Source organism: Aedes aegypti, chromosome 2, assembly GCF_002204515.2.
Source record: "Aedes aegypti strain LVP_AGWG chromosome 2, AaegL5.0 Primary Assembly, whole genome shotgun sequence".
NCBI classification, from domain to species: Eukaryota; Metazoa; Arthropoda; class Insecta; order Diptera; family Culicidae; genus Aedes; species Aedes aegypti.
This window is the reverse complement of record NC_035108.1, coordinates 167,060,106-167,621,214: the sequence shown is the minus strand read 5'-3', so window position 1 is coordinate 167,621,214 and position 561,109 is coordinate 167,060,106. Positions and strand designations below refer to the sequence as shown.

Sequence of the window (561,109 nt, the reverse complement as noted above, 5' to 3'; positions counted from 1 at the left end):
CAGCTCAAGTAATTTGAACAGCTGAAGTATTTCTTGACCATTATTGGTCCTATCCTTTTGCACAGTACTTACGAAGTGGATACCAACCATTAATGGGTAGTATCCACTTCGTAAGTACTGTGCAAAAAGATAGGACAAGTAATGACCAAACAATTCTTCAGCAGTTCAAATTACTTGAGCTGTATCCAGTTGACAAGTAGAGCGAATATTCGTAACGTTTCATAACGCCTGCCGTGCAAATCAAATGGAGCTGTCATTTTTCCGCACGGAAGAATTTTCCGCTCAATTATTCCGCAAGGAAATAGTGACAGTTCGCTCATACTGGATCGACTGTCAAAATTACTTTGATAATTAGCAACAAATTGAACTTGACCGCTCTACTTAGGATGTGGATACCAGACTTAAGGTGAAGTAGGACGTCATTGAAATTTGTACGCGTCGTTGATGATTGTTGCTAATTCATGTCACGATTTCGAATCAAAGAAAATTAGTTGGTTTTGCGCTGACACTGTTGAAAAAGTATCAGCATACTTTATGCATGTTGGGGCGTACAGTGATACTTTTTCAAGTTTATATAAACTATCAATACTGAGTTTTATCACTTTAAAATTGCAAGCTGAAAAGTAATCATGACTGTCAAAACGAATGACAGCTTCTTAGCCTTAAGCCATAATATTAACACAATTTAATCCAGATAACTTGAAAATTCATACCCATCTTCTAAGTACACGTTTTGAAATCTATCTTCAATGATTTACGGTTAGAGTTAGAGTTACTGTGCACGTGCTGTATCCTTAGGTGCAGGAGTCTCATTGCTTGTATGCGCACGGGCGTGCTGTACATTGTGATACCTTTTTTTGGTGCGCCTTATTTTTCTTGAGATGTGTCTCACTGCGGTCACATGTGCTGTTTAAAATTCAACGCAATAATTGAAGTGATTACAAAAGTTTTCAACGAGGATCGAAATTGTAACTCTTGGATCGCGATTCTTCGACCATATAATGAAAGCCATCTAGACACCTGCATAATGGGGCGAAAATAGTTGTAGAGGCTCTTCATTACTTAGCAGTTGTTTCACAACTTGGATACTGATGGCGAGCCGTAGCGCCGAGAATTTTCGTGAGCCTCCGTCTAGCGCAGCACACTAGGATTCCGATGAGCTGAGAGACGGTTTGGTTTGAGGCTCGTCAATACATTTATGTGCTCCTGAGAAATATGTAACTCTAACTACAGTAAATCGCACTTAAATAATTTTTTTGAATATTAGGAATTTAGATTTAGCTTCAGATTGAATTTATCAGTCTAGGGTTTTGAAAACGGACAAATTTGTAAAGAAACGCAATGATAGATTAACTGGATTAAAAAATATTTTTAATTTTTTTGATAATTCAGTCTTTTTATGAAAATAACTACCCATTTACTCTCTTTTCTCTTATGATGCTTTTCTATTTCATCGAAAAAAGTTTGAGTTTGAGAAAAGTGTCATTCTTTCGCATTAAAATTAGCTGGTTTCATCAAATTGTACATTAATCTCGGGAATCCCGGGATTCCCGGTAGAGCATAATTCATATCCCAAGAAACAAGAAATCCCGAAATTTCTTAAATCCCGCGATTTTTTGTCCAGGGATGTCCCGGGATGGATATACTGCTCGGGAGTGCATATTGAACACTAAGCTGAAATGTACTCTTTGCCTTAGTGGTGTCGTGATGCCGGCAAAAAGAAAAACAAAAGAAGATTATCTGATTCAGTTCCCACCGAGCTTATCGTGAAACAAAACCACTGAAATATTAATGTTTCAATCTACCTGTAACAGTGTCCGAGATAAAAAAAAACTAGGACAAAAGAAAAGAACAAAGTCCACACAAATTCCCACCAAGTCACCGACCGGTATCGTAGCATCAATCTCAATCAAAGCTAATTGTGGCATTTTGCAGAAAATTAATTGTGACTTGTACCGAGGCAGCGGCCTCGAAGGACACCGTTAAAAACAGACGGAGCGTAAAAGTTGTTCGGGGGGGCGAAAAAATTTGCTCAACTTTGACTGGAAGTTTGTCCCCTTCAAGTCCCCTTCCAATATAGAGAAAAAAAAACACCCGGCTCAAGTAAACAGAAGTTGTATCACTTCAACACAAGAAAGACGAGGATCCTGCCTTCTCGATTCGGTTTTGCAACATCACATCGAGTATACTCAGCCGGGTGGAATAACTCACTGTCGCAGCAAATAATTCAGCTGTCCTTTCGGCTTTTGCGTGTACACTAGGATGGCCCATAAAAACCAAGTAGGAAAACATGTTTAGTTACATCCCCAATTATTTCATTATCATTTTGTCTTTTCGGCATTCCAACGTATTGGAATTCGCCGTTTTATCTTTCGACGTTTTGTTACTCAGCCATATTTCATGTATATTTGAGTTGGGTGACAAAACTTCGAATACCAAAATTTCAAAACGTCTGAACATCTAAAAGACAAAATGTCGAATGGCGAGAATTGGCAGGAAATGAAATATTTTTGGGAGAATGATTCTCTTGTTAAAGAATCAATAATTCGACATTTTGTTATTGTCGATGTTACGGGATTCTGGCTATCAACATTTTGTACCTAAACCCTGGTGTGTTATTGAATTATTGTCGGTTCTACCCCGGGGAAAACCGAATTCATGTTTCTCTAGATATACCGTTTTTGTTCTTAAATTCTTTCGGTTTCTTACAATCTCTTCAAATAAAAAATGGTCGACTTTCTCCCTACAAACTTCTAACTTATTAAGTTTCCTTAGAGTTATCTCATTCCATTCAAATTTTCATAGAAGCTGCTGGGTTTTGAAATGAAAAAATTGGAGGGCTATAACTGAAGACATTTGTAGTTTGATCATTATGGGCCATCCTAGTGTACACGAGTCAGTCAGCAGCGATGAAGATCTTGCCGCTTTCTTCGTCTTCCTAAATGGCAGAGATACTTTGGCACTTGAAGTGTGAACACAGAGAACAACTGGAATGGAGATATTGAAAAGTTTTTTGTTGGTTCTGTTTGATCCTGTTCTTGTCCGGTTTGTGGATCTTTGAAGTTTGCGGTCTACCGCGCTTTGTTGTCCGTTTTTACCCTTATTGAGGAAGTTTAGCCGTTAAAGGCAGCTCATCGGTGCGTAAAGTGCAAAGCCATTGCTATGCGTGGACTAGTTAGAGGCATGTTTGTGGTTGGAGGCACATCTGGGAATGAGAATGGTACAATTCATGGCAGAAGAACAGATCAAGTCTCCAGTTAATGCAAAGAGCAAGGCACTTTGCATTGCAGTTTATTTTATTGAGTCAAATATATAACTGAGATAGTTAGAAGCGAATGAATTTCAAAGGAATCGGCTTTATAGTTTTCCAGAAAAAAACAGGACAATTTTTTCTATGACTTCTTTTTTTTTGCTAATTTTTGCTGTTAGGCGGAAAACCAGCTAAAAATACTGTTAAAAGATATCAGTTAAAAATAACTATGCGGAATCGATGATCCTTGTATCTGTTCTATATGTAGTTTGTGTTAGGCAACACTAACATTAAAACTTGGTAGATCTAAATAAGATTATTTAGTTACATGTTACATATTATTTGCCGTAGCATATCAGAATTTTTTAGATGAATTGAATTAACCTTCTCATAGACGACACAAAACTTATTTTAAATGAACCCAACATATCCTGACCTAGATGTAAAACGCACTTATCATGGCAATTTGAAAATGTAATTATGTTTGTGTAAAATTGTTGACATTTGCTCCAATATTTCAACATGAATCGATGCACGAGTTCACTAATTTGACGTTTGAGCGGCGCCGAATTTCCATGGTGACATAAATAACACGGAACCGCTAAAACGTCAAATCGTGAACCCGTTCATAGGTCCATTGGATACAATAGTACTTTACAACCACGAAGCTTCAGAATGATTTTCAAAATTTTAATTTGAATATTCTGCAGAGCTTTCTTCCTGGTATGACAACAGGTAAACCATATTGGTACAGTATACAACATGGCCGGCCTGAAAATTGTTCGAAGATCAAAAGCTTATTCTTCGGACAATGCTTCGATTTTCTGTTAATAAGAGGATAAGGACATGCAATACATTTGTTACATATGTCTTGAATGCGCTGAATGTGATTTTTGAAAGATATTTTTTTACCTAGCAGGAGTTTGATACTCAACTTCATCTGATCAATTCATTGGAATCCCTCTCATCGTGATAACATGTCTACTTGAAGCTTTCCAACAAAGAGCTTTCGGTTCCCGTGAGAATAATATTAGCCTTATTTTAGAAACATTAAAGAAAACATTTCATTTTGCATGTATGAAGAATAAATATCCATTTTTTTTGCAATTTACTACAGATGAAATGCTGGCTTCGTCCTTAGGCGAAGACGTCTGTGTCACCCGCACACAAAGATTTGATGTAACTCAGGTAAGTCAGAGGTGAAAATATTGTGGATTATAATATTATTTCCAAAAGCAAAGCATTTCCACTCTTAAACCACAGAATTACCTCCGAGCGCATTGTTTCATTTGTCTTTACAAATTTCCTATCCAATATTTGGCATTTACTTCTGTTGCCATAGGCACTGCAACGAAAGTAGAATTTCAAATTCCAGTAACTTTGTGTGCATGTTAATATAACCTGAGCTGACACCGAATTTTACCAACCAAATATATATATACCTATAGGCTGACTGACAGACAAACAGACTAGAAAAAATGGTATTCCTACAGTGCCAGAGTACGCTTTCAATGCATACGAGACTTTGCAGACATATGCCTGCCGTTTAGCATATTTTCAGCTATTTGCCCATCGAAATGCATATGCAAATAGAGGAAACTACGAGTATCGTGCTGGTGCCAATAGGAACGCGATACACATCTATTCATAGTACAATATATTACAAAATGAGGTATTTGATGATAGAGTTGCAATTTTAAAACATGAAGATTATAGACAAATCGATAATTTGAATAAATTTTTCAAAGCATCCTCAAAGGCATTTGGTTCCTAGCGGAATTTGGGGCAAGTAAGCCTTTTTAGGCAATTTGTTCTCTAACATTGTCCAAAGCTTATCTTCTTCTTGGTATTAACTGGGACAGAGCCTGCTTCTCAGCTTAGTGTTCTTATGAGCATGACTATATGCGTCATTGTAACCAAAGTTTTTAAAGCATTGGATATTTCATGATGTTGGGAGTTAAAAACTAAGATAAACATATATATATATATATTGTATACAAGTAGACGCAAGAAAGGTCTAAGCTACAAATAACAAATAAGGAAATCAAGAGCTAATACTTAATCTAAAGCACATTCTATGTAGTTGTCAGCTGATTCGTCCAGCACAAAAAGATGAAAATCTTCGACGTAAGATATCACGAGTAAGATGAAAGTCGAAGATTGATGCGACTCGGTTGAAAAGCTTTAGTTATTCCGTAGATCCCATCATTAGAACTCTAGTTCGTTTGTCGTTCGTTTGAGAGGAAGCCTTAGAAGAAAGCTATTGCGAAGCAGTCGTGGTCGAGCATTCAAGTCCATTTTTTTCCAGGATAGACGTGCAGTCTATTCGTCCCTGAAGCGTAACGTCGATCGTCAAAACTCTGATCGTGTGTCTTCGTAAGTCGTAACTAGGTAGGCGGGACGAATTCGTCCACGGCACGGCATAAAAAATAAATGTAGTACCGTTTTGTCTCAAATTCCGAACAGACTCATATTCCGAACACTCGGTTTTTATATGGCGACTTGGTTGAAATGTTTCGCTGAAATATGTCACCAAATAACAAGGAAATGGCAGTGAATTGTAATTCAATTTTAACGTCTCAAATATAATTTATACCACGGGAGTAGTGATGATTCTCTAGTTTGAGACCATTAGATCAAGCTCAGATAAATTTATTTGCGGATTTGAATACGATTTATTCGTGCTGTTCAGAATTTGAATCAAGGTGTTTGGAATATGAGACAGTATTAACACAGTGTTCGGCATTTGAATCAAAATGTTGTTTCATATTTTTAGGTAAAAATAATACTAAAATTAATTAAATCAACATTATTATCGGTACATCCAACAGCTAACAGTTAGATTTTGCGAAGAAATTAAAATGTACACAAATAGCAGTTAATTTATGTTCATTATATACATTTGAAGTCACTGTTGGCCTTAAGTATTCGGAATATGGGTCAAAACAGTACACCGTGCGTCAACGGTAGTTTTAGAAGCGCGAAACGTAGAAAGCGGCATAGAACCGACTCGATTCGCTCGGTGCCGTTGCTGTATGCTGGACACCAGACTGCAGAACAATATTCCAGACTGGAACGAACGAAGGGGCAGTAGATGTGTAGCTTGTGGCGATCCTGGAGATAATTTCAAGGGTTTTGGTATACATGCTCCTGAAAGACAATTGTGAGTTCATGATGACGCCCAGGTCTTTCATGAGATTTACGCGTTCGATAATCGTGACATGTAGACTGTCGACCAATAGAGTAGGCTGCTTCTGATGTGATAACGTTATAAGTGAACATTTGACTGGGATTTTTTGACTCAATAGCATTTATTTTCATTTTTCTTAACAATCTCTGTTCTATTTACATTTTAATTGATTCGCAAAAGCTTACATCTTTAGTTGCCTTTATACATGTGTTTGTTTACAGATAGTTTAGGGTTTTATTTGACATTTTGAATGCTTCGTATTGCTGGTTATTTGTTTGAATCCTTAACCTAATCAAACTACTACTTAATCTACTGTGGAAACAATTCACGGATTAGCTCATGTACTGAGTTTTGAGGTTTTTATATGAATTTTTGTTTGATATTTGCCAGTTGTTATTCAATTGGTTTAATCTCGGCTATTTCGTGTATATCGTCTATTCTAGTAAACTTATTTAGGTTGTAGATTAATCTTAGAAATTTGTTCTCGGTTATTTGTAATTTACTCTTGTGCGTTTTCGCACAGTTGTCCCATATTGGAGAGCCATATAATATTAGAAGCAAGACTATTTGCTTGTATACAGCAGCTATTTTTAATCAATGACAATTTATGTTTATCAGTGGATAGAGCTTATATAAAAGTATTAAACATTTTGTTTTCGTTTTATCGATTTGTGTTCTGAAAATTATTTTTTTAATTTGTGAAATTTTAAGTAGTTTTCTGGCAGTAAAGCGAGTGTTTCTACCTTATGCCATGATTGAAGTATCATCCACGTAAAGGGACAGATAGCACCCATCAGGTGCTTGCGGGATATCTGACGTGCATATGTTATACAGTACTGGGTCTAACAAACTTCTTTGTGGAACGCCTGCTGGAACAGCGAAAGTTTGCGAACTAGCACTGTTAATAAGTACTTTAAATTTCCTATTGGTGAGATATTTCTGAACGATTTGATTAGGTATATCGGAAAATTATACCTATAGAGCTCTTCGAAGCCTACCTACACCTGTACCTTCGAAATTATAGCTATAGAGGAGACCTTCGTGCCACACATTATCGAAGGCCTTCTCTATGTCTTTTAATGTATTTACCAGGGTTGTTAACGTAAATCAACGGTTAACGTCGTTAACGTTGATTTGGTTGCAAATCAACGTCAACGCCGTTGCGTTGATTTTCATGGCTGTTAGCGTCTACGTCAACGAGTTGCGTTGAATTAACGTTAACGAACACCGTTAAGCCGATCGTTGATCACACAACCCACGTAGCCACACTGTAAACATCAAATTTGTATCACAAAACTCATAAATACGACATGAGATGGAAACAATATTTTTGGCCGCCAGTCTGTATGAAAACCGCCCATAGTGCATCGCCAACACTTCATTCAAGTACCACATCTACTACAGCGGTGGTGACAGAGCAGAACGTGGAGTTGGCTTCATAGTGATTGGGAAGCCGATGAAGCGAATTATTCGGTGGAAACCGGTATGCGACCGAATCTGTGTGTTGAGAACGAAGGGTAAGTTCTTCAACTACAGCCTGATCAGCATATATACGCCAATGAATGATAAGCCCGATGACATGAAGGATGAGTTCTATGAGAGCCTGGATAAGGCCTACGGAGAGTGTCCAAAACAAGACGTCAAGATAGTCATCGGCGACACAATTGCGCAGATCGGGAAAGAAGATTTTTTCCGACCCGTCATTGGAACGGAAAGCCTTCATTCCGTTACCAATGATAATGGCCTGCGGCTAGTAACCTTCGCTGCTGCTAGAGGGATGGCAATCAGCAGTACCTACTTCGCACGAAAGAATATCCGCAAACACACCAGGCGACACCCGAGTGGCGATGCCTGCTCCCAAATAGACCACGTGCTGGTTGATGGGCGACATTTTTCAGATGTCATGGATTTCAGGACCTTTCGAGGCCATAATATCGACTCGGATCATTATCTCGTTGTAGCTAAAATTCAATATGCAACGCATGTCGACTGATGGGGAAGCTGCGCAATACCGTCAACAACTAGACGAGCAGTTGCGAAGAATCAACGTTGCTGGAGACGTCGACAGCCTGTGGGACCCTATCCACGAAGCTGTGACAACAACGGCGCGGGAAGTGATTGGCACTGGTCAACGACGAAGACGAAATGAAGCCGTATGCTTGTGGCCGGTACCCGACAGAACAGAGAGCGGTACAGGGCAGCGAGAGCCGAAGAAAAGCGAATCCACCGTAGAAAGAAAAGGCAGCACGAAGAAAGTGTGGTAGCTGAAGCTCAAGAAAGCATAAACCGGAATGATATGCGGAGATTCTATGCAACGTTCAATGGTGCGCGGCACAATACCGTACCGGTGCCTGCCATGTGCAATGATCGAGAGGGGAATTTTCCGACCGAAAAAACGGCGGTAGCTGCCAGGTGGAAGGAGCACTTTTAGGAATAGTTGAACGGTGAAAATGGAAATGTAGCGAGGAATAGGATGAACATAGATGATGACGATCAAGCTGTGGACCCACCGACCATAGGAGAGGTTAAAAGCCTATCAGCGAGCTGTAGAACTGTGAGGCTGCTGGGAAGGACGAGATCCCGGTCGAGCTTCTTAAGCACGGAAGTGAGCAGGTTTACCAGTCGATCCAGCGAGTACTTCTGAAGGTATGGGAGGACGAAGAATTGACCACCGGCTGGTTGGATGGCCTTATCCGCCCTATCTACAAGCAAGGGTACAAACTGGAGTGTACCAATTACAGAGGAATTGCCCTGCTGAATTCGGCGTACAAAATTCTGTCGCGCATCCTGTTTAACAGACTGAGACCGTTCGAGGAGTCCTTCGTCGGCGAATACCAAGCTGGTTTTCGTGAGGGCTGTTCGACAATGGACCAGATGTTTAGCTTGCGAATGATCCTAGATAAATTCCGGGAGTATAATTTGCAGACTCACCATCTCTTCATTGATTTCAAGGCGACGTACGACTCAGTAAAAAGAAATAAGCTTTGGCAGAAAATGTCTGAACATGGTTTTCCGGTGAAACTAATTAGGCTGATACGTGCTACGCTGAATGGTTCGAAATCAAGTGTTCGGATCGCAGACGAGGTGTCAACCTCGTTCGTGACGTTAGGCGAGTTGAAGCAGGGAGACACGCTTTCGAATTTACCGTTCACCGTTGCACTCGAGGGTGCTATTAGGATATCTGGCGTACAGAGAAATGGCACTATCATCACAAGGTCGCACATGCTCCTTGGCTTTGCGGACTATATAGACCTAATTGGTATCGATCGCAGGTCAGTGGAAGAGGCCTGAGAATAGGCCTACGAAAACGGAGTACATGGTTGCAGGTAGAGATAGAGTCAGGTAAAGTGGTGTAGGCGCTGTGGTAGTGTTTGATAGGAATGTGTTTGAAGTTGTTGAAGAATTTGTTTACCTTGTAACACTTGTGACATGTGACAACGTCGTTTCCCGCGATGTGAAAAGACGTGTTGCGGCTTCGAATAGGGCCTTTTACGGACTACGTAACCAGCTTAGGTCCCGCAGCTTGCAAGCGGAAACAAAATTCGAGTCAGACCAGAAAGCTCTCGGTGTTTTCGAGCGTGAAGTGCGGCGGAAAATAACCGGTGGGAAACTCGAAAATGGTGTGTGGTGCAGACGCATGCATCACGAGTTGTATCAAGTGTACAAAGATGCGAAGTTTATCAAGCGTGTAAAATACGGCAGACTTCAGTGGGCTGGTCACTTAGTGCGAATATTGGAAGAAAGAATTGTGAAAATAATATTCAGCAGGGAACCAGGTAGAGGTCGGTGGCTTTGGGGAAGACCACGAATACGCTGGCTGTACGCAGTGGAAAAGGACCTGGCGACCCTAAACGTTCGGGGCAACTGGATAATTTTTGCCCAAGACCAACGAAGATGGAGCTCTACAATACGCACGGCAATGGCGTGACGCTACGCTGTAGCCATCAAGGTAGATAACAGGGTCAATTTGCATGGGGTTACTTACAGATCTTGTTGCAACTCGACGGACGCACTCGTAATCGGCTACGGCAATAGCTTCTTGAAGCTTCCTCAGCTTTCGATCGATGTCCTCGGCGGATGCCAAGGGAGCATTCTCGTCGATGCGATGATCGACCCTACGCTGGAACTCGATCCAGTTGACGTGATGATAGTCTCTTCGCTGCTGTACTGGACGGCTTGACGGTGTTGATCGGATTTGGAGTTCGACCGGATAGTGGTCGGAACTCAACTCACCAATCATCTCCGGAATGTTGATGTAGCGGTCGGCATTCGTTAGAAATATGTCCAGGGTTGACGAGACGCCGGCGGGTGACAGGTACGTTGGGTTCAATGGAGCGCTGATGGTATAGTACCCCAGCAGGGAGTTGTCGAACAGAAGCTCGCCGTTTTTATTCCGCCGGAAGCCAGGCAATCGGAAGTTCATGCCAGGTTTCAGGTGCGTTTCAGTGGCTACCAAAATGTCGATGTTTTGACGCATCAATAAATCTAGAAGCTCGGTGCTTTTTCGCGAGATGGCGCAGGCGTTCCACAGTAGCAGCTTGAGGTTGTTAATAGCCATATGTCAGGACCAGATTTCCTATTACCCGGAATTGCTCCAGACGGGTGGTGCACTGTTGGAGCTTGTCGCACATCTCGTTGAGGATATGCTGGAGGTCAGTTGCCGCGTACAATCGGGGGTGTACGTCAGCTGAGCGGTTCTCATGGGAGGGCATCCCACGTGATTGCGATGGATGCTGGAATCCAGGGGGGGGTTCAGGCGTGGTCGTTCTTGGCTTGTGGTTTGCAAACGGTGGGAGCCATCGATTCTACGGCGCAGCAGCTACTGGAGTGCCTTGATCCTCAGGGCAGAGGCTTGAGAAGACCTCCGGATTCAACAGGGGCTCCCGTTCACTCATTCTACCGGGTTGGTTGGTGGTGGAGGCTTGTTTTCGGATGTGCTTGTACTCGTCACGTTTGGGGCAATTGAAAATTTTACGGCAGGATTTGCAGGAAGAAATCAAGAAACGTTTTTCACAATTAAGAAACAAAAACCTTGAACATAAAATTTCTTAATTGAACCCTGGCTCTAAGCCCTTTTGGAAATTATCTAAAATTTTGAATTCCTGTAAGAGCTGGTGTTCCTCGAAGCAGCATTTTGGGACCAATATTGTACGACATTTTCACATCTGGCTAATCCGAATTACCTCAGGGATGTCAAGAATCTTTGTTTGCTGAAGACACAGGCCTCTCTGTTATAGGACGAAACCTGCGTGTCATCTGCAGTAGATTGCAAAAAAGTTTGGATATTTTTTCTTCATACTTGCAAAAATGGAAGATATAATATTCCCACATAAACCAAAAGCTCTTTATTTGAAACCTTCAAGTAGACATGTTGTTACGTTGAGAGGGTTTCCAATATATTGATCAGATGAAGTTGAGTATCTAGAACTCATGCTAGATGAAAATTTAACTTTCAAAAATCACATTGAGGGCATTCAAGCCAAATATAACAAATATATAAAATGTCTGTATCCACTTATTAAGGCTAAGTAGCCCGTCATTCGTTTTGGCAACAGTGATGACTTTTCAGATTGCATTTCAAAGTGATAAAACTCAGTCTTGATAGTTTATATTGACTTGAAAAAGTATCACTGTACACGCTTACATGCATAAAATATGCTGATACTTTTTTAGCCGTGTCAGTGCAAAACCTACTGATTTTTCTTTGATTTGAAATCGTGAGATGAATTAGCAACAATCATCAAGGTCGCGTACAAATTTCATTGACGGCCTACTTCGCCTTAATAGAAAATCGAAACTTTGTCTTAAGAACAAGCTTTTGATCTTCAAACAAATCTTCAGGCCAGTCATGTTGTATTCTTTACCAATATGAACTAGCTGTTGAAATACCAGGAAAAAAGCTCTGCAGATGATTAAAACTACAATTGTAAATGATTCCGAAGCTCCCTTCCTGAGAGGGGACAGACCTGGTGTAGTGGTTAGAACACTCGCCTCTCACGCCGAGGACCTGGGATCGAATCCCATCCCCGACATAGTCACTTATGACGTAAAAAGTTATAGTGACGACTTCCTTCGGAAGGGAAGTAAAGCCGTTGGTCCCGAGATGAACTAGCCTAGTGCTAAAAATCTCGTTAATAAAGTCAAACCAACCAACCATCCCTTCCTGATATAGTTTTAATGAGTTACATAGAATATCTAATGTTGAAAATTTGGAACAAATGACTAATAACAATGAAACTGGTGTTAGACAAAACCCGTTGCAATGTTCTACTGTTACGATCCATGTGTTATACATTTAAGTGAAGTGAAAGTGTCCTCTTATACGCAAGTGAAATGGACTCACATGTAAAAATTCTTAACCGCTACATCCAACACTTGTAGGATTATCATATCCATGTTGATGCATGTACGAATTATCAAGCCTTATTACTTTTATGAAGGAAATTTCTGAAAAAAAAATCATTTTTAAGCTAATTTTGTTTATTATTGTGACTGTGGTAAGATCCCACATGAAGGTAAATAATACCAAACAATAAATTGTTTTCGATTGTGGAATGCTTTTCCTTTATTCGTCAGACTGAATTACATTTTAGGCAACTTCCTTTATTGGATGTGAGTTTGACTTTGAAATTCTAAGTTTGAATTTATTTTACAGTTCTAACGAGTTGGGATTTTTTTTCAAAATTTTGCCATAGTAATTTCCATATATACCTACATCATCTATAGGTCCTATAGATCACCACCAAAAATGCTGTGTCACCATACCATAGGCTTATTATGACGAAAGATTGACAGCTGAAGTAAGTGCCTCAGAAATTAAAAAATAATCAGAAGTATAATACCTCGACAGAACAATTACGAGAACCAACGTAAAAAAATACCATAGCAAAAAGATTTAACAGTAAGTACTTGCAAACTATTCCTCCAACCGGTTCCTGATTATACAGAGGGGCAGCAGTCAGTACCACCAAAACCAGCCCCGATTGTAATTTGAGGGAAACGCTTTTTATCAACTTCCTCTCCGCCATTATAATCACCAGTCAGTGCAATCGTCTCAGGAGCTGAAAACTTCTCTCCAGGGACATTTGCAGCCAGCAGTGCATCATCAGTGGCAACACATTCCGCAACTGCATCAAGACAAATAAATGCGAAAAATAATCTCCAGAAATTTCATTTCGGAACAACAACTTTTCGGGGACGGTTTTATTATTTAAATGAAGCATAAATTTCCAGCTATCATATTGCGACCATGAAGACGTCTTAACTGTTAGTTCCCTCGGCGCGCTATTTGGTCGCTGCTGTTGTTGATGCTGCTAGTTTGCCCTCCCGACCAGTGGATGACAACAAAGTTCATTTGATACAATTTACAAAAAAAAAAAAAAAACTTTTACACAATTTGTTAAAATGTATCTGAGAGCAATAGCTTATATTTTAACAGGTTTATATCATGTAAAGAAAATAACAAATTGTGTTAAAATTCAGTCAGAAAAAACGACACAATGAATAATATTTTTGTTTAAATTGTGTAATATTTTGTTTAGTGTGGAGAAAATTTTGTTATAATTAAGCAGCAAATAACAAGCAAAAATTATAACATATTTTGTTATAAAGAAACATGTTACCTGAGTTACAAAATTTGTAACAATTCTGTTGCAATCCTCTGGTAGGGAACGACTCTTTGCGGCAAAACTTTATGCAAAACATTCCTGTTGAAGAACTATGATTTCAGAGCTTTGAGGTCAGATGTAGTGAAGAAAACCGGGTGTGGGAAAGGGGCTGACCGTCGTCGTTGTCGAGTGAAAAGCCATGCAACTGTTTCTGAAACCTGAAAACAGTCTGCAGTGGTGGGCTGCTAATGAAGATGAGCATATCCTCCTCGGTTTTCCACCCGGCACTTTCCTTCCTTTCATACCAATCGCTGCGCTGACATCGACTGATATGCAGTGATGAGACAGAGCAAGTGGTTTATCTTTCGTGTGGCATTGTCATGGCTATTTGAGAAATTAATTAGATTGTGTGTCAGAGACGGGCTAAATATAGAGTTGTATAATATGGTTTATGGACAAAAGGTCGAAAGACCACTTCCGAAGTAGGGTATCTTGCATGGATTCCGAGAAAAATCCAACTTCGGCGAGGAACCATTTCTAACTTTTTACCGCGCCGACAATACTTCCCTTCCGAATGGCCGAGAAAACACAAGTTGTGAAAGTGTTTACTGAGGATGGAGGAAGCGTCTTCAAATTTTTGTCACCGTTTGGCACTGAAGAGTGTGCCGTTTGTAGATGCTGTAATGCTATTGTCATTATATGCAAAGGGACTGTTCATAAATCATAAGCATTTTATCTGGAGATTGTTTTTCAAATTGTCTTTCAATTTTCAACAATTACGACACATCGTGGATATTTCAGGGATTGCAACATATTCCTGTACGAAAATACTAACAGCCTATAGAAATATCTTAAGCATTTCTTTACAATTTCGATATTCGGATATTTTCTGAGAATCCTTCTAAAAAAATGTAACAGATGTTGTTACTCAGTTGGCACGTTTATATTTTCTTGCAAAATATGCTATAATTTGGCTGGTTAGTAGTTAAAATAACAAAAAAAAAAAATAAAATAAATTTTCTTCACATCAAATGAAACTGAAACAAAATATGTTACAATTTAAACAAATTTTCAGTGCAGTCGCCTACACTGATCACCGCTTGCCGCACCGATTTTGGGATGTTGACAACAACCGCCTCAATTTTGTGGTGAGCCAATTCCAGTTTCCTGGAGCTCATCCACTCCCCCACAATTGCGATCGAGTGGGCTGCAGTCAATTCCACTTCTTCGATCGATTCACCGTAGACCTCCAGCGTAATATCGTCGGCAAAGCCAACGATGACCACACCCGCCAGGAATTTTAATCTCAACACCTCGTCATTCCATAACACCGGACCCAGGATGGAACCTTGCGGGACTCCTGAGGTTATGTGAAAGCACTTCCAACCCACCTCTGTGTCATAGACTAATACCCGATTCTGGAAGTAACTCCCGAGAATCTTGTACAGGTACTCGGGTATCCCCAGACGCAGGAGCGCATCAGCAATAGCCGCCCAACTAGCACTATTGAATGCGTTCCTTACATCCAGAGTCACTACTGCGCAGTAGCGAATCCCCCTCCTCTTACGCTGGAGTGCTATTTCAGCGGTTTTCTTAACCGTCAGAATAGCGTCTACAGTGGACCTCCCTTTCCGGAAGCCGAACTGGTTGTTTGAGAGACCATTTACACCCTCGGTGTACCTCAACAGTCTGTTGAGGATGATCTTCTCGAGCACCTTCTCCACCGTGTCGATCAAGCATATTGGTCTATACGCCGACGGGTCACCGGGTGGTTTTCCCGCCTTTGGCAATAGTACCAGGCTCTGCCTCTTCCACACATTTGGAAAAACTCCCTCGTCCAGGCATATCTGCATAGCAGATCTGAACATCCCGGAAGCCTCCAAGATTGCGACTTTGAGGGCCAGGTTTGGAACTCCGTCCGGATCTGGTGCCTTACCTATACTGAGGGATTTTGCAATTCCTACAAGTTCCTCACCGGTTACCCTCTCCTCATCGCTAGCCCCAATTCCCGGCTGTCCTACGAAAGGAGGCCAAGGGCTAGGGTTGTGGCGCGGAAAGAGCCCCTCGATGATCCCCTCCAGCATCTCTGGAGATTGCTCTGAAGGAGCCATTGCACCTCTTGTCTTTGCCATAACGATCCTGTAGGCATCGGCCCACTGATTCGCGTTGGCACTCTGACAGAGTCCCTCAAAGCAGGCCTTTTTGCTTGCCCTTATCTCGGACTTCAGCGTGATGTGCTCGCTGCATCCGCCTCCTGGTCCGTAGACAGGTACGGCGCAGGTTCGCAATCGCTTGAGTCCACCAGTACGTCGGTGGTCTCCCATTCCTAGGGTGGACATGCCTAGGCATGGTCGCATCGCATGCATGCGAGAGCACCGCTACCAGTTCGTCCCCGCTTAGGCCGAGTAGGTTACGCTCACGGCGGAGCGCCTCTCTAAGTACTTCATCATTGAAGTACGATGTCTTCCTCCTACGAGGGCTTGGCCTTGACCTAGCCACTTCCTCTACTCGATGCCTGCTGTTGTTGTAGTCGATACTGTAGCGAACCGCCAGGTGGTCGCTGTGAGTGTAGGCATTGTCTACCCTCCAGTTCGAACTACTCGTTAGGCCAGGACTACAAAAAGTAACGTCGATAATCGACTCCGCTCCGTTTCGGCCAAAGGTACTTTTGGTACCAACATTAGCCAGATCGACATCTAGCACGGCCAGTGCCTCTAGCAGGATTTGATACCGCTGGTTCGTGATACGGCTTCCCCATTCCACGGCCCAGCCAGGTATTGAAGTCACCCGCTATTACTACTGGCCTTCGCCCTGTCAGCACGGTCGTCATACAGTCCAGCATCTGCGTGAACCGCTCGGTCGACCAACTCGGAGGCGCATAGCAGCTACAGAAGAGGACCCCGTTTACCTTGGCGATCACGAAGCCCTCGTAGGTAGTAGACACCAACTCCTGGACGGGGTATTTACCCGTCGTCCATATCGCCGCCATTTTTCCGGATCCATCCACGACCCAGTTGCCGTTGCCGGCGGGTACTCGGTATGGGTCCGATATGATGGCGATGTCCGTCCCCCACTCAGCAACTGCCTGATACAGCAATTGCTGTGCTGCGTCACAGTGGTTCAGGTTCAGCTGCGTTACCTGCACTGTGACTTTTCATTTATGGCTCTTTTGAAGGTCGGGCACCTTGAGCCTCCCGTTGGATAATTGTTGTTCACGGACTTCCCGGAACAAATCAAGCACTTGGGAGGGTTCTTGCAGCCTAGTGCCTTATGACCTTCCTCACCACATCGCCTACACAACTTGGTCCTATCAGGGCCTTTACAGCCCCAGGACTTGTGTCCTAATTCCCAACACCTAAAGCAGCTCACCGGTTGCTCGTGTATGGTCAATGAGCATACTGACCAACCCACCTTGATCTTTCCTACCTTAGCGGACTTATAGGAAAACTGAGTTTAGATACGAGGTAGTGTATAAAAGCTCAACATTAATTTTAGCTCATGTTTTTCGTGAGGTATTGATAAATGTGGCCGACTATCACAGAATTGGCCAAGAAATGGGACACTAACACTTCCAATTGCGGTCCAACCATCCAACCAGTAAAATATTGCTTTTTACATTCTCAATACATCAAATTGTCAAAAAAATAAGTTCAATCGTAATAGTTAACTTACAGCAGCAACGCATTTATTGAATACAGCTAAATTATATCGTCCCAAAATGCCAATGGCAACATCTCTATTCCAGTTCACCGTTTGTATTGTCGTTTTCCAGTTTCTTTCCCTTTCTTCATCTGGAAATCGGTGGTAAATAAAGCACCACAACGGAGACAGCCCAGCAAAATAACCGTGAAAATATCCGGTTCGGGTGAGGAAGGATCCACGGGAGCAGCAGGAATACGGAGGTAAAAAAGAATGCAGGATAAAAACATTATACATTCCCATGAAAAATCGCTTCAACCTTTCGAGGGTTGGAGTGTGGGGGTAAAAGGACTGCTTTATGGGTACTCGGCATCCACTGGATCCAGCTGTGCTCCAAACATCTGCTCATGACTTTGAGTGTGTGTATGTGAAGGGCGATGAAGGTCCCAGCGGTCGGTGAGAGGCACATGATTCTGTGGGGCATTTCCTGCTCAAAACGTTAATAAAAATGGCACTTTCAGACTGACAATTTTCAATGTATTTTAATTTGTTGCATTAATAGTAGTAATCGGATATGATGTCCCATCAAATTTTTGCTAAATTTCTTAGATCACGTTTTGAAAAGGGCCTATCTTTTAAATGGATTTTTAAGATTAGAAAATTTCTAGCTCAAAATTGGTCAAAAATGTCAGCACTTTAAATGAACACGCCTCAAAATGCGACTGATTTGGAGCTGCCGAAGTGATTCGTTTGCAGCTCTTATGGGAAAGCTGCCGAACAGAATGAGGCTGCCGACAATAGTCACACTGACAAGAGATGATCGCAGCGTTGTAAAAACGTTTCCAAAAAGCTTTTAACAAGTCTGTCGTTGTGAATCGATGAAGGATCGCGCTGATCGATGTAAACAAACAAAAACGTTATTTGTCTGCTGATGTCCGAAAAAATCACAAGAGAAGCGCGGCATCGGCTAAGATGCCGAGAATACGTAAGTTCCTCTATAATGTAACATAGAAACGCTATGGTTTTATCCCACCATGTACTTTTTTTCTGATAGTCCTTGTTGTTTACTGAAACTTCTTCGAAGACACTATTTATAATCACTTAAATTATAAAATTATTTTATTTGGCAAGCTCTTTTTAGAACGTAGTCTTAGAAATTTAGGAAAATATTGATGGTAAAAGTCTCATAATTACATTAACACATGTTTAAAGTTTCTTTCAATTCGTAAACGGTATCGTCTACGCGATTCGCGTTTTGCGCTGGAAATGCCCTGTGGGTCTCTCGTCTCTATGAAAAACGGTTCGGCTGGTGCTGAAAAAAGCCGGAAGGCACGGCAAAACTACGTGAGAAAAGATAGGAAATAGCGGAGAAAAGCTTTCCGAGGAAACCTGACAACAACGGCAGCAGCGGTTCGGTGATGGTTTACCAGGATGGGAACGGAAGCAGCAGGATTCCACTCTCGCATAAGCAATAAAATAAAACTGCTCTTGAATATGAATGAATTTCGGGAACAAAGTGAAATATCGGCCAGAACAGAAACTGTTTACGCTTGTTACGGTTGGTTTCGTTTCTTACCTTTCATGACTTGGTCGAAATCGTAGTGGGACTGTGCTGAGAATGGATTGTGGAACCGATAAGTTTGGAAAGCTAATAGATCTGGACTTTGAGGAATGATTTTCTTAAGGTAATAATACTTATTGAAGGCTTGATCATTCAAACGCGAATGACCTGCTATGGTTTACGAGTCTATAATTCAAAAAAAAAAAAAAAAAAAAAAAAGAATGCCTTATAAACGTACACTCCCGTGCAAAACTTTGGGTTCATCTCCTCAAAAACAATCTCTACGGCACATTCAAAAAGCAAAGAATTATTCTTACTTCCTAGGTGTTTTTTGTGCTACATTTTTACTTAAAGTTGTGACATTTAAAAAAAACACACCGAAAAAACATCCCTTTTTCTTAGCTTTGGATAGACCAAAATTTTAAACCAATTGGTCATTAGAATCGTAATATTATATTCTTTCAAGAGCACTCTCAAAATTTTGGCGAAAAAATCTGTAAACTACTCAAAATCAATGAAACAGTCATTCAAGTCATCGTGCAAAAGTTTGGGTTCACCCCTTAGTACACACTTGAATTAGAATACCGATCTCAGCTGTGCAAATCTCGGTTAACGATCAACGCTCCGTCATCGTAATCATTGTCATCACCGAAACTTCAAAAGCAGTTTTGCTGTTCAAAACTAAGAATCAATTATCTTGATAAAGCCTCGTCCTGGAGCACCTGGTCAATCCACCTAGCTCGCTGCGCCCCATGCCTTCTTGTTCCGACCGGATTCGTACGAACACTATCTTTACAGGACTGTTGTCCGGCATTCTAGCAACATGCTCTGCCCAGCGTATCCTTCCAGCTTTAGCTACCTTCACGATACTGGGTTCGCCGTAGAGTTGAGCGAGCTCGTGGTTCATCCTTCGCCGCCACACGCCGTCGAAGATCGTCCTTAGCATTCGACTTTCGAAAACATCAAGAGCTTGCAAGTCCTCTTCGAGCATAGTCCATGTCTCATGCTCATAGAGGACTACCGGTCTTATGAGCGTTTTGAACATCGTGCATTTGGTGCGGGGGTGAATCATTCTTGACCGCAGTTTCATCTGGAGCCCATAGTAGGCACGACTTCCGCTGATGATGCGCCTTCGTTTTTCCCGACTAACATTGTTGTCAGCCGTCAGCAAGGATCCGAGGTAGACGAACTCGTCCACCACCTCGAAGATATCCCCGTCTATCGTAACACTGCTTCCTAGGCGGGCCCTGTCGCACTCAGTTCCGCCAACCAGCATGTACTTTGTTTTCGACACATTCACCATTAGCCCATCTTTTGTTGCTTCGCGTTTTAGGCGGGTGAACAAATCTGCCATCGTTTCAAATTTTCTCAAAATAATATCCATGTTGCCCGCGAAGCGAACAAATTGTCCGGATCTCGTGAGAATCGTGCCTCGACTGTTAAGTCCGGCTCTCCGCATGACACCTTCAAGCGCAATATTGAACAACAGGCACGAAAGTCCGTCGCCCGGTCGTAGTCCCCGCCGAGACTCGAACGAACTGGAGTGTTCGCCCGAGATCTTCACACAATTTTGCACAGCTTCCATCGTCGCTCTTATCAGTCTCGTGAGCTTCCCGGGAAAGCTGTTGTCGTCCATGATTTTTCATAGCTCTACGCGGTCGATTCTATCGTATGCCGCCTTGAAATCGATGAACAAAAGGTGTCTAGGGACCTGGTACTCAAGGCATTTCTGGATGATTTGCCGCACGGAACGCGTACCATGCTGCAGCATTGCAGCCCGCGCTGCATTCTTCTCCTCTAAAACCTTCTGGCACTCTTCGTCGAACCAATCGTTTCTTGAGCTCCGTTAATGGCTGCTTTGACTGTCCCCAGCAGTCCTCAAGAGGGGCCCTATCGAGCTCGCCCTCATTCGGCAACGCTGCCTCAAGATGCTGCGCGTACGCATTGGTGACTTCCGGTTGTTTCAGTCGCGCTAGATTGTACCGAGGCGGGCGTCGGTACCGTACTTCGTTGATGACGGAGAGTTTTGGGTGCAGTTTCACCATCACCAGGTAGTGGTCGGAGTCAATGTTAGCGCCACGAGAGGCTGTGCTGAAAATAGGTGCTACGAATGGCCATATTCTTGGAGGCGACAAAATCGTAGGACGTTCTCGTTCGTCAGCCGGTGGGCGCTGAACTTTCCAATCGTCGGTCTGAACTCCTCCTCCTGACCAACCTGAGCGTTCAAATCTCCTATGATGATCTTGATGTCGTGGCTTGGGCAGCGGTCGTACTCGCTTCGAGCTTTTTTTTTTATTTTTGTTTTTTTTTTTTTTTATTTGCTGCGCGTAGAATGCGTCCTTGTCATCATCAGTGCTCCCGGAGTATGGGCTATGCACGTTTATTATGCTGAAGTTAAAGAATCGGCCTTTGATTCTTAACTTGCACATTCGTTCATTGATCGGGCTCCACCCGATCACGCGCTTTTGCATATCACCCATCACTATAAAAGCTGTTCCCATAATCCCAGCTCACGTGTGTTGCCGCAGCTCTGGTAGATGGTATGATTACCTCTAAACGTTCGTACCAATGCTCCTGTCCAGCACACCTCCTGCAGCGCTACGATACCGAAAACGCGGGTCTTCAGTACATCGGAGAGTATGCGAGTACTTCCAATGAAGTTGAGAGATTTGCATTTCCACGTACCGAGTTTCCAATCGCTAGTCCATTTTCGTCGCTGTGGTCTTTGCCGATTGTTCCGGTCCGTATTCTCTCGTTGACGTTCATGTGCTGGTGTATTTTTACGGCTGGCTTGCAGGGCCTGACACCAACCCCTTAGATTTCCGGAGGGCCATTCCCCCTTAATGTTCGGAGGACCATAGTGCACAGTTTAGCTTAGAGTCGTTCTCTGGCACTCGGACGATGATCAGCCGCCCCTGTAATGGGGAACAGACGCTGTTGTGAGCCGCTCCTAACATGGAGTACGAACGCTCAAGGTTTGCAGAAGCAAAAGCAAAAGCAAACCCCCCCCCCCCCCTTCCCTGTCAGCATACGACCAAAGTTCCTACCGGGGGTTGGTTACCCGATCTTCCCCAAGGTTACTAGTACCCCGGCCAGTACCACGACCCAGACAACCAAAATGTACGTATAACGAAATCACCTGGAGGCTTTGTATGTGCAACATTTCACTTATAAGATGTCGCGAAACGGCCTTCTACGTACAAAAGTGGAGGCGATATGCGTGCATATATTATGTGATGCATAATAACATACAATGCGAGTGTATAAATATTCCACCGAACTAACCTGTGATCTTATGCGACTTAACTTATGATAACAAATGTCGATTTGACAGCTGCTACGGATTGATTCGACTTACTTTGTACGAGTGTACGGGACGAAACAAAATGTACAAATGAACTCAGAAAAGAAGTGTTTTATGCGAAGAAGCTCATCAATCTGACGAGTTTATCAACGGTGTTTTGCGAGTTTGATGTAATTAGTATGAATAAACGAGTTGTAATATGAACTTTCATGCGATTTCTGGTTGTCTGGGGAGGAGGTAGGGATAGGAGTTGCTGGACAAGAGGCTAAGGACCGCACAAAGGAGTCTATTTTATTCCTGCAGGTACGCGAGGTACCAATGGTACGCCATGCCCAGCCATTTACCGTGCCGCAAAATGTAGCTTATCTCAATCATTTTGCCTATCCTCTGTATATCCGGCACACTTTGCAATTTGGTAGATGAAATGAAGCGTATATCGGCACATTAATATGTTATTGCAAAAACGTGTCACTTTTTTTTAATAAAGTGATATTGAAAAATGATATTTTAACAAAGATTCGTTAAAATATTGAAATTTTCAAATAAAAACATCATTTTATTTTCATACAGCACATACATGTGATCGAATTTCAGTGATGTATAGTATTCAAAATGAAATATATTCGATTTTTACGTCAATAGGAAGTAAAACGTAGAACATTAGTAATTTTTACATTTTTTACCAGAACTGTGTTATTTAAAGTTCTAGAACTTCGAAAATTTGTCGTATTTTGACAACGTTTAGTGGTTCCCAAAAGAATAGTGTTGACCCACGGGAACTATTTAGTGAAAGTTATGTACAGTGAGGGTAAGGACCGCCACCATAGTGGGTAATCGGTCTGGCGTTTTGACGAAATATTAAGATTTTCGATTGGAAATAATAGAGCTTTATGTTCATATAATTGTTGAAATGGTTCTTTACCTTTTTATTTAGGAATCAAAATGACAATTCATGAAGAGTTATTACGATACCATCACTTCAGGGCTGGTAGCTGTTAAGTGTCTTGAAATATGCACAGACCACATGTCAGAAAATCTTGACCAAAATCTGACTGAACCACGTTTTAATTAAGATTCCTCAGAGAATTAAACAAAAAATCACTCAAAAATACTTTATAAATATTTATGTGGGAATTCCTCGTAGCGTAACACCAAATATAAGTATATGGATTTAATGATTATTTTTCTGAAATCATATTAGAATGTAATTTAGGTATTTTATGGAAGTTTCGTTCCTCTCGGTTCCTTTAAAAAAATCGAAAGATTTTTTTTCCAGAAGCTAGTTAGAGATATCTTTAATAATTCAGGAATCTTCCACGGATACCTTCTGAAACTAAACCAGGGATTACATCAAAGATACGTTTCAAAATTTTTCGAAGATGTGATGTTTCTCAGAACTCATCCAGCGGTTTTTCCATAGATTTCATAAAAAACTCCAGAGATTATCTCTGGGATTTTAAGAGAAGAAAAAGAATATTAATTCAAACCCTCATTCAAGCGAGCCATACGTTTATCATATATGCTTCATTAACCTTCCAGTCGTCGAGAGATTTTTTCATCAGTGTTTTACAAAATACATCTGAGGTGTTAATCAGTTTTAATAAGTCACCAGACCTCCCTGATCATAACAAATGAAGCTTTTTTAAAACTGGTGTTTATTTATCATTTATGATATAACAGTAAATATTTTACTAATAAAGGGCTTAAAGGTCCCTTTGCTAGTTGCATTTCATCAGTTTAAGATTTTTGAAAATGTCCTAATCGTTGACTAAAATAAAAACCTCCGTTTACGCGAGAGAAAAACGAATATTTGAAAACCAAGTGGTTGAGTGCTGTGGACAACTTCCCGGCAGTGCAACTGTTCGGCATTGGTTCACATGTGGTCTTCCCTATCGTTTCATTTTACACCAATTAATCAATCCTGAAAAACCGCATCCCACAATCCGTAATGTCTGTTTTGGTTTGTTAATAATCGTCAGTACCTCCACTGTGAAAAGGGTTGGACAACGAAAAAAAAAACACTGTGAAATCATCGTGGAATGAAACCATGAACATAATTGAATTAGCCAGAAAACCGCATGCACTTATCATTACCGTTGGCTACCGCCTGTTGCTGAAACTCCTGGAAGTAGGAGTTGATTTAAGTGGACACCAATGTGTATCGATGTAAAGGGAATTATTTTTACACATGGTATATGAAATCAGGACTTTCTGTATTAGTGGTGTGGTTATAGAATATAAGTATATACTATGTGAGAAATACTAACGAAAGGTATACATTTGCTAAGCTTGAACTTCATAGTACGTTGAAGTTTTTAAAAGATCTACATGAAATGATGCTAATAAAAGAATTAAAAAAGCGTTTTTTCTTCTAAAATCAACTCTGTAAAAACTCTGAACTGCCACTGCAAATGTAATATGTTGTTAACAAAATTTTAATAAAAGCCTAAGTTAGTTTTACCAAATTGGGACGATAGTGTTTTCTAACACAGAACACCTAGATGAAAGAAATTAATGAAACCTAAGGGCAAAAACTTACTTACTGCATTATATAGTTGTTGAATTTCAGTTTAACTAAGTGCTCTGATTCCAACCAACACCTCTTCTACCTCTTTATAGAACATTTCCCATCCCTCACAATATAAAATACCGGACGACCTTGCGGCTCACCTAAAAGTGGAATCGGTATTGCCCCGAATTCTGTTGTCGGTCGCTCCCTAGAAACCTTTCTCCGGAAGGGGAAGGAAATTCTGTGGCCCCAAAAGAACAACAGATTTGTTTTCCTCGTTTGGTGAAAGATAAATTGATAAGATTATGTCAGCCTTTTTGCACCGCTTATTTATATCCCCTTTTCTCGGCTGTTCCTAGTAGGGCCTAAAGACGATCTTTGCAATCGAACCATGCTTGTGGCATAAGAAAGGAATAAGGCCCATCTGAAGGCACGAGCGAGTAGGTACAATAGGGTAATCGCTTTTAACGGGACGAGGGTTTTCATCGCCACTTTCGGCTAAACAGGATTGTCTGCTTGATGGCTGCTGCAGGGGGAGCAGAAAGATTTTACACCTGATTGAGAAAGAATGGGTTTATAACACATGGGTTGGGAGTAGCACGCGACAGCAGTTTCATGCGGAACATTTTTCTGTTCAACATCTGCAGTTGACACCTTAGCAAAAAAAAAAGTGTATGGAAGGTGATCAGCACTTACGTCTTTTCATTCGAATAGTATATGAATCAGGAGCATTCATTTGTATGTAATGTTTGTTGAAAATTTATAATGACTTTTCCAAAGTGTGGAGCACCTACATAACGCTCATAAACCTGAGTAAATCGGTATTCAGCGAGTCGCGTGGATGGTTCGGATTAATTGACATGCATAAGTCACGCAACTTCGCGGTTGATCAAAACTGATTGCCTTTTGTTTATTTTCCATATACTTATAGCTACCTTACATTCTACTACTTCAATTGGACATTCGCATAAGTGCGTTACTCACGCTCTCACTCTCTTAAGCCTATACGGTCAGCTGTTAAGAGCACGCTCGCAACTCGACCATGCCTTTGTTTTATTATACTAATGACCTGGTTCTGGTGTGGCTTGAATAAGGAAGTTTGAATGTTTGCTACTCAGCGCTTTAAGGTTGCTACTGGTATGTTTGGTGTTATGCTTTACTTTCGGTTGGAATGTAGGAAATGTATAGAAATGGAAAGCTATGTAGGTCATGTAGAAAAGGTCACCACACCTCCCCCTTTTAAAAAGAAGAATATAAGTTTTTTAACGAGTTAATAATTAACAACGATTAACGATATTTTTCTTTTGCTTTATTTTACATTTTGATTAACCTATTTTTATGAACTGTAGATTGTTTTTTAGATTGAGGGTGAATTATAACACAGTTTGGATCTTCATATTTATGAACAATATACGGTCCTAGATAGAAAGGATCTAGTTTTTTTCTGTTATGGTTAGAAAGATATACACTATCTCCAGGGCAAATGTTGATTGGATTAGTCTCTTCATTATTTTTCATTTGTCTCTTTTCTTTATTTTGAATGAGATTTTTTCTTGCAATTTGGTTGGTATACTGCAATTTGAATTTAAGTTCGTTATGATATTGTTCGATATTATAAATTGGCTCAATTTTGTGTACATCATGTTGAATATTTTGTGGTAATTTAGCCTTTTGGCCAAAAACAAGCTCAAATGGGGTATAACCATGTTCAGTGTGTGGAGTCGTGTTAAAGGTAAATTCGTAATATTTAACCCAATCGTCCCAATCTGTTTGGTGAGCGTTAGTGAATGATCTCAGATATTCATTTAAACATCTGTGATTTCTCTCTAACGCTCCTATAGATTGTGGGTGATAGGCAGTTGATAATGTATGCTTGATTTCTAAATGTTTACATATTTTTTCAATTACTTCGTTATTGTATTCAGACCCTTGGTCTGTTCGAAGTTGAAGAAATGTTCCATTTAAGATGAAGTTAAGATGAAGTTATCAACAATTGCTTTAGCTAAAACGTTTGCTTCTTTTGTTGGTACAGGGATCAATATCACGTATTTCGATAAGTTACATTGCAATGTTAGTATAAATCTATTCCCGTTGTTCGTTTTTGTAAGTGGTCCCACAGTGTCTGCGGAGATAACTTCGAACGGTTTGGAAGGAGTCGTAGTAATTACTTCTGCTTCCTTTGTGTGTCTATAGACCTTATTTATTTTACATTGGACACATTTTCCGACAAAATTCATTATGTCATTTTTCATGTTTTTCCACACGAAATATTCTCTTACCTTCAGGTATAATCTATGTCTACCTACATGTCCACCGGTGGGTATTATATGAAATTGTTTGAGGATATCCTGAATTTCTTTAATATTCTTCAATATTCGTGGAGGTGTAAACAGGATAATTTTATAATTGGATATGGCAATATTTGCGATTTCCTTAAATGTTTCAATCGACATGTTCTTGAACATGTTATCCTTCTTTGAAATTGCTAGCATGTTTCTGTTATATTTACTCATGAGTGTTGATAATTGTAGGAACGCAAACTCTAAAGCTTGACTTCCATTTTTGTTTAGTATTGGAACAATAATTTGTCCTAAAATTTTTCGATAGTTATGATTGAATAGTTTTAATAAAAGTTTGCTGTGGTGCACTTCACAACTAACTTTAAGAAGTTTTCTTACTTCCGAGGGGTTGTCCGTTTCCCAAATTGCAAGGTGATCAATCTTGTTCAATGGTTTTGACACTTCCACCGGTTTATTATTAGTTCTGAACGATCGAGTCATCGATCTTGTGTTTACTCTAAGGATACTTAATGTTTTCAATTCTTCTGAATTACTTGGTATTCTTGACAGTGCGTCAGCACATACATTGTCTTTACCTGGGACAAATTCAATATCAAAACCAAACTCTTCAAGTTCGAGACGCATTTTGGTCAGCTTTGAAGTTGGATTTCGCATTCCAAATAAATAAACTAGTGGTCTATGGTCCGTACGAACTTTGAACCTTCGACCGTACAGATATGATTTGAAGTAGTTGATTGCCCAGTGTATAGCAGTCAACTCTTTCTCAATTACGGGTTTATTCTTTTCTCCTTTGGTGAATGCTCTACTGGCGAATGCAATAGGTAAATCACCATGTGTGTATTTTTGAGACAATACAGCTCCACAAGCAATGTTGGAAGCGTCTGTTGTCAAAATGAATTCTTTTGTAAAGTCTGGATAGCTAAGAATTTTTGGAGAAAGTAAACAACTTTTGAGCTTATTAAATCGGTCTTGATGAAGATAATTCCATTTGAAGCTAACTCCCTTTTTTAACAAATCGTTGAGAGGTTTAGTTATTTCTGCGAAATCAGGAATAAATTTCCTATAATAATTACAGAAAGCTACAAAACGACGCACTTCATCTGCATTTGTAGGTACAGGATATTCTCTTATAATTTTGAATTTGGAATCATCTGGTAAAATTCCACAATCTGTTATTTTATGACCTAAGTATGTTACTTCGGTCTTGAAAAATTTGCATTTCATAGGGTTGAGTTTCAGGTTATAATATCTCAGCCTTTCAAAGACTTTTGATAAATTATTCAGGTGATGGTTGACTGAACATCCAATAACTACGATGTCGTCAATGTAAACGAAAGCACATTCTGGATTCAATCCAGCCATTGCTATGTTCATCATACGTTGAAAGCTATTTGGACTGACATTAAGCCCAAATGGCAATCTTTTGAAATTAAAATGTCCGGATGGAGAGGAAAATGCTGTGTATTTTTTTGATGATTCTTCTAGCGGAATCTGATGAAACCCGGCCATCAAATCTAGAGTGCTAAAATATTTAGCTCGGCCCAGTTCATCCAAAATTACATCAATACGTGGTAACGGGAATTTATCCGCAACTACCTTTTTGTTGAGTTGACGAAAGTCAACAACTAATCTCCATTTCTTTTCATTGCTATCGGACTTTTTAGGAACTAACAGTATTGGCGAATTAAAAGGTGAAGTTGATGGTTCGATGATGTCATCTTCTAACATTTTGTTTATTTGTCTGTTAATTTCATCTTTTTGCGCATGAATAATTTTATAATTGGGAATGTAAACCGCTTTTTGGTCTGTCAGTTCAATGTTTTGAGAGTAAAAATTATTTGTTGATAATTTTTCATCTGTGAGCGAAAAAATATCTTCATATTTTTCTATCAACTTTTTAAGAGAATGTTTTATGTGAGGAGGAAATTCATCTACTTTTGTCAATTCTAAAATTTCTTGTACTCTTTTTTTATGAGGTTTAGTACAACTTGTATTCACTGCTTGTTTGTAGTTTTCTAAATTTTCAATTTTTGGGACAAAATCTGTAATAATGACTGATGAATCAGTTGTGTTAATAAATTTTACTAATGGACTTTGATGTGAGACGATGGTATTGCCGCAAAAGATACCTGGTTGAATCTCTTGAGACAATATCAAAGAATCTTTAGATAAATTCAAATTTGGTATTCTTCGCACCACTTCACAACGTGCAGGTATGCATATGTTGTTTGGGTAATTGTCCTCAATTGGTATTGCGATTTCTTCGTTGAAAATTCTAAATGTCAATAGCCAATGGTCGTAATCTAAATTGCATTTAAATTTAGATAAAAAATCACGGCCTAATATGCCATCAGTGTGGATAGGAAATTGTGAATCGACAGTTTGAAAATTATGACATATTGTTATGTCATTCTCAAAATATAAAGTTGCTAATGTTTCAGCTAAAGTTTCCTGGGTTCCATGCGTTATACCTGTAATTTGGAACCGTTTATTTTCATTGACTATATGTTGAGGTGGTAATTTATTTATTTTTATTATTGAGATATCTGCACCACTATCAACTATAAAGGAACATTCACGATTTCCTTCTAACCAAAGATTGACAAAATTAGCTGCCTTCAGATTTATTGTATAAATGGAGCTCGAGGTGTTGTATGGGGCAGCTGATCCATTTGACCTAAAAAATGTCGATTCATATGTTGACGTTGATTATTGTCGAAGGGGCGTTCTTGTATTTCCGACTCAGGATTCAAGTTCGGAACATTAGCAGCACCTGCTACATAGACATTTCTAGCATTGTTATTCCGATTATTATGGCCTCGATTACTATTAAAGTATCGCGGTTGCATGCGATTCTGAAAATTATTTCCATTTCTGGTAGAATAATTACCGTAAGAATTTCTGTTGTTAAAATGTCCACGGTTGTTGTTACGATAATCGTATCGTTTATTATTTTGATTCCGATATTGATTTTGATAATTATTAAATTTTTGTTGAAAGTTGTGATTTCCTTTCATAGTTAGTAGTTGGGCGGAATTATCGATTTCTGGTATATTTTCGTTTACTTTTTGGATCGCATCCTTGAGATCTGTAAATGTACCTGCCTTCAGTATCAGTTTCACATCTGGATTACTGACTCCATTTATCAAGGCTTCTACACCAATCTTAGTTGACATTTTAGAAGCAACGTCCGCAGGAATTTTGCTTTCAATGTAAACATTTTTCAGTCGAATAGTGAGATTTTCAACTTCTTCGCAAAATTTTTGATTTGATTGTTTAGATTTTATCGCCTTAAGTTTTGCTATGATACTCTCAGGCGTTGTTTTATCTTGACACCTGTTTTTAACATCTTGGATTATTAGAGGTATTGTTATAGCTTCATTTGGCAATCCAATACGAGCCTTTCCTGTAAGTCTAGTTCTGAGGAATTTTGCGGCTATTTCTTCCTCACCAGCTTGAATAATTTCCAATAAAAGATTGGATGCATCTATAAAAGCATCTAACCCCGCAACTGAACCATCGTATGGTTGTACCAAAGAAGTAGCCGTTTTATAATCGAACATGTTTGTTTGTATATGTTTTTTTCGAAGTTTAAAAAATGCAATTATTATATTCGCAAGTGCTTTAAATTTAATCAAATGCTTACCATAGTCTAATCTGATATCAATGAATATTTTTATTTCACTAAATAAAGAACGAGCATCTCTTAATAATGCTTTTTGATGATATTGATCATAGTCTTCTAAGATATATAGAATATTTTCGTATAATTCTTTTGCTTTCCTAAGTTTATCTAACAGGGTCGTTTTTAAATACTTCCTGTTTGGGGATTTTCTTAGGGTTTTCAGCTCTTGCTGGAGATTTGATAATAGTTCATCTACTTGTTTTTGGTTGTACATACCGATCACATATCAATTATCTTTATGGTGCGTTATGGTGCACTGTATTCCTCTGCTGCCAGGGCTCCGACGACGGCGATGAAGAGGACGAATGCGGCGATGACCTTCATTTTGACGATTTGTTGATTGGTTATTGCTGGAACCACTGTGCTGGTTCATGCTGGAACTGCGATGGATCTTCTTCGTGACACGTTGCTTTTTCAATGTTATTTTTCACTAATCATTAGTCACATCACATTGTTCTTGTTCATACATTTGTAACACGCGAACTCTTGTTACTTTTCGCTATGCGCAAATCAATTTCTCTTTTAAAACAACGCCACACGAAATATGCGCTTGTGGCTAAGATAGCCAGTACAAAACATGCTGCGATAATATCATTCGATTCTAAACTGTTTTTTGTTACAGCAGGAGCAACTTGTTGGGCTTGCTGAGCCACAATGATATTTTCTTCTTTCGACTCAGTTGCACCCATTTTTGTACTTTTAGTTCACTTTCACTTAGTTTGTAAGGGTGATGTATTTCGCTTGCTTCATAGTTTCACACCAGCTGTCAAATTCTTCTTTTAAAATTTTCACGACAATCACTGTTGTAATAATTACAATTGCTATGGAAATCGCGATTAATTTCGACATTCTTCCCAACAGTGCTTTATGGTTCGTTTCTGCACTGATCACTAATTGCACTTGTTCACTTTAAGTAACTGTCTCTTATTAATCCTCGCGGCGCTTTTTGATTAAGTGCGAATTCACAGGTTCACTTAGGACGGTCGCCATCAGCGAGTCGCGTGGATGGTTCGGATTAATTGACATGCATAAGTCACGCAACTTCGCGGTTGATCAAAACTGATTGCCTTTTGTTTATTTTTCCATATACTTATAGCTACCTTACATTCTACTACTTCAATTGGACATTCGCATAAGTGCGTTACTCACGCTCTCACTCTCTTAAGCCTATACGGTCAGCTGTTAAGAGCACGCTCGCAACTCGACCATGCCTTTGTTTTATTATACTAATGACCTGGTTCTGGTGTGGCTTGAATAAGGAAGTTTGAATGTTTGCTACTCAGCGCTTTAAGGTTGCTACTGGTATGTTTGGTGTTATGCTTTACTTTCGGTTGGAATGTAGGAAATGTATAGAAATGGAAAGCTATGTAGGTCATGTAGAAAAGGTCACCACAGTATGTGGTCATGTGTTGCGGATGATAAAATAACTTGATGATTCAGTGCGCATCGTACCTTCGTGTTGTGCCTACACGAATTCTCTCTGCTCTTGGAAGTTATCTTAAAATCTACATAAAGCAATAAAACAGTACTTTTCAGTACTAAAATTAAAAACAATACTTTTCAGTACTATTTTTCTACTATTGATCCCTTTACGATCATTGTTTGGCCCGTGCCTTCGATTTTTCGTTGAACTCGTTGGCGAAAGCTAGCGGTGGTAATCCTTCTTGGACACCGTCTTGGGAAAAAACCTCTTAGGAGGTCACGTCTTCTTTCGTTTATTAACTTAACATGGTATCAACAATAAACAAAAGGAAAGGTGAATCTCTGAATTCACAACTTCCTCCCAAAAAGTGGGATTTAAAACTTTCACTAAACGTGGCAAGAATGGAAGAAAGGACGTTTCCCCGGAATGCGAACTTTCTTCCAAGGGTGAAATGAATAATTGTATCGAAATGAGCAATCAGTTCGATGCTCTAGACAAATTTTCCGAACACCAAATCGAAGCAGCCTCAAGCCCAGGCTCTTTGATTCAAGTGAGGAAGCAAAGAGTGCCACCTGTGGTGGTCAGTTGTTCCGAATTTGGGGGATTAAGGCAGGAGATCTTGATCTCCATTAGGTGAATCAAGGTTTCCTTCCACATCGCAAAGAAAGGAAACTGTCGCGTTTTGCCGGAAACTCTTAAAGATCGCGAACTTCTTCTCAAAACTCTTGAAGAGAATAAGCACAATTTTTTGACTTATGACGACAAAACCGATCGTTTGTTCAAAGTCGTCTTGAAAGGTCTCTTAAGTGACTATAAGTCACCTGAAGAGATCAAAAATGGTATAAATGATTTACTTGGATTTTCCCCAGTCCAAGTAATCATTATGAAAAAGAGAACCCAATCTGGCATTGTTCAGAAAGGGCTCTCTCAAAAATATTATTTAGTTCACTTTAACAAAAAAGAAATAAATAATATTAAAGCGTTAGAAAAATCAAAACTTAAGGACTGTTCATTTTATAAAGTGGACACCTTGTGCATGCTGTATCTTTTTTATTCATCAATGAAATTTCAATCTGTTTTCTGCACATCGTTCGACTAGTATTGTACATTGTTGTGATGATAAAAAATCTCCAAAATAATTAAATTTCACACGAATATGGAACAACGATTAGAACGGTCGATTTTTGGAGGTTATCAAAATCAATGATTGTTAGAAATTGGCTGGAAAATTCGACAATTTATATTTTTATTTTCAAAAAAGGCTTGTTCTTCGAAAGCATCATCAATCAGAAGCCTGATGGAAAAAATCAAGTTATTTTTGTAACAAAAATTTTACAGATATAATAAAATCATTTTTCCCTATATTTTTTAGACAAAACTATTTTAAATTTGAAGGGAACTGATATGAGTAGATTTTTTTGGTTAAAAGTATGTCCTGACGGAAGTCCTAATATAGTATTATAATGAAAAATAACTTACGCCTTCATAGAGTTACTTATTAAGTCCCTAATTCACATTTAAAGCATAATAGAAACACAACTGTTTTATTCTTAGAAGACCTTTCAAAGTACATTGACAATCATCAAAATTCATACTCGATAATAATTTTCCGAGGCTTCGATTTCCGATTTTGACGAGGAGGATTAAGGATTTTCCCGGTGTGGTTGCTTGAAGAGTTGCTGTTCAAGTTATTTGAATTCAAGTTTCCACCTTTTTTCCGTCCCTGGAGTTTGGCTCACTGGAAAACCTTGACTGTTGGTGATTCCAGTCGTTGACGTGTTTCGATTGCTGTTGTTGGTGCTTCCGAAGTTAAGTATTATTTTATTTGTTTCTGTTGTTTTGTTTCTTTTTCTTTTTATACTGGTGTAATCTATTTTATATTATCCCCGTCATTTTTCCATTATGGAGACTGACGGGGAGGCAGTTTCTGTTGAAGATAGTATTTCTAAAGAAGCTTCTATTGTTAAACACATTCGTGTTAAAACTTATCCCACTACCTTTCTGGGCCCCTTCGTAGTATTTTTTCGAAAAAAAGAAAAGCCAATCAATGTCCTTTTGATTTCTTCAGAGATTTATAAATTGTATAAATCTGTTAAAGAAATCAAAAAAATTTCCCTTGATAAATTGCGGGTAGTTTTTGGATCTCGAGAAGACGCTAATGCGTTATTAGAGTCCAAATTATTTTTTAATTCATATCGAGTTTACGCTCCAAGTGACTCATGTGAAATTAATGGTATTATTTACGATGAGGCTCTAGAATGTGATGACATTGTAAATCACGGTTCTGGAGTTTTCAAAAATCAGGCAATTTTTCCAGTAAAAATTTTAGAATGTGTTCGTTTATCTAAATCAACTTTTTCAGATAAAGGATCATTTTATACACATTCTAATTGTATCAAAATAACATTTTCAGGATCTGTTCTTCCTGATTATGTTGTTATTGATAATGTAAAATTTCATGTTAGACTATTTTTTCCCAAAATTATGCATTGCGATCGTTGTCTTCTTTTTGGACACACATCGCAATTTTGTTCAAATAAACCAAAATGTTCCAAATGTGGTGGAGTTCATACTCCATCCGAATGTAAAAAAAATTCTGATGGTTGTATTTATTGTGGAAAAAAACATAATTTTTTGAAGGAGTGTTCAGTATATATTGCACATCAACAACAATTCAATTTGAAAATAAAAAAAAAAAATTATCTTATTCCGATATTATTAAAACTTCCGATGGTATTGCTTCTCATAATATTTTCGAACCTTTATCTGAAAATAATTGCAATGAGAATTCAAAAGAGGAAACAAATAATTTTGTTTATAACAAATAATTTTGTAAAAAGAAAAAGAATTAATAAATCTAACAATCACAATCACATTTTTGAACCTCAACCTTCAACATCTTATGATAAAAATTTTCCTCCCATGAATTCTTCAAATAAAAATCAGAGCATTCCTGGTTTCCACAAAAGCACTTCCATATTTTCTTCTGACAAATTTGATGATAGTAATAAAATTAAAAATAATTCTCAGAATAATAGTAATCAAAATAATGAACCTAACATTTTGAACATTTTGGAAGATATTATCGATTTTTTGGAATCGAATGATTTTTGGAAAAACCTGATTAAAAAAAATTTACCATTTTTAGCCACTTTTCTTGAAAAACTAAATTCATTTGGACCACTCATTAGTTCTTTGTTTTGTCTCTAATGGCTCAAAGAAATAACCAAAATTTGAATATTTTGCAATGGAATTGTCGAAGTATTATTCCAAAAATTGACCGACTCAAAGCTTTAATTTCAAACAGTGATATTGATATATTCTGTTTAAATGAAACGTGGTTAGTAGATACTAAATATTTTAGTATTCCTTCATTCAATATAATCCGCAAAGATCGTAATATTTCATATGGTGGGGTCATGATTGGAATTCGTGAAAATATTCAATTCAAATTTTTAGAATTTTCATTGGATTCTCAAATTGAAAATGTTTCTATTTCTGTCAAACATAATGACATTGAATTTTCGATTATTTGTTTATATATTCCTCCACAAGCAAGATTTTCTCTACAAGAACTGAAAACTATCTTAAACTCTGTTCCTTCTCCATTTTACATTCTTGGTGACTTGAATGCTCATCATTTTGCTTGGGGCAGTGATATGACCGATGGTAGAGGATCATTAATTATGGACCTAATCGACGAATTAAACTTAAATATTTTGAATGATGGATCATTTACAAGGATTGCTGTGCCTCCTGCTCATCATTCCTGTATCGATTTATCGCTTTGTTCAAATAGTTTGTACTTGAAGTCGTCTTGGAAAATAATTGATGATCCTAATGGTAGTGATCATTTACCCATTCACATTTCCATGCACAATCCTCTCCGTGGGCAATTGAGTCCAGAACCTTATGTGCATGATTTGACGAAAAATGTAAATTGGAATAAATTTTCTGACTTGGTTTCTTCTGCTTTGAATAAATTTGATTATTCGCTTTAACCTCTTCAAAATTATGATAGTTTTTCACAAATTTTAATTGAATGTTTATATAAATCACAATGTAAGCAAATAAAATTGGGACCAGCGAAAAGTAAACATATTTCGTTTTGGTGGGATAACGATTGTACGATTGCATTGAAAAATAAATCAAATGCTTTTAAACAATTTAGGCGTTCAGGATCAAGGGAGCATTATATTTTTTATTGCAAAACTGAAGCTCGGTTTACTCGAGTCACTAAATTTAAAAAACGAAATTATTGGAGAAATTTTATTGAAAATCTTGATCCTGAAGCTTCCTTATCTAAATTATGGTCTGTTGCTCGAAATTTGAGAAATTACAATATAGCTTCTACATCTGTTCTGGAATATTCAGAAGATTGGATTGATCAATTCGCTTCTAAAATTTGTCCTGATTTTGTTCCTACATCCCTCACATTTAAAAAACAACAATGTTATAATTATTTTCCTGAACTTTGTAAAGAATTTTCCATAGAGGAAATGGATTTGGCACTATCTATTACCAATAACACTGCTCCAGGTATTGATAATATTAAATTTATTGTGTTGAAAAATTTACCCGTTGATGGTAAATTACATTTACTTTCCTTGTATAATTTATTCCTCTTTCAGAATATATTTCCATTACAATGGCGTTCTATTAAAGTAGTTAGTATTCTAAAACCTGATAAAAATCCTTCTTTAGTAGATAGTAGAAGACCTATTAGCTTATTATCGTGTCTTCGTAAGCTAATGGAAAGAATGATTCTTAATCGTCTCGAATTATGGGCTGAGAAAAATAATGTACTTTCGTCCTCACAATTTGGATTTAGGAAAGGTCGTGGAACTCGTGATTGTGTTGGTCTGTTAGCTTCGTATATTGAATTATCGTTCAATAAAAAACAAGATGTAGTTACTACCTTCCTTGATGTTTCTGGTGCATATGATTCTGTTCTAATAGATTTGCTTTTTAATAAAATGATTGATTGTAAAATTCCAATAATCCTTTCTAATTTCTTATGCAATTTGTTTTCTTTCAAAATAATGCATTTTTACCATAACGGATTTTCTAGAATGATTCGTTATATTATTTTGGATTGCCACAGGGTTCTTGTTTAAGCCCATTTCTATACAATTTATTCACCAGATACATAATTTCCATTATTCCAAATGGATGCTATTTCATTCAATTTGCTGATGATAAAAACATTTCTATAACTGGCAAGAATAAAGAAGTTATTCGTCACTTTATGCAACTTGCTTTGGATAATATTGATACATGGGCACATAATAATGGTTTTACCTTTTCAGCTCAAAAAACAAAATTTATTTTATTTTCTCGGAAACATTCTCCAGTTAGTATTGAATTATTTCTCAATAATCATTGTATTGATCAAGTTTTCGATTATAAATATCTTGGTATATGGTTTGATTATAAATTGAAATGGAACAATCATATCCAATATATTCAAAAAATTTGTTCAAAGAGAATCAATTTTCTTCGTACGATTATTGGAACATGGTGGGGTGCTCATCCCTCTGATTTGATTACACTTTATAAAACAACTATTCGTTCAGTTATGGAATACGGTTGTTTTACTTTTGGAAGTGCTGTTCAGACATATTTTTCGAAGCTTGAAAAAATTCAGTTTCGTTGTTTGCGAATTTGTTTAAAATTAATGAATTCTACCCATACAAAATCTGTTGAGGTTCTTGCTGGCATTATTCCTCTAAGAAATCGCTTACACGAACTAAATTGTAAGTTTTGAATAAATTGTTTTTCAAATAATCATCCTATAATTGATCTGTTAAAATCCCTTTTCGTGTCATGCTCATTTTCGTATGGCTAAATTTTTATTTGATCGAAAATTTATTGGAGTGGAACAAAATCAAATTTTTTTTTACAGATGGATCTTTGGTGGGTAATATGGCAGGATTTGGAGTTTTCAACATCAATTTAGCTCACTTTTATAAATTGGAATCTCCGTGTTCGATTTTCACAGCTGAATTAACTGCTCTGTATTTTACTTGTAATTTAATTGAAAATTCCGCTCCTAACATATATATGGTATGTTCTGATAGCCTTAGTAGTCTTAATGCTTTAAGTTGTAGTAATTTTCATTTCAAAACACATCATACTGTTTTGCAAATTAAAAGCTTATTACATCGTTTATATTCTCGGGGATATGTTATTAAATTTTTTTGGGTACCAGCTCATTGTAATATTTATGGTAATGAACAGGCTGATTTATTGGCAAAATTGGGTGTTTTTTGTGGTATAACTTACAATCGCGATATTTATTATTTTGAATATTTTACGAAATTGAAAAAGTATTCTTTGAATAATTGGCAACTTTCATGGAACACGAGTATTTAAAGGCGTTATTGTTATTCTATTTACCCGAAGGTAAAGCTAGTTCCTTGGTTTAAAAACTTGTATGTTGGGCGTAATTTTATTTGTTCCCTCTCTAGATTGATGTCCAACCATTATTTTTGTAATAGTTATTTATACCGCATGAACATTATAGATTCAAATATTTGTGAATGCAATGAATCTTATGAAGACATTGATCATATTGTTTTTAAATGTTCTCGATTTAGAGGACCACGAGAACAATTCTTTGACAACATAATCAGATTAGGTTTTGATATTCCTGTGTCTGTTCGTGATATTTTGGGAAATAAATATCTTCCCATATTGAAAATTTTATATAAATATTTATATGAAATTTCCTATCATGTTTGATACTTGCTGTTTTGTTTTCTTTTTTCTTTTTCTTTTCAGCTATACAACTTCAGAACTTTTTCGTGTCGTTGATTAGCTCTGTGAAACATTTGGATGATCCTTAATTATTATGACCTCACCTGGAAGACATTGGCTCCGTTATGGATCTACTCCGGAAGAGCCTTTAATTATATATTTTTGTTTTTTGTAACGTACTTTTGAAAAGATGAAGAGGTTTTGTGCCTTTTTGAGAAAGATTTCAAATGGAAATCACTCAAAGGGGTTTTTCCCTCTTCCAAAATTTTTATGTTAATAAACAATAATAATAATAATAATAATCATCAAAATTGGCAACACTGCTGTAAAAAAATGGATTTAATTTTTCACATATTAGTTTCATAATATGCTATTTTGAGATTACCAATTGAAATATTCGGAGAAAACCATTTACAATTTGCTGTAGATCGATAAATATGCGTAGAAGATTTCAAAAGTATGAGACTTTTTAGTAAAACTACCATAAACAGTAATATATGTACTTAAGTCTATGGTTTAAACGCACGATTTAGCTCTCGTTTATAAAAATATAGTTTCTTTAGTAAACCAAACTAGTTTTGAACACGCTTTTTACTTTTCTCTTTTGCTGGGAGTGAAAAAATGGTGTATCAGCAAATTTGGCCATAAATGGGTAAATCACTAAAGTTACCTCATGTCAGAGAATGGTGGAATATAATGGATTTTTTCATAGCTATACCTTTAGTAGAATAGTAAAGAATACAAACATACAATTTGTTCCTAAAAATTAGAGTTTTGCGAAAAATAATGTTGAACTTCGACAAACAGCTTTTTTAGAAGTTTTTGGAAAAACTATTTAGAATTTTCTAAGATCTTATATTTTCATAGCATTGTAGGATAATAGTTGAACGATGCACATAAAACCGATTTCGATTTTATCAATAAATAAAAAAGATGTAGCATAAACAAAGTGTCCACTTTATAAAATGAACAGACCTTATGTTCGATGTCCGTGTGACGTGGGAACATTTCCATAAACCTGGAGGAAATTACCAGAACCCCACTCAGTGCCGTCGGTGCCAAAAGTGGGGTCATGGTACAAAAAACTGTCGCATGGATGCTAAATGCATGATTTGCGGAGGTTCTTCTCACGCCAAGGACGTCTGTCCAGTGAAAAAAGATATCGATAAGTTCTTATAAGCCAATTGCAAGGGCAATCATAAATCAAATTTTTGATTTTGCCCTTCGCGCAAGAAAGTCGTTTAGGCTCGTGCCAGGCAGATGAATGATAATATCCGTTACGATAATGGTCGTTTCCGGAATTTCTCAGGTAGAATATCGAACAATAATCATTTTTCAGTTTACGATCGCTTGATTAGGAATCATACCCATCAGGAAGATCATAATCATGCTCATTCACAAACTAATTTTAATCCGTCGGGTAGCCGTTCGAATTTTTAAATTTCGAATGTATCTACCCACGGTAAACCCTTTGCAGATATAGTAGGTAATTGAACTCCTTCCCTATTCGTACTATGAGTACCCATTCTATTTGTTTCAAATAAAATGGAAAAACCCTACCGCCACAGGTAACATCTACTCCGCCTCTTCGTCTACCGAAAATTCTAACGGAATATTATCAAATGTATCCACTTGAAGTGATATGTCTGCCTCTGGTTTTAATTTTCTAACTGAACAATTGCATCTAATGATTGATGCAATGTTCAAAGCTACCACTGTGACAGAAGCAGTCCAAGTTGGTGTAAAATTTACAAATCAAATTGTTATTGGATTACGTTTTTCTAATGGATCCAAATAATAATTTAAATATTTTAAATTGTAATGCTCGTTCTCTGAATGGTAAAAAGGGCAAGCTGTTTAATTTTCTTACAGTCAATAACGTGCATAGGTTAAGTGTACCAGTTATGGACATAATGGTTTCCTATTTCGCCATACGTGATTACTTGAATATCTTAAAATTTTGAAATGTTTTGTTTGTAGTAGTAGTAAAACTTAAGACATATCTTGATGTTTAAACATTCAAAAAGATTAAAAATGTGCAAGTTATCGAAATTTCACTTATGGCCAAATAGGGAATCACTCATCTAAACTCAAAAGAGATGCTAACTTTTTTGTTTATAGCAATGATCGACTTGATGGGGCATGTGGGGGAGTTGCAATCATCATTCATAGGCGTATAAAACATCAACTGATTTCATCATTTGAAACTAAAGTTTTTGAAACTTTAGGTGTTTTAGTTGAAACACAGCTTGGCAATGATACTTTCATAGTTGCCTATTTGCCTTTTCAATGCTCTGGACAGCAAGTTAATTTGCTCCAAACTGACTTGCAAAAATTGACTCGCAATAAGTTAAAATTTTTGTCATTGGTGACTTTAATGCCAAACATCGGTCATGGAATAATTCACATAGCAATTCCAACGGCAGAATTTTATTTGACGAGTGCTCTTCAGAATATTTCGCAATTCAATACCCTGATAGCCCTACATGTTTTCCTCTTCTAGAAATCCATCTACGATTGATTTGGTCTTAACCGACTCTAGTCATCTTTGTAGCCAACTGATTTTGATTCTGATCATGTCCCTGTTACGTTTCAAATATCCCATGAAGCGATTCTCAATCCTATCAGCTCCACTTTTAATTATTTTTGAGTCAACTGGAATATATATGAAACGTATATGGACTCTAATCTTGATGTTAAAATTTCTTTACAAACAAAACTTGATATTGACAATGCTCTTGGGCCCAGATAGCCGTAGCGGTAAACGCGCAGCTATTCAGCATGGCCAAGCTGAGGGTCGTGGTTCAAGGACATCCACTTATAATATGTTACAATTTTGCTAAAGACACCTTTATTCTAAAACATAATCTTCGTAGTCGTTTTTTCCTAATTTTACGATCTAGTACAATATACAACGACCACTTGTGTTTTCTGAAAAAAAACGATCTAAAACGTTACACTACAATCAAAATTTAGCACTTCACATCACTGAAAGTATTACTTTCACTTTGATCCAACATTATACAGAGATTTGTTACACAATCTGTTTGAAATGCTACCATCTACAGTGCATTAATAGTGAATGAGATTCCATGAGAATTCATACCTTCCGTTATCCAACGTTCACTCGGAAACAACATCCAGCGCACATTCACCTGAATTGACAGCACATCTGACTTCAATCGTTCATGCAGGGGTGATCTTAGGAAGATAAAATCGATCGAATAAACATATCCCCGCAACTCTAGCTTATCGCCAAAGTTTCCCCCTATTGCATGGCATCGCCACACAGAGAACACACGGGACCGACACCAATTGAAGCAAAACTCCGAGGAGCCATGAATATTCGATGATACGGAACCGAACGTCACTGAATGGGAACCCGTTCGAGTTCACCACTGAATCTTGCATGAGAGCGCACAGAAGCTGCTGCAAAACTTACTGGATGCAGCCATCATGCATTGCTATCCCAACATTGTTTTCGAGAAACACAAAGTAATTCCACCTTTCTCCCAAGTCGGGCATTGCATTTAGATTAATGCCAAAATGGAGTGCTTCTGTACGTGTAAGCCTTTCCGGGTATCAGACTAAGACCGATTTTGCAAGGCAACCAGAAAATGCCGATAATTGAAGCCATTACAGTAAGAAGCCCAACAATTCCTTAATACTTGACGAGAGCTTTGCTACGTCAACTTTGCGCCAAAGTTTAATTCCTCTGTCACACCGGAAGTGCTCGCCGAGTGGCAGCATTGTTGGGGCTGCATAAATAAAAGTTTGTTTGTTTCTTTTTTCTCCATTTTTTACGCGAACAAGTAAAGCACAAGAATGCTGCGAGCCATCACGTGGAAAAAGTGGTATAAACTGCAACAGCTACCAACCACCGTAAATGGGGGCCCTCGCTAACTCGGTTGTCAGCGCATAGCTTCTCTTTCCTTGACTTCTTGTAGCAGACGAATCATGCCGGCACAAGTGAGAACAGAATCAAGCAAGAATATGAATGCATAAACATAAATAAAATGCAATTGTACATTTCCATAAACTTTTTAACTAGTTTTGAAGCCGCTTTCTAGATATCCACAGTCATCGCCAAAATAAAGTGCCAACTTGCAAATAAAACTTGCTTTTTATATATAGGTTAGACCTTCCAAACCTTCATTTATTTAAAAAGCAACAATGAATATACATATTTTAGTATGAATCAGTTTAAGATAACCAAGGTAGATAGACATTTTAAATTTTCATGGACGTCTATGTTAAATTCTAATTAAAACGTACCTCTAGAGTGGGAATTTTTGATCGGCATTTTTTGACACATTTGGTGAGTCCCTCAATGTGGTTTCATGCGCTCATGCTTTCAACGAGAATCGAATTTGAAACACTGGAATCGCGATTCTTCGATCGTATCATGTAGACCTTCTAGACACCTGTGTAATGAGGCACCTTCGTTACTAAGCGGTTGTTTCCGAATTTTCGTGAGCCTCCTCCTAGCACAGCACACTGAGATTCGCATGAGCCGAGAGATTCATTTTTGTACTCCTGAAAAATTAACTCTATTAAACACATTTATTATGTATTTATAATGTTTTCATAAAAAATTAAATGACAACAAAAATGATTTATATTATATTTAAGGGGGCAAGATCCGTCATTGATTTTGGAATTTTCAAAAGCAGTTTTTTTCGTTAAAAATCAAGAAAATTTTCAGGAAAATGTGTTCACTGTATTCAATGATCCAATTGAAACACAGTGAGCACATTTTCATCGAATAATTTCCAGTTTTGAACAAAAAAACTGCTTTTGAAGTTTCGATGATGACGATGATTATGATGACGGGACGTTGAGCGTTAATAGTTAAAACACTTAAACGAAAGATTTTTTCTTTCTATGACTGTACAAGGTAAATCAATTTTATCGCGTTTTTCTGTGTTTCTCGTACACGAAGGTGTATCGAATGCCTACATGTGCATTCCAATACGAAGCTTTCTCCATAATTTTTTTTTTCATAATTCGCATTCTCATACCGTGGGGCAAAAACGATTATAGATTATGCTCGTATAAGGTAACATGATATCAGAATGAGCAGATAATAGATCGGATCGGAAATCGAACCCAGATTTCTTCAGTGTTGCTTTGCTGAGTAGCCGCGAAGGTTCCTTTTTTTATTAGTATCATTCCAAACATTCATTTCATATATCTAGGTGTTCTATGTATAAGACAACACTATCATCCTAATTTGGGAAAACAAATTTGAGATTTTATTAACCCTCTAATACCCAAATTTTTATTTTCGATTTAAGTATTATTTTTCGTTATCTAAAATCGTTCTAAACACGTTTTGGGCATTTATTTATTTTTATTCACAAATTTTTGAATTTTTGTTTTTGATTTTTATAATTTTTATTTTTGAACATCCCTAGCTTTTTTCATTTTTTCTTGAAGCCTTTTCTAGTTGTTGATTTTTGGCAATAATAAAAATTTAAATTGTTATGGTATTTTTAAAAATATTAATTTTTTATGTTTTTTTCTAAGCGTATTTTATTTTCCGTGCAACTAATGGAAAAACAGGTTTGAAATGATTTTAATACCACTAGGCTCTTCGTTTGTGATAGGTTAATCGTAGGAAAATATAAAAGGTACGATTTTTTATATTACACGTTAAATTAAGCCCAGGCATTTGTAGGTTATATAAGAATGCAATTTTTCAAACAATTTCTAAAAATACAAAAAAGTTTCAAAAGTCATAAAAAACTTGTCTTATATGCGTGTTATGAGTCAAGGTATAAGCCAAAAATAAAATCATTTTGATTTCCGAGCTACGAAAAAATACACAAAATTCCAAAGTGTACCCCGTCTAAAGGCGGGGTTGGGTATTAGAGGGTTAACATTTCGTTAACAACATATTACATTTCATTTGCCGTAGCAATTCAGATTTTTTTACAGTTGAGTTACAGGTTACTGCTTATAAGAGAAAGAAAAACACGTTTTCAATTTACCTTACCTAACCTAACCTAAATATATAACGCATTAATCGTGGTAATAGAAGATTTTTACGATTTTTGCCTGAAATAATTAATTATTTTATTTGACATTTGTTCCAATGTTTCAATATTGGATATTCTATATAACTCATTAGTACTATACCAGGGAGGAAGCTTCAGAATCATTTTCAAAATTTTATTTTGGTTTTTCTGCAGAGCTTCCTTCCTAGTATTACAACAGCTAGTCCATATTGGTACAGCATACAACATGGATGGCCTGAAAATTTGTTTGAATATCAAAAGCTTATTCTTAAGACAAAGTTTTGATTTTCTATTAATAAGGGGATAGAGACATTTTACATATTTTTTTACATTTGGCTCAAATGCCCTCAATGTGATTTTTGAAAGTTAAATTTTTATCTAGAATGAGCCCTAGATACTTAACTTCATCTGAACAATTTATTGAAACCTTTCTCATCGTGACAACATGTATACTTAAAGGTTTTAAATAAAGTGCTTATGGTTTATGTGGGAATATAATCAGGTGAGTTTTGGAAGCATTAGGGGAAATCTTCCATTTTTGCAAGTGTGAAGAAAAAATATCCAAACTTTTTTGCAATCGCCAGAATCGCCGCAATTTGCCAGAAGCCGATCGAACCATATTTGGAGAGTGTAACAGTTCGCGAACCATAATAGTTCGTGGCCCATCGCAATCGGAGAGCCCTGTGAATGTAAATATTCACTCTCTCGTTCGGTACGTGACACGAGAGCGTTAAAGAGCAGCAACTCACACAGACTGCAACAGTATCGAGCCATTCGGGTGATTTCTGTTTTGCATACAATTGGTAAAAACTTTCATATTTTCTGGTAATGCTTAATTATAATCTATTAGATCATTTAACATCTTTTTGGTTGCAAACATAGTAAAGAAAATGGAAAATATTCGCCTCTGTTTCTTGATCAGAATGAGAGTGGGTCAGCGAATGCCACAAGTGACACGCAGTGATCGGCGCCATACAGTGGGTGGTGTGTGTCTGTCTTGTTTTCGTGCATGGCTCGTTATCTTCCACGAATGATAAATGTCATGCGTGTTATATAAATGCAGGCGGTTAAATGGGATAAAATTATGGCTCTTGTGTCAATGATCGTGAAATTTTCCAAAGCCTGACTACAGATGACACGCAGATTTCGTCCTTTGATGGAGAGGCCTGTGTCATCCGCAAACAAAGATTTTTGACATCCCTTATGTAACTCAGGTAAGTCAGATGTGAAAATATTGTATAATATTGGTCCCAAAATGCTGCCTTGGGGAACACCAGCTCTTACAGGAAGTATTTCAGACCTGGAGTTCTGATAATTAACCTGAAGTGTACGATTTGACAGTTAACTTTGGATTATTCGAACAATGTATGTTGGAAAACTAAACGTTGTTAATTTTCCAATCATTTTCCTTCATGTCGAATAATTTCGAATGTTTATTCTAAATCTAAAAAAGCAAGACCAGTAGAATAGCCTTCAGATTTGTAGGAACAAACCAATTTAACTAAGTGAATCCATGGCGTGTTTTCGTCTTTCTTGCTCATGTTTTCTGCAGTGCAGAATAACATGCCGCACATCAAGTGACGTAGCACGGTAAATGGCTTAGCATGGCGAACCATTGGAACCTGTGTACCTGCAGGAATAAAATTGACCGCTTTGTGCGGTTCTTAGCCTCTTGCCCAGCAACTCCTATCCCTACCTCCTCGTGGTACTAGCCGGGAACGAGTAACCTTAGAGAAGATCGGGTAATCAACCCCGGTGGGAACTTTGGTCGTATGCTGGCAGGGAAGGGCAGGGGGGGGGGGGGGGGGATTTGCTTTTGCTTCTGCAAACCTGGGGCGATTGTACTCCATGTCAGGGGCGGCTGATCATCGTCCGATTACCAGAGAAGTACTTTAAGCTAAACATTTAGGGGGAATGGTCCACCGGAAATCTAGGGAGTTCGTGTCAGGCGCTGTAAGCCAACCGTAAAAACACATCAGCACAGGAACGTCAACGAGAGAATACGGACCGGAATAATCGGCAAAGACCACAGCAACGGAAATGGACTAGCGACTGGAAACTCGGTACGTGGACCTGCAAATCTCTCAACTTCATCGGAAGCACAAGCATACTCTCCGATGTACTGAAGATCCGCGGTTTCGGCATCGTAGTGCTGCAGGAGGTATGATGGACAGGTCCGATGGTGCGAGCGTTTAGAGGTAATCATACCATCTACCAAAGCTGCGGCAACACACGAGCTGGAAACAACTTTTATAATGATGGGTGATATGCAAAGGCGCGTGATCGGGTGGTGGCCGATCAATGAACGAATGTGCAGGTTAAGAATCAAAGACTGATTCTTTAACTTCAGCATAATCAACGTGCATAGCCCACACTCCGGAAGCACTGATGATGACAAGGACGCATTCTACGCGCAGCTCGAACGCGAGTACGACCGCTGCCCAAGCCACGACGTCAAGATCATCATAGGTGATTTGAACGCTCAGATTGGCCAGGGGGAGGAGTTTAGAACGAAGATTGGAATGTTCAGAGCCCGCCGGATGACGAACGAAAACGGCTTACGACCTTCAAAAATATGGCACCTTTTTCCAGCATAGCCTCCCGTATCGGTACACCTGGAAATCACCTTTGCAGACAGAATTGCAAATCGATCACGTTTCGATCGATGTACGGCACTTTTCCGATACAACTGACTATTCTGACTATCGTGGCGCTAACATTGACTCCGTACACTACCTGGAGATGGTGAACCTGCGCCCAAGACTATCCGTCATCAACGATGTACGGTACCGACGCCCGCCTCGGTACAATCTCGAGCGGCTGAAACAACCGGATTTCACCGATGCGTACGCGCAGCATCTTGAGGCAGCGTTGCCGGATAAGCGCGAGCTCAATAGGGACCCTCTTGAGGACTGCTGGAGGACAGTCAAAGCAGCTATTAACGACGCTGCCGAGAGCATTTTCGGATATGTGGAACGGAGATCAAGAAACGATTGGTTTGACGAGAAGTGCCAGGAGGTTTTGGAGGAGAAGAATACAGTGCGGGCTGCAATGCTGCATCACGGTACGCGACAAAATGTGGAGCGATACAGACTGAGGCGGAAACTGCAAACCCGCCTATTCCGGGACAAAAAACGCCGCCTGGAAGACGTGGAATGCCAAGAGATGGAGTTGTTGTACCTTTCTCAAGAAACGCGAAAGCTCTATCAGAAGCTCAACACACCCCACAAAGGCTTCGTGCCGCGAGCTGAAATGTGCGGGGATAAGGAGCATCTTGACGGATGGACGCGAGGTGATTGAAAGGTGGAGGTAGCACTATGATGAACACCTGAATGGAGCAGAAAACACAGGCACATAAGGTCAGGACAGCGAAGGCACAGTGAACAGTGGAAACCAATCAGCTCAAACGATAGGGGAAGTTAAAGATGCCATTCAATAGCTCAAAAACAACAAGGCCGCTGGTAATGATGGTATCGGAGCCGAACTTATCAAGATGGGCCCGGACAAGTTGATCGCGTGTCTGCATCGGCTGATAGTCAGAATATGGGAAACGGAAGGAGTGGAAGCAAGACGTTATATGGCCTATCTACAAGAAGGGTGACAAACTGGAGTGTGAAAATTATCGTGCAATCACTATTCTAAACGCCGCCTACAAAGTGCTATCCCAGATTCTCTTTCGCCGTCTATCACCTATAGCAAACAACTTCGTGGGAAGTTATCAAACAGGTTTCATCGATGGTCGCTCGACAACGGACCAGATCTTCTCCGTGCGACAAATCCTCCAGAAATGCCGTGAGTACCAGGTCCCTACGCACCATTTCTTGCATAACTTCTGATCTCGCCCTAAAAGCCATTGGTAACTATGTGTGTAGCTCATTGTTTCTGAGCATTTGAATGGATTTTCATGTTATTTCACAACGCTATGGGGAAGAAAGGATCATTATCTACCTGCCCGTTATGTTGGTTTGGATGCTTATTCTTTCATTTGCTCAGAAACAACGAGCTTCACACGTGGCTACCAATGGCTTTTAGGGCGTTATCTCAGAGTATGCGAGATTTGTTCATCGATTTCAAGGCGGCATACCGTAAGGACGCCATTTAACAGCATTTCAACATGTTAAATTCTATCAAAAATCAATCGTTTGATATTTTTCATAACTTTTTGTGCTAGACGCAAGATAAAGCATTTGTTTTTGTTGGAAAAAAGTTGAAATGTGAAAAATGTTCAATGGTACCGAATGACATGTGTGCCAATGATTCAGGTTTAGGGCGCCATTCACCGCTAAACCTGAGTATGAGGCCTTATACACAGCACTAGTTGGAATCAATTTACTTTCATTAGCTGATTGTTACAACATATTTAAAATTAGCAGCAAAGAAGCATTTTTTGATCTGCCGTAGTAAAATCATTGTTGAACTCATATTTATTGCCTTAAACAGCCTAAAATTATTTTTTAGAAAAGATGTATAAGATAAAATCATATAAATTTCATTCGGATACAACCCTTTTTGGTATACCAATACATGCTTTTAACTTTTATAGCGAAAATTTGTTCAGATTTTTCAAAATAACTCAATGAGCGGTGAATGGCGTCCTCACGGTACGATAGTATCGACCGCGTAGAGCTATGGAATATCATGGACGAGAACAGCTTTCCCGGGAAGCTCACAAGATTTATTAGAGCTACGATTGGTGTGCAAAACTGCGTGCAGATCATGGGCGCACTCCAGTTCGTTCGAGTCTCGGCGGGGACTACGATAAGGTGGTGTGCATTCGTGCCTGTTGTTCAATATTGCGCTTGAAGGTGTCATGCGGAGAGCCGGACTCAACAGTCGAGGCACGATTTTCACGAGATCCGGACAATTTGTTTGCTTCGCGGACGACATGGTATTATTGGGAGAAAATTTGAAACGGTGACAGATTTGTTCACCCGCTTTAAACGCGAAGCAACAAGAGTCGGGCTTATGGTGAATGTGTCGAAAACAAAGTACATGCTGGCAGTGCCGTAGCGTGCGGTTGGCCAGGTTGGCATCCGCCAAGGGCGCAAGCAATCAGGGGGGCGCCAAAATGCGTGGTGCTTTGGTCAATGTTTTGGAAATACACATAAAATAAGGGCATCTTTAAATTCAATGTTTGAAAACATAAACATTATAAGTTCTGAAAGAAATTTCAAATTATAACAATCGATTATAACAAAATATATTGTAAGCATCCTACAAGTTGTTGAAGGATGCTTTAATTTAAAAGAATTTTCAGATAAATCATTTCAAATTTGTTAAAGATTTTTGTGCGCTTCGTGGCCTTGCGGTTAGCGGCGTCAGTCGTCTAGGCGTATTGTGCCACGGGGTGTGGGTTCGATTCCCGCTCCAGTTGGAGAAAAATTTTCGTCAAACGAAAAATTGATCGCTGGGCTACTGGGTGTTTCGTGTTGTCCGTTGCCTAATGTTAGTGATCGTTCAGTCTGTGCAGCCTATGTGCTGAAGACGTTGTAAATTGTCTTTTTTTTAAATAGTTCTTCATGACAATTATTTGTAAATCAGTTTACGCATTGTGCCTGTGTCAAAAAATAGTGTGTAGAAAACGGGCAAATCGAAGCTAATACAGCGGGCGTCACAGAAATCTTGCCTTGAATTTCACACAATCCTCAAGACGCAATTCACATTGAAAGTCATGTCAAATAATCCATAACCCTGATAAAAAATAATAAATTTAAACAGGATGCTGTAGTATTGCTGGACGGTGTTCTCATGCAACTTGTACAAAATTCTCATAGAGTCTTATTCAAAATTTAGATGAAATACTGAGCACAATTATAAAAGAATCGTAAATAAAAGTCGCAGAGAATTGTTTACCATTGAAAGAACATAAAGTTGGTTATTATTCGTTACAATAATCATTTCTCCAAACAAATGCTTTAATAAGAATTTTCTACAAATCAGAGCAAAATTCTCTAATATTTTAAAAAGGTTTAACTGACTAGCTTCAAAACTTCAATTTTGTGAAATTTCCTTATAGTAGAATCTCCCTATTCGCTTTGAGTATTTCATAAAATATAAAACTTCATCTATTTTTTACACAAATTCTTTGAACAACTTTCATAAAATTCAAAATCTTGGAATTTGCTTAGAATCAATTTATTTATTGTTCATTCTTCAAAAAGTTGAAATTCATTGGTTGTTTTTTTTTTCATGTTAACAAAATGTCGATAATAAACTACATTAAGAGATTTATTGAACATTTAAATTGGAATATTGACCATATGTATTATACTTTTGCAAAATAAATGGTTTGGCAATGTCTACAATAATTTATTTAAGAAAAAGAGTTTTACCAAAATTTTAACGATGATAAAAATACAATAGTTGTTACGAATTCACTTCTGACCATATAAACGGTAATTTTATTAGCTATTTATTAAAGGTTAAGATTAATTAGCTCATAACGCGTGGTAAAGATGGACAAATTATGGGTGAAATTATGAAAAAAATCCACGTGCTCGGCTGGGATTTGAACCCAGGACTCTTGTATGCTAGACGAGCGCTTTACCAACTAAGCTATCGAGCCACTTGGTGACCCAATAACTGAGTTGGTTACAAGTTTAGAATTCAAAGTCCTTGGTTCAAATCCCAGCCGAGCACGTGGATTTTTTTCATAATTTCACCCATAATTTGTCCATCTTTACCACGCGTAATGAGTTAATTAATATGATAACCATGCGGATTGGATTACCGAACAGCTCAATATAAGTATCAATTTATAAAGGTTAAGATGTTTTAAAGCTATACTCCAAAACTTTAGCGTTTCGAAACTTGATCGATTGGCTTAAACGGTTGTCTGGTTCTCTAGATTATCTAATTCTTAGTTAATTGGGTTTATTCTACGACTGGCGTGAGGTGACTATTGTCGGTGTCGTATAGCGAGGTGACAATTCTCGACTCGAGTGAAGTGACTCGCCGTGTAAATCAAATGGAGAGTCACTTCACTCGAGTCGAGAATTGTCACCTCGCTATACGAGACCGAGTCGTGGAATAAACCCGAATGCTTAGGCTTTATCATTAAGCCTCCATAGACATTCATTTTTTTTTGTTTTTCTGAAATTTTTAACACTAACTTGTACAATGTTTTGCTGAGATGAACATGCCTTCGACAGAGAATCCGTTTAAAAAGAGATAAAGGAAAACATTGTAAACTTGGCTTTGAATCAGGGGCGCTCAAATGGTTGTTCGCCAAGGGCGCCATGAGACCACGCTACGGCTCTGCATGCTGGTAGGTGGAACAGAGCGCGACAGGGCCCGCCTAGGAAGCAGGATAGACGGGGAAACCTTCGAGGTAGTGGACGAGTTTGTCTACCTCGGATCCTTGCTGACGGCTGATAACAATGTTAGTCGGGAAATACGATGCGTCAGTGCAGTTGAAGTCGTGCCTACTATCCTGAGCAGAAGAAAATAACTACTGAATACCAAACTGAGGTATTCCATAGCAAATAATTTCCAATACTTACAACCTGAATGAGGTATGAATGAGTCCTGCATAAGAGGTAAATTACCTCAAATAATACCTTCTGCATATTCTAAAAATACCAAGATGATAACTAGAGCAGGTATTGTAATACCTAAATAATAATAGTAGTTCAATACCTCCAGCAGTCCTCAATGCTAATGAATACCAAAATGAGGTATTTGTAATTGTTTTAAACATTTTTTAAAACACCATTATAATACCAAAATGAGGTATTGATAACTGAGCAATACCTAATTGGGGTATGATACCAATATATGGTATGCATAAGTTATTGCGAGTTATTCTTTCCTCCTCGGGATGAGCTTCAGAAAAAACTGTGGTCAAGAAAGATTCACCCCCGCACCAAATGCACGATGTACAAAACGCTCATAAGACCGGTAGTCCTCTACGGGCATGAGACGTGGACGATGCTCGAGGAGGACTTACAAGCTCTTGGGGTTTTCGAACGCCGAGTTCTAAGAATGATCTTCGGCGGCGTGCAGGAGAACGGCCTATGGCGGCGAAGAATGAACCACGAACTCGCCCAACTCTACGGTGAACCCAGTATCCTGAAGGTGGCTAAAGCTGGAAGGATACGCTGGGCAGGGCATGTTGCAAGAATGCTGGACAACAACAGTTCGCCATGAATCCAGTCGGAACAAGAAGTCGTGGAGCGCAGCGAGCTAGGTGGATTGACCAGGTGCACCAGGACCTGGAGAGCGTGGGACGAACTCGAGGATGGAGAGAAGCGGCCATGAATCGAGTGAATTGGCCAAATATTGTTGCCGAGGTTTTAGTAATTGATGTAATAAGTAATTAATAAGTAAATATAAAAAAAATAATGGTACACTTGCCCTGCGTCAATTATTTCAGGATGGTTGGTTAGATCTCACCGGTCGAGAACATTTTGCTTACAGCCAATAAACAAACAGATTAATAAACGGTTGGCGAAAAAAAACTCTCCGTAAATAAATAAGTGTCCATAAAAACTATAAACTGAGAAGCTGGCTTTGTTCCTATAATGGTGTAATTCCACACAGAAGAAGAAAGAAGTTAATGTATTCTAACCATGAAAAGAAACAGTTATACGTTAAGATCGATATACTTCCACTGTTCGAACAAGTGTCCTATGGCTCATTAAATCCACAAGATCATATAGGACAGATTTGTCTATTACAACATGCAACATTTTATATCATTTTCTATCAACTTTTGTTTGAAATTGAAGTTCTCATCGAACTAGAGAGAAAAACTCTGCCTTTTACAATAATTACAGTTCAAACTGATGCACTTTAAGGGAAAAAAATTAAAATAGAAGAAAGGACGAGAACACACGGTGCAGTTTTTTTTGGAGAACACGTCAAATGAAAGCTAAAAACCTATACTTTCGAATGATGAAAGATTTCACGTTGCCTTTTTTTGTGATATTATTACTCTACCAGATACACCGTGATAAGTATCTTTACAGCTAATTTGTAGAACCGGCTGCTCTGACACTCGATGACAGTTGGTTAGAAGATTCGTCCATCAGGCAGTATAGTAATAGTATCAGGCAGTATGTAATATAAGAGGCATGACAATATTATAGTAAAATAAAGGATCAAAATCATAAATTCAAACAAACTCCTTAACTACTTTATTCTAAAATGCCGTGACAAAGCCAACCTCAAATTTCAATAATTCCAAAACGAATCCAATCGAAACATTTTGCCACTCCACTCACAAATAGTAATTCAGCCCTTTTCCACAGAGCTCATCCCCGGATGCTGCCGACAGACGATTTAGATAAGAAATATGAACGAAAAATATGCAAAATAATGTCAGCAGCAGATGTGTTTTATGAAATCGAATGCTTACGCAAATCCTTTCGGTTCCGTGTCTGGTGCTGGACCCAGTCCGGTTTCGTCTAGAAAGTTGAAACGAAGGACTCGGGAAGACCGGACAGGAAGGGCTCGGTTCGAATCGAGAAGACCCGACCAGGTGTAAAAATACAATAGTCAGCAAAATATTCGCACATTTCAGTGGGATGGAGTTTAACTTGTGTTTTTTTTCGAAATTTAACTGGCTGAAGACGAGAAAAGTGACCAGGTAATAAAAATGGTTAGACTCTAAATGGTGGAATATTATGAACCGTCGAAAATTAAGATGTTGAACCCGTTTAGGGTAACTCGGTGTAATACGCCCCTCTTCATTTTCACGGTATTGAGGCTTCTTTTGCAAGTAAATATGATGACATATCCTAAATATTCGCGAAAAAATGATGTTGCGCATATATGTTCTTTGAGAAGTATAAACAATCAATGGAAATTCTAAAAATATCGAAAATCAGATTTTTGGTTTAAGATTTTGTTTCTGATAAGGGGAATGGAACCCACTCTTTACTATTGCACTTATTACAAAAACTTTTACCGGAAGCTGAATGCTAACGGACTCTTTTAAGCCTAGCAGGTGGTGGAATTCTCCTTGGAAACATTTCTACAACGCTGTGGACCTTTTTTTCTATGAGAGGGGCATACTGCCCGGGTTGTTTTGAAACGTAAACATTGGGACTGTTTACAGAAAAACATCTTAAGGGGAGCGTATTACACCTTTTTACCTTAATCCTTATTTGATCAAGCAAATATTCCTCACACTGCACACAACGATTAACGTGAACATCTCGAGTAAAGCTGTTGAGATCTAAAGACTATAGCAAGAGATCATAATGATTCCGTCAATCGCTTCCGGGACTTATGACAAGGTCCAAAGGGAATGATGATTATCGACTTAATGACCATTATCTGAAGGACCAGGCACTTCAACTTCGCCACCGCCATCGTCGTCGTCGTCATTGTAATCAAACGAGCAAATTAATTGAATTTCCATCCATAATGGAGTGACACAAGTGTACTTCTTGGTGCACCGGGTATAGACAGAGAAACGACTAATTCTATTTATTACGTTTCCTATTGATACAGCCCACTTGTCTCGTAATGACCCACTGTGGGCGACTTTCTGGTGTGGATAGGATAAGGTGGCAGTGCCGAACGGAACAAGGTATGGACGGCATACAAATTTACACTGTCACTTAAAGCACATGCGAGATTCGATGTCCGAGCATAGGCGAATAACGGGATAGTATCAAGTACAGTGCGCAATATTTTCTCTACTCTGGAAAGTTTATAAAAATACCTAAAGCAATCCCGCATAGAAAAAACACAGTTTCTAATACATTCCACACAGTATTTCTCTTATAACTGTTAAGGTTAATGTTACATAAACAGTAACATTAATGTTGAACAATAATAATTCTAATGATGTAGATTATAAAAAACAGTTTGAGTAATCCATATCAAACAGTGACACTATTTCGTAATGTGCGCACATGGTTGAATTATATGGGGTTAAAACTCGTGAGAAATATTTGAAAAATAAGGCTACCTTTTGCCGAATGGTCTCCGCTTCTATTCGCGCATACCACGTACACATATGTATTTCACCATATTTTACCAATTATCTACAATACGGCAAACAGTTGAACGCTTATATTATACACTCTTACAAAAAACCAATCAGTCGTTTAAGATTCGCTAAGTTATAATTTTATTTTCCAGTCAGCTTGACCAAACACGTGTACTTTTAATGTAACAAAAACGCAATACTAATTGTGTTGGATACTTTTGATCGAAATGCGTGAAGGAAAAAACTTTTTTTTTATTTTACTTATGTGAAAAGGTGAACGAGTTTTGTTCACTGCGTGTAACGTATGCATCTGACGTGGTATTTTTTTAGCGTGTTTGATTTCGATTTGCCGTCAAAATTGAAAAAATAAAATAAAAATAAACCGCCGGGAGTTGTGAGAAGAAAATTTGGATCCTTTGTGTAAACGTAGGAAAGAATCGTTTGTGTGGAGATGTCCGCCCTGATCCAGCACCAGATTGCAAAACTATTGGTGAGTAATATCTATTTGAAGTTTGATTGCAATCTGATTAATTTATTCCTTTAATCAGACAGAAAAAAACCTTGATGCACTCTCCATCAATGTGGGGGAGTGCGCCTGCTGCAAGGAACTCGTTTTCAAGTTAGCGAAGGAAGGTATCCGGAAGCAGAAACATAAGCTGGGAGTGCTAGCTGAATCGCGACACCCCCTCCAAGCAAACATATCGGTAAGCTAGTTTCGTGATCGGGACTCGGTGCACAAAATCTTCGTGTTTCCGTTACTTTTTGTGCTGAAATTGCAGCTGCAGTAACACCAGCGAGAAGCCGGATGTATGACAGATCGGCGAATTGGGAGCTATCAGCAATGTTTCGCCGCCCCGCGTTCATCAAATCAGTGTATAGTAAAACATGAAAATTTATGTGAAAATAGTAAAACGAATGTTACCAATAATAAAACAAATTCAATCATAAGATCGTATTGTTACTTTATTTCAGAACAAGAAACAATAAAACAAGTAGTGTGTTTTTTTTTTTTTCTTATTTTACTTCAAATGGAGACAGTTACATTTTATTTACAACATGGTTTTAGTTTACAAAGCTTTAATATTTCAGTTGAAGTAAAACAAGAACAAACCCATTACTTGTTTTATTTCTTCTTATTGATGAACTCGTGATTTCTACACTTATGGTATAACTACAAAAGACCCTTACGGCATAGGGTGAAAATACCATGCAGCACCGTAAACCAATAATTTAACATACATTATTCGTAATATTGAAATTTTATTGTTGAACTGATTCCAAACTGTTTGCCTTACAGGAAATTGGACAAAAAATGTACAATATATCGACTATTTGGCAAACTGTAAACGAAAAATTTTGTTCTGGAAAATCGAAGATTTCGAATGGTTACATAACTTAACCGCCTATTCCCCACATTGTTAATTTCCGAATAACAATTTCCGAAATAATTAAAACCGTTCACCGTAGGGTTGGTTTATTGTTACTTAGAATGTTAAGTGAAACGATTCAGGAACTGTCGCGAATGGTTGTAGACAGTACGGGAAACAGTAATTGTATTGTTCATAGTTATGCGGGATAAAACAGCACTTCTCAGTTATTCATAAACAGTATTGAGGGAATTCAAGCCAGATGTAACAAATATATCAAAAGTCTATATCCACTTATTAAGAGCGTAAATTTTGGCCTTGCTTCTTATTTCTGTAAAGTTTCCGTGATATAACTATAAATGGCCACTGAACATAATATTTAAAATTAAACTCTGTAGTACATATTGAGTCATAAACTTGAACAGAAATTAGTATTAATATTTGACGAAAAAATTTGTGTTCTGATATCTGTTATGTTGGCTGTTAGTTCAGCCAATACATTTATTAAATTATGAGATTTCTTTCCATTTTGTTATCAATTTCAGCTGGGGGTGGATACCACAAAAAGGGTAAGGCGGGACCATAGGTAGGGTGGAAGGCATTGCCTACCTTGAAGCAAATTTCGCATGCAGTCCCGGTTGTCGTTTGTGTTACATTGCGGCTGTATGACGATGATGATGATGACGAAAACAGCGGAGGCTGACAGTAATAATCGTCGTCGGAAATGCTCAATCGAATTGCGTTTGTGGGCAATGAGGCACGATGATGACGAGAGAATACACACAGAGCGGGTTCGTTATCGGTTTGGTGTTGGTTAGGTTTACGATACATATTTATTCACAATGTGATGTGGTGGCAGTGATATGGATTGGTTCGTTTTGGGTTTTAAACACTCCTTGGAAAGCGGTAAATACACTTTAAAAACGATAACACCACAAAGGGAACAATTACATTTTACAACAACAATTCAAGTTGAAATGTGCGCTGAATGTGAAAGCATAGATGTTGCTTCATCTGAGAGACAAAAACCACATTTTGATTATCGGCAACCAAATTTCAAACGCCAAATACACAGTATTTTTCTAACAAAACACATCAATGAAAACATTCAGATGATTCTTTGTTATGCCCGCTTCCCGATGACGAGACTTCCGAGACTGAACAAACAATATCGCCAATATCAACAATTCAATTGAACACGCCTCAAAATGCGACTGATTAGGAGCTGCCGAAGAGATTCACTAGCAGTTCTTATGGAAAAATTGCTGAAGAGAATGAGGCTGCCGACAATAGTCACACTGACAAGGGATGTTCGCAACGTTGTAAAAACGTTTCCACAAGCATTTTGACAAGTCTGTCGGTGTGAATCGGTAAAGGATTGAGCAACGCATAAATGTAAACAGACAAACACGGAATTTGTCTGATGATGTCCGAGAAAATTACAAAAGAAACGCGGCATCGGATTAGACTGCCGAGAATACGTAAGTTCCCCTACCTAAAGTATATTTTCAGTGTAGGGAATTTGGAAATTCGCTCCGCATCTAATCGAACCGGCAGCGATAAAGGATGATGGAATATGATAACAGCTATCAGCGGATGATGAACGTGATATTTTGAAAACCACAACTTGTTTTTGAAGCTTACCACGCAGGCTGAATGTTTTGATAGCGACTTTTGTTGTGCAGAGCATTAAAACAGACAATAATCTCACTCGTTCAATTGTCAAGTATTGGGGCCAACTAGTATTGCAGTATTGTTGAAAATCACCGTCAAGCATGCAAACATTTTCAGATACCCTAGAAATAGAGTGTTGTTTTCTGTTCGGAACATAAACCACTGCGACCAATATTTGAGTCAGAAAGTCAAGAAATGACACCGATATTGTCCATGCATCAGAATCCTAGTCCTCACTTCTTCAAACTTGAGAACTAAATAAATAAAATATTAGAAAGTAAATTGTTGAATTCGACTCCACTTTTCCTTTTCTCAAGATTATTCGTGGTCAACTGGGAAAACCGAGACTTGCCACTTTAACAAGGTTTAAAATGTAACAAAGACTAATAACTGTTCCTTTGATTAGGGGAACTGGGGGTAATATGCCCATAGGGGGCAAGGCAAAACGCACCACCATCGATTTGGACGAACGATGTGTTTTAGAATGCTTTTTTCCACCCTACACACTCAATCTGTTCGGTAAAAATAACTGGGTTTTGGAACTACCGAAAAAGTCAGTAAACTAAAACAAAATGTCAGAAATCGAAAAACAGATATTTTTCACAGAAATTTTGCAGAGAGCTTTCTTTTTATATCATATATCGATAGAAAATAAAACATGGTGGAATTTGCTTTTCAATTACGCGTGGCGACAGTTTTCGTTTTACTGACTTTTTCGGTAGTTCCAAAACCCAGTTTTACCGACCCCAGTAATTTAATCTAAGAGTGTAGATCATAGAAAATGGATAAAAATGCTTCTCCTAATATATGTTTATGTTTTTTCTAAAGAAAATCGTTTAAAACGTTTTTCGCTGTTTTCGTTGCAATTTTGTGCGATTTTCAATGTCATTTTTTAGGTCGATAAATAACCAAATTTCTGAAACTATTGCCGAGAGCCAACTTGTGCACTGTCATAGTTTGTATTACATGCAAACATACATTAAATTTGTCCTTAAAAAGCTAACATACTCAATCACGATTTGCTTGTTCGGTAATTTTTTATACTTGGTAGGAATTGTAAATTATAAAAAATACCGATTTTTCAGCTTTCTGACTAAAAACTTCTGAGGTTCAGTAATAATTTTTACTTTTTACTGAACTACGGTAGCTGTCAGACCCAATTTTGCAACATAACCGAACAGGCCGAAAAGTCAGTAAAAACAATTACCGACTATTCAGTAGTTGATGTTTTTTTACTGACTTGTCGTCAAAATCAAATCAAAACAAACTGATGCGCATGCGGGAAAGTGTCAAATGAGAATCTCCTGCTATAGAATCGACCGGCGCCGGAAGACACGGTTATTGCAACCAAACTTTTCCTGCACCTATTTTGCGCTTTCTTGTGGTAAGTAGTCGAAATTTAGTGACAAAATCAACCATTTTAAGCAGCCAAAATGGCTCAGCACGATTTTAACTGCTTACGTTGGAAAATTCGGTTGGTTTCCATACAGGAAGTAAATTCATCTGCATCATTGAGTTTGCCTCTTGTATGCAAACCAACCAATAATGATTTTGTCACACATTTTTCGATGACTTCCACTGAGATATAAGCATACCGTAGATGTTTATTCGTACGAAAAATGCATGTCGATGTTCATGTTCATGTCGATTGGGTTTTAATTTGTATTGATTTCTGAAAAAAAAAAGGATCCGGAGAAGCAAAGCATGAAGCATGGGAAACTGGAAAGCTAGTAAAAACGCTCAACAATTTTACTGACTAAGTCAGTTATTTCCATCAATCAAAACATATTTTGGTTTACTGGGATTTTTCGGTAATCGTAAAAAATACCGAAAAAACCGTAGTTCCAAAATCCAGTAAAATTTTACTGGGGTAAGTATTGAAGGACCTAAACTTTAATCAACTCATGGGGCAAAACGCCCACCCTTATTTCATAATACCAAAACAGCCGTTTGAATCCAAATTCCACCAAACGCAATACCACGTTGAAGTTACGCAAAAATTGGAACCTCAAATGTACATTTTTCGCATCAGCATGTATACAGTGGGATTTCGTATTTGGCAACACATTTGAAATTTTCAGTAACCAAAAACTGAAACGGGGCAAACTCGGAACACTTTTTTTATATTTCAAGAATATCATTTGATCGTTGTAACATCATCATTATGGAACCAAAAGATGGTCAAACTTCCAGAAGGTTCACTTTGAAGCAGATTTCCGTAGGATAGGGCTATGCTGCGTTCCACACACTTTTCGTTGTTGAAGTATCTTCATTAAGTTTTATAAGCTTTGTTTATTTTTTATATTAAATACATAGGCTATGTTAAAACAAAAATCGTATAAGTAACCTTTATTCAAGAACTGGTCAATTCCTAAAACTAGTGTAAGATGTTACAAAACTGAATGATTTTTCTAATTTATTGAACATGGTCAAAATTCGGTAATTTGAATATAGCTCTTGTATAGTAAGGCATCTATTATGGAATGATTGACAACTTCAGTCAAAGCTGTACATCTTCTTCTTCTTTCTGGCATTACGTCCCCACTGGGACAGAGCCTGCTTCTCAGCTTAGTGTTCTAATGAGCTCTTCCACAGTTATTAACTGAGAGCTTACTGTGCCAATGGCCATTTTTGCATGCGTATATCGTGTTGCAGGTACGATGATACTTTATGCCCTGGGAAGTCGAGAATATTTCCAACCCGGAAAGATTCTCGACCGGTGGGATTCGAACCCACGACCCTCAGCTTGGTCTTGCTGAATAGCTGCGTGTTTACCGCTACGGCTATCTGGGCTGCAGTGTTGACCAGACTCATTTCCCCGAAATTCGAATTGTGAAGCCATGAACTGTTATAACTGTGCGTTGTATTCCTGAGATGGAGGGGGAGGTGGTTGGGCTTGAGTGTTGCACATGGGATCCGACAGTTTCGATCTCGATGGGCCGCAATTCAAGTTTCGGTGAAATGATTCGCACTCACTCACTCACTCATTTCATTTCACCGAAACTTTAATCGTGGCTCTCTGGGATCAAAATTGATCGATTTTGTGTGCAGTACTCAAGCTTACCCAGACAACCAGAAGTCGCATAGCAGCATACGACGAAAGTCATTTATTTGTACAAACTGCATCACTCCCGCACTAAATGGTGGGTGAAATTGTTTGATCGATGAGGTTCCTCGCATAAAACGCTATTTTATGAGTTCATATGTGCATTTCGTTTCGTTCCGCATAGTTTTACAAAGTAAGTCGGATCAATCCGTAGCAGCTGTCAAATAAACTTTGTTATCATAAATAAAGTCGCATAAGAGTATAGACCAATTCGCAAGAAAATCTACACACTCGCATTGCATGTTATGTTTCATCATATTAAATATGTACGTAAATCGCCTCCACTTTTGTACGCATAAGGCCTTTTCGCGACATCTTATGCGTGAAACTTTGCACATATAAGCATCGCATAAAGCAAAAGGTGATTCGGTTATACGTACATTTTGGTTGTCTGGGTAACCATCTGCTTTTCTATCTTAGTAGGATAGAGCATGATTGTAGTAGTTCGTGGCTTCGTAGTTCGGAAAATGTTATTTTCGGGTAAAATGAGTCTGAGCAACACTTCTGGGCTGTACATGTAAAATATAATATTGTTCGGAATAGAATATTGAGAAAGCCTTCAATAAAATTTTCCATTTCCCACGATTGTGTACACAAATAAGCTTCTTATCACTGAGTTTTAGCTGTGGTTGAGAAGTTGAGTTTGTTGATTCAGCTGCGTTGATAAGTGGGATCTTGCAGGATTCATCACTGATCACCGGGGTAACATTGATCGGAATGTCTCATCTCGTAATAAGTTGGTATCATCATTTATTAATAAAACATTTCCAAAGCATGAATGTTGCTTCTGCCGCTTAGATTTATGAGGTAATAAAATTTAAGATTTTTGCAAAAATTGCGTTAACTTTATGCGTAAATTTGTCAAGTTTGTGAAACACTGATTTCAATGGTTAAGGATGACACTACCGAAAATTCATGTCTCACATAAGCTCTGCAACGATATGAGCAAGGAAAATGCGATTCTCACTATAAATGACATCGCCAAAAACGATTCCGCTGTCAAAACTTTTATAAGTATGTTCAATTAAGCAACATTAACGAATTACTGTTAATAATGTAGAATTCCCTGAAGAAATTGCCTACCTTTAGGCGTATTCTGCTGTTAGAGGTGTTTTTTATATTAAAATAACTCAAAAAGTGAAGGAGATGGAAGCGTTTGGACATCATATTCGGCTTCAGGGGCCACGATTTATGTAAGTAACGACATTTTCAATATTACGTTGTTTACATGGATGATCAATGTTACCCCAAATCAGCCAAATGAAAAAATCACATAAAACATTTATGGAAACATGCTTATATCTTTCAAAAAACAAAATACAGTATATAGTCACGAGCTATGGGTGGCAGTACTTGTTTTTAAAATATAAAACTAACAACATTTACATTTTTGGATGAAATATTTAAGAAATATCCTAAAAACTGATCAATGTTACCCCGGATTACGGTATACGATAAACAGTCTCTCATAATGTGCAGCATGTTATAATAGTTACAGAGAGCGATACGTGAGAAATTCTCTCAATTTTTGCAGGATTCAACCCCTGATCTTTGCTCCATAACACACCACGTTGGTGATTTACCCGCGTTATGGATCAAAATGAGGTGTTAAAAACATGTAGAGTGTTTGACACATTGAAGCCAAACCTCAAATTTTCAAGAGCACAAATCTAAAGAACTAAACCGTTCAAGCTGAAAATTTGATCGATTGGTCACAACCAGCGTGTGACCAATCAATTAACTGGTTCCCTAGATTCGATACTTTGAGGTTTTGCTTCGATGCAATTAAGGTATTAAACTTCTCTGTCAAGTTTGACAAGTTACAAAAACTTAAGTAGTAGTATACCATGACGCAATACCCGGACACTTAAGCAGTCATAAATGTTCAAGCCGCATTTTATTTTATGAAATAGTTTTATGTAACCAACAGTTTAACCCGTATCTAACCGGGTTAAGAAAAATTATTCAAAACATTCTCGTGAAGCTATTTTCAATCCGATTTGCAAACTTCTTTCACTATATGAAACCCAAACTCTTCTTTTTTCCTATGCTGGAGAAAGTGGTCCAAAATTTTGCCTGTGGCCGGAGTTATTCCGGTGTCCTCCTGCGTCAAGTCGGGTAAAAAATTGATCAACTTCCTTTCCCGAACAGTTTTAAAATACTAAACTGTCATTTAACAACTCAAGTTTTGTAGGAACAGTCAATCGTACAACATGAAAGATATTCGAGTGATTTAAGGAGTCTCTTTCATGGAAGTTTCCTCCAAAAACTGAAATGTGCCTTCCGGAAGATCCGGAACATCCGTAAAAATGGTCAAATCGTTTAAAATGACTTGGAAAGCCACGTTTCTTTTCAATCTCACTAGTTTTCAACATACATGGACATAACCAATGCTTTGAGTGTATAACATCATATATGGCCAATGGGGGGCTCACTGGAAGATCCGGAACATCATTGTTTTCACGTGCCATGAACAGTATCAGTATTTAGGCCACCATGTGACTCTAGTTGGCTACTGAGTGGTACATCGAACGATCCGGAACGTCGGTAAAACTGGCCTTGTCATGAAAGATGACTTGAAAATTCTCGTTGTTTTATTTTTTCACTAGTTTTCTACATTCAAGGACGAAACTAATATTTCAAACGCTTTATGATCAGCTATGGTCACTTGGGGGTTTACCGGATGATCCGGAACATCCGGAAAAGTAGCGAATTAGCGTAACTCATTTTAAAAACTTGCAATTCATCTAAAACTTGTTAATTTTGCGCACTATAAACAGCATCAGTATCGAGTCTACCATGTCGTCTTAGTTTGTTACTTAGCGGTCTCCCGGACGATCCGGAACATCCGTAAAACTGGGGTAAACATAATAGACGTCCTGTAAAGTCACGTTTCTTCAAATTATGTTTGTTTTTTATATCCCAGGATGTAATCAATATTGCCAACATTGTATGACCAGCTATGGGTACTTGTCTGGCCTTCAAGAATGTGGCCATTTGTAGCACCTATTTCCAACATAGCCTCCCGTACAGATACACCTGGAGATTACTACAGCAAGCAGAATCACAAATCGACCACGTTTTGATTGATGGACGGCACTTCTCCGACATTCTCGACGTCAGGACTTATCGTGGCGCAAACATCGACTTTGAACACTACCAGGTAATGGTAAAGCTGCGCCCGAACTCTCCGTCGTTAACAACCTCCAGTACCATACGCCCGCCTCGGTACCTTGAGTGACTGAAGCAGTAGGATATCGCTACAGCATACGCCCAGCATCTCAAACAAACGTTGCACGCTTAGCCTGCTCAACGTAGCGCATGTGTAAAAACTACACAGAATGAGGCAACCAATGCAGGACTCTCTGGCTGAGTGAAAATTCTGTGTAAGTCGCACTCATGCTGTGTGTAGCCGATGTGTTGGCCTTCGGCTGTGCGGGGATCGAAGGAAATGGAACTGTCAATCTCTCCCGCGCGGCAGCAAACAGTTGGCCGTTGGTAAGATGGGGAGTTTTCTGTGATTTTTTCAGGCGAAAAGTCGGAAGATGGTCGCAAATGTGGAAGTTTTTTCCCCATTTGCTTCCGCTTCGGCTACTCGAATGAAAAAATCTCTGAAAACTTGAAAATTTGAATGTTTTTTTTAATGTTTTCAGAAGCAAAACAAAAATGGAAGCGAATTCCGCATTCCAAGCGTTCCTCCTCTGTGCGCATTTCACTCATTCGGTTTGTTTACCACCGTTTGCTCAAAACTGTGTACAGCCCCCTTTGCACAGAATCTGTGCTGCATGAAGAGAGGCTGATTTTGTGTACTCGGCACTCATTTCTGAGCGTAAGAAGTTTAGCGTGTGCCGAAATAGGATTAGCTCGCCGAAACCCCTCTTGAGGACTGCTGGAGAGCAATAAAAGCAGCCGTCGCAGGCGAAAATATTGTTGGGTACGTTGAACGGAGTCGACGGAACGATTGGTTCGACGAGGAGTGTAGAATGATTCTGAAGAACGCAGCGAGGGCAGTAATGCTGCAGCAAAGTACTCGACAAAACGTGGAACATTGTAGATAGAAGCAGAAGCATCAGACCCGTCTGCTCCAGGAGAAAAAGCGCCGCCTGAAGGAGACGGAATGCAAAGAAATGGAGCTGTTGTACCGCATCCAAGAAACGCGAATGTTCTATCAAAAACTCAAAGCAACACGCAAAGGCTTCGTGTCGTGAACCTAAATGTGCAGGGATAAAGATGGGAGCATTTTGTCAGATGGACTCGACGTGATCGAAAGGTGGAAGCAGCAACGATGGACGGTGTGCAAAACTGCGTGAAGATCTCGGGTGAATACTCCAGTTCGTTCGAGTCTCGGCGGGGACTACGATGGGGCAACGGACTCTCGTGCCTGTTGCTCGATATTATGCTTGAAGGTGTCATGCTGATAGCGTGGGCGTGGGGCACAGCGAGCTAGGTGGATTGACCAGGTGCACCAGAACCTGGTGAGCGTGGGTCGCAGTCGAGGATGGATAGAAGCGATAACGAATCGAGTGAATTGGCGAAATATTGTTGGAGAGGTTTTATCAAGCTAATTGATGTTAAACCAAATAAATAAAATCATTGCCGAAGACGCGAAAGCTCTAGGACGCAAAACAAAAAAGTTTGCATCGCAGCGCCACCTATGCGGCGAACTTTCCAACTAACTTTTATCATCAAATTGAAGAACAAACAAATTCAAGATAAGTCTCCTTTGACACCAACCCGAAAAAATGCACTCCTAAAATTTAATTTTAAAAACTCTTGACTCTAATGAACATGCTATTGTTTATACTGTTGGAAAGATTTTAGTTTAATTTACCATACACCTGGTCAATACGAGGCCTAAATGTGTTAAAATCTTTAAAACCGTTTTTTTCGATTGCATATTTTGGGACATGGGACAATTATGCGTATAACGGCAGTAAAGCGCTAGAAGTTTTGTTCGGCTAAATTCTGCTCCTGGCCCAGTGTGCATCGGAGGCAGTCTGTGCAGGATTGATCTAAGCCTTCAACTCGAAGAGACAGCGAGTGCTACAAAGACCGAGGCAGGCGAGGAATCCGGAAAAGAGCCAGATATGAAACCATGAGGAAATGGCAACAGTAGTGGGTGGGATAGCGCTGAGAACGGTAGATGGACCCACCGACTAATTCCGTACCTGTCGATGCGGGTAAACAGAAAACACGGGGGAGTGAATTTTCACTTGACGCAGTTTTTATCTGGTCATGGCTGCTTCAAGAAATACCTGAATAGGTTTGGACACGCAAGATCGCCGTTATGCACCGGGTGCGGTGATGTTTACGAAACCCCTGAGCACGTGGTCTTTGAATGTCCGTGCTTCGAGCATGAGCGAGCCGAGATGACATCCGTCGTTGGCAATGACGTTAATGTGCACAATATCGTCCAACGAATGTGTGCTGACGCAGAGGAATGCGACACGGTAAACAGGACAATCGTCCAGCTGATGTATTTTTTACAACTAAGATGGCGAGAGGAGCAGTGGCACTCAACACAGCAGACAGCACATGGCTCTGAATCGTTGGGGCAGCCGGAATCGACTTCGGCACTTGACAAGTCAGCCTGTTGAAGCGAGTATATAAAATAGATCAACGTGCGCGACCGGAGTAGGCTAGATCTTTTGCCGGGGACTAGTTCGAGTAGAGCGGGTGTAGCGTAGTATCGGTAATAAGTCGTCGAAACGCCTGCAAACCGGTAGTCATCCTACAACCGGAATTGCTGGACCGACCTCGGCACTTACCGACCAACATCGCGTTGGAGTAGGCTATGTCCTTCCACCTGGGATTAGCCGAGTAGATCGCGAAACAGCACCAGCAAATGGTCGTCAGGGCGCCTGTGAACCGGAAGTTTCCCTCCACCGGAATTGCACGACCAACCTCGGCATCAGCCCGGAAAGCATCGATTCGGGAGATCTTCCGCCGTCGGAGTAGGATAGATTCACCGTCGGAAACTATTCTGTGTAGTCCGTAGCAAGTCACCAGCTTAAGTCATCGGGGCACCAGTGAACCGGAAGCCATCCTCCAACCGGAATCGCTGGATCGACCTTGGCACTTCACCGGTCAGCAGTAGTGAAATTGGAACAAACGCGTAACGTTAACGGTTTCGGGAGATATTTCTACGTCGGGAACTCTCCGCTGGAGTAGGCTAGCCGAGTAACGATCGTGACAAAACCACCAGTCGTCGGGGCGCCAGTGAACCGGAAGCTACCCTCGAACCGGAATCGCTGAACCGACCTCGGCATCCAGCTGGTTCAACCTGGAGAGCTCGAGAAACAGCGGATTAGCAGCAGGCGCAAAAGTTGCGCAGGGCTCTGGCGAGATGCCAGCCCCAAACACGTCGCAGCAGAGCAACGAGGCGTAGCAATCACAGGGAAGTACAGGAGCGTAAGATGCACGTGAGTCACACGCAGAAAGCGAAGCAAGGAGCAGTGCAGCGGTTAGAACAGTAGCCTCCCCCATGAAGTAATGCCAAGAGGCAGTTCCGGGGGGAATGGATCGTGGCGAAGGTGGATTTAGTCAGTATGGATTCGAGTCCGACACTCTGGTGCAGTCAGTAGGAAACTGACAGAACGAAGAATCATCTGAATGTTTTCATTGGTTTGTTTTGATACAAAAATACTGTGTATTTGGCGTTTGAAATTTGGTTGCCGAGAATAGTCGAATGGTACCGAAGCCGTAAATCACCCTACTACTTTCATTTCTGTTCTGTGCATTACACATTACATAATTCTCTCATGTGTGTTTGTATTGAGGTTTGAATGAGAATCAAAAAGATTACAATTCTAAAAGGGGGAAGTTATCATCAAATTAGGGTGTTTCAAAAACTACAAAACAAAATGATTATCTCTTCTGCTCAGTTAACATATGGTACGGTGCAGAACTATTTGGGCACTTCTATGATTCACTTTGGCATGGCGGGTTTTTCTTGACCGAATTGTCTGAAGCCTTGAAATATGAAGCAGTTCAGTACGACGCATATTGCGGCCAAATATGAGCTCTGTAGCCTTGTGATTGTAAGAGCCCTCGGATCATTTTAAGTTTCTAACAGGAAGTCGTAAAAATCTCACAACGCATGAGATTAGGCTGACAAACCTCCGACATTCGAACATTTTCCCTACGATGGAGTTAAAATTCTCGCCAGGATGGTATGCAATCTTGTTGACGGCCATTCTGGCATTGTTAATAACGCATGTTGAAAAAAAAAGAAGAACAAAGAAATCGTGTTCGCAACACCCTTATCAGTTTATGTCTCGCTGGGTGAAAATGACATAGAATATGTGAAAGGAGTATGACAGTAACGAGAGATGCAATTAAAAACGGGAAAAAAAGAAGTTTAAGATAGACAGATAAATAAGTGAAGAAGGGTGTCACCCAGACTAAGTTTTAAAAAAAGAACTTATTCGATCTACTGCCTAAAACGAACTGAACTTTTATTCAATTATTGATTACGATCAAACCTCACTACCTACTGCAATGCTTATGCTGTTGCTGTGGAAGAACTGCTGATGCCGCGGGTCCAAAGGGCTGTGGCTTCGTTTAGTGGTCTCGTTCGGTGGTTGTCCACGTAAATGCTACCTATGTTGTCAGGTGATGAAATGCTGATGCTAGACTACTGTTTCCGTTCTACTAGCTGGGCTATCGTCGTCGGTGTGGTGGACGTCGTCGTTGTTGTTGTTGTTGCCGGGAATGATGAAAATGATGATACACCAATAAAGCGATTGGTGTATGGATGATTGTTGAGGATCGGTAAGGGTTCGATCTTAACTACTCCCCCTTTTGGAGACGATTCGTCCCGAATTGTACTGGTCTCAGGTTTAATTTCTGGTTTGCTTTTAGACTCCATGGATGCTCCAATATGAAGAGATATCTGTCTGCGTTTTCTCGAAATCCATGAAAGACCTGCAACGATACTTAGGAGAAAACATACGGTCGACATACTTAGAGATGTGTGTCTGAATTTTGTGTTCCTTAGTTAATGCTTCAATCCGATGTCTATTATGGATGTTAATTTCTTCTATATTATTCTGGATTTCCAGGGTCTGTTCATTGATATGTAAACCATCTAATGGCATAACAAATGTCGGTTCTGATTTGTTTGCTTCGACATTTGAGAACTTGGTGCCATTTATTATGACAGAGCAATTGTGGAACTCTATCAAATACGTTCCAGATAAGTTTCGTTTTGAAAGACCACAATTCGATTCGATTTCTGTGTTATTGATGTTTTTAGCGACAAGGTAATTGTCCATGATCGCTTTGATCTCCGTTGATTGATAGCATTTTACGAAAGTACAGTTTCCTGATAGTCCTCTTAGTAGGTTTGAGTAGCATAGGTCGCCGGTTATGTCCTCTAGGCTGCTTAGATTGCACAGCCTTGTCCTTTCGATTCGCAGGCAATCCTTCTTGATGAAATATGTTCTGTTGTCGCTTTGCAAAGCAGCATTAGCAGGAAGTTTTAAAATTTTATCTACTACTGGAAGAGGTTCTAGGAAAAAATGTGTGTACATAGCTTTTTCTATTTTTGGAATTGACACAACAAATATTAGTTTTGAATGGTTATAAAATGCTGACAATTCTAAATATTCATAAATTTGATCTAAACTGTTCGTCCTAATGTTTTGTTCTTCTAATATATCTGAAACAAATCCTAACTCTTCAATTGAAAGTATTTGTTTGGGAATAATGTTAGTTCTTGCTAACTGAATTGATTCAAAAATGTCTTCTAAATGTGATTTAAGGTTGTCTAAGTTGTAATTGATTTTCAAAATTTCTCTAAATAATTTAAAGTTTTTGTTGGTTTCGTTTTCAAATCTAGCTGATATAATGTTTTTAGTTATTTCACTCTGTTGTTGATTTAAACGGTTGATAATGGAATTGATTCTATTTTGGAGTTGTAGATTAATTTTAAGCTGTTCGTTGTTTTCGTTAATAAGTCTTTTGTTCTTGATCTGCAGTTCAAAAATATTTTTCGAAATTTGTTCATAGTCGTTATGGTCCATATTTCCTGTAATTCTTTTTATTCCAGTTCCGAGAAAATTAAATAATCCTCTTTTATTTCTTTGCTTTGGCCGAAGATTATTGAATAAACTGTGAACGGTTCCATATTTCGATTCTAAGATTTCAAACATATCAGTAAAATTTGAGAATGTCCGTATTCCTTGGATATTAGCAAGCAATTTTCTAAAAATAGGTTCGTAATTATCCAGTTCTAGGATATGAAACAATCTGTGATTGCCTATTTTTATAAAACTGTTGCCAGTTTCTATGGTTAAAAGACCGGGGTTTTGTTTGAGATTAATGACGTGGATGGATTGTGGTTGGGATAGCTGAGTAAGGAATGTGGTTGTTATCAGGATATTCCAAATAAACGTCATCTAAAAAGAGAAAACAAATGAAAAAACACATTAGAGATTCTGTGGTGTTACTTTCGGATTCGTCGCAGTTTTTCTTTATGCAATTTTCGACTTAGGATATCTTTGTACGTGTGTTTCCGGTTAGATCGTACTCGCACTTGTTGGTAGCGGTCCTTAATTTTCGACTTCACTCCTTGGATGCGGTTATATGCCAATTCGTTTTGTTTTAGTTTTGGCGGATCCTCTCGCTTCCTGTTGTGGTACAGATTCTGTGAGTTTTGTGTCTTGGTTAGTTGTACTTGAACTTCGTCGTACAACTTGTCACGAAGTTCAACAAGGCGTTCCATTTCTATCGGTCTCTCCTGTCCATTTTTGGCTGCATATAAAATTTCACGTGGTTTCATGTTGGTAGCTGTATGGATGCTGTTATTGTATAAAGAACATGCGATTAAAAATTTTTCTTTGTTTGACACTTCACCGTATTTGTGTTTATTAGCGTTAAAAATTTCGGTTATTGTCGAATGAAATCTTTCGACTATTCCATTTGTTTGACTGTGATTCGAAGGAGTAAAATATTGTTGTATATTGAGATCTGAGAGTAGTCCTCGAATTTCGATGGACTTAATTGCTGGTTCGTTATCCGAGACAATCAAGCTTGGAGTGCCGAACAGTGTTATGTATTTTATTATCGCCTTTCGTATATCCGCAATTGATCTTGATTTTATTGGGATTAATGTTCCATACCTTGTGAACTTGTCTACTACAGATAAAAACAAATTTGGTTGAGCGATGTAGATATCTATGTGAATAATTTCAATGGGTTGTTTCGGTATAGGGGTTTCACCAAGTTTAATTTTGTAAGGTTTTCTCTCGTATTTTGCTTTATTACAAGTATCACATAGGATGATGTACTTCCTAACTTTCCTTTTCATATTAGGAAAAAAGAATCTCCTTTTTATCTCCTCCAGATTTTCACGAATACCTCTGTGAGCTGTTTCGTGGGTATCCTCGATAATTGAGTTTTGATCTTCTAAGTTTGGTAGATCAATGAGAATTTTTTGTGATATGCAGAGTTTGAAAGTTTTGCATCTACTAAAATAGTTTTTGTATACAATTTGTAAGGATTGTATCACGTTTTCAGGACACATAATGCAGTTTGATCGTCTGGGATCCATGTATTCTTTCAAAATTCGAATTAAAAGTGGTACACCAAATGTTATTTTCGTAATAGTTCTTCGGTACACACGAGGGAAAATTTCTTCGTATGTCTCAGATTCGTTAGGGTCAATTTTTAAAATAATTTGGTTGTGAAAAAAAATTATTGGTTTTTCTGTATATTTGATGAATTCAGAGTCATCTGTATCAGCAGAATGCACTGAACAGTCGTCTGAGTCGGAATCATCTTCGTTCACGTTGATATCATGTGTTATCCTCGATAGAGCATCAGCGACAACGTTTTGCTTACCGGGTCGGTGTTTTATTTCAAAATCATATTCTAATAACTGTAGACGCCATTTAACTAGTTTTGTATTGGGTGTTTTGAGGTTTAGTGCGTATGTTAAAGGTTGGTGATCCGTGTATAATGTAAATTTTCTACCAAAAAGGTAGGGTCTAAAATATTGAGTTGCCCATACGATCGCTAATAATTCTTTTTCTATTGCTGAATATCTTTCTTCGGTTTTCGTCAATGTTCTAGACGCATATGCTACGGGTCTGTCTTGTCCAATAGCACCTTGGGATAGAACGGCACCTAGAGCAAAATTACTAGCATCTGTTGTTAACACGAATGGTTTTTCGAAATCTGGATATTGAAGGATATCGCTTTGAGTTAAAAGTTTTTTGCATGCAACGAATGTTTTTAAAAAAATATCTGTGTGCTCTACGTGTTCGCCTTTCCTCAGTTGAGCAGTGAGAGGTTTTGTTATTCTGGCGAAATCGCGAACGAATCTACGATAATATCCTAAAATTCCTAGAAAGCCTCTTAGTTCTTTCTGGTTTTTGGGGATAGGCCAATTTTGAATTGCTTCGATTTTGCTTGGATTTGGTTTAACGCCATTATCTGTCACAATATGGCCTAGAAATGCCACTTCTTTCTTAAGGAATTCACTTTTATCTAGCTGTATTTTGAGGTTTACTTTTTCCAATGCCATAAATATTTTTGTCAAATTTTCAATATGTTCTTGAAGAGAAACAGAAAAAATAATAATGTCATCCATATAAACAAGACAACATTTTCCAATTAGGTCACGGAGTACGTGATCCATGACACGCTGAAAAGTTGCTGGAGCATTTTTCAGTCCAAATGGCATTCTTAAGTATTCGTATAATCCATGTTCTACGGAAAAGGCTGTTTTCTGGATATCATCTGGGTGAACTTCGATCTGGTGAAAGCCAGATGCTAGGTCCAATGTTGTGAAATATTGGCATTTTCCTAGTTTGTCTAATATTTCGGTTATGTTGGGTAGTGGGTATTTGTCATCTATAGTCTTTTCATTAAGTTTTCTATAGTCGACTACTAATCTCCACTTCTGTTGTCCAGATGCATCTAATTTCTTTGGTACGATCCAAATTGGAGAGCACCAAGGAGACGTGCTGGGACGTATGATGCCTTGAGACAGCATCTTAGAAACTTGTTTTTGTACCTCCTCTTTATGACAATAGGGGTACCTGTAGCTTTTTGCATGAACGGGTAGATCGTCTTTGGTTTCTATTCTATGTTTAATGACGTTCGTAAAGCTTAGATTGTCACCTTCCAAATAGAAAACACTTGGAAATTTCGAAATCAAATTGATCAATTTTCGCTTCTCTTCTATGTTTAAATGGTCGATTCGAAGCTGATTTTTCAATCTAGGATCTATTGATGTGTTATCAAATACGTATCCAGGTTCATAATTTTCAACTTTTTGCACTACTTCAAAATTATTCAATTCGGAGAAAATGAGTCGATTAGGGCTGATTTTCACTGGAACTTCACAGCAATTTTTCAAAAGAACTGTAGCTTTGTTGTCTTTTGCTGGGTAGAGTCCTGGTAGAATCATTACTTCGTCTGTTAGAGGGAGTGGATGTTCGACGAAAAAGTCGCCATTCGGTACATTCGTTTTTAGAGGTAATGGAATTTCTTCATATGCATTTAGATTGCGACTAAATGAATCGGGGTATTTTCGAAGCATGTTAACTGATGTAGTAGGAAGTTTGAGAGTATTAGATGAGGTTAAAATTTCTGCTTTTAGATTTCTGAGTGATTCGTATCCAATCAGTCCGTCGAAGTATGGATGGAATTTCAAAGCGTAAAAGGTTAGTGGTTGGTTAAACATTTCGATTTCAACACATTTGTTAATGCTGTGTTTCCCATTGATATTTTTGACTCCTGTAGGTGTACAGTTTTTCAGAAAACATGTGCTAATTTTGTCAGGATCCACGTAGTTCTTGTTGGCACCGGTGTCAACTAAAAACTTTAGTTCGCCAAATTTAGTTTTCATTTTTATATAGGGTAGAAAATTATTACTGATCATGTTTCTGGTGTTTCGGGCAATTCCATCTGAAAATTTAAGGTATCACCCTCTGGTTCAGTAACGGGTTGTTCTTCGGAACTATTATTGATATTAACTTGCTCATAATTAGTTGCATCATATTGGTAACAGTTAGATGGCTCACTATATTGACCGTAGTAATCGATTGGTTCTGTCCAATTTACTTCATGAAAATTTGGTCTATTCATATAATTTACTTTTAAACTTCTCAATGACTGGTCGATTTCCATTGGAGTGGGTTTTGGAGGACGATAGGTTCCGGAAGGAGGTTTACTAAATTGGTTAGGATTTCGGTTGAATGGATTGGATGGGCCAGGTTGTTGTGGTCTTTGAGAATGATTTGGTTGACTGGGAGAAAATGTACGTTGAAATGGTACTTGAGGTTGGAATGGAGAGAACTGTTGAGGGGTGTGCTGTAGTTGTTGTGGACGTTGGATTGATGCAACGCGTTGGAATGGATTAGTTTGGATTGGGTAACTTGGAAACGAATTTTGTGTTACCGGAGTTTGCTGAAATCTTGAAAATGGGTTTGAAAATTTGTTTTGAAATTTGTTCTTAGTAGGGACAGGTGGGGTATAAGATTTTTGTTTGTGATAATAAAAGTTTCTTTCTTCAATACATCGTCTTAAAGCGTCTTTCAACGATGTGGGACATTGAGCACGGATGACAGTGCCTACCGGTTCATTGAGCCCTGCAAGAAACACTTTCAGGCCTATTTCCTGGTAAAATAGATTTTTCGCGGCTCTTACGTCACTGTTGTGTTCGTTTAAATTTAATTGATTTACCATAAGGGACAACATAAAAGTTATTTCCTTATAGAAATCTTCAATCTCCTTATCCGCTTGTGTAATTTTAAACAGGTCCTTTGTGAGAGATACTTCATCTCTTTTGTCGCTGTAGTGTGTAATCAGACTGTTTTTAATTTCGTCCCAGTCTGTGCTAGTGCCATAAAATTCTAGAACATTGTCAGCGTCTCCTATAATTTTGGATCTGATGGCAAGAAGCCATACAGTGTAAGCTGGAGTGTTCTTGACCTTTGAAATTTCAGGCATAAGATCATCAATAGATCTTATGAATGAGTGTAACTTAATGGGGTTACCATCAAATGGTGGCAACATCCTGATAATTTGGGGGGTCTGAAGGGCTCGCAAGGCGCCTTCTACTGAATTTTGTTGCTGAACAACAGCGGCTTCTTTTGCAATTGATTGTTGGTGCGTAGCGAACGCTTCCAACTCTGCTATTCTAGAGTCGCGTTGTTGCATTATGCCTATTAATTCTCTGATCTGGGTTTCTAACTCCTCGACTTGGATAGTGATCAAGTCGCGGTTCTCGTCAAACTTTGCCATTTTTCACACTTGAAGTTAAAATTGATTAAAAAAAATCCTTTCAAAAAATGGTAAAAAAGAAAAAATACAGGTGAAGAAAATTTATGTTTTCTAGGATTTCAAAAAAAAATCCTTTCAAAAAATGGTAAAAAAAAATACAGGTGAAGAGAATTTATGTTTTCTAAGATTTTTGTTTTAAATAAAAAAAGCTAAATTAATTATTTTTCTATCACTGTAATAGATATTTTTTTCTTATATTTTGTTATTTTGATCATTCACTTAAATCACTCTGATAATCACTTATATAAAAAAGCTTAATTCTACTTACGGTTTTATCCGATGTTCCCTCGGATGGTTAAATTGTCCGATATTCCCTCGGATGGTTCGATTGTCCGATATTCCCTCGGATGGTTCGATGTCTTCTAGCAGGTGTGAAGCTTCGTTAAAGATGATTTTGGTGTCTCGGTGAACCGCCGGTGCACTAGAATCTGTAGTTTAGGTGTTTCCTCCTTTGCTCTTCGGTAAGCCGCCGATGATTTCGGATAAGAACACTTTTCACTACACTTTAACTACTCCACGCTAGAACTGCCGACTGCGCCAGTGAAGAAGGGTGTCACCCAGACTAAGTTTTAAAAAAAGAACTTATTCGATCTACTGCCTAAAACGAACTGAACTTTTATTCAATTATTGATTACGATCAAACCTCACTACCTACTGCAATGCTTATGCTGTTGCTGTGGAAGAACTGCTGATGCCGCGGGTCCAAAGGGCTGTGGCTTCGTTTAGTGGTCTCGTTCGGTGGTTGTCCACGTAAATGCTACCTATGTTGTCAGGTGATGAAATGCTGATGCTAGACTACTGTTTCCGTTCTACTAGCTGGGCTATCGTCGTCGGTGTGGTGGACGTCGTCGTTGTTGTTGTTGTTGCCGGGAATGATGAAAATGATGATACACCAATAAAGCGATTGGTGTATGGATGATTGTTGAGGATCGGTAAGGGTTCGATCTTAACTAATATACGAAGAAATAAGCATAATTTAATGTAATGAGAAGAATCTAAAACAGATAATGAACAAATGTGAAACGAAAGCATTAGAAACAGTGCTACCATAATTAACGAGTGGAAGAAATCAGATTTGTGGAAACAACCATATATAAGTTAAACATTTAAGGTATTTGGTATGTTTGTATTGAATCGAATGCCGCCTCAGGTGGTAAAGATAAAAGACAACAACGATTGTTTAAACTACTGCCAACAATAGAAACCCAAACGAAATCGGAAACAAGAGCCGGCGACCCTCTGCCACTATTGCAGACAAGTGCTTGCAGCCCTGACCTCAATAGCTTCGTACCTTTAGTCTTCCTTCATCTATTTTGTTTTGTTAGAAACCGCCGGGTAACTCATTCCTCCCCTGACTTTCATTCATTCAGTTCGGCTTCTTTCCCACATTCCGCGCAGGCGTCATGGATGCTGTGAGTTCAACAGCAGTTGTTCGTGTCGGAGTTGAATTCGTCGTTCCAACAACCGATGAGAGAAACCGTCAACAGCAGCCTGATGATTGCATTTGACTTCACGGTCGCATGGTGCAAGTGAAAAGCGAGAACCCGACGAAAGCCTCCAAATGCCGATACGTCGGGATGTTTGTGTCCTGCCTTGCTGCCACTGGCTGTTGTAGATTCCTTCCAAACCGACGATTAGTCAGTCTCTCGTGGCTTGCCGTCGGGATCGGGTATGTTTTTGGGAAAGTCCTAGCGAATCGAATCTTCGTAAAGCAGTTGTCGGTTCCGTGATAAAGTGCATTCCTCAGCAATTTGTTGTGGGTACAAACGTGACTTCCCCCTGTTGACGGTGGTGATTGACGTGTGGGCTGGACGTCGTGGGCGTTGAGAAGCTGTTGCCTGTTGGTGCCAAATTCCGTCTCGGATGCAATTGTGTCATTGATAGTTAGTTGGCCAGTGTTTTTCGGTGGGACGAACGGGATTTGAAACTGTGCGCTCAGTGCAGCAGAGCAGCACCTTGTATCGGAAAGGATTGCCAAACCAGTGTCGAGAAAGTTTTACCATTTTGTTTTTGTTTTAAGCGGTTAGACTGATGACGATGATGATCGTTGTGCACAAGGGAAAATTTGGCTTTGGTAGATTGGAGTTTTGAACGCAGTGACGAGCACCGGAAGACGAAAGCATGCTGGAGAAGTATTGAGGAAATGATGATGATGATGATAACGATGATGATGGGTTTTTCGGAAAAATAACGGAGATGATTATGATGCTGTTGTTCAAGTGAGGAAACTAAAAGCCTGGGCACTACTCAACGAAGCTCAGTACCCGGAAGAGAAAGAGGTGTTTTATGAGTGTTTACGTGTAGTTTGGGCAACACAGGAAGAGTGCATTCAGCTGATGTATGGTTCATTGTTTTTGTGAGACACACATTCGGTGCAGATTGGAAGGATAGTGTGGATGCCTGCAATCAATTAATTGCAGGAGTGCTGGTGGAAGTTTTTTTTTCAATATATTGGAGAACTTCAGAAGGTGAGACAAACAGGACCATACACCACTTTATTTATATTGATTAATTGTCTGAGTTAGTACAGTGATTTGTATTTATATATTTGATCTTAAAAGCTTCTATTAACAATTATTAGAAAATTACGTTCATCAATATGAACATTGAATCTTCTGGAGAATTCTCAACTGGAATATTTGATTTTGCCGTTATTCTTATCTCAACTGAATTGTTATGTTATTAACGTTAATCAATCAAAACAAATAACGGTCGTAGTAACATTCGCATTGTACTATACTGAATGTACAGTTTCGAACAGACTAATATTCCGAACGCTCAAATTTTGTGTGGAGACTTTATTGCAATGTCAATACCCGACCAGGCGAAAAAAAGCTAGGTAATGACAAATTTTGATATGGACATCTAAAAGTGATATTAACTTGATAGATATAAGAGATAAACGATCTGAAAATGATATCTAAAATTTACTTCTGGAATACCATTAGCATATCATATTTAACTTTTGTAAGATCTAACCAATATAAGCGAGCTATTCATTAGATCTGCAAACATCAAATTGGGCTATGGCTTCCGAGAATGAAATTTAGATACTATCTTCAGATCCTTTATCCCTTATGTCAATCAAATTATTATCTCGATTTGATGCTCAGAACTTCTCTTCTGCTCGGGTATACTTCCTGGAATGGTTGATCGGAGACAAACCTGGTGTAGTGGTTAGAAAACACGCCTCTTACGCCGAGGACCTGGGATCGAATCTCATCCCCGATATAGTCACTAAAACATTCAGTGTCGACTTCCTTCGGAAGGGAAGTAAAACCGTTGGTCCCTTGATTTACCAGGCCTGGGATAAAAATCTCGTTAAACAAGATAGAAACAAAATTGGATGATCATTTGCACCGCAGTTAAATGCCCTGAACGGTAAATTGAACTTAAGGAGTTGTAACAATTTTGTTGTTCAAAGTCGTAACGACTAGTTCAGATGAATTTACACCCGATTCTGTTTTTGCACGGGGGATGCGTACCGTGCAAAAAAAGTTTTCAGTTCAAAATTTCAAAAACCGTGCAGAAAAAGTAACACCATTTTTCGACGTTTCATGCAAAAATAAGGTTTAGGCGAAAAAAAATGTATGGAAACTTTTTTTTGCACGGCCGTGTAAAAAAAATCCGTGCAAAAACAGAATCGGGTGTATTTGTAATATTACTATTTAAAATGTTAATTGTACATGTTATTCGGAATAAGATAGAAAATGAGCTTATCTTCTAGCATTTGAAGCATAATGTTGCTTCATACTTTTTAGTAATGTTAAAATGAAAACAAGATTAATTATTATATCAGTACATTAAATAGTTTACAGTTTGATTTCACACAGACATATAAAACAGAACAAATTTCGGCTTCTCACACCAATTATATGCATTTCGAGTCACTACAAGCCTTAAGTGTTCGATTATTTTGTTTTATAAAACCATAACGGTTATTATTTTCTATAACCTTAGATTTCGACAAACTTCAATAATTCCTAAAGTGTTTTTATTGAATTCTTCTGACATTTATCTTTCTTCACGGACATCAGGGCTGTTACAGCTAGTGTGGGTTTTACGTTTGATGAGTTTTAACAGTGAGCTGTTGCGGATTGCGGTTTTACTCTATTTAGAATTACTAACAAAATCTCGATCGAAGCGTGCCGTGCTCCAAATCGTACGCGAAGATGTTTTTGTTGCCGTCAAAATAAAAAAAAAAACTTCCCGGTTCTAATATCTAGTAATATTACAATATAATTGTTATGTTCACAAAAGTGATAATGAAAAAGTGAAAAATGGAATAGTGATTTTGTTGACTTGTATTTTTGGTTCTGTGAACCAGCTATTATTTGGCTACCTAAAGCTTTGCAATGAATTATCAGGAGGAACAAGTGAGTTTGTTCTAGTTTAATATTTCTTCTTTTGCAAGCCTTTCGGCCATATTTTTTGGCGTTGCGGAACTTCTGGTCGTTTCTTAAACGGAAAATGTTTTTTTTCGGATTTTGATATTTTTCTTCGGTTTGCGCGTTCTGTCCAGGCGGATGTTACGCAATTTACAATGGGATGGTTTTTAAATCATTCGTTGACCCTGGAGAGATCGATTCTGCTTTCTATACAAAACAAGCAGAAAAGCAGACTGTGTTGTCTTCGGTTTTTAGTTCAAAAGCGCTTTTTTTCTTTTTTCGACTATCCTAGAATATAGTACCATTATTTTTCGTACTGGCATGAATTATTACCGCACAATCGACAAGCATTACGCGAAATACTAATCATACAATACATAAATTGTTGTTTTCTCTTTTGATTACCGTTATTCAAAAAATAAAAGGTGAATCCTAACCTTATACCTCCTCCAACCTCCAACTCCGTAGCACGTTGCTGAGTCGGTGGCCTCTCATTAAGGCGAAGTAGGCCGTCATTGACATTTGTACGCGTCGTTGATGATTGTTGCTAATTCATCTCACGATTTCGAATCAAAGAAAATCAGTTGGTTTTGCACTGAAACAGCTGAAAAAGTATCAGCATACTTCATGCATGTTAGCGCGAACAGTGATACTTTTTCAAGTCAATATAAACTATCAAGACTGAGTTTTATCACTTCGAAATGCAAGCTGAAAAATCATCATTGTTGCCAAAACAAATGACGGGCTACTTAGCCTTACTAGGGCTGAAAATCTCCTTAATAAAGCTATTATAATAATAATAATACTTAGCCTTAAGTAAGCGCTTTATCAACATATCCTTCCCCTATCCCAAGTTACGGTAAAGATGGGCTCGTCCGGGAATAGCGATATGATGCTTTTAGTATACTTGTTTTTGATACGAACTAGGTATACTCCTCTGCATTGTTCCTGAAAGCAGTCAGTATTAGATTTTTGAAAAAGAACAGGAATATTGCTAGTATCCAATCTACGAAGTATACTCTAACTACGCTAATTGGTAACAGCATCAGTTTTTCATGTATTCAGTTATTGAAGTCGTGTCTTATTGAAAATTTTCGGTGGATCTTTCAACTCTCCACGATAATGATCAAACTCCAATTTTTTTCGGTAGTTTTTACTGTAATCTAATCTCTATTGTTAAACATGTAGAAAATTAACGATCTTTTCAAGAGATTTGGTCATTTTCTATGCCGTGGCGAACAACAAATTTTTCTTTATTTTTAGAACAGTTTTATTGTACCATCAAAGAACATGCATACCAAATTTGAAGTTTATTGAAAGAGAGAAACAGATAGAAAATATTCAAAATTGAGTAATTCTATGAAATATAATTCGACATGTACCGATTGAGATTAGAAGTAAAAGCGATAATTATTTAGCCCCCTTATCTTCAAAAAGTGCCATTTCCTTTAGAAACAATGAAATCTTACATTGTTGTTGTCTACACAATATTGACAGATGGAGATGTTTATAATTATTTCCTAAATTTACATATTTTCGCTATACAATGCCCGTTCGATTTTGGCACGGTTAGATTTTGGCAACATTAAGTTTTGGATGTGTTTCCAAAATCTAACGGACACCGTATAACTTCTTATCTTTGGAAATTAATGTTTAGACCACACAAAGTTGAAATAAAAATGTTAATTTAAAATTTTTGTATGAGCCGTAACATTCGAGCCTACTCCCCCTGCCCCTAGACAGGCCCGGTTTTGGGTGGGAGGGGGGTTGCCAAGGGGGCAAATGCCCCGGGCTCCCCGATCAAGCCACGCCCCCCCACAGAGAAGAAAGAAAAATATAAAACTCAATTTAATAAATTATTTTTACAACTATAATTTAAATTTTCAATACACATCCGATACAATTCCTAACAGAGATACCGTAATCCGGGGTATCATTGATCAGCGGGGTAACATTGATCGGAATGACTCACCTCGTAAAAAGTTCGTCTCATCATTTATTGATGAAACATTTCCAAATTACGAATGGTGCATCTCTTTCTTATATTCATAAGCTAATGTAAGTGAGGATTTTTGCGGAAATTGCGTTTACATTATGCGTAAATTTGTCAACTTTTCGAAACAATGATTTCAATGGGTAAGGATGATACTACCGAAGATTCATGTCTCACATAAGTTTTGCAAACGATATTAGCAAGGAAAATGCGGTTCTTAATAAAAATGGCATCGCCGGAAAAGATTCCGTTGTCAAAACTTTCATAAGTATGCTCAATTAGGCAACATTAACGAAATACTGTAAAGAATATAGGATTCTCTTAGGAAATTGCCTACCTTTAGGCGTATTCCGTGGTTCGAAGTGTTTTTAATTTTAAAATAACTCAAAAAGTAAATGACTTGTAAGCGTTTGGCCTTCATATTCGGCTTCGGAGGCCGTGATTTAAGTAAGTAACGATGTTTTCAAAATTACCGAACGTTGTTTACATAGGTGATCAATGTTACCCCATATCATCTAAATCAAAAAATCACTTAAAACAATTTTTTAAACATGCTTGAATCTTTCAAAAAACAAAATGCAGTATATAGTCACGAGCTATGGGTGGCAGTACTTGTTTTAAATATATAAAATTTGCAAAATTTGCATTTTCCAACGAAATATTTAAGAAATATTCAAAAAAATGATCAATGTACCCCGGATTACGGTACGTTAGATAGTTAATTCCACACGATTTAATCTGATTTTTTTTAGTTTCAATGAAAGTGATTCTGTTCGCTGATGAAAACCATAAAGGTTATATCAAAAACTTTAACACTCTTCTAGGGTTGATAAACAGCAAACTGTCACAGTTTTCTGGAGACATACTGTCAAAATTACAGAGCTCTATGTCCTGGAATAATCCCGAAATGAAATACTTGGTAATTCATATATTCTCTCGATTTTACTATCATGGCACTGAAACTATTATTCTATCAAACCCATCTGGAATTCCACCGGAAATTATTTTCATTTTCTACTGTTCAATTTTCCATTGTGTCAGATTTTTATAAATTTGTTATATATTTTCATGTTTATGTTTAAATATTACAATTTTTACGACTCAACCATAACTATGACCCAAATATACAGAATTTATATTCAATTTTATTTCCCTAGATCCCTAAAGTACTAGCCCAAGTGAATAGATTATCAAGCCAATTTTACTATGATCTTTGCAAGATTTCCGTTCAACTGCTATTAAGAGAGACTATCGGGTCATCTGCAAGTTTTCGAAGCGTGAATAGTTATTTCAAACTGCTCCTTGTGCGCAAAGACTAGATAATCGTTTGTTTCTTTACAGTTACGAAAACCAATTTGAGTATTTAAAAGTATATCGTTCAGCTCAAAAGCGATCGCTTATTCCCATCGCCAGAACCACCTCGCTTGAGCTGTGTATGAAAAGCAATCATTTTTCAAGGTGCGTGTACACGCATGCAACCTGTCTTGGGTTAATCCCGTCGCGATGGGATCATTTTTACTAACAAGAAAGGTAGAAATTCAGAAAATTTCTACGCATTGGTTTCATATTACTTAAATAACGACTATTGTTATTGCAGCAAAATTAAAAAGAAAAAATCTTTGCAATCGTTATCCAAGTCTCCATGAAGAAGTATATGTGATGGTTTTAACAGGAATAATGTGAAAATAGTTTCAGTGTATTGTACGTCTCTTAAAATAAATTATATTGGACATCCCTAAGCGAACTAGTATGTAAACGAGACAAACGAGCGAAAACTTAACGAAGGTTGATGTCGACAAGAAGTGAACACGATGGAAAACGAGTCGAAGCCGATGCGTGACGGAATCGCGCGGGAATTCATAGTTCGTAGAACGAATGATGTTTCAAGGTGGTGGTGCTATGTCAGGAGAATGATGCTCTGATGAGATGGTGAGTGTGTGAGATAACGCAAAGAGGATTGCGGACGAAAACTGAAGCTAATCTGCTCATTCTGGTTACTATTGTAGAAGCGATGAGGTGTGATTTTAAAATATCATCGGTCGATCACTACAGTATATAGTCTTGATTTTAACTGGAACATTTTAAATTTTATACTTGATTGTGAGATTTATGTGGGTATAGTAATTAATTCAAGTAATACTACAGTTTTTAGGAGTTCTCCGTATATTTTTTTTTATAAAACCAAACTTTCCCATTATTCGCGTATTTCGCTCATTTTGTACCAAGGGGCGCTGTCAAAAGATCTGGCCCAGCCCCCCGAAGCCTAAATCCGGCACTGCCCCTAGAGCGTTACGTAATTGGTGGATGCCGCCTTATGTGAAAATTGTTAGATGCTTCCCAGCAAAATATGTCTTGTATATGGTCGGCGTTAAGTCAGAGGGTACCAAGTACAAAATTTGGGAAAATTGGATTATTCTCTCATTAGATGTGAAATTTCCTTACCTTCGTTTCACTTTCATCAGATTTGATGAATGCTGTGAACTGTGAGAGATATGTAACAAATTTACTTTGGATCATCAATAAAAATTGATAAAAGTGTGCAGTCAGAGTGGACCAAGTGCTTAAAACCATATCATCATATTGAAAATGATCAGCGCGCTGAGGAATGCGAGGAAAAGGAAAACATTTCAAGAGATTTGTCAGATTTTTCGGCATCGAATGATTCTTCTACTTATCCATCAATAGAAATTTATAAATATTACTTAATTCGATGCATTGTATTTAGATTTTGACCATTTACCATATTTTGATGGATGGTCAGAAATTGCAACAATTTCTGTGCAGACAGAGTGTTGAAAAACAGTAAACTGATTGATTGTTGCATTTTTTGAGTCAATTTCAGAATCCAAAAGAAGTTTATGGTAGTTGTATGGTGTATGTATAGAATGTGCTAGAACCCACTTATTGGACCAGTATATTTTGGTTGGTACTCAAGATTTTCACTTGGTCCACTCTGACTGAACACATATTTGAATATTTCTGGCCTTCAATACCCTGACTTTGCAAAACCTTAAATTTCAAGCTATCGTAATACCACTGATTTCAGTATTGACGATATGAATTATTGTAGAATAAACGATACTGGTGTCGAAGGGTCTTGATAATTTGAATTTGGTTATCTTAGAGATATGCACCCAGTTTGACCATGTAAGCATTGAATGATTGTCATTTTTCTAGAAACTGTTCAGTCAGAGTGAACCAACACACTGAACGGTAGTCTTTAGTTCAGTCAGAGTGTACCAAGTACACATAGTCCATCCGAAATTGGTTCTACCAGAGGTTTGGATTATGATTTTTTATGATTATCATTTCACATTATACTGTTTGAAAGTAACAAAAAGATGCGTAGAAATATTGAACCTAAATTTAAACGAGTTCAAAAATTACAGAGCGTTAGACTTTAAAGCCATTTTTCTCAAAATATGAAAAATGTAACTTGGTCCATTCTGACTTAACGCCGACCATGTGTATTGTAGAGGACTAGCTGAATACGAGGTTCTCTCAAGTACTATAGTACACTTATTAAATAATAGCTGGAGCTGAAGAATCGCATGAAAATTATCTTGGTGATTTTTAAATGGAATCGCAGGAGGATCCTTTAACGAGTTCTTCGAGGAGTTACTGGATAGTTTTATTTTGATATAATTAATGAATCCGCTGATAATATCATTGACAATAACCATTTAGGTTTCTAGTACCACGTTGGCCAAACAAAGATCTTCAAAACTTCAAAAAACATCATATCATAATTTATAGATATCTCCAAGAATTGTTAACCGATTTGTATATTTTTTTCAGAGTAGATCCTTATTATCTGGCATTGTACAGTCCACATTTTTTTTTTTTTGAAAATTTGACCGAAAACAAAATGGCCGCAAAAGATATTTAATATGAAGAATGTCGGTCCTCAAAGGAACATCGGAATAACTTCAAAAGCAGATCACTAATGATTGACATCGACACGGATTCTTAAACTTGAAGAGTTATTTGAGAACTTGTGGAAAAATGGTGCAAAAATATCGATAAACTAAAAAGTTATCGCAAATTTTGACGGTAAAAATGATGCTGCAGGTAGAGGAGATAATATTGTTGACAGTAATTTTTCTGAGTCGCAAAACAGAATTTTTGGCGGATCTCTCACAAAATTAATTGCTCTGAGATCTTTAACAGTAACTTGTATGTTTGATGGAGGGGGACTGATCAATGGTTTGCCGCCAACGCCCGTGGTAATACACAACGAAAAGGAAATCAACATGCGATGTCAAAGCTTCATAGAAACTTTTCAAGGCTTATAAGAAACATTTTACGAATGCCGGTGAATTTCTTAACAGTTAAACAGTTTGTTAATCTAAATCCACTAAATGCAATGAACTAAATTCACCAAAATCTGTGAAGTTTGACAGATTTAGGGTAATCTAGATTACCAATTTATTCAACTGAGGAGGCACTTGTGTGAATTCGTAAAATGAGTCCATTTCCTTATTTTCGCCCCTGGTAGAATATCAGCTTATTTCTAATTGTAATAAAATAAAAGTATTTACTTTGTTAACAAATACAAATATAAATATTTAATCAATACATACTTAGTACCCAAAAGTAACCAATTAAAGCAATCTTTTTCTTCTTCTTCTTTCTGGCGTTACGTCCCTACTGGGACAGAGCCTGCTTCTCTAGTGTTCTTATGAGCACTTCCACAGTTATTAACTGAGAGCTTACTATGCCAATGACCATTTTTGCATGTGTATATCGTGTGGCAGGTACGAAGATACTCTATGCACTGGGAAGTCGAGAAAATTTACAACCCGAAAAGATCCTCGACCAGTGGGATTCGAACCCACGACCCTCAGCTTGGTCTTCTAAACCGCCAAATAAGCGAATATAAAATGGTAGTTGAAATGATACGTGATTTTTTTTTTTTCGTTCAATGAAAAAAACCCAATTAAAAAATGGAACGAAAACATATAAAGCAGGCCTGCCCACTCTTTTTGAACTGCGGGCCACATTTGAGTAATAATATAACGCGGCGGGCCAAAACATTTCCAATTTTCATTAATCAAAATTCTTTTGTATAAAAATACGAAATAATTGGTTTTGAGCATCATACTATGGATTTAGTAAGAATTTCACTTAGTATTCTAAAATGGTCTTTCAAAGTAGTTGTGTTCAAAATTATGTCAGTATTTAGTTAAAAAATCGCTGATAACCCTGATCACAAATAAAATTAAGTTTAGAATGAATTATTAATCAATTAAGTTATGTTTAAGATGTTTTAAGATTTCTACTCAGAATCTATTCTAGCTCCCATCATTTAAAATCATGCCTAGGGCTGTGGAAAAATACAGCTTGACATTTGAAAAAGGTCCAAAACAAAGGTTATAGCCTCAAAATCTCCATTCTAAAATCCTGTAATCTCCATTCTAAATTCCTGTAATGTAATCGAGATATTTGTCCAGGATTGTACATGAATCCTGTTCAGAGTTAGATCAAAAATCCACACAGGGTTATGCGGAAGCACTGCCTAGCATTCAGTAAAAAATTGATTCAGAAGATTCTGAACAAAATCTACTATTGTTTTGGTGAGAATTTCGTGAGTTTTCTGTAATTTATTGTACAGTATTTTGCAAGAATCAAGCCTAAGCGGTAATATTTTGCTTGGTTGAAGTTCAGTCTCTCGTATCAAATATTGAAGCAAGTCATGGCATGGTGTTGTTGAAATTGTAATTAAAAATCTTGTAGTTATTAGAAAGTATGATTTCTCATTATGAATTTAAAATCGATTCTGACAAGGAAGATTTATGCGGAAAATAATTTGAACGCTTTTCAACTTCAAAGAAGAGTGCTGCCAAATTTTCAAGTATTGGCAATGATTAATTAATCACGAGTTGAAAAAAGTTGCAACAATGTTGCCCCTTGTGCATGTCACGACAATATTTTCGGCAAAAGTTGGAACAAACGATTATGAGAGCGCTAGGTTTATTGATTGTTTCGATTACTGATTATTAGCAAAACATGACATTGCATCATTTGAATTATGAATGATATCAAGTAAATTTTAATCTCCTAAAAAACTTAATTAAATAGAAAAAAATGAATAATAATTTTAGCAACTTTCAATAATGATCCTTGTTATTATCTAACTTCAAATAAGTAGTCTGCGTGCCAAATATGAGAAAAGTCTTCAAACTCTTCGCGGGCCACACAAAATGACTTCGCGGGCCGGATGCGGCCCGCGGGCCGTACGTTGGACAGCCCTGATATAAAGTAAATTATTCCATCCCAACATATTTAAAAGTTATAGTGAGACATAATCAGAAAGAGACACAAATAAATTTTTCCAACTATTCCAGCAATATTAAGCGGTTTCAACTACATTTTTGGGAGACGAAAACTCAACCACGTACTTCACCCTTGACGAAACTTTGTAAAACGTTCTTTCAGTAGCGGATGCGTGCATTAATTTTCACCTCCTCCTCGAAATTATCAAAAGCAAAACAAACTCATTCATTTTAAACCTGTCCACAGGAGGTTACATGATGGAGGTTTTTCTGAGTGCGCCACAAATACCAAAACAAATAGCTTCTTCTTCTTCGTCTTGGAATAAGTTGCCATTTCCGATTTCTCATATCATGTGTCAGGCACAGTAATAAGGACTTTATGCTCAAATAAATCAAGATTATTTTGATTACGAGAAGATCCTGGACCCTTCAACATGGCTTTGCTTGGTAGACGCGGACATTACCACTAGGCTAAGGAAGGCCCTACGAACAGCTAAGTGGGAATATACATCGAAGCGATACCATGTTCTGACTTCGGATGAATTTATCGAAGAGTTGAAAAAAGATGAGAACATACATTTGTGTTGAGAAACAATTAATCATAGTATGCATAGCCCTAGCCTTGATAAATGAATGTAACCCTGACAATGTAATAAAACTTTCACTTAGTTATCAACCACCAACCACTGTGCATGTCTTATTGCTAGCTCTGCTAATAGGTTATGGGCCCAGAGTAATTGAAGTTCTTTGTTCGTTACGCAAGCAGTCCGAAATATCGCTGAAATGGGTGATGACGAGAAGTTCCTGCGAATCAAGCCTTTCGATGGTACGAATTTCAATAACTGGCGATTCAGGCTTTTGGCGTTTCTGGAGCAGTTAGAAGATGTACATTGTATCGAGAAGGAAGCTATCGAGGGAGACTTCTGGGAAGTTCAGGAGGTAGATTCGGCTGCTGTGAAGTTAGAAAAGGAGCAGAAAATTGCAAAGCGAAGGAAGGAAGATAACAAATGTCGATCAGTGCTGATTGGAGCAGTTGCAGACAGTCACCTCGAGTATATAAAGGATAAGAGGACCCCGAAACAAATTTGGGACGGGCTGCATGAAGTGTTCCAGAGAAAAAGTATTACAAATCGATTCATACTCAAGAAGAAGCTGCTAGAGATGAAGCACGATGACCGGTCAAGTCTTGAAGCTCATTTCTTGCGGTTTGATCAACTGGTTCGCGAATTGAAGTCTGCCGGAGCAAAAATGGATGAAGAAGATGTAGTCTGTCATCTGATGCTGACGATGCCGGTATCCTATGATTCTGTGAACAAGCAGTATCTGAGAAGCTTACCTTGGAGTTCCTCAAGAGCAAGTATCTAGATATTGAATCGAAGCGTAGAGGGCGGAAAGTTTCACCGAGCCGGGAGCTGGATGAAGTTGCGTTCGCTGGAAAAACAGGAAAATCCAAGCTAAAATGTTTCGGCTGCGGCAAGATTGGCCATAAACGTGTGGATTGTCGGGAAACTGGAGCTCGCCAAGATTTTGAAAGATTCAAAGATATAAAACAATCAAGAACGGGAGCTGTTGCGAAGACGGTTTCGTTCGTTGCTGGTTCTGGAGAAAGAAAGAAATGTTGGTATCTTGATAGTGGCGCCTCTGACCATATGTGACCAGATGTATTGTTCGTTCCGGATCTGGCGCTGAATTTAATGTCTCTTCGAAGGTTGGAAAACTCCGGTAAGAAAGTCGTGTTTCAAAATGGAAAGGTAGCGGTTGAAGATCAAGATAAGGACGTAGTGGCTACTGGCAAGCAGTCTGGCGTGCTGTATGTAATGGATTTTGAATTGCCATCAAGTTCAACGGCAGGTAATGCTATGGTTACGGGCAAAATAAGCAAACAACTGGAAATTTGGCATCAACGTTTCGGTCATCTTGGACACGATAATCTGTGGAAGCTGGTCCGAAATCAAATGGTAGATGGAATGGAGCTGATTGATGCTGATGGAAGTGATAGCGAAATTATCTGTGAACCTTGTCTGGCCGCCAAGCAAACACGGGAGCCTTTTGAAAATCGGGATGGAAAACGTACGATGCGTCCATTGGAGTTGGTGCATAGTGATCTCTGTGGCCCGATTTCGCCTGTATCGGTGGATGGAATGGAGTACTTCATCACTTTCATAGATGACTATACGCATATGACCGTGGTGTACCTACTGAAATCAAAAGATGAAGCGATTGACTATCTGATGGCGTATGAAGCGATGGCGAGTGCCCATTTTGGAGTGAAGATATCTCGTTTAAGATGCGACAATGGAGGTGAATTCGGAAGTAAGAAATTGAAGGCATTCTGCAGACAGAAGGGTATCCAGCTTGAAATTACCGTTCCTTATACGCCGGAACAAAACGGTGTCAGCGAGAGAATGAACAGGACTATCATTGAGAAGGCAACAGCAATGCTTTCAGGAAGTGGAGTAACGAAGCGATTGTGGGGTGAGGCAGTATATACCGCCACATATCTAACGAACCGGAGTCCAACAGCTGCAATTGAAGGAAGCAAAACTCCGTTCGAGCTGTGGAATCAGAAAAAGCCAAACGTAAGTAAGTTGAGAATATTTGGAAGCGAATGTTTTGTCCATGTACCGAAACAGAAGCGTAGGAAGCTGGACGATAAAATGGAGAAGGCTGTTTTTGTCGGATACGCGCCAAACGCATATCGAGTATGGAATGGAAGAAAAGTATTCGTCGCACGTGATGTTGTCTTCAACGAGAAGCAATCTGAAATAAAGCAAGTCAGTGATGAACCGAGATCGGCAAGGCATCAAGACAATAGCAAGCTAATAGTAGTATGTGACCATGTTCAACAACCCGAAACAAGTAACAGAGACCCGTCGGTTTTGCAAGAACCTGAACAACCAAATATCGATGAGGAATTGGATGAAACATTGATCGGTGAAGCGGCCGGAGGAGATGAATTTGGAATTGATGAAGCTGGTGAAGTTAACCGTGGCAATGAGTTACGCCGGAGCGACCGAAACCGGTGTCCGCCAGAGTGGTACGACGAGTACAAAATTTCTGCATTTGCATTGAGTGCTGAAGAATTTGTAGATAATATTCCGAGCGACATAGCAGTGCTTCAGAAGCGAGATGATTGGCTGTTATGGGAAGAGGCGATCAATGAAGAGTTAGCGTCTTTGAATAAAAACCAAACTTGGATTCTAACGAATTTACCAGCTGGACGAAAAGTTGTCAGTAACAAGTGGGTATTTACAATCAAGCGAGATGGAAATGGAGATGTGCAACGCTACAAGGCTCGACTAGTCGCCAGGGGATTTACACAAGAGAAAGGATATGACTACTCGGAAACCTACTCACCTGTGGCCAAGATGACAACTTTAAGAATTCTGCTGGCTATTTGTAATGAACGAGATTTACATATCCATCAAATGGATGTAAAATGCGCTTTTCTAAACGGACACTTGACGGAGGAAGTTTATATGCAACAACCTGCTGGCTTCAAGAAAGGAGATCAAGTATGCAGACTGAATAAAGCAATCTATGGTTTGAAGCAAGCGTCGAGGAGCTGGAACATGCGGTTCCACTCGTTTATTACCAAGTAAGGATTCAGAAGAAGTGAGCAAGATCGATGTTTGTATTACTGGACGGATCAAGCAATCACAGTATATCTAGTGATATATGTGTACGATATTTTGATAGCAAATTGTCCATGGAGTTTGAAATGAAGGATCTTAAGGAGGTGAAAACCTTTCTTGGTCTCAACATACAACGGGACCGGAAGAATGGTATAATGAAGATAGATCAGAAGCAGTACGTCAAGAAAATTCTCGAGCGTTTTGGAATGAAGGACTGTCGACCTGCGTCTGTTCCAATAGATCCACATCTGAAGCTGCTGAAATGTGAAGATGAAAAACAATTCACGACGAAACCATATAAGGAGCTCATAGGATGCCTAATGTATTTAATGATTACGTCAAGACCGGACATTTGTGCAGCGGTGAGTTATTTTGCTGGTTTTCAATGCTGTGCTACAGATGAACATTGGACATACTTGAAGCGTATCCTGATTGCGGGGCACAGAAGATTACAAATTGGAATTTCGTCGGTCTACTACTCCAGAAACATTTTGTACTTTTGCTGATGCGGATTGGGGAAATGATCCAAATGATCGTCGATCTGTATCCGGATATGTCCTGAAGCTGTATGGAGCAACAATTTCGTGGGCAACAAGGAAGCAAGCATTCATAGCTTTGTCTGCAACAGAAGCTGAGTTGATGGCCCTATGTCAAGCAAGTTGTGAAGCATTATGGGTCGTTAATTTGCTGAAAGTCTTGGATGTAGAAGTGAAGTTTCCCGTTACCGTCTATGAAGATAATCAATCCTGCATTGCCATCTGCGTAGAACCACGGAAACACAGGAGAATCAAGCATATTGACATCCAGTACTTTTTCGTAAGAGAATTGATCCAGAAAAATCAAATACAACTGCAGTACAAACCATCTGAGGAGCAGATTGCCGATGCGATGACAAAAGGCCTTCCTGCCCCTAGATTCCGAAAGTTGCGTGAGTTATTAGGATTAATTAATTGAGGCGGGATGTTGAGAAACAATTAATCATAGTATGCATAGTCCTAGCCTTGATAAATGAATGTAACCCTGACAATGTAATAAAACTTTCACTTAGTTATCAACCACCAACCACTGTGCATGTCTTATTGCTAGCTCTGCTAATAATTTGGAGGCTGAGAAACTAAAATAAAAGGTTGTTAGAGATGAACGTATAGTAGCTATTGAGGAACCAATAAAGGCAGAATTGAAACTATTAAGGATATGCGATATGGATTTCATTGATGTCGATACGAAACAAAACGATACGCGGAATTCCTTTCACTAATAATGGCAAAAAGAAACGAAATTTTAAAATATTTCGTGAAACTCGATACGAAATCAAATGCAACACGGATTTTTTTTTTCTGTACAAAATGAAGTTGTGAATTTTGTTCCGAGGCACATACTTTTATTTTTTTATTATCGTAATTTCCAGCTTTTGGCAAAAGACACAACAAACATAATGATAATACCTTCACCAAATGGCTTGTAATGTAAAACAAAACATTTCTCTCGGTATGGAAACATAAGCTGAATCGGAAATCATCTTTAACATAAATTTGTCTTAACCCTTAAAAAGCGTGTACAACTTTTTTGCATGCTTTTGCTCATACGCTCATATTTCAACAGTTTTGTTGCACCTCCAAATGCATCCACAAAGATTCGGATACCGGTGGCCTATCCGGGTACATGACCGGAAATGGTACACTATTTCTATTTCACCAGTGTATTTATGTGCATGTTTATGAATATAGTATGTATCAAGTCTTGCGAACTTATGTGAAACATTTTTAAACATCTACAATCACTTGCCCATTTGACATGTAAAGATACAGGAGGCCAGAAGTCTTAGTATGCGATCCCGGAGAACCAACCCAAATCAAATGTTGATATCCATACTGTGCCATATAAACTGATATTTTTTTGACAAAAGATAACCATCGGAAGCCCGAGTCCGATTTTTATCATTAGAAAACAGCCATTATGCGAACCATCTAATAACATTGTTTCAGCAAATAATAACTAGTAACTTGTAACTTTGAGTGTTGTTCAGTAGCTCCGACGTTCGGTTCCAAAATACAAACTGATATTTTTAGAAAAGAATTACCTTGTGGCACAAAAATGTAAATTTTGAAGGATATTCTAATCACGAGAAATCTATATAAATAAAAATGGAATGTATGTCACGAAATGACTTGAGAACGGATCAACGGATTGATGTAATTCTTCAACAGTTTCACTCAATAAGGGATGCGACGTGATCGTGCAAGGAAGATGTTTAGGAAAGACTGCAGAATAATCGGAAAATCGGGAGACGACTAATGCGCCCTTCTGTATGGGGGATTACATGACGTTATTGACAGCCTGCTTGATGGCAAGACGAAGTTTGCCGGGAGCACTTGTATAAAATACAAGTGTTATTTACCGTAAGCTTAAGAAGAGTATGTAGGACACGGTCGAACTAAGATTTAGTGACAAAGTTTGTGATTTCGGAAGATCAATGCTTCATTGTTGAAAGGATAATATCATTAATCGATATCAATAATAATCTTGAGCACCCTCAAGGAAGTAGATGATAATCCTGAATGAATTCTGATAAAAATCCTAGAAGGCTTCTAATGAAATCCTTATAAAGTTTCTGACATGTTCCCTGTAAGTCAGGTAAGGTTTCTTATGAAATCCCCTGAATGTTTCGGATAAAAATCCGGGAAGGTTTCTGATGAAAAATAACTTGTGGTATTTGTGGTGGCAATCCTGGAAAGTTCTTGATGAAAATCCTGGTAGGATTCTGATGAGAATCCTGAAAATATTTAAATGAGAATTCTGGAAGAATCTCTTAGATGATCCTGGAAGGAATGTGATGAAAATCCTGATTCCCGATGAGATCTTTGCAATGTTTCTGATAAGAATCCTCAAAAGTCTGAATAAGAATCGTGAATGAAATTATGTGAATCTTGGAAGGATTATGACGAACATCTTGGAAGTATTCTATTGAAAATCCAGAAATAATTCTGATCAAAATCCAAGAAGAGTTCTTATGATTATCCAGCAAGCATTTCGGTAAGAGTCCTGAAAGGTTTTCTATAACAATCCTGGAAGGATTTCTGTTAGAGTCTTCAAAGGATTTTGATGCGAATCCTGGACGGTTTTGGATAAAAATCCTGGAAAGCTTATGTTGCGAACATTCAAAGGATTCCGATGATAATCCTGAATGAAGTTTGATAAGTATTTTGGAAGTTTTCTGTTGAGATTTCTGAATAGACCCTGTTGAGTATCCTGAAAGGGCTCTGAAGAAAATCTTAAAAGAAGTGTAATTAGAAGAAGAATTCTGAAGATTAATTTGAAATCGAAATCGGAAATCGAACCCAGACACCTTCAGCATGGCTTTGCTTTGCAGTAGTGGACTCTAACCACTAGGCTAAGGAAGACCCATCCCGTTACTACATTCCCAATCAATGGTAAAGACGTCCTCTATTATCAGTTTTTACTGATTTAAAAACATTTGAGTTTCCCTTGAATTGGTTGCAATCAATTTTTTTTTTCGACTTGAATATCTTCTCTTCTGTTTTGAAAATTCTCTTAGTAGACACACTTCCCAACTTGAAATAATTACTAATTCATTGCAGCCCCCACTACCCCACTCAAAATCGATTTCAACCACACCCAAAAGATTTCATTCCGACAAACTTGTGGCCTCCAGCGCACAGTTATAACCCTTTATCTTTCGTTTCCATGCTGAAAAAAAAAGAACTAAAACTTCAGACACATCCACACTACTTATTCACGACCTCGCCGCTTAATCAGTCTCCACCCTACCATCCAGGAGAGGATGCAAACCATATAGCTACAACGCCAGCAGCATCACGTCGCAGGTCGAGGGTCGTCCGTTCGAGTACGAGTACGAGTGTAACCATTTTCGGTGCCAGCCTGAATGAAGCAGCCCTGGTGCAAAGTTGAAAAGCGGAAGTTTGAAACAGTGCCCGAATAGGAATAACCATCGCCGAGTGGTGTCTCCCATTTGAAAATAATCCAAGCTTCATCGTTGTTGGAGTCGCGCTCTAGTCGGCACATTGGGGCGGAATCGTAAAAACGGGGAAAAATTTTTAGCTTGCTTAAATGATGAGATAGATGACTGGTGTCTTCAATTGACTCACAATAAGTCAAGTCAATTCGCAAATTAATTCCAACGGCAAAATTTAATTTGATGAGATATTTCTCAATTCAATACCCTGATAACCCTGCATGTTTTTCCTCTTCTAGAAACCCTTCTCTGATTGATTTGGTCTTAACGGACTCTAGTCATCCAAATGATTTTTTTTTTTTTTTTTCTAGTTCATTTATTTGAGGCTCAATCGCGTTTAACGCTTTACGGAGCCGAAATTCATTTTTTGTATTGTTTACAAATCATTCACTTTTTTGTACTAAGATTAGTATGGGAAGGAGCCAGGGTACTCGTGGCAACTCGAGGTTAATGGTCACATTTTTTGGAAGGAAGGACATGGTGAGGATTGGGTTTAGGGTTTTCTGCAGCACATCCGGGAGGTATATCGTGGTATCGCGATTAACGTGTAGTGGCGTTGGTACCAATTTCTTGCCGGTATTCGTCTGCCGGATGGCCAGGATCCTCAATCCAACATACAAGGGACAAAACACAGAAAAAAAAACTGGAGAAGAGAACACAGAAGAATTAAACTTTTATACTGGACAAGCGAAGAAAATCGTAAATTGCGACCATATAAATAAGATCGCGGGTGCCCAACACATCTCTAACTGGAACATAGGGTTGTCTACCTCGGGCCGCAAGGGTATCCAAAAGTTGCGCTCTGGAGGCGTCCATATCCGGGCATTTCCAAACTACATGATCGATGTCATCATAACCTGAACCACACCTATTACAAATATTGCTCAGCGCGAGGTTAATTCTGTGCAAATGTGTACCTAGCGAGTAATGGTTGGACATAAGTCTTGACATCACGCGAATGAAATCTCGACTTACATCCAAACCTTTCCACCACGCTCGCAAGGAAACTTTAGGAATTATGGAGTGTAACCACCGTCCCAGTTGGCCATTTAGCCAATCGCTTTGCCAACCGTGAAGAGAACTTTGACGTACTAAATGAAAAAATTCATCGTGTGAAATTCTTCTATCATAAATCTCACCTTCCTCAGCGCCCACCTTTGCGAGAGAGTCCGCCTTCTCATTGCCATAAATTAAGCAATGTGAGGGGACCCATACAAAGGTAATCTTATATGATCTTTCGACCAGTGCACACATCTGCTCTCTTATTTTTGTAAGAAAGTAAGATGCATGCTTTACAGGTTTCATCGATCGAAGTGCCTCAATAGAACTGAGGCTATCCGAAAAGATGAAGAAGTGGTCTGCGGGCATGTTAGAGATCATCCCCAAAGCGAAGTTGATTGCTGCCAGCTCAGCAACATAAACCGTGCAAGGTTCCTGAAGTTTTCGGAAGGCGGAAGAGTTTTCATTGAAGACACCGAAGCCAGTGGATCCATTGATGCGGGACCCGTCAGTGAAATATCTCCTGTAGGAATCGACATTCTGATACTTTGCGTTAAAAATACGTGGAATCGTTATACATCGAAGTTGATCTGGGATTCCATGAATAGCTTGTTTCATGGACAGATCGTATTCAACAGAGGAACTGTCATTGGTGAAGTGTACACGTGGAGCGTTATAACATGGAAGACTTATGTCAGATGACATGTAGTAGAGATAAACTCTCATGAATTTTGACCGAGTATTCAGTTTGAGCATTTCTTCGAAGTTTTCGATAACGAGTGTGTTGCTCACCCCACACTTAATAAGTATTCTTAGCGAGAGCTCCCAGAATCGGTTCTGTAGTGGTAAAACCCCTGCCAGCACCTCCAGGCTCGCATTGTGAGTCGAATGCATACAACCTAAGGCGATACGCAAACAACGATATTGAATTCGTTCCAATTTAATAAGGTGGCTGTTTGCTGCTGAGAGAAAACAGAAAGAGCCATACTCTAGAACAGAGAGAATTGTTGTTTTATAGAGTTTTATGAGGTCTTCCGGGTGAGCACCCCACCATGTTCCGGTAATTGTTCGTAGAAAATTGATCCTTTGTTGGCATTTTTCCGTTAAATACCTAGTATGGGTTCGCCAAGTGCCTTTTGAATCAAACCAGACCCCAAGGTATTTTGAAGTCAAAGACTGGTCGATGTCTGTTCCCAATAGCTTAAGCTTTAGTTGGGCTGGATTCCGCTTCCTAGAAAATACAACCAGTTGAGTTTTTTGCGGCGCAAACTCGATCCCTAAATTTCTAGCCCAAGTGGATAGATTATCAAGGGAATTTTGCAATGGTCTTTGCAAGATTTCCGCTCGTGGGCCCTTCATAGAGACCACAGCATCATCTGCAAGTTGTCTAAGCGTGCATGGTTCTTCCAAACAGTTGTCAATATCTTTAACATAAAAATTATAAAGCAAGGGACTTAGACATGAGCCTTGGGGAAGACCCATATAGCTAATTCTGGAAGTTGTCAGTTGACCGAGAGTGAAGCACATGTGTTTTTCTGACAACAAATTGTACAAGAAATTATTTAACATTCCAGGTAGTCCACTATTGTGCAGGCTTTCTGACAATATTTCTATGGAAACTGAATCAAAAGCGCCCTTAATGTCCAAGAAAACCGAAGCCAATTGCTCCTTGTCTGCAAAGGCTAGTTGAATATCTGATGAAAGCAACGCTAAACAATCGTTTGTTCCTTTGCCCTTGCGAAAGCCAAATTGTGTACTGGAAAGCATGTTGTTTGATTCGACCCAGTGATCGAGTCGGGATAGGATCATTTTTTCTAACAATTTCCTTAAACATGATAACATAGCGATCGGGCGGTACGAATTATGATCAGACGCTGGTTTCCCAGGCTTTTGAATAGCTATTACTTTGACCTGTCTCCATTCAGGTGGAACAATGTTGTGTTTCATGAATGAGTTGAACAGGTCAAGCAACCGTCTTTTAGCGATATCAGGGAGATTTTTAAGAAGATTGAACTTAATCATATCGCGTCCCGGAGAGGAGTTGTTTGATGAAAGAAGAGCCATAGAAAATTCCAGCATAGTGAATGGTCTGTCCAACGCATCGTCTCTCTGGGTTTCCCAAAAAGGCGGATGAGCTGGAACTGAGTCTGGACAGACCTTTTTTGCGAAGTTGAATATCCAACGATTGGAGTATTCGTCACTCTCATTTGAGGATGAGCGGTTTCGCATGTTGCGAGCCACTCTCCAAAGCGTCGTCATTGAAGTTTCTCGTGAGAGGCCATCGATGAAACGTCGCCAATAGCTACGCTTCTTCGCTTTAATAAGATTCTTCAGTCTTTTTTCGAGCTTCGAGTACTCTAAATAAAGTTCTGAGGTACCATATCTACGAAAAGCTTTAAAGGCATTAGATTTTTCTCGATACAACTGAGTGCATTCATCATCCCAACCAGGTGTGGCTGGTCGTCTTTTGAAGGATGCACTTGGAACTCGTTGCTTTTGGGATTCTAATGCACTTTTATAAATCAATTCTGTTAGGAATCGATACTCATCCAACGGTGGGAGAGTGTTGAATGATTCGATACCGAAAGTTACCGCTGATGCAAATTTTTGCCAATCTATATTCCTAGTGAGGTCAAAAGGAACCTGAATTGACTGTTCTGACCTTTCACAATTATTTTTGATAGAGGTTATTATGGGCAAGTGATCACTACCATGGGGATCATCGATAACCTTCCACATGCAATCGAATGATAGTGAACTTGAACCCAGAGACAGGTCAAGGCGGCTTTCTTTGCCGTCGGATGAAATACGTGTCACTTCACCTGTGTTCAAAATGTTCAAGTTGAAATCGTCGCATAAGTCATAGAAAATAGCCGCTCTATAATCGTCATAAGATTCGCCCCATCCAGTACCATGTGAGTTCATATCACCCAGTATTAAAACTGGAGATGACAGCATGGAGACTGCATTCCAAAGATGACGGCGGTTTATTGAAACTCTTGGAGGAATATAAACAGAAGCTACGCAAAGATCTTTACCCTTTACGTTTATTTGGCAAGCAACGATTTCTATGCCTGGATGAGTCGGAATGGGGATTCTGTAGAATGAATGGCACTTTTTGATCCCTAAAAGCACACCCCCGTAATTATCATCTCGATCCTGGCGTATAATGTTAAAATCGTAGAAGTTAAGATCATCTTCAGAAGAAAGCCATGTTTCACAAAGTGCAAATATATCACAATCTGAATTGTGAAGCAAAAACTTAAATGTGTCTAATTTAGGTTTTAGACTATGACAGTTCCACTGTAACACAGTGATCATATCTTGTACCTCACTCGATGAATTATCCATCGAAAGATATGATCGAAGCAAGGAGGGGCCACGAGATAGTCAATTCCCTGAGATATCCTTCTATTGCGGGGAGAAAAAGATCGAGTATGCCTCTGAATGAGTCTGAAACTCCGAGAGCATTACATATGCGATCCACAAGGGCCGTAAAAGTTATCAGTCCTCGCTTAGCCCGGGGAGTTTTCGAGGAAGAGCGAGGGACTTCAGTAGCATTTCTTTTGCTTTCTTGTCTAGAGCTTCTTTTCGAAGTGTATTTTATCTGTGGAGGCGGGGGCGGCAGATCTTTGCTGCAACACGGAACGGAAGCATCAAAGACCTGTTTCTTCGGGTTTTTCAAATTTGCCCCACCTCCTTTGGAATTAGGCAAACTTCTGAGGGAAGATTTCAATACCTTACGGCGCAGTCCCGGAGAAGATGGAGACTTTCTTTTACCGGGTGCGTGTACCTCCGAAGAATCTCCCCCATCGGTTTCGTCGTCGTTCGCTTCATCGGAAGACAACTCTTGAAAAGAGTTACCAACTGGGATGGCTGATGAAGACTCTTTTGCAGGCGGATTCAAAGCTTTCACCATTTCCGCATACGTCTTCTTGGAGCGCTTCACAATTGAGCGACTCTCATTTCGAATGCGCTTTTTGTATGCCGGGCATTTCTGCAAGTCATGCAGATCCTTGCTACAGTAGCTGCATTTTTCAGCTTCCTGTGTGCAAGCATCTTCTGAATGAGCTTGGTTGCATTTGCCACAACGGGGCTTGTTGTCGCAAAAGCTAGCACTGTGGCCAAGCTGCTTGCAGTTGGTACAATTGAATACCTTCGGCACGTAAAGACGCACTGGGTAAAAAACACTATCAATGCAAACAAATTTCGGGAGGACGGAACCAGGAAAAGTCACTCGAAACGAGGCTGACGGCGAAAAAACTTTCTTATTTCCTTCCATGGAAACTGATTGCAATTGTTTGCAATCCAGTATAGCCACATCAGGAATTGACCGGTTATCAAAAACACCTTTGCCAGTCTTAATGTCTTCACATGTCAGACTCGCGTCGATGATTTTCCCTTCCACCTCGACTTCTCGTGCCGGAATATAGGTAAAGTATTCCACAGCAAAAGCCTCATGCTGAGCAATCTCGTTCGCTGCTTTGTAACTAGGTGCAGTTACACGCAGCTTGGATTGCTTCACTTGGTGAATAACGGTCCCTGGATATTTACGCGTCAGCTCTCGAGAGATCGAGAGCACATTCAAAATCTTATTTTTGCGCCGGAAATAGACAACCCAAGGCCCAGCCGAAGACGGTTGGTAAAACCGCGTTCGAGCAACGAGATCTTTTGGAGGCGTATTGCCTCCATCCGAATCGTCCATGCGGGATAAAAATCAACCGCAACCAAATAAAAAAAAAAATAATAAAAATAATAATAAAAAAAAAAAAAACAAAAAAAAATATGCAGAAAAAAAATTAACCTATCAGTGGACTATTTTGTACACACCTCCCCTAAATGAGCAAAGCAAAATTACAAAGAAAAAAAAAGAAAAAGAAAAAAAAAAAAAAAAAAAACTTAACCAATCAGTGGGCTATTTTGTACCCAACTCCCCAATTCGGTCGAAAGAATCGCACCGGGAGAGAGACAGAGGAGAAGCGAAAACAACCTTGAACTCAGCACTGTTTGTTCGGAGAAGTAAAAGCAATTCAATAGATATCCAAATTGATACTTATCCGTATACAGCAGCTCGTCCACGCACCGTAGGTAGCAGAACGACCGATTTGCCTTCTGCCTTGTTGATGCTCTTGGTGCGGGGAGAAAAAAATCAATCACCGTTGATGCAGTTGGTGATGACTTTCCTTATGGTGGAACGATGCTAGTTTCACTAGCTCGCTTCCTTCGCGAAGCGCGATCGCCTAAGCACACAATTGCACTAATTTAATATTGATTGTGAGCACAAATTGAACCAAAAACCCACGCGGGCGGTGGGAGAAAAAGGCCTAAAATACTTTGCAAGAGTGCCGTGCGATGAGACCGGGAATCAGTCAACCGACTCGTACAAGCGCTAAGCAAGGAATGATCCAAATGATTACTCATGCTGATTTTGATTCTGATCATGTTACATTTCAAATATCTCATGAAGCGATTCTTAATCCTATCAGCTCCACTTTCAATTATTTTCGAGCCGACTAGAATATTTATGAAACGCATATTGACTCTAATCTTGATGTTAACATTTCATTACAAACTAAACTTGATATTGGAATGCTCTTGAAACTTTAACAAATTCCATTGTTGAAGCCAGGAGCATTGCAATTCCAAAATGTGAAGTAAAATTTGAATCCGTGATTATAGACGATGATCTTAAACTCTTGATCCGTCTTAAAAACGAGAGAAGAAGGCAATTTCAACGCACTCGCAATCCTGCTATGAAAGTTATATGGAAGCATCTGCAAAAAAAAAATAAGAAAATGATTTTCTCAATTAATAAACAAACATTTTTTTAAATTTCAATTTTAAAATTCATTTTTTTCCAATGATCAGTTCGGATTCCGCCATGGAAATTCGACCACTCATCAGCTTCTACATGTAACAAATTTGATTCGTGCCAACAAATCTGTAGGATTTTCTACTGGTATTGCTGTTCTAGACAAAGAAAAATCATTCGACAGTGTTTGGCATGAAGGTTTAAACAATTGATTGTAAAATTGAAAAACTTTAATTATCCAATTGCTAGAATAATCCAAAGTTATCGTTCAAATCGTACACTTCAGGTTAATTATCAGATTTTCAGGTCTGAAAGACTTCCTGTTAGAGCTGGTGTTCTTCAAGGCAGCATTTTGGAACCAATATTCTACAAAATTTCACCATCTGACCTATCTGAGTTACCTCAGTGATGTCAAAAATCATTGTTTGCGGATAACACAGGCCTCTCGGCCAAAGAACGAAGTCTGCGTGTCATCTATAGTCGATTGTAAAAAAATTTTGGATATTTTTTCTTCATACTTTCAAAAATAGAAGATTTCCTCCAATGCTTGAAAATCTCAACTAATAATATTCCCACATAAACCAAAAGCTCTTTATTTGAAACCTTCAAGTAGACATGTTGTTACGATGACGAACGGGGTTCCAATAAAATGGTGAAGTTAAGTATCTAGGGTTCATGCTAGATAAAAAATTAACTTACACAAATCACATTGAGGGCATTCAAACCAAATGTAACAATAAATAAAATGTCTGTATCCACATATTAACAGAAAATCGAAACTTTGTCATAAGAACAAGCTTTTGATCTTCAAACAATTTTTCAGGCCAGCCATGTTATATGCTGCACCAATATGGATACTAGAGTAGCGAGCTGGATTTGGTGCACGGGAGCCTCTATTCATAATACCTTAAGGGTCGTTGGGCGACCACTTAGCATCTACGTACGGACTTCAAATTTTTACCTGATTTTTTTCTTACCGAAACGAGCACTTTTCAACGACGAACTTATAACAATTCGCATTTTCATAAAATAAAGGACGGCCTACTGCACGCCCTTTTTTAACCACGGGTCACATTTCAGCAATAATATTGCGCGATGGTCCATAACATTTCCAATTCTCTTTTTAACCAAGATTCTTTTGTAAAAAAATAAGAGATAACTAATTGTTTTCGAGCATCATATTAAGGATTCAGTAAGAATTCCACTCAGTATTCTATAATGATCTTGCGAAAGAATTGTGTTAAAGATTATGTCAGTATTTAGTTCAGAAATAGCTGGTTATGCGGTAATGGTTTGCAGTGATATTATGTTCGGCTTATTTAGCCTTAACCCATCATACTTAATTTAATCTTGATTAATGTTTAGTCTTTCCTTTCAAATATTGAAGAAATTCCAGGGATAGTCTTCCTAAAATTTTAATTAAATTGTTGTAATTATCAAAGGTATGATTTCTCAGTATGAATTCTCGTTATTTATTCTCGCAAGCTGGATTTATGCGAAGAATAGTTTATATTGGGGCCCAGATAGGCGTAGCGGTAAACGCGCAGCTATTCAGCATGGCCATGCTGTGAGTCGTGGGTTCGAATCCCGCTGTTCGAGGATCTTTTCGTAATGGAAATTTTCTCGATTCCCAGGGCATAGAGTATCTTCGTACCTGCCACACGATATACACATGCAAAAATGGTCAATCGGCAAAGAAAGCTCTCAGTTAATAACTGTGGAAGTGCTCATAAGAATACTAATCTGAGAACCAGGCTTTGTCTCACTTGGGACGTAACACCAGAAAGAAGAAGAAGAAGAAGTTGATATTAAACGCTTATTAACTTTAAAGAAGAGTTGTACCAGTTTTTCTAGTATAAAGAACAACTAATTAATCACGAGTTGTAAAAGTAGCAACAATGTTGCCCCTTGTGTTTGTCATGACAATTTCTCTTGAGATTGTATCCTAATCCGCAACAGTTGAGACAAACGAGTGTGAGCACGATAGGTTTATTGCTTGTTTTGCGTTTGTTTCATCAATGATATCAAGTAAATTTATAAGATTTGAAAACTTATTGAATCATAATATTAGCGTGAAATGCAATCAAAACTCTCAATAGTGATCCTTGGTTTGTTCTATCTTCAAATAAGTACCCCAAATTTCTTCATATTCGGCGTGAGTGTGATCTGCTGAAAAGAAATTGCAAATACAGTGATACCTCCATGAGTCGATGTTCCATAACTCGATATCGACTCATGGAACCATACTAAAACCAAAATTTCATGGTTACTACGATGGTCCCCTCAACCAGCTTTCCAAAGCATTTGTTTCCATGACTCGATATTTCCATGAGTCGATGGTCCCTTCAGATATCGACTCATGGAGGTTTGACTGTAAATAATTTTCCACAAGTTACAATCTTAACCATTTTGATAAGAGTTTAATTATTCAAACAATCAGTATTGCCATAAGGGATCACTCACTTATTACGTAATGATTCAAGTGGTAGTGTAAGATAGGCATTTCTTCATGCATATAAAATATTTCGATGTTTTTGAAATGCAAATTCTGATCTTATCAAGATATGTAGTTGAAACTTCGGCAATTTTAAAGAATCAATACTTTGCCTGTTCAATCAAACTTTGCTTTCTGTTTTTTTTTTCCATTTTAAGTAGCCTCTTAAAGTAATTCCACTCAATGAGCGGTTTCATACTCAACTTCAAAGTTTTGTCGTGTTATTTCTGATAAGAAACAAATAGAAGACAAATATTGACCATCTTAAACTCTTTTTAATGCTTTTCAGATGATATCAATGGTTCAATCGCCGCGACTTGATGTGTCAGTGAATCATCGATTTGCTTTTGGCGTTTTATTTTTTTTTACATGAAAAATATAGTTTTTTCGGAAATTTTTATATATTTTCATGTAAAAACAATTTTTTTCAAAGTTCTATATATTCTTGGAAAAGTTGAAATCCTCAGCTTTCATTCCATAAAAAAGATTAGAAATCGGTTGAGCTGTTCAAAAGTTATATATAAAGCTGTTCAATGATTTTTTTATATAAAAAATCTAATGCGCTGAGACCTACAATGAGTGCCAATAAAAAATGACTGATTTTTTAGTTGCGAAGAAATATATCTCAAAAAATAAAACCGTCGCTGAAAGTTTGACAATAAATGTAAAATTGTTTGAACTTTCAAGAAAAAATGGAAACATCAATAGCCCCTTTTGTCCCAAGGCCTTGAAAACACGAAACAATTGAAATTTTAGATCTTTTTTTCATGTAAAAAAACAATTTCTGTGAAATTTTATATTTTTATTGAAAAGACAAAATCTTTAACCTTCATTTCGTCCGAGAAAATTGAAAATCGGTTATGCGGTCCAAAAGTTATAATTTACAAAATAAATAAAAATTTGGCAGTATCGCGATTTTTTTGGTCTATTTCGGAAATGGTCACCCTAATAAAAAAAAAAAATCGAAAAACACGTGTATCCTTATTTCGCATAAGGAACAAAATAGCAAATTTTCATGGAATTCGTTGACCTACTAGATCGGTTTTTCATGGAATGGCTGTGCCGAAGACCGTTTTCAAATCGGACGTCTCAGTCACAAATTCTTCAACAGTGCTCATTTCACTTCTGAACAGGCAACATTGCTGCATCTGGCGCGAAAGATAGCACGCACAAATCATGGCTACTATGTTTTACTGCATATTTCCAGTGATGCCTGCAGAATTGCCCAATTATTATAGCCAAAGTTTTACAACTCATACAAAAATCAATAACTAATTACTGGGGCGTCCGATTTAAAAATGGTCTTCGGCAAAGTTGTAGCTGATGAATGTATCTTACAGTATCAACGTAGCACTAATCCTCAAGAGCACATGGGCAAACACTATGACCGATTGAATGAATTGCTTGCTTTTCCCATAGTAATTCCCATATAAACTTTGAAGGGCTTGTGCAGTCTCAGTTTTCATCCGAATGAGCTCAAATTTTGGGAGGACACTCAGAATTTGATCTAGAATCGAATGAGCGGTGTGGAGCAAAAACGATTTTTTAAACCACTCTACTGTATATACATGTATATTAAATGACAAATCTCAAAAAAAAAAACAATCGTAATGTAATTGCCAATGTAAACATCTGCCCCAACTTTCCAATAAGAATGGTCTTTATGCAATTTACATATTTTTGACGCCTTTTTAAAACATAAAGGAAATTTTGTTTTCATCATTACATTTGTATCAGGTCGGCTATGCGCCAATATGCCATGTCCCGAACAATTAATAGCTTCCAATTTTGAAAAAAAACAAGCAAGCTTGAAGATCAACAATTTACAAACCATTTGTAAAACTTGAATGAACTACAAAAATGTAGGCTTGAGATATCACCTTTGCCGAAAGAATTAAAGACATAAATTTCCATTTGACCGAAAATGGCATTCAGGCCATGCATGTGAATTGTAGCATAGACTGATTGCACATGTCAATGGTTGCTACTCCGTGAATAATCGGAACTCATGCAAATTGCACGTTGATCCAAATTAAGTAAGCATAGGACTTTCCACTTATATTCAACACGTTATAACAGTTCTTAAATTCTCGAATAATTGTGCCTGCAAAGTCCTTACATGCAGTTAGGATAGGGAGGGAATATATGTAATAATTGTTGCTACAAGAAACCGAGAATACCTCTGCATTTCCACAATCACCACAGGAAGCGTTTTAACGGGAAGAAATAGATCTGGGAGTTACCTTTGGTAGGTGTTGTGATCCATGGATCCATCCATGGAAGTATAACGCATTAAAACAATATAAATCATCAACATGAAACGAGCTCACCTGTTGGTAATCCATCCTTAAAGTGTTTGCTCGGCAATTGTGTCATTCATGTTGTGTCATTCATGACAACATTATTTCAAACTTTCGGCCTTATTCGCTTTGGACACCAGATTTCTATTTTGTCACTCTAGCATGCTCAGGTATTACAGAATGCGTTTTGCCCATGTTTGCATGGTCGACGTACCACCTGCACTATCTTTGTTGGGAAAATGTATTTTAAAGATTGAAATTCAAAGCCAAGAGCAGACTTTTTGATCATTTTCTTACTTTTGTCATTTGCAAACGCTTACGTCGTTTAATCCGTACAATCAGTGCGTTTGATGAACAATTATATGGATGAATTGACGTAAACGCCAGATCACCGTCATAGCAACCTGGTTTATACACTAAACTATCTGAATAAACACTTTGCAAACCGAGTATTTCTTCGGATAAATTTCTGTGTTTCTCCACATCTCGATGTTCTACATCTCGATATCTATCCTTATGTCGATGATTTTTCAGGTCCCTTCATTCTGCATACAATTTCTCTCCTCACATATCGATATCCTCCTCATCTCGAAATCTCCATATCTCGATGTGTTCCTGTTGATCGTTCCCAATTTTCTCTCTGTATGTCAATATGATCAATATCGAAGGTTACTAGATGGATTTTTCGGGGTTCGAAGTAAATAAGGAACGTGCAATGACGTCTGATTGTTTATTATTTTCTTGGTAACGGAGTGTTTTTCAATCTACTATTCAATAAAAATTTGTTCTTTGTCTCGATCTCTCCCTATCTCGATGGTCCCTTTGATATTGAGATGTGGAGAGGCGACTATAGAACAAATAAGCGCTGTTCCCATGTCCATCGCGTGTATTATTAGGTAAAGAATGCATACCAATGAAAAAAATGCATTTCGGGCATATTGGCGCTTACGTCGACTATGCGAATATGGGCAGCGTTCTCATTTGATTTTGAAGCACGATCAAAGCAAGCGAAGAAGAACATTCCATCTAAAGTCGCCTCTTTACATCTCGATATCGAAGGGACCATCGAGATAGGGAGGGATCGAGATAAAGAACATTGATTTAATGAACACTAGATTGAACATCACTCCGTTATTAGGAAAATAATTAACAAACAAACTTCATTTCGAGTTTCCAAATTGTTCTGAATCGCTTAAATCTGGTCTAGTATATCGACATATAGAGAAAAAAAATTAGAAAAAAAAATCAACAGGAACACATAAAGATGTCGAGATAAGGAGGATATCGATGTATGGAGAAAGAAATCGTATGCAGAATGAAAAGAATGAAGCAATCATCGACATAGGGAGAGATATATACACGTAGAGTGTCGACTGTACACGGTGTGCTGGAACACATATATTATCGAACTTGCATGAATTTCCGTCATGTTTTCACTAAAAGTTCGGCTTGGTAGACAAGAAAAGTATGCGGCATAATAAAAAATCTTTCATCGGCAAAAATTTAAAAAAAGCCTATTTTTGTGTTTTTGGCTTCTCCCCATATATGGGGTTCATAGAACAATAATAGAATTACATTAATTTTGATGAATTTTAACGCTTTAAGACCATTTTGACACATCATAAAGCCAAATAATTTATAAGAGCTTCCAAATTTAGCATAATGGGTACATACACTCACACAATATGACCAGCCTATGGCAGTATGCCGCAATTTATGTAATCATGACGTTCGGAAATGGTGCAAAGGTTTGAAATAAGGTAATACATTTGCACATAAGTTCAATATTTTTTTGTAGTAGCAGCAATTTGAATCTTTTGAATGCATACAAATAATCTTTAGAACTTAACTTTATTTGGAGGTGAAGATGCAACGAGGCCACACCTCAAGTTTTCAAGATCACAAATCTAGAGATTCAGAAAGCCGTTCCATATGAAAATTTGATCAATTGCTCACCACCAGCGAGTGATCAATCAAGTTTTCAATTCATACCCTTGACTCGTTCTCTACATTTTTTTGCGTTCTTGAAAATTTGAGCTAAATGCAGACGTCGAATGATCTTTTTACGATGTAGAACATTGCTAAAGACGCGAATTGAATATTACTGATGCGAAAACGGATAGCGATATTACGACTAGCAACACTTTTTCAGTGTCGGATGTAGCACGCTGTTCTCGTATATTGTGTAAAAGCGTTCTACTTCCGACAAAGAAAATACAAAATAACGCATAATAACTAACATAAAAATCTTAATTTTTGTTTTTAGTTTGAAGTTTAGATGAATTTAATTAAGAACCGTTTATAAATTATTTGGCTTCATGATGTGTCAAATTGGTTCATCGAAATTAGTGTACCGTCGCACAGTGGGACGAAATCAAAAAAAGTGGGACATGTGTGTTTGTGCTGAAACTATTGGATTTAGCGTTTCGATATGTTCTACAAAGTTTCATCATTTGTTGAGTACTTAATTTAGACACTGAAAAAAATTTCACTTAAGTGATATACACTGAGAAAAAAATAACTTTTTTATTTATTGTCAAAATTGAAAACTGTCTAAGGAAGTATTGTAGGCGACATCATTATCATTTCATGAAAGTTTGTCGAAGACGGAAAAGCTCTATCTCCTACACTGACGAAGTTAGGGGGTAAAAATGATGGGTACCCCCATAAAATTCATATTTCCTCCATAACTTCTAAATTTGAAATTCTACAGTTTTACAATGTTCTAGAATGTTTAAGGTACTGTAAAAATACACACTTTTGCCAAAGACACTGAAGCGCTAGCTCTTCGTTTTGAAGATTTACGAACGATTTTCTGATTTTTTCACATCGAATTTAAGTGTGCATATCTTGTAAAGTTGCAAGTAGTAGCAGCTAATTTTAGCATCATGCTGTTCCTCAACCTATAACCTTTTAATATGTACGAATAATTGCGGGGTCAAGCGGGGCTCATCGCAGTTTGTTTAATTGAAAATTGTATTTCCTATTATTAAATATGTATTTTTTGTAGTTTTTATGTATGTGGTATAGTTTTTATGTTTTGTTTTCCTTTTGGTATGGAATTTTTATTGTTTGCCCATTTTAAACGATGATAAAATGTTGTGTTTTACAGTTTTTGTCAAAATTTGAACAGTTATATTTTCAAAAGTTATATTTATTTTTCCGTGTATCTGACAACATTTTTATAAGTGTATCAAAGTGCTTAATACCGCTATAAGATTATAATCAACTGTTCAACTGTACAATTTGGTTGTACAGTCAAACCTCCATGAGTCGATATTGAAGGGACCATCGATTCATGGAAATATCGAGTCATGGAACAGATCTTCTATGAAAAGCTGTTTTAGAGGACCATCACAGTAACCATGATTTTTTGAATTTATTATGGTTCCATGAGTCGATACATCGACTCATGGAGGGTTCACTGTATATACTACAATCTTAGTTATCAACAATAATTGAATTGCACTTCTGAGAACATTAAAAACATAGAAAGATACAAAGATATCTATTATAGCGCTGATTATCTGTACATGTATTGATTTCCTAGCTTTGAAAAATTACAAAAAGTGACAGACGGTATCTAGTATAGGGACAAAATTGAGTATTTAAGGATTAATAATACTGTGTTTAACTATTAATAAGCCTGATAGCATTCGATACACTTGAAAAAAAAAATCCAGTAATTTTCACGGAAACAAAAACTTCTCCTCTAAGGCCACGTCAAATTGAAACTTGCACAGTAAACATTATTAATTTGCCGTTCGTAAAATGGGCCAAGAGTTAAATATAATATCAAAACATAAAAAAAAAATTAACAGATAGAAAAAAAAAACAATAATTAAAATTTAGAAAACATACATTTATTTTTAGGAAATACAATTTTCAATTAAACAAACTGCGATGAGCTCCGCTTGATCCCGCAATTATTCGTACATATATTAAAAGGGTATAGGTTGAGGAACAGCATGATGCTAAAATTAGCTGCTACTACTTGCAACTTTACAAGATATGTACACTTCAATTTGATGTGAAAAAATCAGGAAATCATTCGTAAATCTTCAAAATGAAGAGCTAGCGCTTCAGTTTCTTCGGCAAAAATGTGTATTTTTACAGCACCTTAAACATTGTAGAACATTGTAAAAATGTAGAAATTCAAATTTAGAAGTTATGGAGAAAATATGAGCTTTAAGGGGGTACCCATCATTTTTATCCCCTAACTTCGTCAGTGTAGGAGATAGAGCTTTTCCGTCTTCGACAAACTTTCATGAAATGATGTCGCCTACAATACTTCCTTAGACAGTTTTCAATTTTGATAAAAAATAAAAAATAAAATTTTTTTCTCAGTGTATATCACTCAAGTGTAATTTTTTCAGTGTCTAAATAAAGTACTCAACAAATGATGAAACTTTGTAGAACATGTTGAAACGCTAAAACCAATAGTTTCAGCACAAACACACATGTCCCACTTTTTTTTTGATTTCGTCCCACTGTGCGTCGTTGGGGGTGAGAATGGTAGAATTTATTTATTGAATAACTATCGCAATTTAACTCCAATAAACTTCAAATTTGGTGTGTATGTACTTTGATGGTACATATTTTTGGTTTTGACTCAATCTCACCCCGTAGACCCATTGTCACCCCAATCGACGATAACTCTATTATTGTTCTATGAACCCCATATATGGGGAGAAACACAAAAATCGCATGCTTTTCTTTCTTTGATAAAATAGAGAAGCATCATGAAAAGAGAATGAACGAGTAATTATTTTCAGGAAAAGATCAATTTACCAGGAAAGAAACACATACATTTTATTTTTCCAGTTGCAATGTTTTAATGCTTTACTTTTAAACATTAGCCATTTTTAAAAGCCTATGCTGATATTGTAAATTTGAAAGGACACCTGAACTTCAGTCAATAATTTTCAGTAATTGTCTTTTTGCACGATCTACAAAACCTTCAATGATTTAACAGTTTCTTTCGCTCTAAAGTTTTAATGACTTTTTAAATGTCTGTAACAAATTGCTTCGAAATTATAACTTAAGTTTTACCATACATCCATTCATAAGTGTTATAGCAAATTTGAAAAAATCCGTAGCGAAATTGTTAAATATTTGCTTGGAGAGTTAAATTATCTGTTTATTTTATTGAATAAAAAAAACATGATATTATTAAATTTGTACTTCCATTTCAACCAAAATGCTAGTTTCTGCACTAGCTTAGATTTTCGTCCCGTATCCCGGGACGATCAAAATGGTCGGGAATTGGACACTCTAGTTTTATCATGTACTGTTATCTCTCCGATCAAATCAGAGCTATAGCATAATATGATAGGCAAACTCTCATGATGCGTTGTGGATCATGATTGTTACAGAGAGTGATAAGTTAGAGATATTTTCCATTTTCTTAAAGCCTGAGCTAGCTAATAATTTTCCGCGCTTTTTTTCGATTTTGCCCTAGTGTGCGTTGTCAGTGCCGGTGCCGGATGGCGCTGACGGTGGAAATTAATTCCGCAGAAAGTCAGTACCATTAATATTAAATTTCCTGGATGGACATGACCGAACATTCGGAACCGGTGGCCCTGTGGAAGGATCACAAGAACGACGACAGTGCGATCGTGTGTCTCTGTCTGACCCCGTTACCGACCTACCTGGCGACTTTTGCGTAATTAGTCCGACATGTGCCCGGAAGTGTAGCAATGCAATGCAATGTTGTGCATTTAAAGGGGTTTGGAAAGTGCTGCAGGGCGTAGCTCGAAATGAAATGTGGCAAACGGAGGAATGTAATTAAAGCTGCTTCCAGGAGAAATGAGATGCGTTTGTAGATTCGTCCGGGAAGAGAATGCGTTTGAAGTATTTGCCTTCATTCTATATGCTGCTTGTTGTTCATTGCGCAGTTTTGAACACGCCGTTTGTAATTTTGAAAAACGATATCTGCAGCTGGGAGCGTTACATTGCTCATATAGTGGATGCCTGGTTACTTCATGCAAAACCGAGGGTATTATTTTGCGAATAAAAGGGAATGCTCATTCAACTAAGGTCGAACTATTGCCATACTTTACTCTGCAGTTCGTTTTCAGATCTTGAGATACCGTTTTGTCTTAAATTCCGAACAGACTCATATTCCGAACACTTGGTTTTTGTATGGCGATCTGGCTGAAATGTTTCGCTGAAATATGTCACCAAATAACAAGGAAATGACAGTAAATTGCGATTAAATTTTAACGTCTCAAAAACAATTTATACCGCGGGAGTAGTGATGATTCTCTAGTTTGAGACCAGTAGAACAAGCTCAGATAAATTTATTTGCAAAATTATTCATTTGAATACGATTTATGCCTGCTGTTCGGAATTTGAATCAAGGTGTTCGGAATATGAGACAGAATGAACACAGTGTTCGGCATTTGAATCAAAATGTTGTTCCATACTTTTACGTAAAAACAATACTGAAACAAAATATATCAACATTTTTATTGGTACACCCAACAGTTAACAGTTAGAATTCGCGAAGAAATTGAAAATTACACAAATATCATCCAATTTATGCCAATCAGATGCATTTGAAGTCACTGTTGGCCTTAAGTGTTCGGAATATGAGTCAAAACGGTACAATGATTTTCATGGACCGGAAGTCACACTCTTGTTTACTTGCTGGGCCACCATCTTGGATTCTTAAATTATCAATTGAAAGCAATCTTCAACCTGGACAAACTTGTCCAAGAAATCATCCTTCTAAATGATCAGGATCTTGAGATACAAACTTACATCTGTAGAGATTGTGCATAGTTTGTATGCTCATTAGCGCCGCCCAGCTGATGAATTCCTAGAAAATAGGCTCACAACGGGGTAATCCTTGAACTAGGTAACAACTTTGCAGAAGACACCGTTCATCTATCTAGTGAAAATTCTTGAATTATTTAACATTGAAGTGAAACTAATATCAAGAACTACTTGGCACCTCCATCCAGCGGCCATGGTACGACCAATTGAGCAGAAAATTTCAGGGAGTACCTCTCCCTTTAACCTTAAGGAATAATCCTGGAGGGTGCTCCGTGAAACTGTGGAATTTGGTTTTTCTCGCATATTGGCCAGTCTAATGGAGACGTTTGGTACTTTATTTCCTGACGTAGCATGAATGTGTAATGTGTAGTGATCAGGGATTGAATCCTGAGAAAATTGAGAGAATCTCTCACGTATCTCTCTCTGTAAATATCATAACATGATGCACATTATGAGAGACTGTTTATCGTACACTGCTACAACTTTGATCAGATTGGGGGATAGTAGTGCATGATAAAACCCCTCTAAACATGCTCCAAACCTGGCGGAAGTTCGTGGATTGTTTATCGTTCCAGTAAATAAAAACACCTATACCCAACGATAAACAAGCGAGAAAAATGGGTTTCATCATCGCTCTTGCTTTGGGGCTCTCGTTCGCTGCTTCCATTTATCAGACTTGTTACAACTTGCGATACATTGACGATTGTGAACCGCAACAGATGGGATGTTTTTCTTTACTTGCTTTGATCGTGCTTCACACTCAAATGAGAGCGACTTCTGCAATACCTGGTAGTGATGTTAACTTTGCGCGCTCCATTGAAGACTGATTTCAAAGTATTCAAGATCGATTCTTTAGTTTGGAATACTTTAATATGTCCGATAAAACTAAAATAATTAAAGATACAATGATGACATACAAATGTGGTGAAAACATGTCATAAAAAACAGAACTACTGATATTGGGACCTAGCTATTGGATTAGCTACAGTCCACAACAAAATACGATCAAATCATTCAAATTATAACCGGGTCTCTGTTCAATGTCCTCTTGCAGCTTCATCCCACTTCTTCGAACAAGCACCCTTGTGTCGCTTTTCTTCGCCTCAATAATTTTACAAGAGTGACAACATCGTCACCACTTCAGTCCGGCCACCGCAAACTAAAAGCGGACCGTAGCGGAAAAACAAAGTGTTGCCCGAAGGGTGAATTTGTTCCAGTATTTAAGTGGCTGCCTTTTCTGCAGCCGAACGCAGCAAGTAGCTTACACTTCTTGAGGCTCAAGAACAAACTTTGTCCTTTGCTTGTTGTTGGGAAACCGAACCCGGTGAAGCAAATCGAAAAGGAGGACAACCGTGAAGCAGCAAGTGGCTTTCGGTTTACAACCCGCTTGTGCCCTTCGGTCACCCTGATCCGAAGAGGTTGATTGTTTATTTTGGTCGGTTTGTTTTCGGGAGAGGTAAATTTGGGAACAACTTTTCGGCAAGGTGCTATGATTTGCTCAATCAAAGTTACAATTAATTTTGAATGAAGCCATGCAATGTAATTAAGAGGCCCTGGTAGCCGCATCGGTAAACACGCAGCTTTTCAGCAAGACCAAGCTGATAGTCGTGGGTTCGAGTCCCGCCGTTTCTCGATATCTCAGAGCATAGAGTATCTTCGTGGTGGCCACACGATATGGGAATACAAAAATGTTTTTTTTTCGCAAAAAAAAGCTCCCTGTTAATAACTGTGGAAATGCTCTTAAGAACACTAATCTGTGAAACAGGCTCTGTCCTAGTTGTAAAGTAACGCCAGAAAGAAAAATATGAAATGTTATTTGGTGTGATTAAGATTGATGAGAACTGTTTTCTCTTCTTGTGTATGGAGGGGCTGTTGATAATTCGTTTAATCGCGATATGAGTACATGTTGACTGGGGAAAAGGGTAATCCGAAAAAATATATTTGAAAAGTCATAGTGCTCAACCTTGGAATGAAAGATATGCTGTATCCGGCAACACTATTTAAAACGAACATTTCCAACGACCAAATTTTATTTTGTTGTACAGTCGAAAAAATATCATTAAATAGATAATAAAAGTGCGGCTCAGTTGCTTAGTTGGTTAAGCGCTCGTCTAGCAGACAAGAGTCCTGGGTCCAAATCCCAGCCGTGCACGTGGATGAGTTAATTAATTCAAATAATAACCTTGAGAAAGTTTTTGCCAGATTCCCTGCAAAATTTTTGATGGAAATCTAACAAGTTTTTGGCGACTTATATGTCACCTCAGTGTCTTTGGAAAAATAATTGTCTAAGCAAAAGGCTACCTAAATATTTTTAAGAATTTTTATTAATTGTAATTAGCAGTTTCTCGTGATCTTACATTACAAGTCCTCAACTTCAAAAATGAAAAAAAAAATCGTCGAACATTCCGTTCGAAATGGGAGTAACATTTAGAATTTTAGCTAAAATAGAACATGCACAGGTCTGTTGTTAAAATTGCAGAATGTCCTGATTTTGAATCTTTAGAAGATGGACACCCTACTATCGAACATACTACAAACAACGCGTTGGTATGAATAAAAGTAGACTTTACTACAAAGCTACTGGTAGTTAGCTCCAGAGGTTGTTACTCATGCTTTGAGATTGTTGAATAGAATGGAATAATTAAAATGTGAGTAAAAATCATGGAAGAAAATGTCAGCTTTGATATTTCAAAATATATTTCCGTAAAAAATCTGAGATTTCAAAAGGAGTCTTGAGATCCCGGTAAGATTATCGTAGGAATTTTGAATTTTTGTGTGAATTTTGGCAATTCAGGAATTTATAAAGTAATACTGAGCTTTACGTGAGAATTGTGACATCCAAGATACTCGAATTTCCTTAAAATTACAGGTTTTTTAGAAAATTTTGGGATTCCGATAGACATTATAGATTTGTTATAATAAGTCTGGGATTATTTAAGTCTTTTTGAGATTTTTGTGGCAACATAAAAAAAATCAGCATTTGATTCGTTGATTGATCTTTTGAAATTATTTTGGTACCTCAGAGAAGGTATTTCTGAGATTTTCGGGTTTACATCAGAATCTCAGTACTGGAATTCAAAAGAAGTCTAGTAATTTTATCTGTCATGTTGCTGTAATCTCAAGATCTCTTCTAACGATACAGATTTTTAGCTAACATTAGAAAATTCTCAGAGAAATCTTTGTTGTTTAATCATCAGAAAATTCACATGCACATAAAGGGAATGCCAGGTTTATCGCAAAATAATACTTCATATCGTGTAAAATTACATAACTTACATGAATTTGTGTCCATGCTCGATTACGCGATGTATAGTGGGAATGTAGTAATATTCATATTTCCACATGATTTATCTTGTAAATAAGCAACAAATCTGGCTTCCCCTTCATATGCATGATTTTATTGATATTAAGCGTCACTCTGAATGGATTTTTCTTAACGTTCAGCGTCACTCCGCACTCTGAATGTTTTTTTCTTAATGTGCAGCATCAGTCACTGATCATGTTCGAAAGGTTTTTTTTATGCATACCCAAAGTGTAGTAAACTTTGCGGATTTTGTTTTTGAGAAAATGCTACATGTCGTTAAGTTCAACGCTTTTTATTCATTCCACCCAACTTTTCTTTATATTATGCACATAAGTTCAGAACAATATGTTGCTTTTGTCGATGTACACAATCTCTTAAATACGACAAAGAGGTGTTCTGAGCCATCTTACAGCTTCCTGGAATAAAGGTCTTTTGATTGCTTCGGAAAAAACTGATTGTAGACAATTTGAGTCATCCAATGTGGAATGAATAAAAAGCGTTGAACTTCACTACATGTAGCATTTAGGGTCGGTGTTCCCTTAGGTGGACAGTCCCCTATAATCGCACTAGTGGCTTTTTACGGCCGTTTTGCTATAAATCTTTTCAAAACATTTTTTGACATGAAAGTCAAGAGCTTTTTATCTAAGTATCATTGATTCACAGATTTATTTTGTTCAAAAAATGATCGAAATAATAAGTTTTGCTTAAAATTTGAGCTCCCTTGCGGCTATAGTAAACCTATTGTTCCTATAGTAGCACTACTGAGAGAAACTGTTTTTCATTATGCGAAATAATTGAGAACTTTTTTACATCAAACGAAAGCTTTTGATCCACACATTTTAGGAAAAATATAAAAGTTTTGAAGAAGGACGGTTGTGATAAGTATTTTGAAAACGCCGTAATGCTAATACTCCTATAGAAACAGTAATTAGAAATAGTGCTACTATAGGCACATGTATTTTTTTAGTGGCACACGCGATAATAAATACAAACATTTGAGTTTTTGTAGTTTTCATATTTTTTCCACATTACGAAGATAAAAAGCTTTTAGATGATGTAAAAATAATGACGCTAGTGTTATTTTTCGATTTTATACAAATTTTTGTTCTTAGCTATGCGGCTATTGGTACATCGACCCTACTCAAAAACAAAATCCACAAAGTTTACTATGCTTTTCGTATGAAAAAAGACCTTTTTTTTAGTATTTTTAGTGTAGTCCACACAATTAACCCAAGCTTTTCAACAAATTCTCATTTTGTTCAATTTCCCAACGTAGATTTTTGATTGAGGTTTCGAACAGTGTAAATTCATCTGTATAAAACATTACGATAATGCAATATATTTCATTTAGGGTATACCTTGTGTTTGCATTGAATCCGTTATGCTTCTGAAAGCACTAAACCTTTGACACAATGATCAAAACAACTACAAAAATCTTGCTCTTGTATTCTAAGAATATTCTAAGGCTTATTAAAATATCATATAATTCTATATATGTAATGCACAACCCATTCAATTTTGAGCTTCATCGATTTACCAAAACTCGAGATTCGCTTCCAAAGTTTGATAAAGTTTCGCAAAGTTTTGATAAAAAATGTTACAGTGAGACAAAACATAGGGAAATAACACGGTCTCCCGTGTTACCTTAAAATAAATGTTTAATGGACGGAAAACAACATATCGAAACTATTTGAATCAGAAAATTGTTCACATATTCTACATTTTTGTATTGATGGATGAAAATGAGGATTTACTGCCAACTCAATTGGATTAATTATTTGATAGAATAAAGAATTCCTTGGATACTTTAATAATTCACCTTGGCATGTAGGGTTTCCCTCGGCAATGTCTGAAACTTTGCAATGAGCACTCGATAGCTTTAAAACACCCTATCGATATAAATCAAAAGTGCCAGGAATAGGATATTTTTTTCTTGTTGGAAACTCTTCGAGTATTATTTTGGATATCTTTGAATCATAGAGATATTGGAGAATAGTTATTTAGTAAATTCCTCCAGTTATTTAGTAAATTCCTCGATAATTTTTGGTTCAATGACGTATACTTATGGTCAATCAAATATTTTTTTTAATACGCGGGAAATTCGTTGAATATTTTACGACTTATTGATTATTATTGGAAATTGATATTGAAGAGTATTACAACCAACTAAAATATATGATCTTGAGTAGTTTTTTGGTTTTCAATGAAAACTTAACACATCCTAATAGCTGGCTCACATTCAAAAAAATTTCGGTTTTCAACACGAACCAATAGAATTCAAATACATAAAACTGTTCCTTATTAAAAAAGTAATGAAGAGTTTTTATAATCGATTATAACGGTCCTCAAAATTTCTGCTTCTTTCTTTTAAACTCATCTTACTCTTCTCGCAACTTATAATTATTTTTTAAGTTTCGACGACGTAGGCGAAAAATATAAAATCAATTTTTTTTCGCGCCTCCCCCCCCAACATTGGCTCATTAACCCCTCTAGCTTCATTTTTTACCACCAGAAAATATTCAAATCGCGATAACTTTTTTGTTTCTCTATATTTTTGCGCCATTTTTTCAGTTCAGTTCTCAAGAAACTCTTCTAGTTTAAGAATTCGTACCGATATTGATCATTGGTGATCTGGTTTTGAAGATATTCCGATGCTCCTTGGGGAACTGACATTCTCCATATAAAATGTCTTTGGTGGCCATTTTGTTTTACGTCAATTAATCAAAAAATAAAAAATAAATATGGGCTTTATAACACCAGTTAATAAGGAGCTAGTCTGAAGAAATCATTCAAATCGGTTAAGTATTATATTACGATACGATGTTTTTGTAGTTTTCAAGATCTTTATTTGGCCAGCTTATTTCCAGACACATTAATGGTCATTTCTCAAAAACGGCTGCACCGAACTGTTAATTTTTTCACAACATACTCTCATTAATTTACTGTTTCGAAGAGTGAATATCCGAATACGATAAAATTTCTGTAGCCTGAGATATCCACGTGGGTTATGGCTACGCGTCGGTCCCCAAGGAATTTCGGAATATCTCTGGATCCAGGTGATCAATTATCAATATCAACACAGATTCTAAAACTAGAAGAGTTTTTTGAGAACTTGTGAAAAAGTGGTGCAACAATATCGAGAAACAAAAAAGTTATCGTGATTTGAATATTTTTTTGACGGTAAAAAATGAAGCTGCCGGTATGGGGGTTAAGTTATCAAAACGAGGATCCCGACGAAACAAATGTTTTTTTTTTTCAAAATATAGTAATCAAATTACTATTGGAAAAACGAGATGCTTTTATGCTTAGAAATAATCAATAATGAATTGATATTTATGTACGCATAATGAATGTTTATGGTGTATTAATTGTATCGTGTAATCTCCTTAACCAAAACAATGTCACCAGCTGTCACTTGTTATTTCAAAATGGCGGAATGAAGAATCTGACAGAATGGATTGCCTCCCTTCTAGATACCTTGGTCCAAGTAAAAATACCATCATGTCAAAATTTTGCTCGCACCGCAAGAGAATCCGACGTTCTCGCACGAAACTTATTCGAAGGCGGATTTCAAGCAGCTTCCGGATCAGATGTTTTATACCGCATCAGGAAAAGGGAAGGTGGCCAAAATTTTCAAAATCATTTAACTATCAAAATTACTGAAACAATACCTTGTCCGGCATGTCATATGCACGTGTGATCAAAAAAGAGACATTTTCATCACTACGGGAACCACAAATCAAGTGATCTATGTTTTGGAGTGTCTCGAAAAGCGGCTTCTGAAGCAACATAATAGACTTGTGCTGCTCTGGCCATAATTGCGAGCCTGCCACTATGGGAAAAAGGCAATCGAGTGGTACGATGCGAACAACGAGGTTTTGGTACTCAAAAGCCAAGGGACAAAATTTTATGGAAGGGGTTAACTTGAAAGCACGGCAGTTTGGATTTGGCAAACCGAAATGAAAAACGAATATTTTATTCTTTAGATATATAAATTCAGCTACCAAAAGAAAAAAAAGAAGGTTTTTGTATCATGAAGTTTGACTGGAAGATACAATACACAGCGTAGCAAAAATGACATGTTCGCTTGTCTCAAGGATTGAAAATCCTTAAAAATTATTCTGTCCTGATAATCCTGAAATTATCTGTCTTTAGTAGATTGGGGGTAGCTGAGTCTGATGCCGTTCTCACAAATGTCCCTGCACGTCACAATTTTTAGCTACAGGTCTTCAAAATTGTATAAAACACTGGATTGATGTTTATACAAAATTTTAAAGTATGATTTATCAAACTTTTTTGTGATTTAATCAAGCAAGCATGGGTAAGCAAAATAGGACTTAAAATTTCATTTGAGATATAATTTGGTAGAAATTTCACGATAAAATTGAGATTTATTCTATTTTTTCAAAATGCTTGCAGTCTTCATACAAATCTTTTCGTTTCTCTTATATGGCAGTATACAATACATTTTTAAATCCTCAAAAAATAATTTTTAGCATCAAAAGTATCATGAACTTTGCTGATAAGTATTCTTTTACACATGAAGTTTGAATTCTGACATAAATTAAGCGACTGAATTGCCATATAAGCTGGCGAACTTGCATTCAAGTTGGCTGATATACAGGGCCAAAAAAATGCGAAAATCGTCATATCATGTTCTTTGGTAGTTTTTATAAGGAAATTGTGAACGAAACAAAAATGTTACTCATTATTTGTATTGTTTAGTCTGTTTAGACTCAGTTTTTTTGCTTTGGACATGATTTTTATCTATTACTTTCTCCGTACTTGAGAGAAATTGGAATTGTACCTTCAAATTTTATCATGCGGTCATCGAGCCCAATATCTTTGTGATGAAAGCTTCTAAAACATCAACCATAGGGTGGTATTCTTCACAGGCCTTGTCTCTAGCATTCGCTCATATAAAATGATAGAATTGATTCATACCTAAACCATTGAAGACTTATACATATTTTCAAAAAAAAAATAATGCTTGTTTTGGAGAGCCGTGGTTGTACCTTCATATAACTGTGATAAGCGTCTCTGTTTTGCTTAAAACCTATGAGAAAGTATTGCTTTAAGTTGTAACTAACCGACGGGAAAAAACTTTTCCTCAAAAAACTGTTATAGACTTCCGTTTTTGTTTATTGAACTTATACAAAAAATAAAGGCATTTCAAACTCATAAGACGCAAATGCCCTCAAAACTATGACCCTGGTAAAATATTTTTTTTTGTGATCATGAAAAACACGTTCTCTAAAAACTCCTCCATTCTCTGATACCAAACAAACTAATATTTGAAACAATCAAGTGTGATTTTCGAAGATGGAAAGTTTATCACCAGAGTGTACGACAATAAGACGTTGTTGCTAACTTTGAGTAGACAAAACCGTTAAACTTTTTAGCATTATTACATTATTTAGAACAGTAAGAAAAATATGACAAAAATTGTCCTACATAGCGAAGTTATGTCAGAATATACTACAGTAATTACATTCACTCACAAAAACAATGAAAAAACGCTTGTGGATGCTGAATTCACGTGTTTGCATTTTTTAATGGGCCATATTGTAGTCAAATTTTGCATTTTCAATAGCCAATATCTCAAAAACTAAAAGTGGTATAATAATTTTGAAAACGGCAATAGATTGAGCAACCCTTGATTGAGTAAATGACGGTATTTTGATGCTTGAGACAAAAACTTGTTCCGCAGTGATATCTTTGTCGACTAATTTTTGGGCATTTCAGTCTTCATTCGATATGTTTTGATAAAATGTTAATCGTTTTGATATCAATGTTCTTAATTATCGACTACTATGGTATAGGAAAGTTGTGTATTGCTATCAAGTAGGCTGTAAAAAACGCCATGACACTTGCATCCACTTAGTGCTATGCAAACTTTCCCGTTCAATATCCTTGGTTATTTTTTTTTTTGATATGGCTATCCATGGTTAGCCCTTTCTCAACCCATTTCTTAACATACAAACACCGTTGCATTTTTGATTGTATAGATAGAAGATATGACGATTTACACTAGGAAACATGGTATTTCAAATCTGATATTAATAATGTACTTGTGACTAGGAGTCCAAAAAGATAAATTGTAGAAAATTGGATAATTTGCTATTCACTCAAACGATCATATCTCAGCTAGCTCCCTGACAATATTTTTTCGACATTATGTCATGCAAATGTTCGTTAAAAGTAGGATAGAAACCATAGCGCCAATTGTAGCCTGGGTGAATATTGCAAAGCTTAGTTATGGAAATATAAATTATTGATTTCGTGTTTAAAAAATCACAATCGCATTGTAGTGCTACATTAGTTTGATAACTTTTTGAAGGTTTTAAAAAGTTCTGTAGACAAAAAAAAAATGAGAATTTCGAAAAACCCAATAATACAAATAGAATAAAAATATTAGAAACATAGTACACATTGCAAACTTTCACACAAAACGTCAAAATATGACAGTTTTCATCAAAGTTGATTTATTCTATAGCAGTTCTATACAGTTCAGTACAACAGTTTGAGGTAACCCTCTGTTCGGACAAACCGCTGGCGCTGCCGGACGCATAGCCGGTGCAGAGTTTTTCCATCGCTATGTTCACATGAGCATACACTGCTCAGTGCGCATCGTACCTTCGTGCTGTGCGTACACGAATTCTCTCTGCTCTTGGAAGTTTTCTTAAAAACTACCTAAAGCAATAAAACAGTACTTTTCAGTGCTACAAAAACAGTACTTTTCAGTGCTAAAATTAAAAACGGTACTTTTCAGTGCTACTAAAACAGTACTTTTCAGTACTATTTTTCTACTATTGATCCCTTTACGATCCTTGTTTGGACCCGTGCCTTCGATTTTTCGTTGGACCCGTTGGCGAAAGCTAGCGGTGGTAATCCTTCTTGGACACCGTCTAGGGAAAAAACCTCTCGAAGGTCACGTCTTTCTCGTTTATTAACTAAACATGGTATCAACAACTAACAAAAGGAAGGGTGAATCTCTGAATTCACTACTTCCTTCCAAAAAAGTGGGTTTTAAAACTGTCACTACACGTGGCAAGAATGGAAGAGAGGACGCTTCCCCGGAATGCGAACTTTCTTCCAAGGGTGAAATGAATAATTGTATCGAAATGAGCAATCAGTTCGATGCTCTAGACAAATTTTCCGAACACCAAATCGAAGCAGCCTCTAGCCCAGGCTCTTTGATTCAAGTGAGGAAGCAAAGAGTGCCGCCTATCGTGGTCAGTTGTTCCGAATTTGCGGGATTTAGGCAGGAGATCTTGAACTCCATTAGGGGAATCAAGGTTTCCTTCCAAATCGCAAAGAAAGGAGACTGTCGCGTTTTGCCGGAAACTCTTAAAGATCGTGAGCTTCTTCTCAAACATCTTGAAGAGAAGAAGCACAAATTTTTTACTTATGACGACAAAACTGAACGTTTGTTCAAAGTTGTCTTGAAAGGTCTCTCAAGTGACTATAAATCACCTGAAGAGATCAAAAATGGAATAAATGATTTACTTGGATTTTCCCCAGTCCAAGTAATCATTATGAAAAAGAGAACCCAATCTGGCATTGTTCGGAAAGGGCTTTCTCAAGAATATTATTTAGTTCACTTTAACAAAAAAGAACTAAATAATATTAAAGCTTTAGAAAAAGCAAAACTTTTGTTTGATGTCCGTGTGACATGGGAACATTTCCAGAAACCTGGAGGAAATTACCAGAACCCCACTCAGTGCCGTCGGTGCCAAAAGTGGGGTCATGGTACAAAAAATTGTCGCATGGATGCTAAATGCATGATTTGCGGAGGTTCTTCTCACGCCAAAGACGTCTGTCCAGTGAAGGAAGATACCACCAAGTTCATATGCTGTAATTGCGGGGCTAACCATAAGTCCAATTTTTGGAATTGTCCTTCGCGCAAAAGCGTCATTGAGGCTCGTGCCAGGCAGATGAAAGATAATATCCGTTACGATAACGGTCGTTTCCGGAATTTGCCTGGTAGAATATCGAACAATGCTCATTTTTCAGTTAACGATCGCTTGATCATGAATCATACCCATCAGGAAGATCATAATCATGCTCATTCACAAACAAATTTTAATCCGTCGGGTAGCCGTTCGAATCTTTCAATTTCGAATGTATCTACCCACGGTAAATCCTTTGCCGATATCGTAGCAGGAAATTTGAACTCTTCCCCTATTCGTTCCATGAGTACCCATTCTACTTGTTTCAAATCAAATGGAAAAAACCCTACCGCCACAGGTAACTCCTACCCCGCTTCTTCGTCTACCGAAAATTCCAATAGGAAATCATCAGATGATATGTCTGCCTCAGATTTTAATTTTCTAACTGAACAATTGAATCTAATGATTGATGCAATGTTCAAAGCCACCACTATGACTGAAGCAGTCCAAGTAGGTGTAAAATTTACAAATCAAATTGTTATTGGATTACGTTTTTCTAATGGATCCAAATAATAATTTAAATATTTTAAATTGGAATGCTCGTTCTCTGAATGGTAAAGAGGATGAGCTGTTTAATTTTCTTACGGTTAATAACGTGCATATAGCAGTTATTACCGAAACGTATTTAAAACCTGGATCTAAACTCAAAAGAGATCCTAATTTTTTTGTTTATCGTAATGATCGACTTGATGGGGCATGTGGGGGTGTTGCAATCATCATTTATAGGCGTATAAAACATCAACTGTTTTCATCATTTGAAACAAGAGTTTTTGAAACTTTAGGTGTTTCTGTTGAAACACAGTTTGGTAAATATACTTTCATAGCTGCCTATTTGCCTTTTCAATGTTCTGGGCAGCAAGTTAATTTGCTCCAAACTGACTTGCGTAAATTGACTCGCAATAAGTCAAAAATTTTTGTCATTGGTGACTTTAATGCCAAACATCGGTCATGGAATAATTCTCAAAGTAATTCCAACGGCAGAATTTTATTTGATGAGTGCTCTTCAGGATATTTCTCAATTCAATACTCTGATAGCCCCACATGTTTTTCCTCTTCTAGAAATCCATCTACGATTGATTTGGTCTTAACCGACTCTAGTCATCTTTGTAGCCAACTGATTACTCATGCTGATTTTGATTCTGATCATGTCCCTGTTACATTTCAAATATCCCAAGAAGCGATTCTCAATCCTATCAGCTCCACTTTCAATTATTTACGAGCTGACTGGAATATATATACAACGTATGTTGACTCTAATCTTGATGTTAACATTTCTTTAGAAACTAAACTTGATATTGACAATGCTCTTGAAACTTTAACAAATTCCATTGTTGAAGCCCGGAGCATTGCGATTCCAAAATGTGAAGTAAAATTTGAATCCGTGATTATAGACGATGATCTTAAACTTTTGATCCGTCTTAAAAACGTGAGGAGAAGGCAATTTCAACGCACTCGCGATCCTGCTATGAAAATTATATGGCAGGATTTGCAGAAAGAAATCAAGAAACGTTTTGCTCAATTAAGAAACAAAAATTTTGAAAATAAAATTTCTCAATTGGACCCTGGCTCTAAGCCCTTTTGGAAATTATCTAAAATCTTGAAAAAACCTCAGAAGCCAATACCGGCATTGAAAGAGGAAAACAAATTATTACTAACTAATTGCGAAAAAGCTCAAAAACTTGCTATGCAGTTTGAAAGTGCGCACAATTTTAATTTAGGACTTACTAGTCCAATTGAAAATGAAGTTACTCAGGAGTTCGAAAATATTCTCAATCAAGAGAACGTTTTCGAAAATGCCTGGGAGACTGATTTGGAAGAAGTGAGAACTATTATTAAAAAATTCAAAAACATGAAAGCTCCTGGCGATGATGGAATTTTCTACATCCTCATCAAGAAACTTTCAGAAAGTAGCTTATCATTTTTAGTTGATATATTTAACAAATGTTTTCAATTAGCATATTTTCCTGACAAATGGAAAAATGCTAAGGTTGTTCCAATTTTAAAACCAGACGAAAATCCTGCAGAAGCTTCTAGCTATCGTCCAATCAGTTTGCTTTCCTCCATCAGTAAACTTTTTGAAAAGGTTATTTTAAACAGAATGATGGCCCACATTAACGAAAATTCGATTTTTGCCAATGAACAATTTGGATTCCGCCATGGACATTCGACCACTCATCAACTTTTACGTGTAACAAATTTGATCCGTTCTAACAAATCTGAAGGCTACTCTACTGGTCTTGCTCTTCTAGACATAGAAAAAGCATTCGACAGTGTTTGGCATGAAGGTTTGATTGTAAAATTAAAAAACTTTAATTTTCCAACATACATTGTTAGAATAATTCAAAGTTATCTGTCAAATCGTACACTTCAGGTTAATTATCAGAACTCCAGATCTGAAAGACTTCCTGTAAGAGCTGGTGTTCCTCAAGGCAGCATTTTGGGACCAATATTATACAATATTTTCACATCTGACTTACCTGAGCTACCTCAGGGATGTCAAAAATCTTTGTTTGCGGATGACACAGGCCTCTCCGCCAAAGGTCGAAGCCTGCGTGTCATCTGTAGTCGATTGCAAAAAAGTTTGGATATTTTTTCTTCATACTTGCAAAAATGGAAGATTTCTCCTAATTCTTCCAAAACTCAACTAATAATATTCCCACATAAACCAAAAGCTCTATATTTGAAACCTTCAAGTAGACATGTTGTCACGATGAGAGGGGTTCCAATAAATTGGTCAGATGAAGTTAAGTATCTAGGGCTCATGCTAGATAAGAATTTAACTTTCAAAAATCACATTGAGTGCATTCAAGCCAAATGTAATAAATATGTAAAATGTCTCTATCCCCTTATTAATAGAAAATCAAAACTTTGTCTTAAGAACAAGCTTTTGATATTCAAACAAATTTTCAGGCCAGCCATGTTGTATGCTGTACCAATATGGATTAGCTGTTGTAATACCAGGAAGAAAGCTCTGCAGAGAATTCAAAATAAAATTTTGAAAATGATTCTGAGGCTTCCTTCCTGGTATAGTACCAATGAGTTACATAGAATATCCAATGTTGAAACATTGGAACAAATGTCAAATACAATCATTAATAATTTCAGGCAAAAATCGTTACAATCTTCTATTGCCACGATTAATGCGTTACATGTTTAGGTTAAGTTAGGTTAAGTATATTAAAAACGTTTTTTTTCTCTTATAAGCAGGTGAAATCAACTCACCTGTAAAAAAACTGAACTGCTACGGCAAATGAAATGTAATATGTTGTTAACAAAATGTTAATTAAATCTTAAATTTGTTTTACCAAATTAGGATGATAGTGTTGTCTAATAACACAGAACACCTAGATATAAGAAATGAATGTAATGTTTGGAATGATACTAATAAAGATATTAAAAAAAAAAAAAAAAAGCGTACACTGCAAATCACTGTGACACATTTAGTCTTTAACACAACGTAGGTTACTGCAGATGTATATTGTGTGTAAAAAGTTTAGGACAATAAATAGATATGTAAATCTATGAAACAAGCTTGGTTTCGCGGAAAATCGAGGCGAAACATTAACATTTGCACGATCATCCCCTAAAAATATACAAAAGAATTATGTCCATAGCTCTATTTTTACTAGCGATGGACGTTTTTGAATCGATGGTCTGGAAATCGATTCTTTTGTTCCGATTAATTGTTTTTTTTTGGATTCGATGTAAATCGATTTTCTTCATTAGATTTTTTGTTTCGATTTAAAAGTATGAAATTAATTAGTACATTTTAATGAGTTGGTGAACCATAAATGTAGTTAGAAATTAGCAATAAAGTGTTCAATATCTTATTTTTGCAGAAGTTTTCCATTCTTCTTCTTTCTGGCGTTACGTCCCAACTGGGACAAAGCCTGCTTCTCAGATAAGTGTTTCAATGAGCACTTCCACAGTTATTAACTGAGAGCTTTCTTTGACCATTTTTGCATGTGTATATCGTGTGGCAGGTACGAAGATACTTTATGCCCTGGGAATCGAGAAAATTTCCTTTTACGAAAAGATCCTCGACCAGCGGGATTCGAACCCCCGACCCTCAGCATGGTCATGCTGAATAGCTGCGCGTTTACCGCTACGGCTATCTGGGCCCACATTATTTCCCACATTGTTTTCCATTTTACATAGAGCTAAATTATAGCAAACAAATTCTTCGTGAACATCTCTTCTTCCAGTACTAATATTAGTATTCTTAGTACTAATTTGTTCGGAACATATGGACTTATCCACCGGTGTACTAAATTCCCTCGGTTCAAGAAATTTGACACTAGAGCGGGTCCAGATCACGTGGTAATCATACCGGAGCGTGCCCCGCTCAAGTGTCACAATTCTCAGACGGAGTTAATTTAGTACATCGGTGGATTAGACCATATCAAAATTAAACCACTTTCGACAAAACTGAAAATTTCACAGGACACTATTTTTATCATAAGAATGGTAAAGAAGATATTGGGATTTTCAAACATTTTTGATTTTTGAATCACCCTCAGTAACACCCTCTGAACAAAAATGTTTACCTTTCCCATTTGCCTGGCTGTAAATGTCAGCTTCTCTTGACGATTTCCAAATCAAATTGTCATCATTTTCCCTTTGATTTGTATTGAAACCAAACAAACCAATAAATGTCAGCTCTCGGGTTTTCCACATTTATTGTTTTATCACTTTATTTACTCATCTCTTTCCAGTTAGGATTTAGCTCAGCGCCGAGCAGCCCTCCTCCTCCGTTATGTTTGTGTGTGATTCAATAGTCTCTACTTAAGTACTCCCCCAGTGCCTCCGAACAGAGTTTTGTTTATTCGGTTTGTTTGCTCATCACCGGCACCGCACTTTCATACGCCCTTTCCACTTGTCGCCCACTTGTCGTTATCATTCCCATGCCACTAGCGAAGTTTACTCGCAAATGATGAATCCTCTGTCTATCGCGTGTGTTCACTTGCCTCGGGCTTCTTCTGGTGGGCCATGCAAACGTTAGAATAGGCGCTCCCCAGAGGAGGAAAATTCAGGGAGAAATTCACTTTTTTTCCACTCAGTCCAATGCGGCCCAATTAGAAAACACCAGCGAACTGTGGAGGGAAGGTGTGTGGTACCTACTCTGCCGGAAACCTTTTATTTCATCAACAGTTAGATTACCTTTTTTTTTGTTCTAGCAGACTTCCTAATTGTTCGAATCTACGGAGGAGATGGTGTGAAATGTTTACACTTCGTTACCACCGGGAAACGAGCATAGTTGTGTTATTATTTGTCCAGTTATTAGGGGCGAATGAACATGCACAGTTTTGTCCGTAATAGTGTGCGTGTTAAGATTCAAATGGAGAATTGGGAAAACATCCAATTCCTCGATAATTGATCCAGCCGGGTAACATGTATAAAGAGGAAATTGGAAAATTACATTCCACGTTTCGTGCTTCCATCCACTTTTTAGCTGCGTTCTGTTGATTGCTTCGCGATAAAATTGATTGGAATTTATTCAAAAAATGCCATGCATTTTTTTATTTCTTCGTTTGTTTGTTCCAAACAATACATTCGTTTCTACCATCTAGGTGTTTTTGTGTTACCACTTTTATCCTTATTTTGAAATCAATATAAAGCTGTTATTAATTCAATTCTTTGTTAACATGTTACATTAGCAGTTTGTTTTTTTTTCTGTTAATTCCATTTTTTTTGTTTATAAGATAAAAAAAAAACACGTTTATAAATTAAGTTTTATCTTAACCTAAATATATAAACTTCTTATCGTGACTAAGACTTTTGCCTGAAATTATTGATTGCTGTAGTCGAGGTTTGCTCATTAGCTTCAGAACCATCCTTAAAATTTCGTTTTGAATCCTATGTGGACTTTTTCCTGGTATTTAAAGCGCTAGTTCGTATTGCTACACTTGGTACAGATGCCGTTTTCTAGTTACCCGCCGAGTATTGTTGGCAGTACTCCACGTTCAAACACCCCGAAAGCTCTCCGGTCGACTTCCTTCAAGGTCCATGATTCATGGCCATATGGAACAATCGCAAAGATCAGTGTCTTGTATAACACGAGCTTTGTTTTCGTTTACAGGTTACGGGACTTCAGCTGGTTATGGAGCCCGTAGAAAGCCCGACTCGCAGCTGCAATATGTCTTTTCACCTCGCGGGTAACATCATTATCGCATGTCACTAGTGTTCCAAGATACACAAATTCTTCCACCACTTCAAACTTTGCACCACCTAGCACCATTTCGCTACCACTAACACGTCCGGACCCACATTGACCACTAGCTACTTCGTTTTTGTGGTGTACTTCGTTTTTGTGGTGTTGATCGTGAGCCCGATCCTCGCTGTCTCCTTCTTGAAAGGCACGAACGCCTTTTCCCCTGCCCGACGGCCAATTCCGGTGGTGTCGATATCGTCCGCAAAGCCAAGGAGCATATGAGAACGTGTGATTATGGTACCGCTTCTCTGCACACCGGCTCACCTGAAAGCACCTTCAAGGGCTATGCCAAACAGTAAGTTAGAAAGAACGTCACCCTGTTTCAATCCATCTAAGGTTACGAACGATGAGGAAATCTCGTCCACTAGATTTCGATCCATCAAGCGTTGCATGAATCAGTCTAATCAGCTTCGCCGGAAAGCCATGTTCGGACATAATTTGCCACAACTCGTTTCTCTTCACTGAGTCTTCTTTGAAATCTACAAACAGATGATGAGTCTGCAAGTTGTACACCCGGAATTTATCTAGGATTTGACGCAGGGTAAACATTTGATCCGTCATTGATCGGCTTTCTCGAAAACCAGCTTGGTATTCGCCGACAAAAAACTCCTCATACGGTCTCAATCTGTTGAACAGAATTCCAGACATTTTTTTTTGTACGCCGAATGTTATTCGTCGGTAATTGGCGCACTCCAGTCGATGCCCTTTCTTGTACAAAGGGCAAATGAGACCTTCCAACCAACTAAGAGGCATTTGTTCTTCCTCCCATATCCTCGAAATGAATCGATAAAAGAGTTCGTGCAGCTGCTCACTGCCGTGTTTGAGAATTTCGGCCGGGAGCTCGTCCTTCCCAGCAGCCTTGTTGTTCTTCAGTCCATTGATAGTTTTCTTTACCTCATCTAGCGTTGGAGGTTCCACAGCCTGTCCATCGTCATCGATTTGGATTCTGCTACCAGATCCACTTCCGTAATCTCCGTATTACAATGACTCGAAGTATTCTTTCCACCTGGCGGCCACCATTGTTTTATTCGTCAGCAAGTTTCCTTCGCGGTCGTTGCACATGGCGGGAGACGGCGCTGATTTTCTCCACACACCATTGACGGATTGGTAGAACCATTGCATGTCGTTCTGTTCCATAGCTTCTTGCGCCTGAGTAATTACTGCCTCTTCATGCTCCTTTTCCTTTCTGCGATGGATCCGTTTTTCGGCTGCCCTTGCTTCCTTGTACCATTCTCTGCTCTGACGGGTACCAGACACCAGCATCCGGCTTCTAGCCAAGTTCTTCTCGTTCGTCAGTCTCTGAAACTCCTCGTCGAACCAACCGTTCCTTGGTCTTCGTTCTACCACTTCTCGCGCTACTGTGCTCACCGCTCCGTGGACTGACTCCCACAGATCGCTAAGGTTGACGCTTTCGTTGATTTCGCTAATCCGCCCGTCGAGCTTTTTATTTATTTATTTATTTACATACACCGTCTTCGTTTACAACGAACAGACTGAAAATTATATACTAACATTAATCTAAAGTTCTCTTAATCTATTACTAAAAACAGTTTTAGACAAATCAAATAACTCTGCAACATCATTGAACGAACGAAGACACACATAAAATGGATTGTTACTACCGTGGTTGGTTCTGTTGTACGGAATGACCAAAAACGGTGAGTAACGAAATCGCCGAGGAGGAACGTTTATGGGAATCTGTTCCAGTAGCTCGGGACAGTCGATATTTCCGGTCAGCAGGTCAAAAATCAGCATCCTTTGTTGATGCGTGCGCCTTGTGGATAGCGCTTCCAGCTTGATTAGTTGGCACCGGTCTGAATAGTGAGATAGATTTACTGGATCCCTCCAAGGAAGATCCCGCAGTGCAAAACGCAAGAACTTTTTCTGTACTCGCTCGATCGTAAGTATGTGCGTAACATATTGTGGACACCAGACTGGAGCAGCGTATTCGAGAATGCTTCGCACCTTGAGCAAAACAGGGTTTTCTAAGCATAAATGTCGGTAAAGCTGTAGGCATGGCGCCGAATGAACCCGAGTGTTGAGAAGGCTTTTGCCGTTATAATGCCTATATGCTCAGTGAAACGTAGCTTGGAATCTATTGTCACGCCCAAATCGCATATTGAATGCACTCGATCTACAGCTGTTGCACCCATAGTGTAGTTATGCTGAAATAAATTCTCGCGTCTACAGAATGAAATGATTTTGCATTTCTTACTGTTCACGTTCATGCCGTTGTTATCGCACCATATTAGCACTTGTTGATGTCCTCCTGTAAGGCTTCGCAGTCGGCTTCGGAGAGAATGACACGAAATAATTTAAGATCATCCGCAAAAGAGAGTTTGGATGACGAAATCAAGTTGCCCAAGTCGTTCACGAAGATGTTGAATAGTAGTGGTCCTAACACACTGCCTTGAGGAACACCAGATGTTATAGCGAAGGTCCGCGAGCGTACGTTGTTGACAACCACAAAAGCTTCACGATCCGTGAGATAGGAAAAAATCCATTGTGCAATCCAGGCTGGAAATCCGATGATTTCATTTTTTTGACTATTAGAACGTGCCGAACGGTGTCGAAAGCCTTAGCAAAATCGATATAGATGGAGTCTACCTGCCGTCTTGCTGCCAGTTCCGTAGACAATCTGGTAGTGTAGCACATCAGATTCGAGGTTGTAGACCGGTGCTTCATGAAACCGTGCTGAGTGTCAGTTATGAAAGGTCGTGCGACATTGTACTAAACGTTATGCATCATTTTTTCTAAAACTTCTAAAAGTATGGAAATGCCTCTGTAGTTGCTTACATTGCTACATGTTCCTGATTTGAAAATCGGAACGATGCGAGCCGTTTTCCACACAGACGGAAAGGCGCTCTCATGAATGGTACAGTTGAAGATTTTAGTATTGCTGTTTGCGTTTGACGTGCAAATGGTGCTCGAATGCGTTCCAAATGCGGTAACACAAACTAATCAAAGGATACTTAGCAACCATGATTCATATCACGGCCAACCTAGCAAAGAAAAACGATCTTTGACTTCGCCTTCCTTGTTGAAAATCTTACTGCATTTGGTATTCCCGCATTTGATATTTGCATTTCAAACGCACACAGCAATAATCGGTTTGGCTAGAGATGCAGCGCAGTTCTTCAGAAGAAGAGGCGGAATGCCATCCCTGCCCGCACTCTTGTCGGGGTCAAGCTCACCTAGTGCCTCGCGTGTTTCATCAGGTACGAATTCGGTAGCTGTTAAGGTGATGTCGCAAACGTCAACGTGTGCGAAGGAGTTGTGACGTTGTACTGGTGTTAACTTATTGTATACGCTTTCAAAAAATGTAGCAAAGAGATTAGCTGCTTCTAAGTTGGAATGAGCAAAAACACCGTTGTAGTTGACGGTTGACGGAATTCCATTACAAGTTTTTTGGTGGTTGACGAAATTCCAAAACGTCTAGGATCTTCCTTAACGTTTGCCTGAATCCTCGAAATATAATTGCAGTATGTAGATGAAATGAGAACTTTGTACGATGTTTCCATTTCACGAAGCGTGCTTCTGTCGTTCTCGGATCTTGTACCGAAAAAATGCTTCCTTGATTTTCTAAGGCTGTTGCGAAGGTTACGGAGTGCGAGAGTCCACCACGGTTTGTTAAAAGACGAGCTTGACCTTCTTAAACGTTTTGGTACATGATCGTTGATAACGGCGTTGAGTCGGTCGTAAAATAACGGTAAAATTTCCTCCAATGGTCTGTTGTCGAATTCGGAGTCCCAGTCGATGTCTGCTAGAACGTTGTTTAATTGCCGATGAAAATCGAATGCCCAATCTTTTTGAGCGGGCATGGCTGGATTAGCCTCCAACTCTTCAAGGAGTAAGATGTATGGAACATGGTGATTGTCCAACCGCAAAAGGGCAGAAGGAGGAAGAATCATATCTACATGCTCTGGAAGATTTACAAAGACGAGATCGAGAAGTTTTCGATTCGTGTTTGTGAATCTGTTGACTTGACGCAATCCCATGGCGAACAACGATTCAACCAAATTTCGCTCATGTTCAGTAGACATATTCGAGGGAATGTAACCGTTCGTATCGCTATCAAGTTGCCAATGCAAATTGGGAAGATTGAAGTCCCCAATCGACATAACAACATCGAACACTGAAGCAAGATCTGTAACAAACTGCACTGGAGTTTGGCGGAATATAGATTGCTGTTACGGCGATTTGCTCAAGGTTCTCACAATTTGGTATATGAATGGTGTCACAGGGCAGATTATTTTTGACTGCGATGAGCACACCACCACCGCGTGAATGGCGACTATTTAATTCGTTGCGGTCGCATCGGAAAATCGTGTACTCAGACGTAATCTCGCGATTTTCAATACCAGCACACAACCAAGTTTCGGTGAAGACTATGACATCGTAGTCACAGCTCGGTTAGCTCGTTGAAGGTGGGATGTGATGCAAAGGAGCTGGAAGCGATTGAAATTACTGGCAGCATGCTGTTCTGATCGTTCGTGTACTTGCCTGCAATTGGAGTTTGGAAGACCCCTTCTCCGCGCTCATACATAGGACCGGGATGACTGCTGGTCGCTGGAAGGATGGGCTCGACTGTGACGAGTGGATAAGGGGCTTCAGAGAGGCTAGCAGGCGTGCATCCCGGTATTGGAAATCCAGTTGAATGGTGCGGGTCGTCAACACTACGAACGAAAACATTTTCAGAGCAGATTGTATTCCTCAACTGTAGGTACTTGCCTGATAGCACAGGCTGGAAGACCCCTTCACCCGTTCCAAACACAGGACCGGGACGTCTGATGATCGCTGGCTGCGTGGTCACGACTGTGATGGGGGGCTCCGGGGCTTCCAATGTGCTGTATATTGTGCGTCCCAGGATGTTGGCTGATACGTCGAATGTAGAAACGAAGATTTCTGATGGGCTATTGTGAAAAAGTTTTTCAGAGCGGATATTTTCTTCGAGACGAGAGTACTTGCCGGATAGCACAGGCTGGAAGACCCTTTCGCCCGTCCCAAACACAGGACCGGGACGTCTGATGATCGCTGGCTGGATGGTCAGGACTGTGATGGGGGGCTCCAGGGCTTCCAAAGTGCTTGATTATGTGCGTCCCGGTGATGGAGAAGATTGACATTCATCGGCTGTGGCGATTTCGGAAGAAATTTGACGTTGTTCTATTGCATAGATTTCGGAAGCCGTGCAGGAATTTCGTTTTTTGAGTTTGGTTCAAAGGGCCGTATGGTAATTCCTTCTGGACAGTACCAGCTGTCACTGACAACACCTGAGTAAGATCTGCAAACCGATATTTTGAAGGATACAAACGAAAGTTTTTTCCCACGAGGAACCAGCTTTGTTACTTTGACAACTGAGGGATCCGCATTAGTGATGTCACACACGTGCAGCTTGATGTCGTCTTCCGTTTCATCTGGAGTGACATAATAATATTCGTCGTCAATTGGGTCCTAAAATGTTTAATGAATTCTTGTTTATATTTATTAATACGAAAGAGCATGTTATTGCAACTACTTCAGCAAGTTTTCCAGCTCAAATAACGGCTATAACATTTTTAAACTTCCATTTTAAAAATGGTTCCAAATATGAACCTTGACAGTTGTGGGCATATAGTTTTAACACTGGGGTTGCTCCTATTTGACATTTCGGAAGGGACACGGAAAACAAAATATACCCAACATTTGAGTTTAAACCAAAAGGTGTGACAAAATCTCAAAAATCATAAAAAAATGTTTTTTGTACCTGAACCAATGAAAATCATTTAAAAATTGAGTAAACATGTGTTTCTGCCCTAAACTTAAGCGTTTGGTACTAAAATTGAGACAGGGCTTTAGGACCCTATTGCTTGGAATGCGCCATTTGCAACTTTGAGAAAAGAGTTGTTAGGTTTGAGGGTTCTTTCGCTGGGCGATCTAGTGTTATTTCCGATAGAGTGGATGTTAGGACTGCTTCGACTAGGCTGGGCACATATTGTATCCGGCGGCAAGCACTTCGATACATGTGGCAAAGCTGTGGGAGTAGATGCGTTCATACGAGACGTGCTTTCCACGATTTGCACGCGTTTATTTCCTCCGACGACAAACCTATCAGGAGCCATAGCTATTGAGCTGTTCACCTCATCCAGCACTTCAAAGAAAGACGTTTCGTCACATGACCTGGACCGGATGATTGGATCATCTACGACATCGTCGAGAGTCATTTCATCAATACTCTGAAGCAATGTTGTTTGAAGATTCGAGCAGTTTGATGATTTGGATTGGTTGCCACCATGGAGAATTTTGGTGAATTTCCTGAGATTTTCTCCGCAATTTCCGAGCCGTGTATCCATAGCGTCTGAGGGTAGTCCGCTGCTACAACATCTGCTGACAGGCATTGGACATTGAAACGCAACTATTGTTGATTCCTAGAACTCAAAACGGTTGGTAATCGTGCTCGAATTTTGCTCACAACGAGATAGTGGTCTGAGTCGATATTAGGACCCCTGAAAGTTCTAACATCGATGACATCGGGAAAATGTCGGCCGTCTACCAGAACATGGTCGATTTGGTTGCAAAGTTCGCCATTTGGGTGTTGCTAGGTGTGCTTGCGTGCAAAGTAGGTGCTACTGATGGCCATCTGCTGGTGGCAGCAAAGTTCACCAAGCGCAGGCCGTTATCGTGAAGGATTTCTTTACCAATGATAGGGCGGAATAAGTCCTCTTTTCCGACCTGCTCATTAGCGTCGCCGATTACAATTTTCACGTCGTGTTTTGAGCATTCTCCATAGGTCTTGTCGAGACAAACGTTAAACGCGTCCTTCACGTCATCGGGTTTGTCGTTAGTCGGTGCCAAAAGGCTCACTTGACCAGGTTCATTTAAGGTCCTGAAGTTCCAGGTACGGAGTTTACAATCATAGTCCTTTTTTCGTTGCCAGGTCAGTTGCCGAAAATAGCGTTCGTTTCTTCTTCTTTCTCCATTTTTCGTGCTGGATAATGAATTCGCTATGCTACCTTACCGGGGTCGCGCTACCTACATCACGTTGATGGGGCTGCCATCATAGGTGTAGCTGACGTGATACAGCATTTCATACTGAGCCGCTGGATGCCAGAAAGGACGCTGTTTGAGCCGCACCTCCTGTTGTATAGACGCTCAGAACGTACCTCCTCACTCTAGCTGATGTCAGAAGGACAACAGTGCCCAGGCTGCACTACCAGCTAAGTACGCAATCCTTAGCTGGCGGTCTTTGTCATCATTTAACCCGTGGAAGCGCGAGTTAGGAACTTGTGAGGACCAGAGCTGTTTTGGTCGCTTCTTCCTGATTGTCGACTCACCATTTTGCAGCCCTAGCATACAAAATGGTTGGCTTAAAAAGCTTATTCTTAAGGTCAAGTGGGATGTCATTGTAATCAATAATCTTTAAATTGAGCCAGTTTTAAATGGGGGAAATAGCACTTCATCATCAGCTTGTCGAATTTCACGTAGTGGGATTTAATCGATTCCGTGATGTACTTTTCTCTGGCCCATCTTAATCTTATGACTAACGGGTGTCAGCTTTTCTTTTAGACACTTCTTCAGCAATGACACGTAAACAAAAAAGTTTGGATCACTTCTGAGTTTGGAACCTCTGTAAATCATGCATTTAGCATCCATGTTGTAATTAATATTTTGTTTTCCACTCTCAACACTGGAATCTGCTTTCAAACTTTAAGATACCTCACAGAAAAAATATTTAAATTTCAATAAAGTGCAAAATGTTAAAATAAATCAATTCCATATTATTTTCACTATAATGTTAATTGACATAGATATGCAAGCAAATTTCAATAAAAAAAATTTGAATTTTACACGATTGCGTGAACTTGAAGCAAATGTGATTGAAAAATATAGATGGATGAAGTTTGCGTTTTCACACTTTCGACACTCCAAATAGATGCATGGAAAAACATAAATTTACATAACTCAGCCACTGGAAATCCTTTGAGAACACAACGCAGTTTTTTTATGACTCAGGCACTAAAGTATCTCTGTTTGCCTAATATAGGCTTGCAGAATCCATTGCAGTTTCCAAGAATATCTTAGCACGTCAGGTTTTTGGGTGATTCTCAAATGTTGCCTGCTGTTGTCTTCAGCAAACTGCGAAAATGTCGATGTATATCATTCAAAACTGCAATTTCAACATGGTATGTACAAAATCGTTTTTAAAATCTACATTTACACGCTTCCATTCCAAGCATCCCAACGACACGACCTAAAGAGATTGAGCAAATCCCTTCAACGAACAAAAGATTACATTCCAAGCCGCAATAATGGTCCGTGTACTCCAGATTGGGACAATTTCATCGACCTGCATCGGTCTTCTTTCTTCACACTTGCTCCATAATCGTTGCCAAATTCAGGTCACGTATCACTGTTATGGGAAGCTTGTTTTTTTGCCTCCTCTGGATGCGTAACTACTTATGCGTGCATTTTAGATATATTTACACGCACGATCTGTGCCGAAAGCCATGTCTCCCCACGTGTAACCCTCTTTAAAGGTCGGAACAAGGGACACATTCACACAAGTAGTGCCACAACGAGTGGGCTGGAACTCACAGCGAGACGAAAGTAAAAATAAGCTTAACTAGGATTTTTGTCCAAACATGCTTCAAGACATTTTTAAAGAAGTATCCAGATCAGAAATAAAAAATAACTTTCAAGTTAGATTTTTTCATCATTTGAAAAAAGTAGAGGGGTTATTTTCAATTAATTATGACCTTCAATTTTTAGACTCGTCCCACTGTGAACTGTGCGCGTGGGGTATAAGCGAAAATGATGACAGGATAGCGCCATATGTTGAAGTTGATACCTTTCTGCTGCTTGGAAGCCTGGTTCTTCGATTGTACACTTGGCTCTTTCTTATGGAAACAGAGCAGCGAGACATGTTGCCGCAGAGTGGGTATTTTGATTGATGACCCAACTGGTATGCTGAGGAGTGAAAAAAATTGAATGCTCACACACGCACATGCTTCTCAAACCGCTGTCACGGTGTCTCTAGAACCGTTATTAACGAAAAACACCATCAATTCAGTACAACCCATCACTCAAGAGATACTGCATCCTAGGATTCTCTTCTTCAATTTAAAAATATTTCAAAGAGGAAAAATGAAGTTATGGCAATTTTAAGGTGAAGATCTATCGAAGCCAAACCTCGAATTTTCAAGAGCACAAATCCAGAGAGCTTCACATCAGATCGAGCTGAAAATTTAATCGATTGATCACAACCAGCAAGTGACCAGTGAGTAAGCTTTCCAACACAAATAGTCGTCTGGTTTTCTAGATTTGTGCTCTTGAAAATTCGGGGTTTGGCTTCGATTAATCTTCACTTTAAGATTGAGGGTTATTTTAACTCAAGAGTCGCGCATTCAGCCATCGCCAGCACCACCTTGCTCGAGCTGTATACGTGAAGCGTGCTTTTTCCAAGGAGCGTGTGCTCAGGATCTTGCGTCAAGGAAAGATGAGTCCCGGTAACCGGTCGTTTGAGAACGTCGCGATAGATTGGAAGCCCGCACTATATAAATATCAGCCAGCACGTCGTCGTCGCTTTTGGGCTAGACATTGAATATAAGGTACCGTGGGGCAAGTGGGTAATGGAATTCGCATAGTTAAGATTCTTCAAATTATAGAGACTTTAAATTGAAACAAATGAGGTCGTGTATATTTTTTAGCTTGACTCCCACCAAATATAAGCAGCATGCTGAAATTGATTTTTATGAAAAATTGAAGAAAAAAATACAGAAAATGTTTTTGAAAAATGTCTCTTTACTTTTCATTTGCCCCAAAAGTGGGGCAAGTGAAAAGTTTACCGCACTGAACAATAAATTCAAAAACAAACAGTTATATTCACGATTTCTATTAGCTTTAACATTTGTTAAGACTTCCCAATGAACAATAACATAAGTAACATGTAAACAAAGAAAATGTTATTCTTTTCACTTTAATTTTTTTCTCTTCAGTCATGTTAGTTGAAATGATTCGACAACATTATAACTGCAATATTTCCAATGTTATTTCTTACATTATAGGACAGCAATTGCAGTTCTGCTCTGTAGAATTTCCACCGCTCGTTATTTGTTTTTGAGAAAGTCGGATATAGTAACATCGGATAACTCTTCGGGAGAAATCAAACGGAATCCTTCAATAACGTATTTAGAATCTTTTTTATGTGGATAGACCTATACCCCATTTTTATGTTTTGAACTAGCTTTACTTAGACATTCACGAGACTTACGTGTGTTCTCTAATATTGCAACATTTCAGTCAACGTCTTCCTTTCAATTGGCTGCCCGAAGTAGACATATTAATATTGTAATGTTTGGCAACATCTTTTAGAGAAGTTCCATGATTTCTAATAGCTTTTAACGCTTGAGTATAGTGTTTCTTGAATTATCAGCACGTTATGTTTTTCTATGATAATTGCGAACCATGTTTACTTATGGCTACTTAAAGAGAAAACACAAATTCAATCTCTAATGATAAACTTTTCACTTGCCCCACCTGATAAGAAAATTGACGGTGTTTAAATTTAGTTATTTTTAGGTCTACGTCAAATTAATTTTAAAACTTTTTTTATTGCAGTTTGAAACTGTCACAGAGGGTAACAAAGAAGTGGTACAGGAAATTATTTTCCGCAACTTTTTTCCACTGAAAATATTAAAATAAGATTGTACGCCGCCAACTTGTTACGGAGTAACAGTTGACAGGTTAACAATTTTTCGCTCTATTATGCAATAATGGCTGAAAAATCTCAGAAATCTCTTACCTATCGTAATGTTCTCAATGGCCTGAAAGGTTTACGCTTGAGTTTAAAACGTTAATTCACATATTCAGTAAAATATATCAATTGTTTTCACTTACCCCATTTACCCACTTGCCCCGCGGTACCTTAAATAGAAAACGTTGTGTTGGATGGGCATCTAATTCTTCCGAAGGAGATGCACTTCGCGAAAGAGGACCACGTGATTATTGAGCTGAAATCGAACTCAGGTTAACTTCTGCGTCTATGAGTCTTCTCGTGGCGAAGGGGTAACGCGCTCTACTAGTGAACAGTGAGTCATGAGTTCGATTCTGGTTTGTCTTTGTTCCTTCGCTTTCGCTTTCGTTGGAGGATCCAACGGTGGCCCATGGTTGTTTGCTGCCACTGGCAGTGACCTGAAATGTAGTTGTACTTTCTGGTTTTCTCCTGATTGCGTTGCTGTGCTGCCAAAACCATCAATAATTGAAGCGTGTGCTAGAATAAGGGCGTAAGTCGCATGATCGATTTCTCTTCATGAGAAATTACTTCTGCGAATAAAGGTGAAAAGAAGCAAGTTTGTCAGCATTTTTCCAGCTCAGAACGCAAGATTGCATCGTTGCCAATCGTCTGAAGTGAAAAAATGCTAACAAATCCGCATCTTGTCACTTTTATTTGCAGAAGAAAGGATCGATGAAGAGAAATTGATCATGCGACTTACGCCCTTATTTCAGCACTCGCTTGAATTATGCTCTCGCTTCCTCATCCATGTTCCTCTAGCAGTGAGTGCGACTCTGTAGGCCCTGTTCACCGTTTTCCGTTGTGGGCATTCGGATTTCATGTGATCAGTACTGCCACACCGATAACATTTATTGATCAATCCGTCATAAAAAATCCGGGCACGCAAATTCTTTACCAGTACTTTACCATCCGAATTACTTATCCATATTTAACCATGACCTTATGAATCGCCAAGTCTTCCACCTCCGGCGGGAGATTCAACAGCCGAATGTATCGTACAATGGCGTTGGCCAACGACAGCTTCACCTTAGCGTTTCTTGTAGTGAAATTCCATGACACTGGGTAACCGCCGTATCAGCGCCCGCTGTGCGTCTTCTTCCCTCTTGAACTTAATGATCACCGACATCTCATTTTTCTCCTTGTGCATCGACAGTAGACTATCACACTTCAATGCCATTTTTTTCCTTAATAGAGGTTTCGGGTCTCCTCGTTCAAAACGCAGCCTCAAAGAATTTGTTCTCTGTTCCATATCTGACATTTTCCTATTCGTAACCTCTTACACTTCACTTCGACAGCGATGAGCTAAACAAACACCTTCAGATCCACACTTATGCGTGATCACTCCATACACGTCTGATCACAAGGAAGTTTGAACAAGAACTGAATAATAAACTCATATAGTTTATATTAGGGCACATCACTTGTTAAATCCATAAACATTATCAACAAAAACACAAATAACTAATTTCTTGGCATTCAGGATGCACACGTTTTAATATTATGTCATCTTTTTCTGAAAGCTTGGCAATATTTTATTGAAGGAAATCGAGATTTGAAGTTTTGGACCAACCTTTATAAATATTTTACTCAAGATTCGAAAGCAGTACAAAGAGTGACAAAACAGAGTGTGAGAAAGACGTGAATAAGTATAATGAGTTGAACTGTTGGATAAAACTGCTCAATAAAAAAAAACTCTAGATAATAATAATAAATTAGCTTCGAAAGGACTGCACACTTTCCACTAATATTAAGGTATTACATTTTAAATTATTTATAACGATGATAACGGTTCCAGACACACCGTGGCAGTCGCTTCTGCGAGTGTCGGACGTGCGTTCCTCGGGAAGATCGACGTGAGCCTAGCTGGAAGGACGATAAAGCGTATTAGACACTAAATTTTATGGGTACATTTTTTTCGTTGGGTCTTGCTGTCGTGTTAAAGTTAGGCAGGGAATTGTTAGTGGTCACTTTTACAGATGAAAAAAGATGCATTCCATTGGATAGAAATGTACTTATTTGCCAAACATTTTGTAATGTAAATATGTTTGAAGGAAACAGCTTACAGTCAGTGTCATTGTTTGATATGTGTTAGCAAACAAGGAATATGAAATCATGTAGCATTGTCTCTATTTATTATGTTCCGTGTATTGTGCAGCGGCTATCTTTAAGTTTTTGTCTTTGACATACTCTTTAAAATTCTATCAGGGTATTGTAATTCTTGAGTTTTAAAACCATTTCTCAATTGTTTCTCGATCAGGCTGCTTCTAAACAATTGATGACAGATATGCTTAAAACAAAACTGTATTTGTTAGAACTAATGTGCGATAACAACGAAAACTATCACTTATACGTGGATTAGTATGGTTTGGCCCTACCACATACCTGTATTTCTATCAAACGACCTTATGGTTCCTTTCCAGCAGAAACATCTAGCATCGTTTGGTTTTGTTGTGAGCGTAACATATCCAGAATTGTCTTATTCGATTCGATTGCCATCGCAGATAAAACTTTATAGGTCATTATTGCTCCATTGTGATTTTCTGCTTGACACCGATTCGTGTTTTGTGTGATTGAGAAGAATATTTTGTGTGACTGAAATTTTTACTTCTGTATCACCATTAAACGTTATCATTTCGTTGAGAACCGACAAGGCGACTCTCTGCCCATGGTTGTATGGCCGACGTAACCAGTACTATCATTGGTTGGAAAAGACGTTTTTGTGTTCCCAGCTGCATCCTTGCCTCAGTTAAAAATTTCATTTAACATTTGCTAAAGTTCGAAATTCAAGAGCTGACTAGGGGAGACTGTTTGTTTTGTTTCTTACTCTTATAATCTGGAGTTTGATACGCTTATGAATCATGATTGCAATTCCACCACATGCTCCATACAGTCGATCACTACGATAAACAAAAATGTTTGAATCTCTTGTGAGTTTGGATCGTGGTTTCAAATAAGCAGTTACTTCTAAAACTTATTTGAAATCTGATTCCAAACTTTTCTATTTATCGTATGGTTCGACCGAATGGGGCATGTAGTGAAGTTGCTATCATCATTCATAGGTGTATAAAACATCAACTTATTTCGTCGTTTGAGACTAAATTTTTTTGAAACTTTGGGTGTCTTTCTTGAAACACAGCTTGGTAAATATACTTTCATAGCTGTCTATTTGCTTTTTCAATGCTTTGGGCAGCAATTTATTTTTTTCCCAACTGACTTGCGAAAATTGACTCGCGATAAGTCAAAGTTTTTTGTCATTGATGACTTTAAAGCCAAACATCGCTCATGGAATAATTCACAAAGTAATTTCAACGGCATAATTTTATTTGATGAGTGCTCTTCAGGGTATTTCTCAATTCAATACTCTGAGAGCCCTACATATGTTTCCTCTTCTAGACTCTAGTCAGCTTTGCAGCCAACTGGTCACTCATGCTGATTTTGATTCGGATCATGTCCCGATTACATTTCAAATATTCCATGAAGCAATTCTCAATCCTATCAGCTCTACTTTCAATTATGTACGAGCCGACTGAAATAAATATGAAACTGTTTCATTGAAACATACATCGATAATGAACTTGATGTTATAATTTCCTTGCAAACAAAACTTGATACTGACAATGCTCTCGGAACCTTAACAAACTCCATCGTTGAAGCAAGGGACATAACAAAATGTGGAGTAAAATTCGAATTCATGATTAAAGACGATGATAAGAAAATTTCAACGTACTCACGATCCTACTATGAAAATTATTTCTCTATTCAAGTGCTCAAAAGAACACTAAGCTGAGAAGCAGGCTCTGTCACAGTTGGGACGTCACACAAAGCAAAGCCATGCAGAAGGTGTCTAGGTTCGATTCCCGGTCGGTCCAGGATCTTTTCGTAATGGAAATTTCCTTGAATTTCCTGGGCATAGAATATCATCGTACCTGCCACACGATATTCGAATGCAAAAATGGCAACTTAGGCAAAGAAAGCTCTCTATTCTATTCTATTCTAATTTTTTTCTAAGTGCTTGCACAGCCAATATTGAAAAGTATCCTGGAAATACCAAAGTTTCTTCCGGTATTCTCTTGTCAGCATTAATATTTGCAGCATATCAATGATATGATACAAATATTAAAACGGCCAGGCCCACTGTGCAGACTTGGGGTTTGAAGGTAAATCAAAAATAAACGGCGATCGGATTATTCACGAATGAATAACATGATAGACGGATAATTTTGAAATATTTTAAAGGAAGAAACGGGGACAACCGTACCGACCGTTCCATTTAGGGAGATAGGCAAAACCGGTGGGAGTGGCGTTGCTAGAAAAGTTAATGCGCACTCCATTGTTGTTTGTAACCCTTTCCTGGGATGGGACACAGGCATTTCTCCCGTATGTCCTGGCTCTAGAGCCTAGGCTTAAGCGCCCTTGCTCGCTCTCTGAAACGATAAGAAAACTAATTCTGACCTCCCTCATGTTTTAAAGTTATCTATGACATGATGTAATAATAATAATAATACAATGGAAACATAAAATGACACGGAACAATCTCACCAATTTCAGTCAGCTTTAGTGTCAAATGATCTCTTTACTCAAAAGACTACTCGTTTCCGTAATTATCCATAACTCGCTCCTGTGTTACGTCCCGCATAGAAAAATACAGTTCACATTATATTCCAAACAGAAAGTTTCCTGTATCTGTTAATGTTAATGTTCCACAAACAATCTCTTTGATGTCGAACAGAATGAAATCGACAGCTTCGGATAATAAAAAATGTTACGAGTACTACATTCCAAGTAGTGATAATTTATGAAAGGATTCAAAAAAAGTTGAACAATTTGGAGCGAAAACTCGCTAGAAATAGTAACAATATAAAGCCACCATCTGGCAAATGATTTTCGTTTCTATTTATGCAACACACCTCCACAAGAGCATTTTACAATATATAACATTTATTTCACAGTTTGGCGAATTGTACGAGCAATAATTCAATTTATTGCACGCTAAACATACACTTTGATGATAATAGCTTCATACATTTCATATAGCGATGAATATATTTTGGTCTTTTCCACACAAGTATATAAAAAACATAACAATGCTTGGATGATCTCCTTTTTTAAATTGAATGTGCAAAAAGACCAAAAAACATTTAATCGGTTTGAAACTTTCACTTTCACTGTGCAGAGTATTTTTAGCGTGTTTGTCACCACGCATCTTGAAAAGAAAAAAAAAAAACAAAAAAATTGAGTTTGCACTTTTCTGCTGCTTTTTGTTGTTGCGTTGAAAAAAATAAATATCTGATCTGGAACCGGAAACAAAATCACTGGTAAGTAATATTTTCCTCAGTTTGTCCCGTTCATAGGTAAATATGTATTATGCTACTAATTTCCTTTTTTTTTAGAAGAATTTGGATGCAGTCAAACGAGCAAGAGGATTTCTGCGAGATTAGCCAAAAAATGCTGTCGTCACTTCCACGGGCAAGATAAGCAACGAAAACGTTTAACACACCGGACACAACCTGAACTCAATGAGAAGGCAAGCGAAATCCGTCCTCATTGCTTTGGTGACTGCTGCCTGATAATTACAAGAATCAGGTAAGCCGTGAATTCGTTTGATGACCTGCAGAAAATGTCCGGAACTCGTCCCATTCGGCTATCACCTACATGACGGACGCCTGTATCACTACGAAGATGTTGCGAAGCTGCCGGATTGGAATAATGGGCTCATTTTGCGGAAAATTTGGAAATAATTGGGTTTATTCTACGAATGGCGTGAGGTGACAATTGTCGGTGTCGTATAGCGAGGTGACAATTCTCGACTCGAGTGAAGTGACTCGCCGTGCAAATCAAATGGAGAGTCACTTCACTCGAGTCGACAATTGTCACCTCGCTATACGACACCGACAATTGTCACCTCACGCCAGTCGTAGAATAAACCCAAATATGATGAATACGGCTGAAGTGAATGTATGTAAAGTGTAAGAGAGTAAAATGCTCAATAATAACATTTAAAATTAAAGTGTACTTGTTCATTTATTTTATTTATATTACAAGTAATGAAACAAGCTGCACGTGTGATCGAAAATCGCTTTCAAAAAATAGGCATCAATCGACATATCTGTATATTTTGATTGATATAATTTTGTTTCACACGATATGCTTGTTTTATTGCTTATGGATAATGGTATAATTCCATTGTAGTTAACTTATTGTATAAACATAACGAAACAGTTCAGCATAGGGTTAAAACACAATAAAGCACCATAAGCTTATAATTACACATATAATCTTTTTCATCGATATATATATGATTTAACAGTTTGCAAACTATTTGTCTTACAGCGATTTCGCCAGGAAATGGATGGTATAACCACCCTTTGGGAAACTATCCATTGCAAATTTTGTTCGAGAAAATCGACGTTTTTATATGGTTACATAACTTAACCGCCTATTCCCCACACTGTTATTTTCCCATTTACAATTAACCAAACTGTCAAAACCGTTCGCGGTAGTGTTGGTTTATTGTTATTTTGGATGGTATAGGAAACTGGTTAGATATTGTCGCAAATGGCTGTGGATAACTGTTGGAAAACTGTGTCAATATGGTTCCAGTTTATGCGGGGTGTCCAATTTTATTTTGGTTGAATATTACACACATTTAGCAGCATTTTACTTTTATCCATGCGTCATGGTTGTTTGGAATGCGTTTAACACACATTTTCAATCGTAGTAGGCCTTTGATTTTTGAAAACGAAGCAACGTTTTCCTTTTACTTGTGGAATGTCACTTTTGTTAACACTAAACGCTGATATTCATTTTTTTTCGAATTTCGAGATTAAACTCATAACAAATTGGAGAAGATTTTTCAAATTCCTCGTTCCACACATGTTACTAAAAACTTCCTTCAAACTGCACAGAACGATTTACGGTCTCTTCAATTAACTCTGCGATTAACAAATGCAATGCACACCACGGTTGTCTCAACATTTAGGATCCGTTTTGCTCTATCCATTCAAATTTGTGTCGATCACTACTTAATCATTTATTAAAATTCTGGACTGGAAAGTTTAGGAACCATCAGCTGATTTTTACCAAGCCGCAGAAAAGCAAAACGTGACAAAAAAACACGGATCAAAAATTTTCACGGCCTTTTTCGGAGCAGCACCACCAGCCTTTTCGTTTTTTCTTTTCTTCTTTTTTTTCTTTTTTTTTCTTTTCTATGCTCAAATATTTCAGAAAAAGACACTTTTTTTTCGAAAACTGCACCAGCCGAATCTAATTATTTGCGGAGATGATAAAAACGTGACAGATCAATTTTAAACACACCAGTTTACGCGCGCAGCTTGCTGCGATCTCCCAACTTAGGCAAAGAAAGCTCTCAGACAATAACTGTAGAAGTGCTCTTAGAACACTACGCTGAGTATCCGGCTCTGTACCAGTGGGGACCAGATACAATTCATTTTATTATTTCCTGTTTTGCTAATAACCAATAAACTGGTTGAAGAGTAAATAGTTTTATAGACTTTTCTCTAGCTTTTTCAATAAATGCCATATTTTCATTAACCCATTCTATAACGTCTTCAATCTTGACGAACAGACGTCACACGTTGACCTTTAAAGCACTCAACAGTTCGAGTAAATAAAGGCGTGCATCGAAGAGAAAATCAATATACCGATAGAACTCCCAAATGCTCAAACCACTTAGGGCACAATATTCATTTGCCTCTCATTTTGATCATAAATTGTGGGGAAATCCGTAAAGTCGTTTGCATAATTTCACCTTTGGCTTGGTTTACTATGATATTCATGGAAACGCCACCACTCGTTCGTTCGTTCGTTATACATAGAACTGACTCCAGCATTCTGGGAATCTCTCCGCTCGCCTATCACCTCTCATATCGTGATGCAAATCGTGGCACGAGGTGCCAAAGCCGGATCCAATCGATTCGAGAATTTTGCCCCACCACCTCACTTCTGGTTCCTCACATTGCATCGTTTCGAAATGAATTGTTTAGTAGAAATGGAATCAAATTTCCCTCAAAAAATTCCTATCGTAACAACAGATGATTTTGTTCGCGTTTTCCCGTTAGAGAAAAATGGGGCAAATGTTCATTTTTTAGGTTTTATCGCTCAATTGTAATATTAATAATGGCTTGGTAGTTCAAATAATATTCAAATAACAGAATTTCACTCCAAGTAATATAAAATATAAGCTGCCACTGCATGAAAATAAACAAAATCTTGTGTGGTTTTTATATACACAGTTCGAACGAAACGTGTAAATTTCATGTAATTCAGCAGGATCCTGAGTGATTACATGACATATAACACATTTTTACATGATTTCAAACTTAAATTTACATTACGTCATGATAACATTTCACAAATTAAGTTTACATGACGCGTAATCATCATTATTTTTAACAGTGTAAGGACATAATTAGGTTTATTGTAAGGATACTTCTAGGAGCATTGGTTTTTGCATGAATGTTTGGAAACATTTGTGGTCGACAGTTGAGCAAAAGTTCGTATCAGTGGGGCAAAAGTAAGAACCATAGGTCTCGCGGAAAACCTGTTTAGTTGGGGGAAATATTTGTTGCTCAATTAAAAAAAAATATGATGTCATGATGGTTCGAATGACATTCTAGTAAGACATTTGCACCCCAAAAAATATAGATTGGGATGAGATTTGGTAAAACTATGACTATTGTTTTTTTTTTCTGACGTAAAATTATAATCTTCAGTCGTAAGGTTTTGATGGTACATTAACAACTGTCCAAAAAGTTAAAGAAAGAAAAAATATATAAAATATACCCCATAGATGGGGTGACAGTGGGTCACTGTAATTGAAATAACTTGTTTTTGAAAATTGTTTATGAAAACCCCACCTGAAAGTACGATTATACCACAGATAAACAGACGTAACAGCTAGAACAATTATCAATTTAAAACATAGTCACGTGAACATTTAAGCCCAATGCTAAAAATACTTCATTAGGCCAACCGCGAATTAGGTGGCGTTAGTTAACAAACGTCAATCTCGAACAAAAGTGATGCGAGCGCCACGAGTGGCTCGTCGGCCAACTTCCAAATATTAGAGTGTCACGTCTGTTTGTCTGTGATTACAAAAAAAAAAATGAACAGCTATGTGCAGAGAGTATGTAAACCAGCATTTATATAACTATATATAATATTTATATGACAGTGTTGGTAGTCAAATGACTATCGCTTCTGCTTCATAAGCAGACGCTCATGGGTTCGATCCCAGGTCTGTCCCTTTCCTCGTATTTTGTGGTTGTATTATTTCACTTGCTTCTGTCTTCCACTCTTAATATATCACAGATGATCTATCATAGTTCATAGCATTTGCAATAACCCGAGACGGACAAAAAACGTTTTCCTACGCTTCCATTCTTCCATCATTATAGAAAATAATTGTGTATTTTTATGCAAATCCCACTTTATGATAAATAAAATGTATTCCTATTACACAACTATCGATATTTTATGTTTCACTTGGCGAGCTTTTGCCCCACATTAGCTTCGAATTCTTGCCCCGTTTGAGGCAAGCAATTTTAATCCGTATAGGCCTGAGTGAAAGAAAACATAACTAAAAGTCTCACCACTCAGCAAATACCTTACGGGTTTCAATATTTTATCCCGGAGTTATGACCATTTTCGGGTCTCCGGGGCGCCTAAAATTTACTATAAAGTGGTCAATTGTATCGGAACATCTGCGATAAGCTTATGAAAACACATTTTCGTGAACTATTATGTCACTGACTTAGTGAACCACCGGAATAACTCAGGTCACAGGAATATTTCCGAGTTTCTCTGGCTACTTTTAGAAACTAGATATATGCACGAGTATTCTGACAAAAAAAAAACATATTTGAATTCGTTAAATATACGCTGAGCGAGAGAGTCTAAATATTTTTGCTTTCACCCAGGTCTATTCGGGTTAAAGTTGTTCTGTTTCATCAAAATCGTTGCCAATGTGTTAAAGGTTCACTATGGGGTATTTGCTTTCTTCTCAACGGTTATAGTTTTTTTTCTTGAGAAACATTGATTACTCCATTTAGGTCAAACTTTTACCCTACCTAACTCTAATGTACATCATATCTTAAAATTTAACTAAATCTGACGCATCGCGCGTAAATAAGTGACCAAAATTTCACGTTTTACCTTAGTTTTACTGAAAATCGCTATTTTTGATGTATTACAATTGACCCTGTTTTGACCAAATTTATGAACAAAATTCGGTGTGAGCTTGAGCTTGATAAGCCGCCCGTGGTTGCTACTCCAGTATCGCCAGATCAGCTGCACTTACACAAGGAACCAACCAAATGACTGCTTGGGATTAACAGACACCCTCAGTGTATAAGTGCTGGTGATCTTCTATTTTTAGGCAACAATGGTGCCTGCCACGTCAGAATGCTGACCAATGAGGGGAAGGGGAGGAATTAATTATGCATTACACTGGCTCCCACGGTAGATCGGATATACCACTGCGTCTACGCCAGTTCATGCGGGAAGGATGAAGGGGCGGGGTGATTTTTATGGCAGAGAGACTTGCTGGTTTGGTTGTGTTCCTTTCCTATTTCGAACGTTTATAGTATATCGCATCCAACCTTAAAATTTCATGGACGCGCCTCGAGGCGATTTGGCAGTCCAATTCAAGTACACGACCTTTGGTCGGCAAAAAAATCCTCCGTGGCGCCCTCACCGGACGCCGCCCTTCACAATGATAAAAGCAACGGACTCACTGTTTGCTGTTGGTGATTCTGCGCTCTTGGTCCCCCGAAGACACCTACCCGATTTGATGAAATTGCGCACTTTTATTAGCGTTTCCGCACTAGTAAAAACTTCTGCGATATTCCACTGGTGAAAAAAATGCGCAATGTAATTTTGTAGGAAAAAATGTTAAAACAGGGCATACGGGCAAAATCGGGATTTCCAGAAGTATTTCAGATTTTTAGATAAAAAGCGGAAAATTGTAGCCAATATGTTAATCGTCCACTCTGTGGTATTTGTGTCTTTTCAACTGTTCAACTGGAAACAATAGAAGGTACCCCGGAACAAGTGGGAATCCGCGGTAAGCGAGACCTTACAATTGTAGAAATGTCATTAGTACAAAAAGTATTTTGTTTTACCATGTGCTCCATGTAACAGTTGTCAATTCAGTGCCATTTTCAACCCGCATGATAAATTGTGACACGTTATACGTCTTACGTTAGCTCGAAATTGTGCACTCTTAGTACAAGCTGCTTACGATAAACCGGTATTTTGTTTTCATTTCATACGAAAATGTTTATGATCTAACTCACCCCAAAATATCTTTATACCCGGGGTAAGTGGGACCTAGCAAAACAAGCATCAGAATCAAACCTTTCCAACAGTTTCAAAGTTCAAGTTTCAAGTTTCAAACATTTTCCTAGTGAGTAGCACTAAAACATTCAAACAAGCGCTTTACACCAACAAAGATCAATTTCATATTACGTTAATTCTTGAAAGGGGAGAGAAAATTTTTAATTTTTCTGTAAAGTGGGGCAAAAGTTCGAGTGGGTCAGGAGTTTGTTTTCAAGATTTCTATCTGAAGTCAAAACAAAACTTATTAATGTCATGATGGTTTGAATGCTATTCAAGTAAGAGTCTTTCACTCCAAATATCATAACAATCGATTGAGATTTGGAAAAGTTATGGCTATTTGTTGTTTTGGACGCGAATATTGTAATTTTTGGTCAAACTTTCGTTGCATGGAATTAAATAAAGATAAAATCTTTTTCAATATTTTATGTAAGGGCGTTTCTAGGCCTTAAATGAGGATGCTTTGAGGTGTATTAGTTTTTGCATAAATGCTTGGAAAAATAAACTCACGGACAAATTTTCAATCAACATATTATCTTCAAATTAAGTGAAATTTGCCTGATCAAGCAAAAAATTTTACCAAAATTTTACAATTCCACTTAGTTTAGCGAAAAAAATCTATTTTAGGGTTTACTACAATTAATCCTGTTTTGGGCAATTTTTTGATGGATTTAGTGTGTATTTTTGTCAAATATGAGTTTACAGCTACTATAAGACATGCCTGTCATAAAAATATCAATATTTTGTGTTTTAGCCAGCGAACTTTTGCCCCACACTAGATTCGAACTCTTGCTCGAACAGTGGGGCAAAAGTTCGTTTAAGACAATCAATTTTGAAACTGTTATAATTAAAAATGGGTAAATATTTTGATACAAGTTTGTTCAGCAAAATTATAGCCAATATGTTGAAGGTGCACTGTATGGTATTTATTTTGATTCTACTGCTATTGTTTTTTCTGAAAACTTTGATTATACCACTAAGGTCGAACTTTTGCCCTACCTTACTCTATATATATATTTTTTTATTTTTGAAATATGCATTAAAAATTGAACAAAGACACTAGAAATTTAAATGCATCTTATGATCGATTACTTTTCAATTTTGATTGCACTTTAATGGTTTTCTCCATCAAATTCAGTAGTTGTGGAAGACAAGTCCATTCCATTGAGTGGTTTTCTGCCATGCTTAAAAATAATATCAGAACATATTAGCAATTTCGTCAATTAGAGTAAAGTTGGGCAAATGTTCGAGTGGGGCAAGAGTTTCTTTTTAAGATTTCTAGCTCAATTCAAAACAAAACTCAGAAATGCCATGGTGGTTCGAATGCTATTCAAGTAAGAGACTTTCACTCCAAATATCATAAAAATCGATTGAGATTTGGAAAAGTTATGGCTATTTGTTGTTTTTCGATGTGAGTATTGTAATATTTGGTCAAATTTTCGATGCATGGAACCAAATGAAGCTAAAATACTTTTCAATATTTTAGGTAAGGGCGTTTCTAGGCCTATCATAAGGATGCTGTGACGTGTATTAGTTTTTGCATAAATGCTCGGAAACAGTTTTTGGCCCATAGCGGGGCAAAAGTTCGAATCTGCGGGGCAAAAGTTCGACCCATGTATAAACTCATTAAAAAATTTACAAATTGCCTGCAATCCATATATTATACTCATACTTAGCGAAATTTGCCTGATCGTGCCAAAAATTTTACAAAAATTTTACATTTCCGCTTAGTTTTGCGAAAAACTGCTATTTTTGGGTGTTTTACAATTAACTCTGTTTTGGGCATTTTTTCGATGAAAATTTAGTATGTATTTTTGGGCAAACATAAGTTTACGGCGTGTACAAAGTATGCCTGTCATTGAAGTATTGATATTTTGTGTTTTAGCCAACGAACTTTTGTCCCACACTAGATTCAAACTTTTGCCCCACCGGTGGGGCAAAAGTTCGTTTAAGACAATCCATTTTGAAACTGTTATAAATAAAAATATAAAAATGGGTAAATATTTTTACACAAGTTTGTTCAGCAAAATTATAACCAATATGTTGAAGGTTCGCTGTGTTTTGTTTCATCTGCTATTGTTTTCCTGGAAATTTTGATTATAGCACTAAGGTCGAACTTTTGCCCCTCCTTACTCTATTGGAAGTTTACGTGCTACATATTGAATAATAATTTATAAATGATATATTTTTAACACGTTTTAGCTCTTTTTACGTTTTAGTGAGGAATTCTCAGTCAATATTAAGTGCGATGTGACATACCAATAAATACAGGTTTTGAGCATGAGCATGAGCATGAGCATGAGCATGAGCATTGATGACCGTACAATTCGTAGTTGCTACTCCGTGATTGACAAGAACCATCGAAATTGTACAGGGAATCAACAGATGTAGCTTGGGAGTAGCATACCATCTTCAATGTACATTTTCGAGGACTCTGAAATTAGTAATTTCAATAACGGTGCTGGCCTTACGGCCAGCGGGGAAGGGAAGGAATGTTAGTGTGACATCCATTGTTACTAAAGACCGAGTATACCTTTTTGCATCTTCATGGTTGCCACAGGAAGGAGTTTTATTAGTGGGAGGGCTTCAAAGCTACATGATCAGGATTCACCTTAGTAAGTGATGCGATTCATGTAACTGTAGGGATTATGAGAGGTTAGAAGCAGAGTATAGTTAAAACAAAATATGTTCGTGAACCAACGAACTGTTTAACTAGTACTGAAAATGAAATCAATGCAGATCATAGTAGGCATAGGTTTACGAAAGAAAAAGAGGAATCAGTTTGTTGATGTGTTTTGGGAAGAATAAACGTGCTTTTATAATGATGAAGAAAGTGTTAATTATTTAGTCTAACTCAATTGAAATTCTAAGGGAAGTGTGATCGGGAAAGTATCTGAATTCGGCTACTTAAAAAGGTCTAGTCACTACATGGCGCATCTGCTCCCAGAGGTGAAAGAAATGACGTGTGCCAATCTGATTACCTGTTAGGAAATGTCCGTTTTTGAATTTTTTTTTGTTAATAAGTGGGGATTTGAAAATGAAATGGATCCTGAAAGTATCCGTTACAATGAACAGATTTCAGTGTTATGTGCCACAGGTGATCGCGTGGGAAATGGATATACCCAATGAAGAAACTAACGCGAACTTTGAAAAGATTGACTCCAAGGATTTTTTTTCTAGCAAAGACAAAGATCTTTGTCAATTTTGTGTGTAGTAATATAGTACTATTCTATGCAGATTTATTTGAAATCGTCAATCAACTCTAGGACATTTGCATTTAAGAAGGCCGCGACGTTTTCTTGTTTCAGCTCTCTGGTGAACACCATTCGAAAAAATAATAAAAAAAAAAACAATTCTTAAAGTATCTTGGCATGGCCTACTGCTTGACTTTTAAACCATAGACAAATACCGTTTTCCGGGACAACTAGTCTGCCCATAACTGCATATTTGTAACATTCGACAAAAGTAGGCATTGAGTAAATGGGATACAAAGTTTGCATTTTACTGCAGTATGGAAGGAAACTAAAATTTCAAAAAATCATTAGGAATTCAAAAGAGCTCATTTGAGGCTGAAATTTTGTACAACTCAAATCGCATATTGGGTGAATAGTCAGAAAATAATTCTGGTAGAAATTTCGTTGCTACTACATATGAGGCTCATTTATAATCTCAGTGTGACTGTTATGCGGTTACAATTGCCAATGTGACAAAACAAGCAGAGAATAGTTAAAACAAAATATGTTCGTGAACCAACGAACTGTTTAACTATACTCTGCTTCTAACCTCTCATAATCCCTACAGTAACCTCTGTTTGAAAAGTTATCTTTCAATGCGTCGACATCTTAAACATCGAACTATTCAAAGGTTTGAATCTCGAAATTTTATAAAACATGAATAAGCGCTTATGTCAACACTTGAAGTGACGAACTATTCATAGTTTGTTTTACAAATTCATAAAAAAATACATGTTATGATACAAATGTGTTATAACAACTATGAAACGAGCTCACCAATCGGTAATCCATTCTCGACTGAACAGTACAATCGCAGCGTCAACACATATAAGCAGAAATATAAAATAATTCCGATGGCGTGCGAATGAAGTGCTAACTAAAAAAAACACTACGAGCGCGCGAAAAATGAATCGGACAGCTTGGGCTTCGCAAAGCACTGGGCAAACGAACGAAGCCAGCGTAAAACACTCCGAGCGCGCGAAAACGAATCGGACTGCTTGCGTCTTCGTAAAGCACTCTGTGATGTGACATACCAATAAATGTAGGTTTTCTTCCTAAAGTGCAACGTATTTTACATAAGGGATCATGTACATCAAATATATGCTCAAAGTAAAAAATGTGTGATTTATTATTCCTATTATTGCATTGGTTGACTTACTGCTGTGGATTGACGCATGAAACTGAGTGGGTCCCACTTGCCCCGTTTAGCGAGGTAACAGAAATTTCGAAATTATTTGATCAAATTAGGGAGCCGGAACCTATTCTTGGCACTTTTGATCCACTTCGGAAGTGGGGTCAAAGCTTCTGTGCTCATATTTGGCCAGAATATACGTCGTATTGAAGTGCTCGTTATTTTTAAAAGACACTACTCGTTAATGCTTCCAGTGGGTTATTTGCCATTTGAAGAAAGCACCACACAAGACAGCGGACTAGCATGCAACGCCCAGTGGCACAGTCGGAAAACATTCCTCTCGAAAAGTTTTCGGCCTGAGGCGGGAATCGAACCCACACTCCTTAGCACGATGTGGCTAAATGCCTCGGTGACACTAACCGCACGGCTACGAAGCCCACAGATGATTGGGCCAAGAAAAACCCCCCATGCCAAAGTGAATCATGGAAGTGCCCAAGTAGTTCTGCATCCTAATGTAAAAATCAGCAAATATACTGCCGAAATGAGACCGTGTTGTTGTATTTGCAAAATATTGACATTTGAAAACTTTATAGAATATTTTGATTCAACTATCGTTTTTCAAGGTTCCACTTGCCCCGGGGTACCTTATAATCTAATCTAATCTAAGCGCTTGCACAGCCAATATATTGTAAAGCATTCTGGAAATACCTAGATTTGTTAAGGTATTTTCTTGTCAGCATTAATATTTGCAGAATATCAGTGATATTACACAAATAGTAAAATGGCCAGGCCCGTTGTGCAGACTTTGGGATTGATTCACGAATAAATAATATGATATGCGAAAAATTTAGAGAAAGACGAAACGGTACGAAACGAAACGAAACGTTGGTAGTGGCGTTGCTAAGAAAGTTAATGCGCACTCCATTGTTGTAATTTCTCCTGGGATGGGACACAGGTATTTCCTCCTCATGTTTTGGCTCTAGAGCCTTGGCTAAGCGCCTTTACTCACTCTCTGAAACGAGATGAAAACTTATTTCGCCCCTTTCCCGCTATACAAAAACTAAGACAGTTTGCTGTTAAATTGATAATAAATTTTCGAAACATAAAACATGATTTGGAACATCATGGAATCAGGGTAGTAAATAAAAGACGAAGAATGTGAATACGAATTCATGGTTTAGCTCACCAAATATGAGACCATATGTGTAATGTTATCAAAAAATATAATATAGATTATTTGAAACGATCTCACCAAGTTCCAGTTGTGTACCAACGACTCTTGTGTTTGCTCTCCTTCAACTGATCTTGGCAACAGCAGCAACATTGTGTTTGAAATAATAGCCCATTTATAGTGATCCAGTACTTCTCCAAGGTTGTGTTAACCGAAGGTCGTTCTTTTCACAACAGCGAACGGTAAAAGCATTTGCATCTCTTTCGTTCAACATCATCAAACTAGTTCACATTTCAATCACTACTCGCACTACAGTTTGGTGCATATACTTAAATGTTCAATTTTAAAGTATAATAAATGCAGAAAACTATCAAACAACTGAATATTAGAAAACCTAAATTTCTTGAGTTTGACGGATGAAAATTATTCACGTCCTCTGTTGAACACAGCACACTTCGATCTCCCACTTGCCCCGGGGTACCTTATATTCCACACAGGGCGAAGATTTGCCCCACCATTCTCTATCAGTTTAAATTTGTTGCAGAAACGCTCTCCCCTCGAAGCAACAGATTGTTTTTTTTCTCTGTGTGTAGCATCCTGAATGAACTCTGGTTACAACCTATGGTAAGCTACTGGCTGCGACTATCTTCGGGCAAATTTGAGATTTTCAATGGAGGGTGTTTGTCTACCACCACCTGTATATGTATTCGCTATATATGGGTTAACGTTTGTAGTCCCCAAAAGCATATATTTGAGCTCACTAAGTTCATGAATATTTCATAAATTTACGCTGCGATATCCCTTGCAGTGTGTCAGACTTCCATATCGGGTTGCTGCCACTGGGCTGTGTGTAGAACGAATCGTACAACTTTACAGCATACTTGATTTGGTTGGTGGAGAGTGGGGAAGGATAAAACCAGGACTCGCTTGTAAAAACAGAAGAAAGCTCTTTTCTTATGGAAGTTGTCGATCGATGCTACCTTAAGTTTGTTTAAAACTGGGAGGCATACTGCTTTAAATTGCTTTGAAGTCTAGATTCAATGCTTAAAAAATGTTGATCTTGATGATTGAATTTGCAAGCTGCCGTCAATATTAGTTCATAAATCGTGACATGTAAAGGATTGAATTTTGATTGAATTTTGAAGTTATTTTTTACCGATTTTCTTCTTTATATAAGGCAAAACCACAGCCAATCAATCATGGAAGGAGTGTTTGTAGATCCAAAATTATTTTTTATTATCGGAAGTACTATCATTCCAATACATAATTTCCCATATAATCGTCTCAACTCAATTTACGAGCTTCTCAAAAAAAAGTACTTCTTCTTCTTCGTCATCTTGGCATTACGTATTCACTTGGACAGATCCAACTTCTCAGCTAAGTGCTCTTATGAGCACTTCCACAGTTATTAACTGAGAGCTTTCTTTGCCAAAGTGTTCATTTTCGCATTCGTACATCGTGTGGCAGGTACGATGATACTCTATGCCCAGGAAAATCAAGGAAATTTTTAACCCGAAAAGATCCTGGACCGATCTGGAATCGAACCCAAACACCTTCAGCATGGCTTTGCTTTGTAGCCGTGGACACTATGCTAAGGAAGGCCCCAAAAAAATACGTATGGATATTGAATTGACGTAGAAAAAGACTTCGTGATTTGAGGTTTTGCACTATGAAATGTGATGAAAAGAAAGCGAACTTTGCATCACTTATTGTTACGCCTTTCAATGTTGGCGTGAACATAAACATACGGAGCAAAAAGAAATATACATACAAATTGTTGCTGCTAATGGTTAGAAATAAAATTCCCAACATCGAACCGAGTGAAAAATGCTTCCAATCCGGGAATTGAGTCGTCGTCGTCATTCTCGTTCTCGTAGTAATGTAATGGAATGGAACCTGAGTGTACGGAAAAATCTCACCGGAGTTGGCGTACGAATTTGCATGTTTCCCAACAACCATTTACTCGATAGCGTTAGCTCCTTCTGCGGTTCCGGAGAGTCGGTCGGTATGGTTGTTTTGTGAGAATGTCAGCAACAGTGTATACGTAAAGCAATTTGCTACTTGGCCAAGGGGAGCCATATACTCAAAGTGGGCCTTTTTTTTTGCTACGGCACTACTGAACTCGGAAACGTTACGCTGTAACTCTTCTGTGGAGCATCGTGCCGAAGGACGCTGCCAGAATCCATGTCCATAGATGGCGAATGCACTATGGGACAGAAATTGATATATCGCGACTAGAAGCGTTCAAGCCGAGTGAAATGCGCATAAAACATATATTAATAATAATCTGGATGTTACCTTTTCTCTGCAAGCAAAACTTGGAACTGACAATGCTCTCAAAACTTTAACAAATGGTTGAAGCAAGAAGCATTGCAATACCAAAATGTGAAGTAAAATTCTAATCCATGATTATATACGATGATCTTAATTCTTGATCAGTATGGAAAATGTAAGGAGAAGGAAATTTCAACGCACTCACGATCCTGCTATGGCAGGATCTACAAACAGATATAAAAAAACGTTTTACTCATTTAAGAAACACCTTTTTAAAAACTACAATTTTCAATTGGAAAATTTGTAGGAAATTATTTTGAATTAAACCTCAAAAGTCAATAGGGTCCTAAAGCCCTTTCTCAATTTTAGTACCAAACGCTTAAGTTTATGGCAGAAACACATGTTTACTCAATTTTTAAATGATTTTCATTGGTTTAAGTACAAAAAACTTTTTTTTCTGATTTTTGAGATTTTGTCACACCTTTTGGTTTAAACTCAAATGTTGGGTATATTTTGTTTTCCGTGTCCCTTTCAAAATGTCAGATAGGAACAACCCCAGTGTTAAAACTATATGCCCTGTGGCATTTTTGTCGAAAAAGTGAATGTCAAACAAGATCACAAGTGTCAAGGATCATTTATGGAACCATTTTAAAATTGAAGTTTAAAAATGTTATAGCCGTTATACATTTTAGGACCCAATTTCGGCTTCGAAAAATGAAATCAAATTATTTTTATCTAATTACGAAAAAGCTCCAAAACTTGTACTACAGTTTGGAAGCGCACACAATTTTAATTTAGGACTCGCTAGTCCAAATGAAAATCAAGTTCCTCAGGACTTCAAAGAGTAGGTTTTGATTTGTTTATTAAGAAAGTGTCTGGAATTTTGTCGCGTAATTTCGATTTCTGGCCCATAGTGCAACGATAAGCTGTAGTGTGCGGCGGAGGGATTCGCCAGAGGGTTCTCCCTCAACCGATGTAAATTTGTTTCCCGGAAATCCATTTGCCCATTTTTTCCGCGATTGGATGTTTGTTATTGTCGAAGTAGTATATACAGTGAGTGCTGCCGGACAGAATGTGTGCATCACTTTCGAGAGGCGTGAAGCGTGGTGCTGACTGTTTTTTTTTATGGATTCGAAGTTGGCTCTCGTGAGGCCGACAGTTGCAAGCTTGCGATGTGTAACTGAAACGCGAAATTTTTGGCGTACAGGGAAATCAGTCAAGTGGTTTCCAAATTTCAATTCCAGTGATTGGTTTTATGTGGGGAAATAAACAAAAATATTTCGCATTTAGACGTATTTGCAGTTATCATTTTCGGTTTGATTTTTTACGCGGAATACGGTTGAAAACTGTAATTATGGCTAGTTTGGTTTAATTCCTTGAATCCGACATGCATTTGCATAGGTTGTTTAGCCGTTTTCTTGCAAACCACCACATACTCCTTTGAAACCTGCTTGAAACATCCGAGAACCCCTTGGATACACTTGGTAAACACCTAATATTTGTTTTTGGAATATCATAAAATCCACTCTTATATTCTTGTAACCCCCGCGAACTCTTTTGCAACTACAGAGAACAAATGCGGGCACTATGAGAACTGTCTCTACGGATCAAGATAAAAGATAATAGGGCGAAAGCCTCAGTTTCAGTTGGCCTATGAGAAAATATACGACAAAACATATTGAAATGTTGTTGTTGTTGTTTGAGAGGGACTTTAACCCGAAGGTCATTCGTCCCTAACATATTGAAATTCTTAACAGTTCTGACAACACGCCAAATGGATGATTTTAATCAAAACCCAAAACATTGTTATTTCACAAAAAATCTCAATCAACGCAATTTTGACCACTATAAGACTATAAGGTTAAGAACTACTTGGACTCTATACATGATTCACTTGGAAATGATGATTTTCTAGGATGAATTTTCTAATATTTTTCAATAAATATACACTATACACATACACTATTCCACCGTGACACGCGAGCGGCGCGCAACACGATTGATCCTGCTCTCATCACCTGCCCCCGCAGAAGCAAGCGTCATGGTCGAAGGATCAAACACAACTCAGTAGAATCTCGACTCACTATCGATGAATAAATTATGGATGAAATTATGAAGAAAAATCCACGTGCTCGGCTGGGATTTGAACCCAGGGCTCTTGTATGCTAGACGACCGCTATATCAACCAAGCTACCGAGCCACATGGTGACCAAAAAATTCAGTTGGTTACAAGTTTCGTTTTCAAATGCCTCTCTGTAGTAATCATGTCGTCACTTGAATGCGAACGACACGTTGATGGCCTTCCTCCATCTATACACTTCCTCAATACAGTTGTTGTAGAAGCGATATGATAGGCAAACAGTTTCAACACAAAATCAATCGCACTCGCTCTGCGCGCGTGTGTAGTATACATGAGATGGATGGATGTGGGTTATGAAAAAGGTCCGCGTGGTCTGTGGGGATTTGAAATCGAAACTTGTTATCAACTGAGTCTATTTCACGGTGTTTTTTTTTTACCAAATTTCGATTGTTCTCGCCTTCTTCTTCTTCTTTCTTCTTTGTGGGGACAGAGCCTGCTTCTCAGCTTAGTGTTCTTATGAGCACTTCCACAGTTATTAACTGAGAGCTTACTATGCCAATGACCATTTTTGCATGCGTATATCGTGTGGCAGATACGAAGATACTCTATGCCCTGGGAAGTCGAGAAAATTTCCAACCCCAAAAGATCCTCGACCGGTGGGATTCGAACCCACGACCCTCAGCTTGGTCTTGCTGAATAGCTGCACGTTTATCGCTACGGCTATCTGGGCCCCAGATAATGTTTTCGCCTAGAATCCATAATTAAGATGTCTCTTACATACTCTATGCATAAAAGTTGTCGATAAAATAACTTTTAGACGATTTAAGGCTGATGTCCGGGATTCGACGCATCTAGACACTTCAAATAAACACGGTATGAGGGTTTAGGAGTGGAAAAATGCAAGAATATCACTGATATATGAATTGTGGATTCTGAGCAGCGTTTAACGACCAGGGCACAGATTCACATAATTTTTGTACAGACACAGCTTGAATATTCACCATGCTCAAGCACGTCCGGTATTTTAAGCATCATGATTTTGTGCTTCGAATTCCGGAAACGAAGATTTTTTGTTCAGTAAAACAATTTTGTTATTTTTTGTTCAAAGTTTACTATATTCCAACGTGAATAAAGGCTGAATCCTGCCTTTGGTTCATAAAAAAAATCACTCAAATTTGCTCCAGGAAATTGTTAACTGCCTGTTCATTAAAATTCAAAGCGATGATATATAGCTTTTTCTCCATGAAATTGATTATAGAAGTTAAATTAACAGATTTGATAAGATATGTGTGTATATTTTTGAAAACATTCAAAAATTGTATTATTTAAACCTAAACCTACAAATCAGTCTTTTTTAACTTGTTTGTTTGTTGTTCAAAATTCAAAGCAATGGCATGTAGTTGTAAAAGTTTAGTAAAGATGTTTGAATAAGAATATGAATTTCTGATTACACTCAAAATTTATTTTACCTAAGCAACTGCTAAAGTAGGGCTGTATGTCGGTTTCCTGTGAATAAAAATCCGAAGCAATGACAAGCACTTTTTTTCGGCATGAATTTGCGTATAGGAAATAAATGAACATATTTGAGATGAAACAGAACTTTTCTGATGACACTTTGAATTTAACCTAAAAAACTAAAAAAAATCCTAATTCATGAGCTCGTTTGCCTATAAATCTGAATTCAAAGCGATAACACGCATCCTTTTAGGTACAATTTTACTTATAGGAAATGAGCTTACATGTTTGAGAAGAAATATAAATTTTTGATTACACTCAAAATTTGTTTTAACCAAGAAATTAAGTTAACTCTGTTTCATGAACATATGTGCTTGAAATTAAAAATTCAAAGCTACATTATGTTGTTGTTATTTTTTCAACATAAAAATAATTTCAAAAGGCAGGTGAACATGTTAGAAAGTAATACAAATGTTTGATTACACTAAAAATTCCATGTTCAATAAACATATATGCTTGTAAAGAAATATCTGAAGTAATGGTATGTTGTTTTTCAATTTAAAATTGATTGTAGAATTAAATTTAATTAAGAGTGTACCCTATTAGACATAAAGACGTTAGGCATATAGACATTAGGCATAACGAACGTTAGTCATAAAATACGTTACGCATAATGAACGTTAGGCATTATATGTCTTGTGTATGCCATTTAACAAGTTTTTGATCGAAAATTATTTTATAATTCCGCCCTAAATGTACAAAAAAAAAAAGGTACAAAAGGTACAAGGCACTCCGATCTACTTTTAAGTTTCTCTATTGAGATTTTGCTTTGAGGATTCGAATACATCATAAACAATAATTTTATGATTCACGAATGGCACAGATGGAAACTGCAATAGAAGTAAATCCGGCAAACAAATGCTTTAAAATATATTTGTTGACAATTCCGAAAATCCTGCCGTTTTCTCAACACCATTATCAATGTGTTCTCTACTTTCAGACTGTAATTCATCGAACGGAACCAGGCGTGAAAAATACATACATCAATTACCGCTAGTTATCGTCAGCCGCTGACCGGATTTGTGGGATCAGTAAGAACGAACCGACACCATCGTCGGTAATAATTACAGAAACAGTCAAACCATTACCAAGCCGGAGAAATTCCTAGCATCGTTTGGGCAAATAATATCGTGCTATTGGTGATTGTTTCCCGAAATAATTAATTTTCCTCTCGCCGCTTCGACTTACATACATACACCCCCTCACCCACAAGTGCAGCATGTATTTTCCCGTCATGGAAAACTCTCCAACATGACCACCAACAACAACGGCAAGCCGAGAAGAAGCAAAGTGTTGGCGTGCGCGTTTATTACGCCTTCGATCCGCAGCCAACCGTCGAATCCCGGAGTGTAGGCACTTTACCGAGACCAAACACTTCCGTGCGGAAGTTTAGGGTCACCATCTAAAAACATACCAAAGTGTTCTGTCCATATTTTTGTGATTACATGTTCAATTAAAATTTAATACTTACCTCGTAGTCATTTTTATAAAATTGTTTTTGGAATTGGAAGCTGAAAGTTGTGATTTTCTATAAAATCACACTGACAAAAACATGTTTCATTTTCTCAGCATTATTAGGCCAAATTTTTCAACCAGTGAGGCAATAGAACCGTAATCTCATAATCTTTGATGAGCACTTGCATACATTTGGTCGAAAAATCTATTCAGAAAACTATTCAAAAGCAATAAAACAATTATTCGTCATTGTACAAAATATTGAGGTCAGTCCTCAGTATGACGTATCGGGTTTGGGGTCACTATATCTTACTTTTAACATGAATTTGCTGTGAAAACTTAGCCAATTAGGCACGCTTGAGTATTTGCATTTAAATAAGCCATAGACTATTGAAATTGGCTGAAAATGGTGGAAATTTTGTCAAAAATAATGTGCATACATCTCAGGTGACCCCAAACTTTGACCTCATTGTGATGCTTCCGTAGTGCCTGCTCCATAATAACCCAGCATTCATCGATGGTTCTTATTTCCGTCAACATTTTGGTCGAAATTCCTAATTCCTATTGCCTTTAGAATGCGCTATAGATAGTTTATAATCTCTTAGATCTCGCATAACTTGTGATCTCGCCCTAAAAACCATTGGTAACCTAGTGTGTAGCTCCTTGTTTCTAAACAAATGTTGAATAACGTGTGAATCCATTCGTTTGCTCTGTCACAACAAGCTACACACTTGGTTACCAATGACTTTTAGGGCGAGATCACAAGTTATGCGAGATATGGAGACAAAACACTTTTATATGTTTTCAAAAGAGTGACCCAAATCTTTCGCACGGGAGTGTAACTGAGAGGGCTACCACTTTGGTCCCACGCCCTTTACCCGCAAACCAACTGCCAGTGCCAATCGAAGTTGAAATTCAATAATATTAAATCATTATTTAATGACGGTGCACCACCTTCCGCTAGTTGAATGCTGCAGTGGAGTGCTGCGTGATTGGTGTTCAACAGCTCGGAAATTGGCGCATAGTTAGCGCGCAATAATTATAACAATAACGTGAACCAAAAAGTACCGGGCCCGCTGCTGCTGAGAGGGGATTACGTCCCGGCGTGGACAGAAATTCTCAATTCAACCACGGACCACTGGAAGCTGCTAGTGAAACCTTACAATTATGCTGATAATACACACAATCAAATTGATTTTGATAACTTTGAACATTCTGCCGTATCGGATCACCCATCGGAATGTGCTGTTCTTGATCTACCTGGGGACACTCGTCACACATGGTAAGTTTGAACAATTTATTTGCATTTGGTCACCCCACACAGTTGAATCATACATCATTTGTAAATCAGATGATTTTAAGAGTTAACATTACGATTGAATTTAAGATGATATATCGTATCGTAATACCTTGATGGCTACAGTGTAGTATCACGCTTTAGCCGGACTCTCGTCGGTCTTGGACGATACTTTTCCAGTTGACCCAAACCTTTAGGGTCACCAGTTCCTTCACTGCGTACAGCCAGCGTATTCGTGGTCATCCACGAAGTTGGTGCCCTGCTGAATATTATTTTCACAATTCTTCCTTCCGACATTCGCACAAAGTGACCCGCCCACTGAAGTCTGCCGTATTTTACATCTTTGTAGACTTGATGCAACACATAATTCATGCGTCTGCGCCACTCTTTATTTTCAGTTTTCCACCGAGTATTGTCCGCAGCATTTTATGCTCAAAACACTAAAGGCTGTCAGGTCTGCCTCTTCCAACATCCACGCTTCGTGCCCGTAGAGAGCCACCGGAAGAATCAATGTTTAATACATGACGAATTTTGTTTCCGTCTGCAAGTTACGGGATCTGAGCTTGTTACGCAATCCTTAAAAGACCTTATTTACAGCCGCAATTCGTCTTTTCGCTTCACGGAAAACTTCATTGTCACATGTTACAAGGGTTGCCAATACTAACAAACTCTTCAACAATTTCTTACATATATCTATCAAACACTATCTCGGCACCTACACCACTGGCCTAGTCAGACCTATAAGCTCTATATTAGACCTGATCATTTTTTGATAAAAGTTCTCCGATTCTCCGTGTCACATCAAATTCGGAACTTATTTTTCAAAACAAGTTATCTGTCAAAAATGAGCCAGTTTGGTAAAGGAAAGGTGTATCAAATCGATTTATTTGTTGTTTGAGCCGTTCTACCGCAATGCCTTCATGAAACCCTAGAATATCATTGAAAATACCACTAGCCTTTTGCTAACATAAAAGTCTATCACTTTGCCGAAGACACTAGAAAGTTTTGACCGTTTCTTCATTATGCTTATAACGTAATTAGTCAAAAATATCGAAAAAAGCAATATGTTTTTCTAGTTTTCCATATAAATTCTGATAAAAATCTAATTATATCTTGGCTCCAATTCAACTATCTATTTCAGCTGAGTGTTGCGAATATATCATTCATACATCTTTTTCATGTGGGAATTAATTTTCACTGCGAAATATGTGAAATTGTATCACTCCATACCCTAAAATCTCATAGGGTTGGGTTACTGATATGCTGTCGTTGATCAGCTAGAATCATGTGTTCACCCAAATTCCCTACTTCAATCCAAATTGAATCAAGGTTTTGAGATCATCACTAGAGTGTCCATTTCATGACCATTTTGCTTGTCCCGGGATTCGGGAAAAAAATTGCTGCTTATCCCGGGAAATCCCGGGATCCCGGGATTTTTAACACTTTCATTCAAATTGTATTTTCGTTGAAATGGCAGTAATTACAATGATTTACATTTGAATTTATAAAGAAAGATTTTTCCTCAAGATAATATATTGTTCAAGTTCAAGTTGAAATAGAAATGAATTACAACACATTTATTCTAAAAAATCTAAATAATCTAAATAGCCACGGTGGCTTTTTATGGGTATATTGGGGAAGTTAACAAATTTGTTATTACTTTGATCTGCTCTGATTCCTAATGTTGCCTATTTATTTTTCATTTTTCTAAATGATTGTGACGAATTTTATCATATGAAGTGGTAGTTAGAAAACCATGACAAATGTAAACTAAATTTACACACACATATAATTCAAAATAATTTTATAATGCAATCGCATGATGTCACGCACGGTCACAGTTGCTTATGAGTTTCTTATTTACAATCATAATTGCAAAATGGCTGAGTAAACTCTGGGCGAAGATTGATACAAAAGTTTTTATTATGATGAACTTCGTTAGTTTTATTCATGACATTTCAAAATATCATCCGTTATTTGGGATCAGATGCACGGTATTGAAAGTAAATGAAAGTATGATACACATTTAAGTCAAAATATTGAAACAATTCGCTTCAGAAAATTTGGAGTTTACAACATTGAAAGTACTATAGCGGACCATACATTAAGTTAATAATTGTAATTAAGGGACTAAGGTTTACTTTCAAATTGACTCACAGTTATGGTAACTACTAATGCTGTAAATAAAATAAAAGTCTTTTGCAACTAATAACCATTAATTGTCTCATTTGGTTATTTGCCTTCTTATAAAAATAAACCTATTTATTATCTTTCCGTTATTGCGCTTTTCTGTTTCATCGAAAAAAGTTATAGTCTGATAATAAAGTCATTGTTTTGTATTAAAATATACTGGTTTTCATCAAATTTTACATTCATCTAGGAAAATCCCGGGATGGCGTCATTTATATCCCGGGAAACGGAACATCCCGTAATTTCTTAAATTCCGAGATTTTTTGTCCTGGGATGTCTCGGGATGGACACTCTTCTTCTTCTTTCTGGCGTTACGTCCCAACTGGGACAAAGCCTGCTTCTCAGCTTAGTGTTCTTATGAGCACTTCCACAGTTATTAACTGAGAGCTTTCTACGCCAATTGACCATTTTTGCATGTGTATATCGTGTGGCAGGTACGAAGATACTCTATGCCCTGGGAAGTCGAGAAAATTTCCAACCCGAAAAGATCCTCGACCGGTGGGATTCGAACCCACGACACCCTCAGCTTGGTCTTGCTGAATAGCTGCGCGTTTACCGCTACGGCTATCTGGACACTCTAATCATCACAGAATTGTACTCGAACCGTGGATTTTCTGATCGTCAGCCCAAACCTTATCATCTACTCTACTTTGAGCCGATGATGATGGACTGTATGGTTCAAAAATATGACGTCTAAATAATGGGTAACTGTGGTTTTCATAGAGTGCATTCGTGTTGGGAACCCTATGAGATTTTAAGGTATAGAGTGATACACTTTCATTTATTTCGCAGTGAAAATTCATTCAAATATGAAAATGTTTGTAGCACTCAGATGAAATAGGTAGTTAAATTGGAAACAAAATATAATAAAATTTTATTGGAGATTTCTAGATTTTTTAATTAATTACATTACAAGCATAATGAAGAAGCAGTCAAACCCCCCTTCTGTCTTTGAAAAAGTGATAGATTTAGTATCTTGGCAAAAGGCTAGTTTCAGATACGCATGTCGATGGAAAGTCCCAAAAAACTAAGAAAAAATCTACTCTGTATCTACCTGCAACCATGTACTTAATGTTGGTAGAATTAATGATCAGGCCTATCCTCGCTGCCTCCCTCTTCAGAGACACGAAGGTTTCCTCCACTGACCTGTGATCGATTCCCATAAGGTCGGTATCGTTCGAACAGCCAAGGAGCATATGCGACCGGGTTGCTGATAGTGCCGTGTCTCTACACACCAGATCTCCTAATACTACCTCCGACTGCAATGTTGAACAGCAAATTCGAAAGTCCGTCTCCTTGCTTCAATCTGTCTAACGTCACAAACGAGGTTGACACTTCATATGCAATCCGAACACTTGATTTAGAACCATCCAGCGTTATCCATATTAGCCTTATTGGTCACACCAGAAAACCATGTTCAGCCATTTTCTGCCATAGTTCATTTCTTTTCACTGAAACGTTCGCTGTCTAGAAATCAATGAATAGATGGTAGGTCTGCAAGTTATATTAGATGGATCGACTGGTAAAGCGGCTCACTTCAGTGCTTGAGAAGCTCAACCGAGATTTCATTCTTCCCAGTAGCATAGAGTTCTTTAGGTCACAGATTTTTTAACCTCTACCATGCTCGGTGGGTTGTCAGCTAGACCTCATTCATCAATATTTACCCTGTTACATACGCTACATCCAGCAACTGCTGGAAGTTCTTCTTTCACCTGGTTGCCACCATTGGTTTACCGATCAGCAAATTTCCCTCTCGGTCATTGCAGATTGCGGGCACTGCATAAAATCTCCACACATCATTCCAATTCATGATATCATTAACATCAGCTACCATTTATTCTTTGTGTTGTCTGTTGATTGCCATCCCTCAAGCTGCAGCGAAGTTACTAGCCGCAATCCACTATCATTTGTAACGAAAGAGAGGCTTTCCGTTCCAATGAGGAGTCGGAAGAAATCATTTTGTTTTGGGCACTCTTCGTAGGCCTTATCTAAGTTTTCATAGAACTCATCCTTCATGTCATCGGGTTTATCGTTATTTGACACATATATACTGATTAGACTGTTGTTGAAGAACTAGCCCATCATTCTTAACACACAGATTTAGTCGCTTACCGGTTTCCATCGAATAACTTGCTTTATTTGCTTCCCAATTACTATGAAGCCAACTAGACATTTTGCTCTGCCGCTGTAGTAGATGTGGTATTTAAATGAAGAGTGGGATCCACCGCTCGTAACTCAGGTTTTACGGTCCGTTTGATTGGGCAGAACATTCGAAGTTGCACAGAGACTTAATGAACGGAGCTTAGGATTAACTAACCATCCTCAATGTGCACAAATCGAGAGTTCAAAGTTTAAAAGTCAATAACGGCGCTGGCCACGCCCATTGCGGTCATCGGGGAAGGGAAGGAATGTTAGTTAGGCAATCATTGTTACTAGAGACCGAATATACCGCTGCATTTACACAGTTGTCATAGAAAGGATATTGGGTTAGTGAGATAAGCTAAAAATCTGGGAGTCACCTTTTGTTGGTGATGCGATCCATGATATATTCACGCCTCACCAAATTCGCGATTCTATTGAATAAACGCATTATACGCCGAATAAGTACTCATGGCTCGACTTCGCAAGAGCGAGCGATACGATCAAAAGATCAAACACTACTAAAGGCCCAAACGCAATGGTGAACCGGAACAATGGTTCCGCTTTCCTTTGCCGTTCCGCTATCATTGCGTTTGGGCCTTAAGGCGATCTGCGACATTGTTCCATCGCGCTACGCGAGCGACGCGCAACACGATTGATCCTGCTCACATTACCCGCTCCCGCAGGAGCAAGTGACATTACTAAAGGATCAAACACTACTAACCTCCTTCATACGTTACCGGGTCTATTGTCGTAAAATCATACGTCAAGTCGAGTTTAGTACACGACACTGAAGACGGCCGTATGTGTCAAAGGATACAAACTCTAGTGGAATTAAATGGTATAGTACCAAATTCGGTTTTTCATCTACTTATAGGTATTCCACTAAACAGCTCAAAGATTTTTTACAAGTAAAATCAACCTCTACTTTTGCCTTTCTTTATACGCGAGGAGTCTTCGATAAGCTACCTTACCAGGATTGCGCTACCTATATCGTGCTAGAGGGGCTTCCTCTTTGGTGCTGACATGATACAGCTTTGTCCGCTTGTTCTTTATATGATGACCACAGTCATATTGATTACAACCTTCCACCTTTATCGAAGCTTTGGATCTGTAGCTTTGGTTCTCAATAGTTTCAAGTTCTTTCGGGCATACTACTATGATTAACCATCATTCGTCATGTTTTTAAACTGTGCATTTTATCTTATGTTACCTATTTGAATTTGCTCGGCGAATCTTGTAGAATGTATATTTATGTAGTCAATTGTTTCATGTGCGTTGTCGGGGCCGTACTAGGGTCCGGGAAACGCATGATTGGACTTCCATGCTCTCTTGCAACGTGACGAAACATGTTGTGACACGTCAGGAAAGGAGAGCGTGTCGATCAAGCCGGGAAAGGGCGAATGTTCTTCTCAGGAACTTGTGAGGGAGGGAATAGATAACTCCTCTTGTCCTAAAAAGAGCGGTTTGGTTTCCACAAATCTGTCGAAGCCAACAACTCTTTCGCCAGTGGACTGTAAACACCACAGGAAAACTCTTCCCGTCGGGTGGTCTGCTCCTCAAGGAAGACGCCGAAAAAAAACTAGCCAGTTCACTGCACGAAACTGTACATTTTATTTCTCTTCGAAGTTAACATTTTGAAATTTGATAAAAGCCTGATACACGCAACTTGACTTTAAATTATGTTTGTTTCAAAATTTTGTGAGTTACTTATATGTTAGAATTGTAAGTGATACAGGAAAAATATCCTTTTTATCTTTAGTGTAAGTTCTTTGATAATATTGTACATCGTTTTAGACAAATAGCCTTATACATGTTCACCACATTTGTGGGTTTGATGGAATTGCAAAGGAACTACTTTATACTAAGATATACAACTTAAACCTAACCTAATCTACTAAAAATTTCTCTGACTTTTGGACAGTTTGCCTCCTCATACAAGTCTGTGATCCTTGTGCCATAAGGGCTATCAAGGATCATTCTAAGTTTACGATTCCGTGCAACCTGTAGTTTGTTTTTGTGGGTTTGTGCACAAGCTTGCCACACCGGAACTGCGTAAAACATTGCTGGAAATATAATTTGTTTGAAGAGTGTCAGTTTATTAACCCTCGAGAAGCGAGATCTACGGCAAATGAGCGGATATAGGCTTCTGGTTAGGGCGGAACATTTAACCAAAGTTTTGTCGACATGCATAAAGACGTTAGGCATAAGGTCGTTAGGTATAAGTATGTTAGGTATAATTGACGTTAGGCATAATGACATTAAGCATAATGGATGTTAGGCATAAAATACGTTAGGCATAATGGACGTTTGGCATAAAATAACTTGCGTGTGTGTCATTCAAAACTTTTCTCATATCGAAAATTGTTCGGATCTATTTACAAATTCCATTTCGTTGACGGAGGTAGATAGGTGTCCTTAACATGTAACAGCTCATAAAAAAAGAGAAAAATTCATACAAGAAGTGTTACGAGAAGTGTTAACTGGTTGATTATAAATTACTATTTAATTGCGGGTGTTATGAAATTTGACGACTTATTACGTAATCCATTATTACGAGATATAAAAGAAGATTTCTATCATGGTCATTGTTATCATTCTTAAGTCCAGCTCAATCCATTATTGTAAATATTCATTTATATTTGCGATGCGCAAGTATTTCTAGAGATGTTTAGTTTGGTGAGTATATGACATTTTTTGTTATATATCTGTTACCTACATAATTACGTTAATTCTAAAAAAGGAAAGTCTTCCATGTAATAATCAATACTTATAATGCAAATGATTAACTTAAAGGAAAGCAATCTAGAGTCAAGTCAAAAATTCATGTTATGATAGGTGACATTATCTTCAACAATAATATTCTGGTAGTGTGTCGCCAGGATACGCGTTACATTCCCACTCCGAGTCTGCTCATCAATTAAATTTAGTGAAAACAGTTTCTTTGCCTCTTCTGCCATCAATTTTCAATAATTTCCAAACAATTTTGATCAGCCACATATGTAAGCATTGAAAATTTAAATTTGATTTTAAAATCAATTTAACAGTCAAGCTCAAATTTAACATATTATAGTATTCAGCATTTAGCATGGTGTGCATTTTTTGTGGAAATATTTACATCTTCAATTCCAATAACTATTAGAACAGCAAAAATCCGCAAAACAGCATATTATCGGAAGAATGTCCGTTCCTTCCAGTCATTAAATTGACTGTATTAATATAAAGAGGCTTATGGGCAGAAGGTCGAAAGACAAAAGGTCGAAAGGACAAAAAGTCGAAAGACAAAAAGTCGAATGGACAAAAGGTCGAAAATGATTTGCATGGAGGGACATTTTTCCTTCTTTGAAAAAAATATTTTCGACCTTTTGTCCCTTCTTTTTGTTCTTCGACCTTTTATCCTTTCGACCTTTTGTCTTTCGACCTTTTGTTTTTTCGACCTTTTGTCTTTCAACCTTTTGTCATAGATTCAAGCATGTCACGAAAGAATAGTTTAATCATAGTAGAAGAAAAATCTGCTGATTAAAACATTAGCAGCACCAACTCCAATAATTTTGTTGTCAGTATAATTATAAAGAACAGCCTTCAATTTAAAGAAGGGATAATCTCTGATAAAAATTTTGCCAATAATATGTGTACAATCAGGGGAGCCTTCCTTAGCCGAGTGGTTAGAGTCCGTGGGGCAGACAATTAATCGTTCCATAAAAAAATTAAAAATTTCCATAAAAAATGCAAAATTTGCCAGTAAAGAAACAAGGGTAAAATCAACAGAAAAGTTAAAAATTTCCATAAAAAAATAAAGAAGTGCATAGAAAAAACAAAATTTTCCATAAATAAAAAAAAATTTGAGCAATAAATAGATTCAAAAGTGCAGTAGAATCGACAATAATCTAATAATTTAAAAAACCTCAAAATGCCCATATTTTCTTCACAAAAGCAAGAAATAATTATAAATTTTCCACAAAAAAGCCAAAATATGCAATAAATAAATAATAATTCGCCCACAATAAATCAAAAATTTCCATTCAAAAAATCAAAAAGAGCAACAGCAGTAAATGCAAAGTTGCAATAAACAAACCCAACTGAGCAATTCAAAATGACAATCAATACATGAAAATGTTGTAGAAAATTCCAATATTTAAGTAAAGCTTTCCATAAAAATAACGTAATTTTCCAATAATGAGTAATAATGTGTGTAATGGAAAATTCATAAATTTTCAGTCAAACTGAAGCATTGTTTTCACAATTGGAGCTAATTAGTCGTCGTATGCAGATGTAGTAATTGCATTCGATAATTAATTAAGTAAGAATTTAGGGGAGGAGAGAGCGGGGAAATTGGCCGGGTTTGAAAAAATATTTCTTGCCGTATAGAAAAAAAATAATGTTTCATACAAAATATCATACATGGAAGGGAGGCGAGGTTTCGAAAAATCACAAAAAAATGTTTTTTAATACATCCCATCGTTAGGCGCTACAATTTTAATTATTTCGGCAAAGTTAAAATGAAAAAAAAAAAACACGGACACCGTCTTCAGCCATTTATCTGCACAGACTGTAACTTAACACTAGACTGTAGTATATCTAGATGAGTTATGGCAAATAGTGTTGCCTTAAGGTGAAACATCTCGGAATCCAAAGATGGCCGTCACAATGGCCGACTTGTGCCCCTACTCACGTTTTCAAAGGCACTAAACTGGAGAAATAGTTGGCAAACGTTTATGATCTTCTTATTTTAAGCTTTCTGCTAGTGCACAAAGCCAAAATAAAAAGTTCACTGTAGTTGGATGTGTTCTTTGCGAGATTTGTGCCTTTGAAGTTGCAGTGCAATCTTAGAAGATGATTCCAAACTGTTTCACCTTAAACAATTGTACTGTAAGTTGCTATAGAATTAATTATAGCAGTTAGGTTGCTCAGCACATGCTGACTTCCGTTCGGTCTCTTTCCTGACCGACCGTCGACCAGTGCAGACGCACAAGAAGAAACTATTAGAGTAATAAATTAATCAATTAGTAGTAACCGAATTATAGTCTCGCGTGTGTTTTCATTACTTCCTCCCAACATTTCAAGTTGGCGACGAGGATAAAAAGTGATTAGTTGCGCGTTGTGTGTAGGTAGTGAAAAAAAAATCGAAGTGAAGAACTGGTCAGTAACACGTGTTCGTGAACGTAACCTCACTTTCGATTAGTCGTCATGGCGAATGAGGCAGGTGAATCAAGTGGTGCAGTGAAATTCGAAGCTGGCGGCGTAGTTCCTGTCGTTCGTGCTGGCATGTTTGGCCAAATCGAGCAATATGTCGTGGGTGAAAATTTCGAGGAGTACATCAACCGGCTGGAGATGTTCTTCTTGGTGAACGACACGCAGGACAATCGAAAAGTCCCCGTGTTAGTCACAATCGCTGGTCCCAGTCTGTACACGATCGCAACCCGATTGTGTGCTCCGGAAGATCCTCGTACAAAGTCGTACGCCGATCTAGTCAAGCTCCTAAAGGAACACCTTGGCCCCACCACTAACGTCGTCGCAGAGCGGTACAAGTTTAGGAAGTGTGAGCAGCTTTCGTCCCAAAGCATCACCGATTTCATCATAAGCTTGAAAGCGACCGCGCAAACATGTGAGTTTGCTGCATTCCTGTCGGATGCACTGCGAGACCAGTTTGTCACTGGTATTCGTGACCAGAGTCTCCGGAAAAAGTTACTTACTGAACCGGGCCTAACCTTCGACAAAGCATGTTCGCTAGCTCGAAGTTGGGAAGCGGCTCTGAGTCAAAACAAGGAGATGTCAACCCAATCGCCGCAGAAAATTGGAACGTTTCGGAAAGAAGTCCACCAGAAGCTAAAAGTCAAGCGAAGCAACCCAGGAAAGGAGGAGAGCAAAACAAGTCGTCCGTGTCAGCAACCATCGAAACCATGCTTTCGGTGCAATCGTCTCCATGATCCAAACACGTGCCCAGCGCGGAGCTGGACGTGCTATTCGTGTGGAAAGGAAGGTCACGTGTCAACATGCTGTCGGTCGAAGAATAAGCAAACCAAGAAGCCCGGAGGAAGTAATCGAGTCGCTGAGATGTCCGAGGCCGTCGAGGTTCTACGCCTGAACATGCTCGGTGGTCCAGTGGAAGCAGCAGCGTCCACGTTGTCGTCGTCGTTCGAAGCCAAATCAGCAGAGGAAAAAAGTCAGTCTAACGTCAGTCTGGCAATCCTGGAGCAGGCAAGCAGTGGTCCCACTCCCGGATCGCTAAACAAGTTGGATTCACCGGAATTCGTGTCGCTGGAATGCGATGGTCGTCGAATTGAATTCGAAGCGGACTGTGGCGCATGCCGCAGCGTAATTTCCGCAGATACGTATCGCAAATTCTTCCCAAACCGTAAGATTAAAGGTACCTCATTGGAATTTGTATCCGTTTCAGGTCAGCGAATCAAACCACAAGGTACGCTAGAGGTCAGCGTTACCGCTCCGTCTGGAATCCATGGTCGTCTGGAGCTGGTAGTAATCCGGACCGACAGAGAAGTCAACCCGTTGCTTGGTCGTGACGGTCTCGATCTGGTATTCCCGGACTGGAGAAGAATATTTTCTGGCAAGTCTGTGGGTAAGTTCGAACATTCCTTTGAATCAGAACTCAAAACGCGTTTTCCAAGAATAGTTAGCGAGTCCGCGAATAACGTAATTACCGGATTCACCGCGGAGATAGTTTTGAAGCCAGATACTAGTCCCGTTTTCCATAAAGCGTATTCAGTTCCATTCCTACTTCGTGAAAAAGTTGAGCAGGGTTTAGACAAGTTAGTCGAAGATGGTATTTTAGTCCCCGTCCGATCGTCGTTGTGGGCGAATCCGATCGTAGTAGTTCCCAAGAAAGATGGTTCTGTTAGGATTTGTCTCGATGGAAAGGCCGCGTTGAATCGTTACACTACCGTTGAACACTATCCTTTGCCACGTGTCGACGATATTTTAGCAAAACTTGCCAATTGGAAGCTATTTTGCAAAAATTGACTTGTCGGGAGCATATCTCCAAGGGCAATTGTCTGAATCGTCTCAAGTGTTATGTACGATTTCAGTTAGCGCTCAACTTCCGAGCCGATCAGTCGATCTATCGAGGAGCGAATTTCGGAAGTCGTTCACAGACTATCTCATACGTTGTTTGTCGATTGCTATTACCGCCACAAATATCTACTGTGCTGTGACGAGTATCGTGTTCCGCGATGCCGCGCCGCGAAAATACATTTCGCGTCGATTATTCGCAGTTTCCGAAACAGCTTTCCCATGATGAAATACACAAATTCATCGGGAAAGAACTCGGTCTCACGCGAGAAAACGTTCTTCTCCTCCAGCCAAGCCGGCGGCTGGGATGTACCTTCGTGGAGGTCAACAAACTCGAGCTCGCTGAAACGATCGTCCAGCAGCACGATAACAAGCACGAGTTCGTGTTTGATGGTAAGATCTACAAGCTGCGCATCATGATGGAGGACGGAGCTGTGGAAGTACGCTTGTTTGATCTATCCAATGATATTTCAAACGAACAGATCGCCGAATTCCTTTCCGAGTATGGTGACGTTCTTAACGTTCGTGATTTGCTGTGGGACGAATGATCCGCCTTTGCAGGCGTCAAAACTGGCGTACGCATCGCTCGGATGGTAGTAAAGAAAAACATTCCTTCACTTGTTACGATTCGAGGTGAGGACTCGGCGGTGGGCTACAAGGGGCAGCGGCAGACTTGTTTGCACTGCCAGGAGTTTGTGCATGTTGGTATACCATGTGTGCAAAAAAACTGCTGGTGCAGAAGCTCTCGGCAGACCTCTCGTATGCAAATGTAGCGAAACAGTCAGCGTTACCGAAATCGGCAAAGCCGAACAATCCACCAGCGCGAGCACCGGAGTCGCGAGTACAACAAAACCCACCACGTCCTACGACAATCAAACCGAGCGAATCCCGATCGGTGACCCAGCCGACGACAGTGCAAACGATCAACGCAATGCCTCCTCCTGCCGTAAAAGCGACCGGAGCACCGGCTACTATTCAATTCACACCGTTCCTGAATCCGAGCGGCAACATCAATCCTCTACGAAAATCTGATGGCAACGAAACCGATAGCTCTCAAGCATCACTCGGCTCCAATAGCAGCCGACGATTACGCAGCAAACGATCGCCACCGGGGAAGAAGATGCGACACAGCGACTCTAACGAGCACATTCGAGGTTCCGGAGATGATATGCACCAGTAATGGAGCACACCAGCGTAAATATAGGCACTATCAATATCAACACGATAACCAACACAACGAAAATCAATGCCCTCCGTACATTCATCCAAACAACCGATTTGGACATCGTTTTCCTGCAGGAGGTGGAGAACGAACAGCTTGCCTTGCCCGGTTTCAACATCGTTTGCAACGTCGATCATGCGCGGAGAGGGACCGCAATCGCTCTCAAACAGCATATAAAATTCTCGCACGTCGAAAAAAGCCTGGATGGAAGATTGATCGCTTTGCGTGTGCACAATACCACTCTGTGCAATGTGTATGCCCCATCGGGTTCAGCTCAGCGTGCGGAGCGAGAACGCTTTTTCAACAACACTGTAGCATACTACCTACGATATCGCACCGATCACATCGTACTCGGGGGCGACTTCAATTCCGTAATTCGTCAGCGTGACGCGACGGGATCCAACGCAAGCCCCTCTCTTCAGTCCACCGTACAGCAGCTTCGTTTGCTCGATGTGTGGCAACAGCTTCGACAACACGAATCGGGATACACATTTATCACGCACAATTCTTCGTCCAGGCTCGATCGGCTTTACGTCAGCTCCGGATTACGAGAACATCTGAGAGCAACAGCTGTTCATGTCGTTTGCTTCTCGGATCACAAAGCCGTTACTACGAGACTATGTCTTCCTCTCCCCGATAGAGCACCCGGCAGGGGTTTCTGGTCCCTCCGTCCCCATCTTCTGTCAGACGAAAATATTGAAGAACTGCAAACAAGTTGGCAATATTGGACCCGCCAACGCCGATACTACACGTCATGGATGCAATGGTGGTTATCATGCGCAAAACCGAAAATTAAATCATTCTTCCGATGGAAATCAAAAATCGTTTATGATGCGTTCTATCGCGAGCAACAGCGCCTCTACGAGGTATTGCGGCATGCGTATGACAATTACCACGATGATCGTTCCATGTTGATCAGAATCAATCGTGCGAAAGCAGAAATGCTCTCCCATCAACGTAATTTCACCGAAATGTTTGTGCGTGTCAACGAAACGTACGTGGCGGGAGAACCAATATCTACCTACCAACTTGGAGAAAGAACACGACGAAGAACGACCATCGAGCAGCTACGAAACGAGAGGGACGAAATTATCGACGATTGCGATGCGATACGTGATCATATGACTGAGTATTTTACCAACTTGTACGCACGGGGCCGTGTAGACGAAATAGATGGAACGGGCTTCGAATCTGGAAGAGTCATCCCCGAAAATGACCCGGTCAATGAAGCGTGCATGAGCGACATCACGACTGTTGAAATACTCTCTGCAATCCGAACAAGTGCATCGAAAAAATCCCCAGGTCCCGACGGGCTTCCTAAGGAATTTTACTTGCGTGCGTTCGATGTAATTCACCGTGAATTGAATTTAGTATTGAATGAAGCGATCAATTCAAACTTCCCGACACAATTTGTTGATGGAGTAATAGTGTTGGTGAAGAAGCGCGATGCTGGGGACTCCGCTCGATCATACAGACCAATCAGTTTGGTCAACTATGATTATAAAATTCTAGCTCGAATACTGAAAGCAAGGCTTGAAAATGTGATGCGCACCCACAACGTCCTAACCGAATCACAAAAATGCTCCAACGGTAAGAGAAATATATTTCAAGCCACTCTTGCAATAAAAGACAAAATCGCACAGTTGAAAGCATGTCGACAGACGGCCAAATTAATTGGCTTCGATCTCGACCACGCATTTGACCGTGTTGATCAAAGCTTTTTGTTCAACACCATGCGTGGAATGGGATTCAACACATCATTGGTGGATCTTTTATCCAATATATCTGCAGCTTCTTCGTCTCGTTTGCTAATTAATGGCCATCTCTCAGCAAGCTTCCCGATCCAACGGTCGGTCCGCCAAGGGGATCCCCTATCAATGCACTTGTTCGTGATCTACCTACATCCCCTCCTACGGCGGCTGGAACACGTTTGTGGTGGTGATTTGATCGTTGCTTACGCAGACGATATCAGTGCGATTGTTAGCAGTGTGGAGAAGTTAAATGCGATGCGTGATCTGTTTCGTTGCTTCGGACGTGTAGCCGGTGCCGTTTTGAATGAAAACAAAACGACTGCAATCGATGTCGGCCTGATTGACTACCCTATCACTGTGCCGTGGTTACGCACTGAAAATACAATCAAAATTCTTGGTGTGTACTTTTGCAACTCGGTACGGGGAATGGTCACGTTAAATTGGGACAAAATCGTTACCAACTTCTCAAGGCAGGTTTGGCTCCATTCGATGCGCTGTTTGACCATGCACCAAAAAGTGACCCTGTTAAATACGTTTATATCAGCGAGGATGTGGTACATGGCTGCCCACTTGACTCCAACAGCTGCGCATATTGCAAAACTGACTGCTACGATGCGAAGATACATTTTTCGAGGTGTGCCTGCGACCGTACCGATGCAGCAACTGGCGCGCAGCAAAGTGGCCGGTGGAGTGAAACTGCATCTCCCAACGTTTAAATGCAAGTCTTTGCTGATTAACAGGCATCTAAACGAGATTGAGTCCCTTCCTTTCTACAATTCCTACATCAACCCAACAAATCCCCCCCAACCCTTTTCCATCTCAGATCTTCCCTGCCTCAAATTAATCCTCGACAATCTAGCAAATTTTCCCTTCCAAATCCGCCAACACCCCTCCGCCGATCTCATCCATCGCTTCTATGTGGAACAAACGGAAAGGCCCAAAGTGGAAACTGAATACCCAAACGCTAACTGGTGTCGTGTATGGGCAAACATCTGGATGCGTGGACTCTCATCATCGCAGAAGTCTGCTCTATATATGTGGACAAACCAGAAAATACCACACCGACGGCTACTGTTCAAAATGCGACGGACAGACGGGGAGCAATGCTTGTACTGTGCTGAGCGAAGTGAATTCCTGCAGCACAAATTTTTCTCTTGTCCTAGAGTTAATGATGCGTGGAGAGTACTGCAGAGAAGGCTGTTGGCGATAACCGGTCGACGCTCTTTTGTTTGTGACGAATTGCTGCGACCATCACTCGAATGGACATCGGAGACCACGAGACGAACTGTATTGAAAACTTTAGTGAATTACATTTCCTTCATTGAAAATTCCAATTTAAGGATAGATGTAGATGCGTTAAGATTTGCATTAGAAGTCGAAGTTTAATCAATTATGTGAATAATTTTTACTAAGCATATCGACCAATAAACAACTTTTTATAACAAAAAAAAAAAAAAAAAAAAAATTAACACCCACCGTGGTCTTTTTCGTTACACGCGTATGCCGTTTGGTATTACATCTGCCCCCGCGATTTTTCAATCCATTATGGATCAAGTCCTGGACGGTTCCCCTGGAATTGCGTACCTGGATGACATCATTGTTGGTGGCGCAACAATTGATGAGTGTCGTCAAAACTTGTTTATGGTGCTTCAAAAGTTGAACGACCATAATGTGCGAATCAATGTTCTCAAATCGAGTTTTTTCAAAAGTGAGATTGATTACGTTGGATATGCTATCACGTCTGATGGTATTCGTCCTAGTGAGGCGAAGGTAAAAGCTATTTTGGACGCTCCTCCCCCACAAAATGTGAATCAGCTCCAAGCATACCTTGGACTGCTGAACTATTATCACCGTTTTCTTCCAAATCTTTCGATTCATCTTCGTCCGTTGTACGATTTGCTACAGAAAAATCGAAAATTTCTGTGGTCATCCGAATGCCAAGTTGCATTCGAGAAAACGAGACGGTCGCTGGTAGAAAATGATCTACTTGAACCCTACGATCCCCTAAAACCGATAACGTTAGCAGTCGATGCTAGCCCATATGGCGTGGGTGCAGTTTTGTCCCACGTTGTCGGCAATGTCGAAAAACCCATTTCGTTCGCTTCATCTACACTGACCCCTGCACAGACCAACTATGCTCAAGTGCACAAAGAAGCACTCGCTGTGATCTTTGGAGTCACCAAATTTCATAAATACATTTATGGTGCCAAATTCAAATTGGTAACTGATAACACCGGCATAAAAGAGATTTTTAACCCGTCAAAAGGCATATCTGCCATTGCCGCTGCTAGATTGCAACGGTGGGCTCTAATTCTCGCCAGTTACAGTTACACAATTGAACATCGTCCTGGAAAATTTATGCACCATGCAGATGCACTGTCGCGTCTACCATTACCGAGTCTAGCAGAAGTAGAGCATACAGATCTAGGGCTTAATAGTGTGTCTTCGAGTGGTCAAGAAGTAGTTAATATTGACGTCGTCCGTACTCATCAGAAATCTGATCCAATTTTGACCAAAATATTCGCATTCGTGTCACATGGTTGGCCTAGCAATGTCGATCCTTCGTACAAACCGTATTTTCTAATAAGAAATCACCTAGGCATCGATAGGGAAGTGTTATACTTCGATGATAGGGTTGTTGTCCCGGATAGTCTGAAGCTGGCTGTAGTAGAACGGTTACATTCTAATCACGACGGAGTTGTGAGAATGAAAATGTTAGGTCGAATGTATGTCTGGTGGAAAAACTTCGATAAGGACATTAATGATTATGTTCAGAAGTGTCTCGTGTGTCAAAAACGACAACCTGTCCCTAAAGAAGTCGTTGAGTCTAAATGGCCAAAATGTGAACGCCCATTCCAAAGGCTTCACATGGATCTATTTTACTTTGAGGGTCACACGCTAGTGATAATAGTCGATAGCTACTCAAAGTACATAGATGTGCGTCTACTAAAGGGTTCAAATAGTCTGCAGTTGATAGAACAGGTTGAATCGTTCTTTGCTAGTTTCGGCATAGCCGAGGAAATTGTCACCGATAATAGCCCCCCTTTAACTCCGAACTGTTCGTAAGATTCTTGGAAGTGAATAGTGTCACAGTCTCCAAATCTCCACCTTACCACCCCCAATCCAACGGGTTGGCCGAGAGAGGTGTAAGGACAGTCAAAGATGTGCTTAAGAAGTACTTACTTGACGATAAGCAACAGTCACTTTCGATTGGTAGGAAGATTAATCGTTTCCTAATCAACTACCGTAACACCCCTTCTACGGTTACAAATCGTACGCCGTCGTCCATGGTGTTTGCGTATACGCCGCGTACGCTGACGAACATGATTAACCCTCGTAAAGTCGAGTTAGAGTCCGTGCCATCAAAACCTGTAGTACGAAATAATAATGATCGAATCATTCAATCCCCACCAGAAATTAGAAACACTTACCGTGCTGGTGATAAGGTATTGTACCGTAATCACTTCAAAGATTTAGTCCGATGGATACCCGCGATAGTTTTGAAAAAACTTAGTCCACTCACGTATTTAATTAGCTTGGAAGGAAACGTTCGCATGGTACACGCAAATCAAATCCGTGTATCAGACTTGTCAGATGTATTCCATCCTACCGTGCCGATCGCTCAGCCAGTGCAACAACGAATCGTGGAAAACGAGCAAAGCAACAAACAAGTCAGTGCGCCATCTGTGGGTTCGCGCGAGAACCTAACTCAACCGGCAAGCACAAGCTCATCGCAGTCGACGAAGCAAGCAGGCAAGAAGAAAGAGCACAACAAACGTCGACGAAGCGAGTCAAAATCTCCCAAGGTGCGGCGCTCAGATCGGTTGAAAGGACAACCAAGGTTGAAGTATCCGAAATGAGAAGATAAAGTAGAGTAAGCTTTCAATATGTGATATGGTTGATCGAGTGATCAATTCACCTAGAAGTTTATGTAGCTTTTCTTAAGTGATAAGTATTATAACGTTTTGAAAAAAAAAAAAAAATGTAAACGTAATTTAAAGCCCGGAGAACTGTAGTATATCTAGATGAGTTATGGCAAATAGTGTTGCCTTAAACAATAGTTAATTGTACTGTGAGTTGCTATAGAATTAATTATAGCAGTTAGGTTGCTCAGCACATGCTGACTTCCGTTCGGTCTCTTTTCTGACCGACCGTCGACCAGTGCAGACAGAAGAAACTATTAGAGTAATAAATTAATCAATTAGTAGTAACCGAATTATAGTCTCGCGTGTGTTTTCATTACTTCCTCCCAACATTTCATAGACAACGGACAAGCATGCTCCAGTGGCACAGCAGAGAAACATTCCTGACGAAAAGATTCAATGGCTGCAGCGGGAATCGAACCCACACCCCATGACACGATGCGCTTAAATGCCTGGTGACACTAATCACACGGCCACGAGGCCCACATGGAAACATGGAACATGGGATATCTAATCTTCCAATATTAGGAACACTTATGTCACTGCTTGGGTTATGTCCAACTACATTGATGGTAGAAGCTTATGCTCTCATGCCAGCCAGGGAACTGGTGTTTACAAACTAAGCATCATTTGTGGCAACACTTTATGCGGCATGATGGAACTTTGCCGAGCGCGCTAAGTGTTGTTAGACCCCTGACGTAGTTGCATGAAGTGGGTGATGAGGTACAAAAGTAGCGTTACAGCATGCTTAACCATATTTGTAGTACTGAGACAACCCATTAGATTTAAAAATGAACCTATTAGAAGATACTTTAAAAAGCGTTATGTTCGTATGCAAATAAAAAAAAAATTAGGGAAAAACTCATCAATCGAAGTACCGTTTTGATTCATATTGCGGACACTTATGGCCTCAGTGAAGTATAACCCAGTAGAGAGTATACAAAATAAATCATTCTGTATGATTCTTTAGCGTTATCAAGCGTTGGAAGCCCTTAACTTTCGAATGGTGGGTAAAGAATTCGCTTCCGCAACTTGAATAATTTTTAATAAATCAAAATGTGTGGCCTTTTCATGTTTCTTATTCCGGACGCTTCCTCACTTTTACCTCATATTCCGGACACTTTGATTCGAATTCCGGACAGCTCATGATAATCATTAATGGAACAGTCAAATCATTAATTGAAATCTTCAAACCACTAAAGAGACATCTAAGGTAGTTGAGTATTATAAATTTTCAAAGATATTTATGGAAAATGCTTACTAAAAAGAGCCTTGAAATCGAGAACTTTTAAACGGCAAAAATTGAAACATTTCGTGTGAAATGTTTCCCATACAAAGTAGAGTGTCCGGAATTTGAAGCTGTCCGTAATATGAATCAAAACGGTATACACATTTCTGCAACTGCTGTGGGCAGTTACACCAAAGATGAAAGTGAATTTCCGTATAATGAGTCCGTATTATGTTTAAAATCACTCGCCACTAGCTCAGTAGAGAAACCTATCGAAGAACAGAGACTTCCCAAGTAACCACGAAGCTATATATGAATACTTTATGTTTGCTCTATAGTATGCTATCAGATTTTGTTTTAAAGTGACATAACCTTTAAGAGCTTTATAAAGCATAATTAAAGTGGGAAAGGGTCCCACAACAACCAAATTAATGCAATACTTGATAAAGCAGTTTTAATGCACAAGCCCTACTAAAGCATTTATGTTTGTATATTTAGGGTTCATAATGTTTATTTGCTTAAAATAATGTATGTTTAGGGCTTGCGTTAAAAATAAACAAAACAATGAATCCATTGACTACCTTTCAATGGTTTTCTTTACCAGCTTAATGATTTTTTTTGTTGGAATCAGGATTCGAACCCACAACTAGGATGATGGTGTGCTGGATGCCTGGCGCGTTGGTGTCCTGTGCTAAAGCTGCTGATGTAATAAGGTAGGATAAACGTTCCTTAAAAACGAAGCCACTGTGAGTGTTAACATTTCTATTCTATTACGAATAGAAAGAATTGTCTTCGGCGATTGATTCCCTTTCCTCACCAAATGAAACATCCATAGAAATAATTTGATCACCATTCTTTCTCGTAGAGGAAATAACAGAACTTAACCCACAAAACAAAGCCTTGGCGCATTAAACAGATTTCGGGGGAGAGAAATTGATCGACATTTCCTCTCGCTCCTTATGAATAGAAGAGTCGCATAGATAAAAAACAACAATTTTGAATGAACACATACATCCTTAGATCATGAAATGGGGGTTCCAGATGAAAGAAAGTCATTACATTATTCTTCCATATCCCAAAAAACGTAATGAGCGAATGCGAACGTGCTCGATCGTCTTACTTATTTATTACAGATTCGAGTGCGTTTAATAAGGTTATGTTATCTTGTATAACAGCATAACTGTATATTCACTCTAAACGCTTAGCATAATGCTATATTGAAATAATGCTACAAAGCATTTACAATGTTAATCAAATGCATCATTGCTTGACAGTTATTGAATAAATGCATGATAACATTATTAATGCAAAAAATGTTGACTTTCGACCAAATTAATGCAATGGTATAATGCTTGTGGTTACTTGGGTTACCTTGTTGTGCTAAACTCGTCTAACATACCTTCGCCAACTCTGGTTCCTGAATCGGGAATCGTTAATCAACGCATCTTCCAGCGTGTCGCACATCTCTTCGAGACCCTCGTATATCTTCTGCATCAGCATTATCATCAGGAGAAGTCAAATCATCTCCTCGTCTACATCTACATACGACGACTAATTAGCTCCAATTGTGAAAACAATGCTTCAGTTTGACTGAAAATTTATGAAATCCATTACACACATTATTACTCATTATTGGAAAATTACGTTATTTTTATGGAAAGCTTTACTTAAATATTGGAATTTTCTACAACATTTTCATGTATTGATTGTCATTTTGAATTGCTTAGTTGGGTTTGTTTATTGCAACTTTGCATTTACTGCTATTGCTCTTTTTGATTTTTTGAATGGAAATTTTTGATTTATTGTGGACGAATTATTATTTATTTATTGCAAATTTTGGCTTTTTTTGTGGAAAATTTATAATTATTTCTTGCTTTTTGTGAAGAAAATATGGACATTTTGAGGTTTTTGAATGTAAAATTCGATATTTTTTAGTGAGATTATTGTCGATTCTACTGCACTTTTGAATCTATTTATTGCTCAAATTTTTTTTATTTATGGAAAATTTTGTTTTTTTCTATGCACTTCTTTATTTTTTTATGGAAATTTTTAACTTTTCTGTTGATTTTACCCTTGTTTCTTTACTGGCAAATTTTGCATTTTTTATGGAATTTTTTTATTATTTCATGGGACGTTAATATATTAGCCGAGTCCGTGGCTACAAAGCAAAGCCATGCTGAAGGTGTCTGGGTTTAACTTGCGGTCGGTCCAGGATCTTTTCGTATTGGAAATTTCCTTGACTTCCCTGGGCATACAGTATCATCGTACCTGCCCTGCCACACGAATGCGAAAATGGCAACTTTGGCAAAGTAAGCTCTCAGTTAATAACTGTGGAAGTGCTCATAAGAACACTACGCTGAGAAGCAAGCACTGTCCCAGTGAGGACGTAATGCTAACAAAAAGATGTGTGCAACCAAACTCAAAAGGTGAGTAGCAGTTACAACGTCGTTCTTTTTCTTGGAATTACGCCCCAACCCAAGTGCTTAGCTTCGTGTTCTAGGAGTACTTTCACAGTTATTAAAAAAAAGTTTGCTTTGCCAAAGTGGCCATTTTGCATTTTTATTTGTGCACGATACATGAGCAAAATTATGTTTCATGTCCAAGGATTTTGGACCGACTTGGAACCGAACCAAAATACCTTTAGCATGGCTATACTCTAGGGTCACAGAAGTTGCCTCAAAGCTAATAATTAATAAATTTACAGCATTTTCATGCTAATCGTTCATTAAAGTTTTGTCCTAGAAATTGGCCTCAAAGGATTCACAACTATGGGACGACTGCAAGGCAATCGCATTTCAAAGGACACACTTTTGATTTTTGATGCTCTCCTCAATTACCATAACAGTCACTCACTTTTCACAAATTTTTTTTCAATTTCCATGTTGGAAATTATGCCTACCGTCCATTATGCCTAATGTCCATTATTCCAAACATCCATTATGCCAAACGTCCATTATGCCTTTCGTATTTATGACTATCGTACTTATGCCTATCGTCCTTATGCCTAACGTATTAGACTGGCCCAGCTCAGTATGGGAGAAAACTAAAGTTGTATTATTCCATATGGCACCCCTCAGGATTATTCCTTTGGATTAGAGGAAGATTTCCTGAAAATTTCAGCACCTTTGGTCGTTCCATGAGCTGGCGCATTTGAATTGAAGTAAATATGGGATTTTAAGCTCAAACATATGGGAAACAGCACATCATCGCCTGTCTGTGTTAGGAAAATTGTTGAGAGCGTTCAATTGAACTCCGAATGTCAAAAAACACTACTTGATACTATAGCGAACAATATTGTAGAAGGTTGTATCATGATTAAAATTGAAAAAGGTGGTGTTTCATCTATCTGAAGTAGATTTGCAATACTGCTTAGTATTTCTTCAACATAACTGGGTGGTTGCCACTAAGCGCATCATAGCCACCTATGACGCTGGGCGAGCTGCGGCACAAGGTGCATGCGTATGTGTGATTGTAGGGGAGTGCCGATCTAAGCCTAACTTTCAACAACCGAAAAGCTAATGAAAATGAGCCTCAATCCAGATACAACCTTCTGCAACTATGTTCATTGGGGTATCAACTAGTGTATTTGTCATTCTGGGCTCAATTGAACGCGATTAACTAGTATACCGAACGAAACAGTGGCATAGGGTAAATTTTCTATATATATGAAACGAATATTCCATACAAACTTTGAGAGAGCTTTTTTCTTACCCTAAGGCACTTATCTAGAGGGTGCCCCGTTGAGTTTTACAACATTTTTGTTTTAGGGCCAGTCTACTAACGTATTTATGCCTAACGTCGTGCACCCCACTGGCGAGGACAGTACACCACCGTGGACCGGATGCTCCCCGTTGAAGTTTCCATCTTCACGCTTAGCGCCTCCAGGACAGAAACATGAATGTGGGGTAAAATGGAGAACTTGATGCCGATGATCGCAACGCCACCCTTGGAGCTGGTGAAACTGTCGCCGGATTTGATGTGGGTTTCGGTGATGAGCCCCACATCGAGGATGTGCTTGCCGACGAAATCAGCAAGCTCGATGGTTTTTGCTCTTACAGAGCAGGCGTTCCATTCCATGTACCGATGGCCAGCGGCTTAGTCCCCATATTTGCCAATGATGGAGAGTACAGCACGCAGCTGCTCTGACCGGGTAATGCAGGATCGCTTAATGATGAGCACCTCGGAGACCAGCATGACCAGCTCCTCATCGGACAACAGGGATCCATCCGTGGCCTCACCGGACGGTTGATTCGTAGCGACAGAGGGGGGATTCCGACACGGCCAGGTGGGAGGCACTTGCGGGAAACAACGTCCACCTGAAAGCGGCGGGAAATCTTCAGGCCTGAACGCCATCTTGATACCGCCTTTCGGAGTTGCTTGCGGATACTGCAGCTTGGTTGGAGGTTACAGTTTCTGGTGCCGCGTCCAAAACTGAGGCACCGCTGGCACTGGGTAACATTGCGGCGGCCTTCACGATATGGTTCGCAGCTGACAATGACGCATCCGATTGTTCGGACCGACTGGAGAGCGTTCAGCGTAACCGAGCCTTTGCAAAAATGCACCAGATAGAGGCAATCCGATTCTGAAGCTCCGTCTGAATCTTCTTCGGGTCAGCGTTGGTCATGTCCCTGACCTTCGACTCCTTCAGGATGGAACACACCCTGTCGTATTCCGGCATCGTGGACACCATCACCTTGATGCCGATCTTGGTAAGCTTATACTCCGCGGAGATACGCAGAGCGAAAATCTTTCTGGTTAGCTGGTTCAGTGTCAGGTTTTTCACTACCAGCGGTGGAAGCTTAACCTTTACGGTGTCGCCGACTGCTTGATTTTGGGTGGATGGGCAGGGCTCGACTCCTAACGCTGAGTTTGGGGGAAAGAAAGAAAAGAAGAAAGTAACGCTGAGTTTCTACTCCGGGCACTTCGCCGAAGTCTCCCAAGTCGCTATCGTTGATAGCAGTGGCACTTGTGCTGTATCGATTGGTAAAGATGAGCGATTCCACTGTGGACCTATGCATGGGTTCACTATTTGACGTTTTAGCGGTGCCGTGTTATTTATGGGACCATGGCAACCAGTGAATTCGGCACCGCTCAAACGTCAAATTAGTGAACTCGTGCATTGGTCCATGGAAGCTTCATCGTCCTTCCTCTTCTTCTTCGCCAGCTCTGGAGTGCTGACTTTGGTGTTCGCCTACTAATTCACGTCGGCCTTCTTACGACGACGGCCCATGCTGTCGACGGTTCGCTTCAACTTACTACTTTACTTTCCCTAGCTATTAACTGATTGCGTTCGTCACGCTCGAGAGATAGAAAGTAACAGATGTTCTGATACACGCAACGCTACATGCGCTCTGCCGGCCGTTGTTCCTTCCTCTTCTTCTTCCGTCCGGTTGTCGTCGCGTTGCGTCACGTCGTTGTATGGGTGCTGCCATAGTAAACGCGTTTTACGATGCGTGCGCGTGTGCGAGCCCGCAAAGCAGAATATCAACAACAGGAATTCCTTTGATCGCATCGCGTTCGCAGACGCGGACGCGTTACTATGGCCGCACCGTATGACAGATGGGTGGAGCTAACGCCGAATGACTACGCAACATGGTTTTCGCTCTCGCTGAGCTGACTGGCGACTGTCAGTCGTCGTTCACATTTGAGCGTGAACATGCGTATGGCATCATATAATGGAGGAGTTAGCAATGGACCAGTGCACGAGTTCACTATTTGACGTTTGAGCGGTGCCGTGTTATTTACGTGACCATGGCAACGAGTGAAATCGGCACCGCTCAAACGTCAAATTAATGAACTCGTGCATCGGTCCATAGTCACATGATGTTTTCAAACCCTAATTAGCTCCCTTCAAAGCTTTTCTCGGTCAAGATACACGGGAAGTCAAACGGGAAGTAACAAAACTTTCTTGCTTATGAGCCACACCTATTTGCAGACAATCGTTTCGTCAGGTTGAGATTGAGATAGCAGTAAGGAATTGCATAATTGCTTTTTTACATGTCAAATAGGGCATTCAAGTAAATATTCACTTGCCAAGTTGAGACATCTAAACAATTTTGTTGAACAAAAGTGATACAAGTCCTTAAACTTCGAAAATTATTGCCTATTTTAAATTAAGTTTTGCCGTCGGATGTGTGTTTTTATTATTTAAAAAAACGATTCCTTTGTTTTTCACGCATTTTCCTGTCAATTTCCAAGTCTTTTGATCGAATTCTGAGAAATTGGGTTTTTAAGTTAAGAAGTCCAAATTTTCCATATACAATTGTAAGCAATATTGAATATTGACGATAAATTTTTGGCTCAGTACCGAATTAAGGAGTTATGGGCTTGTCAAATTTACAATCACGGGAGGGTGGTCTTCTTCTTTTCTGGCGTTACGTCCCCACTGGAACAGAGCTTGCTTCTCAGCTTAGTGTTCTTATGACCACTTCCACTGTTATTAACTGAGAGCTTACTATGCCAATGACCATTTTTGCATGCGTATATCGTGTGACAGGTACGAAGATGCTCTATGCCCTGGGAAGTCGAGAAAATGTCCAACCCGAAAAGATCCTCGACCGGTGTCGAACCCACGACCCTCAGCTTGGTCAAGGTGAGGGAGGGTGATCTGACAGGCATCAAAATTGGGCTTTTTGCATGTTTCAAATTAATGGACATTTGACCAGAATTTGGTCCAAATCAATGATGTTCGATTACACGACTACATTTTTTTGTACACTTTGTATAGAATGACCTATATAAAGCACCCAACTTTACCATTTGGTGTTGAATGCATTGCGATTTTCTTCATCTTTATGGCGTCACGTCCCTATTGGGACAAAGCCTGCTTCTCAGTTTAGTGTTCTTATTAGCACATCGATAACAATTAACTGACAGCTTTCTTTGCCTATTGAAAAATTTTGCAGTTGTTTATCGTGTGACAGGTACGAAGATACTCTATGCCCTGGAAAATCAAGAAAATTTCCATTACGAAAAGATCCTCAACCGACGGGATACAAACCAACGGTACTCACCTTGACCTTGCTGAATAGCTGCGCGATTAACGCTACGGTTATCTGAATCTGCTGTCAATAATTTATCAAAGTTGCACAAAGCCTTGAATGGTTCTCATTTGTGGGTGCAGTGTAGGTTTGAATAGAACACACTACAATGCATTAAATCACCAAAACACAAATGTTTGGTTACCATCCATTACACGTATCGCCTGCTCGATTTTGGTCGATTGCCAACAAACCGCCGCAAGGTTGTGGAAAACTTCCTGTCATGATTCTCAACCACCAGCCTTACTAAATTTCAGCTATAGATGCAACAAAGTGCAAAGTACAGACATTTTGTCATTACTTTATGAACCTTGCTTGCCATTTCGGACGGTCGGTTTACTCTATAACTCTATTGCCAAGATGGTAGTGGAAGTTGCAATCTTGGCCAACGTAAATGACTGCAAAAAGATTGCGAATAATGTGGCATCTGGGACCAAACCTAGTATACTAGATTCTAGCAGCTCATGTGCTTGCTTCTCGATCACGAAACCATCTCAGTTTCTTAGCTTTGTGGTGGAAGTTTTGAAGGTACTACCAACTGTCACAGTAATTCCTGCAATGAAACATCAGTTCAGTATCGGAATATGTTGAGAGTTAAAGATTAAAATCGTTTTAAATGGGGTTTAAGGTATCAAATAAAAATCTTTTCATTTATTTATGTGGGAATATTATAAATTAAGTTCTGGAAGCATTAGGAGGAATCTTTCATTTCTGCAAGTATGAAGTAAAAATATCCAAATATTTATGCAATTTACTACAGATTACACGTAGGCACGTCTTTTGGCGGAAAGATACGTGTCATCTGCAAACAAAGATTTTTGACATCACTGAAGTAGCTCGGGTAAGTAAGATGTGAAAATATTGTAAACAATAAAAAAAAATATTGGTCACAAAATGCTTCCTTGAGGAACAACAGCTACTACAGGAAGTCATTCAGAATTGGATTTCTGATAATTAATCTGAAGTGAACAACTACCGTAAAACTAAACATTATATATACTACGCAATTGTCAATGCGCTATACAATTAGCAAAACATTGCCAATTATGAACCAATAAAGTTGGGATGCTATTCTTCTCTTACTTTGATCGTGCTTCAATATCAAATGTGAACGAATTCTGCAATACCTGGCAGCAGGGTTGAAAGAAATCTTGAAATTCACTCTAGCAGCCTCCATTTATAACGTAACAATAAAATTGGAAATTTTCGACCTCCCCCCCCCCTCAGAAACGATTTTTGTAGGAAAAAAAAATTTTTTTTTGTATGAGCCGTAACGCCCGCGATGGGCCTACAGCAGCGATTGCTGTAGGCAAAAAGCCTTGAAAATAGCAAAACACCCGTTGCAAACGGCGACCCAAAAATGTTCTATTTCCCGCATTTAGAGCCTTCAGTGACACTAATTCATTCACCGAACATAGGCTACTTCACGTTTTTTAACCTAGGACAGGACGTGACAGCTAAACTAAGACTGCCCCGTTGTTTCTCAGTCGATAACCTTGACGATGCAAAAGCCAGTGCTACCAGTACCCTTTTTAAGCAAATCTTCTGAACAAATTTAAATATCAAGGCTAATAATTTGTTAGTTTTTTTCACGCTTCATTCATTCAATACAATAGAGGATGCTAGCTTTGAGAAAAATCAGGTTTATTATTGAAACCGGCGATATTTTTAGAGGTAATTGGAACAAATTCCATTATGTTGCTTTCAATTATTATTTTTTATTTATTTTAGCATTGTAGGAGCACTTGCGATAAACTGGACATCGATTTTTTAAAGATTTGAAACAAAAAGATCTAATGCAAAATGTTCAAACTTTTGATAGAAACCCTAACTTTTGAACTAGCAACACGGCCTTGCTAACAACAAAGTGCCCTGTTGCAATTCAACTCAACGATGTGAAAGTAGGCCTTTGCCAAAACGACCAATGAGGAGTGGTCTTTTTTGACAGGCAATTGGTTTCATTTTTGCACTTTTACTTGACACGTCTTGTCTTAGTTTTTAACTACTGTACTGGGAAGAGCAACGTGATTTTCGCGAACTTCAAGCCTACTACTATTATACCATTCCCAACACTGACTGCCTGGCAGTGTCTGATATTGAAAACAAATTTCGAAACAGTGCTATCACCACACAATTCCGCGGAAAACTGTAGTCATATTATTTTCCACTGCTGGTGAGTTCTATCTTGTCATGACACCATGGAAGTAGCGTTTCTGTCAGTGAGCTGTTGCCGAGAGATCAGGGTGCGAAAAGTTTGTCAAGTGTCATGTATTTTGTACAATTTACTGCCAGAGTGCTGGCGCAAACTATTGCACACGACTAGATGAAGTCACTGTTGGTAAACCCAGAAGCCAAACTGCAACATTCATTTTCGGCAAAAGTTTCCCCGTTGAATATTAAATTGCAATGGAGATGCGAAAAACGGTTCATTGTATAAGTAGTAATGAAACTCGCTTCGGTCCAGAATGGTGCGCTTGCTTGGGCGATGAATATCTCACTTTAAAACATTTATAATGCATCGGAATCTATGTCCCAACGGTTCCTGGCAGCACCAGCGGGATGCCATTTTGTGTGACTATTTATGCTAATGCACACGTCAATTTCAACCTCATTATCGCATTAATCAATACAATAATTATCCTATTTGCTTTCCAAAACGGCACATTTTGGCGCCGGCACCGCTAATAATGATAATCATTGAGGTCATCCCTTGAAACCATTTGCGTTGCTATCGGGTGAGCAGCATGATATCACATGTTATGAGTGATATTGCTCAGATATTAAGCCACTGGTTTTTTGATTTACTAATAACTCAATTATGTTTAGTATGCTATCGGGATGAAATCATCAAATATCTTTAAGAGGTAACATGAAAAATATCGTATTTGAATCCATGGACGTAGTTTAAGAGGAGGGCTGTAGAAGAGGGCTTTATCCTTCTTAACCCGTATAGGCCTGAGTGAAAGGAAAATTACTAAAAATCTCACCACTCAGCGAATACTTAACGGATTTCGATTATTTTTTGTCAGTATACTCGTACACATATCTAGTTTCTAAAAGTGGTCAAAGAATCTCGGGAATGTTCATGCGGCCGGAGTTATTGCGGTGGATCACTGGGTCAGGTCGGGTGACAAGGGTTTCGTGCTTCTGTGCCCCTGGAGCTAGACAAATTTCAAGTCACAGATAATTTCCAGAATCGGCCATAATGTAGCCACTATATCAAGGAGTTTTAAGAAAAACGCATCTGCGTAAACCTTCTGAAAATCGATTAAATTGAATAATTATGTCAACTAAATTTGATTGATCCTACAAATGACAATTTTCGGGGCCCCTGGATGCCTCAAATTTATGATAAAGTGCACAATTTGTATCTTAACATCTGTGTCAAGCTTATGGGAGCGCATTTTAGTGAACTATTATGTTCGATCTACACTTTCAGAGTTTTGAAACGGTTAAATACCTAACAATTATAGAGCCGGTTCTTCAGGACAATAAGCCCGATTGGCCGCATATGGTACACCCTAAACTATGCAAAACTATTCGTTTATAATATTTAGTATAAGATCTTAATGATTTATGCAAAATAAAATAAATGCCATTGGAAATAATTAAAGATAACTTGGCATGTCCCAAAAAAATCGCATTTTTCTACCCGACTTGACCCAGTGACCCACCACAATAACTCCGGCTACAGGAGTATTCCCGAGTTCCTTTGGTCATTTCTTGAAACTAGATATGTGGGCCAGTATACTGACAAAAAATTATTTGAATCCGTTTAGTATTCGCTGAATTGTAAATGTTTTAGTATTTTTGCTTTCACTCAGGCCTATACGGGTTAACATATGACCACGTGTATTTTTCAGAAAAATTATTGAAAATTCTATTTTGATTTATTTCTATAAGACCTACAAAGCTGATTCAAATTTTTTGGCGTTGATTGGGACTTCCGGGAAGAATATTATGAAATTCTGTGATTCTTTTTGAACCATTGGTGACTTCTAGCAGAATATTAAGGCAACTTAGCCTTAGCCTTATAGTATTTCTGAATTATTGGTTAAAACTTATGATTTAAAAAAGATATTAAATCGAAATGGCTCTGTAATTGAAAATATTCAACAGTGTCATAGAAAAATATGCTCGCCAATATAGAAATAGAATCAATAGGGATATAAAGGAATTATTGCGACACCGAAAATGTCATGCCAATTTTCTTACCATGTTTAGAAACAAACCAAAATTTTAAGGTAGGTATACATATATTTATTTCAAAAATAAAAAAAAATAATCGATGGAGCCTTGAGTGTGTGAGTGTTGGGACCCAGATAGCCGTAGCGGTAAACGCGCAGCTATTCAGCATGACCAAGCTGAGGGTCGTGGGTTCGAATCCCACCGGTCGAGGATCTTTTCGGGTTGGAAATTTTCTCGACTTCCCAGGGCATAGAGTATCTTCGTACCTGCCACACGAATGCGTATATCGTGTCATTGGTCATTGGCATAGTAAGCTCTCAGTTAATAACTGTTGAAGTGCTCATAAGAACAATAAGCTGAGAAGCAGGCTCTGTCCCAGTGGGGACGTAACGCCAGAAAGAAGAAGAAGCCTTGAGTGTAAAATTGAAGGTATTTTCGCTTGATGCCCTCCATTAAAATCTTTACAGTGTCATCCGGTACCAGTTTCTCAGTTTTTTTTTCATTTTCTTAACATGTCCTTCTCGTCTTTGACTGTCTTCTTGCTCTTCCGAAGTTCCCGCTTCATTATTGCCCAGTACTGCTCCACCGGGCGTAGCTACGGACAGTTTGGCGGATTCATGTCCTTTGGAACAAAATGGACAGAATTGGCCTCATACTACTCCAGGACACTTTTGGAATAGTGGCATGATGCCAAATCTGGCCAAAATAGCGGAGCTTCATCGTGCTACTGCAAGAACGGCAAAAGGCGTTTCTCGAGGCGCTCAGATTTCTAGTTCTTGCCATTTACGGTGCCCTTTGTCACGAAAGGCTCACTCCTCAGTCCGCAAGAGCAGATGGCCTGCCAAACGAGAAATTTGGATGCGTTCTTCGACATTTTCTTCTTCTTGAATTTGTCGTCCACATCGAACTTGCTCTTGCCGGTGAAAATCTCCAACCCCGGAATTTGCTTAAAATCGGCTTTTATATACGTTTTGTCGTCCATCACACAGCAGCCATATTTTTTCAGCATCTTCTCGTAGAGCTTCCGTGCCCGAGTTTTAGCCGTCGATTGTTGCCGCTCATCGCGGTTTGGGAAGTTCTGTACCTTGTGTGTATGTAGTCCAGCTCTCTTCCTTGCATTCTGGGCGTAGCTCTGCGACATGCCGATCTTTTTGGCCAAATCACGGCTTGAGACGTTTGGATTTGCTTTAATCATCCGCTTCACCTTTCCCTCCGATTTTTTAATCTCCGGTCCCGGTTTTCTTCCAGCTCCTTTGTCGTGGTCCAACGTCAACCGCTCCTGGAACGCATCAACACTCTGGAGACGGTTGAATGGAGAATGTTCAACATTTTTCCCAACTGCCGGTGGGCCAGGTCAGGAAATTCCAGGTGTTTGGAAATAATTTGTTCTCTCGACTCGCGTTGGTTCACTTCCATTTTCATTGAATCGAATAACACGACTTCGAGTTTGACAGCATGTAAACAATACACATCAATGAGAAAGTGTGCAGAATTTGATTGATTTTTACCCAATGGTAGAAAAGTTATGCTCTGTTGAATGTGTCGCAATAATTTCGTGTTCGCTCTTTATGGGGCCTTCCTCAGCCTAGTCCACGGCTACAAATCAAGGCCATACTGAAGGTGTCTTGGTACGATTCCCGGTCGGTCCAGGATCTTTTAGTAATGGAAATTTCCTTGACTTCCTGGGCATAAAGCATCATCGTGCTGCCACACGATATGCGAATGCGAAAATTATCACTTTGGTGAAGAAAGCTTTCAGTTCTTCTTCTATTTATTCTTCTTCTTCTTCTTGACATTACGTCTTCATTGTTTCCTCCAGGAACGCTTCCAAAGTTCATCCAGGAATGGCTCTAGAGTTCCCCCAGGAATTGTTTTGGAGTTTCTCTACGATTTTATCCAGAGTTTCTCCTGGAATTCTACCGTAAATTCCTTCAGAGTTCCTCCAGGAACTCCTTCGGAGCTTCATCGTTAATCCTAGTGTTCTTTCAGCAAATCTTCTGGATTTTATTTAGCATATCCTCTGCTAATCCTTCGAAGCTTCAACGGGAATTTCTTTGGATTTCTTACATAGTTCCTTTTGGAATTTTTCTAGAAACTTCTCCAGCGTTCCTCCGGTTTTTTTTTCCGGATTTCTCTCATAAATTCTTTCGCAGCTCCTCCAGCAATTCTACCTGACTATTTTCTGCAATTTCTACAGGGCTCTTTCGGGAATTCATTAGGATTTTCACCTGGAATTCTTTCAGAGTTGCTCCGAGCATTTCTCCGAGAATTTTTCAAAGTTCCTCCAGTAAAGCCGTCCAAGAAACCCTTCAGAGCTCCATCGGGAATTCTTTTAGAGTTCTTGCGGGAATTCCTTCAGAGTGATTCCAAGAATTTCTGCAAAAAATCTTCAGAGTTCCATCAGGAATTCTATATGAGTTTCTCCAGGAATTTTTTCGGAGTTTCTACAGGACTTCTTTAGAAAATCCTTTTGAATTTATTTTAGGAATTCTTTCAAAATTTTTGCCGGAGATTCCTTTGGAGCTCCATGGATCGTCCAGGAAATCTTTCGGAGTTCCTCCGAAAATTTCTAAATGTTCCTATTTAAATTATTTTGGAGGTCATCCAAAAATTTCTCCATAGTTCGTTTACGAATTTCTAACTACATAGACCTTAGATAATATTCCGCAGCTCTTCCAGCAAATCCTTCGGAGTTCCTATAGGAAATTCTTTAAAGGTCCTACAAGTTTTTTAGAGTTCTTCATGGAATTTGCATGGAGTTCCTACGGGAATTGGAATTCCACCGGGAATCCCTTCAGATATCCGCCATAACTCCTCCAGGAATTTTAGTTTATCTAGAATTTCTTCAGCATAATCAACGTGCACAGCCCTCACCTAGCAAGTGACGATGACGATAAGGACACTTTTTACGCGCAGCTGGAACGTGAATACGACGGCTGCCCAAACCATGATGTCAAAATCGTTATCGGAGATCTCAATGCTCAGGTTGACCGGAGGAGGAATTCAGACCGATTATAGGGAAGTTCAGCGCTCACCAGCTTACGAACGAAAACGGCCTTAGACTGATTGATTTCGCCGCCTCCAAAAACATGGCCATACGTAGTACCTACTTCCAGCACAGCCTCCCATATCGGTACACCTGGAGATCATCCCAACAGACTGAATCGCAAATCGACCACGTTTTGATTGATGGAGATACTTCTCGGACATTATCGACGTCAGAACTTATCGCGGCGCAAACATCGATTTTTTTTTATTGAAAATTAAATAAAGGATACATTGTTCGTTCTTCTTTAATAACTATTTGAACAACAACCAAATTTCTTTAAATCAGTGTCCTACTCTATCGTTTATGGTCAACAAATATTTAAACAATTACCGAATTCTTTTTCATACAAACGACGGTTGTTCCATCTCAGATCCTGTATTCCCTTCTTAAAAACGAATAGAGACTGTCCTTGACCTACCACATTGAATGAAATTGCTCGAATAGTCAACCATAATGCCGCTTTATGTTCTTTCTTTGCATTTTGAACTTTAAATTGCAGAATATCCTCTAAATCATTTACATTTAACTTTAATCTGTTATGGATAACATTGCTACACCAGTCCCATACTTGTTTGGCTTCTTTGCATGATTTTATGCGATGTAAATTAGAATCTATTTCTCCACATTTAACACAATCCGATGTTGCGAGGTTCCCTATATTGTACGCTTTCAGTTTTTCTCAGTTGCTAATGATATCGTTCAAGAACAAATACACATTGGATCTATCTGCAAATGGTAGGAAGTTTTTACTAAGATTTTCCCAAATAATGCTCCATTCGGCAACAAAATCAACTTCTACTTTAGGAACCTGATAGAGCTCGTCTATGAAATAATCATACAGTAGTTTAGTTGTAAACAGATTGAAATTATCCTTGAGATATTTGCTAATTTCGATCCATTCTCTGGCATTCCGTGACAACTTCTGGCTTTGATTCAATGATAATAAATAACTCTCTTCCGTCATGTTTCCATCAGCATCAACATTGTACAAAATGTTTCTAATGAACAATGATTTGCATTTTGCCTCTGGATCGACTAACCTGAGACCTCCTTTCAAATAATCCAAGTATAATTGATTCCTGTTGATTTTGAAGACTTGCCCAGACCAAATAAATTTTCCGCATGCTACTCTAATTTGAGCAATATAAGCATTGGAAGGTGGAAATATTTGTGCTACATACCATAGCTTAGAAAGAATAAAAATATTTAATACCTGACATCTCTCAATTATATTCAGCTTTCTTACATAGTGTAACTGCAAGGATGCTTTGACATTAGCAATAAGCCTTTTGTAATTGGAATCAACAGAGCTGCTCCAACTTTTCTTGAATTCCATTCCCAAGACTCTGAAGGAATCAGTTTCTTTAATCATTTGAGGTCCCACGCGAGCTTGATTTAATCATAGGAAAAACGATTTATCGTAATTAATTTTGATTTTTGCAAAATAGAAAAATTTTCAAAAATACTAAATAACAAATTAAATTCCATATCATTCCTGACCAACAAAATAATGTCATCTGCAAAAGCTAAAATACTAACAAACTTGTCATAAACAAGTATGCCAGGAATGCTATTTGCAATGTTTCTAAGCAAAGGTTCAATGTAAAGCACGAAAAGAATCATGCTCAAAGGACACCCTTGTCGGACCGAACTGTTAATGTTGATTTCTGATGTGAGAAAGCCATTAACCATGACCCTCGAAGTAGCGTTCCGATACAATATCTTGATACAATCAATTAATCCGGACGGGAAACCGAACTTTTCAAGAATCTTCCAAAGATATTCGTGGTTTACGCGATCGAAAGCTTTATTCAAATCCATACTTACTAGGCACGCTTTAAATTTCTTAGATTCACATGATTTTGCTAACACTCTTCGAACATCTTTCAGGTTATCAACACAAGACAGATTCGGCAGACAAGCTTTTTGACCTGCTCCAATCAACTTGTTCAACTTAGGCTTGATTCTTTCAGCAATAACTTTCGTGAACAGCTTGTAGTCGCAATTTAATAGACTAATAGGGCGATAGTCGTTTAGAGACAGACTATTTCCTCCTTTTTTTGGTACAAGAGTGATAATGCCTTCGCTAAAACTCTTAGGAGGACTGAAGGTGCCCCCAAGATATCCGTTAAATAGATCTACTAAGTCGTTTTTCAAAGTTTCAAAGTTTAAAATGTAAAACTCATACGGCAGCCCATCTGGCCCCGGAGATTTCTTCCGTGAACAGCTTTCAAGAATATGTTTCAACTCGTTTTCTGTAATCGGTTCCATCAAACTAACCCTATCTTCCTCAGAAAGCGCCTTGGAAATATGCCGAATGGGATAATCTCTAGCCTCGATATTTTCATTACGAGAGTTATCAGTTGAGAACAGTTCTACATAATAATCGTGCACGAGATTCTTCAACGTTTGGTTGTCCGTTTCGATACAGTTATTATTTCTCAATTTAAAATTACTACTATTCGTTAGACGTTTAATTTGTGCAGAAACCTGGTAAATATTTATCATTTCGCCTTGCAATAAGTTTTGTTCATTCCTTGTAGAACCGAAGTGCTTAAGACGGTTCGATTCAATTTCAATTAGTCTTGATTTGATCATTGCTATATCCAAATATGTTTCTAATCCTGCTGATATTTTACTGTACCATTCCTGCATCTTCCCGTTAAAATAGTTCTTCTCATTATAAATCTGACAGTTAAGGTTCCAACCCAAGCAGCACAGTTTGTTGCAACTCAAGAATAAAATTCTCTCTCGAAACTAATCAAAGTTGTCATTTGGTGAAAATATGACTTACAATTGCACTGAATAGCAACGCAAAAAGCGCAAGAGGCGGAGTCTGTTTGCAACATATATAAGTGTTATCGAAATTGCTTATTTGTTGCAAAATACTTAAAAGAAAAAAAAATGAAAACAAAAACATGAACGAGAATCGAACTTCCGACCTCAAGATCACCAATCTTCACCTCTACTCACTACTCCACCAGCTCTTCGAACAATTGCTTCGCCAATGCACTATAAAAGCGACCACATGGCCCATTGATCAAAGCTTGTTGCTTATAACTTGACTGCACCCTTCGGAATACAAGTTCATTACTGGCGAAATTAGGCCACACCTGAAATAATCTAAACTTTTCGCAAAAACTTCCGCGCAACACTTGAGAAACACCTTTTAAACAAACAAACTGTTGCTAGACCATGTTTCCTTTGTTAGATGATACGTAAGGTGCAACTCAACCATATTGCAACTGGATTGAAACAAACAAACGTCTAGCTGTCATACACGAAGTTTAGTGCAATTTTCTCGCAACATAGATAAATCTTCTATGGGAACGAAAATTGAATGCAAGTTGCGGATGCTTTGAATGAATGTAATGTGAAACATAACATTAAAATCGGCATTTTGGGAGAAGTTTCAAGAGTTTGTTTGAAATGTTGCTGAAAACATCTTGATAAATTTGACTTTATTGCTATTTGCAAGGGACATTTGCAGCAAATCTTGTCATTTCAAATATGTTGAACGTCAAACATGGAGTGAAATGCATGTTCATTGGAACGGCAATGAAACTTTATGGGCCTTGATATTGATATGGAACCGAACTAGAACCAGATAAGTTACAGATGCTTTTATTGATACGCGATTGAAACCATTTTTGAAAAGCATTTCTTTGGAAGATGTTTCGCGTGCTACTTGGGAACTCTCCGACTTGAAGAACTGTTTAATCTTCGTTTTGCAAACATCATTCCACCACTGGCTGTTGTTAGTAGCATACAATTGACGAATCTTCCAAGAACTATATCCGCAGCTAAACTTTTCTATTGTTTCCTCATCTCTCATTACGCTATTATTCACTTTCCAATAGCCTCGCCCACGACAAATAATCTCATTTTTGTTCATGGTTACTTTCATTATTAAGCCGCAATGATCCGAAAATGGCACAGCAATAGTTTCGAAGCTTTTCACTTTTGTAACAAAATCTGGGGGACCATAGAATCTGTCAATTCTCGATTTGCTTTCATTTCGAATGAAAGTGAAAACGTTCTTTTTAAGTTCAAGAGCTATATCTTTCCAACCAAATAACTGTACAAGTTTACTAAGGCCTGTCGAGAAATTCTTATTAGAACCTGCAGCATCAAACCCTTGCAAAATGCAGTTGAAATCTCCCCCCACCACACTACAAAGAGCACCCGACTTATTGAGATGTATAGCGATGTCATCCATGAACAAACAATCACGTTCTTTTTTCTTATTGCTACCAGACTGTGCATAAACATTTACGTAATTTACGTTGTTAACTATAATAGAAGATATTCTGCCATTTGAATCAAGAAGCGGCTGGCTATATTCAAAGGTCCTTCGTATCAAGATGGCAGTTCCAGAACTACCTCCAGCAACATTTACAATCGCACTGTGAGACGGAATAAACGCAAAATTTTCAAAACAGAGCTCTTGTATAAAGAGAATATCAATTTCATGATTGGTTACGAAATCTCTCAAGAGATATTTCTTGACCGTAGCATTAGAACTGTTAAAATTTATGGAACCTATCTTAAAAACATAATCCATCATCTAATTATAACAAATTCAAAAAAAAAAAACATCAAACCACGTAATTTATTTGTTCTCATTTTTCTGGCTTAGCTTTGGTTGTTTCGATCGACTTCTTGTTTTTGCTAATTGCTGTTCCGATATTGAATTCGTGATTGAAATTCCCTTGTTACCCTCACCCTGGTCATTAGATTCTTCTGATGTATTTGAACTCGATTGTTCCCCACGCTTTCCCTTCGATATCTTTCTTCCCCTTTTCATACCTTTCGCTCCATCTTCTGCATTGTTCCTGCTTGTGTTCGTCAGATCGGTGCACCTGACAAAGTCGGTATTCTCTCTACCATCGGCCACCGACGGTACTACTCCCACGGCGCTACAGCTGGGCTCCCGAGATTCACATTCTTCTGATGTAGATACCGACTCTTGTCCATCTTCGACGGTAGATTGGTCCTCTACTACATTGTCTTCCGGCGGTTGATTAGCATTACTTGTAACTTTCACAATACCTTCTGTTTCCATCGACGATTCTATCACCGATGTCCCCTCCTCGCCTAGCTCATCTTCCGCAGCTTCTCCATCATTCGTAGTGATTGATCCACGTGTCGTTTTGTTGACGAATAGCTTGTTTATATTCACCATTGTTCCCTGTTCCGAGCTATCTCCAGTCGGTTTCGACCTTGACCAATTGCCCGTAAGCGCTCCGCTGTAAGAGGGAGCATGGCTGCGTACATCAACCTGGTCTCTTTTCAGCCGCTCGTTCACTGATGCCCGGTTGGGGCATTCCGCTTTCAAGTGGCTTGCGCTCCCGCACTGGAAGCATTTATTCACAAGGCCTTCGTAGTATACTCGGGCGCGAAGATTGCGTACGAGTACTGTCGCGGGTATTTCACATCCTTCCTTGAGCTCGATAAAAACTCCTCGTACAGAATTCCAAATTGGAAAACCTGTACTTTCCGCATACTTCTCTCGAATCATCCTTTGGACTTTCCCGTATTTCGAAAATGCCGTCCAAATTTCACGGTCATCCACCTCCGGCGGGAGGTTGAAGATGCGCACATAACGCACCACGGCATTTGCTGCTGATACCTGAACAGTTGTGCTTTGGTATTTGTTGTAAGCAAATTCCATTGTTCCAGGTAGACGCGAAAGCGCCTCTTTGAAGCCATCTTCAGTTTGAAACTTAATGATCACCGACTGCTCCGGTTTATCTTTGTACATTGAAAGCAGATTATCACTCTTTAACCCCATTTTCCCTTTCATGAAAGCGAATATTTCCGTATCAGTTGGCTCAGGTTTGCCACGCTCGAAACGCAGTCGTAGCGAGTTAGCTCGGAGAACTGCTTCCGCCATTGTTCCGTTTTGCTTACACTATTGTTTCAAAAGAATAATAGATGCCCGGAGGCAGTTCACTATAATGATCACTATCAGCGCTGTATCGAGTGGAAACACGTCTGCTTCTCTTGAACTCCGAGAACGAACTGATTCGGACCACTACCTAGTGACGGTTAAAGTGCGCCAACGACTCTCCGACTACCGACGCCCGCCACGGTACAATCTGGAACGACTCAAGCTACCCGAAGTCGCAACTGATTACGCGCGAAGCCTTGAAGCAGCGTTGCCGGAAGAGTTAGGGCCCATCGAAGCCCCTCTTGAGGACTGCTGGAGTAGTCTCAAAGCAGCCATAAACAACGCAGCGGAGGGTGCCATTGGGTTCGTGGAAGCAAATCGACGGAACGGTTGGTTCGACGAGGAGTGTCAGACGGTTTTGGACGAGAACAATGCAGCGCGGGCGATGATGCTGCAGCAAGGCACCCGTCAAAACCTGGAACGATACAAACAGAAGCGAAGACAGCAAACTCATCTATTCCGGGATAAAAAGCGCCGCCTGGAAGAGTTGGAGTGCGAAGAGATGGAGCAGCTGTATCGTTCTCAAGAAACACGTAAGTTCTACAAGTAACTCAATGCATCCCGCAAAGGCTTTGTGCCGCGAGCCGAAATTTGCCAGGATAAGGATGGAGGAATCTTGACGGACGAACGTGAGGTGATTGAAAAGTGGAAGCAGCACTACGATGAACACCTAAACGGCGCAGAGGAGGAAGATCAAGACAGCAGGAGGAATATCTTCATCAGTACGGCGGATGAGGGAGACGTGCCAACTCCCACAATAGGTGAAGTTAAGGATGCTATCAAACAGCTCAAGAACAACAAAGCAGCTGCAAAGGATGGTATTGGAGTGGAACTTATTAAAGTGGGCCCGGACAGGTTGGCCACTTGTCTGCACCGATTGATAGCCAGGATCTGGGATACAGAACAGCTACCGGAGGAGTGGAAGGAGGGAATAATAAACCCAACATACAAAAAGAGTGACAAGTTAGAATGTGAGAACTATCGAGCGATCACCATTCTTAATGCAGCCTATAAAGTGCTTTCCCAGATCATCTTCCGCCGTCTATCGCCACTGGCAAGCAGATTTGTGGGAAGTTATCAAGCCGGTTTTGTGGACGGGCGATCGACGGCAGATCAAATCTCCAAAAGTGTCGCGAATATCAAGTCCCCACGCACCACCTATTCATCGATTTCAAAACGGCCTATGATACCATCGACCGCGAAGAGCTATGGAAGATTATGGACGAGAATGGTTTTCCCGGGAAACTGACTAGACTGATCAAAGCAACGATTGATAGTGTACAGTCCTGTGTGAAGATATCGGGTGTATTATCGGACCCGTTTGAAACACGCAAAGAACTTCGACAAGGCGATGGTCTTTCCTGGCTCCTGTTCAATATTGCGCTAGAAGGTGTTATGAAACGGGCGGGTTTCAACATGCGGGTCACGATCTTCAATAAATCCAGCCAGTTCATTTATTTCGCTGACGATGTGGACATTGTCGGAAGAACGTTCCAGGTGGTTGCCCAACAAACAATTTTGCTGAATAAGAGTTGAACATGACTTTTAAGCGTATTTCAGCTGAATAAACTATTATTCAGCTACTTATGTTTCTTGGGTGCTGAACAGTATACCAAGCTGAAACGTGAAGCAGATCGGGTTGAATTGAAGGTAAATACGTCGAAGACGAAATATCTGCTGGCTGGAGGAACCGAGCGCGATAGAGCTCGCATAGGCAGACGCGTGACGATCGACGGGGATGAGTTCGAGGTGGTGGACGAATTTGTCTACCTCGGATCATTGATAACGTCGGATAACAACTGCAGCAGAGAAATTCGAAGACGTATCATTGCCGGAAGTCGTGCTTACTATGGACTCCACAAGACCTTGCGGTCTGGTAAACTTCACTTCCGTACTAAGTGTACCATGTACCAGACGCTAATAAGACCGGTAGTCCTCTACGGGCATGAGACGTGGACAATGCTCGAAGAGGACCTGCAAGCGCTAGGAGTTTTTGAACGTCATGTGCTTAGGACGATCTTCGGCGGAGTATGTGAGAACGGCGTATGGAGGAGAAGAATGAATCATGAGCTTGCGCAACTCTACGGTGAACCCAGTATCACGAAAGTCGCCAAAGCTGGAAGGGTACGATGGGCGGGACATGTTGTGAGAATGCCGGACAACAAACCCGCAAAAATGGTGTTCAATTCAAATCCGGCCGGTACAAGACGAAGGGGATCGCAACGAGCTAGGTGGTTTGACCAAGTGGAGCAGGATCTTGGAAGTGTGGGGCGATCGAGGAATTGGAGGATAGCAGCCATGGGCCGAGTTAGTTGGCGTAACATTGTGGCGCAGGTCATGTCTTGAAAGACGTAGAGCCAGCAAAAGAAGAAGAAAGAAGAAGAAATTCTTCAGAGTTCCTCCAGTCATTTCTTAGAAATCCTTCGGAGTTCTTCTCTGAATTCTTCTGGAGTTACTCCAAGAATTCCCCTAGACTTCCTCCGAAAAAACTTCCTAGAGTTCGTTTGGGAAATTCTCTAGAATTTCTCCTGGAATTCCTCCAAATCACATTTGAGAGCCTCCTGGCATTCCTCCATAGTTCCTCCAGGAATTCTTTTCTTCCAGAAATTCTTCCGAAGTTTCTCCAACAATTCCTCTGGATTTCATTATGCAATTCCTGGGAAGTTCCTCCAGAGTTCCACCGGGAGTTGCTCCGAAATTTTTACAAAAATTCTCCCAGAGTTTCTCCAGCAATTCCTCGGTAGTTCCTTTGCAGCTTCACTGGGATGTCCTTTCCTCCATAGTTTCTCAATGAATTTCTCCGGAGTTGCTTAAGAAATTACCTTGGACTTCGTACAGGAACGCCTCCGGAGTTCTTCGAAGAATCATTCCGGAGTTCTTCATGGATTTTTCTCAGATATCCTCCAGTAATTCTTTCATAGTTCCTCCGGAAATTCCTTCGAAGCTCCATCGGTAGTTCCTCCAGATTTTTTTCCTAGGACCTCCAATAATTACTCAGGAGTTCCTCCAGGAATCTGCTTCGCAGTCCCTCAGGAATTCTTCCGGGGCTCTTCCAGGAGTTTCATAATTCCTTCAGACTTGCTCCGGAAAATATTCCAGGGTTCCTCCAAGAAATCCTCCATAGTTGATTTGGGAATTCCTCCGCAATTTCTCAGAGTATTCTGTCATAATTCCCCTATGCATTCCTTCGGAGCTCCTGGAGTATTAATGGAAAATAAATCTGTAGGTATTTCCGTTGGAATTTTTGTATGAATATCTTCGATTGATTGGAGGTAATCACCTGGAGGAATCCTGAGTGGACAGTGGTGGTGGGGATTTCCCACAGGTTTATTCTGGAAGATACTGGAGAAAATAACTATAAAAATTACAGTTAAAATATCTGAATGAAATTCTACCAGAAATCCGGGAGGAATTCCTAGAGCAAATTCATGAAGAATTTCTCAAAGAATCAAAGGACTCAAAGATTGCACCAATTCTTAAAGAAGTTTCAAGTTTAATCTCTTCAAGTATTTATGAAGGAATTTCTGACTGAAGCTCTGGAGTAATTCTTGCAGGCTTTCTAAAGAAATCATGAGAATAAAAACCTGGAACAATCTCTTCTGAGGCATTTCTTAAGTAATACTTGAAGGCATTCATAAAGAAGTGTAAGGAAAACACTTTGGAAGTATTGCTGGAAACATTTCTGGATGAACCCTGGAATGATGCCTGGATGAATGTTTTGAAGAAATTTTATAGTTATTCACGGAGGAATTTCTGATGTAAATTCTGGAGAATCCTAGGAATAATGAATGGAAATGTTCCTTTATAATACACGTTTGCTTACCAGTTCGAATTGTTCATCCTTAAACAGCCACCGTCTCTGGATCCTACTCATTTAAGGCAAATGAAAACAGGAACAATCTTCCATCGCTGCTGGTTTTTTAACAACATTTATTCCTATGGAAAGCTTGCTAGTCCTCCACTTTTTAAGTGAAGGTGCTAAAATTAAGAGTGATTGAAGAAGGAAGGCGATTATCAGGTTAATTCTTCGGAGAATCCTTCAGCAACTTATGTAGGATTTCACCATAAATTTCTACGGGAATACATCTGAAGATTCGAAGTCCTCCTATATAAATCTCCAAAAGCTCTTCCAAGTTTTCTACCGAAGTTTCTCCGATATATATTACATGATTTTCCTCTTGGAATTCTTCCAAGGGTTTCTGTCAGGAATTCTTACGGGGGTTTCATTCAGGAATTCTAGCGGGGATTTCTTCCAGAAAACCCTATGGATATTTACATCAGAAATTTCTACGTGGATTACGTTAAAAATTTCCTCTGGGGATATCTTCCAATTCTTTTAGGATTTCCACCAGAAAGTGTTCCGTGGATTTCCGTCAGGAATTCTTCCGAGGATTTCCTGCAGAAATTCCTCCGGGATTTTACTGTAGGATCTCTCCGGCGATTTGCTCCAAAACTTCTTCCAGAGATTTCCTCCAGGGATTATTTTGGGGTTTTCCTCCAGGAGTTCTTCTAGATATCCAGGAATTTCTCTACAGATTTCCAGGTATTCCTTCGGGGAATTCCTCTAGCAAACCGAAGATTCGCCTCAAAAATGCTTTCAGAGGTTTCCTAGAGATTTTCTCTAGTTAAAAATTCGAATTTTGCAAAAGTTTAGTAGTAACGAGTTAACCACGCACAAATTTGCGAAGGGTGTCAAAAAGTTTTATTTTTTGTAAAACTGGCGAATAACGCCTTTGAGGTCATCTGTCCTCGCCCGATGGAAATCCTGGCTACGTCCATGTTTGAATCTTTGCCACTCCACACAATAGTTGCATCAATTCCGAAAAAGCCTCTAGAACTGCATTAAACTTTTCCATTTTCATCCACAAATCATGTTCAAGGATCACTTTAATGTGGTCAAAGTACAAACTTTCGAGTATTCTCCAATGGAAAGGATGCACACATTCGAAAAGCAGCACGAATCTACTACGATCGAAGCTCTACGTCTTGCGGGGCTTACCGAATCGGTGAAGAGGATTCGCCAGCGGCAATTTTACATAATTTATTATACACCATTTGTGAAATATGTGAGGACGGAATGCCGTATTCTTTCGTTTCCCACAGGGGAATTTATGCCAATGACAAGGATTGTGCACAGCCAACAGATTTTCTGCCTGCCGACCATGCATACCATCGTGGTGTACCTATTGCAATGCGTGGGAAGCAAAAACCTACGACGGGCACATTCTGCAAACACGTATCCATCATACATCATATGGAACCTTTCTCTCCCCCGGTCTGGTGGGCTGCCTCAGTCCCATCGCATCTCATCACGCTAAGCCTGCTCAACGCAGCGCATGTGTAAAAACTACACAGAATGAGGCAACCAATGCAGAACTCTCTGGCTGAGTGAAAATTCTGTGTAAGTCGCACTCATGCTGTGTGTAGCCGATGTGTTGGCCTTCGGCTGTGCGGGGATCGATGGAAATAGAACTGTCAATCTCTCCCGCGCGGCAGTAAACAGTTGGCCGTTGGTAAGATGGGGAGTTTTCTTTTTTCAGGCGAAAAGCCGGAAGATGGTCGCAAATGTGGAAGTTTTTTCCCCATTTGCTTCCACTTCGGCTATTCGAACGAAAAGATCTCTGAAAACTTGAAAATTTGAATGTTTTTTTATGCTTTCAGAAGCAAAACAAAAATGGAAGCGAATTCCGCATTCCAAGCGTTCCTCCTCTGTGCGCATTTCACTCATTCGGTTTGTTTACCACCGTTTGCACAAAACTGTGTACAGACCCCTTTGCACAGAATCTGTGCTGCATGAAGAGAGGCTGATTTTGTGTACTCGGCACTCATTTCTGAGCGTGACAAGTTTACCGTGATCGTTTGCTACACTTCAGGAGGAAAGGATGATGATAGTACAATACGTGTAACGAAATCAAAAACATTAAAATCCTCTTCATGCAGGCCAACATCCGGTTCCTTGCTAGCAGGATACATAACTGTCGGTCGTTAAGGCATGGAGTGTGGCACCACTTTTGATATCATTGGGAATATGATGCTTCATTTTGGCTATCTTATTTTACTATGGAATTGTACTGCAGGTCAGTGTTACTTTAACACTCTTTCAGCATATGAGTTTGTAGAAGCTTAGAGGCCTTCCTTAGCCGAATGGTTAGAGTCCGCCGCTACAAAACAAAGCCATGCTGAAGATGTTTGGATTCGATTATCGGTCGATCCAGAATCCTTTCGTAATGAAAATTTTCTTGACTTCCCTGGGCATCATTCTTGTCACACGATATACAAATGCGAAGATGGCATGCTTTTGCAAAGAAAGCTCTCAGTTGAGAACTGTGGAAGTGCTCATTGAACACTAAGCTGCGAAGCAGTCTCGGTTCCAGTGGTGATGTAATGCGAAAAAGAAAAATAAAGAAATATCTTCTTGGCCTTTGGTAAACACATTTAATGTTTCTATTCTTGTCAGTATAACTGCATTGACAGGTCGATATATGCTGAACATGGCGTACATTCGTACTCGCGTACCGGAAGGTTTAAAAAATACCTCTTTTTGGAATCCTTAGCCTCTTGCCCAGCAACTCCTATCCCTACCTCCATGTGGTACTAGCCGGGGTACAAATAACCCGGTGTGAACTTTGGTCGTATGCTGACAGAAAAGGGGGTTTGCCATATTAGGAGTGGCTCACAACAGCATCTGTTCCCCATGACAGGGACGGCTGATCATCGTCCGATTGCCAGAGAAGGACTCTAAACTAAACTGTGCACTATGGCCCTCCGAATATTTAGGGAGAACGGTCCTCCGGAAATCTAGGAGGTAGATGTCAGGTCCTGCAAGCCAGCCGAAAAAAATCGAGCAACGAATAATCCACGAGAGAATATAAACCGAGACAATCGGCGAAGACCACAGCGACGTAAAGGGACTAGCGGTTGGAAACTCGGACGTAGAACTGTAAATCTCTCAACTTCATCGGGAGTACACGTATATTCGCCGACGTGCTGAAGGATAGTGGAATCGCAGCGTTGCAGGAAGTATGTTGAAAGGGATCAAAGTTGCGAACGCTGGGAACAGCTTTTAGAGTGATGGGTGATTTGCAGACGCGCGTGATCGGATGGTGACCGATCAATGAGAGAATGTGCAAGTTGAGGCTCAAAGGCCGGTCAACTTCAGCATAACAAATGTGCACATCCCTCACTCCGGAAGCACTGATGATGACAAAGACGCTTTTTACGCGCAACTCGAATGTGAGTACGACAGCAGTCTGCTTTGTGCTTTGATCGTTAGCGGTGGCATTATGGAGAACATTGAAAACAACCATCAACAATGCAGCTGAGAGCAACGTCGGGTACGTGGGACGGAGTCGACGGAACGATTTGTTCGACGAGGAATGTAGGCAGATTCTGGAGGAGAGGAATTCAGAGCGGGCGGTCATGCTCCAGCAAGGGATCCGGCAGAACGTGGAACGTTATAGACGGAAACGGCAACAGCAGACCCGACGAACACCTGAATGGCGCTGAGAGCACAGACAATGAAGGACGGAATAACAGAGGAATGACTTGAATTGGTTTCGATTTGTTTTCTTTGAATTTTATGATTTGTTGGCGGTCAGTTAACAACGATTCAAGCCATTTCAGCAGTCCTGGCTCCATTCCATTTTTTTGTAGTTTGAAAAGTAGCATTGGTATGTCGATCATATGCATTGCTATAGTCCAAATAAAGTGCTTCTACGTGGTTTCCGTTGTCCATCGCATTCAATGAATAATCAACAAATTGAATTAAATTTGATCGACCTTTAAATTTAATTAATTAATCGTGTTGTGTATCAGTTATTCTATTTTTGATTTGAAGAAAGAGCTTTTTGTTGTCAGTTGACTCGAAATGTTTTGGAATACAAGAGAAAATGGCAATACCACGATTATTACGTACGTCAGATTTTCGGCCAGATTTAAAGATAGGCACTGAAAAAGAGCTTTTCCATATTTTTGGAAAGATTCCTGATTCAAAGGATTTATTACAATGCCAAAACAATGGCGCTGTTAGTTCTTATGCTAAATGTTCAATAAATATTTGTGGAATCCTGTCCAGGCCCGGATCTTTTGAAGCGTCCAAATTCATTAGAGCGTCTGAAATTTTCAGCACATGGATTTGATTTACACCAATATCTCTGGAAAAATCCGGATAAAACGCAAAATAATTGCGATCGCGGTCTTCTTCCGAAAATGTAGTATAGATTTCTTGAAAAAAATTGGCATATAGATAGCATTTTTTTCTGAGTTGTCACCCACATTTTCATCAACGTGCATAACGGATGGACAATTGTCAAATTTTAGTTTTTTTTTTACGTAATTGAAGAAGTTCTTTGGACAGGATTTTATTTTGAGCTCAGTTTTTGAATTGTATTCTTCAAAAGCATTACTGAAGCGAGACCAAATATTTTACTAAGTTTTACTTTTTCTGGTGTTTCTTATAAATTTCGTGTGCCTTTTGCTTCCAATTTTTCAGATTTTTTTATGGTTGCTATACCATATTGGATGTTTTGTACTGAGGTTTCGCCGTATTTTCTTGAAAGGAATTTTCTTGTTTTATGATTTCTAGTACAATTTCATTGAATATGTTTGCAGCAGTTTCGATATTTCCTTCATTTCTGATTATTTCTTGCCAATTAACACTATTTAATCTACATTTAATTTTTTCATAGTCTGCTGATTTGTACGCAAAGGCTTCCTCGTAGTTTTTCGTCACCGTCTCGAATTGTTACATTCCACAGACTGTTTCTTAAGTATTCATAGGCGTTATTTTTATGGAAGAATAAAGAATATTCGATTGCTATGTGTAATGCTTCACGGCCACGAACTAAACAATTGTTGATTCAGTGTTATCTGTTTAGATGTTAAGGTGAAGATTAATCGAAGCCAAAACTCGAATTTCCAAGAGCATAAATCTAGAGAACCTGACAATTATTTGTGTTGAAAACCTTACTCACTGGTCACTTGCTGGTGGTAATCAATCGATTAAATTTTCAGCTCGATCGGGTGTGAGGTTCTCCAGATTTGTGCTCTTGAAAATTCGAAGTTTGGCTTCGATGCATCTTCATCTTAACGGTACAAATGATAAGAATAAGTACAAACTACCAATTTGTTCAATTCATCTTAATTCGAAGTATGTATTAGTTTGGATCAATTTCACTCATACTGGCCCACTTTCACCCATTGATCGTTGAACAAACGTCTGTTTAGAGCGTCAGCATTGGCCCACCGGCAGTGGGAACATCATCCTCCCACAATTGAGCACGAATGCCAAAGTTTCGTTCCATCGAAGAAGAGGATGCAATGATGGATTACGCCACCGTTTGCCAAAGGCAAACACAATCCATCTACTTACAGTGTTGGACAAGTCATTAGCAACTTTTTCAATTTTTCATATAAAACTATCAATTTTGGAGAGTTATTTTCGAAAAAGCTACACTAGTCTTCTCAGAAAGAATCGAATTTCAAGTTTCCAATCTCACAGTCTTTTCCGAAAATTTCACTTCAATTTCTACATTTAATCCAATTACAAAGTATATGTAATATCTAGATTTATGGAAGTTGTTAATACATGTAGTCAGCTGGACTGTTGCACATACGATAACTAATTGAAAAACATTGACATTCCTAAAAAACATATTGTACCTTCAGCAATTTTGTAGATTTAGACAAGATAAAAAAGGGCGCTAAACACAGTTTTTGTTAGGTTTTTCATATTTTGTGGACAGTTAAGCGCATTTTGTCAGGGAATGTGGGTTTGTTTCACGCTGCAGTCATTGTAACTTTTCGTCAGGAATGTTTCACGGCTGCACCGCACCATTGGAGCATGCTTGTCCGTTGTCTGGTGTTAAGTTACAGTCTATGCAGCTAAATGGCTGAAGACGGAGTCCGTGTCGTTTACGAATCGTTAAAAGTTTTCTTCATTTATTTTCTTTAGTCAAACCTTTAACACATTTGAGCTCGCAAATTAAAAAATGTATGTTAAAATAAAGTTTTTCTGACGAATTTTACAAATTTCAATCGTATCTGTCCACACATATCTGAGTACTAGCCTGCCATAAATTACCATTTTGTATGAAAAATCGAAAAAGTTGCAAATGTTTTGTACAATACTGTAGGTCTAGGCGAGAAGACTGCGAATATCTAGCAGTAGCACCGCCAGCTTTCTGGTAGCTTGAAATGATGTCGGCAAGCAAGTGTCAAGTTACGGCAGAGCGTTATCCTTTGTGAGTCGCGAGACACTGACGATGGTGTCTAGTACCTTCGCACTAACTTCAAACTCTATGCAAGACAACGTTCTGATGAATTTATTTGCAGCTGTTGCTGCCAATTTTTCACATTCCTACGAGCATGTAACGGAGGCCTTTTGATCGATGTATCTTCAATCGATATGCTGCTATGAAATGGAGTGTTTTACGTTGCCAGCTTTGGTTAAATCTTTATTGAGTAATTTTGAAAATAACGTTCAGAAAGCTTATTTTTATTCCATGCATAAGCTACATCGTTCCGCCAATTCAAAAACTTCTTCTCAGGTAGTTGCCTTGTCTAGTCCACCCAGATCTATTCTCGGAACGGTCAGTGGTACGAAAGAAACAACTTTTGAATATATATACATGTATATACTTTAGTAGCAGCACCCAAGTGGAGCTTGTACGCTGTAGAGTTTTGGGAGCAGCCGGAAGAGAGAGAGAGATAAATTAATAAGATTAGCAATTGAAATACACTGCGAAGATGGAACGAAGCCCAAATAACTAAGATATCAACTGTGGTGCATTGCCATTAAATTTTAATTGGGGGCATTTCTTTATTTATAGAATGAATTTTTGTTTCCCGAAAGACTAAAGACCGTGGTAGATGGAAATTTTGATAGTTCCCGTACAGTACAAAATGAGAAAGAGGTAAGAGGTTGTTTCCGAGATACGACCGCTAAGTTGACGTTGGATAACGTTAGCCTCTTATATTTCCTGGCTTGATGTGTTGTCGTTTTGTCAATTATTCATAACTAATCAGATATTGTCAGCCATTCCATGAAAAACCGATCTAGTGGGTCTCCGAATTCCGTGAACATTTGCTGTTTTGTTCCTTATCCGAAATAAGGACACACATATTTTTGGATTTTTTGATTAGGGTGACCATTTCCGAAATAGGGTGACCAGAAAAATCGCGATTTTGCAAAATTTTTATTTTTAAAATATAGAACTTTTGAACCGTTTGACCGATTTTCAATCTTTTTGGACGAAATGAAGGCTAAAGATTTTGACTTTTCAGGAAAAATATAAAATTCCACAAAAATTGTGTTTTTTAACATGAAAAAACTCAATAGTTTCCGATTTTTCGTGTTTTGAAGGCCTCGGGACCAAAGGGGCTATCGCTGTTCTCATTTTTTCTTGAAAGTTCAGAAAATTTTACGTATACTGTCAAATTTTCAGCGATGTATGTTTTTAGTTCTTGAGATATATTTTTTTGAAAATAAAAAATCAGTCATTTTTTATCGGCACACACTGTAGGTCTCAGCGCATTAGATTTGTAATGTTTAAAAAAAATTATAACTTTTGAACAGCTTAACCGATTTCCACTCTTTTTGTATGGAATGAAAGCTTAAAATCTCAACTATTCAGACAAAATTGAAAAATCTGATAAAAATATGTTTAAACGTGAAAAAATATAAAAATTTCTAGTTTTTTTTTAGAAATTTGCATATATTTTAAGGTCAAAATTTTTTTTTTCAAAGTTTTCTATTTTTTTTTCTATTTTTCTGAAAAGTTGAGACCTTAAGCTTTCATTCCATAAAAAAAAAGATTGGAAATCGGTTGAGCTGTTCAAAAGTAATGATTTTTTTTTAAACATTACAAATCTAATGCACTGAGATCTACAGTGTGTGCCGATGAAAAATGACTGATTTTTTATTTTCAAAAAAATATACCTCAAAAACTAAAAAACATACACCGCTGAAAATTTGACAGTTTACGTAAAATTTTCTGAACTTTTAAGAAAAAATGAGATCAGCAATAGCCCATTTGGTCCCGAGGCCTTCAAAACACGAAAAAACGGAAACTATTGAGTTTTTTCATGTAAAAAACACAATTTTTGTGAAATTTTATATTTTTCCCGAAAAGTCTAAATCTTTAGCCTTCATTTCGTACAAAAAGATTGAAAATCGGTCAAACGGCTCAAAAGTTATAATTTTTTAAAAAACAAAATTTTGCAAAATCGTGATTTTTCTGGTCACCCTATTTCGAAAATGGTCACCCTAATCAAAAAATCCAAAAATACGTGTATCCATATTTCGGATAAGGAACAAAATAGCAAATTTGCACGGAATTCGGAGACCCACTAGATCGGTTTTTCATGGAATGGCTGTTGTATGATGCTACGAAATGAATTATAGCAAGAATGTGGTAAACAAATTAGCAAATACTACACAAATAACTCTTTAGTACACATTTGTTGGCCCTGAAAAGGGCCGATTGAACTGTGAGAATCGAGTAACACGGACACATTATGCCAGCGAACAGGTTGAAATCCTCCTCGCCCGATAAAGTTTACGATGGCGAAGACAATGTGCGCTTGAACAAGCGGCTTGGGCTGAAACTGGATTTGCAGCAGCTTAATGGTTGTAAATTTTGGTTGAATTTTATTGATTTTGGAGAAATGCTTACCGCAAATCATTAAAAATTTCAACAAAGCTATTATTTAATTCACCGACTGTTCTGTTGCTGTGAGTATTGCCAGTAATGCTGCGCTTCACGGTAAAAATATTTTCAAAACTTTTTCAAAATTTAATTGTAGTCCTGAAAAGGACGGTTGGGTGAGGATATAGTCGATCGCCATTCCATGCTCAGGTTTAGTGGATTCAGTGGTAGTTTTGAATTCTGGTGTCGGTGATGGGGGTGAAGCGGTCCTGCCACTTCAGAGCGTAGCCGACAGAATTCCGGTTGACTTCAGCACACCGCGGGTTTTCTCGTAGATGAGACCGAAGGTATGCTTGACGTCACCACGGCGAGCCAGACGGTGGATGGCGGTCTTGGTGATGATGCAAAGGATGTTATCACGCAAAACCTTGCGATGACGCTTGCCGCTTCCTTTTCCGAGTCCTTTGCCTCCCTTGTCTGGCCGTGTAAACTACGGTCTATCTTCGGCAAGGATTGAAACAAAACTAATGCTCGGCTGCTTTATGCAGTACGCGATGGATGAATTCTTCTTGCTCGCTCGCTGTTCACTGTTCGTCTCGTTCACTCGCAAGAGAAGGTCATAAAAAGGACCGGCAGCCGCGCAAATTCAATCATTCGTTTGTTTCAATCCGTCCAGAGAACGACGATGGCTCTTACCAAGCAGACTGCTAGTCCACTGGTGGAAAGCGGCCCCTCGAAAGTCGCTCGCAAAAGCGCCCTAGCTACCGGAGGAGTCAAGAAGCCGTATCGCTATCGGCCAGGAACGGTCGCTCTGCGTGAGATCCGTCGCTACCAGAATTCGACGGAGCTGCTGATCCACAAATTGTTTTTCCAGCACATGGTCCGTGAAATCGCTCAGGATTTCAAAACCGATCTGCGATTACAGAACATGGCCGTCATGGCCCTGCAGGAAGCGAGTAAATAAAATTGTCGTCCTGAAAAAGACGGTTGGTGGTAGTCACAATCGATCGAACTGGGTTTTCATTCCATTCTTAGACAGAAACACACCAAAAGATTACCGAAGACGATTGAATTAAAATGCGGTCGTGCGCGTGCGCGTGAAGTAGAATTTGATTGGCTTCGACTGAAGACGAGATAATAAAGAGAAGTAAGAAGAAGACAGAAAGGGGTTTTTCCCTTTGAATGATGAAAGTGGCTAAGATATCGCGCAACGATGTCTGTGTCAGGAATACACAAGAAAAATGTGCTCTTCTATGAAGAATAAGACATACCTCGATATATCCCAATTTTTCAATAGTTTAGTCATGAAAATCAATAGTTTTTATTGTTGGAGTAGATTCGTAGAAAGATTTCTAATCGATTGGTGCAGGAATCTTGAAAATCTATCCGGGCGTTAGTAAGTTATTAACAGTCAAAATCTAACCACTTTTCGTGACGCGAGCGATTTTTCGTTTTTCGAAATTGTACCCCAGTTTGTTGCCGTAAGACGTTATCCAACGTCAAAAATCACATTCGTTGATTGAGGTAAAGTCTGATACTCAACAAGGTGTAATTATAAGTCCGCTGAGATACACAAAGCGGCGCAAAAAGTGGGTAAGACCGGCAAAATATGTCCTACGCACAAATATACAGAAATGTAAATTCTTGTTTTCAGCTGTGCAGCTTATTTAAGAAGGCGTTTATTTGATTTATCTATAATTGATAGCTATTTTTAACAGCATTTCAGTCCAACAGCTTAACATATTATACTGACTCACATGGGCTGCAAAATGGTGAGTCGACGACAGTGAATGCGGATCCGGATCCGGACAACAACAACTGCGGTGCTTCTTCCAGGTTGCATTGAGACAACAGTGTGCCCATCACGTCGTCTTCTGTTGTGATCTCGCGTTGCAATTCATGGTTCATCCGAAATCTACGTTCAGTCTTCCATCTGCACTCCGTCGTAGATGGTACGCAATACCTACCATTCAAAAACACCAAGGGCGCGTTGATGCTCTGCACGTTTTATTACGTTTCGTATATGGTTAACTTCTAGTGATGGCGAACTTTGCTCGATCGAAGAGTTCTGCGGAGTCCTAAGTAGGCACGATTTCCAGCAACGATGCGTTTAGCTTCTCGTAGAACTTCCGTGTGTCTTTAGCGCGGTACAGCTTTCCCTCATTCTTCTTGCTGGCACTTCTTTCTCCGGAAAATCGAGTTTTGTCTGTTCCGTGCCTGTTTATACCGTATCTCGTTCGCTCTCGCGAGGTGTAGCATTCCCGCCCATGCTACATTTTTCTCATCCTTCAACTGCTCGTTCGATACGGTGTACAGGCTGTCCCGCTCGATCACCGGTCTGTACCAATGAGAATATATACCGAGGTGAGGAAGAAGACATTTAGTGTGCGTGACATCCGTGTACGGTGCAAAATTTTTCACAACTGCAAACAAGCAAGCTCCCATAAGAAGCCGTGGAAATTAGTGACGTAGTTATTTTTGTTTACGTTTTTTCTCTTTACTAATACATAGCCATTATTTCTTCTTCCACACCTTAGTATATATTCTCATTGGGTCTGTACATCTCCTCTCGTCCTAACTGTGCGTTCGTGTCCCCAACAACGATTCACGTCACGCGGCGAGTTTCCGTCGATATCTGTTACAGCCGCGTGTAAAACGTCTCCTTCTTTACGTCGGGTCTCCATTCGTGTGGGCAGTGTACGTTGATAATGCGGTAGGTCAAGAAGCGGACTTTTATCCTCATCCTGCACATTCTGCGTTGATCGGCTGTCACCCGATAATGCGTTGCCACATCTGGTCTTCTTTTCCACACCCTCTGTCCAGCCAAACAAAGTTCCTGCAGCGCTATGATAAAGAAGTTATGGGGTTGTAGTTCGTCATAGATTAACTTGTCGCAACCTACGAAACCAAATGACTTACAGATTTGACCACCACCACCTTAGTCTTGTTACGGGTCAGCTCTAGTGTCCTATACTTCATCCATTCCTCAACTATGGAGATAGAGTGCGCTGCTGTTAACTCTACTTTCTCCATCGATTCGCCAAAGACCATATCGTCGACAACGCCAACAATTTTAACACCCGTTGGAAGGGGCAGTCTCAGTACGTCATCGTACATCGCATTCCATAATATCAGGCCTAGGATTGAACCTTGACGTACTTCCGTGGTAATTCGAACGCTTTTATGCCCTTCCTCTGTGTCATAAAGTAGATTCCTACCATCAAAACAGCTTTCTAGAAGCAAACACAACTGCACCGGTACCTTGAGGCGATGAAGTGTGTCGGCTGTTGCTCCCCAACTTGCGTTGCTGAACGCGTTATTCACATCCAGAGTGACAACCGCGCAGTAACGGATGCCGCTCCTTTTATGCTTGATCGTCGTCTCAGCTGTTTGAACGACCGACTGGATAGCGTCCAGAGTAGATTTACCTTTCCTGAATCCAAACTGGTTGTTGGACAGGACACTCCCCGTCTTTGGTAGTAGCACTAATTTATATAGCTTCCATACATCCGGGAAGATTCCTTTATCTATGCAGCGTTGCATCGTGATTCTGAACATGTCCGGATCCGATTACCAGTCACAACAGCCAAAAAACTCGTCGAGGCCGATAAGGTCAAGGTGGAATGGTCAGAGAGATGCTTCAGATGCATGGATTCCGGCCACCGGGAAATAAACTTCAAAGACTTGGACAGGTCCGAACACTGTACGATTTGTGGTGAGAAAGGTCACGTTGGCAGGGACTGTCTGAAGACATCCGGAGGATGGTAACGCCCATACGACGGGTGGCTTCAAATGCCCCAAATATCAGATGGCGACGGCAGGGCAATAATGATGATGAAGATAACGCCGGGGAACCTCAATATTGCGACGCCGCACAACAACTGTTATGGCAGTCGACGACGGAAACAAAGAGCGACGTTGCGATAATTGCAGAACTGTATCGAGTTCTTCCAGATAAAGGCAGACAGAGCAGAGACGACGGCAATCAAAGTAATGGGCCGATTCCGCATCCAAGGAGAAGTCGAACGCTCATACGAGGGTTTCGTGATCGTCAAAATTAACGGAATCTTCGTGTGTAGCTGTTATGCTCCCTCAAGTTGGCCATTGGAGCAGCACACCCAGATGTTGGATGTGCTAACCAACAAGCTGATCTGTCGAACGCTTGTAATCACCGGAGGAGACTTCAATGCCAGGGCCGAAGAGTGGGGTAGCAGACTGATCAACTCACGAGGATACAGTTTGCTGGAAGCATTAGCGAAGCTCGACTTAAAGCCGTGCAACGACGGTCTTGCTAGCACATTTCGCAAAGAAGGTAGGGAATCCATCATCGACGTGACCTTTTGCAGCCCGTCGCTGATCACTAATATGAACTGGAGAGTTAGCGAAAAATACACCCATAGTGACCATCAAGCGATCCACCACTGCGTCGGCCAGAGAAGTTGTGCAGTACGGCATGCCGTGGCAGTAGAGGAATTCAGAACGAAAGTGGAAAACGAAGCATTTTAACAAGGATCTTTTCGTCGAAGCACTCTGAGCAGTAAGCGACGCTTCAAACATGGTTGCAGGAGAGCTGATATAAGCGTTGGTGAGAGCTTATAATCCAATTATGCCAAGGAAATTGAAGCCAAGGAATCACCGGCGTCCTGCATATTGGTGGAATAACAGACTCGGCACCTTCCGTGCAGCCTGTTTAAGAGCCAGAAGACTCGTGCAGAGAGCTACATAGGAAGCCAGCATTGAAGACCGTAAGGTGACCTACCGGTTGGCCAGAGCCGCGTTCAAACGGGATATAGCGATGAGTAAAACGAAATGCTACAAGGAGTTGTGGTGAGGCAATGCCAATCGAGTAGTAATGCCGAAAATTAAGCCCTGCTACACCAGCTGAAATGTGCCCCTATAAACTGAATTTGATAGTGAACGGTCTCTTTCCTACGCATGCTCCCACAGCGTGATCGCCCACACCGTATGCTGACGTAGATGAAGAAAAAGCCTGTATCGAAGTTTCTGATAACGGTTGGATTGAAGCTAAACAAAGCTTCCGGTCCCCGAAGCGCTGAGGGCAGCAATTTTGGCGTTTCCAGATATATTTAGGACCTGCTGAAGTGTCTAGCGGACGGCTGCTTCCCAGGCAGATGCAGAAGCTGGAGTTGCTGCCAAAACCGGGAAAATGGCCAGGAGATCCTGCTTCATATAGAACAACTTGCATGCTGGATACTCTTGGCAACTTCTGGAAAAGGTCATCCTCGGCAGGCGCATGATCTACACGGAAGGCGAGAACGGATTGTCGAAAAGGGAGTTCGGATTCCATCAAAGACTTCGACGATGGATGCTATTCGGACAGTCATCGCGTGTGTAGAGAAAGTATCCAAGCAAAAAAGGAGAGGCAATCGATACTGGGTAGTGGTAACGATAGAACGATAGATGTTAAGAAGGCGTTCCACAGTGGCAGTTGGGAGGCTATCGCTACAGCCCTATATAGAATGCCATTCCCCGAAGATCTGTGTAAAGTTCTGCAAAGAACTTTCAGAACCGGGTACTGGTTTACAACACAAACCAGGGACGAATATCAACCGCAGTAACGGCGGGAGTTCCACAGAGATCCATACTTGGTCTAACACTGTGGAATATGATGTACAATGGAGTGCTAACCTTAACACTGCCGAATGGAGTCGAGATCGTCTGGTTTGCAGATGACGTCGTTCTTGCGATAACTGGCGAGAATGCAGAGAAAATGGAAATGCTGCCGGTCGCTAGACATCATTGAATCGTGGATGACTGGAGTCAAGCTGCAGTTGGCCCATCACAAAACGGAGGTGGTGCTGGCCAGCAACTGCAAGGTGGTTCAGCAATTCGAGATCAACGTCGGAGGACTCGCAGTCTCATCGAAGCGCTCTCTAAAGCACCTTGGAGTAATGGTCGATGACAGACTTCAACAGCCACGTAGACTATGCTTGCGAAAAGACAGCGAAAGCAGCTAACACTGTACCTAGGATCATGACAAACATTGGAGGACTAAGAAGCAGTACGAGGCGTCAGCGTTGAAAACCAAACACAATCGATAGAAGCTGGCACGTACGTTCCGGCTCATAGTGAATCTGCTCAAACATGAGTTGTTTTATCTTAAAACTGTAGTTGATTCCAATGACCCAAAATTGACAATTTTTTGAAAATTGTCATTTTGTAGTTTAAAATTTTTAAAAGTTACAAAATTTGTTGTGGATTCTACACACAATTGACTTCTTTCAACTTCAGAAACATGCATTCAATCAAATTTAGCTTATTGGGCCAAACTATCCCCATTGGGCTATTTCAGACAACATTCGTTTGGATGAGAGAGCCTATCATAAGTTTTTTGATGGAATTAAAAATATATTCTCTGCCAATCTGCGCATATTTGTCCCGCGTTCTACAAGATTTACAAAGAACATGGGACAAGTAGGCGTAAAAGTACAGTTTACCTAATTGCGGGTATATTATACTCAAAAATTAGGCAAAGTTTTCTTCTCCGTGCAGGAATATATTGAAAAGTTTAGCAAACAAAAACAGACACAGTAGAAATAAAGTTGACACCAACATATCCAAAATACATGAAGTACGAAGTGATCTAAACAAATGAGCATAATTCAAAGACGACTGTACAATAACAACAAACTAGTGACAATCTTGTACCAAAGCTAAGAATTGTTAAGTCGTACAGATGAGAGTACTTAATTATTTGACTGTAAGTTCATATACTGACACAAGCCTCACAGTAGTGTAATTAAAGGACAGCAATTTACAAAAGATTATGCAATACAACAACTGCCCAGGCAAAATGTACAGTCGCAAAAAAATCTTTTTTTTTTTTACATTGTATAAGCTAATTCAAATTATGCGAATATTTGATGTCTTGCATTTCGTACAAATGAAAAAAATGCCTGAAAGGAAAACATATCTGAAAAAATTTGAATTGTTTTTTGGACTGTAAGCTACAGTCTTTTCCCAATTTGCTAATTTTTATTTTTTGTGGCTCAATCGCGTGTAACGCATCACGGAGACGAAATTCATTTTCTTCACTGCTCTAGCTTTAGATTTTATTTTCTGTTCTCTAAATTCTTAAGTAGCAAATTTAGTACGGGTTGGATTCAAGGTACTCGTAGAAACTCCAGGGTGTTAGCTAATTTATTTGTTTATGTCATCAATATTCCCAACCCTTCTGTAACTCATTACCAAAGCCAGCCTCTTTAGCTGGATAAGTGTCACTTCAGAGCGTAGAACTTCATTTTCCACCTCATTGGTCATCGTCACGAAGCACAACCCAGCATAATCCGGGCTCTGAGGGTTGTCCAGTGCGCTGCTGCCTGTCAGTATCCCCAATCAATATCAATTATGTCAGTGAGAAGGATTCGAAAAGTGAATATAATAAACGGACCCCTTTTCATTTTGTTTTGAGCAGACCAGATCTTGTTGGCTGTCGGTCGGTCGGTTGGTTGGTCCGGTCAGCCGTGTGACAATTATTCCAAATAAAATGTAATTAATTGAGGCCGACCCTTTCCTCAGAGGGTGACACCCAAGCAACAACGAACGAACAGGACAGCGAAAGTAATCCTTGCTGTCATTAGCAGCCGATCGAGACAAGCTTAACACTTGCCGCACTGGGGATAGGGTTACCATCCGTCCTTTTATAGGAGCGCATGTCCTGATTTTGAATATGATTCGAAGCGTCCTCTTTGTATTCGTGTTGTCCTGATTTTTTTTCTATCTTTATTAAGGGGCGATCCATTAATTACGTAAGGGTTTATGGGGGGAGAGGGGGTTTGAGATTTCTTACGCGCCATACAATTTATTTTTAGTTTTCATACAAAAAATCTTACCATGGGTTGAAAAATCCCGAAAATTGTCTTACGTGCCCGAGGAGGAACAAATAACTCCCCAATAACTTATGCATACCATTTTTTGGTATCATACCAAAATTAGGTATTGTTCAGTTGTCAATACCTCAATTTGGTATTATAATGGTATTGAAAAAATCTTTAAAACAATTAAAAATACTTCATTGAGGTATTATACAGCTATTGAGGTCTGCTGGAGGTATTGAACTACAATTGAAAAATTTCATTTTTATCTGAAAATCCATCAAGTATTATTGGGGTATTACAATACCTGATCTAATTATCAGTTTGGTGTTTGTTGAATATGCTTGAGATATTATTTGAGGTATTTTACCTCTTATGCAGGGCTAATTCATACCTTATTCAGGTATGTAGTATTGGAAATTATCTTGTATGGAATACCTCAATTTGGTATTCAGTAGTTATTTTCTTCTGCTCGGGTGATTAATGGACCGCCCCTAACGAGATTTTTTGCCTTGGGCTAGTCCTCATTTTCCAATGATATATACTGCTTATCGTACATAGAATTAAAGTGGATATGTCTCTTTACTATTTGGTATTCGTTGAAAAATCCTTTTTTTGGTGAAATATCCTACTTTTTGGTAGTGTATGATAACTTTCAGATTATAATAAATGTTAAAAAACATGCAAATATACAAATGTTTGCCAAATGATTTTTTAAGAAATTTGAAAAAAAGTTCACAAATAATATTTTTTAGGTGATCTCAAAAACCAAATTTTTGATCGATCAGCCTGATTTTTACCATATTTCAAGCTAGGTAAAGATTTTTTTTGGCAAACTAACGGAGCAAAAAGGTAGAAAGGTCACCCTAACTGGAAGCCGTTCCCGGCTGATTATTGGTGGAGGGAGAAAAGGCGCTTACGAAACCGCAATATTCCAACGGTGCAAGTGAGGAAAGAAACTGGGGAGTCCAGAATAATGTTTGTTTGAGCTGAGAAATTATTTTCCCCCATCTTCCTTTGATGCAGACCGGATGTTTTAGCTGAAGAGCTGGTCGTTTAAGTGAAAGCATGATTGATTGACAGGAACATTAAAGTAGGATCTGTTTTTGAACTGTCTTCTACTTGAGGTGCTCGTCGGTTGGATGAGTTTGATGAACTAGTGCCGAAGCGCCATTTGTTGTGAACTGATTAGCTGATAGTTCTTGAAATGGGTTATTCATGTATATACAGCTAGTGGCTCAAAAAATTCTATTTAATTATTACTAGCATATTCTCAATATTTTCGATGTTAAACGTTGATGTTGAGCTAAAAGTAAGTTCTACAAACTAAACCCACTCAGAAATATATTTCTGAAATTTGCTGGGTTGAAGTGCTCAGCATTTCAAATTGCTAAAGATCAGCCAAAAAAATAATGAAATGCAAATTTCAAATCATAAAAATCTTTTTGTTTTATTTTGTTTTTAATGTCCTTTTCAAAATGAAGTCTGTGACATTTAAAAATCTGTTGATGTCAAATCTGATAGCTATCAAAACATGCACAATGTTTTAAATGCCATTATTATAAAAGGTTTACGAAAAGTCGTTGAATCTAAGCATTGTAACTCTTTAACAAGTAAACGAAAACTTTGTTCATCCGAGAGTGATTCACATCTGAAATTATTTCACATGTCAGTTGGTACCACTTACCTATACATTTTTTCTACTTCATTCGACACTCCGGGTGCCACACAGATCGACATGTGAAATTCGCAGGATTCAGCAAAAAGCTCTCGATGGTTGTACGACCAAGACTAACTTTTATATCGCCTCATAAAATTGTTATTATATATCACAGTGGGATAATTGAGTTTCAGACTTAATTTCATCAAACGCTGAGCTATAACCGAAAAGTCTTCACCAGCTACCAGTGGGATGATGTCCAATGCTTTCGAAGTGGAACAAGTTCTCCACACTGCACACACACGACTAATGCATGTAACTTTAACGAGCGATAATTTACCCAATTTGTGACGTCGGTGAGTTGAAGCGCAGCTGGCGGATGACATCTCAACTAGATTCGAGGATTAACGCTCAGGCTCAATTAGTTTCCATGTGGGGCAATTCGTTTCGCAAATGAGATCATGAACTTCCAACTTGGAGGAGACGATTATTTTGGCACTCATTTCACTTTGCTGAGGTATTCCGTAGATTGGTAATTAGTTAGTGGTATCAATAAATGAAATATCAGAAATTAATAGTTGAAACTTGAAGCCCTGTTAAATTACTTTCGTATTTTTTATATGGTTAGCTTAGCTTAGCTTAGCTTAGACTGACTACACATATCAATGGTTGCTATTCCGTGATTGACCGAAGTCAGTGAAAATGCACAAAGAATCAACTAGAAGATCGGCTGGGATTGCCCATAATCTTCTTCAGTGTGCATAATTCAGTGCTTCTATTTATACATGGTCAATAACGGCGCCGGCCACGTCCTTGCAGTCAGATGGGATTGGGGGAAGGAATGTTAGTGTGCAACCTTTGCTATTTGAAGACCGTGTTTGCCTCTGCATCTCCACAAAGGTTACTGGGAGGGATGTTTGTTAATGGGGAGGATCGTTGGGTCACAGGATTCGCTTTGATAAGCGATTAGACCATGATAAATATATATTGGTGAGATATAAACATTCTTATATGTAAATATAATATTTTCATTTGATATGAACAATACCTATGTAGAGAAAAATTATGCCGACACTTGACGTGACGAACCTTTCAAAGTTTGTTGAATAAAGTGAACCTTTCGCAAGTCTGCACTCGTAGTGTTGAACCATTCAAAGTTTTTTTAATTACAAAAATAAAGATTAAGAGAATAAGGTGTTTTGAAAAAAAAAATTAGGCATACATAATTTATGAATCAGAGTTTATGTCGACACTCACAGTGACGAACCTTTCAAAGTTTTTTTGAAAAATCATATTTACGTCTCACCGTTGTAACGATTAAAGTGCAGTCATACATGTTTTATAGATTAGAAATAGTAGCATGAAACGAGCTCACCAATTGAACCATTATCCTTGAGCAGCAACAATTCACTTTCTGCTTCACTCGTTTGCTCGGCTATATAAAACCACTCAGAGAAAATAGGCGCGTCACCCGAGAGGGAAAACAACTGATGACTGTTCAGGCTTTCTTGACGCACTGTCCAGGAGCAAGCGTCAACGTCGAAAGATCAAAAAAGAACTAATCGAACGCGGCACTTTTTCACTTTACTCGACCGATGCGCGACATGTTTGATCCTGCCCTCATCGCCGGCCCCCGCAGGAGCAAGCGTCAAGGTCGAAGGATCAAACACAACTAAATGATCACGCCACTTTTTCACTTTCACTCGACCAACGCGCGACATGTTTGATCCTGCCTTCATCGCCGGCCCCGCAGGAGCAAGCGTCAAGGTCGAAGGATCAAACACAACTAAATGATCACGCCACTTTTTCACTTTCACTCGACCGACGCGCGACATGTTTGATCCTGCCCTCATCGCCGGCTCCCGCAGGAGCAAGCGTCAAGGTCGAAGGATCAAACACAACTTAAATTACTTTCGTATTTTTTATATGGTTAATTATCAAAAGTCAAGAAGGATGCCTTTTGAATAGATTTAATTTCCCTCTAAAAAATGTAAGTCTGATCATTAGAATACGTCTACGTCAAGTAAAAAATGTATTTGATGGCAAAAATAGAAAACAATGCCTTTCAAACCATTATTTATTTTAAGAGGCATCCGTTTTGAAAACATTAATCTTTGAAAAAAATTGTAGTCGAAAAGCATTTTTGATCATCAAAATAACGCCTTTTGCAGCCAAAGGCTGCACAGGCTGAACTTTCACTAACATGAAGCAGCGGAAAATACAGCCTTTGTATCTTTTTTCCATGATCTTTCAATTGAGTTGCGTTAAAATTGTCTTGTTTCATCTTTTAGGCTGAACAAGGAGTCTATTCAATTGCTCAGATAAAATTTAAATTGGAAAAAAGTCTGAAGATCTAATTAGTGACGGTGTCATTCGCCGACGATTCTCAAATTGGTCATTAGAGACCCGTGATTACCATGAGTTTCTCATTTTACACAATTGTTTTATAACAAAAGGATATTGTAATACTCAAAAAAAAATTTCTTTGATAAACTTCATCAGCGTTTCTCTCAAGCTAAATTAAATGTTTGAAGACCACACAATGACATTTTTTTTAAATTACTCCCGGCTAGTTTTCAAGTTTGATTTCAGTACGACGTGCTACATTCATCGATGGTGATAAAAATCATATCATTTGCCAGAAAAGTGACATAGAAAATTAGGTCTAAAACAAGGCTAGTAAAAAGGTATCGAGGCAAAATGAACACTTGCATGAAATTTAATGATTCCAAAATATTTATTGTCTGTCAGTCGTTGTGATGTGTAAAATGGCTCTCCTTCTATCATAAGTGCTGAAAAGAACCTTTCTGTGTTCGTTATTTTGCTCAAAACTAGATTCTCCCACCGTCTAGCTTATATGCCAATTTGAAGCAGAGAAAAATTTAATGTCAAATTTCAAAGGACAATTGAAGCCAAACATAAACTTTTTTACCGTCAAACATTTCAAATGTAATACATATTTCATGCAGTGTATGAACTTTTGATGAATAATGCATATTTTCAGAGATTGATGGGGTGTCCATTTCGGCCCGGATGTTCATTATGTCCCTAATCCCCCTACGAGCCTCTTTGACTCATGTGCCAACACTTTCTAACAAATGTGTTTTGACGTTGGATAACTTCCTTCGGTAACATATTGAGCATGTAACGAAAAATGGTCAGGTTTTAACTAAGCTAGTAACTCAGCCATTTATCAAAAGATTTTCAATATTTATCCATCAAACGATCGAAAATTTATCTACGCGTTGATTAAAAAGGAGAACACTATTGATTATTAGCAACAAATTATTGGAAAATCGTAAAATGTTGACCCCTTTATTACCTAACCAATCACGTTCAAGCACATTTTTGGTTTCCGCTTCCCACTACACGGAGCCAAAAATTACGTACGAATTTCATAAAAGAACGCTTGTAAATTGAATAATATTATCGATAGAGATTCATAAGTGTGCGTATGACAATGATTAGTAACACTTGTAAAAAAGAGTCAACTTCCTATCAAAAAACACAACAATTTCATAAGAATTTCTAATGGAATAAACACATAAGAAGCAGCTAATGAGACTCATAAGAAAAACTTGTGAACTTCCATCGATGCATTCATAATACAAATGAGTATGATATCATAAGATACTCTTATGAAGGATCATAGATTTCAATTATAGAATTCTTTAGGATCATAATGTTTTTAGAGAATCGCTTTTTGAGTTTAAGAAAAGAGAGATATTCATAAGATCTCTAATGACAACGACAATAATTACTTGTGATTCTGAAAAAGGGAAACCCAGTTAAGAAAGCAATTCACAAGCGTTCTCTTATGAAATTCGTACGTAATTTTTGGCTCCGTGTAGTGGGAAGCGGAAACCAAAAATGTGCGTGGATCTTACCGCTCATGCTTCTTCTTCCATCGACCGGTTCTATTGTTGAAGTGCTAACCGAACCAAACAAATAATAACACAAAATGTCCATAATAGGTCAGAATTTACATGCAACAAATAGTGTGAAAATTGATTTGATTTTTAGCAGTAGAAATCTTTCATAGGTTTGTGATGGTCTCAAGCCAGGAAATAGAAGAAATTAACGTCATCCAACGCGAATTTGGGGGTCGTTTCTCGGAAACAACATCCTACTCTTTTTTTTTTTTTCAAAAATCAATTATTTTTTTTCTTCTTCTTGGCATTAACGTCCTCACTGAGACAGAGCCTGCTTCTCAGCTTAGTGTTATTATAAGCATTTTCACAGTTATTAACTGAGAGCTTTCTTTGCCAAAGTTGCCATTTTCGCATACGTATATCGTGTGCCCAGGAAAGTCAAGGAAATTTCAATTACGAAAATAACCCAGACACCTTCAGCAGGACTTTTGACACAGATCCAGAAAGAATCCATAAATATTTGGTTTTGAAAGTATAGGAGATATTTCTACGGAAATTCCTTGAATTAATTGAAAGAATAATCCTAGTAGGAATATTTGTAAAAACATGCCGGACTTATCGATGAGGACACGTAAAAATCTGAGGTATTCTGCATCAGTTTTTTGGAAAACTATTTGAGGATTATTGAAGAACTTCTGAATTATTTTTTGTGGTGTCCAAACAGGAATACTTGGAAAAATCTTTAAAAAATATTTTGGGAAATTCCTACCTCACGCAATGTTTGAAACCGTTCATAGTGATATTCCTGATCGAAGATTTGAAACAACTCCTGAAATGATTCCCGTACGACCTGTCGGATTCTTTCGAGAATCGTGTTTATTGCTAGTGTCTCAGCAAGCTTGTGTTAATTAGAGCTCAGCAAACAAATTATGGATATATAAGTAAGGATCTCCTAAATAATTCTTGGTAGACGGTGTTGTCAAACAAATTTGTCTATAAATTCCCAGTTTGAACAAGTAGTTTGGATTCTGAAGAAAATTCCACCAGAATTCAATAGATAAGCTTTGGAGAAAGCACTTGTGTTGAATATCATGTCCTCTTATCTGTGGTTTGTCACACATCTATCACCAACGTAGTCACTCGACGATCAACCATCGATTGGTCAGTACACATAGTCCAGGCGACCCTACATGTGTGAGACGAAGTTCTCTGTTGTTCATCATCCACATCTACTCAATAAATGACCGGCATTGACGAGATAGGGATTACACACTACACTCTTGGCTCTGATCAAATACCCCAACCGAACCAGATCGATCCTCCGTTGTCGTAGGGCGTGTGCCCACAGTTATCGTGTCGATTCTACGTTTTCGTTAGTTTGTTGTTATAAATGTCAGAATTCTCGTCGTTATGTTGCTAGCTTAAGTTGAAACCAATAAATTAAGTAAGAAACTTTTGATCTTAAAAATAAATGCGCGAATTGCTAGTTAATAAGAATAAAACTTTTGGTTAAATTCTGTGTTGAAAGTGTGAATCCATAGAAAAAGACCATCAAAAGAAAGTGAAGGCAGAGTCCGCTAGTTCCCTGAAAATTAAACAACTTGAAAGAATTTCAGAAAAAAAAAATCGTGAAGCAATTCATGCATTAATTTCTGGAAAAATTGTTTGAGGAAGTATTTGAATAAATCCACAGTTATGAGGCACTGCACACACATCTTCTCCCCTCATTTACTATTCCTTGAATGATTTAAAATTTTGTTTAAAAATATCCAATAATTTCTAAAAAATCTCCTTAGCATTCTTTTGAATTCGTCCTAGAGAAGTCTTGTAACAATTCTTAGACAACTTCTTAGGAAAATTTTCTGAGGGTATCATTGGAAAACATTTCTAAGAGTTCTGGTTGAATTCTTCAAGGTACCTCGAATGGGCTCATCGACGTTAGGCATAACTATGTTGGGCGTAAGAACGTTATGCATAAGTACGATAGGCATGATGGGCGTTTGGCATAATTGACATTAGGCATAATGTACGATAGACATAATTTCCAAAATGAAGAATGAAATTGTTTGTGTGAAAAGTAAGCTGACTTTTTTAAATAATTTTGGAGAGCTTCAAAGATGAAAGGTGTGCCATTTGAAAAGCGATTGCCTTCCAGTCGTCCCATAGTAGTGAATCCTTTGAGGTTAATCGTGCTCATGTATCGTGCACAAATAAGAATGCAAAATGGAAACATTGGCAAAGCAAATTTTTGGTTAATAACTGACGAAGTGCTGCTAGAACACTAAGCTAAGATCTTGGGTTGGGGCGTAATACTAAGAATAAGAACGACACTGTAACTGCTACTCATCTTTTAAGTTTGATTGTAAAAACAAATATTTGCAAATTTTTCATCAGAAATTATCTCAACTATAAATTGAAGGCTGTTCCTTATAGTTATACTGACGACAAAATTATTGGAGTTTGTGCTGTCAATATTTTAATCAGTATTTTTTTTTTCTTTAATTTTATTTATTTTTTAATTAAACTGTGCTTTTGAGACATACTTATTCAGTAATCAATGTCTATATTTCTCTTAATACTTCCATCATAATACTTTCCCTTCTTTGAATCATAGGCTACTCTTTATACTAATACGGTCAATTTGATGACTGGAAGAAAGGGAAAGAATCCATAAAACAATATATGATAATATGTTGTTTTATGGATTCTTGCTGTTTTAATAGTTGTAGGAATTGAAGATGTAAATATGTTTATCAAAAAATGCTAAATGCTATATACTATGCTATGTTAAATTTGAGCATGACTGTTAATTCGACTTTTAAATCAAACTCCACTTTTCAAACTCGACGAATTTCAAATATTTTGGAGGTGCTTTCGGCAATGTTACATATGTGGCTGATTGAAATTGTTTGAAAATCATCGAAAATTGTTGGCAGAAGAGGCCATCGGTAACGTATGAATTTTCACTATTTTTTTTTTTGAGCTGTTACATGTTAAGGACACCCATCCACTCCTATCAACGTTATGGAATTTGTAAATGGTCCCGAACAATTTTTGATATGAGAAGAATTTTGAATGACACACACACAAGTTATTGTATGACAAACGTCCATTATGCCTAACATATTTTATGCCTAACATCCATTATAGCCAATGTCTTTATGCCTAACGTCCATTATTTTTCACATACTTTTGACTAACGTCTTTATGCTTTATAGGGTATACTTCCTCGAATGAAAATTCTGGAGGAATTACTTAAGAAGCACTCTCCAAGAAATTTTCAAGTTAATGGCTAAAGGGAGCCTTAAGTTACATTCTGATGAAATTTCAGATGAAAATTATTTTCATTTTATTTCATTGGTTCATTTATCACTGCAGAAGTTAATAAAGTATGTGCGCAGATACCTCAAAGTGTACTTCATTTAGTTTATGTGTGTGTTCAGTGTGTGTATTAAACAACTAACTTTATACTCAATATTTATTTACTATGTCTGAATGATAGTGAACCTGTCTTGATGAAGCGTAACAAAAATGATGGTCATTTACGCAACTGTATTTTTTGTGCACTGGGGACTTCCCAAACCCTAAGTACGAGCCCATACAAGTAGGTTTATGATCCTGGGGACGGATCCCGCGCCTACAGTCGCGTTTTTTTTTTTTTTATTATCGTAGGGAGCCAGCATTGTGAGCTTAAGAGTTGTTTCGTCGAAAAACAATAATCGAAATAACATCGAATCTCACGGAATATTTTTAAAAAGACGCTTTGAGAGCTGTCTGGTTGGATTCCGAAGGAACAGCTCTCAAACCGGATAAGAGGGTTTGTTTTGGGTCAGTTCGTTTAAGCTGCTTATGGAGAATGATATTTACTTTCAAGTAAGAGAAAAGCTCAATTCAAACTTGTACTGAACATTCTAGTTGTTGATTAGTTTATGAGTTACTCTTACGAGAATCAAGTTCTGTTAATATCCATAGCGTTCTCCAAACCAGCGAAAAAGTTTTCCTGAAACTAGATTTATGCCAAAAGTGAACTTTGGAGTTTATTGTTTAAGTAAAATCCAAACTATTGATTGCTTGGGTTACTAGAAGAATACTTATTGAAACGAAGATCCTATTCAGTCCCTTTATGGTCTTTTTTAAGGCATATGGTCTCGTAAGTTCCTTTTTTAAGACACTAGCCGCAATCAGTCCTGAATTAGTAGTATCTGTATATTACACGCTCGTTCGAATCTACTCAAAAGAGAGTAACTTTGACTCACTTTTAAACTTTCATGCCAGCTGTCAAAAGTGAATAACTTTATTTTATGAAAGTGAGTAACTTTTTACTCAGTCATGAAAGAAAACAACTTTACTCACTTTAGAGTAAACACAAACATATTTGACTCACTTTATGAAAATTTCTCTTTTCTTTGTTTAGGAGCAAATACCATTGAAACAAGACTAGTAATCAAACAAGTGCTTAAAAGGTATTTATAGAACCTAAAACATATCGTAGTGGTATGGTTATGGATAGTTAATCGTTACTGATCAATATTCGTAGAATAAGGCAAAACGAGCAGCGGGGTTTTGGAAATAATCAAATTTCGGTTTGAATCAAACAATCAATGGACGAAATATTACATACAGTAAGTTTTATTGCAGTGCGTTCATCTACTGAACTAACCTTCAATTCTTTCCAGTTACATGTTTACAAATTACATCCTCTAAGACATTTCCAAATCCTTCACAGATTTAGAACTTCCGGACATCCATTTATGATCAGAGAAAGCTTCACAATATCTTTAATCTCAGTTTCATATTTATTTATTTATATATTTATATTTTAACAAATAAAATAAATGTTATGGTCTTCATAGTTCTTCTTATCTTTCAAAATAAATTGTAAAAAATAACAGTCAACTCTCCTTCACTCGATATTAAAGGGACTATCCAGTTAGGGATGTATCGAGTTACAGAACACGTATTTATCAAATTTTTAACTTTTCATTATTTTGACAAAATACATTTCATAATAGTAATTTCATCGTTAAAAATAATACAATTTCATCATATTAACTTTTGTGACTGATTTCTACTCACTTTCCAAAAATTCATATTTAACGAAGTGAGTAAGTGTTACTCTATTTTTGACATTTGACATTGTTACTCTAAAGTGAGTAACAATGCTGTTACTTTTAAAGATGTTAAAGCGATGTTCCGCAAATTGATGCTTCCATTCCGATTAATCGATTTTTTGAATCGATGTTTAGGGCATCTGAAATCGGGTAAATCGATTTCCTCCATTCGATTTTTTTTTATTCCATTCATTTTGTTGAACTTGACGAATATCTCTCAATGAGCTGATCAATCTTCTTCTTTTTCTTGGCATTACGTCCTCACTGGAACAGAGTCTGCTTCTCTGCTTAGTGTTCTTATGAGAACTTCCACAGTTGCGAAAATGGCAACTTTGGCAAAGAAAGCTCTCAGTTAATAACTTTGGAAGTGCTCATTGAACAGTAAGCTGAGAAGCAGGCTCTGTCCCGGTGAGGACGTAATGCCAAGAAGAAAAAGAAGATACAACCTTTATAAATGGTTGGAAAAAGAGTCTATCTTGTATCGCTTGTTAGTTACATTAAACTTAATGGGATTCCTTTTCAGTGGTAATTTCCCACTTCAAAGATGCTTTCTTCCATAGCAACAGTTGCAAAGTCACGCAAGCTGGTGGTAATCGTGACCATCCAATCCTGCCAGCAAGTCAAAAACCCCTCACATAAGAGAGGGATAAATTTTCTAATCCGGCTGTTAACCTCAACCGACGCAAAAAAAAAAACGAACATTTCAGTGGATTCACCTTTCCAGCCAAGTTGCCTCTTTGTGCCAAAAACAATGATGTATATTTAAATTACCTTCCCAAGTTGGCATAAATCTTGGCACTTGCTGTGAGGAGCCGGGGTGAACAGCAGACGTGTTCCAGTCGAGTCAGTCGGTGGAATGTAAAATTTAGCTAGCTTATCCTGAGACATGGACGGGTTATCGCAGCAAGTGAGGTTGATGAAACTTTTATCGTGACGTGAAGCGTAGCATTTTTTACAAACACCCTCCTCCAACGACGACGACGACCCAAGACAAAATCGGCTGCCAAATGGTTTTCTCTGTTTGTACCGGCACCAGGATAAAGTCGTAGAGAAGTTTTCCTTTTGTGGAGGAATTTCCGTTGGAAAAGTTTGCGCACCAAAGTAAACATATCTATCCGACGGTGTGGTATTATCCCTGCTTGAGCGAGAGAGCTTTTGCGATGTGATTTTCGCAGTTTTTAATGCATTTATTAAACTTGCTGCGTACGGGTGGATGAAGTTACATGTGACACTTTCCATACTTACTTCTTCTTCTTCCTGGAGTTACGTCTCAGCTGGAACAGAGCCCACAACTCAGCTTAATCTTCTTCCACAGTTATCGACAGTTGATAACTGTGGAAGAAGATTAAACTGAAAAGCAGGTTCAGTTACTGAGAGCTTCCTAGCGCATGATGACACACCTGTAACGGTTCTTAGAACCCCCTCAGCAGGTTATCGAGGTTTTGTCGCGGTTAGTGTAGTTTTCGTTTCATTTGAATGATTATAATTCAGGAAAGTGTTTGTGTTGTGTGTTTCCCTCTTGTTTGGTCACCCGATAACCACGCAGCCAGTCGAATATCTACCATCATTGACGACCAGATGGCGTGTGTGGCATACAATATTGGTAGCATAAATTGGTAGCAAATGGAGGCCATGGATTATGAGTGGATCCTCAACAGTCCAAAGACTAAAATCGGCCATTTGCCCAAGTGATCCCACCAAAGAAAGGTGGACGAGTTAGTGTGGTGTGTTAAGGACACAGGTAACAGTTGGAGCCTTAAGGTCCAAACCGGAAATAACACCTGTTCACCCCCCCCTCCTACAGAACCCCGTGGTTGTACCACAAACCGTGGTTACCCCCAAAATTGGGCAAAGGATCCGGCCAAACGTTACACCAGGCCGAGGACCAGGAGTGAAGCTGGTGGTCATCTCAGTCGCTCATCACGTGGTCCAGCAATGGCGGCAAAGGTCGCAGGAATGACACGGATCGAGCAGGAGCAACGAGGCCATCGGCAGAGGGGCCCCAAGGGCCGAAAGAAGTGAGCAAGAAAAGGACAGAGTAGTCCTTAAGAAAGTGGGTGAAGTAGAGTGAAGGTAGCTAGCAAGGTTAGACAGAGAGAGAGAGGGAAGAAGAGGAAGAAGAAGAATAAATAGGAGTATGAAAAGCCAACCCTAGTGTTTTCCTGAATCCGCGAAACAGCAAAGGATAAGCGTGCCGACCCTAGAGATGAGGGATTATACAGAGTCTCATCACGGTCGATACCTTTGTATGTAAAATAACAAACGGCTAAAAAGATAAAAACGCAGTTCATAAATAATGATCATGTGTGTGGCTTATCGGGGAGAAATACACATGATATGGACAAACCATCCATGATTGTGTAATGATTCCCCAATAATATAAGCCATCGATCGATAGAACCTGCTTGATCGCCAAACAGTATTAGGGCGCTTGAGACCTCCTTACTTTTGGCTGTCTTGGTAGTGTCATTCTCAAAACACACCCAAGCCGTTCCCATAGGGGACGTTAGCCACAAGGAAGTGACGTTTCAAGTAATACTGTTTCATATGGTATGCCCTCTTCAACATCTAATCCAATTTCTCTCGCCGTTCCCTTACGGTACCTATCCATCTAGTATTCATTGCTTTCTTCTCCATGCTCCCTCTCACTTCGAGCAAAATAGACCGATATGCCGATAAACAATTTCAAAAATAAAATCATCACGGTCGATACCTTTGTATGTGTGATAATAAAGGTTGCATTATGATAAGTTCAAATAGTTTCGATACAGCGCTCAGAGATGAAATGCTCATCCATGTTCCGTTTACTACCTTTCTTATGCACCGGAAACATATGAAGTGTTTTCCAACAAGAGGGAAAGATTCCACTAGATACAGAGCTCTGGAATCGATCGATGGAGTTCAGTGTGGAGTGTGGAATTTCAGTGTGCATCTTGGGATCCCGTATGTATTCTGGGATTCTAGTGTGGATCTTGGGATTACAGAGTGAATCCTCAGATTCCAGCCTTATTTCTGGCATTCCAGTTAGGATCCTTTGATTAGTGTAAATCTTAGGATTACAAAATGGATCTTGGGATTTCAGTGTGGTTTATAAATGTTGGATCTTTATGTAGAATTCAGAGTTTGTAGCGTGGGGCGTAGAATTTCGAAGTGAATCCTGGGATTGTAATGTGAATTGCTAGAGTTCAATGGATTTCGGCAGAGATCCTAGGTTTCTAGTGAGGATCCAAAGATTTCCTGCGGATCCTGGTATTCCAGTGTAGATTCTTGGATTCCAGTGTAAATAATGATATTCAAAAGGTTGGGACCACCAGAATCCGGATGAATGGAATTACGGAATTACAGTTCCAGTGTAGATCCGAGTGTTACAGTATGGACCCTGGTATTCCAGTATGCATCCTAAAATTGTAGCATTGATCGTGGAATTCCAGTGTGGATCAAGATATTTTGAAGGGAGGTATAACAATCTAAGCAGTCAGTGGATGCGGGGCGTGGAGGGTGAAAATTGACAGCTGGCGAGTCGGCTAGCTAGCTAGCGAATTTGTTGATGTGATTTTCCACTCTAGTGGTTGCTATCGTTTCCATAGGGTTGTTTGTTATTGGTCGTAGTCGTTTGATAACGAGAAGAAATTTTCAAGGCGTTTGCAAGTAAGTTCTTTCGTAGTATTTCCCATCAAAAATAATTCTAATTTTGCTAGAATAATATAAATTCAATCAAATTTAAAGGAAAATCAAACACCCAGTTTAGACTGGCGTTCTCTCCATGGGACCGGCTAGGAGAACCACGTAAGCGTTGAATGGAGAAAGTTACCAGTAGGCAGGCTTGATAGAAACTCCTCTGCGAGGCAAAGAGGAGGCGATTTTGCCGTTTTTCTGAAGAAAAAAAATTGAACTAAAAATTTTCAACACAGATCCCCAAGCGATTCGAGTGAGAGTGCAAGAAAACGCGAGGATTTTTCAGGAACTCTCTCTCTCTTGTTGCGACGCTCACCTTAACTCACACTTCAAAAGAACTCTTGAGTCTGCCGCCCGAACAAACAGTCCTCGGGGAGTTGGGAGAGCACCCTTTTTTATGGAATTTCACTCTGTTGTGTTTTGTGCTTCATCTTCCTCGCTCATTTTTCGTTGCCTCTCTGCTTAGCATTTTTTCGCTCCCTCGCAAAGAGGCAAAGGCAGCACGCTGCTCTAGAGTATGTCCCCGAACTCTGATGATGTTGAGGAGGATTATCAAGCCTGCCAGTAGGTAATCGTAGACGGTACGCGATGGAAACAGGAAGTTTCCCGAAATTTCACAGTATTGCGTACCATCGACTAACCAACTGGATCCGAAGGATGGGAGACTTATGAAATTATTGACTTTGTCATATACCTACTAACGATTGTACTTACTTGTAGCAAAGAAAGCTGATCAGGCCAGGCGAAGACAGAGCGCAATGTGTTTTACGCTAGTTTTCTCTATAAACGTAAGGCTTCGGGAGAAAAAAAACGGGCAATCACAGAGATCGCCGTTCTACGCATCGACTCTGATGATGAAGAGAAGGAAGCATCTCTATTACCATCAACTAGCAGTTTGATGGTTGGTTGAGGTTCTACTAGTGGCCGCAGTTATCCTAAGCCACTGTTCGGTCGATTTCGCGTAATTCGCAATATTTTCCCGTATCACATATATTGATCAATAAATTAATTGCATTACGGTTGCCCTAAATCAGTTATTAATTAATTATCTCTTTAACCCCTCTACCGGCAGCTTCATTTTTTACCGCAAAACTTAAATTCAAATCGTTAAAACTTTTTTGTTTTTCAATATTTTTTCACCATTTTTTCACAAGCTCTCAAAAAACTCTTCTAGTTTAAGGATCTGTGTCGATGTTGATCATTGGTCATCTGGTTTTGAAGATATTCCAAAATTCCTTGGGGGACCGACCCGTAACTAGAACCTCCCGTTAATTTCTCAGGCTACAGAATTTTAATCGTATTCGGATATTCACTCTTCGGAACAATACATAAATTAGAGTATGTTGTGAAAAAATGAAGCAATTTGATGCAGCCGTCTTTATGTAATGACCATTTAGGTTTCTGGAACCACGCTGGTCAAATAAAGATCTTGAAAACTTCAAAAAACATCATATCGTAATTTTCAGATATCTCCAAGAATACTGAACCGATTTGTATGCTTTTTTCCGAAAAGCTCCTTATTACCTGGCATTGTATAGCCCACATTTTATCTTTTTGATAAATTGATCAAAAACAAAATGGCCGCCAAAGGCATTTTATATGGAAAATGTCGGTCCCCCAAGGAATATCGGAATATCTTTAAAACCAGATCACCAATAATAAATATCGACATAGATCCTTAAACTAGAAGAGTTGTTTGAGAACTTGTGAAAAAATGGTGCAAAAATATTAAAAAACAAAAAAGTTATAGCGATTTGAATATTTATTTTGCGGTAAAAAATAAAGCTGCCGGTAGAGGAGTTAATTGATCAAAACTCGCTTTTCCTATACACTACTTGGCGGTTCTTACGGGGGAAAACCGCACAACTGAAAATCCATTTTAAATAGCCGTTTTTTAAAAATCTGTGAATGGAACCATGATGCTGAGTGTGTACAGTAATGTCGAAACGTTGCACAAGATTGAAAACAACTGCATACAGGAATGACGTATCCGAAAACAAAATGAATTGAGGGGAAAACTTGTTTATTAATTCATGGCTTGCTGACCTGGCTGAGCATAACAAACCTGCCAGCTGTCATCTATTTCCCAATATGGCGGAATGCTCTTATTGACACATCGAAATACCTCCTTTATAAATACCTTGGTGTGGATCCTCGAATTACTTTCTTTGGCCGAGTGGTTAGAGTCCGTGGCTACAAAGCAAAGCGATGCTGAAGGTATCTGGGTTCGATTACCGGTCGGTCTAGGATCTTTTCGTAATGGAAATTTCCTTGACTTCCCTGGGCATAGAGTATAATCTTACCTGCCACACGACGAATGCGAAAATGGCAAGTTTGGCAAAGAAAGCTCTCAGTTAATAACTGAGGAAGTGCTCATAAGAACACTAAGCTGAGAAGCACGTTCTGTCCAGTCTGCTCAGTTGGGACGTCAATGCCAAGAATAAGACGAAGAAGAAGAATCCTCGAATTGCAGCTTGGTTCCTGGGATTTTAGAATGGATTCTGGTATTCCAGTGTGGGTTCTGGGATTCCAATGTAAATCTTCATGGTCCAGTGTAAATCCTGGAATAGTGCGAATATCAGTATGGATTTGAGTGTAGTATAGATTTCAGGGTTTCAGTGTGAATCCAGATGGCTCTACTCCATTTGGAATAATAGCCATTTGGCATAACGATCATTTGGAATTATTTAAAATAAATATTATTTTCTTCTTACATTTCAAAATGTTCATTTTCGTGTTTGAAATATTTGTCTTAGACACTTAATGTTTACTGGAAGAAGGGGAAAATATTACCAATGATTTTTACTCCAAAGAAGTTAATGTGCAGTACAAGAAAACATTAAGGAACACGCGTTGTCAACGTAAAGTCACATCTGAGGTTGAGCATATCGCTAAAGATTTATTGCGTATATGGAGATCCAACCATATAGGATGATTGATTTCATACAGTATAATTAAAAATATTTTAGTGCACCGAACCGGATCGTTAAGTACAATTTAATCAATATATGGGTTTGATTTCCTTAAGCTATAAATTTCCATGTGCGCCTGTGTACTTAATTGAAATCTTTGGAATTTAACGTTTACGTTATATATCTTAGGAGAAGCTTAAGTGACAGAAGTAAGTCGCTTCAACCTACAAAATTGTGTTACGTGTTGATACACAGTAATCAATTTAAATTAGTATATCTCACCTTCTTTCAAACACGAGCTGTTCTCTAAAAGTCGTCCATAGACTACTTTGATGATTTTTGTGTAGATCGGAGGATATCAAAGTAGATCCTGGTACTGTGATGTGGATCGTATGGTGACAGTTTGAATCTTGGTATTCTGGTGTGGGTCATTGGATTCCACGGTAGTTATTTTGATTTCAGTGTGGATTATGGTGTTGCAGTGTGAATCTTGGGATCCCCGTATATATCCTGGAATTCTACTGTGGATCTTTGGATTACGGAGTTGATCCTAAGATCCCAGCCTTGATTCTGGCAGGAACATGAAGTGAATCAATCCTAAATCACTTGAATATGAAACGAATCAGTCCTGATGCATTTGAATATGACGTGAATCAGACCCGAACGACTTGAACATAAAATGAATCAAACTTGAAACACATGAATATTAAGTGAATTAGATATGAATCACTTGGGTATGAAGTGAATCAAACATGAATCACTTCAAGGAGAATTAAAAGAAATTTCTTCAATTTTGTTCGAGGAATTTGGACAAATTTACAGATAAATATATTATCTTTTCAGCAAGCTTTCCCACAGAGAACTTTATCCAAATTGCTCGTAAAATAACATCATTCAGCATCAATATTTTAAAAACTTTTTAAAAAGTTATATTGAAATTCATAAAGTACCGTAAAATGGGGTGTGACGTGACTTTTGAAAATGTCATCTATATGTCGACTTTTGATATTTTTTATGAAAAAGTCTCTTTTTTAAAATAAGAGGGATATTAGGGATTATCTTTTCTACTTTTTCCAAATTACTAAACTCGATTTATGCCGTTATATGTTCCAACATACTTTTGGCGTGTTCCGTGAAGTACAACTGCATTGTAAAAGTTGAGGGGTCTATTTTGTTAGTCACTGTATATCACAAAAAATGTCTAATCTCTAAAATTGGTAAAACTGATATAAAAAAGTTGATAGCAACGTATTTAAGCAAACATGGGATTTATCTTGATACTGTTTTAATACTCGTTCGATCACACTGATAAAATGTTTGGAAAAAGGAATGATCCTTTTTTTTACGAAATGGTTTTGAAGCCATCGATCCTTTAAATGGTAATCCTATGAAGTGGTATACAATAATAATATTTTGTCATTTTTTAGCTCTTTTCGAGAAACTGTGCGGATTCGTCGGGCACTAAACCCATTGTTCTATAGTGTGCGTTGAATTCCCGCTTTATACTAGAATACTGGGTGTTGCATGGAAATATGTTGTTTAGTGTAGTGTTTTATTTACAGGGCAAATTGGCCATTTCCCTTATTGAATCAAAAGCTTGTTAAAATTATCTTTATATGATAGGCTTTTCACGAAGTTGCAAGGCACAGCTACTAAGATTTGTAAACTGCAAGTATACACGGAAAAAAATCCGTTGCCGGATTCATGAACAAAAAATCATGAATTCATGAAACTTTATGTTTCATGATATCATGATTAAAAGTAATAAAACATGACTATTATGCGAGAATTCGTATGCTCAGTGCGTAACACAAATGAGCAATTCTCGCTGAAACCAGGCCGCCATCGGCACCCATCGTTAGAATTCCACTTTTATGTCATTGATCGCTAGTTTTCGTTAAACTTAAGGGTGGTCCTTTCTGTTTTCTCAAATTGGTGGACCCCTCGTACGCCAGCTAGCTGAACAGTTTGCGAAAAAGCCCATTTTTTGATAAATCTTGGGTATTTCTTCACGGAATATGTATCCTATTTCGCTTGGAACATATAGCTAACTTAGTGGCATCGGTTAGAGAAAACTTAAACTTGAAAAAAATTTAGCGGCCATTTTGAATTTGGCCGCCATCTTGAATTTTGTTAGAAAAATCGATTTTTCACTATTAGCGCACCGCTAGTTTTGAATTCTGAGATCACCATCAGAAATCTGAGGAAAAATTGCGTAAGATAGGCTACAGAAACTAGGTGAGCAATGGTATTTACGCTATCAAATGAACGATTTTCTAAATCATGTTATACGATTTTGACGTATATGGCGAGTGCAATCAATACAAACATCATTTTTTGTACAACAAAGAAACAAGTTTTCAACCTTTGGTGTTTTATTCGAGTCGAGTAAAGAATAAGAATATTATTTTTAGTGAAAAAATCTGGCGGCCATCTTAGATTTTGACGCCATCTTGATTTTAGGTAGTGGAATTAATTTTTCACCTTGATAGCACTCAGCATGTCGAATTTAGAGACTACCAATAAAAAAAGTTACGTATACTCTTCTTCTTGTTATTCTTCATTTTACTGACGTTACGTCCCTACTGGAACCGAGCCTGATACTCAGCTTAATTAGTTATAAATCCAGTTTATTAAATAGGAATTTTCTTTTTTAATGCGATTCCTGACAACAGAATAATGCTTCGACATATCTTTGAATTCAGTAATAAAGAATAAATAAATTCAATAAATGAAAACCGTCAAAAAACATTGATTGTATTAAACAAACATTTTTTTTGCCCTATGCATTGTTATTCATTGTATGAAGTTTATAGATTGCGTGTCGGGACATTAGTAAGCCTTGTGGTAATATCTGTAGTTCTAACATAAAACATAAAGTGCATTAACTTATAATGAAAGTCTTAAATTTTGGAGCTAAAAACTTCCTTGATTTCCTAAGTAATAAAGTATCGTTTTTAGTACCACCCAACATGCATGTGAAAAATAGCGAAATTGAATGATGAGAAGCTGGTTTTGTTCTAATGTGGACGTAATGCCGAAAGACAGGTGTATAATTTTGAGGTTAGAAAAACTGGCGGCCATCTTGGCTTTCGACGCCACCTTGGTTTTTAGCAGTTGCATGATTTTTTACCATCTCAGTGCTCATCATGTTAAATTATAAGGCCTCCGTTAAAAAAAAACAATCAGATTCTATCTCTCTTATCTTATCTCAGCTGTTCATCTGATTGTTCATTTGTATCAATGGTTTTAGACCAAATAAATGAAAGAAATAATGCTATTTTACAACTCGAAGATTTGCAGAAGAATCATTCAGGTAGCAAATAAGCGTTAAAAAAAAATCTATTTGATAATTTGTTTTTAAAATTAGTTAAGCTGAAGGGCTGGCTCTGTTCCAGTAGGGACGTAACGTGAGGAAAAAAAGAACAAGAAGAAGAATAAGTGTAACGGTAGCATTGAAATTCAACATGTTGAGTGCTATCAAGGTGAAAACTCATTCTACTACTTAAAACCAAGATGGCGTCAAAATCCAAGATGGCCGCCAGATTTTTTCACTCAAATTAATACTCCTATTCTTCATCTGTCTCAAATAATACACCAACGATTGAAAACTTGTTTCTTTGATGTACAAAAAATTATGTTTGCATTGATTGCACTCGCCATATACGTCAAAATAGTAAAACATGATTTAGAAAATCGTTCATTTGATAGGGTAAATACCATTGCTCACCTAGTTTCTGTAGCCTATCTTACGCAATTTTTCCTCAGCTTTCTAATGGTGATCTCAGAATTCAAAACTAGCGGTGCGGTAATGGTGAAAAATCGATTTTTCTAACAAAATTCAAGATGGCGACCAAATTCAAAATGGCCGCCAAAATTTTTTCAAGTTTAAATGAAAGCTATATCCTTTCTCTATACGATGCCACTAAGTTTGCTATGTGTTCCAAGCGAAATATGAGACATATCCCGTGAAGAAATACCAAAGATTTATCAAAAAATGGGCTTTTTCACAAACTGTTCAGCTAGGTGGCGTACGAGGGGTCCACTAATTTGAGAAAACAGAAAGGACCACCCTTAAGTTTTATCGAAAACTAGCGATCAGTGACATAAAATTGGAATTCTAACGATGGGTGCCGATGGCGGCCTGGTTTCAGCGAGAATTTCTCAATCCAACTGTCACTTCCTTCACCTTAGTCAACGTGTCTCATGGCAATCGGTGATGTTTTCTAGTAAAATTATAAAAAAGTTTAGTTTTCAAAAAAGTTTAAATTCTTCGGAACTTTGTCATCATATCAATGACATTCTTGGCGAAATTCCCGTGAGTTCCTACATTGTTTCACGACACAATTAATCTGCCAGAGTTGTTGGTTGTTCCATGATGTACTTACTTCATCCTGACTATGCAGAACCAGGCAATGTATGGATTCGAGCGAAGATTTTGCTTGATAAGCTCGTCGGTGATTATAACTGTTCGGATGTGATGCATTCACCACGTCTTATAACAGAGCAGCTCTCAAAAGGCCTTCGGCAGCCGGATGTTCCAGTTCCACGTTCCGCATCCGCAGAGTCGTTAAGGAGTGGTCCATCACTCATGCAATCCACCAACCCAGGGACCATTTTCCAATTCAATTGATGCTCGAAAAAACATTTTGCGTACAAACCTAACCGCCGATTGTTTGCGTTCCTGCTAAGGATGTGACACTTAAGGTGGAGCTTATTTCTCAAAATCTTTCATAGTCAAGATTTGCATAGTGAACAATGACCATTGGTTTAAAAATAAGATCCTGTGAAAAAAGGAGAATTTTTGGTGAAGGTTTAGAGGCTGCGCAAAAGGGCTTCAGTGCGATTTTCTCAATTTTAGTGACTCAGGAAAATTTTAGTATGGTTTACAGCAAAATTAAATTCCCTAAGATGCACATACAAAAGTGAACCAAATGACGCCTTTTTACGTCCGTTTTTAAATTACATGAAACGGAAAAACAAAAAAAAAAAAAGATTCACATCATTACATAATCCTCAACACCCCATTTTACGTTAATTGATTCTTTTTTTTTCTACAAAATGACGACATTTTTAAAATGATCTTAATTTCAAGGTTGACGGCCCACACCGAACCCCGAAAACTCTAGCTACGCCACTGTTGAAGAGTACGAATATGATGCAATTCAGGCCCGAATCACTCGCCTATGAAGTAAATCACTAGAATATGAATCAGATCTGAAACAAATTGGAATACGTTTTAGGATTCAAAACTTTATTTTAACCAAAGTCACAATTTTTTCATTGTTTTAAAGCAAAATTATAACAAAAATGCTTTTTTCATACATATTTGGCTATCGACTTTTTCAAAAAACTATCATTTAGGCAACCTTAGGCAAGAAAAATCATCTTCAGTCGATTCTTTAGTGCCACCCAACGGTTCGTTTTTGACATTAGTCTTTGACTTTTTGAACATCTTTGCCCAAGGCTTGAACTTTCTATCTCATGTGAATCACAAGATAGAACTTGCTTAAGGTGAAGACAAATCAAAGCCAAGCCTCAAACTTTCAAGAGCACAAATCTGATGAACCAGACAACTGATCGCGTTGAAAATTTTATCTATTGGTCATCACCAGCGTGTGACCAATTGAATAAGTTTTCAGCTAAAACAGATATCTGGCTCTCCGGATTTGTGCTCTTGAAAATTTAAGGTGAAGCTTCGATCATCATCACCTAGTGGCGAAATTGCGAATCAAACTACTTGCTTTCTGAATGTCCTTGGTCTGCTGAACAACTTTGCAGAAATCCGCACCATTATAGATCATCAGCATCTCGAGATATAGCATCATGAATGTTTCTGTTTTGAAGTTACGCTAAAGTTTTCAAGGTGATTAAATATTTAGCTGAGTGTTGCTCAAGCGAGTCCGTATTTATGACGGGTAGTGTAGGAATATCGTGTGGCAGGTATGAAAATATGTTCCACGCGCATAGTTGTAATAATTCGTGGTGATGGGTCTTGAGGGTAATGAGCCGTTTGGGTTATTCGTGGATATGTCAAAGATTCGTTAAAGGTGTTAAATATCTTAAATTGTTTCTATCATTAAATTAGTTCACTCTCAGATAAAATAATACAAGCTCAATCAGATTATATATCTGGATAAACTAGAATTAGAGATTGTGCAATAATCCATTATAGATATAAAAGACGTTATGGTGGGCAGAATGAGTCATTGTTTTGTTTGTTCAGTTTCCGAAACCATGTAGATGAGAAAATCCCTAAAATATTAAAACCTCACCCATTCAACGACTGAGGATTACTCCTTTTGAGAGGGGCGAATGAGTGACATTGGTTGCAAATATTATCCTACGATATTACATTCTCCCGCTCGCTCACGCCGTTTTGTCCCTCCATTGTTCGATTGTTCAATTTCAATGGAATGGATGTAATGGCCAGCAAACTGAAACCACAACAGCTGAGACTTTATCCTTTGAAATTGAACTGCTCGTCATTCCAGCAAACGGCAAAATGGACTGACTGGGATGGAGAACTGAATTTACAGTGATGGAAGTTCAATTTTTTATAGCTCCTGAGTTACCTCAGGGATGTCAAAAATCCTTGCTTGCGAATGACACAGGCTTCTCCGCCAATAGACGAAGCCTGCATGTCATCTGTAGTAGATTGCAAAAAAGTTTGAATATTTTTTCTTCAAACTAGCAGAAATGGAAGATTTCTCCTAATTTGGAACTTACTCAACTTACAATATTCCAACATAAACCAAAATCTTTTGATTTGATACCTTCAAGTAAACATGTTGTCACCATGATAGGTGTTCCAATAAATTAATCAGATAAAGTTAAGTATCTAGGGTTCATGCTAGATAAAAAAATAATTTTTATTAACCACTTTCATATCAAATGTAACAAATATATAAAATGTATTTTTATTAACAGAAAATCGGTCTTAAGAATATGTTTTTGATATTCAAACACATTTTCAGGCCGGCTATGTTGTATGCTATGGACTAGCTTTTGTAATACCAGGAAGCAAGCTCTGCAGAAGATTAAAAAACAATTAGACAAAACTCTTTGCAAACTTCTATTGCCACGTTAAATAATATATATACTAAGATTAGGTTAGGTTTAATTTATTGATAAGCAAAAATAAAACAGATTTGAACTGCTACGGCAAATGAAACGCTGGCACCACTGGATACCCAATCATATCCCGTTGACGAAACTTGCATAACTTTTCCTCGACAAACATCCTCCCCCGGAGTGATATCCATTGTCATAAGCGCATCCATTTTCTAACTGGCAAGCTGCCTTTGTTCGGTCATCTGCAGCAACTCAACTCAGCTCGATGCTAAAATGTCCCATCTTTGTGTTACGAATCACCCACTCTTTTGTCGTTTGTGTTGTCTTGAGATGCAAAAAAAACCTCTTCATAACCCGAAGAATAGATGCTTTAGCTGGATGCAACGCAAAGTCTTCGGTCATTTCTTTCGCCACAAATTCCCGCGCCCAAATCTCGCACCCACCATCACCCACCCATTCGACCAAGCAGAAACTCAGCTCAGAAGCTTATGACTGACTAGTGGTGGAGTTTTCTTGGCAGCCACAGCCCATTCAGCATTTTCATTCATCTGCCTGACTGCATTGGACCATGGAGGGCGAAGTGGTTCAAAATGCATTCATAGCGTAAAAGGGGCCTGTTTACATTTACAAGCCTTGTACATTATCAAGTACCATGGAACGGTTCAAATGTTCTCTTCATACACCATCAAGTTCTAGTAAATGAAAATTTACCGTGCTAAAAAAAACTTCAATACTTTGTATCTCCAATCTTGATGAGCTAGGATGTCGGTATCTTGGGAAAAGTTGTTCAGCAGATCAGATTTAAGAGTTACAATTCTGATTGAGAATTTATTTGTAATGATGCGCCAGTAAGCTTCATTTATTTAGTAAACATCTGAATCAACAGATTCCTGCCACAATACTAGATTCGTGGCCGCATCTCTCCATCCTCGGTTCTGCCCCACGCTCACCAAATCGATGCGCACTTGATCCGCCCATCTAGTTCGCTGCGCTCCACGCCTTCTTGTACCAACCGGATCCGAAGCGAACACCATCTTTGCAGGGTTGCTGTCCGGCATTCTTGCAACATGTCCTGCCCATCGTATCCTTCCAGCTTTGAACACCTTCTGGATACTGGGTTCGCCGTAGAGTTGGGCGAGCTCGTGGTTCATCCTTCGCCGCCACACACCGTTTTCTGCACACCGCCAAAGATCGTCCTAAGCACCCGACGTTCGAAGACTCAAAGTGCTTGCTAGTCCTCCACGAGCATCATCCACGTTTCATGCCCGTAGAGGACTACCGGCCTTATGAGCGTACATTTGGTGTGGGCGTAAAACTTTTTTGACCACAGTTTCTTGTGGAGGCCATAGTAGGTCCGACTCAAGGTAGGCGAACTCTTCGACCACCACAAAATATCCCTGTCTATCGTAACACTGCTCCTTAGACGAGCCCAGTCACGCTCGACTTCACCTACTAGCATGTATTTTGTCTTGGACTCATTCACCATCAGTTCAGGTCTGCCACCTTTTCAAATATTCGGCCTACAATGTCTATATCATTAGCATGAGCATGATTGACCGACGGCAGATGCTATTCCGTTACTGCAAGAACAGCTGTACTTACACAGGGATCCAACAGACACTACTCGGGATCAGTGCATCCTCAATGTGTGAGTACTGGTGCTCTCATTATTATAACAAATAATAACGGCACCAGCTGCGTCCGAATGCAGGTTAATTTGGGATGGGAGTGAAATGTTGAGCATGAGCATGAGCATATATGACCGTACAATTCGTAGTTGCTACTCCGTGATTGACTAGAGCAATCGAAGTTGCACAGGGAATCAATGAATGGGGCTTGGGATTAGCTAACCATTCTTCAATGTGCACAAATCGAGAGTTCAAAATTTAAAAGTCAATAACGGCGCCGGCCACGTCCTTACGGTCATCGGGGAAGGGAAGGAATGTTAGCTAGACAATCGTTGTTACTAGAGACCGAAGAATCTTCTGCATCTCCACAGTTGTCATGGAAAGGATATTGGGTTAGTGGGATAAGGTAAAGATCTGGGAGTCACCAGCGATTGGTGATGCGATCCATGATACATTCATGCCTAACCCGTTTAACGCCACTATTTATTCGTGCCGACGCGCAACACGATTGGTCCTGCTCACATCACCCGCCCCCGCAGGAGCAAGCAACGCGAGCAAAGGATCAAAAACTACAGACCCTATCCGCGAATCACGCCACTATTTATTCGTGCCGCGCGAGCGTTTAGAGGTAATCATACCATCTACCAGAGCTGCGGCAACACACGCGAGCTGGGAACAGCTTTCATAGTGATGGGTGATATGCAAAGGCGCGTGATCGGGTGGTGGCCGATCAATAAAGGAATGTGCAAGTTAAGAATCAAAGGCCGATTTTTTAACTTCAGCATAATCAACGTGCATAGCCCACACTCCGGAAGCACTGATGATGACAAGGACGCATTTTACGCGCAGCTCGAACGCGAGTACGACCGCTGCCCAAGCCACGACGTCAAGATCATCATAGGAGATTTGAACGCTCAGGTTGGCCAGGAGGAGGAGTTCAGACCGACGATTGGAAAGTTCAGCGCCCACCGGCTGACGAACGAGAACGGCCTACGACTGATAGATTTTGCCGCCTCCAAGAACATGGCCATTCGTAGCACCTATTTCCAGCACAGCCTCCCGTATCGGTACACCTGGAGATCACCTCAGCAGACAGAATCGCAAATCGACCACGTTTTGATCGATGGACGGCACTTCTCCGACATAACCGACGTCAGAACCTATCGTGGCGCCAACATTGACTCCGACCACTACCTGGTGATGGTGAAACTGCGCCCAAAACTATCCGTCATCAACAATGTACGGTACCGACGCCCGCCCCGGTACAATCTCGAGCGGCTGAAACAACCGGATGTCGCCAATGCGTACGCGCAGCATCTTGAGGCAGCGTTGCCGGATGAGGGCGAGCTCGATAGGGCCCCTCTTGAGGACTGCTGGAGGACAGTCAAAGCAGCCATTAACGACGCTGCCGAAAGCGTTGTCGGATATGTGGAACGGAGCTCAAGAAACGATTGGTTCGACGAGGAGTGCCAGGAGGTTTTAGAGGAGAAGAATGCAGCGCGGGCTGCAATGCTGCAGCATGGTACGCGGCAAAACGTGGAACGATACAGACTTGGAGTTGCTGTACCGTTCTCAAGAAACGCGGAAGTTCTATCAGAAGCTCAACACATCCCGCAAAGGCTTCGTGCCGCGAGCTGAGATGTGCCGGGATAAGGATGGGAGCATCTTGACGGACGGACGCGAGGTGATCGAAAGGTGGAAGCAGCACTACGATGAACACCTGAATGGCGCAGAGAACACAGGCACAGAAGGTCAGGACAGCGAAGGCGATGGCTACGTCAGCACAGCGGACAGCGGAAACCAACCAGCTCCCACGATGGGGGAAGTTAAGGATGCCATTCAACAGCTCAAGAACAACAAGGCCGCTGGCAAGGATGGTATCGGAGCCGAACTCATCAAGATGGGCCCGGACAGGTTGGCCGCTTGTCTGCATCGGCTGATAGTCAGAATCTGGGAAACGGAACAGCTACCGGAGGAGTGGAAGCAAGGCGTTATATGCCCTATCTACAAAAAGGGCGACAAACTGGAGTGTGAAAATTATCGTGCAATCACCATCCTAAACGCCGCCTATTAAGTGCTATCCCAGATTCTCTTCCGTCGTCTATCACCTATAGCAAACGAGTTCGTGGGAAGTTATCAAGCAGGTTTCATCGACGGCCGCTCGACAACGGACCAGATCTTGCGGCAAATCCTCCAGAAATGCCGTGAGTATCAGGTCCCTACGCACCATTTGTTCATCGATTTCAAGGCGGCATACGATAGTATTGACCGCATAGAGCTATGGAAAATCATGGACGAGAACAGCTTTCCCGGGAAGCTCACAAGATTGATCAGAGCAACGATGGACGGTGTGCAAAACTGCGTGAAGATCTCGGGCGAACACTCCAGTTCGTTCGAGTCTCGGCGGGGACTACGACAGGGCGACGGACTTTCGTGCCTGTTGTTCAATATTGCGCTTGAAGGTGTCATGCGGAGAGCCGGACTTAACAGTCGAGGCACGATTTTTACGAGATCCGGACAATTTGTTTGCTTCGCGGACGACATGGATATTATTGGGAGAAAATTTGAAACGGTGGCAGATTTGTTCACCCGCCTGAAACGCGAAGCAACAAGAGTCGGGCTAATGGTGAATGCGTCGAAAACAAAGTACATGCTGGTTGGCGGAACTGAGCGCGACAGGGCCCGCCTAGGAAGCAGTGTTACGATAGACGGGGATACCTTCGAGGTGGTGGACGAGTTCGTCTACCTTGGATCCTTGCTGACGGCTGACAACAATGTTAGTCGGGAAATACGAAGGCGCATCATCAGCGGAAGTCGTGCCTACTATGGGCTCCAGAAGAAACTGCGGTCAAGAAAGATTCACCCCCGCACCAAATGCACGATGTACAAAACGCTCATAAGACCGGTAGTCCTCTATGGGCATGAGGCGTGGACTATGCTCGAGGAGGACTTGCAAGCTCTTGGGGTTTTCGAACGCCGAGTGCTAAGGACGATCTTCGGCGGCGTGCAGGAGAACGGCGTGTGGCGGCGAAGGATGAACCACGAGCTCGCTCAACTCTACGGCGAACCCAGTATCGTGAAGGTAGCTAAAGCTGGAAGGATACGCTGGGCAGGGCATGTTGCAAGAATGCCGGACAACAACCCTGTAAAGATGGTGTTCGCCACGAATCCGGTCGGAACAAGAAGGCGTGGGGCGCAGCGAGCTAGGTGGATAGACCAGGTACACCAGGACCTGGAGAGCGTGGGTCACAGTCGAGGATGGAGAGAAGCGGCCATGAACCGAGGGAATTGGCGAAATATTGTTGGCGAGGCTTTATCAAGATAATTGATGTAAAGCCAAATAAAGAAAAAGAAAGAAGCTGTTCTGTTTCCCAGATTGTGCCGATCAGCCGATGCAGACAAATGGCCGGCCTCTCCGGGCCCATCTTTATTAGTTCAGCTCTGATACTCTCCTTACCAGCAGCTTTATTGTTCTTGAGCTAGTGAATGGCATCCTTAACCTCCCTCAAAGTAAGGGCTGGTTGGTTTCCATCGCCCGCTGTTCTGATGAAGGCATTTTCTCCGTTGTCCCGTCCTTCATTGCCTGTGCTCTCAGCGCCATTCAGGTGTTTGTCGAAGTGCTGCTTGCACCTTTCGATCCCCTCACTCTCGTTCGTTAAAATGCTCCCATCATTATCCCTGTACATCTCGGCTTGCAACACGAAGCCGTTGCGGGATGCGTTGAGTTTCTGATTGAACTTACTAGTTTCTTGAGACCGACACAGCTGTTCAATCTCCTTGCACAACATGCTGCAGCATGACCACCCACTGTGCATTCTGCTCCCCCAGAATTCCTCGTCGAACCAATCGTTCCTTCAACTCCGCCCCACGTACCCGACGTTGCTCTCAGCTGCATTGTTGATGGCTGCTTTCACTGTTCTCCAGCAGTCCTCAAGAAGGGCTTCATCCAGCTCACCCTCTTCCGGTAATGCAGAATCGAGGTGCAGTGCGTAAGCAGCTGCGACATCCGGTTACTTGAGCTGTTCTAGATTATACCGGGGTGGCGACGGAGAGTTGTGGGCGCAGTTTAACCATCACCAGATTATGGTTGGAGTCGTTGTTAGCGCAAGGATAGGTCCTGACCTCCATAATGTCGGAGAAGTGCCGTCCATCAATCAGGACGTGGTCGATTTGTGATTCTATCTGCTGTGATGATCGCCAGGTGTATCGGTATAGAAGACTGTGCTGGAAGTAGCTGGCCATAGTCCTGGAGGCGGCAAAACCAATTAGTCGAAAGCCGTTTTCGTTCGTCAGCCGACTTGCTTGTAGGGCCTGACACCAACCCCCTAGATTTCCGGAGGGGAAGGTCATAGTGCACAGTTTAGCTTAGAGTCCTCCTCTGGCATTCGGACGGTGATCAGCCTCGCCTGGCATGAGAAACAGACGCTGTTGTAAGCCGCTCCTAACATGGAGTATGGACGCTCCAGTTTTGCGGAAGCAAATCCTCTCATCCCTGTCAGCATATGACCGAAGTTCCCACAGGGGTTGGTTACCCGATCTACCCTAAGGTTGTTCGTACCCCAGCCAGTACCGCGAGGAGGTAGGGATAGGAGTTGCTGGGCAGGAGGCTTAGAACCGCACAGAGGGGTCTATTTTATTCCTACAGGTACAGGTACGCGAGGTGCCAATGGTACGCCATGCCCAGCCATTTACCAATCAGTGATATTTTCATTGACAGAGCCCTATAATTTTCAAGGAAGTCTTGGTTGATTTTTCATTCTGGATGAATTTCTAAGATATATATGAGAAAATTATCATTCGAATCTCTGGGTTAGTCTTTTGAACTTCTCTGAAAGAATTGAAAATCAAACATCAAACATGACAAATGAAATTAGGAAGAGTCCAAATTTGCTTCAGAAATGTTTGAAATAACTGTAAGAGTAGTCCGTGGACGAAGTGTTGAAGAAATTCTTTGCATAAATCAGTAGAAACTTTATTATTTTACCATGAAAAACAATTAATATTCAAACCGCGATATTTTTTTTGTTTCTCAATATTTTTGCACCATTTTTTCACAATCTGAATATTAAAATATGATGTTTTTTGAAGTTTTCAAGATCTTACTACGGCCGGAGATCCAACTACGGACAAAAATGCTCATTTTTCATAAAATATTTGCGCTAAATCGCTTCATTTTTTCACAACAAACTCACTTTGAAGTATTGTTTCGAAAAGCAAATAACCGAACACGAGAAAAAATCTGTAGCTTAAGATATTAAGGTAAGTTATGGCTACGCGTCAGTCCTTCAAAGAAAATTTGGAATACCTCCGGATACAGATGACTTATGATTAAAATCGACACAGATTCAAACAGCAGAAGAATTATTTGCAAACTTTTGAAAAAAACGGTGCAAAAATATTGAAAAATAAAAAAGTTATCATGATGAGAAAATGTTTTGTTGTATCAAAATTATGCTGCTAGTAGAGAGGTTAAAAGATTTCATGGAATAAACCCTGCAAGAATTGTGGAGCAATTCTTGCGACAAATAGTTGATGAATTCATAATAAAATGACTGACAGAAGATCTATAAAAATCTGCATAGGAACTCATTTTGGAATTCTTGTTGGATTTCCTGAAAAAAATCCTCAACGAATTTCTTCAAAGATTATGGAATGAACCATTGGAAATTGTTTGTAGGGTTTGTAGACATCTTTGGAAGAATTGGTGGAGAAATCTCTGAAGGGAATTCTAAAATAATAACTGGAATAAAAAATCAGAGTGATTCTTATTGAAATTTCTGGAAATAGTTGTGTTGGATTTCCTGGAGCAAATTCTGGACAAATTCTTTTTATTACCCTATATACAGTCTCTGAAGAAATGTCTGAAATAATTCGTAGAAGAGTTTGTGGGAAATTTCTTGAGGAATTTCAAAACAAATTTCTAAAGGAGCTCCAAAAAAATATTTAAATATAAATCTCTTAAGAAGTCACAAGTAGAATTCTCGCGTAACTTTTCAAAAGAACCTGTGTAGCAATGGGAGATTCTCTCCTCTCTTGCTCTTTTCCTATATCAGTGCAATTATAAAGCTTCTAGGAAGTTTTTCATAATAGATCAAAAGACAACGTCCTTGGCTAGCATTTCATAGAAAAAAGCGACAAAGTAAGTCATTGTGGCTCTGTTATTTATTTAAGAGAAAGTAAACAAAGAGAGCCTCTCAATTTTAAATAGGTCCTATTGATAATCTACACGAGAATTCCAGAAGCTTTTCTTCGAGGAATCTAAGAAAACATTTCTGGAGACTAATCGTATAAAATTCTTTGAAAGTTTCTTTGGAGCTGTTGACATTATGCATCAGGATTCACTGGAAAGAGAAAAAGCAAAATAGTGATTTTATGTAAACTATTTTTTCGGGAAGTATTAAGAGGCTCGGCAGTAGCTAATGTTGTATATAACTGTGATATGTTACATGTTTTATTAAACTTTGTTAGTTTTCTGTGAAATGCGATTGAAGTTGGTATTTTGAGCCACCTATCCCTAAGAATGTCCCTCGGCAGCCATTCATGACAAGCGTTATTCTTATAATGTCCGAATGATGTCCGGAGTGTGCCGTTGCAGTTATTTTCTAATTGTTCTCTCCCCTTTGTATACCCCAAACAAGAGGACACGCTGTTCGCCCACAGAAAGGACATTCATTTTCATTGCGCGGGCTTATTAATATCATCTTTCTCTGTCTCTCTAGTCCCAGTCGGCTCCCATAAGGAGGTTGTCTTTTTCTTGTCTTTGAGTGCAGTTTCGCATTGTGTGAGTTGATGATGGCTTTTCAGAACAAAACACAAATAACTCTGGGACTGAGTAGTTTCTTCTTTCATGGCGGGCCATTTGTTGGTTGGCCGGGCGGGAAGGATGCTTGCTGCCTTTTACGCTTTCTGTTCTCGTCGGCTGTTCTGTTGCGTGAACCGCATTGTTAGGTGTCTTGTTTTTTGCCGGCACTGCTGCGACTTGAACAAGTGTACTTTCGAGCCAGATGATGGTGGTTATTGTTCCTTTGTTTGTTTGTTCCGGCTCACAATGATCATCTTTTGGAGAAGGACACACCATTGGGGGAAGAGAGTTGTTGTATCATTTAGAAAAATTATATTGAAGCACTTATTTAATGAAACACCGCATGATATTTGAATACGTACGTTGAATTACTTAGAATAATGTACCTTACATTCATAACAGAAAGATTTGCTATTTTGAGCTAAGTAACCAAAGAATTAGCTTAATTTAGAAGTGACAGTAATGTTTTGCAACGTCTTTCTTTGTCATTCGTTAAGGTGAAGCATCGTGTAACTCAAAGAATCATTAGAATTAGTGATCCTTTATAATAAATATAGTTTATAATAATCCTTTATATAAAGGATCGCTAGTTAGAATCATCATTGATGTAATAGTAGTAGTGTCGCCTTTCCATGTACATTTTCAAAACAAACAAACAAAAAACATAACATTTGTGTTTAGCACATGGGAAATTTAGTAATTTGACGAGTATTGGAAATCAAAATCTACTTTTCAATCGTACATTCAGAAGAAAACATTATTATTTAATGAAGGGCAATGGAATTTCTCTGTTTTATGTTGGATTTATCGTATGTTTTTGTTATGCACTTGCAATTATACTTGCAATAGATGACGGTGTTGCCAGGTGATAGGTCACAGATTTTTTAACCAATTGTTATATGTTTGTTTTCGGAACATTAGCTGCATACTATAAAAACTTATCATTTTGTATAAAGTTTTTTATCACAAGATCACTGATTTAATAACATTTTTATAATATTTGTGAAAATGCTATGATTTTATGAACAGCAACTCTGACATCGCTGCGTTCAACGACCGCGACGATTGTGCACACACGGTAGACGCGTCCCGACGCATCGCGCTGTGGAGCTTGTCATTATTTTGGGTGGTCCTAATTGCTAAACTCCTGGTGTGATTTTATGCTTCGTAGAGATGGTTGCTGTAATTTGAGAAAATCGCATGCAAATGACATATGAGTTTCAAGTTTCCATGCTTTGCCCAACCTCTCTGAGCTGAAAATAACTCCAGCAGAAAAAATGTTAGAAATATTAGACTATAAACACAGGCATGTTTCAGTGTGGGGCTGCATGGTCGATTCGCACCAAGCGAAAATCAGAATATAAATCTCATGTAAATTGTCGCCAAATTGATAATTCTGTATTTGAAAGTGTTGATTGAATATTGAAATTTCACCTGTAGCATTTTTCTTCATGTAAATAATCCATAAAATAAGGTGATGAGAATATAAATTTCATCGAAGTTACAAATACCAATACTATCATAACAATACTTTACTTTTGCTGGCTCTACGACCTTCAAGACATGACCTGCGCCACAATGTTACGCCAACTAACTCGGTCCATGGCTGCTAACCTCCAATTCCTCGATCCTTGGCGACTTTCGTGATACTGGGTTCACCGTAGAGTTGCGCAAGCTCGTGGTTCATTCTTCTCCACCATACGCCGTTCTCACATACTCCGCCGAAGATCGTCCTAAGTACACGTCGTTCAAAAACTCCTAGCGCTTGCAGGTCCTCTTCGAGCATTGTCCACGTCTCATGCCCGTAGAGGACTACCGGTCTTATTAGCGTCTTGTACATGGAACACTTAGTACGGAAGTGAAGTTTACCAGACCGCAAGGTCTTGTGGAGACTTCCGGCAATGATGCGTCTTCGAACTTCTCTGCTGCAGTTGTTATCCGATGTTATCAATGATCCGAGGTAGACAAATTCGTCCACCACCTCGAACTCATCCCCGTCGATCGTCACGCGTCTGCCAATGCGAGCTCTATCGCGCTCGGTTCCTCCAGCCAGCAGATATTTCGTCTTCGACGTATTTACCTTCAATCCAACCCGATCTGCTTCACGATTCAGCTTGGTATACTGTTCAGCAACCACCTGGAACGTTCTTCGGACAATGTCCACGTCATCAGCGAAACAAATGAACTGGCTGGATTTATTGAAGTCGTGCCCCGCATGTTGAAGCTCGCCCGTTTCATAACACCTTTTAGCGCAATATTGAACAGGAGGCAGGAAAGACCATCGCCTTGTCGAAGTCCTTTGCGTGTTTCAAACGGGTCCGATAATGCACCCGATATCTTCACACAGCACTGTACACTATCCATCGTTGCTTTGATCAGTCTAGTCAGTTTCCCGGGAAAACCATTCTCGTCCATAATCTTCCATAGCTCTTCGCGGTCGATGGTATCATAGGTCGCTTTGAAATCGATGAATAGGTGGTGCGTAGGGACTTGATATTCGCGACACTTTTGGAGAATCTGCCGCAACAACAAAATCGGCTTGATAACTTCCCACAAATCTGCTTGCCAGTGGCGATAGACAGCGGAAGATGATCTGGGAAAGCACTTTATATGCTGCATAAAGAATGGTGATCGCTCGATAGTTCTCACATTATAACTTGTCACCCTTTTTGTATATTGGGTATATTATTCCCTCCTTCCGTTCCTCCGGTAGCTGTTCTGCTGGGATACATCCTAGCTATCAATCAGTGCAGACAAGTGGCCAACCTGTCCGGGCCCATTTTAATAAGTTCCGCTCCAATACCATCCTTTCCAGCTGCTTTGTTGTTCTTGAGCTGTTTGATAGCATCCTTAACTTCACCTATTGTGGGAGTTGGCACGTCTCCCTCATCCGCCGTACTGATGAAGCCATTCCCCCTGCTGTCTTGATCTTCCTCCTCTGCGCCGTTTAGGTGTTCATCGCAGTACTGCTTCCACCTTTCAATCACCTCACGTTCGTCCGTCAATATACCTCCATCCTTATCCCGGCATATTTCGGCTCGCGGCACATAGCCTTTGCGGGATGCATTTAGTTTCTTGTAGAACTTTCGTGTTTCTTGAGAACGATACAGCTGCTCTATCTCTTCGCACTCCAACTCTTCCAGGCGGCGCTTTTTATCCCGGAATAGATGGGTTTGCTGTCTTCGCTTCTGTTTGTATCGTTCCACGTTTTGACGGGTGCCTTGCTGCAGCATCATCGCCCGCGCTGCATTCTTCTCGTCCAAAACCGTCTGACACTCCTCGTCGAACCAACCGTTCCGTCGATTTGCTTCCACGAACCCAATGGCACCTTCCGCTGCATTGTTTGTGGCTGCTTTGAGACTACTCCAGCAGTCCTCAAGAGGGGCTTCGGTGAGCTCTTCCTCTTACGGCAACGCTGCTTCAAGGCTTTGCGCGTAATCAGTTGCGACTTCGGGTAGCTTAAGTCGTTCCAGATTGTACCGTGGCGGGCGTCGGTACCGAATGTTGTTCACAACGGAGAGTCGTTGGCGCACTTTAATCGTCACTAGGTGAGGGATTCCACGGAGGCATGCAAGTCGATTCTGATCGACCATTTCAAAAATATCTGAAACTTTGCACAGTTTTTCAGTTCCATCTAAATCGTCATTTTCCGATATTAAATCTTCAAGTTGAGTCACGACTAACTTTTCAAAAGAGTATATGTGAAAATGGTTCAAAAATATTCAAAAAGCTGCACAGCAAAAACGGTTCGTTCGATTGTTAGACAACTAAAGAAACAAAGTTAGACAACTAAATAAAGATTCCAAAAAAAATACATACAGTAAAATTTTTTTTTTTGCATTAAAAAACATCATTTTTGTCACAAAAACTCAAATATCTCAAAACCCTATCGGAAAACCAACGAAATTTTTTGAGGGAAAACGGTCCATTATATTAGCTATCTACCATAAAAATTTGGTGATGGTAAGCCAATAAACAAAAAAGTTATGACATTTCAAATATTTCACAAATTTGACACTTAGTGAAAAAAAAAATTATTTTTTTCATTGTTAATTTTTTTTAGGACCGCAATTTGTTGCTGAATTTTTTGTTAAGGGTACCACATGAGGTTAACAAGTTGTTTTCATGATATTTTATTTAATTATTCATAACTATTATAGCATCTATTAGAAAGTTAGACGCGATCCAGTGTTGTGATCTAAAGTCTTGATAGTGTCATATTTTTTTATTGTACGTAACTGAAGAAAAATTCTCTCAATAGTGTTGAAACCTTTTGATAAAAGAAACCTATAAGAAATCTAATATTGAAGACAAAAGCTACAAAAAAAGTTTTCTATACTGGTATACGACTAGTTTACCTGCAAAAAGTTTACCTCGTAGAGAACAAGGCGGGTCTATACCCAGGTGATCTAGTATACGTAAAGCAGGTCGGTTTTCTCGGCGCTGGTTTTCTCCACAAAGTTAAAATCTGATTACACCTGGGTATAGACCCGCCTTGGTAGAGAATAGACTTTGTTAATCATATTTGGGAGAAAGCGAGTAACTTCAACAACATCAAAAACATGATAGGTACATACCATGAACATACTCACGAAAAAGCTAAAAATATACTACCACTATGGTTATAAAAGATTTAATTGTAAAATTTTTCTTCAGTCAAGCAAACGACACCAAACTAGTCAGTAAAAACTTAAAAGTGATTTTGTTTATTAAAATCTAACGAGCAACATGAGTAGTCGCTTTCTCAACTGTTGCAGGCCGTTTGCAGAAAGTGTTCGAAAGAGCTACGAAATCTCACCGAAAGCACCATAGATAAACTGAAAGCGGCTGGTTATGCTCCAATGTCTACATTGAATACAAATTTACGCATTTGTACGTCCTGCCGTTTAAACGTTGACAAACGGGCAATCTGTACATCATCGGTGGATCAGGTTGCAGGAAGTTCGAAAACAACAACAACTGAGGAATTACTAGATGCACCGACAACAACTGAGGAGTTACCAGAAGTACCAAGTGCAGATAGTCTTGCCACGGTACCATCAGCGACATTTGTTTCAACAAATCAATCAGAAGATGAGTGCATCCAGAAGGTCATATAAAAGTGACTCCGATTAAATGGACGAAGATGGGTTACGTCAATTATCCCGAGAAAAAATACCGTGAAATCAACGAAGCTGTACGAAGAAACCTCTTCAAATTAGGACCTGAGGATGTGGAAAATACAGACTACGATGAGGTAATTATGAATATGAAGGAAAGGTTCTCGAATCTAGCCACGACAAGGAAAGAAAAATTATTGATTTTGTCGATGCTGCCAAGCTCGTGGTCTATTCAAGACGCCATTGATGAGTTCAAAACCAATAGAAATACAGCAAAAGAGGCAAAACAATTCAAAAATAACTGTCTTGCAACCAAAAATGCTAGGTCGAGTACTTCATTAACAGATGAGACAAAAGAAAAAATAATTCAATATTTTGAAGACGATGAAGTAAGTAGAGCTATGCCTGGCCAAAAAGATTATGTATCTGTAAAAAAGATGGAAAGCGTCAAGCAATCCAAAAACGATTAATGATGACTACTTTGAAAGAAGCGTAAACACGCTTCAAGGAAATTAACGAAAATATTAAGGTAGGTTTTTCCTCATTTGCAAGCCTTCGTCCAAGGCAATGCAAGCTTCTATCCAATTCAGGAACACATAATGTTTGTGTGTGCACAACACACGAAAATATTTACCTAATCTTACATAGTTTGAAAAGAATCAATTTATCAAAGGATATTAAAATGTTAACTGGTAGTCTTTTGTGTGAAAATACAACATCAAATTGCTATCTACGATCTTGTTCGGATTGTCCAGATTCTTCATCATTGGAAAATACTTTATTCGCTGAGTTTGAAGAAATTTATATTGATCAGTTATCATTTGAGCAATGGGTGACCACGGATAGGTGTGCCCTAGAAACTATTGTAAAACCTGTAGATGAGTTTGTGTCATTTTTTTGCTTGAAATTAGAAAGTTTAATTCCTCACGACTTTATTAAAACAGAGCAATCCCGCTTTTTAAAACATACGAAAAATACATTACAAGATGGTGTATTTTTAGTCATTTGTGATTTTTCTGAAAACTATAGCTTTGTATTGCAAGATGAAGTGCAGTCCCATCACTGGAACGTACAACAAGCTACAATTCATCCATTCGTTATTTATTTCAATGGAAGTTGCGTACTGTGAACATTTTAGTTTTATTGTAATTTCCGAAGATTTAAGACACGACTCAGTATCTGTAAATTTGTTCATTGCCAAAATGATTAACTTTTTACGCGTTGATAAGGATAAAGCATCGCAGTACAAAAACCGTAAGAATTTTTCGAGCCTATGTCAATTTAAATCAAAGTACGGAATTGATGCAGAATGGCATTTCTTTGGTACGTCACATGGCAAAGGTCCTTGTGATGCTATTGGAGGAACCATAAAGCGCATGGCCACAAGAGCAAGTTTAGCCAAAGAGCGTGAGCATCAAATTAAAACTGCAAAAGAACTATTTGATTGGGCGAATCGCAGAAAAGAAGAAGATTTAACAAAATTATCATTTTGTTTTACTACTACTGAAGAGTACGAATTAACGGCATCAGAGCTCAGCGAGCAATATAATAACGCGAAAACGATCCAAGGAACCCAAAAATTTCACTGTTTCATTTCATTGTCAGAAAATAAAATTAAAGCAAAACTATACTCGAACTGTACTGATAATGATGCAAAAGTGTTCGATATTGTAAAAAAATTGAAAAACAATAAATAAATAAATAAGTATTAATAAAATGTTTTCATGATCTCATAACGCATACCCAAATCCAAAACTTTTAAAGTTTATATATAACATTTAGAAACTCATCGATCATACTCTAAAAAAAATATCCCGGTAAAAAAAATTTTTTTTTTCGTGTAATCTGTTAATTCATTTCAATTTATACATATATACATATACATATAATATTTATACATATACATAATATTTATACATATAATATACATAATACTAATGAATACATGAAAACGACTTGTTTAATTCACGCAAGGCCCTTAACAATAAAATCAGCAACAAACTGCGGTTCCCGTGATAATTTACACCGAAAAAATTTTTTTTTTTTTCTACTAAATGTGAAAATTGTGACATGTTTGAAATGTCATAACTTTTTTGTTTATTGGTTTACCATCACCTAATTTTTATGGTAGATAGCTAATATAATGATCCGTTTTCCCTCAAAAAATTACGTTGGTATTCCGATAGGGTTTTGAGATATTTGAGTTTTTGTGTCAAAAATTATGTTTTTTAATGCAAAAAAAATTTTTTTTTTTCTGTGTGTATTTTTTTGGAATCTTTATTTAGTTGTCTAACTTTGTTTCTTTAGTTGTCTAACAATCGAACAAACCGTTTTTGCTGTGCAGCTTTTTGAATATTTTTGAACCATTTTCACATACACCCTTTTGAAAAGTTAGTCGTGACTCAACTTGAAGATTTGATATCGGAAAATGACGATTTAGATGGAACTGGAAAACTGTGCAAAGTTTCAGCTCAATAGAAAAAAATGAATTAAAAATTTACCAAATTTTGGTGCTGTTGCTTGGAATCACTCAGGTAGTGGTCCGAATCGATGTTTGCGCCGCGATAGGTTCTGACGTCGATACTGTCCGAAAAGTGTCTTCCAACAATCAAAACGTGGTCGATTTGCGATTCAGTTTGTTGGGGTGATCTCCAGGTGCACCGATACGGGAGGCTGTGCTGGAAGTTACTACAAGGTCCCACCAGGGTTGGTTACCCGATCTTCCCTACGGTTACTCGTACCCCAGGCGGCACCACGGGGAGGTAGGGATAGGAGTTACTGGACAAGAGGCTAAGGACCACAAATTGGGTCTATTTTATAACTACAGGTACGTGAAGTACCAATGGTACGCATTGTCCAGTCATTTAGCACCCAATCACGGAGTCTATGCTATGCTATTATAGTGAGCTGAAATTGATCAATTTATGCTACTCTCATTTGAGATTTAAACATGCTCGAGCAGGTATGCTTAGTAATAATAAATTTCAATCCCATTAAGTGATATCAATTTGTAGACATAAGAAATAAAAGATCTGAAAATATTACAGAAAATTACCACCACGAATGTCATTGGCATATCATATATAGCTTAGATTTTGCTTAAAGCAGCAAGCTATTCATTAGACCTACAAATATGCTACTGGTTGTTTGCTCTGAGAAGTTCCAGGAATATATATATTTTAATTTGGTCAATCAAATCAATATTTGGTTTTATGGTCAGAACTTTACTTTTACGCGGGTTGTGTGTTATCCGTACTGCAAGCATTCAACAGCTGGTAGCAGATACTTTTTATTCAAGCAACAAATATTACTGTTCTTAACCACCAAGTATATCATCGCATTTTTACATTTTCTTTCATTTCAGGTAAGTGATTCAATAGAATGGCAAGGTCGACATTAGATGGTCCAAATCACACCATCTCACCAAAAACCAGACTAAAATTTTTGCAGAGCGCTTATATTCCAATCAGCAGTTATTTGCTTGTTCTGAACACAAAAATCCCCTTTAACCAACAAGCTTCTATGCAATGTCAGAATTAAATCACAGAGACAACGATCTGGACCTCCATGGCAGGAAAGTATGAGCAAATTTATTTTAATAAAAGAACAAACAAATGATAAGCTCTTATTCAAAGAACAGCAACAGCACTGCCAAGGGAACAAGACTCCGCTTCGGTTTTTACAAGATGGGGTTAACTCACTATGGTGTATAGGGAACAATGAAACCGGGAGAAACATTATGCTCATGTTTCTGAAAGTGATTCTCCTATTATAATGGGGGATGTTCTTTTCCTGGAAATTAAAACATTTTTCTTTGGATTCCCCTCTGCGTCATGTCTTTCTTCTAGTGGTGGAGAATGCAAGGGTTGAATTGCGAGTACACTGTAGCGCCAGTTCTAAATTAGATCATCAGTTGAACATTAATGAGAACTGTGCCACATGGAGGTTGAAGCACATTCAATGAGTATTCTGCGGAACACTCCGTCACAGCTTTGGCAGAAAAACTCTCAGAGCTCACGCAACAGATTAAACCCTTTCGTTGGTGCCTTCGCCATTCCTACGCGTTCAATTTCTGCCTGTCACACACAAGTAAGCGTCTAATTATTTTCCTCTGATTATATCTTGGCTTAAAACAAAATGTCATCTGGCAGCAAAAAGGATAACGATAATGAAAAAGTTTCGTCGAATGCTAAAGGAAAAAAGGAAACGGCAGCACTTGGTTTTTGCTACGGTTGTGTTATTGTGAGATTTCTTGGAAGATTATCCTTTTCATGGGATTGCTAGAAAATTCCGATTCCCAGGAGCTTGGTGTTTGGGTGCAATGCAGGCATTTGTTAATCAAATTTTGGTTGAAGTATTTGGAATGTAACCGAAACACCTGGGGCTCTTGTTCGAGAAACGGAAAGTGGCACCTTTAAGTGTGGGTACGATTCTCGGCACGGTTAAGGATTTTTTTTCTAGAAATATGCATTTCTTATCCTGGCTTTATACACAATTTCTCAGCTGGCCTAAGTAACATTCGTAACTGAATAACAGTTTATTCCTGTGAAATATGCGTGAAAATAAGTGGTTCAAAATATATTCAAATAAAAAGTTGTTGGCGAAAAATTCGTTGAAAAGTTCTTACAGGATTTCTTGTTGACTTCAGTGCATGGTCTCAAGGGAAAATAAAAAGTTTCTTCTTCTTCCTTTTCTTCTTGGCATTACGTCCTCACTGAGACAGAGCCTGCTTCTTAACAAGTGTTCTTATGAGCACTTCCACAGTTATTAACTGTGCTTTTTTTTGCCAAAGTTGCCATTTTCGCATTCGTATATCGTGTGGCAAGTACGATGATACTCTATGCCCAGGGAAGTCAAGAAAATTCCATTACGAAAAGATCCTTTACCGACCGGGAATCGAACCCAGGCACATTCAGCATGGCTGCGCTCTAAGGAAGGCCCTATTTCCGTACTATATCGTTGTTCGATCGGCTGTTCTCCTACATCCAACAAAACTGAATGTAGCATTAAGGATGGCCAAATACAATCATTTGAGATCACGGCTATTTGAACTTGATATTTACGGTTGCCGGCTTAGAATCAAGACATCGTTTAATTCAACCTGGTCTCAATTCAAAACCGTTTGTCTCGGAATTTCCACTTCAAATGTGGTATTGAATATTTGCACATCTCATTCACACTGCTGCTCCCTGGTGAACAGACCAAGAATGTATGAAGGTTTGTTGTAGACATAGAATACACACAATATCTCACGTCCGAACCAAAACCAGAGAATCCATGTGGTAGATTATTCCTTTCCTACGTTGCTGCCTATTTCAATCGTGAAGCACTATCAACGGACGCCTGGTACACTCTACAAGCAAGGTCCGGAAGCACGTAAGACAACAAGTGTCCTATGGCAAGATTCTTCTTTGCCTCCCGGATTCACATTCTTCCATATTTCATGGCAAAGCTTTGGTTCAGGGCCGAATGAAGGAATTTTTTTTTTTTCGAATAAATTATTGAAGTTTAAAATCAGATCGATATGATTTTTATTGTGATAATCTTCTTTTTTTTTAAATCAATTGAATATTTATTGATAAATTTATAAATTTCTTCACTTTACTAATACATGCCAACTCTGTTGCTTGGCCTCAGAAAATTCAACGGAAATAAATTATGGCTCACCAGGTGGGAAGAGTTGGCGGGGTTTAGGACAAACCATTCGCCATTCGTATGCATACCAAGAAACATTTATATTTCTCACTATCTCCATTTTCGAATCGCACTTAAACTCTTTGCCAATGTAGTTTGGACGGTGCTTCTTGCCGAAGTACACATGTGAAGTGATTAGAATGGAGTGAAGGGGTTTTGTAGACCAACCGTAAGTCAGGTTTTACAGATGGGTTAGATAAGTTGCAGGCAAATGTTTCCAGTCACATATGTCGACCATCCGGTTCGCAAACCGACGACGGTGGGAGTTGAATAAATAACCAAAAACGTTTTGCAACGTTCGTTCGAACAATTTCTTACGATAACAGGGTCTGGTCGATTTGTTCGGCAGCACTAGAAATTGGACAGGGGCTTTCCTGTTATCCAGTATCACAGTCATTTGTATGCTTGTCTGCTCGCACAAGCCGTTATCCAATTTCTTGCGACCCGTGACAAAGAGGTAATTCAAAAAGGAAACACATGGAACATGTGCGCAAATTAGTGACATATAAAGCTCCGAGTCATAGTTTTTAGATGAATTTAAAGGAATTCGAATTGAACGGAAAATGGAAAACACATTAAAAATCATTTCTGGACGCCTTCTTTTTCTGTCAAACGTTACATCCAACTGGGACAGAGCCTGCTTCTCGGCTTATTATTCTTGTGAGCACTTCCACAGGTAATAACTGAGAGCTTTTTTGCCGATTGACAACTACTGCACACCTCATAAAGGTGATTTTTTTACTTCTGGCCCGTAATAGTCGAATTGACCAGCATTTTTTATGCGAAAAAAATTATATTGCAATCACGATCCCTTTTTTCAACTGTTTTAACACCATTTAATGTCAATTTCTGAAAAAAAATCTAGTTTTTAACCACTCAGAGCCACGAGTTTTGCCAAAGCATTTTTAATTGTTGTTTACTAAACGATTACTTTGTTTTTCTCTAAAATTATTATATTTATTTTGTTTACCTGCATATCGGTCTGTTTTGCGCAAAGTATTAGGGAGCAAGGAGAAGAAAGTAATGAAATCTAGATGGATAGGTACCGTAAGAGAGCGGTGAGTGAAATTGGATTAGATGTTGCAGAGGACAACATGACTTTTGGTTTATGTGGGAATATTATAAGTTGAGTGTTAGTAGCATTAAGAGCCTTCCTTAGTCGAGTGGTTGAAGTCCGCGGTTACAAAGCAAAGCCACGCTGAAGGTATCTGGGTTCGATTCCCGGTCGGTCCAGGATCTTTTCGTAATGGAAATTTCCTTAACTTCCCTGGGCATAAAGTATCATCGTAACGATATACGAATGAGAAAATGGCAACATTGGCAAAGAAAGCTCTCAGTTAATAACTGTGGAAGTGGTCATAAGAACACTAAGCTGAGAAGCAGGCTCTGTCCCAGTGAGGACGTTTATACCAAGAAGAAGAAGAAGGAGAAACCTTTCATTTTTGCAAGTAATAAGAAAAAAAATTGTTTGAGCTTTTACGCTATTTTTTTTATATATAAAAAGTTCGTTTGTTTGGTCGATTTGCTTAGAAATAATTATTTACATAATTGTTTAAACTTCGACGTCTAAAAAGAAACTTAATGCATCTACATCTATCCTGCCATTCGAATCATCAATGAAGGTAATGTAATTGACTAAATTTTTCATGATCATTGTTTTATCTGTCGTCGACATCCATTCAAGGGCAGGGCGCAAAAGTTCACTGCACACAAAAGAGCGCCGGCGACCAGTATAACTCATTAATCGTGGCAATAGAAGATTGTAGCCGGCGACCAGTTATTGCCACCAGCCTTCGTTGTAGCACACGCTAAGCCTGCTCAACGCAGCGCATGTGTAAAAACTACACAGAATGAGGCAACCAATGCAGAACTCTCTGGCTGAGTGAAAATTCTGTGTAAGTCGCACTCATGCTGTGTGTAGCCGATGTGTTGGCCTTCGGCTGTGCGGGGATCGATGGAAATAGAACTGTCAATCTCTCCCGCGCGGCAGCAAACAGTTGGCCGTTGGTAAGATGGGGAGTTTTCTGTGATTTTTTCAGGCGAAAAGCCGGAAGATGGTCGCAAATGTGGAAGTTTTTTCCCCATTTGCTTCCACTTTGGCTATTCGAACGAAAAGATCTCTGAAAACTTGAAAATTTGAATGTTTTTTTATGCTTTCAGAAGCAAAACAAAAATGGAAGCGAATTCCGCATTCCAAGCGTTCCTCCTCTGTGCGCATTTCACTCATTCGGTTTGTTTACCACCGTTTGCACAAAACTGTGTACAGACCCCTTTGCACAGAATCTGCACGCTAACCCTGCTCAACGCAGCGCATGTGTAAAAACTACACAGAATGAGGCAACCAATGCAGGACTCTCTGGCTGAGTGAAAATTCTGTGTAAGTCACACTCATGCTGTGTGTAGCCGATGTGTTGGCCTACGGCTGTGCGGGGATCGATGGAAATGGAACTGTCAATCTCTCCCGCGCGACAGCAAACAGTTGGCCGTTGGTGGGGATTTTTTTTTATTACCGTACGGGTTTGGGCCGAAGGGTCTCAGATTTTCATGAAACTTTTTCCACAGGCAGGGCTCATGGATATATGAATAAAAAAAATTGAGAAAAATTCAGGGTCGCCTATTTTTCCGGAAAACTCAGGTGGAAATTTTTTGTTTTCCCTTGACACTACTTACTTTAAAAAATCATAACTCAAGAACGAATCATTGTAGAAACAAAGTTTTTATATGAAAATTTAAGCAAATTTTCTCAAAAATCCAAAAAAAATATGAACTGGAAAAAGTTTTCCACAAAATTTTCCACCGTTGGGAAAATTCGTAAAGAAAAGCCGGAAAAACTATGCCCGAACTCGTGGAAAATTTTCAAAAAAATATTTTCGAGAAGGTAATTTTATAAGCTTTAATCACTGAAATTTTTGGAATGCACTTTTTTTTTCGTTTTTGAGTTATGGCCAATTTTGTGAAAAATGTCCAGATGTGCCATATAAGACTTTTCTTTGAAAAATCATAACTCAAGAACGAAACATTGTAGAGAGAAAGTTTTTATATGAAAATTTAAGCAAATTTTCTCAGAAATCCAAAAAAATATGAACTGGATAAAGTTTTCCACAAAATTTTCCACCGTTGGGGAAATTCATAAAGAAAAGCTGGAAAATCTATGCCCGAGCTCGTAGAAATTTTTTAATAAAATATTTTTAAGAAAGAAACTTTATAACCTTCAATTCTGGTAACTTTTAGGATGTACTTTCTGTTTGTTCCTGAATTATGGTCAATTTTGTGAAAAATGACCATATTAGCCTTTTCTTTGAAAACCCATATTTCAATCGAAGCATCAGAAAAACAAGGTTTTTTTATCAAAGCAATTGCAAATTTTTTAAAAGATCTTAGAGAAACGATATGGGATTGGTTTTAATGAAGTATAAGTCGGATTGGATTATATTTTTCATGAAACATTACACCGTTAAGCAAAGCTGAAAAAACTGTTTCTTTTCCATTCCAAGTATTGAAAAATATTGTAGGATTTGATCTTATTGATCGCTCTTTTCAAATATACTTTGTTTGAAAGCTGGAATAGCTAATCGGGTTTTCATTTTTTTTTTCTTAAACAGTGAAAAATGTCCTGGGAAACTGATTCCATTCTCGAAAATATTTTTTTGAAAATTTTCCACGAGTTCGGGCATAGTTTTTCCGGCTTTTCTTTACGAATTTTCCCAACGGTGGAAAATTTTGTGGAAAACTTTTTCCAGTTCATATTTTTTTTGGATTTTTGAGAAAATTTGCTTAAATTTTCATATAAAAACTTTGTTTCTACGATGCTTCGTTCATGAGTTATGATTTTCCAAAGTAAGTAGTGTCAAGGGAAAACAAAAAATTTCCACCTGAGTTTTCCGGAAAAATAGGCGACCCTGAATTTTTCTCAATTTTTTTTATTCATATATCCATGAGCCCTGCCTGTGGAAAAAGTTTCATGAAAATCTGAGACCCTTCGGCCCAATTTGTACGATAATAAAAAAAATCCCCATTAGAGAAATGTAATCCGATAACAATTTGCTTCAGCCATTGTGGTGGTTTGAACATTGCATCAATCGTTTGATTCAATTGTTCAGTTAAAAATTCTAAATTCAGATTTCACTAGAAGTAGGTGCATTTTCTGGTGATTTTTTGATGGGATTATCAGTTAATGAAGACGGAATAGAAGTTTCCTGCAGCGCCAGATTTTTTTTTTCGTTTGTTTGGAAACTCTAGATAACCATTTCAATTATCTAGAGGAAGGCAATTTGAAAGGAAAGAGTTGAAACTGCCTGCTAAAATATAGACATATGATTTTCGTTGGGTAAATCTATTCGAAATTAAAAGATTCAAACCGCTAACCGGCGGAAAAAAAAAATTAGCTTGTGCATGAGCATGATTATAATTCATTTGATGGGTATGATTCTCAAGCAAGCGATCGTTTATTGAAAGATGAGTATTGTTGGAGATTCTGCCAGGGGAATTTCGGAATCAATCGTTACCGTTAATCTACCTGGTACGAGCCTCGACGATTCGTCTACGCGAAGAGCAATCCCAAAAGTTAGACCTATGGTTGCCGCCGCAATTTGCTCATACAAACTTTTTGGTATTTTCCTTCCTTCCTGTGCATTTAGCATCCATGCGGCAATGTTTTGTTCCATGACCACACTTTTGGCACCGACGGCACTGAGTTTCTCTCTCTCTCGGCACTCCAGGTTTCTGGAAACATTCCCATGTCACATGGACATCGAACATAAACTCTGCTGTATCTAAAGCTTCAAGATTGTTCGATCACTTTAGTTGAAGTGAACTCAGTAATAAACTAGAGACAGTCCTTTCCGAAAAAAATGCCAGATTGGGTTCTCTTTTTCATAATGATTACTTGGACTAGGGAATATCAAAGTAAATCATTTATTCCATTTTGATTTCTTCAGGTGACTTATAGTCACTGGAGAGACTTTTCAAGACTACTTTGAACAAACGTTCAATTTCGACGTCATAAGCATACATTTGTGCTTCTCATCTTCAAAATGTTTGAGAAGAAGTTCACGATCTTTATGAGTTTCCGACAAAACGCGACAGTCTCCTTTCTTTGCAATTTGGAAGGAGACCTTGATTCCCCTAATGGAGTTCAAGATCTCCTGCCTAAATCCCTCAATTTCAGGACAACTGACTACGATGGGCGGCACTCTTTGCTTCCTCAATCAAATCCTTGAATCAAAGAGCCTGAGCGAGAGACTGCTTAGATCGTATGTTTGGAAAATTTGTCTAGAGCATCGAACTGATTGCTCATTTCGATGCAATTTTAAGCTTTAACCATTTTATTCTAGGAAGAAAGCGCGCATACCGGAGAAATGAGCTTTCTTCCATTTTTGTCACGTTCAGTGACAGTTTGAAATCCCTTTTTTTTTTGTAAATTCTATTTGTTTGTAAATGCAACCATTTCTAGTGAATGAACGAAAGAAGATGTGACCTTCTAAAACGTTTTTTTTTCTCAAAGATCTAAAGGCGTTTTTTTCCTAACAGGGATCGTAAAGGGTTCTGAAAAGTACTGTTTTTGTACTACTGAAAAGTACCTTTCTTTATTGTTTTATTTTTTTACAAATTTTTTTAAGGCACTCTGTGCTCGTGGCCACTACTATGCCGGAATCAGTTGATCTGTAGCTTCTTTACCGATACAGATCTATTTTTAACTCTTTTTTTTAACTTATCTATATTTACATCTACTTTCACTCTCTCCTACTCTTTTACTCTCACATCGAGCAGGTAGGAGAGAGCTCTGCTGTTAGTGAGGCAGCTGCCTGCGAAGAGGGTCAGTTTGTTTGTCTCAGTCACCATCTGATACTGACGGAGGATGGATGTGCTTCACAAGCACGGTCCTCCGAGAGGCATCTTCTGGTGGCTGGACGGTTTTTTTTTGTGGAGGGGATGGGAATCGAACCCATGACCTTCCGCTTATGAAGCGAAAGCGTAACCTCAAGACTACAGACCCCCCTATTTAACAAGTTTTTGAAACTTCCAAAAGTAGAGATAATTTGTTTATACGTGTATAGCACGAAGGTTACGTATTACACCGTGTCAATTGAGACCATTCGAGATTTTTTTTAAACTATATTACATTCGGGGGAAAATGACATCCGTCGAAACGTTATTGAGGATATACATATAATCACTATCGCTGTCAACTTGAATATTCTGCTTATCAATTATTAAATTAACTTGAATGGTTCCGTTAGATAAGCTCTGGCAGCCTTCAGCTCTTTCAAATGCTTGCAATCAGAGAAACTTACAACCCGAAATATTGTTTGCCTCGGTGAGGTTACTCTGCTGACCTCAAATGATAAAGAGAAAATTTCGTATGTAAATGCACTTAGTGCACTACAGTTTGTTCGTTGATTGCCAGCCAAGTTGGTTGGGGGAAAGACCGCCCTGCTGCCACTTACACGACACACTACAAACTACCTACATAACCTACAAACAAGTTCACTCGAACGGCTTCCAACACACAGTGGTTCCTGCTGCATGGAAAAGCGATCATAAATTAAATTACAGAAGCGTAGTTTACCTTTTTCCTTCATCCCTACACAGATTTTTTTTTAATTCTTTATCAGTATCATTCGAAACATTACATACATTTCTTATACCGATTGGTTCTATCCAGCTTTTTACGCTAGCTATAAAACTGCAGGGGGTGATTCGAATTTGACAATTATTGTCTACAGATTTTAAAGTTTGGTCTTAGTAGGCAATAATATCGAATTGTTTATTGAACTGTCAAATATTTTCACTGCATCCATTTTTGGCTACCATTTCTTTTGTATAGATTATCAATAATTTAATTATTATTTCATTATTTTAGGCACCGCAGGACCACAAATTAATAAATGGCAACAGCTGCTAAACCAAACCAATGGAAATTTCAACAGTTTTTCAAGGAATATGATCGATAATGACATTTTATCGTACATCAGATTTGTGGCTCGGTCGTTTTGTTTAAAAAAAATGCAGGATCAGAAAAAGAGACCGCCCAAAGTTTATCATCTTTACAAATTGTCTATAAGAAGGGGGTATTTTAAAAGGACTACGCTGTAAATGACCAGCGCCAGCATCATACATTATGCATTATGCTGCCGTATTGGGTTAACCATTCCCATCTTCGGCTTGCTTGCGCATGGGCTTGTTCTAACATACATCCAACATGTGTGGGATGACAATACATGTATTGGGGTAGATTGTAGAGTTTAGTACGTTATGTTTTTACGACTCAGTAAACGCACCAACATAACGAAAGCAATGATTAGAAAAACTAACACGGTCTAGAACCACCACGTTCTATCTTTAAAGGTCCTCTTAATTTCCAATTTTTTGATTCACTTAGTTCTTCCAGTAGAAATTATAAAATGGCATACACATGATCTTTGAAGAAATCATTTCTACTTGTATTTATTAACCATAAAAATTATAGTGTTGGCAAGGAATGTCAGAATGGGGTGAATCAAAATTTATAGCAACCCAGCGTTAAAAGCTGGATGTTAGAAAACACTATCATTTATTAACATTTTGTTAACAACATTTTACATATTTCTACCCAGATTCTATAACCCTGCCTCCTCTGTGGTTTGAAAAAAAAAATACTTACATGTAATATTAGAGGGTACTGCCGAGAGCGGTGTATAACAAGATGTCGTGGACCAAACATTATGACGCTGTTGAAGACAAATGTTTAGGTTTATAACCTACGGCGGAACCACTGTGCCCCACCAAAACGACAATATTCTGGCAGAGAAATGCACGCTACAAGCAATAAGAGCCCAACCACAAGGCAGACTGCAGTCAGTTTAGTTGGCACTTGCACTTTGGTGTGAGAGTCTACGGCCACGTTGTCGTCGTTTTCCTGCCAACCCAACCACGAAACCACTCTCACGTCGGCATATCTACTCACCCTCAATCGCCAACCCAAGGCAGCGTGCGGTTAGCTGGTGGAGAAGAAGAATCCAAAACAGTTTTACCACAGACTGTACGAATTGCGAAGTGCAAGCTTTTGGGATGGATATCGGGGTCAAGATCACGATTAGGACTATTTTTGAATGGAAAATGTCTATTTCATGCAGAAATTATTCCACAAAGGTCAAGGCATTTGACAGAAGTTTTTTATGCAGGGCTTTTAGAATTATTATGAAGATTTCTCTTGAAATATTTGTAGAATCATTTCGGGAGATGTCCCTGAAGAAATTCATGGAAGAATCCTTGGAAACTTGCTAAAGGCCGTCAGAAAAAAAGCCTTGTATTGATTTCAGACAAGGTGGTGCCAGAATGTGCATAGGAATTCTTGCAGTGATTTTGATATAACTCTTAGAATAATCAAAAATGAAATATAAGTCCCTAGAAGAGCAGAATTTTTGAAGGAGCTTGTGAAATTTCTGTGAAAATTGCTTAAAAATTGAAAAGCAATTTATAAAAATATTTCTGGTATTCAGAGAGAAACTGCTGGTTGAATACTTATAAGTGGCAAACATCTTGAGGACATCTTATGGCATTTTTTGTAAGCAGTTCTAGATGAATCCAGAGCATGGTTTTCAGCTTAGTGTTCTATGAGCACTTTCACAGCAATTGACTGAGAGCTTGCCAAAGATTCCATTTCTGCTTTTGTTAATCGTGTGACAGGCACGATGATACTCTATGCCCAGGGAATTGAAGGGATTTTTTTATTGCGAAAAGATTCTGTACTGAAGCATGACTTTGCGCTGTAGTTGTGGACGTTACCACACGGAGCCACAAATCAACCCAACTTTGACTTCTTTTGACGCAATTTGGCTCTTACATATACCTATCGTTAGGTTGTTTTCATTTGACAACGACAAAACAAACAACCCAGTGAAAAAAATAATCTACCTAGCGTTAGCTTTCGAAGTCTCCGTGATGGGTAGAAACAACTCAACGTTGGGTAAACTCGAAAGAACCCAAATTTGGCTTATTCCTACTTCGGCGATGGGTCGGTGCATCTCTCTCTGTTTTTGACAACACTGCTGTTGCGAGAGAGGCAAAACAACCCAACCGTGGGTAAAAACTAAATGCAGTTTACCCAAATTTGAGTAAAAAGAACTTATTTTTTGGGTAGTTTGATTTCTCCGTGCACAAGGCTGCAAGAGGTTCATAGGGTAGAGCGAAGTGGGGCAAAAGTTTCTCTCAAAGGTTTCTTGCTGGATTCAAAACATATGTTCAAAATGTTGTGGTGTTTCGAATGCTTTTCAAGTGAGAGATATCAGGTATCAGAAAGCCGGCTTAAGAGGCACGTTCAACGCCAATTGGGAGATTTGTGTCATCGCCATATAATAGCCTATTTCATTATCTACCCAATGGGAGAGGAAAGGGAAGGGGAAGTGGGAGGAAATAGGGACAGGGTCCCTTGATAGGGAAAATTGCTTATGCAAAATGCGAGCATTTAGTTCCATACCCGTAGACCCTAATAAGGGTACTGCAAAAATAGAGCCTTGTAAATAGATCCACATTACCACAGCGGGTTAAGAATAACAGAATATCCTGAAGATCCAGGTTTCTGAAACCAGTTTCACTTTTGTTTACCAAGTAATTGAAATCGCAATTGCGCGAAAACTGGACAGTTATATTTGCCATAGTTGAAGTTGATAGTTGAATCGCCAGGGGCCACATTATTCCAATATTGCTTGCGCTGAGTTGCCGTACTAGAATTTCTGAGGCTTCACACAGCACTTCGAAATTTGATTCAACTAAGGCTTTTGCCAGAGATTCCTCCAGGATCCTTTGTTCGCCATGAGACATTTTAGAGCGGTTCTTATAGGGAGTTCCTTCAGGGATTCGAAAAGGGATTCCTCCAAAGATTCCAGCAAGAATATATCTACTGGTATTCCTTTTGAGAATTCGCCAGGAGTTCCTGCAGGTATGGCTCCAGTTAAATCTTTATTGGGATTCTACTCGGAATTTCTACAAGGATTTCTCTAGGATATGTTTCAGGAATTCTCATTGGAATACTCTGGAATTTCTCAGGAGACTTCTTCAGAGATTTTTAAGTGAATTCTTCTGGTAGGTATTCCTTTAGAAAATCTTACAGAGACTTCTCCAAGGATTTTTCCAGGGATATCTCTACAAGGATTAATCCTGACACTCTTCCGGGATTCCTCAATGGATCGCTCAAAGTATTCCATTAGGAATTCCTCCTGGTGTTCTACAATTCACGAATTCCTCAAGAGATTCCTCGTTAATTTGCTACCTATTTTTTTTTTATTTTCCAAGGGTTATCACCAGGAAAATCGCTACGTGACTTACACGGGTTTTCCAGATAATTCTCTTGTGATTCGCCAAGAATTTCTCCAAAGTTTCGTTCTGGGCAGGAAAATCCTCTGTTTTTTTTTCGAAAGTTCGTGTTGGAATTCCTTCAGATAGGGTGATGAGATAGTATCCATCTTATTAAGCATTGATCAGTGAAAACTGTTATTTTCCTAGAATTACAGTGAATGATGCTAAACAATTCTTTCTCAAAACGGCTTTAGCATTGTACAATAACATTTTGATAAATCTTGACCTCTTTTTGTCAATAATGCAAAGAAAATGCATCTTGCCGTATTCTCAATCCGTCGTATCGTTTTTATTTCTGTCGCAATTAGTTCTCAGATTCGTCTCACAACTTACGGCTCACTGTGATATATTGAGTGGTCAAAACACAACATATCAACGCTTTAATAAAATGTTTTACTAGAATATATTGATCTACGGGCATCTCCCTCCATTCCGTTAGCATGATGGAATATACTTATTTCCTTAAAAATTCATTGTTCGTCATCAAAATTCATCCCAAACATATGAACACAATTCCTTTTGACCGTACAATCATGGCATTTGCTAACAGTGCAGCGAGAACAAAACAATCAAAGGAAGCGTATTTTTATGTCGAGCATCGCGCACACATTGATGCGCACAAGTACGACGGTTTGAAATATGTTTACATTCTCAATTTTACACGACATGTGTGGAAATTTCATAAAATTTCATGAATTATAGAAGTTTTAAGGCATGTTATTGGAATGAAATCCGTCAGTGAAGATACACGAAGATTTTCCATAGCAAAAATAAGTGCCCGGCAATGTAAGTCACATGGGGGGTGGGAAGAAACTTGTATCATAGAGTGGTGTGACTGGTGTCGATCGTTAAGCATTTCTCTCAGATCGTGTTCGTCCATGCGATCTCGGTGAAAGTGCAAAGTGGATAATTGAACTTAAGTTATTTATCGAAATACAGTAGTTTTATTGCATTTTTGGTGTACAAGTGTACAAACCATGACAGCTTTAACGAAAATACACTTGGAAAATAAATCTATGTTGCAGGTAAGTTGGAATATCAGCAGAACATTTTAAGTTTGATACGACGAATAATAGCGCTTACGACGAAGTAAAGTCATGCTAGAATTTCATCAGAAATTATCCTAAGAATGTCTTCAGGGATTACATTTGGAAAATCTTTACAAATATTCCTCGATTAAAATCTCTACATAAATTATTTTTGTAAAATCTCTTCATGGATTTTTCCAGTGATTTCTTCTGTGGTTTCTCCGGAAATGTCTCCATGGGTTCCTCCAAGCATTATCCCAGGCGATTCTCCAGAAAAATCTTTACAGGGTTTTTTTTTTCAGGGATGACTGTAGGAATTCCACCGAAAAAATCTCTAATGTGATTCTTTCTGCGATACCTTCAAGCATTCTCCAGGGATTCCTCCAGAATTGCACTCTTAAAAATAATGAAAATAAGTGCGGATGTAATTCACATTATGACTGAATGACACATGATGTAAGTGATAAAATGACGTAAAAATGTGTTCTGAAAGATGTATTGAACAAAAAATGTAATTTTACATGACCACTGGCTGAAAGTCTCCTTGATAAAGAAAAATGAATAAAAATAAATAATTTTACATGATGAAGTACATGAAAACGATGCCACTATGATTGACATTTTCCGAATCAGACGTCATCGTATTTCAAATGTCACACAAATTAACGTCATTTGGCTCGCTTCTTTTATGTGCATCCAAAAGACGTAAAATCACATGTTTTTTCGGAGTGTGTGCCTCCAGGATTTTCTCAGTTATTGACTTAGATAACCCTTCAAAGATTCCTACAGGAGTTTCTTCAGAGACTCATCCAGGGCTTTCTCTAAACAAACTCTACAGGAATTCCTATAGAGATTTCCCCAGCTTTTTTTGGGAATTTCTCTAAGGATTGCTTAAAAAAAATCTCTACATGGTTTTCTTTGGAAATTGTTCGTTCCAGCGATAAACTGGTAGCGAATTGACTGTATATTTTAATAAAATACGCTTTTCATCTATGGGGCCGTCCATTAATTACGTAAGGGTTTATGGGGGGAGGGGGGGTTTGAGATTTCTTACGCGCCATACAATTTATTACTTATTTTCATACTAAAAGTCTTACCATTGGGGGAGGGGGGGTTGAAAAATCCCAAAAATTGTCTTACGTAATAAATGGACCGCCCCTATGCAGTCTCTATTATAGAAAAAGTCTTTGAAAAAATAAAGACTTTGTAGCCGAAAACCTTATTTGATGTTCCAGTTTTCTTCGTGATTACCTCCATAGTAGAGTGTCCATTTCCCGGCCATTTTGCTCATCCCGGGATTCGGAACAAAAATTGATGCTTATCACGGGACCCCAGGATCCCGGGATTTGTAAGATTTTCAATAAAACGTGTATTTTTGTTGAAATGGAAGTAGAATTTTAACTTTACAATATTTTTACAATTTAGAGGGTTAGAAGCAGGGGGGTAAAAGTGACAAAAATCTGCTCTTTAGAAAAACGAGTATGACATTTTTTAGGCAATTTCTCTATCCGTTTATTAAATGTATAGGAAACGATAATGTAAGCTAATCTTCGACGAATTATTTTTTTGTGCTGTTGGATGAACAGAAAAATACCTAAAAATACCACTGGAAAGCTTGGAAACAGTAAATTTGAAAAACTTAATTGAAAACCGACAAAAATATTACTTACACCCCTTTACGTTTGGACCCATCAATTGAATAAAAAAAATAAAGATGAAAAATAACAATTACAGCAAATTTATACTAATTAGTTTATTAAATAAAAATCAAAGCTAATCTTCGCTAATTATAGGTATGCTGGAAAAGTATAGTAAACATTTAAGACATAATTTTAACTCAACTAGGGTTGTCATGTCTATTACGGCTTAACCAGCCGACGGTGTTTTGAAAATACCTGAAGGTCGTAGACACAAAAGTCAATTTGGACAAATTGAGTTGTAAGATTGTGAAAAATAATAGAATCGTTCTGGTGGGCTTCGATCCCACGACTCCCAATACGCTAGACTGGGCGCGTTAACCAACTACGCCACAGAACGGGTAACAATTCTGCAGCGCAATCGGCCAACCTGAAACCAAAGTCCGTCACGATCCCATTTTCTCCTTCACAACCCTACACCTCCTTCGGCTCTCTGAGATGCCCAATTCGACTCTCCTAAGCGTGCCTACGAACAACAGTGAGAGATTTTATTTTTAGCGTCGCACTGTTGCCTTGTTTGTGCCACACTACTCATAAGCCAACGTTGGCTCAATGAGATGGTTAGTATGGGTCCAAGGCAAGTCCAACAAGGCAACAGTGCGACGCTAAAAATAAAATCTCTCACTGTTGTTCGTAGGCACGCTTAGGAGAGTCGAATTGGGCATCTCAGAGAGCCGAAGGAGGTGTAGGGTTGTGAAGGAGAAAATGGGGTCGTGACGGACTTTGGTTTCAGGTTGGCCGATTGCGCTGCAGAATTGTTACCCGTTCTGTGGCGTAGTTGGTTAACGCGCCCAGTCTAGTGTATTGGGAGTCGTGGGATCGAAGCCCACCAGAACGATTCTATTATTTTTCACAATCTTACAACTCAATTTGTCCAAATTGACTTTTGTGTCTACGACCTTCAGGTATTTTCAAAACACCGTCGGCTGGTTAAGCCGTAATAGACATGACAACCCTAGTTGAGTGAATTTGAGCGGCGATCACTCTATCGCAAATGGGGTCGATATGACGAGATACGACCACGTCGAAAGCCGGACCCATACTAACCATCTCATTGAGCCAACGTTGGCTTATGAGTAGTGTGGCACAAACAAGGCAACAGTGCGACGCTAAAAATAAAATCTCTCACTGTTGTTCGTAGGCACGCTTAGGAGAGTCGAATTGGGCATCTCAGAGAGCCGAAGGAGGTGTAGGGTTGTGAAGGAGAAAATGGGGTCGTGACGGACTTTGGTTTCAGGTTGGCCGATTGCGCTGCAGAATTGTTACCCGTTCTGTGGCGTAGTTGGTTAACGCGCCCAGTCTAGCGTATTGGGAGTCGTGGGATCGAAGCCCACCAGAACGATTCTATTATTTTTCACAATCTTACAACTCAATTTGTCCAAATTGACTTTTGTGTCTACGACCTTCAGGTATTTTCATAATTTTAAGACAATTTGGTATTGTAGTGGATCATACTAAAAGTTACTTCAGATTATCATTTTCAGTCCAAAATTATAAAAACATGTGATACTGTAAAAAACGTAATAAAAGACCTTTGCAACTAGTTTAATAAGCATATTTTGTACTCATTTTAAAAGGCTTAGTTGCGCGATTTCATGAAAATAATAACCCATTTTTTCTTTTTCCTCTATAATGCTTTTTTATTTTAACGAATGAGCTTGATTTTGAGAAAAATGTCATTGTTTTGCATGAAATTTTGGTGGTTTTCATCAAGTTTTGTAGTTACTCCTGGCACGGCATATACAGTAAACTTTCCCTTACTCGATATTGAAGGGACCATCGAGTTAGGGAGGTATCGAGTTACAGAACAGAAAATAAGTGCAAATGCTATCCAAGGGACCATCGAGTTAGCCATGAATACCAACTTTTACTATGGTTCTCTAACTCGCTATCGAGATACCGAATATCGAGTAAGCGAGAGTTAACTGTATTATATCCTGGGAAAGGGGAAATCTCAAAATTTCTCAAATGCCGGGATTTTTCGTCCCTGGATGTCCCGGGATGGACACTCTACTCCATAGGCTTTTGCAGGAATTTATCCAGGGATTCTTCAGAAATTATACCGAGGATTACTTTAGCTTTTTTTAGAGGTTCCTCCAGAGATTGCTCCATCAGGAAACCATCTCGGAACTTAAAAAATGTCTTGAAAATCTACTTCAGGAAAGGAACTCCTGACAGAATTCCTAAAAAAAAAATGCGGTGAAAACCCAGGAGGAATATTTATTCATTTTCATGAAGGAGGTTTTGGAGGCCCAGAACGAATCTCTAGAAAAATCCCAAGCATAATCCATGTAGCGATTTATCTAGAGGTATCTCTGGGAGAATGCCTGAATGAAACTCTTAAGAAATCCCACTATGAATCCATGAAGTTATTTCTTGTAGAAACCCTACATGAATTCCTGGTAGAATCTCCGATAAAACTCTTGATAGCATTCTAGGGGCGATCTCTGGAGGAAACTTCAGGAATTATTCCTAGAGGAATCTTGAAAGAACTATCTGAGGAATTTCTGGAGAAAGCTTTTACACATCTCTGCAAAAATCCCTGTAGAGATTTTCCTCAAGGAATCCTTTGGAAGTATATCAGGCGAAATTGCTTGATGAAGCTTTGGACTAATCTCTGGTGGAGTCCCTGAAGTAATCAGGGGACGGACCTGGTATAGGGATTAGAACACAAGCCTCTCACGCCAAGGACCTGGGATCGAATCCCATCCCCGAGATAAGTCACTTATGACAAATGGTTATAGTGAAATATGAGAATGGGAAGTAAAGCTGTTGGTCCCGAGATGAACAAGCTCAGGGCTAAAAATCTTGTTAATAAAGATTAAAAAAAAATTTGAAGTGATCTCTGCAATAATCACTGGTAATGTTCCTTGGAGAAATCTATGGAGGAATCACTGAAAGCATTTTGGTAGAATTTCCTTCGGAAACTCCTGGCAAATTCGCTAGAGGAAGCTATGTGGAAATATCCCTGCAAAAATTTCTGAAATAATCCTTGGAGGAATCTCTGAAGGAATTCCTCGCAAAATTCTCGAACGAATTGTTGAAGGCATTGCTTGAGCCTTTTTGGAGCCTGTCTTTATAATCTGGCAGCGAACAAAAGTTCTTCTGGAGTAATCCCACTACTCTACAACACTACTTGTACAATCCCTGGATAAATCGCTGCTGGGATTACGGTAGAGATTATCTTGGAATTTCTGATAAAAACGTTGGATCTTTCGAGTTGTCGCATGATGGAACTATATGCTGGTCTAAAAATGTCCACATCATACCCTACCGGAACCGGTTGCGGAATGCGCCGACCAAATCCCGTTAAACTTAATTATTGCTCCTTTTGATACTCATATAAATCGGAATAAAAACCATGAAATTTTAACCGTCGTACCATATATACGTATGACCTTCTGAATACGATATGTGACAATTCCTTCTGAAACAGGTTCCAGTCGTCCTTGTGCTATTGTACCAAGAATGGTCATACTCACGAAAAATGTCCAAAGTTCCATTTCAGAAATCGATGTCTTTCATATAATGCTAAAAGAATGGAAATCGGTTTAAAAATTCAGCTGTTAGGAAAAGCCAGAAAATTTCAGATTGTCATCTCTTTTCTCTACACAGTTATAACTCCTTTACCGTGCCGATTTGCCAAAAATGACCCCTTGCACAAGGAAGGTTCGCTCCATATTCATTGGGTCATTGTTAAATTCTTCTTTTCGGGGAGTTTACTGTTCAAACAATCACCCCATCTGTCATAGCGGGAGGAATGGCTTGTGATCTTTATCGTACACGCGGCACATGGAATGTGAGACACTTCTCGAAATCGTTTGTACTTTTGGAGCCCCACGTGTACAAGCCTTGTGGTTTGGAAGACCCGAAATGGCGACCTCGCTCCAGAGTGCGACCGTTGCAGCACTACTAAAGCATACGTACACGTTCGCTTTATGCTGCAGAGTTCAGTACACAGTGCACTGTACGTTTTCTTCTACAAATGTTAAACCACCCCCGAACGAGCAAATGCCTCCCACTGCACAACGATGATTGTGTATGAATGGAGGTATTTCGGGCCTTGGCACTCAAGGGAAAGTAAAACGGGTTGGCGAGTATGGCATGGTGTTCTTAAACAGAAAAGAGCTTGAGCTCATTAACAATGCATTAAATTTTATCAAAACATTATGATTGTAGGACGAGGACCGTGATGTCAGAATGATTTATGCTTTTTTGACAACAACTCGACAGACGCTGGGGTCCTTGAACCTTTGTTAGCTGAATCAAAGCAACAAATCAAAAGCTGAGAACATGCTTTATGCCTTCTGGATGCGTTGTGCAACCCAGGGTTCGTTGTTCATTTATCAACTGTATTGTCAATAAATCATTTCTCCATTTTTTTAAATCTATTTACTTTAGACTGAGGAATCACTGATGTAGCTTAGATATTATTGACGGTTATCGGAGTTTTCTTATCCTTGTTGTAAAGTTCGTTGCTCTAACGTAGAGCTTCATTAAAGCTGTTTGGGCTTGATTCCCTGTCAAGAATCTTTCTGAATTGAAAATTCCATCCGCTCTTGACGGCGTAAAGTATCACATCTTTAGCAAGGCGAAGTAAAAGTTTATAGTAGGTTCCGCAACAAAGTAGTTTCATTACTAAGAAAGCTTATGTTCACACTCCACCTTTCAGAATATGAACCCTATCTTCAAAATAGATGTGGGAAATTAGTACCAAGATTGGAAAGTAATGGAAGTAATGTGATAGCCGAAAACATGTCAAAATCAGTTGAAGCGTCTACATAACCTGGTGCGTTCAACTTCCTCAGTAGCAAGTGCTCCTTTGCAACATCCTTTATGTCCCTGTAGTTTATCACGAACGGGTTTATGTACCGCCTGTACTGCTTGCAGGGCTGTTAAATGTAATGAATATCACGTGACTTTGACAATTGAATATGGCTTAAATCATCCTTTACATATTCTGCAAATCTTTATTTGTTTTGGTAGTTTTTGTTTTTCAAATTAAAATTAATCAGTTTAATCAACATACCACAGCATTTTATGAACAAATCAATGGAAATAATAAAAAAAATCAATTTCTAAATGCTGATTCAAGATAATCCTCATTTTTTTTCGCTTTTTATGGCAACCAAGAAGCACTCAACAAAGTTTAACAGTTTGGGCGTTCTGTTATGAAAGATATACGCATAAACAATTAAAAAGGGATTCTAGTTTCGCATTTTTCCATTAGGAATGAGTGTTTTTGATTTACAAAGCAATGTTTATAATATACGTTCTTGTGATGCGTAATAATTTCGCTATGCTAATAGTGTTATCGAATCATAAGAGACCAAATACTGATTTGAGAAGTATATATAAGGTAAGTTTTCTGAAGCCAAGTGGAAGTCAATTAGTTGAACTGGAGCTTTTATTACAACAAGATTATATCAATCTTTTATCATAGCTGTAGCAAATAAGTAGCATTCAGCCACTACAAGCAATTTTAATCAGGTATCTCTAAAAACTTTGAAAACAGTTAAGAGCCGAATTGCAAAATATCAGCTTTTAGCAACGTTAAATGTCGGTTCTTACTATCATAACATTCCCATAACTGTCAAAAAACATTAACTCCACACGAAATCCTAATTGCTGTTGAATTGTTACTTGGGTGTACAATATTTGTCAAGCAACTAGACCGACCAATACTTGGCGAATTATTTAAGATTTTTCTCAAGTTAAATAGATCCAATATAACAATTGATTGCCATCAGGTCATTCACAAAGTACGCTACTGTCGTCGTTGAGGGAGATGAGCGTGGTGAGGCCCCTTTACCAGAAAGGGGGGGGGGGGTTGAAACTGACAAAATTCAGCGTGACATAATTTGTGAACCATTGCCTCCAAATCGCTTAATCGCCTCTGGATAATTAAAATAAAATGAACCAAAACTGATTGTTGATGCATAATGGAAGCTACGCCTGAAGCATCGAATTAATTTCCATAACCACTTGAAGAGCAATCCTCAGAGACGTTCTCCGATGAGGAGAAAAAATTCAATATCTAAGTCATTCATAACAACGAAAATAATAAAGCAACCCAAGAATCACTTCTGCCAAGCACTTCATCGTTTGCTTTTTGACTGCGCTGTCAACCTCACTCCAGCATCCATTCAATTTCGTTCTGTCGGTCGGACGGAAGCTCCTTCGCCTTGGTCGGAAGATCCTCCTGCGGCTCCAGTCAAAGACTTGCGTTCACCTTATCTCTTCATTATTAGGGCCTCGGTAACGCAGCTGAGCTGGGACCGGTAATATCTTCGTTTTCTCTTCCTTAACATCCTTTATGAAAGTGAATGAGCTTTTTATCTTCATAAACATATTCATCATACGATATTGTTCCGTCAGTCAGGCAGGCGGGCGACCCACCTGCACGAAGGCAGGCCAAGAGTCGTTTAAGTTGAGGTAGATGGGCGGGCGCCTACATACTTGCCGTTACCCCGTAGTGGATGGTTTTGCTCCAACCACATCCACCGCATCGTCTTCCATTTATCGTTGACTCTTCGCAGCAGAGTAACTGAGAAGAATCGAAAGCTCCCCGCTAGGGTGACCAGGTTGTTTGTTGAGTTGTTGGTAGATTGGTAGGTTTGGCGAACAAAAATCGATGTTTTTTGACAGACTTCATAAGCTGAATATATTAGGGAGAGGAATTCAGATATTCCCTCGATTTTGTTTCTTATAAGCAGGTGAATTCAATTCACTTGTGAACATTCTGAACAGCTACGGCAAATAAAATGTAATACCTTCAAACTGTGTGGCAAATACATTGAGAAAAAAAATATCCTTGATAGCAAAATTTGTTTTTCAAGACAAAAAAGAAGCTTCTTCAAACACTTTAGAAAATCAATACAGTTTGAAAATTTATTTTTTTTGTCATAAATTTCTAACAAATTTTTTAGATTATCTTTCATTGTGATTTTTTTACCGTTATTTTTTCACTCACTAACATAACAATAATTGTACAGCTCGAAAAAAATATACATGGATTAGAGTAGGGCGAAAGTTCAACCTTAGCGGAATAATCAATATTCAAAAAACTAATGTTGTTGAAAAGAAATAAATACCACACAATGCATCTTCAACATATAACCTACAATCTTGCTAACTAACTTGAGTCAAAATATCAACCCAGTATTAGTAACAATAGTTTTAAAATTGATTGTCTTCAGCGAACTTTTACCCCACCGGTAGGACAAGAGTTCGAATCTGTGGGGTAAAAAATTGCTGGCTGAAACACAAAATATCGTTACTTTTATCACATGCATACCGTTTTAATTCATATTTCAAACACTTAAGGCCAACATTGACTTTAAAAGCATCTGATAGGATTAAATTAGCTGATATTTGTGAAAATCTGAACTTTTTCGCAAAGCCTAATTGTTAGCTGTTGGGTGTGCCGATAAAAATGTTAATCTAGCCATGTTCAGTATTGTTTTTTTCGTAAAAGTATGGAACAACATTTTGATTCGAACACTGTGTGCATTCTGTCAACACCACCTCAAATTCAAAACAGCCCGAAAAAATCGTATTTGAATTAAAAATTTTTCCAATAAATTTATTCGAGCTAGTTTTACTGATCTTTAACTAGAGAATCATCACTATTCCTGAGGTATAAAATAGATTTGAAGACGCTTAAGCTGAATTGCAACTGACTGCCACTTCCTGGTAATTTGATGACATATTTCAGCGAAATATTTAAACCAAATCGCCATACAAAAACAGAGTGTTCGGAATATGAGTATTTTTAGAATTTGAGACAAAATGGTCCTTTATACCAGCCGTAGAGTTATGTTTAAAAAAAAATATACATTAATTTTCCTCAAAAAATTGCCAAATTTCAATATTCCCATAAATAGCAGTTTTTCGCTAAACTAAGTTAAACGTTATATTTTAGTGGTTTTTATCACGATCAGACATATTTCGTTAAACTTAAAAATAATATGTAGATTTTATGCCATTTTCAATTATTTCCGCGAGATAATATGTGGCTCGAACATGTTTTTCCAAACATTTATGCAATAGCCTCACATAAAAAAAAAAATCAATTCAGGTTTTATTTATATTTTTGTTAAACCTAAAATTACAGAGTAGTTTTTGACCTGTTGAATCTGTTGCATGCTCCTTTGAAGGCGAGCGACGGAATCCGGATCAATTGTGTCCGGATGTCGGTTCGCATAGTAATCGCACTATCGGTATCGATCATCCGTGTATATGTTTACGTATTCATTTAAAATTATATCAGTATTGTTTACCAAAACGAATCCTTTCCCATATCCAAACTCCCAGTGTTTTCTTGTGCAAGTTCAGAGGACTCCTCGGCTTCCATAAAGCAAGTAACACGTCAACATTTCCCTCCCAAATATCTACGCTTTTCATGTTTTTCAGTGACCAACACACAGTTTCAATCCATCTGCAGGACTGTTTAGAATACTGTATTGATAAATTATCATTTTATTTGCTTAATTTAAGGCTAAACTTAACCCATCAGTGATATCCATAGTCTATCACCATCAATGCATTGGTGATGGAGTAGACAGCATGATGTTGATGTGATATGGAATGATCCGAATTGTATTGCAGTCGGCCTGTACAAATCAACAAATTTCGAGCGTTGATAGTGACAGCGAGCAACTCTGGTCAGTAGTCATTTAATTTCTCTACATTCATCCCCTATCGATATCTCTCAAACATAGAATAGGCGGTAAAATGAACATCAAGAAACACAAAAAACTGTCAATTGAATGTCGGCTGACATGATGACATTTGCATAAATCATATTTTTTGCATACCATTCGAACACATCGGATCATAAACAACATGAATAGTTTGATCTTGCTTCTTATGTCGAATGTGACACACATACAGTGAAAGCAGTGCCTGTTACGAAAAATGACAGCCAAAAACAAAACCGTAATGTTTCGTAGCAAAGTTATCGTGATAAGAGGCATTCAATTGACATTTTTCTTTCTGACATTCGTTTGATCGCTCGTGTTGTAAATGTTTAAAAGAAGCGCTGTGAAAACGTGTCGACTACCGTAATTGCCTACAACACTGCCCCCTACACAGCAATATATCAATTACGGTCGGAGCTTGCTATAACGTCAATGCAAAGGACCGTCTTTATATGGAGATGTCACTATAAGTGAACATGAATGTCGTTATGTAGAGTGGAGTCATAATTCTTTGTTCAATTTCTTAATATATGATTTTAATTTCAAAATCGCAAAAAAAATCATTTAATTTCCCAAGTCGTATTTCGCCGTTTTCTTTAATCGTCTTATTATTTTCATATCTTTCATTCGTCTCACCACTAACGGCTTACTGAGATATAGTGAGTAGTCAAAATACAACACATCAACGCTATTATAAAATATTCAACTAGAATATACAGATCTACGCACATCTCCCTCCATCGCCGCACGCAGCATGATGAAATATAGAAATTTCCTTCAAAATTAATTGTTCGCCATCGAAATATAGCCCAAACATATAAGCACAATTCATTTTGACCGAACAATCATGACAGCTGCTCACAGTGCAACGAAAACAACACACGCCGTACATCACGCACGTATTGATGCACCCAAGCTTTTTTTTTTTTTTTCTCAGTACGACGGATTGAACTTTGTTTACATGCTCAATGGACCTATGCACGCGTTCACTAGTTGACGTTTTACCGGTGCCGTGTTATTTACGTGACCATGGCAACGAGTGAATTCGGCACCGCTCAAACGTCAAATTAGTGAACTCGTGCATTGATCCATAGGCTAGGGGAAGTGGTTCACCTAGCATGAATGATCGCTGAGAAAAAGTAGATTTGGTATGAAATTTGACAAGTAATTGAATGACAGATTCATCCTTGTTCATCCACTTCTCCTAGCCTATTATACGTGGTCGCAGTGATGCTACATACACAGATTTATCTGTAACTTTTAAAAGCAATTATGCATCTTTAAATTACTACACTCAGGCAAATGGGCTATCGAAATGCATAGGAACCACTTATGAAAATTCGCCACAATAAATCGGGTTGAAGTTCATAGCTTTGCCTTATGAAACTAAACTTTGAAAACAATAAAATGTTCTCGCGGCAACCTGAAATCGAACCAAGGACCTTGCGATCGTTAGGCCCGTGCATAAACCACGCGTCTAACGACGTCTTGATGTGAGTTGATGCTAAAATGAAACATAAAGCGTTCGTATTGCAATATTCGTTCCACCTTGCATAAGGCAAAATGTATGCATTTCGATAGTCTAGTTCATAGCGTGTAATAATACGTTTGCAAAAGGTTCTTCTCGATCTAAAAAAAATAATTTTGGATTTTTGCACGACACAGATTTTTACCAAGATTTTTGGAGGTTGACCTAAGATAAAAAAGATTTTTTCGGCCGAAATCACGGAGAAAATGTGGCAATGCGGTGGTCGTTGAGTGATTGGAATGAAACCCTTCAGTGAAGCAGTACGAAGGTTTTTCATAGTGAACATAAGTGCCCAGTGAAGTAAGTCACACGGGGGGATGCTGTAAGAAACTTGTATCGTAAAGTGGTGTGGCTCAGTCGATCGCTTAGCATTTCGCTTGGGTTGTGTTTGTCCATGCGATTTTCATGAAAAAGTGCAAAGTGGATAATTGAACTGATGTTATTTATCGAAATACAGTAGTATTATTGCATGTATGGTGTACAAGTGTACGAACCATAACAGCTTTCACATAATTACATTTGGAAAATGAATCTATGTTGCAGGTAAGATTGAATATCAGCCGTATCCACTACGATTTTAAGTTTGATACGACGAAGTACATAGAACGAAAACTTGTGTCACGAAGTGGCATCCGACGGGTCAACGGACTTTTATAATTCTTTTTTATTTAAGTTTGTTTATCGTAGTATGTTTGTTTGTTTGAGCGAAAATGAAGCTGTCATTTTGTACGGGAGTCTTCATTGCATAAATCATCGGCCTACTGGGCTTCAATACATCGTTTGTCGGGTCAACTAGTGTTTTATACAAGTGAATCCTATTGTTGAATTATAAGCATTATATACAAAATAAAATCGTCATGCCAAAGTGAATCATAAAAGAGCCTGAGAGTTTCTTTGTCCTACTCAAGGATTGCTTACTTAAAAGATGTTGATTTTACATTTATTAAATTAATTTTTATTTCAGATGGAAACTGTAGAGTAGCATCAAAACACAAGAGTCGAACCAAACAGGTGGTGATGGAAAATATGAGGAAATAAAAAAATATAAGAGTCGAGGTCAGTCCTTACTTGAGCAGCTAAATGACTAATCGCTTGGGCAAAAAGTTTTCATAGCTATTCAAAAGTCAACAAAAACAAAAGTTTATTTCAAGTCAAGTAGAATCCCTTATTGAAGTAGTCGCCCTATATAATCCGGCTATTTGATTTTGCCGTAAATGGCCAAAATATATACGCGTAATGGACTGTTAGAAATACTTTAATGCCCTAGTCCTAAAACTGTACTCCTGCATCGTAATCAAATACCCATATCACGACAAATGCCCAAATATGACCAACATTTTGGAATGTCCTTTCTTGCCTCCTCGATATCACAACCATCACGACCCGTGCACAACCGTTGACGATCCGTATCGCAGTCCCCGTATTGTCTTTGGAACTCGCGTGGGCCATTTCATAAGCCTTGCCATTGAAGCATTATATACATGACTTGGCTTTCCCGTAAATTCTCCGTAATAATGTAAAAAGCATACCGAAATAAGTAATGACAAATTTAGAGTATCTTAAATTTGTTGAACGAGAGGAAAACAAGAAAAACAAATTACACGTGTCAATGCTTGCTGAGATCGTTTTTACGCAATTTCAGTTCATTGATTTTTTATGGCATGTAGTATTATAGCACGTTTGGCGCGCTTGGCACACCTTGGCGCTTTGAAGGCACAGCTGTGCCGAATGAAGTGTGGTGAATGACCTTCCACATGGTCCTACTGGAAAATGCTTCACTTATTCATCGATGTTTAAATATAGAACTAAGAGAATTTAACAGTAACAGTATGTTTTTGCCTTCAAACAGGAATAAATAACGCCAAAGGCTTGCACAAATTTTCATTATTTAACAAGATTGATTTCCCACATCGCACTTAATGCTTACTTACTTACTTACTTACTTATTTGGCTTTACATCAATTATCTTGATAAAGCCTCGCCAACAATATTTCGCCAATTCCCTCGGTTTGCTGTTTCCGCTTCAGTCTGTATCGTTCCACGTTTTGCCGCGTACCATGCTGCAGCATTGCAGCCCGCGCTGCATTCTTCTCCTCTAAAACCTCCTGGCACTCCTCGTCGAACCAATCGTTTCTTGAGCTCCGTTCCACATATCCGACAACGCTTTCGGCAGCGTCGTTAATGGCTGCTTTGACTGTCCTCCAGCAGTCCTCAAGAGGGGCCCTATCGAGCTCGCCCTCATCCGGCAACGCTGCCTCAAGATGCTGCGCGTACGCATTGGCGACATCCGGTTGTTTCAGCCGCTCGAGATTGTACCGGGGCGGGCGTCGGTACCGTACATTGTTGATGACGGATAGTTTTGGGCGCAGTTTCACCATCACCAGGTAGTGGTCGGAGTCAATGTTGGCGCCACGATAGGTTCTGACGTCGGTTATGTCGGAGAAGTGCCGTCCATCGATCAAAACGTGGTCGATTTGCGATTCTGTCTACTGAGGTGATCTCCAGGTGTACCGATACGGGAGGCTGTGCTGGAAATAGGTGCTACGAATGGCCATGTTCTTGGAGGCGGCAAAATCTATCAGTCGTAGGCCGTTCTCGTTCGTCAGCCGGTGGGCGCTGAACTTTCCAATCGTCGGTCTGAACTCCTCCTCCTGGCCAACCTGAGCGTTCAAATCTCCTATGATGATCTTGACGTCGTGGCTTGGGCAGCGGTCGTACTCACGTTCGAGCTGCGCGTAAAATGCGTCCTTGTCATCATCAGTGCTTCCGGAGTGTGGGCTATGCACGTTGATTATGCTGAAGTTAAAAAATCGGCCTTTGATTCTTAACTTGCACATTCCTTTATTGATCGGCCACCACCCGATCACGCGCCTTTGCATATCACCCATCACTATGAAAGCTGTTCCCAGCTCGCGTGTGTTGCCGCAGCTCTGGTAGATGGTATGATTACCTCTAAACCTTCGCACCAATGCTCCTGTCCAGCACACCTCCTGCAGCGCTACGATGTCGAAACCGCGGGTCTTCAGTACATCGGAGAGTATGCGAGTACTTCCAATGAAGTTGAGAGATTTGCAGTTCCACGTACCGAGTTTCCAATCGCTAGTCCATTTTCGTCGCTGTGGTCTTTGCCGATTGTTCCGGTCCGTATTCTCTCGTTGACGTTCCTGTGCTGATGTTTTTTTACGGTTGGCTTGCAGGGCCTGACACCAACCCCCTAGATTTCCGGAGGACCATTCCCCCTAAATGTTCGGAGGGCCATAGTGCGCAGTTTAGCTTAGAATCCTTCTCTGGCACTCGGACGATGATCAGCCGCCCCTGATATGGGGAACAGACGCTGTTGTGAGCCGCTCCTAACGTGGAGTACAGACGCTCCAGGTTTGCAAAAGCAAACCCCCCCTTCCCTGTCAGCATACGACCAAAGTTCCCACCGGGGGTTGGTTACCCGATCTTCCCCAAGGTTACTCGTACCCCGGCCAGTACCACGAGGAGGTAGGGATAGGAGTTGCTGGGCAAGAGGCTAAGGACCGCACAAAGGGGTCTATTTTATTCCTGCAGGTACGCGAGGTACCAATGGTACGCCATGCCCAGCCATTTACCGCACTTAATGCTAATGATGCTATATTCATAGTATCGTTATGGATTCAAAATAAACTGATCCAAATAAGCCGATCGATAAAATTATAACTCATTTGTCAATAATCGTTAAATTTTCCAAAGCCTGAGTTCTATTAAAAAAAAGTGTCTATCCAGCTTTTTACGCTAGCTATAAAACAACGAGGGGTGAATGAGTTTTGACATTTGTTTCCTACAGTTTTTTTGGTTTGATCTTAGTAGGCGTTTGTTGATTCATTTGTCAAAAAATTTCACGTCATTTGTTATGAATTTCTTGGTATTCAAATTTTCTTAGATGTGTAATGTTTATCCTAATAATTGCATTTAATTTTATTATTTCAGATATCCTATTGAAAAAATCATCGTTATTTTGAACTAAAGTCAATCGATTTATGAGAAATATTTGAAAATTACTGCGCTGCTCCGGGGTTTCGCTAGCATTCCCTGACGAAGACTTAATTGGTTCGCACGGCCTCTTGATCAACTCTGGCATGCTGTAGTATCCATTGATGTTTTCGTACTCTTGAATCTTCTTGCAGATCAAAAACATGACACCGATTCGGGTCAGAACATGCTGTCGGCTTAAACCTTCCCGGGGTACTCCATCGGCAAAGGTTTACGCATTGTCTGCTCCCGGTTCGCAGAGATGCTGCATGAACAGTGATACGTATGCTTTGAAGTTACGTTCTAATTTGCCACGCAAATCACGGACCAACCACTGAGAATTGAAGGCATCCTGAGGAGGAATTCCGTAACGCATGATCGCATTCAAGAAAATCTCTCTCTAACGATCATTGAAGCCAAGAACTTCAATATTACCACCAACTCAAGCCAACAGCGGCGGAAGCGGACGGTCATCTTGCTCGGATTGATTTCTCTCAATTCTCCTCTTGCTGCGCCGCGACGGTTCAGAATCTCCATCTTCGTCATCCTCATCGCCCTGATCATCTGAATTGCCAGAGTAATCCGAATTGTAGTCGGAGACGTTTTCTTGCCAATTGGAGTCTTCCTTGACCGGATCGGCTTGGACCACTCCACCATCCGTGTAGTTGACCTGCTTGCGAACACGGTTTCCCTTGCCAAGGGTTCGCGATAGATCTTCTTAATGCTGTTCGTAATGGTGTCGCAGCAGTTTAACCCGATTAGGGTTCATTAACAAATTTTATAACGCTAAAAATGGCAATTTTTGACACCAGCCCACCCCCTCGTAACGCTTTTTGTATGAATATTCTACAAATTTGTATCAACCCTAACATCATGAAGACACCTATCCACCCCTTCAGTGTTTTGAAATTTGTGAAGCAGAATCCGAATTTCCCGCATCTTGCTTCATGATTTCGGTGTCGACAGTGCAGTGAAAATCAAACATTTCAATACTTCCGACATAGCGACGATCATAAAGATACGGTAACTCAGTGTAATCAATATCTCATGCCTCTTTTATACAGTGAAGAAAAACTTACAGAAAATGAAGATTTTGTTTTATTTTACACATTTTTTAATTAACAATGCATTCTACGTGGCACATACTATATTTCTCTCTGCCTCTGGTAATTCTGGTTGAACGCCAGTTTAGCTTGTAATAAAATCAAATTGAAATTGTCTAGGACAACAACAGTATCAAATCAGATTTTTTTACATTAGTTAGCTCTGCGGAAGTAAAAAAAAAAGATTTTCCACCGATTCTCTAACCTAAATGCTTTTTAAATCTTTACACTTAACTGTTTGATGGGGTTGTGAGGATGCGAAAAGGGCCGACTCGACACTACACATTTTGAGGATTAGAGAGTCTTCTTAGATTGGTAAATGGTTCTCGATGGTCTCAATCCCTTTAGCATCTTCAAGAGGCAATCGAAATTATTCTACCATAAGCCACTTCAGATCGTAGCCACTATTGCCATTAGCTCCATTGCACCTCATTCAGCTAAAAAAGATTAGTAAATTCTTATTAGTAAATGACAAACCTGTTTTATATTTCGAGATCCTGGAAACAATTAGACATTACATCATCAACAATGATTTTTCTTACTTCCACGAAGCTTGCTTCGATCGAACTATAAACATTTATAGTGTAGGCAAGACATTTCAGAAAGAGGTGATTCAAAATTTATAGCATGCTAGCGTAAAAAGCTGGATAGGTTATAGCTAATTATAATAGAAGTCGTTATAACGAGGGATAACCATATGTTGCCCAGTTGTCGTAATATAGATCGGTTGAAACAGGGAAAAGTCGCTTTTAAAGGTAGATTTAATATGCGAATTTTAAGGAACCGTTGTAAATGTCATTATAGAGAGGTTTTTCGCAATTAAAGGTATCACTACATCGAGCTTCGACTGTATAATGTAAAATTAACCCGTATAGGCCTGAGTGAAAGCTAAAATACTAAAACCCTTGCCACTCAGCGAATACTTAACGGATTAAAATATATTTTGCCAGTATACTGGCCCACATGGTGGTGGGTCACTGGGTCAAGTCATGTTGAAAAAGGCGATTTTTGGGACATGCCGAGTTAACTTTATTTATTTTCAATGGCAAACATTTTTATTTGCATAAACCATTAAGATCTGATATTCAACATCATAAATAAATAGTTTTGCGCCATTTATAGTGCACCAGATGCGGCCACTAGGACTTGAAGCCCTGAAAAACCGGCTCTAGATTTGTTAAGTACTAAACCGTTTCAAATCTCTAAAAGTATAGATCGAACATAATAGTTCACTAAAATGCGTTTCTATAAGCTTGACACAGATGTTAGGATACAAATTATGCATGTTATCATAAATTTGAGGCATCCCGGGGACCCGGAAATGGTAATTTGTAGGATCAATCAAATGCAGTTGACATAATTATTCAATTTAATTGATTAACAGAAGGTTTACGTTGGTGCGTTTTTTCTCAAAACACCTGTATATAGTGGCTACATTATAGCCGATTCTGGAAATTATCTGTGACCTGAAATTTGCCAACCCCCAGGAGCACAGAAGCACAGAACCCTTGACACCTGACCTGACCCAGTGATCGACCGCAATAACTCCGGCCACATGAACATTCCAGAGATCCTTTGACCACTTTTAGAAACTAGATATGTGTACGAGTATACTGACAAAACATAATTGAAATCTGTTAAGTATTCGCAGAACGGTGAGAGTTTTCGTAATTTTTCTTTCACTCAGGCCTATACGGGTTAATGTTTCTTATATAAGGAAATAGAACCAAATATTGAAACTAGAGATTATTTAGAAACAAAAATATTTTTGGGTTATGATTTAATAAAAAAAAATCATAGATAATACCGTTTTGATTCATATTACGGACATTTAAGGCCTCAGTGAAGTATAACGCATTTGATATAAATATATACAATACATAAAATAAATCATTCTGTACGATTCCTCCGCGTTATCGAGCCTTCAAAACAATTAACTTTCGAATAGTAATGTGTGGACTTTCCGTGATTCTTATTCCCGACGTTCCCATACTTGTGCCTCATATTCCGGACACTTTGTTTCGAATTCCGTACAGCTTATGAAAATCATAAATAGGAAAGTCAAATCATTAATAGAAATTGGCAAACCACTGATGAAGCGCATAAGACAGTTGAGCATTATAAATTTTCATGGATATCTACGGGTAATGTTAACTAAAACGTGCCTCGAAAGTGAGAACTTTGGAACGGCAAAAATTGAAACATTTCGTGTGAAATGCATACAAAGTTTAGTGTCCGGAATTTAAAGCTATCCGTAATATGAATCAAAACAGTATCCATTTTAGAAGGAAATTTAAATTATCGGAAGTTTTCTGACTCAGGTCTATGAAATCGGCAGACCTGGCCACCCTGTTCCCCACCAGCAGCAGATTGCGTCTAGTCTCGAGAGCCGCATGTGGGGAGGAGCATAAAACCGCTTGGGGCCACAGCAATTTTTCCTTCCTGCTTGTGCTCGCCTTGCCACTGCACTCAGGGTGAGCGCCGTTATGAAGTTAAAGATAGATGGAATGGGCTGGGAAGGATTTGTCTGTCGCATTGTAGCAAAGAATATCTAAGTAGCAAAGCAAGACACGGGGGCATTGGGCAGGCGAAGAGGCAAGGATGCGCAACTGGAGTGTGATGAATGTTATGTTTGCGAACATATGGAACAAGACTCGCTTCGTTTTACCGCCCTCCCAACCATCATCTTTCCGCAGGCATTTCACATTCACATTCTTGGGGCAACCAACAACCGGCGGCTGAGGCTGAGCAATTCTCGCTGGGTGTGAAGTATTCATCAGGATTTCACTTTCTTTCGCAAGGATGAATCAACTGGCGAAGGAAGTCTTGTCGGGTTGCTTTTATAAGACGGAAGAAAGGCTTGTCACATTATCATCGTTATGGCTTCCTCTGAGTGCACAGAGCAGAATGCGATTACTTTTGTGATTACGAACATTGCGGTGTTTTTGTCCTTGATTATGAATAACAATGGGGAAAAGGTTAGAAGCTATCCTTAAGATGAAGATGAATTGAAGCCAAACCTCAAATTTTCAAGACCACGAATCTGGAGAACCTAACATCCGTTCAGGCTAAAAACATAATCGATTGATCACTAGCTGGTGGTGATCACTCATTTGTTCGGTTCTCCAGATCCGTACTCTTGAAAATTTGAAGTTTGACTTCGATTCATCTTCGCCTTAAGACAGTGTTTATTTTGACTTTAACCTATGATATGGTGATAAACTGAGAATTAACCAATAGGTACTGCAATTTCGAGAAAAATTTATCAGTTTTCACAGCTTTTTATGCCGGTTTACAATATATTAATTTCAATACACTATGTGCAAAACATTAAGTAAAATGGTGATCCTAATAGGCTCACTTTCTAAAAGTGATTGAGTATAAAAACGGGATATTTTTTGATAATGCGGGACCCACCACATTTTAAACGAAACAAGATAATATCTGGTCATCAGTTAAACAAACCGAATGCAAAAGTAAAGAATATTAGTATGACACTTTATGTCAGAGCTATTTTCAATCAAATCGAAAATATTTGAGACTTTATATATGAATATTGAAAATTGATGCAACTTAACCAAATTCGAAACGCTTACGAACAATCTGTTTTATAATCTCTATTTGATGTAGTTTTGTAGCTGTATTGCTGCTGTCCCGTCGTGCTGAACGCATCCAAAATCCAGCACACCCATGAAGGTATCTGGAATCATATTGCGGACGATCTGTTTAGATAAATTGTTCTATGTCAACCTAATGGCTACGAAATGTGATTCAAAGGAATACCTTGGCAGTGCCTGAACAAAACCTTCTGGGTGAAAGCCGAACTATCTTTGAGACCTGTTCGGGTTGAAAACATTTTTGGCTTTCCAGGGTATCTTATCTTTGTACTCCCATGTCGATTGTAAAATAGCTTTCAGTATATAACTTTGGGAGGGCTCATAAAACACAAAGCTGAGAAGAAGACTGTTTCTTAGTTGGGAAGTAACGCCAGAGAGAAGAGAAATATTGACTATTATCAGCGCTTGAACCGGCTCTGAAAGTATTTCGTCGTTGCAGATGTTATCAGATATAACCAACAGCTCACGAGCAACTTATTGGTAAGCGCGTGCAGTTCTTCTAAATAAATTTAAAGCTTTAATTCATTGTAGGTACATTAGATAAAGTTTCAAGGCGGTTTAACTGACCGCTGGCAGAAAATATTGAAGTATAATAACTTCAAGTTTTAATCACCTCTATAATTGTAAAACATATAAAGTACAGATGTTCGATCATTGTTAAATAAAGAGTTCTTACGAAAAGACTATAAATTAAGTTTGATATGTCAGCTAAAATCCATAAGCCTTCTATTCCCACTGTTTCCCCGAGATTTTAAAATTTAAATTACAATCAAGTCAAATCCAATAGCAAGTTTTCTATTTCGTGGTTTGTCATCTCCATTCAAATTGCTATTCTCGTTTGACACAATCTGCAGCAAAAGAAAAATCATATGTAGGATAACCCAGTAGCAGAAACGCTATGAACACTGAGCACACACTGCAACTCATTTCTGAAATAATATTGTCTTCAGCAGACGAAGCAAACTAAATTATTCCCAAAGTTTGCCCTGCTTGTTCGCGACCTGACTGATACGACGGACACACATGCACACGAAAAGTGACGTCGGCGATGACGAGGCAGACGTGTGGAAAATTGTTTGCATTTTCTTGTATCATTTTTCCATTGTTGTGTGCTTGAGTTTTCACTGCTGCTGCATAAACTAGGTAGGATTGTCTGGCAAGTAGGGGATAGTGTTTCAAACAGTTCCCTGGCTTGCTTTTTGTTCTTGATTATGATTTTGTACGTTCAATATATTTGATTTTAGACAAGAATAATATTTATTCTATAGTTTTAGAAAACGATCGCTTGTTACATAAACTTTAATGTTGGTAAGGGATTCGTCCATAAACCACGTGGTCATTATGAACAAATAACTAGTTCTTTTCTTTCTGCCGTTACGTCCAGGAAGGACAGGGCCTGCTTTTTAGCTGTTCTGACCATTTTTGAATCTGTATATCGTAAAAAATCGGTGTACCAACAATTACCTAGCTTACCACAAATATTAGTATAATATCGAATAATGAATCCAGTGCCATCATTTTCACGTCTTCTTCTTTTTTTTTGGCATTACATCCTCTCTTGGACAGAGTCTGCTTCTCGGTTTAGTGTTTAACGAGCACTTCCACAGTTGTTAACTTAGAGCTTTCTTTGCCAAAATTGCCATTTTCGCATTCGTATATCGTGTGGCAGGTACGATGATACTCTATGCCCAGGGAAGTCAATGTAATTTTCTTAACGAAAATATCATGGACCGACAGGGAATTGAACCCAGACATCTTCAGCATGGTTTGTCTTGGTACTCTCTGAGAGCTTTTAATCTTGGTGTTGTCAAAAAATATGAAAACCAAGAAAAGTCAAAGTGTATCAATAATGATTGTGCCACTATAGGTGCCAATAGTAGCATTACTTCTTATTTATGTTCCTATAGTAGCACTAGCTTCACTGCGTTCACGGGTAAAAATGCGATACTCTAAAACAGGAGAAAGAGTCATGATTTCGGGAGGAAGATGTGTTTTCATGTTATGAAAATACACCATGACCAAAAGTCATGAAATCATGAAGCATTTTACCGTAACGCCAGCTGTACGTTACGTTTTCAATTTTTAGCGAAGAAAAATGTCAATTGAAATCCTCAAATCATGAAGCATGTACGCTGAAACCATGAATAAAATTCATTGAAACATAAGCACTACACGCTATGTCTAAACCAGCAGATTATAAAGATCGAATGTACCTCGTTTTTTTTTTCACGCTACTTATCAGTATTTGGTCTATGATTTCATAATCGGAAGGTTTCAAATTATTCTATCGGTGAATTTAAATTTCCCATACATTTTGCATGGGATGAAATGTGTAGGAAAACGTTATTTTCATTGATTTTCTTAGGCTGTATATGAAAAAATAGCTAAAAAGTGTAAAAAATCAAAATTTCACCGATGGAATATTTCAAAACCTTCCGATTATGAAACTATAGACCAAATACTGATCCGAGGTACATTCGTCTTCCATAATCTGCTGGTTTAGACATAGTTTGCACTATTCATGGATTTAGTCAACTGTCATGTATGATTCCTTTTTTTGATACGAAAAGTGGCAATTCCGGTCATGAAATCATGAAACAGGATCTGATATCATGAACACAGGTCATGAAAACATAAGCACTTTTCATGTATTCAGATGCCTGTCATTCATGATTCCAATTTTGGTGTTGAAAAGTGGCAAGTTGAGTCATGAAATCATGAAGTAGGATCCCTGAATAATGAACTCATTTCATGAAAACGAAACATTATACGTCAATTATGATCCCAGTTTATGTTTGCCATTGGTGGACAAATAATATTAAGATTAAAATTGTTACTGCTTTTGTGCAGGTAATTTTGTAAAAACCCGTGAAAACATTGCACAAATGTCAACCTAACGAGTGTGTGGTAACTGGAACCAGCCGAACTCAATTTTGCATAAATTGCAAAATTAAATTAAAGATGATCGTTCACCCCAAAAGCAAGTTGAGTTGAGTTTGTCAACGGCTTTTGGGGTGAACGATCATCTTTAATTTAATTTTGCAATTTATGCAAAATTGAGTTCGGCTGGTTCCAGTTACCACAGAGTGTAACATCTTTAGCAGGAACGCAAACATTCGGTGGTTAGGTTTGTACGCAAAATGTTGTTTCGAGCATCAATTGAGTTGACAAATCGTCCTTGGACTGATGGATTGCATGAGTGATGGAACACTCCTTAACGACTAAGCGGATGTGGAACTGGAACTATTTTTATAGTTTTACTAGAAAACATTACCGATCACCATGAGACACGTTGACAAAGATGAACTAAAGATGTAACGCCCTGAGCATACGAATTGTTGCATAATAGTCATTTCATGACTATTAGTCATGATATCATAAAAAAAAATCATTACTTTTTGTTCATGAATCTAGCAACGTATTTCTTTCCGTGTAGGCAAAACATAAATCAATATCGCATTTTTTACTATTTGTTAAATTTTTAAATTGAAGAAGCCTTTGATTGATGTAAAAGAGTTCTTAATTCGTCCTTTATTTTATTGAACAAAAATAGTTTTTTTAGTTGTGCCACTATAGGTTCAACATGTCTACCATAGATGCAAGGGATTTTAAATTATAACTTTTTATTTCGATCATTGTTTGAACAACATCGAGCTGTGGATCAATGGTACTTGGATAACTAGCCTTTAACCTTCATGTCAAAAATACTTTTTCACAAGTTATAGCAAAATGTGGACTGTCTCCATGGGGCCTTCCTTAGCCGAGTGGTTAAAGTCCGCGACAAACAAAGTCATGCTGAAGTTGTCTGGGTTCGATTCCCGGTCGGTCAAGGATCTTTTCGTAATGGAAATTTCCTTGACTTCCCTGGGCATTAAGTATCATCGTACCTGCCACACGATATACGATTGCGAAAATGGTAACTTAGCAAAGAAAGCTCTCAGTTTATAACTGTGGAAGTGATCATAAGAACACTGAGCTGAGAAGCAGGCTCTGTCCCAGTGTGGACGTCATGCCAAGAAGAAGAATAAGGACTCTCTACTAAGGGCATACCAACCCTAGCAAGTACAAAGATAGTTTATGTCCTAGGAAGTCGACGAATTATCTACCCAAAAAGACCCTCAACTGGTGGGATTTGAAACCATGACCCTCAGCTTGGTGTTACTAAATAACTGTGTGTTCACCACCACGCGCCCGTAAATATAACTGCATGAGCCTTTTAGATTACTTCCCCCTTTCCAACTGCAGAATAATGGCGTATGTGTTCCATGGAGCACGCGATATAGCAGTCTGCATATGAGCTCCCCATAGTTTTCTCTCGTTATTCCAGCTGACTGGGATATTATGGAACAACTTGAGATGGAACGTAGCGGGAAGAAAATTTGATATCATTTTTGCATGACATCCAAAAGGTTGCCCATTTGCTAGACAACTGGATGGGATATGGTACAAAGTATGCAGTAGAAATGTAAGTTGATATGCATATGTAGAAAAATATTCAAGATGGTGACGTTTCTGATCGTTCACGATTTATTTTCTTCGATTTTTAGCATCTCATATTTACATTTCGGCAATTAATATGATGGAAGAAATTTGAAGTGAAACATTAGTAAATATACAGGTAATCTATGAGTCTTCAATAGACTGACTGTACACTAAAGATGGTATATATAAACACTTTTGTTTTAAAACACAATTTATGATCCATTTTGAAGCATCTCATTTCATATTTTTTTTGAAAACAGGAAGATTTTGAATGATAACTACTAAAACTTTTTTTTGAAATAGTTGCCAGTTTTTATAACAAATCCATAATATGCTCAATCTTCCTGGTTGCCTTAGAATGTTACCAATCTGGTTCACTTTGGCAACCAAAATACCCACGAATGATTAACTGAAAAACCCGTATGGTAAAACACTTCATGCTGGTACCAAAACTAGGCATTTGACGGTTCAAATTTCCTGGGTTGCGTTGTAAAGCATGTGACTCATCTTACAAAATAATAAATAGAATATCAATCAGGTGCTTTTTAACTACTAAAATAACCTAGGATGGACCACCGGTGAAACCCGCATTATGGGAAAATTAACTTTTTGATCCAAAACTATGCATTGGACGACTCAATCTTCCTTGTTTCTTGAGCATGTGACTCATCTCACACATTGATAAATGAATGGTCTATTTTGGCCTCCGAAATACCTTCAAATGACCACCGGAGATTCCCGTATTGTAGTGTCGTAATTTGGGGTGTTGTTGGTCTGTGGAAAGAAGTTGATCATTCCCGTACCCTCCCGTACTGCCATGAGAGCTCAATTTCAAATGTTAAAATTTCTGAAATGTAACTAGGTATTGCATATAGAATAGAAAGCGTTGTGTTTATGCGCTTTACAAAAGAGGACCACGCGATTATTGAGCTGAAAACGAATTAAGGTTAACTTCTGCGTGGTGTAGGGGTAACGCACCCTATCTAATGAACAGGGCGTCGTGAGTTCGATTCTCACCGAAAAGACGTGAACCTTTTTCGCAAATTACATATCAATTTGTCCATTTAATCCAACTGCAAAGCACAGTATTGGACAAATCATTTGCAACTTTTTCGATTTTCCATACAAAATGGTCAACTTTGGTAGGCTGGATCTCAGTTGTTTATAGACCGATTTGAATGAAACTTTCACAGCACGTCAGACATAACTTTATGTTTTCGAGCGATTTTTCTAATCACGAGTTCATAAGCAATAACGGTTTAACCCACGTGAATTTTTTGACGAAAAATTATAAACAATTTATCTGAAAATAGGAAATTCCCACACAAAAACTATCTACGGCAAACTTGTTCATATTATCTAAATAAACAACTTTGCTGGAGATACCTTAAAGCTATTACTTCAACTTTTTAAGTTACGGAAATTATTAAAATTTGTCAAAAAAATCTATTGGTTACTCTACTCAGTTTTTATTTATAAAAACACAGTAATGAAAACATTCATATATTTTTTTTGTTCTATCAGCTTCCTACCTACGAGGTTTCCGAGACTGAACAATCAATTTCGCCAGAGATGTCATCAATTCAGATGAATGTTGGGATCCCGGTATTACTTCCCCAATTGTTCATAATAAGTTCGGATTATGACACATGATTACGCAACATGTTCTATTTCTACACCACTTTTATTCTAGCGATCAGATCGCAACGATCGATCTGTAGCTTGCTTCGTATTTAACTACTCTCTAGTTCAATACAATCGAGGAACTACAATTCAAATCGAAATCCAATAGAGTCGTCTACAAACAATTAAACCCAATTTTATTGATACAACATGAATACATCTCAAAATGCGGCTGATTTGGAGCTGCCGAAGAGATTTGCTTGCAGTTCTTATGGGAAGCTGCCGAAGAGAATTAAGCTGCCGACAATAGTCATTCTGCCAAAAGATGTTCGAAGCATTGTAAAAACGTTGCCAGAAAGCTTTTAACAAGTCTGTCGGTGTGAATCGATAGAGGATTGAGCAGCGCATAAATGTAAACAGACAAACACGTAATTTGTTTGCTTATGTCCGAGAAAATTATAAAGGAAGTGTGGCATCGTCTTAGACTGCCGATAATATGTAAATTCCCTACTATAAAACAGAATTGCTCAAAAGTGATATAATTTGTTCGTTTATCTGTTTAATTCTATTTTGTCTGCTCAATCATCGCCTTTACACCTTCAGCCATTACAGCCATACAGACTTAACACTAGACAACGGACAAGCATTCTTCAAAGGTACAGCCGAGGAACATTCCTGACAAAAAGTTACAAAGGCTGAAGCGGAAATTGAACCACACTCCATGACACGATGCGCCTAAATGCCTGACGACACTATCCACACGGCTTTGAGGCCCACAAAATATATGGAAGTACATTGTGTCATTAAAAAAATTTGAACATGCTTTACAGTATTAGGATAAAAAAATGAAAAACCTATTTTGTATGATACCATTTAATTCCACTAGAGTATTAGGATGCCTAATTGATCTATTTAAAATTCAATGATTTCAATGGTTACAATCCAAAAAGGGCTTAACTCAAAGTTTCGGCGATCATCTCATTCAAAACTCGGTCCAGAGATTACAAAGAACTTAAATAACAACTTTGAGATAAATTTGTATGACATATTTCGTCTGATAATCACAGCAAATAAAAACTCATTTAAATATCTGATATTTCCTTTGAACTGCTGGACTAATACAATCAAAAGGGCATAATTCCAAAACGGGCCCTACGATTTTTTTTTTCAAATTTTGCCCAAACATGCAGCATAGCTCTAGAAAACGACTGATGAGCACAGATTTGATGAAGATTTTTTTTTCCGATAATAACGGTCAGAGGAGCACCGTGGGTGTGAAATATAATGGGGAAGGGAGGATGTTGAAAATTGTTCTAATGAATGAATTAATTTCCAAGAATTTTCTATAATTTATTTTAAAATATCCATTGATTAAATCTTCAATCAACGCAGGCTTTGAATTGTGTCTAGAAGTAATTTCTCCTAGAATTTCAACATCAAGTTCATCAGCTCCTTCTGAGATCTAACATTTCTTACCATGTACCTACTTAAGATTCTTTGGAATCCACAAAAAAAATTAAAATTATTGACCTTTTTCGACAATTTCTTTAATATTTCTTATATTGTAATTTATTCTAAAATTCTGACAAAATTGGGGTGTAAATAAATTTATTTTTACTTGTCTCAGGAAACCCATCTAAGGGGTCGCCCATGAACCATCTGGTCATATATGGGGGTGAGAAGGTTTTGGCCAAAGGCTACGGCCCATGCAAAATTCAAAACGTTTGTATGAACACCTCTGGTTTTTTTATATTTTACGTCAGTTTGTATTAATTTTGAGAAGCCATTTCGAAAATAACACATATTTTTTATAAATTGTTTCCATGGCGAACATTTTACAAAATAAATTTGAGGATTTGAAAAAATATAGATTTAAACATTAGGATTAATGTTTTTGAATAGTCTTATTACATGAAACAAATCAAAAAGGAATTTGTTTCATAGAAAAAAAATCAAGTAAACACTAAAATCACATGTTGCCATTAGAAAAACTAGGTTTTCAAAAAGTTTTGAAAATATGTTTCCTTGTACACAAACATGATGTCTACTGTTAGAAATGAGCTACATTCATCTTGTTCTTCAAACCAAATTCAATCAACTTTTTTTTTTTTTTTTTACATAAAATTTGTTTATTGATCAAAGAGTAAAAAGTAATTACAAAATAATTTCTTATACTGCATTATCGATTTCAAATTCTAATGAACCTACATCTATTACATTATTATTGTCCATAATAAAGACGACGTAACTTGCAAACATTTTAAGTATTTTAGTTTTCTTCCATCTTGCTACATTTCTTAGGGAAGGTTTCAACAAATCCTCTATAGAAAGTCTACGCCATCCATTGAGCAAAGTAGATATCTTCCGCTGTAGTAGTCTCCAAGCTGCCTCTACCCGAATGCACGTACCCAATTTATGCTCTAATGTTTCGCACGGCTCGGTACAGTGTAAGCAGTTTTCACCGTCGGCTCTGTTGGTTCGATGCATAAGTTTTCGATGATTAAGCTTCCCGTTTACGAGAAGGAACAGCAAACTTCGATTCCCCGAGGACAACTGTTTGGATGCAATATTTCGCCAGATTTGCGGCCAGCTGGCTGCAGGATAGTCACGTGAAATTTTCGGTTCATCGGTTTGGCTGATATAGAAGTTGTGGATGGCGCCGACTGAAACGTTTTGCTGAATTTGAGGAGGAAGTAAAGGAAAATTGGATAGGATTTGCTTTAGACAAGGACAATCTGCGGGAGGGTTGGGAATTGCATGGGAAATAAAGGAACTATAAAAAGGAGTAGAGTCGATTTCACGGATATGTCGGTTGATCAGCAAAGCCTTGCATTTTAGAGTTGGGAGTTGCAATTTCAATCCACCTCCTTCTACATTGCGGGACAATTGCAGCATTGGTACCCTGGCTGGAATACCACGCCACAGAAAAGACCCCATCGCAGCAGTCAGTTTTGCTGTGTGCACAGCAGCCGGCGTGAGCAACGATGCGAGGTACCATATTTTCGATGTGATAAACACATTTAGTAGAGTCACTTTCTGTTGTAGCGTGAGCGCCCGTTGTGAGTGCAGATATAGTTGACGAGCAAAATTGCCAACGAGCGCATCCCAATTCAACTTGTTCATAAGCCGAATGGAGTTGGCAAAGGTAACTCCTAGAATTCGAACGGTGTTCTCACAACGCATCCAAGGCACTTTGAGTGGCGCATCGTCAGAGTAACCCACTGATACAGACGTTGACTTTGCTAGACTTAGCCTAGCACCCGACACTCGTCCAAAACGATGAAATAGCTCTCGAATTCGCTCCAATCTGGCCACGCATGTAACTATCACCGACACATCGTCAGCGTATGCCACCACCAAGTCGGGCCCGCAGGCAGGGTTGCCACATTAAAATCTGTATGTTTTCCTTGAAATATCTGTATTTCTGTAACCTGGAGAAAAATATCTGTATTTTAAATCTGTATACCTAAAACTGGACATAATCATGAGATTTAACAAGAAATTGAAGAAAATACTAATCATTTGTAACTTAAATGAATAATATTGACAACAGGTCACAACTCAGCTTTAATTTTAATGTTTTCAAAAATATTTTTTTCACATTTGCTAAAAAATCTGTATAATTTTGACAAAATTCTGTATACAGACTCTGTATATCTGTATTTTTGCAAAATATCTGTAATCTGTATAAACAGATTCTTGGTCATAAAATATTCGTGAAAATCTGTAAAATACAGATAAATCTGTATATGTGGCAACCCTGCCCGCAGGTTTCCTCAAGCCTCTTGATGAGTGGTTCCAGGTAGAGCACGAACAAGTGCATCGAGAGCGGATCTCCCTGACGCACTGATCTCTCGATGGGAAATGCTCCCGATAGACGTCCATTTAAGAGCAAGCGAGAAGATGATAGCTCTCCGATTTTGCTGAGAAGACGAACAAAGTTCGGGTTGAAGCCGAGTGCGCACATGTTGCGAAAGAGGAAAGAGCGATCAACAAGATCGAACGCATGTCGCAGATCAAACGATGCTAGTAGACCCCGTTGTTTACGTTTGATAAGCTGTGCCATGCGGTCTTTCAAAGCCAGCGTGGCCTGGAAGATGTTTCGTCCGAAGCTGGAGCACTTTTGGCCTGCGCTGAGCACACGATGGTTTCTCATTACTATTTCCAGGCGCTGTTTGAGTATGCGAGACAGTATCTTATAGTCGCAGTTGAGTAAGGATATCGGTCTGTACGAGTGGGCCGTTTCATCGTTCCCTTTTTTCTTCACCAGTACTACGATTCCATCGACGAATTCAGCTGGAAAATTTCCAGCAAGAGCTTCATTCATGACCAACGTTAACTCTCTCCAGATGACGTTGAATGTTTTAAGGTAGAACTCACGTGGGAGCGAATCACCTCCGGGGGATTTGTTCGGGCTGCTGGATTTGATGGCCATGATGATATCGGCTGGTGTTATTTCTCCCATGCAGGCCACGTTTGCCGGATCGTTATCTGGGACAACTCTCTCGCATACAAATAGTTCGTCTGCAACCACGTCAGTTTGTTCAGCAGCATAGAGCGTACGGTAGAAATCGAACATGTGTTGCTCGATCGCATGCGCGTCATCAATGGGCTGATTTTGTTCATCTCGCAAGTGGGTGATGGTTGTTTTCCTCCTTCTTCGTTCGCCGATCTGGAACATTGAAATCGGTTCACCAGAAATATATCGCTCGCTAATTCGCATGAAATCTTGGGAGAAATTTCGTTGCAAGGTTAACATTTGCGCTTTGACTCGATTTATCGTTGATAACATCGCTGGATTCAGATAGTAGCCATCGTATGCTGATCGAAGTTCCACGTACAGTCGTTGGTATTCGCGATGGAAATCATCGAAGGCGGCCTTAGATTTCCAACGAAAGAAGGATTTTATCTTGGGCTTAGCGAATGATAACCACCACTGCATCCAAGAAGGAAAATTACGCCGTTGGCGCGTCCAAAGTTGCCAGCGGTATTGGAATTCTTCAATATTCTCCGGTGTGAGGAGATGCGGTCGGAGGGACCAAAACCCACGACCAGGCTCATGACCAAGATTGGGTAGGCATATACGCACAGTTAATGCCTTGTGGTCGGAAAAAGAGCAGACATGAGTGACCGCTGTTCGCAGATGACTACCTAAGCTCTGGCTAACATACATGCGGTCTAGCCGAGAAGACGAATTGTGAGTGATGTATGTGTGTCCAGGTGTGTTTGGGCAAATTTTTTGCCACACGTCAATCAACTGTAACTGCTGTACAGCTGTTAGAAGAGCGGGGCTGGGATTGTGTCCCGTCGCATCACACTGCCGCAGAACACAGTTAAAGTCACCCGCAATCAACGTATGTTCTGTGTGGTGGCGGAGATAGTAAGCTAGAGTGTTTGTGAAGAACCGCTCCCGCTCAGCCCGTAGAGCAGTTCCAGACGGAGCGTATACATTACAAAATGTTGTGTTTTGCACCCGAAGGGCAATCAAACGTCCATCTAAGCTCTTTTCGACGTGGGTGAAACGAATGTGCTCTTTGAGCGCTATTGCCGTTCCTCTTCTGGCATGATCCACATTACATACAACGCTATAGCCAGGCAAGTGTAGCTGATCATTTTCAACTTCTTGGAGAAAGGCAATATCGATGTCCATTGTTCGGAGAAAGGTTCGGAGTGCGTTTAATTTGGTCGTATTTGTGATTGTGGTGATGTTGATTGATGCTAAATTGTAACTCATGAACGCCATTAGATCAAATTATCGCTCTCCTCATTCGTATCGTCATCGTGTCGCAGCTTCTTGCCCGGTGGTCGCCCATGCCGGCGTTTGCTGTTCGTCGAAGCTGTTGAAATATCAGTTTCGTTACCATCGCTGGCGGCCTGACGTGTTACCATACGAGTTGTCGTTAGAAGGTTCTGTGAGAGAACCGGAGGAGTTACGAGAGTTGTGGTCTGGTCGAGCGGGTTCGATTTGGACGCATGGGCAGTAGCCAGTGGTTTGTCGGGGTTCGCCTTAGAAGAAAGCGGAGCAGCAAACACGGTTTCGGATGCTCCCGCTTTTTTGGTCGATGGTTCAGCAAGGTTCGGCTTGGTTGGCTTCGGCACAGCGAAAGCATTCTCCGACGTACCAGCCCTTTTCGTCTTTTGAGATACCTTTTGTTGGGCAGCCTCTCCAGGCTTCGGCCGAAGAGCTTCGCAAATGTAGGTTTCGGTTTTGAGACGCTAAATCTTGGTGCGGTGTTTTTTTCCGCAGGTTCTTTCGCTACATTGGCGTAGGTTTTTTGAACCAGTAACTTCTTGTTTTGCACACAAGAAATACCGTTGTGCACGAATTCGGAGCAGTACTTACAGGTCTGTAACTGTCCGAAATAAGTCACGTTCGTAGTTTGACCATCGATTGTGACGTAACTTTTAATGTTCCGTTTCACCATCATTCTTGCTATCCGAGCGCCGGTTGGTAGACCAGCGAAGCGATACTTGCTGTCCCATACTTGATTGGTAATGGTGAGAACTTCGCCGTAGGCACTGAGGAACTCAGCCACCTGCTCGTTCGTGATGTCCTCGGACAGATCGGTCAGCTTTACTTCCACCGCACCATCCTCGAGCGTAATACGAAGCTTGTAGATTTTGCCATCTACCTCCGTCTCATGTTTGTTGTCGTGCTCTGCTACGATTCTCCGCGCTAGCTCCAGGTCGACGACCTTCACGAAGGCACACCCGAGTGCTCTGCTAGGCTGGAGCTGAACAACTTGTTCGTATTGGAGTCCCAATGTGGTGGCTACAAAATCATGTAGCTCTTCGAATGACGGCTTCCTTGGCACGTTCGCATAATCGATGCGAAACGTGTTTTCGCGTCGAACACTCATCGCGGCGATATCCGCGACACTACACTCGCAAACGCGAAACTGCACGTGTACTATAACACCTCAAAGAAAGAAAAAAAATCGACCTAAGTCGCAATAGCTTGCGTGTGGCTTCCAGCGAGAAACACAACTGTTCTGCTTGGAAGTTGAGCGCTAACTATCAACTCATACATATAATTCACACGTTCATTCATTAAAAACAAAGTCGTTAAAATCTCGCACCAGCTGGCCGGCGAAGAAAAGATTTATCTGCTTGAATGAAACCTAAAACAATTGGGAGTTGCTTGTTCCCGGAACCACCCGTTAACAATGGGGCCAGAATTCAGATGAATTCGTGTGTTCTTTGTATGTATCTGATAAGAGTGACAGCTCATAAATTTCCTGCCTTGTTTTTCCCTTGATGGTCTAAACACATGAATCGCCCGTTTCGATACGATTCATTCGAGAAAAGGATTCTGGTGAGGCTATCTTTTCATCCTCTCTCATCGTCAACCAAGGATGCCAGTGCTGGTGCTGGTCGGGAAAATTGGATTTCTCTGACCGGCTGACATGGGGTCCCATCTGTTCCGCAAGAAGGTGCTGCAGTATAAATCATTCAGGGATGAAATTATCTCAGAACAAGAACCCAAGAAGCGGAGCGATTGTTTTATGACATCAAATCGCAAAAGAAATTTCGTGAAACCCTCGTCATCTTGGGATGACGGTTGTTCTATAGTACAAATGTGATTTCAATAATCTTTAGGAAGTTTTGAAAGACTGCAGCAGAGGTAAACCAAAGTTTCTACACTCTGAAACTATAGCATATTTCACATGGGAGTAGCCAAAATTGGGCAGGGATTCCCCCTCACCCCATGGCCGACCGAAAAATTAAATTGAAATCAAACTGGTTTACTACGATTACTACATTCATATAAGAAAATGTGTTATGATAGATTTCGAAATTCGCCACAGGTTTGCGATAGTAGAAGCATTAACTTAAGAATGCTAATGTCGCTACTGTTAGTGTTACCAACATCTAGTTTGCCACGCGCTGACAGCGTGAGTACCGGGCCTCAAAGTGTCAAATCAATTTTTAAAAACATAACAAATCATCCTCTACAACCTGACATTGAACAAACAACGAAAAACTAAATGTTAAGGTAATTATAAATTAATTCAGTTTTGTGACAACAGCGCCACTAGCGTTCTACTACTAATATTTCTATTTTTGCGATGGATGTCGCAAGGAATCCAAAAAATCTGTTATGAATCTTAACAATCCTGGTATAAAAAGATCCCCTAAAATAAATTGAGTCAGGAATTATTCAAAAAATTCGTCGAAGGATAGGGATAGAGATAGCTCACATGTTCCTCAGAAATACCTCCTGGGATTCCCGGGAAAATTCTAGTTTTTACGGGAATTTTTAATATTTTAAGGTAATTTTTTTCAGAGTTTAATTTTTTTTTCTGAAATCTTAAGCTTTTATTCTATAAAAAAAGATTGAAAATCGGTTGAGCTGCTCAAAAGTTATGATTTATTTTTAATAAAAAATCTAAAGACCTACAGTGTGTGCCGATAAAAAATAAATGATTTTTTTTTTATTTTCAAAAAAATATTTCTCGAAAACTAAAAAACTACATTGCTGAAAATTTGACAGTAAACGTAAAATTTTCTGAACTTTCAAGAAAAAATAAGAACAGCAATAGCTTCTTTTTTCACGAGGCCTTCAAAACACTAAAAAGCTTTTTCATGTAAAAAAAAATGTTCTTGTGAAATTTTATATTTTTCTTGAAAGGTAATAATTTTAAGCTTTAATTTCGTCTAAGAAACTTGAAAATCGGTCAACCGGTTCAAAAGTTATAATTTTAAAACAAGTAAAAATTTTGCAAAATCGCGATTTTTCTGGTCATTCTATTTCGGAAATGGTCACCCTAATCAAATATCCAAAAACACATGTATCCTTATTTCGGGTACGGAATAAAATAGCAAATTTTCACGGAATTCGGTGATATTTCGTGGATTGGCTGTATGACAAGTCATGACAAGGCTGCTCAGCGCTGTTCTACACAGTTAAGAATAATGGTGATTACACGTCATGTAAACTTCATTTATGCAATGTTAACATGACGTCATGTAAATTTAAGTCTGAAATCATGAAAAAATGTGTTATATGTCATGTAACCTCTCATAATCCTTCTGCATTACATGACATATAATCGAAGTTTACATGACATATCATGTAAATATCCATGATATTCCACGCTCCAAATATGTGCATTTTGTGTCTCAGAAATTTACACGTTTCGTTCGAACTGTGTAGAATTCAAAAACTGCATATAAGTATAAACATATTTTCAAGACAATTGTGTGATGCACTGAAAGCTTGCTTGAAAATAGAATCAATATGTATGAGAGATTTAGCAGTTACAATGAAACGGTAAACATTTTCGGGAGTACTAATTTTAATTATATTGAAGCAATCTCAGCTTTATTTTGAACAAGACCTTTAGAATTGAAGGGACACATCAACGATATTGACCTAAATAAAATATTTTTTGCTTTATAGTTTTATTTACAAAGCTCAAATCCCTTAGCACCCCATTTTGCATTTCCGTTAAAAATCACATATTTTCTTGATTATCTCAGAAATCTGCCATAGGATCGTCTTTATTATATTTGGCTTTTGATATACACGCCGGGAGAATGGCGTAAACATGTTTGAACAGAAATATTAATTATGGAATGCACTCAAAATTTCTTCTATTTTAAGCAAGTATATCTAAGTTTTCATCCTGTTTGCCAGTAAAACATGTAATTGTTATGGTTAAATAAATTTTGTAGAAATCTAATGAAATGTTTGGGCAGAAATAGTAATTTTTAAATACACTCAAAATTTCTTTAACTAAAAAACTACGGAAATATTTATCTTAATTTAACTATTTTCCTCCAAGTCGAGTTTTAAGACGATGACATGTAGTTTCTCTACATAAATTAGATTGTGCAGAAACAGTGCGTATATTTGAGTACAACGATTAAAGTTGGTTTACTCTCAAAACTATTTTTACCAAAAAAAAAAACACACACACACACGCTCACACAAAAATAGGTTTTGAACTTAATTGCCAATAAACAATAATCAAAAGCAACTACATATACGCAACTTAGTAGATAAAGTTTGATTTTATTGAATTTTTTATTACACTCAAAATTTCTTTTACAGAAAATACTACACAAGCCCCAAATTCCGACAACAATTTGCTGTAAATCCAAATTTTAAGAGTTGGCATGTAATTTTTTTACATAGTCTTTCTGTTCGAGCAGAAATAGTGATTATTCAAAATGCTCAAAAGTTATTTAACTGGAAAACTGTGTTTTAACCTGTTTGCCCTTAGATCAAAATTCATTGTTATGGCATGTAATTTTTTCAACGAAGTTAATATGCTAATGCAGGAAAACATTTTTTAGTACACTTTAAGTTTAATTTTACTTCATTAAATTACAATAAATCCCAGGTTTTGAACCGATTATTTGAAAACCAACATTCAAATGGTATTGCATTGTTTAGGTTGTGCCAAAAAGCATACCAGATAAAACTAAGAAGTGCCTTCAACCCAAGATCGGTCGCATGCGTGTACTGAGTACACGCACCTTGAAAAAAGTTCGCTTTTCATACTCAGCACGAGCGACGTGGTGTCGGCAATGGTTGAATGCGCGACCGCTCTTGAGTTAACTCAATAACTTAAGGTAGGCTGCCTATTCCGAGAACTCTTAAGTGTGCGTTCATTTCGAATAATGTTTGTAGAAGAAGAAGAAGAAGAAGAAGAAGAAGAAGAAGAAGAAGAAGAAGAAGAAGAAGAAGAATAAGAAGAAGAAGAAGAAGAAGAAGGTTTGAATACTAGAAGTTCTGGTGATTTGAAAAATTTGAAAAAAAAATTGTGTCTAAAAACTATATGTCGTTGCCTTCATACTTGTTTGAAAGGCACACAATTAAAACAAATAAGCTTTTTCGTAATTTTTATTAACACTCATGGTTTCGCGTAGGTTTTTAAATTAAATAAATTTTGAGTTTAATCCAAAATTTATATTTCTGTTCACCAGATAGTGGTCAGAGTCGATGTTAGCGCCACGATAGGTCCTGACGTCGATAATGTCGGAGAAGTACCGACCATCAATCATAACGTGGTCGATTTGCGATTCTGTCTGCTGTGGTGATCTCCAGGTGTATCAGTATGGAAGGCTGTGCTGGAAGTAGGTGCTACGAATGGCCATATTCTTGGAGGCGGCGAAATCAATTAGTCGTAGGCCGTTTTCATTCGTCAGCCGGTGGGCGCTGAGCTTTCCAATAGTCGGTCTGAATTCCTCCTCCTGGCCAACCTGACGTCCCGCATCATCTCAAAAATTCACAAATTAATAAGCTGATCACTTATGAATACTACACATCAGCGTTGAGGCAATTTGTTTTTTTTTGTCCATGATTTGGCCAAACAAACCGTTCGTCCAAATGGCATTCGCCCAAATGGCCGGACATTACCATCATAGAGGTTTTCCAAAAAAAATCATTTTAGAATTCTAACAGAATTTTAAAATACTGAATTTCTTTCAAACCAAGCTAAGGTGATTTTTAATCACAGAGATTTGGACAAAACAATGAATATATGTCCTATATATATTATGTAGTCTTTATATACTTTTTGAACTCTAGACTGTATAAGATTTTCTTAGAATAATTAAATGCAAAATAAGCCTGATTACACCGATTCATAATATCAAGTTATCCATTCAAGACATAGCTGAGTGTAAAATCTGTCACATTCCGCTGAGAAGCAAAAACAACTTTTTTAAACAATCTGTCACTCAGGGCAGGAAGAAGCTGCCTTTACTGTCACGGAAATTTTTTTTTTCATCCTCGTCGACATCCGCCACTCGAGTGGATAATCATACGGGATAAATCCCAAAGACGGTATCCCGGGAGATTACCTCTACGTCACAGACAGTTATTACTGCTCCAAACATTTTGCGCTGATGACATTTTTTGCTCCGCTGCTCGGCAATCATCTCCCTTGCCACTTCCAATCATGGGTCCCACCTTTGACTGCACCGACGGAGACGGAGCCACGGCAGAGAAATGAAGAAATTTTTGGTTATATCTAGCAATTTTACGGCATCCGGAGAAGTGTTGAGCTTTGAGTTTTTGGCAAACATTTGCACCGATCGCTCGGTCGTTGTGATGGAGCAGAGCTTGGCAGAGATGTCTAGTTTCTCAAAAAGTTGGCAAGAATAGAATTTTCAAACAAAGTTTGAGATAAAGTTAAAGTTATTGAAGTTTTTCTAATAACAATAGTTTGTTTTTCAAGGCATTTCATTAAAGCTTCAGAAATATCACATCTTTTAATATGGTATGTTAACAAATTTTGCCTTTTGAACGCCGTCAAATATATTTTGTATGTTTACTCCAATCAGAAATATTCACAATCGAATAACGGTGGTTGTTCAAGAAAAACAACAATAACTTCCAAACGGAAAAAGATAGCGAACTCTTTTACTTACCAAATTACATTTTTGTCAAAGCTCTCAAAGTGGTTCATAGACCTTGAAGAGATATTGAGAGCCGGAAAACCAGTTTTCTTTAGACCAATATATGTCACCATTATAAAAAAAACTCTAAACGTGTACATTTTAAAGCTACATAAAACTTTTTATGGCAAAGTTGCTTGAAAGTAAATGGTCAACAACTTTGCTTTAGCTGGTATATTATATTTTTACAAATAAGAAAGTTAACAATACTATGTCTAAAAAAATGTGGACTACTCTAATTTTGAAAAACCCTTAACAAAGGGTAATTAAGCCCTATACAAACAATTTTGTAGAAGACAGTTTTCGTGTTCAGTTTTAAAGCACTAAATGTACCATTCCACCTCCGCTTTCTGGACCATACTGCATTGTTCTACGAGAACAAAAATATATGGATTTGTCCTAAGTAGTGTCATCATCCCTATGTTACAAAACACGTTTCATTGCTAGATTAAGTAAAATAGTAAAAATGCAGATTTTTCATGATTTTTCGAATCTAGACCACTGTGCGCGGTAGAGCTAACCACTTCTGCTCGTCTCGTAATACCGAACCAACAGTGAGTGCAATATTTCCAGTTGTGGTAGGCATGTAACCTACCGAAATGAAAGCTATCATTGCCAGGCAACATTCGGAGGTCGTCGCGTCGTCACAGAGATAGATCGTAATGAAGTGATAAAGCGATTTGTCATTGTCACGGCAGATAAGCTTTCCGCAGCGAGTTTCCCACGGGAAATTCGCACTGATGATGCCTTGCACCACCGTTGACAGAGGTTCATCCCAGAGCACGCGGGTCGGAAAGCTTTGCTGGCGCAAATTGACTCCAAGAGCATTTTGCGGTGATACATTTGTGTTTTCGGTGTCGTTGGCTAAGTGTAATCTCGCTTAATCCATCTTAGTGCGGGTGTATACCAGATAATTTCCGGTTAGGATGATGAACCTTGCTGGAATGTTCATCAACTTAACTGATGCTGCAGTGTTATTTACTATGCTACATAAACATCTCTCCACTTCAGATGCTACTTAAGCTCTATTAAAGGTATATGCGAAGTAAAGATAGGTGAAGAGGGGGATAATGGACAATGCCTTCCAATCTTTTCAAAGCTACGACCTTCTTAAAAATTTAACAAATATTTATAAGAAGCTTGAAAACAGATGTTTTTCAAATCATGGTTTATAAAAAACTTAGCTGCCCATAAAAGCATAGCAGTCCCATATGGAATTAGTAGGCATTGAGAAAATAACGCTCAAAGTTTGAAACTTGTCTTCTCACACAAATTTTCCTAGTTTTCTAGTACCTTAATGTCATATTCATTTGGCATCACCGCAAAGATAACTCATTTTGCATCTATTGATCAGTGAAAAATATAAAATTGAACATATTTCACATTGTTCACTTGATATTTGGATTGGAAGTTCACATAGAGACTGTTATGCCTTTATTTTTCAATATGGGATTGCACCAACTTCACATTTTTCCACAACATTTTCAAACAAAGTGTGTAAATTTGTATATGCGCTGTAAAGTATATGTTGAAACATGAATGTTGCGATGAAAAAAGGTGTTGGTTCGAAAATCCATATGAGACAGTTATGCTTTTATGGGCAGTTTGGTTAGTCCAAGTGTCTAGATAGCCAGATCCATAAACGTGCAAGCTGAGGTTGTGGATTCAAATCCCGCCGGTCGAGAATCTTTTAGAATTGTAAAATGTTCTCGACTTCCCAGGAAAAAGAACATTTCGTGGTTGTCACACGATATACACATGTGAAAATTGCCGATTGGCAATTAAAGCTCTTAAATGATGGATGTGTGAAGACTCATAAAAACACTAAGCTGCGAAGTAGGCCTTATCGCAGAAGGGACGTAACGCCAGGAAGGAGAAAAACAAGTTTTTTCCCGTGTTACAAGCATTAAATAAACAAAACTCAAAAGAACCGAAAATAAGAATCAAGCTGGAATGACTTAAATGCAGGCATTGCATTTCATCTTATCTTTCGATCATTCGAACAAGATATAGATCGATTACAAAGATATCATCTAGAGCATAGTTTCTCAAACTGTGGGTCGCGACCCCCTGGGGGGTCGTGAGCCCTTTTCTGGTGAGTCGTGGAAAAAAAATCCAAAGTTTTCATTACGTTTTTAGTGTTTCTTCAAAGTGATTTAAATAAGCTCATTATACAGTAGGGATTCGCTCGTTGGAGCTTCGCTACATGGAATGACTCGATGGTTGGATGTTTGCTGGTTGGAAAATATTCCAACTAAAAAGCACTCGAATGTCAAGAGTAGATGTCAAACTGACTTTGAAGTCTGAGCACCGTCGCATTGAACTCTCCATATATAGAACAAATGCGCATGTATACGTGCGAATCGTGACGGTTTGCTCTCCAGCTGCGTGAGTCTGGAGCATTTTCACAAGCTGTCAGTCGTTCCCCAGACAACCAGAAATCGCATGAAAGTTCACGTTATAACTCGTTTATTCATACTAATTACATCAAACCCGCAAAACACCGTAGATAAACTCGTCAGATTGATGAGTTTCCTCGCATAAAACACTTTTTTTTCTGAGTTCATTTGTACATTTTGCTTCGTCCCGTACACTCGTACAAAGTAAGTCGAATCAATCCGTAGCAGCTGTCAAATCAACATTTGTTATGATAAGTTAAGTCGCATAAGATCATAGGTTAGTTCGGTAAAGTATTTATACACTCGCAATGTATGATATTATTCATCACATAATTTATGCGCGCATATCGCCTCCACTTTTGTATGTAGAAGGCCATTTTGCGACATCTTATGAAATTTTGCACATACAAAGCCTCCAGATCATTTAGTTGTACGTACATTTTGGTTGTCTGGGTCCATCTAATGGGTCGGATTCGCTAGATGGAAGGCAGTTGTGTTCCAACCAGCGAATCCCCGCTGTATTTTCATTTATACAATTCAACAAATTTTCAAGCGAGTTAGCAAGTTGAAATCAACAGTCTAGATTTTTTCAATTTTGAAGTTAAACAACTGAATGACAAGTTTACTAAAAATGGATAACAATAGATTAAAGCCAACCAAAATTCAGAAAGCTTTGCGAAAAAATAATCGCATATAACAAATGTCGAGTCGCCCACGTAATTGTTCATGACAAACTTCAGAAGAACTTCGTTAATTCAATTAATTTCATCACAAAAGCCTGAAGTTCAGTTAATTTAATTAATTATCAACATTTCTTTGGCTTAAGGTGAAGATGGATCGAAGCCAAACCTCAAATTTTCAAGAGCACAAATCTGGAGAACCAAACATCCGTTCAAGCTGAAAACCTAATCGATTGGTCACCTCCAGCTAGTGACCAATCGATTATGTTTTCAGCTTAAACGGACATTTGGTTTTTCAGATTTATGCTCTTGAAATTTTGAGGATTGGTTTCGATTCATCTTCACCTTAAACGAATACACACGATTCTTTTCTTAGCGGAAATTTTTACACGACCGTGCAAAAAAGTTTCGTCACATTTTTTTCTGCCAAAATATTATTTTTGCCTGATTCGACGAGAGATGGTGATTTTGTTTTTAATTTGAGAACTTTTTCGCATGGCACGCATCCCCCATGCAAAACTAATATTGGGAGTATTGCTGACTATTTAAAAAATCTCAATATTTTTACAAAAGCCATGAAGCTATTTTAACTTATTTGTGTTATATTTCCCATGGTTTGAATCGTGATAATTTCAAATTTAAAACGAAAATAACTATGAAACATTGTATTTTTAACGGACATTTTCATATGATTCATATGATTGTCTATCGCGCCTTGTGATCAAATTGTGTTCTTTAAAAAGTAAAGAATGTCCTCAAATGTTTTAGTACAACACACGTATCTTTATAAGTTTTCGCTAGTGGGTCGCGAGAAATACACCTGTTGGATAGGTGGGTCGTGCATCCAAAATGTTTGGGAACCTATGATCTAGAGTTCTTTGTTCGTCTTTTTATGAAAATCTGTAACTCTTTTGATGCTCGATAAAATCTGTTTTGTCTCAGCAATCTGCGTGGTTTATACAGTGACCGCATTTCAAAGAACTACAAAACGAATGCAGGGGAAGATTTGTACACTTATTTATCGAAAGTAAGTGAGCAACGTATTTTAAAGATTACGAATTTTCATGGTAATTACTCTTTATGTTTTTCCGCACATCCCTGATATACACTGAGAAACTTCCTTTGATATAGACTACAAAAATCTTCCAGTAAAACGTACAAGCCACTTGTTATACAGCCATTCCATTAAAAACCGATCTAGTGGGTCACCGAATTCCGTGAAAATTTGCTATTTTGTTCCTTATCCGAAATAAGGATACACGTATTTTTGGATTTTTTTGATTAGGGTGACCATTTCCGAAATAGGGTGACCAGAAAAATCGCGATTTTGCAAAATTTTTATTTTTAAAAAAATTATAACTTTTGAACCGTTTGACCGATTTTCAATCTTTTTGGACGAAATGAAGGCTAAAGATCTTGACTTTTCAGGAAAAATATAAAATTTCACAAAAATTGTGTTTTTACATGAAAAAACTCAATAGATTCCGTTTTTTCGTGTTTTGAAGTCCTCGGGACCAAAGGGGCTATCGCTGTTCTTATTTTTTCTTGAAAGTTTACGTATACTGTCAAATTTTCAGCGATGTATGTTTTTTTAGTTTTTGAGATATATTTTTTTGAAAATAAAAAATCAGTCATTTTTTATCGGCACACACTGTAGGTCTCAGCGCATTTGATTTGTAATGTTTAAAAAAAATTATAACTTTTGAACAGCTTAACCGATTTCCAATCTTTTTGTATGGAATGAAAGCTTAAAATTTCAACTTTTCAGACAAAATTGAAAAATCTGATAAATATATGTTTAAACGTGAAAAAATATAAAAATTTCTAGTTTTTTTTAGAAATTTCCATGTATTTGAATGTGAATTTTTTTTTCAAAGTTTTCCATTTTTTTCTATTTTTTCTGAAAAGTTGAGACCTTAAGCTTTCATTCCATAAAAAAAGATTGGAAATCGGTTGAGCTGTTCAAAAGTTATAATTTTTTTCAAACATTACAAATCAAATGCGCTGAGATCTACAGTGTGTGCCGATGAAAAATGACTGATTTTTTATTTTCAAAAAAGTATATCTCAAAAACAAAAAAACATACATCGCTGAAAATTTGACAGTTTAAGTAAAATTTTCTGAACTTTTAAGAAAAAATGAGAGCAGCAATAGCCCCGTTGGTCCCGAGGCCTTCAAGACACGAAAAAACGGAAACTATTGAGTTTTTTCATGTAAAAAACACAATTTTTGTGAAATTTTATATTTTTCCTGAAAAGTCAAAACCTTTAGCCTTCATTTCGTCCAAAAAGATTGAAAATCGGTCAAACGGTTCAAAAGTTATAATTTATTTTAAAAATAAAAATTTTGCAAAATCGCGATTTTTCTGGTCACCCTATTTCGGAAATGGTCACCCTAATCAAATAATCCAAAAATACGTGTATCCTTATTTCGGATAAGGAACAAAAAAGCAAATTTTCACGGAATTCGGAGACCCACTAGATCGGTTTTTCATGGAATGGCTGTATACATGTTCATACTGGGAGCTCTAAACAAAACATTTCTACTCAAATAAGCGCCTAGAAGACACTTGAAAAACCTGTGCAATAATAGCAATTATTTTTTTGTTTTAGGTCACCGGAACTATATAATTTCAGAGTTTAATTATAAATTTACATTAACTGAAAACCACTTTTATTCAGTCAATCGAATTAGTTATACATAAGGTTACGTGGATAACTTCCGATTCTGAATATTGTAGAGAAAAAAATAAATAAATAAAGATTACTTTTAAACTTGAGAAAGTAAACGCTTCCAAAACGCTTTCAGTAATCGCACCTTGTTAATTTCTCTGAATTATATAAGTTTTGAGTTAAAAATACTAAACAGATGGATGAAACGTTGCAAATGGTTGATTCCCTGAAAATTTGATACATTTTGAAAAACTTAACAGGGACATTGAATACGATAACCGCGATTCTGATGTAACGTTCCCGATCCTTTTAACTTGTTGTTTTAAAAGTGGTATATGCACCCCTGTCGTCCTGCTTAGTCGCGCTAAGTCGACGACTAAGAAGCTTTTCTCAGATTTTTCTTAACGCCCTGTAGGACTTTAATTGAAAATTCAAGCTGTATTTTCGACCTGAAGTAATTTGACTTTGTTTCATGTAGATCAGGTGCAGCCAAACGCCCTGTATGACATTAATTGAAACTTTCGACCTGTATCGATGCCCAGACAACTTATATCAGCTGTATCTAAACGCCCTGTTGGGCATCTTTTATTAATTCCAAGCTGCATAAATGCCCTGTAGAACAGGCGCATCTTAACGCTCTTTCTTCTTTCTGGCTTTACGTCCCCACTGGGGCAGAGCCTGCTTCTCTCCTAGCTTTATCAACGCCCTGGATTATTTTGATTCTACGTAGATCAGAAGAATCTTAACGCCCTGTATGATATCGATCGATCAAGCTATATCAACGCCCTGGAGAAATTTGGGTTTATTCCACATGGATCTTTGTGAGACCTGGAGCATCTTTACGCCCTGATATTTCTGAGCTACATCAACGCCTAGTGCCTTGTAGTATTTTGATTTTATTTAACGTGGATCAGAAGCATCTTAACGCCCTATATGACATCAATCGATTAAGCTGTATCAACGCCCTGGAGTAATTTGAATTTATCCCAGATCTGGTGAGCCTTTACGCCCTGTAGAAAATCTATCGAATTTTTCGAGCTGTATCGACGCCTTGTAGTGGTTTTACTTTACCGTAAGTAGATCAGGTACATCTTTACACCCTGAACGACATAAGTTGAAAATACTAAACGCGTTGGAGAATTGTGACATTATTCCATGTAGATCAGATGCGGTGACATCAATTGATCCAGCTGTATCAACGCCTAGCAGTAATTTGACCGTAGATCTTTGCGTTCTAAATCATCTCCAAAATCTATAATCGCCCTGAAGTAATTTGACAAGGAGTGTGGGTTCGATTCCAGCTTCAGTCTGATAAACTTTCCGTGAGGATGTTTTCCGACTGGGCGTTGCATTCTGGTCCGTGTGGAGCTTTTTTCAAAAGGTTAAATGCACACTGGAAGTATTAGAACGTGTAGTGGCTTTTTAAAGCTGTATCAACGGAGTAATTTGACCTTGCCTCACGTAGAAGTGCATCCCACCACAATGTAGGATATCAGTTGAAAATTCCGAGCTGTACCAACGGTTTGGAATAATTTGACTTTATTTCACATAGATCATTGCGAGATATAATTGTGTGTAATTTGACTTTAACCTATGTAGCATCTTAACGCCCTGTATGATATCAATCGAAATTGCCGAGCTGAATTCACTTCTTGGAGTAATTTGATCTTGTTTCATGTATTCTTGATGTTAATGCCTTATAGAGCATTGATTGAAAGCTGTGTGAACGCCCTTGACCTTAGTTCTCATGTAATGTGAGTGTATAGATTTTATTGAGAAATAATCTGTAATCTTATGCAACTTAATTTACGATAACACAGTTAATTTGACAGCTGCTACGGATTGATGAAACAAACGCATGGATGAACTCAGATATGAGTGTTTTGTGCGAGGAATCTCGTCAATAAAACGATTACATTCATTGTGTTGTGCATGTTTGAAGTAACACGTACAGGTAAACAATTTTTTACATAAATTGTTTTGCGACTTTTGGTTGTCTGGGTAAATCACATTTTCTATGTGAAAAGCAAAATTATGTTGAAATTGTTACGGTACGTTAACCTTGCATGAGTGAAACAATATCAATCGAATTATCTCAAGCGAATTTCGAAGTTAGATCAGATATATGAGAATTTGAATCTCGAAAAACCTTCAAAATATAAAATACATAGTAAACATACAAAATACATAGTAAGTGAAGTGTTAAAGTTCAATTTGTAGTTTTAAGATTTGTAGTGTTGTTTTTTCGATTAGTCTGGTAATCTCTTAATGTGCATTTTTTTGATGGTGGTACATCAAAGAATTTTCTGGGTGGTTTTCGGTCTTATCCAACGCCTGTGTTTGAAGATTTTTTTTTAATTTTAGCTAAAAATCTTGAGATTACAGCTATCAAACTAGGAACCACACATTTCCTAGCACCAGTACTAAGATTGTGGTGGAATTGCGGTAGAATTTTAAGGCTCCCCGTGTGTTTTCTTTAGGGCATTTTAAATTCAGGAAGTTCTAAGTGTTTCTGTGATATTCTCGTTATTTTGGTTAGGTTTCTGATGGTATTCTTGGAATTTCCAGAATGTAGAATGTAGAGATTTTTATGGGAATTGTAGTGACTCGATGGTAGTCGTTAGAATTCAATGAGGATCTGTCCTAAATCACTAGGGTTCCCTTTCAAATTATTAAAATTCTTATCTATTTCACGAAAACTCTCATTGGAATCTAAAAAATATTCACCGATATTATAAATTTTTGAAATTCCAATTGAACTGGATATTAACGGAATCTTAAAAGTTTTTACAATAATTCCAAAGATTGATTTTCAGAATTCCATATATTCACACAATAATTCGCAGGAATCCCACCGAAATCTCATAGATTCTTACAAAAAAAAACCGTCTCAATGATACCCACAGAATTACAAGAGATTAACCCTCTAATACCCAAATTTTTATTTTCGATTTAAATATTATTTTTCGTTATCTAAAATCGTTCTAAACACGTTTTGGGCAATTATTTATTTTTATTCGAAAATTTTTAAATTTTGGTTTTTGATTTTTATAATTTTTATTTTCGAACATCCCTAGCTTTTTTCATTTTTTCTTGAAGCCTTTTCTAGTTGTTGATTTTTGACAATAATAAAAATTTAAATTTTTACAGCAATTTTAAAAACATTAAATTTTTTATTTTTTTTTTCGAGCGTATTTTATTTTCCGTGTAACTAACGGAAAAACAGGTTTGAAACTATATTAATAACACCAGGCTCTTCTTTTGTGATAGGTTGATCGTAGAAAAATATAAAAGGTACGATTTTTTATATTACACGTTAAATGAACCCCAGGCATTAGTAGGTTATATAAGAATGCAATTTTTCAAACAATTTCTAAAAATACAAAAAAGTTTCAAAAGCCATAAAAAACTTTTCTAATATGCCTGTTATGAGTCAAAGTATAAGCCAAAAATAAAAACATTTTGATTTCCGAGCTACGAAAAAATATACAAAATTCCAAAATGTACCCCGTCTAAAGGCGGGGTTGGGTATTAGAGGGTTAATAACCGGAATCCCATTCTCACCCGAATTCCAGAGTTTTTACCAGATTTCTAATATTTCCGCAATATTTCTAGAGTGGCTTTAAAAAATCCAGAATTATCCACTCCACATGTTGACTTGAAATAGAAATTGAATTGAAGCAATAAGGGTGCGATTTCATATACAAAATAGTAGTTTTTGCATTTTCTCATCGTAATAGGCTGTTTTTCATCACGCCAATTTGTAATAAAACGGCCTACTTTCCTGCACTGAAGTATGCAGTGCGAAAATATTCATTACGCAACTGACACCAGTGCTGCAATGATTCATTACGCAACGCTTTCTCATTACGCAATTGTTTTGAGTTACGTAATGGCTCATAACACAACAATTTTTCAGTAATTGTATAATAATGGTAAATGTACTCTGATATAATTTCTGATACCCTTAAGTGGTCTTCTACGAAATGGCAAAAAATATTGTACGCAACTCGTTGCAGAACTCGATGTTCACAGCACTCGTCGTAATTATTCTACTCGGCTAGCCTCGTAGGATAAATTTACGACTCGTGATGTAAAAATCATTATTTTGCAACTTGTTCCGTAAACTACTACAGTGGATCCACAATTAAGAATCATCCACAATTTATGAATCAGCTGACTTTAAATGACAAAATAACAACAAAAATCAACACAAAACATCACGTAAACAATTTTACTCAAAATAAATTGTAAGCGAAAATGTTTCCGTGATGTTTTGTGCTATTTTTTACTGTTATTTTGTCCTTTAAAGGCAGCTGATTCATAAATTGTGGGTGATTCTTAATTGTGGATTCACTGTATTACGCAACTAGTTTCAGAATGATGATTTTTACAGCACGAGTCGTACATTTATCAAACGAGTTGGTTAATTACTACGAGTGCTGCAATAAAGAGTTATTTAACGAGTTGCGTACAACATTTTTTGCAATTTTGTATAAAACCACTTGAGGATATCAGAAATCATATTGGGACGCATTTACCGTTATTTTGCAATGTTAGAGAATTATCTTCCGAACTTCCGAGGCGGTACTTGTCCTGCTATTAGTTCAATACCCCAGGTCCCCTTGCACGATGATGTACATTAGACAGTTTCACAAAAATCAAAATTTCTGGGATTCAACCAGTCACCCCCAAGTCCTAGTTGCAATACTAAAACAAACTACCAGACAAATTTTCATCCAATTTGGAGAAGATTAGGAGGTGCCTCAAGTCAAAATTGTGTTTTTGGCTATTTTTTACATTCAAAAAATTCTACCGAAAATTTGGAAAAATGAAAATCAAAATAAATACCACTGGTTGAACGTATTATTATTATTGTTAAATGTACATCTCATACATCCGAAGGATGTTTAGACTGCGTTATTACGATACCATGTGCTTTGGGATAATTGAGTTCAGTTCGCTTCCGAACGACGTGGTCTCTCAAGGGGCTCCGCAGCTTGAAGGTTGAAGCGCTCATCTAGCGAATCGTGGGTTCGATCCCCACCGGAGCAGGTGGTTTCTTTTCGCAGTTTCAATTTTAGTTTGTATATTTGACCCGTGCTTGTCGTGTATGTCAACTTGAACACTTCAAACCTTTAATATCAAAATTCCTTAGGCTGGAATAGCCTAGAACTTGTCTTTCAAAAGTGTGGAACAACTTTTATGTATTTTAATACAAGTATTAAGCTCATATATTAATTATGACATTAAATATCTCAAGGCTATGAAGATTTGGAAGAATGATAGCTTCGGCAAAGTTGCTTTGTGAATTAATCCCTCTACCGTCAATTTATTTTTTTACCACAACAAAAATTCAAACTGCGATAACTTTTTCGTTTTTCGATGTGTTTTTCACAATTGAGGGCTCTCCTGTTTCAAGAATCTGTGTCGATATTGATTATTAGTCATCTAGATCCGAAGATGTTCCAAAATGTCTAAGGGTACCGACGTTTTTCTGTAATCTCCGTAAATATCTCAGGACTTATTGTTCGAAACAATACTTCAATGAGTGTCTGTTGTGAAAAAAATGAAGCAAATTGGTGAACTGTTTAGGAATAATGAACATTTTTGTGTACTAATTTGGTCATATAAAGATCTTAAAAGCATAGCATAGCAGTAATGACTGCACAAATCGTGAGTGGCTGTACAATGCTCAGCTTATTGGTTTTGAGAAATCTATATGTAGTGTCGCAAAAAAAACGTTTGGGATAAACGTCTATCTCTACATAATAGATAAAAAACAAGCATCACATTGTACACCTGGCCACGTCCTCATAATTGCTAGGGGAAGGGAAGGAATGTTAGTTCAACGTCTACTTAAGAAGATACAGGGAACCCAAACTATCTTCATAGACATCACGGGATAGGGAGATTGTATTAGTAGGGTATGGTGTATAGGAGGATGGGCTCAATTCAATGATTTATAGCAATATATATAACATACTGTAATAAGTACATAAATATAAATTTTGAATATACCTAATATATGCCATCCTATACTGAAAGAAATATTTTAATTATTTAGATATAAACGAACATATAATTTCACTGCACTATGCGAACGATACACTATCACTATTCCACAGCACTACACGAACGACGCAACTGACACGTTTGATCCAGACCGCTTCACCCACCACCGCAAGACCAAGCGTCGCGGCCAAAGCATCACACACTACTCTCATAAAAATAGCTTAAAACCCTAAAAAAAAACATAATTTTGTAATTTTCTGATTTCTTGAAGACAACTCAAATGATTTGTATGATTTTTTTTTTCAGAGTAGCCCCTTATAACCTGACATTGTTTAGCCCACATTTTATTTTATTTTTTTTTTATAAATTGACTTAAAACAAAATGGCGGCCAAATATGTTTTACATGGGGAATGTCGGTCTCGCAAGCAACATTGAATAACTTCAATACAGATTCTGAAAGTAGAAGAGTTTTTGAGACCAAAATTGGTGCAAAAATATGTGCAAAGTTAAAGCGATATGAATATATTTTATTGTGGTTTTAAGTGCTCAACGCAGTTACATATTACTCAGGAGTACATAAATGTGCTAACGAGTCTTCAACCAACCCGTCCCTCAATTCATTGGAATCCAAGTGTGCTGCGCTAGTCGGAGTTTCACGTAGAGTTACTGTACAAGTGCCGTAGCCTTATGTGTAGGAGCCTCATCGCATGCAAGCGCACAGGAGTACTGGACATAGTGAGACCTTTTTTTATGTATCATGTAGGCCATCTAGACACCTGCATAATGGGGCTAAAATAGTTGTAGAGGCTCTTCGTTACTAAGCAGTTGTTTCACAACTTGGAGCTGTACGGCGAGCCGTAGCGCCGAGCAGCGTATGAGACGAGTTTCTCCGGGTGCCTTGCGCTCGCTTTCAGAATATTCGTGAGAACTCTCTAACAGTCATGGCAGGATGTCAATCCAAAAGCTTTACTATTTTACTGTGAAATCACAACGTAGGAGTTGATCTCCACCAAACATATTATTATACAGAATTCGACAGTTTTTAATAAATCATTCGGAATAATTAATCAAGAATTTACCTACAAGTATCGCATCGATTTATTTAGAAATAAATCCTGTGATTTCTTTAAGAAAAAGTCCAATTATTCCTCTCAGGATTCCTTAAAATATTTAGAAAGGATTTTTTTTTTCAAAGCAACCAATGCAACTTTGGAGATTTTTTTAAATTTTCTGCTAATGCTTACTTCAGGTTTTACTATCAGTTATCTATGAATACATCCAAAAACACTATCGTTTCTCTTGCTGTTAATGAAAAAATATGTGGTTTTCTTTCATAGTTCAACGCCTTATGCAAAAAGAATGCAGATGTTGTTTATATAGATCGTTTTGCATGAAATCAGTAAATACAATTTGAGGTCGATTTTTCATGTTTTTTTTTCACATCAAACTCTTTTTCAGAATTGTAAACGAAGTCTTTAGAGGTAAAAGTAACAATCTCTTAATATTGTGTCCCATTTTGTACGCCGTTAGCTACCCAATCGATCGATCATCGTGTCTGGCGAGAACGGTATCAATCAACAACATTAAACACAATTATCCATTTCCAACAGGTCGGCAAATACACCCGCGCTAAGGATGTGTTAATTGGTCGTTCCTTGGGCCACAAGTTGCGTGCTTGGAGGTCATCTGGATGGAAAATTAACGCTACTTACGGTGACGGGAACATCGGTGTAGTGCTAACCTCGGGGCAAAACGACGAAAAACTTTGCCACTTGGCGTGAAGAGACGGCTTTGTGACTGGCTGGGTCGCCATGAAGCGTTCCATATCCAATCCTCACTGGCAAACAAAAGTGTGAAAATACGATAAATGCCGCCAAAAGGAGCTGACGCTGGAAGAGCACGAAAGGAAAAAAAAAACAGGAAGCCAGTATCATTGGGGCGAAATTGTCGACACCCCATAAAGCAGTTGCCCTCCCCCGGTTCAGTTGCCGGGTTTCCGTGCCGACAATTTTCCTCCATCATGCAATCGGTTTTCGTTAACGAGAATAAGAGGATGGATGGATGGGAAAGGGAAGCAGAACAGAATTCGTCGCCTTGTGATAACGTTGGCGATGACCACAATACCATTCGTGGAGGGGTTTTAAGACCATTATCCGCGAAACAATTTTTGAGCTTGCTTCACTTGTCACACATATATTTATTTGTAGGAAATCGACATTTTCAATTAAACAACCTGCTATGGATTTTGCTAGACCCCGCAATGATTTGTGCATACATTCAAAGCGTATATGTTGAGGAACAGCATGATGCTTAAAATAGCTGCTACTAATTGCAACTTTACAGGATATGCACACTTCAATTTGATGTGAAAAAATGAGAAAATCGTTCGTAAATCTTCCAAATGAAGAGCTAGCGCTTCAGGGTCTTCGGCAAAAATGTGTATTTTTACAGCACCTCAAACATTGAGGAGCATTGTAAAAATGTAGAAATTCAAATTTAGAAGTCATGGAGAAAATATGAGTTTTAAGGGGGTACCCATCAGTTTTACCCCCTTACTTCGTCTAGAGATTTTCCGTCTTCGAAAAACTTTCATGAAATGATGACGCCTACTAAGCTTCCTTAGACAGTTTTCAATTTTGACAATAAATAAACTTGAACGCGAATACGACAGTTGCCCAAGCTTAAGCAACCGCGCAGTACCTCGAGGCTGCATTATCGAAAGAGGGTGAGCTGGATGAAGCTCCTTTTGAGGACTGCTGGAGAACAGTAAAAGCAGCCATCAACAATGCAGCTGAGAGCTACGTCGGGTACGTGGGACGGAGTCGACGAAGAATGTAGGCAGATTTTGGAGGAGAAGAATGCAGCGCGGGCGGTCATGCTACAGCAAAGGACCCGACAGAACGTGGAACGCTATAGACAGTAACGGCAACAGCAGACCCGCCTCTTTAGGGAGAAAAAAACGTCGCCTGGAGGAGACGGAGTGTGAGGAGATGGAACAGCTGTGTCGGTCTCAAGAAACACGTAACTTCTATCAGAAGCTCAACGCATCCCGCAACGGCTTCGTGCCGCGAGCCGAGATTCGCAGGGATAAGGATGGGAGCATCTTGACGGTCGAGCGTGAGGTGATCAAAAGGTGGAAGCAGCATTTCGACGAACACCTGAATCGCGCACAGGTAATGAAGATCGGGACAACGGAGGAAATACCTTCGTCAGTACTGCGGGCAATGCAAACCAACCAGCCCCCACTTTGAGGGAAGTGAAGGCTGCCATTCACAAGCTCAAGAATAATAAAGCAGCTGATAAGGATGGTATCGGAGCTGAGCTCATAAAGATGGGACCGAAGAGGCTGGCCATTTGTCTGCACCAGCTAATAGGCACAATCCGGGAAACAGAACATCTACCGGAGGAGTAGATGGAAAGGGTAATATTCCCCATCTACAAGAAAGATCGTGTTAGATCGTGAGAACTTTCGAGCGATCACCATTCTAAATGCGGCCTACAAAGTATTATCTCAGATCATCTTTTGTCGTCTGTCATCTGTAGTAAACGAGTTCATGGGAAGTTATCTAGCCGGCTTCGTTGACAGTCAGTCGACAACAGACCAGATCTTTACTGTACGGCAAATCCTCCAAAATCATGAACGCTGGATCCTTGCTGACGGCTGACAATAACGTTAGTCGTGAAATACGGAGGTGCATCATCAGTGGAAGTCGGGCCTACTATGGCCTCCAGAAGAAGCTGCGGTCAAAAAAGATTCACGCCCGCACCAAATGTACCATGTACAAAACGCTCATAAGGCCGGTAGTCCTCTACGGGCATGAAAAGTGGACGATGCTCGAAGAGGACCTGCGAGCACTTGGAGTCTTCGAACGTCGGGTGCTTAGGACGATCTTCGGCGGTGTGCAGGAGAATGGTGTGTGGCGGCGAAGGATGAACCACGAGCTCGCCCAACTCTACGGCGAACCCAGTATCCAGAAGGTGGCCAAAGCTGGAAGGATACGATGGGCAGGGCCTGGGATGGGCAAGAATGTCGGACAGCAACCCTGCAAAGATGGCGTGGAGCACAGTGAGCTAGAAGGGCGGATCAAGTACGTATCGATTTGGCGAGCATGGGGCAGAACCGCATCTCTCCGGGCACGAACCGAGTATTGTGGCGTGAAATTGTTGATTCAGTGTAATCTGTTTAAAGTTAATCTGTTATCACAGGAGAAATTGCTGTTAGAAATGCCTTGAGAAATTTATGGGGAAAATTTCCTGAGGAGTTCTTGGGGGATATTCCTGGGTTAATTCTTGGAAAAAATCTGCGGAGGAAAATTCCGAAGTAGTTCCTGCAAAAGATCTCCGAATAATTTCTCTGAATAAATCTTAGGAGGAATTCGTGAAGGAAATCCCGGAAAAAAAAATCCAAAAGAAATCCTGTTAGACGCATCGGAGGAACTTCGGTACAATTCATGGAAAATCTCCTGAAGATTTATGTAGGAGAACTTCGTTGAGAAATCTTCTGATGTATTCCCGTAGAAATTCGTAGCGGAATCCATGGAAGAATTCCTGCATAAAATTCTAAAGGCTTACCCGAAGAAATTATCTGATGACCTGGAGGTGTCTCTGTATGAATTCGTGGAGGATTCCCCGAATGACTTGCCAAATTAATTGCCGAAGAAATTGCTGGATATAGAATAAATAATGTTTAAAAAAGTGCAGCTATGGAATATTGTCACTGTTTTTTACCTGCCAAAAATGAATAGCAACTTGGGACGGTGGCGATTTCAGCGAGAAAATTCCGATCTGGTGAACAAACATGTGTCAAACCAATTTTGGAATACCTATACCAGGCATGCCCAACGTACGGCCCGCGGGCCGCATCCGGCCCGCCACTCCATTTTGTGCGGCCCGCCAAGAGCTTGAAGATTCTTCTTATATGGAGCCAGTCATTGCTCTAGAAACTCTAAAGCTAGATATTTGCACATTTCAAGGAATATTTGAATAGGCTGATTGTATTGAATATTTTATTTTGTAGGTTCTCTACATTTTTTTATCTATACAAATTTGCTTGATTTCTTAAATGTTGAAAAATGTTCCATTTAAAAAAAAATACTAAATTTCATTAGCATTAAATATGTACGAGGAATTTCGCAAATAACATTCTTCACTATTGTATGGACAAAACTGAATGTAAGAACATAAGAAGTCGGCGAAAATATTAAAGCCAAAAGGATTTCACAGAATGATAGCAATGACCATCACCGAATACTGGATATAAGTATGCAAAATTGGCTTGAACTATCCTTAGTGAATTTCTTACAGAGTTCTGAGTAGGACAGAATTCTCCAGATTATAGGTCAGGATTTTATAGTAATTTGAGAGTGGGGTTCTGCGGAATATTAAGGACAATTTTCGCAGAAACCTACGCTGAAGTATCGTTAAATCCATAGTTTCAATCTTATATAAATCTAGTCATGATTTTTCAAACATCACCAGATGAGATTCTGGCAAAATCTGACGAAAGTTTCTGATAGAATTCTGATGATGATTTTTATAAAATGCTGAGCAACATTTCTAATTTCTAAAAGAATCCTGGGCTGTATTCAGGCGTAATCATAAATACAATTCTCACAGAATTATCTAGATTACTATAGAAGCAAATACTATATGTCTCCAAAAGATTTTTTTTTTTGGAAATTGTTGCATTTAAAAAAAAACTTCGGCCCACCACACAATATTGTTTCTGAAATTTGGCCCGCGGTTCGAAAAGGTTGGGCAGGCCTGACCTTTACTATAGATGGAATAATTGATAATGGACCCGATAAGTTTGTTGCTTTACGGAGTAAAATCGGTTAGAAAATTTAGAGAGAAATTGCGCGTTTATTAGAGAATAAAAGATAGTAAGTTTGGTAGGGAAGGCCGATTGGCAACCGTAAATGCGGAAAAGAGGTACGGGAATTCCCGTTTTGAGAGAGGTTATAAATCGAGATTACCAAATGGGTTCAATGATATATCGAAACTGGAACTGTGGAAAAAGGGTCACGATGCAAGAGATTGTCCAGAACGATCTGAAGTCGATTTTGCTGGCGTTGTCACTGATAGATCGAAAGGATCTTATTTTACTATTTTGGCAAATTCAATGGCTGTAGAAACACTGTTTGACTCAGGTTCCGATTTATCTTTACTGCGAGATGATTGGGTAAAGAAATTAGGTCTTAACATAGATGATAGAAATAAGAAAAATCTCTGTACGCTCAATGGCTTTTTACAACTATGGAATCGGTTGTGATAAATTTTCAAATTGACGGTCTTCCTAAACAGATGTTGTTCGATGTACTCGCAAGACAAGATATGAAACAGAACGTTATACTGGGAAGGAATTTACTTATGCACGGTGAGGTCAGTGTTTCAGTAAATGGAGCAAAATTGTTGGCAAAAGATCAATACGTTTCTATGAGTATTATGTCGGAGGTTGATGATGATAATAGTGATTTACAAGAAGTTCATGATGTACTAATACCGTCATTGAGTGAGATAATTCTAAGGAATTCTTATAAGTGGGATACGAAAGTAAGTGACTTAAAAATATTTCTGAGAAATTTGACTCTACAAGCCAATTTATTTAATGGATTAAGGACCCAGAATCTAAATAAGACAAAGATAGTAGAGGTTGTTGAATCCAAATGGAGTGCCGTTATTGGCAATGCAATGCAGAAAGTGAAATAACTAATAAGAGAAGACTATAGAAAATAGCAAATCTTTATAAAACTGGAAAGGTTGCATTGATACATCAGATCTGGCACAAAATTCATGCAATTTCAAAAGAAGAGTATTAACGGAACAGCAAAAAAAGAGGAACACTCAATATTTTCAGAAGAACATAATGAAAAATGTGATTGGAAAAGACGTTAAAAATTCAGTTCTCGCAGATACAAATCATTTGTTTTACAATTCTAGTTTCACAAATTCCAAAAAAAAATTAAAACCATATTATGTCATGAAACAGAAGAATAATTGCTACCAAATGGATGTGCGTATAACTAAGAGTTAATTTTACAAATGAAAATTTTGAATCTGTTAATCAAAAAATGCCTTTGGGAATAATGTTAATATAAAAAAAACCGTAGAAACGTCATTCGCATCGAATGACGGTCAAGATAGCCGATTGTTGGAATTATAAAGTATATAAGCAGCTATTTTGTGAACTATTCGCATTCAAGCCTATTTGCCTTTTCTAGCTTAAAAAGAACAGGCTTTAAAAAGATGCATAAAGAATGAGAGCGGAGAGTTGATTATCGGAAAAGGCAAAGGAACGATCCTATTGCAAGTGGACAAGAATATCGGTAGAGTTAGAAGTAGTGAATAAACGGTCAAAAGTATTATGCAAAGTTTATATGTGCGATCCGAAGGACTTCCCAAACTAAGTTGGAAAGGAGTTCCAACATGTATAGAAAAGTCAAATCATCACATGAAACCTGCAAACTGCCTAAGATACATCCAATGCAAATAAACATTATGAATTATCAAAGATATATATGAAAAAAAAAACTTATTAAAACTTGCCTTAAAAGTGACAGCTTTTGAACTGCAAAAATTGAAACATTTCGTTTGATATGCTTCCCATACAAAATGAAGTGTCCGGAATTTAAAGCAGTACGTAATAAGAATTAAAACGGTATTTTTTAGATGAAAGATGTTATATTTTTGCTTTCATTTTCGCAACAGTCAATTCTTCATAACTCGATATTGAAGAGAGCATCGAGTTAAGGATTGCATCAAGTTAGAAAATTCAAAACGAGGGCAAATGCGGTCAAGGAATCATGAGGTAGTTATGAAATACAACTTTTGATATGGCTCTCTAGCTCGATATCGAGATACGGCATATCGAGTAAGGGAGAGTTGATTTACAATTGAAATCTAAAAATTTCCGTCGAAATATCAATACTTCAGCAATCGAGAGAATTTTTCCAAATCCCATAATTCCTTCCAAAATTACAAGATTTATTTTGAAACCGCAAGATACTCTCCGGAATCACAAGATTCTCTCCAATGTTCCAGAATGATCTTCGGAACTCCAGAATTCCCGCACAAAACATTTGAATTCTTATCGTAGTCTAAGAATTCTCCAAAACTCCAGCAATCTTCCCTAAAGCTTAGAATACTCCCCATAAAACCAGAACTCGCAATTTCTAGTAAAATCCCAGAACTCCCACCAAAATCTCAATTTTTTATAAAAATCCAAGGATTCCAACTCCAGAAATCGCGCCGGAATTTCTAATCACCCATGAAATCCAGCATTCGCACCAAAAATTTCTAACATCCTCCATAAACCCTGCACGCTTTTTGTAGTTTCCAATAAATATCGATTTTTTCATTAGAAATACAGAACTTTCATCGAAAACTTCGAATTCATATCGGAATCCTGAGAGATGCTACATGCAAAATCTTAAAAATCCCACCCATAGTAATCTCAGAATTGCTTGCTGGATCTATGAATTACAAAATTCTAATTGGAGTCCCAAGGAAACTGTCAATGAAATCATGGATTTCAACCGGAACTCAACAATGCTTCCATAATTTCTTCCGGAATCGCAGATTGTCTTCAACATATTTTAGGGTTCATTAGAATTACTGAGTTCCTATAGGTATTTCAGAATTTCTACTGGAGTCCAAGGCAACTCTATAAATCTTAGGCATCCAAGCCTAAATCTTAGAATACCAACAATAAAACCAGAAGTACCACCGACATTTCAACTAAAATCTCAAAACTCAGAAGTTATCAAAACTTAGAACTCGCATTGCAATCTCAGTTTATACGAGAGCTAAACCAGGATTTCTAATCATCAATTGGGATCCAACACTCCAAATAATAGAACATGCACTATAAACCACTAGAATCCCTAACCCCCACTAACACTAATTCCCATCTAAAGATCAAAATTCCTTTAGATTCCAATATTCCTTATCAGAATCTAAAAATACCCTGGAATATCTACATGCATCCAAGAAGTATTCCTACTGAAATCCCAGGATTTTGGACTCCAAGAATTTCGACTGATATGTAGAAATTCATATAGATACCTTAAAAGCTTTCACCAGATTCTTGGTAGTCTCTTCGTAATCTCAGGATCCCCACTCATTTGAAATCAAAAATTCCTCAACGGATGCGCTCTACCAAAAGCAGACTTACTTCACTTCTTGGATAAATAAACTCAGATGACTTATAACTAATATAAAACCCCTTCTGAAAAATTCGTATTCACTGCTACCCAGATCAGTTCCAGAAGGGCCAGACAGGGTAAGTCAGGAAGGAATTCTTTCATCATTGTGTTATATGTGGAAGATATAAACTGCTTTGAAAACACCCTCTTCGCGGTGTGAGCGAAATTTCTATAGTTTTGCATTAAATTCATAAAAAAATCAAATTAAACAACAAGGGGATGCGTCAACTTCCAGCATCACCGAACACATAAGCCTCAGGGTTTGCTGCCGAATTCAGGCCACAAAATTCGATTTGATTCCTATATGACTGAGATACAGCCATTTTCATATGCATATTCATATATAAATCCAGATTCACCGGTGTCCTCTTCCGAGATGAATATGATGGTCTAAAATGCCTACGTTGGACTAAGTTCATCATTTTGATCAGAACGTAAATCTGCATGGCATTTTTGTTTTCATGTTGCTCGGTAAAATTGTTATAGGAAAACACTAAAAAGCCAAGGTTTTTCGAGTCAAACAAAAGCGGAGAGGCGTATGGAGGAGTGGGTTATCCCACAAAATGGAGGTACACTAACCCTCTTTCCAAAACTTTCTAAAGAATTGGATTCGGATGACTATTGACAGTTTTTACCTGAGAAATTTCTTTGCCAAAGTTGCCATTTTCGCATTCGTTTAATATACTATCGTATAATATATTAATATTAAAATATAATAATATATTATCGTGTAGCAGATACGATGATACTCTATGCCCTGGGCATTGCCCAGGGATGTCAACCTGGACCGACCGAGATCGTACTCAGACACCTACAGCATGGCTTTGCTTTGTAGATGCGGACTCCAACCACTCGGCTAAAGAAGGTATTTTAATGCTAAGGATAACAAATTTTTGCGCAATGTAATCTTTCGAAAAAAAATCTTACAAAACTGCTCCATCGCAAAGAACGCTTGAGAGTCCTCATCCTGGAGAATTGTGACCTTTCCCACAATGAGTGGCTCCCGTTGGAGCATTTGCCCCCACTCAACGCTCGGCTAGGCCCGGGCGGCCGTGTGAACGATAGTATAATAAAATAACACAAAAATCATTATGTTTCAGATCTACTTGTTGATTAGGCATTAAATTAACTTTATTTCCTGCTTTTGGCTGTCAGCCAAACGACGCTGGTTTTTCTGTCGTTCGCCCAGCCGCTTCTCGGAGAATGGAACGAAGCAGAAGCAAAATGGGTCCTTTTCGCATGCTTTTTGGTATATTTTTTTGGCTGCCGATGAAGCTTTCTCCAGCGAGCAAAGTTGAAACGTCGAATCGCCAAGAATTTTATTTGGGACAAGCTGCTACATAGCAGCTATCTAATTGAATCATCCAAATTGTTGAAATAATTGTGTGAAAAATGTTGAACGGCTGAGATTTTTATCGAAGGGTCGTGAGAGTGGAGGAATGCGATTAGATTAGGATCACAAATTTGTTACGAAGCCAAGAGCAAATTGATTTATTAGACGAGTAATCCTTGTAATTTAGCTTTACCTTTTGCCAAACACTTGATTTTTTTCAGCTTTTGAGCATGGCACAGCGAAGTATCACGTCATTGCCAGGCGTATTTAATGCTCCATTATCGTCGGTATTGGGCGATTTCGAAACGTTTAGGATGAAGACATGACATGACTTCGCCGACAACTATCAGATTTTCTCTTGTACAATATTTTCGTAATTTTTTCTTCCGACATTTGTACTAGATAACCAGCCCACTGTATATTGCTGTATTTCGATTTGATTTCAGTTCCACCGAGTATTGTCCGCATCAATATTTGATGAAAAATGCAAAGGCTTTCCGTCAGATATTTTCCTATAGATCAATTTGCAGGACTTTTCTACATTTTACATCTCTCAATATTAGATAGATTAGTTTAGAATGACACTTCAAATTCTAGGTCCTTCAAACACATTGCTTGTTCAAGTTTAAAATACAGAACAACGAAATCTGTAACATGTCTGATCCCCTGTCAAACCGCCCAGATTGCACAAAGTAAATCTACTGACAATGATATCGTACGTACACATCATTTCTATCTTATCATACAATATACCGGTAACTCGTTCAACTTGCGTCTATTCGCTTCCAATGAAACCGAGCACATCCCGTGTATCTCATCTTGGTAAACTATCATCCTGGTCCTCTCGGTTAACTTCTCTCCTACCATTTTGTAACCCATCGACTTTGTTGCACTTGCGATTCCATGCACATAAAAAGAGCACAACAGCAGTATTTATGCAATCTTTCGTAGCAATCTACATTTAATATATTTATCGCAACAGCATTTTCTGCTGCATGCTGCAACATCGCTCTAGTAGGGCAGACCAAACGCCCGGTGTCGGGGTCGCCGAGAGCTGCAAAACAGACATTTTCCAAAAGTGTGATACCCTTCCCATCCATATCGACAGCCATATCTTTTACAACATCCTACCATGTACACAGGAACCCTTTTTCTACCCGTGTTACTCGTTATAGACAGGAAGATTTTCAAATAAACTAAACTAAAGGATAAATCAAACAGGATATAGACATTTTGCAGATTGCTTTAAGTTTGCCATGTTGCCATCGGAAAGTTGTGAGAAGCAACACGAACCCCGTTCGCAATATAGGTGTAGTGCTGGGCGGCAACATCTTGCGAAGGGATCATGTTCCCGGAGATGTGCTATCCAATTCTGAAGAATGGATTCAAGAAGGTGTAATGTATTATCTCGGGCTGCATAAATTTTGCTTTTCTGGCACCATCTACGAGCTGTGCTCCCGCAATCGATGCGCAAAAAAGTGTTAATTTTATGCGAGTTTATCGTACCAAAATATCATGAATCATAAACTCGTCGAGATAAATTATCGTTTAATTGTATTGCATTAACAGAAAAACTTCATTATTGATTTTTTTAACAAAACTAATATACATATTTTTTATCTCTTTATTTCAGGTACGTAATGAATGCCACTACCAAGGAAACGTAATTACTAATCAACATATATTGATATTATTTAACTTCTAAATAACAGTGTAGCCAATGAAATAAAACCTTCAAACAGATGTAAATGTTCAGAAAACTTGAAGATGCAGGAACAAACAGGCTCTTTCTAATAACTCATGGTACATGCTGAGTGTACTGAAACTCTTTTTGCTGACGGAAGCTTTGAGACTACCTGCAGCAATAAAGCGCTACTTATCAGAGCTACAATAACAGCAACTTACAATGCTTCTATTAATAAACATTTATCTTATCAGCTGCCATTTCGTCAATTTCCATTCGATTTTTTTGAAACCACCGTCAGTTTACTTTAAAAAGGTTTCAGTTGTTTGTCATAAATGGACAATTCTGTATACGGAACCATGCCGAAGATATTCCGGGTTGTTCTGGGGTCACGAGGGTGCCAAATTTGGGAAATGTGATAATTTTTTTATTTGTTTCAGCTACAACACTAAAGTTTTTATGTAAAACGTGAGATAATGGTCGATTGTCATCATTTCAACATGATTTGAATAAATGGATCGTTCCGGAACATCGTAGCCGGTTCCGCCAGGGCCAGTTTGGGGACATTTCCGTTTCATGTCCAAAACATACCGTGCGACATCTGAATCTTCATGAATTCGGGAGAACATGCCAATATAGGAAGAATTAACTAAATTTCAATAGATTTGGCCACTCCAGAGCCCCTGACACAGTTTCCGCCAGGGCCTCTTTGGTGACATTTCCGTTTATTGTCGGAAACAATCAATTTTCGTGAATGCGAGAGAACTTGTCAATAAAAGAAGAAAAAGCTCGATACGAACAGATGTGGCCACTCCAGATCTCCAGGCACAGGTTCCACGTGGGCTTCTTGGGGAACATTTCCATTTTATGTCCAAAAACATACCGTGCGACATCTCAATCTTAATGAAATTAAAATAACTTGTCCATTAATGAAAAATAACACGGTAATAAAAGATTTGGCCAATCCAGATCTTTTGGCACAGGTTCCATAAGGGCTTCTTTGGGGATATTTCTGCTTTTGTCTCAATATTTGTGAATTGTAAAAGAAAACATGTTAATGAAAGAAGAATCAACTTATTAAGCACATCACGTACAGGTTCCAGAAAGGCCTATTTTATGACATAACCGTTATTTGAAGGAAAAAATATGTCAATAAATGAATAATGACCTCGCTACCAACACATCTGGCTATTCCAGAGCACAAGGAATAGGTTTCGCCGAAAACCTTTTTTGGACATTTTCCGTTATTTGAACAAAACATGATGTGCCACGGGCAGTGAATCAATTGTCACCCAACACGCAACAACAAGGACATTGTCATCTCCTATTCTGGTTGCAACAATTTTATTCCGCAACATCAGTTTATCATCACTTGAACAGAATATGACAATGATCGATCATAACGTGCGCAGCGATTTTCTGGGCTTCACATTGGAATTTTCGAGAACTTTCTCCTCGTTGGTAAACATTGACACATTATCGAACAGCATCAATAAAACAAATTTGGTTTTGTGTTTAAAATTACTAGTTAATCGCGACTTGAAAAGTCTTTTGATTGTATCCGTATCCGCAAGAGTTGGGACAAACGGTTGTGAGCAAGCTTGCTTTATTGTTTGTTTTTCGTCTGTTTTGATGACAATTTGATTCACTGGCCACGGGTAAAGCATAATGAAAATTCTGAAAAGTATTCAAATAAATCTAGGATAAAATACATACAAACTGATGTGGCTTCTCTTCACCGATGCTGTCTTAGGCAGGATCTTTCTGATGTTTTCCACGATTTTTGGAAAATCTGTTATGCAGATCTTCATGAATACGCCATGAGTACACTGTGCAACTAGTCAAAACTCAGCAGAAAGCTGAAAAGAAAACTAACAAGAAATCCACCAGAACTTTATTTCGAACATCATCAGAAATCCAACAATAATCCTAAAAAGGTTTTGACTAGAATGTTACCAAGAATCTATTGTAAACTTCGAAGAAAATTTTCTATTAATTACTCAGGGTTCTCAATAAATTTGTTGATAAAACTTAAAAGGAATTCGCTTTTGAACTCCTCATGAATAAGGACTGTTCATTTTATAAAGTGGACACCTTGTGCATGCTGTATCTTTCTTATTAATCAATAAAATTTCAATCGGTTTTTTGCACATCGTTCGACTAGTATTGTACAATGTTGTGATAATAAAAATTCTCCAAAATAATTAAATTTCACACGAATATGGAACAACGATTAGATCGGCCGATTTTTTGAGGTTATCAAAATCAATAATTGTAAGAAATTGGCTGGAAAATTCGATAATTTATATTTTCTATTTTCAAAAAAGGCTTGTTCTTCGAAAGCATCATCAATCAGAAGCCTGATGGAAAAAATCAAGCTATTTTTGGAACAACAATTTTACAGATACAATAAAATCAATTTTCCCGTATATTTTCAAAGAACTTTTTTTTTAATTTGATGGGAATTGATATGAGTAGAATTTTTTGTGTAAAAGTACGTCCTGACGGAAGTCCTAATATAGTATTAATATGAAAAATAACTTACGCCTTCATAGAGTTACTTAGTAAGTCCCCACGTCACATTCAAAGCACAACAGAAACACAATTGTTTTATTCTTAGAAGACCTATCAAAGTACATTGACAATCATCAAAATTGGCAACACTGCTGTAATAAAATCGATTTTATTTTCCACATATTATTTTCATAATATGTTATTCTGAGATTACCAATTGAAAAATTCGGAGAAAACTGTTTACAATTTGCTGTAGATCGATAAATATGCGTACATAATTTTAAAAGTATGAGACTTTTTAGTAAAACTACCATAAACAGTAAAATTTATACTTAATGACGGGGTTGATGGTCTGATGGCTACCGCTTCTGCTTCATATGCAGAAGGTCATGGGTTCAATCCCAGGCCCGTCCCTTTCCTCGTACTTTGTAGTTGTATATCTCTCACTTGCTTCTATCTTCCATTCTAAATATACCACACTCAAACTATTCGTTCATAGCAAACGCTAGAACCAGAGACGGACAAGAAACCGTTTCCCTAACGCTTCCTACTTCCACGCGCACGCCTTTCTTACGCCTGATACATAGGCAGTCTGCTAACCACAAAAGCAAACCTCTCTGCCATGCCTTTTCCCCCAATCCATACACTCCCGCATGAACTGACGTGGATGCAGTGGAATATACGGTCTACGTGGGAGTCAGTTTAATGCATCATCAATTCCTCCCCCTTCCCCTCATTGGTCTGCATTCTGACGTGGCAGGTGCCATTGTTGCCTAAAAATAGAAGATCACCAGCACTTATACACTGAGGATGCCTGTTAGTCCCAAGCAGTCATTCGGTTGGTTCCTTGTGTAAGTGCAGCTGATCTGGCGATACTGGAGTGCATCCACGGGCGGCCAATCAAGCTCAAGCTCAAGCTCAAGCTCAAACAGCAATTTATACTTAAGACTGTGGTTTAATCTCACGATTTAGCTTTCGTTTATACTAATATAGTTTCTTTAGTAATCCAAACTAGTTTTGAACACGCTTTTTACTGTTCCCTTTTGCTGGGAGTGAAAGGATGGTGTATCAGCAAATTTGGCTATAAATGGGTAAATCACTAAGGTTACCTAATGTCATAGAATGGTGGAATATAATTGATATTTTTAAAGCTTTACCTTTAGTAGAGTAGTAAAGGATACAAACATACAATTTGTTCATAAAAATAAGGATTTTTGTTTTGCGAAAAAATAATGTTAAACTTTGACGGACAGCTTTTTTTTAAGAGTTTTTGGAAAAACTATTTAGCTCTTCAACCAAAAGCATTTTCAAAGATTTTATATTTTTATAGCATTTTAGAATAATAGGTCAACGATACACAGAAAACCGATTACGATTTTATCAATAAATAAAAAAGATATAGCATAAACAAAGTGTCCACTTTATAAAATGAACAGTCCTTACACCATAAAAACAGTCTTATGATTTATGAAATCCCTTTGGCTTACTGACCCTTGGCATATTTACTGCCAATAATTGTTTTAACAGTATAAAAAAGAACAACTTATAGCCTGTTTAAAAAAGAGTAAATTCGACCAAACGTCAGTTCCGTCAATCGTATCGCTTATTCATGAATGGAGGAATTCTACGTGCAACAGAATAAAAATTTTGCTTAGAATATGTTGAGGATTTTATCAGAAATTAACACAATAATCTAGCCAGCAATTATCTAATTTGGAACCCATTCGAGATTTCATCTATTACCCGCAAAGGGTTTTCCTACAGATTAGTGTTCGGTCCATCGATTGTGTCACTTGCCCCTACGGGGTAGAGCGATGCAAAAGAAATCACACGTGTCCGGTTCGCGCAGTGCGAAGAAAAAGTGGTGTAATCCAGTCATAAATGTTTGGTCCATCGATCATATTGCTTGCTCCAGCTGGAGCGAACGATGGGACCGGAAACACCCACTAACCCAATGTACTTTCCAAGACTATTGTGGAGATGCAGAGGTACATTCAGTCTTTGAACTCTCGATTCGTGATCTTTGAGAATGGTTCACTAATCCCAAGCCCCATTAATTAAATCTCTGTGCATCTTCAAATGCTTCGGTCAATCACGGAGTGCAACTACGAAGCGGTCATCTATGCTTGAGCTCATGCTCATTATCCACAAAGGTTTTACTTACAAATTCTTCATGCATTTTTTCTTTTTTTATTTTTGAAGCATGAAACTTAATAATCCAGTTCATTCTTCATTCTTAATACTTGATGGGCTACAATCCGCTACGTTGAATCTACGCCGCATGGATAATTCTTCTCCACTGGGCTTGGTCCTGAGCCAATCACTTCCAGTCGCCCTGAACGTTAAGTGCCCTTAAGTCCTCTTCAACTGCAAAAAGCCAACGTGTGCGCGGCCTACCGCGAAGCCGACGGCCTCGTCCGGGGTCTCTACTGAATATTATTTTTGCTTGTCGTTATTCCGGCATTCGTACCACGTGACCAGCCCAACGCAGCCTGCCGTGTTTTATAAGCTTGATAATATCCACTTCTTTATATACTTGGTACAACTCATGGTTCATGCGACGCCACCAGATGCCATTTTCTTGTTTACCGCCGAGTATTGTTCGCAGCACTTTACGCTTAAAAACTCCAAACGCTTTCCGGTCGACCTCTTTTAACGTCCAGGATTCATGGCCGTATAGAGCAACCGGAAGAATAAGTGTCTTATGTAGCGCGAATTTTGTTTATTCACCACCCAGCACCACTTCACTACCAACGTCACGATTGGAATAACGCTGTCTACCAGCGATCATGTACTTAGTTTTGCTGGTGTTGACGGTAAGTCCAATCCTCGCTGTCTCCCTTTGAAAAGGCACGAATGCCTCTTCTACGGCTCGACGATCAATTCCGATTATATCGATATCGTCCGCAAAACCCAGGAGCATATGCCACGGGTGACGATGGTACCGCTTCTTTGCACGCCCGCTCTCCTTATAGCTCCTTCGAGAGCCATGTTGAACAAAAGGTTCGAAAGCGCATCTCCTTGCTTCAATCCATCTAACAAGGTAAGGTTACTAAGGAGGTTGAAGACTCATCTGCAACCCGCACACTTGATTTCGATCCATTCAACGTTGCACGAATCACTCTAATCAGTTTCGCAGGAAAACCATGTTCTACCATTATCTGCCATAAATTATTTCTCTTTACTGAATCGTACGCCGCACAGTGCGTTGCTCCATAGACAAAAAACAAATTTCAAGTTATTTTATTCGGCGATAATAAGTATCCACAAGTGTTTATAGATAACATCGGCTATTGAAATGTGTATTTATAAGATTTATAAAGCACTAAAACGACTACATCAAGCGTTGGAAATTGCAGTTGTTGCAGTAGCAGAAAAACTTAATTTTGTCGCATGTAATCAACATTACTTTCAACTAGTACGGAGGTTGTTGAAACCAATCCATTCAATCTAAATTTGAAAGAGAATAGGTTTGAAAGTTGGTGAAGTATATTTGATGAGATAATCACACCAATTTTAACTTTGAATATGAGAAATCAGCACGATGAGTTGGCTATGGAATCAAACTTATGAAATACTAACATGTAACTTTGGTTATCGATTCAAAAAAAGTTCCACCGAGTTCCACCCTAAGTCACCCACAGACATGTTTCTCAGAGTGTCCTCTAAGAGATCTGAAAGATGCAGCTGGAACTTCCTGCAACTCTTTGAGTTTTTCAATTATTTTTCGACATACTCCTAACCAGCACAAGTATGAAAATGAGTTGTTTGTGATAAAAAATCCGAAAATCTAGCAACGCTGGTCAAAGCTGAACCAGAGATTAAACCAGAGCAAGTTTAGGTTTAAAATAATATATTTCAAATGAAGTTTCAAAGATTCTATTCGAATTTTATGTTAAAAACTGGAAAATTTTAAAAATATCCTCATTTTTTTGCATAAAGGCGTAAAAGTTACTTTTGCAGCTACGAGTGTGAAGAGACATATTTGCAAATAGCTTCTTATATCATTATTGACAAAAATAGTACAAATTAAAAGGTTTTTCTTGGAAAATAATGGCATTGGCGCTTAGGACAGTTTTGCGATTATGCTTATACTATAAGGCATTTATGCAAATTGTAGCTCTTTTCACCAGAAAAAAAACTTTTCGTTTCATACCAAGGTGCTTAAATGGCTTGATCTTCCAGTTTCGATTTTTGTCCCACATCTCCATATATTATACGAACTGTGCGCCGCCTTCAAATCAATGAACAGATGGTGAGTCTGCAAGTGGTATTCCCGGAACTTATCAAGCATTTGTCGCAAGGTAGCGTTTGATCCGTCGTTGATCGGCCCTCACGAAAACCAGCTTGGTATTCGCCGACGAAGGACTCCTCCAGCGGTCTCAATCTGTTGAACAGAACACGCGACATTATTTTGTACGCCGAATTGAGGAGCGTTATTCCTCGATAATTGGTGCACTCCAATATGTGGCCCTTCTTATACAGAGGGCAGATGAGGCCCTCCAGCCAGCTAGCAGGCAATTCTTTTTCCTCCCATATCCTTAACAGGATACGGTGCAGTATTTCGTACACCTGCGCACGTGCTTGAAAAGTTCGGCCGGGAGCTATTCTTTTCCAGCAGCCTTACAGTTCTTCAACTCCTTGATCGCTCTTCTAACCTCATCTAGCGTCGGGGGCTCCACAGCTTGTCCATCGTTGCTGATAATTAATCTGTTCTCAGACGCGCTCGTGTTCTCTCCATTCAACAATTGCTCGAAGTGTTCTTTCCACCTGGCAGCCACCAAGATTTTGTCAGTCAGCAATTTACCATCGCAGTCATTGCACGCCATTGACTCTTTCGTAAAATCTCCGCATATCGTTTTGTTCGATGCTGTTTTGCGCCTCAGTAAAGATGTCTTCTCCATACTGCCTTTTCTTTCTGCGGTGAATTTGTTTCTCGGCTGCTCTAGCTTCCTTGTACCGCTCTCTATTCTGCCGGGTACCAGACACTGACACCCGGCTTCTGGCAACATTCTTCTCATCAAACCAACCGTTTCTGGGTCGTCTCTGAGCAGTACCTATCACCTCTCGCGCTGCTGTGCTCATCGCACCGTGGATAGACTCCCACAGATTGTTGAGGTTGTCGCCTACGTCGCTCATCAAGCTTCCGGCGGTACTCGACACAACGGTCGCTGTGTTCTTGTGTTCGCCACGGTAGACAACCGTGCACGAATTTTACTAACAACGAGATAGTGATCAGAGTCGATGTTAGGGCCTCTAAAGGTCCTCACATCGATGACATCCGAGAAATGCCGACCGTCCACCAAAACGTGGTCTATTTGGTTGCAGAGCTTGCCTTTTTGGTGCATCTAGGTGTGCTTTCGGATGTCTTTGCGTGCAAAGTAAGTGCTGCTGATGGCCATCCCTCTAGCTGCAGCAAAATTTATTAGCCTTAGGCCGTTGTCATTGGTGGCGGAGTGAAGGCTCTCCGTACCAATTATTGGGCGGAAAAAGTCCTCTCTTCCGACCTGAGCATTGGCATCCCCGATAACAACTTTTACGTCATGTTTTGGGCACTCTCCGTAGGTTTTGTCATGACAGTCATAAAACGCATCCTTCGTGTCGTCGGGTTCATCGTTTGTCGGCGCATAGATGTTGATCAGACTGTAGTTGAAGAATTTGCCCCGTATCCTCAATACGCAGATTCGTTCATTAATTGGTTTCCATCTCATAACACGCTTCATCTGCTTCCCGATCACTATGAATCCGACACGTTGCTCTGCCTTATTGCTGCCACTATGGTAGATGTTGTATTTGAAAGCTGTGTTGGCGACGGGATCCACCGCCCTAAATTCACGTCCTCCAGTTCTAGGCCATCCTAATTCCTGAATAGCAGCCACGCTCACTCCAACCTTCTGCAATTCATGAGCTAAAAGGCTTACTCGTCCGGGTTCATTTAACGTCCTGACATTCCAGGTACCGAGTTTCCAATCATAGTCCTTATTTCGTTGCCAGGTCGGTTGCCGAAAATATCGTTCGTTATTTCTCCTTTCTCCATTTTTCGTGGTATGTAAGAAATTCGATATGCTACCTTACCAGGGTCGCGATACCTACATCACGATGATGGGGCTGCCACCTTAGGTGTAGCTGACGTGATACAGCATTTCATACTCAGCCGCTGGATGCCAGAACAGACGCTGGTTGAGCCGCACCTCCTAGGTGGACAGACGCTCGAGACGCAACTCCTCACACCAGCTGATGTCAGAAGGACAACAGTGCCCAGGCTGCACTACCAGCTAAGTACGCAACCCTTAGCTGGCGGTCATTGTCATCATTTGACCCGTGAAAGCGTAAGGTAGGGGCTTGTGAGGACGAGAGCTATGTTGGACGCTCCTTCCTAGTTGTCGGCTCACCATTTCACAGCCCAGCCAGTTCATTCACCCCAATCTAAATTGTATTGCTCTGGAGTGGCCAAATCTTCGTTTATTGACAAGTTCCCTCGAATTCATGAAGATTGAGACGTCACACGGTATGTTTTCGACAATAAACGGATATGTCCTCACAGAGGCCGTGGCAGAACCTGTGTCAAGTGCTCTGCCCAGACAACCAGAAATCGCATGAAAGTTCACGTTATAACTCGTTTATTCATACTGATTACATCAAACCCGCAAAAAACCGTGGATAAACTCGACTAATTGATGAGTTTCCTCGCATAAAACACTTGTTTTCTGAGTTCATTTGTACATTTTGTTTCGTCCCGTACACTCGTACAAAGTAAGTCGAATCAATCCGTAGCAGCTGTCAAATCAACATTTGTTGTCATAAGTGAAGTCGCATAAGATAACAAGTTAGTTCGGTAGAATATTTATACACTAGCATTGTGTGTTATTAATCATCACATAATATATGCACGCATATCGCCTCCACTTTTGTACGTAGAAGGCCTTTTCGCGGCATCTTATAAGTGAAATTTTGCACATACAAAGCCTGCAGGTGATTTCGTTATGCGTACATTTTGGTTGTCTGGGTGGAGTGGCCACATCTATGGATATTTAGTTTATTTTTCCTATATTGACATGTTCACCCGAATTGAAGAAGATTGAGACGTCGCACGGTATGTTTTGGACATGAAACGGAAATGTCCCCAAACTGGCCCTGGTGGAACCGGCTACCATGTTCCGGAACGGTTCACTTATTCGAATTATGTTGAAATGATGACAATAGACCATTATTTTATATTTTACATAAAAACTTCAATGTTGTAACTGCAATAAACAAAAAAATAATCACATTTCCCAAATTTGGCACCCTCGTGACCCCAGTACAATCCGGAATATCTCCGTCATGGTTCCATTCACCATTCTCCATTTATGACAAATAACTCAAACCTTACTCAAAGTTTACTTTAAAAATAAACTGAAGGTGGTTTCAAAAATATCGAATGGGAATTGACGAAATGGCAAGTGTTTGAAAATGCTTTGTCGGAGGCCGGTAACGTAAAGGTTAAACCGGTTTAAATGATGCTAGCAACTCAACTTCATGGTCCATCCAGTTGATCATTACGATTAACAAAAAGTTTGGATCCAGGTTTCAAATAAGTTTCAGTAATATTTTTGCTATATTAATGTCGGACTGCTCGTTCGTTCAAGATACAAGCATTCCAACTCAAAATGTTAAAAAAAATATTTGGATCCATTGGAGAAACGTAATCCACTAACAATTTGATTTTTAAATTTTACACCAACTTGGTCTGTTTCCGGTATTGTAGTAGTTCTGAACATTGTATCAAGCATTTGATTCAATTGCTCAGTTAGAAAACAAAATCAGAGGGAGAAGTGCATTTGCCGATGATTTTTTTTTGTAGTTTCCGCTGATGAAGAGGCGGAACAAATGTTACCTGTGGCGGCAAGAATATTTCTAATTGATTTGAAACAACTAGGGGAACTTACGTATTCTCGCCGATGCCGTACTTCTTTTTTCTCGGACATCAGCAGAGAAATTCCGTGTTTGTCTATTTACATTTAAGCGTTGCTCAATCCTCTATCGATTCACACCGACAGACTTGTCAAAATGCTTTTGGAAACGTTTTTACAACGCTGCGAACATCCCTTGTCAGTGTGACTATTGTCGGCAGCCTCAATCTCTTCGGCAACTTTCCCATAACAACTGCTGGTGAATCTCTTCGGCAGCTCCAAATCAGTCGCATTTTGATGCGTGCTCATTTGAATTGATGAGATCTCCGGCGATATCGTTTGTTTAGTCTCGAAAATCTCGCCAACGGAAAGCGGGCAGAACAAAGAATCATCTGTATGTTTCCACTGATGTGTTTTGATAGAAAAATTCTGTATATTTGGCGTTTTAAATTTGGTTGCCGATAATAGTCGAATGGTGCCGAAGCCGTAAGTCTCCCTATGAAGGTTTTCCGTAAGAATACAATTCTTAGGGGAGAAACTGAAATTACCTGCGACAATATTGGCATAGCAATTTCCTTGGGTAAATCCATTCAAAATCAAAAGCTTCGAACGTTAACCCGACGTAAGAAAATTAGCTTGTGAAGCTCCTTCTTTAATCCTCCAAATTCGGAACAACTGACCACAATTAGCGGCACCCTCTGTTTCCTCACTTCAATCAAAGAGCCTGAGCTAGATGCTGCTTCGATTTTATGCTGGTAAAATTTGCCTAGATCAACCATTGAACCTTTGGAAGAAAGCGCGCATTCCGGAGAAACGTTCTTTCTTCCATTATTGCCACGTTTAGTGAAAGTTTTGAAACCCACTATTTTGGAAGGAACCTGTAAATTCAGAGATTTACTCTTCCATTTGTTCATGGTCGCAATCATGTTCAGTGAATAAACGAAAGAAGTTACCTCTTATTTTTTCCCAAGATTGTGTCCAAAAAGGATTATTACCACTAGCTTTCGCTAACGAGTCCAACGAAAAATCGATGGCCCGGGCCCAAACAAGAATCAATAGTAGAAAAATAGTTCTGAAAAGTACTGTTTTTGTGTCACTGAGAAGTTCTGTGTTACTGCTATAGGTAGTTCTAAAAACTTCCGAGAGCAGAAAGAATTTGTGTACGAGGATACGATGTGAACTTTACATATAGTTAACTATAGATGCAAGTTCCAAAAAATAATCTAATCAGGAAATCGCTGTAAACTCACCTGCATAGCCACCCCATACTTCTCATGTTTCCACCGCCACATATCGCTGCCCAAAGCGCAATGCCACAGGAATCTCACACCGTGAGCAGCAATTTATTGACTTATTTATGGGCTTCACAAAAGATTTACAAAGTCATCAAATGTTTACATACCGTACTTGACTGAGAATGACACCATCAAAAAGTTGGTTTGATAATATCCACCCGCGCCGCGGTAGGTCGCCTTCTGTTTGAGGAACCCCACGTACCTAAGTCAAGTGTTCTCCAAGGCGATCCTCCCGGCGGCGGCAGCAAAATGCTTCCTATCGTGATTTTGGGTTTTGTTAGCTGCTAAACCAGAGGCTGACGGGGAGAAGACAGGTTGGTTGTCTCGCACTCAAAGCAAAATCGTCACTCCGATTTTATGGAGATCAACTCAAGGAATTTATTCAACAGCGAATCTTTCGACCTGACTTTAACGGAGGAACGGCATTCCGTCTCTAAGCCCCAGTCCACATTTTCCACTCAATTGTTTCCATCCCTTCAGCCACCCCAGCGATAACAGATTGCGTGAAGAAGCATAAGGCAAACGCAAACCTTCATTCTAAAACGCTCTTTCAAGCTGAAGCGGCAACCCCAGCTGGTGTCGACCTGAGCGATAAAAGAAGAAGACGACGGCGGCGACGGCGACCACAACGGAGTCGGTGGAGAGAAATAAACAAACATAAAATTTTATGAAGATATTTTGGGGGTTTATTTATGTGGCTCCGCCGGCATAAGTTACCGCAATTGAATAAAACTCAGTCCATTTGCAAAGGTTGAAAGGGTCTCTTTCCCCTTCCCGGAGAGAGGTTAGGATCGCGCGAATCAAATCAACGTTTCCAGCCGAATGCATTGATGTAACGAGTAACGATTTATGGGTTTCAAAGAATCTGTTTCAAATTTTGATGTCATCTTGGATTGATTTCATGAATTAATCTTCCCCTACTTTTATCAGCAACTAATTAAGCCTGCGTATACCATTCCAAATCCTCTGAAATTCATGGCAGCTAAAATAATAAGCTTTTAAAAAAGGCAAGCACTTCATATTTATTGAAAAGTAGCAAATGAAATAATTAGAAGTAAGCAATAGTTGATATCGGAGTCGATACATGGAGGTTTCACTGAATTTCTTTCGTTTCAACTGTTTTACTCTCTCTGTGAAAATATATTCCTGTTGCTTTTACTGTATGAAAGTATATTATTTACCAACGGTTTCTTCCAACTAATTTTGCTTTACATTCGAACATGAATCCAAAATATTTCCCAGGCTTTCAGGATTCTTTCTAAGATTTTTTTCTTCAAAGACCCTTCCAAAAATCCGTTCAATAATGTTCAGGATTGTCTTCAGGAATGACACAATGACAATGGCGAGGTTATAATTTGGGAATTTCGAACAAAACTCAAGAACATAATGATTTATTTTTTTTTTCGAATTATCGTTCAATAAATGTTGCAGCGAATCCTCCCAAAACCCATCTTCAGATTTTATGCTAAATTTCTCCAGCGTTTCCTCCTAGTTTGCTTTTAACAAGTTTTGCTGGTTTTTAGATATTTTTATATGAATCTACCCAACAAGTCCTTCAGCAATTTCCCCTTGTTATCTTCAAGACATAGTGCAAACAAATTTTAAGAGGTTTCTATATTCTATGGCAGTTACTTCTAGAAGTTACCTCATGGATTCATCCTGATAGTTTCACGACAATCGTTTAGAAAGCTATGAAGGTTTTTTTTTTCAAGAAATTTATACGGAAATACTTCTGCAAATTTTCCAAAAGATTTGGTATAAATCGCATTCCTCTAAAATTATTTCTTGTTACATACTTTAACGTGAAAACAATAGTGAACAAGTTTAAATAAATATTTTTTTCGGTACACGCAACAGCTAAGGGTTAGACTTTGTGAAGAAATTTAAATTTTCACAAATATCAACTAATTGATGCCTATCAGATGCATTTGAAGTCAGTGCTGACCTTAAGTGTTCGGAATATGAGTCAAAACGGTACAAAGTCCATAAAGATGCCTCAAGGTAGTTTGTTACGAATTCTTAAAAGTATTTCTTCTGATTCTAAAAAAATACTTCAGGAATTTCTCAATAAATATTTTTACGGATAAATCTACGACTGAGAGACTAAGAAACAAAAGGGTGTAAGTGAAAAAAAATCTGCTCTTAACGAAAAGCTTGAAGTTCTTTCAGATTTTTTTTATTTCACACAAATAGACTTTTTTTCCTTCCAGAATTTCTTCTGTTGAACGAAAAAAAATCTAAGCTGGCAAGCTTAGAAATAGTAGAATTTCAAAATATCACTAACAGCCTTTTACGCTTGGACCCACAAATTGTTTTCTGGAAGCCGAATTCTTCATTTTATAAACAGTTCCAGCAATACCGTAACCAATTGTTTATATGTTCCTTAAAGATTTTTTTAATAGTTCTCGAGATTCCCCAATATTTTTGCACGTATAAGATGGATTTTTCCAGAGATTCCGTAAAAAATTTCTCCATGTATTATTCTAATTTATAATCCCAGCAATTGCCTTCAGTGAATTTTTAATTGATTGCCCTGGGACAGTTTTTACAGGATTTCTTCAACAATTTCAACATTTTAACTGAATTCATTCTAGGATAATGTTTGCTGATATATTTCGAATATAGGCTAAAAGGTGGGATCTGTTCCAGCTGAACGTCATAATTTATTAAATTTCTTGAACAATTTCCAAACAATTCTAGGGATTCTTCCAGCGAAATCTCTTCTTTCACGCCTTTAACCAAGGATTACTCTAAGGATTACTTCAAGAATTTCTCCAGGAATCCTCGAGAGATGTATCCAAGGATTCTTTCAATAATTTACCCAAGTAATCTTTCAGAGATTCCTACAATTTTTTTCCCTGACCTAGAGATTCCTCTTGGAAAATCTATACAAATATCCCTCAAGAAATTTCTCCAGGTGTTTATATTTTTAAGAATTCCTCCAGAAATCTTTCTTCATGGGTTTGCCTGAAAATTGTTTTAGGTATATTTTCAGAAATTCCTTCTAGAGATTTCAAAAACTCTCGCATGAATTTCTGCAGTTATTCGTGCAGAGATTTGACCAGGGATTCTTTGAATGATTTTCCCAGAGGTTCCTTTTCATATGATTTTTCTAGGGATTCCTCGATGAAATCCTACAGGGATGCATCCATATTTTTTAGAGGTTCCTTTTAAGATTGCTCCAAGAATCTGTCCAGGTATTTCTCAAGAAATTTATCCAGGGATCCCTCTTAAGGTGAAGATAAATCGAAGCCAAATCGGTTCTCCAGATCTGTGATCAAATATTCAAGTTTTGGCTTCGATTTATATTCGCATTGAAAAAAATCAGGAAAAGAGTTTTTGGAGCAAAACAAAGTTTAGGAATCCCTGGGAGAATTCTTGAGATTATTTCCAATAAAATTACAAAATTAATTCATGGGAAAATCTGGAGCAATTCTGGGAGGAATCCCTGAATGAACTTTTTGATATTCAGAACATTTATTAAAAGAGAGATATTTATGGACAAATCCCAGGAGGATAACCTGAAAAATCCTTGGAGTTCTCTGGGAGTATTCCTGGAGGGAACTCTTGAAGAAATCGCTAAGTAATTACTTGTACAATCTCTGGAGGAATTCCTGGAAGAATCGCTGCATGGATTCACAATAGGAATCCTGAAACGATCCCTGCAGAAATCCCTGAAGAAATCTCCGGAATAATTCTTGGAGGAATTTTGAGAAATACTTCGTGACAACTTTGCAAGAATCTCTGTAGAGATTTTTTCTGGAGGAATCTTTGAGGAGTTTATGAAAGATTTTTTCTGGAAAAATCTCTAAAATTTCTGGAAAAATCAGTAGAAATTTTTTGAAAATCTACTGGAAGAATTCCTGTACCAGTTGCTGGCGGATTTCTAGAATAAAATTTTGGATGATCCTCATTAAAAATATTTTCGGAGGAACCGCTGGAGGCATTCCCGCTGGGGAAAAAAATCTTAAGGAATCTCTGTTCATATTGTCCTGGAGTAATCACTGGTGTAATTCTTGGAAAAATCCCTGGAGTCACTCCTGGTAGAAAACCTCGTCTGATTGCTAAAAATACACCTTTGAAAAAATATCGCGATCAAATTTTGTTCCTGGAAAAATCTCTGGCAAAATCCTTAGTAGAATCCTTGCAAAAATTACAGTACGGATCATTGTACAGATTAAAAATATTTTCGGAGGAACCGCTGGAGGCATTCTCGCTGAAAAAAATCTTAAGGAATCACTGTTCATATAGTCCTGGAGTAATCACTGGTGTAATTCTTGGAAAAATCCCTGGAGTCACTCCTGGTAGAAAACCTAGTCTGATTGCTAAAGTGAAGTTAGGTTCAAGCTCTCGCTGCGACCAGACGTCTGAAAAACAAGCTCCGTTTCGATTGTTTTCCTTTTCTTTTCGCGCACGCACTTCGGTGTGTGAAAGAGTATTTGCGTCAGTTTTTTTTGCTGGCGACCGATATCGTTTTTTGCTACGTTATGCAAACAAAATCTACCATGGCCTCTGTGCGACCGCGTGAAAACACGTTCAAAGTCGATCTAACGAACTTTCCAAAACGACCAACGTTCGAAGACATTCACAAGTTCGTTTACGAAACACTTGGTCTGACTGTGGATCATGTTGTGCGTCTACAAATGAACCACGCACAAAACTGTGTGCATATCAAGTGTCGTGATTTGCAAACTGCTCAGGATGTAGTTCAGATGCATAACGAAAAGCATGAGATCGAAGTGAACAAGACTAAGGTGAAGGTACGTCTCGTCATGGATGACGGCGGCGTCGAAGTGAAAATTCATGATCTGTCCGAAAATATTCGGAATGAAGAAATAGTGGCGTTCCTGAAGCAGTACGGTGATGTAATCACGATTAAAGACCAGATCTGGAGTGAAAACTATCCCCTGAAAGGGATACCGACAGGTGTGCGCGTAGTGAAAATGATGTTACGGCGGCACATAAAATCTTTTGTGACCATTCAAGGGGAACAGACCCTGGTTACTTTGCACACGTGTAAACATTGTACTAACCCATCCCACCCGGGTTCTACGTGTGTGGAAAACAAGAAACTGTTGGGTCAAAAAGCAGATCTTAACGATCGCCTCAAGCTCGCGGCGCAATCGAACAACAATCCTTCAACCAGCTTTGCAAGTGTGGCGAACAAAAGTACACGAACCCTAATGCCACATTTCGTTTCACTGAACGAATTGGCATCTTCAGCTCTAGCCAGCGTAGCAACGAACAACACAGTCAGCACATGTAGCCTTCCCTCTGTGTCTGACCAAGCCGAGATCCCCGCCGCCACCACTGATGAGAACGACATGCAGATGAAAACAACTGTAATGGAAGAACAATGGATCGACAGCGCACAGCAGAATATCGGAGAAGCATCTGGTGGTATTATGGCAGGAGAATCTGCAAAACAACCATCAGCAGGAGATCAATCCACACACCAGGCTGCAACCGCAGTCCATGATAAAGCCACAACGAGTTCGGTGAGCGTTTTCAAAATTCCCTCCAATCCCTCCAACACTCCCAATCTTACTATGGAGATTTCCGACAGTGACAGTTACGAATCGTCACAAGACAACGGGTCGTTTCAAAAAGTCAAACGCAGGGGACGCCCCAAAAAACCAAAAATCGATCCTTTGTTTCGATCCTAAGCCCATTAAAATTCAACATGATCCTATTACTAACATGTTAACCCCGAGTAGGCCGCGGTGTATGTCGGCTCCCCAAAGCTAACTTTATATACCGTAAAACGGGGTAACTTTGATAGTTTTTTTCGAAGAAAACTTGAATATTTATGCATGCTGTTTCAAATAATTTCAATCCATATTTTTAAAACAAGTACTGGTATCCTAACTATCGATTCCAGTTGATAGATTTCCAATAGATTTATTCTTAATGGATATATAATTTTTCATATAATCGAAAGTCGGTTTTCTGTTTTGGGGTAACTTTGATAATGGAGCATCACTCGAACAAAATTGAATGAATTACAGAACATTTGTAGGGCGTTGCATATCTGTAGGCGTTTAACGCTATATGGAAATTTCTGACTTAGATTACAAAAATGGTCCCAGTTTGTAAAAATAGTATTCGCTAAGAGTTTTGAGACCGAATTCGAGTTCTACTATAACTAGGCTATCAAGTATAAGTGACGAATTCATTATGACCATCAAATAGTGATCGTAGAACAGATTGTTTGAGAGCATTTCAAAATTGCTAAAATCTTATAAATTTTCCATATTTGCATATAAATCCTCAAATCTGCTTGATTCCAACGGAAATAGCTTTAACATGAAGTGTCATACTAATACTCTTTACTTTTGCATTCGTTTTGCTTAACAGATTAACAGGAACTTTGTTATTTCGTTTAGTATGTTGAGAGTCTCGCATTATCAAAGTTACCCGCATTATCAAAGTTACCCCGTTTTACGGTACCTGAAATGGATCCAAGATGAATAATCCATCTATCAGTTATAATATAGGAAGTGTGAACATTTGTGCCATGTCCAGTGTAACCAAAATTCAGTCTATGTGCTCGTTTTTTCGTTTAATGGATTTTGATATTGTTCTGCTACAAGAAGTCGAAAATTCACGCCTATCTATACCAGGATATACCGTTATTACAAACGTTGACGAAAGAAAAAGAGGAACTGCCATTGCCTTAAAAGCCCATATTCCATTTTGCAATGTCCAGAGAAGCCTAGATGGGCGTATTATATGTGTAAATGTTGGAAATTGTGTAACTGTTTGTAATGTGTACCCCCCATCGGACACTCAGAATACGTTGTCTAGGGAACATTTTTTCAGACAATCTCTGCCGTTTTACCTACAACAATCTACACCAAATCTTATACTTGGCGGTGATTTCAAATGCGTTGTGTCCGCCAAAGATGCAACTGGATCTAGCAATCACAGTCAGTCTCTGAAACAACTACTTGATTCTCTGAAGCTATGTGATACATGGGATTATGTTCATAAAAATCAAATCGCATATAGTTTCGTCCGCCCAAATTGTGCTTCTCGCATTGATAGAATATATGTTTCGTCGTCTCTTGTCTCGTCCCTGCGTACGTCCGAATATTTCGTTACACCTTTTTCTGATCATAAGGCGTACAAAATGAGATGTTGCCTCCCAAATCTGGGCAAACCACAAGGCCGAGGGTTCTGGTCGATGCGAACCCATGTGTTAACTCCTGAAAACCTCGAAGAATTTGAGATAAAGTGGAACCGGTGGTTGAGAGAGAGGCGAAATTTCGACAGTTGGATGTCGTGGTGGCTGAATTTCGTCAAACCTAAAATCATCAGCTTCTTCAAGTGGAAGACAAATTTAGCGTTTCGAGAATTTCATGTAAGAAATGAATATTTGTATCGTCGGCTACGTGAAGCGTATGACAATTTGTATGCTAATCCACAAGGTCTTACAGAGGTTAATAGCATCAAAGGCAAAATGCTTAACCTACAAAGTAAATTTTCAAAATCGTTCGAAAGGATAAATGAAACAATCATCGCCGGAGAAAAAATTTCTGCATTTCAGTTGGGAGAACGCATTCAAAAGAAAAACAAAAGCACTATTAGATCAATGACGCATGCAAACATCCGCTTAGAAAACCCCACTGAAATTGAGAGACATGTCTGTCAGTACTTTGAAGCACTCTACACTGATTAAAATCTATCTGTAAATACGGAATTTCCGTGCAATAGATTTATCTCTCCTAACTGTGAATTCAATATTGGAGCCATGAATGAAATAACGACTCAGGAAATCTTCTTTGCTATCAAATCAAGTGCTTCCCTTAAATCTCCAGGATGTGACGGACTTCCTAAAGAATTCTTCTTGAAGACCTTTGACATTATACACCGTCAACTCAATCTTGTTATAAATGAGCCTCTTCGTGGAAATATTCAGCAAAAATTCGTTGATGGAATAATTGTACTCAGCAAGAAAAAAGGTGGTGATGATTCAATCAAAGGGTATAGGCCCATTTCTCTGTTAAACTTTGATTATAAGTTACTATCACGCAGCCTAAAGCAGAGGATGGATAAGATCATGACAGATAACAATCTCCTAAACTCCAATCAAAAGTGTTCGAACTCTAAACGAAATATATTTGAGGCCGTTTGCGCCATCAAGGATCGAATCGTAGAAATCAATTGCAAAAGAAGATCGGGAAGGCTAATTTCGTTTGATCTTGATCATGCCTTTGATCGTGTGAATGTAAATTTCTTGTTGAATGTCATGCGTAGTATGCGTTTCCACACGGATTTTGTGTCTCTTGTTGGAAAAATAATGTCCATGTCCCATTCGAGAATACTTGTCAATGGAAATCTCAGTCCCGAAATCCCAATCCTGCGATCAGTTCGCCAAGGTGATCCCATCAGCATGCACCTCTTCGTCCTATACCTCCACCCTCTCCTTGAAAAACTCACAACCATCTGCAATCATCCTTTAGAACTAGTTGTGGCATATGCTGACGACATATCCATAATTGTTGTGCAAGAGTTGAAATTGGACCTGATTAAAAAAGCGTTCATGGACTTCGGTATGTGCTCGGGAGCAAAGCTAAATCTCACTAAAACGACGTCGATTCACATAGGAGCACAACAGCCTACGAATCGGATGGTCAGTTGGCTCAAAAGTGAAGAGGCCATCAAAATTCTTGGAGTTGTCTACTTCAACTCACTCAAGCGCACCCTTGATTTCAACTGGGCAGAGGTCATAAAGAAAACATCTCGTCTAATGTGGCTCTTCAAGCAAAGAGTATTGAGTATGCATCAGAAAGTTGCAATGATAAATACGTTCATCACCTCGAGACTCTGGTTCATGGCGTCAGTGCTTAGCATTCCCAACTCTGCAGTAGCAAAAATCACATCTCGCATCGGAGGTTTCATCTGGTCACGTTATCCTTGCCGAATTTCAATGGAACAGCTTTCTCTTCCAGTAGAGAGAGGGGGATTAAACCTGCATCTCCCGATGCACAAATGCAAGGCTCTGTTATTGAACCGGTTTCTTCAGTGCGGAGAACACACTCCTTTTGCAGCATCGTTCTTGGAACAAATGGCCAACCCTCCGAATGTGTCTGGGATTCCAGCTTTATATCCTTGTCTGAAGCAGATATCTAAAGAGTTACCATATCTCCCTGAGAGCACGATTAGGAATCCATCTGCACCAGCAATTCATTCCATCCTCAGAAACATGATTAGATTACCAAAAATAGTAGAAGAAAATCCAAATATTCACTGGGCAAGAGTTTGGAAAAACATTCGCAGAAAATCTTTTACTTCGGAGGAAAAGTCCACCTACTATTTGGTCATCAACGAGAAAATACCACACGCTGCTCTGTTCTTCAGACAAAATAGGATTGACAGTCCAATGTGCAACCGGTGTCCAAATGCAATTGAAGATCTGGAGTACAAACTCTCAACATGTGTTCGCGTACAACATCTGTGGAATCATCTTCGTTTAAAATTAGAAACAATTTTAAATAGAAGAGTAACCTACAAAATATTATCTTTACCAGAACTGAATAACACTGAAGTGAATTCCAAAAACAAGGCTCTAAAAATGTTTATTGTGTATGTAAACTTTGTTTTAGATGTCAACAGTTGTTTTACAATAGAAGCACTTGACTTTGTTTTATGTTGTAATTGTCTTTAAATGTAATATGAACTAAATAAATGTGTTTACAAAAAAAAAAAAATATCGCGATCAAATTTTGTTCCTGGAAAAATCTCTGGCAAAATCCTTAGTAGAATCCTTGCAAAAATTGCAGTACGGATCATTGTACGGATTATCTTGAAGGAATTCCTTGCACAACCATTTGAAAAAAAATCCTGGAGAAATTTTTGGAAGAGTCTTTGGAAAAAAAAATTCTTGAGATAACAAAGTTTTTATTTACTAATCTGACCAAGGTGAATTGAAATTGGTTTACTTTCATACTACACAACTTTTTATGGATGCTATGCAACGCAAGCTCGATGAACCAATATGTTTGAATGCACGAATATGATTTTACAGAAAAGTTTTCAGTTACGGTATATTTTAATTTTGTGTTCCCAATGTGACGGTATCCGTCGTTTTCTTATGGGATCTTCCATTGAAAGAACATTTTACAGCAACTTTTGGTACAAGTGAAAAAGTAAATGCAGTTTTGGTGGTATTTTAAGAACACCCACAACTAATCACTTATCCTATTCAAGTTAAAAATACAAAAAAAGCGCAGATTTTTTATTTTTTATTGCATCATTTTCGGAAAAAAATATATGTATATTCTCAAATACTATGTTAAATTATTTTATTGGCTGCTTTGATTATACCACTGATAGTTATCTCTTTCGTAGAGCATGACCACATTTTTCCTAAGGTTCATTTGATGCCACCAAGTATCGCCAATATAATTTCTTTACATCGTTCAGCTGTCGGCAAGAATTGCCTACGCTTTTTACGGCTCATCCGTACCCTTGACCCGGTGTCGGATAAATTAAGATTTTTTCCTTTACTTCTTGGGAGCGGATGACCGTATCGACTGAAGTAATCGACACCCTAATCCGCTGCGAATGGAGATCGATATCGGGCGGGATTACAGGTGGATTTGTTTCACCTCCCATGGTCGTCAATAAATTCATATTACGTAGTGCAAACACCCACATTGCAAAAACGGGAAAATTGAATTGAAAATGAACGATTGCTCTTATTCATTCGCCGTGGTTAGGATTTTTCTCATTTTATAGATACTGCATCTGATGAATAGTAGTATTACGTCTTAAAAAATGTCTGTTATTTTGGCATAAAACATGGAGAAATAGATATGTTAAAGATACGCTGTAAAATTTTATGATGATGATGCGAAAAGAAATGACATGGAAAAGCAATAACGACTATCGATCTAACTGGTAGCAGTCCCAGTCACATCTTCAGCGGGTTCGGATTAGAAACTAATGATCTGAACGATTTGCTGGGTTGGCATTATGGAGCATGGCAATAAAATTGGCACATAGATTATAGAACAAATTCTTGAGTCCTGTATCATTAAAATGATAAAACGAAATATCAATTCAAGAAGTCAAATTGAAATTTACGCAACAAAATCTTCCTCAAATTATTGAGATTATTTCTAAGTGATTGCTAAATATTCACCACAATTTTTACAATCACTTCCCTAGACTCACCAATACATTTTGGTGATACTAAGATCGAAGTCGTACAAAAGTTTAAAGAGTTAAAGCACGACGCACATAGCCACTTTTCCACTAACCAGATGAACTGTTTCACCGAAATTTCGTTTGAAATTATCACGATCGGAAGGTACCACATGTGTGGCGAATTCGTTACCGAAAAACATAAAACCAATATGTGGTTCTTCCGAAACTGCTCGTCGATGCTGTTCTGGGCTCAGACCGTCCAGCTTCAGTCATACTATCGATACCGAGAGCATAGACCATAAATTACCATTATATGTGAGTTTAAACAATTAAGAAGGTTTTCTTCTAACAGCTTTACTCCAGTGTACGATATGGGATGCAGTTTCTTACTAGAACACTCTCTTGAAACACTCTATTGAGGAACGCTTCTGCTGCTCGGATCCCAGAATTTCAGTACGTGGCCGCTATCGGATGTACGTGCGGTGTAATTTTCTTCCGAAGAGTTAACCACTGCTTAAGTGTAGATAAGCACATATATTGCACTCGTTCGGGCAGCTTGTAGTGTTTCAGATATAAATGATATGGCATATGGAGGTTTAAATATACTACTATTCTGGTTGGTGCGGCTCGGAGATTTGGTCACATGTGAGCCAGAAAACACGTTGGTTGGTCAAACTTGAAGGTGGCATTTTACAAACTGCTATCAGCACTTTCCGATCCCTGGAAAATGACACACTCTTAGACTTCTCTCTATTTCGGCACGTATATGTGGACCAACAGTAGAATGAGTTAGGTGAAGAGAAGTGAGTACGACGTGCTATGTCTTTTTTTATTTCCTACATCTGAAACTTAGCTGGTCGTATATGTGATAATAGTACTGAAAAAGCTTCACTTAATGAGACAAACATTTATTTCAACACAACTACTTCCAAACTGTATTTTTCTAAGTCTAATTGTTGTGACGGATCAGCAAAAGTTTTAGTAAAACTGGCGACACCGTCATCCAATAGTGTAAAGTAGTTTAAGAAGATATTGAGAGATTAATAGTTTGTATGTAGTGTATGTAATAGATTCGGTTGGAGACTTTGTGTTTCTAGTTATATAAATTTGGAAACTATCGTGTATGGCATTTGAAACGGTATTAGAATGGATATAAATAAATTAAAATGTATTATTACAGCAATGAAGCTGACGTACCGCATATGCTCCTTTCAATATGTGTTTCATCGAACTAGAGACGAATATCCCCTTCACTTTAGGAAGGTTTTTATGCTATACAGGTGTAAGCTGCCCCTCTACACCTATTTGTTCCATGTTCTATGTGAACCTTATGGACCGCGGTACAATTATGCGTAGAACGGTAAAGAGATATCTATGAAAAAGGGTATTTAAATTCAGAGCAGAAACCATGCAAGCCCAAACTGGAATTAGGTATGACTTCACCTGGAAAAAATCATCAAAAAGCCCTGAAAACTCAATTATGTCCCCCTAAAACCTTAATGGATGCTTTTACAAACCTATTGGTCCTCATGAACAGTTCTAAGAGAGGTTCATATTATATTTATAAGGAACATAAGGATACATTAGTTAGAATTAGCAAGAATCTAGTATGCAAAAAAACCAACATGGTGAGTGTTTATGTGCTCATTCAATTGCTTAGAATTGAGAAGGCGTCAAAATGCTGTCAGATTTTTTCATTCAAAATGATATTCTTATTCTTTACTCGACTCGAAGAAAGAACTAATGATTGAAAAATTGTTACTTTGTTGTACAAGGATGATATTTGCATTAAAGGCTCACTGACTTAATTATTACTGCTTATTGTCTGATAATGGATGCTTATCCGCTCTACTGTAATGAGAAATGTACCTAGATGTATTCATTTAGCTCCAATAAAATTTTCTCTAGAGGATTTCTGAAGCATTGAATGTCTAAAGTGCAGGAGAATGGTTTTTAATCTCTTTAATATTAACTCCGCACCACCGGTACCACACTCACCCTTTACACAAAGCGTTTTCCTGCCGGAGGTCTATTCGTATCATCACTGAATATTTCATGAAAACTGATGACAACATTACACAGTGTGGTCTTTACTCTTTGCCATAGAATAACACTCTCCGGCCTTATATTGCGGTTTCGTTCTCTGGAGTGACATGAATTTCACCACAAGTCACTGTCAGAAATTGCATTTCCCCACATCCGGCGTCATGCAAAAATAATCTTGCCACTTCTTGCGACAGTACTTCCGCCTCTTTCTGCCATCCCCTGTCTAACAATATCATCACACCAGAGCAGACAAGGCTGAATAAATCAAACTCTGCTCAAGCTCTGTCTCTCTCTCTATCTCGCTGTTGAATTAGATCTGTGCGCCGACGATTCATTTTGCGTCAAAGATTCTTGCAAAAACTCGTCAAGATTTATGAATACTTCTACAGATTCATTGGAGAGCTTTTCCAAAGAGGCTTTCGACAATATTCCCTAGGATTTCTCTACGGATTTTTTTCAACAATTTCATGAAGGATTTCTCCATGAACTTCTACAAAATTTCCAACCACGATTTTTTGGACCCTTGATCCTTCAGGAAGTCTTCCATGAGTTGCTCCAATAATTCTTCTAAAAAATATCTGAACATTCCACCAGGAATCCAGATATTACACAACAGAATCGTCCACACATTTCTATAGGGATTCATTCTGTTATTCGTCCATTAATAACAAATATTCAGAAATATTTTCATTGCTTTCACCAGATTTTTTTATTTTAAAAGAATACTATTATTTTTTTTAGAGAGAATTGCTTCAGAAAATCTTCTTATTTTTAACATTGATTCGTTTAGTATTTTTCCGTGGATTACTCAAAAGATTGATCGAGAAACATAATTAGAAATATCTACTAAACTAAACTTCACGGGATCCTCTAAAAAAATACCTAAGTGATTTTGTGTCCAGTACTTTCTTCAGGAGATCTACTAGAGATCTTAACATCCCTGGGAAATTTTTCAAGAAATAACTCCGATTTGTGTAATGGAGATTCTCCCAGTGATCATTTTCATTGTCCTATATGTATTTCTACAAAATCATCTGGGATTCTACAGGAATACATTCAGAGGGAAAAAAATCAATATGAACCTGTCGAGAAACCTGTCCTAGGACTATCAGCCGGTGCAGACTTTCTCTCCGGACCCATCTTTATGAGTTCAGCTCTGATACCATCCTTACCAGCAGCTTTATTGTTCTTGAGCTGGTGAATGGCATTCTTAACCTCCCTCAAAGTGGGGGCTGGTTGGTTTCCATCCTCCGCAGTAGGCATTTCCTCCGTTGTCCCGTCCTTTATTGCTTGTGCTCTCAGCGCCATGCAGGTGCTCGTCGAAGTGCTGCTTCCACCTTTCGATAACCTCACGCTCGTCCGTCAAAATGCTCCCATCCTTATCCCTGCACATCTCGGCTCGCGGCACGAAGCCGTTACGGAATGCGTTGAGCTTTTGATAGAACTTAGGCGTTTCTTGAGACCGGCACAGCTGTTCCATCTCCTCGCACTCCGTCTCCTCCAGGCGGCGTTTTTTCTCCCAAAAGAGGCGGGTCTGCTGTTGCCGTTTCCGTCTATAACGTTCCACGTTCTGTTGTGTCCCTTGCTGCAGCATGACCGCCCGCGCTGCATTCTTGTCCTCCAAAACCTCCTATCACTCCTCGTCGACTCCGTCCCACGTACCCAACAATGCTCTCAGCTGCATCGTTGATGGCTGCTTCTACTGTTCTCCAGCAGTCATCAAGAGGGGCTTCATCCAGCTCACCCTCTTCCGGTAATGCAGCCTTGAGGTGCTGCGCGTATGCAGCTGCGACATTCGGTTGCTTAAGCCGTTTTAGGTTGCTTAAGCCGGGGCGGTCGTCGGTACCATACGTTGTTAACGACGGAGAGTTTTGGGCACAGTTTGACCATCACCAGATAGGGGTCAGAGTCGACGTTAGCGCCACGATAGATCCTGACGTCGATAATGTCGGAGAAGTGCCGTCCATCAATCAGAACGTGGTCGATTTGCAATTTTGTCTGTTGTGGTGATCTCCAGGTGTATCGGTATGAAAGGCTGTGCTGGAAGTAGGTGCTACGAATGGCCATATTCTTGGAGGCGGCAAAATCAATTATTCGTAGGCCGTTTTCGTTCGTCAGCCGGTGGGCGCTAAACTTTACAATAGTCGGTTTGAATTCCTCCTCCTGGCCAACCTGAGCGTTTAGATCTCCTATGATGATTTTGACGTCGTGGCTTGGGCAGCTGTGGTACTCGCGTTCGAGCTGCGCGTAAAAAGCGTCTTTATCATCATCAGTGCTTCCGGAGTGAGGGCTGTGCACGTTTATTATGCTGAAGTTGAAAACCGGCCTTTAAGCCTCAACTTGCACATTCCCTCATTGATAGGTCACCAATCATCCACCAAGATTGATTGGTACTGTGGTCGAGTACGTGGCTCTCAATCTGAAGGTTCTTGGTCCGAATCTTGCTCTATAAAATTTTGTTTTTTTTTTTTCATTTTATTGGTTTGACTTGCAGAATTATAAATAGATCCGATACGGATGCGCGAATCATGATTTTTGAGCATACGATGCATGATTCTGAACCAGTGCTGGGAATGGTAATAGTAGTAGGCTTGAATTTTCGCGAAAATCACGTGGCTTTCCCAGTACAGTAGTTCAAAAACGTGAATCTCATCAAGTAGCCTATGTTGGGTGCACGAATTTTCTAAATCATGAGTGTTATTGAAGGCCCTAAATGCGGGAAATACAGCGGGAAATAGAACATTTTCCTACTGTAGTTTTGGGTTGCCCTTAGCAATGGTTGTTTTGCTATTTTCAAGGCATTTTGCCTACAGCAGCGATGGGCATGAGTTTCACTAGTTTCGCTGACTGTGATTGGCTTTGCTTGGCTACTGTAGAGTGAATTTCAGATTTTTCCCCAACCCTGTTCTGAACACACAGCTGCAACTTGTGTCGCGTTACGACAATCTGACTCTTGATAACGTGAGTCCAAATCATGGTGTATTTTCATAAGATGAAAACACACTGGAATCATGATATCCGGGTGCATAATCATGATTTTGGATTCTGATTTCTACCCGTGCGTGTGCTCCCGATGAAGTCGAGAGATTTACAGTTCCACGTATCGAACTTCCAATCGCTAGTCCCTTCATGTCGCTGTGGTCTTTGCCGATTTTTCCGGTCCGTATTGTCTTGTTGATTATTCGTTGCTTGATTTTTTTACGGCTGGCTTGCAGAGCCTGACACCAACCCCCTAGATTCCCGGAGGCAGTAGCGTAGCTAGGGGGGTGCGGTGGGTGCGGTCCGCACCGGGCCCCGAGTTTCTAGGGGCCCCAAAATCGCAGTACGGATATCTCATAGCATTAAAAGTTCGACATAGCTTGTGAGAAACTGACAATTTGTAAGATCCCAAAAAGAAAATGAGCATGACAAGCATAAGTTTCGAAGAAGACTTGGATCTGCGATGTTCAGGGGCCCCTTGATTATCCCTTATTTTTAATATTTTAGAGATAGATTTAGAGTGGGCTGAGGGCCCCGGGAGGACCCTAAAATGTGGGGCCCACAGGCACGGTCCTCCCGGGGTCCTCAGCCCACTCTAAATCCATCCCACATTTTAGGGGCTTCTGCAAAATTGTGTGAAGGTTTGAGGCGAACATTCCAGTTCGTTTGGGTCCCGCCGGGGACTACGACAAGGTGATGGACTTTCGTGCCTGTTTTTTAATATTGCGCTAGAAGGTGTAATGCGGAGAGCCGGGTTCAACAGCCGGGGTACGATTTTTACGAAATCCGGACAATTTGTATGCTTCGCGGATAATATGGACATTGTCGGCCGAACATTTGAAAAGGTGGCAGACCTGTACACCCGCCTGAAACGCGAGCCAGCAAAAGTTGGACTGGTGGTGAATGCGTCCAAGACAAAGTACATGCTAGCTGGTGGTGCCAAGCGCGACAGGGCTCGCCTAGGTAACAGTGTTACGATAGACGGGGATACGTTCGAGGTGGTCGACGAGTTCGTCTACCTTGGATTCTTGCTGACGGCTGACAATAACGTTAGCCGTGAAACACGGAGGCGCATCATCAGTGGAAGTCGGGCCTACTATGGCCTCCACAAGAAGCTGAGGTCAAAAAAGATTCACACCCGCACCAAATGTACCATGTACAAAACGCTCATAAGGCCGGTAGTTCCCTACGGGCATGAAACGTGGACGATGCTCGAGGAGGACTTACAAGCACTTGGAGTCTTCGAACGTCGGGTGCTTATGACGATCTTTGGCGGTGTGCAGGAAATCGGTGTGTGGCGGCGAAGGATGAACCACGAGCTCGCCCAACTCTACGGCGAACCCAGTATCCAGAAGGTGGCCAAAGCTGGAAGGATACGATGGGCAGGGCATGTTGCAAGAATGCCGGACAGCTACCCTACGAAGATGGTGTTCGCTTCGAATCTGGTTGGTACAAGAAGGCGTGGAGCACAGCGAGCTAGGTGGGCGGATCAAGTGCAGATCGATTTGGCGAGCGTGGGGCAGAACCGAGGATGGAGAGATTCGGTCACGAACCGAGTGGCGTGAAATTGTTGATTCAGCGTTATCTGTTTAGGTGTTAACTAAATAAATTAAATGAATTTTAGGGGCCTCCACGAATATTTGTATTGTAAGTTATTTCCCTTGTTGTTGTTCAATGGGTAGCACCCATGAGAAATCCGAGTCTTCTAATAGCTAAACGGGACCTTTATGTACAGTTGTGTTCAGAATAATAGTAACGAAAGCCGATATATATTTTATATCACACTACCGGCTAAAAAGTTAAGCACCAGGTGAATTCGCTCAAAATATAGCCGTTAGTGTGAAAATATTTTTTTTTTTTTCAATAATGAAATTGACCATATTTGTAGTTCTTTGCCAAAAAGTCATGCCGATTGCTCATATAGTAACAAAGTTACAGTATGCCAAAGCTGAGCATTTTGTATGAAAATCGGCCTTCACTACTATTATTCTATACACAACTGTAGATACTTAAGTAGGCTCAAATACTAATGTTGAAGATGTTGAGTCTAATTCGGCTTTGGATTCATAATTATTTATATTTATATAATACTTTATGAATTCTGATTTTCAATCAAATCTACCCAAGTTTGTAGGCCTCCAGAAATCTGGAGCATTAGTTAAATTTTAACCTGTATATATTTTCTTACGATTGTAACCATTCTCATTGTCACTCATATTAGAAATTTGACAGATACCTTCTCAATGGTATATAAATGAGTTAAATACTAAAGGTGTACATTTTGTTCAAATTTCAAAATTTGAGATATTCTCAAAAGCATGAATTTCGTAGAATGAGTAAGCCAACGTCTTTAAGTCGAATGTTTAGGCAGATACATATATTAATTTTCTTTTACGTCTGAGACCACTAAGGAGAGGCGCGAAAAAAATATTAAGGGCACAAACTTGAGTACCGTAAATTAGGGTGAAATTGATCAGTGGGGTGAAATTGATCACCGTGTCACAAGATTTTATTTCTTCCTAATGGAGCACAAATATCAATGTAACCTGCAATGAATGAACGTTGTTTGTCGTAACTATTGTCGAATTGTGTGTTGTGAAGTTTTTTTTGTGTTGAATGAAGTATATTTCTATGAAAATAATGTAAAATGTCAAAACCATGTGCGGTGCAGTATCGACAAACATTCATAAACTTCTTGTTCTAAACAAGGATTTGATTATGATATTAATCTGAAAGTTTGTAAGCATACTTTAAATATATCCCCAAACCTGATTCCATCATCAAAACTCGTAACAATTTGCTCATCCGGTTGAAATAATTAAATTTCAGTTTGATATCAAGAACTTCCTTAGGAAATTGCCTACATTTAGGCGTTTCCGCGTTATTCATTCATTATTTCTATTCATTCATTATTTCTATGAATATTGTATTGTTATGAATTTGGCAAACATATTCGGATTCAGGGAACTCAAATTCAGTATGTAGAGATGTTTTAAGAACTAACAATAATCGCATTGACAAGTGATCAATTTCACCCCGAAATGGAATCCCCCGATTTTTTATTTTGTAGATGATTTTTAACACTGAAATCACATTTGTTAGAAAATTTCGGTACATGAGCCTATGCGGCTCACCGTCGTACTTGTTTCCCTGCACTTAGCTGTTTGGCATTGTCAACATTATAGAAAACAGACAAGGAAAACCGTGAAAAATGATCAATTTCTCCCGAAATTACGGTACAAACAGAAAAAATAAAAAAAGTCAATTTTACAAATTTTAATTTAATTTTTTGTTTTAAACATTGACTGTAAATAGAATTTTTTTCAGATTTCATTTTTTAAATCGTCCGATAATACCTACCAAAAATCATCCAAATCTAATCTCGAGTGGCCTTGAATAATTCATCAGGACATTTCTTTAAAAAAATATATGAAATTATGACATGGATTTATTTTTATTTTTTACTAGTGGGCCCGGCAAACTTCGTCTTGCCATCAATTAGGCTGTTGAAAAACGCCATGGATCGTCCCATACAAAATGACAGTTCCGTTCACGCTCGTTTCTTCCGACTTTCCCGGTGAATATCCTGGGATTTTTATACTCACAAACACGTCGGAACACTTGACAAACAAAACAGAAAAGTAATCATTCAAATCGGTTGACCCGTTAGGAAGCCATTTCGTGACATACAAACATAACTCCATTTATATTTATATAGATTAAACGTATCCAAAGATTCCCTTAAAATTACGTTGAAAAAACGAGAGAATATTTCCAATTATTCATTTTGGAATTCTTGCAGGAATTTTTGCAGAAACTGTTTATTTTTTGGAATAAACATAAGCAACATATCCAGGGAACTTTTTCTAGTGCTTTCATGTAGAAACTGTAGAGAATATTCTAAGCAATGTCAGTAGGATTTTTTAAATAATTTTTGAAATAAATACACTATAATATTGCTAGTAATAATCTATCTGGCGTTCCTATATGGTTGTAAATTCGTTAAGGGATGTTCAACGAAATTGCCAGAGAAAATCCGAAAATGTATACCCGGATTTTCTCAAGGATCGTTCAAGAACTCCTACAGAAATCATTCTAGGAATTTATCAAGGTTTTAACCACAAATTTCACTGAGGAGGCCTCATTCTATTTCATCAGCTATTTTCCTATGAATGGAAATATTTTTCCACGAGCCTTCAAAGCGTTCGTCTAGGTATAACCGTAAGCATCATAACATCATACAGAAAGTTATCCAAGAATTTCTTCAAAGATCCTTCAAAACAGAAATTTGTAGGAACTTCTGCAGCAATTGCTTCATAGATACTTTTTGATTCTACAAGACATAACATCAAAAACTACTTCCTGACGGAAATCCTGGCTAAGTCCTCGAATGGGTTAATTTTTACTAGCAGAATACGTCTTCTTCTTTCTGGCGTTACGTCCCCATTGGGGCAGAGCCTGTTTCTCAGCTTAGTGATCTTATGAGCACTTCCACAGTTATTAACTGAGAGCTTACTATGCCAATAACCATTTTTGCATGTGTATATCGTGTGTCAGGTACGATGATATTTTATGCCCTGGAAATTCGAGAAAATTTCCAACCCGAAAAGATCCTCGACCGGTGAGATTCGAACCCACGACCCTCAGCTTGGTCTTGCTGAATAGCTGCGCGTTTACCGCTACGGCTATCTAGGCCCCTAGCAGAATACATGTTGACCTTTAAATCACTTTTTTAATATTAAAGTATCATTAATATTTGGTCAAAAAAATGTAGGTATGTGTAAGCTAATAAGACATATTTTACAAACCTTAATTTGAGGGGCCCCCAAATCTACCTCCGCACCGGGCCCCCAAAACCCTAGCTACGCCACTGCCCGGAGGATCATTCCCCCTATGTGTATGGAGGACCATAGTGCACAGTTTAGCTTAGAGTCCTTCACTGGCACTCGGATGACGATCAGCCGCCCTTGACATGGGGAACTGACGCTGTTGTGAGCAGCTCCTAACATGGAGTACAAACGCTCAAGGTTTGCGGATGCAAAAGCATTTTGGCTAGTTATAAACTTCTTAAAACTAGATTCCAAAATTAAATAGCAAATGTTCAATGTTAAGTATTTCACCTAAACATCTGATCATTGATAATTTAGAACCTTTACTTTGAATCAATTCCATTAGTAAAATATTGAATTCTCTTTTTATTGCTCCATTATAATTATAACGCAAGTTACTTCCATTTGTTGTCAAAATCATAAAATATATACTCATACTTTTCGAACGCTCATTATGTTTTCTTTATTTGAAGAACAGAACCAAATTACATAACTCAAACAGAAAAATTGACTGCTTAACATTTTGTATGAAGCTTGATTAGACCATATGTTCCGAACAGATTAAAAATATGCTCTGATAATTAAGGATGCCTTGGTGCTTTGAATTACATTTATTTGAACTTCGAAACTCATTTAATGCTTTTGGAATCTAAAAATGTTTTATATGAATTACTCTCATGAATTTTGAAATAAATCGGTGTAGATCCCAGCACATTATAATTCTTAGGGAAATAAAAACAAACAAAAATGTTATACAATTGGGTTGATTTCAAAGGTGGAAATTGTATCACCAGAGTAGGTATACGACGACCAAACTCTTGTTTTGGCTTTTAAAAAACAAAACCCTTTTTTGTACGAACTTAATCTCATTTAAGAATTAAATTAACGTTCAAACAATTTTCGCGTTGTTTTATGGGCCATACTGTATTAGCGTAGCGGTTTTTGAGAAATATATATGTGTAGTGTCGCCAAAAAGTGCATTACAGAAATAAACAAAAAGAAGCATCACATTTTTCACCTGGCCACGTCTTTTTTTTTGTCTCTAAAAAAATATAAGAGGACACTAAGGGGGTGCCCCTTTCGAGCCCAACCAAGGGGTCTCGTCAAACATAGTGTAAAGCTATATTAGCTTGTGAGCCAGGGACGTCGTTTCTATACATGTGACATCAGCGAAAAGTATTATTTTGAAATATCCTAATTGAAAATTCGCTCCGCATAATGCGACCCCTCCCGAGGAGGAAAGAATAACTCGCCAATAACTTATGCATACCATATTTTGGTATCATACCAGAATTAGCTATTGTTCAGTTATCAGTACCTCATTTTGGTATTATAATGGTATTTGAAAAAAATGTTTAAAACAATTAAAAATACTTCATTTTGGTATTCGACAGCTATTGAGGACTGCTGGAGGTATTGAACTAGTATTGAAAAATTTCACTTTTATATGAAAATCCATCAAGTATTATTTAGGTATTACAATACCTGATCTAAGTATCAACTTGGTATTTGTAGAATATGCAGAAGGTATTAGTTGAGGTATTTTACCTCTTATGCAGGGCTCATTCATACCTCATTCAGGTTGTAAGTATTGGAAATTATCTGGTATGGAATACCTCAATTTGGTATTCAGTAGTTATTTTCTTCTGCTTTGGCTTCCTTTTTGAGAAAATTTGATATCCCGTCGTTGGGGGTGACAATGGGTCAAAAAGGGATATGTGCGATTTATTTTTTGAATAACTATCGCAATTTAACTCCAATAAACTTCAAATTTGGTGTGTATGTACTTTGATGGTACAGTAACAACTGTTCAAAAAATTAAAGACAAATATTTATTCACAGCGGCACCACAAGTGAATGAAAAATGACCCAATCTCACCCCATAGAGGGGGTGACATTGGGTCGCTGTAATTGAAATAACTTGTTTTTGAGAATATGATTTCAAAACCATTCACAACTGAAAAATATTGATAAAAAACGATGCAAACAAGACAAAAAGATATCTAAGATGTTTCACAAGTATGATTACACTGAAAATTGAAGAGCTATGAGAAAAAATATGTAAACCCAATATTTATCGTCAAGTTTACATAAATTTTCTTGGTGTTTCCCTCAAATTGTCTTCAAAGTCTCATCCCCATTGCTATAAAGCCCATTCAGTTTCCCCAAAGGTGTACTGAAACAGTGATTATTTTAAACCTTCGCAAATAGTTAAATTTCGGTGCGACATTCCACGATCAATACATTTTAGGCAGAAGTTGACGTCATAATCCCAGTATTTCAGCGATCCAACTCATTTGTACTTCCGTGAGATGTTTCTATAATATGAAAACACTGATAAATAATCAAATTTAGAAAAAACACCCTTTTGATAAAAATTTACGATGTTGCTGCGCACGAAACACAGTTGCTGGTTTGAGAAGTTGTCAAAATGCGTTGTATTGTTATTCAATGCACGGAATACTCAAGTAGACTTGTTTGATGTTTCAGAGATGCTGTATTTAGAAAGAATAAACACATCTTGATGAAAAAAGATAACACCCGGCACCGTAAAATGTCAAAAGAGTGGACTTGGAGTTTCATTTACTATCGTTCTTGCTTGACCCAATCTCACCCCCATTTTCAATGTTTTAGACATCGTACCGAAAAAAATGATTTTTTTGTGGGAAAATCAAACAGATTCCGGAAAATACCTGTGATGTGTAATGAAAAGACTTTCAACATTCTACTAATACAACGATAGAGGCTAGAGTACATGCGTGATACTTTGTACAGGAGAAATTTAATGTTGTAAATTTTATCTAGTTTCAACATGCAAGTTTATTGATGTAGTAAACAAAAACTACTATTTCTAAAAATGCATATTGTTATGAATTATGTGTAATAATATGTTCCCTAACATATGAATTATTAATTTTAGTAATATCAGCGTTATTAGCTGAAATATTTCACAAAACATATTTTTCCGTTTTGACCCAATCTCACCCCCTAGACCCATTGTCACCCCCATCGACGGTCCTAATGAAGTGTAGCCGCCGAGATTGGCGGTGGACATCTGCTTAGTGATATTCACATTCGGAAGCTCAATAGAGCTGCAAAAGCAAGATAAAGTTGCCCTTGGCTATTGGTTTGGAGTGTCCGTACAGGTTGATAGCTTTTAAAAATCCTATTAAAGTTGACACAGTGGTCGCATCGTTTCCAAGGGCGCTGCGGATACTTCCCGAAATTCCGAAGGATCTCCGGGCAGATTCATATTGCAGACATGCACATAAAAAGTGTTCGACAGAGTTCTGAACGTCACAAATAGAGCACATCCGTCTGAAAGGGCCACGTTCGTCCATGTTATGTAAAACCCGCGTATGCCCGATTCTCAAACGGGAGATGACTCGTTGATCGTGGAGAAGAGGGCAATCGGCCCATTTTACGGTTGAAACCTTGATTTTCCGTAGATGCGGTGAGTAAGACTGAACCCATTCAGTACCCCATACGTTCTTTGAGGTTTTCGAGATCCATATTTTGACGTCGTCGGAAGGAACCGTTTCTTCGAAACGAGGAGAAGAATGTCCAGAACTGGCAAGGTTATCGGCAGCTACATTTCCGGGTATCTCACAATGTCCAGGAATCCATGCGTAGGTTGTGTTCGCTTTGTTGCACTTTGTTTCCAGTGTCCCTTAAATCCATGGATGCGTAGGCTTTTCAGATTGCAAGCAGAAACAACTCTTGCTGAATCTGTGAGGATTAAAGGCTCCCCCAAATCGAAGCGATTTTTAAGGTGACAGCGACAAACAATCGCCACGATTTCGCCAATGTTTCGCTGCAAGCACAGTTCGATGAGCATGTCTAAGCCACAGCGACGCGATTTCGCTGCGATTTTCGTCGCGTCAGTCTGGTTGATTCCATATAAAAGTGCTTGCAGCGACAAAACAACGAAATCGTGGCGATTTTTTGTCGCTGTCGCTGCAAAAAATCGCATTAATTTGGGAGAGGCCTCATACTGGCCGGTCGGATGGTATGATGGCTGCTGTGAAAATAACAGCGGCTTCCGCAGAGAAAACGGAGCATATAGGAGGTAAACTGAGGCTTAGTGCAATGTCGGGGGCCGAAACTCCCGGACCGACACCAAGATTGGAGAATGACCCATCGGTGTAGCGTTTTTCGAATTGTAGCCTGCGCGAAACTGATTTACAATCGCGTTGTCTATGTTTGGTTTCGATGAGTGCCAACAAATGTTTCCGTACCAATGAACCTTGGCTACTGGGGGAGATCGACGTTGGCGTTTCGATGGGTAGATGAACACACGTGACATCTAACGCTTTTTGGTGCGGATAACTCGAAGCCGACTGCAGATGCCCACTTGTATACCGCGTTGACAGCTGCTTGGGCTTTTATTCTGACACGAACTGGTATTTTCCCGCAAACGACAAGAAGGATATCGTCTGCGTATACACGTCCTTACAATCGCTGAACGAGGGAAAGAATGTTAGTTCTACGTCTACTTAGGCAGATACAGGGAACTAAAACTATTTTTTTTAAGACGTCAAAGGATAGGGAGATTGTGTTAGTAGGATAGGTTGAAAAAGAAGAGCTCGATTCGACAACTCATAGCCTTATTGCTAACGAATGATTATAAGTACATGTATATAAGTTGTTTTTATTTTTCAATTTACCTGATATATACGAAGCAATACTGAAAGAAAGGTTTTAATCAGTAAAATATAAAAGAACACATGTTTCCACTGCACAATCATTACTCACATCAGATATAACTTGAATTTCAACATGTATTTTCGAGTGATATTTCCAATCATGAGTTCAAGAGCAACAATGGTTTTATTAAATTATTCATTTTTTACAAATTTTTATAATTTACATAACTAAAACAATAGAAGGAAAAGCTCTATGGTGTCTTCAGCAAAATTATAGGTTTTAACAAGATGAACAAGTTTGCTGAAGAAAATTTTTGTATTTGGCTCTTATGTTTTCAGATAAAGTATATACACTTTGTCGTCATTTTAGTCAAACCGTTACTACTTTGAAACTAGTGGAAAAATCGCTCAAAAATATAAATCTAAATTCAAGTTATGTGCTGTGAAAATTCCATTCATATCGGTTTATAAATATCTGAGATCAAGCTTGCCAAATCATTTTGTATACAAAATCGAAAAAGTTGCAAATATGTTGTTAAATACTGTAAATAAATAATAACCCGACCAGTGGATTACAACAAAATTCTAGCACACTTATGTCAAGATTTGTTACAAATACCTAACAAATTTAGTTTCATTTTTGTTAGAAGCACTTTGAGTTGATTGAGGAAATTTGAATATAATTTAAAGAAAATTAGTTATAATAACGAACGTTGTTTCAAATTTGTTTCAATTTAAATTTCTTTTTTGATTAAAAAAAATGTGAGCAACTGCTTATAATTAATTTTGTTATAATTCTGTTATGGAAAATAATAAAATGAGTTATATTTTTGTTTGATTTGAAACATAACAAGTTACATTTTTGTTTAGATTGTAATATATTATGTTACAATTTTGTTTAGTGTAGAGGAAATTGTGTTATGTTTTTGTTATTTCAACTACTAACCAGCCAAAATTATAACATATTTTGTTAGAAAAATGGCCTAACTGAGTAACAAAATCTGTTAGAACTCTGTTGTAATCCACTGGTCGGGAAGCCACCGATAGCAACAAATTTTAACACGCTACTCTTAGAAGTTCGCGATTTTAGGCATTCGTCCCACTGTTAGACGTAGACGCCTATTGATATTATCCCGGCGCACAGGTCTAATGCTGGTTGACTCAGTTTCTGTCCTGACTCTGTCTAGTTCCAGCTCCAGAAGATGTTACATGATGAGAAAACCCCATACCTGCCATCCGGGTGGTACAACATAACCAAGCACAAAGCAGCCCAAACGATGGCCCAGGGGAACATAGAACAATGTCTAATACTGTCACTCACATGTGCACACACACCCACATACATCTAAGATGCATGATCCACCCGGGCAAGTTCTTCCATTCTCTTTGCAGAGTAATCTGATTGCTTTGGTGCACTTTGATCAACGATATGCATGAAGGATCAAGGGAATAGAAAAACCGATGATGTGTAGCAATGGATCTGTTCTGATGCTGTTCTGCAGCTGGGTGGCAAGAATTTTTCCTTCGACAACCTTCCCCCTAGTAAGGATGGATGCTTTTTATGGTACCTAATGGGAACGAGACAGAAGAAAAATAGACGTCAAAGTACTTTGGCTTTCTCTCTGTGATCCCGCAGTGAGGACGTTTTCCAATCCCAAGGTGGTCGTTTGTTGTGTGTATGGTAGTGGAAATTCATGGCTCTCTTAGGGATTCATTTTGGCGACGTTTATTTAGCTTCGAAATTTGTTGAGTTAGCTACTGTTTCAAAGCTTTTGTTTTCGGAGGATATGAAAGGGTTGATTTTTATCGTTGCTCATATTTAGTTACAGGGTGAATACTATTTCATGTTAGTAAAAAAAAAAACGTCATAGAAAACAGTTGTTCGTATGGATTTAATTTTATGTTAATGTTTAGTTTTGTATATCTATAACATTTGTCTTGATAAAGTTTAAATTAAATCCTCCATTGTTTTTCTTGATTTACATGCCTTTGTAGCCACTCGGCTAAGGAAGGCCAGCAACAATCTTTTAGACTAACTTTAAAATTGGAAGAGGCTTCTTCCAACATTCTTCTTGGAAAATTTTATTGAAAAAATGCAACGTTTGGTTTGCTTCTAGATGACGTGAGGGCCAACTGTAATTGAAACGATGTTATTTATACATAGCACTGCGGAACACGGTTTTGTCTCAAGCACCAAAATACCGTTATCATCTTAATTAAGGGTTTTTGAATCCATAGCCATTTTTAGAAATATCATATCACGTCTAGTTTTTGAGACATGGTTAAAAATGTTAAATTTGACTATTTCAGCCAACTTGCATGCAAGTTTACCAGCTCATATGGCAATTTATTTGCTCAATTTGCCTCAGAACCTAAGCTTCATGTGAATAACAATACTTATCAACAAAGTTTATAATACTTAAGCATCGGCTAAAGTCAATTTTTGATGGTTAAGAAAAGTATTGTATTTTGTTATATAAAAGAAACGAAGAATTTTGTATGGAGAAAGCAAGCATATTGAAAAAATCGATTAAGTCTAAATTTAATCGTCCAATTTTAACCAAATTATTTCTTAAAATAAAGTTAACGTCCTATTTTGCATGATTGGTGGATTAAATAAAAAATATTAATTCAATCTGTAAATTTAATGTGAACATCAAATAAAACCAGTGTTTCATGCAACTTTGACGACATTTAGCTAAAAATTGTGACGTTCTGGAACATTTTTGAGAACAGCATCAGATTCAGCAACCCCAAATCTACTAGAGACACATAATTTGGTCCTTGTCAAAACAAATGTTATAGATGTACAATAATGGATGGAAAGTTTAACATACTCAGAGTATATCTTAAAAATGGAATCTGAATAAATTCATTGTTTTTATTGCAGATAAAGATTTTCTTCAGAAACACTAAAATTTGTATGATTTGTATAGTTATATTTTGAAACTGAAGAAAAATAATGTAGGAGTGTATTTCTATTTTCGATAGGGAGTAATATCACAGATAAACAGACGTGTTTGCTAATACACGTTTCTTCAATTGTAGTGACAAGAAGTTCCCTTTTCAATTATTAGCGATGATTTAAATAGCTTCCTTTATTTGTATATGTGTGCAGTGAAGCGTTCCCGGTAATATCCTTTAATTTATCTTTTGTTCCAAAAAGTAGCTGTGTTGTGATAAGTGGTGAGGTTTTCACATGACTTATGGAGCATTCCAAGTGTAGGTAGGTTTTTATCATCATTTGTCTAACATTTTTTATTATTTGAAGCAATTACTCGTAGTCCTTGTTACTTGCAATAGTTTCTAAAATTGAATAATTTTACCTAGCAGATGGTTAACCCCTTTACCGGCAGCTTCATTTTTTACCACAAGAATAATAATCGAATTTCGATAACTTTTTTGTTTCTCGGTAGTTTTGCACCATTTTTCCACAGGTTCTCAAAAATGTCTTCAAGTTTTAGAATATGTGTCAACAATAATTATTGGTCATCTGGATCCAGATATATTCCGAAATTCCTTGGGGGACCGATGCATAAACATAGCCCACGTATATATCTCAGACTACGGAATTTTTCTCGTATTCGGATATACATTAATGAGAGTATATTGTGAAAAAATTAAGCATTTAACTGGCCCTTAAACAAAAAGGTTGTAAAACTCAACGGGGCACCCCTAGATATGTATGTGCCTTAGGGTAAGAAAAAAGCTCTCTCGAATATTCAACTCAATAGGTTGCTCCTCCAGCTGGCGCATTCAATTCGAAGTTTGTATGGAATATTAGTTTCAAATATATTGAAAACTGACCTTATGTCTTCCATTTACTAGTTAATCGCGTTCGATTGAGCTCAGCTTAGCTTAGCTTAGCTTAGACCAGGCCTGCCCAACCTTTTTGGCTCTTTTTCGACATAAATGGTTACTGCGTTCGCAAGAATAGACCAATATGAACAAAATTAGTCTCAAATGAAAGCTTTGTAGTATATCTGTCTAATCCATGCTGAAAATTTAAAATTTGTATCAAACTCTTCGCTAGCGATGCAAGCAAAGGTAAAAATCAGTCATATTTTGGACTTAATTGCATCGGTAGCAAAGACGTTGATATAAATTTAAAATTTTCAGCATGGATTACAAAACATTCATTTGAGCCTAATTTTGTTCATAGCGGTATATTCTTGCAAACGCAGCAACCATTTATGTCAAAAAAGAGCCAAAAAGGTTGGGCAGGCCTGGCTTAGACTGGCTACACATATCAATGGATGCTATTCCGTGATTGACCGAAGTCAGTGAAAATGCACAAAGAATCAACTAGAAGTTCGGCTGGGATAGGCCAAAATCTTCTTCAGTGTGCATAATTCAGTGCCTCTATTTCTACATGGCCAATAACGGCGCCGGCCACGTCCGTGCAGTCAGGTGGGATTGGGGAAGGAATGTTAGTGTGTAACCTTTGCTAGTTGGAGACCGTGTGTGCTTCTGCATCTCCACAAAGGTTACTTGGAGGGATGTTTGTTGATGGAGAGAATCGTTGGGTCACAGGATTCACTTTGATAAGCGATTAGACCATGGTAAATAATTATTTGTGAGATATAAACATGCTAATATGTAAATATAAGTGGGTTTCATAGCCGTGTGGTTAGTGTCGCCGAGGCATTTAGCCACATCGTGCTAAGGAGTGTGGGTTCGATTCCCGCCTCAGGCCGAAAAACATTTCGTGAGGAATGTTTTCCGACTGTACCACTGGGCGTTGCATGCTAGTCCGTTGTCTAGTGTGGTGCTTCCTTCAAAGGGCAAATAGCCCACTGGAAGCATTAACGTGTGTAGTGTCTTTTAAATATTTTCATTTGATATGAACTATATCTATGTAGAGAAAGTTTGTTGAATAAAGTGAACCTTTCGCAAGTCTACGCTTGTAGTGTCGAACCATTCAAAGTTGTTTTTTTTAATTACAAAAACAAAAGTAAAAAAAGGTGTTTTGAAAAAAAATTTAGACATAAATAATTTATGAATCAGAGTTTATGTCGACACTCACAGTGACAAACCATTCATAGTTTGTTGAAAAATCATATTTACGTCTCACCGTTGTAACGATTAAAGGTGCAGTCATACATATTTTAAAGATTAGATAAAGTTGCATGAAACGAGCTCACCAATTGATCCGTCATCCTTGAGCAGCAACAATCCACTTTCAGCTTCACTAGTTTGCTCGGCTATATAAAAACACTCAGAGAAAATAGGTGCGTGACCCGAGAGGGAAAACAATTGACGACTGCTCGGGCTTTCTTGACACACTGCCCAGGAGCTAGCGTCAACGTCGAAAGATCAAAAAAGACTAATCGAACGCGGCACTTCTTCACTTTACTCGACCGACGCGCGACATGTTTGATCCTGCCTCCATCGCCGGCCCCTGCAGGAGCAAGCGTCAAGGTCGAAGGATCGAACACAACTCTAATCGCGTTCGATTAAGCTCAGTATGACAAACTCACAAGTAGGTACCCTATATTCAAGTTGCAGAAGATTGTATCTGGATTTAAGCTAATTTTCATTAACTTTACAGTTGTTGTTACAGTTGTAATGCATGTACCTTGTACCTCAGCCAAGCATCATAGGTGGCTATGATGCGCTTAGTGGCTATCACCCAGCTAAGTTGAAGAAATCAGTGTTGGGAAAAAATCTGAAATTCACTCTACAGTAGCGAAGCAAAGCCAATCACAGTCAGCGAAGCCAGTGAAACTCACGCCCATCGCTGCTGTAGGCAAAATGCCTTGAAAATAGCAAAACACCCGTTGCTAAGGGCAACCCAAAACTACTGTAGAAAAATGTCCTATTTCCCGCATTTAGAGCCTTCGTGCACCCAACATAGGCTACTTGATGAGATTCACGTTTTTGAACTACAGTACTGGGAGAGCCACGTGATTTTCGCGAAAATTCAAGCCACTACTATTACCATTCCCAGCACTGGAAGAAATACTAAGCAATATTGAAAATCTACTTCAGATGGTTAAAACAGCAACTTTCTCCATTTTAATCATCATACAACCTTCTACAATATTGTTCGCTATAGTATCAAGTAGTGTTTTTGACAATCTGGGTTCAATTGAACGGGATCAAAAATTTCCCTGGCCCAAACAGGAGAAGATGTGCTGTTCCCCATATGTTTGAGCTGGAAATCCCATATTAACTCCAATTCAATTGCGCCAGCTCATGGAACGACCTAAAAAGCTGAAATTTTCAGGAAGTCTTCCTCTAACCCTAAAGAATAATCCTGGGGGGTGCCTCGTGGAATTATACAACTTTTTTTCTCCCATACTTAGCTGGGCCAGTCTACTTGATGTTATCACGCTGGCCAAATAAAGATCTCAAAACTTCAAAAAATAAAATATCGTAATTTTCAAATATCTTTAAAAATACTTGACCAATTTGTATGGTTTTTTCAGAGTAGCTCTTTATGAGATGGCATTTCATAGACCACGTTTTATTTTTTCGATAAATTGACGTAAAACAAAATGGCCACCTGAGAAATTTTATATGGAAAATGTCGGTCCCCAAGAAACATTGATATACCATCCAAATCACCAATCATCAATATCGAAACGGATTCTTAAACTAGAAGAGATTTTTGAGAACTTGTAAAAAAATGGTGAAAAAATACCGAGAAACGAAAAAGTTATCGCGATTTGATTTTTTTTCTTGTGGTAAAAAAAGAAGCTGCCAGTAGAAGGGTTAAAAACTCGGTGTTCATCATGTAGTCCCGAGACTACACCTGAAGCCAGGATAACAATCATGAGTATAAACTCAACATTGACTTATGTTGATAATTCAAGGACTCACGTGAATGCTGATTACTAAACATTTTTTTTAGCTTGATACGGTTTTGCTGCTAGCACAAAAAGGGCTTTTTCTAGAATTTTCCTGGGACTAAACTAAAAGCGAAACAAGGATGGGACTAGAGTTCCATTTCATGGTCAAATATCAGTAGTACCGATTTGATTCCTCAGAAATTAAATCGATTATGTTTGCCAAGGGGCGTGCCTTCGCTGAGATGTAAGTCTCTATGAAGGGTGTAAATAGCGGGACCTTTTCATCACAATCGATTTTTATCAGTCTCTGAGGAATTAAAGGAAGAACTGTACAGAAATCGATGCTTTATTACCTATCAATGGAAATGGAGTAATGCGACATGCACTTTACACTAAGGATACGGGTACGGGCTTTGAAAATTCTTAAGGAATTCCTTCTTGAAATACTCCTTTAATTTATTGAGAAACTAATCCAAGGGTATCTTCAATGTAAGAAAGAATATGTTAAAAAGTTTCGTTTGAATTATTCAGATAATTTTTCGGTGTTTCTAGAGGTATTCATAGATAAATGATAGAAAAACCTGAAGTAAGCATAAGAAGAAATACTGAAAAATCTTTGAAATTATTTCTCATGCATTTTTGGAAGGATTCGTGTTTGAATATTCAGAGGAACTTGGGGTTGTATTGATGAATTATTATTCCGAAGGTATAAATGAAAGCTCTCTATATGAAATTTTCTTCGAAATATGTATTTTCAGCATAACCTCAGTGAGAATTCACACATAAAATTCTCAAAAAATCTGTAATAAAACCCCCAAGAGAAGCTTGGATTTTTTTTTCAATTTAATTCTTTATTATTAGTATCATTCATAGTATAATTAGTATCATATCTAGGTGTTCTGTGATAGACAACATTATCATCCTAATTTGGTATAACAAAATAAAGCTTTTATTAACATTTTGTTAACAACATATTACATTTCATTTGCCGTAGCACTTACGAATTTTTACAGGTGAGTTGATTTCACCTGCTTATAGAAAAAAAAAACGCTTTCAATTTACTTAACCGAAATATATAACGCATTAATTGTGGCAATAGAAGATTGCAACGATTTTTGTCTAAAATTATTAATAATTTCATTTGACATTTGTTCCAATGTTTCGACATTGGAAATTCTTTGTAACTCATTGGTACTATACCAGGGAGGAAGCTTCATAATCATTTTCAAAATTTTATTTTAAATCCTCTGTAGAGCTTTCTTCCTGGTATTACAACAGCTAGTCCATATCGGTACAACATACTACATGGCTGGCCTGAAAATTTGTTTGAATATCAAAAGCTTGTTCTTAAGAGAAAGTTTCAGTTTTCATTTAATATTTTTGTTACATTTGGCGCCCTCATTGTGATTTTTGAAAGTAATATTTCAATCTAGCATGAGCCCTAGATACTTTTTTTATCTATCCAATTCATTGGAACCCCTCTCAACGTGACAACATATCTACTTGAAAGTTTCAAGTAAAGAGATTTTGGTTTATGTGGGAATATTATTAGTTGAGTTTTGGAAGCATTAGAAGAAATCTTCCATTTTTGCAAGTATGAAAGAGAAATATCCAAACCATTTTGCAATCTACTACAGATGACACGCAAGCTTAGTCCTTTGGCGGAGAGGCCTGTGTCATCAGCAAATAAGGATTTTTGACATTGGTCCCAAAATGCTGCCTTGAAGAACACCAGCTCTTACATGATGTTTTCTGACCTAGAGTTTTAATAATTTACCTGAGGTGTACGATTTGACAGATAACTTTGAATTATTCTAACAATGTATGGTGGAAAATTAAAGTTTTTTAATTTTACAATCGAGTTTTCATGCCAAAAACTGTCGAATGTTTTTTCTGTGTCAAGAAGAGCAAGACCAGTATAATAGCCTTCAGATTTGTCGGAACAAATCAAATTTGTTACACGTAAAATTTGATAAGTGGTCGAATGTCCATGGCGGAATCCGAACTGTTCATTTGCAAAAACTAAATTTTCATTGATGTGGATTATCATTCTGTTCAAAATGACCGAGGAAAGCAAACTGATTGGACGATAGCTAGAAGCTTCTTCAGGATTTTTGTCTGGTTTTAAAATTGAAACAACCTTAGCCTTTTTCCATTTGTCAGGAAAATATGCAAATTGAAAACATATGTTAAATATATCAACTAAGAAAGATAAACAACTTTCAGGAAGTTCCTTGATGAGGATGTAGAAAATTCCATCATCGCCAGGAGCCGTCTTCAGTGTCGTGTACTAGACTAGAAACTCTAGTGGAATTAAGTGGTATAGTACTTAATTTAGTTTTGCCAAATCAGGATGATAGTTTTCTCTTACACAGAACACCTATAAATAAGAATTGAATGTATTATTTGGAATGATTCTATTGTCAAAAAGCAATTCATTAAAGTTATTCTATGATGACATTAAACTTGAATTGTAATCTGATAGTTTGCCATTTTTGTGTACATATAAAAAATCATAGTTCTTCCCCTTAAATATTAATTTACATTCATAGGTATTCGTGGCATCTGGTCTATAAAAATTGCACTCGCAGCAAATTTTATGCGGTACCAAGTTGAGTGCATAGCCGGAAGTACCATCTGTACCTACTTCCGAGTACGTAGTTGCCATCACTTCACCTACTATTGGGCGGAGGGATGGCGCTTTTCGATAGGTTAATACTGATCGAACCAAGATGGTTCCGCATTTATTCGCTCGATCTCACCCTCTATTTCACGCCAGCAATAAAATAAAACTCCTTCTGAATATAAATTTTGCAAAAAACGGGCTAGCAGAAAGCGAAGCAGGAAAAAATTGAAATATCGCTTAAACCAGAGAAGCTGCTCAAGCATTCCGATCCCGATGGTTGTGTGGTTCAAATTCGTACACTTTTTTGCCCGGTCCTGCCCCTTCCTCGCACGGGTGGTTGCTTTCTCTGCTTACAATCGAAGATTTTCCGGATCTTGGCTTGCAATCCCTCTTGGATTCGCGCCTTCCAGAGTATCGTACCGCAAAAAATCCTTTGGTTTTACTTCCTGTGAACCTTGACGAGGACTTTGGGAGGGTGAGGTTTAGTGGTGGAACATTATTTCTTTTTATACTGTCGGGTTCTCATAAAAAATGCAGTGGTAACAGCAGGGACGAAGTGTATAAAGATAGAGGAAGTATCGATGCTGTGGTATAAATATAGTATGGGCAGCATCTGCTGGCAATGCTGGGATGCAAAATAAAGTCTTCCTCGGGCGCAGAACAAGAGTGTTGGTGTGGATGAGAGCAAACGAACTGCTGAATTCCAAGGTTGTTCTGGGTGCAGTAGATTAATGGAGCTATATTACGGCTTGAAACGGGTAAAACATTTTCACCAGACGGCTCACAACGAATAGAAAAAGTTATTGAAAGAAGTGCTTCCTTACTATTGGCTCTTTAGTTGAGAAAAAAAATTGAGTGCTTTCGCAGAGGCTTCTTATCGTGATTTTCAGACGAATTGTGATTTTTCCACCCACAGATTGCAAGATGTGATAACATCTAATCTTTTTTAGCTTATCATACATTACCATGCTCTAGAGACGAACCAGCCACGATCTGAGCTGAAAGTCTCTTTAATAAAGATAATAATAATAACATTACCATGTTATCACCATCAACCATTACAAAAAAAAACTGATTTGCTATTTGAATGGTGGACAAAATGATTCAAAGACATAAATATTGTTCGAGCTTATCCCATTTTAATGCATTATTTTTTTAATTTATACTTATTGGTTCTCCTTTTTTCTCTGGAGCCGTTTCCTTACTTGGGCAGAACCTGATGTTCCTCAGCTTAGTGTTCTTATGACCACTTCCACAGCTATTTACTTAGAGCTTTCATTGTCATTCATTGTTGTTTGCATTTGTATATCGTGTAGCAGGTACAAAGTTACTCTATGCCCTTGGAAACTGAGAAAATTTACAACCGAAGAGATACTCGACCGACAGGATTCCAATCCACGATTCTCAGCTTGCTGAATAGCTGCACGTTAACCGCTACGGCTTTCTGGGCCCTTCTTAATTGAAGTCTTCCGAATTTGTCAAGAGTTAAATCTATCTTTCTCAAGCCTTCATGAAAAACTTATCCGTAGTAAAACAAAGCAAAATGCAACGAACTGGACAATCATTCTCGTTCAGGTTTGGCAAGCTCATTTCAAACAAATGCATTTTTATAAAATAATTTTTATTGAAAAACTTTGGAAAAGCTGACTATTAGCCGAAGAGAGGATTTATCTATGCAACGACCTTGGACAAATTCTAAGTTCTATATCAGAAATAAGTTGGAAATATTGAAGGCATTTAATCTCCAAGATGAATAAGTCTTTTTGTTTCGATTTTATTCAAAATCTTCACAATTGTGTAAGTTTCAGATAATAATTTTTTGAATACTATAAGTAATTACATATTTTATAGTGCGCGTAATTGTCTGTATAAAAATTATTAGAAATTATGTTTAATTTATAAACTTTATAACAAATATTTTGGAATTCTTATTGGTCGGTGTTCAGACAGACTGAACCAAGTGTTTTTTTTTTCCAATGATTTCAAATAAACATATCCCAATAGTCGGAACAACAATATTTTTGCATTATTTGTTGTTATATTGGAACTTACTTATTTGGTGAAACACCTGTATCAAAATATCATCGTAAAAATCAGAATTCATGAAGTCCTAGACTTTTCATTACCAATACAAAACATCATCTAGTCCGTTCTGTCTGAACACCGACCAATTGGACCTTTAAAAACTTTGTTATTTGATAAATGTGCTAGTCAATGTGATTCCATGTCAAATATGAGATGGTACACAAATTATGTCACGCTAAATTTCAACTTTTTCGAACACCATACCCTGTCACGTTTTTTTTTTATGAGTCCTCCAAATTTTTTCTAAAGCTTGTCACGCTTGGCTTGACCCTCTCACATCATGGTGCGTTACATAACTTGTGTATAACCCCTTTATGAAAAGCAAAATTGGTGTTTTTTTTTTCTAAAAACTATTTTTCGAGACAAACTTTTTAAAAGGGCATGAAGTTTAATAATGTTTTTACTGAAGATGCATACATGCCACTTTTGGCGATTAACAGTGCGAAAATGAATTATAAATATTAGAACTTACATAGTTATGACGCTGTGAATGATGATATTGCGTTATTCAACTATTCTCTGAAATAATCTTTAGCTGTTATTGAAGGAAAGTTGTTAAAAATACTGAAAATGGTCAGCGTGATTGCTATTCCAATATTGCCAGATCTACTGCACTTATACAAGGAACCAATCAGATGACTACTTGGGACTAATAGATACCTTCAATGTATAAGTGCTGGTGATCTTCTATTTTTAGGCAACAATGGCGCCTGCCACGTTAGATTACATGGGAAGAGGGAGGAATTGATGATGCTTTTAAAACTGGTCCACAGTAAATATCCGGTTTTGCGTCTACGCCAGTTCATGCGGGAAGGTGAGGGGTGGTAATTTTATGGCAGAAAGGCTTGCTGGTTGGTCAACTGCCTATTAGACACAATTGTATGAAAAATATAAATTCTCGATCTAGTCCACTTCTTGAATTGAATTAAGGTCCCATAACAACTGTGCAAACTTTCAGTTCGATCGGTGAAACTATATTTTAGCCCAGTTGTTAAAATTTGTATGGGATTTACTATGGGAAAACTACATTTGCGAAGAAAAATATAGTTTCATCGATTGAGCTGAAATTTTGCACAGTTGTTATGTAGCGGGCTGTAGCGAGAATCTAAATTTTGTCCCACACTGCAGCCTATGTAACCAGCTTAAGGAAAGGCGTGTTATAACGATAGAAGAATGAGAGCGTAGGGAAACAGTTTTTTTGTCCGTCTGTGGTTCTAGCTAATGCTATGAACGAATAGATCAACTGTGACAAATTAGGAGTGGAAGATAGAAGCAAGTGAAAGATTCAACTACATAGTATGAGGAAAGGACGGTCCTTGGATTGAACCCATGACTCTCTGCTAATGAAGCAGAAGTGGTAGCCATTTGACTCCAAAGACATTTTCCAAACGTCAAAAAGTATTAGATGAAAAAAGTGCAAATATGAGCAGCTAAATTGTTTACTAACCTTTGGTTTACATCTTATAATACCCTTGGAAATAAATTTTAGCTTGGGACAACTTGGGACATAAAAGTATGGGATGTAATAAATTTCGTAAAAAATCGAATAAACTTTTTTTGAACTATAGTCTTCACATTTCCTCGAAATGAAGTAGAAATTTTAATTTCATTCTATTTTTCTAGGATAGCTTTTTAAGTAAGCGCTCGAACTTTGTATCAGTATAAAGTATTACGATCACATTGAGTTTTTCTTAAGAAAATAACTCAAACTTTGACAACTATATCAATGAAACTGAAAAAGATCATGCTCTTATATTCCAGGAATACCGTTATAGAAGTACTTACTTTATAATGATGAACAAGAAAAAAAACTATCAGAAACAATCGGTTTTTCGATTAGTGACCATCTGATCGCCATAGTGCTTTGGTTTGATGGAGGTGCTATGATGAGACTTACCTAAAGATTCCACTTTTTTCAACTTTTGTTGTTGTAATAAAACGCAAATTATTTTTTGATAAAACCAACACCCCCATAAGAAGAGAAACATGTATATGAATATTTGAACATAGTTTGCTGTAAATTTTTCAATCATTACTACACAATTTTTGTCATTTTTCAAGTTGTGTCCAAATGGTATAAAACATATGGTAATTGCTTTGAAAAGTTTTTAAATACATTTTGCTATTTAAGGAATAGAAGCACTACTATATTATTCGTTAAGGATATTCTCTGCACTAGGTATCATCATTAGATTGACCCTTTTTTGTCTATCAAATATGTTTCGAACTAATTTCCGGGATAGTCCTTAGGAGGGTTTCCAAAAGCTCTGGTGTATTCCTTACAGGAGCGTTCCTGAAGAAATTCGTTTCTGGTTCCTGAGGAAACAAACAAACAAATATTATTGAATATCGATAAAGAAAATTTCAAACAAAAGAAAGAATTAGAAAGTTTAAGAAATTTACAGACAGAATTGAATTTGACTGCAGCATTTTTCGAAATTTCAAATATAAACGAATTAATCGAAGAATGTTTAAGTACAGTTTGATTAAAAATGACAAGCAATGCACTTACAATTTTGTTCAGCTTTTGAAGTTTCGATGATGACGATGACGGATCGTTGAACGTTAAGCAGATCAACTGTCGAAGATTTGTATATTTGTATATCGAGGTACAAATGAACCGGCGTTCGATCCGGTGTTCAAACCGATGTTCACTTTACACGTGCTTGGGTTTAGGTTCAGGTTCGAGTGTTTCGGTTTGAACCCCAGAACATGGTACAAGAAGAGTACGAAACCGCCTGAACCAACGTGTATGATGTTCGTTTGGGAAGACTCCATGTTTATTGTTCACTAATTGATAATAATAAAAACTTTCGAAACTAGTATGAAAAAGATAAAGCAATGCTTTATGAATTTTTGTACCAACACCAACTTTTGCTGTGAATCAGATGTACAAAAAAAATGATGTCAGGGCGCTACCTATATAAAGTCTAAATAGTATAATCTTTTATCTCTATCCAGCTCATCTACGAATTCAAATAAAAAAAAATATTTTCACGTCCTTGCGGCACGTAATGCACGGGTCTTAAAAATCATTAAAAGTAAAAACAATGATTTATCTGCCAACAATGTTTTCCATCTCATGGGAAAAACAAGGCACAAAAATCCCACACATGCAGCCGAACAGGGCACGCGGATCCCGACCAGATTAGTTGATGCCATCCATGGGAAACGGTATCATAAAATAACGAACGAGACAGATAAAATCCTCATAATCTTTTTCCACCTCACATACATTGTCACCTGAACGCAGGTGCCTAGAACGGCGCACGATACAAAAACTCCGGATAGCATCCGGCAAATCCTAAAACCGACCCCCCCAACCCCTTTCCACTTTGATGTGAACGGAAAGGGATATGGGCCAACATCCTCCGGTGAAGCGTCATCTTGAAAATCCTAATCAAGCCAAAGTGAAAAGATAGCATTTCCCATAAAGCACAACCATAAGACAATATCAGGACGACATATAATGCTCGTAAATATCCCACCACACGTGAGTTTCGTGGTGCCCTCCGGTGACATCGCACAGTGGTACCCATCATAGGCCAAAATAGGAACATAAATAGTCTTGATATGCATTCTCCTACCTTTCCATGGATCAATTATGGTATCAAGAATGAAGAAACATAAATTTTACAGATATCCTGTCTTCTCCACTTCCAATCATATAAGAGTTGGCTGGAATACAAATAAAACGTAGTTAGGTTAAGAAGTTAAGTATCTAGGGCTCATGCTAGATACAAATTTAACTTTTGTAAAACATATCGAGGGCATTCAAACCCAATGTAACAAATATATAAAATGTATTTATTCACTTATTAGTAGAAAATCAAAACATTGTCTTAAGAACACGCTTTTGGCCTTCAAACATTTTTCTAGGCCAGCCATGATGTATGCTGAACCAATATGGACTAGCTCTTGTAATGCCAGGGAAAAAGCTTTTCAGAGGATTCAAATACAATTTTGAATATGATTCTGAAGCTTCCTTCCTGGTATAGTGCTTATGTGGAAACATTGGAAACAACGTCAAATAAAATTATTGATAATTTTAGACAAAAATTGTTGCAATCTTCTGTTGCCACGATTAATGCATTATATATTTGGGCAAAACTTGGTTTATTTAATTTAAAGCGTTTTTTTCTCTTCTAAGCATCCACGGCAAGTGAAATGTAATATGTTGTTAAAACATGTAAATGAAAGTTTAATTTAGTTTCACGAAATTATTATTATAGTGCTGTCTAACACGGAATATCTAGATATAGGAAATGAATATAAAGTTTGAAATAATACTAATAAAGAAACTAAAAATAAATGCTATTGATAATCAACACACAAACAACTTTGCTATTTCTGATTATATTTTTCATCAGGTATTGTATAAAACAATTAATTACTGCTTCGTAGAACAACTGGAACCACTGTGCATCGGCGCGCTCACTCAAGCGAAAAGCAATAGCAGCACACACAAGGACATGACCTCCGCCAGCATCACAGGCGATTGACTGACGAAGAAGCTGGCTGCTCTGATACTGATGCTGATGCTGCGACTACTTCTGCCACTCCGATGTCACATTGTGTATGTGATAAACATAATGATTATGATTATGATGTTACTGTCATCGAAACCATATATCACTTTATGGCTTATGCTTTGGCAACCTCTTCATACATATTTACGCGCTGTAACTGGATTACGAATATCGTTTTCCCGGAGCCACTACTGCCTATCTTCATTTGATGATGGATTCGGTGGAAACGCTTGCAGCAAGACCGCAATCTGTTTTACCGTTCTGTGAATGAATAAAGTCAATGGAAATTTGATTGGTTATGTCGCCAGGAGTGAAGAAATAACCTGACATGAGCACCGGTGTTGGAGCAAAATGGATCAGTGTCGAAAAAATAAAAGAAACTCGACAAATAGTTAGATTGACTAACGGCATCAACTTTGAACAATTCGAGTGATATGTGATCGTCATCGGTAACTGTATTCTTGTTCATACTTCAGATCGCATTGATGGGAATAAGGTGATACCTCGAGCCATTATCGGGTCATGCCAGGAAGTAATCGGCATGGTCGATACTTCTGCCACCCCTCAAAATAATAGAACCACTACATCTAATATTGCACAACATTGTTCCGCTGTTTTTTCTTCCGGCATTCGTACTAAGTGACTAGCCCACTGAAGTCTGGCGCAATTAACACGCTCAACATTATTATAACCATCGTATAGGTTAGAGCGCCTGTACACTTTTTCCAGAAGCCTCAAAGTGCTGCAATACACAGTATGAACATAATATCAAATCATACATATGATTCCACAAAAAAACTAAAATCTACTCCTCCAAAGTTGACCGTTTTGTATAAAATATAAAATAAATAAAAAAGCTGCGAATGTATTTCTCATAGAAAATAGAAGATATTTGAAGACTGGGTTGGTGGTCTAATGGCTATCACTTTTGCTCATAAGCAGAAGGTCTTGGGTTCCATCCCAGGCCCGTCTCTTTCCTCATACTTTGTAGTTGCATCTTTCACTTGCTTCTATCTTCCACTCTTAATCGATCACAGTTGATCTATCACTGTTCATAGCAAAGAGACGAACAAAACAATCGTTTCCCTTCTTCTTCTTCTTGGCATTAACGTCCCCACTGGGACAGAGCCGGCTTCTCAGCTTAGTGTTCTTATGAGCACTTCCACAGTTATTAACTGAGAGCTTTCTTTGCCAAAATTTCCATTTTCGCATTCGTATATCGTGTGGCAGGTACGATTATACTCTATGCCCAGGGAAGTCAAGGAAATTTCCATTACGAAAAGATCCTGGACCGACCGAGATTCGAACCCAGACAGCTTCTGCATGGCTTTGCTTTGTAGCCGCGGACTATAACCACTCGGCTAAGGAAGGCCCCTATATAGGCGTATATTCTTCCATTCTTCCATCATTATAGTACGCCTTTTCTTACACCTGATACACAGGCAGTCAAACAGCAAGCCTCTCTGTCATAAAATTATACCAGCTTTCCGCATGGACTGGCGTAGATGCAGGGGTATAAACTTATACACTGAGGGTGTCTGTTAGTCCCAAGCAGTCATCTGGTTGGTTCCTTGTGTAAGTACAGCTCATCTGGCGATACTGGAATAGCAATAACGGGCGGCCAATCAAGCTCAAACTCAAGCATTTTTTCTTACTAAATATTTGATTCATAAAGTCTTTAACGCAAAGGGTTCGGGTTCAACCCATCATTCCTTGCTTCACATGAGGAAAGTTCATAAACCATCATAATGTCGCTTTGAGTTCACACCCCACATCTACATGTAAAGTTCAAAGCGTCTACCTAAACAAAGCCCCACAAAAGCTATCCAACCCTGATGAGGCAAATTAAAGTGCTGACGGCAGAATTAACGCCACCCATCACCCACCATTCAACGTCCCATTACAGTCGACATCAGACCCATCATTCGATGGGTCTTTGTTTGTACTATAATTAATGTCATACACATCGAAGCCGATTTGGTTAGATTTATTTGACAGGCTGGTAAACAGTGGCGGACAAAAGCTGAGAACTGAGTTAAATCAGTTACACAGCGTAACAAAAATTACATGTTTGCGTGTCTCAAGGATCAAATTATGTGTCTCTAGCAGATTTGGGGTTGCTGAATCTGATGCCATGCTCAGAAATGTTACAGAACGTCACAATTTTTAGCTGTAGGTCGCCAAAGTTGCATAAGACACGGGTGTTATTAAAGTTTACATAAAATGTAAGGTATAATTTATCATACTTTTGTGTGATCCAATCCACCAAGCATGCATAATAGAACTCAAACTTTTATTTTAGATGTAATTCGGCTCAAATCGCCCGATTAAATTCAAATTAAACCGATTTTTTCAAATGGATTTCAATGGATTCAGCAACCCTTAATTGAGTGCGTAGCGGTATTTTGATGCTTGAGACAAAAACATGTTCCGCAGTGTTATTAATTGTTTCGAATAGCTATTGGGTCCTTCAAGACAAATTAAAATTGCAAAATTACTTCGAATCAGCAACAAACCATTCACGTGCAGATCACGGATGAGCATTTAGAAAACCAGTCTGTATTTTTGTCCGATACTGTATGCATTGACGAAAAAGTGTGCATCTACGTCTAAATGGAATTCTGTGATTCACTACTCCCTCTGTCACAACCAATATAATAGGATTGAACGCATATTTACTAGGAACTACCGGGAGGTTAACTATGTTGGTTTGCGTTAGATTTATGGGTGCTTACAAAACGCACAGCTTGCATGTGATTCATGCTGACATGGTATAGATAAAAGTTGAATAATAACACTGTTTAATGTTTTATGTGGCTCAAATAGCGATAGCGTTAAACGTTTAGCTATCCAGCAAGACCATGTTAACCCTTCAATACCCAAATTTTTATTTTCGATCTAAATATCATTTTTCGTTATCTAAAATCGTTCTAAACACGTTTTGAGCAATGATTAATTTTTATTCGCAAATCTATGAATTTTGGTTTTTGATTTTTATAATTTTTATTTTTGAACATCCCTATTCTTTTTTATTTTTTCTTGAAGCCTCTCTTGAGTACTGATTTTTGACAATTAAAAAAAACACATTTTTACGGTACTTTTAAAAATATTAATTTTTGAATTTTTTTCTGAAACATATTTTTTTTTCCGTGTAACTAACGGAAAAACAGATTTGAAATTATTTCAATACCATTCGAGCTACAAAAAAATACACAAATTTGCAAAGTGTACCCCGTTTAAAGGCGGGGTTGGGTATTAGAGGGTTAATGGACATGGGTTCGAGTTCCACAGATCAAGGATTTTTTTCGGAAGGGAAAATCCAGAATTTCTTTTCTTCTTCTTTTTCTTCTTGGCATTTACGTCCTCACTGGGACAGAGACTGCTTCTCAGCGTAGTGTTCTTATGAGCACTTTCACTGTTATTTACTGAGAGTTTTCTTTGCCAAAGTTGCCGTTTTCGCATTCGTACATCGTGTAGCAGCTACGATGATACTCTATGCCCAGGGAAGTCAAGGAAATTTCCTTTACGAAAAGATCCTGTACCGACCGGGATTCAAAACCAGACACCTTCAGCATGGCTTTGCTTTGTAGCCGCGGACGCTAACCACTCGGCTAAGGAAGGCCCTTTTTCTTATCTTTCTCTATCCTCAGTCGAACTTTTATTCTCAAGTCACTATTGGCTTAATTAAAATTCGATAGATTTACTTTTTATTCTTTATACTTTTTCTTGTATTTTACTACACAATTTCTCTCCTTATTATTCTCGGCTCATCTTTTATTTTCTTCAACTAACTCTCGTTTTTCTTAAGTAACTCTGTTCTCAGTCTTGCCTTCATTCTCAAGTCACTATTGGCTAAAATTCGATAGAAATTTTGCTCTTGATCCAAACTGATATTCAACACATTTTCATCGTGAGTTATTTTTTAATTTCAATTGATTGATCTTGACTATCTGTTAACATTCATCTTAGTATCTTTTTATTTGCAACTCAACTCTGGTTGCATTAAGGCGATAGTCTACTTCTGAACGATTTTCAAACCTCTCTACTTTTTCAACAAGGCATGCATAATTCAACGATGTATTGTTCTACCCAAACATTACTCTCCATGATAGCTTTCTTTCTAATACACCATCTTGATTGAACCGTGATTTCTCAATTTTCGACTTTGCCCGGTAATGGATGCCTTCTGGTACTTGGGAACCTCCCCCTCATTTCAATAATTGATGAAATTGTAAATATGTTCTGGGATGTATTTTCCACATCTATTGAATTTGGTAGAAATAACAAAAAAAGTTAAGTGAAAATAGAAACATAATCGTTCTTATGATGCATTTTAAATTTCATCTCTGTATTTGTTCAATTTTGAATTCGTATTTCAAAGATAAAAAATAACAAAACATGTAGGAAAATGAGACATTTACTTTCCCTTTTAAACAATTACATAATTTGAGCTTGATCTTTCTTGATAAAAATCATTCGTTTGAATAAATTCGTTCTTGATAAAAATCATTCGTTTCGTGCTACTCTCTAGGAAAATGTTTGAAACGTAAGGAAAGGCGTGAGCAATTTATTACTGAGACCGGCCCACTATTTTCACTTAGGGCCGATTTCTTCACCTCCGCTTAAGCCATAATTCACGTTCACCCATATGATTAAACTAGGTTTGAGCGGTGGTGAAGAAATCGGCCAGTAGTCTTTCAAAATGTAACTAAAGGAACTGCATTCGGTTGGTCGGTTGTATGACATTTGCCAGAAAGACCATTACCCATAAAATCATATAACTTCATTACTAAGCTTCACATAGCAATACTAAGGCGTGTAAAATCCATGGAATTATTATGATTTCCAGCATACTATGTTTGATTAAACAAAAAACAATTGTTTTGTAAGATTTTCACCTATTTGTATGATAAAATGTTTTAACAAACTATGGTTTCATAGGCTTTTGAGCTTTTCATAGTTTCCGAAATAATACTATGATGATCATCTTTCAGACTATTCTGTAACACCCATTAGAGACAATTCTATTTTCAACATTCTATTGAAGATTTTCCCTTCTTTGAGTATTAAGCTGTTCTTCAGAACTAATTTATGCAAGGACTCATATGCTTCATATGAGATTCACCCTTCTTTATATCATTGGCTGTTCTTCTTAATTATACTGAAAAGTTTTTGAAAGTTATATCAACAATATTCTGTTATCCCAGTTTTCAATGAATACAACGAAAATATTTAATGAAAGACAGGTGGAAATTAAAATTCTGCAATGTGGATTGAAGTGAAATAATAATTTGCACGATTGTAAAATTAATACACAATGCCTGTTTCCAAATTGACCGAATATAAGAAAAAACAAATGCGGCAAGAGGTTTCTACCGTGGATCATGCTCAATCAGGGCAAATACTGAAAATTGAAAAAAATTTCGGCAGCCTGTCGCAAATGATGTAAATATATCTTAAAACAAAAACATAGTAGTTTAAATTATATTCAAGATTGCAGAAGTTCAACGTTATCATTTGAGATGTACTGATAGAATAATTATTGGCGCTAAACTGATGATGTTTCCAATACAATTTTCCCTTATTTCAATGAAAGGCTGTTCTTTTTAATTATTTCGCGATATTGCACAAAAGTTCACTCTTCAGTCAAATATCCATTCAACTAAAAGTGGTTTTGCCTAACATGTTAGCTCTTTTTTCACAGGTGAGCGGTTCCATTTGAATTCGAATGTCGGTTTACTTTTGTATTTTTTGATTTGGATGAAATTTTGCACATGCTTTCTTTATGCCCAAAAATGCCTTTTTGCATCATCGGCTCGCCATTTTGACTCTAGCCTTACTTTTGAGAAGGACCTAAGAAAAAAATCCTTAATAATTTTCAAAAAAATATAACATAGAAACGGTTTGTCCGATCAGTTTGGTGCCTTCCGCAAAGTTTTAGGTTATTGTTGGGACTATCTGGAAAAAAAATATACAATGTAAAAAAAAATGTTGTAATTTTTTATATATCGAAAATAAAGCTTAAAAATCAATTTTCTCAAAATTCGTATTTTTGATTTTTTTTTATTTTTTTATATGTTGAAGTAGACAAAAAATGAAGTCTTTTGCACAGTGGGTCAAGATGGAGAAATCATGGACAAAAAAGTTATGATTTTTTAAAAAAAGGTTGATTTTTCAATATGGTCTAAATAAACTTTTTGAATGCCTTTCGACCCGATTTTATGAAAGTACGCAAAATTTTCAACAAAAAAGGTATATGAGAAAATTTTGCTAATTGCTACCTTTTCAGGCCAGCCATGTTGTATGCTGTACCAATATGGACTAGCTGTTGTAATACCAGGTAGAAAGCTCTGCAGAGAATTCAAAATAAAATTTTGAAAATGATTTTGAGGCTTCCTCCCTGGTATAGTACCAATGAGTTACATAGAATATCCAATTTTGAAACATTGGAACAAATGTCAAATAAAATAATCAATAATTTCAGGCAAAAATCGTTACAATCTTCTATTGCCACGGTTATTGCGTTATATGTTTAGGTTAAGTTAGGTTAAGTATATTTAAAACGTTTTTTTTTTTTCTCTTATAAGCAGGTGAAATCAACTCACCTGTAAAAAATCTGAACTGCTACGGCAAATGAAATGTAATATGTTGTTAACAAAATGTTAATAAAATCTTAGATTTGTTTTACCAAATGAGGATGATAGTGTTGTCCAATAACGCAGAACACCTAGATATAAGAAATAATGAATGTAATGTTTGGAATGATACTAATAAAAAAAAGAAAAAAAAGAAAATTAGCTTCTTCTAGAAGCATTGTTCCAGAACTTATTTTGGATGTTATGTCAGAGAACTATCAACGAATCACATGACAATTGATTCCAAATGAGCGCAAAAAATGCATCCTGAAATATTGTTATCCTGAAATTTGGTAATTAACAAATAATTATGCTTTTTTATTTTGCAAGACATATTGGCAAGAATTTCTCCAAATTCCTTCAACTGTTATGTTATTAATCCTTTCAGAAATTTCGTTCAAATCTACGATTATTTCAGAAGGAATTCATCATATTTCTGATTCCAATATTTGTTGATGATGCTCTAGGATTTTTTCTAAGATTATCTAAGTATTTCCCAGAAATAGCTTTGCACAATAAAATCTTCCAGAATTTCTGAAAAAAATCTCTATAAATTCCGTTTAAATCTTTCAAATTCAAACTACCAAATATTTTCAAAACATTCCAAATTATTTTATAATAAAAAAAATACATTGTCGTTTATCTGTCTTGTGTTCTTAAGGATTCTCAAAAAATTCTTGACAGCTCTCTTCTTCTTCTTTCTGGAGTTATTTTTAAACTGGGTCAGACCCTGCATCTCAGCTTAGTGTTCTTATGCGCATTCCTTAAGTTATTTACTGAAAGCTTCCTTTGCCGATTGACCAGTTTTGCATGTGTATATCGTGTGACAGGTTATCTTCGTACCTCTATGCCCTGGGAAATCGTTAGAATTTTTGTTGTGCGTTTACCGCTACGGCTTTTTAAGCCCGGGCATTCTTGTAGGCAAATTCCTAAACAATGTAATTAAAAATCATGGAGAAAGCTTTGAAAAGATCACGTAGCATTAATGCAATTTTAATTTATGAGAATCCCATGAGATTGTATAAACAATATTCAAAAGAAATATATGATGTAATATCTAGGTTATTCATTGAAAAACCTGAATCAAATTAAAAGTTCTTATAGAAATTACAAGAATTTCTGTAAAAATCCATTATGGGAATGATTGGGGAATCAAGGAAGGATGCATGAGAGACATTCTTGATTAAAATCTGGAGAAATCTTAGCAAGCATTACATCGAAACCTTAGAAGCTAAAACTTATCTTAATTGTTGGAAACTGGAAGAGAGCAAGAGTGAATAGTTTATTTTTCAAATTTTCTGAACGATTGGTAAAGCTTTGAAGTTTCTTGAGGAATGTACAAAATACTTTTCCGAAAAAATGGATATTATCTTGAGAGAATCATTGATAAAACTTTTTTATTAATTTCTGTACCGTGTGAAAAAAATTGTAATTAATGCGACGGATAACATATCTCTCAGCCCAATATATTGTAGACCTCTTCTAGAGGAAAATCCTAGCTAAACCAATGATCCTTACTAACATTATAAAAAGATACTAAAAGTTCTCTATACCAGTAACTCGTAGAAGAATACCAATATACTTTGAAATGCAAAAATCGGTTCAATTTCAAAATGTTTTTTGATGTTAGCCACGGTGTACAATATTAAGAGGGTGATATATTCCGAAAACTGACAGCTATTTGATGACATCATTCTTATCCACCTTGAACAAATTTTCGAATTTCCGGATGGTATATGATACGATATGAGTGACGTCACATGTTTACAATCAAATTTGATGTTTACACCAGTAAAGAGCCAGCCTTGTAAATTTTTATGCCGTGGATGTTAGCTATCAATTTCCCTGGTAATCAACCACACACCTTAACAATTGGAAATCGCGCAAACTGTGTCATTAGTCAACCTGGTAAAAATAAATCTCGTATTCAAAGCACACATTGCGATTCAAATGTGGTCATTATTTGTAGCACTATTCGTTACATGCAGGCTCTGATAATCGTTTTTGGTGCGTGATACACTCGTTTGCACATAGATTATAGGACGTGATGGTTGGTAATTTATCGGACTAGACGTCATAATAAACTAATTTATACAACTCCAAATCTGCACAATCAGCTTGTTGTGATTCCTGTTGAAATGTAAATAGTTTGAATCAATAAAGCGAAGTGTTTTTTTTTTTTAATTTATATTCATAAATTCTTTCAAAAAATAACATTCAGCAGCGTTTCATCCTTCAAGAATATTCTCCACTAAAACGGAGTGTGAAAAACATTCCTTCAAGATGCGCACTTTTTTGAAAGTTCATTGTAAGTACCTAGCACTAAAGCCACACCGGCACTGAATATTCGTCTGCGCCATCGCGTTCTTCGGTAGGTATAGTATAGGGAAGTAATCTACAACGTAGCCATGATTTTACTTCCTGAGTTGAAGCATTGCCAGCATCCCGGAGTGCATTAAATTATTCATAGCACTTCACCGTGGTAACGAATGGGAGACTCGGGGTGTGTGCTCGCAAATTGGCTGGCTGAGCAACGGCTTTCCGTTAGGGTTGATCATGTTTATTGGTAGATGTAAGGACATAATTTGCTTCTGAATACTAATTCCACTGCGATATCTTTAAACCTGTTATTATTAATTTGTTATTGCATGAAACACCTGATGGTAGGCATACTATTCTTTGGAAACCGAGAAATATTCGAAAGCCATCTTCAAATCTCACCAATTTTTTAATTACAGCCTGATCAGCATATATACGCAGGTATACGCCAACGAACGATAAACACGATGACATGAAAAACGAGTTCAATATTAGCTAGATAAAGCGTTGGCCAGAGAAGGCGATAGAAGCCAAAACAAAATATCAGGATAGTAATCGGCTAACTTCTCCAGCACGGAAGTGAGCAGCTTTGTCAATCGATCTATGGAGTACTTCTGAAGGAGGATGAAGATATGCCTATTGCTTGGTTTGATGGTCTCATACCCCCATTTACAAGAAGAGGGTACAGTTACACATCCTCTAGAACAGACTGAAAGCGCTCGCGGATTCCTTCGTCGGCAAATACCAGGCTGATTTTGGTGATGGCTGTTCGACAGCGGACTAGATGTTAACCTTGCAAATATTCTTCGATAAATTGCGGGAATATCACTTGGAGACTTCTCTGTTTATTGATTTAAAGACATCGTACGATACAATGGAAAGAAATTAGCTGTGGCAGTTAATGACTGAACATGGTATTCTGACGAAACTTATTAGGCTGATATGTACAACTCTGGATAATTTGAAATCAAGTACCGTAAATTCGGGTGAAATTGATCAGTAGGGTGAAATTGATCACCGTGTCACTCGATTTTATTTCTTCCTAATGGAACACATATATCAATGTAACATGCAGTGAATGGACGTTGTTTGCCGTAAGTATTGTCAAACTGTGTGTTGTGAAGTTTATTTACATTAAATAATGTGTATTTCAACAATGTAAAATTTCAAAATCATGTTCGGTGCAGTATTGACAAACATTAATAAACTTCTAGTTCTAGACAAGGATTTAAACATGGTATAATCCTGAAAGTTAGTGAGGATACTTAAGATATATCCCCAAACAAGATTTCATTACCAAAACTCGTACCAATTCGCTCATTAGCTTGAAATAATTGAATTTCTGTTAGATATCAGGAAATTCCTAAGGAAATTGCATACATTTAGACGTTTTCTGCGTTATTCTTGAAATTTCACTATGCATTATTTTTATAATATTGTATTGTTAAGAATTTTGCAAGCGTATTCGGATTCTGGGAGCTCAAATTTATTATGAAGAGATGTTTTGAAAACTAAAAATAATCGCATTGATAAGTGATCAATTTCACCCTTAAATGAAAACACCCGATTTTTAATTTTAGAGATATTTTTTAGCACTAAAATTACTTTCGTTACAAAATTTTGATACTTGAGCCAATGAGGCTTACCCTCGTACTTGTTTTTCTGCATTCAGTTGTTTGGCATTGCCAACATTATAGAAATCAGACAAGAAAAACCGTGAAAAGTGATCAATTTCACCCGAAATTACGGTATACGAATTGTGGATGGAATGTCAACCACAATGTGGATTGAAGCAAGGATATGCTCTTTCGAACTTACTTCATCTGGCTCTGGCTGAAAACCACAGTATATTCACGTCTGGCATCCCTACATATGTGCCTATGAGATGCACTCTAATATATATTCAACCTAAAGAGAAATAAAACGATTTAACAGAATACGTTCGGGGCCCACATCGCCGTAGCGGTAAACGCGCAGCTATTCAGCTAGAGCAAGCTGAGAGTCGTGGGTTCAAATCTCACCGGCCCAGGATTTTTTCTGTTTGGAAATTTTCTCGACTTCCCAGGACATAGAGCATAATCGAACTTGCTTGCCTTATGATATACTAATGAAAAATTGGTCAATTGGCACAAAAAGCTCCCAGTTAATAACTTTGGAAGTGCTCGTAAGAACAGCTCAGCTAAGAAACAGGCTCTGTCCCAATTGGGACGTGACGCGAGAATGAAGAAGACCAGAAAACGTTCATTTCCCCAACAGTGAAAGAGCACTGGCAGCTGGTATCATCCAGCTAAACCCAATAAGAACGGGTAAAAAGTGCATTGCTAACGACAAGTAAACAGATTAAATATAAAATTCTATCCACTTTTCGCCGGAACAATGAATATTTTAAACGCACGGCACGATCCATTCGGTGCCCAACGCAATGCCGGCAGCACTTATCGTTTGCTGTGGATCTAGTGTCTTCCAGGGTTGGCTTGGTTTTGTTACCTTCTGGGCATGGTTTATGGTTCTTATGTCCGAATAAAACAAAAAAAAAGGAACGCTCCAGAAATGAAATATAACCTGGAAAACAAATAAATAAGCTTTTTTCGGTCTTTGCAATAATAGAGCATTGGAGAGGGGCTTATTTTTCGGAACATGATGGTGAAACCGTCAATATTAACTTCAGTTTTTAAAATACCTCAAATTTTATTTCTGTATAGAAAAATGATCAAAATTGTTTCGGATTCAGTTTTTTTAACTTCTAACATCTCTAACGATCTTTTCATAATGGAAATTATCTTGTCTTTTCTTTGCATAGCATATCATTATACTTGCCATGGACATCCATGGTATCAATCAATCCTATTGCAGCGATTTCTTTCGATATTACTTACGATTGTATTCAAAACACACCATTCAACCGATATTGCTCAATGTAGTCATATACAACAAGCTCTTGCAAAGAAAAAAAAAAACGGAATCAAACCAGGGTCAGATGATCGTTTTCAGCGCCCTTGCTGTACCACTTCATCTAGTTGAAATGAGTCTGATTGAATTGAAACAGTAGAAGAGAAAGAAGACAAGTCGGAAGAGTCGTAGTCAATGTTGACAAACTCAAACTTAAAACTCGGTCAATGAGCTCTCCCGCGAATGAAATTACTTCAAGCATATGAGCATTTCATGCAAAATCACTCAATCATTCCCAACCCGTCGAAAATGATTCAGTTGTAAAGCCCATCAAAAACTCGTGGAAACCGAATGCTGCAGTTTACGTTAGAGAGGATAACTATAATTCTACCAGACTAACAAGAAATCATTGCTCTGTGAGAAATGGAACTGGAGAAATACAAGACTATAAGTCAAACAGATGAGCCAACCCCTCCATGGTTTTTTGACGGCTTAGTTGCATAATTGACAATACACGCATGAAAAATTTCAATCGTGAATTATGAGACTTTGAATTTCTCACAACGCTGCTCGTTGATAGCAATTTAGGCTTGCAAATGGACTCTTATGCTTCCAAATCTTTTATACAATATTATATTTATACAATATTACCAAAACATTCTTTGAAACCATTAAGATGTAGTTCAATCAAAAGGGCGTAAGTATGGGGTTCTTAATACGATTCTGAAAATATGATTTATTTTAACACGTTACTATATTTAAGGGACCCCAGCGCAAAAGAGCGTTATTGACACTTTGGTCGGTTTTGAGTTGAGTACATTAAAAAATCTACCGTTTTCAAATTTTATAACGATAGTTGTAGGTGATTTTACGCTCAACAAAAGAATTCTTAAAAGACTGGCTTGTTTTTTGACTTCCATGCAACTTGTATAGAATAAGCTAATAAAACTTCAAAGTACAATTTCTCAAAACTATATTTTGGTCACTACTTCTAATTTCCTAATTTTCTTGCCAGTCGTTACCACAATAGCTTAGCTTAGCTTAGCTTAGACTGACTACCCATATCAATGTTTGCTATTCCGTGATTGACCGAAGTCAGTGAAAATGCACAAAGAATCAACTAGAAGTTCGGCTGGGATTGGCCATAATCTTCTTCAGTGTGCATAATTTAGTGCCTCTATTTATACAGGGTCAATAACGGCGCCGGCCACGTCCTTGTAGTCAGGTGGGATTGCGGGAAGGAATGTAAGTGTGTTTACCTCTGCATCTCCACAAAGGTTACTGAGAGGGATGTTTGTTAATGGGGAGGGTCGTTGGGTTACCATTCAAAGTTCTTTTTAATTACAAAAATAAAGGAAAAAAGAGAGAAGTGTTTTGAAAGAAAAAAATGTCAAAAATAAATAAATCATGAATCAGAGTTTAAGTCGACACTCACAGTTACGAACCATTCATAGTTTGTTGAAGAATCATATTTACGTCCAACCGTTGTAACGATTAAATGTGCAGTCATACATATTTTATAGATTAGAAATAGTAGCATGATTCGAGCTCACCAATTGATCCTTCATCCTTGACTAAGCAGCAACAATCCACTTTCAGCTTCATTCGTTCGCTCGGCTATATAAAACCACTTAGAGAAAATAGGCGCGCGACCCGAGAGGGAAAACAACTGACGACTGCTCGGGCTTTCTTGACGCACTGCCAAGGAGCTAGCGTCAAGGTCGAAGGATCGAAAAGAACTAATCGATCGCGGCACTTTTTCACTTTACTCGTCCGACGCGCGACATGTTCGATCCTGCCCTCATCGCCCGCCCCCGCGGGAGCAACCGTCAAGGTCGAAAGATCAAAAACTACTCTTTCTTGGCAGTCGTTACCACAATAGCAAGAAAACTCTCCGTCTATATGAGTATACATTATATCAAATTTTGTAATCATTCATGCTAAAAAAAATAATATTCTCTATAATACATCGGTTTGAGGCTGATGCAAATTTTAATTTATCTTTTTGTCTCTCGGGAGAGCTGCTCATAATTTTCAGGTGATTTTGATAATGTTTCATGTTTTTATTACCCCTGGACCGCGTCTGAAAGTCGGTGATACAAAACGTCAAAAATTTTTTGTATCGGCCTCATTAAATGAATTTGACGTAATAGACCAAACTACTAGCGTTTACAAACAATGAGGTGTTCTAATTACCTCATCTATTCCAGGATCACAAATAAATAAACAGCAACAATTATGTGGATTTGTGTTTTTATTTTTGCAATATAGCAAAAGTTTTCAGGAGAAACTGAAGATTCTTGAAAAATTGTTCATTGCTAAAAGACTTCTTCCAATGTTTTGCTAGAATTACTTAAACAATTCTTCAAAAACAAAACAAAAATCAGAAAATCTCCATAATCGGCTATAAATATTTTTATGAGCGATATGAGCGGGAATTGTATCAAATCATTTTTTGAGAATTAACTATGAACTACCGTCAATTATTCCATCCATTACTTCTTCCAACTTCTCGAAAATTACGAATCTAGGAATGCTCACTTCAATTTGTCCCAGAACATACAGGGTTGGATTACTCCATTAATTTTTTTTTTTACTGTTATAGAAGTTTCTAGTAACATTCCATAAAGTTAGTTTCCCAGTTTCGCTATAGATTTTCTCAAACGTTCTCCAAACGAGCCAGAACTTTTAGGGGTTGTGCACAAACCATGTCATACTTCACTAGGCGAGAGAAAACCACGAAAACCTTTATTATGCCTTCCATGCTTGAGCATGAGCATAAGGACGATTCAGCATTTAAAAATGTTTGAATATCCAATCTCCCATATCTTCCTTACCATCAGGCATGGGATACACTCACTCGATTGTTGCGTTCCCCTCGCTCACTTCCACACGCAATCAAGAGCGAGGTTGCCGTTTCTTCTACCAAGCTGAGTGTTTCAATTTCCAATGCGCTTTCTACTTCTTCGCCAAGCAACAAGTTAGACAAAAACGGCAACAGAATGATTCAGTACCGACTCCGTGTGCCGATGGCAATCGATTGCAGTAACGAATGATTATTTACATTCCGATTCCGCTGAAATGACTTTCGTATTTGAGTGCTAATGAGCGCTCTCAGACTGGAAATACACCCGGCGGAATGATTCAGTGAACGCGAAATCCGTACATTCAGTTGAGTGAATTCAGTGATTGAATGGTAAGCGCGTTCTTACGTGTCTCCCAGTTAAGAGCGAATTAGTTCTCTCTCTTCGCTTCGTGAATCTTTTGATTTACTGGTTATCTCAATCGTTTGCGATTCGTCGGGATTGCCCTCACCGTAGTAGCGTTCGGCTGTCACTGAACTTTCGATGGCAGCAGATTACTGTGCTATTTTTTTTTTCGGTAGCGTTCGCGTGATAGAGTGAATTTTTCTACACTAGGGTGGTTCAAAATTCAAAAAAAGTTTGAAAAACCAATCTCCGATATCTTGACTACGGAGAAATTTTGAAAAATGTTCCAAACGCGTTAGTACTGCTAATCATTCCATAGTGAAAGTTAATTACTTACTTGATACTTGATGGGCTACAATCCGCTACGTTGAATCTACGCCGAATGGATAATTCTTCTCCACTGGGCTCGGTCCTGAGCCAATCGCTTCCAGTCGCCCTGAACGTTAAGTGCCCTTAAGTTCTCTTCAACTGCAAAAAGCCAACGTGTGCGTGGCCTACCACGAAGCCGACGGCCTCGTCCGGGTTCTCTACTGAATATTATTTTTGCTTGTCGTTCTTCCGGCATTCGTACCACGTAACCAGCCCAACGCAGCCTGCTGTGTTTTATGAGCTTGATAATATCCACTTCTTTATATACTTGGTACAACTCATGATTCATGCGACGCCGTCAGATGCCATTTTCTTGTTTACCGCCGAGTATTGTTCGCAGCACTTTACGCTCAAAAACTCCAAACGCTTTCCGGTCGACCTCTTTTAACGTCCAGGATTCATGGCCGTATAGAGCAACCGGAAGGATAAGAGTCTTATATAGCGCGAATTTTGTTTTCGTTCTGCAGGCTACGGGACTTAAGAGAAAGTTAATTATTTTAACCATAATGAAGGATGTTGCAGTACTAAGCCATACCAGCGCACTTGGCCTTCTAAAGAAAAGCACTTGGTTCAGTCTGTCTGAACACCGACCAAATATGCTAATCATTTGACATAACCTGATAGTTTGGGGCAGTTTGAAAGAAATAGCCGCTGAAATAAATCGATTTTCCGGAACATTTAGCAGAACTGATAAAAAATAACATATTTATTCAATGAAAACGTACCCAGATCAAGATTTATTAAAATTTAATTATCCAGCCATTCCATGAAAAACCGATCTAGTGGGTCACCAAATTCAGTGAAAATTTGCTATTTTGTTCCTTATACAAAATAAGGACACACGTCTTTTTGGATTCTTTGATTAGGGTGACCATTTCCAAAATAAGATGACCTGAAAAACCGCGACTTTGCAAAACTTTTATTTTAAAAATATCCTAACTTTCGAACCGCTTGACCAATTTTCAATTTTCTTGTACTAAATGAAAGCTAAAGATTTCTCAAGAAAAACATAAAATTTCACAATATATGTTTTTTCACATTAAAAATATAAAAAATTTCCGTTTTTCGTGTTTTGAACGCCTCAGGACCAAAGGGGCCATTTCTGTTCTCATTTTTTTCTCGAAAGCCCAGAAAATTTCACGTTTACTGTCAAAATTTCAGCGATGTATGTTTTTGTAGTTATTGAGATATATTTTTTTGAAAATAAAAAAATCAGTCATTTTTTACCGGCACACACTGTAGGACTCAGCGCATTAGATTTTTAATTTTTTTAAATCCATAACTTTTGAACAGCACAACCGATTTCCAATCTTTTTTTATGGAATGAAAGCTTTCAACTATTCAGAAAAAAATATAAAACCCCGAAAAAAATTTTTTTTTTTGCATGAACAAATTTTTTTTTTTTTAGTTTTTATGCTTTTTTTGAGGTTTTTGGGTTTTTTTTTTGGTTCAGGAGCCAAAGAGGGTATTTCTGTTCTTATTTTTTCTAGAAACTTCAGAAAATTTTTCATCTACCCTAAAATATTCAGCGATGTACGTGCTTTAGCTTATGAGATATATATTGAAATTTAAAAATCAGGTATCTCGTAATCTGACACCCAACATTAAGGGGTATTTCAGCAGTAGTCATTGGCGTAGGAACAGGTCCCCCTGGCCCCCTCCAGAACCATCCAGCCCCCCCCCCCCTCCAAAATTTTGATTTGAGACCCCCCCCCCCCCCCCCCCCCCCCCTAAAATGATAATAAAGTTAAAAAATTAAAAAACAAACAAAGAATTTAACTTGCAGCAAAATCTTCTGAATCAATCTAGGTACATGACTCTTGTTATTGACAAAAATTTCTTCAGTAGTTACGTTATTTTATGTTGTAGAACACTATAGCGAGAAAACCTCGCTTGTCTTATACAGCATCAGCGTGATAGTTCTGACTTTGGTGAATCACGCGACAACCGAAAGCTTATCCGTCCGGCTGTCGATCGATTGGTTACTGTTATAACTAGCTTCATGTTGTATGCGGTAGGCTCAATTTTTCTGACATATCCATTACTGACATTTTGTGGTGATAATGATTACCCTTATGAGAATCCACTAAAGTAATCCATTTAACTTCAACTCGTATGATGTCCGAAAAAAAAAATGAAAAAATAGACAAAGTTACTATGGGATGGTACACAAATTATGTCACGCTAAATTTCAACTTTTTCGACCCCCCCCCCCCCCCCTTTGTCACGTTTTTTGTATGAGTCCTCTGAAAATTTTGTAAGGCTTGTCACGCTTGGCTTGACCCCCTCCCCCCTTGGAGCGTGACGTAATTTGTGCATGACCCCTATAGGAATTTCTCAGACAACACATAGCGGGAATTCTTGTCGAAAAATAAGAATTTTTCAAGGAATTTCGGCATGGCCAAGTTTTCTTCAAATGAAATGGTAGAAACATGGCGTGAAAAAAAATATAACAAAATCGACCATAGTGACCTCAGCTCTCTTTGATTTTGATTCAATTTTTTAAGTAGTATTGCATGAATAAATTTATTGCTTGAACAATATTTTTTCAAGAAAGATTATTAATTCCAAAATTATTTGATTAATATTCAACAAATTTGTAGCACAATTTTTCAAAAAGCTTTTCGATATGCATTATAAAATTTTAGTTTAATCAAATACCTCAAGGAATATTTAAGGGGGCATCAGAACTTTTGCAAATCTTTTCGAAATAAGTCAAACAATATTTTTGGACTTGTTCATACTTTCAAAGCGAATTCATCCTGGTGGACATCCACTCCTATGTCAACTTTTTATTATCAAATTGGTTTCGGAAAAGGTTCCCAGATTTACCACAAAAATGTTACTTTATCTTTCAAAAAGTTTTCGCTCGCAATTCCTCCAAAAAAACATTAATTCTGTTAAATCTAATTCAGAGGTATTTCGCTGAAAGTTCTATTAGAAATTCTTCTTGGAATTGCTTTAAATAGTTTTCCCAAAAATGTTATTATAAATTCTTCCGCAAATTTCATTAAAAGTCGTTAAGAAATATTTTTAAAATATTTCACAAATTGCGTCAAAAAGTTTTCTATGTTTTCATTTTCAGAAATTTTGGTTCAAATCCCCGGATCATTCAAACATTGTAAAAAAAAAATGTTTTCAAAATGTCTCTTACCCTCGAATCTTTAGAGGAAATTTGTTGAAAACCCCCAGGAAAATTTTGCTTTCGAAATAAGCATAGCGGTAGAAGAGTCTGTATCAAAATAACTGGGAAGGAGAAAATTTATTAAGATGTTCATAAAGAAATTTTTATTGATTTTCCTTAAAACACTTTGTTAGAAATTGGTTCTTGGTTTGAATTTTTGTGCGATACGAAAGCGTAATTTCTAGAGGCTTTCTGGCAGAATTCTGGAAAACCAGAAATCAAGGAAGGATAGCTTTTAAGGATAAAAAAGATTCTGATGGACCTTGAGAAATAAGAGAATATTTTACTATCCTGTAATTTACCTGTAGAAAAGATATTATAAATTATCTTTCATTGTACCATTGCCCACCTATTGTACGACCTGCTTCAACATTTTAATGTTTCTTCTTTCTTCGCAAAGCGCTTTGAGGAACCTCGTACAAATCTTTACATACTCCAAAAAGCATCGTTTTAAAGAGTCTAAATCTAATTATACAAATTGTGAAAAATTATAGAATTCTTATGCGTATGATTTCTAATTCCTGAAAATTCATCAGGAATTCCTCAACAAAATTTCAAAGTAATGCAGAAGTTTTCACTAAGATTTAACCCTCTCTTTCCCATGGTAGCACAGGTGCCACCAATTTTCAACGAACGGTAGCTAAACCGAATTGGTACGAGTAGCTCAATAATGATTGGAATAAATTTATTCGCTCATTTGTCTTATCAAACATCGAAATAAGTGACCTTAGAGTCAAACTATTGGAAAACAATCAACTAACTATTGAAAAACAATAAAAAAATATTGTGATTTTGAATAATACAGCTTTTTTTTTACTTATTCCTTTATTTTAATAATACAGCTTATTTGTAAAAACTTTTTGTTTTTTGAAACGCCATTTTGATAGTTAAATTGTCAAACAAAGCTGTGGGAAAGAAAGGGTTAAATTAGAATCTTACATTTTCACGTTAAACTTCTACAGTACTACAAAATAGTCGATAATAAAACCTTCAAAAAAGTTTGTTTGGAATTTCTAGAGGTAGGAAAAAATGGGTTCTACATCAATATGTTCACCATAGTATCATGAATCTTCAGAGTTCATACTAAATATTATATAAGACTCTAGTTACAAATACTTTCAGTAAAAGTTCATACGTTTTAACATGGATCATTTTCTATTATAAAAGACGTCGAAAAAGAATACGATTTTATGTAGTAAATCCTACAAGAACCACTTAAGCTTTTCTGTGAGGTACATTGTTAACATGTTTCACAAATTCTTAAATTTTACGACAGGAATTCAGTGATATTTTTCGAAGTATGTTTAAGCTGCAATTATTCAATAACTTATCAACAAGGTTATTTCAAACCTTTCGTTACTTTAGAAATCTGATATGGAGAGATTCATATAGGAATTTATAAAGCAATCCCTAAAAAATATCAAGTTTTTCCAGGAGTAGTTTTAGACCCAAAAAATGGAGAGTGTTTAAATTTTTATATGTCTTTTTTTATGGAAGATTCCTGAGATTTATATTCGCAAAAAAATAAGTTATTTCTAGAACCTGAAAGAATACTTGATGGAACTCCTGGAGATTTTTTTTTAAGATTAAGAATGAATTGCAAGTGTTTAGTGAATCTGGTGAAAAAAATGTTCAATTAAAATCCCAAAAGAATCGTTAGTGCGATTTTATGAAAAAAGCTCTGGAAAATGCTGAATCTTTGGTAATTTTTCAGAAGAATCTACAAGAAACAATAATATAATTCTCTAATAAATCTCTGTACAAATCACTCGGGAATCTTTGATTATTTTCACGGAAGAGATGTTGCACCTTGATTTTAGATAAATCAAGAAAATAATTATCTGTGAAAAAATACAGATTTCTTGCGGAGAGTTTCTCTGAGCAATCATGAATAAAATTTCCCAATTGAATTCTTTTAAATTGCTCAGGACATTTTTGTGGAATATTGCTAGGAATCCTTAAAGTAACACCTGGAAGAGCCAATTAATATTTTTGCAGGATGTCTGGATAATTTTGCTACGATTTCTTAGAGAAACCTTAGAAAGAAATTCAAAAGCAAAGTTGGAAAAACTGTTGGTGAACTCTCTGAAGAATTCGTGGAATGAATCATTGCTTGTTGATTGTGAAGTCATTTTTGGTGAGAATCTTATATATTTTTGTTCTATACTTCGGAGAAATCCTTAGAAATCCTAAACAAATTATTTATGAACACAGGGGGATACTTTAAACTAACAATTGGAGACCTTCGAGGAGAAAGTATTAAAATAATTTGTAATGCGGAATTCTTCAAACGATTTTTTAAGCAGTTCAATAGAGATTCTTCGAGAAATTTTCTGATGAGATCAAAAAGTCTGAGAATGATTCTCTTTGGGAATCCCAGGACGAACTCAATGAAAACTAGTAAAAGTGTTCTTGAAAAAAGCACTGAAAAGTGCGAACATAATTCATGAATAAATTCCCGTAGGGATTCTCAGAGGAAACTCTTCAAAGCACATGATTTAATTCCTGAAATAATCAAAGGAGAAACACAAAAGACAATCCTTGTGAGCTTTTTGATGATTGAAATTTACAAATATCACTGATATGCCACGAAATGAGACACAATTATAAATGAATGAAATCGATACAAATCTGTAAAAACTACCAAATTTGTGAAAACCGTGATTATTGCGACCGACATTACTTCTGTAAAACAAGTATTTGCTAGGCCCCCTCCAGAAAAAAAATCCTAGCTACGCCAATGGCAGTAGTTCTTCTACCACTAATCGATTTGGTTTGCACTAGCACAAATGTTTTTCGTTCACTACGTTATATAAATGTACAACATGGCCAATACTTTTCTTCTTCGTCCACCTTCTTTTTCCCAAAAAGTTCGAACAAATCTGGTCGCCAATGCAATAATGTGAGATTACAAGCTGTTATGATTAGTACTGTAAAATTAATGACATTTTTTGTACATTAACTTTCTCAGCCTACTGTGACATTATTGCTCATCTCAGCCTACTACAAAAACGTATTCTTAATGACTAGTATAATGATCTAATGGTCTGATTCGCAGTGTGATCTAAAAATGAACTTTATAATCTTGCCGCAAAAAAGCGCAAACTAAACAATAGTACATCGATTACTATAGAACATTTACCGCACAAGACGAAATCTTTGATGACGAATCATTCATAATTTTGCGTGATGCGAATCATGCAACACCAATCCAAAAAGTAATCTATCAGTATCCTCAGGAAAATTCGATACATATAGTATCGAACTATTCAAGGATATTGTTTTATTATGGAAAACTAAACAAAATAAAAAGCTTGTTACATTTTAATGATTTGCAAAACATGAAACAAGGTTTATTTCGCCTATAATGTCTAATAACTGTTAATTTAACAAATTCATAAACGTATCACCTTCGCTGTCACGATGAAATGTGGACCATCATATTTAGTCCATTTCGTATAGAAGCATAAAACGATCTCACCCAGATCGAAAAACCGGGAAGGCAGGTCCAAAACTTCAAAGTACCCTAGTTTTGTTGTTTTTCGATGAAGTATTCTCGAATTAACTGCAAAGATGTTTGAATACTATATCTTTTGAATGCCGAGTGTCAATCATATGCACATTTTTATTTGTAAATAATGTACATTAATATAACAAAGGCGTATAAAAGGGTTCTAATTTAACCTTAATTAAAACCACTGTACATCTGGTTTTCTCGACGAAATGATATTTTATTTACAGGAAAGACGCTTGAGTATCACGTGTTTTGAATGTCTAATGTTAAGCTGATGCACCGTTGGGGAATATTTTGAAGCTTGTTCATATCCCTTGCGAAATATCTCAAAGTCGTCAAATCACTATAACTTTCGATTATCTCATTAGAATATTTTCAAATTTGCAGGGGAAACGTTTGAATACTCTATCTTTCAAATGGTAGGTGTACAATTCTTGGAATTTTTTTCGTTATTAATGGTTTCAGGCACACTGTGTCATTGTCTTTGACAGTTTCTATACATATCAAAACAGGATTCCTATGAACTTTATCTAGATCTGTATCTGATTTTGATTGTACATTGATATACGATGTCTCGTTTTCTGGGTCAGCTGAGAAGCAGGCCCTGTCCTAGTGGAAATATAATGCCAAGAAGAAGTCCTTGAGATCAATAGTAAATCATGAGACAATTATAGTCTTGTTGCTTGTAACAAGATATATAAGCAATCTCATGTAATATGTCGCGTTTTGTCAGGGCCTTACATAAAACATTAACGTTGGGTACTTAGTATATCTTAGATATTGATTGTTCAGTTTGTAAAAGATGTAAACCATTCCAATTCACCGACATTTATATCCCAAATGTGCAGTTTAATCAAAAGTTTATGTATTTTTTCTTTTTCCTTTCAGTATTCATGGATGAGCCGCGGTTCGCACAGCCAATACCGAATGTGACAGTGGCAGTTGGAAGAGACGCAAATCTGCCTTGCGTGGTGGAGCATTTAGGAACATATAAGGTAAATGCAGCCTAATTGAGCATTAATTCTCCGCTGTCACATACAATCCATGCATAAATCATTACGTTCCAATTGACACAATGGGATTTGAATAATGGATTACACACATATAACTTCAATTAGCTCCCATTTATCCTAGTTTATTTTCAATTTGATAACAACCATGAAACCGCAATCAAATTACATCTCATCAACGCCTCTCACTCAAAGCACCACTTTGTTTAAGTATTTCCAACCCATGAGCATACTTTTCCAACCCATCCCGATGAGCAATTATGGTGAAGTGTAATCCTTTACGCTTATCCAACCCCCTTCCCACTGACCGCACAACAAGATAAAACTTTACCGCTACAAGATAATCTTCTGGACCTTGTATGTCGGTCGTTACCAAGCGCCAACTAGAACTGACACTGCCGTCGATGGAAGCTCAAGTTTATGATTCATTTGCAGGTCGCATGGATCCATATAGACCGCCAGATGATACTGACGATACATCGGCACGTAATCTCCCGTATCCCGCGGTACAGTGTCACTTACGACAACTCCAACACATGGCTTCTGCACGTCAGTCAAGCCCAGCAGGACGACCGGGGCTACTATATGTGTCAAGTCAACACGAACCCCATGATTAGCCAGGTTGGCTATCTGCAAGTAGTTGGTACGTATCCAGTTAATCGAAGGCGACTCTTGCATGTTAATTATCTTCTACACTGCTCGTTATTGCATGCCAACCATGTTGAAAGAGTCTTTCTCTACCTCTGTATGTGTCGTCATTGATGTTGTGTGTCGTATTTATATAAGTTGAACAATTCAAGTCTCAAAATCGAAATGGATAATCCTTTCTTTGTATTGGGATCTCACAGTTACTGCAAACAAATTTATGGACATCTTACATATTTTTACTTATTTTTTCTCCCGTCCATCAGATTAAATTGCTCTCTTAAGCAACTTGATTTGAAGAATGAGTTTTCACAACAGATTAGAAGTAATTGGTAGCCTTTCATCTAATCAATAAAATAGAAAAAATAGAGAGAATAGAATTTTTATTGCAAGGATTGGAGTCTGGAACATTCCATATTGTAATTTGAATCGCCCTTATCCTCATACACGGGACCAAATATGTAGTCTATTATTTAAATCGCGATTCTGCAGTTGTTCAAAAAACCAAACACCAACAAGTCAATCAAAGTACTTGAATTAAAAATAAGTGAATAGTGATATTTCATATAGAACTTCCATTTAAGCAACATAGATTTCCAAACAGCTTCGAACACATTTGAAAATTTAATCACCCTCGTTACATGGAGATGTCCCAAACACTCTCTGCACTCTCAACACATTTTCGCATGATTAGAACTCCTAGATACCGTAAACCAGGAGTATTCTGCTTCCGTTCCTATTATTAGATTAAAAGATTGTTATATTTCCACACAACACTCAGCTCCCGGGAGTGGAAGCCCATGGAAACGAGAAGTTACGACACTCTGGAAAGCTCTCCGCTCCACATGTCCGACCATCATTTATCCCCCCGCCCATGTGTCCCCCCAACGGAAAGAGGAAAGTTTTCCTCTCACATTATGGCTCTTATATTCTCGACGAAGTCTATCCAATTAGAAGTTGTATCGTTTATGCTGCAATCTGCTGTTAGCAAGTATTGTCGGAGAGGCGGAGTAGTGTCTCCACTTCGGTGAGAACCTGCACGTGGCAATTGCAGCAGCTATCGGATTTTATTCAAACTTACCCACAAACCGACCTGGCTGGTATGAAGGAAACTAAAGAGTTCATCTTGAAACGAGGCAAAGTTGATATGACTGCAAACTGTCTTCAAATGTTCCTTATATTGGAGCGTAAAATGATATTATCAGTGGAGACTGGAGAACTGTCCTATACTCTTCTTATTATTATTCTCCACTCTTTTATTCTTCCTTTTTTTCTTTTTTTACGCTTTACGGCTCCACTGAGATATACCCTGCAACTCAGCTTAGTGTTTCATGAACTCTTTTGATGTTATTGACTAAAATCATACTTTGCAAATATTGCCAAGACCATGCGAAGCCTCTCTTTTGTGTCAGCACAAAAAATCACTTTTCGAAAATTTCAGCAATGTATGCTTCGATGGCGGACAAGTTTAAAAATTGATTTGCAAAATATTATACGTGTGGATCTTAATATATTTGGTAAAGTCAGAAACATAAGGTAGTGACGAATTATATTCATCGTGTTCAAGAGTTTTGACAGTCGCATATTAGTGAAATGAATACAAGTGGAATTTTTGATACGAGTCAGCATTGCCAGGGTGCAGTGCAGAAAAAATAATCGTGTCTCCTTCGAATTTAAGTTGCTGTCTCGCGACAGCGCGTGTAACACCGAAAGAGATTTGAGTCGTATCCCATCCCTGAGGATGAGTGTCAAATTGTTATGGGACAAAAGTTCGCTGAATGAAATACAATATATCGATACCTTTATCGATACCAGCCGTTACACGATGTTTGTATAAAAATAAACACTTCACTTTGAAAATTCTCCGAAATTGAATTAATTGTGATAAATGTACCCGAAAATAGTAGTTATTTTTTTTAACAAAGATAAAACCTAAAACTTTGAAATCTCTGTTCGTCCAATAAGTCATATTTCAATAAATTCAAAGATAATATGAAGATTTTGGGCAGTTTTATAGCTCACACTTGTGTCCAGCTAATTGGAAATTTTGCCACATTTTGGGCCATATGTGGTTTCAAAACATTTTTGCAAAAATCCTTACGATGAGCCTAGTTACGCCCCACATAAAATTGAAATAAAATTTAATTTCCATTTTTATTTTTTTCATACAAAGGAGGTTCGACGAGAAATTTCAATTTTCACGTCAAAAACAACAAAATATTTAAACATTTCCAATTTTTCATCGATTTCTATAATATAAGCAGTGAGAGTTTCTTAATTAAATAGCAATCAAACGTCTTGGATTCAAACCACCATGACATTTATAACACATGTTTTGAGTTGAGCTAGAAGTCTTTAAGAAACCCCCCCTTAACTCTATGGCAGACACACTGACGAGGGAAGGTCACGATGGTGTTACACGGGGTTTTCAACCGGACTATTTTTGTTAGATTCCACATGTCGGAATATGAAAAACCCCAAAGCCTTTCGGGTGATGTCCCAGTGGTGTAGCCAGGAGGGGCTCTGAAAGGGTCGATATTGTACGAATATAATATTATTGAGTCAATTGAAAATTTGTCAAAAAGATTTTTTCAGTATTTACTACGATAGTAATGAACAGAATTGACATTAATATATGTTTATAATGTATTTTAATGCCATTGGCGCAACTCACATGGAATAAAGCCACCAAAACAAATTTGGTTTTACTAGAATAGCATACCAACAAAAACCCATCCCGATTGCGCCTATGGCATGGAACAAATACATTGTACATATACATTATTGTCCATTCTGTTCTCTACCATCACAATAAATACTAAAAAAATATTTTTGTCTAAATTCAAATAAGCTTAATAATATAATACACGGCGAAAAAATAATTGTCCAGTCAATCATATTTGCTGGTAGATCAATCATATTTGACATTGAATTTCAGTCAACCATACATTAAAATTGATTCAACAATGTCTATGGTTGGTTTAACTATTTGGTATGATTGGTTTAACTACACAAAATAACACTGTTCGACAAAAAAAGTTGATCTGAATGCACAGAGACCGGACACCCCGGGCTTGAAAGTATAAAAATAAACAAAAATAATGGCGTTTTCAGAATGTTCGTGTCTGCCCCAGGTCATTTTTAAAATATACTTGAACTTTTTGCATTTTTTATTTAAAAATCTAATCTAATCAATAAGTGTTTTATATTCAGGACAGCGGAATTCATGTGCCATATCATGTTTTCAACTTTAAATACAATATGAAGAGTTGTTATAAGATTTGCAGGGAGCCCTCCCACCATTTTTTGTACCCTCCCCATTTTTAAAGTATCGCAAATAATGGAATATTTGATATACAGGGGGTTGTCAAAATAAATGGAACAGGCAAAAATTGGGCCAACTTTGGAATGCTGTAACTTTGACAAAAAATGACCGATTTCAATTCTTTAAGAAGTAATGGACGGGTCAACTAATCTAGTTTTGAGGTGCATCCACGGAGATGAACTATGACCACCGGATACCGGTGATAATCCGGATTTCCGGAAGCATGTCTTATGCAGTACAATTATGACGTGATTTTAGCAAAGGTCTCGGCTTAAACATCAAAATTTTACTACACATGAAGATAGAAGATCAAATTCTGAAGCGATTGGTGCGCCAAGTATTAAGATCGGTCCAGAAACAACCAAGATATGGCCATTTCCCTGGAATCGGTGCCGGTAGTGGATCCGAATTGGGATCAAACAATTTATTCACTCAAAAAATATCGCGCAATATTGTTTTCTCCCTAGCTCATCATAAAATATCCTACTTTAAATTGAAATTGAGTCTTGTACAGATTTGGCCACTCATGGCGCCGCCAAGTGCCCCGGGGGAACCTTGCATAGGGGACATTTCGATTTTGACACCAAAGCAGATCATGCGACGGCTAATTCTTCATGTCTTGTCGTAAATAGAGCAACTGTAGACTCAAAATGGATATTTGACTACAGTGACTACTTTTGGGACCACCGGATGTCCCTGAGGGAGGCTGTGATGTCCCCAATGACAGATTCCTCCGGGAAATTCCGGTGGTCTTAAAAGTGATAGGTGAATTGAATCAACAATAGATATGATTGACTCAATATTAATATAAAATCATGACAATGGTATTATTGTTGATGTTGTGTTGTCAAAACCGGCACGAATCTTCTTTATCGACATTGCAAAAATGCGATAAAATGTAAATACATATGGGAGCAGGAATACAAACCACTATCTTGAGAGTGAGAGCGCATTAACATACATCTACTTCAACATCGCTTGTTGGTAATCAGCGTTTTTGTGCGGTACAGCTAATAACGTTCCAAGGTAATAATGTGCGGAAAGCTGATTCAACAATAATATAATTGAAATATGGGCCTTCCTTAGCCGAATGGTTAGAGTCCGCGGCTACAAAGCAAAGCCATGCTGAAGGTGTCTGGGTTCGATTCCCGGTCGGTCCAGGATCTTTTCGTAATGGAAATTTCCTAGACTTCCCTGGGCATAGAGTATCATCGTACATGCCACACGATATACGAATGCGAAAATGGCAACTTTGGCAAAGAAAGCTCTCAGTTAATAACTGTGGAAGTGCTCTTAGAACACTACGCTGAGTAGCCGGCTCTGTCCCAGTGGGGACGTTAATGCCAAGAAGATAATTGAAATATTCATGTGATGGAAGACAGAAACAAAAGCAAACACGATTGGGCAAACCATACAGTCAGTTTAGAAGCACCAATAATATGCTTGTAACAATTGTATCCATACATGTTAAAGCAACTATCGGAAAAGTTATGTCAATCGTGCAAGAATTTTCTGCGTGTGTACGCACAAAATTTCCCCTTTTAGAGCTCCTCCTGGCTACACCACTGGTCCATCACCCGAAAGGCTTTGGGGTATTCCATATTTCGACATGTGGAATCTAACAAAAATAGTTCGGTTGAAAACCCCGTGTAACACCATCGTGACCTTCCCTTGTGAGAATCGAACCTCGATACCTTCCAGAAGGGTTTTCCTTATTGCCGTGGACATTGCCGCGAGCACGAATCTCTTTTTTTTTTTAATTCTTTATTAGTATCATTCCAAATATTACATTTATTTATTATATCTAAGTGTTCTGTGTTAGACAACACTATCATCCTAATTTGGTACAAAAATATTATTACATTTCATTTGCCGTAGCAGTTCAGATTTTTTACAGGTGAGTTGATTTAACCTGCTTATAAGAAACAAATATAACGCATTAATCGCGGCAATTAAAGATTGCAACGATTTTGCCTAAAATAATTAATTATTTTATTCGACATTTGTTCCAATGTTTCAACATTTTATGTTCTATGTAACTCACTGGTACTATACCAAGTAGGAAGCTTCAGAATCATTTTCAAAATGTTATTTTAAATCCTCTGCAGAGCTTTCTTCCTGGTACTACAACAGCTAGTCCATATTGGTACAGCATACAAATTTTGATTTTCTATTAATAAGGAGATAGAGACATTTTACATATTTTTTACATTTGGCTTGAATGCCCTCAATGTGATTTTTGAAAGTTAAATTCTTATCTAGCATGAGCCCTAGATACTTATCTTCATCTGACCAATTTATTGGAACCCCTTTCAACGTGACAACTTGTTTTCAAACTTTTCAAAGTTTTCAAATTGAGAGCTTTTGGTTTATGTTCTTTTTCTTTCTGGCGTTACGTCCCCACTGGGACAGAGCATGCTTCTCAGCTTAGTGTTCTTATGAGCACTTCCACAGTTGGTTTGGTTTATGTGGGAATATTATAAGTTGAGTTTTGGAAGCATTAGGAGAACATAAAAGTAATCCTAATAAGCGCATCATAAAGTAGCCAACTATTCAAAACTAAACCAAATAGTGATCGTAGAACAGTTTGTTTGTAAGCGTTTCGAAAATGCTAAAATTTTCTCAAGATTTAATATTCGTATAAAAAGCCTCAAATGTCCATGATTCAAATGAAAACCGCTCTTACATTAAGTGTCATACTAATATTTTTTAGTTTTGCATTCATTTTGCTTAACTGATTAACAGAAATTATGATATTTCGTTTAGTATGTGGTGAGTTACGCACTATCAAAGTTACCCGCATTATCAAAGATACCCCGTTTTACGCTATCTGCATCTCGTGTCTCACATAATCTGTGAGCTGCGATATGGGATATCGCATGGCACACTAGCTCATTAAGGTATATATGAGAAATATGACACTCTGGTTTTTAGAATAACTCACATGTGTTATTTTACTTGGTAATCGGCCCCGTAAAGGTTTTAGAAACCGTATGAGCCTTATAAATAAATGATTGGTAAACAAAAAAAATACTCAACTTTATAGTTTTCGTTTCATGATTTTGATCTTAATAATTATAAGTAAATGGTCAATATTGAGTCAGACCGAAGCAAGTAATATCTGGCTTTGTAATGATAAGCAAAAAAATGCGTCTGTTTCAATATTTCCGACACTTAGTTTTTAAAGAGTGGTTGAAATAGATAAAATCCATTATTTAATAAGAAATAAGAAATATAAAACTCAAGTAAAAATCTATTCTCGATCTCGGCTGGTGAACTATTTCTTATTTCTATCAACAAGCTTTTAACCATGTGTTAGTTCATCTTGGAAGCATCGCTTTCCTTCCAAATCTATAAGTGACGCTCCGGGGATGGGATTCGATCCCAGATACTAGGCGTGTGTACAGGCTTTGCCCCCTTAATATGTTCATGAAAATGACACCTCTGGATACACATATTTTACTTGCTGAAAACTTTGACAAAATACAATACAGGAGCAAAACGACGGGGCAGGAAAGGCTGGTGTAAGCCATTCACGTACACCCAGTTTTGTCGAGTTGCATTGACAAACAACTCACAGAACCACAAATGTAAAATGTACCCAAACTATTTACTTAATTTATTCCAGTGCGTCCTATAGTGTTTCGACCCATATGGGAATTCGATGACGGTCATACTGTAGAATAATATTAAACAAAATAGAGTAAGGTACACATCCTTTTTTCCCGATTTTGTCAGCCTTAAATTTATAAGTAGATGAAAAAACCGAATTTAGTACTATACCATTTAATTCCACTAGAGTGTATATCCTTTGACAGTTACGCATATTTCGACCTCATCTGTAAGGCCGTCTTCAGTGTCGTGTACTAGACTCGACTTTAACTTAAATTTATATTGTTTTTAATCAGAGTAACATTTTTCTAGAGTGCATGGTTGAATTCAACGAGAAAAAATACCCGCAGCGATGGGGGTGCGTTGAACTGGCTTCGGTCTAAAATATCCAAATTCGGAAGCCCATCGGATGCCGGCGTAGGAGCGGCAAGGGCAAAATGCGAAGGAGTTTATTATGAAAACAGACTCAAAGGGACATCAGTTACGGACACCCACGGGAAACACGTTCAACAGAATTAGGTTTATCCGTAATGGATGAAAATTTAATTAATTAAACCATTCCGACTGACGACGGACGCAGTCTGCGTGAAAATTGCCATAAAGCGCCAAAGCATTCCAGATCGGCGGGAGCTGAATGGTCGATTGACCTAATTAAATGGGCAATTTTGTTATTATTGAGTAATATTAACTGACCGTGCTCATGTGGTGGATTTGTAAACTGAACAGCAATATTTGAAGCCAGCGTTAGAACCAACTGGAAATTGTTAGAATTCGGGGAACTCTGCATCTAAAATAAATGGCTTTGTTTCCTAGCTGCAAAAATTAGGTACTACTAAGCCAAGGACGGCACAAAAAAACATCCGATGTTATTTGAATTAACATTTGCCCAAAATTTCAAAGGGGACGTAAATATGACATGCTGTTTGATTTGTTAACAATCAAATAGTGATAACCCTTGAACTACTGGTGACAAAATCTCGGATTTCATGGCTCATACAATGATAGCCACAAAGCCAAGGAAGCAAATCTATTCATTTTTATGCAATAATTTTCGTCAGAAAAATCGCATCATTTAAGGGTATTTAAGTTTGTTGAGGATTCAAACTCTAGTGGGATTAAATGGTATAGTACTAAATCCGGTAATTCATTTATTTATTGCATGTTAGTTCGTTGTCTATTGTTGTGCTTCCTTGAATTGTTAACAGGAATTTGTCTCCAAATTGAAATAGTTTTCAATCGCAGAAATCTGTCTAATTTCATTACAGTGCCTCCAAATATCTTGGACATCGAAAGCACACCGTCTTCTGTGGCGGTACGGGAAAACCAGAACATCAACATGACGTGTCGAGCTGATGGATTTCCCACTCCAAAAATCATCTGGCGAAGGGAGGACGGCCAGAGCATCACCGTCGAGCGAAAAAAGAAAGGTAAGAGCGATATCCCTTAACCATCAAATATTTGCTTTGAGGCTTTACGAAGCCGACATTCATTTGTTTTTAAGTCTCTAATTTCTGACATGAACGAAGGAAAAACAAATTTTAACATATCGCAGAATGAACGCAGAATTTAAGTGCCTGTAGATAGTGATAAAAGAAACTTTGGTTGTGCACACTGAACTCCCTACAGATGATAAGTATCGACTTCGAATCACCAACAAAAAAAAACTAAATGACACCTAAACGTTGCAAAACAACGTTCATAGTCCAAAATGCTATTTGACGGAACATGTGACCTCCGACATCATCATCATCAGCGTAGTCGTCGTCGTCCTATTTCTGGCCCTATTTCCAGTTATCATAGCCCAATCGAGAGCATTGTCCTCATCAAAGACGTCGCAGCATGCACAAAAACGAAGATAAATCGATTTTTGATTGTTTTAGCGTCGTCTTCGTTGTCTACGTGTGGTGCCTAACTTGGCCTCTCATAAATGTGTGATTCTGGGGATGGACGCGAGAGTGGAGAAAGTTCGAAAAGCGTTGCACTTTGCCACTACAGGACAGTGGAGGGGGAGAAGATTGATGTCGACCTACGATGTTTCGAGGACGAAACATAACATGATAGAAAGTTCATCAAGTTGTATGTTCTGCTGTTCTCGTGCAAGTTGTCTTGGGGTGTATTAGGTTTTGACGTTTTGGTAGGCAGGGAGCTACAAACTGTTTTGAAGTATGATGATTACTTCGAGCCGTACATGAGGGTGGATCATAATGACCAAACTACAAAAATCTCAAATAAGTTTCAAATCTACAAAAAACTTAGCTTGTATGGAGAAAATCAAGCAAATATTTGGAAACAACCCATTCAACCTATATTTTTTACAAATAGTGTGCGCTGAAGTCAATAAAATTCTTTGTTGATTTGCAGATTCTCTTCCCCGAGGGAAAACCGAATTTCAGTATCCCTAGGTATTGATATGTGCGTTTGAAATGCAAATATTAACGGGAACACCAAACGCGGTAAGATTTTTCACAAGAAACGCGGTGTCATATACAATCGTTGCTAGGTGTCCTTTGATTATTTTGTATTACCGCATTTGGAGAACGTTTGGTTATGATTTGCATCTCAAATGCAAACAGCAATATAACTTTTATGTTTCTTGACGTAGAGACTTTTGCTTTGTTGTAGTATCTTCTGTGTTAATAAGAGAAGCTTTAAGTCACCAACGAAAGAATTTCATCGATTATAATGCCCCCTATGGTCATAGTTAGAACAATTTTCCCATATATCTGGTCGAATTTCTCCTTTGCTTTTGCTCAAAATGCTTGATGGTGTTTTTTTTTTTCATTTATTTAGCTCGTGTGCTATAGACGTGTTGATGAAGAGATTTGAAATTGCTATCCTGTCGACTATGAACTATCATATGGTGAGCTCGTTTCATGCTTCTATTTCAAATTATTAATATATGTCTATTCACGCCTTTTGCTTTATTTATTCATAGCATGGTGCAAAAACGCTTCAAAAGCCTGGCCTGTTAATTGTTGGCACAGTGCGGAACTCACGTTAGGTGTGCTCAACTACTAAAAAACTTTCCCTACTACTCATATGCCTCGATCTCCCCAGAACTACATCACGCAACTTCATCGCGGGAGGGCTGTGCTCATGCATTTCGTCAGTTTTAGCTGGTCTCACATCAGAACCCTGTTGAACTTCTACTGGACGCTCATGTGCATTTCCTTGCTCTTCAACTACTCGTTCTCCGCTGCTGCTTTTAGAGTTCCCCTGGTTGACCAGCTGAATTCTTAGGTCGGACCAGTTATTCCGGTTGGAGCATGACTTCCGGTTCACTGGTGCCCCGACGATCCAAAACTGGTTTGTGACTATCGATGCTAGACGATCGGCCTAGTCGAAGACGGAAGATCTAGCATACTCCGGCTACGCGATTATTCATGCCTCGATACTGGCCGGTAGACTGTCAGAGTCAGTCCAGCGATTGCGATTGGAGGATAGCTTCCAGTTCACTGACGCTCTGACGGCTCAAGCCGGTGATACGTTCCGTACTACTCAGAGTAGTCCCGGGCGGTGAATCTACCCTTCTTCTTCTTCATCTTCTTCTTCTTCTTCTTCTTCTTGGCATTAACGTCCTCACTGGGACAAAGTCTGCTTCTCAGCTTAGTGTTGTTATGAGCACTTCCACAGTTATTAACTGAGAGCTTTCTTTGCCAAAGTTGCCATTTTTACATTCGTACATCGTGTGGCAGGTACGATGGTACTCTATGCCCAGGGAAGTCAAGGAATTTTCCATTACGAAAAGATCCTGGACCGACCGGGAATCGAACCCAGACACCTTCAGCATGGCTTTGCTTTGTAGCCGCGGACTCTAACCACTCGGCTAAGGAAGGCCCTACTCCGACGAAGAATTCCCCGGCCACGGAAGATCTCCCGAACCGATGTTTTCCGGGCAGATCGGTCTTGCGATTCTGGTGGTGTGAAGTTTCCGGTTCATAGGCGCCCCGACGATCATTTGCTGATGCAACAACGTTGGTTGGTCAAGTACCTAGGTCGGTTCTGCAATTCCGGTTGGAGGATGACTTCCGGTTTGCAGGCGGACGACATATTACCGATACTACGCTACGACCGCGCTACTAGATCTAGTCTCCGACGGAGGATTTAGCCTACTCCGATCGCGACTCGGAGCTTTCTGGTACTCACGCCATCTCCTTTGCAGCGTTATCCCTCTGTTCACCGCATACCAAGTGCTTTCATGGTAGCACATGTTGGGCACGATGTTGTTCGGATTTAAAACACTTGTGGTTTCTTATATCATCTCGCTTAACACTTCAGTCGTCGCGCTGTTGTATTTTGTACAAAACTGTTGAAAAAACCTCGCTACAGCAGCGTGGTGGTTCTGACGGTAGCAAACCCCGCGAAGACTGGAAGTTTAATATTCCCTGAATCGAGGGCAGTCGAATATAACATGCTCCGGTGGCACCTTGATATTTAGATAGATCGGACAATGTGGAGACTCTGCATGTCCGAATCTACGCAGATATTTCCGGAAGCATCCATGGTTGGCAAAAACTGGGTCAGGAAAAAAATTAGCTTGTCCATGTTTTCTGGTCGTCCATACCGACACGATAGGAATAAGCCGGTGGGTCCACCTTCCTTTCTCCAAGTCATTCCATTCCTGCTGCCACTTGGCCTTTGCATTCAATCAGATGGTATGCCTCGCATTCCTTTTGTCCTTTTGCTTGTGGCATGCTGTGTTCTCGGCCAGAGTGATGCAGATGGGAATCATTACGGCGATAACGCACACTGCCTCCGACGATATAGTGCGGTAAGCACTCGCCACCCGTATAGCCATTTTCCGGAACGTGCGTGCCAGCTTCTCTTGATTGCGTTTGATTGTCAATGTTGCAGTCCAAGCCGAGACTCCGTATCTCAATATGGACGATGATGCTGTCTTCAGAAGACGCCTCGTACTGCTTCTTGGTCCTCCAAAGTTGGGCATGATCCTAGCTACAGTGTTAGCTGCTTTCACTGCCGTTTCGCAGGCATAATCTACGTGGCTGTTGAAGTTTAGCCTGTCGTCAACCGTTACAGATGCTTTAGAGAGCGCTTCAATGAGATTGCGTACCCTAAAACGTTGATCTCGAACTGTTAAACCACATCGCAGTTGCTGACCAGCACTACCTCCGTTTTGTGATGAGCCAACTGCAGCTTATCTCCAGTCATCCACGTTTCAATGATGTCTAGCGATTGCACCGTCAGCATCTTCACCTTCACGAACTACGTCATCTGCGAACCCGACAATCTAGACTCCATTCGGCAGTGTCAAGGTTAGCACACCATCGTACATCATATTCCACAGTATTGGACCAATTATGGATCCTTGTGGAACTCCCGCCGTTTCTTCAATTGACTTCCATCTTTGGTTTGTGTCGTAAACCAGTACCCGGTTCTGAAAGTAGCTTTGTAGAGCTATACACAGATATTCGGGAAACCGCATTCTATGTAGGGCTGCGGCGATAGCTTCCCAACTGGCACGGTTCAACATGTTCTTAACGTCTATCGTTACCGTTACGATTGCCTCTCCTCTTCTTCTTGGACGCTTTCCCGCGCACGCGATGACTGCCCGAGTAGCATCGACCGTCGAAGTCTTTTTACGGAATCCAAACTACCTTTTCGACAATCCGTTCCCGCCTTCCGTGTGGATTGTCAGCCTGCCGAGGATGACCTTCTCCACAAGATAACCAAGAGTTTCCATCAAGCATATTGGTTAAACAGGATCTCCAGGCGGTTTCCCAGTTTTGGCAGCAACACTAGCTTCTGCACCTTCCATCTGTCTGAGAAGCAGCCTTCCGCTAAACACTTTTGCAACGCTGTCCTAAATATATCTGGGAACTCCAAGATTGCTGCCCTTAGCGTTACGTTGGGGATGCCATCTGGATCGGGAACTTTGTTCAGCTTCAATCCTTTCGCAACCGTTATCAGCACGGCGTGAGAAACATGGATACCGGCATTTTCTTCATCTACGTCAGTGGACGGATTCACGCGGTGGGAGCATGCGTAGGAAAGAGACCGTCCACTATCAATTGTAGTTTATCGGGGCACATTTCAGCTGGTGTTACTGGGCCCTTAATCTTCGCCATCACTACTCGATAGGCGGTGCCCCAGGGATTCGCGTCAGCTTCCCGGCACAAATCCTTGTAGCAGTTCGTTTTACTCGTCGCCATCTCCCATTTGAATGCGGCTCTGGCCAGCCGGTAGGTCACCTTACGTTTTTCCATGCTGGCTTCCAATCTAGCTCTGTGCACGCGTCTTCTGGCTCTTAAACAGGCTGCTTGGAGAGTGCTGAGTCTGTCGCTCCATCAGTATACAGGACGCCGCTGATTCCTTGGCTCCAAGTTTTTCGGCATATTTACGTCACACGCTCTCGCCAACGCTTCTGTCAGCTCTCCTGCGTCCATATTTAGAGCGCCACTTACTGCTCGGAGTGCTTCGACGAAATGATCCTTGTCGAAATGCTTCGTTTTCCACCTACGTTCTCCATTCCACCTCTGCTATACTGTACAACTTCTCTGGCCAACGCAGTAGTGGATCGCTTTATGGTCACTGTGGGTGTATAATTTGCTAACTCTCCAGTTCATATTGATGATCAGCGACATGCTGCAAAAGGTCACGTTGTTGTTGGATTCCCTACCGTCTTTGCGAAATGTGCTAGCGAAACCGTCGTTGCACAACCTTACGTCGAGCTTCGCTAAAGTTTTCAGCAAACTGTATCTTCTCGCGTTGGTCAGCCTGCTACCCTACTCGATGGCCCAGGCATTGAAGTCTCCTCCGATGATTACCGGCGTTCGACCGATCTGCTTGTCGGTTAGCACATCCAACTTCTGGGTGTACTGCTCCAGCGGCCACACGAAGATTCCGTTAATTTTTACGACCACGAAACCCTCGTATGAGCGTTCGACTACTTCTTGGATAGGGAAACGGCCCATTATTTGGATTGCCGTCATCTCTGCTCTGTCTGCTAACTAATTGCCGTTGACGACTTCCGTTGACGACTTCCAAAACAGTTGTTGTGCGGCGTCGCAATGATTGAGGTTCACCTGCGTTATCTTCATCATCATCACTGCCCTGCCTTCGCCTTCTGATATTTGGAGCATTTGAAGCCACCCGTCGTATGGGCGTTACCATCCTCCGCTATGCACAGCATGCACCAAGGTGTCTTCAGGCACTCCCTGCCAACGTGACCTTTTCCACCACATTTTCTACACAGTGTTCGGACATTTCCAGGGCTTAGCAATTGATTGCCCGGTAGACGAAATCCATGCATCTGGAGCAACTCTCCACCGAATTAGTCTGGCGAAGGGATCAGTTTCAGCGGGCAGAACGACCATCCCACCTTGACCTTACCAGTCTCGACAAGGCTGCTGTGACTGATAATTGGAACGTCGCGATTTGCATACCCCGTAAGCTTTCCTCAGCCGGATGGACTGCTGTGCTTCTTTCAGGTTGCATTGAGACAACAGTGCACCTTTCACGCCTTCTTCTGTTGTTCTCTACATTCGATCACTGCACCACACTTACCATGTTGTCCAGCGTCTTAGCGACGAGCTTCCGGCAGGCCAAACTCTTGATCGAAGGGTCTTTTTTGAGCTGAAAGAGCATATCTCCTTTCTGGGTGCGCCTTCTTCTTAGCATTAACGTCCCCACTGCACAGTGGTCCAGGAATCAGTTTTACGCGGAAATATGCATTTTGAGCTTTAGAATGAAACATTAGACAAAAACGGTCTTCTACAAAGTTGTTTGTATTAGTTAAGACCTTTGTTTGGTGTTATTGAAAATTAGGGTGGACCACATTTTCATAGAAATTGTGTAATTAACTTTCTTTTTTGTAGAAATTATATTATACATGGCTTAGCAAAGTTGTAGACCATTCAATTTCATGCAACTTTGCCAAATAAAGTTTTTTGTATCTCTTAAATTGACCGATTTTGAGCTTTTTTCCTGCAGTGACATACCCAAGTAACCATAAGCACTAATAATAAGCCCTTAATCAGCATCATAGATGCGTACATGCATTATAATAGCACCACAAATGCTTACACACCTTATAACAGCACTTCCGCTGCATAGAAACCTTATTACAGCATCATTAATGCTTCTAAGCCTGATGCATACAGGCATTAAATAAGCACTATATTGGCTTTATATTCGAATACAGGGCATGTTTAAATGCCATCCAGTGTTTTTGACAGATATACCACGTGCTTTGTGTTTGCATATAGTGGTAAGAGGGAGTCAAACATAAATCTTCTCACTACTACAATTGCAGATTTTATGACGGGGAAAAGTGATGGTTTAAATTGGTCACTTTTCTTTCCAATACTATTCATCTTATGTGGCTGTAGGAGCAAAGGAGCAGGACAACAACTCAACAATACGGGTGTCGCAGGTTCGAGACGCAAAATGAGAAATTTCATCATCATAAAACGAGGAACAAAATGTGGCAATTGAAAGTCCTTAAAATGATGAAAACTACCAAAACGAATATGTCTGATACGGAGAAGTACTATCTGTATCATTTTATTACATTTTTTGCATACTATTAGAGGTTTCCGTTTTCATTCATTCATTTATTTACCTCGTGTACCAGTTGCTTGGCCGCATACGCAAAAGCTCTCTGGCTGCATACGCGAAAACACAAAATATTCGCGCTAAAAACCTGGCGAAAACAACTGACGCTTCTCACGTGGTCTTATATCAGCATTAGTGGTGCAGAGAAGCACGGTTATATCTTGGCACTATAATGGCACGCTATTTCGCCTTTTCTGGCATTATAATAGCATTATATGCGTATATAAAACTGACATGCATCAAATGATTACCCTATATACGCATATAATGCTGTTACCGTGCCGCATCATCGTGCTTACTGGTTACTTGGGTAGGGTGGTCCAAACAAAACTGGTTTTCTGGCTCTAGAGTTTTCAATTCAAATTTTTATCAAAGTAGTCTATGAAACACTTTTAGAGCTTTAAAAAATGCGTAATTTGGTGAGAAAAGAAACTCGCTATCTCCTTCCGTTAAGGAGTTATTGTTGTTTTTCTCTCAAAAACATGCCTACTTTGATTGTGTATATCTCTGATTGGGGCAAACATAAAAAATATCTTTTGACGGCGTTCAAAAGACAAAATTAAATTGTATATTATATCAAAAAATTACAGATGTGTTATTTTTGTAACTCTAATAAAATGCCTTGAAAAACAAAGGATTATAAGCAGAAAAACTTTAAAAACTTTTGAACTAAAAGAGATATCATCAATATTTTTACATGAAAATTTTCGTTTTGTTAAGTTCTTAAAGTCGCTCATAGACCGCTTTGACGAGAAATCTGAAAAGAGAAAGATAGGGCTCTAAAACTATTTTGAAGATTTCCATAGAATGTATTTTTTAATTATTTTGCATTTTGAGCATGAAAATGAAACTTAAGACAAAAAATGATCTTCTACAAAATTGTCTCTAAAAATGTAAGCTTTCATACTGTGTCATTTGAAATTAGGGTGGTCCACAATATCACACATATCATATAATCAACTCTTTTATTTGCAAAAATACTGGTATATGCTCTTAGGAAAAGCGGTAAAACTTGAAATTTTGATCAACTTTGCTAAAAAAAAGTTTTTTTGTAGCTCCAAATTTGACCAATCTAGTGCATTTTTTCCTTATCATCGCAGGGTGGTCCAACAAAAATAAGTTTTTCAACTCTAGTTTTTTTAATATTATTTTCTCGTCAATGTCGTCTATGAACGACTTTTAGAACTTAACAAAACGCAAATTTTCATGCAAAAAGATTGTTGATATCTATTTTAGTTCAAAAGTTATTAATGTTTTTGTGATAAAAAATATTTGACTTTCAAGACATTTTTTTAGAGTTACAAAAATAACACATCTGTAAATTTTTGATATAATAAACAAAAATATATTTTTTATGTTTGCCCCAATCAGAGATATTCACAATCAAAGTAGGCATGTTTTTGAGAGAAAAACAACAATAACTCCTTATGGAAGGAGATAGCGAGTTTCTTCACTCACCAAATTACGCATATTTTAAAGTTCTAAAAGTGTTTAATAGACTACTTTGATGAGAAATTTGAATTGAAAACTCTAAAGCCAGAAAACCAGTTTTATTCGGACCACCCTATGTCACTGTAGGAAAAAAGCTCAAAATCGGTCAATTTAAGAGATACAAAAAAACTTTTTCTAGCAAAGTTGCTTGAAATTGAATGGTCTACAACTTTGCTGAAGCATGTATAATAGAATTTCTAGAAATAAGAAAGTTAATTACACAATTTCTATGACAATGCGGTCCACTCTTATTTTCAATAAAACCAAATAAAGGGCTCAACTAATACAAACAACTTTGTAGAAGACCGTTTTTGTCTAATGTTTCATTCTAAAGCTCAAAATGCATCTTTCCGCGTAAAACTGATTCCTGGACCATAGTGCACTATGGGACAGAGCCGGCTACTCAGTGTAGTGTTCTAAGAGCACTTCCACAGTTATTAACTGAGAACTTTCTTTGCCTAAATTGCCATTTTCACATTCGTATATCGTGTGGCAGGTACGACGATACTCTATGCCCAGGGAAGTCAAGGAAATTTCCATTACTAAAAGATCCTGGACCGACCGGGAATCGAAACCAGACACCTTCAACATGGCTTTGCTTTGTAGCCGTGGACTCTAACCACTCGGCTAAGAAAGGCCCCCACGTTTTCACCCAGCTCCTTCAGCTCTCGATCCTCCCTCACTCTCCTGAAAGTCTCCGCGTAGGTCTTGTCACTTGCCTCAATGACAACAGCATCGCCCTTGAACCGCTCACGAGGTGATCGTCGTTCTTATTTCTTCTTCGATTCTTTTCTTTTCCTATTCCTCTCCTTACGGGCTACATTCTTCTCCTTTCGGCCTTTCACGGTGTGCCATCCACTGCCATTATTCTGCTCGCTGATGCACTCTTTGTCGCTTCTCTGCTTTTTAGGATCTTCCTCTTCTCCTGATGTATTCCTGATCCTTCCTTTTCTGCAAGCGGGTGGTTGGATTGCTCCTAGGCGTCTCCTGTGATCCGGCTGTTGCATTCACCGAGATCAATGCCTTTACGGCTTTTTCCGCTCTAATCTGTAATTCCTTCTGTTCGTGTTCTGCCGCTATAACGGAGGATTTGATACTCGTGACCAGCTGCTTGATCCTGACGGGGACATTGTTTCTGGTCTTAACGAATTTATACAGTTCGTTGACCTTCCTCTTTACTTCCGACAACTCCGACTTCTCATGTTGCTGGTCGTCTTGAGCGATGCTATTTCCCGACTTTGGTGTGAACACTTGACTCAGGATACCTGCATCCCGCTGGTTTCCCGTTGGCTCACTCGGTGTGCTGCATCTGCTAGCGCTGGCTCTGAATCTTTCCGCTCCATGCGAATACTGTCGCGTTCCCTCCATTAGATTCTCTATCCAAATCGATTATTTGCTCCATTCGTTTGGGTTTACTCTTCGGGGAGCTATCCCCGCTCGTTGTATATAGTCGCCTCTCGTGATCCGATGGTTGTCTATTCCAGTAGGAAGGCTAAGCCATAGGGTTGACGCAATCTTTCTTGGGGGTTGTGTTCAGAGCCGGATCGGCGTAAGTCAGGAATGTTACATCTGAGCCTACTACTAACCGAGGTTGATGACAAGTTTCGTACATACACGAAGGCCTGCCAAGGTTTTATCAAGACGAGGGAGTCTCCTCATAGTCCTATTCGTCGTAGAGATACTGCCAGCCCACGACTGTTAGTCGACGTAACTAATCCGTAATCCGTGTCCTGTCCATAGTTCTGCGCTGTGACCAGTATACCATAATCAGAATTTACTGGCATCCATTTTGATTGTCATGGTTATATTTGTGGAAGCGTGAGATAGGGGCTTGTGAGGACTAGAGCTATGTTGGACGCTCCTTCCTGGTTGTCGACTCACCATTTTGCAACCCCGTCTAGTCACGTCTTTTTTTTTTATATTATAGTGGGGTATCAAAAAAGTTTCAAAAACCTGGCCTGTTAATTATTGGCACTGTGTGGGATTCCTAGTCCTCACTTTCGGCGGTAGCCTGGATCCCCCCGGATTCCACTAGATGCGACTTCTTCGGGGGGGGGGCTGTGCATCAGCACTTCTCTTACGTTCTTGACGTTTTCCCGCTCTGTGCTCTTGCACTCTGCGCAGTCTGCCAGTGGTTTGCTCTTGCATGTTGAGCAGACTGCCGTTCCATCTTCTTCCGCTTTTCTGCCTCCTCTCATCGTTCATCTCTTCTCGCTTCCTTCTCCTTCTGACTTCCCCCGGCGTCGGAGGTTGTCACCAGTACCGGTTGGGGAGACGTCCGCACTGATGGTGCCCCGACTACCGGCGGCTATCGCAGGGGAGTCTTCTTTCTTCGTCAGGCTGACTCGAGTGCCGAGGTCGGTCAAACGATTCCGGTTGGGGGTTGACTTCCGGTTCATTAGCGCCCCGACGACCCGATGCCAGGCACTGCTCTCTGCCTCTCGCTTCGCTGTTCTTCCCGCCAGTTTCTCTGCAAGATAGATGTTATCTCCTCCACCATTTTTTCCACCAGATTCCAAAGATTAGCATCGCCTATCATTTTGCTTACAATTCTGTCTGCATTGAAGTCCTGTCCAAAAGCAGCCACCGCCGCGCTTCGTTAAGTCACGTCTGTACCGAGACAACAGGATGAATGTTAAATTCATGAATTTATTTCTAACAATAATTGGTTTGTCGCTTTAAGTGTCGGCATTAGTATTTCAAAAGATACCTACTCATAATTCAATTGTAACTTCACCTAACATTCTATCAAAATCTTATCTAGGTTTATCATGTAAAATTTTGTGAGAACTGTGACCGTAAAAGTCGTGTCCACAATTCTTTAAGAGTTCTGTTCAAGTTTTTGTGATAAGTAGCCTATTTTAATAAACCTGCCAAAAAGACTGCATAAATCCTTTCCAGAAGTTGGTGAGCTTAATTATTAGAAATTTGTGGGAATATTAGCATGAGATTTATGTAAGTAAATTTAGCCTTTTGGAAACTACTTTTGTTCAGGCTTCATTTATCGAATATAGAAAGAAGTCATTCAAGCCCGTTTATCCGCCGTTTTGTACTTCTCAGCTCAATAAAAGCCCTACATTAGCACGCAAAGCGAAAAAAGTGATAGTCGGTTACTTGAGCAAGGTAAAAAATGTTGTTATTACAATCAGTCACAAAAACTTGTTTTCCCATAGGAAACCACTAGTGTCTATCTTATCAAATTAGATTTTCGTGTAGAACAGCTTTACTCGTTACTAAAACTTGAAACGATCTAGATTTTTTAAATTTAATTTTAGGAATTTGAACAATTTATAACTTTAGTGATAATAAATCTTCGACGGATAAGTCGAGTCTAGTACATGACACTGAAAACGGCCTTACAGTTGAGGTCGAAATACGCGTATCTGTCAAAAGATACAAACTATAGAGGAATTAATCGGTATAGTACTAAATTAGGGTTTTCCTCTACTTATAACTTTAATGTTTAAGAAGATTAAAAAAATAAATTAAACAATTTTCGAGCTAAAGTAAAATAAATAGTCCCATAGTAAATTCCATACAAACTTTGAGCGCCTGGCGCTAAATTATATTTTCACCGATCACGCTTTAATTTTGCACAGTTGTTATGGGACCCAAATGCAATCCAAAATCGATACAATCATTTTCTCTTTAACTTTTAACTGGGTTTGGGAACTTGCCACACAGTTCTTGGTAGTGATTTCGCATATGGCTTATAGAGTGAATAATAATAATAATAATAATAATGCCCAGTTTGTACCAAAAACTTAAGGGTTTACACTTTGCCGAACCGTTTTTTTTCTTGCTGCCAACGAATCAGTTGCAACCTGTGCTTCGTCATTTTTATCTGGACTCGCCAGCTCAGAATAAAAGGTTTCGCAACCGTGTCGTCCATCCCAGTGGTCCATCCCAACATTAATCTCTCAACTGACAAACTTACGCCCGCTCAACTTTTCTCATTAAATATTTTATGACTGGCCGCCCCTTTTACCGTACGTACCGGAAGAGAGCAATTTTTCAAAAATTAATTGAAAACAATTCAGCTTTCCAGCAATTGGAAAGTAATTAAAACTGAACGGGCCAAATCCCGACAGCGAGCGGCATCAGCCGTTTTGTAGTTGGGACAGAAGAGAAAAATTCTACCCAAAGATGCCAACATTATTTTTTTCGTTGCTTCTGCTGCGCGTTGCCGTGTGTGGTGGAAAATCCACCTCTACTTAGCCCACATCCCACATTGCTTCTGACCAAAGGATGCACTTTCTGCAGCAATATGGGCATTTCCACAGCAGAAAGTTTTGTATCACAAAATGTTTCCACATTCTTGTGCTGGTACCATATGAGCCGAAATTGTGGCATTGAGTCTGCGACCAGCGGCCATCAGTAGCTGCATGGAAACAACATAAAGCCAGGAAGGAAAACTTTTGCCTTTTCATCCTTCGTAGAAAATTATTGTGTCCAAAAACGGAACGATAAAATATAAGCCCAACCGGGAATGGTCAAATTGTTGTGTTTACGACTTATGCCTTCGGAGTGCCGTAAATTCTAATAACGATGCGAAACGCGTAACTATGCCGAACCAGCGAATGCAAAGGTAGAAATGTTACAGTGCAGCAACTAAACATGAAAAAATATCATTTCTCTATTGTAGCAATTCAAATATTAATTTACATATTACTAGGGATAAACGACAAAATTGAAGCTGGTATGTATACTAAAATATCCGTTGAAAGTACCTACTACTGTAACGCTAAGAGCAAGATCCATTAGCTTTCAGATTTATTTGGAACCAATCAAATTCGTTACGTAAAAGCAGAGATGGAAGGTGGCGAACATCAGAGTGCTGATTTACTCACACCTGTCAGACTCGCGAGTAAACGAAGCCAAAGTGATTCGTGAACGTGTTCGGAGCTGTTCAGAGTCAATTGCTCTTTTGTGAAAAAAAAACTGTTATGGTTTTTATGTTGTGATTTTGGTTCTTTCGTGATAGTTTTATGTCTGCGAACATTTTACTATTCCTTTCGGTATATTTTCCCAAGCAGACAGGAGTGATATTTTTTACACCAAGCCTGTTCGCGAGTCTGTCATGCTTTTTTGTGTTGGCTAACATTCGTGAGGTGCTTCGTGATGCGAACATTTCCACCACTGAGTAAAAATTTAGGAGTTATAAAATGCTTATTTTGAAATTTGAATGGTTCATTGATACAAATTTATTTTCGATTCTCTAAACCATCATTAAGTTCAAAATTACTAAGAAAGCAAGCTGATTGGATGAGGATATTTTTCGTTTTGTTGTGACGTCGTGTCCGGTTCGTGTTGTGCGAGTGCAAAAAGATAGCACCTAAAACCGCTTTATACTTATTTGAATACCGCTAAATCTTTTGCCGTTTTCAAAGATATCACAGCATATCTGGTTTTGAGATATTAACTGTTGAAAACTTAAGTTTAATTCAAAATTTACTTTTTCCACTTCACTTTACTCTAGATAATGGATAGTTGCAAATCTTCGCATTGCAATATATGACAATGTTTAGGTTTTGGCCACTGAAATACGATATCAATTTGAACACTGTGCAAAAGTCCTCTATAATAGGACGGATACCCTATATATCATTTTCAGGTAAGAGGGCAGAATCCGTCATTTATTTCGGAACTTTCAAACCAGTTTTTTCGTACAAAATCAAAAATATATACAGGAAAATTGTAATTTTATGGCTTTCTCAGTCTTATAAATTAAAACAGCTTGTTTGGAGTTCTGTCTGATCTTTCGTCCTTGACGCTTGCTCCTACGAGGGCCAGCGACGAGGGCAGGATCAAACATGTCGCGCGTCGGTCTAGTAAGTGAAAAAGTGGCATGATCGGTTAGTTCTTTTTGATCCTTTGACCTTGACGCTTGCTGCTAGGCAGTGCGTCAAGAAAGCCAAGTTTTTTTTTCCTTTTCGGGTCGCGCGCCTATTTTTTTCTGAGTGCTTTTATATAGCCGAGCAAACGAGTGAGGCTGAGAGTGGATTGTGGCTGCATAGTGAAGGATAAAGGATCAATTGGTGAGCTCGTTTCATGCTACTATTTCTAATCTATAAAATATGTATGACTGCACATTTAATCGTTACAATTGTGGGACGTAAATATGAATTTTCAACAAACTATGAATTGTTCGTCACTGTGAGTGTCGACACAAACTCTGATTCATGAATTATTCATGTTTCACATTTTTTTTTTATTATCAGAACACCCCTTTTTACCTTTATTTTTGTAATTAAAAAAACTTTGAATGGTTCGACACTACAAGTGTAGACTTGCGAAAAGTTCTCTTTATTCAACAAACTTTGGATGGTTCGCCACCGTAAGTGTCGGCATAAGAATAAGAGTGTTCTATGATGTTCCAACCAATCAAGTTTTTTGTTTCTTTTCAAATAAGTAAAATATAATAACACATGCTTTCGTCCTGACAGCTGTAGGAATGTTACATTTAGGTATTTGTTCAACAATCTTTGAATGGTTCGTCACCTCAAGTGTCGGCATAATTTTCCTCTACATAGAAATAGTTCATATCAAATGAAAATATTATATTTACAAATAAGCATGTATATATCTCACAAATCATTATTTATCATGGTCTAACCGCTTATCAAAGTGAATCCTGTGACCCAACGATCCTTCCCATTAATAAACATCCCTCCCAGTAACCTTTGTGGAGATGCAGAGGCAAACACGGTCTCCAAATAGCAAAGGTTACACACTAACATTCCTTCCCCCAATCCCACCTGACTGCAAGGACGTGGCCGGCGCCGTTATTGACCCTGTATAAATAGAGGCACTGAATTATGCACATTGAAGAAGATTATGGCCAATCCCAGCCAAACTTCTAGTTGATTCTTTGTGCATTTTCACTGACTTCGGTCAATCACGGAATAGCAACCATTGATATGTGTAGTCAGTCTAAGCTAAGCTAGCTAAGCTTATAAATTAAAACAGCTTGTTTGGCTAAGCATAAGCGACCGAAACGTCGGGCTTAGTCTAACAAGCCATTTTAATTTTTAAGAACGAGAAAGCCATAAAATTACAATAATCCTACCAGTCGCAACACCATCACTAATACTGGAAAATGTGTTCACTGTATTCTATTCTCCAACCGAAACACAGTGAACACATTTTTATCGAATAATTTTAGATTTGAACAGAAAACTGCTTTTGAAGTTTCAATGATGACGATGATTACAATGACAGAGCGTTGAACTAACGTTACTTACATGCAGTGTCGTAAAAATTCAGCCGAATGATTCCCGATCAGTGCGAAAACGAACAAAAACAAACTCCGCTAGCACGAAGCCAATCTGACTATGAGAATGATTGCAACGAGAAAGAGAGTGGGTGCAACACACGCACACAATCAGTTCCATCCACTTTTGGTATCATTTCAATATTCAATTTCACTTAGAGGCACTGAAACTGAGAATTTTATATTACTGGTGTAAGAAAACGGAAATGTGATGTGTGGGATATTCTGATGGAATGATTTTTTTCATAAACGAAATTGAATTTGCTGCCACCGAATGTCAGTAAGTGATTGAGAATCAGTGAATAAAAAGTAATTGAAAAACTGAATGCACGTTCTACCAAATTCGTGCAAAATATGCACACAAAGAAGAAATCAACAATGATGGATTCTACTGAGGGTCGGCGTTGTTGACTATATTTTGAAATATGCAGACACTGCTTACATGCAAGTTTGCCAGCTTGATTGCTTTTAACCTGTGTAACCAGCAGCTTCAGTTTTTACCCCACAAAAATAGTCAAATAGTAATAGCTTTTTTTACCATTTTTGCAACATTTTTTCACAAATTCTCAAAAAAAAAACTCTTACAGTTTAAGAATTTCTGTTGATATATCGTTGGTGATCTAGTTATGGAGATATTCCGATGTTCCTTGGAGGATCGACATTCCCCATATAAAATGCCTTTATCGGCCATTTTGTTTTAATCAGTTTATCAACAAAATAAAATGTGCACTATACTATACAATAAGTTTCTACTCTGAAAAAATATCATACCAATCAGTTCAGTATTCTTGGAGATATCTGCAGATTACGATATGATGTTCACCGATATTTTCAAGATCTTTATTTGGCCAACGTGGTATTAGAAACCAAAATCCTTATTACTCAAAGACGGATGCACCAAATTGCTTCATTTTTTCACAACAGACTCCCATTAATGAATTGTTTCTAAGAGCAAATAGCCAAATACGACAACAAATCTGTAGCCTGAGAAATTTACGTGGACTATGGCTACGCGTTGGTCCCCCAAGGAACTTTGGAATACCTCCGGATTCAGTTGAATAAATGATAAATATCGAGCTTAAACTTGAAGAGTTTTTTTGAGAACTTGTGAAAAAATGGTGCAACAATATCGGGAAATAAAAAAGTTGTCACAATTTGAAATTTTATTGTTTGCTTATTTATTGCTGAAAAGCTGCGTGTTTACCGCTACTGCTACAACTACCGAAAAGCTAAACATTACATATACTTTGCAATTGAATTAAATGGACATATTGATGTGAAGTTTTGCGAAAAAGTTACACGTCTTCTCGGTAAGAATCGAACGCAGCCCAGTGAACCACGTATCGTATAAGAATGTGCATCCAAAATCACATATTCATGCGTCCAAAATCAGAATCGCGCAAGATGCTAAATAAGGCGTCATCAATGTTAATACAAGTTGTATATAAATCCCCAATACGGTTCATAAACGACAATCTGTGTTGACAACAAAACATGTCGTAAATCGTACAACATGGAATCGTGTTACGTTATATAAACTGACAGATCATATATCAATCCAGAAAGCATCGTATGAAATCGCAATAACTTAGCAAAAATTGCCACCCAAACTTTGTATCTGCTGACGATGGGCCTCAAAGAACAACAAAGTACCGTAATTTCGGGTGAAATTGATCATTTTTCACGTTTTTTCTAGTTTGTTTTCTATAATGTTAACAAAGCCAAACAACTAAATGCAGGAAAACAAGTACGAAGGTGAGCCTCATAGACTCATGTACCTACCGAAATTTTCTAACAAATGTAATTTAGGGTTAACAAATATCTCGAAAATAAAAAATCAGGGGATCTCATTTCGGGGTGAAATTGATCACTTATCAATGCCATTATTGTTAGTTTTCAAAACAACTATACATAACAAATTTGAGCTCCCTGAATCCGAAAATGCTTGTCAAATTCTGAACAATGCAATATTCATATAAATAACGAATAGTTAAATTTCAAGAATTACGCGGAAAACGCCTAAATGTATGCAATTTCCTTAGGAATTCAATGATATCTAACAGAAATTCAATTATTTCAACCATATGAGCTAATTGGTACGAGTTTTGGTGACGAAATCTGGTTTGGGGATATATCTCAAGCATCCTCACAAACTTTCAGGTTTGTACCATGTTCAAATCCTTGCTTAGAAATAGAAGTTCATAGGTGTTTATCAATGCTGCACCGCGCATGATTTTGAAATTTTACATTATTTTCATAGTAATAAACATTTTTAAACGCAAAAAACTTCACAACATACAATTTGACAATAGTTACGACAAACAACGTTCATTTACTGCAGCTTACATTGATATTTGTGCTCCATTACGAATAAATAAAATCGTGTGATACGATGATCAATTTCACCCTTCTGATCAATTACACCCGATTTTACGGTATATGCCGCTGTACATGAAACATGTATTAATATTGGCCCACCCGTCTGATGTGTAACCCTTAATGGGACAGAGTTAAGGTGTACAATTCCTGATCCAGAGGTCCCGCGTTTGAGACTCGCTGGAAACTTTTTTTTATTTTCATCCAATTTTTGTGGCATCGTATATCTGATCGCAGAGAGTGTGAAAAAGTCGTGCCAAGTACGCATATAGCCTTCACTTTGGTAGGTATATAGCCTTCTCGTGCCTTCTATACGATTGAATTGGTTCATATAGAATGATGTATAACAAAAATTATACCAACCAAAATGTTGACTGGGAGGACTCCCTGATCTCAAGTTAGGGCGCGTTACCCCTACGCCACGAGTGGACTCATGGACGCAGAAGTTAACCTAAATTCAATTTTCAGCCCAATAATCATGTAGTCCTTTTTCGCAGAGTGCACCTCTTTCGGAAGAATTTGATGCCCATCCAAACACAACGCTTTCTATTTATAGCCAATGCCTAGCCCGAGAGCGCATTATTTTTTAGGTAGTGAAAGTACCACACATCACTCGCCACCGAATTCAGGTTAACTTCTGCGTCCTAACTAAAGATCAGGGAGTCGTGAGTTCAATTCTCACCGAGAAGACGTGTAACTTTTTCGCAAAACTTCACATCAATTTGTCAATTTAATTCAATTGCAAAGTATATGTATTGTTTAGCTTTTCGGTATTTGTTAAACTTCCACTCGTCTGGTTAGCCGTAAACCACGATTCATAATTAATTAAAAAACAAGTATGCTACTGCTATCTTGGTCTCACAAACATAACATTATTTTATCCGAATACCCATACCCATGACGAATAAGAAATTTTAACCGCAAACACAGTTTTCGGACTAGTTCAAACATGGCTCCAGGAAATCCCCAGAATTTCTTTCAGGAAAATCTCCAATGATAATTTCAAGTATTCCTCCCGATATATCTTCTTCAGTTACTCTTGGTGAGATTTCTCCAGGAATTACTTTAAAAGTTTCTCAAGAGATTTTACAAGAAATTCCTCCGAGATAATCTACAGTAATCTCTACAGTAATTTCTCCGGGAATGCCACTAGATGTGTCCAGGAAGAACTTTTGATCACTACTATTTTTGAGATCAACTCCAATAGGGCTCCAGGAATACCTTCAGCAATTCTTCCAGGAGTTTCTGCAAGGATTCCAGCAGAAAAATCTCTACAAAGATTTTTATTCAAATTTTGCAAAGAGTTTCCGCTGGAATGCCCCAGGGGATCATTCATAGAATCCTCATTTAAAATTTGCACTGAGATTTCTCCAGGAGTTTCTCCTAGGATTCTTCCAGAAATTCCTCCGGGAATTCTTCAAATGATTTATCCTGATATTCTTTCAGATATTCCTACAGAGACTCCTTCAAGAATTCATCCAGGAACAACTCTATAAGGATCCTTGCAGAGATATCTCCAAGTTTTTCTACAGGGGTTATTTAAAAACCAAAGATAGCTCCATACATTTCTTTAGAAATTCTTTTATGGATTCCTCCTAGGACACATGCAGAGATTTCTCCAGGTAGTCCTCTTGAGGGCTCTATGGATTCTGCCAGGGATTTTTCCACGTGATCCCTCCAGGATTTTTATCAGGAAATTCTCCAGTGATTTCATTACATTTTTCCAGAGATTCTTCACTTCACGAATTTTTTGAGGGGTTACTCATGGAATACTTAAGGAATACCTCTTGGAAAATCGCTACGTGAATTACTCGAAGGAATTTTTCAGGTAATCTTCTATGAGTACCTTAAAAATTACTTCAGAGATTCGTTTTTACCTTCTAAAAATTGTTCCGGGAATTGCCTCAAGAATTCCTCCAGAAATTTATCCGCAGGTTAATCATGGATTCATCCTCCAGAAATTTTATCAGATAATCCTCTTAAAAATTTCTCCAGGGATTACATTAGAATAATCTATACCTAGATTCCTCTAGAAAAATCGCTACATGGAATCTTCCACATATTTCTCCAGAATAAACATATCCAGAAATCCACGGATATGCATGGATTCCTCGAAGGATAATCCACGGATTTCTCTAGGGATCCTCCAACGATTATTCCAGAAATTTCCTCAGGAATTCCTTCTCAGATGCTTCCAGGGATTCTTTCAGCTATTTGCCAAGATAATCCTTCAAAGCTCCTTTCATCAATTAATCCAGGTAATCCTTCAGAGACTCCCTTAGGAATTTCTCCAAAGACTCCTCCAGGCATTCCTTCAGAGATTAAGCCAGCAATTTCTTCAGGAATTTCTCCAAGAATTACTCCAGAAAAATCTCTACATGAGTTCCTCTAGAAATTGTTCCAGAGATTTCTTCATGTAAAACTTTGGAGATTTTTCCATACTTTTTTCTAGAAGGGATCATCCAGGGATTTCTAGGGATTGCTATAAGGATTTCTTCATGAAATTTTCCTAGACGTTGCTCAAGGAATGGTTCAAAGAATTTCTCCAGCGATTCCTCCAGGAATTTATTCAGGGTCTTTTCAAAAACTTATTCAGAAAAGTTCCTTGAACAATTCTTGGAAAAATTCCGATCATCTGAAAATCCTATTAAATCGTTGGAGAAATTCACGAGGGAACCTCTCGAGGAATTTGTACAATAATTTTCGAAGGCCAACAGCGAAGCTCTGGGTAAAAAAAATTCTCGGGGAATTCCTGGAGGATTACTAGGAAAAATTTGTTTAGTGATTCATGTAGCGATTTTCTTGGAGATATTCCTAGGAGAATTCTTCAAGGGAGAACCACTGAAGAAATTCCTGGTGAAATCCCTGTAGGAAACCTTGAAGAAATCTCCGGAATAATTTCAGGTGGAATCTCGTAAGGGCAACTTGGGAGAATTTCTGCAAGTATGCTCGAAGGACATTCTGCAGGAATAACTGGGGAAATAACATGAGTAATTCTATAAGATCTCTGGAGGAATTCCTGCATAAAGACAAGAATTTTTGAAGAGATTTTTTATGGAATCCTTAGAAAACTCTGAAGCAATCCCTGGAATAATTTGTTGAAAAGTTCCCGGATAAATTCCTGGAGTTTTCTCAGTAAAGATTTATTGGAGTATTTACTGGAATCACTGGAGAAACTCCTCGCAAAATCTCTAGAAGAATACTTGTAGACATTTTCCTGAAGAAATCCGTGTAATAATATTTGGAGGAATTCCTGAAGGAACACCTGACAAAATGCCTGAAGGAATTGCTGAAGCTACCGGACTAAAACAATCTAGTAACGGAACCGGTCTTAAAATAAGTAACGATCAAAAGCTGTCCTTAGAGAAACTCGTAGACGAATTCTTTGAAGAATCGAAAATCGGTTAAAAAATTTATTTTTGATAGCGTTTCAAAGTCATGGATCATCGATGACTCTCAATGCATAATGTCACTTTTATGTAGCATCCTTCCTAGACGTCGCTGAAAGCTTCTTTCAGAACGAAAATGTTTGTTTTCAGACGTTAGGAAAAGTCAGAAAATTTCAGTTTCTATCTCTTTCCCCTGCAAAGTTACAGCTCTTTTAGAGTGCCAATTGGTCAAAAATGACCCCAATGCACAAGGAAGGTTAAATAATTTAAAAATACAACTGAAAAGGTTGAGATTCGTGGAAAATTTGAATAGTAATAGGCAGATGACCAGAATCGAAGGCAGCGTGAGTATTAAAACATTTAATTCTGTATTCTTAGCTCGGCTAACAGAGTGTCTGGTTGCTTATAAATAAAGCTCGTTTTAATGATACTCGTCCTCTTTTTCCTGAGGTCTCAGCAAATTTTGTTCCCAATTTTCCAACTGTTTCAATTTGGTTAAAAATAACTATTCAGCTCTGTACTAGAGACAATTAAGACCAAGTAACCCGTAAAAGTGTTCATAGTTGATGAAATAAGAGTAAAGGCCCTAACGCAATGATAGCGGAGCAGCAACGGAAAAATGAACCGGTTAGCTAGCATGAACTATAACATTCTTATCGACTTGGCATTGATTCACTTTAATTCGTTGACAACTCAGTAGAGATGGTGTGATCCATTCTGGTTCGTTTCCCTGAAGGGCAATCACTAAAATTGGACTTGTATACCCCCAAAATTTATGCATACAAACTTTTTGGTATTTTCCTTCACAGAACAGACGTTCTTAGCGTGAGAAGACTGTTCATAAATAATACATTTAGACTACAAATGGATAAATAGATTCGGAGCCGTTCAAAAGTTCCGAATCATTCGAAATAACGAGTGATCCGTGGCTCTTTTTTGGCCAGAGTCGGTTCATTTGGATCAGACAAAAAGTGACCAGGGAAAATAACAAACGATTATTTTTCCCTTTTCTTCTATGTTAGTTTCTCGGCTTTATTATAACGCTTGACACGTGCCTTGCTTTGTGCGCCACGGCAAACATGCAAATACAGTTTGCAACAGCTCCGCACTCTCAGCATATATAGCCAAATTTGCACCGCCCACTTGTATACAGACAGAAGAAAGATAGAGAGAAAAAGCGCCCACTTGAACGGCAAAGCACAATCTGCCGAGTATGTCGTGAGTTTCAGGGGAAGAATGTACGACAAATGAGAGAGCAAAAGATACGAAAGATACGACGTATGTCACGCAGAAGAGAGAACTTATTTCCGTTCCTCGGTTCAGTTCACTCTTCCTTTGCGAGCCGCTGGGCCACTGAACCGTCCAAAAGATCCGGTTCACTAAAACCGGTGATTCGGATCGGATCCGTTCACTTTAATGAGCCGTTTTGCCCATCTCTAATTTAAAGAGTGTGAAATTTGGAAAAAAAAAATCCTCCAGGATTTAGGAAATGTTTCCATGTCACACGGAAAGATAGCATAAGTTTCGATTTTCTAAACCTTTACTTTATTAAAGTAGAAGTGTAAGTGTAATATTCTTGAAAATTGTACGAATTCAATATAGAGCTCTAATTTTTATAATGATTCATGTAAACAACGCATTTATGAGGTTTCGGATTCTGAGAGGAATCTCAATAGAAATAATTACAAATTTGGATTTGAGTATTGAACTTTCTAATTCCGCCCTAATTTATTATATTTTGAAATGTACGCTGCTCTCTAAGTAGACATACCTTTAACTTTTGAACTTTTTGAAGTGTGAAAATGCTACTCTTCTCTTCAAAATCACTAACTACATTTGTGAGGGCTCCCGGCAAAACGAAACAGTTTTTTTTATGATTTGGAAGTAAATCCATAGTCAGTTGATCCGGATTTGGCGGATTTAGGCAGGAGATCTCGAACTCCATTATCTCCTGCCTAAATCCGCCAAATCCGGATCAACTGACTATGGTTGGAGGCACACTTTAAACGATGAGCCTTCATTTTTCTGCTTGGAAAATGTGTATTGAATGTCTTGAGCGTCGAACTGATTTCTCGTTTCGATGCAATTTTCAACATTATCCATTTCACCCTTGAAAAAAGTGCATATTCCAGAGAAACTTTTTTCTTGTTTCGCCCCGTTAAGCGAAAGTTATATAGTTTGGAAGGAAATTCAGAGTAAATTCAAAGATTCGCGCTTCCTTTAGTTTGTAGTACAAACCTATTCAGAGAGTATACGGAAGTGACCTTATAAAAGGTTTGTTTTTCAAGACTCCTACCACCACTATTGAAATGTTATTTCCATCAACGAATCAACCTAAAAATCAAAAGTACGGATTCAAACAAGGGTCGATATGGAAAGTAGCACTGAAAAGAGCTGTTTTTGTAGAACAGGGAACACTGTTTGATTGCGAGGATCGGAGTAGGCTTTGCTCGCGAGTGGACGTGTTTCCGTATTGTGACAGAACATTTTTTCCGGAAGATTTTGTTTTGTGATTTACGAACTATTTGTTTGATCGGAACATCTTTTTAGTGCGATTCCGGTAGATTGACTTTTGGTGTCAAAAAGCACTGTGCATTAATTAGATTGAAGAAAAAGTGCGAAGTGATGATTGTCGGAGAAGTATGTGTTGATGGCTCTAGAACGGCGTACTACTTTATAAATTAGCTTCCCGTGGTGATACGTACAGCCCAATTAGTTCCACACGGCGTTATCTTCCAGGAGCATTTGGTGAGTTTGTTCCTTTATGAACGGGATTACATACGTGGTTAAGAACGGAATGTTTCCGGATTCGGATTCCGGTATTATTTATCGGTTTTATAGGATTTCGTGTATGCTTTAATAACTGTCGGTAGTTACGTAGTTACGAAGCTGGTTTTGCGTTGCAATTAGATTTTTTTTTATTCGAAGTACAGTATATTGTTGAATTAACGCGTTTGGGCCTGCCGCATGGCGTAAAATTTGTCAGGGTTTTTTTTGGGTCGTTTGCGGATTGATGAAAATGACTTGCATTCAACACCGGCATTTTTTTTCGTCCCAATACGATGACCCTGGAGGGATCGATTCTGCTTTTTACTATTTTCTGAGCAGAAAACCACTACCGGAACGGAAATCAACTAAACTGTAATTTATAAAATTCGTTTCCCTCTTTGAATGCCGGCATTCAAAAGACTAAATAATTACCACTTAACCACAAATGCTCTGGGTCCATCGCCAGCTTTTCAGGCGAATCCTGACGTGACCTAATACCCCTCCCAACCCCTACCTCCGTAGCACTTATGAGGGCGTCGCTGAGTCGGTGGCCTCTCATTAAGTAAGTGCTGCATCAACATTTCCTTCCCCTATCCCAAGTTACGGTAAAGATGGGCGTGGCCAGGAATATCAGTACTCATGCTTTTAGTAATATTGTTCAAGATTGGGCCAAGGTTAACTCCCCAGCCTTGTTCCTGAAAGCAGTCTGGATGAGATTATTAAATGACACATGAATATTGTTAGTATCCAATCTACGAAGTATACCGTAACTACGCTAACGCTAACGCTAACGCTAACAGGGAACACTGTTTGATTGCTTAAGGTAGAATAAAAAATTCCGTCATCAGAAAGAATGTGTGTAGTACACACTGTGTACGCACAGCAAGATGCACTGAACCAAGTACTGGTCCGAGCTGGAGCTTGGTCTTCGTTAGATTAGTCTTACCGCATTATAAATTAAGCTTAGGAAGGCCAAAATACATTTCAGCTTATACAGAAGCACATGTCACTAATGCACAAGTTCCATCATACAACCATTTCCAGGCCTCTTAATTAGATCAATCTTCTTCAACGCAAAGAAGAATTGCGAAACCTTATCCGTTCCTCGATGCTACTTTTTCATTTTAAGAAAGAAAAAATACCACCATACAAACAGTGCATTAACTTTTCCACTTGATTCAAATCTTCCGCTTTCCACTACTTGCTGCAATGCTAACACTTACCTTCTTTTTCGTTTGGTTTTCTTTTCCAGTGATGGTTTACGACGGCGAAGTGCTACATCTGACAAAAGTGAGCCGAAACGAGATGGGTGCTTATCTCTGCATCGCCACTAATGGTGTGCCACCATCAGTGTCTAAGCGGATTATTCTCGACGTTGAGTGTAAGTGTACTTTTGAAATTCTTACGTTTTTTTTGCACTGAGCTGAAAGTTGCTTTCTGTACTTGCTGTTGCTTCACTTAACTTGCTCTCACCAGTTGCTTGCTAAGTGTATTATCTCATTAAATTGTTTCTTACGGTTTATTTACGTAATGTGAGGAGAAAAGCGAAACTCAAAAGTTTTTACACAGAAGTATGAAGTAAAATTTTATCATACCTGACGTTGAGTAGATCCGCTCAAGTCATATGTGCATAAATTAGGCCAGCAAAAAAATCTTGTTTAGTAGAGAAAGATATGAATAATCTCAGTACAATATGTACACATTAATTTAGCAAAATAGTGTGTACGTTAATAAAGAATCCACAAGCGTTATTTGGATTACTAGAGCATTCTGGAATATTTTTTTGCATAGGAATCATATTTAATATATATTTATCATATTTGTTTTACTTACATAAAAAAGTGGTAAAAAAATTAAGCTTGAAGGTTTTGTTCACCTAAAATTAAAAAAAAAGTTGGATCGTTTCATCATCTCATGATAAAATTTCGATCTTCATAAATCACACTTTTTAATTGATTTTTTTTTTTGGTATCAGACGATGGAGAAGGTATAAGAAAACTTATTTTTCATGGTCACATTAAAATATTACATCAAGATTATGGTTTTGATATCATTTGCGTCATATGAGTTTGACAGGCCTTTGTATTTTGTATAAGTCCAATGAAAATATAAAAACTATTAGTTTTTTTGGGGAGAATAATAGCTTATAGGAGCCACTAAGTGGCTCAGTAGCTTAGTTGGTAAAGCGCTCTTCTAGCATACAAGAGTCCTGGGTTCGAATCCTAGCCGTGCACGTGGATTGTTTTCATAATTTCGCCCATAATTTATCTATCTTTACCACGCGTAATGAGTAAATTAATTTAATACGATTATTATCTATTTGCTTCATTACAAGCAAGTAGGCACATTATTTTAGCGACGACTGTAATATTTCCAGTAGAACTAGGATCTGATACTTTTAGAAAAAAAAGGAACTAGGCTAAACGAATGTAATATAACTGAAATATTGTTTTTATATCCACAGTTTCTCCAATGATTTGGGTCCCAAATCAGCTCGTGGGTGCTCCTCCGTCGACTGACGTAACGATAGACTGCCATACAGAAGCTCATCCAAGGTACGTTCTTAAATATTGCCCCAAATTACAGCTTAAAAGCAACTCATCGTCCCTTTATCAGCCGTGAATCAATAAAATCACTTTCCCGGTCATTAGTTCTACCCAGCTACCATAAATTGTAAACAAGCTCATCTGCGCTTCCCACCGTAAAACCAATATATAAGATGGACGATGAAAACAAAAGCCAACTATCAAAATCCAATATCAGTGCAAGTGCCAATAAATTGATTCCAAGCCTCGATCGTATCAGTAAACACAATAAAAGTTCCTACTCATTGTCAAAACAACTTTTCCGCAACCTTCCCAACCCTCCCCTGAACTGTCAATAGTTTAACCGTCTATTGAAAGTTCCAGTTTTTATTTATCTTCAACACAGTAGGGAAAAGACTTAAAGAGCGAGAAAATCGCTCTCGTCAAGCCAAACAAAGGGGAAAACTTCGAGCCCTTCCAGTAGACCGCCTTTCCCACAACCATTCCCGTTTCGCCCAGACTGTAAAACACTGTTTTCCACTTTTATTGAACTTTTCTCACTTGCTTCTTACTCCAGCATTGTGATATTCTTTTTTCTTCTTTTCCACCTTTTTCTCGGATGTTTACTCTTGCTTCGACAACGGATACCACCTACTACTATTGCTGCTTCTACTGCTGCTGATGATGGCGCCGACAACTGTTGCAGAGCGATCATCTACTGGGTGTACAATTCCGTGATGGTGTTACCGAGCAAAAAGTATATAATCGATTACAACGAAAACTCTTATCGGTAAGTTATTTCGCGCTGTAATTGAGATTTATTTTTGCTGATCCACGACCGTCACTTGCTATTGGTTGAAGGTACACTCACTACTTCTGCTGAAAGCACCAACTCTTTACCGATTCCGAAAGGTTTCCTTGGATAATCGTGCTCTGGCTACTGTGGTGTCGATTTCGGTTGGACGAGGGAAATTTCACAGAAAAGAAAACTGAACATTTAAAAGGCACCCACGGATGAGATTATTGATCGTTTTCATTATCATAATTAAACAATTTCAGTTCTTCGAAAAGTTTTTGAATGATTATGAAACAAATAATCATGGACCTTTTTGATTATTTCATTTGAAATTGAATACTAGTTCGGTTCGGGGGTGAAAATGAATTAAAAATACATATTTTCAAATTGATTGTTGGACAACTCTAGCAATTTGAATAAATTCGTTTATTTTTCACTGATGTATGAGTTTCTGAAGATTAACCCTTTCTCATCCAATCGAGCAGTAATTTGACCACATTTGAAACAAAGCAGAAAATCGTTCTCTGTTCAAGTTTGAAACTACTAACTAATAACATGTTTTTTACTTATTTTGTTTATTTTTTTGTTCGGGTTCAGAAACGGTAACCGGAAAAGGCACAGTAACAATATAAGGGATAATAATGAGGATCTTTTGAAATGAAAGATAAGAATATCAAAAATCTTAAATTTCGAAATAAATATAAATTATTACCCCACATCGCAAAAAAAAAATCGCATTAATATCAGAAATAAAAAATGGGTACCTACCGTAATCCTGGCGCAAATTGATCACTATTTCACAGCATTTTGTTGTGCTAACCTTCGGAATTCAAATATTGTCCAATAAATTTCGAAAAAATCAGTACTCTATCGATCTTCTTCAGTTTATGTAATCGACTTTTCATGAAATAATATTTAACATATCATAGAAATAGTTTTAATATAAGAAAAATGTAAATGACACACTGGGGCGAAATTGACCTTATATAAACCAGGTTTAGGAAAAATTCCCTTATCTACTAAATTTGGGTCTCCTTAACCTTAAAGTGATGTCAAATTTCTTATAACTCGAGTATTTGATCATTATATTGCAAAATTAAACTTTGAAAATCTGCATAATACGCCTTAATGTAGACATTTTCTTTTGAAATAAGCACATTATTTGATATTCCCTCCCCTTGGTTATGCGACCTTGCCGCGATGGGAGGGCATAATCCATTAGCCCATATGATGGAAACCAAAGGCGTAACCTGTAGTGATGGTATCACATTTTGGCATTTTTTGCTTAAAGCCGCGTCATAATTCATATGGCATAGACGCAATAATATCTCGGATGTGATCCAACGGACATTCTGCGTCATTGATAGAATTGATGCCCATTTCAAATAATTAATCTATTCGAAGTGGACATTAATACTATTGGTGACGTTCAGTTTGCCTTTTGCTAACCAGAATGATCCGTAGCCACTCTTACTATTAGCTAGCTAGATACATCGTTATCATATATGACGTAGGGAATACTTAGGAACTCTTAGGAAAATGACTAGTAGATTCACTGAGTAGAAATAAGTGGCGACAATCTTATACAAACCTCTTTTGTAACAGCGGTATAAATAATCTAATTCCAGCTTCATTTTCGCAAAATTTACAAGTAGAAAGTAGGCGTTGTGAAGCATTGCATTTGCCACCGAAAAGTGAATCTTGTAGGAGACTGTAATAGAAGCCTAAGGTAACTTTACTCTTCAATATTCACTATAAAAATGACTATGGAAAGTAAGACGCTATCGTCGATCGATCATTAGGGTACACTTGCTAGTTTCGAAAAATTGTTGAACAGACAAGGAAAGCGACTTTTTTCTTTAAGGATATATGAACGTAATGACCAATAAATACTTTTAACAACAAAAAATGAAATTAACTAGAACTACTACTAAACAGCCTAATTTTGTTAAGACTTGACGACACTTGACATTTAAGACTCTAATCTTACGTAAAAGACAATAGTAATCAGAATAGCACTTGTATGACAAATTATTCAAAACCATTTCGACTAGACAGTATTAGTAATGCACTACTATTTCAAACAAATTCTAATGGAGCTGCTGATTTTCATAATGCTTCCTTTTCTCAGAAGCAAGGGAATATGGGTACTTTTCAAAAACTACCACGTCACAATACTAATAAAAAACAGTGTTCATGTGGGCGCCATTGCCTAGTCCGTCTGAGTATTGGTCCTGGTAGAGGGGAAACTTGGCAAAAGCCAGACCGAGGGTTCAGCCTTGACAAGTTAAGCTGTCAGGCAGCTCCAACTGAATACCATACAAAAAAAAAAAGAAATAAGCACATTATTCGATGTTGTTGTTGTTTGAGAGGGACTTTAACCCGAAGGTCATTCGTCCCTAATACACATTATTTGAGAATAAACGGTTTTATGAGCAAAAAACTATGCTGTATGACATAAGAAATGTTTCATACTCAAGCTTACGCAACATTTTAAACACTCAAAGTTGACATGTAGGCATAGCACCAGTGGATTGTTTGGCTCCAACATTCAAACTGTATTGCTTACACCTTCAGAAAATGTGAATATTTCTAGGCAAAACTTACTCTAATAAAAAATGAAATGGTTCAAAACTATCATTAGGCATCAATAAACTAGAAAACATGAAATGTCTGTGGCGCCACCGAAACCTTCAGTATCCTTGGGAGGAAATGTTTTTTGGTACCGACTTGATCAAATTCGCCCCAATGATCAATTTGACCCCGAATTACGGTATTTGAGAGTTAGAATGTTAGATTGAAGGGTTTAAATGTCAAAATTAAAGGGACAAATAGTTCGTTTAACATCAAATATAAAACAGTTTCTGTAATCAGTAAAAGATAACAATTAGAGATAAGCAAAATGGTCAAAGTATAAGAGCGAATCGTAGGTGACTTACTCACAAAAGTGAGACGACTTAGTGACTCATTTCATAAAATCAAAAATGAATCATGTATTTCGCATAAGATACAAACAATAATGATTGTTCCCCGTTTTGGCATAAGGTTAGTTGGCATAAAGTCGTTGGACATAATGGTCGTTAGGCATATAGGCCGTTTGCCATAATGAGTGATTTTAAATGAGCAGATTCATACACATTCTGCGCCATTGAAAATTGACCCACTAGCATTTTTCCTTGAATATCGGAATTTTTCGAAGCTTTCTACCGAGATTGGGACTATCGAACACAAAGCAAAAATGTATGACTAGTGCTCAGCAGACTATATCACAAGACAGTGTTAAATGCAACAAGCGCAATGTATGTTGTGTATACATCGTAATGTTTTATGGTGAAGATGCATCAAGGCCAAACCTCGATTAGTAAAAAGCACAAATATAGAAAACCAGACTACCGTTTGGGCTGAACATTTGATCGTTTGGTCACTATTATTGCAGCATTATTCTAAAATAGCCTTCATATGAAAGCACATGCATTTGTTTAAAATGATTAAGGATTTAACCCCTCTACCGGCAGCTTCACTTTTTACCGCAAGAAAAAAAAATCAAATCGCGATAACTTTTTTGTTGCTCGGTATTTTTGCACCATTTTTTCACAAATTCTCAAAAAACTCTTCTAGTTTCAGAATGCGTGTCGATATTGATGATTGGTGATCTGGTTTTAAAGATATTCCAATATTTCTTGGGAGACCGACATTTTCCATATAAAATATGCAATTTCTGAAAAATTAATGTGTTATGATTCATTACGCAACTCAAAACAGTTGCATAATGATAAAGCATTGCGTAATGAATCATTACAGCACTGGTTTCAATTGCATAGTGACTATTCTCGCACTGCCTACTGCAGTGCAAGAAAGTAGGCCGTTTTATGACAGATTGGCGTAATGAAAATCAGCCTATTACGATGAGAAATTGCAAAAAATTATTTCATTGCTAAAACCATCTTTGGAATGAAAAAATTATCGGTGGATCCCACTTTGGGCTGAAATTGATAATGTGTCGTCTGGATTCGTTTGCTTCAAAAATCAACTCGATTCGCTAAATTTGATATTGAATGTGTGTGCTAAATTCTTAAGAATTCAGCATATATAGAAATAATGACTAATTGATTGCCAGAAAAACCATGTTGAATGCAATAATAATAAAAATGTTAGCATCCCATCTGCTAAAACTCATGTAGCAAAATAAGAGCAAACAAATTGATGAATATCTCTTCCACTTTTTATCGAAATGATTTTCTCAGCTGTGCATAATTTGTAGAATGGGTTTACACTTTGAAAGGGTAAAAATTTACTTACATTAGAGTAAGGTGGGGCAAAAGTTCGACCTTAGTGGTATAATCAAAGTTTCCAGGAAAACAATAGCAGTTTCAACAAAACAAATACCGTACAGTGAACCTTCAACATATTGGCTATAATTTTGCTGAACAAACTTGCTTCCAAATTTTTACCCATTTTAAGTAATAACAGTTTCAAAATTGATTGTTTTAAACGAAATTTTGCCCCACCGATGGGTCAAGAGTTCGAATCAAGTGTGGGGCAAAAGTTCGCTGGCAAAAAAAAAATATCGATACTTTTATGATAGGCATACTTTATACCAGCGGTAAACTTATGTTTGCCGAAAAATACACACTAAATTTTTATCAAAAAATTGCCCAAAACAGGGTTAATTAGGGGCCCAGATAGCCGTAGCGGTAAACGAGCAGCTATTCAGCAAGACCAAGCTGAGGGTCGTGGGTTCGAATCCCACCGGTCGAGGATCTTTTTGGGTTGGAAATTTTCTCGACTCCCAGGGCATAGAATATCTTCGTACCTGCCACACGATATACAAATGCAAAAATGGTCAATTGGCAAGAAAGCTCTCAGTTAATAATTGTGGAAGTGCTCATGAGAACACTAAGCTGAGAAAGCAGGCTTTGTCCCAGTTGGGACGTAACGCCAGAAAAAAGAAGAAGAAGATTTGTCTAGCAACATAAATGCTCATTGCTCAAAGACGGCTGCACCAAATTGCTTCATTTTTTCACAACATACTCTAATTAATGTATTGTGCCGAAGAGTGAATATCCGAAAACTATAAAAATTCTGTAGCCAGAGGTATATACGTGGGTTGTGGTTAGGCGTCGGTCCCTCAAGGAATTTGGGAATATCTCTGGATTCAGATGACCAACGATCAACGTTTATACAGATCCCTCAACTAGAAGAATTTTTTGAGAACTTGTGAAAAAATGGTGCAAAAATACCGAAAAAAAAAGTTATAACGATTTGAATTTTTTTTTGTGGTAAAAAATGAAGCTGACGGTAGAGGGGTTAATGCCAAAAAATATTCACACAGCGTAATTTGAACGTACAACACATTTTCAAAGTAAGTATTTCTGGTAAAATTGCCAAACGATCCAATAAAAGTGTCACTTTTGGAACGTTAATCAGAAGAACCACTTAAAGGGTGCCCCAGAAAGGATTATGGACAAAAGGTCGAAAGACAAAAGGTCGAAAGTACAAAAGTTTGAAAGACGAAAGGTCGAAAAGGGCAGTAGGTCGAAAATTATTTGCTTGGTGGGAAATTTTTCCATCTTTAAAAATAGAGGTTCGACCTTTTGTCCTTTGTCATTTGACCTTCTGTCCTATCGACCTTTTGTCTTTCGACCTTCATAGATTCTCCCAGAAAGTATGGGCTAGACTTTGAATCACTATATTTTTTCAAACAAATAAACATTTTTATATCCTCATATTTTTTCGTGGAACATTTTGAATGCTGCCTGTAAAAAGTTCGTTTGATAAAATCACCTCTTACATTAAAATTTTTGATTTAAGAAAATCAATTCTTATCTGGCCAGCACAGATCCTGTTTTTGCGATTTGTTGGAACTTAACTTGCAATGAATTTTTTATCTAAATCCTTCGATGTGGTTGTATCTAAGATGTTCCAGACGACTTTTTGTTTAAAGTTTTATTTGACTTTACTAGGAAGCATTTGGAAATATTGTAAAATTCAGAAAAATCGCTAATTTTTCTCTCCACATAAAATGATTTCACGAAATCAAGGTATTTTCAATATGCGATAGTACACAAATTATGGCATGCTAAATTTTAACTTTTTGGACCGGGGGGGGGGGGGGTCCATTTGTCACGTTTTTTGTATGAGTCCTCCGAATTTTTTGCAAGGTTTGTCACGCTTGGCTGTACCCCCTCCCCCCCTAGGAGCGTGACGTAATTTGTGCATGACCCCTATAAATAAAAACTATATATTTCAAGTTTCCTTATGTCAAACATCGATACTTTGGGATAGGTAAGAACAATTTTAGATTTTCACATGTTTTAACGGATATACAAGGACTTGGTATTGACTTTTTTTAAAATCGACCACAGCTGAAATCGGAATTTTGGTTTCTATTAAAAATTTATATACTCAAGTTTATAAATTCCAATGAAGTAAGTGATAGTCTGATCAATTATCGTATCGGGAATGATAAATATCTGAGAGAGACTCGCGAAGAGAAAAAATATCGATGTCATATGCAGCCCAGATTCCGCTGTCACAAAACGTCAAATGCAGCCCATCGTTTTTATGGCTGAAAAAGTAAAAAGTATTGTATTCGAAATAAACTACTATTTAAAACCTCAGTCAACGGAGCAGATTTTCCATAGATGCTGATGAATCTAGACACAAGACTAGTTATTTTCAATATCTGCTACGTTTGCTGGCATGAAATTTCACTCAAAATGCCGTTTATGCTTCGGTGTGATGCAAACGTAATAAATTTTTGCTGAGATGGTTATGTGAAAGTTTGAACACCTTGCGCAAGATTGATATAAACACTGAGTGGAATAAGGAAAAACTCAGCAATCGCATAAAAAGAAGACCGTCTCCGCGAGTCTCGTCTCAGATAAATATATATTTTTTTCAGATTTTTATTGTACGTACTTCATGGTTTAGCACAAATTTCGTACAATAAAGTCGCACAGATATAACTACTTGTTTGCATTCAAAAACAGGTAATTTGTGAGAAACACATTATGGAATGCTTTCAGTTAAGAAACCACCGCTGTACAATAAGGTTAGTAACTTCATAAATAATCATTTTTTTTGTGATCGCTCTCTAAAACACTGTGAGAAACGTTGGAAGAGGGAGTGGAAAGTGAAGGGGGAAGTAAGGTGCCATATTAGAGGCCATTTTGGTACCCAAGGAGATATGTCCTTAACATTGAGCTTTACATATTTCTACTTATAACAGTATAAATATAAAGAACAGCCTATTTTTAAAAGAAGGCAAAATTTATTATTAAAACAATAGAAGATTGGACGCCAAAAATTATTGCGGCATACCAAAACGAAAAGACTACAATAATTGCGTGCAGAATCATTGAAGTAACTACAGTAATTGATTTCTCTTTTCGCTGATAACTTGGGCAGATTGATGTTATCGACTGCAGCCCTCATGGACACAAAAAATATCTAAAAAAAATAGGTTCAAAGAACAGCCTATGTATAAAAGTAGGTGAAATTTATTTAAATTTCAAATCTACAGTTTTCATACCTATTATTGTGGTCACATCATATTTCGAAATTCCATTTATTCCAAAAGCAAAACTCAAAAGAAGAATTCATATTTGAAAGGAGAGTTATTTCTAGATAAATAATAAAATAATATTGACAATAACGTTCCTAATATGCTTTAGTTTATTCAAGAGCATTTGGTCGGTGTTCAGACAGACCGGACTAGATGATATTTTGACGGTCTAAACTGCCGTGAATCGCAAGTCAGTCCCATCTGCATTTTCGGCAAAATCGAGTTGAGTTCAGATTTCAACATATCTTCCAATGCTCTTTCAGCTGCACTCATGAAATAATAAGATTTGTTCGGAAAAAATAGGGAAAAACACCAAGCCAAATTGTCCCATATTGAAAAGTAACCGCATACCAGTCCCACTACAAATTTCCGTACCGTGTAACACGAAAAGGAACCGTGTTTTGGTCATCTTTATATTTTTCTCGGAAAGATATCGTAGGGAAAAGAAAATTGTGAAAGTTTCATTAAGATTTGAACATGTTTAGATCGTCTGGATTTTTTTAAAAATTCGTATGGAAAACGAGTTCGGAAACTTCACAGTCCATTTTCTCAATGCCTACTTTGTACAGATGGGACTAACTTGCGATTCACGGCAGTAAAGATACGTTAAGAATTCCATCAATTCTGAATTTTCCTATGCTTTTTTCATACAGATGTACCATCAATTAGATAAGTACCATTTTTACAGCAAACAATGCAAATATTTTGATATTTCAAATGCCTGGGGTACGTTTTGCTGAAACCATCAAAAAGCAGTCTGTCTGAACACCAACCATATGATTGTTGGATAAAATGTCATTTTGAGACCATATTCAAGTTCAGTGTCAAATATAAGTGACGAAGTATTCAAAACTATATGAAATAGTGATTGTAGAATAGGTTGTTCGTAAACGTTTTGAAATTGCTAAAGATGCATCAATTTTTAATATTCGTATATAAAATCTCAAATGTTCTCGATTCAATTGCAAATAGCTCTGACATGAAGTGTCATACTAAAATTCTTTGCGTAATGACTATTCTCGCACTGCCTACTGCAGTGCAAGAAAGTAGGCCGTTTTATGACAGATTGGCGTAATGAAAATCAGCCTATTACGATGAGAAATTGCAAAAAAGTCATTGCTAAAACCATCTTTGGAATGAAAAAAAAAATCGGCGGATCCCATTTCGGGCTGAAATTGATAATGCGTCGATATCTGGATTCGTTTGCTTCAAAAATCAACTTAATTCGGTAAATTTGATATTGAATGTGTGTGCTATTTTTTTTGGAATTCAGCATATATGCAAAAAAATGACTAAATAATTGTCAGAAAAACCATGTTGAGCGCAATAATAATAAAAAATTTAGCATCCCATCTGCTAAAACTCATGTAGCAAAATAAGAGCAACGAATTGATGAATGTCTCTTCCACTTTTTATCGAAATGATTTTCTCAGCTGTGCATGATTTGTAGAATTGGTTTACACTTTGAAAGAGTAAAAATTTACTTACATTAGAGTAAGGTGGGGCAAAAGTTCGACCTTAGTGGTATAATCAAAGTTTCCAGGAAAACAATAGCAGTTCCAACAAAACAAATACCGTACAGTGAACCTTCAACATATTGGCTATGATTTTGCTGAATAAACTTGCTTCCAAATTTTTACCCATTTTAAGTTATAACAGTTTCAAAATTGATTGTCTTCAACGAAATTTTGCCCCACCGGTGAGCAAGAGTTCGAATCTAGTGTGGGGCAAAAGTTCGCTGGCTAAAACACAAAATATCGATACTTTTAAGATAGGCATACTTTATACCAGCGGTAAACTTATGTTTGCCGAAAAATACACACTAAATTTTCATCAAAAAAATTGCCCAAAACAGGGTTAATTGTAGTATACCCAAAAATACCAGTTTTTCGCAAAACTAAGTGGAAATGAAAAATTTTGGTGACATTTTTCGCACGATCAGGCAAATTTTACTAAGCTTTAAAATAATATGTGAATTAAGGGCGATTTGTAAATATTTCCGTGAGTTTATACATAGGTCGAACTATGGGCCAAAAATTGTTTCCAAGCATTTATGCAAAAACAAATGCACCTCAAAGCATCCTTATGATAGGCCTAGAAACGCTCTTACGTAAAATATTGAAAAAGATTTTATCTCTATTTGGTTCCATGCAACGAAAGTTTGACCAAAAATTACAATGTTTACGTCGGAAAACAACAAATAGCCATAACCAGTGCTGGGAATGGTAATAGTAGTAGGCTTGAATTTCGCGAAAATCACGGGGGGTACAGTAGTTCAAAAACGTACAGTAGTTCAAAAACGTGAATCTCTTCAAGTAGCCTATGTTGGGTGCATGAATTTTCCAAAACGTTAATGTCATTGAAGGCTTTAAATGCGGGAAATAGAACATTTTTCTACAGTTATTTTGGGTTGCTCTTAGCAACGGGTGTTTTTCAATTTCAAGGCTTTTTGCCTACAGCAGCGATGGGCGTGAATTTCACTGGCTTCGTTGACTGTGATTGGCTTTGCTTGGCTACTGTAGAGTGAATTTCAGTTTTTTTTTCCAACCCTGGCTGTTGCGGAATACGAGTGATAGGCCCTTTAGATCTGCTCCACACTAAGGCGCCGCAGCGTAATACTGTCAAGCTGTTGAATGTCAAACTTGACTTGTCGGTGACAGACCTATAGCAATGACATCAGCAAAATACGCACTGAAGCAAGCTATTGTAAAGTTAACAGTTAATGAAAAACACAGTTCTAGTTGCATTTCTTATTAACTATTCGATTTATAAACTGAATTCAATAGTCTAAATCTTCTAGTTGAGGTTTGTACTTTTCTTAGTTATTTATTTCAACGAATCGTGCATTTGATAACTATTTCTGAACATGCAATGTAAACATGTGCTCTCATGAATTATTCCTTAAATTACAGTGAGTGCAATACATATTATCTAGCCTAAAACGATCTTACATCCTAAATTATAAGCTAAATAGTACGGATATGTAAGTAAAGATTGTTAATCGATAAGGATTCCAACAATAATTGCAATTTTATGTGAGCAGATAACTTAACCTAAACAGCTCAAACTGGAGAATAATTGGATTGTTCGGACAGTTAGGAAACTAATTTGTAAGTGAATTATGAATTTATTGCATTAATAAGACACCTAATAAAACTATTATTTCCAGTCGAGTTAGCGGAAAAACCGAACTGCGAAACCGTTTTTTAACATCCTCGAAAATTATTGCATCCAATACGATTCCAGTCGGACATGAGCAGTTTAGAAATGCCGACTCACAACCACTGCAAGGCATGCAATCGGCCGGACCATGCCGAAGACATGGTTGCATGCGATACTTGTGGAGCTTGGTTCCACTACACCTGTGCGGGAGTGCAAGCCTCTATTTGCAATAGGCCATGGCAATGCGGCTACTGTTCTAGCCGAGGCGATGGTACCAGCAGCTCAGCAATATCGGTCAGTTCAGGAAGCTCCAGCGCCCGTTTGCGGTTGAGACAATTAGAGGAATCGAAAGCGCTTGATGATCGTCTTCTACTACAGCAAGCTGAACGGGAACGAGCCTTTCTCGCCGAGAAGCACCAGTTGGAAGCTGAAATCCAAGCTGAAAAGCATCTCAGAGGCAGTACGTCGAGCTTCAGAAGCCGGAACAGTGGCAAAAGCCGGGTCAGCTACAGAAGTGAAGTACGAACCTGGATCAATCAGTCGACAGATACTCCAGCGAAAGTGGTAGATCAGCAATTAGGCGCGTCGACATCGACTCCCATTGCCTCAAGCGAGAACGTAGTTCTGGCGGTACCAGACAAGCGAAAGGTCTTACCAACACCGTCTTACGATCAGGAAGTCGTCATTCAATCGCCTCTCATGCACCACACCGTCGTTCAAACCACCTCTATGCTGCCACCAAAAAGTAATTTGCAATCATTAGTTGCGCCCATCGTGTCAGTAGCCACCAGCGGTCCACCGATGCCGGTAACAATTGCTACTACAAGCCATCCATCTGCGCAATCTTCCTCGATGCAGCTTCGTAACGTTCCTCATCAAGAACAGCAGAAACAACATCCATCGTGTCACAATAAACGTCAACTTCCACCGACAATACAGTCAGGTCCAAAGGAGTACACGTTGCCAGGTGCGAATCCATTGGAAAGTCACGTTTCTGCCCATGTTCATAGTGGAACTCATATCCAAGCGGAGGAGATAGATGCACAGCAACCTAGGATGGAGCAGCAAAACTATCAACATTTCCAGCCGTGTGGCCAACAAACTGGCTACTATTTAACATCAACGATGAAACAAAACCCTTCGGCAGATCCAGTTCCTACGTGCCACGCACAGTGGTCGCGAAACGCAAACGTGACCTTCGTGGACAGTCAGCAGCAATTTCCTACTACTAATCGCATTCCCGTCACGCAACCGATCAGGACTTCTCAGCCGATGCGTTTTTATCAACCGTCGTACTATGATCAATGGTCGACAGGTCACGTGCCGCAAGCTACACCATTCCAGCAGTCGAGCTCCGGTGCACCTAGAAACAGCACATCGCATATTCAACCTGATCCTGGGTATTCCACGGGTCAAGCTTCGAGCTTCTACCGTGCAGGTGAAGGAATATTGAGTGCACAGCAATTGGCAGCACGGCAAGTGGTATCACGGGAGCTGCCTAAATTCTCAGGTGATCCCCTAGAGTGGCCAATGTTTATTAACGCATTTGAGTCCACTACTACTATGTGTGGAATTCAGCCAGACGAGAATCTCTCTAGGCTGCAAAAGAGTTTGATAGGTGCTGCCAGGGAGAAAGTTCAAAGTATATTGACTTTGCCGGCGGCGATCCCAGAGATAATTGAAACACTTCGCGACGAATGTGGTCGACCGGATCAGTTAGTTCATTGCCTGCTGGTGAAAATTCGACACGCGCCTCCTCCCAACGTCAACAAGCTCGACACGCTGATAAATTTTGGCAGAGAAGTCAGAAACCTGGTGACATTCATCGAAGCTGCTAATCTGCAAGACCACCTGTCGAATCCAATGTTGTTAACAGAGCTGGTAGGGAAATTACCCCAAGTCTTCGGTTGGATTGGGGTCTTCATATGCAAAGAATTCCCCTGGTTACGCTCAAGGCATTTAGTGATTACGTCACCTCTATTAAAGCTGCCGCTTGTAAAGTCTCGTTGCCCACTGATTACAATCACGATGAAAGTCGACGAAGCAAGAAAGAGAAGGGTGGCTTCATCAATGCACATAACGTCGAGGAGAAGAAAAGCGTCCAGACATCGAGTCCAAAAAAGGAGTATCAAGCTAAATCCGAACCGTACGTCGCCAAGCCGTGCCCAGCGTGCAATAGAAGCGACCACAAGCTACGTAGCTGCGATAAATTTGCTGGTTTCAGTATGGACCAAAAAAAGCGTCTCGTGGATCAAATGAAACTATGTCAACGTTGCCTGGGAAGCCACGGAAAGTGGCCTTGCAGATCGAAACAGTCCTGCGGTTTCGACGGTTGTAAGGAACCCCATCATAGACTGCTTCATACATCGGTCAAGCCCATAAGCACTGTTCAAGCAGGTCCATCGGGAATTATATCAGCTCATTGTTCTCGCCAATCCGGCGTTCTATTCAAGGTAGTCCCCGTGATTCTTTCCAGCAATGGCAAATCTGTTTCTACCTTTGCATTCTTGGACGACGGATCGAATGTCACATTGATGGAAGAGGAAGTCGCTGAGGAATTAGGTTTGAGCGGAAATATCAGTTCGCTGTGTATTCAGTGGACTGGCAGTGTTACCAGGAGGGAACCAACGTCGAGGCAAGTGGAGTTACGAATTTCCGACGTCCACGGTGGCCCAGATTATGCCCTCTCCGAAGTGCAAACAGTACCTCGCCTTGATTTACCGCAACAAAGTCTGGATTACGAACAACTCTCCAAGCAGTTTCCGCACTTAAAAGGGCTTCCTGTTCAAAGCTTCTCGAATGCAGTTCCTCGAATCCTTATAGGACTAGATAATGCCACACTCAAGTTGACGCTAGACAAACGCGAGCGGCGCAACAAAGAACCCATAGCCGCCAAAACGCGACTTGGGTGGACAATTTTTGGAGGTGGACGTAGAGAACCACAAGGTAATGATCACGTGATGTTCCACATGTGTAATTGTACAGCAGACGAGACACTTCACCAGCTGGTCAACAATTACTTCGCTGTAGAAACGATTGGGGTGAATCCGTATCTACCTTTAGAGTCAGCCGAAGATCAACGAGCTAGGCGGATTATGGAGCAGACTACCAAGCGAACTGATTCCGGAAGGTTCGAATGCGGACTTTTATGGAAAAGTGACAACTTTGAGTTTCCTTGTAGCTACAAAATGGCTGAACGTCGTTTGGTCTGCTTGGAAAAGAAGTTTGCTAAGGATCCAGCATTAAAAATGAAGGTTGTAGACCAGATAAAAGAGTACCTAGAGCGAGGCTATGCACATATTGCAACTGGAGACGAGCTACAACATTCTGATCAACGTCGTGTGTGGTACCTTCCTTTGGGAATCGTCCAGAACCCTCGCAAACCTGGGAAAGTTCGCATCGTGTGGGAGATACGTTGGAGACGTATCGCTCAACTCGATGTTGCTAGTCGGGCCAGATCTCTTGACTTCGTTGTTGAAGGTCATTTGCGGATTCCGACAACGGCAGTTTGTTGCAGTAGGCGATGTTCGGCAAATGTTTCATCAGTTGCTGGTCAAGCAAACTGATCGACAGGCTCAAAGATTCCTTTTTCGACACGATCCCGAGGAACAGCCCACAGTGTACATCATGGACGTTGTTATCTTTGGAGCGTCATGTTCCCCGTGTTTAGCGCAACACGTTAAAAATACCAATGCTAAGGAGTATGCGGAGGCCTTTCCAGAAGCAGCGTCGGCGATCATCAACTGCACCTACGTAGATGATTTTCTGGATAGCCGAGATACCGTAGATGAAACTGTGCGCATAGTGGAAGAAGTACGCTGGATCTTCGATAAGGCCGGCTTCGAGATTAGGAACTGGCAGTCCAACTCCGAGGAAGTTCTTCGACGGGTCGGGGTTGACGTCGATGATACTGCAAAGTGCTTTTCTGTGGAAAAATCCACAATTACCGAGCGTGTCTTGGGGATAACATGGGATCCCAAGAGCGATATGTTTGTGTTTGAGACCCAATTCCGAGAAGATCTTTACCCGTTGCTATCTGGCTGTATCGTTCCGACTAAAAGACAAGTTCTCCGGGTAGTTATGAGTCATTTTGACCCGCTCGGACTCGTAGCTACTTATACAGTACACGGAAAAATTCTGATTCAGGACGTGTGGAGGTCTGGCGTTAAATGGGATGAACCTATAACAACGGAGGATTTTGAGAAGTGGCAGCGATGGGTGAGATTAATTCCGAACCTGCGACAGGTTCAAATTCCGAGATGTTATTTCCCGAATTACAGTCTAGGCAGTTACGACACTCTTGAGCTCCATGTCTTCGTTGATGCCAGCTTAATGGCATACTGCGCTACAGCGTACTTCAGGATCATGGACAATGGATCACCGCGCTGTGCCTTGGTAGCAGCAAAGACTAAAGTTACACCTCTAAAACCTCAGTCGATTCCACGCAGCGAATTGTGTGCCGGAGTAATCGGAGTGAGACTTCTTAGGAACATTCAGGAGAACCACTCAATACCAGTTCAAAAACGCTACTTGTGGACTGACTCAACAACCGTGCTTGCATGGTTGAGAGCAGATCCTCGAAAGTTTCGGCAGTTTGTAGCTTTTCGAATTGCGGAAATTCAATCGGAAACTAGCGTTGATGAATGGCACTACGTCCCAACAAATCTGAACGTTGCTGATAAGGGCACCAAATGGGGAAATGGCCCATGTTTCGACCCAGAAAGCCCATGGTTTTCAGGACCAGAATTTCTACACCAATTGGAAAGCGATTGGCCGCGTCAGTCGACCAAGTTTTCGGAGCCTCAAGAAGAAATCAAGGCTGTCCAACATCACACGATAGTTCGCGATCCGACCATCGACTTTGCGAAGTTCTCTAGCTGGGAAGATTTAGTGAAGAACCTTAGCTACATTCACCACTTTGTTCATCGTTGCCGAACTTCAAACCGAAAAGCGACTGGAACCAGGATCGCAGTATTGGAACAGAAGGATTACGTAGCAGCAGAGGCAAGTGTTTGGCGAGTGGTACAAAAGGCGGAATATTCCGACGAAATCTCAATTCTTTGTAAGAACACTGAGCTTACTGGTGATGAACGCAAGTCCCTTAAAAAGAGCAGTTCCATCGGAAAGTTGTCACCATTTCTAGATGAAAAAGGTGTACTGCGAATGCGTAGTCGGATTAACGAAGATTCGGTGTACTACTCGAGCGAATTCCAAAATCCGGTGATAGTTCCCAGAGGAAACCACGTCACCAATCTGTTGATCCACAAATACCATCAACGATATGCGCACGCTAATGTCGATACCGTCGTCAACGAGTTACGCCAGCGGTATTACATACCCAAGATTCGTTTTGAGGTAAAGAAGGTTGTGAAACAATGTATGTGGTGCAAAGTTTATCGGGCGAAACCAGTTGCGCCAAAGATGGGTATTCTACCGCATCCAAGGGTGACACCTTACGTTCGCCCATTTACATTCACGGGCCTAGATTACTTCGGACCATTGATCGTGAAGCGACGTCGCAGCAACGAAAAACGATGGGTGGCGCTATTTACATGTTTGACCGTACGAGCTGTACATGTTGAAGTTGTGCACACGTTGTCTGCCGAATCTTGTAAAATGGCAATACGGCGTTTCATATCCCGTAGAGGTGCACCACAACAAATATTCAGCGACAACGGTACCAATTTCCGGGGAGCAGCTCGCGAGATTGCCGAAGAGATGAAAGCTATCAATCGGGAGTTAGCCAGGATGTTCGCCAATACAGAAATTGAATGGGTATTCAATCCCCCCTCCGCTCCCCACATGGGTGGCGTGTGGGAGCGCAAGGTGCGATCCATAAAAGAAGCGTTCAAGGCATTGCACCACAAACAGAACTTGAACGATGAAGAACTGCTGACATTTTTAGCGGAAGCTGAAATAATCGTCAACTCGCATCCTCTGACATTTGTACCGTTGGAGGATTCAGCAGACGAAGCTATTACTCCTTATAACTTTCTGTTGATGAGTTCAAGTGGTGCCAATACTTCATCGAGAATACCCGTAAATGAGGAAGTTTCCCTAAGAATAAATTGGAAACTAATGCAACAACTTTTGAACCAGTTTTGGAAGCGGTGGATTCAAGGCTACCTCCCAACTATAGCACGCCGGACCAAGTGGTTCAACGATGTCCGTCCGCTGCAAGTTGACGATCCGGTAATCATCGTAGATGAGTCGGTTCGTAATGGTTGGTTACGAGGTCGTATTGTGAAGGTCTATACGGCGAGTGATGGTCAGGTAAGAAAGGTTGACGTCCAAACCATATCAGGCGTGTTCCAGAGACCAGCGATCAAAGTAGCCCTACTGGACATCCAGAAGAGTAGTAAGGCCGCTTTAGGGTAAGGCATTACGGGTCGGGGTGTTGCGGAATACGAGTGATAGGCCCTTTAGATCTGCTCCACACTAAGGCGCCGCAGCGTAATACTGTCAAGCTGTTGAATGTCAAACTTGACTTGTCGGTGACAGACCTATAGCAATGACATCAGCAAAATACGCACTGAAGCAAGCTATTGTAAAGTTAACAGTTAATGAAAAACACAGTTCTAGTTGCATTTCTTATTAACTATTCGATTTATAAACTGAATTCAATAGTCTAAATCTTCTAGTTGAGGTTTGTACTTTTCTTAGTTATTTATTTCAACGAATCGTGCATTTGACAACTATTTCTGAACATGCAATGTAAACATGTGCTCTCATGAATTATTCCTTAAATTACAGTGAGTGCAATACATATTATCTAGCCTAAAACGATCTTACATCCTAAATTATAAGCTAAATAGTACGGATATGTAAGTAAAGATTGTTAATCGATAAGGATTCCAACAATAATTGCAATTTTATGTGAGCAGATAACTTAACCTAAACAGCTCAAACTGGAGAATAATTGGATTGCTCGGACAGTTAGGAAACTAATTTGTAAGTGAATTATGAATTTATTGCATTAATAAGACACCTAATAAAACTATTATTTCCAGTCGAGTTAGCGGAAAAACCGAACTGCGAAACCGTTTTTTAACACTGGCCATAACTTTTCCAAAACTCAATCGATTACTTCTAAAGCATCCGAACCACTATGAAATTTATTAGTTTTTTTTTAATTGAGCTAGAAATCTTAAGAAGAAACTCTTGCCCCACTCGAACTTTTGCCCCACTTTACTCTACAGTACTAACCTACTTTGTCTTTGGACTACTTTAAATAACAACCGAAAATACTGTAAATTTTACTTAACACTTTTTTCATCATAAGGATGGTAAGGAAGACATGCACGAAAAAAATCCGTTATCACATCCGTGAACAGCTGTCATGAACAAGTCAACAAAAAAATGAACTAGATCATGTTTAGATGAATGTGTTGCTTGATTCCGAGAACGTTCATGATAACGCGACGGTAGTTCACGGTATGGACCAATGCACTAATTTGACGTTAGAGCGGTGCCGAATTTACTCGTTGCCATGGTCGTAAATAACACGGCACCGCTCATACGTCAAATAGTGAACTCGTGCATCGATCCATATTTTTCACAGTTCACGTTTTCCCTTATTTTTTTTTTATTTTTGAGCGTGTGGTAGATGAGATTTCAAATTTATTTTGAACCTCCCTAGCACACATGTTCACAATTTCCAAAGCATTTTCGATTAATTGAACAAAACAAGCTAATAAGAATGAATGTCGATGATTAATTGCAATTCGGTGACATATATAAATTTCTTACTCTACTTTTTCATGCGATAAAATGATTATTGTGTTTGTTATCAATAAAGGTAGAATCGATATTATATGTTAAGAAGTAAATCGCATAAAGTATAACAACTATAAGTATAGAGTTCTACAGCATTTGAATAAATTATCTCCGGAATAAACCGATTATCACCCAAACAGTAACACAGCAGCCGTATTATCCAGGTCCACAGAGCAGCACCTCTGTTCCCCTATGGGGATACATTGCACTAATTAAGCTAATGTTTTAATCCACTTTACATTGACCTTTCCCATGGCCGAAAGAACTCTGTACTTACCGGCTTTTTTACTTATTTCAGAGCCCATATGAAGCTGACCATTAAGAATTTATCGACCGGTGACTTTGGGAATTATCGATGCATTTCTAAAAACTCTTTGGGGGAAACAGAAGGATCGATACGAGTGTATGGTAAGTTTCGATGAAAGCAGGATATGGTCAATCGACCGAAGGATTGGCTTTGCTATTAAGTTACTACGGGGGAAGTCAAACTGGATGGGGTAAAGAGTAATTAAAATAGCTCCTGCGACGTGACTAACTTGAAGTTTGGAAAATGTTTCACTTTGTCTTAAAACGTTGTATTGACTCACAATATTATTCTCGTCCTGAATTGACTTATTTTTGACTTAATACGACTGTTTTTTTTTTGTACAAATTAAAAAAGTATGTTGGGAAAAATGTATGGCAAAATTTCAGATAATAAATCAATTTATTTTCATAATTCAGTCTCTTTCACTATCTTTAGATTCCATCTTCAAAGTTTCACTCCTTTTTTTATAAGTTAAAATTTTACTATCTTGTCATCCAATACGACCCATAAATAACAATTAAAAAACGATAATATGATGTTTTATGCTGTTGTTGTTGTTGTTGTAAGTTGTTGAAATTTCCACTCGATTGGTTAGCCGCAATCGATAAATCATAATTTGAAAAATAATATTTAATCATTTGAAAGTCTTGTATTCTTGCGATGTAACAACTGATAATCAAAATTATTAATGTTCATCCAACACCTCTCTTCTCAAAACTAATAAAAAAAAACTCGAAACTCAAGAAAACATTAAGCTTAAAAATTTCCTTCATTTGTCTAACTGCAATTTGACATTTTTCTTCCACAATAATTGCTATCACTCCTCGTGGCTTGGGTCAATTCCAGAAATTCCATTACCATCCACACCGTCGAAACAAATAACGCACGTTGTGGAACCGAAAGAAGGTAAGTGGATTATTTAAACAGCACCGTTGTCACTTTTACCTTATGCTCCTTTGTTCACTCCGATAAAAAACCTTATCAAGTCCATCTTTTTTCCTCCATTTTACTTCTTTGTGTCTCAATTTCTCTTAATTAATATTAATTCCGACGATTACGTTTCTCCTCTTTTTTCTTCTCTTTAATCAAACCTCATCGCGTCGCATTTTTCGTCTCAATCCATTTCGGACGACATTTGACGTCAACCCCCGGACGAACGCAACCGACTGGCATGGATCCGCTGGCCACAATCAAACTCCACAGCAGCGCCACCACGAAACGAATCCATTAAGGTCGTCCAACCCGAGGTGCTCTTTCCAATTAAGAACGACGAAAGCTACGCGCAACGTTCGCCTAATGGCATCCCATTTGAGCGCAAGGGCTTAGCAATTGGGCAGAGCTACTACACCGACATGCCACCGAAGGATTTCGGCTTCCCGAACGGTAAGTGCAACAAATAACGCCAACCATCACAATCGCACAAATGTGTCTGCCTGCCACTGGCTTTTTTTACAAATGGTAGAGAAATTTGGGGCAAAAGTGCATCTTAAACCTATCAGAATTATTTTTTTCTGCACACATTTAGCGTATGGGCAGAGACGAATAGAGACATAGTGGTCGGGTTCAGTTTGGATACCACTTCTTGTACTGCATTTGGTCGCTTATTACTGCAGAAGTTTTATAGATCGCAGTACATTTTTCACGGCATTCTAGATGTTTCTCTATAAGCTCCTGTACTAAAATGTTGGGCAACTTCAAGGAATGTGGAGGTCTTTATTTCTTCTTTGGTATGGATTTGAGTTTTTTATTCAGTTTTTAAAATAACAAAGTATGTTGCAACAATTTTTTCCGGATATTCTACCACTACCGAAATGTTCTGGGATATCGCTGTCAGGATATGTATAAATATAAAATGATTAAATAACTTTCATCTCCCAAAGTATGTCCAATCAGCCCCACTGAATCACAAGAATTTATTTACATTTCAAAAGCTTAGCTTAGCTTAGACTGACTGCACATATCAATGGTTGCTATTCCGTGATTGAACGAAGTCAGTGAAAATGCACAAAGAATCAACTAGAAGTTCGGCTGGGATTGGCCATAATCTTCTTCAGTGTGCATAATTCAGTGCCTTTATTTATACATGGTCAATAACGGCGCCGGCCACGTCCTTACAGTCAGGTGGGATTGGGGGAAGGACTGTTAGTGTGTAATCTTTGCTATTTGAAGACCGTGTTTGCCTCTGCATCTCCACAAAGGTTACTAGGAGGGATGTTTGTTAATGGGAAGGATCGTTGGGTCACAGGATTCACTTTGATAAGCGATTAGATCATGATAAATAATTATTTGTGAGATATAAACATGTTTATATGTAAATATAATATTTTCATTTGATATGAACAATATCTATGTAGAGAAAAAATATGCCGACACTTGAGGTGACGAACCTTTCAAAGTTTGTTGAATAAAGTGAACCTTTTGGAAGTCTACACTTGAAGTGTCGAACCATTCAAAGTTTTTTTTAATTACAAAAAAGGTAAAAAGAAGAAGGTGTTTTTAATAAAAAAAAACAAATAGGCAGAAATAATTTGTGAATCAGAGTTTATGTCGACACTCACAGTGACGATCCATTCATATTTTTTTGAAAAATCATATTTACGTCTCACCGTTTTAACGATTAAAGGTGCAGTCATACATATTTTATAGATTAGAAACAACAGCATGAAACGGGCTCACCAATTGATCCGTCATCCGTGAGCAGCAACAATCCTCTTTCAGCTTCACTCGTTTGCTCAGTTATATAAAAGCACTCAGAGAAAATAGGCGCGCAACCCGTGAGGGAAAACAACTGACGACTGCTGGGGCTTTCTTGACGCACTCCCCAGGAGCAAGCGTCAACGTCGGAAGATCAAAAATAACTAATCGAAAGCGGCACTTTTTTACTTTACTCGATCGACGCGGCACTGTTTCACTTTACTCGATCGACGCGCGACATGTTTGATCCTGTCCTCATCGCCGGCCCGCGCAGGAGCAAGCGTCAAGGTCGGAAGATCAAACACAACTAACGGATCACGCAACTTTTTCACTCTCACTCCACCGACGCGCGACATGATTGATCCTGCCCTCATCGCCGGCCCTCGCAGGAGCAAGCGTCAAGGTCGGAAGATCAAACACAACTCTCACAAGAATTTATTTACATTTCAAAATCAAATAAAGTTTTCCACATATTGTTGGTTCTCTAAACAATAAAAGATCAATAATTTCAATCCAATAAAGCAACCAAAACTTGAAAGGATTTCATTTTGTTACATAATTGTGTCATAAGAAGACCAATGACACCATATGGATGTGAATCCATGATAAAAGATCTAAAGAAAATAGGTCGCAAGGACAAAAGGTCAAAGAACAAAAACAAAGGAACAAAAAGTTGATATATTTTAGCCAAAGAAACATATCCCCCAAGCAAATCATTGTAGGCCATGTGTCATTTCGATCATTTGTCTTTCAACCTTTTGTTTTTTGACCTTTCGTCCTTTCAACGTTTCGTCTTTTGAGACTTTGAAGATATTCCATATAATCAAAACATGTTCAATTAGACCCATTAAATCTGAATGGTAATTTTCCAGCGTGTATAAGCATAGCACGGTAAATTGCTGGACATGGCTTACCATTGGTATCTCGCGAATAACTTCTTTGTGTGGTCCATAGCCTCCTGCCCGGCAATTCCTATCCCTACCTCCTCGTGGTACTGACCGGGGTACGAGCAGCCTTAGGGAAGATCGGGTAACTTTGGTCGTATACTGACAGGGAAGGGGGGGGGGCGTCTGTTCCCCAAGTCAGGAGCGGCTGATCATGGTTCGAGTGCCAGAGTAGGGCTCAAAGCCAAACTGTACACTATGGCACTATGGCACTGCAAATATTTCAACTTCACCGGAAGGACTCGCATACTCTCCGATGTACTGAAGACCCGCGGTTTCTGGACAGGAGCAATGATGCGAACGTTTAGAGGTGACCAAACCCAGACAACCAAAATACGTATAACGAAATCACCTGGAGGCTTTGTATGTGCAAAATTTACTTATTAGATGACACGAAAAAAAACCTTGTACGTACAAAAGTGGAGGCGATAGACGTGCATATATTATGTGATGAATAAAAGCATACAAGTGCATAAATTTTCTAATGAACTAACCTGTGATCTTATGCGACTTAACTTATGATAACAAATGTTGATTTGACATCTGCTGTGGATTTTATCGACTTACTTTGTACGAGTGTACGGGACGAAACAAAATGTACAAATGAACTCAGAAAAAAAGCATTTTATGCGCGGACATTCATCAATCTGACGATTTTATACACCGTGTTTTGCGGGTTTGATGTAATTTGTATGAATAAACGAAATATTATGTGAACTTTTATGCGATTTCTCGTTGTCTGGGTACCATCTATTTACCAGTGCTGCGCAACACACGTGAGCTGTGAACAGCTTTTATAGTATTGGGTGATATGCAAAGACACGTGATCGGGTGGTGACCGATCAATGAACGAATGTGCAAGTTAAAAATCAAATGCCGAATCTTTAGCTTCTGCATAATCGACGTTCATAGTCCATACTCCGGAAGCACTGATGATGACAAGGACGCATTTTACGCGCAGCTCGAATGCGAGTACGACCGCTGCCCAAGCCCCGACGTCAAGATAATCATGGGTGATTTGAATGCTCACGTTGGCCAGGAGGAGTAGTTCAGACCGACGATTGGAAAGTTCAGCGCCCACCGGCTGACGAACGAGAACGGCTTACGACTTATTGATTTTGCCATCTCCAAGAATATGGCCATTCTTAGCACCTATTTCCAGCACAGCCTCCCGTATCGGTACACCTGGAGATCACCAAAGCAGACAGAATCGCAAATTGACCACGTTTTGATCGATGGACCGACCGGACATAACCGACATCAGAATCTATCGTGGCGCTAACATTGACTCCGACCACTACCTAGTGATGGTAAAACTGCGCCCAAAACTATCCGTTATCAACGATGTACGGTACCGACGCCCGCCTCGGTACAATCTATTGCGACTGAAACAAACGGATGTCACGAATGCGTACGCACAGCATCTTGAGGCAGCGTTGCCGGATGAGGGCGAGCTCGATAGGGCCCCTCTTGAGGACTGCTGAAGGACAGTCAAAGCAGTCATTAACGACGCTGCTGAAAGCATTGTCAGGTATGTGGAGCGGAGCTCAAGAAACGATTGGTTCGACGAAGAGTGCCAGGAGGTTTTAGAGGAGAAGAATGCAGCGCGGGCTGCAATGCTGCAGCATGATACGCGTCAAAACGTGGAACGATACAGACTGAAGCGGAAACAGCAAACTCGCCTATTCCGGGACAAAAATCGCCGCCTGGAAGAGATGCAATGCCAAGAGATGGAGTTGCTGTACCGTTCTCAAGAAACGCGGAAGTTCTATCTGAAGCTCAACGCATGCCGCAAAGGCTTCGTGCCGCGAGCTAAAATGTGCCGGAATAAGGATGGGAGCATCTTGACGGACGGACGCGAGGTGATTGAAAGGTGGAAGCAGAATTACGATGAACACCTGAATGGCACAAATAACACAGGCACAGAAGGTCAGGACAGCGAAAGCGATGGCTACGTCAGCACAGCGGACAGTGGAAACCAATCAGCTCCCACGATGGGGGAAGTTAAGGATGCCATTCAACAGCTCAAGAACAACTAGGCCGCTGGCAAGGATGGTATCATGAGCATGAGCATGATACTCCGTTATTGCAGTTGCTACTCCATTATTGCAAGAACAGCTGTACTTACACAGGGAACCAACAGACACTACCCGGGATCAGTAGCATCCTCAATGTGTAAGTACTGGTGCTCTCATTATTATAATATACAATACCGGCTCCGGCTGCGTCCGAATAAAGGTCAATTTGGGAATGGGAGGGAAATGTTGACGTGTTACTTGCTTTACAGAAGCCGAGGAGCCCTCTGTACTTCCATAAGAAAACACTGGGAGTTTGGACATGGGAAAGGATTCGTTTTGGTAAACGATAAAGACATAATTTTAAATGAATACGTGAACATATACACGGATGATCGATTCCGATAGTGCGGTTACTATGCGAACCGGACACGATCCGAATTCCGTCACTCGCCCTTAAAGGATCATGCAACAGATTCAACGGATCAAAAACAACTGACGCGTCGATCCTTTTTTTACCGACGCATTTTGTTTTTTCTTCCGCGAAACGTGAACCGGACACAATTGATCCGGATTCCGTCACTCGCCCACAAAGGAGCATGCAACAGATTCAACAAATCAAGCACTACTGACACGTTTTGTTTGTTTTTTTCTCACCGGCACACTTCGTTTTTTCTTCCGCGAAACGTGAACCGGACACAATTGATCCGGATTCCGTCACTCGCCCACAAAGGAGCATGCAACAGATTCAACAAATCAAGCACTACTGACACGTTTTGTTTGTTTTTTTCTCACCGGCACACTTGGTTTTTTCTTCCGCGAAACGCGAACCGGACACAATTGATCCGGATTCCGTAGCTCGCCCACAAAGGAATGTGAAAATTATCGTGCAAACACTATCCTAAACGACGTCTACAAAGTGCTATCCCAGATTCTCTTCCATCATCTATCACCTATAGCAAACGAGTTTTTGGGAAGTTATCAAGCAGGTTTCATCGACGGCCGCTCGACAACGGACCAGATCTTTTCCGTGCGGCAATTCCTCCAGAAATGCCGTGAATACCAGGTCCCTACGCACCATTTGTTCATCGATTTCAAGGCGGCATACGACAGTATTGACCGTGTAGAGCTATGGAAGATCATGGACGAGAACAGCTTTTCCGGGAAGCTCACAAGATTGATAAGAGCAACGTTGGACGGTGTGCAAAACTGCATGAATATCTTGGGCGAACACTCCAGTTCGTTCGAGTCTCGGCGAGGACTACGACAGGGCGATGGACTTTCGTGCCTATTGTTCAATATTGAATTGCAGGTGTCATGCGGAGAGCTGGATTTAACAGCATTATTTTCACGGATCTGGACAATTTGTTTGCTTCGCGGACGACATGAATATTATTGGGAGAAAATTTGAAACGGTAGCAGATTTGTTCACCCGCCTGAAACGCGAAGCAACAAGAGTCAGGCTAATTGTGAATGCGTCGGAAACAAAGTACATGCTGGTTGGCGGAACTGAGCACGACAGGGTCCGCCTTGGAAGCAGTGTTACAATAGACGGGGATAGCTTCGAGGTGGTGGACGAGTTCGTCTACCTCGGATCCTTGTTGACGGCTGACAATAACTTTAGTCGGGAAATATGAAGGCGCATCATCAGCGGAAGTCGTGCCTACTATGGGCTCCAAAAGAAACTGCGATCAAGAAAAATTCACCCCCGCAACAAATGCACGATGTACAAAACGCTCATAAGACCGGTAGTTCTCTATGAGCATGAGACGTGGACTATTCTCGAGGAGAACTTGCAAGCTCTTGGGGTTTTCGAACGCCGAGTGCTAAGGACGATCTTCGGCGGCGTGCAGGAGAACGGCGTTTGGCGGCAAACGATGAACCACGAGCTCGCTCAAATCTACGGCAAACCCAGTATCGTGAAGGTAGCTAAAGCTGGAAGGATACGCTGGCCAGGGCATGATGCAAGAATACCGGACAACAACCCTGTAAAGATGGTGTTCGCTACGAATCCGGTCGGAACAAGAAGACGTGGGGCGCAACGAACTAGGTGGATTGACCAGGTGCACCTGGAGAGCCTGGGTCGCAGTCGAGGATGGAGAGAAGCGGCCATGAACCGAGTAAATTGGTGAAATATTGTTGGCGTGGTTTTATCATGATAATTGATGTAAAGCCAAATAAATAAATAATAAAACTGTTGCCGAAGCCAGGAAAATCGCCCGGAAATCCAGGACCATATAGGCCTATATCTTTACTATTTATTTGTTTACTTAATACACTCGGTAAACTTTTGAAACGGGTTTTTCTAAGCAGGGTGATAAAATGAGCGAGAATTGGCTTTCAGAAAAGCAGTTTGGATTCCGGAAAGGAAGGTGGACGATGGACGCAATTCACACAGCGCTGGAGAGGGCTGAGAAAGTATTGAAACAAAAACGTTAAGGCGATCGTTACTCTGGCGTGGTCACGATAGATGTAAAGAACGCGTTCAACAGCGCCAGCTAGGAAGCCATTGCTACAGCACTGCACAGAATGCGGGTTCCCGACTTCTTGTGCCATGTTTTGAAGAGCTACTTTTAAAACCTTGTCCTGAAGTATGCGACGCCGGCCCGAAGGAGTTAAGAGTAACGGCTGGAGTCCCACAAGGTTCCATATTGGGACCAACGCTGTGGAATGCGATGTACGACGGGGTCCTATCGCTGGAGCTATCCAAGGGGGTCGAGATCGTCGGCTTAGCCGATGACGTCGTCCTAACGGTAATAGATGAGACGCAGGAGGAAGTAAAAATGCTGGCAACGGAGGCAATTGGAATGGTCGAAGATTGGATGGAGGAAGTCAAGCTGAAGATAGCCAATCTACTAGTTAGCAACTGCAAAGCAGTCATGCACGGTGAGATTACTGTCGGGGAGCATGCCATAGCATCACAGCGAAAGCTGAAACACCTGGGCATAATGCTAGACGATCGGCTGAACTTCAACAGTTACGTCGATTATGCATGCGAGAGGGTGGCGAGGGCGAGCAATGGGCTCAGAAGACTTATGCCCAACATAGGTGGTCCTAAAAGCAGTAAGAGGCATCTTTTGGCTGTCGTATCAACATCGCTACTAAGATACGGTGCGCCAGCCTGGGGCGCGGCGGTACAGATCAAACGGAATCGGGATAAGTTATACAACACGTTCCGACTCATCACCATGCGAGTATGAGCGTGGACTAGACCGTCGAAGGCGGCATGCGTAATCGCTGGGATGATTTTGATCTCCATCATCCTGTCCGAAGACATCGACTGCTATCAGCAAAACCAGGCAGACGAGGCAGTTGGCAAAAATTCGTTCGCTGGCTAAGTGGCAACAAGAACGGGATGCTTCCGAGAAAGAAAGGTGGACCCACAGGCTCATCTCGAATCAATCGACCTGGGTGAACAGGGAGCACGGAGAAGTGAACTTCCTTCCTGCTTTAAGCACTATTTGCATCGATTTGGCCATGCGTTATGGAGATTGTAGAAACGCCAGAACATGTTGTCTTCGACTGCCTGAGGTTCAACATAGGTAACGGCTGCTTTTGGTGACACTTCAGCGTAGAAGGTGTGGTACACGGAATGAAACGATCCCGATCTTTTGAATAGGATGACCAACATGGTGGTATAATGTCTGGCTTATAGCGCAACTGGCGAGCAGAGCAGAGCAACGAAACGAGACGCAGAGAGTAGCGCTTGCCGACGGGTCGTCGGGGCGCTGATGAACCGGAAGCCAACCTCCCACAGGAATTGTCGAACCGACCTCGGCATTCGACAAGTCAGTCTGTTGATGAGAGGAGACCATCGGGCGCGATCGGAGTAGGCTAGATCCTCCGTCGGGGACTGGACCAAGTAGAACGAGCGTAACGTAGTATCGATAATAAGTCGTCAAGGCGCCTGTGTACCGGAAGTCACCCTCCAACCGAAATTACAGAACCGATACTGACACTTGGCCGACCGCCATCGAGTCGGAGTAGGCTAGATCTTCCGTCGGGGACTAGCTGAGTAGATCGCGAATCAGCACCGGCAAATGGTCATCGAGAGAAGCCTGTGAACCGGAAGTTTCTATCCATCGGAAACGCAGGCCCGAGGTACTCTCCATCGGAGTAGGTGAAGCTAGCGTCAAGAACTACGTCGAGTAGTATCGATAACGACGAACCGCCAGCTTTGGAACGTCAGGGCGCTTGCGAACCGGAATCGCAAGACCTACCTCGGCATACAACCGGTCAGCCCGTAGAGTATGACGAGCCGAGTAATTGAGTCACGCGCATCAACAAACGCAGTAGAATCTTTCGAAATGTGAGTGACGTTGAAGAGACAAATTGTAGTCAGATCGAATTGAGCAAGAGGTGAAGAAAATACGTAGAGGAATCAACAAGCCCTCCGCTCCCTGAAGTAATACCAAAAAGTAGTTTCAAGGGGACATCGGACTTGTAGCCCAATCCAAAGAAAGGTAACGTGGTACATAGTTGCATACCCCTGTTTTCCTCTATTACCGCAATCGAGACGTGCATCCGCAGTAGACCGCAATAAACCGTTACAGGAGAACCACAGAGCCTAAGCCCAATGTGCTCCCCAGATAGCCGTATAAAAGCACTATTAGTCCAAAAAGGTGAATTAGCGGGCTAGTGGGTTATTTTGGGACAGATTTAAATTTCTTTTATTAACTATTTAGGTGGTTTTGTTTAGGATTGATTTTCATTCTGTGGCAATTCTGATTTAGTATTCTGTAGCAATTTTCTCCAGCTCGGGTAGTGGTCCTTTCAAACTGCTAAAAGTTTCATGCACATTTGAAACAAAAAAAAATCATGGACAAAATTACAATGAAAAACACAAAACATTTCAAAGAAGAACTTCTGAGCAGTCACATTTTTTTCCTGTTGAGAAACCCTTCTTGCTTTGCTTTGCGTTAAATCCCGTCATTTCTCTGCTCTGCTGGAGGTAAAATCGCATTCAAAATGTGGAAATTTAAATTAACTGGATTTGAATATTAACGCTGATGAAAATGGCAATGGTGGCAGCTTCAAAAGAAAGGATAGTGGAGCTAAGCCGAGCAGTGTACGTCTGTTCTACCGCTTTTCTGCTCACTTTTGCTATCTTGGCGAGTCGGAAATAAACGAAAGGGATCCTGTCACCGAAAGCTGTGCAGGAGCTAAAATTAATTCACTGATTTTTTGCAACTGCTGACCGTACTGGACGGTCCTCGATGGGTAAAAACATTAAGAAGCTCACATTTTGGCTGACGATTGCAGTTTGCAGATGATGTCACACAAAGGTAGGAGAACATTGGAACTGGTTGGCCGTTTATGGTGGCACAACTCCGGTAGGAAAATTTATGATCGGATAGTGACGCTCATAATTTACGATTTATGATTTTTGAAGAATATTTAGAAGGGCATTGGTTTGAGAGGGTTTACTACCTATGGTTTGCATATTGTAATATTATATTTTGAGCAAATTTTATCAAATGTTCATATGTACTCAAATGTGATAATCATTTTAATTAGTGTATATTATTATTCATTAGTTTCTTCCATTGTCTTGCACTCACACTTAATTTAACTTAGATATTTTCTTCAATCTCGTTTCAGCTGCTGCCTCATTGCGATGGAATAGTAAAGTGTACTACACCGTTTTGAAAATACTGAGCATATCATCTTCACTCACTTATTCGTACTGCATCGCAAATCATTTGGTTCTGTAAAATCGAGAAAGTTTTCCGCTGCGTTCCTAATGGAGACTGTACATTATCATGCAATACTTTTATTGTTACATATGTTAAGGGTACATGATTATATACTTTACTGGATAATCCCTTATCTCAATAGTTGTATTATTTCCCAACAATCCAAATTAATTTCAACATATCATAAGTTTGTACATTGTAGCAAAGAAATGCGAACGAGGCTAAGTAAGTGATATCATAGTCAAAATGCATTAACTTAAAGACAGACAAACAAAACTGAATTGCCAACTAAGACCCATATCACTCCCAGAAATCCGAAGGACCCCTTTCCCAATACGACTTCTGAAATACATACATCTTTTCACTAGTGAAGCTGCGAGGCTTAGACTAACAATGAACTACACGTTGCAGCTGATCGAATACTTTAGTGCAACTCAACTAAAGCAAATAAATAGAGAAAGATGCGCTTTTTTGTTGTAGAAATCATTAATTAGTAAGAAACTATGCATATATTTATATAATGGCAAATATCTAGGCTGACATATCGAAGTGTAAGATAAAAACTGAAAATATGAACAAAATCGAATCAAACCACTTGTTGAATAAATGTAGCAAATGTGCAGATGATACTAAGAAACAGTTTGGATTTCACATGCGTTTGGCTGTAACTCACATACTACACTACCCCAAAATCAAATGTTAGATTACGTCAACCAGTGTACATATCCCACATCCAAATACGATACAAGTGATGGCGCTAATTTGTAAAATAAAAAGAGAAACACGAACGCAGGTAAACTAGCCAAATTATGGGCATCCCCCGTATAGAGACCACTACAAAAATCCGCAGAAAATATTTTAGGGCGTAATCTTAAACACAATGTTTAGTTCTGGTAAAGAAATTCAGGAATTGTGAGAGCTATAGACAAATGTTGTAACGAATGAGATAGGTGCCGAAATTGGTCTAATGTAAGAGTATGCGCTAATGGATGCAGCAACTTTTTCGTATATAAGATGAAAGAATGTGTTAAATGATGCACAACAAAACATAGGATGTAAAATTGAAGTATGAACTTATTTCACATATCTTTATTCTTCTTCTTTCTAGTGTTACAAACCTACTGGGACAGGGCCTGTTTCTCTATTTAGTGATATAAGTATGAACGTTACGGCGATTTTTGACCTTCAGTGATACTCTAAACGTAAGGATGGGTTTCATTTGAACCAACTTGGCCAGCTTCGGAGATGCTTGCTAGAGCTCTGCTACTGGAATTTGAAATTTGAAATTTTTGCTCACCTATGCATAAACGATTTTTATTATGGTAAACAACATCCTTCCAAAGTATGAAATGATTCGGAATAAATTTGACTGGGCACACGACATTTGAAGTTTATAAGGAGATTACTATGGAAAACGCAAACTTTTTGTGTTTAGTCCTCTAACTGCTTGTCATAATAATCTATGAAAAAGTGAATAAACTCTGAAATCTTCCCAGCTACAACTTTGCCGAACACCATATTTTGATTGGACGTCAGGATAAATTGTTATTCATCATCATACAGTGGGTTTGCATGTACATGCATGTACATGCATGCATCCCCAACTGTTCGGCTGGTAACAGAGGAGCTTCTGGCGGGAAAAAATGATCAAAGTAATCCAGGCTACTATGTTCTACTGCAAAAGAGCAGTTTTGCTCTGAATGTAGTTGAATGATCATGTTAGCATGATTTAGACTTTGTTATCAATAGTAGCAAATTATCCTGACGTCGACGGGACGGGGTTGGTGGTCTGATGGCTACCGCTTCTGCTTCATATGCAGAAGGTCATGGGTTCAATCCCAGGCCCGTCCCTTTCCTCGTACTTTGTAGCTGTATATCTCTCACTTGCTTCTATCTTCCATTCTAAATATATCACACTCAAACTATTCGTTCATAGCAAACGCTAGAACCAGAGACGGACAAGAAACCGTTTCCCTAACGCTTCCTACTTCCACGCGCACGCATTTCTTACGCCTGATACATAGGCAGTCTGCTAACCACAAAAGCAAACCTCTCTGCCATGTCTTTCCCCCAATCCATACACTCCCGCATGAACTGACGTGGATGCAGTGGAATATACGGTCTACGTGGGAGTCAGTTCAATGCATCATCAATTCCTCCCCCTTCCCCTCATTGGTCTGCATTCTGACGTGGCAGGTGCCATTGTTGCCTAAAGGTCACCAGCACTTATACACTGAGGATGCCTGTTAGTCCCAAGCAGTCATTCGGTTGGTTCCTTGTGTAAGTGCAGCTGATCTGGCGATACTGGAGTGCATCCACGGGCGGCCATTCAAGCTCAAGCTCAATAGTAGCAAATTATCCTGACGTCGACCTCGGTTCCGCTTTTTCGGATAGTGAAAAATAGATTCGGCTGATGGTGCTATGCCACCTGATTTTCTTTTCGTGCTCTCGTTGTTCGCATTTCCGCCGATATTAGCAGGTGCAATGTTATCCGGATTGTAGAGGTTTGTGCAACGCTGCAATGGAACTGGCTGATTGTGCTGTAATCAAAGCGTATTACTTAGTGAAGATTTGACATGATCCCGTTGGTGCTACGCCACCCGGATAGTTTTTGTTTCGTTTGAGATAAGTGTGATTCTGACAAATTAAGAAGAAAAATCATACGGTTGTGAGATTTGCATCATTTTTAATGCTTTTTTTAATGTAATGCTTTTAAATTTTGAATATATATTGAAAAACCTGTGTTAAGTGTGAAATCCGCATTCGATGATGATTATTGTGCTACGCAGAATTATTTGAAACCAAGTTTTACCCATTTATTGTGTGATTTTGACAAGGACGAAAGATTATGGGTACCGTAAAATGGGGTGAAGTTGATCACTTTTGAGCGATACTGTTCTATAATTCCTTGTAGGATGCATGTATTCTCATCCAAATATTTTTAAAATCTGTACTGGTTGGATGTATATCGAATTATAGAAACGATTTTTTTACGAATTGTTATCATAATAACAAAAACAATTTTTAGAAATCAAAAAGTGGAATTTTCGATTCCGGGGTGAAGTTGATCAATTACTGTGACATGTTTCCTAAAATAAAGAGACATGCTAATTACTAAATTTGGGATCACTGATCCCGAATCAAGTCTCAAAAATCTTACAACTTGTTGATAAATCGGTCAATTTTAGAATTGAATGTTGTGAAATCCAGAATACACCAAATAAAACGCCTAAAGGTATGCAATTTTCTTTGAAATCGGCAACTCGCTCACAAAATGAACGTTTTTGTCTCTGAAAATGATTTTTTATACTCAATGCAATTATAAAACTGGGTTCACCGAACATATATGGAATGTACAAAACAGTTTATTTAAATGTTGTCTTTGTATGGCCTTGGCAATAGACTTATGTTTAGGGTAGAACCCTTTAACAGTTCATCGAACATTTCCTTAAAAATCTGTTTTTTCCATGGTATAACTATCTTGAACGACGAACCGAATTTAGAAACATCAAGAGCAGCTATCAGGTAATACGATATGACATAACTTGTGATAATTGAAAACGGTTAATAGCTCTCTTGGCAGTTCATACATGTGGGTACGGGAATGATCAACTTCTCCCCACTGATCAACTACACCCCGAATTACGGTACATAGCCATGCCGTTAAGTTCTATTCATATACGAAACCATTCAAATTTCCAATAGAATCATTTAAGTTTTTGAGGAAACGGTTTTCAACTCGGCGTTTAGACATATGAACGTATTTGGTGAGTTTGTTCCGATTAGACCACATATATTAATGCAATCTGGTCTCTTTCTGTATCATAAGGACGGGCCAATTTATTTTCTCGTTTCAGAGAGCGAGTATTGGCGCTCAAACCAAAGCCTTTCAGCTAGGGCACTAGGTGGAAGTACCTGTGTCCCATCCCTGGAAGACGAACGCGCTTGGAGTAACATTAACTTTCTTAGCTGCGTCACTCCCAACGATGATGAAACCATTACATTCACACTTACACCCAATTACAAAAAGTATACCGTAAAATCGGGTGTAATTGATCAGAAGGGTGAAATTGATCATCGTATCACACGATTTTATTTATTCGTAATGGAGCACAAATATCAATGTAAGCTGCAGTAAATGAACGTTGCTTGTCGTAACTATTGTCGAATTGTGTGTTGTGAATTTTTTTTCGTTAAAGAATGTTTATTAGTATGAAAATAACGTAAAATTTCGAAATCATGCACGGTACAGTATTGACAAACACCTATGAACTTCTATTTATAAGCAAGGATTTGAACATGGTATAAACCTGAAAGTTTGTGAGAATGCTTGAGATATATCCCCAAACCAGATTTCATCACCAAAACTTGTACCAATTAGCTCATATGGTTGAAATGATTGAATTTCTGTAAGATATCATTGAATTCCTTAGGAAATTGCATACATTTAGGCGTTTTCCGCGTAATTCTTAAAATTTAACAATTCGTTATTTATATAAATATTGCATTGTTAAGAATTTGACAAGCATATTCGGATACAGGGAGCTCCAATTTATCATATAGAGTTGTTTTGGAAACTAACAATAATGGCATTGACCAGTTATCAATTTCACCCCGAAATGAGATCCTCTGATTTTTAATTTTAGAGGTATTTGTAAACACTAAAACGTGAAACTGCGCATTTGCCAGCAGACTGCTGCAATTTATGTTGCCGGTGATAACGTCGAAGACAAATAATCTCTGCAGCAGAGTTCGACGGTTAGCCAAAGACTGCACACCTATCAGCGCGCAGCGATGCTCATATGGAGGCAGGTGAGCAGGATCATTCCTCGAAGAGTGTACCTTATGAAACGCCTTTGGACTCTTTCGATACTTTCGACATGGACAGCATGATACAGAGTCCAAATCTGCACTCCGCATTCAAGCACAATAAAGTTACTTGTGCATAAGCATCGTCGAAAAGTTGTGTATTGCGGCGAAGAAAACCGAGCATTGCATTGGCTTTGGCTGACATCGTGGCGATATGTTCATGGAATCGGAGTTTGGAATCCAGGATCACTCCAAGATCCTTGATGGGCGATACTCTCTCCAGCGATGAGCTATTCAAACAATAGTCAAATACTGTGGTGGACTGACGACGGCTGAACGATATGACTTTGCATTTGTTAGCATTCATCTGCATACCGTTAAGATCACACCAATTGGTAACTCTATCGACATCGCCTTGTAGCGCGCAACAGTCCAGCAATATTTTGATCGTACGAAATAGCTTCAAATCATCTGCATACAGTAATTTGCCACAGTCCAGCTGATAAATAAGTGGACCTAGGTGACATTCTTGTGGAACTCCGAAGGATATACCAAATATATCAGAATTCGCGCCTTGTACTTTCACAAAAGCTTTACGGGAGGATAAATAAGATTTCAGCCACGGGATGGTCCAACAAGGCAGTCCAAGGAGGTTCAGTTTTGCGATGGCTAAATTGTAAGGTACCTTTTCGAAAGCTTTTGAGAAATCCACATATATGGCATCAACTTGGCTACGTTTCTCGAGTTTGTCGAACACAGCATGAGTAAACGTCATCAAATTCGACGTCGTTGATCGTTTTTTGACGAATCCGTGCTGAAACTCAGATATATCGGGCTGCACAACTGGATACAAAGCATCGTGTAGCAAGGTTTCGAAGACCTTCGCCAAGCAGCAGAGAATAGATATTGATCGGTGGTTTTCCACGTACACTCCTCGATTTATGTATAGGAATGATAGTGGCGAGCTTCCACGCTTCGGGGAAGACTCCTTCGATCAACGAACGGTTGAAAATCGATGCAATCGGCGTCGCAAGCGATTGAGCGTTTGATGAAGCTTGGCGGAATAAGGTCGGGTCCGGGACCTTTTGAAGCATCTACTTTGCTGAGTGCTGCACGAATACTATCGCCGTCAAATGTGACTCGATGGAGCTGCATGTTGTACGATGGAAGGCTGTTTATGTAGTCCTGAGATATAGGAGGTGGATTTTCAACATATACTGAACGAAAGAATTCTGCAAAAAGATTTGCGTTTTCTTCGGGTGAGTCGGCACTATGCGTGCAATAAGAAACGTCAGCACTCCAACTCTTCCGGCGGCGGTTTTTATCCCGGAATAGATGGGTTTGCTGCCATCGCTTCTTTTTGTATCGTTCCACATTTTGACGGCTACTCTTGCATCAACATCATCCCCAGCGCTGCATTCTTTTCGTTCAAAACCGTCTGACACTCCTCATCGAACCAACTGTTCCGTCGATTTCCTTTTACGAACCGAATGGTACCTTTTGCTGCATTATTAATGACACCTTTGACACTACTCTAGCAGTCCTCAAGAGGGGCTTCAGAGAGCTTATCCTCATCCGTCAGATTGCACCGTGGCGGGCGTCGGTACCCAATGCTGTTGTTGTTCGTAAAGTCTTTGGCGCAGTTTGGTCATCACAAAGCAGAGTGGTCCGATTCGAAATTTGCGGAGCGATAAATTCTCGCGTTGATAATATACAAGAAGGGCCTTCCATAAATCAAAACATGATCGATATGTGGTCCAGTCTGTTCGGCTGATCTTCGGATGTACCGATATGACTGTGCTGGGAGTAGGTACATACTAGGAGGTGGCGAAATCAATGGATCCAAAGCCGTTTTCGTTCGTAAGCTGTTGAGCGTTGAACTTCCCTGTAGTCAGTCTAAATTCCTCCTGGTCAACTTGAGCGTTGAGATCTTGGGCAGCTGTGGTATTTATGTTCCAGCTGCGTGTAGAAAGCGTCCTTATCATCATCGTATTGCAAATAAGGTTTTTAATCCTCAACTTGCACATTCGGTTGTGGATTGGCCATCACCCATCTAAACGCCTCTCCCATCAAGATAAAAGTTGAATTCAGCGACCTCGCAGCGATGTCGAACCTGCCGACCCTCAATATGTCGGAAAGAATGCGGGTGCTTCCCAAGAAACTGAGATACTTAGGCCCCAAGCACAATGTGAGCGGCAGCGCGGTACAACGGCATAACGACAAGCCCATCTTGATCTACACTTTACTTATCAATCCCATGTTTACTAAATTTTTTTCAACATTGACTTGACAAGTAGAGTGTAGCTCAAGATGGGCTTGCCGTTATGCCGTTGTACCGCGCTGCCGCTCACATTGTGCGTGGGGCTTTACAGTTCCATGATCTGAGTTTCCAATCGTTAGACCGTTTTCGATGTCTGGGTCTATGCAATAGAAATATTAGTAGTAGAACGCTAGTAGCGCTATTGTCATAAAACTGATTTTAATTATTATTACCTTTAATTATGGTTTTTCATTGTGTGTTCAATGCCTTGTCGTTGTTTATGTTTTTATAATTAATTTGACACTTTGATGCCCGGTACTCAGGCTGTCAGTTCGTGGCAAACTAGATGTTGGTAACACGAACAGCAGCGACATTAGCATTCTTAGGTTAATGTTTCTACTGTCTATGCTGATTGGAATTTACATAGCATGCTTCGTCTAGTGATATATTTTTACGGCTGGCATGTAAGGCAAATAATGGGTCCTATAACACTTCCCCGAATACCATTACCCCGAAAACCATCTCCCCGAAAACCAGTACCCCGAAAACCATTACCCCGAATGTAACGTTACCCCGAACGACACATTACCCCGAAAACCATTACCCCGATACATTACCCCGAAAACCAGTTCCCCTAATACGACACTTCCCCGAAAATCAGTGATGCACTTCAAGAAATTCTTCAAGGAAGCTCGCGAATTTGAGCCTGAAAGTTTTCGGCTTAGTAACTACTACTATTCCTATTAGTGATTTTTTATTCTTTCAATCATCGGCTGTTCTTTCGAGGTTGTATAATGGCAGTGTAAAAAATTTTAATCAATGATTTTCTCTTCATTGAGTTATAGGCTGTTCTTTCGAGTTGTACCGTTTGAGTTGAAGTTTGAGCGATAGCGGTAAAAAAAATCGACTGACAAAATTGTCTTGAGCGAAATTCAAAGTTGACAGTGACTTCAAAAAATAAATGAAAATAAGCTCCTGCATTACTTGTCGGTATTACATCTTGTCAGTATTACAATTTCCAACAAGAGATTTGTCCTTCTTTTAGTTATCGGCTATTCTTTCGGAAGTTGCACTAGCAAAGTGATTGTTGGCATCATAATTATTGACGCTTTCAACAGTGATTTTTTCTTCTTTTATCATAGGCTGTTCTTTAGCGATGTACTTTTGAAATAGTGGTCAGTTTAATATCAGAAAACATTTTCATCTGACATTTTTCAAACCATAGTCTAATGACATTTTAGAATATGTTGAACTCGCATTACCTCCAGCAATATAAAAATATAATTATGCATTACCAAATAATATAACGCTTTTGAAAGAGAGCGGGAAAGGTCTCTAATATTAACATGTCAGCATTATCATCAGTTCGAAAAATGATTTATTGCTGTGAACACAATCATTCTCACAAAATCAAGTACACGCCTGTGAGTAAAATTTGGGTTCTCACTTGGCTCATGAAGAATAGCTGTTGATTAAAAGAATAATAAATCTTTGATAATATGAAGAACATGAATTCAAATGAAAATCAAAATTCTATGAAATAGGTATATGGGATTCATTTATCGGATCTTCAATTTTTCTTGCCAAGAAAATTCGGGGTTATGGTCCATTCGGGGAAATGGTATTCTGGGTAACGGACTATTCGGGGTAATGGTTTTCGGGGTATAAGGTAATGACTGTTTATTTTGTTCTTAAACGCTAACAGTTGGCGCCAGCAGCAAAAATTACAGACAACAACCTTTCGAACATTCAGTTTCTCTTACCGGCCGCCGAGCGACGACACTGTTGTTTGTATGTCACCCACTGATCGCGCTACGCTGGATTCTCAAATTTCTCAAACTTCCAACACAAGCGCATGGAAGAATGGTAGTCGGAGAACTGTCAAAACGTATGAAAAATAATGAAAATCGTAAATTACTTGCAATTAGGAAACTGGATCAAAAAAATAGTGATTAGAAATCAAGTGTAAAGTGAATACATAACTTTTTGTGTTTAGTTCATCTTCCGTGGTGCTTTCTTTGCTTCAGGATTTCGTTTTTACTACCATTGAAAAAGAGCCATCTATTGCCTTTTAAGTTTTGAATATCGCCCTATTGGTTTTCGGGGTACTTGACCATTCGGGGTATTGACTTTCGGGGTGATGGTTTTCGGGGTAATGGTATTCGGGGAAATGTTATAGGATCAAATAATGAACTCTTGCATCGGTCCATCCTCTCAAAATGGACATTTGCACGAGCTCACTAATTCGACGTTTGAGCGGTGCCGAATTCACTAGTTGCCATGGCCATATAAATAACACGGCACCGCTTAAACGTCAAACTCGTGCATTGGTCCATAGCAATGTCAACAATAACACCTTCCGCATCCTTTTGGCATAGGTATTAGCTTTTTTCCTAAAACATAGGGTCTATTTTATAAGTCGAGTCGATCAAAATGACTCAACTGGGATCACTGTCGACCAAAAAATTCGCTCGACTCAGCTCTGTCACTTGAGTTTTTCGACAGTTGTCACTTTACGTGACTGGATTACTATGGGAATCGACGGGTGACATCTGAAATATGCATGCTTACTTCGATCGAGAGTGACTTTAGATGAGTCATATGAATCCGCTCGATTTAATTAAAAATAAAAAGTTTTTAATTAACAGGCTTACGTTGAATAAATGAATAAAATTACAAATTACAAATTTACAAAATAGAACCCATCTCGGTGTACTACATTGAGAATGCGATTTATTCCGAAAGCTGACAGTACTTATCGACGTCATGCCTATCCAGCTCGAACAAATTAAAAAAAAATGATCTAGTGGTCCGGATGGTATATGGTACGATATGGTTACAACCAAATTCGATGTTTACATCAGTAAAGTGCCTGCCTAGTTAATTTTTATGCCGTGAGAACCCATAATACTATAAGAAAGTACAAACGTGTAAATTTCTGAGACATATACCCGATCAACCAGTGTAACAATTTCTTTATAGATCTTTGTCCAGCGATAGCGATCGCCAACGATTCAAAACGAATCGATATCGATCGCTATCGACAAACACTGACTGGTTGATCGGGTAATGCACATAATTGGAGCGTGGAATATCATGGATATTTACATGATATGTCATGTAAACTTCAATTATATGTCATGTAATCCAGCAGGATTCTGTGTGGTTACATGACATATAACACATTTTTAAATGATTTCAGACTTAAATTTACATGACGTCATGTTTACATCGCATAAATGAAGTTTACATGACGTGTAATCTTCATTATTTTTAACAGTGTAAACCATTCTATTTCGATTACAGAGAGCAAAGTCGAGTTTATAATCCGGCCCAATTCAAATTTCGACCAAGTCGATCAAAAATGACAAAAAAAATGCTCGGCTTGGCTTTGTCACTTGAGTTTCCCGACAATTGTCAGTCTATGTGACAGGATTACTATGAGTGTCGACATGTAACTTCTGAAATATGTCCGCTTACTTTGATCGACAGTAACTACAAACGAGTTACAAGACTCTGCTCGATTTGAAAAATAGGACCATGGAACAAATTCATAGGGGTCTAGTTTGTAAATCGAGGGGATTCGTGTGACTCGTCTGTAGTCATTGTCGATCAAAGTAAGCATGCATATTTCAGATGTCACCCGTCGACTCAAAGAATTCTGGAAAACATGAACTGCGAAAAATACACCGTGAACTACCGTCGCTTTATTATGGATTCATATGAACGTTCTCGGAACCAGGCAACACATTCATCTAGACATGATCTAATTTTCGGAGTACTTTTCCTTGTTCACGTATTCATGACAGCTGTTCACGGATGCGAGAACGAATTTTTTTTCCGTATACTGTTTCCGAGTTATTGACAAAACAAGACCAAATTAGTGAAAAAACGGTATTTTCGCATAGCATAGCATAGCATAGCATAGACTGACTGTACATGTCAATGGTTGCTACTCCGTGATTGATCGGAACTGGTAAGAATTGCACTACGATCCAAATGAATAAGGGATGGGAGTTTCCGCTTACTCTCGAAGTGCAATTTTAGCAGATCTAATATTATTGATCAATAACGGCGCCGGCCAAGTCCTTACAGTCAGTTGTGATGGGGAAGGAATGTTAGGGTGTAATGATTGTTGCTTCTAGAGACCGAGAATACCTCTGCATCTCCACAATCACCACGGGAAGGGTGTTTATTAGTGAGGGAGGAAAAGATCTAGGAGTCACCTCTGGTCGGTGATGCGATCCATGGACAAGGGGGAAATATACGACTTGTATTTAAAGCTAGTTTTGTATTTTTGTCTCGAGAAGTTTTTGGAAAAAAATACGTCAACATCTATAATGTCGAACAATTCAAAAGACGTTTTTATTAATAACGAAAACTGAAAATTACATGTATATATTTTAACTTATATGAAACAGGAATAATGCCGACACTTGTAGTGACGAACCATACAAAGTCTGTTTTAATATTACATAAAAGTTACGCTTTCAAGAAAATATGTGTTATCATAAGCATGAAACGAACTCACCAGTTGGTAATCCATTCTCGACTCTAGTGAAAAAACGGTATTTTCGGACGATTTACAAACTATCCGTTTATGTCAGTAGATGGTCCTTTTTGTTACAAAAAACTTTGCCGAAGACACCAAATGCCGGAAAATCTCCGCTATTAATTTTGTCCCGCCAGAAGATTAAAAATGTATCCCGATGGCTTGTAGAAGGTATCGTTCAAATAAGTGGGGGCGCACGGTACTTCAAGAATATCTTCAAGAATTTTTCAAACATTGCACGAAGTATTCGTCTATTCATTCTACTGATGACTTCTTCAAGAATTTATCGACCGACACTTGAAGGTTCTTTTTCTTCTTCTTGGCATTACCGTCCCACTGGACAGAGCCGGCTACTCAACGTAGTGTTCTAAGAGCCCTTCCACAGTTATGACCTGAGAGCTTTCTTTGCCCAAATTGCCATTTTCGCATTTGTGTGGCTGGTACGATGATACTATATGCCCAGGGAAGTCAAGGAAATTACCATTACGAAAAGATACTGGATCGACCGGGAATTGAACCCAGACACCATAAGCATGGCTTTGCTTTGTAGCCACGGACGCTAACCACTCGGCTAAGGAAGGCCCCTGACACTTAAAGGTGTTTCTTCTTGAATTCTATTATTTAGCAATCACACCAGGTTTCCTTTTGGGATTATGATCTTAACTCTGTTTTTTTTTTTCTGGGATCGATTTAATAGTTTTTTTTTTAATATCATCCAAAACTTATCCATACACTTGTCTGACAAAACTGTCGGAATATTTTAGTCACCATCAGAAGTGAGATCTTCTGAAATTCTGTAATGGATCACGTCATAAATTCTATCATGCATTCCCGGATCCCATTCTTGAGGATTTTTTGCGGGGGCTTCAAGGAGTTGTCCGAATGTTATTTGAGGTATCTCAAGTATTTATTTCAACTATTCCAGTAAGCTGTATACCTTAAATTCGGAAACAAATGATAGCCATGTTACACGATTATATTTCTTACTAATAGAGCATCAGGATCAATTCAACCCGAAGTTAATGACTTTTTGTTTGACTTAATTATTGTCTAATTGTGTGCTGAGAAGTTCTTTGTATTAAAGAATATTTATTTCTATGAAAATTACGTAAAATTCCAGAATCATGTTCATTGTAGTGTTGACAGACATCATTAAACTTCTAGTTCTAATTTCAAAGCACATTTTGGACACGGTTTTAGTCTGAAAGTTTGTGAGGCTGCCTAAATATATCCCCAAAGCATATTCTATTATCAAAATTCGTATAAATTTGGTTTAAATAATTTAATTTATGTTCGATGTTAGTAAATTACTTTGGAAATTGTCTACATTTAGACGTTTTCCGCGGTATTCATGAAATTTAAAGCTCTAATATTTCTATAAATATTGTACGGTTAAGAATCTAGCAAGCATATTCCGATTCAGGGAGCTCAAATCGAGTATGTAAAGCTGTTTTCAAGATTCTACCCCATTACCCCGAATGCCATTTCCCCGAATCCCATCACCCCGAATTCCATTACCCCGAATGCACCATTACCCCGAATTCCATCACCCCGAATGCTATTTCCCCGAATTCACAATTATCTTCACATGATGATATTGATGACATTTCCCAATGATTTTGAAATTCGGGGTAATGTTATTCGGGGTGATGGGTCGTTCGGGGTTTTGGAATTCGGGGTAATGGCGTTCGGGTTAATGGCATTCGGGATAATGGGATTCGGGGTAATGGGGTAGAATCGTTTTCAAAACTAACAATTATCGCATTGACAAGTGATCAATTTCATCGCGGGATTTCATCCCCCGATTTTTTTTATTATAGACATGATTTTTAACATTAAAAACACATTTGTTAGAAAATATCTGTTTATGAGTCAAATAGGTTCAACGTCGTACTTGTTCTACTGCATTCAGATATTTGAAATTATTCACATAATAGAATAAAAACCGTGAAAAATCATCAATTTCATCTGAAATTACAGTACATCTTCAAAATTACCAAATTTCTCCAAAAGAAAATCAAAGGATAGCTTTGAAAAATCCTCCAAAATATAGTGAGCATTCGTTCATTACAATGCTTTTTAATGGAAAGCCCTGTCATTGCAAACGTTACTATTAAAACTAACTGTCAATTTTCTGTCAAACACAACTTTCATGTTGCATGTATATTGAAATTAGCGAATGCCATTCGTTCATTGCAATGTAAACATGTTGCAATGAACGAATGGTTACGGTCTTAACGGTTATTTCTTCAAAAGCTACGCTTGGAATTCCTTTCAGCATACATCTACAAATTCTATCACAAACTCTTTTGCAGATTTGCTTATAAATTATCACAAGAACTGATCAATTTTTGATAAAATTTTAGAATGAACTTTGACAGATTCTGAAGCCTGATTTTAATTTTGACCCAAGCATTCTTCTGAAAATTTATAATGATGCACCCAGTAAACACACGATCGTATATAATATGTTATAAAAGTACAAATTATGGGGGCCCAGATAGCCGTAGCGGTAAGCGGTCAGCAAGACAAAGCTGAGGGTCGTGGGTTCGAATCCCACCTGTCGAGGATCTTTTCAGGTTGGAAATTTTCTCGACTTCAAAGAGCATAGAGTATCTTCGTACCTGCCACACGTTATACGCATGCAAAAATGGTCATTGGCATAGTAAGCTCTCAGTTAATAACTGTGGAAGTGCTCATTAGAACACTAAGCTGAGAAGCAGGCTCTGTCCCAGTGGGGACGTAACTCCAGAAAGAAGAAGAAAAGTGGAGGCGATATATGTACATTTCGTACATCACCTCCACATTTGTACGAGTTTGTGTAAATTGTGTTCTCATGTAAATCTGAATGTTGGATACTATTTCTAAAAGAGCCGGCAATATATTAACCTTTGATACAAACTAGATCATTTCAAGTTGGATGGAATTATGAGTCATGAAGAAAAGTCACGTGGGCTGCTGGAATTTTAATTTGAAGTTTTGCACATTATATGAGTTATTGAGTCATCAAGTGACTCAATAGTTCAGTTAATGATGCACTCTTCTAGCATACAATAGTCGTGGCTTTGAATCTCAACTGAGCACGTGGAATTTTTCGTAATTTCACTCATGGTTTAAACATCTTTGCACCTGCACAATAAGGTCATTATATTCTCTTAATAAGTTGGTGTGCAACACACAGTGTTGCATTTGAACGCGTTCAGTTTGCGTTCCAGTTCAAACTGTTGAACGAGGGATCAAGTAGGCTTGAACATTGATCAGTTCAAAAATTTGAACCCGGAAGAGCTGAAAAATGAACGCGGAAGAAAAACTGATTTCATGGCAGATTTAAAACACATTTTAATGCAGAACGATTTACAAAAGATGTCAAGGAACATTTAAGGTTCCATATATGTGCGTGTTATGAATTTAATCTAGTTTCAAGTAGTTTCTTCAAGTTTTGTGCTTCATTGTGCATTTCAAAGTTAACGGGTCGTTTGTGAGCAGCGTTCGAATCTTGCACGAGAGTTCAATGTTTGCTGCGTTCAAGTGCAAAATTAGAACGCGTTCAGTTCATTTTTGGCTCGCGTTCAGTTTAAAATCCATCACTGCCAACACATTCTTGATCTTATTTGCATTCAATTTAATAACTGCATCATACTAACGCACTCCCATTAAAGACAAACCAATGTCGTCAGAATCTGATTGAAGAAAGAAAGCAGGACAAAAAACGAAATGAATCGCAGTTCGATCAAATGTATTATTATAGGGTATTTTTGTTAACTTGCAAACCATGACTAAATCAATACGAAAAAAAGAAGCAAATAAAAGCCGAGCAAAATATTTGATTTGAATAATCCGAGTTTGCTTTTGATTTCACGGTTTCATCGCTTCGAAAAGCCCTTAAAACTACGTGCATCGACAAAAGGACAACCGAAGCAACGGGGGGACATCGATTGGTGGATAGTTTTACCACAGACAAGCAGACGTGGCACTAGTGGAATTCTAATCGACCTCACTTAACCGAGCATTTTAAACTTCTTAGGTTACGTACCTCACAGCTGGAGGCGCGCACATCTTTTTCCTTTGTGTATGACGTTTCACACTAGCGCCTTCTGCATCATATTTCGTGCAACATGGTCATCAGCTGAGGGTTGTGTGAAGTGTGCGATGGATTTAAAGTTTTTTTTTCAACTGTTACGTCTGTTTATCTATGGTTTCACTTTTTTGCTCATCCTCGAACCTCGAAGCAATCATCTACCGTAGCCCAGATTAAATGCAATCAAAAAAGCTAATAATCAAAGCAAAAGCTTTACAATATTGCAACGTTTCCATTTTTTGGATCCTGGATTTCCACAGTGGAATTCATTTCTGTTTGCTCTCTTCTTTTGCCGCGACGCTTATGGGCAACCAGTCGATGACAACGACGTCGGCAGCATCCTTCACAGGATCAGACGACGAGCAGTTGAAAGCAAACCCGCAAGCTCATTTCTAATAAGCATTCATATCGAAATGTGTTTGTTGAATGGGAATCGATTCTTCAAAGACAACTGCTCATGGGGCCGCCAAACTGATGCTGCTGCCGACCGTATGCTAGAGTCTGGGAAGCTATGGAATTCCGTTTTACAGTAGAATCCACATCGTTTGATTTACATTTCAACGAATGGAATGCTCTTGAAAATTGTATTATTCCAACCAGCCCGATATTTCACGAATCGTCAAACGATTGAGTAGTATGAACGTACCGACACTCTCTTGGGTAAGTATTTAATCAATCAAATCCTTCTATTTATTTTATTCTCGGAACGTTTATCGCATTTATCTGGAAATGATACAATTATAATTAAATTTTCCAGGATTTCGTTTGATTTGGCTTGAGGTGAATGTTGAGAACAATAATGGTATGTAACTATTGTTAGAGCAAGCTTTAATAGAACCAATGTTTGTTGTTTGAGGAAAACGACGACTTGAACATTTCGACAGAAAGCCTAATTTATAGCGCCCGGAATTTAAACCGACGTGACGTGTTTTTATAGCATTGACATAAGGGACAAGTGGGACATAAAAAAACGATAGTTCAAACAAATTGTTCAGAATAATTTTCAAATGTCAATATTTTGCAAATCCAACAACACGGTCACAATATGGCAACATATTTGCTGGTGTGTGCATGAATTTGATCAAATAATTTCGAAATTGTGAAAACCTTAGAAGAAAGATGTACAATGAGCCATTAAGGTGAAACAGTTTGGAATCTAACTTCTACGATTGCACTGAAACTTCAAAGGCACAAATCTCGCAAGGAAGCATCAAACAACAGTGTACTTTTTATTTTGGCTTTGTGCACTAGTAGAAAGCTTAAAATAAGAAGATCAGGAACGTTTGTCTATTATTTCTCCAGTTTTGTGCCTTTGAAAACGCAAGTAGGGTCCCAAGTCGGCCATTGCCACGGCCATCTTTGAACTCCGAGATGTTTCACCTTAAACGCAATTGCCTCGCTAAACGGGGCAAGTGGGACACATCCAGTTTCGTGCGTAAAACTACATTAGTAAGTCAACCGTTGCAATAATAGGATTAATAAATCATAGATATTTTATTTTGAGTACATATTTAATGTACATAAGGGATCAACCATAAAGTACGTAACGTTTTTGGAAGAAACCCTACATTTAATAATATGTCACATCGCATTTAATTTTAACTGAAAATTTCTCACAAAAAGCGTAAAATTGTATAAAAATGTTCAAAATATATCATTTATAAGTAATTAATCGAAATGCAGCAAGTAAACTTTCAATAATTGACGAATTTTTGAATATATTCTGTTATTATTGTTATGTATGTCGGAAACCACTTAATGGGATTGAATTGTTTTCCACAACTTTGGTAGAAAAAGCAAAGAAAATTCAATAAAAATAGATAAGTAATCGTTCTCATGATGTATTTTGTATTTAACACCTATCTTCGCTCAATTTTAAATAAATAACTATCAAAAAAATATTCAGAAAAAAATGGCATTTTACTCCCTTTTCAGTAATTAAGTGATATAAGATTGATTTTTTTTTTTTTTTGAATAACAATCATTCGTTTGAATGTTTTGCAGCTACTCTCTAAGAAAATGCTTGAAACGTTTAGAAAAGGTTTTAATTCTGGTGCTTGTTTTGATAGGTCCCACTTACCCCGGGTATTAAGATATTCTGGGGTAAGTTAGACCATAGAAATTTTCACATGAAATAAAAAAAAACCTGTTCATCGTAAATAGCTTGAAATGATACTAAAAGTTGTAACTTACCGATGATAATTCGATTTATGACACAATTATTTTTTTGCGAGCCAATGCAGAACGTGAAACGTGTCACAATTCATCATGCAAGTTGAAAATGGCGCTGAGCTGACAACTGTTACGAGGAGCACATGATAATAAAAATAACTATATTTTTTGTACTAAATACATTCCTTATAATTGTATCTTCAGCTATCTAGAAGAATACCCCTTTGAAATACTTTTCCTAAACGAGCTATGACGGAAGGTCCCACTTACCCCGTATTCTCCATTGCCCGGGGTACCTTATAAAGAACCATGTGCCTCCTCCTCCTCCTTTCGATACCAGATAACGATAAATCGTAACGTATTTCACTCAAAGTTCAAAGCGGGAAAATCCAAAGACGTTTAACTTATAAATACGTCTTAGATAAATACCTATTAGTCAGATTTGAGGCTGTTCTCTAAACGCGGCATACTGGGGTTTGAGCAAAATATCCTATTTCTAGAATACAGGTACATAGGCGTGAAAAGTATTTTTTCTGGAAGGGGCCTTGGAAATTCTTGGTTTACCGAAGTAATGTTGGCCGCAATAATCCCGATTTTAAATAACGAAGTTTGCATAGATATGTGTTGGTTTTATTTGTTTTTAATTTTGTCTAATATCGCTGCACATCAGTGATATTTGTATGTATATATAAATTTTCACAACGGAAAATATTTATTTTAAATCATAATTAGCATGTTGCTAATTATGATAAAGTCATGCGGTGATTAAACTTTGACTCAAAGATTTTGTATCAATTTGCTTAAATATCTCTAGAAGAATTCGATCAGAGGATGCTTTAGAAATTCTTTTAAGTAGTTTGTACTCCACATTTCATTCGAATGTTATTTCAGGGATTCTTTCATAAATATTATCTAGGAACTACTCTAGGAATAATTCAATATTAATATATATCAAATTACTTTGAGAATGAATCAATGAATATCCGCTTTAAATCATATTTATCGAGTTTTGGAAATACTGTCTTCAGCTTGAATTGAGTTTGTAAAAAAATAACTGAATTCTTGTAGAAAATTCACCTTTGAATATCTGAAATTTTTTGACGACATTCCTGACGATGTACCTCACAGTAAAGCTCAGGTCATGTTTGTAGGATTTACCTAAAAAAACCTTGTACATTTTTATTGAACTTTCATAATGGGCAATAATTTACGTCAAAACAAATGGAAGTTTTACTGAAGGTATTTGTTTTTAACATCTTAGAAAATGTTTAGCATGAACTCCGAAGTTTCATGATACTATGGCGAACAAATTAATATAAAAACCATTTTTTTTTCACTCAGCGTTTAAAACAGTTCTATCGATCGTTGGCATATTTTCGGAGATTATTACTTATTGGATTTTTCGCGCCTAATCGCGCATGCCTTTAATAATCGTTTCGATTGTGTTTTTCACACATATGGCCCACTGTTAAAACAAATTTTCAACTTCTATTCAGTTCTCTCGTCGCTCGCTTGCGATTCTATCCATCTTGTTATTTCATTACTTTCGTTACTCCCTTTCACTCTGAGTATGAGTATTGTATTCATCGAAAAAAGCCAAGAAATTTTCATAATAATAAAGTCATGCGGTGATTAAACCTTATAAATATATTTTCAGTTCTGCCAAAGAATTTCTTGAAAAATCTCTTCCCTGTTATTTTGCTTAATGTTGAATACAGATTCCTTTACCGCTATGCTAATTTCGAAAGCAAAATTATACCTGAGGATTTTCAGAGAGTTTTCTCTGAAGATTTGAAGGCTAAAGGCACTTCAAAAATACTTTTCGTAGATAATTCCTGTAAAATCCATCGATTTAGAGAAGAATTTACAAAAAAAACACAAAGGGAGATTTGTGACGCAATAAGTGCCTTTTGATTTAATTCGCGAAGGAATTTGACAGAATCAATGATTTTTTGGAGTGGAAAAATTTGAACTTTTGTAAGGTTAAGTATTTTTTTAACGCTAAATTCGGGAACATATTCCGGAATAAATTTGTGGATAAGTAAACATTGTTCTACAGGAGGATTTTATTCGAAAGTAAGAATAAATCTTACAATATTATTTGACTAATTTCCAAGAGATTTGTAGATAATGGTTCAAATCTACTCTTCAATACTCCTGGAGGAATTTGATTAAACTAAAATTCCCCAAGGAATTTCGAAGAATGGCTTTAAAAATGTTGCTACAAATCTGTTTCAAATAAGTTCAGGCAATAAGTTTATTCATGCGAAATTAAAAAAAAAATAGAATCAATATCAAAAAATGACCCAATTTCTGGGAAAAAATGTGATCTTGGTGGAGAAGTTTTCGCCAAGTTGAATTTACTATGATTTGAATTAGGCCCTATTTTTTGACAAAGTTCAAGCTATTTTGATACGAGATTTGTGAGAGATTCTGAACCAGCTCATGATCGGCCCGTTCACTTCAACGAAGTTAAAACCTCGAAACAACTACATCAGACTATATTGAATTTATATCGTTCAAAATAAATGGAACTTTGAATGTTTCTTAACATCCTTGCAATTTCTTCGCATTTAATTATGTCACTTAGCTGCTATGAAAACAGTTTTCATACCACGTTCAATTTCCAGCTCGCACGGGTTCAGATTTTTGAACTGCTCAATGTGCAAGCCTACTTGATCTCTCGTTCAAAAGTTTGAACTGGAACGCAAACTGAACGTGTTCAAATGCAACACTGGTCATCATCACCTGACACCTCTAGCAGAGCACTCCAAGAACATGGGAAATCATAATGCAGTAGATATGCTGCTTTAAGGCCGGTTTGCTACTGACAAGAAAAGGAATCGCCTATCTCGATGCGTGGAAAATTTCTCCCAAGAAATGGTCAAGAAAATCACTTTTTTCTGATCGCAGTACGCAGTTGAGAAGAAATGTCACTTCAAAGGGGGCTCTCTGCAGGAAATTTCTTGACCCTTTCAGTCAAGGAATTTCTTTACTTTTCTTGAGCGAAACAGCATACTTAGCTTTATGCTAAAACATTTGAAACAGTATTGATTGCATTATTAAGAAAATACGAAATTAAGGAACTGAATTTCCAAGATACTGACGCTTTCTAGTACCGCAGTATTTTTTGCGATGGAGATGTCGAAAAATTGCGCTTATCGCACACAACAACAAGCTGGTTCTAGCGGTAACCAATTGAGTGACAGCTGGACGGTTAATTTTTCAGTTGTCGCGCGATTCACCAAAGTCAGAACCGCCACTGTTCGGTTCCGAACGTTTGAATTTGGTTTTGTCTTGTTTGATTTTTTTTTCGTTTTGTTATTTCCTGTCATAAAATCTATGTTGATTATTTCCCTTTTCCCCAAAACGCAATAAGAAACGTGACCACTTATCCCAATTCCTCATTCATAGTTCCTTTTTCCCATTACTGTTGTCCAAATTCAATACCTTTCCGATATTAACTATAAGTACAGAGTGATTCCAAGCAACAGCACCAAAATTTGGTAAATTTTTTAATTCATTTTTTTCTATTGAGCTGAAACTTTGCACAGTTTTCCAGTTCCATCTATATCAGCATTTTCCGATATCAAATCTTCAAGTTGAGTCACGACTAACTTTTCAAAAGGGTGTATGTGAAAATGGTTCAAAAATATTCAAAAAGCTGCACAGCAAAAACGGTTCGTTCGATTGTTAGACAACTAAAGAAACAAAGTTAGACAACTAAATAAAGATTCCAAAAAAAATACACACAGTAAAATTTTTTTTTTTTTGCATTAAAAAACATAATTTTTTACACAAAAACTCAAATATCTCAAAACTCTATCGGAATACCAACGTAATTTTTTGAGGGAAAACGGTCCATTATATTAGCTATCTACCATAAAAATTTGGTGATGGTAAACCAATAAACAAAAAAGTTATGACATTTCAAATATGTCACAATTTTCACATTTAGTAGAAAAAAAATTGTTTTTTTCGGTGTAAATTATTACGGGAACCGCAGTTTGTTGCTGATTTTATTGTTAAGGGCCTTGCGTGAATTAAACAAGTCGTTTTCATGTATTCATTAGTATTATGTATATTATATGTATAAATATTATGTATATGTATAAATATTATATGTATATTTATATATGTATAAATTAAAATGAATTTACAGATTACACGAAAATAATTTTTTTTTTTACCAGGATATTTCTTTTTAGAGTATGATCGATGAGTTTCTAAATGTTATATATAAACTTTAAAAGTTTTGGATTTGGGTATACGTTATGAGATCATGAAAACATTTTATTAATACTTATTTATTTATTTATTGTTATTCAATTTTTTTACAATATCGAACACTTTTGCATCATTATCAGTACAGTTCGAGTATAGTTTTGCTTTAATTTTATTTTCTGACAATGGAATGAAACAGTGAAATTTTTGGGTTCCTTGGATCGTTTTCGCGTTATTATATTGCTCGCTGAGCTCTGATGCCGTTAATTCGTACTCTTCAGTAGTAGTAAAACAAAATGATAATTTTGTTAAATCTTCTTCTTTTCTGCGATTCGCCCAATCAAATAGTTCTTTTGCAGTATTAATTGGATGCTCACGTTCTTTGGCTAAACTTGCTCTTGTGGTCATGCGCTTTATGGTTCCTCCAATAGCATCACAAGGACCTTTGCCATGTGACGTAGCAAAGAAATGCCATTCTGCATCAATTCCGTACTTTGATTTAAATTGACATAGGCTCGAAAAATTCTTACGGTTTTTGTACTGCGATGCTGCTCCATCAGACATGAAATATATCTTTCTGATTTCTTTATCCTTATCAACGCGTAAAAAGTTAATCATTTTGGCAATGAACAAATTTACAGATACTGAGTCGTGTCTTAAATCTTCGGAAATTACAATAAAACTAAAATGTTCAATTTGCGTACTTCCATTGAAATAAATAACGAATGGATGAATTGTAGCTTGTTGTACGTTCCAGTGATGGGACTGCACTTCATCTTGCAATACAAAGCTATAGTTTTCAGAAAAATCACAAATGACTAAAAATTCACCATCTTGTAATGTATTTTTCGTATTTTTTAAAAAGCGGGATTGCTCTGTTTTAATAAAGTCGTGAGGAATTAAACTTTCTAATTTCAAGCAAAAAAATGACACAAACTCATCTACAGGTTTTACAATAGTTTCTAGGTCACACCTATCCGTGGTCACCCATTGCTCAAATGATAACTGATCAATATAATTTTCTTCAAACTCAGCGAATAAAGTATTTTCCAATGATGAAGAATCTGGACAATCCGAACAAGATCGTAGATAGCAATTTGATGTTGTATTTTCACACAAAAGACTACCAGTTAACATTTTAATATCCTTTGATAAATTGATTCTTTTCAAACTATGTAAGATTAGGTTAATATTTTCGTGTGTTGTGCACACACAAACATTATGTGTTCCTGAATTGGATAGAAGCTTGCATTGCCTTGGACGAAGGCTTGCAAATGAGGAAAAACCTACCTTAATATTTTCGTTAATTTCCTTGAAGCGTGTATACGTTTCTTTCAAAGTAGTCATCATTAATCGTTTTTGGATTGCTTGACGCTTTCTATCTTTTTTTACAGATACATAATCTTTTTGACCAGGCATAGCTCTACTTACTTCATCGTCTTCAAAATATTGAATTATTTTTTCTTTTGTCTCATCTGTTAATGAAGTACTCGACCTAGCATTTTTGGTTGCAAGACAGTTATTTTTGAGTTGTTTTGCCTCTTTTGCTGTATTTCTATTGGTTTTGAACTCATCAATGGCGTCTTGAATAGACCACGAGCTTGGCAGCATCGACAAAATCAATAATTTTTCTTTCCTTGTCGTGGCTAGATTCGAGAACCTTTCCTTCATATTCATAATTACCTCATCGTAGTCTGTATTTTCCACATCCTCAGGTCCTAATTTGAAGAGGTTTCTTCGTACAGCTTCGTTGATTTCACGGTATTTTTTCTCGGGATAATTGACGTAACCCATCTTCGTCCATTTAATCGGAGTCACTTTTATTCCAGCTATCCCTTCGTTGAAGCGTTCGATGTTGACCTTCTGGATGCACTCATCTTCTGATTGATTTGTTGAAACAGATGTCGCTGATGGTACCGTGGCAAGACTATCTGCACTTGGTACTTCTGGTAACTCCTCAGTTGTTGTCGGTGCATCTAGTAATTCCTCAGTTGTTGTTGTTTTCGAACTTCCTGCAACCTCATCCACCGATGATGTACAGATTGCCCGTTTGTCAACGTTTAAACGGCAGGACGTACAAATGCGTAAATTTGTATTCAATGTAGACATTGGAGCATAACCAGCCGCTTTCAGTTTATCTGGTGCTTTCGGTGAGATTTCGTAGCTCTTTCGAACACTTTTTTTCTGCAAACGGCCTGCAACAGTTGAGAAAGCGACTACTCATGTTGCTCGTTAGATTTTAATAAACAAAATCACTTTTAAGTTTTTACTGACTAGTTTGGTGTCGTTTGCTTGCCTGAAGAAAAATTTTACAATTAAATCTTTTATAACCATAGTGGTAGTATATTTTTAGCTTTTTCGTGCGTATGTTCATGGTATGTACCTATCATGTTTTTGATGTTGTTGAAGTTACTCGCTTTCTCCCAAATATGATTAACAAAGTCTATTCTCTACCAAGGCGGGTCTATACCCAGGTGTAATCAGATTTTAACTTTGTGGAGAAAACCAGCGCCGAGAAAACCGACCTGCTTTACGTATACTAGATCACCTGGGTATAGACCCGCCTTGTTCTCTACGAGGTAAACTTTTTGCAGGTAAACTAGTCGTATACCTGTATAGAAAACTTTTTTTGTAGCTTTTGTCTTCAATATTAGATTTCTTATAGGTTTCTTTTATCAAAAGGTTTCAACACTATTGAGAGAATTTTTCTTCAGTTACGTACAATAAAAAATATGACACTATCAAGACTATAGATCACAACACTGGATCGCGTCTAACTTTCTAATAGATGCTATAATAGTTATGAATAATTAAATAAAATATCATGAAAACAACTTGTTAACCTCATGTGGTACCCTTAACAAAAAATTCAGCAACAAACTGCGGTCCTAAAAAAAATTAACAATAAAAAAAAAAAATTTCACTAAGTGTCAAATTTGTGAAGTATTTGAAATGTCATAACTTTTTTGTTTATTGGCTTACCATCACCAAATTTTTATGGTAGATAGCTAATATAATGCTTTTTCCCTCAAAAAATTACGTTGGTATTCCGATAGGGTTTTGAGATATTTGTGACAAAAATGATGTTTTTTAATGCAAAAAAATTTTTTTTTAACTGTGTGTATTTTTTTGGAATCTTTATTTAGTTGTCTAACTTTGTTTCTTTAGTTGTCTAACAATCGAACGAACCGTTTTTGCTGTGCAGCTTTTTGAATATTTTTGAACCATTTTCACATATACCCTTTTGAAAAGTTAGTCGTGTCTCAACTTGAAGATTTGATATCGGAAAATGACGATTTAGATGGAACTGAAAAACTGTGCAAAGTTTCAGATATTTTTGAAATGGTCGATCAGAATCGACTTGCATGCCTCCGTGGAATCCCTCAGTAACAACCATCAAATATCAAAGTAAGCTTCTCCCGATTAACTCTCCATCGTTTTTGTTTTGTTTGTTTCGTCATTTCCATGTAATGGGAGGAGCCTAACACCTGTCAATTGAATCTCCCGATAGAGAAAGTATTAGTATATAAGTAATCCACATTGCGCAGAGCGCATCAGTTTTTTTGTAACCGTCATACAGTGAAGATCGCGAATAAACAGAAGTCAAAAGAGAAGCTGGATTTTTCATTCTTCAGAGAGCACCGTCCGATTCCGATTCCGCTGCCAAGACTGCTTTCCGTTGCTGCTGCTGTTGCGGGTTCAACGCGGGTGCCGCATTACAGTGCCAGCTGAATGTTTCGTGGTGTGGATGGCACACATCAGCAACAGGTATTGGATCACACGGCTGAAGTTGAAATCTGGAAATGTGACTCAAGTTTGAAACCTTGAGCGATTTCACAAGCCAAACGCTCGAGTTTCCTAATAATAGTGGTAATGGTACCTAACGGGCTTGGTTCTTGACTGCACCACAGATGATGAGTTTATCACGAGCCAAAATCTGGAAGCGCAGTTCAATCTAGAAATCTAGAGCGATTTCACAAACCAGACGCTGATCAACAGCTCAGCAGGCTTCTGGCTGCGAGGTGCTCCTCGCTAAGCAGGTTCGGATGAGTTCTTCTACCAGCTCGAAAGCGAAAATGGAATGAAACCGAATCCGCCGAAGGAAGCATGTTTTAAACCCTTAGATTAGCAGATGATGCTCCTCCCTTTTGTGCTCTTCTCTTTCTAGTCGTCCAATTTGGGAAATGGGTATGTGCCAATAATGTGTTGGGCTTCGAATTACTTGAAAATTGCGGAAAATTATAATGCGTGAGAAATTGGTCAAACGTGAATAGTTTATTTATTTATTTATTTCAATCCATCTGACATCAAAGTCTTAATGAATGCATAATTAAACATAAACGCACATTACAATAACGATGACTGACAAATTTTATGCTTGAAGCGCAGCGATGTTTCACCAAAGTCGTACAGATCCTCAACCAGTGTAAAAGAACGAATCATCGAGCATATTGGATCGTTATAACCGAACGTTGTTCGGTGAAACCTGCTCTGCAGCATAGAGCGCTGTCGAAGAGGACGTTGAATAGCGCAAAAGTTCAGCATGGAAAGTAACCGAGAAGAATCAATTTCATTGCCCATAAGTTTTGCCACAAAGATCGCTTGTTGCATCTTCCGTCTTTTCTCAAGGGTGTCCATACCAATTAATTTGCAGCGTTCAGGATAAGCAGGAAGGTTCACTGGATCGCGCCAAGGTAAATGCTTCAAAGCCAACCGGATAAATCTACGTTGCACACGTTCAATTCTCAAAGTCCATGAGATGTCATTAGGCGTCCAAACAACAGAAGCGTTTTCCAAAATAGGCCGAACTAAGGCACAGTATAAAGACTTCAAGCAATACGGATCCGTAAAGTCTTTGGCGATCTTTGAAATAAAGCCCAGTTGTCGGTTTGCTTTGCTGATGATCGAAATATAATGGCCGTTGAACGTCAATTTAGGATCCAGCACCACTCCGAGATCAGTAACCTCATCCACTCTTCGCAGTTTCACTCCATTGATTTGGTAATCGAATAGCAACGGGTGTTTAGATCGATGAAACGTCATAACGGAACATTTCGGAATGCTAACTGTTAATTTGTTTCGGATGCACCAATCAAAAAACTGGTCGATCAAAGCTTGTAGACGGTGGCAGTCTTCTACCGATCGGATCACCAAATAAATTTTAAGGTCGTCGGCATAAATAATAACGCAATTCAAACCTAATTTTGCGGCAACATCATTGAAAAACAGAGTAAACAATAATGGGCCTAAGTTGCTTCCTTGCGGAACGCCCGATGAGTTGCAAAAAGTAGACGAAATGCTCGAATCGATTTTGACACGAAGTTGTCTACCAGTCAGATAAGAACTGAGCCATGATGCGAGCTTGTTGGAAGCTCCTAAACGAGAAAGCTTGCGCAAAAGGATCTTGTGGTCAATTCTATCGAAAGCCGCTTTCAGATCTGTGTAGATGACATCGACTTGTGCTTTATCCTCCATTGCAGTTACACAAATATTGGTAAAGCTTAGCAAGTTCGTAGTGACTGACCGACCAGGCATAAACCCATGCTGATCGACGGAAATGTACTGCTTCGACTGGCTAAGGATTACGTCGCTAACGATGATTTCGAATAACTTCGACGCAGCTGACAAGTTCGTGATTCCTCTGTAGTTCATAACATTTCTCCTATCGCCATTTTTAAACACAGGGAACATAAAAGACTGCTTCCAAATCTCGGGGAATACACCGTTGTCAAGGGACCGTGTGAAAATAGTAGAAAGCGGCTCAGCAAGGACGGTAGCACAACGACAGAATAATATAGATGGGATGCCATCGGGTCCTGGAGACAGCGAACTTTTTAACTTTTTTGCAGCAGCGATGACCATAGCAGGAGTTACGGTAAATGTTGTCAGATTTATAAAATCCGGCGGTAGATCCAATGTGGCAGAGTCAGCATCAGTATCCGAAACAGATGCGTTGTCGAACACGGAAGCAAAAAAATTGGCGAAGAGTTCGCAACTTTCAGCTGATGAATTGGCTTCCACATTTTCATACACAACATTACTTGGGATAGACGGGTCCTTTCTTTTGCTGTTCACGAATTTCCAGAAGCTTTTCGGATTCAGCCGGAGATTGGACTGCATTTTTATGGTGTACGCTTTGTACAACGTTGCATTTAGACTGCGGTACGCATTGCTCGCTCTTTGGAATTTCTGCTTACTCTCGGACGATTGTGTAGTACGATGTTTACGTTGACAGGCGTTCTTCTCTCTCTTTAGCTTTCTGAGCAATGGAGTACTCCATGTGGGTGAAAAAGTACGTCTTCGAAAAGGTACGTTATGTTGCAACCATTGATTGACGATGGAGCAGAAGTTGCATGTCATTTCGTCGACATTCTGACAAGCATTCAAGCAATCCCAGTCAAGTGTAGTAAAATAAGCTGAGACAGCATTGTAGTCAATTTTGCTAAAGTCAAGTACAGGTTCATCGGCCAAACGTAGCGAGTATTCGACATTTCGTTCACAATGAACAGCAAGCAACAACTCAAGTGGAGGATGGTGTAAATCAACTGGCAACAACGGAACAGCAGCTTCACTGATGATAGGGAGGCAGTTGTTTGACCGAAATACGAGATCTAGTGTTCGATCCGTTTGATTACGATGGTAGTTGGCTTGAAACATGTTCAAAAAGTCCATTCCGTCAATCAAAGCAGCACTAGCAGGAGTTACATAAGTATTGCCAGCTAGTTGCACGTCGCCATCCGAGTTGAGTGACCACTGGAGACGAGGCTGATTGTAATCACCGCATATCAGCACCTGATCATCATTTGACGCGTAATCACACAGTTCGCGTACGGAAGCCACATATTCATCCATCAGATTAGCATCACTGCTACGGTCGGGTGGAATGTACACAACTCCAAGCAATAAACGGTTACGACCAACATTAGTCTCCACAAACGCTTGCTCCAGTATTTCACCGTGGCGTAGGCGGACTTGTCTACTAGCATGACGACGATGCACTGCAATTAACACGCCACCAAAGCTCGATTTGTTGCTGTTCATGCTGTTGCGATCGCAGCGAAATACATTAAATTCTTGTCCGAAGATTTGCAGGGAATCGATGCAGTCATTCAATCCGGTCTCAGTCAAAATGATGACGTCGTATTCGCAGTCCAAAACAGCCAGAAGTAGATCATCGATTTTCGTCCTGACGCCTCGAACATTCTGGTAGTACACAGACACATCATAGACGGAGGTGTTGGTCTGCAACGTAAGTCGGTTGAGTGTATGAAGATGTGAAAATAAAATCGGATACTCGCCTGTGATGGGAACCCGAGGGTTCCCACCGTCCGTTGAACATCGCATTAAACTGGTGTCTGAGTGATGTCCACAGGTTTGACCGACGGGCGGCGGAAGTTTTTTGATTGATCGACGAATTCTCTGAAAACCAGTCCTTCCAACCAGGTTGACGCCTGCAGCGCACGATTTTGCAACGATGGATCAAGGCCGATTTTGAATGACACGAACGACATGCTCGAGATGTCCTTGCCTTTTGGAACCAAACGAATCACATCACATGGTGCAGATAAATCAAGGCAACGAACCACAATTTTCTGTACGTCCTCGGGGGAGATGAGCGGCTGGAATCCTGACAAGTACAGTCAGAACTTGGGCGGTGATGGAGTGGACATAATCGAAGCAATTGACAAATCACTAAGGTCAATGGTTCGTGTTCCACGATCGTTTGCCACGGCGGGAGAATCGTACTGCTCTACTCGTGGACGTTTTGCGCCAGGTTTGGGCCAAGTGCGAAATGAAGGTGTCGATAGCTGGTTTGTTTTGGTTCCACCTGAAGCTGATGCCAGATCATCAACCTTCTTGCTCAATTTATCCACCACTCCAGTGAGCAATTGCAGTTGGGAAGATAGGTTGTCTGATGCAGCAACACTTGTGGGCGAAGTCGTTTGGGTTTTCATTTTGTCCTCCAGATAGCATTTTACACTTCGTCCATTCAACTCAGATCGGCAATCAGAGCAAATAAACATCACCTTTCCTTGGGACAAAATATCGCGTGTGGTTCGGTAGTTAAATCCACAGCATTGTTGACTGATGTGATAAACAGCATCACAAAAGCCGCAGCGGACAGGCTCGATGTCGTTAACATACAGTTCGCATTCTTTGCACACATTCTTCTCCATTGTCACAACAGTGAGATTTGGGTTGATAGCCAAACGAAATAATTTCGCAATAATTTAGCTATTTTTCGGCCGATTTAGATATTGCAAACACACGGAATTATCACTTTTGAACGATTCGACGATTAAAACGAAAAATTGGAATTTTAAAACGGAGTAATACAACGTAAAACAGAAAAATTAACGGATGAAAAGCACGGTGTTGTAGACTTCAGAACACATATGTGTCAAACTTGGAAGTTGGAAGGGTTGACATTTACTAAATATTCAATGGTTAGCTATTGATAATCAATAGTTTTCTTTAGTAAGGAGGAAAATTTCTGATCCATTGATGCCAACATTATGAAAATTGTTCAATGAGAATTTATTTTCAAAAGCATTCTGAATATGTCGCAATTTTGTTACATGTGTTCTCATAAAATATGGCAAGTCTAAGAAGATGTTGGAAATGCCACTCTATTTTACGATCGTTGTGAAATGTTGAGCACTCACCCTACGGCACTGCAGCAGCGTCCGCGAATTATCGTGCCATAAATTATTCATGACAAATTAAATTTTGTATGAAGCTGTGAGATTGATTGAGGAATATTAGATGTAATAAGGTCGGAAATATTATTCTTTTAACTCTTTTCAACACATTTGATGGCCCTGAAAAGGGCCGATGGCTTTCTTAGCTTCGATGCTGTCACAGATAGCACTGCGGGATGTTATCACTTGATTGCCATGGTCAACGCAAATGTATAAATTTGAGCAAGTTATTTGCTTATACGACGAACCAGATAAATGTTTCGTGACGTGGATGGCGCACAACACCAACGGGTTGAGGATCATCGGCCGTAAGTCGAAATCTGGAAACGATGATCACTCTTGAAATTTTGAGCGATTTCACAAGTCCGACGCTCGATTATCAGCAGCTCCTCGGATCAGCAACTCAGGGGGCTTCTGGCATTTTGTTCCTAACGGGTTTGCTTCTACCGATACTGAATTTATCACGAGTCGAAATCTGCAAGCGCGGATAAACTTGCGGCGGCGATGACGATGGCCCTGGCGCTTTTCCGAGCGGCAGTAGTTCGCCTCTCGGAGAAGCGCCCAAGCCACATTCATCGCCGCCGCAAATCAACCTTGCGTCTTCCTCTTCCGACGACACAAATTGAACTGTGACGCGGGTGCAAACGGTGCAAACGCAAAGCGAAAATGACTCGCCCGACCGTGTTCACAGTCCGAACGCAAGAAGAAGACTGAGGGAAGAATTGTTGTTGTTGTTTCAGAGGGACTTTAACCCGAAGGTCATTCGTCCCTACTGAGGGAAGAAGCAGGACCGGTGCGCTTTTATAGTGGGAAGTGGAACCCAAAAATGTGCTTGAACGTGATTGATTACACTGCGGAACACGATTTTGTCTCCAGCACCAAAATACCGCTATTCACTCAATTCAGGGTTGCTGAATCCATTGCCGTTTTCAGAAATTTCATAGCACGTCTAGTTTTTGAGATATTCACTGTTGAAAATGCAAAAAATGACTATTTCAGCCAACTTGCATGCAAGTTTTCCAGCTTGTAAGGTAATATATTGACTTAACTTGCCACAGAATTCAAACTTTATGTGTATAACAATACTTATCATCAAAGTTTGTAATACTTTCGATACGGAAAAGTTATTTTTTGATGGTTTAGAGAATTGTTGTATTTTGCCATATAGAAGAAACGAAGAATTTTGTATGGAGACTGCAAGCATGATGAAAAAATCGGTTTAATCGAAATTTAATCGCGCAATTTCAATCAAATTATGTCTGAAATGAAAGTTCAAGTTCTATTCTGCATGTTTGGTGGATTAGATTACAAAAAAGTATGATAAATTGTACTTTAAATTTCATGTTAACATTAATAAAACCAGTGTTTTATACAACTTTGGCGACCTGTAGCTAAAAATTGTGACGTGCTGGAACATTTCTAAGAATGGCACCAGATTCAGCAACCTCAAATCTACTAGAGACACATAATTTGATCCTTGAGACACGCAAAAATGTCATTTTTGTTACGCTGTGTTAGATAAGAAAGGAATCAACATTTTACGATTTTTCAATAGTTTGTTGCCAATAATCAATAGTTTCATCTATTTGAATCGACGCGTAGATAAATTTCCGATCAATTGATGTATAAATATCGAAAATCTATCGATAAATGGCTGAGTTACTAGCGGTCAAAACCTGACCACGTTTCGTTACATGCTCAATTTTTTGATTTTTGAAATTGTACCCCCATATGTTACCGAAGAACGTTATCCAACGTCAAAAAACAGTGGTTTAATTGATGTTTACATGAAATTTAGAGTATGGTTTATCAAACTTTTCTGTGAACTTATCGGCCAAGTATGCAAAGTAAGACTTCAACTTTCATTTCAGATTGCTTGAACGAGCTCTTAAATCACCAGAGTACGTTTTTAATCACCCCGAGGGCCCCACTAACTCTTATTCCATCCGGTAGCAAACTTTGCAAAACTCCGAGTAAAACAAAGAAATTAAAGCTTTGCGAGGAAACTTAAACCCACGCTCACCATAAAGACGGATGGTGATAGATCCAACCTCGGGGCACAACCGAGATCGAGATAGCGAAAGCGAGCTCTGTAAGCAGTCACTTAATGGACGCGAAAATTGAAACGAGCACAATCTCATTAAAACTGACAGCTTGAAGGATAATTGTCTCGCTGCTGATGGTGTCGTCCAGATGACGACCGGTGACGGTAACTTACTGGTAAGCAGCTAGGAGATGTGGGGTACTTTTACAAACATTTTAAACAGATATTGCACTTTCTTGTGATACTTTAGAGAATAGTATTTAGAAATATTAACAGGAAAACCAACACGAGAATTATTCATGTTTGAAAATTGGAGCTCATTAGATGTGCTTTGAATTAAATGTATTATTTTTGACTAATTTCAAGCTCTCATCATTCATAGCTTGGCAATATATTATTGAATCATTTACTGATTGCAGTACACGTGTAATTGCACCGCACAATTAAGGCTGAATAGTTGTTAGTGGGTCATTTCGTTATTTCTCATCGTAACAATATAATATGGCAAAGGGAGTTAGACTCTCCAAGAAAAGTGGCGCCATTCGAGGAGCAAAAGGCTACGTCTTACACACCTTTTCACCATTGACAGCTCTTCATTACGAGTACGAAGCCAGTCCTAGGATTTGGACTAGAAAACGATTTTTATTCACAAAGGCTTCGCGAGCCCGTTGGAAAATCGTCACAGTCCGCGAGCTACCTGTTGGGAAGCTCTGGTATAGAGTATTGTGTTTGCCACACATGCTAAAATGATCAATTGGCCAAGAAAACTTTAAGTTATAACTGTGAAAGTGCTCATAAAAACTAAGACTTAGCTGAGATGCAGGCACTTTGCCAGTTGGGATGTTATGCCAAAAAAAAGTAAGAAGAAGTGTTTCAACTGAACAACCACCCGGTCGATGCACTTTACGATTGACATATTCCTCCATTTCCGGAACTAAAGTCGTTTGCTTGTGGTTTTCCGCATGTCGCAACGCATTTTAGGACAGACATAAAGGAACCAATCAAACTCTTCCCACAATCCATCGCCACCAAAAACAGCTCCACAGAATATAGTCGGTTTATCCGGTTTGAGACCAGGATTGTTGCGTATTTGCTTCATCTCAATTCGATGTGCAAATATCACTATACAACTTTCTCACGTCTCAGTGGGTACGTTCTTTATGAAATGGAAACCAACATCGATAAAAAAATAGACAGACACCAGTTCCACAAACGCACACCTCATCGAAGAGGAGTCTTACCTTATCCGAACCAGTCTGAGCTTCTCTCGTAGTCACATCCCGTACTAGGCCAAGACACCAACCAAGTCAAGTGGGTGGTACGTGTCGGTTCATGTGCCATCTAGGTATTGACTCTCGTTGCCTGTCGTGTTTGATTGATGTTTTTCTGATGTTTTATTTGATATTGGGAGCCGAATATTGGATGCTTTGCCACTTCTAGCTGATTTCGGATCGAAGTGTACGACTTGAAGCTGCTCATAAATTCAAGGTACGGACTCCGGATATATGCATAAGGGTAGGTAATGTTTTCGGTTTGTTTGTTAAGCCAATTCTCCATCCATTCTTGGTCGAAAGCATTAGTACATGGGTGAATAGAGACTTTCCAAAAAAACACTATTATAAACCACTATGCTTCTCCATACACATGCCGTAGAACAGGGCATCTTTGATAATACTGGTAACTTTGATAGTGCGGGACCCACAACATGCTAAACTAAACAACATTATTTCTGTTAATCAGTTAAGCAAAACGAATTTAAAAAATTAGAGTATAAGTATGATACTTCGTTTCTAAACTATTTTCACTGAAATCGAACACATTTGAGGCTTTACATTCGAATATTCAAAATTGATGCAATTCAGTGCGTATCGTACCTTCGTGCTGTGCGTACTTCTCTCTGCTCTTGGAAGTTTTCTTAAAAGCTACCTAAAGCAATAAAACAGTACTTTTCAGTGCTACATAAACAGTACTTTTCAGTGCTAAGATTAAAAACGGTACTTTTCAGTGCTACTAAAACAGTACTTTTCAGGACTATTTTTTCTACTATTGATCCCTTTACGATCCTTGTTTGGACCCGTGCCTTCCATATTTCGTTGGACCCGTTGGCGAAAGCTAGCGGTGGTAATCCTTCTTGGACACCCTCTTGGGAAAAAAAAACTCTCGAAGGTCACGTCTTCTTTCGTTTATTCGATAAAGATGGTTGCAACGACAAACAAAAGTAAGAGTGAATCTCTGAATTCACAACTTCCTTCCAAAAAGGTGGGATTAAAAACTGTCACTAAACGTGGCAAGAATGGAAGAAAGGACATTTCCCCGGAATGCGAACTTTCTTCCAAGGGTGAAATGAATAATGTTGATAACTGTATCGAAATGAGCAATCAGTTCGATGCTCTAGACAAATTTTCCGAACACCAAATCGAAGCAGCCTCTAGCCCAGGCTTTTTGATTTGAGTGAGGAAGCAAAGAGTGCCGCCTATCGTAGTCAGTTGTTCCGAAATTGGGAGATTTAGGCAGGAGATCTTGAACTCCATTAGGGGAATCAAGGTTTCCTTCCAAATCGTAAAAAAGGAGACCGTCGTGTTTTGCCGGAAACTCTTAAAGATCGCGAACTTCTTCTCAAACATCTTGAAGATAAGAAGCAAAAATTTGTTACTTATGACGACAAAACTAAACGTTTGTTCAAAGTTGTCTTGAAAGGTCTCTCAAGTGTTATAAGTCACCTGAAGAGATCAAAAATGGAATAAATGATTTACTTGGATTTTCCCCAGTCCAAGTAATCATTATGAAAAAGAGAACCCAATCTGGCATTATTCGGAAAGGGCTTTCTCAAGAATATTATTTAGTTCACTTTAACAAAACAGAACTAAATAATATTAAAAGCTTAACTTATGTTCGATGTCCGTGTAACGTGGGAACATTTCCAGAAACCTGGAGGAAATTACCAGAACCCCACTCAGTGCCGTCGATGCCAAAAGTGGGGTCATGGTACAAAAAATTGTCGCATGGATGCTTAATGCGTTGTTTGCGGAGGTTCTTCTCACGCTAAGGACGTCTGTCCAGTGAAGGAAGATATCATTGAGTTTATATGCTCGAATTGCGGGGCTAATCATAAGTCAAATTTTTGGGATTGCCCTTCACGCAGAGAGTCATTGAGGCTCGTGCCAGGCAGATGGAAGATAATATCCGTTACGATAACGGTCGTTTTCGGAATTTCTCTGGTGGAGTATCGAACAATGAGTATTGTTCGATACTCCACCAGAGAAATTCCGAAAACGATCGCTTAATCATGAATCATACCCATCAGGAAGATCATAATCATGCTCATTCACAAACAAATTTTAATCCGTCGGATAGCCGTTCGAATCTTTCAATTTCGAATGTATCTACCCACGGTAAATCCTTTGCCGAAATCGTAGCAGGTAATTTGTACTCCTCCCCTATTCGTACTATGAGTACCCATTCTACTTGTTTCAAATCAAATGGAAAAAACCCTACCGCCACAGGTAAATCCTACTCCGCCTCTTCGTCTACCGTAAATTCTAATGGGAAATCATCAAATGTACCCACTTCAAATGATATGTCTGCCCCTGATTTTAATTTTCTAACTGAACAATTGAATTTAATGATTGATGCAATGTTCAAAGCCACCACTATGACTGAAGCAGTCCAAGTTGGTGTAAAATTTACAAATCAAATTGTTATTGGATTACGGTTTTCCAATGGATCCAAATAATAATTTAAATATTTTAAATTGGAATGTTTGTTCTCTGAATGGTAAAGAGGACGAGCTGTTTAATTTTATTACAGCTAATAACGTGCATATAGCAATTATTTCTAAAACGTATTTGAAACCTGGATCAAAACTCAAAAGAGATCCTAACTTTTTTGTTTATCGTAATGATCGACTTGATGGGGTATGTGGGGGAGTTGCGATCATCATTCATAGGCGTATAAAACATCAACTGTTTTCAGCATTTGAAACTAACGTTTTTGAAACTTTAGGTGTTTCTGTTGAAACACAGCTTGGTAAATAAACTCTCATACCCAAGCAGCACAGTTTGTTTCAACTCAAGAATAAAATTATCTCTTGAAACTAATGAGTCAATTGTTGTAAATATTGCACTGAATAGCAACGCAAAAATCGCAAGAGGTGGAGTCTGTTTGCAACATATTTAAGTAATATCAAAATTGCCTATTTGTTGCGAAATGCTTAAAAGAAAAAAAAAATAAACAAAAATATGAACGAGAATCGAACCTCCAACCTCAAGATCACCACTCTTCTCCTCTACTCACTATTCCACCAGCTCTTCGAACAATTGCTTCGCCAATGCACTATAAAAGCGACCACATGGCCCATTATTCAAAGCTTGTTGCTTATAACTTGACTGCAGAAGTTTTACAAAATAAGGCCAGAATATTCACAAAATAAGGCCACGCCTGAAATAATCTAAACTTTTCGCAAAAACTTTCGCGCAACACATGTGCAACACCTTTTAAACAAACAAACTGTTGCTAGACCATGTTTTCGATGTTAGATGATACGTAAGGTGCAACTCACACATTTTGAAACAGGATTGAAACAAACAAACTTCTAGCTGTCATACACGTAGTTCAGTGCAACTTTCCCGCAACTGGGATGAATCTTTTTGAGTTGTGGGTATGGGAACGAAAATTGAATGCAAGTTGCGGATGCTTTTTATGAAAGTAATTTGAAACATAACATTAAAACCAGCATTTTGGGAGAAGTTTCAAGAGTTTGTTTGAAAAGTTGCTGAAAACATCTCGATAAATTTGACTTCTTTGCTTTTTACAAGGGACATATGCAGCAAATCTTGTCGTTTCAAAAATGTTGGACGTCAAACAAGGAGTGAAATTTATGTTCAGTAGAACGGTAATGAAACTTTACGAGTCTTGATATTGATATGCAACCGAACTAGAACCAGGTAAGTTACAGATGCTTTTATTGATACGCGATTGATATCATTTTTGAAAAGTATCTCTTTGGAAGATGTTTCGCGTGCTACTTGGGTAGCTGCCTATTTGCCTTTTCAATGCTCTGGACAGCAAGTTAATTTGCTCCAAACTGACTTGCAAAAATTGACTCGCAATAAGTCAAAAATTTTTGTCATTGGTGATTTGAATGCCAAACATCGGTCATGGAATAATTCTCAAAGTAATTCCAACGGCAGAATTTTATTTGATGAGTGCTCTTCAGGATATTTCTCAATTCAATACTCTGATAGCCCTACATGTTTTTCCTCTTCTAGAAATCCATCTACGATTGACTTGGTCTTAACCTTCCAGTCGTCGCGCGGTTTGCAACCATCAGAACCACCACGCTGCTGTTGTGATCGAAAAGCGAGGTTTTTTAACAGTGTTGTACAAAATACAACAGCGCGACGACTGAAGTGTTAACCGACTCTAGTCATCCTTGTAGCCAATTAGTTACTCATGCTGATTTTGATTCTGATCATGTCCCTGTTACATTTCAAATATCCCATGAAGCGATTCTCAATCTTATCAGCTCCACTTTCAATTATTTCCGAGCCGACTGGAATATATATGAAAAATATGTTGACTCTTATCTTGATGTTAACATTTCTTTACAAACTAAACATGATATTGACAAAGCTCTTGAAACTTTAACAAATTCCATTGTAGAAGCCAGAAGCATTGCAATTCCAAAATGTGAAGTAAATTTTGAATCCGTGATTATAGACGATGATCTTAAACTCTTGATCCGTCTTAAAAACGTGCGGAGACGGCAATTTCAACGCACTCGTGATCCTGCTTTTATATTATATGGCAGAATTTGCAGAAAGAAATCAAGAAACGTTTTGCACAATTAAAAAATAAAAATTTTGAAAATAAAATTTCTCAATTGGACCCTGGCTCTAAGCCCTTTTGGAAATTATCTAAAATCTTGAAAAAAAAACCTCCGAATCAAATACCGGCATTGAAAGAGGAAAACAAATTATTACTAACTAATTGCGAAAAGGCTCAAAAACTTGCTATGCACTTTGAAAGCGCGCACAATTTTAATTTAGGACTTACTAGTCCAATTGAAAATCAAGTTACTCAGGACTTCAAAAATATTCTAAATCAAGAGAACGTTTCCGAAAATGCCTGGGAGACTGATTTGGAAGAAGTGAGAACTATTATTAAAATATTAAAAAATATGAAAGCTCCTGGCGATGATGGAATTTTCTACATCCTCATCAAGAAACTTCCAGAAGGGAGCTTATCATTTTCAGTTGATATATTTAACAAATGTTTTCAATTAGCATATTTTCCCGACAAATGGAAAAATGCTAAGGTTGTTCCAATTTTAAAACCAGACAAAAATCCTGCAGAAGCTTCTAGCTATCGTCTAATCAGTTTGCTTTTTTCCATCAGTAAACTTTTTGAAAAGGTTATTTTGAACAGAATGATGACCCACATCAACGAAAATTCAATTTTTGCCCATGAACAGTTTAGATTCCGCCATGGACATTCGACCGCTCATCAACTTATACGTGTAACAAATTTGATCCGTTCCAACAAAACTGTAGGCTATTCTACTGGTCTTGCTTTTCTAGACATATAAAAAGCATTCGACAGTTTTTGACGTGAAGGCTAGATTGTAAAATTCAAAAAACTTTAATTTTCCGACATACATTGTTAGAATAATTCAAAGTTGTCTGTCAAATTGTACACTTCAGGTTAATTATCAGAACTCCAGATCTGAAATACTTCCTGTAAGAGCTGGTGTTCCCCAATGCAGCATTTTGAGACCAATATTATACAATATTTTCATATCTGACTTACCTGAGTTACCTCAGGGATGCCAAAAATCCTTGTTTGCGGATGACACAGGCCTCTCTGCCAAAGGACAAAGTCTGCGTGTCAGCTGTAGTCGATTGCAAATAAGTTTGGATATATTTTCTTCATACTTGCAAAAATGGAAGATTTCTCCTAATGCTTCCAAAACTCTACTTATAATATTCCCACATAAACCAAAAGCTCTTTATTTGAAACCTTCAAGTAGACATGCTGTCACGATGAGAGGGGTTCCAATAAATTGGTCAGATGAAGTTAAGTATCTAGGGCTCATGCTAGATAAGAATTTAATTTTCAAAAATCACATTGAGGGCATTCAAGCCAAATGTAACAAATATGTAAAATGTCTCTATTCCCTTACTAATAGAAATTCAAAACTTTGTCATAACCTTCCAGTCGTTGCGCGGTTTACTACCGTCAGAACCACCACGCTGCTGTTGTGAACGAAGAGCGAGGTTTTTTCAGCAGTGTTGTGCAAAATACAACAGCGCGACGACTGAAGTATTAAGAACAAGATTTTGATATTGAAACAAATTTTCAGGCCAGCCATGTTGTATGCGGTACCAATATGGACTAGCTTTTGTAATACCAGGAGAAAAGCTCTGCAGAGAATTCAAAATAAAATTTTGAAAATGATTCTGAGGCTTCCTCTCTGATATAGTACCAATGACTTACATAGAATATCCAATGTTGAAACATTGGAACAAATGTCAAATAAAATAATTAATAATTTCAGGCAAACATCGTTACAATCTCCTATTGCCACGATTAATGTGTTATATGTTAAGGTTAAGTTAGGTTAAGTATATTCAAAGCGTTTTTTTCTTTTATAAGCAGGTGAAATCAACTTACCTGTAAAATATCTGAACTGCTACGGCAAATGAAATTTAAAATGTTGGTAACAAAATGTTAATAAAATCTCAAATTTGTTTTACCAAATTAGGATGATAATGTAGTCCAATAATACAGAAAACCTAGATATAAGAAATTAATGTAATGTTTGGAATGATACTAACAAATAAATAAAAAAAAATCAAATCCTTTTTAAAGTATTTGACTTTGAAATCCGAAACTCTAAAAAAGCTTCCAAACCAAATGACAGATCTCCCTTAAAACCATAACGAAATTGAATACTCACAATCACAGCACCTATCATCAAACATCCTATCACCTGCAAAAAGCTACCGCACTGTTGTTAGAGTCTGACCCAGAATTGATTGAAGTTGTGTACATGGTAGTCCTACGTCAACCCCGCGATATTGTAACAGTCATTATCCACTCCATTTTTTTTAATAATTAGTCTCCAATATTCATCTATTTTAGTTGCCTGTTAAGAATAAATCTGTCAAATTTAGGTCAAACATGCACTAGTCGATTCTTAAAGTACCGACCATCGGCATGGCAATATCAAGGAAGATTTACTGGACTTTATTGATGATAATTAGAGATTTCGGCTTTCATGGAACTGATACTCTTTAGAAAACTCTTTGTGGGGACTATTATAGTAATATAATATAATTATAATATAATTTTTAATATAATTTTTAATTTTTAGTAAATTCCATGAGTCGATTTCAAGTGATTGAAAGTCCTCCAAAATTTTATATTTTTTGTCACAATTTGAGGATTGCGATAACTTAGAAGTTTATACAAAACCTACGAGATCAGTAAATTTCAAGTTTTTTCAATGCTCAATAGTAGCTGTAGAAGCCGAGATTAAAGCCTACATACTCAAACATTTTGTATGGAAAAACGACCAATGCGCACCTTTTTCTGTCTAGTACTGTATGATAACAAAAAATACAAATTTCGCTAAGTTGTTCGAAATGTTCACTGTTCTCATTTTTATAACATGTCTAATTGCGCGAAAACCAATGAAAAATTAATGTATTATGAGATACGAAAGCAATAATATTAAAGATAACCTTCAATAAATAAAACAGTCTGAAACTGGGGAACAGAAGATACAAAATCAAAACCATTTTGCCCACAGTAAGCAACATATGTTTAATAATAATCTTTATTAGTTGCTGTGGAAGTATCCCAGGCTCTGTCTCTGTGAGGATGCAACAACAAGATGAAGAATAATTCATGTGGAAACATATCCAATCTTAGAATCAGATTTGGCTAAACCTCTTTACAATGAAACATAATGATCAACTAAATTAATGCGGGCCTTAGATATTTTTCATCGATATAGAAGCGACATACAAATAAATTAGTCTCCTGAATATTTATTTAACGAATGTAGTTTACCTTATACATTTCGCCTCAGACTAGATAATGTGCCATATTTTATAAAATTCCATCCGGGATACACTTATTTGGCACCCTACAGAGGGAACCTGGTCTGCTAACACTATTATTTCTAGAACCATCCCAGCACACAGTAATAACGCAGCTGTGGGAGCTCGACAAGGATTAAGCAAGGAACACGATATCCAGCTTTACTTCCTTCCAGTTTCTTCATGCATTCCCGGTACCCACGTCAGTACCACGTAAAGTATCATGGCTAAAGCTCTCAAGGAAAGTTTAATATTTATGCTAAAAGCGCAGAAATTATAAACACAAATGATAAAATAATCCCCAGGAAAACAGTTTTCCGACCCCACGTTCCCCAACAACGGACCCTTTCTCCCTCAGCTGGGCTGACTGTTTTGCAGACTTTGGCTTTTTATCGTTGTGATAAACTCACCAAGTGTAGTGGCTCTTGTGTTCTCCCCGCCCGTAATGAGTGGCCAGGGATTAATTCTGAATCATGTTAGTATGCTTGTGTGCCAGCATGTCTGCTACATTTTGAGTAAATTCAGTGGAAACGATGTTTTAAACCACAGAACCTATCGCACTGCGTTCTTAAACGGTTTACTTCTTTGTGGTGTCTAAAGCTGCAAAAAAGAGGGTTGGTTTCCATCATCGCTTAATTAATGGGATGTTGTACACTTTGGTTAACAAAAGCTTGTGTTCGATCATGGCTCAGCAACAGTAGAGAGAAGAAACGAAAATGTGTGTAAGATAACTCCACTACCGTTCTGCATGTTGAGATTTTCACGATGACATTCGGAACAAGTATTGCAAAACCAATGCTGATAATCATTAAATGTTTTCTAAGCTTTTGTACAACAGTTCACTAAATTTTAGTTTAAAAAAAGATCTTTGCCAGTATGTCCATTTAATTCGTATATCATGTGGTATTTTATGTTCAGGAAAGTCAAAGTTCCTTAACGAAAAGAACCGATTGTCCGGGTTTAATCGGGTCGATTGTCGGGAATATCATAAGCAATGCTTATTATTATTAGGCATACCATATTTGGGTTTTGAAGAATCCAATCAATAACAGCAAGCTTTTGAAAAAAATTGTCTCTTTTTTTCCTCTTCGACTTTTTGTACTTTCGATCTTATGTCTTTCAATCTTCTGTACTTCCGACGTTTGTCTTTGAGCTTTTTCATAGATTCCAAAAGGACGAACTACAATTCGGAAGGACTGAATCCAAGAAGGAAAAACTTCGCATTAAGCAAATCATTTTCAAACTTTTGTTGTTTTGACCTTTCGTATTTCGGCTTTTTCTCTTCTCGACTTTTTGTCCTTCGACCTTTGGTTCCAATAGGGGCAAAGGGGGCAATATGAGCCACCTCAGTTTTGACCTCAAAAACAGTGTTCTAATGTTTAGTATCATTATGATTTGGTAAAGGATGCTTCAAATAGCCACCACAATAAACACCGTAAGAATATTCGTTTAAACGGTGTGGATCGTACCTTCGTGCTGTGCGTACACGAATTCTCTCTGCTCTCGGAAGTTTTCTTAAAAACTACCTAAAGCAATAAAACAGTACTTATCAGTGCTACAATAACAGTACTTTTCAGTGCTACAAAAACAGTACTTTTCAGTGCTAAAATTAAAAACGGTATTTTTCAGTGCTACAAAAACAGTACTTTTCAGTAAAAGTATAATATTGGTTCCAAAATGCTGCCTTGAGGAACACCAGCTCTTACAGGAAGTCTTTCAGATCTGGAGTTCTGATAATTAACCTGAAGTGTACGATTTGACAGATAACTTTGAATTATTCTAACAATGTACCGTAAATTCGGGTGAAATTGATCAGTAGGGTGAAATTGATCACTGTGTCACTCGATTTTATTTCTTCCAAATGGAGCACAAATATCAATGTAATCTGCAGTGAATGAACGTTGTTTGTCGTAAGTATGTCCAAATTGAGTGTTGTGAAGTTTTTTGCGTTCAAAAATGTTTATTTATATGAAAAATATGTAAAATTTCAAAATCTTGTACGGTGCAGTATTGACAAACATCAATAAACTTCTAGTTCTAGACAAGGATTTGGACATGGTATAATCCTGAAAGTTTATAAGGATACTAAAGATATATCCTCAAACTAGATTTCATAACCAAAACTCGTACCAATTCGTTGATTTGGTTGAAATATTAGAATTTCTGTAATATATCAAGAAATTCCTAAGGAAATTGCATACATTTAGGCGTTTTCTGCGTTATTCTTGAAATTTAAACATTCATTATTTCTAGAAATATTGTATTGTTAAGAATTTGGCAAGCATATTCGAATTCAGGGAGCTCAAATTTATTATGTAAAGTCGTTTTGAAAACTAACAATAATGGCTTTGATAAGTGATCAATTTCACCCCGAAATGAGATCTCCCGATTTTTTATTTTAGACATATTTTTTAGCACTAAAATTACATTTGTTAGAAAATTTCGGTACTTGAGTCAATGAGGCTCACCTTCATACTTGTTTTCCTGCATTCAGTTGTTTGACATTGTCAACATTATAGAAATCAGACAAGAAAAACCTTGAAAAGTGATCAATTTCACCCGAAATTACGGTATGTTGGAAAATTAAAGTTTTTTAATTTTACAATCAAACCTTCATGCCAAACACTGTCGAATGCTTTTTCTATGTCTAGAAGAGCAAGACCAGTAGAATAGCCTTCAGATTTGTTGGAACGGATCAAATTTGTTACACGTAAAAGTTGATGAGTGGTCGAATGTCCATGGCGGAATCCGAACTGTTCATTGGCAAAAATTGAATTTTCGTTGATGTGGGCCATCATTCTGTTCAAAATAACCTTTTCAAAAAGTTTACTGATGGAGGAAAGCAAACTAATTGGACGATAGCTAGAAGCTTCTACAGGATTTTTGTCTGGTTTTAAAATTTGAACAACCTTAGCATTTTTCCATTTGTCAGGAAAATATGCTAATTGAAAACATTTGTTAAATATATCAACTAAAATGATAAGCTACTTTCTGGAAGTTTCTTGATGAGGATGTAGAAAATTCCATCATCGCCAGGAGCTTTCATATTTTTTAATTTTTTAATAATAGTTCTCACTTCTTCCAAATCAGTCTCCCAGACATTTTCGAAAACGTTCTCTTGATTGAGAATATTTTCGAATTCCTGAGTAACTTGATTTTCAATTGGACTAGTAAGTCCTAAATTAAAATTGTGCGCATTTTCAAACTGCATAGCAAGTTTTTGAGCTTTTTCGCAATTAGTTAGTAATAACTTGTTTTCCTCTTTCAATGCCGGTATTGGCTTCTGAGGTTTTGTCAAGATTTTAGATAATTTCCAAAAGGGCTTAGAGCCAGGGTCCAATTGAGAAATTTTATTTTCAAAATTTTTGTTTCTTTTTGCAGATCCTGCCATATGATTTTCATAGCAGGATCACGAGTGCGTTGAAATTGCCTTCTCCTCACGTTTTAAAGACGGATCAAGAGTTTAAGATCATCGTCTATAATCACGGACTCAAATTTTACTTCATATTTTGGAATTGCAATGCTCCGGGCTTCTACAATGGAATTTGTTAAATTTTCAAGAGCATTGTCAATATCAAGTTTAGTTTCTAAAGAAATGTTAACATCAAGATTAGAGTCAACATACGTTTCATATATATTCCAGTCGGCTCGTAAATAATTGAAAGTGGAGCTGATAGGATTAAGAATCTTGGGCTTCATGGGATATTTGAAATGTAACAGGGACATGATCAGAATCAAAATCAGCATGAGTAATCAGTTGGCTACAAAGATGACTGGAGTCGGTTAAGACCAAATCAATCGTAGACGGATTTCTAGAAGAGGAAAAACATGTGGGGCTATCAGGGTATTGAATTGAGAAATATCCTGGAGAGCACTCATCAAATAAAATTCTGCCGTTGGAATTACTTTGAGAATTATTCCATGACCGATGTTTGGCATTAAAGTCACAAATGACAAAAAAATTTGACTTATTGCGAGTCAATTTACGCAAGTCAGTTTGGAGCAAATTAACTTGCTATCCAGAGCATTGAAAAGGCAAATAGGCAGCTATGAAAGTATGTTTACCAAACTGTGTTTCAACAGAAATACCTAAAGTTTCAAAAACATTAGTTTCAAATGATGAAAACATAATACGCCTATAAATGATGATTGCAACTCCCCCACATGCCCCATCAAGTCGATCATTACGATAAACAAAAAAGTTAGGATCTCTTTTGAGTTTAGATCCAGGTTTTAAATACGTTTCGGTAATAACTGCTATATGCACGTTATTAACCGTAAGAAAATTAAACAACTCGTCCTCTTTACCATTCAGAGAAAGAGCATTCCAATTTAAAATATTTAAATGATTATTTGGATCCATTAGAAAAACGTAATCCAATAACAATTTGATTAGTAAATTTTACACATACTTGGACTGCTTCAGTCATAGTGGTGGCTTTTAACATTGCATCAATCATTAGATTCAATTGTTCAGTTAGAAAATTAAAATCAGAGGCAGACATATCATGTGATTTCCCATTAGAATTTCCGGTAAACGAAGAAGCGGAGTTACCTGTGGCGGTAGGGTTTTTTCCATTTGATTTGAAACAAGTAGAATGGGTACCCATGGATCGAACAGGGAGGAGTTCGAATTTCCTGTTACGATATCGGCAAAGGATTTACCGTGGGTAGATACATTCGATATTGAAAGATTCGAACGGCTACCCGACGGATTAAAATTAGTTTGTGAATGAGCATGATTCTTCATACCCATATTCATGATCAAGCGATCATTAACTGAAAAATGAGCATTTGTTCGATACTCTACCAGGCAAATTCCGGAAACGACCGTTATCGTAACGGATATTATCTTTCATCTGCCTGGCACGAGCCTCAATGACCCTTTTGCGTGAAGGGCATTCCCAAAAGTTAGCTTTATGAGGGCCCTTGCAATTGGCACATTCAAACTTTCTGGTATCTTCTTTCACAGGACAGACGTCCTTAGCGTGAGAAGAACCTCCGCAAATCATGCATTTAGCATCCATGCGACAATTTTTTGTACCATGACCCCACTTTTGGCACCGACGGCACTGAGTGGGGTTCTGGTAATTTCCTCCAGGTTTCTGGAAATGTTCCCACGTTACACGGACATCGAACATAAGTTAAGCTTTTAATATTATTTAGTTCTGTTTTGTTAAAGTGAACTAAATAATATTCTTGAGAAAGCCCTTTCCGAATAATGCCAGATTGGGTTCTCTTTTTCATCATGATTACTTGGACTGGGGAAAATCCAAGTAAATCATTTATTCCATTTTTGATCTCTTCAGGTGACTTATAGTAACTTGGGAGAGCTTTCAAGACAACTTTGAACAAACGTTCAGTTTTGTCGTCATAAGTAAAAAAAATGTGCTTCTTCTCTTCAAGATGTCTGAGAAGAAGTTCACGATCTTTGAGAGTTTCCGGCAAAACGCGACAGTCTCCTTTCTTTGCGATTTGGAAGGAAACCTTGATTCCCCTAATGGAGTTCAAGATCTCCTGCCTAAATCCCCCAAATTCGGAACAACTGACCACGATAGGCGGCACTCTTTGCTTCCTCACTTGAATCAAAGATCCTGGGCTAGAGGCTGCTGCGATTTGGTGTTCGGAAAATTTGTCTAGAGCATCGAACTGATCTCTGAATTCACAACTTCCTTCCAAAAAATTGGGATTTAAAACTGTCACTAAACGTGGCAAGAATGGAAGGAAGGACGTTTTACCAGAATGCGGACTTTCTTCCAAGGGTGAAATAAATAATGTTGATAATTGTATCGAAATGAGCAATCAGTTCGATGCTTTAGACAAATTTTACGAACAACAAATCAAAGCAGCCTCTAGCCCAGGCTCTTTGATTAAAGTGAGGAAGCAAAGAGTGCCGCCTATCGTGGTCACCCAAGTAACAATTTCAGTGCTTTTTGATCTTAGATGTTATTTATGGAGGTTTTATTAGAGATGCATTCATTCTTAACAGATTTAACAAAGCATTGAAAAGTGCTAAACGTTCTTTTGGATAAAACACACTTTCAAGTACTTTGTAGATACCTATACCTACCCGTAAAACTTATTTGCCGATCACTCTTGTTGATAATAAATTTTATTTTGAAGGAGCTGTTTAGTATCTATTAAAACCTATGCTTAAAACCTCAGCTTGTTGGTCTTTGAAGAACATCGATAAAACTCTTAGGACTGCACTAAGTCATGTTAAAGTCTTCATAAATCTCAACTGTCTGATGCATGTTACTGGAATGCAGTCTGCGAGTGATTATCAAAATCATTATGTTGATAATGATAATCATGTAGAGAGTTATGAGCTTATCAAAACGCGAACATAAAATGGCAAATATTCCTCTCGTAGAATTAGCTCACTACCGTATAGAGCATATTTCTCCCATGCTTGCCTGAACTTCCCGTTTAAGTGGTACAATTGTGCTACACATAACAGCTGAGCTACACGACGAAAGCTTTCATTTTTCAGGCACCTATTACCGTTTTCTGCATCAATACAATCGATCAACCACGGGCTTTATCATAACAAAGTATTCCAGTAAAAACATAATTAGATACGTAACAATTGAATTTAGTTCATTATATTACATCACAAAATTAAATCTTCCGATTTGTTTACTCTTTTGACAGCACTAGTTTTCTAGAGCGCATTAAGTTTAACCCAAGGCTCCCAAAAAAACTATTTGTCTTAGTGCAGAACAAATAATCTTATTTAAGAACATTTTAGCTAGTAAAGGGTTTTGCGAAAGGATTCTTAAGATGAAAAGCTCTCATGAATGATTATATTGTGCGGAATAGTTACCAATTGATCTTAAACCATCCCAGATAAGACCAACAAGATTTAAATGGATGGAATCCATTTTTATTGTCGTCATTTCGGGTTGATAATTACAATATGCGTGGGAAATTTCGATTTATGATTGAGATAAGCATGAAATCATTCTGAAAATGTAATGTAGTAAAATATTAGATAGTTAATAATGATATCGTAAGTGTTTCGCGTTGTTGTAAATCGAAAAATTGTATGTCATTTCACCAGTAAATTTTCATTGGCATGAATTTCACCCAATTGTAAGGAAATTTTCTACAAGACAAAAAATGATTATTTTAATTGATTATTATGAGTCGGCAAACATCATGATGGTTTCAATATTTTAAAAACGTTCATGGTTTATAAACAACTTGTTGGCAGGTGTTCGTTCAATCATAAGCTCTTAACATTGGTTTTATTCCGTGTTTTGAGATATCGCAAAATATTTAATACCACTAGATGAGCTCAATAAGACTATACAATAGCTCTTATAAATGTTTTATAGCATACTACAAGAGTAGATGTATTCATACGAAACATAACTAAGAAGTTTAAAAGCGGTTTTAAGGTATAGCCTTAACAACCTCCTGTAGTGTGGGCCTTTTCGGGTTTAACGGAGTTTTATCAGAGGTTTATTAAGGTTGTTAAGATTTATAAGTTCTAAAATGAGTTTTAACGATATGGTGGTAACAACAGCTTGTAGTAAATGAAAAAAAAACTAAAAATGTCACTTGGGCAGTTGTTCCAAATTTGGGGGATTTAGGCAGGAGATCTTGAACTCCATTAGGGGAATCAAGGTTTCCTTCCAAATCGCAAAGAAATGAGACAGTCGCGTTTTGCCGGAAACTCTTGAAGATCGCGAACTTCTTCTCAAACATCTTGAAGAGAAAAAGCACATTTTTTTGCTTATGACGACAAAACTGAACGTTTGTTCCAAGGTCTTTCAAGTGACTTTAAGTCACCTGAAGAGATCAAAAATGGAATAATATTATTGGACATTTTCACAATTTGATAATGAAATGATTTTTCCCTATAACTTTCAGACTGATTCAATGGATTATCATCCACTGTGATATTATTGAACGTTTTTCATTGATAAACATAATTTAGAAAATGGCAAAGCTAGAAACAATTACACATATATAACAAGCTTCAACGAAACATGCCATTCATTATTCTCAGTTTGCAGTATGAAGCTTAAACGTTCAACTTCTCCTCTTAATGGAACGAATTCTTGATTTTTAAGTTGACATAAACGAACGATGTAACTACTAGGTACAGCGATGATTAATGAGTTGTGTACAAAAACTGTTTTTTTTCTTTTCTTACTGTTATATGTACGATATGTTGAAGGATCACATTAATACCAGCAACTAAGTTAATACCAGTAAGTAATATTCATTAAAAACGCAATCTATGAAGTAAAGCTTTGCGAGATCGTAAAGAAGTACGTTTGCTTTTGTAATATGTTTTTAGCTTCTTAGCAGTTCAGAGCTGGCTGAAAAGCAGTTTATTTTAAGCTTTTGAAGGATACCATTGTTTTGTACTGTTAGTTTGGATATTTTTTCTTCATACTTGCAAAAATGGAAGATTTCTCCTAATGCTTCCAAAACTCAACTAATCAACTAAAAAAACTTATAAGCAGGTGAAATCAACTCACCTGTAAAAAATCTGAACTGCAACGGCAAATGAAATGTAAAATGTTGTTAACAAAATGTTACGAACATCTTAAATTTGTTTAACCAAAATAGGATAACAGTGTTGTCTAACAACATGGAACACCTAAGCGCAAAATAGAACACGGGTCTTCAGATAATTTTGACTTCTTGCTAAATAAACATGCATTGTATTTTCAAAGCTTGTCTTTTTACATTGCCCGTTGAATTAATTGCCAGAATATTTGAAATTTATTGCGCAACAAATGATGCACATCCACTAGGTATTCGAATATTGTTTGACTCTGTTTGCGACAGCTGTCATCCTGTTGTCCGAATCGTTCTGCCAAAGAACGAACATACAGTGTAAGTTTCTATATTTGCGTGTTCCGAGATGATCTTCTATCTATATGGGTGATTTTTGATCATTCATCCCAAGTTTTAGTTGGATCAGTAAGTGCATACAATTCTCTTGTTGAGGCGCAGCTATGACCTAATCAACAGATCCACGCTATACTAAAATCAGGGTAGATTCTTGGATAGATTGTATAGTGGAATCGTGGGGGGGAAATTTTGGGAACACGAATTCGCGATCAGTCTAGTAATCCTTGTGTCCTTCATAAACTGAACATGAACACGAGAGCAATCAAAGGAACATTTGTGAACGCATGGGCGTTCAAAATGCATCTCTTGAGTAAGGTGGGTCAAAAGTTCGATATTAGCGGAATAATCAATATTTTCAGAAAAACTGTAGCCGTTCAAATGAAATAAATGCTCCATATAATGGGGCGGCCATAACTAAAAAAAACTTTTATTAAATTTTTATGTTTTTTATCATTCCCACCAGAAATACCACTAAACAACCGAACCGAACTACTCACTTTGGTTACTGCAGCAGTACACATCATTAAGTCACCGACCTGCAAACGACCCGAAACCAACGGTCTGTCTGTCGTTGGTGTTAAATAATGTTCCCTTATTGGAGAATAAACGTTTCTAACCAAACGGACGGTAGATGGGATGTCGTTTGAGATTCAACTGCACAGCGAAATGAGCGTAAACCTCATCGTTCCTTGCTTATCTGCCATTTGCGGAACGGCAACGCCGAGGACGACCGATGGGTTGTTCTGGTTATCGAAGCCAAAACTTGGCACTGCATAGTACGTATACCAGCACATCCACACACACTCTTACTACTTCACAGACGCAAACACGATAAAGAAGACATTTATTCAAACGACATTTGACACGAGCGAAAATTTATAGCCTGTGTATTGGAAGATTAAACCTTTGAGCATGTAATGATGGCACAGGCATTAATTCACCGTCCATTGCGATGTTCATCGTACCAAGCCCATTGAGTTTTAAAGATGGTAGACTAACCCACGCCGTGTGACTATAGAGTAAAGTGGGGCAAAAGTTCGAGTGGGGTAAGAGTTTCTTTTTAAGATTTCTAGCTCAATTCAAAACAAATCTTATAAATGTCATGGTGGTTCGAATGCTATTCAAGTAAGAGACTTTGAATCCAAATATCATAAAAATCGATTGAGATTTGGAAAAGTTATGGCTATTTGTTGTTTTTCTACGTGAATATTGTAATTTTTGGTCAAACTTTCGTTGCAAGGAACCAATTGAAGATAAAATCTTTTTTAATATTATATGTAAGGGCGTTTCTTGGCCTATCATAAGGTAGCTTTGAGGTGTATTAGTTTTTGCATAAATGCTTGAAAACAATTTTTGGCCCATAGTGGGGCAAAAGTTCGAATCAGCGGGGCAAGAGTTTGACCCATGTATAAAATCACGGGAAAAATTGCAAATTGCCTAAAATCCACATATTATCTTCAAATTTAGTTAAATTTGTCTGATCGTGTGAAAACTATCACTAAAATTTTACATTTCCACTTAGTTTTGCGAAAAACTGCTATTTTTGGATATATTACAATTAACCCAGTTTTGGGCAATTTTTTGATGAAAATTTAGTGTGTATTTTTCGTCAAACTTAAGTTAACGGCTGGTGTAAAGTATGCCTGTCATAAAAGGATCAATATTTTGTGTTTTAGCCAGCGAACTTTTGCCCCACACTAGATTCGAACTCTTGCCCCACCGGTGGGGCAAAAGTTCGAATAAGACAATCAATTTTGAAACTGTTATAACTAAAAATGGGTAAATATTTTGACATAAGTTTGTTCAGCAAAATTAAAGCCAATATGTTGAAGTTTCACTGGATGGTATTTGTTTTGTTTTAACTGCTATTGTTTTCCTGGAAACTTTGATTATACCACTAAGGTCGAACTTTTGCCAAACCTTACTCTACTGTTGGCGTTCTTGGTAGCAATGGTAAGTCAACATTACTTTTCACAGTTTATGGTGCAGACGTTAGTTAAACATTTATTTTCCGACTTGATTGAAAAATAAAAAGAAATCTTAATTATATCTTTTTTTGTCTGCTAACATATATATACAGGGTGTTTGGTTCCATGTTTTTAATAATTGGAGGGTAGATAGGTCTCCATGAGATATGAAAATGTGCCCATGGAACATAGGGTCGCAAATCACTGCTAAGTGAGTTATTCACGATTTTAAGATTTTCAACTTGTTCATCTTTGGAACCACATATCTAACTAACTATGCGTCATACATTTAATCTCAGCGCATGAATCGAAAGCTTATGATCTAATCTATCTTAGTTTCTTGGACGTAATTTTTGTAGAAAATGATTCAAAGGCTCAAATTACGAAAAGTTTGCAAAAAGTGACGGAAAAATCAGCATTTTTCGACGTATTTTTATGAATTTTATTAAAATTATCGTAATTAATGTTAAAGAAATTCTTCTACAAAATATGCATTAACTTGTTAGCTACCTAAGTGTCTTTGAGAGCAAAAGTGTATCTCTTGTAGATTCGTCACAATATCATGTTGAAAGTTGTGCTTCAAAGAGCAAAAAAATCAAAATAAATATCGGCTGATAACTCTATTCATTCGTCCGTTCGTGTGTTGATGCCTCCGCGTGTGGATGAAGTGCTCGGAAACGACAGATGTCGGTCGTGCCGAAGCGAAGGGGAAATGAAATCGCTTCGCAACATGCGCCATTTTATTCTTCTCTTCGCGGCGTTTGGTTTGCAAACAGACGCATAAATAGATTTAGTGCGGTCGCCGCACGAGCACCGCAGTAGCGAAAGTGTGTTCATAAAGACTGATCCCTTTAAATTCCTCGCACTAGTAGCTGAGCTACGGTGCAGAGCAGATGGGGGGTGCGCTTGCGCGTGTAGCGAGGACTCAATTTATGCATTTCTCGCCTATGAACTTTTGATGCATTTTGAAGGGTTTTAGGTCGTCTATTAATTACATAGAGGTGGACAAGGGAGAGTAGAATTTATGACGTGCCATTCACGCCGTTGTAATAGTACAACACTACCAAGTAAACCTCGCCCGTGATACACAGCACGAGCGAGGTGAATTCTTAGGTTCAATAAAGTAATTTAGGTATCGCACTAATGCTCAGCGTGAACTGTTGGAGCAGCAGGATGAAATATCTCACAAAATTAGTGACCGTCTATCCTACTACAGCTTGGTTTTCTGTATAAGGTTGCTTACAAATTATGTTCAATAGATCAATAATCGCTCAGTAAACTATTTTTATAAAATCAAATAATAGACCTACATGTAATATTTCATATAATTTTCAAGTGTCGTATCCGGAAAATTGCTCAGGGGAGACGAACGACGCAAAAAAGTGGATATTTTTACAAAAATTGGGATGGCTTAAGATGGTTCAACCACATCATTTTGTTTTTCTTTCATCCAGCAAAATAATAGAATAACTACATAAAATTAAGAATTTCTTTTGAAATTGAGACTTTGGCAGTTTAATAGGTTCTATGTGCAGTCACAACAATTAAAAGTCACAATTTGTAGATCAGTACTTTTCTTAAAAAAGCCTGAAGCCTTGCAATGTTTGTAATATGAAATCAAATATTTTGAAAAAAAAAATCAAATAATTCATCAAATTCCAACATTTTTACTTCATTATTGAAACAATTTATGATAGATTGAACGAAAACGACACAATTTTATCAAGCAGGTTGATGCGGTTCTTGTACAAGAATAATAAAATATAAATAAACCTTTTGTTATGCTCTAAATCAAATAGTAATCAGATCAGTACCCAAATATATGTAGTTCAAAATTTCATTTTTTTCTCTCTCTCTCTGTTGAGTTACTGAGTCTTATTTTTTTAAATTTGAATTAAAAACCAAGAGAAGTGTTAATTTTGAACGATAACATTTGAAATATTTGCAGTTTGCTCTAATAGATGGAAAATTAGAAATCAAATTGAATATAATTTAACAATTAAATGTATTAAAATGAACTTAAAACAGTCACAGTCACAATTAGAAATTGAAGCTCTTTCCAAACTTTAGTCAAGTATTAACCATCAAGTTAACTGTAACTCTAGCGATGGCAAAATCATTTGAAATTTGACTCATGGAACATATTCAAAGCATAAATGTGTATGATTTTACACGAATTAAATTAAAAAAAAAATACCTGCTGGAAACCCACCAAAACCCGGAAATACGAGAATATGTCATTTTTCAAACAAAACTAGTTTCATGTTATTTAAAGCTCCCACAGCAATTTACGGATGCTAATGGTTGTCACTATGGCAAGCCTGTAAAATTTCGTGAAGGGAAATATCCTTCATCATTTTAGTAACAGAACCTCCGAAATGTCAAGAAGGCGAAAGTGTAAACACGACACGTAGCAAAACATTTTTTGGGATGAACAATATTTCATTAATAGTATGTCTCACTATCAAAAACTTTGGTGATCACTAAGACCTCTCACTAATTTGAATTTCAAATCCAAATGTTTAATTTTAATAATAAAATTCAATTCACATTTTCAAAACAGAATAAGCCAAACATGCTTTTAAAAGCGTTTTTCGTATTTCAAGTAGTTTCACACCAAAAACTTACTCCAAAATCCACTAAGGTGGAGAGGGAGGGAGGGTTGACCCTCAAACACACCCCCTCCCACTGATCACTTGTTTCTGTTTTGTAGACAATATGATCTTAATTTTCTTTCTGGCGTTATGTCCCAACTGAGACAGAGCCCTGCTCCTCAGCTTAGTGTACTTATGAGCACTTACATAGTTGTTAACTGAAAGGTTTTCTCAGCCAAAGTTGCTGCTTTGTATGTGTATATGGGCAGAGGCATATACGTTTTAAATATTTTATATGGGACAAAGTCCACGAGACCCCTCCCAGCTCTGAAATTCTTTGGAAATGAGCATGTAGCTTAAGGACAGCCATAAAAGCACTGCAATATTAAATAAATGAAAAAAAAAAACTCTAGTGGAATTAAATGGTATAGTACTAGATTCGGGTTTTCTTTTATTTATAGGTATTCCACTAAACAGCTCGAAGATTTAATACACAATATTCTTAATTTTTCTCATGATCTCAATTAAATGCTTTTCACAAAAAAAAAACAAAAACATGATTACTGCATTCAGATGAAAATATTAATTTAGAAAATATTCAAGATCTATCCTGCAATTTCCAAGTTGTTCCAATAATTTCTCCACAAATTCCTTCAGGAACTCTTTCAGTTAATGTTCTCAGGAATTTCCCAGGGATACCTTCAGACTGAGACCACTTGAGGAATCCTTTGTCGGCCAATACCAGGCTGGTTTTTGGGAGGGCCGATCCGACAACGAATCAGATATTACCAGATACATCTTGCAAATGAACTTAGATAAATTCTTGGAGTATAACTAGCAGACTCACCATCTGTTTGGATTGGAGACGAGGTGTCAATGTCGTGTGTGAATTTAGATGGAAGTAAGGAGACGCACTTTGGAATTCATTGTTCAACATTGCACTCCAGGGTGATATTAGGAGACCAGCGAGCAAAGAAATGACACTATCATGACACGGTCACATCTTCTTCTTCTTCTTGACATTACGTCCTCACTGGGACAGAGCCTGATTCTCAGCTTAGTGTTCTTATGAGCACTACCACAGTAGTTAACTGAGAGCTTTCTTTGCCAAAGTTATCATTTTCGCATTCGTATATCGGGTAGCAGGTATGATGATACTTTATGCGCAGAGAAGTCAAGGAAATTTCCATTACGAAAAGATGCTGGACCAACCGGGAATCGAACCGAGACACCTTCAGCATGGCTTTACTCTGTAGCCGCGGACTCTAACCACTCGACTAAGGAAGGCCTACGGTCACATATGGTCCTTGGTCTTGTGGACGATATCGGCCTCATTTAAATCGATCGCAGGTCAGTGGAGGAGGATTTCGAGGCTCTGAAGAATCTGAATATCTCCAAGAATTCGTTGAGGAATATCTGCAAAACATCCTTCAGCAATATTTTTAGGGATCACCCCTGATACTCCTTCAAGAATTATTTTATGAATTTCTCCAGGATTTTCTCTAGAAATTGTTTGGTAAATTCTGGCAATTTTTTTTTTAGGGATTTCCTATGAGATACATCAAAGGATTCCTCTAGGAACTCCTGTAAAATTTCTTTGGGGATTTCGCGGATTTCACCTAGCACTCCTTCTCTTAGGAATTCCACTAGGGATTTGTTCAGAATTTCCTCCAAAGATTTTAACAGGAATTTTTCCAAAGATTCTATCAGGAATACCTCTTTGAATGCCTCCAGAAATATTTACATTTTTTTTCTTTATTAATGTGAATTTTCACACATATGGCTGATTCTTTACTCATACAGAAAAATATTTAAAAGGATTTCTTGTAAAATACATCCAGAGCTCCCTCCAGGAATTCCTTAAATTACATTCCTTCAGCATTTTCTCCAGAAATACCACCAAGAATACCTCCAAGAGTTTCTCTAAGGATTCCTCTAAAAATACGTCCAAGGTTTCCTCCACGAACTACTCTAGAAATAACTTGAAAATTCTACTAAGAATAGCTCCAGGGATTTTTTAGGATTAACTTCATAGTTTCTTCCAGGAATACCTTCAGGTAGAGGAATATCTTTCAGGATTCGTCCATAAATTACTGCTTAGATTCCGCTAGCAATAGCTTCTAAGATTCCTCCTGAAATTTGACCATGGGTTCCTCCTGATTAACTTCAAGATATTTTTATCAATTTCTCCGTGGATTGTATAGAAGCTGTCTAGTAACATCCTGTAACTCCTCCGGAGATTCCTGCAGAAATTCCTCCAGAAATACTTTCATTTTTTCCTCCAGGAATATCTTCAATGATTTGTTAGGAAAACCGTCAGGGTTTTCTCTAGCAATCAATAACATATCCATTGATTTTTTTCAAGAGTACCACTAGGGTTTTCTCTAGGGAGTGCATCGAGAAAGTCCGAGAAGTCGTCAGTGTTTTCCTCTCGGGTGACGCGTTCTTTTCTGCCGGGCAGTGGCGTCGAGAAAGCCCGAGAAATCGTCATTATTTTCCCTCTCGGGTGACGCGTTCTTTTCTGCCGGGCAGTGCGTCGAGAAAGTCCGAACAGTGCATCGAGAAAGTCCGAGAAGTCGTCAGTTTTTTTTTCCTCTCCGGTGACGCGTTCTTTTCTGAGTGCTTTTATATGGCCGAGCACACGAGTGAAGATGAAAGTGGATTGTGGCTGCTCAATCAAGGATGAAGGATCAATCGGTGAGCTCGTTTCATGCTTTTTTTTCAAGTCTATAAAATATGTATGACCGCACATTTAATCGTTACATAAATATGATTTTTCTACAAACTATGAATGGTTCGTCACTGTAAGTGTCGGCATAAACTCTAATTCATAACTTTATTGTTTTATATTTTTTATATAAAATCACTTACCTTTATTTTTATACATAAAAAAATGCTTTGAATGGTTTGGTCTGTGCTAGAAGTGTAGACTTGCAAAACGTTCATTTTATTCAAAAAACTTTGAATGGTTCGCCCCTGTAAGTGTCGGCATAAGAATATTATGTGATGGTCTAGCCAATCGATATTTTTTTTTTTTTTCAAATTGGGTAAAATATCCTGTAGGAATGTTGCTTTTAGCTATTTGTTCAACAAACTTTGAATGGTTCGTCACTTCAAGTAACGGCATTATTTTCTCATACTTGAAAATTTTTCATGTCAATCGAAAATTTTATATTTCTAAGTATGTTTATATCTCACAAATAATCGTTTATCATGGTCTAATCGCTTATCAAAGTGAATCCTGTGACCCAACGATCCTCCCCATTAACAAACATCCCTCCCAGTAACCTTTGCGGAGATGCAGAGGCAAACACGGTCTCCAAATAGCAAAGGTTACACACTAACATTCCTTCCCCCAATCCCACCTGACTGCAAGGACGTGGCCGGCGCCGTTATTGACCCTGTATAAATAGAGGCACTGAATTATGCACACTGAAGAAGATTATGGCCAATCCCAGCCGAACTTCTAGTTGATTCTTTGTGCATTTTCACTGACTTCGGTCAATCACGGAATAGCAACCATTGATATGTGTAGTCAGTCTAAGCTAAGCTAAGCTAAGCTAAGTACCACTAGGGTTTTCTCTAGGAATACCTCCAAGGATTCCGTCAGTTATAAACCCATGAATCCCTACTGGAAAACGTTCAAAAATTTCTTCAGAAATATCCTACCTCCATGAATATCTCAAAAGATTGCTCCAAGTAAACTATGAAGATTTCCTTCAGGGAGTCTTTCTGGAATTCTGTTTAAACTTTTCTTCGGTGACTCCTGCAGGCATTCCTCTAAAGAGTTCCTCCAAGAATTCCTTTAGGGTTTCATCCAACGATTTCCTTAGGAATCTCTCCAAGGATTCCATTCGGAGCTTCTCCATTGGTTTCTTCAGGAATTCTTCCAGAGTTTCTCCCTGTTTTTAAGAATAACGATTTGGATTTTCCCTTGGAACTTCAAAGAATCCTTCTTAGAATAATTTCAGGATATTTTTCATGATCTTTTCAAGAATTCTTATGGAGATTTCTACAGTGACCTCTTCAGGAATCAATCCATTCTTAAAAACAGGGAGAAACTCTGAAAGAATTCCTGGAGAAACCAATGAAGAAGCTCCGGACGGAATCATCGGAGAGATTCCTAAGGAAATTGTTGGTTGAAACCCTAAAGGAATTCTTGGAGGAACTTCTTAGAGCAGTGTTTCCCAAACTTTATTAACTTTCGCCCCCTTTAGGCTAATATTTTTTGGAATCGCCACTTTAATTTATGAAACACATATGTATGCCAAAAAATGTCTTCGATTTGCATATCCCTTAATATTGTCGGTTATCGGACAATGATTAAAAACGATTAACTGAACAGTATTTTATACAGTCGACTATCCACATCTCGATATCTCACCCTATGTCGATCAATTCTTCGGTCCTTTTATTCTGCATATAATTATCATCTCCATGCGTCGATATCTTCGTCGATCGATGTACTGCTCATAACTGCATATTTGTCAAAATCGACATTTTTGAAAATTTCGAGTTTGTACCGGGGAGAGTTATCAAATGACAAATACTTTCGATCAACTTACCGAAATCTATGAGATTGTTCTGAAAAAAATGCATAGTTGTTTTGTCACATTGGCAATTGTAACCGCATAACAGTCACATTGAGATTATACATGAGCATCATAATGTAGTAGCAACAATTTCTATCAGAATTATTTTTTGACTACTCTTCCTATATGCAACATGAGTTGCACAAAATTTCAGCCTCATATAAGCAATTATGGATTCATAGTGATTTTTTGAAATTTTAGTTTCCTTCAATACTGCAATGAAATGCAAACTAGGTATATCATTTACTAAATGCCTACTTTTGTCGAATGTTACAAATATGCAGATATGGATAGTTTAGTCTTGTAGTTTTTTCATTCCTGATTTTCTTTCCGTACGTCGCTATGCCCATTATCAAAGGATACTAGTTCAAATTTTCGTGATTCAAAATAATATAGGTGCATAAGATGACGTCTGCTTGTTTATTATTTTGCGTATTTTCCTTCGTATTTCCACGCAATCAACGCATGCTTCGTAAACTGTTTAAGGTTAACGTCAACGAATTAACGAAACGACATTAATCGTTGATTAACGTTAACAACTCTGTTTTGTACGCATATTTTTCGATCTACAGCAAATTGTTAACGATTTTCTTCGAATATTTCGATAGGTAATCTCAGAATAACATATTATGAAAACAATATGTGAAAAATAGAATCCATTTCATTACAGCAGTGTTGCCAATTTTGATGATTGTCAATGTACTTTGAATGGTCTTCTAAGAATGAAGCAATTGTGTTTCTATTGTGCTTTAAATGTGACATTGGGACTTAATAAGTAGCTCTGTGAAGGCGTAAGTTATTTTTCATATTAATACTATATTAGCACTTCCGTCAGGGCGTACTTTTATCCAAAAAAATCTAATCATATCAGTTCCTTTCAAATTTAAAATATTTTTCTCTAAACAATATAGGGGAAAAATGATTTTATGATATCTGTAAAATTGTTGCTCCAAGAATAATTCGATTTTTACCATCAGGCTTCTGATTGATGATGTTTTCTAAGAACAAGCCTTTTAGGAAAATAAAAAATATAAATTGTCGAATTTTTCAGCCAATTTGAGCAATCATTGTTTTTGATAACCTCCAAAAATCGACCGTTCTAATCGTTGTTCTATATTCGTGTGAAATTTAATTATTTTGGAGATTTTTTATTATCACAACATTGTAAAATACTAGTCGAACGATGTACAGAAACCCGATTGAAATTTCATTAATAAATTTTAAAAAATGAACAGTCCTTAATTTCAAAGTTCCATACAAAAAAGTTCCTGGTATTCAATATTGAACATTGGGATAATTACTTTAAATTATCAGATAAATGTTTTGAACTTTAAAAACATGTTATCTGTGTTCTCAATGATATCAGTGATTTATCTTTTCGATTCAGAGAAAATCTCAAATACCGATCATTCACATGATATGGAAAAAATGAATGCATATTACAAACATTTTGTTTTTGACAATCATTCAGTGTTTTCTATCATAATTTTAAACGGAACATGCTTAGAGTTCTAAGCAGTCTAAGATAAAGGAAATCATGAAAATGGTTTAGTTTAGAAATGATTCTCCTTCAGATGCATTAGTAATAGTTTCTTGTTGTATAGTTGTACTTGAGTGTGTTCTTCAAAGGTTATAAATAACAATTTTCAACTGCTCCCATGTCAGCTTTTTCTAGATTTTCGCTTCCCAATTTCTGTTTTACAAATTTTCGCCCCCTTGGACCTGAAAATCGCCCCTAGGGGGGCGAATTCGCCCACTTTAGGAATCACTGCTTTAGAGGATTCATCGGGTTATAACTGACGGAATCCTAGAGAAAACCCTAGTGATACTCTTGAAAAAAATCAATGGATATATTATTGATTGCTAGAGAAAACCCTGACGGTATTCCTAACAATTCATCAGAGATATTCCAGTTAGCAGTAATTTATGGACGAATCCTGAAAGATATTCCTCTACCTGAAGGTATTCCTGGAAGAAACCATGAAGTTAATCCTAAAGAATCCCTGGAGCTATTCTTAGTAGAATTTTAAAGTTATTTCTTGTGTAGATCGTGAAGGAAACCTTGGACGTATTTTTAGAGGAATCCTCAGAGAAACTCTTGGAGGTATTCTTGGTGGTAATTCTGGAGAAAATGCTAAAGGAATGTAATTTAAGGAATTCCTGGAGGGAGCTCTGGAAGTATTTTACGAGAAATCCTTGTAAATATTTCTGGAGGCATTCAAAGAGGTATTCCTGATAGAATCTTTGGAAGAATTCCTGTTAAAATCTTTGGAGGAAATTCTGAACAAATCCCTAGTGGAATTCCTAAGAGAAGGAGTGCTAGGTGAAATCCGCGAAATCCCCGAAGAAATTTTAGAGTTCCTAGAGGAATCCTTTGATGTTTCTCATAGGAAATCCCTGAAAAAAAAATTGCCAGAATTTACCAAACAATTTCTGGAGAAAACCCTGGAGAAATTCATAAAATAATTTTTGAAGGAGTATCAGGGGTAATCCCTAAAAATACAGTTTCTTCAGAGCCTCGAAAACCTCCTCCACTGACCTGCGATCGATTTAAATGAGGCCGATATCGTCCACAAGACCAAGGACCATATGTGACCGTAGGCCTTCCTTAGTCCGAGTGGTTAGAGTCCGCGGCTACAAAGTAAAGCCATGCTGAAGGTGTCTCGGTTCGATTCCCGGTTGGTCCAGCATCTTTTCGTAATGGAAATTTCCTTGACTTCTCTGCGCATAAAGTATCATCATACCTGCTACCCGATATACGAATGCGAAAATGATAACTTTGGCAAAGAAAGTTCTAAGTTAACTACTGTGGTAGTGCTCATAAGAACACTAAGCTGAGAATCAGGCTCTGTCCCAGTGAGGACGTAATGTCAAGAAGAAGAAGAAGATGTGACCGTGTCATGATAGTGTCATTTCTTTGCTCGCTGGTCTCCTAATATCACCCTGGAGTGCAATGTTGAACAATAAATTCCAAAGTGCGTCTCCTTACTTCCATCTAAATTCACACACGACATTGACACCTCGTCTCCAATCCAAACAGATAGTGAGTCTGCTAGTTATACTCCAAGAATTTATCTAAGTTCATTTGCAAGATGTATCTGGTAATATCTGATTCGTTGTCGGATCGGCCCTCCCAAAAACCAGCCTGGTATTGGCCGACAAAGGATTCCTCAAGTGGTCTCAGTCTGAAGGTATCCCTGGGAAACTCCTGAGAACATTAACTGAAAGAGTTCCTGAAGGAATTTGTGGAGAAATTATTGGAACAACTTGGAAATTGCAGGATAGATCTTGAATATTTTCTAAATTAATATTTTCATCTGAATGCAGTAATCATGTTTTTGTTTTTTTTGTGAAAAGCATTTAATTGATATCATGAGAAAAATTAAGAATATTGTGTATTAAATCTTCGAGCTGTTTAGTGGAATACCTATAAATAAAAGAAAACCCGAATCTAGTACTATACCATTTAATTCCACTAGAGTTTTTTTTTCATTTATTTAATATTGCAGTGCTTTTATGGCTGTCCTTAAGCTACATGCTCATTTCCAAAGAATTTCAGAGCTGGGAGGGGTCTCGTGGACTTTGTCCCATATAAAATATTTAAAACGTATATGCCTCTGCCCATATACACATACAAAGCAGCAACTTTGGCTGAGAAAACCTTTCAGTTAACAACTATGTAAGTGCTCATAAGTACACTAAGCTGAGGAGCAGGGCTCTGTCTCAGTTGGGACATAACGCCAGAAAGAAAATTAAGATCATATTGTCTACAAAACAGAAACAAGTGATCAGTGGGAGGGGGTGTGTTTGAGGGTCAACCCTCCCTCCCTCTCCACCTTAGTGGATTTTGGAGTAAGTTTTTGGTGTGAAACTACTTGAAATACGAAAAACGCTCTTAAAAGCATGTTTGGCTTATTCTGTTTTGAAAATGTGAATTGAATTTTATTATTAAAATTAAACATTTGGATTTGAAATTCAAATTAGTGAGAGGTCTTAGTGATCACCAAAGTTCTTGATAGTGAGACATACTATTAATGAAATATTGTTCATCCCAAAAAATGTTTTGCTACGTGTCGTGTTTACACTTTCGCCTTCTTGACATTTCGGAGGTTCTGTTACTAAAATGATGAAGGATATTTCCCTTCACGAAATTTTACAGGCTTGCCATAGTGACAACCATTAGCATCCGTAAATTGCTGTGGGAGCTTTAAATAACATGAAACTAGTTTTGTTTGAAAAATGACATATTCTCATATTTCCGGGTTTTGGTGGGTTTCCAGCAGGTATTTTTTTTTAATTTAATTCGTGTAAAATCATACACATTTATGCTTTGAATATGTTCCATGAGTCAAATTTCAAATGATTTTGCCATCGCTAGAGTTACAGTTAACTTGATGATTAAAACTTGACTAAAGTTTGGAAAGAGCTTCAATTTCTAATTGTGACTGTGACTGTTTTAAGTTCATTTTAATACATTTAATTGTTAAATTATATTCAATTTGATTTCTAATTTTCCATCTATTAGAGCAAACTGCAAATATTTCAAATGTTATCGTTCAAAATTAACACTTCTCTTGGTTTTTAATTCAAATTTAAAAAAATAAGACTCAGTAACTCAACAGAGAGAGAGAGAAAAAAATGAAATTTTGAACTACAAATATTTGGGTACTGATCTGATTACTATTTGATTTAGAGCATAACAAAAGGTTTATTTATATTTTATTATTCTTGTACAAGAACCGCATCAACCTGCTTGATAAAATTGTGTCGTTTTCGTTCAATCTATCATAAATTGTTTCAATAATGAAGTAAAAATGTTGGAATTTGATGAATTATTTGATTTTTTTTTTCAAAATATTTGATTTCATATTACAAACATTGCAAGGCTTCAGGCTTTTTTTAAGAAAAGTACTGATCTACAAATTGTGACTTTTAATTGTTGTGACTGCACATAGAACCTATTAAACTGCCAAAGTCTCAATTTCAAAAGAAATTCTTAATTTTATGTAGTTATTCTATTATTTTGCTGGATGAAAGAAAAACAAAATGATGTGGTTGAACCATCTTAAGCCATCCCAATTTTTGTAAAAATATCCACTTTTTTGCGTCGTTCGTCTCCCCTGAGCAATTTTCCGGATACGACACTTGAAAATTATATGAAATATTACATGTAGGTCTATTATTTGATTTTATAAAAATAGTTTACTGAGCGATTATTGATCTATTGAACATAATTTGTAAGCAACCTTATACAGAAAACCAAGCTGTAGTAGGATAGACGGTCACTAATTTTGTGAGATATTTCATCCTGCTGCTCCAACAGTTCACGCTGAGCATTAGTGCGATACCTAAATTACTTTATTGAACCTAAGAATTCACCTCGCTCGTGCTGTGTATCACGGGCGAGGTTTACTTGGTAGTGTTGTACTATTACAACGGCGTGAATGGCACGTCATAAATTCTACTCTCCCTTGTCCACCTCTATGTAATTAATAGACGACCTAAAACCCTTCAAAATGCATCAAAAGTTCACGTCATAGGCGAGAAATGCATAAATTGAGTCCTCGCTACACGCGCAAGCGCACCCCCCATCTGCTCTGCACCGTAGCTCAGCTACTAGTGCGAGGAATTTAAAGGGATCAGTCTTTATGAACACACTTTCGCTACTGCGGTGCTCGTGCGGCGACCGCACTAAATCTATTTATGCGTCTGTTTGCAAACCAAACGCCGCGAAGAGAAGAATAAAATGGCGCATGTTGCGAAGCGATTTCATTTCCCCTTCGCTTCGGCACGACCGACATCTGTCGTTTCCGAGCACTTCATCCACACGCGGAGGCATCAACACACGAACGGACGAATGAGTATCAGCCGATATTTATTTTGATTTTTTTGCTCTTTGAAGCACAACTTTCAACATGATATTGTGACGAATCTACAAGAGATACACTTTTGCTCTCAAAGACACTTTGGTAGCTAACAAGTTAATGCATATTTTGTAGAAGAATTTTTTAACATTAATTACGATAATTTTAATAAAATTCATAAAAATACGTCGAAAAATGCTGATTTTTCCGTCACTTTTTGCAAACTTTTCGTAATTTGAGCCTTTGAATCATTTTCTACAAAAATTACGTCCAAGAAACTAAGATAGATTAGATCATAAGCTTTCGATTCATGCGCTGAGATTAAATGTATGACGCATAGTTAGTTAGATATGTGGTTCCAAAGATGAACAAGTTGAAAATCTTAAAATCGTGAATAACTCACTTAGCAGTGATTTGCGACCCTATGTTCCATGGGCACTTTTTCATATCTAATGGATATATATATATATTATATATATATATATATATATATATATATATATATATATATATATATATATATATATATATATATATATATATATATATATATATATATATATATATATATATATATATATATATATATATATATATATATATATATATATATATATATATACAGGGTGTTTGGTTCCATGTTTTTAATAATTGGAGGGTAGATAGGTCTCCATGAGATATGAAAAAGTGCCCATGGAACATAGGGTCGCAAATCACTGCTAAGTGAGTTATTCACGATTTTAAGATTTTCAACTTGTACATCTTTGGAACCACATATCTAATTAACTATGCGTCATACATTTAATCTCAGCGCATGAATCAAAAGCTTATGATCTAATCTATCTTAGTTTCTTGGACGTAATTTTTGTAGAAAATGATTCAAAGGCTCAAATTACGAAAAGTTTGCAAAAAGTGACGGAAAAATCAGCATTTTTCGACGTATTTTTATGAATTTTATTAAAATTATCGTAATTAATGTTAAAAAAATTCTTCTACAAAATATGCATTAACTTGTTAGCTACCAAAGTGTCTTTGAGAGCAAAAGTGTATCTCTTGTAGATTCGTCACAATATCATGTTGAAAGTTGTGCTTCAAAGAGCAAAAAAATCAAAATAAATATCGGCTGATAACTCTATTCGTTCGTCCGTTCGTGTGTTGATGCCTCCGCGTGTGGATGAAGTGCTCGGAAACGACAGATGTCGGTCGTGCCGAAGCGAAGGGGAAATGAAATCGCTTCGCAACATGCGCCATTTTATTCTTCTCTTCGCGGCGTTTGGTTTGCAAACAGACGTATAAATAGATTTAGTGCGGTCACCGCACGACCACCGCAGTAGCGAAAGTGTGTTCATAAAGACTGATCCCTTTAAATTCCTCGCACTAGTAGCTGAGCTACGGTGCAGAGCAGATGGGGGGTGCGCTTGCGCGTGTAGCGAGGACTCAATTTATGCATTTCTCGCCTATGACGTGGAACTTTTGATGCATTTTGAAGGGTTTTAGGTCGTCTATTAATTACATAGAGGTGGACAAGTGAGAGTAGAATTTATGACGTGCCATTCACGCCGTTGTAAAAGTACAACACTACCAAGTAAACCTCGCCCGTGATACATAGCACGAGCGAGGTGAATTCTTAGGTTCAATAAAGTAATTTAGGTATCGCACTAATGCTCAGCGTGAACTGTTGGAGCAGCAGGATGAAATATCTCACAAAATTAGTGACCGTCTATCCTACTACAGATTGGTTTTCTGTATAAGGTTGCTTACAAATTATGTTCAATAGATCAATAATCACTCAGTTAACTATTTTTATAAAATCAAATAATAGACCTACATGTAATATTTCATATAATTTTCAGTGTCGTATCCAGAAAATTGCTCACGGGAGACGAACGACGCAAAAAAGTGGATATTTTTACAAAAATTGGGATGGCTTAAGACGGTTCAACCACATCATTTTGTTTTTCTTTTATCCAGCAAAATAATAGAATAACTGCATATAATTAAGAATTTCTTTTGAAATTGAGACTTTGGCAGTTAAGTTAAAAGTCACAATTTGCAGATCAGTACTATTCTTAAAAAAAAAAGCCTGAAGCCTTGCAATGTTTGTAATATGAAATCAAATATTTTGAAAAAAAAAATCAAATAATTCATCAAATTCCAACATTTTTCGTTCATTATTGAAACAATTTATGATAGATTGAACGAAAACGACACAATTTTATCAAGCAGGTTGATGCGGTTCTTGTACAAGAATAATAAAATATAAATAAACCTTTTGTTATGCTCTAAATCAAATAGTAATCAGATCAGTACCCAAATATTTGTAGTTCAAAATTTCATTTTTTTTTCTCTCTCTCTCTCTCTGTTGAGTTACTGAGTCTTATTTTTTTAAATTTGAATTAAAAACCAAGAGAAGTGTTAATTTTGAACGATAACATTTGAAATATTTGCAGTTTGCTCTAATAGATGGAAAATTAAAAATCAAATTAAATATAATTTAACAATTAAATGTATTAAAATGAACTTAAAACAGTCACAGTCACTATTAGAAATTGAAGCTCTTTCCAAACTTTAGTCAAGTTTTAATCATCAAGTTAACTGTAACTCTAGCGATGGCAAAATCATTTGAAGTTTGACTCATGGAACATATTTAAAGCATAAATGTGTATGATTTTACACGAATTAAATTAAAAAAAAAACCTGCTGGAAACCCACCAAAACCCGGATATATGAGAATATATCATTTTTCAAACAAAACTAGTTTCATGTTATTTAAAGCTCCCACAGCAATTTACGGATGCTAATGGTTGTCACTATGGCAAGCCTGTAAAATTTCGTGAAGGGAAATATCCTTCATCATTTTAGTAACAGAACCTCCGAAATGTCAAGAAGGCGAAAGTGTAAACACGACACGTAGCAAAACATTTTTTGGGATGAACAATATTTCATTAATAGTATGTCTCACTATCAAGAACTTTGGTGATCACTAAAGCCTCTCACTAATTTGAATTTCAAATCCAAATGTTTAATTTTAATAATAAAATTCAATTCACATTTTCAAAACTGAATAGGCCAAACATGCTTTTAAGAGCGTTTTTCGTATTTCAAGTAGTTTCACACCAAAAACTTACTCCAAAATCCACTAAGGTGGAGAGGGAGGAAGGGTTGACCCTCATACACACCCCCTCCCACTGATCACTTGTTTCTGTTTTGTAGACAATATGATCTTAATTTTCTTTCTGGCGTTATGTCCCAACTGAGACAGAGCCCTGCTCCTCAGCGTAGTGTACTTATGAGCACTTACATAGTTGTTAACTGAAAGGTTTTCTCAGCCAAAGTTGCTGTTTTGTATGTGTATATGGGCAGAGGCATATACGTTTTAAATATTTTATATGGGACAAAGTCCACGAGACCCCTCCCAGCTCTGAAATTCTTTGGAAATGAGCATGTAGCTTAAGGACAGCCATAAAAGCACTGCAATATTAAATAAATGAAAAAAAAAACTCTAGTGGAATTAAATGGTATAGTACTAGATTCGGGTTTTCTTTTATTTATAGGTATTCCACTAAACAGCTCGAAGATTTAATACACAATTATTCATGATCTCAATTAAATGCTTTTCACACAAAACAAAAGCATGATTACTGCATTCAGATGAAAATATTAATTTAGAAAATATTCAAGATCTATCCTGCAATTTCCAAGTTGTTCCAATAATTTCTCCACAAATTCCTTCAGGAATTCTTTCAGATAATGTTCTCAGGAGTTTCCCAGGGATACCTTCAGACTGAGACCACTTGAGGAATCCTTTGTCGGCCAATACCAGGCTGGTTTTTGGGAGGGCCGATCCGACAACGAATCAGATATTACCAGATACATCTTGCAAATGAACTTAGATAAATTCTTGGAGTATAACTAGCAGACTCTCCATCTGTTTGGATTGGAGACGAGGTGTCAATGTCGTGTGTGAATTTAGATGGAAGTAAGGAGACGCACTTTGGAATTCATTGTTCAACATTGCTCTCCAGGGTGATATTAGGAGACCAGCGAGCAAAGAAATGACACTATCATGACACGGTCACATCTTCTTCTTCTTCTTGACATTACGTCCTCACTGGGACAGAGCCTGATTCTCAGCTTAGTGTTCTTATGAGCACTACCACAGTAGTTAACTGAGAGCTTTCTTTGTCAAAGTTATCATTTTCGCATTCGTATATCGGGTAGCAGGTACGATAATACTTTATGCGCAGAGAAGTCAAGGAAATTTCCATTACGAAAATATGCTGGACCAACCGGGAATCGAACCGAGGCACCTTCAGCATGGCTTTACTTTGTAACCGCGGACTCTAACCACTCGGCTAAGGAAGGCCTACGGTCACATATGGTCCTTGGTCTTGTGGACGATATCGGCCTCATTTAAATCGATCGCAGGTCAGTGGAGGAGGTTTTCGAGGCTCTGAAGAATCTGAATATCTCCAAGAATTCGTTGAGGAATATCTGCAAAACATCCTTCAGCAATATTTTTAGGGATCACCCCTGATACTCCT

At 38.4% G+C, this 561,109-nt stretch overlaps 1 protein-coding gene and 1 long non-coding RNA gene across 3 annotated transcripts; both read left to right on the top strand.

Annotated features, from left to right (window-relative positions):
* Nucleotides 1-55,944: 55,944 nt before the first annotated feature.
* Nucleotides 55,945-57,137, top strand: LOC110675407. The gene is made up of 2 exons (XR_002499454.1): nucleotides 55,945-56,679; nucleotides 56,738-57,137. It is a non-coding gene; the product is annotated as an uncharacterized LOC110675407 (long non-coding RNA).
* Nucleotides 57,138-78,168: 21,031 nt separating this feature from the next.
* On the top strand, nucleotides 78,169-491,358 carry LOC5564155 (lachesin). 2 transcript variants are annotated; one of them, XM_021843072.1, is made up of 13 exons: nucleotides 78,169-79,099; nucleotides 167,237-167,645; nucleotides 168,716-169,033; nucleotides 423,672-423,778; nucleotides 424,229-424,436; nucleotides 432,641-432,802; nucleotides 458,500-458,628; nucleotides 459,712-459,802; nucleotides 460,479-460,562; nucleotides 479,372-479,481; nucleotides 480,227-480,286; nucleotides 480,587-480,763; nucleotides 490,635-491,358. In XM_021843072.1, the coding sequence occupies exons 3-13, from the start codon at nucleotides 168,919-168,921 to the stop codon at nucleotides 490,745-490,747; spliced, it is 1,356 nt and encodes a 451-aa protein (XP_021698764.1). In that variant the 5' UTR covers nucleotides 78,169-79,099; nucleotides 167,237-167,645; nucleotides 168,716-168,918; the 3' UTR covers nucleotides 490,748-491,358. The 2 variants fall into 2 exon arrangements, with proteins under 2 accessions (XP_021698764.1, XP_021698763.1); XM_021843071.1 differs by having other exon boundaries at nucleotides 78,170-79,099; nucleotides 480,584-480,763.
* The last annotated feature ends 69,751 nt before the right edge of the window (nucleotides 491,359-561,109 follow it).

Excerpts from the sequence above, each read along its gene's own strand:
- LOC5564155 (XM_021843071.1), top strand. The coding sequence starts at position 168,919 with ATGCTGATAATACACACAATCAAATTGATTTTGATAACTTTGAACATT. Across the intron at positions 423,779-424,228 it reads AGCATTTAGGAACATATAAG|GTCGCATGGATCCATATAGA; the intron begins GTAAATGCAGCC and ends ATTCATTTGCAG. Across the intron at positions 458,629-459,711 it reads GATTATTCTCGACGTTGAGT|TTTCTCCAATGATTTGGGTC; the intron begins GTAAGTGTACTT and ends TTATATCCACAG.